General features: G+C 43.0%; 3 protein-coding genes and 2 long non-coding RNA genes across 26 annotated transcripts; 3 read left to right on the top strand and 2 right to left on the bottom strand.

Annotated features, from left to right (window-relative positions):
- Positions 1-9,503: 9,503 nt before the first annotated feature.
- LOC130277587 (2-epi-5-epi-valiolone synthase-like) lies at positions 9,504-13,252 on the top strand. The gene is made up of 5 exons (XM_056528289.1): positions 9,504-9,694; positions 10,242-10,869; positions 11,090-11,323; positions 11,784-12,036; positions 13,076-13,252. The coding sequence occupies exons 1-5, from the start codon at positions 9,504-9,506 to the stop codon at positions 13,156-13,158; spliced, it is 1,389 nt and encodes a 462-aa protein (XP_056384264.1). The 3' UTR covers positions 13,159-13,252.
- A 21,041-nt stretch (positions 13,253-34,293) lies between these two features.
- Positions 34,294-38,981, top strand: LOC130277586 (uncharacterized). The gene is made up of 4 exons (XR_008845480.1): positions 34,294-35,127; positions 35,224-35,306; positions 36,302-36,726; positions 38,848-38,981. It is a non-coding gene; the product is annotated as an uncharacterized LOC130277586 (long non-coding RNA).
- LOC130277585 (uncharacterized) lies at positions 36,460-41,165 on the bottom strand. Its single transcript, XM_056528288.1, has 3 exons — positions 40,441-41,165; positions 38,845-38,984; positions 36,460-36,956 (listed from the first exon to the last, which is right to left on the bottom strand). The coding sequence occupies exons 1-3, from the start codon at positions 40,950-40,952 to the stop codon at positions 36,460-36,462; spliced, it is 1,149 nt and encodes a 382-aa protein (XP_056384263.1). The 5' UTR covers positions 40,953-41,165.
- A 102,919-nt stretch (positions 41,166-144,084) lies between these two features.
- Positions 144,085-438,206, bottom strand: MITF (melanocyte inducing transcription factor). 22 transcript variants are annotated; one of them, XM_056524591.1, is made up of 12 exons: positions 437,874-438,206; positions 252,105-252,351; positions 177,845-177,898; positions 171,099-171,317; positions 168,352-168,444; positions 167,310-167,339; positions 167,018-167,135; positions 159,638-159,694; positions 156,895-156,970; positions 151,195-151,254; positions 150,408-150,573; positions 144,085-149,183 (listed from the first exon to the last, which is right to left on the bottom strand). In XM_056524591.1, exons 1-12 carry the CDS (start codon positions 437,975-437,977, stop codon positions 148,788-148,790), a joined length of 1,620 nt encoding a protein of 539 aa, XP_056380566.1. In that variant the 5' UTR covers positions 437,978-438,206; the 3' UTR covers positions 144,085-148,787. The 22 variants fall into 22 exon arrangements, with proteins under 22 accessions (XP_056380566.1, XP_056380565.1, XP_056380567.1 ...); XM_056524590.1 differs by having other exon boundaries at positions 252,105-252,354; positions 437,874-438,201; XM_056524592.1 differs by having other exon boundaries at positions 150,408-150,555; positions 252,105-252,354; positions 437,874-438,199.
- Positions 438,207-519,321: 81,115 nt separating this feature from the next.
- LOC130277584 (uncharacterized) lies at positions 519,322-569,068 on the top strand. Its single transcript, XR_008845479.1, has 3 exons — positions 519,322-519,451; positions 534,335-534,392; positions 568,888-569,068. It is a non-coding gene; the product is annotated as an uncharacterized LOC130277584 (long non-coding RNA).
- The last annotated feature ends 7,648 nt before the right edge of the window (positions 569,069-576,716 follow it).

Raw genomic sequence — 576,716 nt, 5'->3', positions numbered from 1 at the left:
GTCTCTGCTACAGAATGCTAAAGTAATTTACAGATGGGGCTTCCCTTTTTCTCTGATCGCAAAATATGGATCCACGATGTCCACACTTAGGAGGCCTGAGGACTTGCCTGCTTTCCTTGGAACCTTCCGTCTCCCACCGGTCAGCTTACCTGAGTGGGAAGCTATGTTCCTGTCCCCTTTACCTGCTACAACACAGCACCCTGCTGACCGATCTCTGAAAGACCGTTCATCCAGCACCCCTACCACTGCTCCGCTGCGGCACAGCACAAAGCGTAAAACTTGAATTGTCGTATATGATACTGATGTTACACTGTCTGCAATACTCTCTACTATTGTTTGTAGTTTCTCTATGACATACCTACCTGATATATGATGTTACTGAATTATTAGTGGTTTGCACCCCTGTGGTTACTGATTTCCCACCCTCTTAGACTTACACTTCTACTGTGTTTAAAGAAGCGCTTCCACATCTCACTGGTTGTCACACTCACTACTCGTGGTTTCCAATCTATATCCAACATGCCCATGACCACAGATTATAATTGTCTCCTCTTTTGACTGTAGTTTTGTTGTATTTAGCCCGTCCCATTAGCGCTTCTCCCCCTCCCAATAGGATGAAGCTTTTTTTAGTTGCCAATAGGTCCACGACATGGTCCCTAAATGCTAGCCTCTCTGGCTTGTCTATTGCGTTACCCCACTAGCATGTGCTTCGGACTGGTTCCGTTGTCACTTCTGACCCTTATGGTCTACTCTTTTAGTTCCTCTGCTCCTGTGCCTGTGCAGGAGCTTTTCTTTCTTTATCTCCCTCCCCACTCCTACCTTACTTACCTCTTCTCATTGATGCTTTCTCTTCCATGCAGATCAGAGACCTCGGACGCTTTCTTGCCTGGCGGACCGGACCCTCCACCTGTCCATAGACGAAACGGTGAGTCTTGGCATATCCACACTGATCCTGATGGCGGTTGACCTCCACATTACTACTCTTAATGTTAAGGGTTTCAACACCCCTGAAAAGCGTGCTCAAATATTGTACTCCTTACATAAACAGAGATCCCATATTATAGCCCTACAGGAAACATACTTCAAAAAGGACCACCTCCCCACTATACCTTCCAGACACTACGATAACTGGCTACACAGTGTTAATTGATTCTAGCACTAAAGGAGTATCCATAGCCTTCATAGAACTCTCCCCATCAAAATTCAGTCTTCCCTGATAGACATTGATGCGAGATTTGTCTTTGCCAATTGTCTCCTCGAGGGACGTAATCTGACAGTGGCTTCTATTTACGCTCCGAATCATAATCAAATCTCCTTCTTATTGAGGACTTTAGAAAAACTCTCTTCCTTTGCCACTGGTCAGATCCTCCTGTGTGGGGACTTTAATATCCCTCTTTTCCCCCATGTGGACACCTCGTCAGGACACTCGTATATTTCACACAGTAAACTTAGGGCCCTTAGACATAAATTGCATCTACTGCAGTTAGCCGATGCTTGGAGAGCCTTTATCCCACAAGGCCGAGACTATACCTTTTATTCGCACCCCAGACAAACTTACAGCAGAATAGACTACATTTTTTGCTCGCACTCCCTACTCCCCTCCTTTAATAAGATCACGATTGGTGTTGTCTCTCTGTCTGACCACGCTCCAGTCCAAGGCACGTTTACGCTTCCGGCGTTGGCCAAGCCCCATGCTTCTTGGAAACTCAACAAAACGCTACTATCCGACGCCCTCTGCATCCAGGAGCTGAAGTCGGCGATCCCCCTATTTATTCAAGACCACTCATCAGACCCATCTTCACCGCTGCTCAAGTGGGAGGCTTTGAAGTGTGTCTTGAGGGGCATATTGATGAAGCATGGGGCTCGGCTGAAGAGGGAAGCCTCGTCTAAACTTGCATCACTACACCTAGAACTCCACTCTCTAGAAACACAACACAAACAACGGCAACAAGACTCGATCTACCGAGAGCTTATCAGAGTCAGGAGTGAACTGTTAGAGTTGCTCAATAAAAAACACCATCACTATAAGCAGTTAACAGGTAAACTATTTTATGAATGGAGCAATAAATCGGGGAAGATGCTGGCGAGGGCCCTCAGGGCAAAACGCTCGACCCTCTTTATTCCCACCATTCACACTCAGAGGGGCGATCCTACCCACCTCACTCCGGAAATATTAGAAACTTTCAGGAAATATTACTCAGACCTTTATAACCTTCCCAAACCTGCCGCTCTCACCTCCTACACTAATTCCCAACTCTCCTTACAGGACTACTTAAATGACACGGCATTGCCCACCCTGACTGCTGATACCATCTCGGACTTGGAGGCTCCGTTCACCCCTGGGGAACTTCACGCTGCAATTTCTGCCCTGCCTGCTGGTAAGAGCCCGGGGCCAGATGGCTATACTGCCAAGTTCTACAAGGCCCTCAGGGATGATCTGACCTCCACACTCCTGACGACGTTCAATACCATCTCCACCACCCCCTCAATACCTCAGGCCTTTCTTGATGCCTACTTAACGGTCATCCCAAAAGATGGAAAGGACCCTTTGCAGTGTTGTAACTATCGCCCCATTTCGCTCCTTAACACTGATACAAAACTCTTTGCAAAATTACTAGCTAATAGACTGGCCCCCCACATGGGCTCCCTTATCCACCCGGATCAAATGGGCTTCATCCGATGAAGAGAGGCAAGAGATAACACTCTACGTGCATTCTCCGCAGTGCATTACGCGCGCTTACAAAACTCTCCTCTATTCTTGCTCTCTCTCGACGCGGAGAAGGCCTTTGACCGAGTGGATTGGGAGTTCCTGGAATCGACATTGCGACAAATAGGGCTGGGCCCATTGATGCTTGCCAGAATTATGGTGCTGTATTCTTCCCCCCAGGCTAGAATCAGAATAAACGGACAGTTGTCGGCCCCTTTCAACATTTGCAATGGTACGAGACAGGGGTGCCCGTTGTCGCCTCTCCTTTACGTCCTCTGTATGGAGCATCTACTCAATGCTATATGCTCCAACCCAGATATTAGGGGCCTCTCCTCTCCATTGTATGGTTGCAAATGCTCAGCGTACGCTGACGATGTCCTTCTGTTCCTCTCTTCTCCACTCACAACTCTTCCCTCTCTTCTTTCCACGATAAGACAATATTCGAATTTTAGCAACTATAAGTTGAACCAATCCAAGAGTGAAGCTCTGAATATCACGCTGCCCCCCCATTTGGTCACTCACATCTCATCCACCTACCCTTTCAAATGGCAGAAATCATCGCTCAAATACCTTGGTGTCCTTGTCCCTAGGGACCTGGCTACTACTTTCCCCCTGATTTTTCCCCCATTACTCCAAGTTCTGAGATCAGACTTATCAAAATGGGACAAAAAAAAATTCTCATGGATAGGCAGGGTGAATATTTTTAAGATGAACGTCCTACCCCGCTTACTTTACCTATTCACCTGTATCCCCTGTCACATCCCCCGTTCATTCTTTAAAGACCTCTCTACAATGCAGTCAGAATTTGTATGGAACAGGAAGCACCCCCGACTGGCGAGGACTGTGTTATATAGGCGCAAGAGAGAGGGTGGCCTTGCTTTGTCAGATTGCCTCTCATACTACGCAGCAGTAATATTAACCAGAATACTTGACTGTTTTCACGGTCAATCCACTAAACAGTGGGTAGATTTTGAACACATGGTCAGTGGTGTGGACATTAGGTCGACTCTGTGGACTAGAAACCCACCTTCTTCCTTGCGCCCATTCGATCTCCTCCCGCTGGTAACGTCCTCGATACTACGAGCACACCAGACCTACTTAAAACATACACCACACTATTCCCCTGATAGCCCACTTATGCCCCTGTTTGGCAACGAGTCCTTCCCACCAGCACTAGCATCCGCTACCTTCTTGATGCTTAAAAAATCAGACTATACTCCACTAGCCTCCTTGCTTCAGACCACTGGCCTGAAGCCTCTCTCGGAAATTCTAGGTGACAAACTCCCTTCTGCTTTACACAGGTTCCAATATAATCAACTACTACATTTCTATAATCTCTAACAAAACCGTCTTATGCTTTCATAGACAATTGACCCCATAAAAAACCCTCTGCTCGGCCTCCGCTCCTGTCCCACATGCGGTCGGAACTCTCTACGCATTGCTTATTGAGAAACACTCTGATGCCCCCCTGCGGTATCGAGCGGCATGGGAAAGGGAATTGCAGTGTGCTATTCCCGATGAGGACTGGTCTCGAGCCCTACGCTATTGTCATAAATCTAGTGTCTCATGCAAGGCACAGGAAACTAATTATAAAATCCTCACAAGGTGGTACAGGGTTCCGTCGCTCTTGGCACGTATGTATCCTCAGGTTTCCGACACATGTTGGCGGTGCGGACGTTTGAAGGGGACGATGTGTATGACCACTGCTGGCTGCTAGTTAAAACTGTCACCGATAGCCCTCCACAACCCGACGTTTCGTCAGCTCACGCTGACTTAGTCATGGGAGCTGACGAAACGTCGGGTTGTGGAGGGCTATCGGTGACAGTTTTAACTAGCAGCCAGCAGTGGTCATACACATTTACAAGGGATACTTTGTTTTGACTGATACTAATAAAGCATTAAGTTTTAGGGGGGATTTCCAGTTTAGGGTTAACCCCTTGGGGGGCTACCCCTAAAGGTTGTTGGTACTATTGTATGCCCTGAAATCCCTCAGGGAGTTTTGTTGTTGGTTTATACTTTCTGTAATGGTGTCACATGTGGTGCTTTTTTTTTCCCCCCTCAAAATGTATGTAACCGTCAGCTACTGATATTTCATAGGCCTCAAATGCAAACAGACCTCTATGACTCCTGAGCCTTGTTGTGCGCAGGCCCAGTCCATTTGTGGATCTACACTGCTCAAATAAATAAGGGGAACACTTCAAAAATATAATGTAACTCCAAGTTAATCGCACTTCTGTGAAATCACACTGTCCACTCGGGAAGCAACACTGATTGACAATCAATTTTACATTGAAATTATCTTGAAATTGAAATTATAGGCAATTAGCAAGACACCCCCAATAAAGTAGTTGTTCTGCAGGTGTTGACCACAGACCACTTCTCAGTTCCTATGCTTCCTGGCTGATGTTTTGGTCACTTTTAAATGCTGGCAGTGCTTTCACTCTAGTGGTTGTTTTGTCCCCACATGAAGGCGAATGAAGGTGTAACTGATAGTGGCTGTGTGACTTTCCTACCTTCATATCCAAGCAGTGGAGCAGACCGGACCGGCAGGAGCTCAGACAGATGGATTCAGGCATAGACACAGTGATGAGAATGAATGTGGGTTTATTTGACCCAAAAGTAGTGACAAGCGGTGATACAATACTGAAAATGCTGTAATAGTAGCAGTGGTATTGATTCTGTACTGTATGAGTCTTTCCTGATACTGTAGAAACTGTTGAAACTTCTGCTGTAACTTCTGCTGGTCAAAAACTGATGCCTTCACAAGCCCAGAGATGAATGTCCAGTCACACAGAAAGCAGACTTAAAACTAAAAATGCCTGCAGGAAGTGAGAGGGACCCAGGCTGCCTAGCAACCACTCAGAAAGAAAAACTTCATCAACAATGAACAAGAGCAGTGGCATTCAGTGCACAAGTTCTGGCCAGCAGATGGCAGCAAAACAAGAAAGCATAGAAACAACATAGTGATGGGATAATTGCAATAGACAATTAGATAAATGTGAGGAGAACAGCACAGTGGTAGCATGAGACGGAGTCTACAACCCACACAGGTGGCTAAGGTAGTGCAGCTCATCCAGGATAGCCCATCAATGCAAGCTGTGGCAAGAAGGTTTGCTGTGTCTGTCAGCATAGTGTCCAGAGCATGGAGTCCCTACCAGGAGACAGGCCAGTACATCATGAGACGTGGAGGAGGCCATAGGAGGGCAACAACCTAGCAGCAGGACCGCTACCTCCGCCTTTGTGCAAGGATGAGCAGGAGGAGCACTGCCAGAGCCTTGCAAAATGACCTCCAGCAGGCCACAAATGTGCATGTGTCCACTCAAATGATCAGAAACAGAGTCCATGAGGGTGGTATGAGGGCCCGACGTCCACAGGTAGGGGTTGTGCTTACAGCCCAACACCGTGCAGGCCGTTTGGCATTTTCCAGAGTACACCAATATTGGCAAATTCGCCACTGGCGCCCTGTGCTCTTCACAGATAAAAGCAGATTCACACTGAGCACATCTGACAGAGTCTGGAGACGCTGTGGAGAACGTTCTGCTGCCTGCAACATCCTGCAGCATGACCGATTTGACGGTGGATTAGTAATGGTGTGGGGTGGCATTTCTTTGGGGGGCGCACAGCCCTCCATGTGCCAGAGGTAGCCTGACTGCCATTAGGTACCGAGATGAGATCCTCAGACCCCTTGTAAGGGCATATGATGGTGCAGTTGGCCCTGGGTTCTTCCTAATGCAAGACAACGCTAGACCTCATGTGACTGGAGTGTGTCAGCAGTTCCTGCAAGAGGAAGGCATTGATGCTATGGACTGGCCCGCCCGTTCCCCAGACCTGAATCCAATTGAGCACATCTGGGACATCATGTCTAGCTCCATGCACCAACACCACGTTGCACCATAAACTGTCCAGAAGTTGACGGATGCTTTAGTCCAGGTCTGGAAGGACATCCCTCAGAAGACCATCCATTACCTCATCAGGAGCATGTCCAGGCGTTGTAGGGAGGTCAAACAGGCACGTGGAGGCCAGACACTATTGAGCCTCATTCTGACTTGTTTTAAGGACATTAAAGTTGGATCAGCCTGTAGTGAGTTTTTCCACTTTGATTTTGAGTGTGACTCCATATCCAGACCTCCATGGGTTGATAAATTTGATTTCCATTGACATTTTTTGTGTGATTTTGTTGTCAGCAACTATGTAAAGACGAAAGTATTTCATATGATTAGTTCATTAATTCATAACCAAGATGTGTTATCTTAGTGTTCCCTTTATTTTTTTTGAGCAGTGTATTTCCATTCTCAGGAGAAAAGTACACCAAAATTTGTAACCCAATATCTCCCATTGGGGTAACACTTGCATTTTAGTCTAAAAAATAAACATTTTCATTTTTACAGCCCAGTGTTCAAAAAAACCTGTGAGGCGAAATACTCACTGTACCTTTTGTTACGTTCCTTGGGGGCATAGTTTCAAAACTGAGGTCACTTGCTGTTTTTTTTTTTTACTTTATGTCAGAACCTCTGCTATTGCAGTGCAAATCACCACTTTAGGCCTCAAATGTGCTCAGTGCTGTCTCACTCCTAAGCTTTGTTGTGCACCCAAAGAGCCACATATGGGGTATTTCCTTACTTGGGAGAAATTGGGTGCTACTAATTTAGGGGCTGGGGGTTCTCCTGTTTTCCCCTTGTGAAAATGAAAAATTTGGGGTAACACTAGCATTTTTGTGTTAAAAATCTAATTTTCCATCCTAACGGGCCACTGTTCAAAAAACCTGTGAGGTGTAAGTACTCACTGTACCCCTTGTTACATTCCCTGAGGGGCATAGTTTCAATATTTTGGTCACTTGCTGTTTTTTTTTGTTTGTTTTTTTACTTTATGTCAGAACCTCTGCTATTGCAGTGCAAATGACAGAGCATTTTACATCCACATATGGGGTATTTCCATACTCAGAAGAAATGGAGTTTTAAATTTTTGGGGGCATTTTCTCCAATTACCCCTTGCGAAAATGAAAAATTTGGGGTAACACCAGCATTTTAGTGTTGAAAATCAAATATTTCATTTTCATGTCCAAATTTTACAAAAAGTTGTCAAACACCTATATGGTGTTAAGGCTCACTGTACCCCTTGTTATGCTCCTTAAGGGGTGTAGTTTCCAAAATAATGTGCCATGTCAGGTTTTTTTTGCTTTTCTGGCACCATGGAGGCTTCGTAAATGCAACATGCCCCCCAAAAACCAAAACAGCAAAATTCTCTCTCCAAAATCCCAAAAATTGCTCCTTTCCTCCTGAGCCATGTTGTGCGCATGCAGAGCACTTTACATCCACATATGAGGTATTTCCATGTACAAGAGAAATTGGGTTACAAATTTTGGGGGGCTTTTTTCCTTTTACCTCTTGTAAAAATGAAAACAAAATGGATCTGCAAGAACATGTTAGTGTAAAAAAATGGAGATTTTGAGTTTTCTCCTCCACTTTGCTGCTATTGCTGTGAAACACCTAAAGGGTTAACAAATGTTCTGAATGTCATTTTGAATACTTTGAGGATGCAGTTTCTATAAAAGGGTCTATTATGGTGGATTTCTTACAGAAACGCCCCTAAAATCCACTTCAAACTTAACTGGTCCCTGAAAAATTCTGATTCAGAATTTTTCATAAAAAATTTGGAAAATTGCTGCTATACTTTAAAGCTGTATAATGTTTTTAAAATGTAAAAACATGTAAACTTTATGATGCCAAGATGAAGTAGACATATTGCATATGTGAAGCAATATATAATTTATGTCAAAGTTAGAAAAATGCTACATTTTCTACATTTTCATGAAATTTTGGAACTTTTCAGAGAAATTATGCAGGTATTGATGAAAATTTACCACTAACATAAAGTAGAATGTCACAAATAAACAATCTAAGAATCAGTATGATAAGTAAAAGCATCTTAGAGTTATTAATGCATAAAGCGACACAGGTAAGATTTGCAAAAAAAAGGGCTGAGTCCTTAAAGTGGTATTCCGGCCATAGACATCTTATCCCCTATCCAAAGGGAAGTTGGACTGCTGCTCCAATCTCATTACGCCCCCTTCCACAGATGTGAATTGAGGGGGCATGTCATGACGTCATGAGGGGGCGTGGCGTGACATCACGTCTCCAATCTCGGAAACTCAGAGGTTTCCGAGATGGGAGCAGCAGCCCGGCACAAAATACAAGGTGCTGCAGTGAGATCATGGGGGGTCCAAGCGGTGCCCCCCCCCCCCCCACGATCAGACATCTTATCCCCAATACTAAAAAAGTATAATTTGAAAGTATATTACAAAAATTAATTTTAGCTTGGGTCTCTAGAGCAAACATGAACTAAATAACTGCACATGTTCTGATGTATTGATTGTATTGCCAAGGATAGGGGGCTTACTGATATAAGCCTGTCATAGGCATATACAATAGGTCTCTAGTTCTTCTCATTGATATCCTTCAGCCTTTTCACCAAAGCTTCTTGTATAACTCAGGATTCACATTCTGTCAGACAAGAATGAACTGCTAAATCCCTTGGAGGTATCCACCATACAGCAAAGTGTCAGTGAATATTAGTTACACAACTTGTCTTTCTGATTAGATCATCACTTTTTCCCACCCTCGTGATGTTATACAACAGTGGTTTTATAAACCATAGGCAGGTGAGAAGCTCTCTCCATGGCCCCTCCCTCATAAAGCTACTGGATGCTTAAATACTATATAACAGCTCCATTTCTGAAGCTCTAACAAGAGTTTTCAGAAGAAAAACCTAGTTATCATTTACTACCAAGCTAACAGAGATGCCTGCCGGAGAATTGTATACTGTTGCACCTGTCAGAGGGGCAACCAAATCTGACACTGCAGAAAGCAGGACCAAGCAGAAGGAATACCAGCTCATACAGGTTAAGAACACTTGGTGTTGTGTGGAAAATGGACGAGAAATTCCAACTACTTGGAAAGAAGATCAAGTGATTGTTTCCCAGGCCAAAATGTAAGTGCTTAAAAAAAAACGAAGACTGACATTTTGAAATAAAAAAAAAGATTTTCTAAAATATTTATTTATAAATGTGTTATTCTCTTTTATATAATGTATTTATTTTTCTAATTAGAATTAAATTCAGCACAACATTGGAAAAATTCACATATTTTTATATAAAAGAATGTATAATTCATGAAATACCCTGAAATCTGCACTAAGTAACCCTAATATTCTAGGAAAGGGTCCAAAAACACTTGATCATCCATTTGTTCAGTTCTGACAATTTAATTTTGATTTTCAAAAGCAGTTTGTTCAAAAGCAGGTACATTTTTATTAAAATAATTAATTTTAATTTTTTCAAAAAAAATTAAATGTCAGCATTTTGATAATTTATTTAATATTTCGCCATTTTAATAAAATGAATGAAACAATAAGAATAATTGAAGCAAGTTTCATACATGTTCATTTAAAGCCATGATTAAAGAATATAGAATAAAAAAAGTTTGCTTGTTATATTTACGGTATGTTTTTTTTTGTTGTTGTTTGTTTTTGTAAACAGAGGTGAGGCTGTAACTGAGTCTGGAGTCTCTTGGACAGTAAAAACACCCATTTACTTCTGCTATAAAGTTACCGAAACCCAAAATCTTCTAGATCCCACTAACATGACCTTACTTTACGGTCATTTGTCTGATCCACAAGAAGTTCATGTCTACCAAAAGAAGATCCAAAAGCGATTCATTGTGATGGACATGACTGTGGAAAAGTTATATGGTTCCAAAGTCAGAAAATATTTTGAGGCCAATAATGTAAATTATAAGCTCCTTTCTCTCCAGACAACAGAGGAAACTAAGTCAATGGAGCTTGTCTTGACCATACTAGAAGAAATCCACAAATTTGGAATTGAAAGACGCACCGAACCAGTCATAGCTATCGGAGGTGGGGTGTGCTTGGATATTGTTGGTCTTGCTGCCTCTCTTTACAGGCGACGAACCCCATACATTCGTGTTCCCACAACACTTCTGTCTTATGTGGATGCAAGTGTGGGTGCAAAAAATGGAGTGAATTTCTGCAACTGTAAGAACAAGTTGGGAAGCTACACTCCACCAGCAGCCACCTATCTTGATAGATCCTTCATTCAGACCATTCCACGGCGTCAAATTTCTAATGGTCTTGGAGAGATCTTAAAGGTAATAACTTGATTTCTAGATATGTATTTTTATGTACAATAGATATTTAACGTTTTCTTCTCTTGGGAGAAGACGACTGAAGATCAGGAGGAGAACAATTAGACTAACGTTTATAAGAAGGGATGGGGGAGTGAAACAAGAATTAATGTGGGAGGCGAAGAATAAATCTGTTAATGTATGTTTGTCTACAAATGAAAAATTTTACATTTTTGTCTTTCAGATGGCTTTAATGAAGCATATGGGGCTATTTGAGCTTCTGGAAAGCCATGGGAAGTATCTTTTAGACACAAAGTTTCAATCCAGGAATGGTCTTGTTAGCCATGGAGATGCTGCTCTTACAGCCACAAGACTGGCCATTCAAACAATGTTGGAAGAACTTGCTCCTAACCTGTGGGAGGATGATCTTGAAAGATTGGTGGATTATGGGCACGTCATAAGCCCAGAGCTTGAAATGGTAAATATTAGTATTATATTATAATTGTAATAACTAAATATAGGAGGGGGGCACCATTGACTAGCCAAAAAAAGATAGAGTCTACAAACAGTGTCTCTTTCTCTGGTGGTCCTACCTATTCATTTTGTTGGGAACAGTGTATTTCCTCCTTTCACCGGTGTAGGCATTGCAATGGAAATAGACACTTTGCATTTGTCTGCTTACTTTCATCCATATATAGAAGAGAAATTGACATGATTTATGAATTGCAAATATATACACACGATATCCTTGCTGTGGTGCAAAAAAAATCTTTAGGTTTTTATGCATATTATCTCACACTGCTAGCATCTCAGCTCAGGAGGTAATATAGACAGTTTAATTGAGATACATAAAAAAATGACTTCTTTAATGTATTTTCTATACAGATAATGTAATAATGAACCCACATATTTACTAATGTGTCACTTTTTTTCCCCAGAAAGTCCTGCCAGCTCTAATGCATGGAGAAGCTGTGAACATAGATATGGCTTTTATGACATATGTGTCTTATGAAAGTGGGCTTATCACAGCTGAAGATAAAAGGCGTACCATACAGTGCATGAGAATCTTGGAGCTTCCTGTTTGGCACAAAGATTGCACTCTTCCACTAATAAAGAAGGCATTAGATGAGAGGTTCAAGCACAGTGGTGGAAAACTGAGACTTCCTCTTCCTACTGGACTTGGAATTGCAGGTACATTTAAAAAATAAAAAATTACATTTTTACCGGGATCATGAAATAGGTACAATGGAGACAACCAGTGGAAATTGCAGTGAAAATTTTTTTTTTAGCAAAATGGTCCTCTCTAAGGTGAGGGTCATAAGTAAATGGGAATAGAAAATCTACATAAAAACCTAGACTACAAATATCTAGAGCAAGAAGAGAGAGGAGTCCAGCGTCCGATAACTGAGAGGATGATATTTATTTCACCAGATGGTCATAACAGGAACACAAGGTACAGTGACGCGTTTCGGCCTTACAACAAGGCCTTAGTCATACATTGGTATGACTAAGGCCTTGTTGTAAGGCCGAAACGAGTCACTGTACCTTGTGTTCCTGTTATGACCATCTGGTGAAATAAATATCATCCTCTCAGTTATCGGACGCTGGACTCCTCTCTCTTCTTGCTGCTGATTTTGGGCGAGGTCCACGCCCTGTCCGTGCGCACCTGGGGTGAGCTGAAGCACTGTTGTTTCTCTACAAATATCTAGACTACATTTGTTATGTCTGTATAGAGACTTGATCTAACTACAAAATTCTACTTAAAAGGCATATAAAACATAATAGTCTTGGTTAAAATGCAATAAATCTTAACAATCTCCAAAAACAAAAAACACACATAAAGTGGGAGCTGGTTCACTACCACCACAATGATATGTGTTACAACCTAATCAATGGTCCAAGTTGGGTGATCAATCCAACTCTTGGATCAGAGAAACGTACTCAAAATACAATGCTCCCAGATCACTAAACGCATTTTATTCGCGGCTCAATGTGACATCATCAGGAGGAGAAACGCTTCCAGAGTTTCTCCCCCTGATGATTTCATGTTGAATATATCCTTGAATGTATCCTGAATTATGAAGTATGGGGCTACACCCTAAATTATCTGTTTGCAATATTTAGAGACTAGACCTATAATATTCTGGACATAGTAGTCATGATATATACCACTGGTTCTGACTGAGATCTTTATGGATAACTTTTATTTACCTATATTTTATATCTACAGAAATATTCAACAATGTAAAGGAAGAAACAATTAAAAGAGCTTTCGAGAGGTGGACAAAAGAATGCCAAGAGTCATCAACCTAGATCAAGAATCTCCTGAATGATGTGTATGACAGGACTGAAGTTCTAAAGACATTTAGAAAACAGCTCAGTCTTCATCTTATAACATCTTTTATAGTAGACAGTAGAGGGGCAAACAAATAGATTGGTCTTCTTAATTGGGTTGTGCATTGCAATGTGGTTACAAGCGAAAACTGGTAATTGTTATCAGATACTGGGAGTATGTTACATACAGAATAGGAGTACTGCCACCTAAGTCTATATACCATATGGTATAAGGAGATGAGAAATTAAGTTGAACCAAACAAAAATTCAGTGCAAAAAATTGGCCCAATTTGGAAGCAATCTACTTATGATGCTGGGGTGGTTTCTCACTTCTAGTCATAGGATCAAATGCATGTTTTAGTGTCTATGCTGGCATAGGGACTGATTTAAAAAGGCCACACAAGCCCAAAATTCACTGACCTCTTGGAGTAGAGTAGTGGTGATATTTGTAACTATAAAGGAAATATACAGTATAATATACAGTGGTCCCTCAACATACGATGGTAATCCGTTCCAAATGAACCATTGTTTGTTGAAACCATCGTATGTTGAGGGATCCGTGCAATGTAAAGTATAGGAAGCTGTACTCACCTGTCCCCGCCGCTCCGGACTGTCACCGCTGCCCTGGATGTCGCCCTCCATCGCTGTCGCCGTGTCCCTGTGGTGTCCCCGATGCTCCAGGCTTCTCTGCTTCCCCGGGATCCTCGCTCTCTGCTCTCCGTCACCGTCATCACGTCAATACGCACACACGCCGCTCCTATTGGATGACGGGACAGCGTGGAGGGGATCATAAAGAGGATGCTCCGGAGCCCCGAGGACAGGTAGGAGACCATCACCGGAGCACACAGGGCACCATAAACGGCTATCCAGCAGCAGCTGAAGCAGTCCGCGCTGCCGGATAGCCGTTTATGCCATAACCCTGACATACAAAAGCATCGTATGTTGATGCTGCCTTCAACATGCGATGGCCTCTGAGAGGCCATCGCATATTGAAATTATCATATGTCGGGGCCATCGTAGGTCAGGGGGTCACTGTATATGTATGAACATGCTGGAAGGCATGGGGTATTGTATTATTTTTGTAGTGAATTCCAGTGGAATGTGGGTTTGCAAAAATGGTGTAAATGCTAATGTAGAACTCAGCGAAAAATATATTTTTTTGTATATTGAGGTAGACTACAAGAAACAGTATTTTAAACTGTTTGACTTTCCTCATGTATTGAGGACGTATGGAGAAGGTGCCATGAATGTTGGACAACTGTTTCCTTTTCTGAGGAAGCCATTACATTCTGGTCAAAATGGTCCTGGATTCCGCCACTATATCCAAACTCTTGAGTTTAGATTACCCTGGTTGATAATATCACTTAGGGACTTCAGATCATCAGAGGCATGGTAGTTGCCAAAAATACATATATTCATGTCTCACCCAGCTATGATAAGAACATGACTAAGTTGCAAAGTGGTCATGTGATATTCAGATCCAATCATGTGCTGTTTGCAGCAACAAAATTCAATTTTTTTTTCTATTTATCTTTTCGCTAACTATACATTTAGTTACAAAATTTGTGTTTGTCATCTGCTTTATGGTAAAAAATAAAAATAAAAAAAAGCACACTCCTGAATAGCAACCACCTTATTGACCTATGTAATCTCAGGAAAATTAATATATATGTTACTGATCATGATGTAACGCATTTGGCTTTGAGATCTAAAATATTTACAATATTTTCTTGTACCGTGGGCCAACTCTCTTTTTATCAACTAGAACGTTGACACAATTCCCAATTGTCTCTTTATCCTCAGGGTTGTATAGATAAGGAAGGGTCTGTTTGTTGTCAGTTGTCACAATGTACTATTATTCTGTATTTACAATGGATGGGGTTGATTTGTTTACAAAATAAAATGATTGAAGATAAAGTACAAATGGTCTGGTGTTTATTTGATTAGGGAACTGGGTTATCCAGGAAAAAACTTTTTTTTATATATCAACTGGCTCCACAAAGTTGAACAGATTTGTAAATTAAATATAACAACAAAGGCACGTGTGTGCACTCACCGCTCAGCGGAGACAGCTCGGCTTGAAGGTTCGGCCTACGGAAGGCTGGGTCACAGCATCGGTGCAGTTAAGTGGGCGATTGGAGGCTACACCGGCTGTTTCACACGTGCATGCGTGCTTCTTCCGGCCTCAAGAAGCACGCATACACATGTGAAATAGCTGCCGTACTCTCTCAGCGCCCACTTACCTGCACCGATGTTGTGACCCAGCCTTCCGTAGACCGGACCTTAAAGTCAAGCTGTCTCCGCTGAGCGGTGAGTGCACGCACTTGCCTTTGTTGTAATATTTATTGATACGTCATCTTCTTCATATGTGCACCCCGCAGGAGACCTTGCATGGGCCACTCATGCTATGTAACAGTCGTGCTACAGGTGCAGTAACACTTTAGAGTGCCCTCTCCATTTCTGGTATTTTAAATTATAAGATTTGTAAATTACTTCTATTAAAAAATCTTAATCCTTCCAATAATTATCAGCTGGTGAAGTTGAGTTGTTCTTTTCTTTCTGGCAACAGTGCTCTCTGACATCTCTCCTTGTCTCGGGAACTGCACAGTGTAGAAGAGGTTTGCTAGGGGGATTTACTTCTACTCTGGACAGTTCCTGAGATAGGTGTCATCAGAGAGCACTTAGACAGAAAAGAACAACTCTACTTCAGCAGCTCATAAGTACTGAAAGGATTAAGATTTTTTTAATAGAAGTAATTTACAAATCTAAAAAAAATGGGGTATGTGCAGCTCACAATATAAATTAATCGAGGCTAAATGGAAAGTATTTACGCCAAAAAAATACTAGTACAAAATAATATATAAGGAAAAAAAGGGGGGGTACCAAATGCCTCTAGACTAATACCATAAAATGGTACATGATGATGGAATTACAGAAATCGGACTGTGCTTCACTTTAAATGATGTACAAATTTAATATAAAAAATATTACAAATAAGACATAAAATAAATAATGCAAATCTAATACATAAATGCCTCCTACCACAGGGCCCTTGTGGGGAGGTATGATATTTGAATACAAAGCATATATTAAAAATTTTTAAAATATAGCATGTGAATTACATTCTACCGCTATCCCAATATATTGCAAACCGACATAGTGTACTTTTGTGCTGCACACTCCGTTCTCATGTGATTTAGAACAGTTCACAAAGTGATATAGTTACCAACTCCTAGAGGTAGTTTTGGCTGGACGTCCGAGAGATGGATATGTGAGGGCTGTGTCCAGCGCTAGCGTGCGCATACGGTGACGGGCCCGGATGCCACAGGCCAAAAAGGTCACCGGTCACGGAGTAATTGCAGGCTCGATGGCAGATGTAGTGGAGGCTGTGTCCAGCGCTGGCATGCGCTTGCGGTGACGGGCCCGGTTGCCGCAGGCCGAAGAGAAGTCACCGGTCACGGAGTGGCTCCGGAGGTGGAGATGTACTCGGAGATAGATGGATCTTGCTCCGGAAACAAGGAAAGGAAAGCCTCGTGGAAGATCTCTCGGCGTCTGGTGGAATGGCGGATGAATTACAGCCAGGTGTAAAATCAGCAGATGATGGAGTTGTGTCGGAGGTAAGTGATGGCGGTTTGTGGATTGCGGTGGTCATGCGATAAATTTTTCTTTCTCTAGACGCGTTTCAGGGTACTTTATATATGACCCTTTCCTCAGTAGAGATATCTTTAACAGTGAAGCTCAAAGTCCTTTTATACATGTTACCTGTCTAATTGTTACAGGTGTGTTTCTGTTTAGATCTTCCGCAAATAGCGGAATGGAACGGGAAACATGGGGTTGTTTCATCTTGATAAAGCAGTGTTCACATTTAGAATCAGTATGTATGCGTTCTTATTTAAATATAGTATTATATATATATTGTAAACATTGGAATGGTACATATAGCATACAGTAAGATGTACAGATAGAGTGTATAATACTGAGATAGAGATATTGACAAAAATAAAAATAAATAAAAATAATCATGATAATAAATATAAAAATAAAAAATAAATAAATAAATAAAAGTATATATAGAAGAATAATAAATGTAAAAATAAGGATGATAATAATATAAAAAAATAAAATATAGAAGTAGAAATAAATGAAAATAAAAATAAGATTAGAAATAAAATAGAAAAATACAAAAAATGGGGTAATAAATGTAAATAGGTGCATAGGTGAAATAAAATGCTATAGATTTACATGAAAATAATTAGTGTACAGGAAGGTTGAAGGATGGCCAGTCACGCAGAACAAAGATAGAGTGGGTCCGACCCCTCCATGGGGGCCCCCAAGTAGAAAAGGGGGCCTCCATGGGGAGAGCGGGACACACTCTACAGAAATCCAAAAAGTTCAAAATTCGAGTTCAGGCCATTCGGCTCTAGAGAATTAAATTCATAAATCTTCTGACTTTCAGCCTTAGACATTTTAACAATGAAGCTGCCTCCTCTCCAATCTTTCTTAATAGTTTGTAAGCCTGTGTAGAAGAAGGTAGTAATTTCTTTATTATGAAATTTTGCAAAGTGGGCTGATAAAGGGTGTTTTAGGTTTCCATTTTTTATGTTTGTTAGGTGTTCAGCAATTCTAGTCTTTAATGGTCTTTTTGTTCTCCCAATGTATTGTTTCATACATCCACACTGTATCAAATATAGTACTCCACTTGTGTGGCACGAAATGTGTTCTTTAATGATCCATTTAAAGTCAGTAGTACATGATGAAATTTCTGTCGTTTTTTTAGGGCCCTTCACTTTCATACAGTTGGGGCATATTCCACATCTAAAAAAGCCTTTTGTGTTTAGCCACGTCTCAGACATATTATGAATTTTTATGGGTGGTTTTATACTTGGTGCAATCGTTATCCCCAAATTGGGGGCCTTTTTATATACAATGGGGGCTCGGTCTGACAGCAATCCTCCTATATCCTTATCTTGTTTAACCATATACCAGTGCTTATTGATGATTTGTTCAATTTTTTTATATTCATAATTATAAGGTAAAATTAATTTAATTGAATATTCAGTGGATATAGTGTCATTATCTTTTGGTGTAAAAAATGTGGTTCTATCTAGAAGTTTAACATGATTAAGGGACTGGGTTAAAAGTGTGTCCGGATAATTTTTGTCTTTGAAAAGAGAAGTCATATCTTCTGCTTCTTCCAAAAAAGTATTGTTCGATGTACAGTTACGTTTTAAACGGCGAAACTGTCCTTTAGGGATATTTGTAAGCCAACTAGACAGGTGGCAACTTGTATAGTCGATATAACTGTTTTTCGTAGTAGGTTTCTTATAAGTATTGCAATTTAATCTAGTTTTATCCGGACTCACTTTGATCTCTAAGTCAAGAAAGGTGATAGATTGTGTGCTAATGTGTGAGGTAAAGTTGAGAAAGCGACTATTAGTGTTTAAATTATTAATAAATAATTCTAAATCTGTGATGGACCCATCCCAAATTAAAATAATATCATCGATATAACGTCTCCAGAGCACCAGATTTGCGACAAGGTGGGGGGTGATGGTATCCTCTTCCCAAGATGCCATAAACAAATTAGCATAACTTGGCGCAAATCTGGTGCCCATCGCGGTACCGATTAACTGTAAAAAATAATCACCATTAAAGTAGAAATAATTGTGAGTAAGAATGAAATTAATAGCTGTGAGGATAAATTCAATCTGTGGGGGTTTGTGATTGTGTTTGAGTAAAAATTTCTGAGTTGCTGCCAGACCTAAATTGTGACGTATATTTGTATAGAGAGATGATACATCCAGAGTGGCTAAAATATGATTATCAGACCAGTTAAATGATTCAATAATTTTGACAATTTGGGTGGTATCTTTAATATAAGATTTGGTACTTTGTACTATATCTTGTAAAAATTTGTCTACATATTGGGACAGGTTTGAAGTCATAGACCCAATCCCAGATATGATAGGTCTACCCGGAGGGCTAATTAAGCTCTTATGTGTCTTGGGTAGACAGTAAAAAACAGGAAGTCTCTCATGAGTGCTCAAGATGAATTTATATTCGTTATCATTGAGGATATCTTCCTCTAAAGCTTTTTTACAGATATTTAATAATTGGGCACTGTATTCTGCAGTGGGATCCTTTGTTAATTTTTTATATGTCGTACCATCATTCAACTGTCTTTGACATTCGTTTATATAGTCTTTTGTATTTAAAATCACAATACCTCCCCCCTTGTCGGCGGGACGTATTGTGATTTCATTATTGGCCTGTAGTTCTTGAATTGCTTTCTTTTCTGCAAAATTGATATTAGATTTTTGTTTGTGGCTGTATTTTAGTTGTCTAATATCTTTTTCTACTAGATTTTTAAAAGTCACAATATCTGGACCCATCATATTTTTTGGATAGAACCAAGATTGTGGTTTAAGATTCGTGTGTACAAATTCCGTAGGTTTGGATTCATATTGAAAAGGGTGTTTAATGAAGTATTTTTTTAAACAAATAGTTCTAATTCATTTTTCAAGACCGACATATGTGTCGAATTTTTTTAAAGGATAAGATGGAGCAAATTTTAAGCCCTTATTCAACAATTTAGTCTGGGCAGGAGTTAGAGTATGATTACTTAAATTAATAATGACATTGTCTATTGGTGTGGATGTGTCTTTCCTATTTTCTGAGGTGGTTGTGATAGATTTTCTAGTTCTAAATTTTCTTCGTGTCCTCTTTTTTTGGGGGGGTTCGGTGTTGCAATTGGTTCTATGTGGTTTTTCCCAGGTATGGGATGCATCTCCACTGTTACTGTCTGTGTTCTCTGTGTTGGTCCTGTTGGTTGTGGTCGGTGTGTTTGGTACTGATTGTGTCTGTATGGAGATTGTGGGTATTTTCTCCACTTGGGGGAGTAGTGTTGTGTTTGATAAGTGTAGTGAGATTGGTGATGGTTGGTATAAGGAGGATATTTCTTTCTGGTGTATGGAGATGGGTTTTGTGTGTAATTGAGATTGGTCTGAGGGTGTTCTTCCCCAAAAAAATGTTTTTTATCTGTCAAAGGGGCATATCTGTTCTGAGTATTGATATTGTAAGTGGTTACTTTCTCTGATGTGGCTGATCTAGAAGGTTTAATCGTGGTTTGCCATAAGAGTTTTTTTTGTTTTTCTACTGATAATTTCTTCTTCTAATCTATCCAATTTTTTACATAAATATTCTTGTTGTTTAAGATATTCCGGGGATTGGTCATATTGGTCTAGTAGTATTTTGATTTGGTTGATTTCATTATCTTGGGTGACTATAAGTTCTTTTCTTCTTTCTATGACCAATCTGACCAGTCCCTTAGAATATTCTTTGAGGGTTTTATCCCATTTGGAATTAAACTGTTCACTTTCTAAGTCCCCCGCAGGGGTTTTGTTTAGATATAGACCTTTTGGGATATGGTCTATCTCTAGTAGGTGGGACAAACTTTTGATTTCCCACTGATTTCTTAATCTGCGCGACAAGACATTCTCCAACCTTTTGAAATTTTGAATTGTCTGTAAATCTATACCTTCATCTGGTTTTATAGAATTTTTGTCAATGTTTGAAAATGTAAAATTATCTATTGATTTTTTCTTATTCTCTAAATGTGACCAAATATTCATCATGAAATAGTGGAGCACGTTCACAAAGGTGTAATAGATTAAATCGAAAAAAAAATGGGGTATGTGCAGCTCACAATATAAATTAATCAAGGCTAAATGGAAAGTATTTACACCAAAAAAATACTAGTACAAAATAATATATAAGGAAAAAAAGGGGGGGTACCAAATGCCTCTAGACTAATACCATAAAATGGTACATGATGATGGAATTACAGAAATCGGACTGTGCTTCACTTTAAATGATGTACAAATTTAATATAAAAAATATTACAAATAAGACATAAAATAAATAATGCAAATCTAATACATAAATGCCTCCTACCACAGGGCCCTTGTGGGGAGGTATGATATTTGAATACAAAGCATATATTAAAATTTTTTAAAATATAGCATGTGAATTACGTTCTACCGCTATCCCAATATATTGCAAACCGACATAGTGTACTTTTGTGCGGCACACTCCGTTCTCATGTGATTTAGAACAGTTCACAAAGTGATATAGTTACCAACTCCTAGAGGTAGTTTTGGCTGGACGTCCGAGAGATGGATATGTGAGGGCTGTGTCCAGCGCTAGCGTGCGCATACGGTGACGGGCCCAGATGCCACAGGCCAAAAAGGTCACCGGTCACGGAGTAATTGCAGGCTCGATGGCAGATGTAGTGGAGGCTGTGTCCAGCGCTGGCATGCGCTTGCGGTGACGGGCCCGGTTGCCGCAGGCCGAAGAGAAGTCACCGGTCACGGAGTGGCTCCGGAGGTGGAGATGTACTCGGAGATAGATGGATCTTGCTCCGGAAACAAGGAAAGGAAAGCCTCGTGGAAGATCTCTCGGCGTCTGGTGGAATGGCGGATGAATTACAGCCAGGTGTAAAATCAGCAGATGATGGAGTTGTGTCGGAGGTAAGTGATGGCGGTTTGTGGATTGCGGTGGTCATGCGGTAAATATTTCTTTCTCTAGACGCGTTTCAGGGTACTTTATATATGACCCTTTCCTCAGTAGAGATATCTTTAACAGTGAAGCTCAAAGTCCTTTTATACATGTTACCTGTCTAATTGTTACAGGTGTGTTTCTGTTTAGATCTTCCGCAAATAGCGGAATGGAACGGGAAACATGGGGTTGTTTCATCTTGATAAAGCAGTGTTCACATTTAGAATCAGTGTGTATGCGTTCTTATTTAAATATAGTATTATATATATTGTAAACATTGGAATGGTACATATAGCATACAGTAAGATGTACAGATAGAGTGTATAATACTGAGATAGAGATATTGACAAAATAAAAATAAATAAAAATAATCATGATAATAAATATAAAAATAAAAAATAAATAAATAAATAAAAGTATATATAGAAGAATAATAAATGTAAAAATAAGGATGATAATAATAATATAAAAAAATAAAATATAGAAGTAGAAATAAATGAAAATAAAAATAAGATTAGAAATAAAATAGAAAAATACAAAAAATGGGGTAATAAATGGAAATAGGTGCATAGGTGAAATAAAATGCTATAGATTTACATGAAAATAATTAGTGTACAGGAAGGTTGAAGGATGGCCAGTCACGCAGAACAAAGATAGAGTGGGTCCGACCCCTCCATGGGGGCCCCCAAGTAGAAAAGGGGGCCTCCATGGGGAGAGCGGGACACACTCTACAGAAATCCAAAAAGTTCAAAATTCGAGTTCAGGCCATTCGGCTCTAGAGAATTAAATTCATAAATCTTCTGACTTTCAGCCTTAGACATTTTAACAATGAAGCTGTCTCCTCTCCAATCTTTCTTAATAGTTTGTAAGCCTGTGTAGAAGAAGGTAGTAATTTCTTTATTATGAAATTTTGCAAAGTGGGCTGATAAAGGGTGTTTTAGGTTTCCATTTTTTATGTTTGTTAGGTGTTCAGCAATTCTAGTCTTTAATGGTCTTTTTGTTCTCCCAATGTATTGTTTCATACATCCACACTGTATCAAATATAGTACTCCACTTGTGTGGCACGAAATGTGTTCTTTAATGATCCATTTAAAGTCAGTAGTACATGATGAAATTTCTGTCGTTTTTTTAGGGCCCTTCACTTTCATACAGTTGGGGCATATTCCACATCTAAAAAAGCCTTTTGTGTTTAGCCACGTCTCAGACATATTATGAATTTTTATGGGTGGTTTTATACTTGGTGCAATCGTTATCCCCAAATTGGGGGCCTTTTTATATACAATGGGGGCTCGGTCTGGCAGCAATCCTCCTATATCCTTATCTTGTTTAACCATATACCAGTGCTTATTGATGATTTGTTCAATTTTTTTATATTCATAATTATAAGGTAAAATTAATTTAATTGAATATTCAGTGGATATAGTGTCATTATCTTTTGGTTTAAAAAATGTGGTTGGCCATCCTTCAACCTTCCTGTACACTAATTATTTTCATGTAAATCTATAGCATTTTATTTCACCTATGCACCTATTTCCATTTATTACCCCATTTTTTGTATTTTTCTATTTTATTTCTAATCTTATTTTTATTTTCATTTATTTCTACTTCTATATTTTATTTTTTTATATTATTATCATCCTTATTTTTACATTTATTATTCTTCTATATATACTTTTATTTATTTATTTATTTTTTATTTTTATATTTATTATCATGATTATTTTTATTTATTTTTATTTTTGTCAATATCTCTATCTCAGTATTATACACTCTATCTGTACATCTTACTGTATGCTATATGTACCATTCCAATGTTTACAATATATATAATACTATATTTAAATAAGAACGCATACATACTGATTCTAAATGTGAACACTGCTTTATCAAGATGAAACAACCCCATGTTTCCCGTTCCATTCCGCTATTTGCGGAAGATCTAAACAGAAACACACCTGTAACAATTAGACAGGTAACATGTATAAAAGGACTTTGAGCTTCACTGTTAAAGATATCTCTACTGAGGAAAGGGTCATATATAAAGTACCCTGAAACGCGTCTAGAGAAAGAAATATTTACCTCATGACCACCGCAATCCACAAACCGCCATCACTTACCTCCGACACAACTCCATCATCTGCTGATTTTACACCTGGCTGTAATTCATCCGCCATTCCACCAGACGCCGAGAGATCTTCCACGAGGCTTTCCTTTCCTTGTTTCCGGAGCAAGATCCATCTATCTCCGAGTACATCTCCACCTCCGGAGCCACTCCGTGACCGGTGACTTCTCTTCGGCCTGCGGCAACCGGGCCCGTCACCGCAAGCGCATGCCAGCGCTGGACACAGCCTCCACTACATCTGCCATCGAGCCTGCAATTACTCCGTGACCGGTGACCTTTTTGGCCTGTGGCATCCGGGCCCATCACCGTATGCGCGCGCTAGCGCTGGACACAGCCCTCACATATCCATCTCTCGGACGTCCAGCCAAAACTACCTCTAGGAGTTGGTAACTATATCACTTTGTGAACTGTTCTAAATCACATGAGAACGGAGTGTGCCGCACAAAAGTACACTATGTCGGTTTGCAATATATTGGGATAGCGGTAGAACGTAATTCACATGCTATATTTAAAAAATTTTTAATATATGCTTTGTATTCAAATATCATACCTCCCCACAAGGGCCCTGTGGTAGGAGGCATTTATGTATTAGATTTGCATTATTTATTTTATGTCTTATTTGTAATATTTTTTATATTAAATTTGTACATCATTTAAAGTGAAGCACAGTCCGATTTCTGTAATTCCATCATCATGTACCATTTTATGGTATTAGTCTAGAGGCATTTGGTACCCCCCCCTTTTTTTCCTTATATATTATTTTGTACTAGTATTTTTTTGGTGTAAATACTTTCCATTTAGCCTCGATTAATTTATATTGTGAGCTGCACATACCCCATTTTTTTTCGATTTAATCTATTACACCTTTGTGAACGTGCTCCACTATTTCATGATGAACATTTGGTCACATTTAGAGAATAAGAAAAAATCTATAGATAATTTTACATTTTCAAACATTGACAAAAATTCTATAAAACCAGATGAAGGTATAGATTTACAGACAATTCAAAATTTCAAAAGGTTGGAGAATGTCTTGTCGCGCAGATTAAGAAATCAGTGGGAAATCAAAAGTTTGTCCCACCTACTAGAGATAGACCATATCCCAAAAGGTCTATATCTAAACAAAACCCCTGCGGGGGACTTAGAAAGTGAACAGTTTAATTCCAAATGGGATAAAACCCTCAAAGAATATTCTAAGGGACTGGTCAGATTGGTCATAGAAAGAAGAAAAGAACTTATAGTCACCCAAGATAATGAAATCAACCAAATCAAAATACTACTAGACCAATATGACCAATCCCCGGAATATCTTAAACAACAAGAATATTTATGTAAAAAATTGGATAGATTAGAAGAAGAAATTATCAGTAGAAAAACAAAAAAACTCTTATGGCAAACCACGATTAAACCTTCTAGATCAGCCACATCAGAGAAAGTAACCACTTACAATATCAATACTCAGAACAGATATGCCCCTTTGACAGATAAAAAACATTTTTTTGGGGAAGAACACCCTCAGACCAATCTCAATTACACACAAAACCCATCTCCATACACCAGAAAGAAATATCCTCCTTATACCAACCATCACCAATCTCACTACACTTATCAAACACAACACTACTCCCCCAAGTGGAGAAAATACCCACAATCTCCATACAGACACAATCAGTACCAAACACACCGACCACAACCAACAGGACCAACACAGAGAACACAGACAGTAACAGTGGAGATGCATCCCATACCTGGGAAAAACCACATAGAACCAATTGCAACACCGAACCCCCCCAAAAAAAGAGGACACGAAGAAAATTTAGAACTAGAAAATCTATCACAACCACCTCAGAAAATAGGAAAGACACATCCACACCAATAGACAATGTCATTATTAATTTAAGTAATCATACTCTAACTCCTGCCCAGACTAAATTGTTGAATAAGGGCTTAAAATTTGCTCCATCTTATCCTTTAAAAAAAATTCGACACATATGTCGGTCTTGAAAAATGTATTAGAACTATTTGTTTAAAAAAATACTTCATTAAACACCCTTTTCAATATGAATCCAAACCTACGGAATTTGTACACACGAATCTTAAACCACAATCTTGGTTCTATCCAAAAAATATGATGGGTCCAGATATTGTGACTTTTAAAAATCTAGTAGAAAAAGATATTAGACAACTAAAATACAGCCACAAACAAAAATCTAATATCAATTTTGCAGAAAAGAAAGCAATTCAAGAACTACAGGCCAATAATGAAATCACAATACGTCCCGCCGACAAGGGGGGAGGTATTGTGATTTTAAATACAAAAGACTATATAAACGAATGTCAAAGACAGTTGAATGATGGTACAACATATAAAAAATTAACAAAGGATCCCACTGCAGAATACAGAGCCCAATTATTAAATATCTGTAAAAAAGCTTTAGAGGAAGATATCCTCAATGATAACGAATATAAATTCATCTTGAACACTCATGAGAGACTTCCTGTTTTTTACTGTCTACCCAAGACACATAAGAGCTTAATTAGCCCTCCGGGTAGACCTATCATATCTGGGATTGGGTCTATGACTTCAAACCTGTCCCAATATGTAGACAAATTTTTACAAGATATAGTACAAAGTACCAAATCTTATATTAAAGATACCACCCAAATTGTCAAAATTATTGAATCATTTAACTGGTCTGATAATCATATTTTAGCCACTCTGGATGTATCATCTCTCTATACAAATATACGTCACAATTTAGGTCTGGCAGCAACTCAGAAGTTTTTACTCAAACACAATCACAAACCCCAACAGATTGAATTTATCCTCACAGCTATTAATTTCATTCTTACTCACAATTATTTCTACTTTAATGGTGATTATTTTTTACAGTTAATCGGTACCGCGATGGGCACCAGATTTGCGCCAAGTTATGCTAATTTGTTTATGGCATCTTGGGAAGAGGATACCATCACCCCCCACCTTGGCGCAAATCTGGTGCTCTGGAGACGTTATATCGATGATATTATTTTAATTTGGGATGGGTCCATCACAGATCTAGAATTATTTATTAATAATTTAAACACTAATAGTCACTTTCTCAACTTTACCTCACACATTAGCACACAATCTATCACCTTTCTTGACTTAGAGATCAAAGTGAGTCCGGATAAAACTAGATTAAATTGCAATACTTATAAGAAACCTACTACGAAAAACAGTTATATCGACTATACAAGTTGCCACCTGTCTAGTTGGCTTACAAATATCCCTAAAGGACAGTTTCGCCATTTAAAACGTAACTGTACATCGAACAATACTTTTTTGGAAGAAGCAGAAGATATGACTTGTCTTTTCAAAGACAAAAATTATCCGGACACACTTTTAACCCAGTCCCTTAATCATGTTAAACTTCTAGATAGAACCACATTTTTTACACCAAAAGATAATGACACTATATCCACTGAATATTCAATTAAATAAATTTTACCTTATAATTATGAATATAAAAAAATTGAACAAATCATCAATAAGCACTGGTATATGGTTAAACAAGATAAGGATATAGGAGGATTGCTGCCAGACCGAGCCCCCATTGTATATAAAAAGGCCCCCAATTTGGGGATAACGATTGCACCAAGTATAAAACCACCCATAAAAATTCATAATATGTCTGAGACGTGGCTAAACACAAAAGGCTTTTTTAGATGTGGAATATGCCCCAACTGTATGAAAGTGAAGGGCCCTAAAAAAACGACAGAAATTTCATCATGTACTACTGACTTTAAATGGATCATTAAAGAACACATTTCGTGCCACACAAGTGGAGTACTATATTTGATACAGTGTGGATGTATGAAACAATACATTGGGAGAACAAAAAGACCATTAACCCCTTAAGGACCGGGGGTTTTTCCGTTTTTGCATTTTCGTTTTTTGCTCCTTGCCTTTAAAAAATCATAACTCTTTCAATTTTGCACCTAAAAATCCATATGATGGCTTATTTTTTGCACCACCAATTCTACTTTGTAATGACGTCAGTCATTGTGCCCAAAAATCTACGGTGAAACGGGAAAAAAAATCATTGTGAGACAAAATTGAAAAAAAAAACGCCATTTTGTAACTTTTGGGGGCTTCCGTTTCTACGTAGTACATTTTTCGGTAAAAATGACACCTTACCTTTATTCTGTAGGTCCATATGATTAAAATGATACCCTACTTATACAGGTTTGAATTTGTCGCACTTCTGGAAAAAATCATAACTTCATGCAGAAAAATTTATACGTTTAAAATTGTCATCTTCTGACCCCTATAACTTTTTTATTTTTCCGTGTATGGGGCGGTATGAGGGCTCATTTTTTGCGCCGTGATCTGAAGTTTTTAACGGTATCATTTTTGCATTGATAGGACTTATTGATCGCTTTTTATTCATTTTTTCATGATATAAAAAGTGACCAAAAATGCACTATTTTGGACTTTGGAATTTTTTTGCGCGCACGCCATTGACCGTGCGGTTTAATTAACGATATATTTTTATAATTCGGACATTTCCACACGCGGCGATACCATTTATGTTTATTTTTATTTTTATTTACACTGTGTTTTTTCTTTTATGGGAAAAGGGGGGTGATTCAATCTTTTAATAGGGAAGGGGTTAAATGATGTTTATTCACTTTTTTTTTGCACTTTTTTTTTGCAGTGTTATAGGTCCCATAGGGACCTATAACACTGCACACACTGATCTTTTACATTGATCACTGGTTTCTCATAAGAAACCAGTGATCGATGATTCTGCCGCATGACTGCTCATGCCTGGATCTCAGGCACTGAGCAGTCATTCGGCGATCGGACAGTGAGGAGGCAGGTAGGGGCCCTCCCGCTGTCCTGTCAGCTGTTCGGGATGCCGCGATTTCACCGCGGCTATCCCGAACAGCCCACTGAGCTAGCCGGCATGCTTTCGGTTTCACTTTAGACGCGGCGTTCAACTTTGAACGCCGCATCTAAAGGGTTAATAGCGCGCGGCACAGCGATCAATGCCGCGCGCTATTAGCCACGGGTCCCGGCCGTTGTTAGAGGCCGGGCCCGAACCGCTATGACGCGGGGCCACGCCGTGGCCCCGCGTTATAGATCGGGAGTGGACACATGACGTTCCAGTACGTCATGTGTCCTTAAGGGGTTAAAGACTAGAATTGCTGAACACCTAACAAACATAAAAAATGGAAACCTAAAACACCCTTTATCAGCCCACTTTTCAAAATTTCATAATAAAGAAATTACTACCTTCTTCTACACAGGCTTACAAACTATTAAGAAAGATTGGAGAGGAGGCAGCTTCATTGTTAAAATGTCTAAGGCTGAAAGTCAGAAGATTTATGAATTTAATTCTCTAGAGCCGAATGGCCTGAACTCGAATTTTGAACTTTTTGGATTTCTGTAGAGTGTGTCCCGCTCTCCCCATGGAGGCCCCCTTTTCTACTTGGGGGCCCCCATGGAGGGGTCAGACCCACTCTATCTTTGTTCTGCGTGACTGGCCATCCTTCAACCTTCCTGTACACTAATTATTTTCATGTAAATCTATAGCATTTTATTTCACCTATGCACCTATTTCCATTTATTACCCCATTTTTTGTATTTTTCTATTTTATTTCTAATCTTATTTTTATTTTCATTTATTTCTACTTCTATATTTTATTTTTTTATATTATTATCATCCTTATTTTTACATTTATTATTCTTCTATATATACTTTTATTTATTTATTTATTTTTTATTTTTATATTTATTATCATGATTATTTTTATTTATTTTTATTTTTGTCAATATCTCTATCTCAGTATTATACACTCTATCTGTACATCTTACTGTATGCTATATGTACCATTCCAATGTTTACAATGTATATAATACTATATTTAAATAAGAACGCATACATACTGATTCTAAATGTGAACACTGCTTTATCAAGATGAAACAACCCCATGTTTCCCGTTCCATTCCGCTATTTGCGGAAGATCTAAACAGAAACACACCTGTAACAATTAGACAGGTAACATGTATAAAAGGACTTTGAGCTTCACTGTTAAAGATATCTCTACTGAGGAAAGGGTCATATATAAAGTACCCTGAAACGCGTCTAGAGAAAGAAATATTTACCGTATGACCACCGCAATCCACAAACCGCCATCACTTACCTCCGACACAACTCCATCATCTGCTGATTTTACACCTGGCTGTAATTCATCCGCCATTCCACCAGACGCCGAGAGATCTTCCACGAGGCTTTCCTTTCCTTGTTTCCGGAGCAAGATCCATCTATCTCCGAGTACATCTCCACCTCCGGTGCCACTCCGTGCCGGTGACTTCTCTTCGGCCTGCGGCAACCGGGCCCGTCACCGCAAGCGCATGCCAGCGCTGGACACAGCCTCCACTACATCTGCCATCGAGCCTGCAATTACTCCGTGACCGGTGACCTTTTTGGCCTGTGGCATCCGGGCCCGTCACCGTATGCGCACGCTAGCGCTGGACACAGCCCTCACATATCCATCTCTCGGACGTCCAGCCAAAACTACCTCTAGGAGTTGGTAACTATATCACTTTGTGAACTGTTCTAAATCACATGAGAACGGAGTGTGCCGCACAAAAGTACACTATGTCGGTTTGCAATATATTGGGATAGCGGTAGAACGTAATTCACATGCTATATTTTAAACATTTTTAATATATGCTTTGTATTCAAATATCATACCTCCCCACAAGGGCCCTGTGGTAGAAGGCATTTATGTATTAGATTTGCATTATTTATTTTATGTCTTATTTGTAATATTTTTTATATTAAATTTGTACATCATTTAAAGTGAAGCACAGTCCGATTTCTGTAATTCCATCATCATGTACCATTTTATGGTATTAGTCTAGAGGCATTTGGTACCCCCCCTTTTTTTCCTTAACCCCTTAAGGACACATGACGTTCTCATACGTCTCCATTTCCGAGTCCTTAAGGACACATGACGTATGAGAACGTCATGTGTTTTACCGGCCCCCCGCAACCATGTGGAGCGGAGCCGGTCCCCGATGCCTGCTGAAATCGTTCAGCAGGCATCGGGGCATATCGCCCAGGGGGGTCATTATGACCCCCCATGTCGGCGATGGCCGCAGATCGCTGGACAATTCAGTCCAGCGATCTGCGGCGGATTCCGGGTCAATCGGGTCTCCAGTGACCCGGTGACCTGGAATTATTGGCTGATCGGGGCCGTCAGAGACGGCCCCGAACAGCCAGAGGCAGCAGGGGTGAGGTGGCACTGGTGCCACCTCACGATCGCCCTGATTCGTCGGCCGGATTACCGGCCGACCAATCAGGGCGCCTGCTGCGGGTGTCACTCCCGCACCCGCTCCGCCCCTCTTCCGGAGGACGTGAGCGGGTGCGGGACGTGCACCCCGGGTGCTGGGGACCCCGATTCCCGGCGCCCCTGTTGGGATCGGGGCCCCAGGAGCAGCGGCGGCGGCGGAGACGACGAGGGACTGACCTGGTGCAGCGAGGATCGTTGGAGGTGAGTGACAGCCTCCTGCTGTTGCTTAGCAACTGCTCCCAGCATGCAAAAAGGGCATGCTGGGAGCTGTAGTTATGCAACAGCAGGAGGCAGACCACCACAACTCCCAGCATGCCCTTATGGGCATGCTGGGACTTGTAGTTTTGCAACAGCTGGAGGCACATTCTCGGGAGAAATTGGGCTTCAAATTTTGGGGGGTATTTTCTGCTATTACCCTTTTAAAAAATGTAAAATTTTTGGGAAAACAAGCATTTTAGGTAAAAAAAAAATATATTTTTTTACATATGCAAAAGTCGTGAAACACCTGTAGGGTATTAAGTAGACATGTGCAATTCGGTTCGGCACGAATGTTATATTTAACGAAAATTACCGTTTTCGTACATTCGGAGCGATCCGAATGAACGAAAAAACATCTTGAGCATCTCCGAATAGCGCCGATAATACGAACAGCCAAACAACGAATACCTTCGGTGAACAACGAATGCGTTCGGTGAATAACGAATGCACTCGTTAAATAACATCGTTCGGGGAATAACGAATGCATTCGGGTAATAACGAATGCATTCGTTAAATGACGAATCATTCGGAAAATAACAAATCATTCGGGAAATAACATTCGGGAAATAACGAATGCATTCGTGAAATAACGAATCATTCGGGAAATAACGAATGCATTCGTTGTCCGTAAACGAAAGTAAAGTAATAATTCTGCATTCTTTTAATTGGTCCTTAGGAGGTCATATGATCGGAGTTCATTGTCACATGGTACCATATGGTAACTTTTAGCCAATTAGCTTATTCCATTCAATCCCTACTGTATTGCAGACAGTAAGGCTGTTTTATTCAGTTGTGAGGTAGTCCTGTGAGACTGGCTGGTGGTGTTACAGTTGCAGTGTGTGGAGAGAGTCACTGGATTTGCAGAAATGGACGGTTTACCTGATGATAACTTGGCTTCTGGCACAGAGACAACAGGCAAACAAGCTAAGGTAACACCTGCACTTTTTTACAAAAGAGGATCAGCAGCAAGGCCTGCAGCAAAGTCCCATGCTTCATCAAGTGGCCATACTCATCATCATATCCAAGAAAAAAATAAGACAGCCACCACTAGTGCTGCTACTGTGGCCCTTAATGTCTCGCAATCTGTTAGACACCAAGAAGGAGAGGGAAACAAGAAGCAGGGCTCACAATCAGACATGGACATAATGCATTTAAGTACGCCTCTTCAAGGTGTAGACATTGGAAGCATAGAAGAGGAGGTACCCCTTGATTTCATTCATGATGTGTCCAGTCCTGAACAATATCAAAGTCCTGTATCGCCACTCCTATTTACAACTGACCTTCCAGAATCATCACCACCATCATCCTCTGGCTCTTTAGTTGTAATGGATACACCACCCTCCCATTCAAGTAGTGCCACCGTCCCCAGTACAAGGCCTCCAGCTTCCAAAAGCAATCCCCTCCTGCAAAATGCCCCATCTGCACAACCCGGTTCCAGTTCCAGCCGGAAATCTAAAGTTTGGGAGCATTTTTCAATAGTTGGTGATGGTAGATCAGCTAAATGTAAGCTATGTGGCAGGGAAGTCAGTCGTGGTAGAGTTATTGGGCATCTGACTAATTCTGGCATGAATCACCATTTGCGCACACACCACAAGCCAGTCCTGTTAAGAGAAGACAGTGGGTTGTTGTCACCTCCACCCAGTAAAAAAAGGGCAAGTGCTAGTTCCAGTGCTACCATCAGCTCACATAACCTGGACAAGGGGCACAGAGGTGAAGCTGTTGACCCCAGTCAAGCAAAACAGCCCACCTTGGATCAATTTAGTGGATTTCATTCCAGGGGGATTTCAAGACAGCAGTCCCGTAAAATTACCCGCCTCATTGGCGAGCTCATAGCCGTCGGGGGAGCTCCCTTTAACATGGTGGAGGGGGAACCGTTTAAACGTCTAATGCAGGCAGTTGCACCCCAGTATGTAATTCCATCCCGTACCACATTTAGTCGCAGTATAGTACCCTCCTTACATAAATCTTGTGTGGAGTTAATAAAACAGGAGCTAGGCAGAGCCACAGGACAGTCAGTACATTTCACCACAGACTTGTGGAGTGCTCCCAGTGGGCAGCATGCCTTCTTATCACTAACAGCACACTGGTGGCAGCCCATTGTAATGGAACCAGCCCAAATTACATCAGGGCCAAGAAGCACAGGAGCTGGTGTTGTAGAAAAACAAAATCAGGGGCACTGCTCATTCCTACTGCATGCAGAGGTTTTAGATGAGCAGCACAGCTCGCATAACATAACCCGTGCATTACAGAAAATGGTGGCAGAGTGGCTTGGGGAGCAGGCAAATACACAGGCGAAGATGGGGTTTGTGGTCACTGATGGGGCAGCCAATATGTTAAAAGCACTGCGGGATGGCAAATTTGTTGGTGTCCGATGCTCCGCCCATGTCCTCCATCTTGTAGTAAAGGCAGGTATAGATGACACCACTGAGAGCAATACAAAGCTCTCTGAAGTGTTAGACTCCTGTAGGAAAATTGCAGGCCATTTTCATAGAAGTGTGAAGGACAGTCACATTTTCAGGCAGGAGCAGATTAAGGCAGGTCTTCCTCAACACCGCCTGAAGCAGGATGTAAGCACCAGGTGGAATTCTACTTTGGACATGCTTGAAAGAATTCTGGAGCAACAAAAAGCTATACATGCAATGTCACATGAGCATGTCATCGGTGTGGCCAGACCACTTAGCAGGGAGGAGTGGAAAATAATAGCTCAGGTGGTGACTGTACTAAGCCCCTTTCGCGCAGCCACAGAAAACCTAAGTCAAGAAAGTGCAAGCTTGGCTCAAGTCATCCCCCTCTTTACCCATCTTGTTAACAAAATGGATGCCTTCCTCAACCATAGAGAAAACTTGCCTGGAGGATACATAGTACCTGATGTTGCCACACTTGTCAGGAGACTGCATGGACAATTAAACCGGAGGATCACAGAGCTCACTGATGCTTGCCCTGAATTGATGCTTGCCACCATGTGTGACCCCCGAATTAAGGGCAAAATGGCACTCCAAGCCAATTCCCTAACAGGCTGGAGAGAGAAATTAATCAACAGGGTGTGTGACAGGCAAAGACACTTGGTTGTGCCGTCAGAGAGGGATGATGAGGATGATGAAGAAGAAGAGGAGGATGAGCCTGCTATGTCATCATCATCATCCATCACAAACACTGCTGGACATTCATCAAGAGCTGCTGACTTTTGGGCAGAAACTTTGCAAACCTTGGTCGGACACACCAGACAACCCTCAAGGATACCCAGAGATAAGGTTGCAGAGACTGTAAAAAGTTATTTGTCTGAACCCCATCTGGCACCTACAGCGGATAGTCTCAAGTACTGGGATGAAAGGAGGGCAATTTGGCCTGCTCTCTCCATGGTGGCCCAGGAGCTCCTATCCTGCCCCCCAACCTCTGTGCAAAGTGAACGGGTATTTTCAGTCACTGGCAATATTCTCTGCCCACAGCGTTCACAGCTGGCCCCTCAGCTCATGGAGCAGATGACTTTTCTTAAAGTAAACATGCCCAAGCTGGGATACCCTGCCCTAAGCTTTGACACCAATTAGTTATGAGTTCTACAGTTCAAGTTAAAAGTTGAAGTTCTTGGTTACAAGTTGGAATGTTGGATCCCGTTGTGTTATCAGTTGTTTGAAAAAGTTAAGAAAGTGAACAGCACCATCAAACAGGTTAGTGGTCTGTCAATTTTCTTCTTAGCCTCCTAACATTACATTTAGAATGCTAATAATTTCTATTTAATTTATATCTTTCCCTCCTTCTTTTAGGATTTAGTGGACATTTAGTGGACATTTTTGTGGATACAACAAGGACGTCCATTTATGTGGTAAAGGAGATCAGCAAATCAGTGGTAAGTAAATGACAATTTTTTTTTCTTAAAGGGGTACTCCGGCACTTAGACATCTTATCCCCTATCCAAAGGATAGGGGATAAGATGCCTGATCGCGGGGATCCCGCCGCTGGGGACCCCCCTCATCTTGCATGCGGCACCCCAGTTAAAATCAGTCTCCGGGGACTGATTTTAACTGGTGTGCAGTGTGCAAGATCACAGGGGTCCCCAGCGGCGGGAAACCCGCTATCAGGCATCTTATCCCCTATCCTTTAGATAGGGAATAAGATGTCTAAGCGCCGGAGTACCCCTTAAATGACAGTAGTGCTTTACAATGCATCTGACACTTAAGTGACCTCTATTAAATGGAGCACAGATCCCAGCAGCATATTAAAAGTCACAGTGTAATAAATGTATAGCTTTAGTACCTTAAAGGGGTATTCCAGGGAAAAACATTTGATCCCCTATCCAAAGGATAGGGAATAAGATGTCTGATCGCGGGGGCCCACTGCTGGGACCCCCAGCGATCAGACATCTTATCCCCTATCCTCGGCTAACACACTCGCCTAACACATGTGTGAAAGGCTTAACTCTTCCACGCCTGGAAGAAAAGCACAGAAAACATATAATGCATGAAAAACAATGTCTGAACAGGGCCTGAAACGGGAAAATGCAAAAACAAATAAACGGACATTACACCCAGGTTCACAATGCCTCAGGACCCCACCTCTCCAACTGTTGAGGTAAATAATAATAAATTAGAGTTACTATTGCAATACACATTTCATGCACTGGTGGAATCTGTGCTCTGCTATCAAAGTTATCATCAATCATGTAGACACCACAACAGGAGATCAATTTTTTCTTACTTACAATTTTTTTTAATATTTTGATGGCAAAGGCCTTGAATGCAAATGTAGCAATAAATAACAACTGTAATCATCATTTTTAGCCTTGTATGCCTGCTGTCTACAATCAGCCAGCATAATCATACCAATTGCATGTTTATATTGTAGGAAGGATTTGGCACCATTTTGTATGAGGTTACAATATACAAGTCAACATGAAACTTTGGTAATAGAATACAGAGGTAATACAATAAACCTAAACATTGCCAACATTTCTAACATAACAAAACTGTCAACCAGCCTAAAAATAATGATTCTTTAATCTTTTAGGTTTGTGAAGGTGCCCCATTGTTGCTGCTGCTGGTGTCAGCCAATGGAGGTGATTGGCTGATTCTTGATATTGCCGTCAGGAGGTCCACCCTTAGCTGTGCTGTGGCCTGAAGGTGCTGCTGGCTGACCCGGGCCAACATCACTTGGATGTCGTCAGCCTGCCGTCGGTGAAGTTGGTGCATGGTCCTATTCAAGCGTCGCATCTCCCGTGCAAGGTGCCTCGTCTCCCTGGACAACCTGTCCCTTTCTTGGAGTACCCTAAGGTACGTGTCCATTGGGACAGATGCGGGTGCTGGGGTTGGAGATAGTGGACTGGGTGGACTGTGGATAGCTGGTGAACAGGCAGCTGAGCTCAGGGGTTGGCCCATGTCCTCCTCAGGTACTGGCACATTATCATCTGCCTCAACCTCACTCCGGCTCTCCAAATGTGACAGGACAGGTGATGGTGGGGAACTGTCATGGTGACTCCTTAATGAAGCCTGGCCTTGTTGATCTAAAAAAAAATTATAATAATGAAAATTAAAAAAAAGTATTTTAAAATAAAAATCAAGTGACTGAAAACAGTTGTGTTGTTGACCATTACATGATACACAACATACTCTCCCTAAGGCTTAACAATATAATAATTAAGTTATTGTACTGGTGTATATTTGTCATCTAACCCTATAAATGTTATACACCATTATACACTACAAATATACACCATTGCAAATAGCTAACCATGCTTTTTATCACAATAGGCAATTTAGCTGAGTAATTTACATAATATCCACATTGCTATCAATATAGAATTAGAAAATACAAATTTACGAGTTGTGTGGACATGTCAAAAGATGACATTACAGTGTGTCTCATTCCTTTGACTCGCTGCCAAAGGAAAGGGGTGGCCGTAGATCACTCTATTTCCAGGCTTTCAATCATGTGACCATTTCTCAACATAGCTTACCTGTCCTCGGGGCTCCGGCGCGTCCTCTTCAGGATCCCCTGCATCGTCAGCGCTCTCAATCGTTGTCATCACATCGCTGTGCATGCCATCCTGTCATCCAATAGGAGTGGCTTGCATAGCGGCGTAATGGCGGCGACGGAGAGCGAGGATGCCGAGGAAGCAGAGGCCTTGCCGGAGCGTCGGGGACACAGCGACAGCGATGGCAGGTGACATCCAGGGCAGCGGTGACGGTCCGTAGTGGCGGGTAAAGGTGAGTATAACCTCCAATACCAGTGGTCTTCAACCTGCGGATCTCCAGATGTTGCAAGACTACAACTCCCTGCAGTGCCCGGACAACAGTTGGCTGTCAGGGCATGCTGGGTGTTGTAGTTTTGCAACATCTGGAGGTCCGCAGGTTGTAGACCACTGTCCTATACTTTACATTGCACGGATCCCTGTTGAGGGATCCGTGCAATGTTAAGTATAGGAAGCTGTACTCACCTGTCCCCGCCGCTCCAGACCGCGTCCTCACCACTCCCGATGCAGTCCCAGGGGCTTCCGATGCTGTCCCGCTGCTCCGGGTCCACTTCACGGGTCTTCTAAGAGGCCATCATATGTCAATTTGATCATATGTCGGGGCCATCGCATATCGGGGGGTTACTGTATAGGACAACAACGGGGTAGACTAGATTCCCTGACATCTGCATGTCCCAACATTACAAATAGCATAAATGCTTTAAAGGGGTACTCCGGTGAAAACCTTTTTTCTTTTAAATCAACTGGTGGCAGAAAGTTAAACATATTTGTAAATTACTTCTATTAAAAAATCTTAATCCTTCCAGTACTTATTAGCTGCTAAATACTACAGAGGAAATTCTTTTCTGTTTGGAATGCTCTCTGATGACATCACGACCACAGTTCTCTCTGCTGATGTTATTATAACACTTATCACACTTTATTTATTTTTGACCTTAGTGGGATTTGAACCCAAGTCCCCAGCACTGTAAAGCAGCAGTGCTAACCACTGAGCCACCATGCTGCCCTTCGCATACATCTGCTATGCATCTGCTATGCATCTGCTATGCATGGTTGCTAAAATGGACAGAGATGTCAGCAGAGAGCGCTGCGTTCGTGATGTCATCAGTGTTCCAAAAAGAAAGGAATTTCCTCTGTAGCATTCAGCAGCTGATAAGTACTGGAAGGATTAAGTTTTTTAATAGAAGTAATTTACAAATATGTTTAACTTTCTGCCTCCAGTTGATTTAAAAGAAAAAAGGTTTAGGTTTTCACTGGAGTACCCCTTTAAGAATCATTATTGAGCTAGGGGGGAAAAATACAAATATATAGTAATACAGTTATTGTATAAGTTCTAATAGTTATTTTTTTTATTTTCTTGTTGTTTTATCAATTAATATTATTGTAATACGTAATTAATCATATATATAATTTTACTCACCAGATCTCTCTGCCTCGGATGTCTGAGCCTCTGGCAGGAGGTGCTTCTTCAACTCCAGCTCCCAGTTCTTGAAGTTGATGTTCCTCCTCTGCTGCTGCTTTTTTATTTTTTTGAGGACTGATGCCCTGCAGTCATAGTACCTGTTTGGGTTTTACATAAAATAGTTTATTCAAGTTTATCATACCATTTCCGTTTTATGACAATAAACAGTTTTGTTGAGAAACAATTTTGTTCTTTTGCTTCAATGCTCATATTTCTGCATTTATACCACACTACACAGATATAGTCAGACTTATCCTCTTTATCTTTACTAGTTATTCAAACCAATCCTTCAATTCCCGGAAAATGGCAAAATATACTATAGCAGTGTTTACCAACCAGGGGTGCCTCCAGCTGTTTTAAAACTAAAAATCTGAGCATGTTGGACTATGCTAGTATATAGTCCATAGGTCAGTGTTTCACAACCAGGGGTGCCTCCAGCTGTTGCAAAACTACAACTCCCAACATGCTGGGAGTTGTAGTTTTGCAACAGCTGGAGGCACCCCTGGTTGGGAAACACTGACCTATGGACTATATACTAGTATAGTCCAACATGCTGGGAGTTGGAATTTCATTTGGAGCAGCTGATGAGCCACATGTATGAGGGCATGATGGTAGTTGTAGTAACTAACTGCAACTCCTGACTTAAAAAAAATTACAAAAAATACATAAAAAAAAATGTCACATTAAAAGGGTACTTTTTTTTTAAATCAACTGGTGCCAGAAAATTAGGCAGATGTGTACATTTTAATTAAAAAAAAAATATATATATATATATATTATTCCTTCCAGTACTTATTAGCTGCTAAAGAGGAAATTATTTTCTTTTTCAAACACAGAGCTCTCTGCTTACATCATGAGCACAGTGCTCTCTGCTGACATCTTTGTCCATTTTAGGAACTGTCCAGAACAGCATATGTTTGTTGTGAAGATTTTCTCCTACTCTGGACAGTTCTTAAAATGGAAAGAGATGTCAGCAGAGAGCACTGTGCTTGTGATATCAGCAGAGAGCTCTGGGTTACAAATAGTAATGAATTTCCTATGTAGAATTCAGCAGCAACTTAATACGTACTGTAAGGTTTATGGAATCTGATCAACTTTCTGGCACCAGTTGATTTAAGAAAAAAAAAAAAAAGTTTTCAATCAGAGTACCCCTTTAAAACAAAAACGGTACTGTCAAAAACTACAGACCGGGGTGCAAGGAGAACTAAGAAAGTTATAGGGGTCAGAATACAAAAAAATTGCCCCCTCATATGTGTATCCTCATGTCACGCATACATAATTACCGGTAGTTATGCAGATGAGCAAGTCCACTATTTTTTTGCAAGAAAGGTGGTTCCCCACTTATGGAGCATTTGCTTTAGGGGCGAATCCACGGATACATCGGTATACACTAGATGTAATTACAAATCTAGTATGTAAAGGACATATGTGTAACAAACAATAAAGGTTATAGAATGGTATACCTGTCCTAGACCAAGACCAGCAGAGTTTATGCTTTGCAATATGTCTTTGCCAACACATTGATGATGATATCATAATGAAATATTTACTCACCGATGCCTGATGCTGAGAACTGTCCTGTCCGCTGTGCCACTTGCAACTTGGGACACTTTCTCCCTCACCCGGCTCCAGGCGGCCATCTTCTCCTGGGTACCCACTGTCGTGTTGAATAACACGGATTTTTCTGTGCTAACAGCAGCCACCAGTGCTACGTTCTCTGCCTCCGTGAATTTCGGCCCTCTTTGTTTTTTGGCTGGTGGGACTCCCACTGAGTGCAGACTCTCAGACTCAGATGTGTGGCTGCCACTGCCAGAGTCCGATATTGCCCAACCACTTTGTCTTGCGATTGGACATGCTCGGACTTTACTCCTCCTCTTCTCTCCTCTCCTCTCCACGCCACCACTACACTCATCATCCGCACGCTCACTCACACATGCTCTATCACTCACATCCACAACAGCACGCTCACTCACACATGCTCTATCACTCACATCCACAACAGCACGCTCACCGTCACCATCCTCTCTCCCAGACACCACAGACACAATTTCTCTCATTCCAGACATTGTTTTTTTCACACAATTTACGCACAATACAATCAATTTCTCACTCTCAGTACACGCTGGCAAGATTTATCAATCTGTGTGAGAGAAAAAGGGGAGTGACCACAACAGCCAATCACATGTCAGATAATGAACTCTGGTAAAGTGAAAGCTGAACTGTGATTGGTTGCTATGGGAGACCAGACCACTCCACTCTTTCTCTCACACAGTTTGATAAATCTGGGCCACTGGGTAAAAACTCTGAGCCCCTGACTGAACTGGCCTAACTTTACTTCGGCTGTTTTCGTTAATCGTTAGGAATACAGCAACATAAAACGAATAATATAATTTGCCGAATTCGAAAGTAAAACGAATGCGGCCGAAATAACGAATATGTCCGAAGTAACGAATGCGCCAAATGTAACGAATGTGTACGAAATAATGGACGGGTGTGATATAACGAATGCATCCGAAATATATTTCGGATTGATCCGAAAATGTACGGATGCATCCGAAAACAGATTGAAACGAATTACTCTATAACGAATGTGCAACAGAACCGAATTTTTTTTAATACGAATATGTACGAAACGAAAATAGACGAATTTTTTGGTCGTGCACAAGTCTAGTATTAAGGTTCAAATTACCCCTTGTTACGTTCCCCGAGGGGTCTAGTTTCCAAAATGGTATGCCATGTGTTTTTTTTTTGCTGTCCTGGCACCATAGGGGATTCCTAAATGCGGCATGCCCCCAGAGCAAAATTCGCTTTCAAAAAGCCAAATGTGACTCCTTCTCTTCTGAGACCTGTAGTGCGCCAGCAGAGCACTTTTCACACCCATATGGGGTGTTTTCTGAATCGGGAGAAATTGGGCTTCAAATTTTGGGGGGTATTTTCTGCTATAACCCTTTTTAAAATTGTAAAAATTTTGGGAAGCCAAGCATTTTAGGTAAAAAAAATATATATTTTTTTACATATGCAAAAGTCGTGAAACACCTGTAGGGTATTAAGGTTCACATTACCCCTTGTTATGTTCCCCGAGGGGTCTAGTTTCCAAAATGGTATGCCATGTGTTTTTTTTTTTGCTGTTCTGGCACCATAGGGGCTTCCTAAATGCGGCATGCCCCCAGAGCAAAATTTGCTTTCAAAAAGCCAAATGTTACTCCTTCTCTTCTGAGACCTGTAGTGCGCCAGCAGAGCACTTTTCACCCCCATATGGGGTGTTTTCTGAATCGGGAGAAATTGGGCTTCAAATTTTGGGGGGTATTTTCCGCTATTACCCTTTTTAAAAATGTAAACATTTTGGGAAAACAAGCATTTTAGGTAAAAAAAAATTATTTTTTCTTACATATGCAAAAGTCGCGAAACACCTGTAGGGCATTAAGGTTCACGTTACCCCTTGTTACGTTCCCCGAGGGGTCTAGTTTCCAAAATGGTATGCCATGTGGTTTTTTTTTGCTGTTCTGGCACCATAGGGGCTTCCTAAATGCGGCATGCCCCCAGAGCAAAATTTGCTTTCAAAAAGCCAAATGTGACTCCTTCTCTTCTGAGACCTGTAGTGCACCAGCAGAGCACTTTTCACCCCCATGCGAGGTGTTTTCTGTATCGGGAGAAATTGGGCTTCAAATTTTGGGGGGTATTTTCTGCTATTACCCTTTTTAAAAATGTACAATTTTTGGGAAACCAAGCATTTTAGGTAAAAAAAATATATATTTTTTTTACATATGCAAAAGTCGTGAATCACCTGTAGGATATTAAGGTTCACTTTACCCCTTGTTACGTTCCCTGAGGGGTCTAGTTTCCTAAATGGTATGCCATGTGTTTTTTTTTGCTGTCCTGGCACCATAGGGGCTTCCTAAATGCGGCATGCCCCCCAAAAACCATTTGTCGCTCCTTCCCTTCTGAGCCCTCTACTGCGCCCGCTGAACAAATAACATAGACATATGAGGTATGTGCTTACTCGAGAGAAATTGGGTTTCAAATACAAGTAAAAATTTTCTCCTTTTTACCCCTTACAAAAATTCAAAAATTGGGTCTACAAGAACATGCGAGTGTAAAAAATGAAGATTTTGAATTTTCTCCTTCACTTTGCTGCTATTCCTGTGAAACACCTAAATGGTTAATACACTTACTGAATGTTTTATTGAATACTTTAGGGGGTGTAGTTTTTATAATGGGGTCTTTTATGGGGTATTTCTAATATGAAGACCCTTCAAATCCACTTCAAAACTGAACTGGTCCCTGAAAAATAGTGAGTTTGAAAATTTTGTGAAAAATTTCAAAATTGCTACTGAACTTTGAAGCCCTATGGTGTCTTCCAAAAGTAAAAACTCATAAATTTTATGATGCAAACATAAAGTAGACATATTGTATATGTGAACCCAAAAAAAATATATTTTGAATATCCATTTTCCTTACAAGCAGAGAGCTTCAAAGTTAGAAAAATGCAAAATTTTCATTTTTTTCATCAAATTTGGGGATTTTTCACCAAGAAAGGATGCAAGTTACCATAAAATTTTACGACTAAGTTAAAGTAGAATATGTCACGAAAAAACAATCTCGGAATCAGAATGATAACTAAAAGCATTCCAGAGTTATTAATGTTTAAAGTGACAGTGGTCAGAATTGCAAAAAACGCTCCGGTCCTTAAGGTATAAAATGGCCTGGTCCTTAAGGGGTTAATTTACAAATCTGTTTAACTTTGTGGAACCAGTTGATATATATATAAAAAAAAAGTTTTTCCCTGGAATACCCCTTTAAGTATCCATAACAGAAAGTGTACAATAAAATATGGTTATGCCTGGTGTCATGGGAAAGAGAACCTATTGTATATCCACATCTGAGTCTTTGCTTCCTAGATTAAAAAAGCGCTATAGAAGTACAGAAAATAAAAATATTATTTTATTAGCCAGTTACTATTAAAAACAGGTCAAATAGCTAAATAGCACATCTTAAAGAAAAATACCAAATGTTATTCAATGTGTGGCTGTAGGGGCACTCATTGTACCCGTGCCCTGGGGCCTAAGAGGACAATGTATCTTAACTTTCTTACTGATGGCACTGGCTTTAGTACCTAATAGATATATCCCAGGAGTCAAGGGACAATGCTCTCGCTCTTAGCTTCATGTGACCTGCTAGTTATAAGGTTTTAACCCTGCTTTCCAAAAATGTAGTGCATCTAAATACACTGGCCAAGGCAAAGTGGTTGTTGCTGCCCTCAACACTGCAGTCATCCCCCCCCCCCAGGGCTCTTGCCCTTGAGCATAACCCGATTGTGAATCAGTATTATATGTATTGATACCAATGGCCACCTGCAGAAAGCCTGAAGGCAACATAATAGTCCAGAGCTAGCTAAAAAGCCTTTGAATTGTTAATGCAATAAGGAACAGAAGTGGATATATTAACTATTGGAAAGCAACCATATCACTCTCTGAGCATACCCTGAGTGGCATCTTCTTCTCTTGCTTTCATAACTATGCATCATTCTGCTACAAGAAAAATAAAGTTTTAATACAAATATTTGGCTATTGTGTAAAATATGCTAGAATGCAAAGTAGTGTCAGGTCAGAACAAGAATATAATTCTAATTACTTGGAAAAGTATTTCAAAGACATATTGTTTAAACTTTCCTCTACATCTGATAGCAAATATTAGGATTCATGAATATACTAGATATTTCAGATTCCAAAATGAATTAGATAAGGCTACTCCCTGATCCACCCAAACTACACACCTGATGAACATAATTAATGTGCATCTGTAGTTTCCTCTAGGGCATGTAGACACTGCTATCCCATAGCATCAAATGACCCTGGCTACAGAAGAGGTGACTTCTAATTAGATCATATCATTAGGTAAAAATGTCCACATCAGAGGTTGTCAACCCCATATTATGTGGGGGCTATGAATATACAAAGTTTATTAGGACATAGTCATCAAACATTATATTATTGAGAGTTAAAGACCAATTATCTACTGTGACACCTGATTATGAACCCTGACATGTGACTTTGACACCTGACTGTGATTCACAGTTTAAATTGACCCCTAAGGCTGACATGGAACTTTAATAACATATGCTGAATTATGACTTTGACCCCTGATGCTGAATTGTTACTCTGACACCTGATTCTGAAATATAGTTCTGACACCGAATGCTGACCCCTGATGATGAGATGTCTTTCTGACTCCCAGAAGCATTGTTAGAATCTAAAAAAAATTATCTGGGGTCTCCTCCCCCCAAAAAAGGGTCTCTTTCTGGATACTACTTTACGATTATATATATATATATATATATATATATATATATATATATATATATATATATGTGTGTGTGTGTGTGTGTGTGTGTGTGTGTGATGTATATCTCTGTTTACTAATAGCCCTATATAAGAACCAAAAAGACCAATATAACCAATATTACCCCCATGGAATGACCATATGGAGGAAGGAACCAGCACTACACAGGCTTTGCAGACCATATTAGGGATTACAATTATATCCAGTGACTTACATGTGACGTTTTTTCTGATTCACTTTCACTTTTATTCTTCATCTGAATCAAACAGCCATGAAGACCTCTCCCAACTTTGACTTGTAGCTGCAAAGTACCATACAGTAATAATGTCCTTACAAATAATTTCCCAGCATTAATATTAACTGCCCCTTGTGCCCCATCTAATGCCCTTGCTGTGTCCCAAAAAGTAATAACGTCTCCTATTCTCTATGTAACTATGCCCCCCATAATAATGATGTATCACTGGTAGTGTAGGGAAATACCTTATCACTTTGGAACGCCAGGGCACTGTTAGCCTATATACATTCCGAGGTTGAAGACAGCTTCTCCTGGGAGTTAAGGAACACACCAATGTCAGGTTACGGATAACTGCCTTTACTGAGTAGGGTGCAGATGTTGATACACAGACAGTATGGTGCAGAATGGAAAGGATGCAGTGTAAGCCCTTCGGAGCCCTGCTGGGACTTGTGGTGCTTTTACCCAATAGATTTATACTGACTTGAGAGAGGATAGAAGATTGATGCTGGTAGCTAGGGTTCTGTCAAGGTCCTGTAGCTTTCTCCACCAGTGCATACACTTCCACCATGCTGGTGATCCTTGCAGAATGACCGGATAAAATATATTTGTTCTGGGCCTTCTCTTAGAGCTTCTCTACACACCTCACACCTTTAGCACACTTGTGCTCAGGCTTAGCACTAGAGCTAGACTGGAGCAACTCCTCCACCCACTATATGGCCAAGAATTTAGGGGTTCCCATTGGCAGGCAGGGTCTCATGGGTCCACACTGCTTCTCTCTTAAATAAGCACTCTCATTAAAACTAATTTTTGCTATTGCACTCCTTATGGTAAATAAAAAATATTTCTAATATACTTTGTTTAAAAAATTAAGTTTTCTATGTTTTATTTGTGCTTAAAAAAAGCTCAAGAGCACATTTTCCCCCATCTCATTCACAGACTTTGGACCGAAGCCCAAACATAGGAAGTGCAGCCTGGAGTGCTGAGGAGTGTGTGTCCAACCATCAGCATATGGCAGTTAAGTGTGAGAGGAGCTATGATTGGATGAGGCTGGACACCCCCCCCCCCCTCAGTACTCCAGGCTGCACTTTCTGTGTTTGGGCTTCGGTCCAAAGTTTGTGTATAAGATGGGGGGAAAGGTGCTCTTGAGCTTTTTTTTAAGCACAAATAAAACATCGAAAACTTCATTGTTTTAAACAAAGTATATTATAAATATTTTTTATTTACTATAAGGAGTGCAATAGCAAAAATTTGGTTTAATGAGAGTTACCCTTTAAAGGTACAATAACACATGTAAATAACATACCGTATATACTCGAGTATAAGCCGACCCGAATATAAGCCGAGGCCCCTAATTTCACCCCAAAAACCCAGGAAAAGTTATTGACTTGACTATAAGCCTAGGGTGGGAAATACATCATCCCCCCATGTCATCATCCAGACCCCCGTCATCATCCAGACGCCCGTCATCATCCCCCCCTTCATCATCACCACCTGTCAATCCCTTCAGCCATCGGCTGTCGGGGCATGCTGGGAGTTGTAGTTTTGAAACCTCTGGAGGTCCGCAGGTTGGGGACCACTGCGGCCTTCGTCATCATCCAGACCCCCGTAATCATCCCCCCCCTTCCTCATCACCACCTGTCAATCCCTTAATCAGTGGTCTTCAACCTGTAGACCTCCAGAAGTTGCAAAACTACAACTCCTAGCATGCCCGGACAGCCAACGGCTGCAGGGACCGTCCAGTGGGGAGGGTTAGTCGTTCCGGGCTGTCCATTTTCACCGGGGAGGCCCTCTTCTCCGTGCTCCAGGCCTGCCCCGGACTAGTGACATTGCCTTGACGACAACACACAGGGACGTTCATGGGCAGGAAGGCTGTGCATGAACGTCCCTGTGCGTCGTCATGAAGGCAACATCACTAGTCCAGGGCAGGCCCGTAGCACAGAGAAGAGCCCCCCCCCCCCCCTGGTGAAAGTGGACAGCCTGGAACGACTAACCCTCCCCACCGGACGGTCCCTGCAGGATAGATGGCCTGGACCAGCTCACCCTTCCTTCTCACCGAGGGGAGGTAAGTAGAAAACTAAAGGGGGGTCTGGATGATGACAAAGGCCGCAGTGGTCTTCAACCTGCGGACCTCCAGAGGTTTCAAAACAACAACTCCCAGCATGCTCGGACAGCCGATGGCGGTCCGGGCATGCTGGGGGTTGTAGTTTTGCAACATCTGGAGGTCCGTATGTGTAAGACCACTGAGAAGGGATTGACAGGCGGAGAGTTCACTCGATTATAAGCCAAGGGGGGGCATTTTCAGCACGAAAAATCTGAAAAACTCAGCATATACTCTAGTATATACGATACATACTGTATGATTTCCCCTGTGCCCCCATACAGCAACAATGTCTCCTGTTGTCCTCAAGCATTATTAGGGCCCCCTGTTGCCCTCATACAGTAATAGTCCCCCCCATTTCCCCTATGTAGTAATATTATCCCATGCTCCCCTATACAATAATAATACCCTCTATGCCCCATGCAGCAAAAATGCCCTCTGTATCTCAGTGCAATAATAGTTCCTTCTGTGCCCCCAAACAGTAGCAATGCTCTCTGTGCTTTAATATGCGGTAATACTGCTCGCTCACGGCTTTCTGCTCCACCATTCTACTTGAACACATTGATGTCTAGAGGGCACAGATGCAGAGACAGGTGACAGTCACCCGGAGATCCAGGACATTGTGCTAAAGACTGACACTTGATGTAAAGCAAAGATAATAATTAGGATAAGAATTATTCTCAAATTATGATGACCTTTCACCTCTGACCTGATTCACTGGTTAGATTTACCGTAACTATTAGATATATCATTCTTGACAGCTAGATTACTAACTCAACTGATATTGGCCTTTCACTGCTTTTAAGCATAAGTATTAGGTGTAAAGTATGTGCTCGCTAGCTAATTTTCAGATTCCAAACGGGATTAGTATTAGATACAATATACACATGTAGGGACACATGCCCTTGATTGGCAGCATACTTCACTGTTTGCTGTATGTGGTATAGCATACTTATGGAATGTACTTATAGGAGCAGAAACAGTGGGAGTTTTTTTTTTATAGTGCTCTATACTGTTTTGCAATTGAAACTGTACTTTATGTAACAGGTAAGGCCGAGAGTAAAGGGTAGCCCATACACATACTTACACAGATATTCTATGTTCTAGGCACCAAAGCAAAATCTTTGACCCCACCATGTGTCATTTATAATATTAATGGACCCAGAACTCAGATAAGACTGCTACTTCTGCACCCTTGAGTCAGCCATGGCTATTACCCTCAGTTCTCCAGGTCCCAGATGGCCCGATGGTAGTCTAATATTTCAATTTGCAGATATGAGGGAATCTCTAAAATGATATGTTTTGCTGTTTTGACACAGATCCAACAATCCAACACCAGATGTAATTCAGCATCTGTCCTTAAAGCCATTGCCATTGTGCTTGATAGCATTACAGGGCCTCCACTGTTGTAGAGCCGTCAGGTGATCTTACCACTTCCACATCACTTGTTTTAGTTGATGCAGATAAGTAGGTGATACCTCACATAATTTAAATGCTAAATCTTGGCTTATATAGTACTTGCTAAGGTGTGCAGTCTTGCCATCACTCGTGAGTCATCGTATTAGGTAATGTGTTGAATAACACCTTTTATAACCAATGTTTACCTTGGTGAATAGGACCATGCTAAATATTTTTTTTTTATTTAAATAATAAAGCATGAATTATACTTATAACAGTTTATTCAGGCATATTTCATGCACCTGTGTGACCTAATTCTTAAGCCAAGAAATAATGATCATCAATATGTTAAATAGAGTACTGCATGTAAGGGAGGTAGACAGGTATTCACTCCCTGTAGGTAAGGAGACTACATGTTGAGGAATATTTGACATTCGGAGAGACTACTTTGAGTCTACATGTCCAGTCTTGATAGCCATAAGGATAGTTGCTTCATCAGCTGTAATCTAATAGGAGGAGGTGCCAGTGCATGCCCAATTATTGGGTATGTGCTTTGCTACAGCATTGATAAGAGGGCAGGAAGGAGTAGGTAATGAGGTATGTTTTGTAGCCATGAAGCTAAGTGTGGACAGTCCATGAGGGATGTCAAGTAGAACTGGGATTGGCCTATAAATAATAAGCCTGGAGCAAGTCCTTTGGAGGAATGTCAGTAAACTGGAAAAAAAAAAAGTCCCTAAAATGATTGGTTTCCCAAAAGTTTTACATTTTTAAAAATTTGAAGCCCAATTTCTCCCGATTCAGAAAACACCCCATATGGGGGTGAAAAGTGCTCTGCTGGCGCACTACAGGTCTCAGAAGAGAAGGAGTCACATTTGGCTTTTTTTGAAGGAAATTTTGCTCTGGGGGCATGCCGCATTTAGGAAGCCCCTATGGTGCCAGGACAGCAAAAAAAAACCACATGGCATACCATTTTGCAAACTAGACCCCTTGGGGAACGTAAAAAGGGGTAAAGTGAACCTTAATACCCCAAAGGGGTTTCACAACTTTTGCATATGTAAAAAAAAAAAAAAAAATTACCTAAAATGCTTGGTTTCCCAAAAAATTTACATTTTTACAAAGGGTTAAAGCAGAAAATACCCCCCAACATTTGAAGCCCAATTTCTCCCGATTCAGAAAACACCCCATATGGGGGTGAAAAGTGCTCTGCTGGCTCACTACAGGTCTCAGAAGAGAAGGAGTCACATTTGGCTTTTTTGAAGGAAATTTTGCTCTGGGGGCATGCCGCATTTAGGAAGCCCCTATGGTGCCAGGACAGAAAAAAAAACCACATGGCATACCATTTTGGAAACTAGACCCCTTGGGGAACGTAACAAGGGGTAAAGTGAACCTTAATACCCCACAGGGGTTTCACAACTTTTGCATATGTAAAATAAAAATAAAAATTTACCTAAAATGCTTGGTTTCCCAAAAAATTTACATTTTTACAAAGGGTTAAAGCAGAAAATACCCCCCAAAATTTGAAGCCCAATTTCTCCCGATTCAGAAAACACCCCATATGGGGGTGAAAAGTGCTCTGCTGGCGCACTACAGGTCTCAGAAGAGAAGGAGTCACATTTGGCTTTTTGAAAGCAAATTTTGCTCTGGGGGCATGCCGCATTTAGGAAGCCCCTATGGTGCCAGGACAGCAAAAAAAAAAACACATGGCATACTATTTTGGAAACTAGACCCCTCGGGGAACGTAACAAGGGGTTAAGTGAACCTTAATACCCCACAGGTGTTTCACGACTTTTGCATATGTAAAAAAAAATATTTTTTTTTTACCTAAAATGCCTCTTTTCCCAAAAATTTTACATTTTTAAAAAGGGTAAAAGCAGAAAATACCCCCAAAAATTTGTAACACAATTTCTCCCGAGTACGGCGATACCCCATATGTGACCCTAAACTGTTGCCTTGAAATACGACAGGGCTCCAAAGTGTGAGCGCCATGCGCATTTGAGGGCTAAATTAGGGACTTGCATAGGGGTGGATATAGGGGTATTCTACGCCAGTGATTCCCAAACAGGGTGCCTCCAGCTGTTGTAAAACTCCCAGCATGCCTGGACAGTCAGTGGCTATCTGGCAATACTGGGAGTAGTTGTTTTGCAACAGCTGGAGGCTCCGTTTTGGAAACAGTTGCGTACCAGACGTATTTCATTTTTATTGGGGAGGGGGGCTGTGTAGGGGTATGTGTATATATAGTGATTTTTACTTTTTATTTTATTGTGTGTTAGTGTAGTGTAGTGTTTTTAGGGTACAGTCACACGGGCGGGGGTTCTCAGTAGTTTCACGCTGGCAGTTTGAGCCGCAGCTCAAACTTGCAGCCGGATACTTACTGTAATCCTCCGCCCATGTGAGTGTACCCTGTACGTTCACATTGGGGGGGGGGGGGAACATCCAGCTGTTGCAAAACTACAACTCCCAGCATGTACGGTCTATCAGTGCATGCTGGGAGTTGTAGTTTTGCAACAGCTGGAGGCACACTGGTTGTGAAACACAGAGTTTGGTAACAAACTCAGTGTTTTGCAACCAGTGTGCCTTCAGCTGTTGCAAAAGCTACAACCCCCAGCATGTACGGACAGCGGAAGGGCATGCTGGGTCTTGTAGTTATGCAACAGCTGGAGGCATACTACTTTGGCTGGGGAAGCTGGGGACTGTAGTTATGCAACAGCTGGAGACACACTGGTTTGCTACATATGTCAGTGTGCCTTCAGCTGTTGCAAAACTACAACTCCCAGCAGTCACCGACAGCCAACGGGCATGCTGGGAGTTGTAGTTATGCAACCAGCAGATGCACTACTACAACTCCCAGCATGCACTTTAGCTGTTGGTGCAAGCTGGGAGTTGTAGTTACACAACAGCTGAAGGTACACTTTTCCATAGAAAAAATGTGCCTCCAGCTGTTGCAAAACTACAAGTCCCAGCATGCCCATAAGGGCATGCTGGGAGTTGTGGTGGTCTGCCTCCTGCTGTTGCATAACTACAGCTCCCAGCATGCCCTTTTTGCATGCTGGGAGCTGTTGCTAAGCAACAGCAGGAGGCTGTCACTCACCTCCAACGATCCTCGCTGCACAGGTCAGTCCCTCGTCGTCTCCGTCGCGGCCGTCGCTCCTGGGGCCCCGATCCCAACATTGACGCCGGGGATCGGGGTCCCCAGCACCTGGGGTGCACGTCCCGCACCCGCTCACGTCCTCCGGAAGAGGGGCGGAGCGGGTTGCGGGACTGACACCAGCAGCAGGCGCCTTGATTGGTCGGCCGGTAATCCGGCCGACGAATCAGGGCGATCGTGAGGTGGCACCAGTGCCACCTCACCCCTGCAGGCTCTGGCTGTTCGGGGCCGTCGGAGACGGCCCCGAACAGCCTGTAATCCCAGGTCACCGGGTCACTGGAGACCCGATTGACCCGGAATCTGCCGCAGATCGCTGGACTGAATTGTCCAGTGATCTGCGGCCATCGCCGACATGGGGGGGCATAATGACCCCCCTGGGCGACATGCCCCGATGCCTGCTGAACGATTTCAGCAGGCATCGGGCACCGGCTCCCCTCCGGCTAGCGGCGGGGGGGGCGGGATTTGGCAGGACGTACTCAAACGTCCTGAGTCCTTAAGGACTCGGAAAAGGGGCCGTTTGAGTACGTCCTGCGTCCTTAAGGGGTTAAAGGAGTACTCCGGTGAAAAACTTTTTTTTTTTTTTTTTAAATGATCTGGTGCCAGAAAGTTAAAAAGATTTGTAAATTACTTCTATTAAAAAAATCTTAATCCTTTTAGTACTTTTTAGCAGCTGTATGCTACAGAGGAAATTCTTCACTTCTACTATTCTCTGCTGACACCTCTGTCCATGTCAGGAACTGTCCAGAGCAGCATACGTTTGCTATAGGGATTTTCTTCTGCTCTGGACAGTTCCTGATATTGGCATCATGTGTCAACAGAGAGCACTGTGGACAAGACAAAAAAGAAATTCAAAAAAGAAATATTTTCCTCTATAGCAAACAGCTGCTAAAAAGTACTGAAAGGATTAAGATTTTTTTATAGAAGTCATTTACAAATCTGTTTAACTTTCTGGCACCAGTTCATTTTAAAAAGTTTTCCACTGGAGTACCCCTTTGATTCTGTTAGAGAAATTGAGGAGCAAAAATTTAAATGAAGGTAATGGATCCCATTTATTCCTAAATGCTTTTCTTTAACCCCTTAAGGATGGACCAATTTTTTACCTCGATGATCAGGCTCTTTTTTTTTTTTATTGACATTTATCTCTTTAAATGGTAATAACTTTAGAACGCTTTTTCTGAGCAGAACGATTCTGAGATTGTTTTTTCGTGACAAATTTTGTTTTTTATATAAGTGGTGCATTTTTGTTGACACATGCAGCATTTTTTGTGGAAAACTTCAAAATATTGTGAAAAAAATTTCTGGCTATTTTTTTATGGTGTACACTGTGCAGTGAAAGTGATGTTATATTTATTCTGTGGGTCAGTACGATTATGGCGATACTCATTTTATATAGTTTTCCATGTTCTTTTTCCTTTTCTGAGCAAAATTATTTTTCTGCCATTCATTTTCCAACAGCCGTAACTTTTTTATTTTCATCCGACACCATTGAGTAAAAGGCTTATTTTTTTGTGGGATGAACTGTACTCTTCATTGGTATCATTTTTGTGCTAGGTGCTACCTTTTGATCTTTTTTATTCAGCTATTTGTACCAAAATTAGCGAATTTTGAATTTTTTAATGTTTTTTTTTAATGCGATAATTTACATTATAGTTTTATAGTACACATCATTACGGACGTGGCAATACCTATTATGTATATGATTTTTGTTTTTGATCTTTTTTGTTTTTTTATATTAATTTTTTTACGCTTCCTACTTTTATTGAAGAACTTAATGGCACATACATACATACATACATAAAGCATACATACATAAAGTATTGACAGTTACTCACCCAAGAATTCCGACTTTGTATCTACTCCCTAAAATCCATAAAAATTTATAAAGACGTCCAGGGAGACAGGTAATGGCAACCTCACTGAGAATGCTTGTAGATATATTGACCACAAATTGAAGACCATTGTAGAGTGCTTACCCTCGTTCAGTCGAGATACTAATGACTTACGAAGTCGGGTTGAGGGCATACATTTAAAGAAGGAACACTGCTGATAACATGCAACATCGAGTCGCTTTATACCAGTATACATCATTCTGATGGCCTTAGAACCACTCGTTTCTTTCTTGAGTCCAGTAATACAAAACCAGAGATGTCCGAGTTCCTTTTGGAGATTTTGGAATTTGCATTAACTCAAATTTCTTCCTGGGGCTGTGGGAGAGGGATCTTTTCCTGTCAGATCATGGGGACATTGAGATAGACCGCATCCTTTTTTGGGCGCAGTACATCGATGATTTCCTCATGATCTGGCAGGGAAACTCAGAGAAGTTGGACAACTTCATGTCTTCCATTAATCATAATGACAAAAATATCAAGGTCACATATACGTTGCATACTGTAAATACGTTGCATACATATACTGTAAATCTTCTAGATGTTTGTTTAAGCAAAAGGAGTTTTATTAAAACCAATGTATTTCGCAAAAAAATGCTAGTAATTCTTATTTGCATGCTTTCTCAGCTCATTCGCAACATGTGATCAATGCTGTTGCTGTAGGCCAATATCTCCGAATTCGGAGAATTTGTTCATCAGAGGAAGACTTTGAGAAACAAGCCAAGAATATGCAACTAAGATTCCATGAACGTGGGTATTGCCATAGATTTTTGAAAAAAGCATACCAACATGCAAAATGACACCGACATACCCTCCTATATGAAAAGAAGACTAAGGTGCCAGATGATTCAATCCGTTTTATAACTAATTATAATTCACAATGGACTAAGATGAAGAATGTTATTGAAAAACATCTACCCATCCTGAGAACAGACCCAATTCTACGACACTACGTATCTTCCAATTTTAAAATGACAGCCAGGAGATTCAGAAATCTATGTGATATACTTGTTAAAAGTGAGTACATTCCTGATTCTAGCCCCAACATATTCGGTTCCTCTGGCCCCAAAAAAGGTTGCAATCCCTGTGGGCGATGTGTTGAATGCCCCAACATAGAAAGGAGTGATAACGTTACCAATATTGCCGGGACTAAAATCTACAATATTCGACATAGCATCAACTGCTCAACCAAAATGTAATTTATTATGCTTCTTGCCCATGTAGCAAGATTTACATTGGTATGACTAGTGATGTCGCTAACATAAAATTTTCGGCTCGCGAACGTCCGCAAAAATTCGCAAACCGGGCGAACCGCCATTGACTTCAATGGGCAGGCGAATTTAAAAAGTTGTTTCAAGGGGACTAACACCTGGACTGTGGCGTGCCGGAGTGGGATCCATGACAAAACTCCCATGGAAAATTACGTAGTTGATGCAGAGTCTGGTTTCAATCCATAAAGGGCATAAATCACCTATTATTCCTAAATAGTTTGGAATAACGTGCTTTAGCCTCCTTTAGGCATCACATAGTTAGATTCACCCCTTTAGACAGCACATGCATTCCCCCATATTAGGCAGCACATAGTTAGAGCCTCCCTTTAGGCAGCACATAGTTAGATCCCCCTTTAGGCATCACATAGTTAGATTCCCCTTTTAGGCAGCACATAGATTCCCCCATGTTTGGCAGCACATAGTTAGAGCCCCCCTTGAGGCAGCACATAGTGGGATTTGAACAAGGCGCCAGTGCTGCAAAGCAGCAGTGCTAACCTCTGAGCCACCATGCTACTCTTAGCATACATCTAATATCCACGGTTGCAAAAATGGACAGAGATGTCAGCAGAGAGTACCTGAAAAATTAGGCATGTACACATGGATGAAAAATTGGGTATTGTCACAGCCGCAGCTGTAGCAGCAGCCAGAAAAATTGCAGCACCATAACAAGTGCAGCAGCAGAGGCCAGAAAAATTAGGCATGTACACCTGGCAGCAAAATGTGGTATTGTCGCAGCTTTAGCAGCGGCCATAAAAATTGCAGCACCATAACAAGTGCAGCAGCAGAGGCCAGAAAAATTAGGCATGTACACCTGGCTGGAAAATTTGGTATTGTCGCAGCCGCTGCTGTAGCAGCGGCCTGAAACATTTCTGTTTGTTTTGCCAGGCAGAAAGTTCCCTAAAACATTGCGGCTTGAACCCTAGTTGGTGGCGGATAAGTCATGCAAGTCATCCGGCATTCAGAGTTCAAATACAGCAGCGTGTGCACCATTTTTAGGCCAAGGCGGCTCATCTGATCCGGCCTTGTTCAGTCAAATGTATCGCCCAGTGTCAGTCCCTTCGGGATCCATCCCTCATTCATCTTAAGAAAGGTGAGGTAATCCAGACTTTTTTGACCAAGGCGACTCCTCTTCTCAGTGACAATACCTCCTGCTGCACTGAAGGTCCTTTCTGACAGGACACTTGAAGCGGGAAAGGCCAGAAGTTTGAGAGCAAATTGGGATAGCTCAGGCCATAGGTCAAGCCGGCAAACCCAGTAGTCAAGGGGTTCATCGCTCCTCAGAGTGTCGATATCTGCAGTTAAGGCCAGGTAGTCTGCTACCTGTCGGTCAAGTCGTTCTCTGAGGGTGGACCCCGAAGGGCTATGGCGATGCGTAGGACTTAAAAAGCTCCACATGTCCTCCATCAACAGCATGTCTGTACAGCTTCCTGTCCTTGCCGGCGTGTTTGTGGGAGGAGAAGGAGGATTACTTTCACCTCTTCCCCTGTTAGATCCCTGTTGTGCTGTGACATGACCCTTATACGCTGTGTACAGCATACTTCTTAATTTATTTTGGACCTGCTGAATCCTTTCCGCCTTGCTGTAATGCGGTAACATGTCAGGCACTTTATGTTTATACCGGGGTCTAGTAGCGTGGACACCCAGTACAGGTCGTTCTCCTTCATCCTTTTTATACGAGGGTCCTTCAACAGGCACGACAGCATGAAAGACCCAATTTGCACAAGGATGGAAGCCGTGCTACTCATGTCCCGTTCCTTGTCCTCAGTGATGTCAGGGAAGGTATAATCTTCTTCCCCCCAGCTACGTACAACACCACGGGAACCAGATAGGTGACAAGGAGAACCCTGGGATGCCTGCTGTGGTTGGTCTTCCTCCTCCTCTTCAAAGCCACATTCCTCCTCTGACTCCTCTTCCTCACAATCCTCTTCCAGCGTTGCCGCAGGTCCAGCAAGCGATGCTGATGAGGCTGTTTCTGGTGATGATGGTGTCCACAACTCTTCCTCTTCACGCTCATTTACTGCCTGATCCAGTACTCTTCGCAGGGCACGCTCCAGGAAGAAAACAAACGGTATGATGTCGCTGATGGTGCCTTCGGTGCGACTGACCAGGTTTGTCACCTCCTCAAAAGGACGCATGAGCTTACAGCCATTGCGCATGAGCCTCCAGTAACGTGGCAAAAAATTCCCAGCTCCGCAGATGATGTCCTAGCACCCCGGTCATACAAATATTCGTTGATGGCTTTTTCTTGTTGGAGCAGGCGGTCGAACATTAGGAGTGTTGAATTCCAACGTGTCGCAAATCAAGCGCCTCATTGGCATGTTGTTTCGCCGCTGGATATCTGACAAATGCGCCATGGCCGTGTAGGAATGCCTGAAATGGCCACACACCTTCCTGGACTGCTTCAGGAAATCCTGTAAGCCTGGGTACTTGAGCATAAAGCGTTGTACAATCAGATTACACACATGTGCCATGCACGGCACATGTGTCAACTTGCCCAACCTCAATGCCACCAACAAATTTGTTCCATTGTCCCAAACCACCTTGCCGATCTCCAGTTGGTGCGGAGTCAGCCACTGGTCCACCTGCACTTTCAGGGCCGACAGGAGCGCTGGTGCGGTGTGACTCTCCACTTTGAGGCAAGTCAACCCCAAGATGGCGTGACACTGCCGTATCCGGGATGTGGAATAACACCTGGGGAGCTGGGGGGGGGGGTGCCGGTGATGTGGAGCAAGACGCAGCAGTGGAAGAGGCCGAGGATGTTATGGAGTAGGAGGAGTAGAGGAGGTGGCAGCAGGCCTGCTTGCAAGTCGTGACGGTGTCACCAACTCCTCTGCAGAGCCACGCATTCCATGCTTGCCAGCCGTCACCAGGTTTACCCAATGAGCAGTTTAGGTGATATACCTGCCCTGACCATGCTTTGCAGACCAGGTATCAGTGGTCAGATGGACCCTTGCCCCTACACTGTGTGCCAGACATGCCATAATTTCCTTTTGCACAATGGAGTAAAGGTTGGGGATTGCCTTTTGTGCAAAAAAATTTTGTCTGGGTACCTTCCACTGCGGTGTCCCAATGGCTACAAATTTTTTAAAGGCCTCAGACTCCACCAGCTTGTATGGTAAAAGCTGGCAGGCTAGCAGTTCCGACAAGCCAGCTGTCAGACGCTGGGCTAGGGGGTGACTTTGAGACATTGTCTTCTTGCGCTCAAACATCTACTTGACAGACACATGACTGTGGGCTGCTCAAGCCGAGAGATGGAGATGCGGATGGTTGAGAGGGGGCAAGGAGGGCAGCAGTGGTTGACCTGGCTGAAGATGCTGGACCAGGAGGAGGATGGCGGCTTTGACTTTGTGTGCTGCTTGTACTGACGTGTTGATCCCATAGGCGTTTGTGATGTGACATCATGTGCCTTCGCAAAGCAGTTGTGCCTAGGTGGGTGTTGGACTTCCCACGACTCAGTTTCTTCTGGCACAGGTTGCAAATGGCCTCGCTGTTGTCTTAGGCAAACACACACAAAAAATGCCACACTGCTGAGCTCTGCGATGACGGCATTCTGGTGGTGGCAACAGCATGCGTTGATTGGCGTCCCGTCTGGCTGACCCCGGGTGCCGATACATGCTGTCTGACTGTGCCACTAGCTCCTTGCGACGACCTCCCCCTGCTTCCAACTCGTCTCCTCCTCCTCTCTGTCTCCCCATCTGAACTTTCCCCCTCTTCTTCTCTTCTAGCGGACACCCACGTGGCATCCACGGACACATCGTCATCATCAACACCTTCACCGCTATCTGACACCTCAAGAAAGGAAGCAGCAGCGGGTACAACATCATCATCACACCGTACGTCCATGTGTGTAATGCTGCCTGACTGAGACATATCCCTGTTAACTACATCCTCTGCCAATAATGGTTGTGCATCACTCATGTCTTCAAACTGATGTGTAAATAACTCCTCTGACGGATCAAGTAAAGCTGCTGGGGTGCTAGTGTTGGTGGTGGCGGCAGGCGGGCAAGTGGTAGCATGAGAGGTGTCCGAAGCTAAGCTAGAGGAGGAGAAGGGTGGTGCGTCAATGTTCCGAGCAGAAGCTTTAGTAGTAGATTGAGTGTCTTGTGATAGCCAGTCAACTAAGTCCTCAGAACTTTGGGGGTTCAGGGTACGTGGCCTCTGAACACTGGCCATTCTAGGGCCAAAGGGAATCCCAGCACCACAACGGCCCCTGCAGGAAAAATGGCAACTGTGACGTGAACTAACAGTGACAACTGATTTTATTTAACAGCCAAAAAAGGTATTTTTTTTAATTTGCACAACTGTCACACCTAATGTGATTTGCACTAGGGTGACACAATTTGCCCTGCAAGCAGGAAAAATGGCAACTGTGACCTGAACTAACAGTGATGACTGATTTTATTTAACAGCCCCCAAAAATTTTTTTTTTACATTTGCACAACTGTCACACCTAATGTGATTTGCACTAGGGTGACACAATTTGCCCAGCAGGCAAGAAAAATGGCAACTGTGACGTGAACTAACAGTGACGACTGATTTTATTTAACAGCCAAAAAAGGTTTTTTGTTTTTTTAATTTGCACAACTGTCACACCTAATGTGATTTGCACTAGGGTGACACAATTTGCCCTGCAGGCAAGAAAAATGGCAACTGTGACGTGAACTAACAGTGACGGCTGATTTTATTTAACAGCCAAAAAAGGTATTTTTTTTTAAATTTGCACAACTGTCACACCTAATGTGATTTGCACTAGGGTGACACAATTTGCCCTGCAGGCAGGAAAAATTGCAACTGTGACGTGAACTAACAGTGACGACTGATTTTATTTTACAGCCAAAAAAGGTATTTTTTTATTTATTTGCACAACTGTCAAACCTAATGTGATTTGCACTAGGGTAACTAAATTTGCCCTGCAGGCAGGAAAAATGGCAACTGTGACGTGAACTAACAGTGACGGCTGATTTTATTTAATAGCCAAAAAAGGTATTTTTTTTAATTTGCACAACTGTCACACCTAATGTGATTTGCACTAGGGTGACACAATTTGCCCTGCAGGCAGGAAAAATGGCAACTGTGACGTGAACTAACAGTGATGACTGATTTGATTTAACAGCCAAAAAAGGTATTTTTTTTTAAATTTGCACAACTGTCACACCTAATGTGATTTGCACTAGGGTGACACAATTTGCCCTGCAGGCAGGAAAAATTGCAACTGTGACGTGAACTAACAGTGACGACTGATTTTATTTTACAGCCAAAAAAGGTATTTTTTTTTTAATTTGCACAACTGTCAAACCTAATGTGATTTGCACTAGGGTGACACAATTTGCCCTGCAGGCAGGAAAAATGGCAACTGTGACGTGAACTAACAGTGATGGCTGATTTTATTTAACAGCCAAAAAAGGTAATTTTTTTTATTTGCACAACTGTCACACCTAATGTGATTTGCACTAGTGTGACAATGAGCAAAAAAAACTTGCCAGCGGAGTTCCCCTTTTATGCAGTGGTCCCTGACCAGGGTGCCTCCAGCTGTTGCAAAACACACGGACTGATATATTTCAGCCCTTTGAATACTGTAGTAGTTAGTTGCTTTAAAGAAAAAAAGCTTGCCAGCGGAGTTCCCCTTTTAAGCAGTGGTCCCCAACCAGCGTGCCTCCAGCTGTTGCAAAACACACGGACTGATATCTTTCAGCCCTTTGAATACTGTAGTAGTTAGTTGCTTGAAGGAACTTAAGTTTGATTCTGGAGTACCCCTTTTAACCAGCGGTTCCCTCCCAACCCGGACTGATATCTTTACGCCCTAAAAAGGGATTTTTTGGGTGCTGTCCTTAAAGCAGATGTTACACTAGTGCTTTAGGAGTAAACTGGACCCTGAATATACCACCTAGCAGCAACCTAGCTATCGCTTTCCCTATACAGCGGGAGCAGCTTCTCTAACCCTCCACTTCCTAAGCTTGCAGCATGCTGAATGAGGCTAAAATGGCGTCCGTGCAAGAGGTAGGAGGGTCTGGAAGGGAGGGACTGCTGCTGATTGGCTGTTATGTGTCTGCTGACTCTGACTCACAGGGTCAAAGTTTACTGCAATGTTAAAGTATAGGGGGCGGATCGAAATTCACATATGTTCGCCCGGCGAACATGCAAAATTTGCTGGGAACATCTCTAGGTATGACCTCTCATCCTCTAAAAATCTGTGTTCGTGAACATGTAGGTGATATTAGACCTGCCAGGGACCATGAATGTGTTGAAGATCTGAAAACAATTGCTAGACACTTTTTGTCGTATTATCAGTGTGATGGCACACTCCGGAAAGTCAAAGGGATTGAGCATGTTGACTTGGGCATACGCGGTGGTAACATTCACAAAAAATTGGGACAACGTGAAAGTGAATGGATTTGGAGGCTCAATACATTACAACCCTTTGGTTTAAGTGAAACATTACCCTTTGCTCTGCTTCTCTGATTATTAGTTCTCTACAGTGTTGTTTTTATTATGTTTTTATGTCTCACTATTAATTTCTGTTTTTAATTTTTTTGTCTTATTTCACCATATTTACATAGCATCTTCTGTGGAAGAGATTAAAATATGTTTGACCCTATGTACATTCTTTATGTATGAGATGCAGTTTTCCATCCCCTCTTCCCCTTTCCTTCCCTATTGTTCAGACCTAGATTACCTTGTGCGTTTGTTTCAATAATCCATCTGGTCTCCCATTGCATGAGAAATTTCTTTCTGTCCATGCCTTCCAATGCATCTATCCATTTTACCCCTAGGAATTTTAATACTTTTGGGTCATCCCAATGTTCCTTTTACTTAATGGATGGATAGTACAACCTATGTAGAACCTGCGGCAAATGCATTGAATGGCATAAACAACATATTTTGTTCTACAACTAGTAAACCCTTCTCAATTTATTTGTATACCCCCTAAATTCATAGGTGATATGTAAGGGGGAGGAATAAGTCTCCTCCCATCTTGAAACAAAGGATCCTGGGGATTGTAATCTGGGGGAGGCAGCAAAAACAGGAAGTAGCCAGTTCTCAAAAACAAGCCAGCAGTGTGATGGGGACACAGGACACGGCCATTTACCACCAACACAAGCACAGATCTTTCGTAAGCATGTCCATTACTTTGTGAAACCTAATGACTAAAGTCAACTTATGTTGGATAACCAATAGCAAATAGTTCAAGAAGTAAAAGGATGCACTGACCCAGGATACTTGCTAGAAGGAATCTTTATTCACAGTTTAAAAACGTACAGTGGGTAGAAGCAGAGGAGCAACCTCACAGCGACAGACTGTTTCCTGCACTCCAAGCGCACTTCCTCGGGCTGCCGATCTGTGCCGCCACTCAAAGGTGAGTATTAAATAGACAATCATAGGGTTACTGTAGAAACATCTAAACAAATACGACCAGCAGTTCAGAATGAAGTAAAACCAATTACAAAAATGAACTAAGATCATTCTGGTCATTCAAACCTGTCGGCCCTAGAGCTTCTAGTCTGGGGATCCATCGTGCCTCACACTGGAGAAGCATTTTATGATGGTCACCTGCATTCCTTGGACATTCAATCTTTTCTAGTCCTGCAAATTTCAGAACTGTCCCATCCCCCTGTGGCTTTATTTTATGTGTTAAATGAGCCTGGGAGCACCTTTTCCAGTATGAATGGACCTCAGGTGCTCTCTTACTCGTATGAACAGGCTCCTAATAGTTTTGCCGACATAAACGAATTCACAGGGGCAGACTAGAATATAAACCACATAAGTGGTTCTACAGGTGATAAACTGATTCACTACATGGGATGTGCCTCCAACTTTAATCTCTCTAGTGGCTAGATTAACCCCTTAAGGACATGCGCTGTAAATGTACGGCACTGCTAAGAAGTACTTAGCGCACAGCGCCATACATTTACGGTTCAGCATTCCTGGATCACTGCGTCTCCGGACGCGGTGATCGGAACGGGATGACTGCTGATATCTGGCAGCGGCCATCCCGGCATATCACCCAGGGGGGTCCTATCGCCGTAAATCGTGGCTATTAAAGGTCAATCGGGTCTCTGGTGACTCAGTGACCTGGAAAAAAAGGGTGAATGGGGCTGTCCAAGGCAGCCCCATTCACCCTTACCCAGCAGGAGTGAGGTGGCATGTTCTTATTCAGGTGTCAAACACCTGTGGGGTGTTAAGGCTCACTATACCCCTTGTTACGTTCTTTGAGGGGTGAAGTTTCCAAAATAGTATGCCATGTGTTTTTTTTTTTCAATGCACAGAAGACAAGGAATAGACGGCACTCACCGCTCTTCAGGTAATCTTTATTTCTTCATGAACGGAGCCGCAGGCAGGTGGAACTCAGCGGTCGGCAGGGGGCGTGTATGTGGAACGTTTCGTGCGTGACGCACTTCTTCAGCCAACGCTGACATCCTCCTCCCTGTCGGCCTTCTTATACAGCAACAGGTGAGTTGTCATGGCAACATATCAAAACAACTAGATAATATCAATACAAAACGTGAAGTGAATTAAAAACACGAGAATAATAGCATTGATCTACAGGAACAGACTCAGGTCATAACGGTCGTTAAGACCCAAAGGACCGAGGGCGCCCAACTGGAGAATCCAGCGGGCTTCCCTCTGCAATAGGAGATTGTGTCTATCTCTGTTGTTTAAACTTCGAGCACACAGAAGTTTCATCAATAATCACACTTCTGCTGACTGTTACCTTGTTCGTGTCTTGATGTAAAATCCTGTATCCTTTTTGAGATTCACTGTACCCCACAAGTACACCTTCTTTTGCACATGCATCCCATTTTGTATGTTTTTCTTTTGCAATGTGTACATAGACTTTACTTCCAAAAGTTTTTGGAGTTGCTTTTCCCGGCAAACGATTTTGAAGAGAAAATGCAGTTGTGATAGCTTCTCCTCAGTATGTAGTTGGCATATCAGCATCAAATAGCATGCTCCTCCCACTTTCACACAGTGTGTGATTCATTCTCTCTCTGCAACTCCATTTTGCTCTGGGTTATACGGAACTGTTGTCTGGAACATAATTCCATGCTTCCTGAGAATGGCTTGTGTTTTACCACTTGTATATTCTGAGCCATTATCTGTTCGTAGTACTCTGGGTATTCCGCCAAAAATATTATTCACTTGAGCGAGATACTCTTCTAATTTCTCTGGCACTTCATCCTTATTGTGAAGTAGAAATACTGTGGTATATCTGGAGTAATCATCAATGAAGGTCAGGAAGTACTTTTTCTTTCCTGGAGTCATAGTTTTTATTGGACCACAAAGATCTGAATGTATTACGTCCAGAGGTTTTTGAGCTTTGCTTTTGGTCTGCTTGGGAAAAGGTATCCTTGCCATTTTTCCTTTAATTCAGCTGGTACAAATCATTATGTGATCACATGGATTAATCTTAATACAACTTGCATAGTTATTCTCAACTATTTTCTTTATTGTATCAGAATTTCTGTGCCCCAATCGTCAGTGCCAAGTGTGGATGCAGTTTGAATGTTTATCCTCTTTGGCTATTTTGACCATTTCACTGCAGTTCAGCTGATATAGTTTTATCTACGATTTTAGCCTTTGCAAGCAAGCAATCCCCTTTTCCTATGATACAACTGTCACCCTGAAATGTGACTACATTGCCTTGGTTAGTGAGATTCTTTACTGACAAAAGGTTGCTTTCAAGATCTGGCACATACAGAACATTCCTCATATGGATCTTTTTAGTGATATCTGGAGAGATAGGACAGTATAGAAAGCCATCTCCTATTCCCACTGATTTCATGAATTGTCCATTAGCTGTAGTTATCCCTTCTGTTTTGTTTTCATAAGCTGAGTGAAGAAACTTCGGTCATTTGTCATGTGACTTGTAGCACCTGAGTCCACATACCATGCTTGCACAGAGGTAACACCATTTTTGGATCCGAATGCATACTCCTTTGTTTCTATGACATTCTTAGCTTGTTGCAATGCACTTTGTTTTTGCATTCTAGCTTTCCAGATTCTACAATCTGCTTTTAGGTGTCCTGGTTTCCTGCACACAAAGCATTCCCGCTTTTCTAGCTGCACGTTACTGTGTTTATTTTTGTATTTCGTCTTTAAAGCCGTCTCTGAACACACACTCACATTACTCGTGCTTTCAGTTTTGAGCTTGTATTTATCCACAAGCTTGCCTTTAACATATTCCAGTGTCAGATCATCATCTGGACGTGCATCTAGTGCTGTGACAAGTGTCTCATAACATTCAGGAAGTCCACTTAATAATAGCGCTGCAACATGGAAATCTTTTATCTCTTCTCCAATCCCCTGCAGTCTCTCCACCATCTCTAAGGTCTGTCTTATATAGTCCTGCATGTCCTGGTCTTTCTGTAGCTTAGTCTGATAGAGCTTTCTGATTAAATACAGTTGATTGCTGAGATTAACTCTTTCATGTGCTTTCTGTAACTCTTCCCACATGTCTTTAGCAGTCTGACAGTTACATATACGTATGTTTTGATCATCATCTATGCACAGAGATATGGTGCTCTGCGCTTTCTGATCTCTGTCTAACCACTCCTCTGTGGGCTGTGCAGGTCTTGGTTCATTTATACATTTCCACGTACCTTCTCTTATAAGCAGCATTTTCATCTTGAATTTCCAAGATTGGCAGTTCTGATTTGTCAGATTTGCAATGGAGAACTTTGCTGAGGGGATGGCAGCAGCCATTTCTGCTGTTTGTCTTTCTGTTGCTGTCTCCTGCACTCAATTGCTCTAGCTCACTGTATCTGGCTATATCCAGGGGTAATCTGTATTATATCCTGGGCTTCTGTAAAATGTCCTGGGCCCATGACCTGTTGTTTAAACTTTGAGCACACAGAAGTTTCATCAATAATCACATTCCTGCTCCTGTTGCTGTGTTCAGTGAAACAACAGACTGTCTGCCTGTCTTTGTTTAGCCCCAAAAGGTTATGTCTAACAATCTCCACCATACTTAGGTGCATTAACGCTCTCAAGGCCAGCAAAGTGTACACCATTGCAGCTTGATCCGTGCGCCTCTTTCATATGGGAAATCAATCTGGGTGCACCCTTGCCTGTTTTTAGGGAATATAAATTCGCATATACGGAACCTCAATTGGTGGATGGTTTTCCCAATATAAAAGTGGCCGCACGGACAAAACAGCACATATACCACAAAAGTGGTTCTGCAAGTGATCAATTGTTTCACTACGTGGCTAACTCTGCCCACTTTAACTTTGTCACTCTTGCTGTTAAAGCTGCAAAATGAACAACTGCCACAGGCTTGATTGCCTGTGGGAGACAACCAATTCCCTCTCTCCTTCTTGTGATTTTCTGCAGACTTTAATTTGTCCCCCAATGTGGGATTTTTCCTATATGTTATGAGTGGGCCATCTTTAGCTCTGTCACTCAACTCAGAGTCAGCCTGGATAATGTACCATGCTTTCTGTATGGCTGTAGCTATAGTATTATTCATACTAGAGTTTTCAAGTGAGAATACAAATTTTTGAGTTTTGGTGGAGACTTTCTTTTTTTAGGTAAGTAAATCCTGTCTATTGTGGGTTTCTGCCCTAGCATAGCCCTCATCAATGACTCTATTGGGATATCCTCTCTCTTTTAGTCTACTTTTTAACTCTTCTGCTTGAATCCTATAGCTGTCACTGTCACTGTTGATTCTCTTTAGGCACAAGAATTGGGAGAAGGGTATACTTCTCTTTAATGGCGAGCTATTAAAGTTAAGGAGGGCATTCTTAGCAATGTCTTTTCTATACCCTAAGGTATGTAGCTGGCCCTCCTTCACTTTAAGCTTAACATCAAGAAAATCAAGTTCGTCCTTCCCTAACACGTATGTAAATGTCATATTGACATCATTTTGTGTATTAAGATGTTCTATGAATTTACCAAACATCTCCTCCGGGCCCTCCCACACCACCAGGATGTCATCTACATACCGTAGTAGCAGCTTGACATACTTGATGTATGGGTTGGACCCCCGAGAAGACGAAGGGTCTTTCAAAAATGGCCAGGAAAAGATTGGCATCAGTGCAGGAGACCGGCGTGCCCATGGCCGTGCCGGTCTCCTGCCTATTTCAATCTTCCCCATAGCGAAACTCGTTATGACTCAAGATGAACATAAGAGCTTCTGTAATAAAGGAGGCGATAGCCATTGCTTTTTTCAAGAAAGTAGAAAAAAAGATGCTCTTGGTACAAGTGGACATTAAGGAGAAGAAAAGGAACAAATTTATGAGGGGCAAGTTCGACTATGAACACCAGCAAGTGTTCACATGGAACACCAAAAAAACCTCATAAGAAAGGCTGGCAAAACACAGGACCGAGGAAGGGCCCACAGACCAGACGACCTGTGTCCGATTTTTGGACAACTGACTCGAACACTAGCTTGTCCGATGAAGCTCCAGGAACAAAGGTCCAGATGGATACGAGCCGCCCCGCTACCCCTAGTTATCTCCCTTTAGAAAGCGGATCAGGAGGGGGAGAGGGCGTAAAAAGAGGAGGCAACTGGAGGGGCAAATGGAAGAATGTGTCCTGGAGAAGTTTAATCCTGCCAATAGTGTTATCAATATTACTGACATTGAACTACCGGACTGTGTGAATGGCTTGCTTTCTAAGGGACTTAATTTTGGAGTCGTTACCCAGTTTGATGTGGTTCAATTTGAAGTGGACCTTTTTAAGGCCACAAGAAATATGTCCTTGCATAAAATGTACAAAAATCTAAAAAGCAGCAGGATGGCACTGTCTATAGGGAGGGAGAGATTCCCGCTATTGTGGGACCATTGGGGTTTCAACCTGTACTTAACATGTCTGAAGAAGATCAGATGTGTATGGAAATGTTGTGTGAATTGGCAGAAGGGGAGCCTGATGTCACTCAGGATAGTTTTACTGAAGTGACCTTCTTTAAGGAATGTAATACATCTAAATTTGTGCCTCCGGTTCCTGCAGGCAGCCTGTTGGACTTGTTCACACAAGCTGTACTGCAGGATGTGAGAGCTTTAATGTATCCCCGAGAAGACAGCAATTTGTCCCCAAAAGATATGGAAGCTTTGAAGTGGTTGGCTGAGAGACCAGAACTGAAAGTAAGTAAAGCTGACAAAGGTGGGGCGACAGTAGTAATGTATACAGAACAATACGAGAGTGAGGTTATGCGACAGCTAGGTGACAGGTCAACTTATAAGCTCCTAACCTCCTACCCTCTCAGAAAACGGTTAGTGCCCCACGTTCCTTTTTGAGATCTAAAGCTGAATCAGGGATTATCTCTTATAAGACTGCTGAAAAACTTCTCCCTAGCCATCCCAAGCATGCCAAATGGTACTGTCTCCCCAAGGTCCACAAGTCCCGGAGCCGACCCCGAGGACGACCGATCGTCGTGGGGATCGGCTCCGCGATGGAGCCTCTATCCAGCTATATCGACTGGCTCCTAAGACCCCTTTTAAAAATTATCCCTTCGTATGTCAAGGACACCGGTGACCTCTTGAACCAACTACAAGAGTTCACTTGGCAGGATACTTACCAACTAGCTTCGATAGATGTGGAGAGCCTCTACACCCGCATCCCGAAGGATGCGGGTGTGGAGGCCATTAAGGAGTTTCTCCAGAGCACAGAAAAATCCCTGGCATTCGCCTCCTTTATTACAGAAGCTCTTATGTTCATCTTGAGTCATAACGAGTTTCGCTATGGGGAAGATTGGTATAGGCAGGAGACCGGCATGGCCATGGGCACCCCGGTCTCCTGCACTTATGCCAATCTTTTCCTGGCCATTTTTGAAAGACGCTTCATCTTCTCGGGGTCCAACCCATACATCAAGTATGTCAAGCTGCTACTACGGTATGTAGATGACATCCTGGTGGTGTGGGAGGGCCCGGAGGAGATGTTTGGTAAATTCGTAGAACATCTTAATACACAAAATTATGTCAATATGACATTTACATACGTGTTAGGGAAGGACGAACTTGATTTTCTTGATGTTAAGCTTAAAGTGAAGGAGGGCCAGCTACATACCTTAGGGTATAGAAAAGACATTGCTAAGAATGCCCTCCTTCACTTTAATAGCTCGCACCCTCACCATGTTAAGAGAAGTATACCCTTCTCCCAATTCTTGTGCCTAAAGAGAATCAACAGTGACAGTGACAGCTATAGGATTCAAGCAGAAGAGTTAAAAAGTAGACTAAAAGAGAGAGGATATCCCAATAGAGTCATTGATGAGGCCTATGCTCGGGCAGAAACCCACAATAGACAGGATTTACTTACCTCAAAAAAGAAAGTCTCCACCAAAACTCAAAAATTTGTATTCTCACTTGAAAACTCTAGTATGAATAATACTATAGCTACAGCCATACGGAAAGCATGGTACATTATTCAGGCTGACTCTGAGTTGAGTGACAGAGCTAAAGATGGCCCACTCATAACATATAGGAAAAATCCCACTTTGGGGGACAAGAAGGAGAAAGGGAATTGATTGTCTCCCACAGGCAATCATGCCTGTGGCAGTTGTTCATTTTGCAGCTTTAACAGCAAAAGTGACAAAGTTAAAGTGGGCGGAGTTAGCCACGTAGTGAAACAATTGATCACTTGCAGAACCACTTTTGTGGTATATGTGCTGTTTTGTCCGTGCAGCCACTTTTATATTGGGAAAACCATCCGCCAATTGAGGTTCCGTATACGCGAACATTTATATTCCCTAAAAACAGGCAAGGGTGCACCCAGATGGATTTCCCATATGAAAGAGGCGCACGGATCAAGCTGCAATGGTGTACACTTTGCTGGCCTTGAGAGGGTTAATGCACCTAGGTATGGTGCAGAGGGAAGCCCGCTGGATTCTCCAGTCGGGCGCCCTCGGTCCTTTGGGTCTCAACAACCGTTATGACCTGAGTCCGTTTCTGTAGATCAATGCTATTAATCTCGTGTTTTTAATTCACTTCACGTTTTGTATTGATTTTATTTAGTTGTTTTGATATGTTGCCATGACAACTCACCTGTTGCTGTATAAGAAGGCCGACAGGGAGGAGGATGTCAGCATTGGCTGAGGAAGTGCGTCACACACGAAACGTCCCACATACACGTCCCCTGCCGACCGCTGAGTTCCACCTGTCGGCGGCTCCGTTCATGAAGAAATAGAGATTACCTTCTGTGCATTGTGACTACGTCCTCGTCTGACTGTGCACCACCTCAAGGTAGCGGGAGTTTGGAGGGCTTCGCTATTAGGAGTCTAGTGGACATCTAGTGGACATCTAGTGCCGGCTCCACTTCTGTTTTTTTTTTTTTTTTGCTGTTCTGGCACCATAGGGGCTTCCTAAATGCGACATGCCCCCCAAATACCATTTTAGGAAAATTTGCTTTCCAAAAGTCAAGTGTGACTCCTTCTATTCTGAGCATTGTAGTGCACCCGCAGTGCACTTGACGTCCACACATGGGGTATTTTCATACTCAGAAGAGATGGGGTTAAACATTTTGGGGGGCATTTCTCCTATAACCCCTTGTAAAAATGTAAAATTTGGGGGGGAAACCAGCATTTTAGTGAAAAGTTTTTTTATTTACACATCCGAATTTAACAAGAAGTCGTCAAACACCTTTGGGGTGTTAAGGCTCACTGGACCCCTTGTTATGCTCCTTGAGGGTTGTAGTTTCCAAAATAGTATGCCATGTTGATTTTTTTGTTGCTGTTCTGGCACCATAGGGGCTTCCTAAATGTGACATGCCCCCCAAAAACCATTTCAGAAAAACTCTCCAAAATCCCATTGTTGCTCCTTCCCTTCTGAGCTTTGTAGTGCACCCACAGAGCACTTGACATCCACATATGAGTTATTTCCTTACTTGAGAGAAATTGGGTTATACATTTTGGGGGAATTTTTCTCCTTTTACCCCTTGTAAAATTAAAAAAAAACTGGGTCTACAAGAACATGTGAGTGTAAAAAATGAAGATTTAGAATTTTCTCCTTCACTTTGCTGCTATTCCTATGAAACACCTAAAGGGTTAACACACTTTCTGAATATGTTTTTGAATACTTTGGGGGTGCAGTTTTTAGAATGGGGTCATTTACGGGGTATTTCTGATATGAAAATCCCTCAAATCCACTTAAAATCTGAACTGGTCCCTGAAAAAATTCTGATTTTGAAAATGTTGTGAAAAATTGGAAAATTACTGCTGCATTTTGAAGCCCTCTGATGTCTTCCAAAAATAAAAATATGTACACTTTATGATGCAAATATAAAGTAGACATATTGTATATGTGAATCAATATATAATTTATTTGGAATATCCATTTTGCTTACAAGCAGAGAGTTTCAAAGTTAGAAAAATACAAAATTTTCAGAATTTTCATGAAACTTTGGGATTTTTCACCAAGAAAGGATGCAAGTAACAACAAAAATTTACCACTGTGTTAAAGTAAAATATGTCACGAAAATATATTCTCGGAATCAGAATAATCGGTAAAAACATCCCAGAGTTATTAATGTATAAAGTGACAGTGGTCAGAATGGCAAAAAAAAAGCCCAGTCCTTAAGGTGAAAAAGGGCTCAGTTGTTAAGGGGTTAAGTGTACAAAATGAACAATGTTTGCATGTAAAATTCCCCTTAGGCATACTGTCAGTCAACCAACGGCTATTCTTGTTTCTCTCTGAAACCGCATTCTGTCTTACATTTTGTAGAAAAATGTCTCCTAACGTAGTGCTTTTTCTAAAAGTATTCAAAGGTTGGCTACTTGCTGCTTGTCCTAACATAGGATCTCTTTGTAGCATGAACCAGATACGTCCAACTGCGGCACTGACTACTGCATTCATGTTGCTATTAGCAAAAGCAAAGGCGAAGCGTTTCTGCTCAGGTTGTGAAGTATTCTTTTTTTATTGTAACAAGACAGATCTGTCTACCCCTTTTGCTCTGTCAAAACACTGATCTATCAGATCTCCGGGGTAGTCCCGTTGGACAAATTGATCCTTCAGTTCTTCAGCCTGCTTATAATAATTTTCCATATTGTTATTAATCCTTTTCAGTCGTAAAAATTTACTATACGGTATTCCTCTACGGACATGTATGGAATGCGAGCTGTTGAAGTGAAGGATGGAATTTTTTGCTGTGGCTTTATTAAAGCCAAAAGTCACCAGATCACCTTGCTGGATCTGAATTTTTACATCAATACCACTAATACTTATCTAATAATGTGGTGCTCCTTCTCTCTAAGGGCTCCAACTTTGGATTAATGATTATTTTAATGCAGTACAGTTCAAAGTGGACCTGTTTAAATCTTTGAGACTGATTAATCTATATAGGTTTTTCAAAAAGAAGGGCAGTACCACATCTAGTTTATAGAGGTCAAGGAGGGTGAGACACCATGTAGAATTGGCCCATTTGAATTTAGTTTGGTAGAGGATTTCACCCCCACTGAGACTTAATTTGGTGAGCTTCTTGCTGGCTTGGCCAGCGATACGGGTTTAGGTGTGACTAAAGTTGGGGAACATATCGCCCCTTTAGAGAAAGCAAACAATCAACCTTTTCTCTCCCTGTTATACCCGATAACGCCATAGGCCTTTTCAGTAAGGCAGTGGTTGAAGAGGTTAAGGCTTTGATTTATTCTCCCACTATTTCCAATTTATCCAGTCAAGAAAGGGCAGCGTTGCGATGGCTTAAAAATAGAAACAAGGAAAAACAAGGCAGATAAAGGTGGAGGTACGGTGGTATTGTCCACCTCTTACTATGAAGAAGAGGCATTGTGCCTCCTGGAGGACAGGTCGGTATATGTTTCTTTAAAATCTAACCATACCAGTAAGATTCTGGATCAGCTCCGCTCTTTCCTTAGAATCCAAGTAGAAAGGGGTAAATTATCTAGGAGAACAGCGAGAACTTACTTCCTGCTTTTCCTAAATTTCCTAAATAGTATTTCCTTCCCAAAACCCATAAGTGGCAGAGCCAACCCCCTGGCCACCCTATTGTGGCGGGGATCCACTGCCAGGCGAGATACCACATGCTCCAGCCCCCCCACAATTACAGAGCCTAGAGGTGGCAGCAGCATAAGGAGACCATCATGTGGCAGAATGACACAGCCTGGAATTGGTGGCAACACGAGGAGACCATATAGTGGCAGACCAACCTAGTCTGGAGATGGCAACAGTCTGACAAGACCATAGGGCCTCACAATAGAGAATATTAACCCCTTAAAGGGTACCTCTCATCAAATAAACTTTTGATATATTTTAGATTAATGAATGTTGAATAACTTCCCAATAGCATGTTAATGAAAAATATGCTTCTTTCTATTGTATTTTTCCCGATCAGTCCTGTTAGCAAGCATTTCTGACTCATGCTGGGGTCCTAAACACTCAGAGCTTCCAGCCTGCTTTGTTCACAGCCAAACAGGCTGTGAACAAAGCAGGCTGGCAGCTCTGAGTGTTCTCCTTTGTGAACAAAGCAGACTGGCAACTCGTAGTGTTTAGGACTCCAGCATGAGTCTGAAATGCTTGCTGCCAGGACTGGTAGGGAAAATTAAATAGAAAGAAGTGGAAAGTGGAAAATTAAATAGAAAGAAGCATATTTTTTAATAACATGCAATTGTAAAGTTATTCTGCATACTTTAATCTATAATATATCAAAAGTTTTTTTGATGAGAGGTACCCTTTAAGGACCAGGGTTTTTTCCATTTTTGCACTTTAATTTTTTCCTCCTTACCTTTTACAAATTCCTAACTCTTTCAATTTTGCACCTAAAATCTATATGATGGCTTATTTTTTGCGCCACCAATTCTACTTTGAAATGACACAAGTAATTTTACCCAAAAAAAACTTTTTGGGGCTTCCGTTTCTATGCAGTAAATTGTTTGGTAAAAACAACACCTTCTCTTTATTCTGTAGGTCCATACGATTAAAATGATACTCTACTTATATAGGTTTGATTTTGTCGTACTTCTGGAAAAAATCATAACTACATGCAGGAAAATGTAATTATACGTTTAAAATTGTCATCTTCTAACCCCTATAACATTTTTGTTTTTCCGCGTACGGGGCGGTATGAGGAGTAATTTTTTGTGCCATGATCTGAGGTTTTTAGCGGTACTATAATTGTATTGATCGGACTTTTTGATCGCTTTTTATAAATTTTTTCACGATATAAAAAGTGACCAAACATACGCAATTTTGGACTTTGGAATTTATTTTTGTGCGTACACCATTGACCGTGCAGTCTAATTAATGATATATTTTTATAATTTGGACATTTCCGCATGCGGCGATACCACATATGTTTTTTTTTTATTTATTTTTTATTTACACTGTTCTCTTTTTTTTTTGATCGGAAAAGGGGGATAATTCAAACTTTTATTAGGGAAGGGGTTAAATGATCTTTCTTAACTTTTTTTTCCACTTTTTTTTTGCAATGTTATAGCCCCCATAGGGGACTATAACACTGTACACAGTGATCTTTTACATTAATCAATGGTTTCTCATAGGAAACCATTGATCGATGATCCTGCCGCTTGACTGCTCATGCCTCGATCTCAGGCAATGAGCAGTCATTCGGTGATCGGTCCGCGGTGGTCCCGAACAGCCCACTGAGCTAGCTGGGGGTAGTTTAGTTTCACTTTAGATGAGGCGATCAACTTTGAACGGCGCGTCTAAAGGGTTAATAGCACATGGCAACGCGATTAGTGCCGTGCGCTATTAGCCACGAGTCCCGGCTATTGTGAGGCCGGGCCCGACCCGCTATTATAGAAAGGGAGTAGACTCAGGGTATTGAAATTTTAAATTCAAGATTTTAGATATATTCAAATTTTTTAAGTTTAATTTAAGGTGCCAGCAGCATAAGGAAACCATATGGTGGCACAATGACACAGCCTGGAGCTGGCGGCAGCATTAGTAGACAATATAGCTTCCCTAAGATTAAAGATGAATTTTTAAATTGAAATTGAAGATTTATGGTAGCTAGTGCTACCATAAAATATTTTTAGGTAATGTCCAAGGCTCAGCAGCATCAGTAAACCATATAGTGGCTGAATGGCACAGCTTGGAGGTGGTGGAAGCATGAGTAAACAATAGTGCTTCATAATCCCTAAGATTAAAAGATGAAGATTTTGAAATTGAAATTTAGGATTACACTTCTAAGGTTACAAAGGACCAAATCTAATAAGGAGTCACATGGCCCAATGACAGAGCCTGGAGGTGGCATTAGTATGAGCAGACCATATAGTGGCTGAATGACTACCTGGAGATTGTGGCAGCATGAAGAGACCAGATAGTGGCTGAATGGCACAGCCTGGAGTTGGCAGCAGCATGAGTAGAACATATAGTTGCTGAATGGCACAGCCTGGTGGTGGCTGAAGCAGGAGGAGACCTTATAGTGGCTGAATGGTGCAACCTGGAGGTGGTGAAGCATGAGGAGACCATATTGTGTCTGAATGGCAAAGCCTGGAGTTAGCTGAAGCATGAGGAGACCATATAGTGACTGAATGGCACTGCCTGGAGTTGGCTGAAGCATGAGGAGACCATATTGGTGCTGAATGGCACAGCCTGGAGTTGGAGGCAGCATGAGTAAAACAGATATTGGCTGAATAGCACAGCCTGGAGTTTTTGGCAGCATGAGTAGAACTTATAGTGGCTGAATGGCACAGCCTGGAGGTGGCTGAAGCATGTGGAGACCATATAGTGGCTGAATGGCACAGCCTGAAGGTGGTGAAGCATGAAGAGACCATATAGTGGCCAAATGGCATAGCCTAGAATTTGCTGAAGCATGAGGAGACTATATAGTGTCTGAATGGCACAGCCTGGAGTTGGCATAAACATGTGGAGACCATATAGTGGCTGAATGGCACAGCCTAAAGGTGGTGAAGCATGAGGAGATCATATAGTGACTGATTGAGACAGCCTGGAGGTGGCAGCAGCAGCATCAGGAGTACTGAAAGTGACCCGGTGACAGTGGTGCGGTGACCCGGTGACAGTACTCGGTGATGAAAGTGGGGGGGAAAAAGGTCTGATGCAGAAGAATGTTTGTAACTGGTGAGCAGTGCCTTAAATCTGTTTGGCACTATCCATATTTGTGAAGTGTTGGTGTGGCATCATGGTCAATCTACTCTGATGCATCAGGCATTGGTGGGTGGAAGTCCTGGCTGATCCATGCCTGATTCATCTTCACAAAAGTCAGTCTCTCCATATTTTTCATGGACAGGCGAGTTCTCCTTGGAGTGCCTGTGGCCCCGGCCGCACTAAACACCCACTCTGATGGCACACTACTGTCATAGCAGGACAGCTTTTCCAGGGCAAACTCTGCTAGTTGCGGCCACAAATCAAGTTTGGCTGCCCAGAATTCCAGCGGATCTTCAAGGTGTGGTGGCATGGTCATATCAAGGTATGCCACCACCTGCTGGTTCAGGCCCTGCTCCAGGTCGACCTGCTGCTGTTGAGATGCTTCACTATGTGGGTGAAGAAAGGAACTCATCAGTGACTGTGGACTCTGGTACTGCTGGTACTGCTCCTTCCACCCCACCCTTCCCCAGCAGCCATGGCATTGGAAGATGAGCGCAGAGGGGCCCCCAAGTCAGACCTGCGAGAGGATGGACGATGGTGCACATAGGCATCAGCCAACTGACTACGTAGAATGTCTCTTTAGTAGGTCAGTTTGTCCTCTCTCTCAGTGGGTGTGAAAAAGGCCCCTATTTTGTGCCGGTAGCCAGGGGCTAAAAAGGTGGAGAGCCAGAAGTCATCCCGCTGCCGAATGGTGACAATTCGGTTGTCACTATGCAAGCAACTGAGCATGCATCGTGCCATTTGTGCAAGTGACTCGGAGGGATTCCCAGCCTCCATCTCCACTGCATACTGCCATGGTGTGTCTGGGTCCTCTGTCTCACCTTACTCATAAAACTCTTGCTCCTCTGGCTCCTCCTGCTCCTCCTCTCCTGTCAGATTACTAGAAAGACCACCCATTTGGCGAAACCTAAACTGTGCTCCACTGTGCCCCTCTCCCTTCTCCTCCTCCAGTTCAACCCCCACAGGACTCAAGTGGCCTTGAAATATAGGTGCCATGTCTCCATTGCCCTGACCAGCCATCGTTTCCAACACGTGTTGAAAGAAATGAAGCATTTATGGATTCATCCCATAATCCTTGGCAAATGTCAGGTGTCACGTTTGAACTGCCACTGGTTGACATTGAAGTTACACAGTAGAGTACCCCTATCCACTTGGATCATCAAGAAATCGATAATGGCTTTTCTCTGTTCGTATAGTCAGTCCAACATATGGAGGTTGAAATTCCAACGTGTGGCAACTCGTAAATCAGACTATGTTGCTGGATACCGTTCTGACGCTGCAGCTCAAGGAGGGTGTGGTTTGCGGTGTACGAGTGGCTGAAATGCATGAAAAGTTTCCTTCCCATTGTTAGGATGTCTTGTAAATAGGGGGAACACTTCAAGAACCACTTGACAACCAGACTGAACACGTGTGTCATGCAGGGCACACGGCTCAGCCATCCCAGTCACAGCACAGACAAGATGTTCTTCCCGTTGTCAGTCACCATGGTTCCCATTTCCAGTTATCGTGGAGTAAGCCATGCTCCAATTTCTTTAGTTCCTCCCCTGTGAAACCATGTGAAAAACAGCGTGACACCGCCATGCCCTGCACACATAGTATGCTGAAGGGGCACTGAGACTTGACTGGGCAGTGGAAGCTGAGGATACGGTGGAGGATGAGGAGGCAGAGTTCCACACTGTCAAAGGACCAACGGCCTGAGAACGTGGGGGAGGAAGCAGCGTGACCTGTGGAAGTTGGTGTTGTGGCTGTGCAGGAATCACATTCACCCAGTGAACCGTAAAGGACATGTATTGTCCCTGACCTAGTTACAGCTCCAGACGTTGGCGCTGCCGTGCACTTTGGTAGACACTAGTGTTGAGCGGCATAGGCCATATTCGAATTCGCGAATATTCGCGAATATGTGGACGAATATTCGTCATATTCGCGAATATTCGCATATTCGTAATATTCTTGTTTTATTTTCGCATATGCGAATTTTCACGTGTGCGAAAATTAACGTATGCGAAAATTTACATATACAAAAATAAACATAAGCGAAATTTCGCATATGCGAACATTAGCATATGCACATTTTCGCATATGCGAAAATTCGCACACCGGTCTCACACAGTAGTATTAGAGCCTTCTTTACACCACACAAGCTGGAAGCAGAGAGGGATGATCACTGTGATGTGTATTGTGAAAAAAAAATAAAATAAAAAAAATAAAAACACGAATATTCGTAATTACGAATATATAGCGCTATATTCGCGAATATTCGCGAATTCGCGAATATGCGATATTCGCGAATAAAATTCGAATTGCGAATATTCGCGAGCAACACTAGTAGACACCGACAGGTTCAAAGACTGGCCCACCTTCTCTTCCACAAAATTGTGCAGGGATGGCACTGCCTTCTTCGCAAATAAATTATGGCTTGGTACTCTGCACCTCGGATCGGCACAAGCCATCAGTTCTCTGAAAGGTGCAGAGTCCACCACTTGAAAAGGGAGAGAATGCAGCACCAGCAACTTGGACAGGAGCACATTCAGTTTCTGCACCGTTGGATGAATTGTCTCTTGGACATGGCTTTGCCGATGGATTGTTAGCAGAATAACTGACTTAAACTAGGAGGAGCAGGAGCATCTGCAGCGACAGAAGGAGGGTATGACACACAGCTCCCTTCAGCTGAGGTGGTGGAGCCTTGGCTGGCTGAAAGAGGGAGCGGCATGCCACTGGCTGATGCAGCCGGCTGGATCACTACTTTGGAGCCACTGTTCTCCCAGGCAGCATAAATTGACACAGGGCCGTCAACATTGGGACCCTGGCCACACTTGACCTTCTGCCTACACATCTTGCATGTGGTTATGTTAACCTCCGGATGCTTGATGAAAAACTGCCACACCGCCGAGTAGCTTATTTTCTCACCAACAGTCCACACTAATTTACTGCTATTGCCCCCATCTCCAGGAACCCGTGTTCCACTACCTCCTGGGGAGGTAGGCTGCCACGAAGCAGGAGGTCTCTCCCGGTCACATTTGGCTCCAGAATTTCAACTTCTGCCCCCATACTGACTGCCAACCATGCTATCACCTTGCTGTATCCGCTGCTGCCTCATGGGCAACCTGCAACCTTCTTCTCCTGATGATGTTGAAGCCCCTTCTGCACCCGGCTCCCAATTACGATCAGCTTCATCATCATCATCAACACTAATGTCACTAATGTCCTCCTCAGGTTCCTCAACAGTGTCTGCTTCAGGACCCTGAACACTGGCAACACCACCTCCCACATCACTCTCCTGATCACTACTTGCCTGCCTAGCGGAGGAAGCAGCGGATGTCTCCTCTTCTTGGTCTGGCAGTAGCTGCTGACTGTCCTCTATTAGATCGTCCTCAGTGAATAGTGGAGCTGAACCCACAGCATAAGATATTTCTGTAGGGGAGGGAACAGCATAGCACAGAGGAAATGGGAGGACAGGTACTGTTTGCTGGCCATGCCAACTGAGGGTTGTGTCTGAGGAACCCACCGCTGTTGACTGGGGGTATCAGTTGTCACTTGTGATTAAGTGAATGACCGTGTTAACCAATCGATGATGGCAGATGGGTTGCTGGTCGACACACGACCGATAGCTGATAACAGGAGTTCAGGCTTCTCGCTGCGACTCCTGCTGCCACTCAACCCTAGTCTGCTGCGACCTCTGCCTGCACCTGATGAATTTAGGCCACTGCCACTCCTCTGTGCACATCCTGGCACTTCTCTGCCTGACCAAACTTAGTGCATATATGAGGGGAATACAATACGCTTCACTATGCTTAAAACAGTATTTGTCTAGAACAGCAGCAGTTGTGTACTTTTGGCAGTCCTTTCACAGTATCTAGGCCCTTGACAGATTAACAGGTACAAAGCAATACACTACTTAGATGTAGGTATGTGGTATGCACTTATGCGGGAAGAAAAATGCACTACAGTACGCTTAAAAAAACATATTGCAGTAAAACACCAGCCGGTGATTACTTTTGGCTGGACTTTCAAACTGTCTAGGCCCTTGACAGATTAACAGGTACAAAATAGTACACTACTTAGATGTACGTATGTGGTATGCCATTATGAGGCCGAAAAATGTTCTACAGTACGCTTAAAGAAACGTATTGCAGCAAAACACCAGCCGGTGATTACTTTTTGCTGTCCTTTCAGAGTATCTAGGCCCTTGTCAGATTAACAGGCACAAAATAGTACACTACTTAGATGTACGTATGTGGTATGCACTTATGTGGGCAGAAAAATGCGCTACAGTACACTTAAAAAAGTATCTGAGTACAACACCAGCTGGTGAGTACTTTTGCCTGGCTTTTCACAGTATCTAGGCCCTTGACAGATTAACAGGTACAAAATAGTATACTTCTTAGATGTACGTATGTTGTATGCACTTATGAGGGCAGAAAAATGCCCTACAGTGAGCTTAAAAAAAAACCGTATTACAGTAAAACACCAGCCGGTGATTACTTTTCCCTGGACTTTCACAGGATCTCGGCCCTTGACAGATTAACAGGTACAAAATAGTAGACTACTTAGATGTATGTATGTGGTATGCACTTATGAGAGCAGACAAATGCGCTACAGTATACTTAAAAAAGTATCTGAGTACAACACCAGCCGGTGAAAACTTTTGCCTGGACTTTTACAGTATCTAGGCCCTTGACAGATTAACAGGTACAAAATAGTAGACTACTTAGATGTACCTATGTGGTATGCACTTATGAGGATAGAAATATGCGCTACAGTACACTTTAAAAAGTATCTGAGTACAACACCAGCCGGTGAGAACTTTTGCCTGGCCTTTCACAGAATCTAGGCCCTTGAGAGTTTAAAAGATACAAAATAGTACACTACTTAGATGTAGGTATGTGGTATGCACTTATGAGGGGAGAAAAATGTGCTACAGTATGCATAAAAATATGTATTTTTGCACAACACCAGCAGTACACAACATTGCTGGAGCACACAAAAGGTGTGTACTAAACCCAAAATTTCACTCTGTCAAAGACTATTAGGAATGGACTGCTGGGTATTATACCGTCTGCAGACTAGTATAACCCGCAGATGATTTATTGTGGAACAAAGACACAGAATTGCGCTTAAAAATTATTCCTGCCTCCTTTGCTAAGGTTTATGAAGTTGAGGTAGCTTGCTGAAATGTATGAGGCAACACACAGCTCTCTGTCCCTCTCTGTAATACAATGTTGTAGAAAGTGACTGGGAGGTTTATGGCTCCAGTAAAAATCCTTTTTAGTGGGAAAAAAGCACTGCTTTCTGTCCACCAGAACGCTGATGTGACTAGGAGGCGAAACACTGCTGGTAAAAGCTTTTCTGTGTCACACACACACAGGCTGTCCATCCTATCTTTCTGCAGTGTAATGAATGAAGTGACTGGCCACAATATGGCTGCCGAATATATGAGGCAGTGACATTACGGGGGTGACTTGCTGCTGATAGGCTGCATCCTGCTTGTGATTCAGGTCATCCCATCTACCGATGTCCCCCCCCTTCCCAGAGTTCCTTGCCGATTGTCCTCACATGTGGATCCGCTCCCCTGGAGCCTGGACCGTACTAAATGGAGTTTAATGAAACTATTCACGATGGAATCGTGGTGATATTCGCATTCGTTGGGAATAGGAGTTTTTTACATGAAATTCGTAACGAATTCGGATTTGTCAGCTTAAATTCGCTCATCTCTAAAAGCTACCATAAATCTTCAATTTAAATTTGAAAATTCATTGTTTAATCTTATGGTTTGTGAAGCCCTATTGTCTCCTTATCTGCTGCCAAATCCAAGCTGTGCCATTCAGCCACTATATGTTCTACTCATGCTGTCGCCAACTCCAGGCTATGTCATTCAGCCACTATATGCTCTACTCATGCTGCCGCCAACTCCAGGCTGTGCCATTCAGCACTGTATGGTTTACTGATGCTGCTGGGCCTGGGACATTACCTACAAATTTGTATGGTAGCACTAGCTACCATAAATCTTCAATTAAAATTTTAAAATTCATCTTTAAATCTTAGGTATTGTGAGACCCTATGGTCTTATCAGACTGTTGCCACCTCCAGACTGGGTTGTTCTGCCACTATATGGTCTCCTCGTACTTCAGCCAATTCCTGGCTGTGTCATTCTGACAGATTATGGTCTCCTCATGCTGCTGCCACCTCTAGGCTCTGTCATTGTGTCGCCATGTGACTCCTTGTTAGATTTAGTTTTGTGGTCATACTGTATTAGTTCAAAGTAAACACCGGGACATTAAACTTGGGAATATAATATAAATCTTAAACTTTAACTTAAAAAAATCGATGCCATCTTTTCAAGACTGAGGCCCTATAGTCGTCTACGTCATATTACCTGTGGAATTATCACAAGAATCCAATGAAACAGCTTGGAGCGATAACAATGAACCATAACTGTTTAAATGAAACATTCACACTTTCACAGTCTGGGGATACCTGAGAGGCAGGGGCTGGAACAGGTGGTATCTCGCCTGGCGGAGGACCTCCAGCTCAATTTTAAAGGGGTACTCCAGTGGAAAACATTTTTTTTTTATCAACTGGTGCCAGAAAGTTAAACAAGTTTGTATTTATTCTATTAAAAATATTTATCCTTCCAGTACTTATTAACTGCCATATACTATGGAGAAAGTTATTTTCTTCTTGGATTTCTTTTTTGTCCACGGTGCTCACTGCTGACACCCCTGTTCGTATCAGGAACAAATCACCATAGAAAGCATATGCTGCTCTGGACAGTTCCTGATACAGACAGAGGTGTCAGCAGAGAGCACTGTGGACAGAAATAAAAAGGAAATCCAAAAATATAAGAACTTTCTCTGTAATATGCAGCCACTAATAAGTAGCGGAAGGATACAGATTTTTTAATAGAAGTAATATATGAATCTGTTTAACTTTCTGGCACCAGTTGATTAAAAAAAAATTTTTGCCCGCTGGAATACCCCTTAAAGGGGTACTCTGCCCCTAGACATCTTATCCCCTATCCAAAGGATAGGGGATAAGATGTCAGATCACCGCAGTCCCACTGCTGGGGACCCCCGGGATTGCTGCTGCGGCACCCCGCTGTCATTACTGCACAGAGCGAGTTTTCTCTGCACGTAATGGTTGTGCAGTACAGGGGGCCGGAGCATCATTACGTCACGGTTCTGCTCCTCGTGATGTCATCGTGGTCATCACGCTCCTGCCATAGACTTGTATTAAGGGGGCGGGCCGTGATGTCACGAGGGGCAGAGCCATGACGTCACGCTGCTCCATTCCCTGTATCGTCCGTCATTACGCACAGAGCAAACTCGCTCTGTGCAGAAATGACAGCAGGGTGCCGCAGCGGGGATCCCAGGGGTCCTCAGCAGCGGGACCGTGGCCATCTGACATCCAAAGAATAGGGGCTAAGATGTCTAGGGGCGGAGTACCCCTTTAAAGATACAAGTATGAGCTTTTTCACTGCATCCACTTCTAGCTTTATGCGCCCACTTATCCAATGACACAGAAGCTGAATGTGCTCCTGTCCAAGTTGCTAGTACTCCAGTCCCTCCCTTTTCAAGTGGGCATTCAGAGTATGGGGGTGCGTTGAGAGGCAGGGGCTGGGGGTGTCGATGGTCACCATAAAGGGTAATACATTTTTTTAAATAGCAGAGTTTGGGAAGCTCACCTAGAGGATCCACATCCAGAGCCCATCAGGCCACGCGGGTTTCACCTATCACATCGAGGTAGCTATAGGTCTAAACTAGACAGGTTTTATTTAACCCCTTAAGGACTGAGCCCTTTTTCACCTTAAGGACTCGGCCATTTTTTGCAAATCTGACCACTGTCACTTTAAACATTAATAACTCTGGAATGCTTTTAGTTATCATTCTGATTCCAAGATTGTTTTTTCGTGACATATTCTACTTTAACGTAGTGGTAAACTTTTTTGGTAACTTGCATCCTTTCTTGGTGAAAAATCCCAAAATTTGATGAAAAATTTGAAAATTTTACATTTTTCTAACTTTGAAGCTCTCTGCTTGTAAGGAAAATGGATATTCCAAATAATTTTTTTTTGTATTCACATATACAATATGTCTACTTTATATTTGCATCATAACATTGATGAGTTTTTACTTTTGGAAGACATCAGAGGGCTTCAAAGTTCCGCAGCAATTTTCCAATTTTTCACAAAATTTAGAAACTCGCTTTTTTCAGGGACCAGTTCAGGTTTGAAGTGGATTTGAAGGGTCTTCATATTAGAAATACCCCATAAATGACCCCATTATAAAAACTGCACCCCCGAAAGTATTCAAAATGACATTCAGTAAGTTTATTAACCCTTTACGGGTTTCACAGGAATAGCAGCAAAGTGAAGGAGAAAATTCACAATCTTCATTTTTTACACTCGCATGTTCTTGTAGACCCAATTTTTGAATTTTTGCAAGGGGTAAAAGGAGAAAATTTTTACTTGTATTTGAAACCCAATTTCTCTCGAGTAAGCACATACCTCATATGTCTATGTTAAGTGTTCGGCGGGCGCAGTAGAGGGCTTAGAAAGGAAGGAGCGTCAAATGGTTTTTGGGGGGCATGTCACCTTTAGGAAGTCCCTATGGTGCCAGAACAGCAAAAAAAAAAACACATGGCATACCATTTTGGAAACTAGACCCCTCGGGGAACGTAACAAGGGGTAATGTGAACCTTAATACCCCACAGGTGATTCACGACATTTGCATATGTAAAAAAAAATGCTTGGTTTCCCTAAAGTTTTACATTTTTAAAAAGGGTAATAGCAAAAAATACCCCCGAAAATTTGAAGCCCAATTTCTCCCGATTCAGAAAACACCCCATATGGGGGTGAAAAGTGCTCTGCTGGCGCACTACAGGTCTCAGAAGAGAAGGAGTCACATTTGGCTTTTTTGAAGGAAATTTTGCTCTGGGGGCATGCCGCATTTAGGAAGCCCCTATGGTGCCAGGACCGCAAAATAACCCCACATGGCATACCATTTTGGAAACTAGAGCCCTCGGGGAATGTAACAATGGGTTAAGTGAACCTTAATACCCCACAGGCGTTTCACGACTATTGCATATGTAAAAAAAATAAAAAATATTTTACCTAAAATGCTTCTTTTCCCAAAAACTTTACATTTTTAAAAAGGGTAAAAGCAGAAAATACCCCCCAAAATTTGAAGCCCAATTTCTCCCGAGTACGGCGATACCCCATATGTGGCCCTTAACTGTTGCCTTGAAATACGACAGGGCTCCAAAGTGAGAGCGCCATGCGCATTTGAGGCCTAAATTAGGGATTGCATAGGGGTGGACATAGGGGTATTCTACGCCAGTGATTCCCAAACAGGGTGCCTCCAGCTGTTGCAAAACTCCCAGAATGCCTGGTCAGTCACCGGCTGTTCGACAATACTGGGAGTTGTTGTTTTGCAACAGCTGGAGGCTCCGTTTTGGAAACCGTGGCGTACCAGACGTTTTTCATTTTTATTGGGGAAGGAGGGGGGCTGTGTAGGGGTATGTGTATATGTAGTGTTTTTTACTTTTTATTTTATTTTTTGTGTTAGTGTAGTGTAGTGTTTTTAGGGTACAGTCGCACGGGCGGGGGTTCACAGTAGTTTCTCGCTGGCAGTTTGATCTGTTGCAGAAAATTTGCTGCAGCTCAAACTTGCAGCCCGATACTTACTGTAAGCCTCCGCCCATGTGAGTGTACCCTGTACATTCACATTGGGGGGGACATCCAGCTGTTGCAAAACTACAACTCCCAGCATGCGCTGACAGACTGTACATGCTGAAAGTTTTAGTTTTGCAACAGCTGTAGGCACACTGGTTATGTATCACGGAGTTTGTGACCTTACTCAGTGTTTCAAAACCAGTGTGCCTCCAGCTGTTGCAAAACTACAACTCCCAGCATGTACGGTGCATGGTGTAAGGTGACTGCTGGGAGTTGTAGTTTGCAACAGCTGGAGGCACACCGGTCGTGAAACACTGAGTTAGGTAAAAAAAAAAAAAACTCTAAGTTTCACAACCAGTGTGCCTTCAGCTGTTGCAAAACTACAACTCTCAGCAGTCACCGACAGCCAACGGGCATGCTGGGAGTTGTAGTTATGCAACCAGCAGATGCACCACTACAACTCCCAGCATGCACTTTAGCTGTTTGTGCAAGCTGGGAGTTGTAGTTATACAACAGCTGAAGGTACACTTTTCCATAGAAAAAATGTGCCTCCAGCTGTTGCAAAACCATAAGTCCCAGCATGCCCATAAGGGAATGCTGGGAGTTGTGGTGGTCTGCCTCCTGCTGTTGCATAACTACAGCTCCCAGCATGCCCTTTTTGCATGCTGGGAGCTGTTGCTAAGCAACAGCAGGAGGCTGTAACTCACCTCCTGCTGCTGCTCCATCGCAGACTGTCCCTCGCCGCCGCCGTCGCTCCTGGGGCCCCGATCCCAACATGGATGCCGGGGATCGGGGTCCCCAGCACCTGGGGTCGTCTTCCCGCACCCGCTCACGCCCTCCGGAAGAGGGGCGGAGCGGGTGCGGGAGTGACGCCCGCAGCAGGCGCCCTGATTGGTCGGCCGGTAATCCGGCCGACGAATCAGGGCGATCGTGAGGTGGCACCAGTGCCACCTCACCCCTGCAGGCTCTGGCTGTTTGGGGCCGTCAGAGACAGCCCCGAACAGCCAGTAATTCCGGGTCACCGGGTCACTGGAGACCCGATTGACCCGGAATCGCCGCAGATCGCTGGACTGAATTGTCCAGCGATCTGCGGCGATCGCCAACATGGGGGGGCATAATGACCCCCCTGGGCGATATGCCGGGATGCCTGCTGAACGATTTCAGCAGGCATCCAGCTCCGGTCCCCAACCGGCTAGCGGTGGGGACCGGAATTCCCACGGGCGTATGGATACGCCCTGCGTCCTTAAGAGGTTAAAGGAGGAAACTGTCTCTTCTGGAGTGTCTGTGGTTGATGTAGAGTTTTCCGACCACTGTTTGATTTCTTTGAATGTGTCAGAAACTTCTCTGATTGGCAAAGGTTTCTGAAAGCTTAATTTGTCTCTCCTCGAGGATGCAGAGATAAGACAGTCCTTTGAGGATTTTCTTCAGAGTCATGTACCTTTGCTTGGCCTTTGTAGTAATAAGCTGGAGTGGTGGGAGATGTTCAAGAAGTGGGTTGAGGGGATCTTCCGCCTGCTCTCGAGCCTCAGCTCCCTGAACAGGTACCGCCTGTATGAGGGTCTGAGGAGGAAACTCCAGCTCCTTGTCTCGACTGGAGGTAGCCGAGAGGATATCTCCAGAGTGAAGTCCTTGCTGATGAGGTGTCAGTATGATAGGCACGCATCTTTGGTTCTTGAGAGGGATTTCAGGATGTACTGCTCGCCTGAACCTTACGGAAACTGCAAGATATCAGTGAATAGTAAGTTCATTCTGGGACTGGTTGATAGTACGGGATCCCTGAATCGGTCTACCCACACCTCTTGGGAAGGAAGGATCTAGATCGAGACAGGATATCGGCTTTCCTGGCTGAAACTGTTCCTGAGCCAGGGATAAACCCCTCTCTTTGTGTTTTGGCTGAGGAAATCAGAGAAGAGGAAGTGAGACTGGTGATCGAGGGGCTCGCCCCTAAGAAGTCACCAGGTCTGGATGGCTTAACATCTGAGTGGTACAGGATCTTTATGGAGTCTTTAGCTCACCTCTTGACCAAGGTCTTTAATGAGTGACTTTCCTCGGGCACTCTGCCAAAGTCAATGAGGAGGTCAGCCGTGATTCTTCTGTCAAAGGGTAAAGATCCGAGCCATATTGGGAACTGGAGGCTTGTAACTCTTCTTAATACGGATAGGAAGCTTCTGGCCTCCTCATTGACTTTGAAGCTCCTAATGCAATTTAATCGGTTGGTCAAGTTTGCACCCCAGCTCCTTTTGGGGGCTCAGCACTCCGTTCCAGGCCGTAGCACCTTATATGCGGCTCTCGGTGTCCAGGAGGCAGTGGAGCGGGGTAGGGCGGACCTTTGGAAGGGGTACATGATGTCCTTGGATCAGGCCAAAGCATTTGATCGGGTGAACCACGAGTACCTCTGGTCCGTCCTTCTGAGATATGACTTACCAGGTACCTTTGTGAATTGGCTTGTGTCTTTATATGCAGGGGCAGAGAGTTTCCCGCTTGTGAACGGGTGGTCTGGACGCTCTTTTGAGGTGGGGACAAGAGTCCATTAGGGTTGTCCTTTGAGCCCCCTTTTATACGTGTTTGCGATCGATCCCTTCGTCCGGAGGGTAGATCGTGGTCCGTTGGCGGGAGTCGGGATGAGTTTAGCGGAGCCGGGTGTTGCCCAGAGAGTAGTAACGTATGCTGATGATGTCACCATTTTTGTGTCCTTGAGAGAGGATGTCGATGTGATGATGTTGGAGGTGCAGCGCTACTAGGAGGCTTCCGGGTCTAAGATCAGCTGGGATAAGTGTAAAAGTCTCTGGCTGGGAGGGGGAGATCCCACGTTTGATCTCCCGGACATGCTTCCAGGGCCCCAGGCCTCAGCAAAAATTCTGGGCATCACTTTCGGCCAGGATGATTATCCCTCCAAAAACTGGGATGGTAAGCTTAAGGATGCTACTCAGAAGGTGGACCAGTGGAAGGGTTGGTCTTTGACCCTCAGGGAAAGGGTACACCTGATCAAATTGTACCTGCTCCCTTTGTTTATCTATCTGGGCAGTGTATGAATTTTGCCAGAGGCTTACTACACTAGGATTTACAGCCTGTTTTCCAACTGTTGTGGGGGAACAGGATGAACCTAGTCAAGAGGGAGGTTATGTACCGCACAAGGAGACTAAGGGGTTTATTTATGGTGAACCCTGTGGTGTTCTTAACGAACACCTTTTTGAAAGCTAACATCTCAAACCTCTGGTCTGAGAGAGCTTCTCCGTGGGTAATCTCCTGCAGGGAATGGTTTTGGCCTTTCTTCCAGGAATGGGAGACAGGAGGGCGAGTGAAGGACCTCCGTACGCCCCATGCGCTCTTCCTGCTTATGCTACCCCAACTCTGAAGGCGTTACGTCGGTGGGGGTCTGGGAGTGTGGGAGATCAGGACTCAGTCAAGGCAGTTCCTTGACAAATGAGTTCTGTTGACCTACTTCCAAAAGCCTCTGGCGCTCAGGGACTGCCCAGGTCGGGATCTGGAGGTGTTGTATATTTTAAACATGAAAAGGATCCCCCAGAAGTTTTGGAACTTGGCCTGGCGCTGCTTTCAGGGGAAACTGTATGTGAGGGACAACTTGAAGTACAGGAACTCTGATGACTGGGGATGTTCCTGAGAAGAGTGCAGGGACATGCTGGAAAGCATGGACCACTTCCTGCTTCATTGCCCTTTTAATATAGGGGTTTACTACCTGGTGGGCACTTCCATCGGCTGGAGTCAACTTGCCGGCCTTGCTTATTCCGGGTTTATGGGGCATTCAAAAACCTGGGTGCCCGAGATCGGGGCACTTTGCTTCTAGTCAGTTCAGTGGTTAGGTACTACACGTGGAATGCACGGTGTCTAGTGTCTACTTAGCAGAAGGTCCTCTCCGAGGTGGAGGTGTGTAGGAACATCACTGGTGACCTTGGGAAGATCCAGACTTTGGAGTATGGCAGTCTTGGTACCAGTAGGGCATCTTTCCTATGGAGAGGATTTTCTTTTGATGTGCCCTAGGTACTAGACCTTTTGGGTAGAGTACCTTTATTTTGGTTAGGGGCAGTGTTATAGGGATAGAGATAGGGTGAGAGCAGGGTTAGTTTTAATGGATGGACAGAATTAGGGAGAAATGTAGGGGAAGAGTTTAAATTTGATTTATCACGTCTGCCATCCTTCTTCCTGGTGGTGGGCTAGTGCATACCCACGCCAGCTTTTAGTTTTTTTATACTTTGATATGGTATGAAGGGCTTACAGGCAACCAAACTTGGGCCTAAAGTGGGTTGTGTTTTTCTGTGTATAAGTTTGTGTATAAGTTGGTTGGGAGGAGTGCTGGTATGTGGTGTTTTCTTTTTTCTTTTTTTTTGTGCTTCGTTGAGGGGCCTTACATGGGTCAGTTAAGGACTGGGCTTATGTGAACTGTATGGATGCTATGGACTCTGACCCATGTACAGGAGGGGAGTTGTGGGCGAGGGGACAGTTTTAGTGTAGGGTTTTTCTATTGTTTTTGTAGGTACATATGATTATATTTATAATTACATTTATATTATATTTATGTTATATTGTGTTCAATATGTATATTATGTTTTGTATGTTATACATTATAGTAGATAAGGCAGTCAAGCCAGATGTTATGTTGATGTGTGTGTGTGGTGTCACAAATATTTTTATGATTATCTGTTATACTTTTGTTAGTCCAGGATCTGTTATGTTTTAGTTGGTACTTTCGATATGTGTGTGTGTGGCTTTGTATGTTATTATGTTGTTATTTATTTATTTGTATTTTAGTTACATAAACAAATACATTTAAAAATAAAAAAGGAAAAAATAAAATATGTGTATGTGTGTATGTATGTGTATATATAGATATAGATTTTTGATAGAGTTCCAGCTCCAATAGTGTAGAATTGCTGGAGTGTATAAGTTGCTGCAGTGAAAAAGCTTGTACTTGTATCTTAAAACCGAGCTGGCTGTCCGCCACGAGGCAAGCTACTGCCTGTCCCAGACCTTCCCTCTCAGCCCCCCCCCCCAATGCTCATGACTGAGTGTTCCAGATGTCCGAAGTGCTTACTTTGAAAAATTACTGTATTACCACAAAACCAATATAACAAGGAGATTACATGGCGGCACAATGACAGAGCCTGGGGGTGGCAGCAGCATGACAAGACCATATGGTGGCACAATGACAGCCAGGAGGGTGGCAGCAGCCTATGTAGGTTGCAGAGCAGCACAATGAAACAGCCTAGAGGTGGCAGTAGCCTATGTAGGCCGCAGAGCAGCACAATGTGAGAGCCTGGAGGTGGCAGCAGCATGACAAGATCGTAGGGCGGCACTATGATAGAGCCTAGATGTGGCTCTATCATAGTGAGGAGACCATATGGCGGCAGCCTATGTAGTACGCAGCCTGGATGTGGCAGCAGTATGAGGAGACCATATGACACAGACGGCACAATGACACAGCCTGGAGGTGGCGGCAGCATGACAAGACCATAGGGCTGCACTATGCTAGAGCCTGGATGTGGCAACAGTATGAGAAGACCATATGGCAGCAGTTTGGAGGTGGCGGCAGAAGCATCAGAAGTCCTGAAAGTGACCTGGTGACAGAGTGGGGCGGTGGGTGGCAATACCAGTGCCCGCTGACAAAAGTGGGTGAAAGAAGGAGCACTTGGCATCAGATGTGTGGCATCAGGTGGGTGGCAGGATCAGAATAGTAGCTGAGGCAGGTAGACAGAAGAAACCGGTCTCTTTTGTCAAAGTGTTGGTGTGGCACCATGGATAATCTAGTCTGATGCATCAGGCATTGATGTATGGAAATCCTGGCTGATCAATGCCTGATTCATCTTGACAAAGGTCAGTCTCTCCACATTTTTGGGGGACAGGACAGTTCTCCTTGGGGTTACTATGGCCTCCGCCCCACCAAACACCCACTCTGATGCCACACTACTGGCCGGGCAGGACAGCTTTTCCAGGGCTAACTCTGCTAGTTGCGGCCACAAATCCAGTCTGGCTTCACAGAAGTCTAGCGGATCTTCAATGTGGGTTGGCAAGGTCTTGTCCAAGTATGCCACCACCTGCTGGTTCATGTCCTGCTCCAGGTCTACCTGCTGCTGCTGATTAGCTGCTTCACTATGCAGGTGAAGAAAGCTAATCATCAGCGCCTATAGACTCAGGCTGCTGCTGCTGCTGATGGAGCTGGTACTGCTCCTGCCACCCCCACCCCTCCCCAGCAGCTATGGCAGTTGAACGTGAACACAGAGGGCCCCCCAGTCTGACCAGCAAGAGGTTGGAGGAAGGCAAAGATAGGCATCGGCCAACTGACTACGCAGGATGTCTCTGTAGTAGGTCAGTTTCTCCTCCATCTCAGAGGGTGTAAAAAAGGCCCCATTTTGTGCCGGTAGCGAGGGTCCAACAAGGTGGAGAGTCAGAAGTCATCCCTCTGCCGAATGGTGACAATTCGGCAGTCACTACCTAAGCAATTGAGCATGCATCATGCCATTTGTACAAGTGACTGAGAGGTACTCCTTGCCTCCATCTCCAATGCATACTGCTACAGTGTGTCTAGGTGCTCTGTCTCGTCTTCCTCATCCCCATGTAGCTCCTCTGGCTGCTCCTGCTCCTCTTCTACTGTCAGCTGAGTATCAAAACCACCCATTTTGCTACACATTGACTTTGCTCCACTGTCCTTCACCTCCTCCTCCTCTTCCATTCCAGCCCCCACAGGGCTCATGTGGCTGTGAGATGCAGGCTCCATGTCTCCAGTGCCCTGAACAGCCATTGTTTCCACCATCTGTTGTAGGAAATGAAGCATTGGAATGACATTGTTCATCCCATAATCCTAGCGACTGACAAATAATGTGGCTTCCTCAAAGGTGTCACGTATGAGCTGCCACTGGTTGACATTGAAGTTACACAGGGGAGTTCCCCTATCCGCTTGGATCGTCAAGTAATTGTTGATGGCCTTTCTCTGTTCGTATAGTCAGTCCAACATATGGAGGGTGGAATTCCAATGGGTGGAAATGTCGCCTATCAGACTATGTTGAGGATGCAGTTCTGATGCTGCAGCTCAAGGAGGATGTGTTTTGCAGTGTACGAGTGGCTGAAGTGCATGCAAAGTTTCCTGGACATTTTTAGGATGTCTTGCAGATGGGTGGAACACTTTAGGAACCGCTTTACAAGCAGATTGAACACGTATACCATGCAGGGCTCATGGCTCAGGCTTCCTTGACGCAGCGCAGACAAGATGTTCTTCTCGTTATCAGTCACCATGGTTCCCATTTTCAGTTGTCGCAGAGAAAGCCATGATTTTATTTCTTGACAAATCACTTTGAGCAGTTCCTCCCCTGTGTGACTCCGTTCACCGAGGCTAACAAGGTGAAGAACAGCGTGACACCGCTGTGCCCTGCACCCTTAGTATTCTGGAGAGGCTCTGTGACTTGTCCGTGCAGTGGAGAATGAGGACATGGCGGAGGATGAAGAGGTAGAGTCCGTCACTGTCGCAGGGCCAACAGCGTGAGAGCGTGGAGGCGGATGCGGCGTTACCTGGCCAAGTTGCTGGTATGGCTGTGCAGGAACCAAATTCCCCCAGTGGGCCATAAAGGACATGTATTGTCCCTGACTGTAATTACAGCTCCACACGTCGGCGCTGCCGTGCACTTTGGTACACAACGACAGGCTCAAGGACTGGCAAACATTCTGTTCTACATATTTGTGCAGGGCTGGTACTATAAATTACAGCTTGTGACTCTCCACCTTGGCTCGGCACAAGCATCAGTTCTCTGAAAGGTGCAGATTCCACCACTTGAAAAGGGAGGGACTGCAGCACCAGCAACTTGGACAGGATGAGTGGGTGCATACTGCTGTCTCTTGGAAATCACTTCAGTGATGGATTGCTGCCGGAATGACTGACAAGAAGTAGAGGAGCAGGAGCATCTGGACCAACAGAAGATGGGAATGACAGACAGCTCCCTTCAGCTGAGGTGGGGGAGCTTTGGCTTGCTGAAACTGGGAGCGGTGTGCTACTGGGTGATGCAGCGGTTGCTGCAGCAGGCTGGACCACCACATTGGAGCCACGGTTCTCCCAGACTGCTTTATAGTGACGCTGCATATGTTGCCGCAGGGCCCTGGTGCTAACATTGGGACCCTGGCCACGCTTCGCCTTCTGTGAACTTAGCCTCCTCTGGATGCTTGACAAAAGTGCCACACTGTGGAGTAGCTGATTTTGCCCCCAACAGTCCACACTGACTGACTGCTACTACCGCAGACTCTGGGAACCCCTGCTCCCCTACCTCCTGGGAAGGTAGACTGCCGCGAAGCAGGTGGTCTACGCCGGGCACATTTGGCTCCATACTTCCCACTGATGCCACACTGCTGACTCCCAAACATGCTACCACCTTGCTGGCTCAGCTTCTGCCTCACGGGCAACCTGCCACCCTCTTCTGATGATGATAAAGCCCCTTCTGCACCCAGCTTCCCAGTGTGATCGGCTTCATCATCATCGATTGTGTGTGCACATCACTGATGTCATCCTCAAGTTCCCCAACAGTGTCTGTTTCAGGAGCCTGAACGCTCGCAACACCACCTCCCACACCACTCTCCTCATCACTACTTTCCCGCCTAGCGGAGGAAGCGACGGATGTCTCCTCCACCTCTTGGCTGGGCAGTAGTTGCTTACTGTCCTCGCTGTATAGTGCAGCTGAGCCCACAGCATACAATACTTCTCTGCGTGAGGAAACAGCATAGGACAGAGTCAGTTGGAGGACAGGGCCTGCTCCCGGGCCATGCAAACTGAGGGTTTAGTCTGAGAAACCCACCGACTGTTGGGGGTGTCGGTTGCCGCTTGGGATGAAGTGGATGACCGAGTTAACCAATCAATGAGAGCTGCTGGGTTGCTGGTCGAGACACGACCGCTTGCTGACACCGGGAGCTCAGACCTCTTGCTGCAACTCCTGCTACCATGCGGCTCTACTCTGCTGTGACCTCGGCCTGCGCCTGATAAATGTAGGCCTCTGCCACTCCTCTGTGCATAGCTTAGCACTTCTCTGCCTGACATACTGGTAGAGCAGTGGTGTACGTATATATTTTACATTTTATAGAGCAATACACCCTTATACGGCTGCAACAGAAACCTGCGTATATATTCCTGCTTTTACACTAACAGGCCACTATACACTTGAAACAGAAAACATGTACAACAACAGAGTGCATATATATTTAACTTTTTTAGAGTAATACGCCCCATTATGGTTGCACCAGAAATAAGCATAACAATCTAGTGCGTAAGTCTATTAGTGCTTTTACACTTACTGCCCCTATTAGCTTTAACCAGAAAAAACTTAGAACTGTTGAGTCCGTATACATTTCCCTTTTTTTAGAGTAATACACCCCAGTATGGTTGCAACAGAAATAAGCGTAACAATCTAGTGCCTAAGTCTATTAGTGCTTTTACACTTACTGCCCCTATTAGCTTTAACCAGAAAAAGCGTAGAACTGCTGAGTGTGTATATATTTCACTTTTTTTTTAGTAATACGCCCATCTCTAATTACCATCATACTCTTACTGACAAAACTCTGTACACTGAAACCAATAATACCAGTGAACAAGAAGGAATATTATCACCATAGTGCACTGATAATATTCCTCATTGTATACTGGTATTATTGGTCTCAGTATACAGGATTTGGTCAGTGATAGTATGATGGTAATACGTATGGTGACCATTAGGGATGAGCAAATCGAATTTGACAAATCCGAATTAGTTACGAATTTCAGGAAAAATTTGATTCACAACGAATACGAATATCGCCGCGATTCGATTGCGCGAATTGCTTCTTAAAATCCATTTAGTACGGTCCAGGCTGCAGGGCATCTAAAATGGCGGATCCACAAGGAATCCTGGGAAGATGGGAACAAGGGTCGGCGGGATGACCCTGAATCACATGCAGCATGCAGCCTATCAGCAGCCAGCCACCCCTGTGATGTCACAGCCCTATATAATCAGCAACCATCTTGCAGCCAGTCAGCGTTCTATTACAGAGAGAGAGAGGGACAGACAGCAGTGTATGTTGCACAGAAAAGCATTTTTACAGCAGCGATTCACCTCCCAGTCACATTCCAACATAAAAGCACTGATAGGGAAGGGAGTGAGATTAAAGGGGTATTCCAGGAAAAAAAACTTTTTTATATTTATCAACTGGCTCCAGAAAGTTGAACAGATTTGTAAATGAATTCTATTAAAAAATCTTAATCCTTTCGGTACTTATGAGCTTCTGAAGTTAAGGTTGTTCTTTTCTGTCTAAGTGCTCTCTGATGACATCTGTCTCGGGGAACTCCCAGTTTAGAAGAGGTTTGCTATGGGGATTTGCTTCTAAACTGGGCATTTCCCAAGACAGGTGTCATCAGAGAGGACTTAAACAGAAAAGAACAACCTTAAGTACTGAAAGGATTAAGATTTTTTAATAGAAGTCATTTACAAATCTTTTTAACTTTCTGGAGCCAGTTTATATATATAAAAAAGTTTTTTCCTGGAATACCCCTTTAAGAGAGAGCGTGCAATTTTGGGTGTAGTACACAGCGACTGTGTGCTGCAGCACTGTCACGATGCCGGCTGGCAGGTAGTGGATCCTCTGTGCCAGAGAGGGATTGGCGTGGACCGTGCTAGTGGACCGGTTCTAAGCCACTACTGGTTTTCACCAGAGCCCGCCGCAAAGCGGGATGGTCTTGCTGCGGCGGTAGTGACCAGGTCGTATCCACTAGCAACGGCTCACCTCTCTGGCTGCTGAAGATAGGCGCGGTACAAGGGAGTAGGCAAAAGCAAGGTCGGACGTAGCAGAAGGTCGGGGCAGGCAGCAAGGATCGTAGTCAGGGGCAACGGCAGAAGGTCTGGAAACACAGGCAAGGAACACACAAGGAACGCTTTCACTGGCACTAAGGCAACAAGATCCGGCAAGGGAGTGAAGGGGAAGTGAGGTGATATAGGGAAGTGCACAGGTGTAAACACTAATTGGAACCACTGCGCCAATCAGCGGCGCAGTGGCCCTTTAAATCGCAGAGACCCGGCGCGCGCGCGCCCTAGGGAGCGGGGCCGCGCGCGCCGGGACAGAACAGACGGAGAGCGAGTCAGGTAGGGGAGCCGGGGTGCGCATCGCGAGCGGGCGCTACCCGCATCGCGAATCGCATCCCGGCTGGCAGCGGAATCGCAGCGCCCCGGGTCAGAGGACGTGACCGGAGCGCTGCCGCGGGGAGAGTGAAGCGAGCGCTCCGGGGAGGAGCGGGGACCCGGAGCGCTCGGCGTAACAGTACCCCCCCCCTTGGGTCTCCCCCTCTTCTTAGAGCCTGAGAACCTGAGGAGCAGACTTTTGTCTAGGATGTTGTCCTCAGGTTCCCAGGATCTCTCTTCAGGACCACAACCCTCCCAGTCCACTAAAAAAAAATTTCTCCCTCTGACCTTTTTGGCAGCTAAAATTTCTTTGACCGAGAAGATGTCCGAGGAGCCGGAAACAGGAGTGGGAGGAACAGACTTGGGAGAAAAACGGTTGAGGATGAGTGGTTTGAGAAGAGAGACGTGAAAGGCATTAGGGATACGAAGAGAGGGAGGAAGAAGAAGTTTATAAGAGACAGGATTAATTTGACACAAAATTTTGAAAGGACCAAGATAGCGTGGTCCCAACTTGTAGCTAGGGACACGGAAGCGGACATATTTAGCGGAGAGCCATACCTTGTCTCCAGGGGAAAAAACGGGGGGAGCTCTTCTTTTCTTATCCGCGAACTTCTTCATGCGTGATGAAGCCTGTAAGAGAGAATTTTGGGTCTCTCTCCATATGATGGAAAGGTCACGAGAAATTTCATCCACAGCGGGCAGACCAGAGGGCAAGGGAGTAGGGAGGGGGGGAAGAGGGTGACGGCCGTACACCACGAAAAATGGGGATTTGGAGGAAGACTCAGAGACCCTGAAGTTATACGAGAATTCGGCCCATGGGAGGAGATCTGCCCAGTCATCCTGGCGGGAGGAAACAAAATGTCGCAAATAATCACCCAAGATCTGGTTAATCCTTTCTACTTGTCCATTGGACTGGGGATGATATGCAGAAGAAAAATTTAATTTAATCTTGAGTTGTTTACAGAGAGCCCTCCAGAATTTAGACACGAATTGGACGCCTCTATCCGAGACAATCTGCGTAGGCAATCCGTGAAGACGAAAAATGTGTACAAAAAATTGTTTAGCCAACTGAGGCGCAGAAGGAAGACCAGGAAGAGGGATGAAATGTGCCATTTTGGAGAATCGATCAACGACCACCCAAATAACAGTGTTGCCACGGGAAGGGGGTAAATCAGTAATAAAATCCATACCAATCAGAGACCAAGGCTGTTCGGGGACAGGCAGAGGATGAAGAAAACCAGCGGGCTTCTGGCGAGGAGTCTTATCCCGGGCACAGATAGTGCAGGCTCGCACAAAGTCCACAACATCCGTCTCCAGAGTCGGCCACCAATAGAAGCGGGAGATGAGTTGCACAGATTTCTTGATACCCGCATGACCTGCGAGATGGGAGGAGTGACCCCATTTGAGGATTCCGAGGCGTTGGCGAGGAGAAACAAAGGTCTTTCCTGGAGGAGTCTGCCTGATGGAGGCAGGAGAAGTGGAGATCAGGCAGTCAGGTGGAATGATGTGTTGCGGAGAGAGTTCAACTTCTGAGGCATCCGAGGAACGAGAGAGAGCATCGGCCCTAATGTTCTTATCGGCAGGACGAAAGTGAATCTCAAAATTAAATCGGGCAAAGAACAGAGACCACCGGGCCTGGCGAGGATTCAGCCGTTGGGCAGACTGGAGGTAGGAGAGATTCTTGTGGTCGGTGTAGATAATAACAGGAGAACTTGATCCCTCCAGCAGATGCCTCCATTCCTCAAGTGCTAATTTAATGGCTAGAAGCTCTCGATCCCCGATGGAGTAGTTCCTCTCCGCTGGAGAGAAGGTCCTAGAGAAAAAACCACAAGTGACAGCATGCCCGGAAGAATTTTTTTGTAGAAGAACAGCTCCAGCTCCCACTGAGGAGGCATCAACCTCCAATAGGAAGGGTTTGGAAGGGTCAGGTCTGGAGAGGACGGGAGCCGAAGAAAAGGCAGACTTGAGTCGTTTAAAGGCGTCTTCTGCTTGAGGAGGCCAGGACTTGGGATCAGCATTTTTTTTGGTTAAAGCCACGATAGGAGCCACAATGTTAGAAAAATGTGGAATAAATTGCCTGTAATAATTGGCGAACCCCAAAAAGCGTTGGATAGCACGGAGTCCGGAGGGGCGTGGCCAATCTAAGACGGCAGAGAGTTTGTCTGGATCCATCTGTAGTCCCTGGCCAGAGACCAAATATCCTAGAAAAGGAAGAGATTGGCATTCAAACAGACATTTCTCAATTTTGGCATAGAGTTGGTTGTCACGAAGTCTCTGAAGAACCATACGGACATGCTGGCGGTGTTCTTCTAGATTGGCAGAAAAAATTAGGATATCGTCCAGATATACAACAACACAGGAGTATAACAGATCACGAAAAATTTCATTGACAAAGTCTTGGAAGACGGCAGGGGCGTTGCACAGTCCAAAGGGCATGACCAGATACTCAAAGTGTCCATCTCTGGTGTTAAATGCCGTTTTCCACTCGTCCCCCTCTCTGATGCGGATGAGGTTATAGGCGCCTCTTAAGTCCAATTTAGTGAAGATGTGGGCACCTTGGAGGCGATCAAAGAGTTCAGAGATGAGGGGTAAGGGGTAGCGGTTCTTAACCGTGATTTTATTAAGACCGCGGTAGTCAATGCAAGGACGTAGGGAGCCATCCTTTTTGGACACAAAGAAAAATCCGGCTCCGGCAGGAGAGGAGGATTTACGGATAAAGCCCTTTTTTAGATTCTCCTGGACGTATTCGGACATGGCAAGAGTCTCTGGGGCAGAGAGAGGATAAATTCTGCCCCGGGGTGGAGTAGTGCCCGGGAGGAGGTCGATAGGGCAATCATAAGGCCTGTGAGGAGGTAGAGTCTCAGCTTGTTTTTTGCAGAAAACATCCGCGAAGTCCATATAGGCCTTAGGGAGACCGGTTACTGGAGGAACCACAGAGTTACGGCAAGGGTTACTGGGAACCGGTTTTAGACAGTTCTTGGAACAAGAGGACCCCCAACTCTTGATCTCCCCAGTGGACCAATCCAGGGTAGGGGAATGAAGTTGAAGCCAGGGAAGTCCAAGGAGAATTTCCGAGGTGCAATTGGGGAGGACCGAAAGTTCAATCCTCTCATGATGAGATCCGATGCTCATAAGAAGGGGCTCCGTGCGGAAACGTATGGTACAGTCCAATCTTTCATTATTTACACAATTGATGTAGAGGGGTCTGGCGAGACTGGTCACCGGGATGTTGAACCTGTTGACGAGAGAGGCCAAAATAAAATTTCCTGCAGATCCAGAGTCCAAGAAGGCCACTGTAGAGAAGGAGAAGGCAGAGGCAGACATCCGCACAGGCACAGTAAGACGTGGAGAAGCTGAGTAGACATCAAGGACTGTCTCACCTTTGTGCGGAGTCAGCGTACGTCTTTCCAGGCGGGGAGGACGGATAGGACAATCTCTCAGGAAGTGTTCGGTACTAGCACAGTACAGGCAGAGGTTCTCCATACGGCGTCGTGTCCTCTCTTGAGGTGTCAGGCGAGACCGGTCGACCTGCATAGCCTCCACGGCGGGAGGCACAGGAACAGATTGCAGGGGACCAGAGGAGAGAGGAGCCGAGGAGAAGAAACGCCTCGTGCGAACAGAGTCCATATCTTGGCGGAGTTCCTGACGCCTTTCGGAAAAACGCATGTCAATGCGAGTGGCTAGGTGAATAAGTTCATGTAGATTAGCAGGAATTTCTCGTGCGGCCAGAACATCTTTAATGTTGCTGGATAGGCCTTTTTTGAAGGTCGCGCAGAGGGCCTCATTATTCCAGGACAATTCTGAAGCAAGAGTACGGAATTGTACGGCATACTCGCCAACGGAAGAATTACCCTGGACCAGGTTCAACAGGGCAGTCTCAGCAGAAGAGGCTCGGGCAGGTTCCTCAAAGACACTTCGGATTTCCGAGAAGAAGGAGTGTACAGAGGCAGTGACGGGGTCATTGCGGTCCCAGAGCGGTGTGGCCCATGACAGGGCTTTTCCGGACAGAAGGCTGACTACGAAAGCCACCTTAGACCTTTCAGTGGGAAACAGGTCCGACATCATCTCCAGATGCAGGGAACATTGGGAAAGAAAGCCACGGCAAAACTTAGAGTCCCCATCAAATTTATCCGGCAAGGATAAGCGTATCCCAGGAGCGGCCATTCGCTGCGGAGGAGGTGCAGGAGCTGGCGGAGGAGATGACTGCTGAAGCTGTGGTAATAACTGTTGTAGCATAACGGTCAGTTGAGACAGCTGTTGGCCTTGTTGCGCTATCTGTTGTGACTGCTGGGCGACCACCGTGGTGAGGTCAGCGACAACTGGCAGAGGAACTTCAGCGGGATCCATGGCCGGATCTACTGTCACGATGCCGGCTGGCAGGTAGTGGATCCTCTGTGCCAGAGAGGGATTGGCGTGGACCGTGCTAGTGGACCGGTTCTAAGCCACTACTGGTTTTCACCAGAGCCCGCCGCAAAGCGGGATGGTCTTGCTGCGGCGGTAGTGACCAGGTCGTATCCACTAGCAACGGCTCACCTCTCTGGCTGCTGAAGATAGGCGCGGTACAAGGGAGTAGGCAAAAGCAAGGTCGGACGTAGCAGAAGGTCGGGGCAGGCAGCAAGGATCGTAGTCAGGGGCAACGGCAGAAGGTCTGGAAACACAGGCAAGGAACACACAAGGAACGCTTTCACTGGCACTAAGGCAACAAGATCCGGCAAGGGAGTGAAGGGGAAGTGAGGTGATATAGGGAAGTGCACAGGTGTAAACACTAATTGGAACCACTGCGCCAATCAGCGGCGCAGTGGCCCTTTAAATCGCAGAGACCCGGCGCGCGCGCGCCCTAGGGAGCGGGGCCGCGCGCGCCGGGACAGAACAGACGGAGAGCGAGTCAGGTAGGGGAGCCGGGGTGCGCATCGCGAGCGGGCGCTACCCGCATCGCGAATCGCATCCCGGCTGGCAGCGGAATCGCAGCGCCCCGGGTCAGAGGACGTGACCGGAGCGCTGCCGCGGGGAGAGTGAAGCGAGCGCTCCGGGGAGGAGCGGGGACCCGGAGCGCTCGGCGTAACAAGCACTGGTGTGTACTATAACTGAAAAGCTAATAGTAACCAACCAGTTAGGGTGGGCAGAGCACTAAATGCATAATGTCCTCTATTAAGTGTAACCTGTGCGTACATCTAAGTAGTGTACCATTTTGTTCCTGTTAAAGTCTTAAGGCTTAAGGGCCTAGATTCTGTGAAAGGCTGGGCAAAAGTACACACCTGCTGGTGTTGTAGACTAATACTGTTTTAAGCGTGCCGGAGCGCATTGTCCTCCCCTCATAAGTGCATACCACATACGCACATCTAAGTGGTGTACCATTTTGTTCCTGTCAAAATCTTAAGGGCCTAGATACTGTCAAAGGCCAGTCAAAAGTACACACCTGCTGGTGTTGTAGACAAATACTGTTTTAAGCATACTGGAGCACATTCCCATCCCCTCATAAGTGCATATCACATACATACATCTAAGTGGTGTACCATTTTGTTCCTGTTAAAGTCTTTACCTGTTAAGGACCAAGGGCCTTTTCTCCCTGGTACTTAAGGAACAAGGGCATACCTGTACGCCCGTGGGAATTTCGGTCCCCGACGCACGCCGGGCAGGGACCGGACCAGGGTGACTGCTGATATCGATCAGCAGGCACCCCGCACAAATGCCCAGGGGGGGTCATCAGATGCCCCCCATGTCGCCGATTGGCGCAAATCACAAGTGAATTCACACTTTCAATTTGAGCGATTCCACATCATTACGGGTCTATGGTGACCTGGTGACCCGGAAAATAAGGGGGATCGTGGTTGTCCAAGACACCCACGATCCCCTGAAGGGATAGGAGTGAGGTGGCAGGGTTGCCACCCCTCCTATCCCTGCTATTGGGCGTCTAGAAGCGACATCCAATTGCAGCTTGGGGGCGGGGGTGGTTAACTTTCGTTTTCCCCGTTCTGCCCACCCATAATAGGCGGGGCAGAGTGGGGAAACTGAAGGGGACCCGCGACAAAGTCCACTTACCCTGCGGGCGAGGCTGTGGGCGCCGATCGGTGTCAGATATTGGCGGGCGGCATGTCGCGCGGCTGGCTCCCTGAATCCGACGGAAGACTGTAAGTTGGTCTCTACACTGTTGCCCTCCAGATGTTCCAAAACTACAACTCACAGAATGCCGAGACAGCAAACAGCTGTCTCGACATGCTGGGAGTTGTAGTTGCGTACCTCCAGCTGTTGCATAACTACATCTCCCAGCATGCACTTCGGCGATCAGTACATGCTGGGAGTTGTAGTTTTGCAACATCTGGAGGCACTCTGGTTGGAAAATATTGAGTTAGGTAACAGAACCTAACTGAAGGTTTTCCAACCAGTGTGCCTCCAGCTGTTGCAAAAGTACAACTCCCAGCATGCACAGTCTGTCAGTGAATGCTGGGAGTTGTAGTTTTGAAACAGCTGGAGGTTTGCCCCCCCCATGTGAATGTACAGGGTACATTCACACGGGCAGGTTTACAGTAAGTTTCCTGCTTCAAGTATGAACTGCGGCAAATTTGTCACCGCAGCGCAAACTCCTAGCGGTAAGCTCACTGTAAACCTACGCCAGTGAGAATGTACCCTACAAACACTACCTACACTACACTAACACATAATAAAGGGTAAAACACTGCATATACACCCCTTACACTGCCCCCCCTCAATAAAAATGAAAAACGCATTGTACAGCAGTGTTTCCAAAACTCCCAGCATTTCCCGACAGCCACTGACTGTCCAGGCATGCTGGGAGTTTAGCAACAGCTGGAGGCACCCTGTTTGTGAATCACTGGGTAGAATACCCCTATGTCCACCCCTATGCAATCCCTAATTTAGTCCTCAAATGTGCATGGTGCTCTCTTACTTCGGAGCCCTGTCGTATTTCAAGGCAACAGTTTAGGGCCACATATGGGGTGTTTCCGTACTCGGGAGAAATTGCACTACATATTTGGGGGGGCTTTTTCTCCTTTTACCCCTTATGAAAAGGAAAAGTTGGGGTCTACACCAGCCTGTTAGTGTAAAAAAAATAATAATTTTTACACTAACATGCTGGTGTTGCCCTTTACTTTTTATTTCCACAAGAGGTAAAAGGAAAAATTTGTAACACAATTTCTCCTGATTACAGAAATACCCCATATGTGGGCGTAAAATGTTTTGCGGGCACACAACAAGGCTCAGGAGTGAGAGCGCACCATGTACATTTGAGGCCTAAATTGGTGATTTGCACTGGGGTGGCTGATTTTACAGCGGTTCTGACATAAACGCAAAAAAATAAATCCCCACATGTGACCCCATTTTGGAAACTAAACCCCTCATGGAACGTAACAAGGGGTATAGTGAACTTTAACATCCCACAGGTGTTTCACGAATTTTCATTAAAGTTGGATTGGAAAATAAAAAAAATAAAAAAATTTCACTTAAATGCTGGTGTTACCCTAAATTTTTTATTTTCACAAGGGAAAATAGGAAAAAAGCCCCCAAAATTTGTAACCCCATTTCTCTTGAGTATATAAATACCCCATATGTGGATGTAAAGTGCTCTGCGGGCGAACTACAATGCTCAGAATAGAAGGAGCACCATTGGGATTTTGAAGAGAAAATGTGTGCGGAATGGAAGGCCACGTGTGTTTACAAAGCCCCCATAGTGCCAGAACAATGGACCCCTCCCACATGTGACCCCATTTTGGAAACTACACCCCTCACATAATTTAATAAGGGGTACAGTGAGCATTTACGCCCCACAGGTGTCTGACAGATTTTTGAAACAGTGGTCCGTGAAAATGAAAATGTAATTTTTCAGTTGCTCAGCCCACTGTTCCAAAGATCTGTCAAATGCTAGTGGAGTGTAAATACTCACTGCACCCATTATTAAATTCTGTGAGGGGTATAGTTTCCAAAATAGGGTCACATGTGGGGGGTCCACTGTTCTGGCACCATGGGGGGCTTTGTAAACGCACTTGGCCCCTGACTTCCATTTCAAACAAATTCCCTTTCCAAAAGCTCAATGGCGCTCCTCCTCTTCTGAGCATTGTAGTGCGCCAGCAGAGCACTTGACATCCACACATGGGGTATTTTCATACTCAGAAGAAATGGGGTTACAAATTTTGGGGGTAATTTTCTCCTATTACCCCTTGTAAAAATGTAAACTTTTGGGGAAAACCAGCATTTTAGTGAATTTTTTTTTTTTCCATTTTCACATCCAAATTTAACAAAAAGTCGTGAAATACTTGTGAGGTGTTAAGGCTCACTGTACCCCTTGTTACGTTCCTTGAGGGGTGTAGTTTCCAAAATAGTATGCCATGTGTTTTTTTTGTTTTTGTTTTTTTTTTTTGCTGTTCTGGCACCAAAGAGCTTCCTAAATGCGACATTCCCCCCAAAAACTGTTTCAGCAAAATTTGCTTTCAAAAAGCCAAATGTGACACCTTCTCTTCTGAGCTGTTACGCCTAGCGCTCCGGGTCCCCGCTCCTCCCCGGAGCGCTCACGGCGTCTCTCTCCCTGCAGCGCCCCGGTCAGTCCCGCTGACCGGGAGCGCTGCACTGTCATGGCCGTCGGGGATGCGATTCGCACAGCGGGACGCGCCCGCTCGCGAATCTCATCCCAGGTCACTTACCCGTCCCGGTCCCCTGCTGTCATGTGCTGGCGCGCGCGGCTCCGCTCTCTAGGGCGCGCGCGCGCCAGCTCTCTGAGACTTAAAGGGCCAGTGCACCAATGATTGGTGCCTGGCCCAATTAGCTTAATTGGCTTCCATCTGCTCCCTGGCTATATCTGATCACTTCCCCTGCACTCCCTTGCCGGATCTTGTTGCCTTGTGCCAGTGAAAGCGTTTAGTGTGTCCAAAGCCTGTGTTACCTGAACTTCTGCTATCCATCTTGACTACGAACCTTGCCGCCTGCCCCGACCTTCTGCTATGTCTGACCTTGCCTCTGCCTAGTCCTTCTGTCCCACGCCTTCTCAGCAGTCAGCGAGGTTGAGCCGTTGCTAGTGGATACGACCTGGTTGCTACTGCCGCAGCAAGACCATCCCGCTTTGCGGCGGGCTTTGGTGAACACCAGTAGCCTCTTAGAACCGGTCCACTAGCACGGTCCACGCCAATCCCTCGCTGACACAGAGGATCCACTACCTGCGAGCCGAATCGCGACATGAGCATTGTAGTTTGCCCGCAGAGCATTTTACGTTCTAACATGGAGTATTTTCATACTCAGAAGAGATGGGGTTACAAATTTTGGGGGGCATTTTCTCCCATTACCCTTTATAAAAATGGTAAATTTGGGGGGAAAAATGCACTTTAGTGAAAAAAAATTTACGTTAATTTTGTCCAGGTCCCATTTTCTGAAATCTCTGTCTTCACATACACCAAAAAAGCTACACCTTGTCTGGGTTGGTGTAGTTTCAGTGACTTTTCATTGGCTTTGTGCTTTTTTGGCTCCTTTTTACAAAAAGGTGCAATGATAAATGACTTCCATATCATGTCTATTGCCAAAAGCAATGGATTGCAACTCAAAATCAGCAGAAATGTGTAAACAAAAAGGGGCAAAAAAGGCACAAAAAACCCTGTTTGCTCCTTTTTTGCCCCTTTTTGAGACACAAAAAACTGTCTAAAGACAATGATAAATGTGGGCCATTGTATTTGTGAATCAAAATATAATTTATTTGGAATGTCTATTTTCCTTACAAGCAGAGAGCTTCAAAGGTAGAAAAATGCTAAATTTTCAATTTTTTCATCAAATTTTGGAATTTTTCACCAAGAAATTATGCAAGTATCGACAAAATTTTACCACTAACATAAAGTAGAATATGTCACGAAAAAACAACCTCGGAATCAGAATGAAAGGTAAAAGCATCCCAGAGTTATTAATGCTTAAAGTGAAAGTGTTCAGATGTGAAAAAAACGCTCTGGTCCTACAGTGAAGATTGGCCTGGTCCTTAAGGGGTTAAGGGCCTAGATACTGTGAAAGGCCAGCCAAAAGTACACACCTACTGGTGTAGGCAAATACTGTTTTAAGCGTAGTGGAGCATATTGTACTCCCCTCATATACACACTAAGTATGTCAGGCAGAGAAGTGCCAGGGCGTGCACAGAGGAGTGGCAGAGGCCTAAATTCATCAGGCAGAGGTCGCAGCAGACTACAGGCGAGTGGCAGCATGAGTCGCAGCGAGAGGCCTGAGCTCCCAGTATCAGCTAGCAGTCATGTCTCGACCAGCAACCCATCTGCCATCATCGATTGGTTTACATGGTCATCCACTTCATCACAAGTGACATCAAGTGACATCTGACACCCCCAGTCAACAGTCGGTGGGTTCCTCAGACATAACCCTCATTTGACATTGCCCGGGAGCAGTCCCTGTCCTCCCATTGCCTCTATCCTATGCTGTTCCCTCCCCCACAGAAGTATCTTATGTGGGTTCAGCTCCACAATTTAGTGAGGACATATACTAGAGGACAGTTATCAGCTACTGCCCAGCCAAGAAGTGGAGGACACATCCGCCGCTTCCTGCGCTAGGCGGGCAAGTAGTGATGAGGAGAGTGTCGTGGGAGGTGGTGTTGCAAGCGTTCAGGCTCCTGAAGCAGACACTTTTGAGGAACCTGAGGAGGACATCAGTGACGTGCAGACACAACTCGATGATGATGAAGCCGATCACACGTGAAAGATCAGTGCAGAAGGGGCTTCATCATCATCAGGAGATGAGGATTGCATATTGCCCGCGAGGCAGCAACTGAGCCAGCAAAGTGGTAGCATGGTTGATAGTCAGCATGGTGGCAGAAGTGAAAAGTCTGGAGCCAAGCGTGCCCGGGGTCTTGAGTCAAACGTGCCCACCTGCTCTGTCGGGGTCTTGAGTCAAACGTGCCCACCTGCTTCGCGACAGCCTTCCTTCCCGGAAGGTAGTGGAACAGGGGTTCCTGGAGTCAGCGGCAGTAGCAGTAAATCAGTGCTGACTGTTGGTGGGAAAATCAGCTACTCGGCGGTATGACAGTTTTTCATCAAGCATCCGGATGATGTTAACCTGACCACATGCAAGATGTGTCGGCAGAAGGTGAAGCATGGACAGGGTCCCAATGATGGCACCACAGCCCTGCATTAACATATGCAGAATCACCATAAAGCGGCCTGGGAGAACAGTGGCTCCGATGTGGTGGTCCAGCCTGCTGCATAACCCTCCACCACTTCAGCTGAAGGGAGCTGTGTGTCAAACCCATCTTCTGTCGCTCCAGATGCTCCTGCTCCTCCTAATTTGAATTAGTCATTCACTAGCAATCCATCGGCGAAGCCATGTCCAAAAGACAGCAGTATGCGCCCACTCATCGAACGGCACAGAAGCTGAATGTGCTCCTGTCCAAGTTGCTGGTGCTGCAGTCCCTCCCTTTTCAAGTGGTGGACTCTGCTCCTTTCAGAGAATTGATGGCTTGTGCCGAGCCGAGGTGGAGAGTCCCAAGCCATCATTTCTTTGTGAAGAAGGCAGTACCAGCCCTGCACAATTTTGTGGAAGAGAAGGTGGGCAAGTCCTTGAGCCTGTCGGTGTGTACAAAAGTGCACGGCAGAGCCGACGTGTGGAGCTGTAACTACGGTCAGGGACAAAACGTGTCTTTTACGGCCCACTGTTATGAGGAAGGCGAGACAGAGGACCTAGACACAGTATGCAGTGGAGATGGAGGCAAGGAGTCCCTCCAACTCACATGCACAAATGGCACGATGCATGCTAACTTGCTTGTGTAGTGATTGCCAAATTGTCACCATTCGGCAGCGGAATGACTTCTGGCTCTCCACCTTATTAGACCCTCGTTACCGACACAAAATAGGGGCCTTTTTTATACCCTCTGAGAGGGAAGACAAACTGACCTACTACAGAGACATCCTACGTAGTCAGTTGGCTGATACCTTGATTTGTGGCCAAACTCACAGAGTTTGCCTTGGAAAAGCTGTACTGCCTTGCCAGTAGTGTGCTATGAGAGCAGGTGTTTAGTACGGCGGGGGGCCACAGTAACTCCAAGGAAAACTAGTCTGTCCACCAAAAATGTAGAAAGACTGACCTTTGTGAAGATGAGTCAGGCATGGATCAGTCAGGATTTCCCCCCACCAATGCCTGATGCATCAGAGTAGATTGACCATGGTGCCACACCAACACTTCACAAATATGGGTTGTGCAAAACATATTTAAGGTGCTGCTCCCCAGTTACAGACATTCCTCGGCATCGGACCACAAGTAAGTATTGAGGATATGCATTAGCTAAAACTTACGTTTTCTTAGTATAAAATATATGTACCCATATATATATATATTTTTTTTTAACTACCCCTGTAAGGCCCTTCTCCCACATTATTAATTCTCTTCTTGGCAAGTGTTACTCGCCTTAAAAAGGTGGCCCACACAGGAACCTCTCCCTATCTCCCCCTTCAAACACTGCCATTTGCCAGCGTTTTTAGGTGGAAAAAGATAGAGTTTCCTGTGTGGGCCCACCCTTTTAAGGGGGGTAACACTTGCTAAGAAGGTAATTAATAGGGCGAGAGTAGGGCCTTACAGGGTAAGTTTTTACCCCCACGTGCTACAATGGATAATACTTTGTTCCCTTCCACCTTTTCGAGGAAAATGTTACTCTTCTTAAAAAGGAAGACAATTGCAATGTAGAAAATAGTGATTAGGCACTGAAACTTTTCTGACAATATATCATGCATAAGAGTCCCGTACAGCTGTTGACTTGAGATATGCCTTCCCTTGTGTGTCAGTGGGGGTGCTGGCGTAATAGACAGTGGCACAAATTCAATAAATCCAACAATGGAAAGCAGAGAAGAAGAACGCTGCACTCACCCACTATAGCAGATAAAATCCTTCTTTATTTCAGGACATCAAAACATGGTGCAAGGAAATAGCAAGCGGGGAGTGAGAGACGCCGCTCTCAGTGCAGGGGGCGTACCACTGGACGACTAGTTTCGCGTCATAGGTCGACGCTTCTTCCGGTCAACAGGTACGTAAGTCCACAGTGATAGACATGCTTATATACAGGTGTGCTAAAAAGGGGATAATGGATTAAATAGTACAAGAATGTTAAAAACAACTATAAAACTACACAAACCTGTTCAGCAGACGCCTAGGATGTAGACTATACGGCGATTTTATAAAAACGGGGAAAGATCATTTCGCTCGTTTAACCCTATCGGCCCCAAGGCCGAGAGGTGCATAATCCAATACGCTTCTCTTCTCAGCAAGTGGGTATGGTGATCTACCCCAACTGGGACACACTGTGTATGCTCTAATCCGAGCGGAGCCCCTCACTACAATTCTTATGCACTTCCTTCATGTGTGTTACGAAGGGAGGTGCCCCTTTTCCGGTAAGGAGCGAATACAGATGTTCCCTAATACGGGTGCACAATTTTCTCTTAGTTTTACCGACGTAAAAATATTTACAAGGGCATATAATTGTGTACACCACGTAATCAGACTGGCAAGTAATGAGCTGGTTAACCACAATATTTTCTCCCCCTAACACAACATTTTTTTGTACTAAATTGAATCTGCAAAATTTACTATTTTTACAGGGGTAATTTCCCCTGGGGGTGATAGAGGTAAGCCAGTCATCATTTCTCCTTTGCACTTTTAGTTTTTCATTCTTAATCACAACACCTACTGTTTTGGTTCATCTGAAAGTGATGATGGGTTTTTCCTTTGCGAACTCCTGCAAATCTGGGTCTCATTCTAGAATAAACCAGTCGTTATAAATGCTTCTTTTTATCATTTCATTCATGGAGGTGTTCGCAAAGGAGAAAATGCAGCGTTTTGTTTCTCTTTTTTTCTTTGATTATAGCAATAGATTTTCTCTAGGTATACTATCAACCTTCTCTCTCGCCCTTTCTATTAATTCCTTAGGGTATCCTCCTTCAACTAGTCTGGAATTAAGTTCTTCTATTTGTTCTGAGAAAGTGTTAGGATCACTATTCACTCTCTTCAATCTTAACAGTTGACTAAAGGGGATATTGTCTTTTACACTTTTAAGATGGGAACTGTTGTAATGGAGCAATGAATTTTTGGCAATAGATTTAAGATAACCTGATGTCACTAGGATATTATTTTCTATCTCCAATTTTACATCAAGAAAATTGAGCGTTTTATCTCCAAAGAGACTGGTGAACAGCATATTCTTATTTTTCACCTCATTCAGGTAACATGCGAAATTTTCAAAGGTTTGTTGGGGCCCCTCCCACACCATCAGGATATCATCCACATAACGTAGATAATATCTTATCCAATTGATAAATGGATTATGTGAAGAAAAAATTTATTCCTGTTCAAACATCGTAAGAAAGATATTTGCATACGTGAATGATACAGGTGTGCCCATGGCCGTGCCATGGGCCTGTCTGTACCACTGCCTGCCATGCAAAAATACATTATTAGTTAATACAAAATTAAGCGCTTCGCCAATGAAAGCAAAAAATATGGGAGTTTTTTTTAAATGTTACAAGAAGTCAAGGTGGCCTGAATACCCGCCCCTTGAGGGATGTGGGTATAAAGACTTTCCACATCTATAGACACAAAGTGATATGATTCCTGCCAGCAAAAGTTGTCAAATGCTGTAAGGAGCTCACTTGTGTCTTTAAGTAAAGTGGGAATGCCGCAAAGAAGGGGAGACAGGAGCCACTCAATGTAACTGGAAAGAGATGCAGTTACAGACTGGATCCCTGCAACAATAGGGCGCCTGTAGGGGCAGTGGTGGATTTGTGAACCTTGGGTAGCAGGTACCATTTCGATGGTTTTGGATTTTTAGGTAGGAGTCTGTTGGCTGTGCTGTCTGTTAAGATGCCATTCTCTACTTGTCGTCTCAACAATGATCGTAAGGCATCCATCATTTTACTAGTAGGATTGCTTTTAAGCTTTATATAAGTATGTTCGTCACTTAGTTGCCTATAGACTTCCCTATTGTAAGCTATAGTGCTCCAAACCACCACTGCCCTCCTTTATCTGCCTTTGTGATACGCAGATGTTCCTGTTGTCCCAACCATTTTAGTTTTTCACGTTCTTTTTTTCTGATGTTATGTGTTACTGCAGGGTAAATTAAAGCTCCAGTGTCTCTAAGTACTGCTTCCTTAAATAGGTCAATAGACCCAACAGGAGTGATAGGGGGGTTAAAGGTAGTGTTGAGTGGCATAGGCCATATTCGAATTCGCAATATTTCACGAATATATGGACGAATATTCGTCATATATTCGCAAAATTTGCATATTCGTAATATTCACAGTTTATTTATTTTCGAAAATTAGCATTTGCGCAAATTAGCATATACATAAATTAGCATATGCGACAATTTGCATATGCGAAAATTCGCACACCAGTCTCACACAGTAGTATTAGAGTCTTCTTTAAACCACACAAGCTGGAAGCAGAGAGGGATGATCACTGTGATGGGTACTGTGAACAAAAATAAAAATGAATATTCGTAATTACGAATATATAGTGCTATATTCACGAATATTCGCGAATTGGCGAATATGCGATATTCGCGAATAAAATTCGCATTGCGAATATTCACGAGCAACACTAGTTAAAGGTCGATTGATTTCCTCCAGTAGACCTAGAGGGAATAACATCATCGCCCATAGCAACAGATACAGAATTCTGACTGTTGCCCATTAATTCGCACATGATGTCAATACATCTATGCTCTTTGTCACTGAATTCTTTAACAATTCTACACCCCAACTGATCTACTTGACACTGAACCTCTCCTTCCAGCGGCTTTTTACTGCGTATATTATCACTATTGGATTTAGAAAAAAAACTTTTTTAAGTTTATCTTGCGCAAGGCCTTAACCCCTTAAGGACCCATGACTTATGCATACGTCATCACACCCTGGGTCTTAAGGACCCATGACGTATGCATACGGGTGAGCGGCGGAGACCGGAAGCGGATCCCTGCTGAAATCCTTCAGCAGGGATCCAGGGCAAACGCCGAGGGGGGCCATGTAGACCCCCCATGTCGGCGATCGCCGCAAATAGCAAGGGAAATCACCCTTGCGATCTGCGGCGATACCGGGCTGATCGGGTCTCTGGGACCCGACCGCCCGGTAATTTTGCATGATCCCGGCTGTCACAGACAGCCAGGACCATGCTAACGTATAGGAGTGAGGTGGCAAGCCTGCCACCTCCTCTGATCCCCTGCGATTCTTCGGTTAGTTAACCGACCAATCGCAGGGGGGGGGGCGGTTACTTCCTCCCGCCCTGCCCGGCCCCTTGAAGTCTGGAGAGGACGGGAGGAAGACCGGAGGACGCGGCGGGGGACGGGGGAGTGCCCGGTACTTACCTCGTCCCTGAAGACCCGGATCCAGACGATGAAGACGGCGGCTGCGGCGACAGGTGAGTGGATCTTCAGCTGCGGTCGGGCGCTTTACAGCAATGCACGTCGCCGTAAAGCGACATGCATTGCTGTATTGGGACCCTGTATACTACAACTCCCAGCATGCCCAGACAGCCCTTGGCATCTGGGCATGCTGGGAGTTGCAGTTTTGCAACATCTGGAGGTCCACAGTTTTGGGACCGCTGTGCCCTTCCAGATGTTGAAAAACTACACATCCTCAGCATGCCCTTACTGTCCAGGCATGCTGGGAGTTGTAGTTCTGTAACATCTGGCCCTTCAGATGTTGCAGAACTACAACTCCCAGCATGCCTGGACAGTTTTGGCATATTAGGAGTTGTAGTTTTGCAGATTGAGAACCACTGTATTAGTGGTCTGCAAACTGTAGTCCTCCAGATGTTGCAAACTACAACTCTAAGCATGCTTGGAGTTGTAGTTCGGCAACATCTGGCTCTAAAGATGTTGCCGAACTACTACTTCCAGCATGCCTGAGAATGTTTGGGAGTTGTGGTTTTGCAACAACAGGAGGCACACTGGTTGGGAAACATTGTCTGTTTCCTAACTCAGTGTTTCCCAACCCATGTCCCTCCAGCTGTTGCAAAACTATAACTACCAGCATGCACTGATAGACTGTGCATGCTGGGAGTTGTAGTTTTGCAACAGCTGGAGGTCCCCCCCCCCCCCCCTGTGAATGTACAGGGTGCATTCAGATGGGCAGGGGCTTACAGTGAGTATCAGGCTGCAAGTTTGCGATGCAGCAAATTTTGCACGGCAGCTCAAACTCGCAGCGGGAAACTCGCTGTAACCCCCCGCACATGTGACTGTACCCTAAAAACACTACGCTACACTACTGCAAAATAAAATAAAAAGTAAAAAACACTACATATACACATACCAATACACAGCCCCCTCCCCTCCCAAATAAAAATGAAAAACGTCTGGTACGTCACTGTTTTCAAAATGGAGACTCCAGCTGTTGCAAAACAACAACTCCCAGTATTGCCGGACAGCCGTTGACTGTCCAAGCATGCTGGAAGTTTTGCAACAGCTGGAGGCACCCTGTTTGGGAATCACTTTGGGAATACCCCTATGTCCACCCCTATGCAAATCCCTAATTCAGGCCTCAAATGCGCATGGCGCTCTCTCACTTTGGAGCCCTGTCGTATTTCAAGGCAACAGTTTTGGGACACATATGGGGTATCGCCATACTCGGGAGAAATTGCCTTACAAATTTTGGGGGGCTTTTTCTCCTTTCACCCCTTATGAAAAGGTGAAGTTGGGGTCTACATCAGCATGTTAGTGTAAAAAAAAATGTTTTACGCTAACATGCTGGTGTTGCCCTAGACAAGAGGTAAAAGGGAAAAAAGCCCCCCAAAATTTGTAATGCAATTTGACTATGGAGATACCCCATATGTGGGCGCAAAGTGCTCTGGGGGCGCACAACAAGCCCCAGAAGGGAGAGTGCACCATGTGCATTTGAGGTGATTTGCACAGGGGTGGCTGATTGTTACAGCGGTTTTGACAAACGCAAAAAAACAAAACCCCACATGTGACCCCATTTTGGAAACTACACCCTCACTGAATGTAATGAGGGGTGCAGTGAGAATTTACACCCCACTGTTGTCTGACAGATCTTTGGAACAGTGGGCTGCACAAATAAAAAATTTTGTACAGCCCACTGTTCCAAAGATCTGACAGACACCAGTGGGGGGTAAATGCTCACTGTACCCCTTGTTACGTTCCTCAAGGGGTCTAGTTTTTTTTTTTTTTTACGTATGCAAACGTCGTGAAACCCCTGTGGGGTATTAAGGCTCACTTTATTCCTTGTTACGTTCCTCAAGGGGTCTAGTTTCCAAAATGGTATGGCATGTGGGTATTTTTTGCGGTCCTGGCACCATAGGTGCTTCCTAAATGCGACATGCCCCCGAGCAAAATTTGCTCTCAAAAAGCCAAATATGACTCCTTCTCTTCTGAGCATTGTAGTTCGCCCGTAGTGCACTTCAGGTCAACTTATGGGGTACCTCCATACTCAGAAGAGATGGTGTTACAAATTTTGGGGGGTATTTTCTGCTATTAACCCTTGCAAAAATGTGAAATTTGGGGGGAAACACATATTTTATTGACATTTTTTAAAAATGTTTTTACATATGCAAAAGTCGTGAAACACCTGTGGGGTATTAAGGCTCACTTTATTCCTTGTTACGTTCCTCAAGGGGTCTAGTTTCCAAAATGGTATGCCATGTGGTTTTTTTTCCTGTTCTGGCACCATAGGGGCTTCCTAAATGCAACATGCCCCCCAAAAACCATTTCAGAAAAACGTATGCTCCAAAATCCCCTTGTCGCTCCTTCCCTTCTGAGGCCTCTACTGTGCCCGCCGAACACTTTACATAGACATATGAGGTATGTGCTTACTCGAGAGCAATTGGGCTACAAATAGATGTATACATTTTCTCCTTTTACCTCTTGTAAAAATTCAAAAATTGGGTCTACAAGAACATGCGAGTGTAAAAAATGAAGATTGTGAATTTTCTCCTTCACTTTGCTGCTATTCCTGTGAAACACCTAAAGGGTTAAAATGCTGACTGAATGTCATTTTGAATACTTTGGAGGGTGCAGTTTTATAATGGGGTCATTTGTGGGGTATTTCTAAGATGAAGACCCTTCAAATCCACTTCAAACCTGAACTGGTCCCTGAAAAATTGTGATTTTGGAAATTTTGTGAAAAATTGGAAAATTGCTGCTGAAGCCCTCTGGTGTCTTCCAAAAGTAAAAACTTGTCAATTTTATGATGCAAATATAAAGTAGACATATTGTATATGTGAATATAAAAAAATATTTGGAATATCCATTTTCCTTACAAGCAGAGAGCTTCAAAGTTAGAAAAATGCAAAATGTTCAAATTTTCCATCAAATTTTGGGATTTTTCACCAAGAAAGGATGCAAGTTACCAAAACATTTTACCACTAAGTTAAAGAAGAATATGTCACGAAAAAACTATCTCGGAATCAGAATGATAACTAAAAGCATTCCAGAGTTTTTAATGTTTAAAGTGACAGTGGTCAGATGTGCAAAAAATGGCCGGGTCCTAAGGTGTAAAATGGCTGGGTCCTTAAGGGGTTAAACAAATCTATCTCACAAAACTCCCAGCAAAACTGCTCATTGATGCCAAAATTCAGTCCCCTTGAGAGTATATCCAGACAGTCATTGTCCATGGGCTCGTCCATAAGGTTCATCACATTAGTGGGAGGTTCTTTTATTTTCTCCAGCTGACTTCCTTCCTTTTCTTGGAAGCTGTTCTCACATTGCGTTTTCCTCTTTCGTCTTCCTCTGCGCGTTCGCCTAAAGGGACTTGCGGCATCGGTTTGGAAGTTGTTGGTTCATTTGCTGATCTCTCATTAATATTCGGGTGGTGCTCACCAGATGAACTGGAATCCGATTCCTTTGTAAGGAAATCACAGTTTTTTTTTCTTCTTTAGGTTTTTGTTGTTGCGATTTTTGTCTGTATGGACGTTGCTTTTTTATTAGATTTTTCCAAGAGAAAATCTGATCATTCTCAAAGTCTCTCTTGTCCCTTATATATTTATCTCTTTTAGTTTATTTTATCTCCACTTGCAACAATGTCAGTTTTTGGTCCATACTCTCGAGGAAGCTATTATAATTCTCTTCAGATAAATGTTTGCGTAATTCCATCTTAGCTTTACAGAGATTGCCAGTTGTAAGTTCATATTCACACTGGTTTTTTGTTAGTACCAACTTTTGAATGTGGAGGGAATGATCCAAAAATGCTTCATTCCAAGCAGAGACAAATTCCTTGTCCTCTACAAATTGGGATGGAGGCTTATAAGCAGGTAAGCCTCTTGGCACACGTTTACATTCAACGTATGCTGCAAGTGATTTCACTGTCCAATAAAGTCGCATCTCCCGCTCTGCCAAAGTGTGAATACGGTGTTGTAAATTTCTAGTGCTGAGGAGTGTCAGTTCATCTTTAAAATCGCATGACGAAAAGTACGCCCCTGCATTTTCTCGACCTGCTGTCACCAATGTATCTATGGGGTTGGCATTAATTTCCATTTCGTCCCTTGCATCAGGTAATAGGTCAGTATGCATGCTCATAACTCACTTTATATAGAAATAAGAGTCCAGCAAGACAATTGTAATGTAGAAAATAGTGATTAGGCACTGCAACTTTTCTGACAATATATCATGTATTAGAGTCCCGTGCAGCTGTTGACTTGAGATATGCCTTCCCTTGTGTGTCAGTGGGGGTGCTAGCGTAATAGACAGTGGCACAAATTCAATAAATCCAACAATGGAAAGCAGAGAAGAAGAACGCTGCACTCACCCACTATAGCAGATAAAATCCTTCTTTATTTCAGGACATCAAAACACGGTGCAAGGAAATAGCAAGCAGGGAGTGAGAGACGCCGCTCTCAGTGCAGGGGGCGTACCACTGGGCGACTAGTTTCGCGTCATAGGTCGACGCTTCTTCCGGTCAACAGGTACGCAAGTCCACAGTGATAGACATGCTTATATACAGGTGTGTTAAAAAGGGGATAATGGATTAAATAGTACAAGAATGTTAAAAACCAGTACAAAACTACACAAACCTGTTAAGCAGACTCCTAGGATGTAGACTATACAGCGATTTTATAAAAATGGGAAAAGATCATTTCGACAAGTAGAGTGCATGGATAGATAAGGAGCCTGCACACAGCTATACCTCCCGGCTTGAAAAGAGACCATGGAAAAAGTAGCAAATATATTGCTATTATTTCAGGGGGAGTGCCTTTAAAACTTCACTTTTAATGGTATGTATTAAAATACACCAACCAAAATAATATGTATCAAAGATCACCACCACCAACAAAAATCTAAATTCAGTTGGTTCGCACCAACAGATACCACACTTAAGTGGATTTACTCATATGTTCCATCACATATTATGTCTCATGCCTGGGCTAAAACCCAATGCGTTTCTGCCCCAGTATTTGGGCGTCCTCAGGGGTGCTACCCAGCAGGTAAAGTCAATAATTATATTAGTAGCAATATGCTGCAAAGAATCATATTGTGGCTAAACATATTTTATATAAGAGGGGCACCCGATACTAGTGCTTGCCCTCTATTCCAAAAATCGGCAGACAACGGAGCCCAGCGTATCTAGAAAAGAAAAAAGGTATGCAACCAATGAATACATTGCATATGGACAATGGTCCCTTGAATGTTTAGATGCTGATGTTTCAGTTCAAAGAGTCAACTCACTGATTTTGCACCCTGCTCCAGGCACCTAGATAGAAAACATACAACAATATGCTGTTTTTTATAATCTGTCCAGGATACCTGAAAAAAAAACTGAGCAGGTGCCGCTGAAGGGCTACTTATGATTCTGCCGTTCATACGAAAGTCTCCAGTGTAGCACCAACCCGCAGTGGCGGGGAGCTGTCTATGTTTGACTGCTCTCAGCGCTCACTACCAGAGACTTCCGGAGTACCACGTCATATACCGGAAGCCCGCCGCCACGTCACTGGGGCACGCCCGCTGATGACATCGCAGTGGGCGGGTCCTAGTTGCGAGCGTGGCGCACCATTGGACCACGGTAAGAATCAGTGTATTTGATAGTAATTTCAGGCAAAAAAGTGGAGACCGCTACCAAGTATATAAACAAATAAAGAGTATAGATACTAAGTCCTAGGTTGTACAGTACAAAGGGGGTGGAAACTGGTTGTGTAATATGGCAGACTAAGGTGGCATGGTGCCAGGTGCCTAATTATTATCAGAAGGCACAGGGTCCCCCAAGAGTCTGCCACTAACAACTCTATGGTTAACATGGTATAAGACAAGTTAATGTTAACCATAGCGTTGTTGGTGGCAGACTACACTACACCTTCACTAAAAATAGCTCTTAGAGACCTTATGGTTTGCTACAAGGAATACGTACTTTCATTTTGGGAGACACAAGCTTTTGAAAGCTACTTACGCAATAACATAGTCCCACTTGGTTTGCGTATCCCGGTATTACCAGCCACAAGACTTAGAACTCCTGCTGTGCTCAAAAAGTGGGAGGTGAAGGCTACGGCTACATCACTCAAATTTATCCAAATACTCCTAGAGGAAGAGAAAACTAATCTAGTTATAGCAGAAGCAAAACTCAAGGAACAGAGAGAAATTGTACTGAAATTTAAGAACGACCCGGAGTTTATTAACAAAGAGACACACACCAAAAATATTATAGAGAGATTTTAATACCAACTCAAAGAAAGAAAGCATTCACAGTTTGTAAGGGATTTACAAGAGTTTAGGGAGAACAGAGCCTATAGTGTCCTCCCTCGACTGAGTAACCAGAGAGACACGGAAACAGAGATATCATCTTCCAATACGGATACAGGAGAGGCTGAAAAAACAAATAGCAATCGAGGTAGGAGAGGCAGGGGTAACTATCGACCACGTCGTGGTCAAGGGGCCAATAGAGCCAGAGGAGGAACAGGTAGAAATCAATATCAGAATACAGAATGGCCCTACAGTGGATCTGCGGCCCCTTCCTTTTCTGCCTCATCACATTTTTTAGCCACAGGGAGCAGGGACCCCACAAGAGGGAAAGAGAACAAGGATTGATATATCAAAAGAATGAGGATACCCTGCAGGTTATTAACCTATCACATTATACATTGCCTGACATACAGGTGAGTGTCCTGGGTAAAAGTCTGTCATTTGTACCCACAGTAAGGTATGACTCGTTTACCTGGACCAAGGACCTTCACCTGTTTGCTAGAAAACTAAAATGGCACAAATATCACAAGATACAAGACCGGAAACAGTGCCAGGAAATGGGTATAGGGATTGGTGAATTACCGGCTTTACGCGATCTAACCACCCTGTTGGATCAAAACGTGAGAGATAGGAGTGAGGGTCCCTTCACCACATGTAAGACTAAAAACAAGACCTTTCCCCCGGTGGGTGATACCTCTTGTGTCGATGTGTTCCTTGAGCTTGTTAAAAAAGAAATTGAAATCTTCAAAAATACCCCCAAATCAGCAGTTCGCACCAATATCACAAGAGAGGAGCAACAAGCTCTTAAGCTAATACAAGATAATAAACAGATAGTGGTGAAAACTGCTGATAAAGGTGGGAACATTGTTATAATGGATCGCACACAGTACATGAATATGTGCTATAAATTATTAAATGATAGAACCACTTATGAGATATTATCTGGTGACCCCACAACTGTTTACAAAAAAGATTTAACAAGTATCTTGACCCAGGCTAAAGAAAAGAGACTTATTAGTGAACAGGAATATAATTTTATGTTACCCAAAACAATAACAGTCCCAACCTTCTGTGCCCTACCCAAAATTCACAAGGGGGTCACACCCCTTAAAGGATGACCTATTGTGGCAGGCATAGGGGGTTTGGGACAAAACCCCGGCATTTATATTGACAGGATTCTGAGGGAACTGCTGCGTTTCACCCTCACGCATAACTATTTCCTGTTCAACGGCAGATATTACCACCAGCTCAGAGGGACTGCAATGGGGAGCCCTAGTGCCCCCAGTTATGCAAATCTCACTCTGGGCTAGTGGGAGACAACACAGATCTTTGCCGTTGAAAGGGAATGTTAAGCAGAACGGGCCTTACTATTGGCCCGCTTTATAGATGACATCTTCATTTTGTTGCAGGGTGACTCACAGCAGTTCGAATCCTTCATTAGGTCCCTGAATGTTAATACCTTGGGCCTTACATTCACCTTTGAAGTGAATAGAACTATTTTCCTTTTTTGGACATTAACATTAACATTGAAGGTGATGGAAGTCTCCGTACTACAATCCACCAAAAAAGCACAGCGACGAATAGCCTCCTGAGGTGGGAGAGCTGCCACCCGGGACCCCTAAAAAGAGGTATCCCCCGGGGCAGTATCTCCGCCTCAGGAGGAACTGTTCAGAGGAGCAGTACTTCATCAGGGAGGCGAGGGAGTTGAGGACCAGGTTTATTAATCGGGGTTATCCTCAACACGTTCTCAAAACGGCGTTTCAAAATGCCAAAGGTGTTCCCAGACACACTATATTAACCCCCAAACCGAAAACAGAGACAGACAATATAACGCGGATCATTGCAACGTTTGATAGTTGTGCAGGAGAAATGAGGCAGATTATTACCAAGTACTGGGATATTTTACTTATGAACCCAGATTTGAGAGATGTGATCACAGAAAACCCGCAGATTACATACCGCAGGGGCAGGAACATAGGAGACATGATAACTAAGAGCCATCTACCATCTCTACCGGTTGAATCACTAACGTGGCTAGACAGGATTCCACGCCCAAGGGGATGTTTTTCCTGTGGACACTGTAAAGCCTGTCCAGAAATCCTTAAATCAAAAACCTTTGAGGATTAAGGAACGAAGCGCACATATACAATTAAAGATACTAATACGGGTGCACAATTATATGCCCGTGTAAATATTTTTACGTCGGCAAAACTAAGAGAAAATTGTGCACCCGTATTAGGGAACATCTGTATTCGCTCCGTACCAGAAAAGTGGCACCTCGCTTCGTAACACACAGGAAGGAAGTGCATAAGAATTGTAGCGAGGGGCTCCGGTTTGCCGGATTAGAGCGTATACAGTGTGTCCCAGTCGGGGTAGATCGCCATACCCCCTTGCTGAGAAGAGAAGCGTATTGGATTATGCACCTCTCGGCCTTGGGGCCCATAGGGTTAAACGAGCTAAATGATATTTCCCCATTTTTATAAAATCGCTGTATAGTCTACATCCTAGGAGTCTGCTTAACAGGTTTGTGTAGTTTTGTAGTTGTTTTTAACATTCTTGTACTATTTAATCCATTATCCCCTTTTTAACACACCTGTATATAAGCATGTCTATCACTGTGGACTTACGTACCTGTTGACCGGAAGAAGCGTCGACCTATGACGCAAAACTAGTCGTCCAGTGGTAGGCCCCTGGCACTGAGAGCGGCGTCTCTCACTCCCTGCTTGCTATTTCCTTGCACCGTATTTTGAAATAAAGAAGTATTTTATCTGCTATAGTGGGTGAGTGCAGCGTTCTTCTTCTCTGCTTTCCATTGTTCTTCTTAAAAAGGGGCGGCCCCACACAGGAACCAATCCTTATTTCCACCTAAAAAACACTGGGAAATGGCAGTGTTTGCAGGTATAAATAGGGAGAGGTTCCTGTGTGAGGCCACCCTTTTTAGGGTGAGTAACACTTGCCAAGAAGGGAATTAAAATGCAAGAGTAGGGCCTTAAAGGGGAAGTTTTTACCCCCACCGGTTACAATGGACCATACGTTGTTCCCTTCCACCTTTTAAAGGTCTTTGCATCACATCTATACTTGTTGATGTATGTGGCACATGGTGTTTTTTACACACCTTTCCTTTTGCTTGATAAAAAAAAAAAAATTCACACTAACACTTTTACAAACGAGACTCTTTTCTTCTGCCTACCTGCCTGATGCCACACATCTGATGCCAAGTTCTCTTTTTTTTACCCACCTTGCCACCCACTGCACCACTCTGTCACCTGGTCACTTTCAGGACTCCTGATGCTGCTGCTGATGCTGCTTCAGGCTGTCTCATTCTGCCCCTAATGTTCTCGTCGTGCTGATGCCACCTCCAGGCTGTCTCATTCTGCCACCATATGTTCTCCTCATGCTGATGCCACATCCAGGCTGTCTCATTCTGCCACCATATGTTCTCCTCATGCTAATGCCAGCTCTAGGCTGTCTCATACTGCCACCATATGTTCTCCTCATGCTGCTGCCACCTCCATGCTGTGTCATTCAGCCACTATATGGTCTCCCCATGCTTCCGCCAAGTTCAGGCTGTGTCATTCAGCCACTATATGTTCTCCTCATGCTGCTGCCAACTCCAGGCTATGTCATTCAACCACTATATGCTGCTGCCAACTACAAGCTGTGTCATTCAGGCACTACATGGTCTCCTCAGGCTGCCGCCACCTCCACGCTGTGTCATTCAGCCACTATATGGTCTCCTCATGCTGCCGCCAAGTCCATGCTGTGTCATTCAGGCACTATATGGTATCCTCATGCTGCTGCCACCTCCATGCTTTGTCGTTCAGGTACTATATGGTCTCCTCATGCTCCTGCCACCTCCACGCTGTGTCATTCCGCCACTAGATGGTCTCTTCATGCTGCCGCCACCTCCACGCTGTGTCATTCAGCCACTATATGGTCTCCTCATGCTGCTGCCACCTCCACGCTGTGTCATTCAGCCACTATATGGTCTCCTCCTGCTGCTGCCACCTCCACGCTGTGTCATTCAGCCACTATATGGTCTCATCGTGCTGCCGCCACCTCCACGCTGTGTCATTCAGCCACTATATGGTCTCCTCATGTTGATGCCACCTCCAGGCCATTGTGCTGCTCTGCGACAGTGATTCTAATAGTGACACCTCTGATCTACATGTCATACTGAATAACAGGAATAATTTTTAACCCAGCAAACACCCTATCTATGTTACAGCAAGGCAAAGTGTTCTACACCCCTATTGAGGCTCTCTGTAGGCCAGAAATAGCCGTTTTCAATAGTGATTCACTGTGAATAAATTCGTCCAGAAACAATATTTTTGGGAAAATTCGGCGAATAGGCCGAATCAAATTTAAAAAAAATTTGCTCATCTCTAATGACCATATATATTACCATCATACTGTTACTGAGCAAATTCTCTATCCCGAGACCTATATTACCAATACATACTTGTATTTATACCCCTCTACCGCCAAGAGACAATATAGTGGTAGATATCATCTGTTCACAAGCTCTGTAGCCCATATAAGTGTTTACATAAAGTTATATCTGATGACGTCTTCTTAGATCGTAGCTGTTCACTTTCCTTATTCTTCTCCATCCTGCCCAGACTGTCATGACGATTCTTCCAGCCGCAACTCGTCTCTACAGAACCTGCCAGACAAACATTTTAGGCTACGCACTTTTCCAGCATCTTTCTTCCAAACAGTAGGCGTGGCTGGAGGTGCATGGCGATGTTTGAGTAAGCCCCCCTCTGCTAATACTACCGGCCCTTCTCGGCACACTTCGGCACCTATGGAGATGAATTAGGTTAAACCACGCTGAGTTCCTATGCCTCCGAACCCTATCTAACTCTGCCATTTACGCCACCTAAACAACTTCTGTTCATGACCCGGACTAGATCCAAGAAAAGTCCGAGAAAGATGACAACATACTACTCACCCCAGGGGGAAAGGAGAAATAAGAGGGGTAATGTTACTGCGGGGACTCCGAAACTCTCCACTGCGCTATGGGTTCGGAGCCAGGTTGGCCGGGAGAGGAATCAGAGGAGCGGCGGTGCAGCAGATATGTGACCGCAGATTATGTTGGCTTGCTTGGAGGAGATGCGGGGACGCCACCCAGCGCACACGCTGGTCAGGTCGGAAAACTAGAGAGGCCAGAAAGCGGACAGCCTGCAGTGAAGCTGCGGCAAGAACCGGGGGACATGGAGAAAAAGCAGAGAGGTGGGAGCACCCCGTACAGAGTGGAACACGAGGCGGAGAACAGCGGGCCACTTCGCCCATCGCAATTAGACATCGGGGAGGAACTGACCGACAAGCTTCACGAAGTCGCCACATTGGTGAGTGTAAAGGGGTCAGGAAAGGCACTAGTTTATATGAACATAGGACAAAAGAAGGATGTTTATAAAGGGACTGTAGAGGGGGACCTGAGAAATGACACTAGCCAGTCTCATCTGAAGGGGGTCCCCTGATTGGCAAGTTTGTCGGCCCCAGCAGCCTTTGGTACCGAAGCACGCCGCCTATCCTTAGGATTTAAGGAAACCCCCATACTCTCACTGCACCAGAGGGAGAAACTAGACATAGAACAAACCCCCAAAATAAGTACCGCAACACCAGCAGAAACATTTGATCCTAAGGCACCGGTCTCTGAAGCCTCTATTCGGAACCTATTAGCAAGTCTACAAGACACATTTACCACAGCTTTACAAAAAGCAGTGGTAAGCATACAGGAAGAAATTCATTCATTAGGTTCACGTCCAACACATCCAACACATGGATCTGTCAAACGCCAGTAGGGTGTAAATGCTCACTGTACCCCTTATTACATTCCGTGAGGGGTGTAGCTTCCAAAATGGGGTCACATGTGGGGGGGTCCACTGTTCTGGCACCACGGGGGGCTTTGTAAATGCACATGGCCCCCGATTTCCATTCCAAACAAATTCTCTCTCTAAAAGCTCAATGGCGCTCCTTCTCTTCTGAGCATTGTAGTGCGCCCGCAGTGCACTTGAAATACACACATGGGGTATTTCCATACTCAGAAGAAATGGGGTTACAAATTTTGGTGGGCATTTTCTCCTTTTACCCCTTGTAAAAAAGTTACATTTTGGGGAAAACCAGCATTTTAGTGAAAAAATTTTTTTTTTCATTTACATATCCAACTTTAACAAAAAGTCGTCAAACACCTGTGGGGTGTTAAGGCTCACCGTACCCCTTGTTACGTTCCTTGAAGGGGGGAGTTTCCATAACAGTGTGCCATGTGGTTTTTATTTTGCTGTCCTGGCCCCATAGGGGCTTCCTAAATGTGACATGTCCCCCAAAAACCATTTCAGAAAATCCCAAAATCCCATTGTTGCTCCTTCCCTTCTGAGCCCTCTACTGCGCCCACCGAACACTTTACATACACATATGAGGTATTTCCTTACTCGAGAGAAATTGGGTTACACATTTTGAGAAGATTTTTCTCCTTTTACCTCTTGTAAAAATTTAAAAAACTGGGTCTACAAGAACATGTAAGTGTAGAAGTGTAAATGCCAAAATGAAGGTTTTGAATTTTCTCCTTCACTTTGCTGCTATTCCTGTGAAACACCTAAAGGGTTAACACATTTACTGAATGTCATTTTGAATACCTTGAGGTGTGCAGTTTTTATAATGGGGTAATTTATGGGGTATTTCTAATATGAAGACCCTTCAAATCTACTTCAAACCTGAACTGGTCCCTGAAAAATACCGATTTTGAAAATTTTTGGAAAAATTGGAAAATTGATGATGAACTTTGAAGTCCTCTGATGTCTTCCAAAAGAAAAAACATCTTAACTTTACGATGCAAATATAAAGTAGACATATTGTATATGTGAATCAAAATATAATTTATTTGGAATCTCTATTTTCCTTTCAAGCAGAGAGCTTTAAAGATAGAAAAATGCAAAATTTGGGAATTTTTCATAACATTTTTGAATTTTTCACCAAGAAATGATGCAAGTATCGACGAAAATTTACCACTACCATAAAGTAGAATATGTCACGAAATCTCAGAATCAAATTTATAAGTAAAAGCATCCCAGAGTTATTAACCCCTTAAGGACTCAGGGTTTTTCCGCTTTTGCACTTTCGTTTTTTCCTCCTTACCTTTTAAAAATCATAACCCTTTCAATTTTCCACCTAAAAATCCATATTATGGCTTATTTTTTGCATCGCCAATTCTACTTTGCAGTGACATTAGTCATTTTACCCAAAAATGCACGGCCAAACGGAAAAAAAAATCATTGTGCGACAAAATCGAAAAAAAAAAACGCCATTTTGTAACTTTTGGGGGCTTCCGTTTCTACGCAGTGCATATTTCGGTAAAAATTACACCTTATTATTATTCTGTAGGTCCATACGGTTAAAATGATACCCTACTTTTATAGGTTTGATTTTGTCGCACTTCTGGAAAAAATCATAACTACATGCAGGAAAATGTATACGTTTAAAAATTTCATCTTCTGACCCCTATAACTTTTTTATTTTTCCACGTACAGGGTGGTATGAGGACTCATTTTTTGCGCCGTGATCTGAAGATTTTATCGGTATGATTTTTGTTTTGATCGGACTTTTTGATCACTTTTTCTAAATTTTTTAATGGTATAAAAAGTGACCAAAATACGCTTTTTTTTGACTTTGGAATTTTTTTGCGCGTACGCCATTGACCGTGCGGTTTAATTAATTATATATTTTTATAGTTCGGACATTTACGCACGCGGCGATACCACATATGTTTATTTATTTTTTTTACACTGTTTTATTTTTTTATGGGAAAAGGGGGGTGATTCAAACTTTTATTAGGGAAGGGGTTAAATGACCTTTATTAACACTTTTTTTTAACATTTTTTTTTGCAGTGTTATAGGTCCCATAGGGACCTATAACATTGCACACACTGATCTCTCATCCTGATCACAGGCGTGTATTAACACGCCTGTGATCAGTGTTATCGGCGCTTGACTGCTCCTGCCTGGATCTCAGGCATGGAGCTGTCATTCGTCGATCGGACACCGAGGAGGCAGGTAAGGGCCCTCCCGGTGTCCGGTCAGCTGTTCAGGACGCCGCGATTTCACCTCGGCGGTCCTGAACAGCCCGACTGAGCAGCCGGGTCACTTTCACTTTCACTTTAGAAGCAGCGGTCAGCTTTGACCGCCGCTTCTAAAGGGTTAATACCGCACATTGCCGCGATCGGCGATGTGTGGTATTAGCTGCGGGTCCCGGCCGTTGATGAGCGCCGGGACCGACGCGATATGATGCGGGATCGCGGCGCGATCCCGCTACATATCGCGGGAGCCGGCGCAGGACGTAAATATACGTCCTGCGTCGTTAAGGGGTTAATGCTTAAAGTGACAGTGGTCAAATTTGCAAAAAATCCTTAGGATCATAATGGGCTCCGTCCCCAAGGCGTTAAAATTAAAAGTTGCAGAGCTGGAGGACCGCACAAGGAGGAATAACCTCCAAATAAGAGGTATACCAGAATCAGTAAAAGTAGAGGATTTGAATGGGTTCCTTAAAGAATTATTTTCCTCTCTGGTTCCTCAACTATCTCTCACAATAGAGAGAGCCCATAGACTCTAAAAACCACAAAAGCTATCCCACGCTATACCAAGAGATGTAATCCTTCATTTCCATTTCTTCCACATTAAGGAGAAAATTATGGCAGCATTGAGAGCTTCACCTAAAATGTAGGAAAAGTTCTCCAATCTCTCTATATACCCAGACCTTTCTGCTGCTACAATGGCAAGAAGAAGAGAGTTTGCTGAGGGAACCCGGTTACTGAGAGATACATTATGTACAAATGGGGTTTTCCAGTAAAAGTCATGTTGTCTTATAAAGGAGAGAATTTTTCAGGAAGCTCACCTCAAAAATAGCTGGAGCTGTGCCAAAGTTGGGGACTGTCTAATCCGCAGCGGGAGCAACAGACTAGCATAAATCTAGAAAATTAATGGACTGTAGTAAACTCTAAGAACACAAAAAAGAAGGATAACAAGGGGAAAAGCAATACTCAGCTTTTATATGTTTTTTTTTCTGGGTCAATTATTACTACTTAGAGTGATGTTTATTATTTAGTATGGCTAGAGTCATGGTTGTTTGTTAAATCTATGGTGTTGTGTTGGAGATGGGGAAGAAAGGGGCTATGGGAATGTTTTGTGAAAAATTTGGTTTTCCCTAGGCCGGTATAGCCACTGTTAAGTATGTCTGAAGACATAAGATGTACGGACTCCCAGGCGTTTCAAATTAAACTCCAATGTTTGGGATATGGAAGAGGGCCAGAAACTAGTAAAATTATGATGGTCAGGATGTATGTAAGTGATTGGTTGTTTGATCTGACCGCTTCCCCCCTTTTTTCTAACAGAGAGAAAAAAATCTGCAAATTACTCCAAGGGAATTGGGAAAATTCAGTAGAATGGATCATGGCGTTAAGGTTAGTATCACTAAACAGCAAAGGGTTAAACTCCCCATTTAAAAGGAGTAAGGTCTGGGCGGAGGCCACAGATCTTAAAGCAGATATATTGTGCCTGCAGGAAACACATCTTAGAGAGATAGATACCTTTAGACTACACAGTAAAACATTCCCTACAATTTACCATTCACCCGCATGAAAGAAGAAGAGGGGGGGTAGCATGATCTGTTTAATATATGGAGAGTGCTTCATCCTGTGGAAGCTGACTTCACCTTCTTTTCCCACGCACATAAAACATAAAGCAGAATAGAATATTTCCTCATAAGTAGACCACTTCTAGACGAAGCACTGACAGCCGAAATTAAATTAATAACATGGTCAGATCATGCACCAATTCTGTTAACTTTGAAAGAACCCGGGTTAGTTAGGCCACAAAAAATGTGGAGAGCAAATCTGAATATAATACAGGAAACAAAGTGCCTGAAGGATACAGCAGCTTTCATTGACTCTTATTTTAAGATAAATGCGGGATCTGTGTCTACAAGTTCTGTGCTGTGGTGTGCTTTTAAAGCTTCAATGAGAGGCCATTTAATAAGTCAAACGGCCCACCAGAAAAAAGAATATAATTCCAAGAAAACATTACTTTTAACCGAACTGACTGAATTATATAGGAAGAATAAAGTAAACCACAGCATACACAATTCTAAATGCATTTCTCTCATTATACAAGAACTGCAGAACATAGACCTCTTTAAATTTGAGTATGCATTGAGAAGGAAGAAATTAGATAAGTACTGGCTAGCAGATAGGCCGGGAGCTTATTTAGTGAGACAGATTAAAAAAAGAACTAGTCAAAGGAAAAATGTATACATGACGAAAGTTTATGACCCGAGGGGATGGTAGATGTTTTTGCCAATTACTATGAGGGTTTATATAACCTAAATAAGGACTTAAACATAACACAACCAACTAGAGAACTCATAAATTAATTTATTTCTAATGTCTGCCTCCCAATGGTTACAGCAGCTGAAAAACTAGATCTATCAGCACCCTTTTCATTGGAAGAAGTAAGGAAACAGATTAATACTCTTAAATTATCTAAGGCACCAGGACCAGATGGTTTACTAAATTAATTTTATTAGATCCATGAAGATAGCTTAAGCCAACATCTCACTAGTCTGTTTAATGAAATTAGGGTTACAGGAATAGTGAGAGAGGAAATGTTGGAAGCGGCAGTAATTACAATTCCTAAGGAAGGGAAAGATCAAACACATCCAGAAAATTACAGACCCATTTCTCTGCTCAATGGAGACATTAAAATATGTGCAAAAGTATTGGCAGCAAGATTGTCCAAAATTCTCCCCAACCTGGTGTAAAGGGCTGTCAATCATCTGATGGAACAAGAAAGCTTCAAAATATTATAGAAGAGGCAATGCGCAGTCGGATGCCTTCTCTTCTCCTAGGTTTGGATGCGGAGAAGGCATTCAACTGTGTCCACTGGGGCTACTTAAGGGCAGTTTTGGAGAAATTTGACCTGCCCTTCGAATTAATATCAGCTATAATGGGTCTCTATTCAGTACCATCAACTAGGGTCTGCACAGTAGGAGCGATATCAAGAAGATCTGCAATTTCCAATGGCACACGACAGGGATGTCCCCTTTCTGTCACGACAGAGATGTCCCCAGCAGATCTGAGATTCAGGAGAAATACGGGGCATCCGTGTCGGTGGGGTCGAGCACCGGATAAGTCTTTTCGCTGATGACATTTTGATATCTTGTATGGATCCGGAGCAGTCCCTACAGGGCCTCACAGAGGTGATGCAGCGTTTTGGTACAGTAAGTTATTATTAGCTGAATATCCCTAAAGCAGTTATACTCCCTTTGAGAGTAAGCAAAGTAATAAAGCGTGAGATAAAAGTAAAACATTGCTTCACATAGGCAAAAGAATCCTTAACATATTTCGGTATTAAAGGGTACCTCTCATCAAAAAAAACTTTTGATATATTATAGATTAATGTATGCAGAATAACTTTACAATTGCATGTTATTAAAAAGTATGCTTCTTTCTATTTAATTTTCCCCTTTGAAGAAATGACCACTAGTGGTCTCCCTACCAGTCCTGGCAGCAAGCATTTCAGACTCATGCTGGAGTCCTAAACACTACGAGCTGCCAGTCTGCTTTGTTCACAAAGGAGAACACTCAGAGCTGCCAGCCTGCTTTGTTCACAGCCTGTTGAACAAAGCAGGCTGGCAGCTCTGAGTGTTTAGGACTCCAGCATGAGTCAGAAATGCTTGCTGACAGGACTGATCGGGAAAAATACAATAGAAAGAAGCATATTTTTCATTAACATGCTATTGGAAAGTTATTCAACATTCATTAATCTAAAATATATCAAAAGTTTATTTGATGAGAGGTACCCTTTAAATTCACTCCCTCCCTAGCAGAATCAGTAAGAGTAAATGTAGAAGTATTAAAACAACAATTGAAAATGGATATTAGGGGATATTTAAAACTGACGATATCCTGGCTGGGGAGGATATCTACAACAAAGATGGTTTTATTACCTAAAATCATGTATCTTTTCCAGAATCTCCCTATTAGATTTCCCAGATATCTTATTAAATCCCTACAGTTGATTATTTCTAGATTAATATGGCAGAATAAGAAACCGAGAATCTTATCCCATAAGGAGGGGGGGGCTAGGATGCCTAGATCTTTACGTATACCAACAAGCGAATCTACTTTCCCAAGTACAAAAACAATGGCATAATGAATTTGATAAACATTGGGTTTTAATGGAGACAGGAAGAGGGAAAGCTAAATCTTCAAGTTTGTTACTTTGGGAAACCGCACTTTTGGGTAAAGTACTGCACGGTGGAAATTCAACATTAAAGGCAAGATTAGAAGTATGGTTGTATGCCTTAAAACATCAGGTCTTGTCCCCCCTGAAACTTAAAGATGTCCATATGGATCTGATACAATATCTGCTCCCAACAACAGATTTTTCTGAATGGGTGAAGAAGGGTATTGAGACATTGGGAGTAATCAGTGAGGAGGGTTCCCTCTTTCCCTTTGAAACTATTTCCAAACTTTTTGGAATAGAATCAAGGGACCTTTTTAAAGGGGTACTCCGGTGAAAAACTTTTTTTTTAAATCAACTGGTGCCAGAAAGTTAAACAGATTTGTAAATTATTGCAGTGAAGAAATAATGAGATGGCACTCACGAAGTCGTGATTTCTTATCCTTTATTCGTAAGACATAAAAGACGAAGGTACAGTGTCAGACAGGTGAGCTGGCTAGGATGCGGAGGCTCCCAGTGTCCTAGCCAGCTCACCTTCGTCTTTTATGTCTTATGAATAAAGGATAAGAAATCACAACTTCGGTGAGTGCCATCTCATTATTTCTTCACTGCAATATTGAAGTTTTACTTACACTCAGCTGATTGAGCACCACCCATACATAGTTGAAGTTATTCACCTGCCCTTGCACCTTCCCGGACCATCAGCAGTGCCGGTCTATATCTTACCAGATTAGATTTGTAAATTACTTCTATTAAAAAAATCTTAATCCTTCCTGTACTTATTAGCTGCTGAATACTACAGCGTAAATTATTTTCTTTTTGAAACACAGAGCTGTCTGCTGACATCATGAGCACAGTGCTCTCTGCTGACATCTCTGTCCATTTTAGGAACTGTCCAGAACAACATATGTTTGCTATGTGGATTTCCTTTTTCTCTGGACAGTTCCTAAAATGAACAGAGATGTCAGCAGAGAGCACTGTGCTCATAATGTCAGCAGACAGCTCTGTGTTTCAAACGGAAAAGAATTTCCATTGTAGTATTCAGCAGCTAATAAGTACAGGAAGAATTAAGATTTTTTTTAATAGTAGTAATTTACAAATCTTTTTAACTTTCTGGCACCAGTTGATTTAAAAGAAAAAAGTTTTTCACCGGAGTACCCCTTTAACCCCTTAAGGACCAAGGGCGTACAGGTATGCCCTTGGTCCTGCTCTCCTGATATAACGCGGGGTTACACAGTCATATCACGGCGGGCCCGGCGTCATAGTGAAGCCGGGACCCGCCTCTAATAGCGCGCAGCGCCGATCGATTTTTTTTTACACTGTTTTATTTTTTTCATGGGTAAAGGGGGGTGATTCAAACTTTTATTAGGGAAGGGGTTAAATGACCTTTATTAACACTTTTTTTTTACTTTTTTTTTTGCAGTGTTATAGGTCCCATAGGGACCTATAACACTGCACACACTGATCTCTCATCCTGATTACAGGCATGTATTAACACGCCTGTGATCAGTGTTATCGGCGCTTGACTGCTCCTGCCTGGATCTCAGGCACGGAGCAGTCATTCGCCGATCGGACACCGAGGAGGCAGGTAAGGGTCCTCCCGGTGTCCTGCAAGCTGTTCGGGACACCGCGATTTCACCGCGGCGGTCCCGAACAGCCCGACTGAGCAGCCGGGTCACTTTCATTTTAGAAGCGGCGGTCAGCTTTGACCGCCGCTTCTAAAGGGTTAATACCGCACATTGCCGCGATCGGTGATGTGTGGTATTAGCCGCGGGTCCCGGCCGTTGATGAGCGCCGGGACTGACGCGATATGATGCGGGATCGCGGCGCGATCCCGCTCCATATCGTGGGAGCCGGCGCAGGACGTAAATATACGTCCTGCGTCGTTAAGGGGTTAAAGGGGTACTCCGCCCCTAGACATCTTATCCCCTATCCAAAGGATAGGGGATAAGATGTCAGATCGCCGGGGTCCCGCTGCTGGGGACCCCGGGGATCGCTGCTGCAGCAGAGCGAGATCGCTCTGCACGTAATGACGGGCAATACAGGGGCCGGAGCATCATTACGTCACGGCTCCGCCCCTAGTGACGTCACGGCCCGCCCCGTCAATACAAGTCTATGGGAGGGGGCGTGGCGGTCGTCACGCCCCCTGCCATAGACTTGCATTAAGGGGACGGGACGTGATGTCATGAGGGGCGGAGCCATGACATTATGGCTCCGGCCCCTGTATCGCCCGTCATTACACACAGAGCGAGCTCGCTCTGTGCAGAAATTATGGCGGGGTGCCACAGCGACGATCCCCGGGGTCCCCAGCAGCTGGACCGCGGCGATCTAACATCTTATGCCCTATCCTTTGGATAGGGGATAAGATGCCAAGGGTGGAGTACCCCTTTAAGCAAGCATTTAATATGGAAATATTGCTGTTAGGTAGACGGGAAAATGTCAAAACTAAGTTGAGGAAAACTGAAATGTGGGAGTATTGTTTAGGACAGCTAACACAAGTGGAGGAATAAAAATTTGGAGAAAATGGAGGAGGAGAAGCGGTTAGAGTGTTAAAATGTTAATATGGGTGTTGTTTGAAGGTGTGAAAGAGATGGGAGAGATGGGGATGTATGTGTGTATGTAAGTAATGAGTGGCGTTAGTGACTGAGTTAATAAATGTAGGAAACTGAGTAATGTGAGATGATTACTTTGGAATGTTCTTATTTGGAATGTTTTTGTGTATTATTGAGAAAAATCTATAAAATATTCTTAAAATTTCTTCCAAACAGTAATAATAACCCCCTTGGTGTCCCAATCCCCTCTGTTCCAAGTTCCAAGCATGCTAGACCAAGCTAAAAAACGAATTTTCGACAATCCAGTTTTTTTTCTACCTCTTTTATTCTCCATTTCATCCTCACTAGATTTTTCTCTTACCATTATACTTACAACCCATGAAAAGGCATGTTCGTAGATAGGTTACACAAGGAGACTTGTATAATACTTGCTGGTGTGTACTTTTGCCCTCACCGGTGAGTCATCATTTTAAGTAATATGTTGAATAACCTATTTTCATAACCAGGGTATGGCTTGGCAAATTTGTAAATGTGGAATCGTTTTGGTTTGCATAACATATAATGAACAATATTTACAATTACCAGGTGTACTTTCTTTCAACCTTGTCAACGCCTTTTGCAACTTCCAACTGCCCTATGCAATGATCGCAATGGCCTCCTGCCAGCCATGTCCATTTCTTGTAAGACATCACCCATCAATCATGTTATATTGTCATTTCAGGTGTTATAAAACCCAGACACTCAAGGGCCACCATGTTTCTAGGGCTTACTCCCACTGCTAATGTTTTCAAATGTTTAACACAGAGTATGAGCACAATATTGGAAATATTTTAAAATAATTCATATAAGGGGAACTTGGATTGGGAACATTTAGCTACATTGCTCTAGAAAACATTATATTTATTCTGGTCTTCTTTTCTTTAGTTGTACTACACATTATGTCAGTGAGAGTCTTATTTTCCCACAGTGCCATTATAGGGTAAAAAAGGCACAGTGCCCATTAAATGGATGGAAGTACAAGGTCCCCCCAGAGCGAAGAATGATATGTGTAGCCATTGCTTTTCTTCCCTAGAAGATGGGGTTTTTGAATCAGTGATTCTTCTCCACTAGCTATGTGTATGATTCCTACTATCTTCACTTTCCTATTTTTTTTTTTTTTTAGCACAATGAGCAGAAGATATCACTTGTTTTAACCCTGGTTTTGTGGGGTAAATTTGTCACATGGTTTGTCTCAGAGACTTTTTATTTCGACTTTTGCTTAAGAAGTATACCGATAAATTAACTTGATATCATGCAGTGGTCAGAAATTGATGAAGTGCGGCTTTTTAGTTTATCGCATGGTTTGGCGCAACTGTGCAAATCTACACTAGACCTGACCCATGGATTAAGAAGTTGCACAAAAAGTTGCAGAGGAAGCATCATACAAAATGAGTTTTGGATTGTTTGCAGAGGGCAGTGGTTTAGATGACACCCTATTTGTTCTCTCTATACTGGAATATGGTGAAAGATTTTCTCAAAATAACTATATCTTGTATAAACAAAATTGGGTTCTTCTGATGCCTCAGGGAATCCAGTTATTCTTAGAATACAATGCCGACCTGTGTTTAAAGTATATTTAGTTTTTAACCTCACATTTTCAGTTGTTATAGTTTTTACTTCCCTTTTTAAAAAGAAACTAAATCCAGTAAATTAAGGTATAGTATGGGAGAACCATATTAAAATGGGGTATCACTTACCCGGATCCGCTATCCGGTTAAAGAGATACCCATTGTATTAGCCAGCATTGCTAATCTGGAAATGACCAGCTTTGCGCAATCAAGGTGGGACACATGATACCCAGCATCCCTGCCTCCATCCCACATTTTCACCCACCTCGTGCTCACATGGGCAAAGGGGTCCCATGAATATTCATGAGGTGCCTGGGCATAACGGTGCAGAGGGGATGGATGGAGGAATGCTGGGTCCCACCTCTATTGTGCAAAGCCGGCTAATTCCACATTAGCAATGCCGGCTATTACAATGGATGTCTCTGAAAATGGACAGCGGATCCGGGTAAATAATACTTTATTGTAATCCAGTTCACCTGCACTATAAACCCCTGGTATTGAGTTTAGTGAGGGCAAATCCACTGTCAGTTTAAGAATTACATATCTTACTGATCCTCCATTCAGCCTCCTCACATCTGGCCCATATATTACTCAAGTAATTTCTCAAGCATGAACTCAACTCCTATGGAACCGACTTGATTTGTTAGCGCATTTATTGAAGTTTTTTTTATTTATTTTTTGCTGAAAAAACGTCAGAGAGTCAGGAGGGTGATAGGGCTAAATCATTACCAGTTGAAGCTTCTGTATTTTTATCCTGAGGTGTCTCTGTAAATGCTTTTGTGCCCCTATAGTCTCACTGTTATTACTAGAGGAGCAAAAAATGTATCCATTTTGCTGAGTGTCGTTCCGACCCCCGCAAGATACATGGGATACATGGAGGGGGTTTGTTGGCCACCGCTCCATGTGGGGGTCGGCACGCCCCCTTCCAGCAGACTGCCTGGGCCCCATTCAGGAGATGACGGGGGGGTTGGATAGGGGATAAGTTACCTTTTACTACAGAACTCCTTTAATATTGGTGGTAGAACACCTCTCAGGACTTTGGGTCTTGGTGCTTCTTGTACCTGAGTCCTCACTTCTCCAGCCTCCACCATTTTTATTACAAGGATGGTGGCCCGGCACTCCTGTCAGCACCACACTGCAGTTTTCGGTACCAGCCCTTTGGCTACCACAGTATCCTGTCCATATGTCTTGTAGCATACCAAGAGAGGCTTCATTCTCACTGCAAGATGCAGGTCCTAACCATCACGGAGCAGGGGACTGGCAGGTGAACACAAACTGTATCTCCAAGGATCGGGGAAGTGGGCTCAGGGTTTCTCGCAGAATGCACCTAGCCAGGTTAGCATGTAGTGTGCACCACAGTCGACCCTAATGCGTCTACTTGAGAAAATACATTTATATGTATAAAATGTTAAACTACAATGAGACCTCTTTGAGAAGACCCTGCAAATTGTGGTGAAAAGTGGTCGTCCATATGGGTGGTCTTCTAAAAAAAAAAAAGCATAACTGAAAATTGGTCACGTGAAATCTGGTCTGGATAAGGGTGTGGTCTTCTCATAAAGCACAACGGACACTGCCAGATCCTGACGGACCCCATTCACTTGAATGGGGTCAGTCAGGGATCCAGTAGTTTACTGGAGTTTAGAGGAGAAAAAAAATGTGAATGCCCTATTTTTTTTCTCCGCCAAACTGCCGTCGTTCTGACCGAATTACAGATGGAACTCCAAATAGCAGAGTCTGATGGCAATGTGAACCTAGACTTAGTCTTTTTATCTTTGCCATCCAATCCTCCAGAATACAAAATATGAAAAAACAAAAGATCAAAATGTGAAAAACCAATTCTTTATTCGTTCAATCAATAACAATAGTTTAAATGTCTTTATTGAATACATTAACATTGACCCATACCATACGCAGATATGAATCGAAATACACATTACTGCTGTCCTAAGCAGAGTGTACATCAAAGAAAACATTACAGTACAAATCAAGAAGAGTCTCATCCTTGTTACCAAAGATTCTAGGTACACATGCAAACGAAAGATCTTTCCAGTGCAATAGATGTGAAAACCAACACGTGTCATCTTTTTGTGCTTCTTATATATTTTTGTTTTCTAAAAGGGTAGCTGTTTTTGCCTTAGCTGGGAGGAGTCTTCTTAAAGGCACAGTACAAAAGACAACCCTCGTTGAATTTATTGCTTAATTGAAAATAAATAAGTAAAACAAACATCTTATAAAGACAATCTTATTTATAAAGCTGTGTTCACTCCCATGCCAGGGGCTCCATAAGGAGCCTAAATAGCAGATTCCTTCATAGTTGACAGAAAGAATAGTGAAGCATAAACATAGGATATCATGATGGAACCATTTATAAATCAGTTAGGTCTGTGGGGGCAACATTGGTATCTGTTGTGCACTGCCTTGTGTTTTTGTTATATGAACAGAGACTTAAGAGGACACTTCTGGAAAACCGGACACACTCTGTTATGCCTGGTGTAGTACCCAAGGGGTGCAAACCATGGCATAGAACAGTGTTTTCCAACCAAGGTGCCTCCAGCTGTTGCAAAACTACAGCTTGCAGCAGGCCCGGACAGCCTTTGGCTGCGAGTTGTAGTTTTTCAAAAGCTGTAGGCACCCTGGTTGGGGAACACTGACTTAGAGATTCAAAGACCACCAAAAATAGAAGTCATGCATCCCCCTTTCAGGACATAACACAGTGTTTATTTTATTCCTAAATTAGATTTTCTGGTAAAAATGTAAAACACTTTTACAACCCAGTGTTCATGCTTAGATGGTGTTGCCTCTTAAAGGCACCACCCTACAGTGAAATGAATTGTAGTGTGAAATGCATAGTTATGGGATACTTTATTCTATGGACAACATTAAGTGGCACATGTACCTGACCTGTAAAAAAATCATATATATATATATATATATATATATATATATATATATATATATATATTTATATTATAAGCTATGATAGATTTGAGTCCCCCTTTTCTCAGATAATGTTATATTGCGTTGATGCAAGAATAAGACAAAATTTAAAAAGTAAAGTCTACACATAGTAAAAGGAGAAAATGCAGAGAATACAATATGTGGTCTCATCCTGGCTGTGCCTCACAGGAGAATGTTTTATTAAAGGGGTACTCTGGTGGAAAACAAATGTTTTCATATAAACTGGTGTCAGAAAGTTATACAGATTTGTAAATGACTTCTATAAAAAAAAATCTTAAGCCTTTCAGTACTTCTCAGCTGCTGTATGCTCCAGAGAAAGTTTTGCAGTTCTTTAAAGTCTGACCACAGTGCTCTCTGCTGCCACATCTGTCCGTGTCAGGAACTGTCCAGAGTAGGAGCAAATCCCCATAGCAAACCTCTCCTGCTCTGGACAGTTCCTGACACGGACAGAGGTGGCAGCAGAGAGCACTGTGGTCAGACTGGAAAGAATTACACAACTTCCTCTGGAGCATACAGCAGCTGAAAAATACTGCAAGGATTAAGATTTTTAAATAGAAGTAATTTACAAATCTGTTTAACTTTCTGGTACCAGCTGATGTGAAAACATTTCTTTTCCAATTGATTACCCCTTTATTTATTTATTTTTTTACCATTTACAGCATAGACCACATTAAATAGATATACAGTAATAATTCCATTGGTGAGATTTACAAGCTGTGAAGCGCAATTGATGACAACCATGGTTATAATTATGGGAAACTATGTAGGCTCCAGCTGCCAGATACTGACCAAAGTGACCATTGCCATAGACATTAGTAAGCTATGAGAAACCTCTAGGACATGATTAACAGGAACATATTGTTAGGATATGTTTACACGGCAGAATTTCCACAATTCCGCACAAAAATTTCGGAATTATGGGCAAATTCTGTGTAAGCACAGAATTCTGATGAAATTCAAGCCCCATTGAGTTCAACGCCCGCATTTATGCAATATTTCAAGATAGGTTCTTTAAATGTTGCACAATGTGGCATTTCTGCAGCAAAATGTCCACTGCAGATGTGCTGTCTAAATGCTGTCTGAAATCCCATTGAACATAATGGGCAGTAAATTTCAGCGGAAGTTCCAGTGGAATTATGCACGGAAATTCCACTGTGTGAACATGGACTTATAAGGATAACAAATTTTTAGGTCAGGTAAAATAGTAATCTTATTCTAAGATGCAAATATTTTTAAAAGTCAGATCTTCTAACATTTTTACAGATCATGAGGAAAGGACAGAGACAAAAAGTGCATCAATTAAGTCATTTAAAAGGAAAGGAGTAAAAATATTGCTGAATTGTATAATATATATATATATATATATATATATATATATATATATATATAATTATTTTATCAATATATGAATAATACTAATAATAATACAGTGGTCTCTAAAATTACAAGGGCCTTAGGTTACACTATTTTCAACATACAATGTACAGACAGTCCAGATCTGTAAAACTTGTCAATGGCTGGAAAAACTGACCAATCAGAATGGACATTTCACTGGTAAAAAACCTGTATTACTAAAGTGCATGCACCAACTGGCTGTCTGGCAGTGCCCCCCTACAGTACAGGGAGATACTACATGTTCTGTACTACTCTTTACCTGTGCCAGGTTAGCTGCTCTTTTGGACACCAGGTGGGGGCTGCTCCATTTTGCTTTATTAGGATACTGTGTGTACTGTACAGGACCCTGAAGAAGCTCCTGTTCTCCACATAGACAGTGATTTACAGCTTCCAGCTGATATGTTTTACTTTTATATGTAAGGACTTGCTTTATCTGTATTAGTTATCTACTTACTTTTCTTTAATCTTTACTTTTGCCTATTTTTTGGATGACATTTTGGGCTTTAGAACAAATTACCAGGTTTGCATCGAGTTGTGAACTCAACATACAATGCTCATCATGGAACCAATTGATATTGTAACTTGAGGGAACACTGTACTAATAAACTGCATGTCTTTGCTAATATTAAACCATTTCTAAAAAGGTACACATCTCTGCCATTATTAAGCTTTCTCTATTTTGTGCTATTGAATGCATATTTAATAAAAAGTAGTTAAACGTACCTGAGTTTCTAATGAATGGTAATACTGTATCTGCCAGTTGTTCAAAAAAATTTTTTAAATGTTTTTAATAATTTATTGTGAACATTTGCCATCTAACATAATTTTTTTTTTTTTTTTTTAAAGGATGAAGAATTCAGAAATGTTGAATCTTAAAAACCTGGAATCCCCTGTCGGGTTAGATATTATAATTTCCATAGAACCACATTCAATTTCTCACATATAGGTTACATGAGACAACGTGCAGGTCTGTTCTAGAGTAAGATTTCTAAACACAACCTGAAGATTTAAGCTATTATAGTTTATAGTACATCATTATTACGATTTTTTACTACCGAGTAGAAGAATGATGTAATACACCCTAAAGAATCAGACTAGGTTTGCTGTCCTCAGTGTTACAAATAATTTACCAAACATTATAAAGTTTACAACTAAATTATTCACACGTCAAGGCTTCTGGGAATTTGAGTTTTCTACTCTAGAGTTGGTATTTGCCGTTCGTGAGCTAAAGCCACAAGTGGATCCAGCATGAAGAAGTATAGGTCCAATCCTTCATCTGAATTACCTCAGCATGTCCAGGCCAGATCCGTGGTAAGGCCGGGACTTTCAGGCATAATACGGACATAGCCTAAAGGGGCTTTTCAGGCCTAAAACTGTGATGTGCCTCTGCGATGATTACAATAAAGGTATTCAATAGAGGTAAACTGGTATTTCACTGGATAAGAAACTGATGAGTCACAGCTGACAAACTGATTAGGGTCCTAGCTGGACTCTTCCGAAATATCTCTTATATAGGGATCACACATGGCATTTTTTAGAAATATGAATCATAGGGATCAAATAAGGCATTTGTTTAGAAATATGCTGCAGTTTTTGTGGCAGTTTTTCATTTATTTTCTTGGAGTGGATTCAAAGGGCATGGAAATATAAGGGAAAGACCTTTACTTCTCCTTCATGCTGGATCTACTTGCTTTGGCTCACAAAATTGCACCTTACCCTGCAGTAGCTTTAAAAAAAAAAAAACTGAGTGTGAAACCCTCATTGGAAAATACTTGTATCACACATGAAAAAATTCTGGAACACCATTTGTTAGAATTCTGCATTGTGGCATTTCTTTGTTAATTATCATGAAAATTCATGATGCATAAATTGACAAGTGAGTGTTAAGCCCTGTTCAAATGGCCTTATAGACGACAATGCATTTCTGAGCAGAATCCGCAGAAAGCATAGACATGACTATTATTCCTGCGGACACCGGAATCAGGATATCCGCTATGTGTACAGTGCAGCAGAATGCAATTGAAATCAATGGGACTCTGCTGCAGCAGAATTGGGGACTCTGCTGGAGTGGAACTCTGGGACTCTGCTGGAGTGGAATATTTCCACGGAATTCAGCTCGGGAATTCTGCCGTGTAAACATAGCCGTACTATTCCCTATGTCAATAGGATGTGTCCCTATACACTGCACATAGTCAACTGTGAAGTTTAGGGATATGACGTATGGAAAAGGGATAACATCCAGTTGTCAATTGATTTATATGTCCAGAAGATATAACAGAAAAGTAAAATGCAGAATTCTGGGAAAACTATGCTCCACAATTATTTAATGCAGAGCACAAGTATGTATTAAAACAGACATGTAAAAAAAATAGACCATCATTTTTCTTAACTACGGGAAAACCCCTTTAAAAAATAAATAGAGTTGGCAACCTGGAAATTGGCCCTGGCAACACAAAATAAAACATTAAAATTTCACATATTAATTTTGGAAGCACTTATGGTTTGACAAGAACTTTTGGCAACATCCATGTTCACAATTTACTACACTAATCCAATAAAGTTTCACTAAGCCACACTTCAGTCAGTGCGTGGAGTCCAAAAAATATAGACTATCATTTAAGGCACTTCATTCTGAATGACAATTTCTATTCTGACTACTACAAGACAAAACAAATTAGGTTACCGTACGTTCAGCTTGTAAAGAATTACACCAGCTTCTGAAAATACCTAATTTTTATCAATATACATTTATGACTACTGTTATTGCATAGATCTACATGAATAATTAATACATGAAAACTATCCGTACATTGTGGTTGTCAATTAAATTCCAAATACATCATTAAGTAACAGTTATGTCAAGATATACCAGTTTTCTTATAGAAGACTTTCAGATAAGACTGAAATAAACTGCATAAGATGTGTTTATTATTCACATTGTCTAAAAAAATAAAAACAAAAAATGAACACTGAATCAATAAAACCAAAAACATCTTTAGATTCCAAATTTAACAAACCTCTATTTCAAATAAATATTTTTTTCTTTTTTTCCTAAACGATCTTGTCACTAAATCTGAAAACTCTACCCACAAGAATGCATAAAATAATAATCCCTAATGTAATAACATAAAAAAATAATAATAATAATAAAAAAAAAACCTTCTTTACATATAAAACAAAATAAAAACAACTGAAATGGTTGGCAAAAGTGTGCACTTTTAAGATGCAATTTTTGAACTGTAAAATATAAAGAGTGCATTTTGACTCATCAAAATTTGTCAAGTTATGACATGATAAAAAAGCCAAACAAATGCATAAATCTGTTTTATATTACAATTAGGAAACTGTATTTTATTTTTAAAATCTATAGCCACCTTGTAAGCATTCCCCTCATTCTCTGCCTGAGTTATGTTCATATGGGATATCCACTTTCACAAACGTTTTACTTAAACTTGCACTGTATCCTTCCAAAAAAAAAAAATAATAATAATATATATATATATATATATATATATATATATATATATATATATATATATATATATACACACATACATATATAGTATATATATTCAAAAATGTTTCTTTCTTTTTTTTTTTTTTTTACATTTTTAATCTGGCTCAACCACTAGAAAATTTATAAACCCTTTTATTTGAACTGTAGTGATCTAAAATTTAAGGACATCTTATAGAGGTAACCTGCAGGCATTTGTAGAATTGTTAGGATATTTTTTTTTTTAAGTATTCAAGCCTCTTAGCCTGGTTGGATGTTCACTGTATGCTTCAAGCATAAAACAATACTTAAAGTAGCTGACCCATTTTTGGCAAACACGTGCCCATCACTAGTACAGGGTGTGGATCATTAAAGGAATGAAAAGTAGACTAAGGGTAGGGTCCCACCTAGCGTATACGCTGCGTAAATGATGCTGTGTATTTGACGCTGCGTAATCCTGTGCTGGCAAAGTCTATGACAGTAATAATAAACACCCATAAACTTTGCCAGATCTGAAATATAGAGCATAACTTACGCAGCGTATATGCTACGTGTGACCCTACCCTAATAGTTCATTCAAATTATGGGCCTCATTTACTAAACTGAAACAGACCAGTTTTTGTCTGGTTATTTTGCCTGAGACATGTCTGAGACATGTCTGCGCCAGTATGCGCCAGTGTGCGACAGTGTGCGCCTGAAAAATCCGACAAACCCCAAAGGGGGTGTGGTCTGTCACAAAAAGGGGCGTGGTCGGTCAAACGGGGGCGTGGTTTCACAACCCGACTGAATTACTATGGAATTCACAGAAAATCCTGTGGGTAAATGGCTGGAAATATCGACCTAGAAAAAGTTGGTCAGAAAATGTTCCCGACTTTTCCCAATAGTAAATAGAGAGGAATCCTGCATGTCTGAAACAACTTTTCCAACTAGTAAAAACCCGACAATCTTAGTAAATGAGGCCCTATAACTTTATTTAGCAACCACTCTGATTTTGCCTTAATTTTTTCCTTTTTTTTCTTTAGTGCACTAGACTCGGCTAAAACCAATGTACTGTCCACAGGCATCAATGCATGCATTACTTCCTCCAAAATCCAAACATGGTTGTAGAGCTTACAGACATCTGAACCAATACCACCATCTATGGAGCACACAACCCAAAAAACAAAGCAACAGCACTCCAGGATTAAAAAACATGTTTGTCTTTCTTCCACCCAGTGTCAGAGAAGAGCAACATTTCAGTTTCTCAACTGAGTCATTTTTAAGCCATTTTTTGTTCTCTGACACTGGGTGAAAAGACAAACCAAGTTTTCATCCTGGGAGCTTCTCAAAGTAATGTCCACTCTATTCGTCCTCACTTGGGCTAACAAAGGCAATTGTATTAGGATCATGGGTGTCTGCTCTATTACCCCAGAATAATCTTAAAAATTAAAAAAAATTTAACTGTTGGCGATCTTAAAGGTTACCTTCATTGCCACATCACATACTAGTAACATTAATTACTATATTGACCTGAGATAAACCTCTCCTTTACCCAAGTGGCTTCCATATTGGAACATTCAATTAGATGAGTTGTTTAGGAATGGAAAAAAAGAGACAGCCCATGGACAGGAGTGGCAGTACATTTTTTTTTCTATCTACCCACAAACATAATTCTGAAACTCTGTAATGTCATGCTAATACAGCAGATTTAAGTAAGGGCGCCATCACATAAAAGCGGCGATCCAGCTCAATTTCCCTCTGGCACTGTCAAAAAGCGTCAGAGGTAAATTGAGGATCAAACTGATCCCATTCATATGAATGGGAGTGTTCAGATTTATCTGGTGCCTCAAACGGTACACTAGATCACCAGACACTTCGGAAGAATAGGTGCATCTTGCAGCATTTCCCCATCTGGCCTTCAGAAATAACTGGGCACTGGACCCATAAACAACGGATGCACTTTGCCATTAGTTGAGGCATCAGTTGTGGCCAGCAGTTGAGGCATCAGCTGGAACGGTGCATATATGTGACAATGTCTTAAGTAAGTAAAAGTAGCGGTGCTATTTGTCATTTGTCTAACTTGTAGACGGAGTGGCATATTTTTTGGAAGAAAGCTGTAATATTTTTTCTAATCCTAGACTACTCTTTTAATGTTATAAAGTTTGGCAACTTCACAGTAAAGGCAGCTATTTTAGAAGAGTACATTGCAGCAAACCATCTGTGGAAAATGTAACAATGTACTTGAGAAGAAAGGGACAGCCAAGTGCAGTTTTTTTCTCACAAAAGTAATGGTAATTGCATATTTTCTATCCAAAATGGATCATCTCCACACGCTAGTAGGTGCATGATGCATTAACATAATGCCCTGCTGCAAAGCCTCATGGTCCCAATTTTTCTGAACTATGAAAAAAATGGGTGAATATTTTATTTTCTCCAGTGAAATAATCAAACATGAACACTAATTCCATTCCGGTATAGGGAGGGCTTTTTTGAACAGACTTGTTGAGTGCTGAAAGACCCAGAAGAACCTTTATTGCTATACATAATTAGACCATGGGCAGTCTGAGGAAGTAACAGCAGAAAGTAGAGAACTTGGAGTTATGTCAGGAGACATGAAAAGCATACTGGGCAGTATCATGCGTTAGTAACAGTACTCTAAGGGCCCATCTGAAAATTACAGTGTACCATTGTTTTCATTAGGATTGCAGTGCACCGTGACCACTACAGAATTTCCACTGAATAAATTCATATTCCGGAAAGAACAAACATGTTAATTCTTCATTGGGCATGTCCACACAGTATTGATTTTGGCAGGCGTCTGCTGCACACAGAATGTTCAACAGAAATGTCTCTGGGCAGATATTCTATGGTGTGAATGGGCCCTTATAGTATTGACTACTTTAACCCAGTATGCTAATTGCATCTCCTACCATTACAGATTATACCATATTTATAATACAACACTATGGAACCATAGTCCATAAAGGAAAGATTATTTGTCTATTATATATTAATAAGTTCCAAAATTGGAATAAGTCATTTCTAAAAGGGAAGGAAGGATCTCTAAAAGTAAAGGAGGTTCTATATTCTGGATTGGTGTAGGCTCATATTTAACACCTAAATATACAACATCTCCTACAGTAAAGATCTTAAGGTACATCATTTCCAAGACCAACCAACAAGGGCTCATGGGCCTTCCACAATCTATAGTGGACACTTTGAAGTCATGACCTGCTGTGCATATATACTATTAAATTTAAAGGAGGCTTCTGTAAATCATATTCATTACAATGGAGAATGATGACTACAGATAAGGATAGGAACCTCTCTGGTGATTGGTAGGGAGTCCTAACTTTTAAACTTCCAACTTTTCAAAGAAATTGAAGACTATTCATAATGTGTGGTGGACCAAAATTCTGTCACACAAAATCTGCCATGGATAAGGGGGTGGATTGGAGAGGATTCACTGTAATCATCAACAAGACCTAACAGGAGTATCAAACTTTCTGTACCATTAGAAGAGTTTCTGGATTACGAAGTGGTACTATGTAAGAGATAAGTGCCAGATTATCAGAATTTCTAGACTACTGGTAAAAATAATTTTACAGTAAAGCGTGAAATTTTGCCATGTCAAGCATCACAAAATTGCAACTGCTAAAATATGTGCAACTTAAAGTAAACAGACACCAAAAAGAAACACTTCAGACAATATGATACTTTTGCTTTATTCAGGGCCTAAAGGGGCAGTGCATGACAAAAAAGCAATCCCTTTGTCATAGTCCACAGACAGTGCACTACTGGTTAAGATCATTACACAGTTTATCAGATTTGCCTGGAGTGTCCCTTTATTTAGTCATTTTTTTTACTGTCATTTGACAGTTATCCCCTTATTCTGAATTAGATTTTTGAGTTTCCGAAATTAGAGATTCAGACGTGAATAAGACCTGATGATTTGTCTCACGTCTGAAGCAAATTCAGGGAATTACACTTTTGATATGGCAAATCCCTCATAAATTAACTGGGGTACCTCAATGTTTCACTGAAAACCTAGGATCATATTATTGGTCAAAAAATGCAAAAAATTATAACAAATACTGCTTGAAATGCCTTATCACATTCTGTTATATATTTGCTGATCATTGGCAATAGAAACAGCATGCCAAGAACCTACTACAGTCAAGAGCATACGTACTGAAATATAAGGTCTTGGTGAGACAAGGGCCCAGACCTGGTTAGTGTCATCCCCATTGCTACTGTTTGGCAACAACTTGTAGAGAACTTCCTGCTCCACACCGAAACAAGGAGGATGACAATTTTCCCAAGGGTCATGGAAAAGGTGTGAAAGGGGAAAATAACTACCAAGGCCTTCTATCTAAGGTCTGGCACCATAATGGAAGTGCATTTTTTACTTTTGATATGGAACCCCACTCTCTACATATGCCACTGACTATAGTCAAGACTATGCAAACTTCTCTCTGGCATAGAGATATTTGGTTTCTATACATTCATTTCAATGCTTATATTGACATATGGTTCATTGCAAGTCCATTCCAATCAGACAGATACCTGGCCACTGATACAGGGCTATTGGTTGAAACAGATCTGACCTGACAATCGGTTATGTCCTTGAAGTCGATAGAACTAGACCTCTCATGCACAATAACTCGGAGGCAAAGCAAGTAATAAAATACACAAGTATCTTTACAAAAATTCTAAAAATAAAAACAAAGCATAAGTGCTGGCCTATGGATGAAATACCGCAAAGTTTCTATCAAATTGTACTATCTAGCAATCTACTGCTCCAAAATTTTACAAGATATGGAAGTCTGTAAGAAGGGTTTTTCCACCCAATGCTAACAGTGTTGGTCGTTGTCTTCCATACTGATGCTGCTCCTCCTGCTGTTTCCTTTGGAGGTACCAGGAGATACTGAGTGAAGTGCATCATGTACTCTTGGAGAAAGAGTATCGTCCATGAATATGTCTTCCAGTTTAGAGCCCATCTTTGTGGGCATGCTGTAGGCAGTGGGAGAGTCAGTAATGTTCCTTATGTTGTTGCTAAAAGTGATGGTGCCATCATTGAGATCCAGAGTGGAGGTGCCAGAAAGATCGTGGTGGTTTTGCAATAATTCTTGGTTGCAGCTGTCCAACATTGGTTCCTGCTTTATGACACGACTCACCAGGTCAGAAGAGCAAAGGCCGGTAGTGGGCATGATAGAAAGTCCATGGGCTCTCGCTTGCATTTCCAGTTCCTGAAAAATGCAAAGGAAAATAGTGGAAAAAAAATAACTACAACATCACATTGACTCCAAATAGGTTTTTTCGATTGTGAGAGTTTCAGCTGTGATTGTTTAGTCATATCCATGTAGACAGACATCCTCCATGTAGAGAAAGTACAGTAGACAACAACTATACACTTTTTCCATACAAATTATTCCTGCAGTCTAGTTCTAAGCATACACTTCTACATATAAATGTGGTCTTTTTGAGAAGTAAACCTAAGAAGGTTGTAGGAATAGAAAGATCAGGTCAGTTTTTTGAGGAGAAAAAACGGCAATTTACATCAGGGATACAGAAACAAACTAATACAAACTGTTTTTATTAGCATTACAGGGGGGTATTATTTGAGAGACCAGTTTTTAATGGGAGTATGATTTGGGTATTTCACATTATTTTCCACTGTATATGGCAAAATATTTCTGTCATCATATAAGTTTTAATCCATAGGATAAAAACAATACTAGAAGGAATGCAAACTACCACGATTATTGTTATGTCCAATGGTTATCTCCCAGTGAAGGGTGACCGAAGATAAGAGGTCACCACTCCACTTAGAATGGAGACTATGACTCCCTTTTGGATGTATACCCTTGCTTCAAGCACAGGTTTATAAATATAATATTCATCCAATGCTTTTCACATTTCCCGACATGTTGAATTTCGACCAAATAAGGACTCATTAAGATAAGCATTTTGGTGGCTGTGTGTACAATAACATAAGGTGTATGACACGTGTCAGTACACATTATCAGGATGCTTTTTCACAAGCCTAAATTTACCATTGCATAACACAACTGCCCAAGGCACCGGTATAAGTTTTATCTATTTAGTGAAGAGAATCGCACCTTCAGCTCATTATCAAGGTGCATAGTGATGAATGGAAAAAAAAACTGTTAACATGAGGAAGTAAAATATATGTAAATGAGTTATAATTGGTCTAACATAAAAGGTTATGATCTAGAGAATAGATCTTATTCTTAAGGAGCTAGGAAAGATTGTTATATTAAATATCAACTATATATCTATCTAATATATTTATCTAATATATCCATCTATCTAACCCACATGTTGGCTGGTTGGTCCAGTGATACTTTTAGGGCTACAAGTCAATTTACAATACTGTGGTATCAGCAATCTAAGCTCTTGGGACATAATTCTACATCTTTAGCCTGGCCATTCCTTCTTTGGGAGCTGACCTGTATTCTCAGTAGTAGGTGTCTGTTTGCATGTTCTAGCTTCTTTTGTTTATTCTCCAGCTCCTTGGAACGTAGTTGTTCTCGTTGTAGCTTGCGGATATAATCCACTGAGGCTTTTAGGATCGTTCCCTTGTTCCACCGCATGTCCCTAGAACACAGGATAACACTGCATTTATGTAATACATAAGATACAATCGGGATAACTTACAACTGATGTCGTGTTCGTTATCGAGTACTTAGCAGTATCTAATATTCCCCTAGGCCCCTGTAGTTTCATATTTTGTGTATTTATTTTCAGTGCAAGCAAACAACAAAAAACAACAGGCTACACTTTCCTATACAGTGAAAAAGATATGCCAACAGGGCATGGAGCCTTATGGTTATGTCTGCCAGGGGCAAATGTAATGAGAAGAAATATGAACAGGGCTTTATTTTCATAAACCACACAGCATTAAGCAAGATAAAATGACACAGTACCCCTTTAAAATATAACTATTATTAAGATCCTTAGACAATAAAATAATTTGCGAACAATGAGACCACCAATTAAGTCTGTAGGGTGTGTATCAGGGTACAAAAGTAATATAGATATGAAAACAAAGTATATTACTTAAAAAAGGCCAAGATGTAACAAGAAAAAATCCATACGTAGATCACCACCTAAATATATGAAGTGATACGTCACAACTCTATGACCTGCACACAAGTACCATTATATGCATAAAGCCAATATAGGAATACCGTATATATAGATACAACATAGGCATATATGGTTTAAATAACTTACAGTTCTCCGCCAATAGTAGCAGGACAGACTGGTCGGCTGAGGACAGGTGAATGGTGTATTCTGTTGGAATGATGGTATAAAGATATAAACCACACAACAATAATACTATCTCTATAATAACAATCCTACAATTGCCCTACCTAACAGTGGAGGATGAGCCCCCACCTCAACCGTTGACTGTCCGCTATATGACCCAAGGTAGCCCTATTCAATGATAGGATCCCTAATGATGATGCATCACCACTTACAGACTACAGATAATAAACAGTGCAATAATGTGCTCAAAATCCCATTATTAATAACAAAAGGTAAAAACCTAAATTTCCTCTATGCGTTTCCCCTATTTTGGATATTTTTGGGGTTCTTCAGGAGGGAGTAAAATAAATACAACATTAAATACTATGAGAGAAACTGATGGAATAAATGATGTAACAAAATCTCTCCATAGCTGAGGTGCACATAGATGCCATGCGTCCCTAACACTGGAAGCAAAAGAGATATTTTTATAGCTAGATACTACATAGGGGAGGGAATAATTAAGCAGTTACACACCTGTATTGTCCCATAAATCAGTCTGATGGTAATCTATTTCTATCCAGAATGAACAGAAATCCATTACTGATGCCATGTGGAACGCCAAATGCATAGCGTCCGGAAGTGTAAGCCACGCATGCGCTCAGTACATGTTGTATGCCGAGAGCAATGCAAACAAGTTATGTGCGTTCCAAAGAGTTCGGCGCATGCACCCGAGGTATAATAGCCCCTCAGAGTGGTGTAGTGTATGCGAATCTGGCCGGAAGTGACGTGTGCGTGTCACGGCCTCCCGGGATGGAACGCAAACATAAATGCATGTATGTGTTACAGACAGCCAGTGCGATTCAACAGGAAATAGTGAGTGCGTGTCAACAATTATGGAGCGCATAATGTAAAAGAGAGGGTAAATAGCATTATAGAACTAAATGGACATCCAGACATAGTATGATAACAAGTGATGTTATATATATAGCGGCCATCCTGATATATTCAAGGGTGGCCATACCATACATATAGAAGCGATAGAGACTAAATATCTCCATATGGTATTGATGATGATACACATATAGATAATAATGTATAGAGAATAATAATAGTGACAACAAAATATCTATAATGGCGTAGTCTATATACAATCATGATAGCAGCGTTATATATAATTATATATGCTATACACAAAATAATGTATGCGAAAATATATTCATGATCATATTAGATATACTGTCCATCATATATGAGTATATCCCCATATCTCACATAATAATAAATGTAAAGTGCTATGACCACTCTCCATGATGGATAATATTCGCTATTTCTACATCTCTGTATTGTTGTGCAGTAATCAAAACGTAATGATTAAATGACACATACATGTCCAATACAGGACATATATATAATCCAACGCAAATAAATAAAGGCTACTGTATTGGAACTACCAATATTATGTGTAACAAGGTCTATGACCTACTATCTCCTCCCCTAAATGTTAACATCGGCATCGATGAATAGATAGACCACAAGTATTTAGGTCTCATAAATCTACTATGGGTGCCTACAAATGGTTGATCACTGAACGGACAAGCACACAATATCATTTGTCACCCACTGTATAGATAACCATGTATCCCAGATTTACTACTGGGATTCATCGGTTTCACCAACCAAGATACAGCCAGAAGAGACTCTAAAATAACAGAAACTTAATCAATAAAGCAATAAATACTATGTCTGGATGTCCATTTAGTTCTATAATGCTATTTCCCCTCTCTTTTACATTATGCGCTCCATAATTGTTGACACACACTCACTATTTCTGGTTGAATCGCACTGGCTGTCTGTAACACATACATGCATTTATGTTTGCGTTCCATCCCGGGAGGCCGTGACACTCACATGTCACTTCCGGCCAGATTCGCATACACTACACTGCTCTCAGGGGCTATTATACCTCGGGCGCATGCGCCGGACTCATTGGAACGCACGTAACTGGTTCGCATTGCTCTCGGCATACAACATGTACTGAGCGCATGCGTGGCTTCCGGACTCTATGCATTTGGCGTTCCACATGGCATCAGTAATGAAATTCTGTTCATTCTGGATAAAAATGGATTACCATCAGACTGATTTATGGGACAATACAGGTGTGTAACTGCTTAATTATTCCCTCCCCTATGTAGTATCTAGCCATAAAAAGATCTCTTTTGCTCCCAGTGTTAGTTACACACGGCATCTATGTGCACCTCAGCTATGGAGAGATTTTGTTACATCATTTATTCCATCAGTTTCTCTCATAGGGGGGACATTTATCAATGTTGGCTTATGTATTCCTTTTTTTAGTTATTTTTTTCTTACTATTTTTTTGCTTATGTGTGACTTATTTATCAACTGCTTTCAGCCTGTAGATAAATTTCTTCCACTTAAGCAATTTTTCTTTTTTTGCTTCGGTAGTGGCTTTTTCTGCTCCATGTCTGAGCTGGAGTACATTTAAAATTCAAAAATCACTTTTTGCTTTGGTAAGCAAGATTTTTATTTTTTGCTTAGGACACTGAACATGCAGAAAAAAGAGTGTAGTCGCACGTGTGACTTTTTTGCGACAATTTTAAGCAAAAAAACCCCTACTAAATGCTTTGATAAATGTCCCCCATAGTATTTAATGTTGTATCTATTTTACTCCCTCCTGAAGAACCCCAAAAATATCCAAAATGGGGGGAAATGCGTAGAGGAAGTCTAGGTTTTTACATTGTGTTATTAATAATATGATTTTGAGCACATTATTGCACTGTTTATTATCTGTAGTCTGTAAGTGGTGATGCATCATCATTAGGGATCCTATCATTGAATAGGGCTACCTAGGGTCATATAGCGGACAGTCAACGGTTGAAGTGGGGGCTCATCCTCCACTGTTAGGTAGGGCAATTGTAGGATTGTTATAATAGGGATAGTATTATTGTTGTGTGGTTTATATATTTATACCATGATTCCAACAGAATACACCCTTCAACTGTCCTCAGCCAACCAGTCTGTCCTGCTACTATTGGCGGAGAACTGTAAGTGATTTAAACCATATATGCCTATGTTGTATCTATATATACGGTATTCCTATATTGGCTTTATGCATATAATGGTACTTGTGTGCAGGTCATAGAGTTGTGACGTATCACTTCATATATTTAGGTGGTGATCTACATATGGATTTTTTCTTGTTACATCTTGGCCTGTTTTAAGTAATATACTTTGTTTTCATATCTATATTACTTTTGTGCCCTGATACACACCCTACAGACTTAATTGGTGGTCTCATTGTTCGCAAATTATTTTATTGTCTAAGGATCTTAATAAAAGTTATATTTTAAAGGGGTACTGTGCCACATATTTAGTTACACGATAAGTTTCCTTACCCTTATTTATAATTTGTTCTGGTTAGCTAAGATAAAATGACAACTCAATTTCCATGCTTCTCTATGGGGGATACTTTACTTGGCTGGTATATAAGCACTAGACCATCTATCTATCTGTCTGTCTGTCTGTCTGTCTATCTATCTATAAATTTGCTTGTTCAGACTGAGTGCATCCTATGAGCACTAGACCACCATCTGTCTGTCTATCTATTCTATTCTCTGTTTACACCGTGCATGTGTCCAGGTAGTCTACAGTCATCTTCTGTATCCCTGTGGTCTAATCTGAAGCTCTGGTTCTTCAGATTGGCTGCTTTGTATACTAGGGATCGACCGATATCGTTTTTTTAGGGCCGATACCGATAATCGGTGGAGGTTAGGGCCGATAGCCGATAACTTATACCGATATTCCGGTATAAGTTATCGGCTATTTATCCCCCTGCGACACCGCTGCAGTGACTTTTGCGGTGCCATAGGCCGCCGCCGCCACCCGCTTCTCACCCCTGCCTGTCCGGGGGTCCTGATTCCTATCACCGCCACCGCCGCACCGGTCGCGGTGTGGTGCGGCGGGTCGGGTGGGTGGTCGCGGTGTGGTGGGGGCGGTGCGGGGGGCGGGGCATTATCGGCTTATCGGCAAGGTATTTGCCGATACCGATAATGCCCAAAATCGTGATTATCGGCCGATAATGTCGGCCAAACCGATAATTGGTCGATCCCTAGTGTATACCACTATTTTGAATATTTTAAAGGAAAAATGTCACCATGATTAGCCACACTAAACCCAATACACTGAGTTAGGCTGGGTTCACATCACGTTTTCTCCCATACGGGAGCGCATACGGCAGGGGGGAGCTAAAACCTTGCGCTCCCGTATGCCTTCGTATGCGCTCCCATATGTAATTCAGTGAAACGTTCAGTCCGGTCGGCTCAATTTTGCGCCGTATGCGCTTTTACAACTGGACCTAAAACCGTGGTTGACTACAGTTTTAGGTCCAGGGAAAAAACGGCCGGCTCATTGAAATGAATTACATACGGGAGCGCATACGAAGGCATACGGGAGCGCAAGGTTTTAGCTCCCCCCTGCCGTATGCGCTCTCGTATGGGAGAAAACGTGATGTGAACCCAGCCTCATAGTGTGGGTGACGAGGAGTCCAATGAGGGGTCACTATAATCGGTGCCGTGGTTCTTGAGATATTGGCCGTCGATATCTCATGAATTAAGGAAACTGCGCACAGGAGGCAGGGCCCCGGCGGCTGGCAACCCCTGCTTCTCTCCATATCCTTAAGCAGCCGCCCCTCAATTAGCATATTCATATTCCACGACTCCACGTCCTGGTGACGTGAGTCGCATGTCGCGTGAGTCGCAGGTATGCTTTACACTGCAGCTCTGCTTGTTCAGGCTGGTTGTCGTATATAAGTACAAGCTCAGCACAAGCACAGAGGGAAATCAGTAAAATAACCATGTCTGTGAAATTCAGGTAGACATGTTTTTCACTATATGTCAACCTATTTTGCTCTTAATCTCTAAGAGCTTAGTGACTACCTGCCCTAAAGTCACCCAGGCGATACATATTCTTAAAGGGGTACACCAGGGGAATTTTTTTTTTTTTAAATCAACTTGTGTCAGAAAGTTAAACAGATTTGTAAATGACTTCTATTTACAAATATTTATCATTCCAGTATTTACCAGCTGCTGTATGCTCCAGAGGAAGTTGTATAGTTCTTTTCAGTCTGCTCTCTGATGACACCTCTGTCCGTGTCAGGAACTGTCCAGAGTAGGAGCAAATCCCTATAGCAAACCTCTCCTGCTCTGGACAGTTCCTGACACCGACAGATGTGTCAGCAGAGACAGAAAATAACTATACAATGTCCTCTGGAACATACAGCAGCTGGTAAGTATTGGAAAGGCTAATATTTTTAAATTGAAGTAATTTACAAATCTGTTTAACTTTGTGGCACCAGTTGATTTTAAAAATGTTGTTTTCCACAGGAGTATCCCTTTAAAACCAATAGGGTTTTTGGGGGGTTTTTTTGGCTCACTTTGGCTACTTTAGTTTAAAGGGCAAATCCCAGCCAAGTGTATAAGCAAACAGCTAAACTTTTACATAGTTAGGTTTCCTATTTCTTCCTACTGGGCTCCCCAGCTGTTGCAAAACTACAACGCCCAACATACCCTGATGTAGCTTCCCAACACCTGGAGATGCTAAGGTTGTAGACTACTGGCCTAGATCATAAGATACACTGTTTATCTGGATTATCTATATTATACTTACGGGTCATTCGATTTGGGGATGAGGGTTCCTAATTCTTTTATACGATCATTGATGTTAAACCTTCTCCTTCGCTCAACTGTAAAAAGATAAGAAGAGATGTGTTAATGGATGCAGACGTCCCGGCCCCTGTGTGTCTTAAAGGGGTAGTCCAGTGGTGAAAAACGTATCCCCTATCCTAAGGATAGGGGATAAGTTTGAGATCGCGGGGGGTCCGACCGCTGGGGCCCCCTGCGATCTCTCTGTACGGGGGCCAGGCTCTCCGGCCAGATAGCGGGTGTCGACCTCCGCACGAAGCTCCGTACAGGAGATCGCTGGGGGCCCCGGCAGTCGGACCCCCCGCGATCTCAAACTTATTCCCTATCCTTAGGATAGGGGATAAGTTGTTCACCACTGGGTTCACCACTGGACTACTCCTTTAATGCAGACAAAATCCAACTTTTAAAAATTCCTTTAATGCAACATTCATGAATGCAAACAATCTGAGCACTTTATATGCAGGAGATTAGCAAGGTACATTTTAGATGGTTTTATGTATATATAGGCTGGTGGGCATTTATCAAGGTCTGGTCTTCTGTAAACATGCGAACATTGGCCATTTACACTGGCACACATGCTATGTGCACCAGATCGCGTGTTTAGGTAAAGTGGGCATGATTTCGCCGGCATATCTGCTGATGCAACATTTATCATATGTAACTACTAAAAAGTGTCACATAATTGCACAAATGCCACGCCACCCAACTTCCCTAATCTACTTGTGCAACATTTACGTTAAAGTAAACAACCCTGTTAACTGGGATGACTGGTTTACATTGTGACTACTTTATATGTCTATACTTTCAGCTTTAGGTCGCTTGTTTTTCGCCCACAGCTCTCTCCTTGGAAAGTGTAGCATGCACATCAGGTGCACAGTTCTTTGCATCAAACGACGCAAAGTAAAGTCATACTTTACAAGTAGCTGGAAGTTATTAGAAGACGTATTGCTTAAAAGGGTACTCCGCCCCTAGACATCTTATCCTGGGGGTCCAGCCACTGGGAACCCCTGCGATCTTGGCTGCAGCACCCCAAACATCCGGTGCACGGAACGAACTTCGCTCCATGCCGGATGAATGGTGATGTGGGGTGGAGGCTCATGACGTCACATGCCCCGCTCGTGAAGACACGACCACGCCGCCCCAATGCAAGTCTATGGGGAGGGGGAATGTTGGCCCCTCCCATAGACTTGCATTGAGGGGGCATTGCCGTGATGTCAAGAGTGGGGCACGGCCATGACTTCATGAGCCTCTGGCATTGCACCCGACACTCTAAACGAATGCCGGGTGCAGCAGTGAGATCACGGGGGTCCTGCCTTTGGATAGGGGATAAGATTTCTAGGGACGGAGTACCCCTCTAGGCTAAGTTTCCACTTGGTTTTTTTTCTGGCAGTTTTTGGATATCTGCCACTGCAGTTTTTGAACCAAAGTCAAACGTGGATCCATAAGGGAGGAGAAGTATAAGTCCTTCCTTTATATGTCCTATTCATTTTGAATACAGTTCTGGCTTTGGCTCAAAAACTGCAGTGGCAGTATTTCAAAAACTGCCAGAGAAAAAAAACAAGAGGAAACTTAAAGTTACATCCTGGTCAACTAACAGAGACGGAATATTGCGCAGAACCCGTGCGCCATGTCGCACTGCAAATAACTCTCCTCCAATGTGTACAATTGGAGGAGGGGAGGGTGTTAAATTTTATGCTGAAAACCATGTGAATAACTTATTGATATTGAAATAATTGATATTATGCAATCAAGATATAAATGAAATATATTCATAAATTTTCATTTATTTTTATTTTTTATGTATAATCTGGGAAGCAAGAAAATTATGTAGAAACTTTCACTAATCTAAAATGGACACTAGAGGGAGATGTTGCACTTCTAAAAATTCCTGTTGACTTGGCAGGCTGGGACTCATGGCAATATAAGCACTGCTGATATAATCGCATAGGCACGTGTGATGCAAAGTCCTTATATTGCACATAATATATGACTATGAGATCACATGACACTACATGTACACTGCACATATGCACTGTCATACAACCATGATTTCACTTATGCCACACAATTTTTGGGGGTTGAATACTCTAAACTACGAGGGATCCTTTCCCAATAAGGTTCTATAGAAGTCCTATGCGATCGGAGGGGGTGGAGTTGGAGAACGCATTAAAGGGGTATTCCAGGAAAAAACAACAATTTTTTTCATATCAACTGGCTCCAGAAAGTTACACAGATTTGTAAATTACTTCTAGTAAAAAATCTTAATCCTTTCAATAATTATCAGCTGCTGAAGTTGAGTTGTTGTTTTGTGTCTGGCAACAGTGCTCTCTGCTGACATCTCTGCTCGTCTCGGGAACTGCACAGAGTAGAAGAGGTTTGCTATGGGGATTTGCTTCTAAACTGGGCGGTTCCCGAGACAGATGTCATCAGAGAGCACTTAGACAGAAAAGAACAACTCAACTTCATCAGCTCATAAGTACTGAAAGGATTAAGATTTTTTTATAGAAGTAATTTACAAATCTGTTTAACTTTCTGGAATCAGTTGATATATAAAAAGAAGTTTTTTCCTGGATAACCCCTTTAATGCAGTATTACACCACTACTCAGTGTGCTAGATATATCCAGCCTTGTCATGTGCATCTCCCACAAGTTACCATTGGAACATTAACACACAAAGACACAATATAACCGTAGAAAGTTCAACATACTGAGATTATGATTGTCTTTCTTTTGCCTCTCCTTGGCGAGTGCTCTGGCCTCCGATTCTGAAAAAAAAAAAATTTCAAGTTAAATATTAACATATCCAACGTACAGCATTCACACAAGGGAGGTGAGGGCAAACAGTGCTGCTCGAGGTTGATGTGACTGCTATTATTCTCATATAATGGTAGTACTGCAAAATGTCATTACATAAGACTGCAGGTAAACTACAACAAACAGACCACAACAACAAACACAGCCAAATGACAAACTCAGCTCTGCTACATCTGTAGGAGCAATACATTTCAATGCTATACTGTGATAGATCTATGTGTATAGTCCAGTGTCTCCCAACCAGGGTGCCTCCAGCTGTTGCAAAACTACAACTCCCAGCATGCCCGGACAGCCAAAGGCTGTCCGGGCATGCTGGGAGTTGTAGTTTTGCAACAGCTGGAGGAACCCTGGTTAGGAAACACTGGTATAGTCTTATCTTAGATTGGAAAGGGCCACTTTTCACTAATACTGGCCTGCTGTAACCCCTTCTTTGCCCTCAACACTGTGCCAGTCATTTAGGGCAACACTGTCTCATAGATGCAGCCTTTCCCATCTCCAGCCGCAAAAGATGTTAGAATCCATTCACCAGGGTCAGGACCAGAGGCAGATGAGAGTGATCTGTATTTCTAGATTCACTGATTTCAAGTGTTAAAGGGGTACTCCGGTGGAAAACTTTTATTTATTTATTTATTTATTTTTTAAATCAACTGGTGCCAGAAAGTTAAACAGATTTATAAATTATTTCTATAAAAAAAAAAATCTGAATCCTTCCAGTACTTATTAGCTGATGAATACTACAGAGGAAATTATTTTCTTTTTGGAACACAGAGCTCTCTGCTGACATCACGAGCACAGTGCTCTCTGCTGACACCTCTGTCCATTTTAGGAACTGTCCAAAGCAGCATATGTTTTCTATGGGGATTTTCTCCTACTCTGGACAGTTCTTAAAATGGACAGATATGTCAGCAGAGAGCACTGTGTTCCGAAAAGAAAATAATTTCCTCTGTAGTATTCAGCAGCTAATAAGTACTGCAAGGATTAAGATTTTTTTAATAGAAGTAATTTACAAATCTGTTTAACTTTCAGACACCAGTTGATTTAAAAAGAAAAAATTTTTCCACCCCTTTAACCATTGAGTTGTAGGCACATGGCTGAACTGGCATTGGGCTGATGGCAGGGAAGAGACAGGGCAGGGCTCAGACCATATGAGATGTTACTGCAATATTAATAAAGCATTAAAAATAAAAAATAAAAATTATATATATATATATATATATATATATATATATATATACATACACAGTATATAAAAATTGGTCCTTTCAATAGGATATCAAGGTCTAAGAAATAAATAATTAGGCCGTTTAGCCACTAGATGGCAGTCTGCACCCATTATTTCACTTTACAGAAACTGACTCCTTTGGGGATATTTATCAAAGTTGTCTATGTCCCGCATCAATATAGACCAAACTACAGAGGGTTAGTCTGGTCTATTGTGCACCTAATTTATCAAATGGCGCACAGCTCTTGATAAATTCTGTGCACAGACTGCATAATCTATGTTTTAGTCTATATTTAAACCTGCTCCAGCATGGTCTGACATTTCTGCGTACTTTCAGCCTATGTGACTTGTCGCTGAAAAGTCGCTTTTGATAAATTCACCACCAATGCATTTTTCAATGCATTTCAGTCTAAAATAGACTTGCATGCATCATTTTCTAAAAATCCTCTAGAGCAAAAGTCGCAGAAAAGTCGCACATATTTAGACTGCGACTTTCTGTACGACAAATTTAGACAAGAAAAAACAGTCTAAATCCTTTGATAAATCTCCCCCCTTATCTTTTATCAAAGCGATAATACATGACAAAAAGCCCCATTACGCCATTATTATCACTGGTTAGGTATTGCGAAAAAATATGCACCAAAAGTGTCAATTCCTCAGTTTTTATTTTTATTTATTTTTTATTCTACATTAATCTTCGCAATGAATGTGAATCATATTACATGTTCCCTGTAGCAGGATGAGGCCATAAGCCAGACTTCATGGTCATGTTATGGCTGTTCTATAAGAATACATAGACTGTCCCTATAGAACTACGAGGCACAGATGTAGCAGTGCTGAGTTTGTCACCAACTGTTTCTTTTGTGAAAGGTGATTCATGGCTTAGAACATAAGTCATAACAGGATCCAATCATGTAAGACCAGAGATAGTAAAATCTATTACTGTACTGAATGGCAAATTTACCTCTGCTATGTTATATCTGTAGGAAAATACTCTATTAAAAAGACCAGGACTGCCATTGCCCCAAAGAAATGACAATTTAGGGTATATTCACACATGCACTATCTTGCGCATATTGGATAATTTGAAGCTGCAGTCTTTATACTGCAGAGGTCAATGTAAACTAAATAGGTAAAAAAAAACTTCAAATCTGCAGCTTCAAATCCTTTGCACATTGGCCCTGACTTACTAAGAGTGGAGCGTAGTTTTCTTTATGTTTTTTTTCCCCAACAGATGTTTTTCATGGTATTTACTAATGTTTCCCTACATTTTTCTTTTTTTTTGCTTTTTTTACACATGCTCTGATCTGTAGGGTTTTCCAGAGCTCTAATCCACCACATTTTCTGTGGAAACCTTAATAAATAAGTTAGGATTTTTTGAAAATGTAGGGTACACGCCCCCTTTTGGTGACCACTCCCATTTTCCTGACGGTCAAGCCCCTTTTTCAGGTATTCTCAGTAAAACAGATCGGTTTTACAATAGTAAATAAGGGCCATTATGTGTGTGAATAGACCCTTAGGGGCTTTCGGAAAATTTTTCAATCATTTTCTCTGAATAGGTAATCAATATGTTACCACTGTTGACCATTAATATCTGATCAGTGGGGGTTATCAATATCTGATCAGTGGGGGGGTCATCATTATCTTATCAGTTGGGGGACCAACACTCGGCACCCCCACCAATCAGCTGTTTGCCAAAGGTGTTTGTATACACAATGAACAGAGATGCACACTGTATAGTAGCCGTGCTGGGTTACTGCAGCTCAGCTCCCATTCCCCTTCCATAGGACCTTCTCCAATCTCATCCTTAGGCTAGGTCATCAAAAAAGTTATGAAAAACCCTATTAAGTAATCTTTAATAATTATTCTATAGTTTAACCTCTAAACGACTGACAATGGATATATCCGTCATGATGATCTCACAGGTACCAATATACCACAGGAGCTCAGCTGTCAAACACACTTTAACCCCTTACACACTATGGTCAATAGTGAAATGTGAGGTGTTTGACAGGGAAGGAGCACCCTCTGTATGGCTATAGGCATGTCGCAACACAAACTCAGCGTGTTGGTTGTTACCATGGCAACCGAGGGCTTGACAAAGGTCTGCCATCGACTTCTGCCTATTAAGTCGTGCCGGAGACACTGAAGGGCAGAAATGCTTTGGAATACTATGCATTCCAAAGTGGTGAAAGCATTAAACTAGTGATCAGATGGTCACTGGTTCTAGGCCCCTAGTGGAAGAAAAATAAAAAAAAAAATCTCTGCTCATGCAGCCCTGTCCATGAGTCATCCCTTGTCCATGATTCATGAACAATATGTTGCTGCTGCAGGACTGGTTAGTGTCCCAGTGGGTATGGGGACCCCTAGTGGTGGGATTTTCAGGAGCCGTTTTCTTTATTAAATATTCCATGAATTTTAAACAACCATATTACAAAAGGTCTTTAATTTTCATCGATAACAACATATAGAAAGTTTTTGGATCAGACAGTGTCCATTTAAGAAAAAACTGCATAACAAATTGCAGGGACATTTTTTGTTATATAAAAACTGTCTTAAAGAAAAAGTGTCCTTGATGCCCACAGCAACCGATCATAGCACACCTTTCATTTCAAAAAGCCCTCTTAAAAAATGAAAGCTGCACTGTGATTGTTTGCTGTGGACAACATAGACACTTTCCCTGTTACACTATGTTCACACGGCGGAATTTCCGCATTGATTGGGACAGTGGAATCCCATGGAAATGAAAGTAAATTACAGCAGAATTTCTGGCAAAATTCTTCAGCGGAATTCAGCATGGAAATTCCACCATGTGAACATATCCTCAGGCTAAGTTTCCACTTGGTTTTGTGTGAAAAAAAAGCCAGTGCAATTACTTGAGTCTGACGTTTTTTCTGGCATTTTTTCTGGTGTTTTTGCATTTGACGGGAAATAGCATTTTTGGCCCCTTTGGCGTTTTTTTCAAAATTTGTTGGGTACCAAAAAAAAAAAAAAAAAAAAAAAAGGATGCAGCAGTGATGGAAAATATGTATTTAACAAAATGTATATTTTTTATAACGAAATTTTTATTAATTTTTAAACAGAGATCAATTTATGTGGGCGGGCAGGGCACTAAAAATGTAGCCGGCAATAATAAAAATATAGTGTGTATTTTTCACTTCTTTTTTTAAATATATATTTTTTTGCAGTACTACTACTCCCAGCATGGAATCCACTGTTCCATGATGGGCGTAGTAGTTCCTGTACTAATAAACAGATCGCCCCGGGTGTCACTCCTGACACCCAATGCGATCGTCCATAATATAGCAGAGATGTGGAGCGGCTCTATACAGCGCTCGCATCTCTGCACTAAACTCCATGCCTGCCAGTGATGTGAATAGAAATTCATATTTTCCGCCCAGAGTGGGGATTGGCCGGATGTTGGAAGCCAATCCCCGCTTTCAGCGGGAAATATAAATGAGTGAGTGGCCGGCCGAAGTACAGGGCAGAGATGTGAGCGCAAGAGAAAGCCGCTCCGCATCTCAGGGATGAAGGATGATCGCAGCGGGTGTCAGGAGAGACACTTGCTGTGATCTGTCCTTAACTGCAGGTACTACTGCTCCCAACATGGAGCACACTCTGCTCCATACTGGGAGCAGTAGTACCTGCATTAATAGACAGATCGCAGCGAGTGTCACTCCTGATACCCGCTGTGATCCTCCAGTATAATGTATAGATGCGGGCGGACACTCTTCTATGGTCCCCTGCACTGACGTATATATACACCTATTCATATTTCACAAAGAGAGTTGTGATTGGCTGGCACCATCTGGCCAATCACAGCTCTCTGCGGGAAATATGAATAGGTGTATATATACACGGCAGTGCAGGGGACCATAGAAGAGCGGCCACTGCATCTATACATTATACAGGAGGATCGCAACGGGTGTCATAAGTGACACGGGCGATCTGTCAATTAGTACAGGTACTACTACCCCCATCATGGAACAGTGTTTTCCATGCTGGGAGTAGTAGTACTACCTAAAAAATGTAAAACAAAAAAATGGTAAAAACACAAACACTACATTTTTATTATTGTCGGCTTCATTTTTAGTGCCCTGCCTGCCCACATGTATTGATTCCTGTTTAAAAATGTATTAAAATGTTATTATAATAAAGATTAATTTAATTAAATACAATTTTTTCCATCAACACTGTATCTTTTTTAATCTATTTGTTTCAATGGTACCCTACGAATTTTTTTTATTTTATTTTTGGATCGCTAAAAAACGCCTGCAAAAACGCCAAAGTTAAAACCCACATGTTGTTTTTCTTGGCGTTTTTTTACTCCCACAGACTTTTATGGGAGAAAAACGCCATGATTTCAGGGGAAAAAACGCCATAGGCTCAACATGCTACGACTTTGCAAAACCCCCAAGGAGCTGAAAAACACCAAAAAAGAGTGGAAAAAATGCCAAGAGGATAAAAAACAAACAAAACAAAAAAAAAGCCAAACTGAAAAATGCAAAGTGGAAAAATTATTTAGCAATTTCTCATTGATTTACAGCTAACATCTGGCCACAGCGTTTTTTGACCGAAAAAAATGCCATGCGGACAAAAAAACAAGTGGAAACTTGGCCTTAGGGTGAGGTCACGCGTAACTTATCTGCTGTGGGTTTCCCACAGCTGAAATCCTGCATGCAGAAGAGTTTTCATTAATTCTCCCAAAGGTCTTTAGAATTTCACTTTGGAAATTCAGTTGCAGCAGAGTCCTATTGTTTTCAATGTCCTATTGAGTGTTATTGATTCTGCTGCACCGTGCACATGGCAGAATTTCATTCTGAAACATTCTGCCAGGGAAAACCTGATTCTGGGCTCTGCAGAAAGAATTGGCATGTCAATTCTGTCTGCGAAATCCACTTGAAAATGCACTGCGGTGTCAGCATGTTCTGCCAGCGCCTGCTGTTTGCGGAATGTCTGCTGAAAATTTTCCAGACAGAAGTTTTCCAGCAAAAAATACATCATCTGAACTGAGCCTCATGGTGTTTTCTGGTGATTTTTGCAGCATATTATCCTGGGCAATTTTTTTTTTTTTTTGCCTGATGTGGCAAGATGTTAGCTGAAAGTAAAAAGGCTGCCAACAACGCTTTTTTGTGGTGTTTTTTGTTTTTTTTTTTTTCGTTTTTTTTGTTTGTTTTTTAGTCAATTTGGGTGTTTTTCCCTCATAGATCTCCTTTAGTTTTTTTCTGTTTTTCATGTATATCTAAATGTGTGTCGCATTTTTTGTGCATATTTTGTGGCATAAAAAAAACTAATATAGCACAAGCATTTTTTAGGTGTTTTTAAGCCACACTAAAATTTTAGAGAAAAAGTAGATGTGAAAAAGATCTAAAAGCTGTTTATGAGGTCTTGGCTATCCATGACAATACTGGACACTGGAGTCTGCATAAAAAGTACTCAACAGTGGTCTGCATGCCATGCTGGGAGTTGTAATATCCAGAACCAGAGAGACCTGCTGTATGTTGCAGACAATTGTTCTACTATATATTATCCAGCAGGGGCAGTACTTCCTATGCCAACTACAAACAACTCAGCTACAGTGACATGCTGAGAATTCTGGCTTCCCTACAACTATGAAGCTGCAGGTTGACTAAACTTTGGATAGATCATTGAGATGTTATTGTTGGGGATCTGAATCCTTGCATCCTCACTCATCAGCTGAATGTGAGGTCTTCTTTATCGTTTATTGCAGCTAGATACATGCACTTATGGGTATGTCTGGAACTGCAGTTCAGTCTAGTTCTATGACTGGGGTTGAGCTGCAGTACCAGGCACCACCACATTCATATGTATTGCGATGTTCCTGAGTAAACAATACAGATACAGTGCTTGCTCTTCAGTCTTTCTTTAGGTAAGGTGTCAGAAATGAGACCCCACCAGACACTGATGGCTTATGAAATCTTGTAGGTCTTCTTGTCCTAAATATAACTCATTGTCCTGACTTTTAAAATGAGGCGACTGACTGCAATATCTGATATTACGTCTGAACCTCTCTAACATGTAAATCATTTACCTGTAAGCTCCCTTTTGATATTGGGAAGATTAGCAGGGCATGAATTACTGATGTTTAACCCTGGAGCTGGCGTACCTTGATTTCCATAAATGTCAATCAAACCTGCCGACACTGGCAACTGAAAAAAAAAGAGAAAAGAAAAAAACTATTAAGATGAATTCTACTTTTATATAAGAAACATTATGAAATTCACAGGTAACTACGGGATCAGTGATACAGGGGTTAATGGAGATTTATCACATTTAAAGGTACAGCTTATTTATCATGGTTAAGAAAATGGTTGGAAACTCACATGGGGGAGGTATGATCCAGCTTGTCTTACCTGAAAAAAATAAAACCTAGGTCTGTTCTAACAATGTATACCAAATAGTGATGGATACAAACCATAATTTCACAATTTATCAAAATTCATATATAAAAAAAGTTAACCACTTTTAAGGCAAATTTTTAAAATTTTAGATTTTTTTTTTTCAACTGCTTGTGTGTCTTTTAAAATTCTTTTCAGACATTTCTGGGAAACCTGGGAGACATCCAAGTACTCTATGGTCCCAAAGAGATTGCCCCTCAGCTTTCCTGGACCTCGCTCCCATATCACTGTATGACTAGGCAAAATAGGATCACAAGCAGAGGCGTAGCTTGTAGCTTCTGGGCCCCGATGCAAAATCTGCAACAGAGCCCCATATGCCAATTATAATACTGGTCTTTTATGGGGCAGATGTGCTTTGGGGGCCCTTTAGGCACCAGGGCTCCAGTGCCACTGCTACCTCTGCTAACTCTATAGCTACGCTCCTGATTACAAGCCTGTGGCATGTGCAATGGTGGTTATAGTGATTGCTACCCAGCTATCCAAGTAACAGAGAAAAATAAGAAATGATTTGAAAGAATTCTAAAAAAAAACAATAAGTCAAGAAAAATAAAATATTTACATTTAAAATGTAAATGTCATGAGGGGGTGGGGCTATGACGTCACGAGCTCCCAGCGCCTGCTCCAGTGTTTGGAACAGTTTGTTCAAAACGCTGAGCAGCGGAGTACCCCTTTAACCTCAGCATCAATGCTCTAAACTAGAAACACCTACTAGACACCAAGTGCAGAACACTTAGACTTTTTTTTGGCAGTGGTAGAGTTGCTTGCTACTTTATTTTCTGTAGGAAAACATGATGTTGTACTGTGGTCACGCTTATCCTAAAATCTTCCCATATGTCATTGTGTAGCCCCTGCTTACATCTAGCAAGTGGTAGATATCACCAGGATCAAATAATAGAATGATCAAATCACCACTAACACCAATAAACATATCATAGACACAAATGATCACTGAGGAACACTACCGTACCGTGTTTGCCATTTGCATTGCAGGATCCATCATAAGAAGTTCTTCATTATAACTAGATTCCAGACTTATGATGTCATCAATTACGTCATCCATCTACAAATGAAAAAGGAGTATAAAATCTTACTGTCTTTTTTTGATTGCACACATTCTTTCAGTCTTGTTATGTCTACATTTTGTGCCGTTTACCTTCATAATATATCTTCATTAGGTTTGGAGCTTAGTTTTCTAGATAAAGAGCTCCAAATCCCTTGCATAGATATAAAGTACAGTTTAATGATAAACTTGACTGCTTGCTGTCACAACAAGGGAAGCTTAAAAGGGTACTCCAGAGGAGAAAAAAAAAAAACAATTTTAATCGACTGGCGCTAGAAAGAACAGATTTGTAAATTACTTCTATAAAAAAAAATAATAATCTTAATCCTTCCAGTACTTATCTGCTGCTGTATGCTCCCGAGAAAGTTGTGTAGTTCCTTCCAGTCCGGCCACAGTGCTCTCTGCTGCCACCTCTGCCCGTGTCAGGAACTGTCCAGAGCAGGATAGGTTTGCTATCAAAATTTGCTTCCAGACACAGACAGAAGTGGAAGCAGAGAGCACTGTTGTCAAACTGGAAAGAAATACACTACTTGGTCTGGAGCATACAGCAGCTGATAAGTACTGGAAGGACTAAGATATTTAAATCGAAGTAATGCACAAATCTGTATAACTTTCTGACACCAGTTGATTAAAAAAAATATATATATTTTCCTCCAGAGTTCCCCTTTAATAATGTTCTAATTGAAACCAGTGATAAATCCATCTTCAATGAGCTCCCAGTAGCAGCCACTGCATAACAGGCAAGGACAACCACTATCAAAAGTTTAGAACCCCTTTGATCAGCTGATCAGCAGGTGCACTATAGATCTGATTGGGATAAACCAACAATATCACTGTCCTGGAAAACTACTTTGAACCTAAAAAATAAATTGATGTTCAAAGTTGGAATTAAACTTTAAGGGTATGTTCAAATTACTGATTTGTAGCTGAATCTCCGCTCGCGGAATTCAGCGAGCGGAGATTCAGCCGGCGGCGGCGGTAGGACCGCGCGGCACTGCGCCGTCACCATTGACGGCTATGCAGTGCTCGCGGACTTCAGCGCAAAGAATCAACATGTTCTTTCTTTGCACGGAACAATTTCAGTGGCGGAATTGTCCACCGCTGAAATACCACAGTGTGAACGGGTCTCGTGGAAGACCCATTCACACAGATGCTAACGTTCACTGTGCGGAATTTCACTGTGCGGAATTTCACTCGCGGAATTCCGCTCACGGAATTCTGCGGGAATTCCGCTGTGTGGACATACCCTAAATCTATTATTTGTGAAACTTAAAGGCGTTATCCTGCCAAAAATGAAAATCTGATCGCTGGAGGGTCTATGTGGTCAAATCTCCAATGCAGCCCTGGCTCTCTCAACTCTGTATCAGAAAAACGGAGATTCAACTCCATGAAAAGATATATTATGAAATGCATAGAATTTTGGTGCTTAGACAATATGGTGTAAGACACTTAAATACAGACAATTATATAATAATATATAATGTAAGTGTTTTCCATTTATCCCATTTCCTTTATTAATTCCTTCAACAATTGTAGGTTTACAAAATGTTCTGTTTACACAGACATGGTTCAGCTCCATTAGAATGTGATACTGATTTATTTATGGTCTACTCTATTTTTGGAACTCACACCTTAAGGAGTTACACGGAGTAAAGTTTTATCAATACCAGGTTTTCAATTTAAGATGTAAATGAGATAACATAAAGGTTAAAGAAAGAAGTCTGAAGCTCTATGAACTTAAAAGCTTTTAAAGAGACAACTGTACACGAAAAGCACTTATTTAGTTTTATATGATTTCATGGTCCTCCTTCATGATCTATTGTAAAGAGGGCAAAAATAGTTACACCTTTGCTTCCATCTGCAGTGGAATAGGTGCTTCCTAGTCTTAATGGGCTACACTTAATTATTATAGAATACTTTTAACATTGTTTCCCTTTAAATAACTAATATTTTTTTATTTTATGGTAAGGATTTTAAAAGGAAAAGGGAGGAAAGAAAATGAAAAAAAAAAAATGAGAATGAAAATGAACCTAGGAAATATAAGGCAGAATAATATTACAAAGAAGAGACATAAGGAAATGTAGTTTACAGAGCAAAAATAAATAAAAAGAAGAGAACAAAGAAATGTTAAGTGACGGAAAGAAGGAGGAAAGAAGGAGAATAAGATGAAGAAGAACAAATAAAAGTATGAGTTTAATAAAACAAATACGAAAAAAGGATGGACGGACGGATGGAAAAAAAGAATAAAAGTAAAAATAGGAAAAAGCAAGATGGAAAAAAAGATGTAAAGAATAAGACGTATGAAAAAAATTATGACATTAAGAAATGTAAAAGAGGGAGATATATATCTCAATGAACAATGAGAAGTCTAAGAGAGAAAAAGTGAAAAATATAAAGGTGTAAAAGGAGAAATAGAAGAAAAAATTAAGAGAAAGGAGTTAATGAAAAAAAGGAAAAAGCAAAGAATAAGAAAGAAGAGTTGTAAAAGACAACATGTCTCAAAAATATGAAAAAGCATTAGGCACTAGAAATCCTGACATAAGTATCAGTATTTAGGATTACAATTTCTAACTTTTTATTATAATTTATATTTAGTGTGAGTAGTATTACAGATAAGAAGATAATCAACCCTGTATTATGGGAGTTGAACTCACCTCCTTCTCGCAGGTTGTGCTTAGGGTCAGCATAGCCATGGGGCTGTTTGGTGCGCTGTTCCCTGGACCGGGCGGCATAATGTGGTCCCCAGGTTGGTTCGGACAGGGGAGGCTTAGTGCTTTGCTGGGATGTTTGGCTGTTGTTAAGTATTGCTGTACCTGTTGCTTCTGTGCTTGCTGGATGTGGTATTTTGTGGGGTTTTCAAGGTGAGTCTGCACCTGGAAAATAAAATTAGGATGAAAGAATTAGTGTGAGCTGTAGATTGTTGGGGGCAAGTTAAAAGTTGTGAGACCCACAGCTTGGAGGACACTGCAAATATTACTGAACTATGGAAGAAATATTTCTCTGAAATGTTTCCATTGTTCTTGGTTTGGTTTCCTTAAAATAGGTATGTGAGGTAAATTAAAAAATGAGAGAAGACCCACATATATGGGTCCTCCTATTTTGGCATGCTCAATCATGAGCAGCTTTACTGTCCATTTCTGCAGCCTGCCCAGAAGCTATTAAATTCATTGAAAGAAATCTCCCCATTTTTTGTTGCTTTTTTTCTTATACAATATCATAAATAGTTAGACATAATAAATACCTTTAGTCCCAATGCCCTGCACTCTTTAAAAAGAGCACCTCCAATTTAAAAGTGTAAACAGTAAAATATATTCTATAATTTTTTTCTAAGTAGTTTTTGAAAAAAAAAGGAAAAAAATGTTTATTTTTCTTTACTTGTATTGTTTATTTTGCACCCCCAAAAAAAGCAAAAAAAAGAGTACAAAAAATATCTGTACATTTAACACACGTCAAAAGCCTTTTTTAGATGAAATATCTTCAAAAATTCACAAGAAAATCAATACAATCTATACATATACAATTACATGGGAAATTACAGCAAAAACTGATGTATTTATTGCATTGCTCATAAAAATAAACAATATAATTTGTAAACATTTTAATTATTGAAAAAAAAGGCAACAAAATCAATAAACTTCTACCAGAAATTAAGCACAATGCCAAATTTTATCCACAGTAAACACTCAGTAGCACAAGATAAATACACAAGAAAGGGGAAAATTGCGCTATACAGATCTAAAATTGTCCATGATTATTCACTAATCTCATGCACTAGGTTTACAGTACCTGTAAGCCCACAGAGACAATACATCATGCTGCCAAGTCCATACATGTGGTATAGTTAGGATTTCAATTCAAAACAGCCAAGTTTTGTCATTTAGGACATTATCTGTGATTTCATTTAGGACTGTAGGTAACATGGGATAACGGAAACAGTTCAAGAATAAGATCTGCTACATTGGTAAGCCACAAAATGTAACACAAACAAATATCTAGCAAAATAAAGAAAACAACTTCATAATCTTACCTGGTAATGGTTATAGTCAAGCATTTCCAACATATTACCAATAGTATTTCCCTAAATCCCAATTGTGTCTATCAGTGTCTGTCTTGTAGCCTTAAACAACCACCACAAACAAGTTTTTTTTTTAAGTGTGCAAAAGAAACGTCTTCCCTGCTGTCCAGGCTTATAATAAGCTAAGCTAATTAGTTATGCGTGTAAAGAAACAAACGCTTCATACAAGAGGCTTCTCGGAGGCAATGCAAGTGTAGCCATTTATTTGGATACTATTTTTTTAACGGCTTTGACGTCATGCTTTTCCATAAACATAAAAGGATCTCTTTAAGGGGCTATGTTATCAAAGTTAAATTGACAAAACGCTCCAGGCGTCCCATCTATTCATCTTTTGTTCCAGTGCTACTGACACACAATGGTATGTCTTCTAATCCATCAGGTTAAAAAGCTGTGCCTTATATTTTACTCTTTATTTTTTAGTAAAAAAAAAAATTGGACTTTACATTAAAATTGTTATGTATGAGTCTCCTTCACACGTGTATAGTTTCCAAACATAGAAGGGGATGGCTCTGTGCTAAGTTGTACCGTGACCTAACGGAAATTCATGGTCCAGGTTTGAGCTCTTCTGTGGAGAAAAATTCACGCTACATGATGGGGTGATAGGTGCTTCCTTCGTGTCCATACACATTGGTCATGATTTACTAAAATTAGACACTGGAAACTTAGACTAAAATGTTTAAAGGCATCTATACACCCAGCAATTATTTTACCAAACCACCTGATCATGATTTGGGTAAAATTTAACAATGAACAGTCGTTTAAGACAACCGATGACAAACTAAAAAGAATACAGCCATGTCTGATATTTTTAAGCTGCAGTCAGACAAAAATTGTTCATATATTTCAGGAAAGGATATTGTCAGAATACTGTCAGAACATTCCCTGAATATTCCTAAAAGGATTGTTCATCCTTCGCTCTGTGTCATTGGCTAAACTGAATAAACTGAAAAGCCAATAAAATGTGTACGGCCATGTCTGTGAAACGATCGTTCACCAGACAATCATTTGTTCAACCATCAACCTATTATCTAAAGTGTATGGCCACCTAAAGATATTTTAATATAAATATGGTGCATTCTATTGTCCAACTATTAGAATTTAGCCAAAATCTTCCATCAGAATTATGGTGCAGTTTGGGCACATGGTGTTAGCACAACCCATTTCAGATGCACTGTTCAAATGTCTAAAAAGCATCTCATACTCATAATAAATGCAAAAGTCATAAAAGGTTAAGGGGGAATGCTTCTTTAGTAGACACTGGTCAGTGGCCAATCATTGTGAACCTATGCCAAAAACATAGGCATAAATTAAAGGGGCATTCCATGAATTTTTTTTATTTGACTGTTACAGGGGCTGTAAAGATAGTGTAGTTCATAATATAGTGTCTGAACCTGCGTGTGATGGTTTGCTCACAATTCTTATGTGATTTTCACCCCAATATTTATTTTTAACAGCATACAAAATGACTGTTGTCTCAGATTTTTATTAGGTTGCAATGCGGCCGAGACCTGACCTCACTAGTCAGCTCAAGACATTGAGCCTGTCTGCTTCAATTGGTGGAGGAATCACTTGGTGGGAGAGAGATCAATCTGCAACTAATGCAACAGCTGTAGGCACCCTGATTGAAAACCACAGGTCTTTAGAATGGATGCAGCTCATTTATGTTTCAATGGGTGGGGTGGCAGATGTGTGGGAGGGAGGAAGAAGAAAACTGAAACAGGAAATACCAGTTCACAAAAAGCTAGTAACTGTCTTATGGTAATCTCACAGCATATTCATTTAGCCCCAAGACAAGTGCAGATCCTTCCTAAGCATTTCCATTACTGTCTGCCAAGTACATACTAAAATCACCTTATGATGGAGAACCCCTTTAAAGCTTTTGGGCCCCAATGCAAATCTGTAGACCCCCTCTACAGAACCCCTCATTTACTGGTGTCTTTGAATTCGGCTCCAGAACCCATATATAGCTACGACCCTGAAACTACTTCTCTAAACAAAAAACTCAATACAACACATATGAAATTGCCCTATAAAATAATCAAAACATAAGAAGCCAACTACATGTCTAGAAAAACCTAAATTTATAGCTTTATGTAATGTTATGTATCAAAACTGAGTTAACCATACCTCACCTGACAAAAAGCATATTCCTTTCGTTAAAGGGATACTCCACTGGAAAACATATACAGTAACCCTCCGACATGCGATGGCCCCGACATACGATAAAATCGACATATGATGGCCTCTAAGAGGCCATCGCATGTCGATGTCAGGGCCATCGCATTAACTGCTATCCGACAGCGCAAAATGCTTAAGCTGCTGTCGGATAGCAGTTTAAGCATCCCGGACAGGTTCGCTTACCTATGCCCGCTGCTCAGGGTCCACTTTGCGATCCTCCGGCATCTTCTGTATAATATTGTCACCAGAAAGTGAGGCCCGGACCCTGCAGAAGATGCGGAAGAAGCCGGAGGATCCCAAAGAAGACACCAAAGCAGCGGGACAGCATCGGGAGCCCCTGGGACAGCATCGGGAGCGGTAAGGACGGGGTCCGGAGCGGCGGGGACAGGTGAGTATAACTTCCTATACTTTACATTGCACGGATCCCTCAACATACGATGGATTCTTTGACAAACGATGGGTCGTTTGGAACGAATTACCATCGTATGTTGAGGGACCACTGTATATATATATATATATTTTTTTTATCAACTGGTGCGAGGAAGTCAAACAGATTTGTAAATTACTTCTAATTAAAAATCTTTATCCTTCCAGTACTTATCAGCTGCTATATGCTCCAGAGGAAGTTCTTTTCTTTTTGAATGTCCTTTCTGTTTGACCACAGTGCTCTCTGCTGACACCTCTGTCCATTTTAGGAACTGTCCAGAGCAGGATAGGTTTGGTGTGGGGATTTGCTCCTACTCTGGACAGTTCCTAAAATGGACAGATGTGTCAGCAGAGAGCACTGTGGTTAGACGGAAAGGAAATTGAAAAAGAAGAGAACTTCCTCTGGAGCATATAGCAGCTGATAAGTACTCGAAGGATTACAATTTTTAAATGGAAGTAATTTACAAATCTGTTTAACATTCTGGCACCAGTTGATTTTTAAAAAAATGTTTTCCAGTGGAGTACCCCTTTAACTACAACAATAGCAACAGTTCAGCATGACATATGTGAATAGTTCCCTTAAAGGGGTACTCCGCTCCCAAACATCTTATTCCCTATCCGAAGGATAGGGGATAAGATGTCTGATTGCGGGGGTCCCGCCGCTGGGAACCCCCGCGGCCTCTCCTGCAGCCCCCCGTGTTATCTTCTCTGTGCCTGATGACAGGTGATAAAGGGCCCAGAGTATGGTGATATCACGGCCCGCCCCCTAGTGATGTCACACACACCCTCAACATAAGTCTATGGGAGTGGGCATAGACTTGCATTGAGGGGACGGGAAGTGATATCACAAGGGGGTGGGGCCGTGATGTCATGATACTACGGCCCCTGTATTATCCATCATAAGGCACACAGCGAAGTTCGCTCCATGCAGATGACATGGGGTGCTGCAGGAGAGATTACGGGGGTTCCCAGCGGCGGGACCCCCACGATCAGACATCTTACCCCCTATCCTTTGGATAGGGGATAAGATGTTTAAGGGCAGAGTACCCCTTTAAAAGGGAACCTGTCATCAGGTTTTACCCTATATATCTACACCAGTTCTACCTCATGCAATAATGTTTCCTCCCATGCGGGTATATCTTCCTGTCCATCCACCATAGTAAAGAGAAACAGTTTAATAAGCAAGGTTAACTAGACATCTCAAAGTAGTCACCGCGTCCTGGATTGTAATCATCGCTCATCTCACTTAGGAGGACCTTGGCCTGCATGAGAATGCAGGAAGCATAGCCATGATGTGTGCTGTGACCAGACTATCAATGTTACACCTATTTAGGCATGAGGAGAGAATGAACAGGCATGCTTGCAGATCCCATGCTTGCGATGCCAAGACCCGATAACTAGATAACCCTATTTAGCATACAGCGCAAGAGAGTTTTAAAGGGGTACTCCGGTGGAAAACAAGTGGAAAAAATGTTTCAAATCAACTACAGTTAGTTAAACTGATTTGTAAATTACTTCTATTAAAAAATCTTAAAGGGGTTCTCCGGCGCTAAGACATCTTATCCCCCTCCGTAGGCTTGCATTGAGGGGACGGAGCCATGATGTCACACGGGGGAGGAGCCGTGACGTCACTATGCTCTGTCCCTGTGATCGCTAGTAATCCGACCCGGAGCGGACACGCTCCGCGGGCTGATGCTAACGGGGTGCGGCGTGGAAGATCACGGGGGTCCCCAGCGGCGGGACCACCACGGTCAGGCATCTTATCCCCTATCCTTTGGATAGGGGATAAGATGTCTTAGCGCCGGAGTACCCCTGTAATCCTTCCAGTACGTATCAGCTGCTGTATGCTCCAGAGGAAGTTGTGTATTTTTTTTCCAGTCTGACCACAGTGCTCTCTGTTGCCCCATCTGTTCGTGTCAGGAACTGTCAAGAGTAGAAGCAAATCCCCATAGCAAACCTAGCCTGCTCTGGACATTTCCTGACACGGACAGAGGTGTCAACAGAGAGTACTGTGGTCAGACTGGAAAGAACTATTCATTTTTCTCTGGGGTATACAGCAATTGATAAGTACTAAGAAACTTTAGATTTTTAAATATAAGTAATTTACAAATATGTTTAACTTACTGATACCAGTTGATTATGAAACCTTTTTATTTCCACCATAGTACTCCTTTAACTGTTTCACTAAAGAAAGGAGAATATACGGACATGGTAGGAAATATTACTGTATAATGTAGAATGCGCTGCTCGTAGATCAAAAATTATGATGCCAGCCCGAATGTTTCCACATGACCTTTTTTACCATGGTATCTAAAATAACAATAATTATGCAATTCATATTAGTAATAGGGATCCGTACAAATAAATATATACACACACACACACACACACACACACACACATAGACGAACAAAAAGCACAAACATATTTACCACCACAGAAAACAAAATAAGACTAGACAACGACTGTTCATATAAAATAATTTGTAATTAGTATGAATAATGAGTATATATGAATATATCTATGTGTAGATACATATACAAGTCAATAAGGCACAGATACTTCTGCCATATCCTTATTAAAAATACTAAATAATATCCTTATTAAAAAAAGCAAACAAAATTATACTCATATTACTCCCAAACCAGACAATTTAAGATAGAACAAAATAGTAAAGACAATAACTATATTGTACCATTTCAACACATGTGGCATACTTACATACAGGTTGTCTATAGCTATATCTGAAACATAAGTCAGCCCTGTTTCAATGTCCTATGGAAGTAAAGAAAATTAATAAATGACTGAGATTATGAGAAAGATGCAAGGAAAGTCGCCCAAAGAGCTATTACAATATACACTGCTCAAAAAAATAAAGGGAACACTTAAAAGGGTACTCTGGCACTAAGACATCTTATCCCCTATCCAAAGGATAGGGGATAAGATGCCTGATCACGGGGGTCCTGCCTCTGGGGACACCCGTGATCTTGCACGCAGCACCCCGTTAGAATCAGTCCCCGGAGCACGTTTGCTTGGGGTCTGATTACTGACGATCACGGGGGCCGGAGCATTGTGACGTCACACCCTCGCCCCCGTGTGACGTCACGCTCCGCCCCCCTCATATAGGCTTGCATTCAGGGGGCAGAGCGTGACGTCACATGGGGGCAGTGCCGTGACATCACAATGCTCTGGCCGCCATGATCGCCAGTAATCAGTCCCAGATTGAATGTGCTCCGGGGACTGATTCTAACGGGGTGCTGCGTGCAAGATCACGGGGTCCCCAGTGGCGGGACCCCCGCGATCAGGCATCTTATCCCCTATCCTTTTGACAGGGGATAAAATGTCTTAGCGCCGGAGTACCCCTTTAAACAACACAATGTAACTCCAAGTCAATCACACTTCTGTGAAATCACACTGTCCATTCCGGAAGCAACACTGATTGACAATCAATTTCACATGCTGTTGTGCAAATGGAACAGACAACAGGTGGAAATTATAGGCACTTAGCGAGACACCCCCCAATAAAGGAGTGGTTCTGCAGGTGGTGACCACAGACCACTTCTCAGTTCCTATGCTTCTTGGATGATGTTTTGGTCACTTTTGAATGCTAGTGGTGCTTTCACTCTAGTGGTAGCATGAGACAGAGTCTAAAACCCACACAAGTGGCTCAGGTAGTGCAGCTCATCCAGGATGGCACATCAATGCGAGCTGTGGCAAATGGTCAGAAACAGGCTTCATGAGGGTGGTATGAGGGCCCGACATCCACAGGTGGGGGGTTGTGCTTACAGCCAAACATTGTGCAGGATATTTGGCATTTGTCAGAGAACACCAAGATTGGCAAATTCCCCAATGGCGCCCTGTGCTCTTCACAGATGAAAGCAGGTTCACACTGAGCACATGTGACAGACGTCATAGAGTCTGGAGACGCTGTGGAGAATGTTTTGCTGCCTGCAACATCCTCCAGCATGACCGGTTTGGTGGTTGGTCAGTAATGGTGTGGGGTGGCATTTCTCTGGAGGGCCACACAGCCCTCTATGTGCTTGCCAGAGGTAGCCTGACTGCCATTAGGTACCGAGATGAGATCCTCAGACCCCTTGTGAGACCATATGCTGGTGAAGTTGGCCCTGGGTTCCTACTAATGCAAGACAATGCTAGACCTCATGTGGCTGGAGTGTGTCAGCAGTTCCTGCAAGAGGAAGGCATTGATGCTATGGACTGGTCCATTGATAATTTTTGTGTAATTTTGTTGTCAGTACATTAAACTATGTAAAGACGAAAGTATTTCATACTATTAGTTCATTCATTCAGATCTAGGATGGGTCATCTTAGTGTTCCCTTTATTTTTTTGAGCTGTGTAGATAAAGACTCCCTACTTATCAAAGCTGGATGAAGTATTGAAGCACTGTAATAAACAAAAAACAACCTTGTGCACCATCATCCAAAGCTATCCTTCTATATACTATCTGCATCCATCTGTGGAAAGCTAGACTCAAGAAGACAAGACCGCTCAACAACACTATGGTATGGTAGGAGAACACAGCGCAAGAGACTTTGGCCACGACTGACCGCGAGCATCAACAAGTAGCGTGTGCTTGACAGCATTCACTGTATGGAAGGTCGTGATTTTTTTTTCTTGTAAAAACCTCTCCTCAAGTAGGTGTCCCTATTATTTTTAATACATTCCCCATTCTTATCAATAATGTCACTATAGCAGAGCCTATACTTTAGTAGTGAATGGATGCAATTGACTGATGACTCTTGTAGGCCCCTGGGGCCTGCTCCATTCTAACTTATATGATTCACGCGACAACATGTGAGCATAAACTTTAAACTGTATTTAATTGCATATGAGTTCCCTAGGAGCATAATGGGTGTTTTAATGGAAATCTCTGAATATAGCAAGGCTGTGATATTTTGGTTTATGCCAGATGAATTAAGCTAGGCTCACAAGGCCGTTTGATTCAAACCTGTTAAGGGTCCAATCGGCTTTTTTTTTCTTGAGCCAATTGAACCTTGAAATGGGTCGGATGCGAACGACTACTGCCGGGTCCCAACGGCCCCCATTCACTTGCATGGAGTCCGTTGGTGACCCAGTATTTTTAAAGGATTTTAGCAGAGAAAAAAATAGAGCTTGCACTTTTTTTTTCCTGCTAAACTTGATGGAACTGGCGACGAAGCTCCCCTAAGAAGCCGAACAGCAGTGTGAACGAACCTTACTGGTTTAACTATACTGACACCTTATTGAAATTTGAACACCATTTTATGAACTTGATGAATTGCACTATATATTATGTATATGATTTTTTCCTTTCTTCGTATATATCATCCATGTTTCCCTGCTTTTAAAGGTTTTTTTTCTTTTACACTGCATTTCAGTTAAAATGAAGATTATTGAATCAGGACTCGACAAGCGCCACTCATACTCTTTTCTCGTATTTGACATTTCATATGTATTTTAGTGTCAACAAAGTAAAATTTATTACAACAGGAGGTATGGATTAGGTGACCTACATTTGAGTTTTATACTATGAGTTGTAACATTATTGTCATTTTAAATACCTTGATGAAAAAGGTCAGGATGACCGAAACATTTAGGCTGGTAATTTTGGATCCATAGAACCAAGTGGATTATATTAACTGTGGATTTGCTGCTATGCCATCTTATACAAATATGAGCTCTCTATGAGCCTGACTAAGATAGCCAAGTAAGTAGAGCACTTGGTTATCTTTGTCAGGTCCATGGAGTTGAATAGAATGGCAGCAAGGACTTTACAAAACCTCTGACATCTTGTTGTATCTAAACCCTTGCAAGTCACAAGGTGTAGGAAAAGAAAAGGTAAAAGACCGAAAGCGGTGCTTCGCATATTACCCTTTATATTTAGAGAAGTGTAATGTGGGGAAAACGCACAGGTCTTATAGGTGGATGCTCACCAAAAGAAATTAATAATAGCGCATGTCACCCCGTAATGGGGTACTCGGTGATGTCCAGGGAGCTGCTGAGCCGGAAGGTCACAGGAAACAAGTGGCTACTTGTCCTGAGGCTGTCATCAATGGAAGGAGGAGAAAGGACCAATGTAGTCCAGGCGCTGCTCACCAGGTCATCAGATGTAGAGAAAAGGCCAAATATACCTTTGCTTAAATAAAATTTCATTTATTGTATAAAAATACTAAAAGGACAGATGATGCCTTTTATTCGGGTGTGTGATCTGAGGAAGGGGGGATCCCCCCTCGAAACGCGTCATCTGTCCTTTTATTATTTTTATACAATAAATTCAATTTTATTTAACCAAAGGTATATTTGGCCTTTTCTCTACATCTGATGACCTGGTGAGCAGCGCCTGGACTACATTGGTCTTTTCTCCTCCTTCCATTGAAGTCACAAGGTTGGGGTATTCACGTATCACACGTGCTTTTCCAGCACATCTGACAAATGCTCGATAAGACTAAGATTTGGGGAATTACGAGACCAAATAAACACTTTGACATTTTGGCCCTCATTTACTATTGCAAACCCGACATGTTTTATCGGGTTGTGCGCCAGATTGTCGCATTGCACCAGAATTTGTGCAAGAATTGAAAAAACCCCGACTAATTCTCCATTTTGCTAAGAAAACCCAGAAAAGGGACGTGGCCATATGGAAAGGGGGTGTGGTCTCAGAGAAGGGGCGTGTTCCCGACATTTTCACAAAAAAACAACATATTTACTAAGGTTTCCAAATAAAATGTGGTGGATTTGAGCTGAAGAAAACCCTACAGATCAGAACATGTGTAAAAAAAAAAGCAAAGTGTAGGAAAAGTGGAAAATGTAGAGAAGCCTTAGTAAATACCGTGGGAAATAAATTGTAGGGAATTAAAACCCACAAAGAAACCTACACAACACTCTTAGTAAATGAGGGCCTATGTCTTGTTCCTAAAACCATGTGTGAGTAATTTTTCATTGTGCCAGGGCGCAATATAGTTACATAGTTAGTAGGGCTGCACTATTTGGGAAGAATTTATGATTGCGATTATGGAGATAAATATTGTGATTGTGATACGCAATTGTGATATAATAAACAAATGGTGAAATCCATTTCATGTTCAATCCCCTTCTTTTATATAGCCCCCCCATTTCATGTTCATTCACTGAACATAAAATAGAGAAGATAGCATACAAAATGGGGAGAAACAAGCTTAATTCCTCCTTCACATTTCACGTGCCTGGTATAACCACACACTCTTTGGCGCTGTTGCGTTGTTCTATGGTGCAGCGCAACCACTTGGAAGGAAGCACCTTAAAGGGGTACTCCTGTGAAAAACATATATATATTTTTTTTAAATCAACTGGTGCCGGAACATTAAACAGATTTGTAAATTACTTCTATTTAATTCTACTTATCAGCTGCTCTGACCATAGTGCTCTCTGCTGACACCTCTGTCTGTCTCAGGAACTGTCAAGAGCAGGATAGGTTTTCTATGGGGACTTGCTCCTGCTCTGGACAGTTCCTGAGACAGACAGAGGTGTCAGCAGAGTGCACTGTGGTCAGACAGAAAATAAATTGAAAAATAAATGAACTTCCTGTGGAACATACAGCAGCTGATAAGTACTGGAAGGATTGCGATTTTTTAATGTAAGTAATTGACAAATCTGTTTAACGTTCTAGTACCCTTTGATTTAAAAAAAAAAAAAAAAAAAATCACCAGAGTACCCCTTTAAGGATCGGGAAGGGGGGGGGTTTGTTTTTTCCTCCTTGCCTTCTAACAGACAGAACGCTATCAATTCTCCACCTACAGACCTACATGTGGCTTGGTTTATCCACCACTAACTGTACTTTGTAACAACATCATTAATTTTACCCCCAAAATCTATTGTGAAACAAAACAAATATTTTTTGGGGGACAGAAATTGGGGGGAAAAAATTTGCGCAGTGCCCTTTTCAGTAAAAAAGACACATTATTTTTATTCTGCAGGTCCATACAATTACAATGATATGCAATTTATATAGGTTTTATTTTCATTTATTACCTAAAAATTACAACTTTTTGTAAAATAAATGAGTATAGTTATCCTTTTCTGACCCCTATAACTTTATCATTTTTCCATATACAGGGCTGTGTGAGGGCTTATTTTTTTGCGCCATGAACTGAAGTGTTTATCAAGATAATTTTTGTTTTGTTGGGACTTTTTGATCACTTTTTATTAATTTCTTTTTGTGACCAAAAATTTGCAATCCTGGTATTTGGTATTTATTTTTTTTTTGCATTTACACCATTGACCATGCCGTTTCAATAATGTTATATTTTAATAGTTTGGCCATTTACACCCGTATGTTTATGTTTATTTTTGTTTACATTATTTAATGTAAAAATAGGGAGGGGCTTATTCACATTTATTACCATTTTTTTTATTACAGTTTTTTTTAGTGCCCGTAGTGTTTTCCCAAACAGTATGTCTCAATTTGTTGCAATACTACAACTCCCAACATGCCCAGACAGTCTTTGGCTTTCCGGGCATGCTGGGAGTTGTAGTTTTGCAACAGCTGGAGACACACTGTTAGGAAAAAAATGCTATGGGGAATATTTTTTGCAATATTGTGATTGCAGACACTGATCAATGTTGCACCATAGCACTAAGCAGTGTTTTCTGCGCTACATTACTACAGGCTGATGAGGCTTCCTGCACTATTGGATGCACCAATCGGACGAGCCAGAGGCAGGTTAGGACCCCCCACCCATCCTTTCAGCTGATCAGAACCCTGCGGGTTTCCTGATTAGCTTCACTGAGCTACCTGCATGCATTTTCTGATGCGGCTTCTAAAAGGTTAATGCTGGAAATCACTCAGATCGGTGATGTTCGGCATTAGCCACTATGAAGTGAGCCACTCCTGTGCACGCTTCATACACCTGCAGGACGGCTGTGCCGTATATAAACAGCAGCCAGCCATGGTGGGGTTAACCTCCTCCAAGTGCTGGGCAGGGAAATAGTGAGATTCTGCATGGAAGCTGAGCATACAGCCACCACAGGGACCCCATACCTACTGGGTCCCCATACCTACTGGGACACCAGCCAGTCGTGCAGCAACATTAGGTTTGTCTATGAGTCATGGACAAGAGATGACTCATGGACAAGGTTGCATGAGCAGACACACCAATCACCTCCTAACACCACAATGGAGGGACACACCTCCTAACACCACAAGGGAGGGACACGGGGCATAAAAATTGATGTACATGGTCAGGATTAGATACTGAGTAAGGCTGGGTTCACATATGTCCGGCATCCAGCATATGTGAACTCAGCCTTGATCTCGACACAACTGATGCCACAACTGATGAGAAGTTGTCATCAGTTGTATGGCATCTGGCATCCATTGTTTCTGAAGGGCCATCCAAAGTGTCCAACCCTCTGACATCAAAATTGAGATGCTGGATTATTTTGACCTGTCCCATTGAAATTAATGGGATCAGTTCTAGCATCAGTTTCCCTCCGATGCACATTATTTTTACTTGTAACATTATTTGTTCTTCTTTTTGTGTGATCTGATTTTGTGTGCCAGTTTTTAATTAAAATTTCTAATCCTAAAAATCTTAATCTGCCTATCAGACTCCTTTGAGGGATAGTGTCAAATACATTCGCAAATCTAAAAACACTATATCCGCAGCCAACCCTCTCAAGGCTTCTGCTTACATCTTCATAAAAGCAATTTAGGCTGGTTTGATAACTTCTATCCTTATTAAACCCATGCTGGTCCATCAAAATGTTTTCTGTTGATGGAGGTCCCTGCTATTAGTAAATAACAATGCTATGAATGAGGGTACATGATCTGCACAAATGTTTAAGTAGATGGTATTTGTAAAAGTAATATTCACCTGAATGCAAGGTTTCCCAGCAGAACAATGCCTGGACCAAAACACTGCCTGGCTTGTCTTATTCCCATAGTTGCCTTATTCCCATAGTGTAGGTACTGTAATAGGTGGACAGGGTGCACTCTCACCATGGGCACTCTTACCAGTTTGCAGCTATGCATCCCCATACACAACAAGTTGCATAGCTAACATTAAAGGGGTACTGTCACGATTCGGCTAGCTGGATGTGGATCCACTGTGTCAGCGAGGGATTGGCGTGGACCGTGTCGGTGGACCGGTTCTAAGATGCTACTGGTATTCACCAGAGCCCGCCGCAAAGCGGGATGTTCTTGCTGCGGCGGTAGCAACCAGGTCGTATCCACTGGCAATGGCTCAACCTCGCTGACTGCTGAGAAGGCGTGGGACAGAAGGACTAGGCAGAGGCAAGGTCAGACGTAGCAGAAGGTCGGGGCAGGCGGCAAGGTTCGTAGTCAATGTGGATAGCAGAAGATCTGGAAACACAGGCTTTGGACAACACTAAACGCTTTCACTGGCACAAGGCAACAAGATCCTGCAAGGGAGTGGAGGAGAAGTGAGGTATTATAGCCAGGGAGCAGGTGGAAGCTAATTAGGCTAATTGGGCCAGGCACCAATCATTGTTGCACTGGCCCTTTAAATCTTAGAGAGCTGGCGCGCGCGCGCCCTAAGGAGCGGAGCCGCGCGCGCCAGGACATGACAGCCGGGGGCCGGGACAGGTAAGTGACTTGGGATGCGATTCGCGAGCGGGCGCGTCTCGCTATGCGAATCGCATCCCCGCCGGCAATGTCAGTGCAGCGCTCCCGGTCAGCGGGTCTGACCGGGGCGCTGCAGAGAGAGGAACACCGCGAGCGCTCTGGGGAGGAGCAGGGATCCGGAGCGCTCGGCGTAACAGGTACCCTCCGATGGAAAACAACATTTTCAACTGATCAACTGATGTCAGAAATGTAAATATAATTTATAAATTACCTCTAATTAAAATCTTAATCCTTCCAGTACTTATCAGCTGTTGTATGCTACAGAGGAAGTTCATTTCTGTCTGACCACAGTGCTCTTTGCTGAGACCTCTGTCCATGTCAAGATCTGCCCAGAGCAGGATAGGTTTGCTATGGGTATTTGCTTCTACTCTGGACAGTTCCTGACATGGACAGAGGTGTCAGCAGAGAGCACTGTGGTCAGACAGAAAGGAAATTTAAAAAAGATAAGAACTTCCTGTGGAGCATACAGCAGCTGATAAGTACTGGAAGGATTAAGATTTTTAAAAGAAGTAATTTACAAATCTGTTCAACTTTCCAGCCCCGGTTGATTTTAAAAACAATGTGTTCGAGCAGAGTACCCCTTTAACTTTTTCAGCAATTTGTGCTACATTAGCTCTCCTTTGGGATCGGTCCAGACAGGATAAACTTTGCTCCTCACTAGCTACAGTGAGCCTTGGGTACTTATGGCCCAGCTATTGGTTTACCAGTTGTCCTTCCTTTGAAGACTTTTAGAAGGCATTAACCACTGCATACTGGAAACACCCACTAAAGTCTGTAGTTTTGAAGATGCTAGTCGTCTAGCCATCACAATTTGGCCATTGTCAACTTATGTTCCTAACACCTCAGCTTTGAGTAGCGATTGATCATTTGTTGCCTGTATTTTCACTACATTAGAGCTGGGATGCTGTCGCTGGTGTTTCTGGAATGAGCTGACTAGAGACTGTGGGGAATAGTAATTTTGAAGACCAGAAGTGACAGAAGTAACATCTATCAATAACAAAAAAAAAAATAAGAGCTCTACCACAAATTATACAAGCATAGTATTACTATAGTTGATTAAGTCAAAACTAATCTGAAGAGCACCTTGTAGACTACTTTATTAGCTGCTTTACATGGTTAATGCTGGAAATAATTGAAGTGTTTACAGTACATCAGGAATAGTTGCTTTAGACAATGTCCTAGTCTGTGCTGACACCCACTCAGATAGCGGAGCTGTAAAATAAGATTTGTTTTACACTTTTATGTGAATGCTATGTCAAATATCCATAACTAAGGAAGGAACAAAACGTTCAGTATCAGAAAGAACTCTGATTTGTCTATGGTAGAAACCATAAATATATCATCTCCTGAGTAAATTATGCATTATTACTAGCATTGAGTAATTTGGGGTTATATCTGTGCTTGAAATAAATTGGAATAAATCATGCCTTCTCCCTGTAGATGGTAACTTTTCTAGCAATCTTAGAGATCCTAGTGATCTTAAAGGGGTACTCCGCCCCTAGACATCTTATCCCCTATCCAAAGGATAGCGGATAAGATGTCTGATGGCGGGGATCGCGGATGTCTGATCATGGGGACCCCTGCGATCTCCCTGCTGCACCCGGCGTTCGTATAGAGTGCAAGTCTATGGGAGGGGGCATGACGGCACGTCACGAGCCTCCACCTCACATCGCCAATCATCCGGCATGGCGAGACCCCCCGCAATCAGACATCTTATACCCTATCCTTTGAATAGGGGAAAAAATGTCTAGGGATGGAGTACCCCTTTAAGCTCCTGGATAAGGAAGACTGTTTTTAATGTTTGGTGGTAAAGATAACAACAGACCTGTGAGAATTTACTAATCTCAAACTAGTTCCGTTGATAGTCGGCTTACAAAGGAGACTGGCTGTTAGGCTTAAACTCACGATCTTAAAGAAGAACTCCCATTTATAAAAACAGATCCCCTATACTAAGGATAGGGGATAAGTGTCAAATCACGGGGAGGGGGGGGGGGTCCCACTGCTGGGACCCCCCTAGATCTTCTGCACTCATAGCCCTCCCATAGAGCTGCGTGGAGGGTGCAAGCCGGCTGCAGCTCCATGCTGTGGCCGACAAACCTCATTCAGGAGGAGAGCCGGGGCCCGATTTGGGAGATCGCGGGGTGTGATGTATTGAGTCCTGGCCCTGGTCTTCTCACTGGTGCTGGTGCCCAATACATCACACTGCCGCTTAGCCAATCACTGCGACATCACTGCGGCCAGCGATTAGCTGAGCCCCAATGTGAGATGTCGACCAGAAGAAGAAGGAAGAGGATTGCTGGGGAGGCTGGGAGCGGAATACCAAAGGCACGCCTACGGGGGAGAGGCGGAAGGTAAGTCCAGGTTTTTTTCTTTTTTTTTGAAAAGCTGGCATTCCAAAGGCACTGGGGGAGAGGCGAGAGGTAAGTCCAGTTTTTATTCTTTCTTTCTTTTTTTTTTTTTTTTTTTTTTTTTTTGAAAGGCTGGCATTCTAGGTAAGTTTAGAAAAAAAAAAGTTAGATTCCAGAGTACTGCTTTAAGATAGTCATACACATATAAAAGCTGTTGGCTTTATATGTGTATGACTCCCTCCTGACCTGCACACATTGGAAAAGTTGGTCGGTCCTGTCGAAATCGGCAAATCAGGCCAACTGTAGGGGGGCCTTTAAGAAACTTTCATAGCTAGGAATAAAAAAAAAAAAGAAAGGGGGACATGCTCAAAACTTTTCCCTTTCCGACATTTAACAAACTCTGGCTTTATATTAAGCATATTTTACTGCATTTTCCACAGCTGATTTTGCAACCCATTGGCCCTCATTTATCAAAATGTGTGAGAGAAAACTGAGATGAGCTGTGATTGGTCGCTGTGTTAAAAATCTCTCCAGTTTTTCTCTCACATACAGTCAGGTCCATAAATATTGGGACATCGACACAATTCTAACATTTTTGGCTCTATACACCACCACAATGGATTTGAAATGAAACAAACAAGATGTGCTTTAACTCCAGACTGTCAGCTTTAATTTGAGGGTATTTACATCCAAATCAGGTGAACAGTGTAGGAATTACAACAGTTTGCATATGTGCCTCCCACTTGCTAAGGGACCAAAAGTAATGGGACACTTGGCTTCTCAGCTGTTCCATGTCCAGGTATGTTATTCCCTCTTTATCCCAATTACAATGAGCAGATAAAAGGTCCAGAGTTCATTTGAAGTGTGCTATTCGCATTTGGAATATGTTGCAGTCAACTTTCAAGACGAGATCCAAAGAGCTGTCAGTGAAGCAAGCCATCATTAGGCTGAAAAAACTAAACAAACCCATCAGAGAGATAGCCAAAACATTAGGCGTGGCCAAAACAACTGTTTGGAACATTCTTAAACAGAAGGAACGCAGCGGTGAGCTCAGCAACACCAAAAGACCCGGAAGACCAAGGAAACAACTGTGTAGGATGAACAACTGTGTAGGATGAATCAGGTTTGTCAAGGGTTGCGAGGCTACTGTGACAGTAGCCTCGCAACCCTTGACAAAGCTGATTCGTCAGCGAAACGTCGGGGAGGCCTACGGTCTAAAGTTTTAGTTGGCGTGGTTATAGGGGATCCATACAAACAGAGGTGTGAGGGACAGCGGTGTTATAGCGGACACTGGAATCACCAGTGGTCCGCAGTACGCAATTGAATAAGACACTGCAGTCCTGTCTAACACTCCTCTTAGTGTGTGAGCCTACTTACACCTTAGTACTATAATATCCCCATACCACAGCCAATTTTAACAAGTTTGGGGTCATATATTTTAATAAAGTTTAATAAAGTAAAAATGTTATAGGGAGGGTTCTAGTAAGGGTTTGTCCCCGCAAGGGGGTCTCCCCTTAAAGGTTGTTTATTAACCCCTTAAGGACCGGGGGTTTTTCCGTTTTTGCATTTTCGTTTTTTGCTCCTTGCCTTTAAAAAATCATAACTTATTGGTGGCTTATTTTTTGCGCCACCAATTCTACTTTGTAATGACGTCAGTCATTTTGCCCAAAAATCTACGGTGAAGCGGGAAAAAATAATAATTGTGCGACAAAATTGGAAAAAAAACGCTGTTTTGTAACTTTTGGGGGCTTCCGTTTCTACGTAGTACATTTTTCGGTAAAAATGACACCTTCTCTTTATTCTGTAGGTCCATACGATTAAAATGATACCCTACTTATATAGGTTTGATTTTGTCGGACTTCTGGAAAAAATCATAACTACATGCAGGAAAATTAATACGTTTAAAATTGTCATCTTCTGACCCCTATAACTTTTTTATTTTTCCGTGTATGGGGCAGTATGAGGGCTCATTTTTTGCGCCGTGATCTGAAGTTTTTAACGGTACCATCTTTGCATTGATAGGACTTATTGATCGCTTTTTATTCATTTTTAAATGATATAAAAAGTGACCAAAAATGCACTATTTTGGACTTTGGAATTTTTTTGCGCGCACGCCATTGACCGAGCTGTTTAATTAATGATATATTTTTATAATTCGGACATTTCCGCACGCGGTGATACCATATATGTTTATTTTTATTTACACTGTGTTTTTTTTTTTATTGGAAAAGGGGGGTGATTCAAACTTTTAATAGGGGAGGAGTTAAATGATCTTTATTCACTTTTTTTTTTTTTCACTTTTTTTTTGCAGTTTTATAGGTCCCATAGGGACCTATAACACTGCACGCACTGATCTTCTATGCTGATCACTGGTTTCTCGTAAGAAACCAGTGATCAACGATTCTGCCGCATGACTGCTCATGCCTGGATCTCAGGCACTGAGCAGTCATTCGGCGATCGGACAGCGAGGAGGCAGGAAGGGGCCCTCCCGCTGTCCTGTCAACTGTTCGGGATGCCGCGATTAGCCGCGGCTATCCCGAACAGCCCGACTGAGCTAGCCGGGAGCTTTCACTTTCACTTTTAGCCGCGCGGCTCACCTCTGAGCGCGCGGCTAAAGGGTTAATAGCGCGCGGCGCTGCGCGCTATTAGAGGTGGGTCCCGGCTTCACTATGACGCTGGGCCCGCCGTGATATGACGTGGGGTTACTGTTTAACCCCGCGTTATATCAGAAGAGCAGGACCAAGGACGTACCGGTACGTCCTTGGTCCTTAAGGGGTTAAGAACAAGCAGGAACTGAAGACAGTTGCAGTTGCGTTCCAGACTTCAGGCTGCAATTGACTGCAAAGGATTTGCAACCAAGTATAAAAAATTGAAAGTTTGATTTATGATTATTATTCTGTCCCATTACTTTTGGTCCCTTAACAAGTGGGAGGCACATATACAAACTGTTGTAATTCCTACACCGTTCACCTGATTTGGATGTAAATACCAATGACAATCTGCAGTTAAAGCACATCTTGTTTGTTTCATTTCAAATCCATTGTGGTGGTGTATAGAGCCAAAAATGTTAGAATTGTGTTGATGTCCCAATATTTATGGACCTGACAGTATATAATTGAAGACTCTGCATCTATAACTGCCCAGTCTATTAAAAGTTAACATTACTTGATCCCACACAGTGAACACTTTCAGAGAAAAAGAAATACCTGATGCCGTAACTACTGTATTTAGGCAACATCACTTAAAAAAGAATAAGGATTGAAAATCAATCAAAAAGTTGCATCTACACGTAAATGGTATCAATAAAAGCTACAGCTCAATCTGCAAAAAACAGCTGTCACACAACTCCATAAAGAAGAAAAAAATATATCTAGGGGGTCAGTTTTTAAGAATAATACAACATAAGAAGAACTATATAAAACTGCAATCAAGTTAATGGCAGAATTGTATATTTCTTCATTTTACCTAATAAATAAATATATATTTGTTTTGCAATACAATATACACTATAAGCAAGCTGCCATTACGAAGTACAACTTGTTCCACAAAAAAAAAAAAAGCCAGACTTTTTTTTTAAGGAAAAATAAAGTGAGAAAGAAAAATGAACATGCCATAGCCAAAAATCATTGTGGTAGGAAAGAGTTCTGTATGTTAAAGTATCCCTGCCATTAAAAAAAAAAAACATTTGAGATGTTACAGGAACCTTTCAAAAGTTTTGATTGGTTGGGGTCTCGGTGCTGAGACCCTCACTGATCAGCAGGAGAAGTCAGGAGAAGTGTGTGCTTAAGCGCTTTACTCCCGGGCTGACCGTGATTTCTGTTCTGTGGCCTCATTATAAATCTATGGGGCCATCCAGAGAAGCTGAACAGAGATCACTGCTAGCAGGGGAGTGCACACACACTTCTCCAGGTTCCTTCTGCTGATCTGTGGGGCTCTCAGCACTGAGACCCCAGGCCAATCAAAACTTATGACATGTCTCTGTGACATGTCATTTTTTTTTTAATGACAGGTATACTTTAATGGGTTAAATAAGGTTAAGGAGGGAAGAATTTCTTATAAGAATTTAAACACAAGAATAAGGGGGGGCAATCTGAGGTTAGTTGGGGAGAAGATCAGAAGCAATGTCAGAAAACACAATTCTGGGTGTGGAAATTAGAATAAAATAGTTACAGTATGCACAATGTGCAGCCATCCAGGCTTTTCCATGCAGCCTTTATCTGTTACTGCATCTATGTACTATACAGTTCCAGAGTGGTAAAGTACCAGATGCACGGATCCATGCACAGAGTATCATCTTTAGACCTCAATATGTTAAGCCTGTCTCATGCATTAATCTACAAAACTGAGAATTTTATTGGCTGTTATTCATGAATTATGTCATTAAAGAGGTTGTCTTATCTCAGTAACGCTTTTCCAATGCCCTGTCAGTGCATATGGACATAGTGGTCCCTTTCTCAGTTCCCGGAGTGTTTCTTGTTCTGGCAGAACAGGACTTTCCATACAATATAGACACTGCTAGGTACATGTATCTCTAGTATAAAAAGACATGTGTGCAGCTCACAGCTAAACTACCGTAATCTGAGGTTATCCTGGATATCACCAATACCCAACAGTGCTATACTAGGTTTCAAATCACACACAAATCTGGACCTCAAGGACATCACCAGATCCCAGGTGGAGCTGGTGCATAATAGAACTTTATAAATATAAATGGGGGAACCGTGCTTCCAATACATATGATAATTTAGTCGCAGTGATACTACTCAGTAGTGTGATCACGACTACTGAGGAATGGGTAATTTTATCATTTATAAGTACCCTGAAACGCATCTAGTCTGCACTGGTATCTACAGATGCACTACTACTAATATCAAATGGAGACTTCTTATTTCTATAGAGCGGCTCCAAAACCAGCCACAATAGCGGAACTACATCTTCCCATTACTCCCCTGTTACAGCTGTATTGGTGATGTCTGACGTCGGAGCTGCGGTCTTCGCTCCCGGCTTCCATCTTCTGCCATCGAGTTTACCGAAGATTCCGTGAGCGGCAACTTACCCCTTACCATCGGACTTGCTGTGTCTGCCAGCAGCCATACAAGACGTCCGGTGGGTAATAGGTGAGAGGTACACAGTACTAACTATTGCAGTATCGGTTGCCCCGGACCATCTAACCTCTGATGAGAGGCAAACTATTGTTTAGTTGGTATAAGTGAATTACAGCTACTAAATATCTATTGTATTAAAGGGGTATTCCAGACATTTTTTTATTTGACTATGCTACAGGGGCTGTAAAGTTTGTGTAGTCCATAATATAGTGTCTCTACCTGTGTGGGATGGTTTTCTCACAATTCTTATGTGATTTTCACCCCAATATTTATTTTTAACAGCATACAAAATGACTGTTGTCTCAGATTTTTCCCAGGTTGCAATGCGGCCGAGACCTGACTCACTAGTCAGCTGATGACAGGGAGCCTCTCTGCTTCAATGGGTGGAGTGATCGCTTGGTGGGAGAGAGATCAATCTGCAACTAATGTAACAGCTGTAGGCACCCTGATTGAAAACCACAGGTCTTCGAATGGATGCAGCTCATTTATGTTTCAATGGGTGGGGTGGCTGATGTGTAAGAGGGAGGAAAATGGAATTGTGGGATTTGTAGTAAAAAAAAGAAAAGTCAAACAGGAAATACCAGTTCACAAAAAGCTAGCCACAATGTTATGGTAATCTCATGACATAGTCATTTAGCCCCAAGACAAGCACAGATCCTTCCTAAGCATGTCCATTACTGTCTGCCAGGTACGTACTAAAATCACCTAATGGTGGATAACCCCTTTAACATCCCAATAAGACGGGCAATAGGATTTAAAACTGATGTTTTATAGTATTATACATGTTATACTATATCCTCTCACAAGGGCCCTGTGTTGGGATATGATTTTATGAATATTAATGATTAGTTCTTGTAAACATATTTTAATAAATTATCCTATGATTTTGAAGCATTGTTCCCCCATTTATTTATATTTATAAAGTTCTATCATGCACCAGCTCCACTAGGTCTCTGGTGACGATCCGGATTTCTGTGTGATCTGAAACATGTATTGCTAGCCAGAGCTTCCCAAGTGACCACTGAGAGTTTCAGAAAACCTATGGTGACCAGCTAATCATCAAGATGGCTCCATGAGATAACCCCTTTAAATACAATGTCAATGATAAGTTGATAAACCCCAAGGACAACTGAACAAAATGTCTTAGTGTTTTTCAGTATGATTACCATAGCATCCTGTCCTTGTGGTCAATACCCCACCAATCAATCACTACATGACTGTATAAATGTTTATTTACCACTTTTTTCAGGTATTAAAAATAATTATTACATTGCTGATGCTGGTGAATAAAAGGACAAAAATATAAACTTAACTACCCCAGATCCCGGAGCTTCTATTCAGCTTCTTCCAGTCCCTTGACGCTTGCTTCTTCTGCCTGAGAAGCAAGTGGTCAGTGTAGGACCTGCCCACTCAGCCAATCACTCACCAAGATGGGAGATTGTTACAGCCTGTGATTGGCTAAGCGGGCAGGTCCTGTTTCAGGCTTTTATCTCTGAATCAGGCAGAAGAAATGAGAGGTGGGACTGGGGATAGGTAAGTATAATTTTGTTCTATTTACCGGCCCCAGCAATATAGTAATTCTTTTTGAACACCAGGAACTAGGAATAAAAATGATTTTACCATAAGTCACAGATACGGAAAGTTCTGTTAGATAACACATAGCGGAACTGGGATGACATCAATATTCTCACAAACATTAATTCCTTAACCCACAATTAAGTTTATGATGTTGGATAATAGAGCTGGGACTGGGGGGTTGAACATACCACAGATTTACAGAGGACATTTGTGCAACTCCAGGAAATAATAGACGTTTGTTCTGTTTAAATTGCCGTAGGTCTTTGAGTTTATCATTTAAAAATAAGTTATTTTTCTAGTCCTCTCCCAGCTGAATGGATCTTTTTGTTTCGTCAAAGATTGCAATATCATGGGATTTTTAGGTAAAGTTTAAAATATTTTAACATTTAGATTTTTTGTCAAACAGTATTCTCTGTGCCCCCTCCCCCCAATACTGAAGAAGTCTATGGTTATGAATGAAGGCAGATAGGGACAGCGGTAAAAATAGAAGAGAATAGGCCCCATAGCAGATATTCAAATGGGCCTCCTTCTATGGCATCCATGACAGAAAGGACTGGTGTTTTCCCCCCTGCTTTCCAATACCCATTTGTTACTAGCCCCTCTATTAATTTGCTGCCAATGCAGTTACCTGTAGGGAGCATACTTTTTTACCAATAGAAAAAGGAGTGGGACCAACCAGAATGGGTCACCTCTCTCCAAGAGCCCTATAGGAGCCACATGGCCTGCCACTATAATACATACATACTAACAACCTGTATACTAATAACCTGTTAGTTTTTGAAACTATGCTGAGAAGTTTTTGAAATTATGCTGAGAAGCAAGCAGATCAAAGTAGATGTGGATGTGCAGATATCTTTCTGTTTCTCTATTTTTGTTTTACATTTGTAGTCTTTCCGCTCTTTCATAGCCAGCACTCAACTCCACCCATTCGGCCCAGGCATTTTTAATTAGCAGGAGACTGCATATGGGTTTCCTCCTAGCATTCTCCCAGCCCTCTGGCAGGGAGCATATGGTAGGTTTTCACGCTGGTGTGGTGCTCGGTAATGGCCATTGTTGCCGTGATGCTTTGTCTGTGGGGTGGTGTTGACCAGAACCCGGGCTTCGTTGGGCAGCAGTGGGGCTGCCTGGCTACTGGGTCATTCCTCCTGTGGGTTTCGGGTCGCGGCTGTGGTTTTTATGGTAAACAAGGCTTGTTGTCTCTGAGGACTAAACATTTTTAACCATATTTTGTTTTGTAGAGGCCAATAATATACTTAAATAAGTTGCTCATATCCCCCTTTCTAAGACTTGTTCTCAAGAATAAGCTAATTTAAATATTTTAATCTTTCCTCATAGCTAAGATCCTCCATGCACCTTAACAGTAGTGTTGCTCACGAATATTCGCAATTCGAATATTATTCGCGAATATCGCATATTCGCGAATTCGCGAATTTCGCGAATATAGCGCTATATATTCGTAATTACGAATATTTGTTTATTTATTTATTTATTTTTTTTTTTTTCACAGTGATCATCCCTCTCTGCTTCCAGCTTGTGTGGTGTAAAGAAGGCTGTAATACTACTGTGTCAGACTGGCGTGCGAAAATTTGCTGTTGCGCCGAGCGCTCCGGGTCCCCGCTCCTCCCCGGAGCGCTCGCTTCACTTTCGCTACCGCAGCGCTCCGGGCAGCTCCACTGACCCGGTGCGCTGCGATACCGTCTCCAGCCGGGATGCGATTCGCGATGCGGGTGGCGCCCGCTCGCGATGCGCATCCCGGCTTCCGTACCTGACTCGCTCTCCGTCTGTCCTGTCCCGGCGCGCGCGGCCCCGCTCCCTAGGGCGCGCGCGCGCCGGGTCTCTGCGATTTAAAGGGCCACTGCGCCGCTGATTGGCGCAGTGGTTCCAATTAGTGTGTTCACCTGTGCACTCCCTATTTATACCTCACTTCCCCTTCACTCCCTCGCCGGATCTTGTTGCCATTGTGCCAGTGAAAGCGTTTCCTTGTGTGTTCCTAGCCTGTGTTCCAGACCTCCTGCCGTTGCCCCTGACTACGATCCTTGCTGCCTGCCCCGACCTTCTGCTACGTCCGACCTTGCTTCTGTCTACTCCCTTGTACCGCGCCTATCTTCAGCAGCCAGAGAGGTTGAGCCGTTGCTAGTGGATACGACCTGGTCACTACCACCGCAGCAAGACCATCCCGCTTTGCGGCGGGCTCTGGTGAAAACCAGTAGTGACTTAGAACCGGTCCACTAGCACGGTCCACGCCAATCCCTCTCTGGCACAGAGGATCCACCTCCTGCCAGCCGGCATCGTGACATTCGCATATGCGAAAATCCACATATGCTAATTTTCGCATATGCGCATTTTCGCGTATGCTAATTTTGTATATGCTAATATTCACATATGTTAATTTTCGCATACGCGAATATTCGCATATGCGAAAATAAAACGAGAATATAACGAATATGCGAATATTCGCGAATATATGACGAATATTCGTCCATATATTCGCAAATATTTGCGAATATTCGCGAATTCGAATATGGCCTATGCCGCTCAACACTACTTAACAGTTCAGTTGTTCATCTTTGTATGAACCTGTGCAACAAAGCTTTATAAAGTGGTAATATTATGTTCCTGTCCATGTCTCTTTTAATATATGACAATATCCTGCTGGTCTTAGTCAAAGTACAGCAGATCCTTCTCTACAAGTGATTCTCCTAGTTTTTCTCCCCCAAAGACAAATGAAGCTTGTTCTCAGAAATACTCAATAACCTGAGCTATAATGCAAAAGGGGCAGTTCTAAACCAGACTATTATACTTTATCTGGTTCACAGAATGGAAATCACAAAATAAAGCTTTGGTAGAGATTGAGTTAAATATGAATGCTGAGAGATTTCAGTTTCTGAAACCCTGTTAGCCAAATAAAGATAAGGATCCATTTGACTACATACAGATAAACAGATCTTGAAAATGGCAGCAGCAGAAGAAGAGTTGGGTTGATCATATAGGGGGAAAGTGACCATCTTATTTATGTGATTATGACAAGGTTGCATGTGACAGTAAAAATGTTGTGACATAAAGAGACATATACAGACTAGTATCCACACTAAGAGATAGTGGTAAAATCAAAGACAAGTGGAAAATCATTGGATCAAACTAGGGTCAAACTTTTCTTTGTGAGTCAACATCCTGGCCTTTATGTGGATTCTCTGTTCTTAAGTGGTAAAAACCCACAGTGTAAAGTATGATCTTAAATTCTCAAACTATGAGGTTTTGTTCAAACCATATACTGTATTTCAGCCAAAAGAAGGGCAGAGAGGAACATTTTATTAATGTGTTCCATTGATCCAAAAAATCACCCTGCAAGATTTGGGTCCAATGTAAAAGATGTCAATTGGTAACAAATCCTAGTACACAGTAATGAAAGGGACCTTCAACAACTCAAGGCTTCAAAGTATAGAGCAATAAGAAGCCATTACCCACAACATGTATAATAAGAATTCAACTGGTAACAAACCCTGTGACAAGAATCCACCCACATGTCCGCAAGTCCCTGGCCAAAAAAAATCCCTGAAACTCCTCAAAATGAATCTCCACTTTTATGACCGTGTTGGTTTAATGTCAGAAATTCTCTTATCAGACATAAGATATCAGAGCTCTACATCTAAAAAGATAATAAACTGTCTTTCAATGGCCATTACTAGAGGAAGCTTAGGAGAGCATACTGCATACTGTGTTATTACTGTGCTTAATGAATGGTAGTGTACAAATACTATATACGTGTAGATAGGGGCGGCTAGGACGGCACCAAATGCTTTGTTCAATTCAAGGGTTAATAGTGATCGGCGGGGCAATTATGCACAGTCGGGCCAACATAGAAACAGAAAAGCCGGGTGGTGGTGCTAGGATAAATAAACAGAAAGACTGTAATATCATATGTGTAGAAGGAGAAAAGTGTATATCCGCACTCACCACTGGGTTCGGGAACAGGAGCTCCTAAGTAGAGTCAGTCATGGGACCAGAGCGGCAGGATCGCTTTGTGCGCTCAGAGGCGATAACCGGTTATTTCGCGCATTTGCACTTCATCCGGCCTAAGGCCGGATGAAGCGTAAATGCGCAAAATAACCGGTTATCGCCTCTGAGCGCACAAAGCGATCCTGCCACTCTGGTCCCATGACTGACTCTACTTAGGAGCTCCTGTTGCTGAACCCAGTGGTGAGTGTGAATATACACTTTTCTCTTTCTACACGTACAAATACCATATATTTTAAGATATCTCTTGTGGTGGCTAAAGGTAGTCAGCAAGCTTTCTTCAAAGAGGATATGGGGCTCTGTATAAAAGAAAAACAAAACTCTGACTGCTTTAAAGTTGCGTTAAAAAGTTATAAGTAAAGAATTTAATCCTTTTTAGATTTAAAATATGTACCTGAACTTTCGGGTGACTTTTCAGGATAAGCTGTGTTTGTGTACATAAAGAATAGCAATATTTCTGCCAATATATAACACATATATAGAATTTTTTTTACCAGTTTTTTCCTTGTCAGGCTTCATCTCTAGTGTTTAGTTGTCCTGGTGTTAGTGGATGGAGACTAGCTGCTATGACAGTGACAGTTCCGCTACCCCGTATACACACAGATATGAGCAGTTCTTTTCTGGAGTGAATGATGAGTTGAGGAGATGAGAGGCTACAGGAAAGTAGTCTGATAACCATAAGCAAAAGATAGGGGGAGCACTACCTATTATTGATGGTGCTACTGCAGGCACATACCTGGTATATAACCAGATAATAAGAAAAAAAAGGTGGTATGTGATATAGCCAAACACCACACGCAAATTAGGGGAACATTTATAAAGTGGCGATATTTGTAATGGAAAAAACCACACACTAAGTTTAAAACTGTTAAAAGCAAGTAACAGTACTGGTACGAGTAGACTAAATATGAGCGGCACAGCAACTATACCTGCCCCCTAATAAGCTCAATAATGACTGATCCCTATGTGATACCAATAAAAAGGTCCAAAACAGGTATACATAAAAACAGATAAAACTAGTCAGTATAACAGTATATAACAGTATAATGCCAATAATAGAAAAAAAAAAACTGTCCCCCAGAGTTCTAATTAGGACATAAAACTCACACTAAAATGCTGTTGCCTAAAAAAGAAACCATATCACCCATTAGACAACTGGGAAGGCTGGGTCTAGGTGTGTAACTGCACCACACAGTGGTCTGATAAGGATAACAAAGCTTTTTTCTCTGATAATGTATATGACATAGTCAGTTACTTCAATTCACTTGTGCTATTTATTGATTTCAAAGTTTGTTCAAAGTCCAGTGCCTAAGAGGATAATTTACAGTGCACTGCTATGTTGCATCTGATGCATTGGTTTTGCCAGCTGCTTCTGTGAGCAGATAGCAAAGAAACTCTGTGCACTAAACTGCTTCTGATATGAGTTGGAAGCCTTGATCTAGGTTTCAAGGACAGCACAGCAATAAAGGGGGTTACTCGATAGTCATTACGCCCTGGTACCCAACAGCACAAACAAGAAAAAAGCTGGCAGCTATAAAATGATGCACACCAACATCAAATAATTATATAAACAATATGTATTTATTGATCATTGCAATACACACAAAAGGAGCGTACAAAAGGTTAAAATCATTTAAAAACAATGTATCTGGCGGAGGAGTATAGCCCTGCAACGCCCACCCCGTACTGAAGGGGGGAAATATAACCCCACAGAAAATACCAGGCTGGCCTCACCATAAGCAACACCCAAAATCATGTACCAGACTCACTTATAAAATGCCTATATGTATAAGCACCCTAATACAAAGGAGCTATGTATATATCTGCACTCAAATTCAGGTAAGTAACCTAGTGCTAGACATGTGCCGTATTACAAAACAAAATCCACTAATAATGACAGTAATAAACAACACCAATGTGTAGAAATATGTCTATGTCACCTATACCCAAAAAACTAAAAATAAATATAAGGTGTCCTATACAGCAGGTCAGTCAGGTGTATGTGAGGAAATATATGGTATCATACAAAACCGGTCAGTCAGGTGCATGTAGGGGGAGATCACCAGTCAAACAGCATCTAAGTCAAGGCCAGGGCATCCTGTGTCTCAGTACGGGGGGAAAAGCTGACCCCACGCGTTCCGCCTCCAGCAACGGAGGCTTCCTCAGGAGTGACATACAGCTCCCTTGGTTTGTATTTATATAATTTGTAAATCATAGTCACCAATAAAGCATATTGTTTATATAATTATTTGATGTTGGTGTGCATCATTTTATAGCTGCCAGCTTTTTTCTTGTTTGTGTTCTTACACTATATGTGGCAGCTTGCTGAACCCACTTTGCGGTCATTATTCTAGGTGGTGCCCATCGTCTTTTCTCTATTTATCACTGGTACCCAACAGAGCAAAATACATCAATAAATGGCACAGTGTAAATGACTGCTTGTTACAGACTTGCTTTGACATCCAGGTGAATTACAAACCCTCAGGCCTTAGCCCAGGGTAAAAAAAAAAAAACCTTTCCTATAAACCCATACCCTAAAACTTTTATTGTGATAATAATAAAAGCTTGAATTAGCAACTCTAGATCAGATGCTGGTCAATGTAAAGTATATTGCTAGACACACATTCTAGAAAATTGTTTGTCTCAGTGAACCAGCAGTGTTCACAGTTGAACCCAATGCATCCACATCTATGCTTAAAAACACAACAAACAGACCCCCTCTACATGTTTTGTTGCGTCGGCAAAGTCATCAGGAGGGTAATGGAGGGCAAGGAAAAGAGAACTTACTTCAAGCAGTTTTTCCTAAGAAGTCTGTAGGTGGGTCCATGTATATTGATTGTAGAAGGTGACGTAAAACATTTTTACACCATTCTTAAAATTATTAGAGGGCACGTAGCTATTACACAGAGCAGAGAGTGGCCACAAAATCTCTCTTGGACATTGACATAAAGATTAAGCAGAGCTGAACAAGCTCTTCATGTTGTCCGTGGGGTAATGGTAAAGGGTTTGGAATTTATTACATTGGTCCGTTGACCCATCTGGGGATGATGTGTTTATTTGTAGATCATATCTTGTGGCATCAGTGTTTCAGGAAGGCATGGGGTAAATAAAAAAAGGACAATGACAAGGTTTATTAATACTAGTTTTTACTTTCCATACCCAATTTACAAATAAGCCTCAATCCACCCCAATCAGGAGATACCATTTTGAGACCTAATATACCGTGTAACCCCGCATCATATCACGGCGGGCCTGGCGTCATAGTGAAGCCGGGACCCGCCGCTAATAGCGCGTGGCGCCGATCGCGGCGCCGCACGCTATCAACCCTTTAGCCGCGCGCTCAGAGCTGAGCCACGCAGCTAAAAGTGAAAGTAAAAACTGGCGGTTAGCTCAGTGGGCTGTTCGGGATAGCCGCGGCGAAATCGCGGCATCCGGAACAGCTTACAGGACAGCGGGAGGGTCCCTACCTGCCTCCTCGCTGTCCGATCGCCGAATGACTGCTCAGTGCCTGAGATCCAGGCATGAGCAGTCAAGCGGCAGAATCATCAATCACTGGTTTCCAATGAGAAACCAGTGATCAATGTAAAAGATCAGTGTGTGCAGTGTTATAGGTCCCTATAGGTTATAGGTCCCTAAAGATCAGTGTGTGCAGTGTTAACCCCTTCCCTATTAAAAGTTTGAATCACCCCCCTTTTCCCATAAAAAAAAACCAGTGTACATAAAAATAAAAATAAACATATATGGTATCACCGCGTGCGGAAATGTCCGAATTATAAAAATATATAATTAATTAAACTGCTCGGTCAATGGTGTATGCGCAAAAAAATTCCAAAGTCCAAAATAGTGCATTTTTGGTCACTTTTTATATCATTTAAAAATGAATAAAAAGCGATCAATAAGTCGTATCAAAAATGGTACCGTTAAAAACTTCAGACCACGGCGCAAAAAATGAGCCCTCATACCGCCCCATACGCAGCAAAATAAAAAGGTTATAGGGGTCAGAAGATGACAATTTTAAACGTATTAATTTTCCTGCATGTAGTTATGATTTTTTATAGAAGTACGACAAAATTAAACCTATATAAGTAGGGTATAATTTTAATCGTATGGACCTACAGAATAAAGATAAGGTGTCATTTTTACCGAAAAATTTACTACGTAGAAACGGAAGCCCCCAAAAGTTACAAAACTGCGTTTATTTTTTCCAATTTTGTCGCACAATGATTTTTTTTTTCCGTTTCACCGTAGATTTTTGGGCAAAATGACTGACGTCATTACAAAGTAGAATTGGTGGTGCAAAAAATAAGCAATAATATGGATTTTTAGGTGCAAAATTGAAAGAGTTATGATTTTTTAAAGGCAAGGAGCAAAAAACGAAAATGTAAAAACGGAAAAAACCCCGTCCTTAAATGGGCACTGTCACCAACTCTATTTTTTTATATGTTGTAGTACTTATGTACTACAACATATCTCTAGTATACTTTTATTATATATTTTTTTCATTAAAAAGGTTTAATTTACATTTAAAAACCGGCTACTGAAAAAGGACTGATTTTGGAGTGCCAATCAGTCCTTTTTCAGTTAGGCTGCACTCGCTCCCTGCCTGTCAATCAGACAGGCGGGAGCGAGTGCATTGGCTCCCCGGCCACTCCTCCCGCACATCGCCGCCGCCTCGTTGCCGCCGCTGTCCCTGCACGACCCCTGCCGGACTCTGCAGTAACTGCAAGTGTAATGAGGGAACGGGGTATGCGGGGCGGGAGGGAACGGGCTAGTGCCGTAGCGGGGGGGGGGGGGGGGGGGGGGCTAGCAAAAAAATTAAATAGGATGGTGGGAGCTACTCTTTAAGGGGTTAAAGGGGTTGTATAATATTAAAACAACATGGCTGCCTTTGTCTGGAAACCGTGACACTACTGTCAATGGGCTGTGTGGTACTACATTTTAGCTGCATTCGAGTTATTCGTAAGGAGCTGCAATAAGAAGGACACTGGATGGACAGGAATGGCTATTTCTGAAAAAAAATAAAACAAGTAGCCATGTTTTTATATCTCATACATCCCTTTATATTATAGTGTGGTAGTGTGTACTATACCATCTACAAGTAAAAATTAGCTCTATGACTCAAACTCAAGAAGTAAGAATGTACAGTACAACCCAGTATCTGAACTCCTGTGCAATGAACATGCCCTTTAAACAAAAAGGTTAAACTATTGAAAGCCTTCTATTCAGATGCCAAAATATTTCTTTACAGACATGATAAAATAAGCATATTATTTTCTTAAAGCCCTTGAGATTCCTGCAGGGCTCTATAGGGGCATGTATGGGTGCATTGTTGTTACTTAATAACAAACTCCACCGATAAATATAGGCTTTTTTTGATTAATTATTCTGAAATCATCCACATTTACAGCCATTGTTACTCTGCTGTATAAGAAAATAATATTTGTAGTATCTTAGTTACTCCTCATAAACTGGGTCGGTTCACAGAGAACGGAGATTAAAAATATAAAGGTTGGAAAACTGAGCTTCATAATATTCTTATATAATAGTGTCAGGCTTGTCTCTTGGGAAGAGAAACCTTTTTCAAACCATAGAAAAATGTAAAAGATGTAAAGGTTCCTCTGATGATAAGAAGACTACAGGGTGTCCCACTGCTGGGATTTCCAGTGATCAGCTGTAATCCTTCAGATAACCAGGCAGCAAGTCTTCTACCGAAGGGAAAATGAAGTATTGTGGTTAATATCTGGTGCAGATTTGGTGCTGTGTTTAACTATTTATATACACAGATTTAAAGGGGTACTCCACCCCTAGACATCTTATCCGCCATCTAAAGGATAGGGGATAAGATGTCTGATCACAGGGGGTCCCGTCGATGGGATTCCCACGATCTCTGTGCAGCACCCAGCGTTTGTTTAGAACGCTGGGTGAAGGCGGCTGGGGTTGTGACGTCACGGCCACTAGTGATGTCACACCACACCCCCTCAATGCAAGTCTATGGGAAGGGGCGTGGTGGCCGCCCGCTCCAAGCGTTCGGAACAAAAACGCTGGGGCAGCAGAGTACCCCTTAAACAGCATCAATCCACAGCAGAAACAGTACATGTGAATGTACCCTTACACAGTTTACATTTAAATCAATTGCTGTCCCTCAAATGTATATTTATGTCAACGTCTTCGAGGAGAGAGATTTTGTGGCCACTCTCCGCTCTGTATAATAGATAAGGGACTAGTTAGCCCTCTGATAATTTTAAGAATGGTGTAAAAATGTTTTACGTCACCTTCTACAATCAATATACATGGACCCACTTACAGACTTAGGAAACACTAGAAAACTGCTTGAAATAAGTTCTTGATTCCATAAAGATTTAGCAGAGCTGAACAAGCTCTTTGGCACTCCTTCATGTTGTCCGTGGGAATTAAACATATCACAAATATTGACATCACACCATGGTGATATGCAATCTTCAATAGGGTGCATTTGACCCTGCAATGCCTGAGAACTTGAGAAAGGGTCAGTTATTTTGTCCATTAAATGTAAAATCCTGCTTAACTCAACAGATTTCTAGAGACATATAGAGGTATGGCATCTTGGGGGTCTAAAAGTGTCCCCAGTGTCTAAAGAGTGTACGTTCCACCACTGAAAGTCCTGCATCCTTCATTGTGTCTTAGAACGAAGCTACAATGAAGAAGAGAAACAGGGGAGAATCCACCAGCTTCACTACTACTCTTCCACCTTTTCTCCTGAGTTCTGCCATGTTCTTAGGCACAACAGAGGACATGGGACCACCACTCTCCTGAGTTCTGCCATGTTCTTAGGCACAACAGAGGACATGGGACTACCACTCTCCTGAGTTCTGTCATGTTCTTAGGCACAACAGAGGACATGGGACTACCCCTCTCTTGAGTTCTGCCATGTTCTTAGGCACAACAGAGGACATCGGACCACCACTCTCCTGAGTTTTGCCATGTTCTTAGGCACAACAGAGGACATGGGACCACCACTCTCCTGAGTTCTGTCATGTTCTTAGGCACAACAGAGGACATGGGACTACCACTCTCCTGAGTTCTGCCATGTTCTTAGGCACAACAGAGGACATGGGACCACCACTCTCCTGAGTTTTGCCATGTTCTTAGGCACAACAGAGGACATGGGACCACAACTCTCCTGAGTTTTGCCATGTTCTTAGGCACAACAGAGGACATGGGACCACCACTCTCCTGAGTTTTGCCATGTTCTTAGGCACAACAGAGGACATGGGACCACCACTCTCCTGAGTTCTGCCATGTTCTCAAGCACAACAGAGGACATGGGACCACCACTCTCCTGAGTTCTGTCATGTTCTCAGGCACAACAGAGGACATAGACCACCACTCTCCTGAGTTCTGCCATGTTCTCAGGCACAACAGAGGACATAGACCACCACTCTCCTGAGTTCTGCCATGTTCTTAGGCACAACAGACGACATGGGACCACCACTCTCCTGAGTTTTGCCATTTTCTTAGGCACAACAGAGGATATGGAACCACCACTCTCCTGAGTTTTGCCATGTTCTTAGGCACAACAGAGGTCATGGGACCATCACTCTCTTGAGTTCTGTCATGTTCTTAGGTGCAACAGAGGACATGGGACCACCACTCTCCTGAGTTCTGCCATGTTCTTAGGCACAACAGAGTACATGGGACCACCACTCTTCTGAGTTTTGCCATTTACTTAGGCACAACAGAGGACATGGGACCACAACTCTCCTGAGTTCTGTCATGTTCTTAAAGTGTAACAGAGGACATTGGACCACCACTCTCCTGAGTTCTGCCATGTTCTCAAGCACAACAGACGACATGGGACCACCACTCTCCTGAGTTCTGTCATGTTCTCAGGCACAACAGAGGACATGGGACCACCACTTTCTTAATCTGTTGCTATCTCAGTGGTGAGTTTATCACTTAGACATCTAGATCAGTGTTTTCCAAACAGTGTGTCCCCAGCTGTTGCAAAACTACAACTCCCAGCATGCCTGGACAGTCTTTGGCAACCGCTGGAGACACACTGTTTGGAAAACAGGATGTCTTCAAACAGCCGACTGTCACCTATTAACAGATCTGCATTCTAAATCCAAGAGATTTTAACTCCCCTCCATGTTATTAATGGAGCATTTCTGTAGCTACTAGAAGTGCCCACAATAATATGAGCATTACTATTAACTGTTAAAAAATAGAATTTGACTTAAATATTGGATCTTACTGGATGCTGGTAATTACCAAGTCTGTTGATTTTTCTATTAAAGAATTTCCATTTATATCAAGGGTCTTCTTCCATTCTCCCGGCCAGATTTTTGTCTCTTGTAGGTCAGATATTTCCCCTTAGGGCTTATTTTATACCAGCCTCCTGTACAGAACCCTATGAAATGAATTTACAGTCGCTAATACACCACATCCTCTCTGTTTCCTTGATCTGTACATGTGTCTTGTGGGCAATATCAATCTCATCCTCTTCTGTGTCCTATAATACACGAGCCCCTCTGTACAATACTTCATTCTTATCGAGTTTATACAGTTCATTTTAGGCATTTATGATCAATTCACTAAAGGTTCCCATGAGACGGAAGGGGGTAACTATTACTACTCTGAAGTGTTATACACATAGCCATGGAACACCTATGACTTTGGAACAGTTAGTATGATAACTCCATTAAAATATGTGACCACCATGTACTTCTGCCTTACTTATTATATGGAAAGAATAATGGGGGAGATTTATCAATACCTGTGTAGAGGAAAAGTTGCCCAGTTTTCCATAGAAACCAATCAAATTGCTTTGTTCATTCAGCAGAAGTCTTGTTTAAAATGAAAGAAGCGATCTGATTGGTTGCTATGGGCAGCTGGGCAACTTTTCCTCTGCACAGGTTTTGATAAATCTCCTCCAATATTATTATATGATAGCCAGAATTGAGTGTGTAACCCATAATAATACAGAAAGGTCTAAAAAAAAATAGGTTGAGAGAGTTTCTAGTAACACTAGCAGCAGCAAAAATGCTTTTTTCTTTTTTTAGTAGTAATAATATTATGATTAGAAGCAAATTAACATATATAATATTATGGAAAAACCACTAGTTTGATTAGTAGTATAATAACAAGTATTAGTTGTACTCATATAAAAGCAGTAGTGGTTTTGTTAGCAGTAGTAACATAGTAGCAGTAATCCTAGACTAATAATAGTAGCAATAGTCATAATTACATGGTAGTAGTAGTATGAAGTAGCAATAGTAGTATAGTAGCAATAGTTATATATTAGTAGTGTCAGTAGTAATACCGTATATACTCGAGTATAAGCCGAGTTTTTCAGCATGATTTTTCGTGCTGAAAATGCCCCCCTCGGCTTATGCTCGAGTGAACAAAAAGTGCTTCTTGCTTAGCTGTGAGGGGATGGGCCAGGCCATCCATCTTCTGCCATCTATGCTGCAGGGACCATCCGGTGGGGAGGGTTAGTCGTTCCAGGCTGTCCATCTTCACTGGGAGGCCCTCTTCTCCGCTCCGGGTCGGCCCCGAACTAGTGACGCTGCATTGACGCCACCGTGCAGGGACATTCATGCGCAGGGAAGTCACGGATGTCTGCTGCGCACGGAAGTCCCTGTGCATCGTCGTCAACGCAATGTCACTAGTCCGTGGCCGGCCCCGAGCGGAAGATGGATGGCACGGACCAGCTCACCCTTCCACAACTGGGGAGGTGAGTAGAAAACAAAAGGGGGGTCTGGATGATGACGAAGGGATTGACAGGCGGTGATGATGAAGGGGGGTGATGACGAGGGGGATAATGATGGGGTGATAATGACAGGGTGATAATGACAGGGTGATGACGATGAGGGTGATAATGATGAGGGTGTTAATGACGGGGGTCTGGATGATGACAGGGGGGGTGATGACATGGGGGGATGATGTATTTCCCACCCTAGGCTTATAGTCGAGTCAATGACTTTCCTAGGTTTTTGGGGTGAAATTAGGGGCCTCGGCTTATATTCGTAACGGCTAATACTTGAGTATATACGGTAGTACTATTAATAGAAGTAATGAAAAAACACTAGTAGGAATAATATTTTAATAGTAACAATATTATGGCATTATGTCAGTATCACAATATTTTGAACTATTATAAAACCACTGTTAGACAACAAAAAAAAGTGTTTTCGTTGTATCCAAAAGATATTACACAAGAATTACTATTTAAAAACAGTGAACATAAGAATCCAAACTAGTAAAATCCAATACTCCTAATACAGGGTTTACCCAGCAGAGAAAGCTCTCAGCAGCAGTGACCTCCAAAATACATGTTAAATAATTACTTGAATTAACACAATAAATGCTTCTTAATTTCTTTGTACTATAATTCCGGCTAATGTGGCAACATATTTTTCCTGCTATGTTTCCTGTGCAAATTAATGGGTCATTACAGAACACAATCTACTTATAAAATAATCTGAGTTGTAGGTGGAACAACGTGAACTCCTGGTGTGCTCCAAGTGATGGCAGCTCAGTATGTGACAAACCTTACACATTTTTAACTAGGAGACCATAAGGGCCATCTGATCGATCTTATGTATACATAGGTGCAGTGGCATAGGGCAGATACAAAAGGAGGCAACACTAATATTAACTGTTATATTTGTTATGGTTTGTATCAGCCAAATGTGTATAGTTTCAGGCATGAGTAAGCATGGGATATTGCAATGCATATCTGGATCATCACCTACACTATATGTTGTGGCAAACTACGGCACATAGGATCGACCCCTTCCATTGGAGATACCATGTTCAGTTGCTTGGTTGAAAAAAAGACACATTTCCATCAAGTTCAACCAAGGAAGGCGTATGGGTGGAAGAAGAGGGAGGGATATGATGTAAGCTCATTATAAAAGGTACAGAAATTTTTTTCTGGCTGGAGTTATGGTGATCTAGATTAGAGTTAGAATGCATGTGTACTGTTATTATACACGGATGTATATTAGAATGTATGTATGGTCAATAGAACATTTAGAGCTGTGAAAATATCGATATGCTAACAATCAGAATTCACATTTCTAAGAACCTTCAAGCAAACAATTTGGAAGGATTAGCAGAACCAAACACAAGATGTGTCTGTTCTTCAATAAGACGTGTTTATGCGAAAATTGTGTACAAAAAATAAATAAAAAACTCTCCTTAAACCTCTTTCCTGTTAAGAAGCTAACTAGTCTTTAGGAAACCTTTTAAGACTTTGGAGCTTTGTGGGGCTGCCATGAGGGGATTAAGTGAGGGTTCTGACAATAAAACCATTATAGTCAACCAGTATATTTCTAGTGTGATAATCTCCTGTGATTATTATTACTACAGTTAAGTAAGCGCTAAGTCACCATTAGTAAGAGGACAGTGGTGGCATCGCCAATGCTGCATTCATTTGTCTTTCATTTATTTTTAGAATATTTATGGAGTCAGTGGTCATTTCTAAGTTTTTAGAAGACCGATAACAAATGTATACATACCATACAGACAGACCATGTGGCTGACATAAAGAGAAAGGGGAAAAATTGGGGAAAGGGGGACTGGGTGGTCCTATTGCTATCGTTTGGTGAGAAGTTACATTGGAATCCCTTGAGTAGAAGAACCACATTGTTAGCAAAAATATCAAGTAGAGTCATTAACGGCTAAGTGAAAGGTCTAAGCATTGCACCATGGCTCCAAGCTATGTATCTGTGATAGAATTTTCTTTGGTGAAATTAGGTGCTAAGACCAAGAAAAGTCCACAGAAACATAGTTTAAAATAGGCCCTTCTCCAGCTTGGTGTTGTTATAGGTGCCACATATTTGGGGTGAAGAAAGAATTTTGCCTAAGCTGCATACTTCACTGACTGTAGAAAGTGGCACTTAGGAGGTACCATATTTTTCGCCATATAAGACGCATCCAATTTTAAAGGAGGAAAATCTAGATAAAAAAGATTCTGAACTAAATACAATGTAAAGTATAGAACAGTGATCTTCAACCTGTGGACCTCCAAAAGTTGCAAAACTACAACTTCCAGCATGTCCGGACAGCCATACCAGGAGTTGTAGTTTTGCAACATCTATTGGTCTGCAGGTTGAAGACCACTGGTATAGGAGGTAATACTCATGTGTCCCCGCCGCTCCGGACCCGCCACCGCTGCCCTGAATGTCGCCCTCCATCGCTCTCGCCGCGTCCCCGGGGTGTCCCCGTCGCTCCGGAACGTCTCTGCTGCCCGGGATCTTCGCTCTCTGTCGCTGCCACCACGTCGCGATCCACCCCCCGCTCCTATTGGATGACGGGACGGTGTGCACGATGACATGATGATGACACGGAGCAGTCATTTGCCGATCAGACACAGAGGAGGCAGGTAAGGTCCCTCCAGGTGTCCTATAAGCTGTTCGGGACGCCGTGATTTCACCGCGGCGGTCCCGAACCGCCCGACTGAGCAGCCGGGTTAGTTTCACTTTCGCTTCAGACGCGGTGGTCAGCTTTGATAGCCACGTCTGAAGGGTTAATACAGGGCATCACCGCGATTGGTGATGTCCTGTATTAGCCGCGGGTCCCGGCCGTTGATGGCTGCCGGGACCACCGTGATATGACAGGGTTTTAATGTGTATTTGCCGTATAAGACACACCAACTTTTCCCCCCCAGTTTTGGGGAAGAAAAAATGTGTCTTATACGGTGAAAAATACGGTATACCATCTTCACAATGTATTGGCAGGGTAACTATACACAATGTCAGGCGATCTACTAAAGGCACATGCTTGTAATATCATCTATGTTATCTGATAACACTGAGGTTTTGACATTTTCAATTTTTGTAACAATCTTAAGTGGTTTCTCAATGGTCTTTATTCTTCTCCCCTGAAAAGAAATGTTCAAAGAATAAAGTAAACTGGTGTCTCAATAAATTTTATTTGGTTTTAAGATGTTATTTTCTTTTGGACTATTCATAAAAAGACTACAAAGGACATCTGTCTCCAGAACATGTCTGCCCAAAGGAGGTAAGAGCCACACAAAGAATGCAGAGTGCCACAGGAATGGACAAACAAAGAATGAAGATTCTGTTTGGTCAGGATAGAGCTGTGCAGTTAAATTAGCCCATAGCCAATATTCCCAGACGTCACAGACAATAAACAACAAATCTGGAATTTTGACCCAGTTGCCTTAAGCTCAAAAAGTCTTTTAAATATTTAAAAAGCTGAATAAGCTCCTCAAGATGTAAAGTCACTAAGTCTAGTAACTAAGAAGAGTTTTTCAAGTTGTTAAAGTAATGCCCACTATATTAGTATGTGCAATGATCCCAATATGTCCAAACAGGGTCTAAAAAATCCAGAGCTGACCAAAGATGGTCCTCTAATGAACTGACCCACCTGGTAACCCCTTTCTATATGCCCTGTTCTTTATTTCATAACGGGGGTCACCTATTAGGAACATAATGCCATAACCCAGAATGGAACCAACAATCCAAAGATTAACTGCAGCAGCGCTCACCAATTATTCTGCTCTGTTTTATTTCCAAATTACAGGACAGGACTCCACTTGGGAGGAAATTGTAGTTCCCCTCTGCCTACGGCAATTTCATACATGCATGAACTTTCTTTTACACATATGTGAAAACTCTCCAAAAGACTGACTTTAAAAAAATCACCCCACCCTTAACCTTGAACAGATTCTTCTTTGGTGGATCTCAATTATTCATATCCTAAGTATAGGTGGCCAAATCTTGGAAAAACCCTTTAAAACACCCCATTTCACTCTAACACTTACTGATCATAGAGCTGTAACTTGAAGCTTCTGGACACAAATAAAAATATGTGATGTCCCAGTACGGGATATAGTCCCGTACAGTACCTAGGTCCTGTCAGGTTGAGTCCTTCTGTGTCCTAGGGGCCCTCCTGCAGTGTCTTCCCCAAAGTGATATATATCTAACATACAGTGTAATGTGTGTCATGTATAAAGGACCTATGAGCTGTCACATGATAATGTGTTTACATGATGTGTTGGTTACCCAGAGAGCACCAGCTAACCAGGTGACCTGCAGCTTAACCTATTGGCTTCTGGCTCAGCCCCTCTTTATAAGAGGGGGAGCCATTACAATCTCTCTCTTACACAACACTCCTGCTGAGGAACAGTAAAGACCAGACATCTCAGAGCTAGTGTCCAGCATATCTGGAGGCCTCAAGCCATCTACAGCCACATGCCAGTAAGTCAAGTCTATGTCTGCTGTCACTACCTACAGTCCAGTCAAGTCCAAAGTCAAGTCTATTTTAGTCTGCATGGCTGAACTAAAGTCTACCAAAGTCACTACAAGTCCCAGCAAGCTGCGAGGTCCTTCTGTGTTACTGGCCACATCTCTGGGATCTTGACTTAGCTGTAAAGACTATTTCCATCTCTCTACCTCAGTAAAGCTACTGTTAACCCTTACCTGGTCTTGGACTATTATGGCCCTGTCTAACATTGGGATAGCGGTACTACGGTTCGGGTGGTTACCAGGAATCCCACGCCCTGGCATCACAAACATTTAGGGATTAATAACACCTTGTCCCTGGGCTACAACAACGTCCCCATCTACCCCACCATCACACCTTGAGACACCCCGTCTTTTTACATTAAAGAGGGCCATTCCGCCCCTCAGGCTTCAGAACCTGATTGTGACTGCTACCCCTTTCCCCCTCATTGTTTCATGTCTGGGTGGTTGTATATTATACAAAAGATATAAAATAAAATCCTACATGTAACACCATTTTAACTCACTGACAGCCTAAAAATATTATTATTATTATTTATTTCTACTACAGATACAGAGTGTGAAATACCCCTCAGGACAATTGCTGTTTATTTTAACTTTATTCCTTTTTATGAACAATCAATTAAATTGTTGATTATGAACATCTACCAAATTGTGAAATACAAAACATCACAAATAAAGCTAAAACAATGTGCAATAACAGCCATCAATATAATAAAGATACTCATCAGAGAATATATTTAAAAAAAATCAGGAGTGGAAAGGTCTCTGCTTCCCACAAAGGTCAACAAATTCTTCTGCTGCTGTTATCACTCTGAAGAAGACTTCAATGTATGTGTAGGCTAAAAGATACACTTTGGGCAGAGCTGATTGCCTAGTGCAGGGCCTGAGGGTAACACAGCATGACCCAGGGATTCTCACACAGGTTTTCTTTGTTATGAAATGTACTAAGAATAACAATGTAAACATTTACCTGGAGGGTTCCTTTAACTGTCTATAAATGTGACATGATATCCGGGGAGACTTATCAAAACCTGTCCAGAGGAGAAGTTGCTGAGTTGCCCATAACCATCAAACTGATCGCTTCTTTCATTTTTCAGAGGCCTTTTCAAAGCGATCTGATTGGTTGTTATGGGCAAATCAGCAACTTTTCCTCTGGAGCGGTTTTGATAAATCTCCCTTGATATCTTGTTTATGTATGTTTTTGTGTCTATTCTCTAGATGCAGACGCTGGTGACACATAAACCAAGAAAGTTTTGTTCAGCTCACCTGTGTCGGCTGACGCACGCATAGACTAGAGGTGGACACCAAGGGAGTATGCACAGAACAGTAAGGAGGGTCCAGTGTAGTCATCAGCCTAATATTGTACTAGAGTATGAAAAACCATATACAACTTCAAAAGACATCTAACACATTTCAGGATGACAGACAACTCTAAGTCTATAATATCATTGAGATGTTAGAGATGTTTTTTTCTACACTTCAGTAAAGTCTTAAACCTTTCTTACTTTCTTGGTAACATATACCACAGGTACTAGCAGGCCCTTTGTTGTTCAGGGCTGTGGGTAAACAAAGCACGTTCTGAGGACAGTTGATTTTTCTACCCTTTCACCTCTCTCTGTTATAAGCGTGTAGTGGGGGGAAGGGGGTTAACAATATGGTTATTTTTCTTCCCCCCTAGCAGACACTTTGTAGTCTAAGAGACCGTTCAGTTCTTTGCCTGTGCTATGTTATTGATGGTGTATATAACCCCTTTTTTGTTTCAGAATCTCCATGAGGATATAGTGCTACAGCACTCAATGGTGTGGCCAGACGCTGCCATATTGGCTGCAGAGGGTGCCACACTGCTTGTTGGAGGAGGGTTTCAGGGTGGCCTGGGCCTGAGGCTAGTAGGAAGTTGCTGGATACTGGTATGATGTGTGACAGCACTGGGAGAAAAAGAATTGAGGGTGGATATAGGGTTGTGATGTCAGCACCATTAAAACTCATTTGTGGTATCTAAGGAGCATGTAACTGGTCTGTGTGCAATGTGTAGGCTTAAACCTCTCTGAGTTATGGCAAATGAATGAAAATGGAGAGGATGTCTGCTGGAATCACATTTCTGAACTTGCTTTGCCTAATGTAGCGCACAAGGGTCTACATTATAGGCCACAAACATGCCCTATTAGCCTGCAATGCAAATTTCTATTAGAATTTCTACTAATTATAAACAAGGGGTTCAGCTTCTGAGAAAAAGCTACAGTATAACTATTTAATACAGCATTGTAGAAAAAAAATATACACTGCTCAAAAAGATAAAGGGAACACTTAAACAACACTATGTAACTCCAAGTCAATCATACTTCTGTGAAATCACACTGTCCACTCAGGAAGCAACACTGATTGACAATCAATTTCACATGCCGTTGTGCAAATGGAACAGACAAGATGTGGAAATTATAGGCAATTATCAAGACACCCTCAATAAAGAAGTTGCTCTGCAGGTGGTGACCACAGACCACTTCTCAGTTCCTATGCTTCCTGGCTGATGTTTTGGTCACTTTTTAATGCTGGCAGTGCTTTCACTCTAGTGGTAGCATGAGACGGAGTCTACAACCCACACAAGTGGCTCAGGTAGTACAGCTCATCCAGGATAGCACATCAATGCAAGCTGTGGCAAGACGGTTTGCTGTGTCTGTCAGCGTAGTGTCCAGAGCATGGAGGCACTACCAGGAGACAGGCCAGTACATCAGGAGACATGGAGGAGGCCGTAGGAGGGCAACAACCCAGCAGCAGGACCGCTACCTCTGCCATTGTGCAAGGAGGAGCACTGCCAGAGCCCTGCAAAATGACCTCCAGCAGGCCACAAATGTGCATGTGTCCACTCAAACTCCATGAGGGTGGTATGAAGGCCCGACATCCACAGGTGGGGGTTGTGCTTACAGCCCAACACCGTGCAGGACATTTGGCACTTGCCAGAGAACGCCAAGATTGGCAAAATCGCCACTGGCGCCCATTGCTCTTCACAGATGAAAGCAGGTTCACACTGAGCACATTTGACAGATGTCCAGAGTCTGGAGATGCCGTACAGAACATTCTGCTGCCTGCAACATCCTCCAGCATGACCAGTTTGGTGGTGGGTCAGTAATGTGTGGGGTGGCATTTCTTTGGGGGCCCACACAGCCCTCCATGTGCTTGCCAGAGGTAGCCTGACTACCATTAGGTACCGAGATGAGATTCTCAGACCCCTTGTGAGACCATATGCTGGTGCGGTTGCCCCTAGGTTTCTCCTAATGCAAGACAATGCTAGACCTCATGTGGCTGGAGTGTGTCAGCAGTTCCTACAAGAGGAAGGCATTGATGCTATGGACTGGCCCGCCCATCCCCAGACCTGAATCCGATTGAGCACATCTGGGACATCATGTCTCTCTCCATGCACCACAGACTTTCCAGGAGTTGGCGGATGCTTTAGTCCAGGTCTGGGAGGACATCCCTCAGGAGACCATCCGGTAACTCATCAGGAGCATGCCCAGGCAGTGTAGGAAGGTCATACGGCCACACACATTACTGAGACTCATTTTGACTTGTTTTACAGACATTACATTGAAATTGGATCAGCCTACAGTGTAGTTTTCCTCTTTGATTTTGAGTGTGACTCCATATCCAGACCTCCATGGGTTGATAAATTTGATTTCCATTGATAATTTTTTGGTGATTTTGTTGTCAGCACATTCAACTATGTAAAGACGAAAGTATTTCATACGATTATTTCATTCATTCAGATCTAGGATGTGCTATCTTAGTGTTCACTTTATTTTTTTGAGCAGTGTACACTTAAACTTGAGGGCAAGGAGAAAGCACTGACTATTGTCTTGGTTCTACATCAAACCGCTTCCTCAGCTAAATGTAAAAATAATGAGAAAGACGTGTTACATTATAAGTGAGAACGTTCTGAATCATAGCATAACACCAGTGTATAAGACATACATGAAGTCAGCACATCACAACTACTTCAAGATTAAACCTGGGCTCAATTCATATCACATTTGTGGAACCTAAAAGACTGGGATTGTATTGATACAATTTCATTTGACCCTTGATAAAAAAAAAAGATATGATGCACAAATACGACGCTGTTAACTAAACAATTGCTACTTGGGTCTACTACAGTTTACTTGACACTGTGTGATGAGGATATTGTTGGGGTCCTTCTAATAAAAATTACATAAAAAAGCAAACACACCATTTCATTTGGTATGAATCAGATCTTGGTCAAATATTTTTTGTATTATTTCATTGAAGGGCCGGGCCCAGACATGATGGCAAATTACATGCAGATTTTGTTGGATTTCTTTTTTTTTGCATTTTTTTTTCTTTGAGTTTCTCCTGTTACAAGTCATGTAATTCTTTGATCATCTGATTCAAGAATTACTCATAATGAATATGAAGAAACACCACATAATACACACTAGAAAACTGGAATACACATTTACACAGGATTTATTTTTAGGCAGGCAAAAAAATTGTATAGAAAACTATAGAAGAAAACCACATGTAGTGTGTGCTGCATTTCTTAAAAGACTGCCACTGACCCAAAAATATGCAGATGAAGTGAGAAAAAAAAGACACAAATAAGAAAGTATAGTGTTTTATATATGTTTTAGGGACAAAAGGAGGAATTTATTGAACATAGGTAGAAAGCATACAGACATAATGACATAGTAAAAAGTATGTAAGGTATGCAATCAAGATCCAAAAATCAACGATAGCAAATATCCAATATCAAAACAGTAACAGTTATAACCGTGGAACCAAAGAAACAGATAAGGGGAATAAGCAACATATTATACTGTCCAAGGGTAGTAGGTCATAGCAGTATAGAGAGATGTAAAGTTTTATATATTTTTATTATATATGTATATATATATATATATATATATATATATATATATATATATATAATATACCCTACTGACTTTTTTTGGGGGGGAAAATAAACGTATGTGAGACCATCCTATGGTTATGTTCACACACAGTATTTTGGTCATAAAATAGTATGAACCCATCCTGAAGGCCAAATTAAGGTCCAATAAACTGCGTGAACCCAGCTTGAAAGTGAAAAAATTTCTATGACGACTTTTAGACAATATCCCAATAGTGGTAGTTTTCTATATTTAGCTCACATTTTAAATAAAGCAACCTTTAAGCATGCAGGGTCAGCCCAGTCTCGTGTACAAGATCAACACCTGATGGGATATCTCCCCTAACTCATATTTAAGAGATCATAAGACTTCTACTATCACCACTCGGTCTCAATCCTGATAATATGATCAGTGTATTCGAAAAAGATTCACATGACTGCGAAAACTCTCTCCAAGAGATGCAGCTTCCTTTAAAAAAGATAGGATCACCCCTACACACAGAGCTCGCCTTCTGTACAAGGAGGAATGAAAGACCCTTAGGCCTTCATCATGTGTTCTTCTCTAGGTTTAACATAAAGGAGTTACCAGCCCCTAATGAATGTCATTAACCTTTGAACGAGTGTCTGCTATCTGGTAGACATTGTGCTGGAAGGAAGGAGGACACAAAATGTAAAAGAAGAAAGGGGATTTTAAAATATATATAGTACAGACGAAAAGTTTGGAAACACCTTCTCATTCAGAGTTTTCTTTATTTTCATGATTATGAAAATTGTAGATTCACACTGAAGGCATCAAAACTATGAATTAACACGTGTGGAATTATATACATAACAAAAAAGTGTTAAAATATGTCATATTCTAGGTTCTAGCCACCTTTTGCTTTGATTACTGCTTTGTACACTCTTGGCATTCTCTTGATAAGCTTCAAGAGGTAGTCACCTGAAATGGTCTTCCAACAGTCTTGAAGGAGTTCCCAGAGATGTCTTTTTAAAGGTTGTCAATTAAAAGAGCCATCCTGAATGGGACTGCCAGCAAAATTCATTCACCAGGAAAGATTTGAAATTGTAAATGTGCCTAAATTGGGGTCTAATTTGTGTCTAAAAAAAACTGTCTTGCATGAATTGCTCCATATTTATCATGTGCTTTAGACACTTTTTTAGCCTTGCTCAATAAAGAGAGTGAGGCTTAGCAGTAAAGAGGAATGGCTTTACTGGAAAGGGTCATGTCTTGAGTGTGACTCTATGAGCCCAACCATTCTGCAAAAATCTTAAAAAAAAGAACTTAAAAAGTCACTGTGATAAATCTAGTGCACCTGACGACAGTGTGGGGGGGGGGGGGGGGGGATAATAAAAACTTTCTGCACCAAAAATCTAAAAAAGCAACCCTATATTACATGACTTGCACCAAATTTCGAATTATGTTAAACATATAATGTACAAAATGTTGGTGTTATGTTTTTCTAATTGTCCCTTTTACTATTGAAAGGTAATGCCGGTAGATGGATAAGACACTATTGACAATAACTATAGCTCTGAGCTCGGCCCTGCCTCCTCCCCCCCCCCCCCCCTCCTGTGGAATGACCTCTGCACAGGTCACAGAGCATGGCAGAAACTACTCCCATAGAAGCAAACAGGGTCTTCTTGATTCTATTGTGCCTATGTCCATGGGGGCTTGTTGTCAGGGGCATAACTATAGGTGCTGTAAAGGTAGCAGTCTCATCGAGGTCCTGGTGCCTAAAGGGGCCCCAAGACACATCTGCCCCAATAGTGACCGGTATCATAAAGTGCACATGGGGTCCTGTTGCAGATTTAGCATCGGGGCCCAGAACCTACAAGCTACGCCTCTGCTTGTTGTAAAGCCTATTTGTAAATGTTGTTGAGAACAGCTCAGGCAAGATACCTGCCATAATAATGATGTAATAAAACATTTACAACCAGGAAATGGAAACTGATAAGAATAATAACAAGAATAATTCAGTATCTGGCTCTAATCAGTAAAAAAAAAATTAGACAATACATAAAATTTAAGTCTGTGTAATCTTACTGAGACTGTCCTGAGCCTCTGGCCTGGTATAAGAAGTGACATTTTGTGCCTTAGCACGGTCCGCACTTCACCTAGGATGAAGTGACTTCAAGTTGAGTTCTCCAGTCTACAAAATATGTTTTCATCTGTGACAGTGTCTTCCATTATTCCCATTTCTAGCCTGAGGCACTATTATCCCGAAATGTCACTTATGTATGTGACGTAAAACTCTTCTGTCAGTGTGTAAAACGCACTTTTGGTGTGTTGATTACCTTCTCCTCTATATTGCCCCTATGTGGCCTGAAGTGAACCACAATAATCTGGCACCTAAAGCTAATTATCTATGAGTTGTGCAGCCTAAAATCACTCTACATTTATATAAAAGCCCAGTCAGCAGTGTCAGCCTCTCAATAAATACAGTGCTTCTATGGCTATCTGTGCCGCTGCCTTGGGCCCTGTCCACACTTCTGAATCTTCTACCAAAGATATTCTAGGCAGAGCTTCTGTATGTAGTGAGCACAGCCAAAGTCATTGGCGTTAGGACCGTGTGAAAATTGCTGCCGCCATAGAAAAAGGAAAGAACCAACATTCGCCCAAAGAATGAACATGCTAATTCTTTGCTTCTGATGTGTGCACAGAGCAGCAGAATCCTATTGACAACAGCTGTAATCAGACGTATGCAGTGTAATTCAGCCTGCTGAATTTTAGCAGTGTGGACAAGGCCTTAGAAATCTATGTCAGTTCAAAACTGGTGTAGATTTCCATAATGATTTACACCAGTTAATTATTGTAAAAGCCCATGTACACTACTGACATTTTGCTCAGAATTCCGAGTTCACGTTGGAAGTTCCATATCAAGACTTCCTAAGAGGTAATTGATTCTGCCACCAGATTGAACATGCTCATTTTGTCACCAGAATCCACCTAGAAAAGCCCATTAGTTAATTGGACTTTCATTTCCGATTCTTATTTCCACTGTAATAATTAGTGCAAAATAAGGGCCAATTCCAGGTGATGAAGATTCCACAAGGAAAATTCCTGCTGAATATCCTCAGTGGGCATGGGCCCTAAATGTGGTGAACCATTCCTGACCACCTTGACTGTAAAGCCCCACCTACTTTTTCATAAAAAGGGATAAAGTAGTATATTTTGTGCAAAACGACATTTGCTCACAGACATTGTGAATCTTTTAAACCCCTTCCTGACCCATGATGTACATGTATATGAATGAATGGGCTCAGGAGTTTGGTCCGCGATGTAATCGGTAGATGCCTGCAGCTATCATAAGCAAACATAGCCGTAATGACAGACATCGGAGATCGCTCCAATGTCTGTCATTGAGTTGTTTAAACACTGCAATCTATACCAATTGTGGCATTTAAACATTGAATACCAGTCATCCCTGGTGTCTAGTGGCCCCCTGCGATGTAATCGATGGGTTGCTGGGGAAATCCAGGGTACCTTGAAAGGGTTAACACCAAGAAGCTGCCCAAAAATACTGCTTGATAAATTCCTTCCAATGTTTTCAAAAACCAGATCCCAATTTTTTTCCACACAAAGTGACATGTTATGTCATCTGTGTGGTTGCACTTTTGGGCTCTTACTGAAATCAGTGGAACGTTAAAGGAATACTCCAGTGCAGAATCCCTTATCCCCTATCCAGAGGGAACCCTAAGATTTCCTGAACGGCACCGATGCAGTACCCAAGAAGGAGGCATGTTGACTACCGCACAAAGAGGCAGCCAACATGCCCCCTTGCATGTATCTCTATGGGAGAGACGGAGATACAGCATTCAGGTATCTCCAGCTCTCTCATAGACATATATGGAGGGGCGTGTTGGCACGCTTCCTTCCTGGGGATTGCCAGGGTTCCCTGCAATAGATTGCGGTTCTTCCCCCCGAAGCGATCAGATACTTACCTCTATGCTTTGGATAGGGGATAAGTGTTACTGCACTGGAGTACTCCTTTAATAATAGCTGCATGAAAAGGTTTACATGCTCCATTCTTTGGTTACAGTGATCTCCAAACTGTGCCCCTCTAGCTCCAGTTTGGAGACCGCTGCTTTTGTCCTCAATGATCCAATAGGAAATGGTTATCTGTTATATTTGCCAACCTCAAAACCTGCTTGTTTTTTGACAGCAATCTATGGAGCCTACAGGAATAGTTATTTAAGTCAGAAGATAATATCCTACAATGGAGTTGTCTCTGAATTTATAATAGAATTAGTATAAATATCATGGTCAGCACATACACTGATAGCAAACAGCGGCTGCAATTAAAGTCTCTGTAACCTTCCTGTCCAGATGTTGTAGAAATCTGCATGTAAGCTTTACATAAGGCACTAACAAATTAACATTTCACAGCCTTGTATGCAACCCAGTACCTATGAAATCTGATTAAGTGAAAATGATTTGACATTTCTACACTATTTAATCTGGTAAACATTTCACTTCCTGTAGCAGCATTTCTTTTTCTTATATGCTACATGTGCCAGATAGATTTAATATAGCTTTGATTTTTTTCTGTTAAGGGAACTCCAGATAATCCTGTTTAGCTTATGTCCAATCGACAAAAATAAATGATTTGCATGCCTTTGTTATCCATGCATTGCCTGTCTCTTGGCCCAAAGAAAGTAAATACAATTTCCATTATTGTCATCTCATAGCCAGTCCTGCTAGCCAGACTGTATGGAATCAGAGTGACCTGACCCCTGTCTGGACATCAATGGCCTTCAATACAGTCTCGACCCATCCTGCTCTACAGACAACAAAAGGAACTTTTGAGGCACAGGACATGTTTTGATTAAGTAAACATCTATGAAGACACCATATCGGACAACAGGGCAGGACTGGTCCACCTTAGTGAAGATACTCAACTAGACCAAAATATACAGGGCCTTAAAGATGCAACAGGAGGCAACTCTACGTGGGGTTGACTTTGGAACCCATTAATGGCCAGTAAAGTTTATTTTTTGGCATACAACAGGGCCTTAAAGGTCCACCCTACTTGGGACTGACTAGAGTCTATTATTTGCATGTGCAGGGACAGTAAAAAAAAGATTACTATAACATTTTTATTGGGGAGCCACAAGTTCTGCATGGATTGATGGTGTGATCTTAAAATCAAGGGAACACAAATCCAACAATACCAGTATTTTTTAGATCAAGGAAAGTCCAGCTCATCCCCGTTTGCCTCCCGCGTCGCAGACCAGTGCGGACTCCACCATACGCAATAGTCAAGAAGAACAAATGTCCAGCACGGAAGCTCAATTGCAGATGCGATCTTTATTGGTTGACAGCAATTCACATGGACAGACAGTAACGCTTCACGCATCACTGTCTGTCCATGTGAATTGCTGTCAACCAATAAAGATTGCATCTGCATTTGAGCTTCCGTGCTGGACATTCGTTCTTCTAGTATTTTTTAGAATACGATAGAATTTGACTGGCACCTAGAAGGGCATTCCTTTCACAGATCACACAAAACAGGAAAAATTGTCTCATTCATGACCATTTTCATACTAGCCTTGCAACTTTTACTCAATTCAGACTTAGTTCCCATTCATCTAACTGTGGATGACTTTTTGAATATTCTGTTTTTATTCTTTATGACTTTCCTCGTTTTCTAATCTAAGTGGTCTTGCAGAATACCTCTGATCACACTAGTCACAAAGAGACACCTAGGGTTAACCTGTTTTTTTTGTAGGTGCATGTTCTTTAAAACGCTTTTAGTTGTGTATTACTAAAAAAAAAAAAAATCTGTATATAAACCAAAACTCTATGGGGGAGATTTAACCCCCATATCAAAACCTGTCCAGAGGAAAAGTTGCTGAGTTGCCAACAGCAACCAATCAGATTGCTTCTTTAGTTTTTTAAAAGACCTCTGGAAAATTTAAGACGCGCCCTGATTGGTTGCCATTGGCAACTCAGCAACTTTTCCTCTGGACAGGTTTTAATAAATCTCCCCTATAAGTTTAACTGCATAAAAAATTGGAGGTGTGTGATATATCGTCAGGAAACAGACTAGACTCTTTGGAAAGCAGTATAAGATCTGGATTATAGGGAGGGCAAAAGGGGAAAAGGCCCTGGAGCTTCTATTATATAGGGGCCTTCACCACCCCCTTCATTTGATGCACAGCAGGGTCTAAATGCTTGGCTTGAAAATCTTAGACCCGTGTATTTAGGCATTGAGCAGTTATGTTATCTATGTATTTTATGGCATCGTATAGAATTTTAGGTATAATATAGCTCTGTTACTTGGGGAACTGGTTGGACATTGGATAGTTGTATTATTTACACATGGCATAATATAGTTATTTCTCTAAGTTTATTGTACACTATTGTTGGGATTCAGTTGTTTGCAATATTCTAATATTTAGATATAAAATTTTCTTTATTTTACATTTTTATTTGGGAGTTAGTCTCCCTTCTGTATTTTACTCCATAAAGACGAGGATTTGAAAGCTGCAATAAACTTCCGTATACCTGAAAGGGCATGCTCGGAAACCATATACAGAACTGTGCCCATCATTTTTATTTTTGTTATCCAGAATAGAACAACAATAATAGAACAACAATAGAACTGTTTCTTTCAAAACAGTGCCACCCATCTACTTAGATTGCATGTGGTATTACAAATTGGCTCCTTTAACTTTAATGTAACTGAGCTGCAATACCACATACAACTTGAGGACAGGGGTGGCGCTGTTTTTTTATATTATTATTTTAAGAAATTCTGTTTCTTAAAGGGGTTATCCAGGAATAGTAAAACAGAGCTAATTTCTTTCAAAAACCGCTCCCCGTCTGTCTCCAGGTTGGGAGTGGTTTTGTAGCTCAGTTTCTTTAAAGTGAATGAAGCCAAGTTGTAATACCACACACAACCTGGGGACAGACGTGGAGCCGTTTTTGAAAGAAATTAGCTCTGTTTTTCTATTCCTGAATAACCCCTTTAAACTCTGTTTTTCCTAATCTTCAATAACCCCTTTATTGTGAAATTCACATAAACGGTTTTCTTTAAAATTTCCTTTTAATTTATTGTTGTAGAAAATTAAATTACAATTAAAGGGTTACTCCGCTCCCCAGCGTCCGGAACACTGAGTTCCCGAATGCTGTGTGCGGGCTTCCGTGTTCACGCCTGCCCCCTCGTGACGTCACACCCCGTCATGTGACGTTAAGGCCCGCTCCCTCAATGAAAGTCTATGGGAGGGGGCAGGCCGTGACGTCACGAGAGGGCGGGCGTGAAAACAGAAGCCCGCACACAGCGTTCAGGAACTCAATGTTCCGGACGCTGGGGAGCGGAGTAACCCTTTAAAACTGAAAAATATTGTTTAACCAAATAAAAAAAAAACACTGAAAATGTCTATAAAAATACATAATTAGAAATGTTCAAATTGGGCTAAAAAATGCATATTAAAGGAGTACTCTGGTGCAGAGTACTCCTGCTCCGTCCTGCCCGGGCTGCAAAAAAATAAAAATAAACCATCCCTCACCTCCTGGGTTCTTCTTCATACTTTCGTGTGAACGAAGCGTCACATGGCGCTCAGCCTATTATGGGCCGAGGCAGAACATTGCGGCGCAGGACGGAGCAGGAGTACTCTGCACCAGAGTACTCCTTTAAAGAAATATATTTTGGATATTCATAATTAATGTCTTTATATTTATTCTAACCATGATTAATAAATTCACATACGGTATCATAATAAAGTACAATGATAGGGGTACTAAGAGAATAATAAAGCGATTCAGTCATTGTGAGTGTAGTTCCGTTTTAAGACCTGAAATGTCACCTTTTTTTTTTTTTTTTTTTTGCTCCTTGGTTTTCTCAGGTACAAGACGTTAAATGCCAGCTCACTTCACAATATGGGTTTTGTTCCTCAGCCAGGCTGCAGACTACAGACTTGTTGATAATGAAGCAGAAGGCATTACTGTAGACGCTCTAAGCCCGGAGAGGTAAAGCAGGGTGGCTAATTACCAACATTCCTTGATGAATTACTAAGCAGTGTGTGGTAAATCTGTGTGCGTTTTCTCGTGCTGATCCCCCAAATTCATCCTCGACTTATTTCTTAAAAGGTTAAAGTTCCCGCTAGTGATTAGAGTCGAAATCAGGCAGCAGACATGACTGTCCAAGGTAAGTGCATCTACGTCCAAGATTCTGGAGTTCAGCCTGATACTTTTAATCTAATTTTGCCATGTTTATAGTAATGACGGGAGGAAAAAAGTTAATCTTGTGGCACAGTCGGGCAGGTTAAATTTACCATGCAGTACTGGGTAGAATGCTGCATAGTTGTAGCCTGGCCAAAAAGAAATTCCTTAAGCCTCTTTTAAAAGGCAGGAATGTCTCTCGCTTGTCACTTTTAATTCTCTTACAACTCCGGCTTTGATTGTTAAAAAATGTAAAAAAAAAAAAGAAATAGTTACACAACCAAAACAAAGTCAGATTGTTATATCACTCTTGGGGTATGTTCTCACACCCTTTTTCCTGGCGTATAAAATAATCCTGACATAATGTACAATTACTGTTGTAATTTTTCTATAATATTTTTTGCCTTAATTTATACTTTTAATCTATTGCTTTAAATTTTACACTTTTTTTGTTTTGTTTTTTAAAATTATGCATACACCTGTCCCCAAGCCAATTAGCCACACCCATTTTATTGCAAACTCAAAACTCAAACTCCTTCTGCCGCTTTTAACATGATTTTGGAAGGTGTAATTTATTATTGCAATTCATTTTTTATTTTTTTTTAAACAGGTGCCTTGTTTAACCCCTTAACAACATTGGACATAATTGTACATCATGGTTCCTTAGAACTTAACGCACCAGGATGTACATTTACAGCAGGTTCTGGCTTCTATCAGCAGCCGGGTCTCACCGGTAATGGCAGACATCAGCCATCATGCTAATGCCCACCATTAACTCTTCTGATGCCTTGATCAATACTAAATATTATTATTATCAATATTTACAAGGCTAAGTCAGATTTATCGGACCACCCGCCGCATAATCCTGCCGCTCTGCTGCAATCTTCTTCTATGGTTTGCATTCTGGGAGACCATACAAGAAGATCACAGATAGTACTGATCTAACAACTAACAAACAAATTTAGATTCCTCCCCCCCCCCCCCTCCAATTTTACAAAAAAAAATAATAATTATGTATAAATAAAACATTTTTTAGTAATGCAAGGTGTGTTAACCCCTTCCCGCCCCAGGATTTATGCAAACTTCCAAGTTTCTAGCTTGTTAGCACAACTGGGCGTGAGCAAACATCCTAGTGATCTCCTGCTCTGCACAATGCGCTGCAGGAGATCGCCGGCGGGATTGACAGCCATGGTCCCACCGCAGCTGCCGAGACCGGGATCACGCCGGTTCACACTCTGTTGGACTGACCACTTGACAGGGTCTGGCGCATTAAACAGTTCCATTTTCTTTGTTTTTTTCCTGCTGCTCCTTTCTTTGATTTAAGGGGTCCTCCGATGGAAAACTTTTTTTTTTTTAATCAACTGGTGCCAGAAAGTTAAACCGATTTGTAAATTACTTCTATTAAAAAATGTTAATCCTTCCAGTAGTTATTAGCTGCTGAATACTACATAGGATATTATTTTCTTTTTTGAACACAGAGCTCTCTGCTGACATCATGACCACAGTACTCTCTGCTGACACCTCTGTCCATTTTAAGAACTGTCCAGAGTAGGAGAAAATCCCCATAGAAACCATATGCTGCTCTGGACAGTTCCTAAAATGGACAGAGATGTCAGCAGAGAGCACTGTGGTCAAGATGTCAGCAGAGAGCACTGTGTTCCAAAAAGAAAAGAATTTCCTCTGTAGTATTCAGCAGCTAATAAGTACTGGAAGGATTAAGATTTTTTTAATAGAAATAATTTACAAATCTGTTTAACTTTCTGGCACCAGTTGATTTTTAAAAAAAAGTTTTCCACTGGAGTAAAACATTAATAATGCTTTCAATGAATGTGCCTGGGATAATTGCTGGGGGCAATGATACGGGTCATTTGGCTACACACATTTGGTATTGTGTCTTTTGCAAATGCTCTCATGAATGTTCAGATGCAGCCATAAATGTTGGGATGCACCCTTGGAAAAGGAGTCTTTCTATGCTGAATGACTAAAAGATGCTGGACATATGTGAATCCAGCCTTACATGACACTGCCGCTCAGCCTATCACCAGCCGAGGTGGGGCATCGCTGTGAGCAGAAAATAGCTCAGTGCAGTGTGAGATGGCAGGCCCCAGAAGCCGGTAGAAGATCGGAGCCAGAGGAAGGGAGACTGATTGCAGCGGCATCAGGGGAGCAGCAGAAGGTAAGTTTATTATTTTTAGTCCGGTGCATTGCCATAGAATGAAATTTGCCATAGAATGAAATGCTCCGCCTCCATCACATCCTATTGGCTCACACTTGTCACGTGACATATTTAACCGTCACGCATCGACGCGCACAGCAGTCTCAGTTTGGCTATTACAGGGAGAGGATATCCTCTCTCTGTGATAGCTGAAGCTGCACAGAGCCATTCAAAGGCAAATCTCATTCTATTGCAATGCATACAGACTGCGCATGGCCAGCTGGCCTCCCTACGCAAATTGCGTAGGGAAGGACAACTGAGCACGCGCAATACTAACTTTAGCCCTACGCTATTTGCGTAGCTCTGCGCCTGCGCAGTACTACTTTACCTGCGCCCGATGCTCTACTGTATGTTCCCCGCTCCCTGAGAGTTAACGGGGGACGGAGAGTAGAGCCGCGGGTGTGGGGTGTAGTAAGCGCTCGCGGGGAGGCACGCTGATGACAGCGCTATCGGGCATAGGGATCCCGATAGCGCTGTCAATCGATAGCGCTGGCGGGAGGCACGCTGACAGCGCTATCGGGCATAGGGATCCCGATAGCGCTGTGGATCTATCGCGCTCGCGGGGATGCACGCTGATGACAGCGCTATCGGGCATAGGGATCCCGATAGTGCTGTAGATCTATAAAACAGTAAATGTAATAAAAGAGTAAATGTATGAACCGTATGAGCTGAGTTAATGTATGAGCTTCCCTGGCCCGATTGAATCGGACCACAGAGCCCATGTGAGCTCTGTGCAGCTTCAGCTATCACAGGGAGAGGAGATCCTCTCCCTGTGATAGCCAAACTGAGACTACTGTGCACGTCGATGCGTGATGGTTAAATATGTCACGGGACAAGTGTGAGCCAATAGGATGTGATGGAGGCGGAGCATTTCATTCTATGGCAATGCACCGGCAGCTCGGGCAGAATGCAAATTGCTGTATAACCCCTTTAATATAAATTCACATTTACACTGGCTCTGCAATTACAATTCATACAGGTTGTGTCTTTACTTACCAGCAGTTACATGCTGAATCAGCCACATTTATTTATGTGTGCATCTTTTTGCAGGGATCCCACTCATTTCTATCTGTTACGAGGTTTGGTTCTTTTGGACAAATGTACATTTTTCATTTATGGTTTTAACATGTTTTCTCTAAATCAAAGTATACACATTTTTAATCGTTAGTGTGCAGTTTTTTTGCTTTTGGTTTGATGTAGCCACATGGACTATTACAAAAGAGGGGAAAGTGTTGGTTGGCACTTATAGTTTATATATTATCAGAAGGAAGTTTTGGTTGAAAAATAAACTAAATTTAAATAAATATTTTTTGTTTTTTGTTTTAGTGGAACCAATTTATTCATGTAAATCAAGATTTCAACACATAAGGCTCAGGTCTCCTTTATGAAGATAACACACCTACCATACATGACAATGCAGTTGATACAACTGCTTTATATTGGGCAACAGCCAATATACAGTAAGATACATAAAATTTTAATGTTTTGCTTCTGTCAATAAAATCTTTGACCACGTATCTTTGGCAATGAAAGAAAAGTATTTTTAAGAAAGATACCTATGTATAACTAAATCTATAAATAGTTGGTTACCCTTAAAACCCATAATATTCTGCTAAAAGATTGTGGTTTACAAACAAAAAACATAATTATTGCTTATGCGGTATACATCTTATCCCAGGGCTCAAGTCCTGCAGAAACTTGTGGAAACTGAGTTCCTGCACTTTTTCCACAGCAGGAACACTGTTCCCATTAGCAGGACCAACCCTTGAGTGGAAATCTTCGGTGAGTTCCCACACTTTTTTTTCCTAGGACTTGACCCCTGTCTTATCCCCTATCCTTGCAGCTTTTGCGTTCGTAACATCACGCCATGCCCCCACCATTCATGTCTATGGGAGGGAGCATGACGGCTAGTACACAGCCGTCACGCCTCCTCCCATAGACGTGAACGGAGGGGGGGGGGGGGGGTGGCGGCTGGCATAGCCAGTCATCAGTTACGGAGCAGAGTTCACTCCGTGCACCGCATTATAGGGGTGCTGTCACGGAGATTGCGGGGATCCCCCGCGGCAGACCCCCACCATCTAACATCTTATCCCCTATCCTTCAGATGTTTACAGCAGAGGACCCCTTTTATTTGCCCTGTGTTGGTGCTGCAGGGAAATTGATAATTTGTTGACTGGTTCCTCCAGAGAGAACAACGGATTGATCAGGGTCCCAGAAACGGGACTTTCAGTGAATGGTTTCTCGTCTAGGGATCCTTTTAATAAAAGAGAATTGTCTAAAGGAGAAGGCCCCTTTAAATCAAAATCTCCTATTGAGGCTGTACAGTGTGAATGAACCAATCACAGAGGCTATTGCACTATGCTCAAGGGTCATCAAAGCTCCTATTTGGATATTGTTCCAGATCACTGTATTTTGTTGCATGCAGGACCCCAGTGTGGAATATGGTTTCCATGCCAGAGTCCTGCAATGTAAGGCTACCTTTAAACATGGTAGAGTTCTTGCAGATTTTTGGTGCAGTCAACAATGTATAGTACATTGATATTCACACAAGGCAGAGAGATGACCTAATAGTTCTTATATGAGTAGGTATTTCTTATGTAGACTCTCAGGTGGATTATCACAATGTCAATGTAGCTCATTCCATCAAGCAAGGGTCTTGGAAGACGGACCATCAGCAGTCAAGTTGCTATGGCCTATCTTAAAGATCAGCCATCATAGTTCTAGCCCCAGATAACTATACATAATCTTAACTGACCATGAAACAGCAGACACAGGGTACACTACATTTAAGGTTATCTACCAATTAAACAATCCTTCTGTACAATGTAATAGGCTTCTGTAGAAATAGCCTAAAACAATAAAGCATAATACAATGAGACTATGTGATATTTACTATACCCACATAAGACTTTATCTGCCTTCAGTTATGACCTCAACAGCTCGCTGCCAACGCCTTATATGAATGGCTGCAGAGGTTTGGTTGTTTTGTGGCGCAGCATCTCATGCACCTGTTTTTAGAACACTTTGTCTTCTTGCACTAAGAGACCAACCTGGAGAAAATTCTTAACAAAGCAGCTTTTATGAGAGATTTATGAGAGAGTAAAATCAAGAGGTGTACGGGATGGAACAGCAATAAATCAAAGAACAAAAGAAAGGAGAATAAAAAAATTAAAAAAACAGCATAAAGTGAAGAAATGTAGCAAAGTCATAGAACAAGTTTCAGAATGAATTGAACTTTGAAAGTCAACCTAAAGGGGAAGTCTGCTTAAAGGGGTACTCTGCCACAAACATCTTATCCCCTATCTAAAGGATAGGGGATAAGATTTTCGATCGCAGCGGTCCCGCCGCTGGGGACCCCCGTAATCTCTGACGCTGCACCCAGTCATTTGGCGTACAAACCGAATTCTGCTCTGTGCTTGATGACTGGCGATACGCCTGCCACGCCCCCTCCATTCACTTCTATGGGAGGAGGCGTGATGGCTACGTCATAGCTGTCATGCCTCCTCTCATTGACATGAATGGAGGGGGCATGATATCACAAATTTGCAGCTTCCGCGTTCCTGATGTTGCAGCTGCCGGCACGGAGATCGCGGGGGTCCCCAGCGATCTAACATCTTATATCCTATCCTTTGGATAGGAAATAAGATGTTTGCGGCAGAGTACCACTTTTAAGAAAAACCTCCGATTTCCCTTCTGTTAGGTCCTGTCCTGATACTTAGGAGAAGCCTGCCCAGCCAATCACTATCCACATGAGTGACTAACCTCAGCAAGGGATTGGCTGAGATAACTATTCCAGCCATTGATGTTTTGTTTGGTTATTACCAGGCCAGACTATAATAGATCATGAAGATGTCAGTACAGTGCATATAGTGATAGCACAGTGAAGTCAACTATGGGGAGTAAAAATGCATTATAAAAAAGTAAAAGAAATATGCCCCACAATACTAAATTCAACCCTTTTTAACAATACACTGCAAAAAAAAACAAAAAAAAAAAACCTGAGGCTAAGTTTTCTGGCAGTTTTTGGAATACTGACACTGCAATTTTTTGAGCCAAAGCCAGAAATGTATTTAAAAGGAATAAGATATATAAAGGAAGGACTTACACTTCTCCTCCCTTATGGATCCACTTCTGACATTGGCTCAAAAACTGCAGTGGCATTTTTACAAAAACTGCCAGAAAAAAAAACAAGTGGAAACTTAGCCTAAAACCCATAACAAAATAAATATAATAGGTATAGATGGAAGAAAAAAAAAAAAAAGTTATGGCTTAGAGAAAGAAAAGAAGAGGAGAAAATTGAGACCTTAAAACAGTGTTTTCCGAACAGCGTGTAACCAGCTGTTACAAAACTACAACTCCCAGCATGCCTGGACATCCAAAGGCTGCCCTGGCATGCTGGGAGTTGTAGTTTTGTAACACCTGGAGGAACACTGTTTAGAAAACAATGCCTTAATTTGATATTCCGGTGTAAAAAAAAAAAAAAAAGATATAAAGCAGAGGTTGTAGAAAAAAAAGGGGGAAAAGTCATACTTACCTACACCCAGCCTCCCACAGCTCAAGCTTGTCTCTTCCGTCTGCTTCCGAAATTAAAGGTCGGAGTGGGACCTGTCCGAACAGCCTAAGATGGGAAACCACTGCAGCCATTAATTCTGATCACTTGTCTCAGAAGCAGGCAGAAAGGACAAGCAACTAGGGACTGGAAGGAGCCACATCAGGAGCTGAGGCCGAAGCTGAGGGGGACCCGAGGTAGGTTTTTTTTTTTTTTTTTTTTACAGCCCCAGCAATGTAGCAGACTTTATGGACACAGGTAAGGCTAGGTTCACATTGCCGTTCGCATCCGACCCATTAAGGGTCTCAAAACGGGTCGGATGCCAACAGCTACCTGCATGGCGTCTGTCGGTAATTTTATAGAAATTTAGTGAAGAAAAACATTACTTTTTTCTCCGCTAAACTCTTGTCGTTCTGGCCGGATTGCCGAAAAGAGTTTGACGACAATGTGAACGAGGCCTAAAAAGTTACTGTATTATGACAAAACAGAGAACATCAGACAAGAATATCTCTCCTCTTCTTTTTGCTCAGTGTTTAAAGGGGTACTTCAGTGAAAAACATTTTTTTCATATCAACTGGCTCCAGAAAGTTAAACACATTTGCAAATTACTTTTATTTAAAAAAAAAATCTTATTCCTTCCAGTACTTATCAGCTGCTGTATACTACAGAGGAAGTTGAGTTGTTCTTTTCAGTCTGACCACAGTGCTCTCTGCTGACACCTCTGTCTGTGTCAGGAACTGTCCAGAGCAGGAGCAAATCCTTATAGCAAACCTCTCCTGCTCTGGACAGTTCCTGACACGGACAAAAGGTGCCAGCAGAGAGCACTGTGGTCAGACTAAAAAGAATGACTAAACTTCCTCTGTAGTATACAGCAGCTGATAAGTACTGGAAGGATTACAATTTTTTTATAGAAGTAATTTACAAATTCATTTAAAGGGGTACTCCGGTGAAAACCTTTTTTCTTTTAAATCAACTGGTGGCAGAAAGTTAAACATATTTGTAAATTACTTCTATTAAAAAATCTTAATCCTTCCAGTACTTATTAGCTGCTGAATGCTACAGAGGAAATTTCTTTCTTTTTGGGACACTGATGACATCACAAGCACAGTGCTCTCTGCTGACATCTCTGTCCATTTTAGCAACCGTGCATAGCAGATGTATGCTAAGGGCAGCATGGTGGCTCAGTGGTTAGTACTGCTGCCTTGCAGTGCTGGGGACTTGGTTCAAATCCCACTAAGGACAACAATAAATAAAGCGTTATTATTATTATAATAACATCAGCAGAGAGAACTGTGGTCGTGATGTCATCAGAGAGCATTCCAAAAAGAAAATAATTTCCTCTGTAGTATTCAGCTGCTAATAAGTACAGGAAGGATTAAGATTTTTTAATAGAAGTAATTTACAAATATGTTTAACTTTCTGCCACCAGTTGATTTAAAAGAAAAAAGGTTTTCACCGGAGTACCCCTTTAACTTTCTGGAATCAGTTGATTTAAAAAAAAAAATTCCACTGGAGTACCACTTTAAGGCCTGCGATGGAGGTGGGTAAAGGTTTGATGCTTCCGCATGTGTCAAGTGACCGAATGTGTAATCAGAAAATTACATTTGAACAAACACATTTATAAGCATTTTTGGTATTTTTGTTTTTCTAATTTTCCATATCTATTTTATAAAAATAATGCCGTTTTTCATCCTGGCTACTAAGCTAATATTAAGCTGTTCTGTCCAGAAAACATTTCAGCAGTCTCCTCTTAATCATCACTAGAAGAGTTACAACAAAAAGTGACACCAGTATAGAGCTAAAACAGGATCATGTTATATACAACATGCAATTGTTTAACCCTTCTCTCCCTACCTGCACAATGACCTTTGCGCAGGTCACAGAGGATGCTTAGACATTCTCCCCTAGAAGTCAATAAGTCTTCTCCATATTATTGCTTCTGATGGTTCATGTGGCTGTTGTAATAAATATATGTAAATGTTCTTAACAGAGCAGAAGCTTAGAAAATATGGCTTCCCCCATGATATTGTACAAAAATATAAACTACAGTAATGTACTATGAGAAAACAGAAACAGATTAGACAAAAAAAAGAACATGTTAAGTATTGGGCTCTAATGAGTAAAATAAACAAAAAAAACTAAGATTAAAGTCTTATACTACCTTTAAAAGATAAAGGTCCGGAACAACTTCCAGCATTCAGGCACCTTCAGTATAGGTGGATTATATATAGAATATTAAGATATTACAATAAAGTTAACATGTTGCTTGACAGCAATATACGTCTGTGTGCTCCCAGAAATAAGACCTAACACTCAGTATTCAGTGTGATCAGAAAGACGTATTTAAAGAACAGAACAGCCAATCCCCATCCGTCCAGGGAGCAATAACTACCGGTGCTGTGAAAATGATTAATCCACACGTAATTATGATCCTGCCATCATTAGACTCTTCCTTAGTCAGTGTCTTGTTATATCACACACATCCTCATTGAGATACACGATACATTGGTGTTACCAGATTGGACAATGGATTATTCTATGGCTTTTGGTGTCCCTCTCCGACCTGAAATGTATTTTAGTTGTGGAGAGAATTTATAGAAAGACACTTTTTATCCATAAAATGTTATCCCAACAAATGCTGAGTTGTTCTATTGTAGAACAGAAAATGTTGAAGTGTGTTATGATGGTTGATATAGGGTTGGAATGGTTCTAAAGGGTATAAGGGAATATTATTTTGGGTCCAGATTCTGACACTAGCACAAAGCTACAAAGTTTAAAAGCAGATCTTTGGGTGCATTCACACCACGTTTTTGCAATACAGTTCCTGTATACATTTTCTATGGGAAAACCGTATGGAACCGTATTCAAAACTGTATGCATTGACTCTCCATTGAAAACCGTATGCCAAAAGATGCATCAGGTTGTGTCCGTTTTGCATCCTGTACGGTTTTGTCAGTTTTTTTCCCCGTACCCAAAACCGTAGTCTACCACGGTTTTTGGTCCGGGTGAAAAACTGTAATAAACTGTATATGTTTTTTTTTTTTAACATGGGAATCAATGGGAACCGTACAGAACCGTATGTGCATACGGCTCCATCCGGTTTTCACCATGCGGTTTTTGACTTTGCACAGTTTTTTTTCTAGAATTTCAATCAAACAAGTAAAACTATGCAATCGGACATCATTTTTCAAACCGTATACGATTTTTAACTGTATACGGGTTGAAATTTGTACACACGTTTTGATACAGTTTAGTAAGGTTTTGAGGAATCCGTTTTTCATCAAAAACCTGATACGGGAATTGTATTGCAAAAACGTGGTGTGAATGCACCCTTAAATGGGCACTGTCAGATTCAAAAGATTTCTTATTCAAAAGTTTTTTTTTGTCAACAGCAAAACATAAGGAGGGTGTCAGGCCCAAGGCCTGATTATGGAAACATACATGTATTTTATAATTGTATCTGTGTATAAACTAAGAACTGGGGGTGAGGGGCATTCAGACGGTGTATCCTTTGTTTTTGTGTATTGCATTTTATTGGGTCTGGCTGTTTGGTATCTCCTTTGAAGTCGTGCACTTTGGTCCCATCATATAATCAAACAGATAAGGGGTCAGGAAGAGAGATGTCCCACCTGGTGGGATCAGAGGGGAGGGGGGGAATGGAGTTTCCCTCCAAAGAAGCAGATATAAGATTTAAAATGCTGGTCTCAACTGTTGTTCAAGGCTGGGCCAAAAGCTGACAAGAGCTGGACTCTCACTGACAAGGATGGTTATACCATCATGCTGTAAGAACTTCATCTTTTGTTTTCTGAACTTGCCTTGCTAAACTCTTTCATATTTTTGTAACTGTATGTAATTTGTTTATTTTTATATGTATAGCACTGTGATACCTTTTATCAGATTAAATGTTTAATTAATCAGCTCTGGTCTTTGATCTCTAAATATAGGAGCTCACCTTTCTGAAGGATGCTCTGGTTAAACACGTTTATCTAAGGGTTAATTTGGTGACTTGCTGGGACTAGTAATGGATACCCAGAGGTCTGGCGGCTTTAACCCTTGCACCATCACGCTCTCTCTAATGTCTTAGCTGGACCGATAAGGTGTGATTGTGACAGAGGGATCTCAAAAACTTTTTATATGTTGTACATCTTGACAAAACTTTAACCTTTCTAATACATTTTATAAGAATTATTTTTTTACCCTTTTATAGAAATCATGGCTTATAAAAAATGCCCCTTGGGGTCCCCATACCATCCAGAACATAATTCTGTCTGGCTGCAGCATCATATTTGTCCCAGCTGAAGCACAGGCTGGGACAAAGTCCAGTAATTGAGGGTGAGACTAGCACTCCTCTGTGCTCATTCCTGTCCTATCAGACTGCAGCATGAAAAACAGAGAGAAGGGGTTACAGAGCAGCCAGAAGTGATTGGATGAAAAGGCCCAGCACAGCACAGCAGACTCAGGGAGGAAGATGAGTCATGCCACCGCTAAAGCACATAATGAGAAACCAAATGAGCAAGAGAAAGCAAATTCTATGTACATGATCAAGATTAGGTACTAACACATAACAATTGTTACGCCGAGCGCTCCGGGTCCCTGCTCCTCCCCGGAGCGCTCGCGGCGTTCCTTTCTCTGCAGTGCCCCAGTCAGACCCGCTGACCGGGAGCGCTGCACTGACACTGCCGGCGGGGATGCGATTCGCATAGCGGGACGCGCCCGCTCGCGAATCGCATCCCAAGTCACTCACCTGTCCCAGCCCCCGGCTGTCATGTCCTGGCGCGCGGCTCCGCTCCTTAGGGCGCGCCAGCTCTCTAAGATTTAAAGGGCCAGTGCACCAATAATTGGTGCCTGGCCCAATCAGCCTATTAGCTTCCACCTGCTCCCTGGCTATATTACCTCCCTTCCCCTGCACTTCCTTGCCGGATCTTGTTGCCTTGTGCCAGTGAAAGTGTTTAGTGTTGTCCAAAGCCTGTGTTCCAGATCTTCTGCTATCCACATTGACTACGAACCTTGCCGCCTGCCCCGACCTTCTGCTATGTCTGACCTTGCCTCTGCCTAATCCTTCTGTCCCACGCCTTCTCAGCAGTCAGCGAGGTTGAGCCGTTGCCGGTGGATACGACCTGGTTGCTACCGCCGCAGCAAGACCATCCCACTTTGCGGCGGGCTCTGGTGAATACCAGTAGCATCTTAGAACCGGTCCACCGACACGGTCCACGCCAATCCCTCGCTGACACAGAGGATCCACATCCAGCTAGCCGAATCGTGACAGTAGATCCAGCCATGTATCCCGCTGAGGTGCCGCTGCCAAGTCTCGCTGACCTACCCACGGTGGTCGCCCAGCAATCGCAGCAAATTGCCCAACAAGGACAGCAGCTGTCGCAGTTGACCGCCACGTTACAGCAACTTCTGCCACTGCTACAGCAGCAACCATCTCCTCCGCCAGCTCCTAGTTTCCGCTTGTCCCTGCCGGACAAATTTGATGGGGACTCTAGACTCTGCCGTGGATTCTTATCTCAATGTTCCCTACATATGGAGATGCTGTCGGACCAATTTCCTACAGAACGGTCTAAGGTGGCGTTCGTAGTGAGTCTTCTATCTGGAAAGGCCTTGTCTTGGGCCACACCGCTCTGGGACCGCAATGATCCTGCCACAGTCCAGTCCTTCTTCGCTGAAGTCCGTAGTGTCTTCGAGGAACCAGCCCGAGCTTCTTCTGCCGAGACTGCCCTGCTGAACCTGGTCCAGGGTAATTCTTCAGTAGGCGAGTACGCCATCCGATTTCGTACTCTCGCTTCCGAATTATCTTGGAATAACAAGGCTCTCTGCGCGACCTTTAAAAAAGGCCTATCCAGTAACATCAAGGATGTGCTGGCCGCACGAGAGATTCCTGCCAACCTGCGAGAACTTATCCATTTGGCCACCCGCATTGACATGCGTTTTTCTGAGAGACACCAGGAGCTCCGCCAGGAAAAAGACCTTGATCTCTAGGCACCTCCCTCACAGTATCCTTTGCAATCTACCCCTGTGCCTCCCGCCGAGGAGGCTATGCAAGTGGATCGGTCTCGCCTGACCCTTGAAGAGAGGACTCGCCGTAGGGATAACAATTTATGTCTGTACTGCGCCAGTACCGAACACTTCTTGGTGGATTGCCCTATTCGCCCTCCACGTCTGGGAAACGCACTCACGCACCCAGCTCACGTGGGTGTGGCGTCTCTTGGTACGAAGTCTGCTTCTCCACGTCTCATTGTGCCCGTGCGGATTTCTCCTTCTGCCAACTCTTCCTTCTCTGCCGCGGCCTTCTTGGACTCTGGTTCTTCTGGAAATTTTATTCTGGCCTCTTTGGTGAATAAGTTCTGCATCCCGGTGACCCGTCTCGTCAAGCCGCTCTACATTTCCTCGGTCAACGGAGTTAAATTGGACTGCATCGTGCGTTACCGCACAGAACCCCTCTTAATGTGCATTGGACCCCATCACGAAAAGATTGAATTGTTCGTCCTTCCCAACTGTACCTCTGAAGTCCTCCTCGGTCTGCCATGGCTCCAGCATCATTCTCCCACCCTTGACTGGACCACCGGGGAGATCAAGAATTGGGGTCCTGCTTGCCGCAAGAAATGCCTCACGTCTCCTCCGAGTCCCGTCAGGCAAGCCTCGGTGCCTCCTCCTACATCTGGTCTCCCCAAAGCCTATCAGGACTATGCTTTGCCTCCTCATAGCCCCTGTCCTGGTAACACTCTGCCCCGTGCCAAGCTTCACCCTCTGCCCTCCCTCCCCATTCCCACTCCTGCTCAACTGCCTGCATTTGATGAGGAAACCCTACAGTCGCTCCCAGTGTCCTCGTCCCACGTGAAGCAATTGCCGGACAAAAAAAAAGGGGGAGAGCTAAGGGGGGGGTACTGTTACCGCTAACCTGGAGGGCTGCACTGACACTGCCGGCGGGGATGCGATTCGCATAGCGGGACGCGCCCGCTCGCGAATCGCTTCCCAAGTCACTCACCTGTCCCAGCCCCCGGCTGTCATGTCCTGGCGTGCGCGGCTCCGCTCCTTAGGGCGTGCGCGCGCCAGCTCTCTAAGATTTAAAGGGCCAGTGCACCAATGATTGGTGCCTGGCCCAATCAGCCTATTAGCTTCCACCTGCTCCCTGGCTATATTACCTCACTTCCCCTGCACTTCCTTGCCGGATATTGTTGCCTTGTGCCAGTGAAAGCGTTTAGTGTTGTCCAAAGCCTGTGTTCCAGATCTTCTGCTATCCACATTGACTACGAACCTTGCCGCCTGCCCCGACCTTCTGCTACGTCTGACCTTGCCTCTGCCTAATCCTTCTGTCCCACGCCTTCTCAGCAGTCAGCGAGGTTGAGCCGTTGCCGGTGGATACGACCTGGTTGCTACCGCCGCAGCAAGACCATCCCGCTTTGCGGTGGGCTCTGGTGAATACCAGTAGCATCTTAGAATCGGTCCACCGACACGGTCCACGCCAATCCCTCGCTGACACAGAGGATCCACATCCAGCTAGCCGAATCGTGACAACAATTAACAATTTTTTTGTGGGATATGACCAGTAGTGATAAGCACTAATATTCGTAATGCAAATTTTTATAGCAAATATTGGCACTCATTTTTTTCACATGCAAATTTGTATGCAAATTTTCCATGTGAATTTTCGCATTGGGAAAAAAAGTGAACGAATATAGCGAATATGCGAATTTCGCAAACATAGGATGAATCATCATCAATATATTCACAAAATATTGGGAACTCGAATATGGCCCTTGCCACTCATCACTAATGACCAGTACTCTTTAAAGCTCTTATACCCCAAGATAAAACATATAACAGTGTTATTATCCTTCACATGACATTCATAATAGTTTTGTCTTCCACTTTAGAGTGCCCCTATTTATGGCTCTCATTTTATTAGCCAGGGCACAGAGTCGACACAAATAGCACCAAACAGTGTGGAGGACCTAAAACAACCAGGCATTACACAGCTAGCCCAATGGCTTCAATGGGAAATGTGCAATGCACAACTACCCCTGTGGTGGCAGAAAAACTCACATGTTCATTATTTTGGTGGAATCTGGATCTGCATCGGAAGTTCCACTACAGAAGATTCGTAGTGTGCACTGAGCAGAATTCCATTGAGATTTGGATTCAGCTGCAAGCAGATTCCGCTCGAATTTAAAGGAGATGTCCAGCGCAGACTTTTTCTATTCCGTCCTGCCCGGGCTGCAAAAAAAGCCAAAACAAACTTTCACTTACCTCCATATGTTGCCCCGGAGCTCGGCAACAGCTGATCGGTCGGCTGGGCTGTTTACTTCCTACTTCCTTTAGCCCGATACGTTACTATCACCGGCCGCAGCGATGTCCCACCTCGGCCGGTGATAGGCTGAAGCGCCGTGTGATGTACTGGGCTAAAGGAAGTAGGAAGTAAACAGCCCGGCCGACCATTTAGCTGTTGCCGAGTTCCGGGGCAACATATGGAGGTAAGTGAAAGTTTGTTTTGTCTTTTTTTGCAGCCCGGGCAGGACGGAATAGAAAAAGTCTGCGCCGGACATCTCCTTTAATTCTGTAGTGTGTATGTGCCCATAGGTGTTGATCGAGACAAAGAATATTTGCCAGTTCTTGGCAATCTTCACCTTTTCAGGATTGGGCTGGACTCCCTCGGCACTGACGACATGACCCTGGTAGTGTACCTGGGGCTTAAGCAAATGACACTTTGACGGCTTAATCTCCAACCCATGTTTGATCAGAACTTGGAAGACGTCTCACAGATGACTGAGGTGCTCTTGGTAGGACTTGGAATACACAATGACATCGTACAGGTACAATAGGACAAAGGCACCGTTCCATCAGCCGCTGAAATGTAGCAGGGGCATTACATAGCCCAAATGGCATACTTTTAAACTCAAACAATCCCATGGGTGTTACAAAGGCGATCTTCTCTCGGTCCTCTATGGCCATAGGCACTTGCTAATATCCTCTGGTTAAGTCCAAGGTGGAGAAGTAAGCAGCCGACCCAAGGGCTGTGAGTGACTCTTCGATTCTGGAATCGTGTGTGACATTGTTTAACTTCCTGTAGTAAACACAAAAGCAGATAGTTCTGTCTTTTTTCTTGACCAGAAGGGGCTCTGACTTTCTTGAATGACGTCCGCCTCTTTCATATCGGCCAGCATCTTCTTGACAGTCTGATAAATGCCTGGCGCGACTGGACAGTGTCTTTCTTTAATAGGTGGGCTGTTGCAGTGAGGATTCTGTGTTGGATCATAGACATATGTCAAAAGTCTGTAGGGTGTTTTCTAAAAGCCTTGTAGTACCTTTTGGTGACGTTGACGACTCCCTTGACTTGCTCCCTTGGGGTAGTATCATCTCCTACTTGGAGTTGCGCCCACCAAGGAGTACTTGCACTGGATCCTTCAACCACTTGGGCCGCACGCTGTCAGGCCACCTTGCATTGTTAGGATGTCCCTTGACTCTATGAGATACAGCTGGGGACGACTGGAGTGTATTTAGGTAACACAGTAGCAGCATCAGACAGAATGACTAACCAGACTGGGACTCTCCCGTTGATAACTGTGACAAGGCTTCTCGCAGCTCGTACAAGGGGATGATATTCCAGTTGCATAGGTTTCAGCAGGGCTTGATAGTCCTTTTTCCTTACTCCAGGACGTGCACGGCACCAGATGATGGTCTCTGTGTTAGGTTGCAAGGTCACCGACTGGATGTCTTGTACTCGCACTCTGCAAATTTTCCCTTGCTTGCTGGCAAACTTCTGCTCCGTCTGAAGAACTTTCAAGTGGTTCTGCGCAGCCCGCTGGCCTTAAGGAGAAATGTAGGGGAGAGAGGCATGCAAGAAATCTACTATTTCAGCAAAACTGTATTTCATAATGTTCATCCCCAATATAAACTCAGTAGATCCCTTATCTGACACATTAGTTACAATCACTCCCTGCCCTCTAAGTACATGCTCTCCCAACTGAATGGTTGGCTCCCAATATCCACGTCTGGGTATTGGTTGCCCGTTACCCGCCACTACTCTAAAGTCAACGTCATCAAGCTCACACAATAAACTAGCATCGCAGTGCTTATAAAAAAACATTTTTAGGTATAGTAGACACTTGTGATCCTGTAACTATCAGCGCCTCCAACTGTACACCTTCTACAACAATTTTTGCATAGGGGCAGGAGGCGACATAAAGTGAGAGTCCTGACTGAGGTCATTCGGGGTTTGGACCTTGTGACTGTTTTCCTGAGGGCTGGTTCGCAAACTCAGAGGAAATCCGTTTAGATCCCAACACTGTATCTTCCAATGTCCTGACTTTTGCAGTAAGTACAAAAGGGCCTTTGAGTCCCCGAGGGCCTATTGGGCAGAGACAGGGACAGGTTTTCTATTGAGCAGAAACAGGGACAGGTTTTCTATGAGGGGGCTGTTCACGGTCAGGTGGAGTGGCCCGGGTGGCAAGCTCCTCCACCGCCTTAGTCAACTGTTCAATGTCCTGCTTAACACTTTGTAGGTCAGAGGCTGTGGTGACTGGCAAAGCAGATGATACTGGGGTGGGGGCCGGTGATGGTGGTGGTATGGGCCTAACTACTGCCCCTAGTGGCTCTTGGACAGGGGTACAAACTTCTTCTAACTCAGTACCGGACTCAATCCCTTGAACAGCCTCTTAAAAGCGGGGAAGGACAAATTAGGGTTTCGGACTGCTAACATTCTCAATGAGCCCCATCGATAAATCTGTCCATTAACACCTTGTTCCCCTGCTCAGGAGTTATACCATCTAGTTTTTGGACAGTCTCTAGGGCATTTTGTAGGGTTACAGTATATGCTCTCCGAGTCTCACCTGGCTTCTGTCGCCTTTCATACAGCTGGAGACGTACCTCTGACGGAGAATGTGACTCAAATGCCCGGTAGAGTCCTTCAAAGATCTGCTCTACAGTTGTCATCTCAGAGGCTGGCCAGGTGTGGACTTCCTCTAGTGCTGACCCCTGTAGTTGTCCTGTGAGCAATGGCACCTGTTGATTAGGAGGGAAAGTGTAAAAGACAAACAGACTCTGGATCCTTTTCTTGAAATCCCTCAGGGTGAAGGGGTCTCCATTGTAGGTAGGTAGGACAGGGTTACCCATGAATACTAGTGCTGATGCTGGAACACCCAGGTTGTTGATGTGGACTGCAGGCAGGACTGGTAGCATTCTGGCCGCTGGGGCAGCAGATGATCCAGCTGCTGGAGATGAAGGGGCACTGTCACCTGGTTTATCTGGAGAGCAGGGTGCCGACATCCTGTAGACTTTTTGAGTGCGCTGTCACTTTAAGAACAATTGAGTGCGCTGTCACTTTAAGATGAATTGAGTGCACTGTCACTTTAAGAAGAATTGAATGCGCTGTCACTTTAAGATGCTGGTTGAGGTGCTGCAGCAGCCTAGTCTTGACTGGGGGGGAGCACTCTAGGGGCTCTCCCCCTCGATTTTGCAGGTACCTGGAAATATTGTTGGGCACTAGGGAGTTAACGTGGCTAGTTACCGGCACCAGAGACTGGATACTGATGCCCGCAGGTATTTGCAGAGTCTAGGCTGCAGTGGGTGCCGGGCAATAGACAGCAGAGCTGGGCGCAGCCACCGGAACCTCCAATATGGCTGGTCCAGGGAACTTCCTGTTTCGGTCCGGCCGGTAAAGTCTTCACCTGTGCAACACAGGGCTGATCTTTGGTTCCTTCTCGCAACACTGAAGAGGCGTCACAACTGGGGACTGACGGGGTGGACCTGCAACCGCTTGCGCGGGAAACGCCGGACCAATTTCACTCTTTTTAGGTGCCGACACTTTACACTCCACAGAAGCATACAACGGTCTTTACTTCACCTCCCCGTTTTTTTCACAAGCGCCACTAGTAAAACACTTTTCAATGACAAAGTCCCGTACACTTTCTGGTGCAAACTTCTGTCGAATCGGCATGTGATTTTTGTAAACAGTATTGTACACAGTTCAGAATAGGGGTGAGGATTTGTGGCATATGGCGCACACCCGTATCCTGATCGTGATGCCAAAAGTTGTGGCGTGCGGGGGTCTAATATAGGGCAGATGTTGTAACCCTGGGGGCAGATGTTATTAACCCCTTCTTGTCGACACCGATGTCAAGTTACGGACAACGGTAGCTTTACTGAGGTGATACTGAGACAGGTGATACAGTCTACAGGCAGTGCAGCCAATATCCCAAGGGGGTGACCAGTGACACAGGGGGACCTCACAGGCTTGCTGGGACTTGCAGTATGTAGAGACACTTTAGTGCAGACCACGGTGACTATATAGAAGACTTGACTTGACTGACTTGGCAATTGACATGAAGATAACTTTGAGCTTACTAGAGCTGACTTTGTGGCTGCAGATTTTAGGGTTGAAGAGAGAGATGCTGGAAGAGAGAGACTGTAGCTCCACCCCTGGTTTTTATAGGGGTGTCTAGTATAGAGCCCATAGGTCACTTGAGGGGTCACCTGGTCACTAGTGCCTCCTGGGTAACAAGCACATGGTCACAGTAATTAAAGAAACATTACACTTTTAACATTTAAAATATGTACATAGGGGATAACACTGTAGGGGGCCCTGGGGATATAAAAGGACTCTGCCTGACAGGGCAGAAGAAGGGTACGGGGAAACACCATCCCGTACTGGGCCACCACAAAAACATGTCTAAAAAATGTTGGGTGTTGATTTTTGTGGCCCGTCTTAATATTTTCTAATAAGTAAATTACTTCTTTTTGATTCTTCCTAGACATTAAAGCCCAATGTATAATATAAGAACAATCAGCTGTTTCTGTGTAATACAAGTGTTATTATTTACTTCCTTCAGTCCCAAATAATCCGTCTTTATTGTCTCCAGAGAAGGAGCCTGATCTTGTTTCTCCCTGATAAAGATGCATTGTGTTGTCTTTTACTTTCTTTAGTCTAAATCTCAATGTGTGAAATTAAATCTATTCTTAAGCATGGAGAATTTTCCAGTAATTAGGAAGCTAGATGTCCCCGTGGTGCCCGGATACTAACAAGCTCCTGCCGATTCCCATCTAACAAGGAATGAAAGCTTCTGTAGCCAACAACTCATTTGAGTTACAATAAAAAAAGAAGGGATTACTATGATGATCTGCACAACTACAAACTGGCTACATGTAGTTAAAGGGTCAGCACATCTAAATTCCTCACCTGCTAGTTCTTTCTCTGATCAGTCGCATCAGTGATTGTGGAGGTGGGAGGCATAGTAGACATCCTGTGAATCATCCCTGCAAATCCCTACAGTAAGGCTATGTTCACCCGTCGGAATGTCCGCACAGAAAATTCTGCAGATTCTGCTGCGCACGGGACTGCGTCATTTCATAGAGGGGTGCTGCACACAGGATTGCGTTGTCTCATAGACGACTATGCATTTCGTGCAGAGTCCGCAGAAAGAATGAACAGGTTAATTCTTTCTGCAAACACAGAAATCGGAATTTCAGCACAACAAACATCTGGCACGGAAATTCCGCTGTGTACACAGTGCAGCAGAATCCTGTTGAATTCAATGGGACACTGCTGCTCCAGTGGCATTCCAGTGCGGAATAGACTTAGGCTATATTCACACGGCAGAATTTACACACATCTGCACCAATTTCACATCTGCATTCCTGTGTGTGGTTTCTGGCTTGTGCAGAATCGGTGCGGATTCCGTGGGGAATCCATTCCGAATCCACATGAAGAAATTCTAAAGTGTGAATGGGAGTGCGGATTTCCATTAAAGTCTATTGTGCATTAATTTGATGCAAAATTTGCATGTGGAATCCGTGCGGAATTCTGCATGTGGAAATTCTGCCGTGTGAATATATCCTAAGGCTATGTTCACCTGACGCAATGTCCGCACGGAGAATCTCTGTGCGGACATTCTGCGAACTGCTAGGACCGCACAGGAATGCACCGTCTCATAGACAACTATGCATTCCGCGGGGACTCCGAACAAAGAATGAACGTGTTCATTCTTTGTGCGCACAAGGAAAATGGCTCTTCCGTGCTGAAAACATCTGGCACGGAAATTTTGCCATGTGCACAGAGCAGCAGAATCTTGTTAAATTCAACTGGACTCTGCTGCAGCTGAATCTCTGTGCTTGATTCCAATGTGGAATCTGGCACGGAAATTCTGCTGTGTGATCCTAGCCTTAGAGTCTTTCCTGTTGGAGGCAGCTAACAGCGAACAATTACTCAGCTGAACAACTCAAACTTTAGTTTTGAAAAAAGGCGAAAAGGAAAAATTGAGAAACTGGTTTGTTGAGACACATAGCATAAATTGTCTTTACCTAGGCCTCATGGTTTGAAGGCTGAGATGATATTAATCATATTCATAACAAAACTATCCTCAGAGACTGTAAGAAGCAAGCGCTCATGCAGGTAAAATCTTGGAATACAGGTGATTGCTTGAAAACTCGAGTTACAAGGACATGAAAGATAGCAAGGAAATCTATCTAGGGTGGAAGATGTTCAGGAGTTACTGTATATTTAAAGGTATATGTACAATTCTAACAATGCAGTGATGTGGAATTCCTATCGCCCTACGCCCAGGACATGCAGTTTCGGGCGCCAGGCAGGTGAATTTTTCCTGACAAGCACAGTGGCGCTCAGCAGTCTGTATGGAGCGGGCTCCCGACTCGTGCCCGCTCCATACTCTACAGCCCCTGGTAGTTCTCAGTAGCTGGGGGCCGCCGCTAATACCCAGCATGTGGCGATTGCTGCGGCTGGCTATTAACCCTTTTTAAAAGCTGACAGCGGCATCTAAAGGGACATGTGAATGCTCCCTGATGGGCTAGTGGAGTGGATGACGCCCCTCAGCGCGATCGCAGGGGGTGGGGGGAGATGGGGATGATCCACTATAGAGGTAGCCGGAGGGCTTACCTCTGCTTCCATGGTGTCTGTGGCTCTGTCATTGATAGAGCCTGGCTGGACTAGGCTCTATCAATGGATCGCAGAGCACACAGATCAATGGAGTTCAATAGAACTCTATTGATCTGTATGAGGAATCTAATGATTCCTCCTAAAAGTCTAATAAAGTGTAAAAAAAAGAAAAGTTTGAACAAAAGTTTAAAAGACAAACATTAACCCCTTCCATGTTAAAAGTTCAAATCACCCCCTTTTCCTATATAAATACATGTAAACATAATAAAAATAAACATATTTATTAGCACTGCGTGCGTAATTGTACGAACTTTTAAAATATAACATTATGCATCCCATACGGTAAATGACGTAAATGAAAAAAAAATAATACCAAACCACAGAATTGCAATTTTTACAATATCCCAGGAAAAAAAAAGTTAAAAAGCGATTAAAAAGTCAGATCAATACCAAAATTGTACCGATACAAAAAACTGATTATGTTGCAAAAAATTAGCCCTCATACAGCTTGGTATGCAAAATAATAAAAATAAAATAGCTACAGGGGTCGAAAAGTTCAGAATTTTTTTTTAATTAGTAAAACATGACGGAAACTATACAAATCTGGTAATGCTGTAATCAGGCCGGCCTAAATTATCAAAACAAAATGTTAGCTCAAACACAAGGTAAATGGTGTAGAAAAGAAAAACAACAAATTTGCAAAATAATCTTTTACTATTTTATAATTTTTTTTGGTTCGGAGCATATGTTATTGATAAATTAAAAGGTATCATTATAGTAGGTAGTTATGGCTATTATAGGGCGAAGAGGAAAAAATTAGAGTGTAAAAACGAAAATTGGTCCAGACATGTGGATTCTCATGAGGGACAAGTAGATTTTGCTCCATTGTAGTCCCGTGAACAAGTAGTTTTTTTTTTTTAAATTTCCACACCCCTGCAATGTCTGTTCCATGATGGGAGCTGTAGTAGGACAGATGTCTCCTGCTGTGGAAAGGGGGTGGCACTGCACCACGATCCCCGGCCAGCCATCTAGATAATAAAGCTGATCCACACTCTCAAATTTAAAAACCCCTCCGGGAGCCCTGAATGGCTACATGGTGCCGGCCATTCAGGGTTCCTGGCGGGGTATTTGAATATACATTTTTGACAGTAAAAAATAAATCCCTTAGGGAGCAGTGCAGTTGACATGCAACCCGCTCCCCCGGGTTAATAATTTTTGATAGCATCGCATTTCAAAAGTAAAAACCCGATATGATCAATCCCTCAGCCCCTGTACTACTAGACTCTGTTCCATGATGGGAGTAGTACGAGTAGACTCGTTTCCATGATGGGAGTAGTACGCTACAGTAGTCTCCCCAGCCGCCGGCAGATTTCCGCAGCTGGGGAGCTACTACTCCCATCATGGAAACGAGTCTGTTCCATGATGGGAGTAGAAGTAGTACCACAGCATAGCAGGAGTCCCGGGTGGCTGCGGAATAAAGATGCCGAATCATGCGGAATCCATGCGAACATTTCCGCATGGATTCTGCACAAATTACGCATCAATTCCGCATCTGTTTAACATCTGCAGAATTCTGAAGTGAACTAAAGCAGATGCAGAATTGATGCAGATGTGCGGAATTTAAGCTGTGTGAACACAGCCTAAGGCCGGGTTTACATGGCAGAATCTCTGCACTGAATTCCGCATGAAAATTCTGCATGAAAATGAATTTATAGCCAATTCACTTCAATGGGATTCCTGCACTGGAAATTCTGCAGCAGATTCTGCTGTGTGAATCGAACAGCAGAATCCTATTGAAGGAAATTGGCTATAAATTCATGCAGAATTCCATGCAGAATTGAGTGCAGAAATTCTGCTGTGTGACTGTGGCCTAAGGATACGTTCACACGTGCATGTAAATTTGTTTCAGAAGATTTTGCTGCTCACTAACTTTAATGGGTAGCAAAATCTGCAACCTTCAAGTAAGGTCCCACATTGGTAACTAGGAAAATCTGTGAGTTACGCTAGCATATTTGAACGGGACTGCTTGCAGTATGCAAATCTGTCAATATTGCGGACACCTAAACATGAATGGTAGCGCAACCCAGTGTAATTCCCGCAGCAGGAAAACCGTTGCTAGTTATCAGCATGTAAACATACCCTTAGGGTCTATTCACATATACAGTATTCTGCACATATTTGATGAGCAGGATTTGAAGCTACATATTTTTTGCTGCAGAGTTCAATGTAAACTAAATGAGTGAACAGCATTAAATCCTGTGCATCAAATCCTGTACATTAAATATGCGCAGGATACTGTACGTGTGAATAGACCCTTGATCTGCATAAACTGTTGAGTTTATACATTACATACCTTTTTTGGACTGATCCTGAGTTGCAGACTGTGCATTCGCAATCTCTGTGCAGACACTGAATATACAAGAACAGGAAATGCTACAAAATATCAGCTTTGAAGAATGCGAAGAACAGAAAGTAGACAAGTAACATGCTATAAGTGTGTGTGGCACTCTTAGAGTACCACATGATGTACTAGAAATTTGGTACTTGTCTATTTCTTTACAACAGAAAGTAGACAAGTAATGGGTTTTAAGTGTGCCTTTCTGTTCTATTCTGCAACCCTACATAAAAGTCTTGGATTCTTGAAACGTGTTATTTGTCTAAGTTTCAGACTTGTCTACTTTCTTTACAACAGGAAGTAGACAAATTACACGTTTCAAGTGCTAGTGGCACTCAGGGTGCCACACATATTTGAAATGCGTTACTTGCCTACTTTCAGACTTGTCTACTTTAGCTACAACAGAAAGTAGACACGTAATGCGTTTCAAGTGCGCGTGCCCTTGAAATGCATTACTTGACAACTGTTAGACTTGTCTACTTTCTTCACAACAGAAAGTAGACAAGTACATGAAACGTGTTACTTGTCTACTTTCTGCTGCATCCTGCACACCTATATATCCAAGTATTGGATTCTTTTAACTGCAACCCGGCACTGGACCTTCCCTTGTTTTTTTGTTTTGTATAAAGCAGCGGAGCAGACTACAATTTAGAGGTGTCCAGTAAAAAATGATATCCTAGAAGTGTCTGGTCACACTTCATTTCTGAACTACATTTGGTGTATGCGCCAGTAAAAAAAACGTATACTGAGCAGTATTTTTACTATGGAGTACTATGATAAGCCCAAATGAGGTTGAGTGGCCACTGAGAGCTGCAGTTCGAATCGAACTTAAAAGCCACCAATTCCAAAAACTCATTTGGACCAAAATTCCAACATATTCGGCTATGTACCTAGAATTGTACTGTAAAAAAAAAAAAAAAAAAGAAACGATCTGCGTGATTAATCCGGCTTCTTAACACTGCAGGGGACAGCATGCTCAGCCTTACACTTCAGATAACTCCTGTGGTAAAAGTGTTATCCTCCCTGCAGGTGCCTATGTTATTTTGGTGTACAGGGAACAATGCTATAGGATCCACAGTTAACCCAAATTAGCTGAATTTGACTCTTTGCGGCAATCCTATATAAAAGGAGGCATACACATTAGATAGTCAGCCACTTGATCACTCTTAATACCACCAATAACATGCAGATTCAGATGGTACATGCTATTTCAGTGGGGAGTTGACTTTGATAGTCTATCAACACCTCTAGGGGTTACTCTTTGTTGGATAAACTGTACAACTGGGTGGGATATATCCAACTTACCTATGATTCAGTTGCCTCTGCCGACACATATCTAATGTATATGGGCAGTGTTAAACCACAGATAACACAATCAGTTATTAACAAACTCTGCTCTACTACAGCTGATTCCTGAAACAAACTCAACTCTGTAGCATCCGATAACATCAACTCTCCTCATCTAATAAATTCAACACTGCTACATCAGGTAAATGACTTTGCTACATCCAACAAACAGCCCCGCTACATCAGATAAACTTGGCCCCGCCACAGTAGATTATATCAGTTACGATGATATCGCTGACGGAACAGCAGAACTGCTACATCAACTTTGCTACACTTGACAAAATCAGCACTCCTACGTATACACTATAATAAATCCTTTACTAGACGATGATTTACACTGAACATTACAAAGTAATTTAACACTGCTAGAAATGAGATGACATAGGGGACGATGCCGGAAATGTCCGAAACTTCTTAATGACATAGTAAACTCATTGCAAATACAAATGCAGATGTAGCAGGGCTGACGTGTTATTTAACTCTTTAAGGCGACATCATTCATGCACTGAGAACATGACCCAGGGTTGTATGTAATGACAACCTAATGTGAAGAAAGTTAATTAGATTTCTGCACCCGCCGAAAAGTGATAAAGCAGGGCACGTACCTTGAGAACTTCCATTGGTACCTGGGCAGCAGTTGGCAGGCTGGTGGACACGCTGACGTTAATGGCTGGTGTGTGACTGGCTGCTACTCTCTGCTGCATGAACTGAGCTGCCTGCTGCTTCTGTTGCTGTTCACGCCGTTCTTGCTCCTGCATCTGCTCACGCATGAGCTGCTGGCGTAGCAGAATCCTTGATGTCATATTGGAGGAGCTTAGTGGAGGCTTGGACGCTCCTGGATGCTCTGCTGAGCTGCTGTGAAAAGGCAAGAGATAGACTCCTAATTAGTTGGGAACATTATCGCTGTTCACAAAGCATGGGTAAAGGGGTCTGCACTGGCCTTTATACACCCAAACCCTTCACACAATGAACCGTCAACTGGCTTTCTGCCCTGTGTTCAATTTGGAAGTATAACAGTGGCCAACAAAAGGTTAATAAAGGGTTCTTCTAGAAAATGAATAACACAATGCACACAACCCACTGATACTTGGTGTCCCCATTAAACAGGGTTTCAGACTTAATTTAAAAAATAATATGGCCTGATATGGGTAAAAAATAATAAAATATACTATACTTACCTTGCTGAGTCCAGAGCCAGCACTCCAATCTTCTCCAGAGTCTATGTTTCCTTATCCTGATGACACGCTGTCCCTGCTCTCCTGATGACATTCCTAACACAATGCAGCCAGCCACTGAGGCTGCAGTGACATATTCATCAGAGCAGGGACAACGCAATATCAGGGAAATGATACAGAGGGACTGGGGCAGACGCAGGTACAGGTGCTGTACGCGGCAAGGTGAGTATAGTGTATTTTATTTGTATGGGAGGTAAAGACAAACACTGTCTGGCACTGCAAGGGTGTAGGTCACTGGTCACATATAAAGGATATTGCTGAAATGAAGCTTAAAAATACTGCTAGAGTCCAGTGGTGCAAGGTAGAAAGACACAAGACGCTTCACATAAATCCATAAGAAAGAAAGAACCGCACTTAATGGAAAATCTGTTCAGATTTTCTTTCTTTTGTACTGGAAGGGAGGTGGGTGATCGGTATGGCCGTGTTCACCCACCTCCCTTCCAGTATGAAAGAAGGAAAATCTGCAAGGATTTTTCGGTGAGTGCGGTTCTTTCTTTTTAATGGACATAGTGTATTCTATTACTTTACACCCCTAGTGGGCCGTATTTTGTTTTTTTATTCCAATCAGAGAACCCCTTTAAAGGGGTACTCCTCTGGAAAATATTATTATTATTATTATTATTTTTTTATCAACTGGTGCCATAAAGTTAAACTGATTTGCAAATTACTTCTATTTAAAAATCTTAATCCTTCCAGTACATATCAACTGCTGTATGTTGCACAGAAACTTCTTTCCTTTTTGAATTTCCTTGACCACAGTGCTCTCTGCTGACACCTCTATCCATTTTAGGAACTGTCCAGAGCAGGATAGGTTTGCTATGGGGATTTGCTCCTACTTTGGTCAGTTCCTAAAATGGACAGAGGTGTCAGCAGAGAGCACTGAGGTCAGACAAAAAGGAAATTCAAAAAGGAAAGAACTTCCTGTGCAACATACAGAAGCTGACAAGTACTGGAATGATTAAGATTTTTAAACAGAAGTGATTTACAAATCTGTTTAACTTTCTGGCACCAGTTGATTTAAAAAAAATATATTTTCCAGAGGAGTACCCCTTTAAGTCTGCCACAGTGTTACAGCTGAGGAGGTTTAATAACTGCCACCCTCAAGGAACAATGTAGAGCCCAGTGTATAAAGGACAGTGCACAACACAAAGAATCAAAAAACACCAAAGACAGAATCCCATGTCCTACCTGCCCCTTGGGACTACTAGACAGAATACAATGTTTTCAGGAGATCTTTGCTTTATATATCACATTTTGACTAAATAGGCCATTCTTAGTTTACAGTGGCCTTTTTAGGCAAACCAAGCCCATTCATGGTTTACATAGACGGTCCCACTGATTTTATTGGGAGCTATGTAATGTTGATACTGACGTTATCAAAATAATTGAAAATCAGAGCCGATTTTTTCTAAGAACACAACTGTGTGGTATAACAACTTGGCTTTATTCCGTCACATGGAACTGAGCTGCAATACCACACACAACCTGAGGTCAGGTGTTGCGCCATTTCTGGAAAAAATCAGCTCTATGTATTAAATCCAGAATAATTCCTTTTAACACTTCCTGTCAAGTTTCCCGGGAGAATACTGTAATGGCTGGGGATTCCATCAGCAGAGAACCAGGTAATAAGCTTATCTTCATTTGGGCCCTTATAACAAATAGGGAAGTCAGAGTACAATGTTTTTAATGGAATACTAAACACTAATACTAAACAAAAAAATGAACAATAATATAAATAGTACAGTATACCATTTAAATGTAGCAAACTCTCCAAAATCTCCCCTTTCTTATTTTGTCTCACATCACAATTAAAACTGAGAAATGTATGAAAAGATGCTAGTTGTGAATCCCAGGAGATCAGCTATGTCCTGTTCCTTCTCCGCACTGTCCTATTCTTGGCTGTAAGAAATCTAGCAGCAGAAGCCTCCCGCCTACCTTGTTAGTAGTAGGACAATAAGACCCCCTTGGCTCAACTTTGTCCCCCCAGCAGCAATCCAGCCTGAAGTGGAACAGTCTGGAGAGTAAAGGATTACTTTGGGATATGTTTTTTTTCTTTTTTTTAGCAAAATTTCCATTGAGTTAGGTATAAAAATAAATAACTAAACATCTACTTACCTTCCCCCATTCCCCGATGCCTCCACTGCGGTCCCCAGTGCGCTCCTCTTCTAGGTACCCTGTGGTCAATATTTCATGCTGCGGCTGAGCGATGTTTGAGCCAAATGAGCAGCAATCAAACATACTGAGCTCTGGTGTTGGGGCTCAATACATCAGATTGTCACTTAGCCAATCACTGCAGCCAGCAATTCTATATTAACCACAGGGAACCCAGAAGAGGAGCACACTGGGGACCACAGGGGGTCAATGGAGGCACTGGGGGAGCGGCAGAAGGTAAGTAGATTTTTTTATACCTTACACGATTTTGCTAAAAAATAAAAATAAAAAAAATTAAAACCTATCCGGGAGTACTCCTTTAAGGACCTATTTAGATGTGCAGATGGGATGCAGGGGAAAAGCCCTCATTTGCTGATAATCATCCTATGTAAAATGGCCTTAACCTTATATTCTGTTTAACCACTTAAGGACCCATGACGTACCGGTACGTCATGAGTCCACTCCCATTCTATAGCGGTCATAGCGGGTCGGGCCTGGCCTCTAACAACGGCCGGGACCCGTGACTAATAGCTTACGGTACTGTTCGCGGTGCCGTGCGCTATTAACCCTTTAAACGCGGCGTTCAGAGTTGATCGCTGCGTCTAAAGTAAAACTAAACTAATGCCGATTAGCTCAGGGGGCTGTTCTGGATCGCCACGGTGAAATTGCAGCATCCTGTACAGCTGTAGGACATGAGAAGGGTCCCCTTACCTGCCTCCTGTGTCCGATCGCAGCATGACTGCTCAGTGCCTGAGATCCAGGCATGAGCAGTCAAGCGGCAGAATCATCGATCAATGGTTTCCTATGAGAAACCATTGATCAATGTAAAAGATCTGTGTGTGTGCAGTGTTATAGCCCCCTATGGGAGCTATAACACTGCAAAAAAAAAAGTTAATAAAAGTTTGAATCACCCCCCTTTTCCAATTACAAAAAAAACAGTGTAAATAAAAATAAACATATGTGGTATCGCCGTGTGTGGAAATGTCCGAGCTATAAAAATATATAATTAATTTAACCACACGGTTATTGGTGTACGTGCAAAAAAATTCCAAAGTCCAAAATAGCGTATTTTTGGTCACTTTTTATATGATGAAAAAATTTATAAAAAATGATCAATAAGTCTGATCAATGCAAAAATGGTACCGCTAAAAACTTCAATCACGGTGAAAAAATTAGCCCTGATACCGCCCATACATGAAAGAATACAAAAGTTATAGGGGTCAAAAGATGTCAATTTTAAGCGTATACATTTTCCTGCATGTAGTTATGATTTTTTTCCAGAAGTACGACAAAATCAAACCTATATAAGTAGGGTATCATTTTAATCATATGGTCCTACAAAATAAAGATAAAGTGTCATTTTTACCGAACAATGTACTGTGTAGAAACGGAAGCCCCAAAAATTTACAAAATGGCGTTTTTTCTTCAATTTTGTCGCACAATTATATATTTTTTCCGTTTCGCTGTAGATTTTTGGGTAAAATGACTGATGTCATTACAAAGTAGAATTGGTGGCCAAAAAATAAGCCATCATATGGATTTTTAGGTGCAAAATTTAAAGAATTATGAATTCTTAAAGGTAAGGAGGAAAAAACAAAAGTGCAAAGATGGAAAAACCCCGGGTCCTTAAGGTTAAGAATATGTAGAAAATCCTGCTGACTGACAAACAGTGGAGGTAAATTTTTTTCTCCTGTTTACTTTTTTATGCTTAGCGTTCCTAAGTTTTGCCCACAGTGATATGACAATATATACACAGTATAAGGACAACAGATTTGTCAGTAAGAGGACTAAAAAATTGTGTGAAAGCCCTCACTACATCAAACGGCTATCTTTACTATTTGGTGGTAGTTCTTACATTATATGATCCATTGATGCATCTCCCTACTATCATGTGGAGCTTTAGCATTCAGTGCATAAATATCCATACAATCCCCAATTATAAGTGAGTCAGCAGATATGTTGGGCAAATACCTCTTCCATAGACTTGCCTAAATAACAATTCTACACAGTCACACCACCATACACTGCAAAAGTAATAGTGCAGCGTCCCAGTACCCATCTACCAGCTGCTGTAACTAGCCACTGAAACATGCCACTCCAATAGCTAGGGCTTAGGCAAAAGTGTCTGGATCTGTGGAACAACAGTTTACATGGATCATGAAGGCTTAAATAGTCCCCCCCTTCAAGACAATTGGCATAAGTCATCAGTACAGGTGAAAGTGAGACATTTTTTATATATCTTATTGGAGAAAATACCATTTTCACCTTACCAGGCTCATTTCCACCTCTTCTGCCTCCCAAAATCATAATTTGCTATAAAAGTCTGATAGACAAGCCAGAGATAGAGCCTGCAAAGGAGTAAACTGGTGAAAATTCCTTACACTGCACCATGTCACAACAACTTTACCTGAAAAGTAAGTTGAAAGTGCAGGGATCGTTTAGGTGGCAGTACCACAATACAGTGCTCAAATAACAGTGCCATTAATTGAGCAAATTTTTTATGAAATTGTATCAAAAAATTGTCAAAAACTAGTTGGCTGGGACTGTGCACTATTATACTGTAGCATACTGTAGTTTTCATTAATATTTGCAGATCACACCTGTTTTACACACTAAAATTGCTGATTGGCCATGTTCATACTGTGGAATTTCGGAGTAAAATACAGTGGTAATATTCCACTTTAAAATTCCGCTGCAGCAGAGTCACGTTGAGTTAAATCCGATTCTGCTGCACTGTGCACACGGCGTAATTTCCCGATTCTGCTCTGAAATGCATTGCCGTCTATGGAGGAGGCATATTTCCAAGTCCTAGTGCTGCCAAAACAAGCAAATGTGCAGAATGTCTGCACACATATTGCACCAGGCGAGCATAGCCTTATTAGAATGTTTCATTGGTGTTTGTTTGGGGGCAAAAAATTGCTTGAATAACAATCCAAACAATTTATTTAAAGGGGTTATCCTTTTCTGTCTAAGTGCTCTCTGATGACACCTGCCTCGGGAACTGTCCAGAGTAGAAGCAAATCCCCATAGCAAACCTATTCTGCTCTGTGCAGTTCCCGAGACAAGCAGAGATGTCAGCAGAGAGCACTGTTGCCAGACAGAAAAGAACAACTCAACTTCAGCAGCTGATAATTATTGGAAGGATTAAGATTTTTTTAATAGAAGTAATTTACAAATCTGTTTAACTTTCTGGAGCCAGTTGATATATAAAAACATTTTTTTCCTGGTATACCCCTTTAAATAACAGCAATTTCAATGTCTATTAGAGGTGAACACTGCAGCTACACCCAGTGATCACTACAGTATAATGATGCCCAGTCCCAGCAAGCTGGTGTGAGTATAGTATGTCTGATACAATGAATTATTGCTCAGCTCAATCACTACTGGACTTCTAGTTTTTAACAAAGATAATGTGAATAGGAAATGCTGAGTTCTTATGACCAGCCATCGAAGGTTTAGTGTATTGGGTAGAAATATTAACTCTCCATTCATTGATCTCATTAGTATGGAGACGTAAATAAGGTCGCCTCTCCACAGATGGTTATGGCAGGAAGTCAGTACATTACTTCTTTACTTCCTGCTGATGTTCTTACCATAGTATATTTAGAAAAACCTCTGAGATCCTTAACAGCTTTGCTAACACGGTGTCAGACTTCTCACAGCAAAGCAAAATCCTGATATTTCCCAAACAATTCCACATCAGTCGTCACATTCGCCCGCTAATTAGGAGGCGAAAAAGAGCGTACGAAAATCTGGATATAATAAACTGCGGCGAACACGTCTTAATACAGAGCCCGTAATCTGTTACCCTTACGACTCTATTGCGCACGTTAACCTCTGGGTTGTTTAATTGACTTCCCATAACGCGCTGAAAGAGAAGGGGGTGCGCTGCTGTTTGAAGGTAAGATCAAACAATGAATCGAACGGCCTCAAAAGCCGATTTTGCGAGGTAGAGATTGTCTTGTTATTTAAGGCCTGTCAGGTCACAACATTCCCAAAGTGTCTGATCCTTTTGATAAACCAGGACAGGAACCTTTGTTCCGAGTCTAATGCAGCAGCGGAGTAATCGCACTAATTAGCTGCTCAAGACAAGTCATTGACTGTGATACTCGCAAAAAAAAAAAAAATAGCAATTAACAATGAAAAAAATAAAATTCTTATAAGCCGCAGGTACTGAGACACTTGTTTTATAATGTTAGCTAATGGTGCAGAGGTTAATTAGCGGCATATTCCATTATCCAACGGTATCTAAGCACAGAAGGTGAGACTCAAAGATCTAACCAGGAGGAAATTATTAGTCAATTTGAAGCAGTATTTTGGTGTTAAAAAGTTTCAAATCATGTCACACACCATATTTACACTATAACTTGTGACTTTATTCTCCTGTCGCTTCTTTTGACAAGTGGCAAGAAAAGTGGATGGGGTTTGACAGGAAGTTTAAAACCAGAATTTGGTGCTAAAATTTATGCAAAATTTGACGCAGTCCCAATAAAGCCCAGATTACATTTTGAAATTTACTTAGATCTAAGCTATTTAGTTCTTTATGTTCTTTACACTTGTTCTTAATACTATTAAATCACCTACATATTTACATCTAAAGTATAAATAGTGGACGTAAGCATCACTCAGTTCCACAGTTATGAGAAGTTGTATCCAATAAACCTGGCGTTTTATGCGCTGGATTGCTATGTGCTTGTTTCTATATTTACATCTAGAGTAACGTTATCCAAGCAGTGTGCCTCCAGCTGTTGCAAAGCTGTAACTCTCATCATAACTTGACAGTTTAAATACATTTAAAATAAAAAAAATTTAAACAATTTTGTAAGCAGGCTTGATTGCAGATATTCAAATGTTCTGTGTATACAGCTCCTAGGAAGACTTATGCTGGGAATTTATCATTGTATTTATGCAGCTTTTTTTTTGGTATATTTTTTGCGTAAACTTGTGTGTAAACTTCCTTAGGAAGAACAAAAACCTTCAAATTAATACACAATCACAAACTGTTAGGCTTTGTTCACATGCCAGAATTTCCGTGCGGAATTCCGCATTGAAGTTCCACAGCAGCAGAGTCCCATTGATCTCAATGGTATTCTGCGGTGCTGGGCACATGGCAGAATTTCCACTTCAGAAACATCTGTTGCGGACATTTAAATTCCGTTGTCCGCAGAAAGAATGAACATGTACATTTTTCTGCGGACTCCGCAAGGAATGCATTGCTATTAGGGGTGTGAATCGCCAAGAATTTGGTGATTCGATTCAAATTGCGATACCAGTGTGGCAATTCGATATATCCCGATATATCGCGATACCGTCTAGGTGACGATAGATCGCGATATATCCCGATTCGGTCTAAAAAAAACAATGTCTTTTACACTTTTATTAAAACTTTACTTTATTTTTTTTATACACTTTATTAGTCTTTTAGGAATCATTAGATTCCTCAGACAGATGAATAGAGTTCTATTGAACTCCATTTATCTGCAATCCATTGATAGAGCCTGGTCCAGCCAGGATCTATCAATGACAGAGCCACGGAGAGCAGGGAAGCAGAGGTAAGCCCTCCGGCTACCTCCACAGTGGATCGCCCGCCCGCGATCGCGCTGCGGGGGGGGCGATCTAGCCCACCAAGGAGCATACACATGTCCCTTTAGACGCCGCTGTCAGCTTTGACAGCGGCGATCTAAAGGGTTAATAGCCAGCCGCGACGATCGCCGCATGCTGGCTATTAGTGGCGGCCCCCGGCTACTGAGAACAGCCGGGGGCTGCAGAGTATGGAGCGGGCAGGAATCCGGAGCCCGCTCCATACACACTGCAGAGCACCGCATGCTGGCTATTAGCGGCGGTGATGCATCAGCGGCCCCCGGCTACTGAAATCAGCCGGGGGCCGCAGAGTATGGAGCGGGCACGAGTCGGAGCCCGCTCCGTACACCCAGAGCGCCGCCGCGTCAGATCCGGCTGACAAAATGTGGAACTTGTATCTCCTGATGCCCGGGACATGCTGTTCCGGGGATCAGGAGATACAAATTCCACATCACTAAAAGAAACGATTCAAAAATATTTTGAATCGATTCAGTGTCGGCAAGTGAAAAATCGCGATAATCGCGGGAATCGATTTTTTCTTACATCCCTAATTGCTATCTATGAGACGGTGCATTGCTGTGCGGTCCTAGCGCCAGCATGTCTTGTCAGCACGCGCAGTCTGCAGAATGTCCACATGGAGATTTTCCGTGCGGACATTCTGACGTCTAAAAAGAGCCTTAATCAATATATCAAAATTTATAGAAAAAACGATATACAATCAAAAAGACAAGGACTATTTCCTAACCCCTTAAAAAGAAGTCAGATGTGCTTTGACTTTTGCGCTGGTAGCTGATTTATTAATGCAGCACAATTATTTATAAATGCACAATTAATTGTCACAATTAATTTTCTTTAGTTTTTACGGAATCACACTTTTACAGATTACACTCTGGAATGTACTTAGATCATAGCTATTTAGCTCTTTATGGAGTAAGTACACCTTTTTGATGCATTTGGTGCAATTACACATGACGTATGCACAGGCAATTGGTGAGAAAAATAACCTAACTTACACATACAATGCCTAGTGCCGCCATGTTCTGCTGGCGCCTGCTGTCTAAGGGAAATTTTCCGGGCAGGACTTTCAGGAAAAAAATCTGCCCTGTGAACATACCCTAAAGGAACATTTATTATGATAGTCACATTATGTTCTTATGCCGTTTGTGCGTACATCATCTGTACTTGCATCATAATTATCGAAGAGGTGCACGTTCTGCTTAAAGGGGTACTCCGGTAGAAAACTTTTATTTTTTAAATGAACTGGTGCCAGAAAGTTAAACAGATTTGTAAATTACTTTTATTTAAAAATCTTAATCCTCCTAGTACTTATTAACTGATGAATACTACAGAGGATTTTTTTTTCTTTTTTGAACACAGAATTCTCTGCTGAACCATGAGCACAGTGCTCTCTGCTGACATCTCTGTCCATTTTAAGAACTGTCCAGAGTAGGAGAAAATCCCCATAGCAAACATATGCTGCCCTGGACAGTTCCTAAAATGGACAGAGATGTCAGCAGAGAGCACTGTGCTCATGATCTCAGCAGAGAGCTCTGTGTTCCAAAAATAAAAGAATTTCCTCTGTAGTATTTAGCAGCTAATAAGTACAGGAAGGATTAAGATTTTTTAATAGAAGTGATTTACAAATCTGTTTAACTTTCTGGCACCAGTTGATTTAAAGGGTACCTCTCATCAAATAAACTTTTGATATATTTTAGATTAATGAATGTTGAATAACTTTCCAATAGCATGTTAATGAAAAATATGCTTCTTTCTATTGTATTTTTCCCGATCAGTCCTGTCAGCAAGGATTTCTGACTCATGCTGGAGTCCTAAACACTCAGAGCTGCCAGCCTGCTTTGTTCACAGCCAAACAGGCTGTGAACAAAGCAGGCTGGCAGCTATGAGTGTTCTCCTTTGTGAACAAAGCAGACTGGCAGCTCGTAGTGTTTAGGACTCCAGCATGAGTCTGAAATGCTTGCTGCCAGGACTGGTAGGGAGACCCCTAGTGGTCATTTCTTCAAAGTGGAAAATTAAATAGAAATAAGCATATTTTTTAATAACATGCAATTGTAAAGTTATTCTGCATACATTAATCTATAATATATCAAAAGTTTTTTTGATGAGAGGTAACCTTTAAATAAAAAAAGGTTTTCACCGAAGTATCCCTTTAAAGAGCTAAATAGCTTAGATCTTATTAAGTTGCAAAGTGTATTCTGAGCTGGTTTAAGACTGCACAAAAATCTGAAATAATTTTGAATTGACACATTTGAAAGATCAGTTACATCCTATGAAACTTTAACCCCTTAAGGACTCAGACCATTTTCACCTTAAGGACTCAAAACTATTTTCGCTTTTGCACTTTCGTTTTTCCCTCCTCACATTCTAAAAATCATAATACGTTCAATTTTGCACCTAAGGACCCATATAAGGGCTTGTTTTTTGCGTCACCAATTGTACTTTGTAATGACAATTTTACAATTTTTGGGCGAAACAAAAAAATAAAATAAATTTGTGGAGTGAAATTAAAAAAAAAAGAGTAATTTTGCTAATTTTTAGGGCTTCTGTTTATATGCAGTGCACTTTTCGGTAAAAATGACACCTTATCTTTATTCTGTAGGTTCATACGGTTACAGAGACACCCAATTTATGTAGGTTTTGTTTATTTTACTACTTTAAAAAAAATTATAACTACATGTACCAAAATTAATATGTTTAAAATTGTCCTCTTCTGACCCCTATAATTATTTTTTTGCTGCATACAGGGCTATACCAGAGCTAATTGTTTGCACAGTGGTCTGTAGTTTTTATCGCTACCACTTTTGTTTTGATGACCTTTTGATCGACTTTTTATTAATATTTTTATTAATTATGAGGTGACCAAAAATGCACAATTTTGGACTTTGATATTTTTTTACGTGTACGCCATTGACCGTGCGGTTTAGCTAACCTTATATTTTAATAGCTCGGACATTTATGCACGTGGCGGTACCACATATGATTTTTTTTATAACATTATTTTATTTAAAAAATAGGAAAAAGGGGTTAATCAGTGTTATCGGCGCTCTACTGTTCCAGCCTGCTGAGCAGGCTTGGAGCAGTAGATTGCCAATCGGACGACAAGGAGGCAAGTGAGGACCCTCCAGTTGTCCAATAAGCTGATCGGGACATCCCGATTCTGCCGCGATAGTCCAGATCAGCTCCGCTGAGCTGCCAAGAAAGTTTTACTTTCACTATAGATGCCGCAATCAACTTTGATAGCAACATCTAAAGGGTTAATGTCGGGCATCGGCCCAATCGGTAGAGTCCGGCTTTAACCCTGGGTCTTGGCTGCTGATAGCAGTCGGGACCCACAGGGTTTGAAGCGTTTTCCGCTCGTGAGAACACTTTAAACCCCGGTAATGGGACTCAGGACATACAGGTATGCCCTGAGTCCTTAAAGACTTGGGAACGGGGGTGTACATGTACACCCTGTGTTCTTAACTGGTTAAATGGGCACTGTCGTTAAACTTTAACTTTTGTAATTGGCTTCCATTAATAAAAATCATTTTTTTTTAAATGTATGTAAATCTTTCTGCTGTATACTTTTGGCCATCAGGGGTCTCCCTTCTTGGCCAGAACACATTCTGTCTGCTTAAAATCTCAGATTTTGGTCTCCTGCTTGTAATGGCAGGAGACCAAACTCAGGAAGTGTTTCTCTGCACTGAGCTTTATTGACAGCTGCAAAGAGCCTCAATGAAAGATACACAGACTAAAAGCTGCACTGACTGAAAGCTGCAAAGAGCCTTACTAAAAGAAGCACAGACTGAAAGCTGCTGCACAGAGCTTGAGGTCTTCTATTCATCACAGCACTGCAATGATGTGAGGGCAGAAGTGGTCCCCCAGCAGCCTTCAGTAATGTCATGCCAGCTGGGAAACGCCTACTTTCTCCTGCTGGGAGATTTCACTATGTGAGCAAGAAGAAAGGTATGATACAGAGCTTTTTAAAGCTCTGAATTTTTTTTCTAAGGGTGGGAGGGATGTTAGGAGTAATTAGGGAACATAGCCTGAGTTAGTTTAGAAAAGTTTTTTTAGTGACAGGTACTCTTTAATAATATGTGGTAAGCAGTGTGAAAGTTGCAAATGTTTTTAATGCAAATTTCTGTTTGTGAAAAAAGTTGTGACAAATGTACTAAAAATGTGTAAATGCAATGATACATTTCCCACTGCACTCTGTTCCTGGAGTCGTAACTTCTATATTCTGAGCCTCAATGCGAAATCTGCAGCAGAGCCCCATGTGTCATTTATTATACTGGTCTCTTATGGGGCAGATGTGCCTTGGTGCCACCTTAGGCATCAGGGCCCTGGTGCGACTGCACTCTCTATAGTTATGCCCCTGCCCTCATATCTTATTCTTAGCCCTTTTATTCTAAGCTACAGACTGTAGAAGAGAAGAAAATGGAAGGGAGTAGCACATGACTCCCAAATCAAACTACACTGGCTTTGTTTGTAGTCTGTAACCCTGGAGACGCTTTGGTGTACAAAGAAGCTGTATACACAAAACAGTAGGATATATTCACTCAAAACAATAAGCAAATTTGCCTTTTTATCCTAGATGAATATGAGCCATTATAAATAGTTGCAAAAGTAAATGTACCCTAAAAAGAAATAATTATTTTCAAGACCTACATATAATGATTATAAGGTTATTACAGAAGTGGAAGAATAAAATAGCTTCTGTTTTTTTTTTTTCATGGTGTTGGACACACTCTTTAGTTAAAATGAAAGGAAACAAACCCTTTCCATATGCCCTATTAGAGTAAGTGGCATAGAGGGTTGTCCCTGCTCGAGACCCCTCTGTGCTAAATTTGATTACTGGAATGTAATGCTAAATCTCTTATCTTTCTGCTCTATCTTTCCAGGATACAAGCAATAGAGAATGAAGACTTTACTGTTTTTCTAGATTTGAGGTAAAAGTTCAAAAAGTTCAGCAATGACTCAGGCCCACACAATCTGCTAAATTTGTTGAAGGAGCATCGATCACCTTAAACCCACAAAACACGGCTGAGATGCCGTAGAACTCCAGCTTTAAGCTAGGTCTTTTTGCCTACATTAGGATTCATAGTATTTTAGGGGAGGTCCTTTGAAGTTTTTAGTTTTAGTATGTATGTTTTTTCTTTTTGCTTAATATCATGTATATAATTATATGTATAGATGTTTTTATGGCTTTTGATTATAAATGGGTTTTACAGGGGTAATGTCCTCGGAAAAAAAAGTGTAAGAACTCCACTCCTGCTTATGGGAATGGTGTTCCTGCTGTGGAAAAAGTGCAGGAACTCAGTTCCCACACGTTTCTGCAGGACTTGAGCGCTGGGTTTTTAGAATCATACAAAATGTGCTATGGGAGAGATTTATCAAAACCAGTGCAGAGGAAGGTTTACCAGTGGCTCATAGTTACCAATCAGATTGCTTCTTTTATCTTTCAGAGGCTTTTTCAAAAATGAAAGAAGCAAAAAGTGATTGGTTGCAACTGGTCACCTTTCCTATCCAATCTCCCCGTTTATTGGATTATTGTTTACTCTACTCGTGTGACTGTTTTGATGACAAATGGGTGTAACGCTGGCAGTTGGAGTCCACTGGCATGCGGCGGGTACCACTGCTTACCATTACCTTTCCTGCACTATAATATGCTGCAAGTGCGCATGCACACACCGCCTTTTATACAGCCAGTGCACTCTCCTGATTCTCTTCCCCCGCCAATCTCTGACAGGCACCATCTATATAACCCTGCTCCACCCGTTCTCTGTTGCCTGAACAATTGTGTACTTTTCTACTAGTGAAGGTGTCTGTCCTGCTGATCCGTGTTTCTGACATGAGCCTGTTATCCTAACTCTGCTTCCACCCGATCTGTCGGTACCTTGCTGATTCTCCAGTATATGATCCAGACTGATGCCAACACCTGTGTTCTCATCAAGCCTATACCACCTGGCTGCATCTGAGCTCTGCAGCTCTCCTGTTCTACAGACTCAGCTCGTATATAAAAGCAACCTAGCTCTGCTACATTGTACTCTACTTTTCTTCGCTACTACCACCTACAATGACAGCTTGCTCCTCTGACCTGTATCACCAATGCTTGGCACCAGACTGTTCTGGTAAGCCTGGCTAGCTGCTGCCTATCTTGCAGTAGGGACCTGTTATCTCCACTGCAGCTGCAATCCAATTTCTGCATCCTTGAGTGGGTTAAAGGATAAAACCAGGGAATACTTAGGGTACGTTCACACATACAGGATCCTGCGCAGATTTGATGCGCAGGATTTGTAACTGCCGATTAGAAGCTGTGTCCAGTCCTCTAGTTTACATTGAAGCAGAAAATCCTGCGCATCAAATTCTGTGCATCATATCTGCGTATGTGTGAACGTACCCTTAAAGGGGTAGTCGACCGCTAGACATCTTATCTCCTATCCAAAGGCTGTGACCCTCATGATCTCCGTGGGGCACCTGGTGTGATGTCATGACATGCCCCCTCTGTTCATGTCATATGGAAATTCCCTGTCGCCATGTTGCCAAATGCATTGTGGAAACTGCCAACTTTTAACAAACAAAAACAAGAAGCACAACAGCACAAGTAAGAAACATTTGACATAAATGAAATTAAGCAAAACAGGGCTAAAGTCTGCTCTCTCATTAACCCTTCAAAGAAAACTGCATAAACTTGCATTGAGGGGGCGTGGCCGTGATGTCACGAGTGGGGAGTGGCTGTGACATCACAAGCCTCTGCCCCGCATGGCCAATCATCCGGCCGGTGCAAAGTTTTCTCCATGCACCGGATGTCTGGGGTGCCGCAGCCGAGATCGCGGGGGTCCCCAGGGGTGGGACCCCATGATCAGACATCTTATCCTCTATCCTTTGGATAGGGAATAAGATGTCTAGGGGCGGAGTACCCCCTTAAGGGCTCTGACTCAACCTACAGGCCTATGCTAATATATGAAGGGGTTGTCTCAAGATGACGGACTGCATAAATCATAAACCAACTGACTGCATGGCTAGTTTACATTCAGAAGTAGAGAAGTTCTTCAGTTTACTCTTTCCACAATGACCAAGACTCTTGTCTGTTGAAACAAGACAACACATTATCAGAGTAGTCTTCTTTAACAGTCACTAAATCCTGATTACTTCTTTTTGTCGCGCCTAAAATGTACGTCAGAAGTTAATATACAAATCCGTCTCGCAATGTAAAGGGTTGACAACCATGCTGTTGTTCCAATTAGTTCCCAGTGAGGTCTATCTATAAACAGACAGCCATGTACTTCTACACCAGACTGCTGGACGTACATGGCACAATGAAACTAAAGATTTGCTTTCCCATTTCACCTACCTCTCCTTTCTACGTAGGTTTGAGCCACCATAATATAAAGTCTGGAAGCATGAAACCACGGATAACATGACTGCGGACCTGTGTGAATATAAAATCAATAGGAGATTTTTCCCTTTGGTGTTTACCGAGGAGAAATATTAAATCAGTCTGCGATGTGTCTGGAAGCTGATTGCTTGTTCTAGTTGTTTACTGGCTGTTATAGCAAAACTAGATAAGGTTTGGGGGAAGCCGCCATTTTAAGGAAATGTCTCAGCTGTTAGGGAATAAAGGAAAACTGTACCTTTCCTGGAGCTGATCGTGGTTGCCAAACTTATATGATCACCTTTTAATTTATGCGCTAAACAAAATGCCACAGCCTGGCACACTTCCATGCTTGCTCTCATCTTTCATCCCCTTCTAGACTGAAATACAGAGCTCTGTACATCAATTAGAACAGCTGGGGGTTGAGGGTGAGCAAGGAGGTGTGCTAAGCTGGGGCACTTAAGCACCTTGGCTCCACCTCCTTGACACTTACATGAAAGAAATGAATTTTACAATCTCAGAACAAAAGCTGCTATGGAGGTCACTTCACCTAGACCCTGGTGTCTCAAATGGATCAAAAGTCCCTCGGCCACATACCAGAACAGAAGTACTATATATGAAACTAGACGTTTGTGTTCAGGACAGAAGCACCACCTTAAGGTAGCCATATACATAAGATTTATGTGTTCGGAATGAAGACAGGATAAGCCATTGCCAGCCTTTTCTGAGTGACAAATCTCCCTAAGAATATAAGGATTGGGAAGTTGAGATCCAACATGCCTAATCCTTCTCTCTCAACATCATCTGTTGGAGAGAGTTATAAAGACGCCTATATAGGGTAACACATGTATAGTGAGTATAGCCAGATTTATTTACAAAATCTGGGACAAAAACATTTGGTATTTATTTGTTCCAAATGTTCATTTCCCAAACACATTTGTAGGATCTGTGGCGAGGGGATCAGTTTACGGATTCCCACTACACATTAATAAAGAATATATGCAAAAGTAAAGAGAAAAGGCCCGACACTTGCAAGACTAAGGCAACAGAATCTCGGGTGAAGGAGGAGCCAATAGGGTCACCTGATAGATAATTGGTAACGGAGGTGCAATGTCCACTCAGTAGAAATATAACTCAAGTGAGACAAAAGACAGAACAGCACACACCATCCAACGTAGATTTATTCAATCATGCCAAAAGTACAGGTAGATGCGGCGGTGAAGGCAGGGGACAAGACAAGAACAGGCTGTTTCACGCTATCTGCACTTCTTCAAGCTGGTATAATGTTAATAAAGAACTTGCCATCCAGAACTGGGCTCCTTTCTTAATAGTGTCCATATGGACTACCTTCAAGGCATGTCACTTGCCTTAGGCTCCTTTACAGTATATTCAGTTATGGTATTCATCCATTATGGTATAATTTATGCTATTTATCCATTATGGTATTACATATAGTGCTCATCCATTATACTGCAGGTCACTTCTATTTTCCAATGCAAATCTTAGTTTCTGAATTAACAGAATTATAAAGTAGCAGTGATGAGTTTGTCATCTAGCATACGGAAAACTGATGAATGTTCCGTTCCATAGGAACAGGGTTAACCCTTTATCTTTACTCAGATGAATAAACAAAATGGACAAAGAAATAGAGTCCCTGAGAATGAAATGACACATTCAACCCAGACAAGAAAAGGCAGAGACAAACCAAATGGAGCAACATCTGATTAATGATGTCGAACATGTTCGCTCAATTGAAAGGGATACAAATTGCAGCAATTCGCCCACTTTCGTGCAGATTGGGCAATATACTGTAGGTGTCACACACTGCATTAAACAAAACTAGATAAAAAAAGTTACAAGAGGGTACAGTACTGTATAAAGTAGAACAGGGGAAGAAAGCATTACTTACGAGCTGCCACATCAAAATCTGCCGGAATGGCCCCTTTTAGTGTCATGTATTCATTCATGTATGTTACATCACCTACCCCAACCTTATTCTAAAAATTGTTTCACGCTTTAAAGGTTGTCATATTATTCTTAAACAAAAAACAACAGTTAAAAAAAAAACCCACCTCTACAATGATACTATACAGTCTGTTGCCTAGTAACGGGTGACTTTATCTCTTTATAATGATGGCGCTATAATTTGTTCACACCACTGTTCAACACCACTGTTACAGTAAAAGTACTGCTATCTTACTCCCAGACATAGAGGGCTTGGTGATGTCTGGACTGAACTGAATGTTGCCAAGGCCAGCACTAAAATCTGATGGAGACAATGAGGGGTATTTATGAAGCCATTTACTTCATTAGGGTGCATTCACACGCTAGTAACTAGCAGCGGATTTTCCGCTGCGAGTTACACTACCATTGATTTAAATGAGTCCACAGACAGTCCACAATATAGTCAGATTTGCGGAATGTCTGCGGACCCGTTCAAATGAATGGTAGCGTAACTCGCAGCGGATTTCCCATAGTGAAAAATCCGCTGCTAGTTACTAGCGTGTGAAGGCATCCTTATTGTGGCTGTAATTTGTTGTGCTTTTTTTTTGGCCCAGTTGTTTTTGCGACAAAGTTTTGCGCCAAACCAAATAAAACATTTTTTGCAAAGTGACGATGGAATTCATGATTTCAGATGATATCATGAAGTGGTCAGGAATCTATGATTTGGAACTTTTCAGTTCGTCACATTGTTTGGCGTAACTGCGCTAACTGAGGTGCAAATCTACACCAGTCCTCAGTTGGCTTAGAAACTGACTGTGGACAGTATTATTAAAAAGTCACACAAAAAGATGCAGAGGAATCACCATACAAAGTGGAGTACTGCAGTAAGAAATGTGATCAGCAAAAGATTTATGAGATGCCCTGCAGCATGTAGTACCTTTGGTGCAGGTACACAGTTTGCTCCACGTGAATTAATGGAGTAAAAAGACGTTCACCTACACCACTTTTCACGAATACCCCCCAATGACCTTATTCTGGCTTGTCTGTATTATTAATCCGTTTCAGTTATAAGAACTGTGCTCAATGTTGGCGAAGATATAGGGTTCCTTTAAGGAGTAAAATATATAGCACAAAAGCTGCTTTGTCTAGGCAATGATAATATCTCGTAGGATGCCCTGAAATGCTCCGATATTTTAAAAACTTTATCCACAATATAACAGCATAAAAGAGGGGTGTTGGAGCTGTTAACCCATTAGGGACACAGACCATTTTTTATTTTTGTATTTTTGTTTTTCCTCCTCCCCTTTTTATATTCAAATACTTTTAAATATTTATTTTAAACTTTGACACACTATTATATGCAATCATTAGGTTGCAAAGTATTGTAAGGTACTGTGTAATAACAGTTCTGATTAGTGCTTCCATCGATCTTGGATAGATAGTTTGATTGCAATGCTGAACTCAACAAAGAGGTAAGTGTGGGCATCTGTGATCCCCGAAAAGCACGGTGCTCCAAAAGCGCTCCTTTCCAAGGTGAAGGATGTAATTAATAGCCGTAGGTCTAGAATTCGGTGAAGCAAGGAATTCTTTATTCATGCAAGGTGATACAGGGATAACGCGTTTCGAGGGGCGGAGACCCCCTCTTCGTCAGATTCCTCGCTAGGGAGCCAATCCCAGCTTAACATTGGATCTGACGAAGAGGGGTTCTCTGCCCCTCGAAATGCGTTATCCCTGTATCACCTTGCATGAGTAAAGAATTCCTTGCTTCACCACACTCTAGACCTACGGCTATTAATTACATCCTTCACCTTGGAAAGGAGCGCTTTTGGAGCACCGTGCTTTTCGGGGATCACAGATCCCCACACTTACCTCTATCGATCAGACATCCAGGACCGGTTCCCGTGACGGTGAGGTGCCAGCAGCCCTTCCTTAACCACGTGTCCCCCAGAGATTGGGGATCAAAGCAGTTTACGGTGTTGTTCCTGGGACACAACACGCTCAGGTGAGTGCAACACCTCTTACACACCTCTATACACCAGATCAACAGAATCATGGTACATTAGTGCGCTTCTCTCTCTTTTGTTTCTCTTTTTTTACATATTTGAGTCTGAACTCAACAAAGAGGCACTTATGCTTGACAGTTAAAGGAACATATATACAAAGTTGTATATAGGTAGCAAAGAGGCTGCTGCTGTGCTCTGTCCCGTTCTGTCCCTAAAACAGGTCAGAGCACAGCTGACTTCACCAGGTCACCACCAGGTTTTGACAGATCCCATTGGGTTCATTGGGAATCTGGTATTTGATGGAGTTTAGTGGAGAAAAAAATAATACATGCATCCCTTTAACGGAGCCTGACTACAATATGAACCTAGCCTAAGAGCTGTCAACATTCAAAAACAGTCTTTGGGCCTCTGTTTTTAGGACTCTTTATGGGCACGAACAGTAGCACTTGCTTCAATACCTACTCACTCTATTTTTTCAAATCAACTGGTCAAAACTGGTCCGTGACGCGGGAGGAGAACGGGGGTGAGCTGGATTTTGCTGTATGTTCATCAGAAAGCCAAACAGATTTGTAAATTACTTCTATTAAAAATCTTAATCCTTCCAAAAAAAAAAAAATGTTTTTCTTCCAGAGTGCCCCCTAAAAGTGTTACTGTTGTCATATGTTTTGATCACTTGGGACCTGAGTTTTGTGACACCCACAGATTGCTAGAATGAACAGGGAGAAATGCTCAGCTTAGCTTAATGTTTCCCAACAGGAAGCCTTCAGCTGTTGCAAAACTACAACTCTCAGCATGCTGAGAGTTGTAGTTTTGCAACAGCTGAAGGCACCCTGGTTGGGTAACACTAGCTTAGCTGATTGATTCTCCCCATTCATTCTCTTGACTGGTGGAGATCTCAACACTCCGATCAATCAAAAGACATCTCTATGGCAAAAAAACCTAAAATCCAATCCCACAATACAACGTGATCATATACATAATAATCACTAGATAACAGAATTCCAGGGAGCTACCAAACAATCCCCAACCTCACATGATAACTCAAATAAATCAACCATCAGATGTCATCAACTATGGAAGTATGAAAGAAAGTATTTATTGCTGGGCGGAAATATTTCTGTTGTGACGAACGTGATTTCACTTTTAGCATCTGTTGCGGCCGGAGGCAGGTTTCCGTTATCCCCGGAGGGGGTGGACCCGCTTATGTAAACACAAGGCATGCTGAATATTCACATGGCGTGAGGCGCAGCACAGTCAACATCTCCTGTCTTAGTGACCGCTAAATAACCGGTAAATTCGGTCTCATCGTGGCTATGTTTATACATGACCTATGTTTGTTCAAGGAGTTGTCAGATGCGTAAACTTCATAAATGATGCAACATTTTTACTAGCGCAACTATAACAGAGGCTGGATTATGTTTATCAGGTCTGGGGGGCTTTAATGGATGGTTCCCTTTCTCCTAAGACATCTACCTATTGGTTCTAACTGTGGAAGAAAATATCCTAACTTTAATGGATATTAGACAACTCTACAGGGCATCCAAAGAGGTCCGAGGCCATAATGTAAAATGTGTAACAGTGCCCCCAGTGGTCGATTATACCCTTACAGGCACCAGAGATGAGATGTGATCAACGTCTATAGCTACACCAATGCTCTGTTGTTTTAGGTCAGTGATCTCAAAACTGTGGCCCTCCAGATGTTGCAAAACTACAACACCCAGCGTGCCCGGACAGCCGTTGGCTGTCCGAGCATGCTGGAAGTCATAGTTTTGCAACATCTGGAGGGCCAAAGTTTGAGACCACTGTTTTAGGTCATCAGAAGATGTTTTAGGCGGCATCCCCGTTAGTGTGTGTTCACATGTTCAGGTTTTTAATTATTGAGAACCAAGCCAAGCCCGATTGTTTGCTTAATATGTGTCCTCCACAGTTTCTGGGTTTGTAATAAATAAGTCTATAAATCTACAAAATGTTCCATCACATCAAAAGGCTAATTTGATATCAAAGACAGCCATAGATCTTTAAAGGGGTACTCCGGTGAAAAACTTTTTTATTATTTTAAACAACTGATGCCAGAACAGTAAACAGATTTGTAAATTACTTCCTTTAAAAATCTTAATCCTTCCAGTACTTATCAGCTGCTGTATACTAAAGAGGAAGCTCTTTTCTTTTTAAATTTCTTTTGTGTTTGACCACAGTACTCTCTGCTGACACCTTAGGAACTGTCCAGAGCAGGATAGAGCACTGTGGTCAGATATAATTATTTTTTTTTTAAATAAAAGAACTTCCTGTGGAGCATGCAGCAACTATGTCCTGGAAGGGTTAAGATTTTTAAATAGAAGTAATTTACAAATCTGCTTAACGTTCTTGCACCAGTTGATTACATTTTTTTTTTTTTTTTTTTACCGAAGTGCCCCTTTAATAGCTTTTTGGCCGCTAGCTATCTCTCCCAACCCCAATATACACATGAATGCTCAGCTCCACCGAGCGTTCCTGTTTTCTGAATCCAGGGAGGGGGGAGAGCTGATGCCAGATTTCTCTGGCAGGGCTTATCTCCGCAATAACACAAAAAGACTGGGCTGTTGAAATTCAAAATGCCCGATCCCTTTATACCCCCAACAGATGAAGTATATGGAGGTATGGAGGTCTTAAAGGGACTCATTATATATATATATATATATATATATATATATATATAACAGAAGCTATTATAAAATCATTGGTTTTGGGACACAGCTACGTAAGCATAAATTATGAAGTCAAATGGGTACTATATTCGAGTAAAGTTGAGTGCATTTAAAGTGGAACTTCGGAGAAAAAAATATTTTCATATGAACTGGTGCCAGAAAGTTAAACAGATTTGTAAATTACTTCTATTTAAAAATCTTAATCCTTCCAGTACTTATCAGCTGATGTATGCTACAGAGGAAGTTGTGTAGTTCTTTCCAGTCTGACCACAGTGCTCTCTGCTGACGCTGCTGTCCGTGACAGGAACTGTGCAGAGTAGTAGAGGTTCACTATGGGGATTTACTCCTGCTCTGCTTTACTCTGGACAGTTCCTCACATGGACAGAGGTGTCAGCTGAGAGCACTGTGGTCAGTCTGGAAAGAACTACACAAGTTCCCCTGGAGCATACAGAATCTGATAAGTACTGAAAGGAATAAGATTTCCAAATAGAAGTAATTTACAAATCTGTATAACTTTCTGTGACTAGCTGATTAGGATTTTTCCCCTCCCAAGTACCCCTTTAATACTATCTATATCACACTTTAGTTTTAGTTTTACAGGTTGGATCTATGATATGCTTTAGACAATTTTTATATTTTCTTATCATAAGCTCTGTTTCAAGATAAAATATCTATTTTGGCTTCCAGATTGGAACTTGGCAAATGCCAGATTCCGAGTTGTTTATAGAATGGACAAGAGAAGTAATGATCATAATAAATAATATGATGAGCCATTTGTAACATTGAAGAAGAGGCTGCATTAGGCCTTGAAACTCGTCTGTTTGTTTGGCATTGCAATAAACTGACTTTCTATTGATACATCACGTATTGTGACTTTTCAGGACCTCCTGGATTTTTATACCTACCTACTTGATGTCTCTACAATTGGCCAACGCTTCTTGACTGCCGACACCGGGGTGGCTGCACCGTCATTACAGGCTATCACAGGTGGTTGTGTCTGGCACACAACCCCAATAGGTGAGCGAGATTGCCCTTACTGCCTTACCTGCACTTAAGAATGTATACACTTCTTAAGGACTACTTTCCCATGAGAAGCTCTGCCGGTTTTTCTCGTTACATAGATACATATTAAATAATATAACATTTGTAAAGGTAGAGGACTGGTCAGTGCTGGAGACAAGCTCCAATTTAAAGAACTGTTCCTACAGAGCAGTGTTACCCACCCTGTGAGGCTTCAGCTTTTGCAAAACTACAACTTTCTTTAGCTGTAAGGAAATGCTGGGAGTTGTAGTTGTGCAACAGTTGGACAGCCACTGGCTTGCTATAGTCTCTAAATTAGTAATTCTAACAGTAAGCCGTTATTTAATAATAAGCAGATATTTACATAATGCTCAAAATTCGCAATGCACCTCTTGTGCACGTTGTCCTGAAATAGTGTTATGGTGAGCAGCAAAAGAGTTGAACAAATTATGATTTTAGAACATTTCTTTTATCCATACTAAAAAGTATATATTGAAGAATGTGTGATATCACTGCCACCTACTGGTTGGATAGAATTCTACAGCCTCTTCATGACACGTGAATTATCTGCTGTCTAAATCACATAACTTGTTGCTGTCACATATTGTTTTTACATTTCTTGGAAAGTGGCGACTGATGCTTCAGCTAAGGCCACTGTGACGGACATGATGGCTTTAGAACACGCTGTCCTCTCCACTCGCTTGAAATTTATGGCTCTATATAAAGCCAATATGAGCAGATGAAACTCGGAGGTCATAGACAGAGGCACAAAACTTATTACTCAGCAATACTAAGAGGTCAAATACGGGTCCAAGTCTATAAATCTGAATGAGGAATGAAGGTAAATGTGCACCCAAATTGTAACTGATCTGGGGCCGACTGGCTGAGAAAACCCATTCCCAAATATTATATTATAGAATTCTGAGTTATTCAGTACCCTCATCTATTACCTACAATAAAAAGCGACAGTAAAGAGTGTCGTTCCCTCTGCAGCAGTGGTCTCAAACTGTGGCACTCCAGATGTTGCAAAACTTCAACTCCCAGCATGCTGGGAGTTGAAGTTTTTCAACATCTGGATGGCCACAGTTAGGGACCATTGCTCTGGGGGATTCAGAATATCCATGCATTAAATGGACAAGCAATGGATTTCAGTAGGGTCTGTGTAAGGCCTTATTTCTCCTGTGGGGGTGCTGCAGTGGTATGCTAAATTCCCTGACTGATCACAGGTGACATGTCGGGGTCCCACCAGATCAGTTTGTCATCTGAGAACCCTGATATCAAAAATAGTGTATGAAAGCAGACAACCTCTTAAAGGGGTACTCTGGGGAATTAAACCCACAGCCCATCCTTTCCCTCTCCCCAACCCATGTATTTGTCTAAATTCCATGGATAACTACAGGGGACACAGAACAGGTATTTTGGTGGCTTTAGGGCATTTTTCTTTTTCTTAAAGAGGCACTGTCATTGTTAAAAACTTTTCATATATTGCAGGACTCCTTATAATATGACATTTCACAATATACACCTGTTAAAAAAAAAAAAAAAAAATTCACCTGAAATTCAAGCTCAAAATAGCTGCCACTAGGGGTCGCCTGTCTTTTAGCCAGACAGACTAGTCTAGATTTTACAGCATACTGGATACCGGCCGTAAAGCATACCAGTATCCAGTATAGGAGATTTCTATTGAGTGTATGCAAAACTACAGATAAAGGATGTGTGGACTTGCTGGGAGCTGTAGTTTTACAACAGCTGGAGGCAACACTGCTCTAACACAGTTATTTACAAACATTGCAGCTTCAGTTGTTACTAAACTACAACTCCCAGCATGCTGAAATAGTCAAAGCTTTCTTGGACTCCTGAATGATAAAGAAGTTGATCAGACATTCAGGAGTCTGTGAAAGATGAATGAAACACATAGTGACAGCTATGCTGATTAGCATCCAGCTTTACTAAGAGAAAATAAAACAGATAGAACATGTATTCATAAAAATGCTGTACTTTTATCTAAAAAATCCTTGCACTAATTTTATAAAGATCTATTCTTATATTTCTACATGTTATCCTGTTATGAATTCACCATAATGTCTTCTGATTACTGCAGGCAAGCTCCAAGTATCTTCCTCTGACACATGACACAGCATAAAACCAGAGAGGAAAGGGTTACAGAGTAGAGAGTACTGATTGGCTGACTGCCCAGGCTTGCTCCTGTGAGGGAGACAGACTGACACGCCCCCTCCAGCCTGCACAATGAAAAAGTAACTCACCAGCAGATAAATGCTTATATCTCTGGATATATAGGTCCGAGACACATACAAATTATATGCACATGATCAGGATTGGGTCCTGAGTAACATATCACTTTTTTTTTTGCACTATGACAGGTATGCTTTAACTTCCCCGGCGCACCCCTTTAAGCTGGTTATACACACAATAGATCTTGGTCCTTCTGTTTTAAGGGGAGATAAACTGCGGGGCAGGTGAGATAACCATTCTCTCTTGGTAACAGCTAGAATCAGAGACATCACTGGTTCATAATGGGATTATGATTTCCATTTTATTTTATTTTATTAATTTTTTTTGCTTATATGCTGCATAGGCCTTTTTAGAAGATAATGTAGAGGTTCTTATGTATGCCTTGTGCTTACTGTATATGTTGTAGCTGATATGGCAGGCATTCGGTTTTAGCCTTTTTCCCCTCTAAAAAAAATTTCTTGGCTTTGCAGAGAGAAGGGTGGAGTCTTATCATTGCAGTTCATCTAGTTAGGTTGCTGCATTTCACTCAAAATTAGGTTGGTGGTCAGTTCACATTATGTGCAGTTTTTCTTAATATTAGTTTTCGAAGAGAAATACTGCCATGAGGAGAAAGTCATCTGACCTATAAGCATAACTGAGGTGTTTTCAGTTTTAAAGGGGTTATTCAGGATCGGAAGAACAGAGTGGATTTCTACCAATAACAGCACCACACATGTCCTTGTTGTAAGTTGTAATACCACACAAAACCTGAAAACAGATATGGTGGTGTTTTTCTGAAAAACTTTTGTGACCCTGGAAAACCACTTTAAGATTTAAGACCCTCGAGGTGTGTTCACATTTTTTACAGAGCTGTTGGAGAAATCTGACTATATCATTCTGTTGTTTACAGGAAGTCAGGTTACATGCAAGTGCAATGAATAGGAAGCGTGTGTAATGTCCGAGTACGGGATATAGTCCCGTACAGTACTTAGGCCCTGTCAGGTTGAGTCCTAGGGCTCTCCTGAAGTGTCTCCCCCATAGCCATATTTATAATGTATAGTGTTATGTGTGTTATGTATAAAGGACCTTTAAGGACCTTTGAGTTAGTCACATGATAATGTGTCCACATGATGTGTTTGTTACCCATAGAGCACCAGCTAACCAGGTGACCTGCAGCTTGACCTATGGGCTTCTGGCTCAGCCCCCCTTTATAAGAGGGGCAGTCATTATAATATCTCTCTTACACTATCTTTCCTGCTGAGGAACAGTAAAGACCAGACGTCTTAGAGCTAGTGTCCAGCATCTGGAGGCCTCAAGAGATCTACAGCCACATGACAGTAAGTTAAGGCTGTGTCTGCTGTCACTATCTACAACCCAGTCCAGTCTAAAGTCAAGTCCAAAGTCAAGTCTATTTTAGTCTGCGTGGCTGAACTAAAGTAACTACAAGTCCCAGCAAGTTGCAAAGTCCTTCTGTGTTACTGGCCACCTCTCTGGGATCCTGTCTACCTCAGAAAAGCTACTGTTAACCCTTACCTGGTCTTGGACTATTATTGCCCTGCCTAACATTGGGATAGCAGTACTACTGTTCGGGTGGTTACCAGGCAAACCATGCCCTGGCATCACAAATATTTAGGGGTTAATAACACCTTGCCCTTGGGCTACAACATCTGCCCCATACCTCACCTCATCACACCCTGTGGCTCACCACACAAGCTTGGGGTGGGGGTGGGGGGGGATATGTTTTTCTTTGTATTATCCAAGGGAAAGCTGGCCAAAATGTTGTGGGTTATAGCAGATAAGAAGAAAGCCTTCATCTGCTTTACAGTGTCAGCATGAACCCTCTGGAAGAGGTAGACAGGCTAAGTTTGCTTTGACAGTCCAAACTCTCTCGTGCACACAACATTTACTTAGCCCCGACCCTACCTCCTGTGTTTCTTCTGGGACTCGGTGCTGTAGAACCCGGATTTCTCTAATCACTGGTAGTGGACAGCAGTTTTACATGGAAGTGATACACCTAGTGGTTAACACTTCAGAGCTTTTTTCTCAGGTAAGGAATCATTAATGGTAAACAAAGTTGTGTATTATTACATAGGTAATCAAATAGAATAAAGTTGTTGGAAATGAAAGTGACCATTTACATAATATTCAATGGCAAGTGTATATACACTGCATAGGCATTCTTTGTGACTACTTCATGCCCGCTCTCATATGTACAAGCAACAATAGCAAAAAAGGATAGCAAACAATACTTTAGTATAAAATTAGACCCATTTCTTAGGATAGTGATGAGCCCCTGTAACTCCTACAATGTGAAATTTAATAGATCTAATTGGCATTGGATGATACTCAGAAACTATCCAATATTATTTAAAATAAATAAATAAATAAAACAATACAAAGTATTCAATGGTCAGTCGCATTGTAGAGGTTACCAAAACCCCATCCTTAATAAATAGGCCTAAGTACTTATATACGTGGTGAAATAACTTTGTTGATACCCCACTGAAAAATGTATTTATTTATTTGTTTGTTTATTTTTCTCTACAGAACATTTTAAGTACAGTAAAGTATATGTTATATATTGCCTTTAGTAAATTTGTTATTTTTATATATTGCAATTTATCAAACAAGCAGTCCTTTTTTTTTTTTTTTTTTCTGACAGGCAAATGTATATATACCATAAAATGATATTACGTTTGGCCTAGAAACTGAAGTCGGTTTTCTGGAGTCCTTTGTGCTACATTCCTGGACTTAATAATTGATTGTGGGATGTAAAGACATTCCATTTAGAAATCCTACTGGCTGGCACAGCTTGAAATGGAAAAAATACTTGGCACCGTGTTAAACATTCTCCTGCCAAGGACACAGCCTTAAACTCAATCATTTTGCTCTGTCATAAGGGTTACAAGACTTGTGTCACTGGCATTACATTCCCAGATTAAAAGTCACTTAAACTGAGTGTTTAAAGGGGAAATCCCCCACCCCGTCATTCGATTTTGAAGGCCTTAGGGAAGGACCTTCTAAACCAGTGTTTAACAACCATTGTGCCTCCAGCTGTTGCAAAACTACAGTTCCCAGCATGACCGGACAGCCGAAGGCTTAAAGGGGTACTCCGGTGAAAACCTTTTTTCTTTTAAATCAACTGGTCCCAGAAACTTAAACAGATTTGTAAATTACTTCTATTAAAAAATCTTAATCCTTCCTGTACTTATTAGCTGCTGAATACTACAGAGGAAATACTTTTATTTTTGGAACACTGTGCTCTCTGCTGACATTATTATAATAATAATAATAACTCCTAATTTATATAGCGCTCACACCTATTTGTAGATGTTGTCCTTAGTGGGATTTGAACCCACATACACAGTGCTGCAAGGTAACAGTGCTAACCACTGAGCCACTGTGGTGCCCTAACCATATAATTGCTAAAATGGACGGAGATGTCAGCAGAGAGCACTGTGGTCATGATGTCATCAGAATCTCCTCTGTAGTATTCAGCAGCTAATAAGTACAGGAAAGATTAATATTTTTTAATAGAAGTAATTTACAAATCTGTTTAACTTTATGGCACCAGTTGATTTAAAAGAAAAAAGGTTTTCCCCGGAGTACCCCTTTAATATAATCTGGACCAGATCCATGTCAGTTTGCCCCTGGGGAAGTGTTTCCCAACCAGGGTGCCTCCAGCTGTTGTAAAACTACAACTCCCAGCAAGTAGTGCATGAAAGATGCCACACATTATAGTAGAATAGTTAAAGGGGTACTCTGTCCATAAACATCTCATCCCCTATCCAAAGAATAGGAGATAGGATGCCTGATAGCAGGGTTTGCGATCGCTGGGACGGGGGCCCCCCACTATCTCTGGCCCGGCACCCCAGCATTCTGAACATTTATGTTCAGAACGCCGACTGTGCTACCGTTTGGGGCGGCCGAGGTCATCACACCCTCTCCATTCATCTCTATGAGACAGGGCATGACGGCTGTGGTCGCCCGTAACTTGCATGCATGGAGTTCGTTTCGTGCATGCGGTTACTGGGGTGTTGGACCAATCTGGCTGCTGGGACCATCCCACCCAACAATCAGACATCTTATCTTCTGTCCTTTGGATAGGGGATAAGAAAGCCTTTAAATGGCTGCTCTGGCTCCAGATGCTTTATTGATTAATTTTCCTGGTAAGAGAAGCACTTATTGATTTGCAACACCACCATGCCAGCTATTCCCTTGTTTACCAGTTGGTGGCATTACTCAATAATCATGACGCTTTTCCATCTGTTAAGATCAGTCTTGACAGAGTAGAAGACCTGATGGTGCAAACATATATGTACTGGGTAACTTCTTGGGCTCCATGATTTAAAGGGGTACCTCAGTGAAAAACAATTTAAATCAACTGGTACCACAGAGTTAAAGAGTACCTGTCACCAAATAAACTTTCCTAAACGAACTCAGGCTATGTTCCCTAAATACTCCTAACACGTTAAAAAAAATTCAGAGCTTTAAAAAACTGTATCTCACAGTTCTTCTTGCTCACATTGTGCAATCTCCCAGCAGGAGAAAGTGGGCATTTCCCAGCAGGCATGACATCACTGAAGCCTTCTGGGGGACCACTTCCGCCCCACATCTTTTGGTGCTGTGATAAATAAAAGCCCTCCAGCTCTGTGCAGTTTTCAGTAAGGCTCTATGCATATTTCAGTGAGGCTCTCTGTAGCTTTTAGTCTATGCAGCTTTCAGTCTGTGTAGCTTTCAATGAGGTTCTTTGCTTCTTTCAGTGAGGCTCTGTGCAGCTGTCAATCAAGCTCAGTGCAGACAGAAGTACTTTCTGAGTTTGGTCTCCTGCTAGGCCGGGAGGAGACCAAACTCACTGTATTAATTGCAGCAGGGACCAAAACAGAGACAACTAGTGGCTGATTTTTCTATTACATTTTTACATATTTATGTTGATAATTTTAAAAGCAAGTGAATGGGAAAGTGTCTGCTAATTACACAAGGAACACTATATTAAAAATGTTAATTGGTGACCGGTACTCTTTAAACATATTTGTAAAGTACTACTATTTCAAAATCTTAATCCTTCCAGTACTTATCAGCTGCTGTATATTACAGAGGAAGTTGTATTTCTTTTTGTAGTTCTTTTTAGTGTGACCACAGTGCTCTCTGCTAACACCTCTGTCCATATCTTGAACTGTGCCGAGCAGGAGAAGTTTGCTATGGGGATTTGCTTGTACTCTAGACAGTTCCTGACATGGACAGAGGTGTCAGCAGAGAGCACTGTGGTCACACTGAAAAGAACAACTCAACTTCCTCTGGAGCATACAGCAGCTGATAAGTACTGGAAGGATTACGATTTTTAAATGGAAGTAATTTACAAATCTGTTTAATTTTCTGGCACCAGTTAATAAAAAAAAAAAATGTTTTCCACCTTAGTACCCCTTTAAAAGAATGGACGCATATTTAATTCACTTAGTAATTTTCTGCTATTATTTCCTTCCCTGATAGAATGTGAGATGTCTTTACATTTCCAGACCTGACAGAGCTTGTCCATGTTCTCTTAGTAAATTATTAATGCAATCTCCTCTTGAATTAAGCAGAAAACTATAAAAAGTTGATCTGCATGAGTGCTTGGGGTCTGAGTGTTACATTCACATAGGATTGTGTCACTGTCCTTTAAAATGGAATTGTCTAGGTTGCATAGCCATGGGATGTTTCCCAAGACTATCTAGTTGCAGAAAACCTAATATTGGAAGACCCCAAAAAATAACGCTGAATCAGAGAACACTGTAGTCAAAGATGTAAAAGAAAATGCTTGTTTTATGTAGGGACACCCAAATATGTTGGCACTATCTTCCATAGATTAAACAGCCTCCTTCATACATCCATTTATTTCTAAAGATCCCTATCTTTAAATAGATCCTTTTTGTTTGAAGCTTCCCCAGATGATCTGTTGGAATCTGTGATCAGCAGCAAGAGTTGATTATTTTTTTCTAAAGCCCCAACACAGGTACCATATGAGGGCCCTAAGAGCTAATCTGGCTAAAGGCCTTCTATGGGGGCCTCCTGGGAGAGAAGGATCAGGCATGTAGAATTTTAACTGTCTGATTTTTATGTTCATGGGAACGTAAGCCACCCCTTATCTGCCAGTGTCCCCCCCCCCCCCCCCCCCCACACACACACAGACATACTGAATATGTGGGGATCAGGAGAAACAGCTGTCGACCGTCGCACATCTTATGTGTATGGTTACCTTAAAAGGGTTTATCTCTTTAAGTTACCCTTATCTACAGGATAAGGTATAACAAGCAGATTGGTGGAGGTGCGACCCCTAGGACTGATCCAAGAACAGGGACATAATTATCCCTGGAATGAATGATGGGTACTGCACTTACCCAGCAACCACTTCATTCATTCTCTATGGGGCCACAAAAAATGTCCAGGTTCAGCCCTTTGAAATGTTTGGCAGTCCCATGCACAGTGAATGGAGCAGTGGCCGTGCAAGCAAGGCCCGCACCATTAATTTTAGGGACTGTTGTGTCTTCATTCTTTGGATCGGCAGGGGTCCCAGCAGTCATTAATAGAGGTAATCTTCTTCGGATTACATGTCCAACAAATCAGACTGCTGGATTGGATTGAATGAGCACTGTGTAATGCTGACTTTCCCCAGCGGTGGCGTTGCAGATAAACTGAACAGTTACTGCCAGGCTTCCCCACATCCTAAAGCTGATCGCTGAGATGCCCAGCAAGGGTAAACACTGCAATCAGCTTATTGTTAAGGCATCCTTCCAACAAGTAGAGATTGTCCAAAGAGGAGAACCCCTTTAATAGACAAAAGTCCAGAATACACTACAGCTTCATACATGAAAAGACTATCTGTGAACAAAAATATCCTGACATAGAAAGTTTTATAACATGTGACATGTTTCCATTATTGTCATCTCCGATGTGCTGATAAGGGCATTTTGATGTCAACATTTGCCCATATCAAAGTTCTGAACATCAGTCACTGTTGACACTTACCACATAAGCCTCAGTCTTTTTGATGTCCTGTGACCTCAGTTCAATCATTTCTTTAATTCATGTTGGTGTAAAATTAACCTCCACCCTCCACACGCCCCCCTATGTTCTAAATGAATCATGAGATAACAAAAAAAAGGCAATTGCAGTACACAGATGTAGCAGAGCTGAGTATGTCAATACAGCACAGTACAGTTTCTAGGATAACTAAATAGGTTTCACCTATTGAAATCAATGAAAGCAAAAATCACACGTTTTTAAAGGGGTTATCCAGGAAAAACTTTTTTTTATATATCAACTGGCTCCAGAAAGTTAAACAGATTTGTAAATTGCTTCTATTAAAAAATCTTAATCCTTTCAGTACTTATAAGCTGAAGTTGAGTTGTTCTTTTCTGTCTAAGTGCTTTCTGATGACACCTGTCTCGGGAACTGTCCAGAGTAGAAGCAAATCCCCATAGCAAACCTCTTCTACTCTGTGCAGTTCCCGAGACAGACAGAGATGGCAGCAGAGAGCACTGTTGCCAGACAGAAACGAACAACTCAACTTCAGCAGCTGATAATTATTGGAAGGATTAAGATTTTTTAATAGAAGTACTTTACAAATCTGTTCAACTTTCTGGAGCCAGTTGAAAATCCCGGAATACCCCTTTAAAGCAAAAATCAGCCTGTCAAAAACATGTTCATTTTTAAACGTGAACAGACACAGTTACGGTATGTAACTTTTTATATACACTGTTAAATTGCTACATTGTAGCAAAATAGAACCAGTATTGTCCAATGTAACTCAGACTGAAATAAAAAGTATAATAAAGTAATAAAAGAGCATACGAGCTGCAAATTGTAAGGGTCACGGCAGGTGGTGGATAGGGGTGTGAATCGGCAAGAATTTGGCGATACGATACATATCACGATACACATATGACGATACGATATATCGCGATATATCCCAATTCTGTCTCAAAAACAATGTCTTTTACACTTTTATTAAAACTTTATATTTTTTTATACACTTTATTAGACTTTTAGGAGGAATCCTTAGACTCCTCAGACAGATGAATAGAGTTCTATTGAATTCCATTTATCTGCGATCCATTGATAGAGCCTAGTCAAGCCAGGCTCTATCAATGACAGAGCCACGGGACAGCAGGAAGCAGAGGTAAGCCCTCCAGCTACCTCCACAGTGGATCACCCGCCCGCGATCACGCTGCGGGGGGCGATCCACCCCACTAGCCCACCAGGGAGCATTCACAGATCCCTTTAGATGCCGCTGTCAGCTTTGACAGCGGGGATTGCCGCATGCTGACTATTAGCTGCAGCCCCCGTCTACTGAGAACAGCCGGGGGCTGCAGAGTATGGAGCGGGCAGGAAACCAGAGCCCGCTCCATACAGACTGCTGAGCGCCGAATGCTGGATATTAGCGGCGGTGATGCATCAGCGGCCCCCGGCTACTGAAATCAGCCGGGTGGCGCAGCAGAGTACGGAGCGGGCAGGAGTCGGGAGCACGCTCCATACACCCAGAGCTCTGCCGCGCTTGTCAGGTCCGACCCTGCTTGCATTTCCCTGCCCGGCGCCCGGAGCAGCATGTCCCGGGCATCAGGAGATACAAATTCCACATCCCTAAAAGGATCGATTCAAAAATATTTTGAATCGATTCAGTATCGCCAAATGAAAAATTGAGATAATCGCGCAAATCGATTTTTCTTACATCCCTAGTGGTGGATCCTCTGAGCCTGTGTGGATGATGACGTGAGCCATGCCAGGGAGCGGAGTCTAAGGTGCCACTGGGTTTCACCAGAGCCCGCTGTCAAGCAGGATGGTCTTGCTGCAGCAGCCGGCACCCAGGTCGCTACCCCTGGCACGACTCGACCACACAGGTAGGTGGGATGAAGCGTGGTACAGATGGATAAGGACAAGACGAGGTCAGGATAGCTGAAGATCAGAGCAGGTGGCACAGTAGCAGGGTCAGGTCACGGAACAAGGATCAGGTACATGGATAGACAGGATCACAGGAACACAGTAGCTTTGTCTCAGGCACTAGGGCAACAAAGATCTGGCACAGGGCAGGGGGAGGTGTAGATACTTATAGACAGGGTGCAGGTGATGATACTAATTAGAGCGTTCTGGCCCTTTAAATCACAGAGCTCGGGCGCGTGCGCGCCCTAGGAGGCAGGGGCACATGCGCCAGGACTGAGAACACGGAAGACCAGGGAGGTGAGTGACGGGCTGGGACTCACATGCAGGCGCATCCCGCAGTGCAAATCCCAGCCCCACCAGCAGTGGGGACATGAGAGGAGAGTGCTCATGCCCAGCGAGAGCGCTCATTACACGAATGTAATGACACCTTTATAGTTATAACAAGAATTAGAATTGTTCAGACTCTGGGATTTCTGTGTTTGAACAATAAAGTATTGACACCTTTGGTTTCATTTATGTGTTGGCTTTTGAGAATACAATGGATAGTAAGAAAGACAAACAAATGGATCATTACCCCGATTGTCACTGACCGCACTCACTGGATAACACAGTGGTACTCAACGGTTGTCATATGCCCAACATTTTAATCCCAAATCATGGAACCGTGAATTAAAGGCTAAATAGGTCGGTCAAGCAAACCATGGACATACTGGATCCTCCAGGGAGAGATGCTCTCTAAGACCCTTTTAACCCTAATAATCTCTTCTCCTTTAAGAACAGAATCATCTGCACTGAGAGAAATGTAAATAATAAGTGTCAGTTTTGTAGCAATCCTTGTTTCCTTAGTTCCTTCAGCAGCACAACATGTGGGGACATTCTCCACCAAGCAAGCTGATAGCTCCACTTCCATTGTGTTATTAACGAGTACGACCTAAGGAATAATGAAGGGAGCTAGGACGTGTGTACCATAGTGGCAGACCATGCGACTACAATGGGGACCATAGAGAGAGGGGGCCTGGTCCTGTTCCTTTTTCTATCGGGAAGAAACTGTGCAGGACTTCTTTGATCACAGAACTGTTTGTCAGCAAATTAATTGAGGGAAGTATAGACCAATGGGTCATGTAAAGCAATGGGGAAATAAATACTAGTCCTTTCTGCCCTGGATGCCATAATAGGAGGCCCATTTTGATATTTACTATGGGCCCCCTTTCTTCTATGTATAACGCTGGGAGGGAGCCTTGTGTTGCTGAATGAACCAAAGGAAACATGTGGGGACAACATGGGTGGATATAATAAAAATCCCTTAGTGAGGGCAAATGTGGTGCCAATATTTAAAAAGGGGACAAAAGGTGACCCCGGAAATTATAGGCCTGTTAGTTTAACCTCTGTTGTATGTAAATTGTTTGAGGGTTTTCTAAGAGATGGTATTTTGGAGTATATTGATAAAAATAAATGTATGACCCCATATCAGCATGGCATTATGAGGGATCGGTCCTGTCAAACTAACCTGATCAGCTTTTATGAGGAGGTGAGCTCCAGACTGGACCTGGGGCAATCGCTGGATGTTGAATATCTGGATTTTTCCAAAGCATTTGATACGGTGCCACATAAACGGTTGGTGCATAAAATGAGAAGGATGGGGCTGGGGGAGAATGTGTGTAAGTGGGTAAGTAACTGGCTCAGTGATAGGAAACAGAGGGTGGTTATTAATGGTACTTATTCTGATTGGGTGACTGTTACTAGTGGGGTACCACAGGGGTCAGTCTTGGGTCCTGTTCTATTGAATATATTTATTAATGACCTTAATCTGGGCTGGGATTATGTATTAAATGGGAGAACACTTGGGACGACTGACGTGAAAAAGGACTTAGGAGTCTTAGTTAACAGTAAATTTAGCTGTAGTGACCAGTGTCGGGCAGCTGCTGCCAAAGCAAATAAAATCATGGGGGCATCAATAGGGGCATAGATGCCCAAGACAAGGAAATAATTCTACCGTAGTACAAATCCCTAGTCAGACCACACATAGAATACTGTGTACAGTACTGGGCACCAGTGTACAAGAAATATATAGTGGAGCTGGAGAGGATTCAAAGACGGGCAACCAGAGTAATACGGGGAATGGGAGGACTACAGTACCCAGAAAGATTATCAGAATTAGGGTTATTTAGTTTAGAATAAAGAAGGCTTAGGGGAGACCTAATAACTATGTATAAATATATCAGGGAACAGTACAGAGATATCTCCCATGATCTATTTATACCCAGGACTGTATCTATAACAAGGGGGCATCCTCTACATGTAGAAGAAAGAAGGTTTCTACACCACCACAGACGGGGGTTCTTTACTGTAAGAGCAGTGAGACTGTGGAATTCTCTCCCGGAGGAGGTGGTCATGGTGAACTCTGTAAAAGAATTTAAAAGGGGTCTGGATGCATTTTTGGAGAGTAAGAACATCGCTGGTTATGTATATTAGATTTATAAGGACAGAACGTTGATCGAGGGATTTATTCTGATGCCATATTTGGAGTCGGGAAGGAATTTTTACCTCTAGTATGAGGGTTTTTTGCCTTCCTCTGGATAAACTCAGTAGGGACTCATTAGGGATATAGGTTGAACTTGATGGTCTTTTTTCAACCTTATGAACTATGTTACTATGTTACTTACTGCCAATTTAAAAAATAGACTGCCCAAAGATCTCATTGAAGGTCTGTAATGGCTATAAAGGTATTAGAAGAGACACATTATGTCATGCTATATATCTGGTCTATAGAAAAGGCTGCACTTTGTGCCATAGAGTAGAAATAGACATGGTTTAGTGGAAATAGACACGGTTTAATAAGCCCAGACAATTTGAGGTAAAGTGTCTTAAGAGTATCATAGGAGATGATATTTACCTTGGCCTTGACTTCAGCAGTAATATAACTTCACTTTAAGGCATGCTCTACCTATCTATTAATAGGATCTTTACGGCTAGATCCAACTTCCAAAGGAAGCCACAATTACTTAATTTGGCTATAGCCATGTCCACCTTGGGGTGTACTAGCTATCCAAACCTTGTTTACCTTCAAAGGTAATATGGTTCTTGTTTAGCAATGGAGCTTTGTCCAGAGTCTACTCAAGTTCATCGGGGCAAATATGGCACCTGAGAGACGGAATGCAGTTTAGGGGCAAGGTCACCCATAGCACATATATGCAGTGTATTTCATGCTGCACAAAATCTTTTAGACAGAGGAAAAATATGCTGCATATTCTCCTATGAGCAGACACACAGGGCTAGCCGTGGTAGCCCTGTGTGTCTGCTCATAGGTGAATATGCATCATATTTCCTGCTACGTAGCAGATTTTCTGCAACATGAAATAGACCGCATATATGCTATGTGTGACCTTACCCTTAAAAAAATTAAGCATCACGTATCAAAGAGACTTCCCCTTCACAAAAAGGCATACATATACATTGTACAAAAATGTACTGCCAGGCACATGTTTTGCTAATACCAGAACAAGAATTTCTCTGTCCTATCAAAAAAAAACTAACAAAAAAATAGATAACACTGAGCACCAAATGTCCTACCAGAAAAAAAACATGATGGAGGGAATGTTTAGGGCTCTTTATATAGGCTGGGGCTTCATCCATTAAATTTCCACCTGTCCTATCAGCTTGCATGGTGGAGAATTTCGCCACATGTTGTGCTGCTGAATGGGAATGCAAGGGAAACTGTATTTCACAAGATTATTGATTTTATGAGGTTCTGCTAGTCCTGCCGTTCAGACAGTCCCCAATAAATGTGTCGCCATCATTTATTAGTTTCATGTTCAGAAACTAAAATTATATAAATATAGTTTGTGGTTTTTCATAGATGTATCAGAGCTAAGTTTGGCTAAATATGATCTGTTGCCTTTAATTTTAATAGAACTGACTTTGCTTAAACTTATTACAATGCCTGATGCAGCCCTAAAGAGTTAAAAGAGAAACCAAGCTAACTCACAATCCCATTACACCCGTCCATATCAGTCCAATCAGGAAGTGTAACAGTTTAGTCAGAGGGGAGCGATACTGTCACAGCAGTGCCTGTCCTATGTCCAGAGGAGTGTCTGTCACACGTCACATGAAGGTGTGTGTCACATGTGGAAGGTGTGTGTCACATGCTAGGGAGGTGTGCGAGGGGCGTGCATGTTCACTGGGCCAAACAGAAGCACTCAGATAGCTATGAACTAGGAGAAACCAGATTCGAGCCGCAAGACCTAGAAGTGTGACAAGTGCTTGTGTGCTCTCAGGGGCACGTGCCCTCGTACTCCGCGTCACTGCCAGCTGATTCCAGTAGACAGGGGGGGGGGTTCTGTAGGTGCACACATTGCAGTTGGGGTAGAATCACAGTATTATCACGACTCGTGCTTCAAACATATAATTTCCCTATGGAAAAAAAAGTCATAAAGCTGCTTGTGCCCATTGCACAAAAATGACATCAGCATAATTCATAGACTGTGACTTCATATGGCTTAAATCTATAGTATGCCGCCGACTAAAGTGTGTCAATACTCATAGCGCAGCACTAGTTGTTTATAACATAAGCACAATTAGATTCCTCTTTTCCTATGGTGAGCTGATTGTTTGCCTGTGCCTTCATACATCATGATATTTAAAGGGGTATTCCAGGCAAAAAACTTTGTATATATATATATATATATATATATATATATATATCTCAACTGACTCCAGAAAGTTAAACAGAATTGTAAATGACTTCTATTAAAAAATCTTAATCCTTCCAATAATTAACAGTTGCAGAAGTTGAGTTGTTCTTTTCTGTCTGGCAACAGTGCTCTCTGATGACATCTCTGCTTGTCTCGGGAACTGCACAGAGTAAAAGAGGTTTGCTATGGGGATTTGCTTCTTCTCTGGACAGTTCCCAAGACAGGTGTCATCAGAGAGCACTTAGACAGAAAAGAACAACTCAACTTCAGCAGCTCATAAGTACTGAAAGGATTAAGATTTCTTAATAGAAGTAATTTGCAAATCTGGCAATAAAAAAGGAAAGTTCATGCAACTCACCGCTGGAAAAGGAATCAGCGTAGCAAGGCTGCCATGGATGATCGGGGAAAGACGGAGGCTACTAACCGGTAAGTTTGGTACAGGTGCACTTCTTCCGGCCTCTTAGAGACCGGAAGAAGTGCACGTGCAAAAAACTTACCGGTTAGTAGTATTTGAGCCTCCCGTGTCTCCCCGATCATCCATGGCCTTTTCCAGCGGTGAGTTGTAGGAACTTTCCTTTTTTATTGCCACTTTTGAATACTTACGTTATCCTTGCATTGCCGTTACCTTCAGCTGCATTGTGAACCATTGTCTACCATGGGAGCTTACAAGTGCTGGTGGAATGTATGATACCTTGGTGTAGCAGTTAGGTGCCTCCGTTATTTTGTTTCCAATTTTTATCTTGGAATTTACAAATCTGTTTAACTTTCTGGAGCCAGTTGATATATAAAAAAAAGTTTTTTCCTGGATAACCCCATTGAGGGTGCATTCACACGCTAGTAGCTAGCAGCGAGTTTCCCGTTGTGGGAAACCCGCTGAAAGTTACGCTACCATTGATTTAAATGGGTCCGCGGACAGTCCGCAAATCTGACACTAATGCGGACTGTCTGTGGACCCATTCAAATCAATGGTAGCGTAACTCACAGCAGGTTTCCCGCAGCATGAAACTCGCTGCTAGTAATAGTGTGTGAACGCACCCTAAGTGTTGCCACCAATATCATGTATGAGAAATAAAAACATTCAGCAAATGACCAAACATTAAATATTCTAGATTGCCCTACAGTCAAATAAAAGTACATAGGATTCACTTGATAAACTAAAGAAGAGAGAATACGAACTCAATAGAGCAGTGGTCTCCAACCTGCGGACCTCCAGATGTTGCAAAACTACAACTCCCAGCATGCCCGGACAGCCGTTGGCTGTCCGGGCATGCTGGGAGTTGTAGTTTTGCAACATCTGGAGGTCCGCAGGTTGGAGACCACTGAAATAAAGAATACATAAAAACCTATCCCATGCTACATCCATGCTGACCATTATGTGACAGCAATATCACACATGATCTGCAGCTACAATGTAATCCCGTGTTTGATGTAGATACCATGAGGATACCATGTGTCATCCCAAAATATACACATCAACAGCAATGTGTCACAACTCACAGCGACCTGTTTCTTTAAATGGAAAACAACACAGAGAGTGAAAGTGATTCCCTGGTGACTGTGTAAAGACTTTATGATTGTGTATGGAGTGTCAGAGCAGAACTCCACAGGCATGTGTTTTTGTAACTCTAGACTCAAAAGGTCGCCAAACCTAAAACCTGCAATTTCAAAAAATGTGCTATTGGTCGCTTTCACACACACATTTCTGCATCTGTATTATGACCACTGGCCCTGGCCTTACCATGGGGTCTGACACCTTTCAACTGGAGTCATTAGACCCTTCAGGAGGTATGGCCGTAATACTGATGCAATAATGTGTCCCTAATATACCCATGCCAAAAGGTCAAAATCAGTCACATCTACATACAGTGGGGCAAAAAAGTATTTAGTCAGCCACCAATTGTGCAAGTTCTCCCACTTAAAAAGATGAGAGAGGCCTGTAATTTTCATCATACGAATACCTCAACTATGAGAGACATAATGAGAAAAAAAAAATCCATAAAATCACGTTGTCTGATTTTTAAAGAATTTATTTGCAAATTATGGTGGAAAATAAGTGTTTGATCAATAACAAAAGTTCATCTCAATACTTTGTTATATACCCTTTGTTGGCAATGACAGAGGTCAAATGTTTTCTGTAAGTCTTCACAAGGTTTTCATACACTGTTGCTGGAATTTTGGTCCATTGCTCCATGCAGATCTCCTCTAGAGCAGTGATGTTTTGGGGCTGTCGCTGGGCAACACGGACTTTCAACTCCCTCCAAAGGTTTTCTATAGGGTTGAGATCTGGAGACTGGCTAGGCCACTCCAGGACCTTGAAATGCTTCTTACAAAGCCACTCCTTCGTTGTCCGGGCGGTGTGTTTGGGATCAGTGTCATGCTGAAAGACCCAGCCACGTTTTATCTTCAATGCCCTTGCTGATGGAAGGAGGTTTTCACTCAAAATCTGACGATACATGGCCCCATTCATTCTTTCCTTTACACGGTTCAGTCATCCTGGTCCATTAGCAGAAAAACAGCCCCAAAAGCATGATGTTTCGACCCCCATGCTTTACAGTAGGCATGGTGTTCTTTGGATGCAACTCAGCATTCCTTCTCCTCCATGCACGACGAGTTGAGTTTTCATCAAAAAGTTCTACTTTGGTTTCATCTAACCATATGAAATTCTCCCAATACTCTTCTGGATCATACCAATGCTTTCTAGCAAACTTCAAACGGGCCCGGACATGTACTGGCTTAAGCAGGGGGGACATGTCTGGCACTGCATGATTTGAGTCCCTGGTGGTGTAGTGTGTTACTGATGGTAGCCTTTGTTACTTTGGTCCCATCTCTTTGCTGGTCATTCACTAGGTCCGCCCGTGTGGTTCTGGGATTTTTGCTCACTGTTCTTGTGATCATTTTGACACCACGGGGTGAGATCTTGCGTGGAACCCCAGATTGAGGGAGATTATCAGTGGTCTTGTATGTCTTCCATTTTCTAATAATTGCTCCCACAGATGATTTCTTCACATCAAGCTGCTTGCCTATTGCAGATTCAGTCTTCCCAGCATGGTGCAAGTCTACAATTTTGTTTCTGGTGTCCTTCGACAGCTCTTTGGTCTTGGCCATAGTGGAGTTTGGAGTGTGACTGTTTTAGGTTGTGGACAGGTGTCTTTTATACTGATAACAAGTTCAAACAGGTGACATTAATACAGGTAATGAGTGGAGGACAGAGGCGACTCTTAAAGAAGAAGTTACAGGTCTGTGAGAGTCAGAAATCTTGCTTGTTTGTAGGTGACCAAATACTTATTTTCCACCATAATTTGCAAATAAATGGATATTTATTTATTTTCCACCATAATTTGCAAATAAATGGATTTTTTCCCTCATTATGTCTCTCATAGTTGAGGTATACCTATGATGACAATTACAGGCTTCACTCTCATCTTTTTAAGTGGGAGAACATGCACAATTGGTGGCTGATTAAATACTTTTTTTCACCCCACTGTATATAATGAAGGTCCTGAGGGATGAGATAAAACAATAATTCTTGGGGGACAGTTTTTTTTTATTTTTAGTCACCCTATTGAACACACCACTGTCAGCCCCTTCCAGCATGAAATGGCTTATAACAGGGAAACAAATATTTATTTCAAAGAAGCCTGGATAACTGTTTTAAATGTGAAGCCATCAATTAGGCCCTTTTCACATCTACATCAGAAAAGCACAGGATAAAAGGGGGTTTACTTGCTCCCAAAAAAAACGTATCCCCTATGCCAGTGTTTCCCAACCAGGATGTCTCCAGCTGTGGCAAAACTACAAATCCCAGCCAAAGGCTGGCATGCAGAAAGTTGTAGTTGTGCCACAGTTGGAGGCACCCTGATTGGAAAACCCAGCCCAAGAAAAATGTCTGATCATTGGGGGGTCCAACCTCTGGGACCCATAAATGGATAGGGGATGTGTTATTGTTGTTGTTTGTTTTGTTTTATTTGCTGCATAATCTCTATTGGCACTATTTTGTCCCGCAAAATGTCAGTCACCATGCCAGAAACCAGATGGTCGGTGTATAGAAAGATGGATACATTTTAACGCAAATTTGAAAGAAGCCTGAGAGAATAAAATAGTAGTTTAGGATGACAGTAACTGAAGTATTGTCAAGTATTAAATAAATAAAGATCATGCAATCATTCTAGAATGACAGGTAACAGAACAGTTACTGACCATGTTACCAAAAAGCCAAAAAAAATTCCCCAAAATGTCTCAAAAACAAGCGATTTCCAGTTCCGATTCATTTAATTGAGAATTGTCAAAACAGCATGAAAACAGAGCGGTTCTGCTCGGAAGCTCACATATAGATGAATGGCAGCATGAAAAAAAAAACACCTGGAAAAAAAACACTCAAAAGATCTGTAACCAAGATGAAAGCCGTGATTTGCAAGTTGTTTTTTTTTTTTTTGTTTTTGTTTTTTTCTTCTAACTTTTTTCATGAATGTATAATGTATATAGGATTGTGCAGGCCCAAGGAGGAGGGACAGGCCACAAACATTAGAAAACACCAAAGAGAGAGAGAGAGAGTCCTTGTGTTATGGCCCCTGCCCCTCAGGGCCTGCACCAGACAAAACACTCTTCTACCTGGAGTGTTTCTTTAAAAGCAAAACAATCAATAAACAGAAATCTCTTGTTTATAAATATAACATATAAACTGAAATAAATTTAAAGGGCTACTCCGGTGGAAAACTTTTTTTTATTTTTTTTTTAAATCAACGGGTGCCAGAAAGTTAAACAGATTTGTAAATTACTTCTATTTAAAAAAAAATCTTAATCCTTCCAGTACTTATTAGCTGCTGAATACTACAGAGAAAATTATTTTTGGAACACAGAGCCCTCTGCTGACATCACAAGCACAGTGCTCTCTGCTGACATCACGAGCACAGTGCTCTCTGCTGACATCACGAGCACAGTGCTCTGTGCTGACATCTCTGTCCATTTTAGGAACTGTCCAGAGCAGCATATGTTTGCTATGGGGATTTTCTCCTACTCTGGACAGTTCTTAAAATGGATAGAGGTGTCAGCCGAGAGCACTGTGCTTGTGATGTCAGCAGAGAGCTCTGTGTTCCAAAAAGAAAAGAATTTCCTCTGTAGTATTCAGCAGCTAATAAGTACTGGAAGGATTAAGATTTTTTTAATAGAAGTCATTTACAAATCTGTTTAACTTTTTGGCACCAGTTGATATTAAATAAAATAAAAAAATGTTTTCCACCAGAGTACCCCTTTAAATCAGGAGAGGCTCACAATAGTAGTTGGGAAATACATCCATCACCCATTACTTTTTAAGGCGAAACAAGGGTTAATATCACCAGAAATACAACCACATCATTCATGTAACAGAACCATCAATACAATTCCACCACTGCTATCCTAATTTTCCACCAAAATGTACACATTGCGCCAAAGGGCAAATAATATTGGTAGTGCACATATAGTATTTATATATTGTATACAGTGTTTACATCTTGCTATGCAAGGGTAAACTAATACATAATTGCCATGCAGTATTAGATAGATGTATAACCTATGGTTACACACAATGGTGAGGAGAGGGTTAAGTGCCCTGACCCTCAGGCTATACAGCTACAGGCTGAATTGTCCCATAGATGGTGCCCGCTATACCACACTATAGTGGTAGTACTGCAAGTAAGTGGTTAACTCATCCAGTTGACTATTCTTGTATACATGTTTCTGGAGGGTAAGAAAACACAGTGACCTCTATGCCAAGGTGCTTATCATACACAATGCTATACAGATGTAGCAGAGCTAAGTTAGTATTTAAATAGCATTATATACCATACTATACAGATGTAGCAGAGCTAAGTTAGTAATTTAAATAGCATTATATACCATACTATACAGATGTAGCAGAGCTAAGTTAGTATTTAAATAGCATTATATACCGTACTATACAGATGTAGCAGAGCTAAGTTAGTATTTAAATAGTATTATATACCGTACTATACAGATGTAGCAGAGCTTAGTTAGTCATTTAAATAGCATTATATACCATACTATACAGATGTAGCAGAGCTAAGTTAGTATTTAAATAGTATTATATACCGTACTATACAGATGTAGCAGAGCTTAGTTAGTAATTTAAATAGCATTATATACTATACTATACAGATGTAGCAGAGCTAAGTTAGTATTTAAATAGCATTATATACCATATTATACAGATGTAGCAGAGCTAAGTTAGTAATTTAAATAGCATTATATACCATACTATACAGATGTAGCAGAGCTAAGTTAGTATTTAAATAGTATTATATACCATACTATACAGATGTAGCAGAGCTAAGTTAGTAATTTAAATAGCATTATATACCATACTATACAGATGTAGCAGAGCTAAGTTAGTAATTTAAATAGCATTTCCATACCATACTATACATATATGTAATTTGCTGTTACCTGAAGGTCTCTATAAGTCAGTGTTTCCCAAGCAGGGTGGCTACAGCTGTTGCAAAACTACAACTCCCAGCATGCCCGGACAGCCTTTGGCTGTCCGGGCATGCTGGGAGTTGTAGTTTTGCAACAGCTGGAGGCACCCTGCTTGGGAAACACTGCCATAAGTGCATGTACACCTATCACATTATCTCCATTAGAAAGGTGTGACTGCACATTCTCATAGAGCTAATGACGAATTTAGCTCTGCTACATCTGTTGTTGTGCGCGCGCTGTAGGGAACGGTCAGTTCACCCGGCGCCCTGTTCCTGCATGTCTCTGGCTAAGAGAGGGTTAACCAATATTGCCTAACAATACTGGGGCAGCTGCACGAAGATAAAGAGCGCAGATGGTGCCCACTATACCATGCTGTAGTGTAGATTGTGCGCTGTGCAGAAATAGTTAACCCATCCCGTGCCCATCCTACAGTAGCTGCCAGTCTCTAGATGCAGAGCTATAATAAACACAAGCATGCCCGGGCAGAGCATAGTACTGAAAAGACAAGGGGCATCGTTACTTACCCATAGAAGCAAGGTTGGTACATCTGAACCCCCAGTGTCTCCATGCCTGTATTTTATTTATTTCTCCCTTAAAGGTGTTCTGCAAGCCCTTGGAGGCCAGTGAAAGTCAAATGAAGTAGTGGCTGAGCATGTGTCATTGTGGGAGGTGCCTTATTACACCTTGGCAACTCCAATCCAGAAAAAGCAGTGTGCCTGACCGGTGCCCTGCTGTCTGCCTGCTATTACAGACCTGTTTAATCCAGCACCTACCTGGGGCAGAGGACAACCTTGTGCATAGGGTAAAGTACCAAGGGCACAGGGGGTATACCCAGCACCAGACGGATACTGAAAGCAAAAGCACACACAGCTCTACAGCCATGCCTGTACAGTATATCAGCTGGGAGCAGAAATGCTATGATGTAACACAGTAGCAGAGCTGAGTTTGAGAAATGCACTGTAAGCAATAATGTGGCCACAATTCATTAACCCCTTAAGGACGCAGCCCTTTTTCACCTTAAGGACTGAGCCCTTTTTCGCAATTCTGACCACCGTCGCTTTACGAATGAATAACTCGAAAACGCTTTTACCGAATATTCTGATTCTGAGATGGTTTTTTCGTGACATATTCTACTTTATTTTGGTGCTAAATTTTTCTGCGTTACTTGCATCCTTTTTTGGTGCAAAATCCCCAAATTTCATGAAAATTTTGAAAATTTTGCATTTTCCTAACTTTGAAGCAAACATGGATATTCCCAATAAATGTTATTTTTATTCACAAATACAATATGTCCACTTTATGTTGGCATCATAAAATGGACATATTTTTGCTTTTTGAAAAAAATTAGAGGGCTTCAAAGTAGAGCAGCAATATTCAAACATTTCATGAAAATTGCTAAATCTGAAGGGACAGATGTTACAGAACTACAACTCCCAGCATGCCTGGGCAGTCTAGGCATGCTGAGAGTTGTAGTTTGGCAACATCTGGAGGGCTACCACTATAACAGTGGTCTCCAAACTGTGACCCTCCAGATGTTTCAAAACTACAACTCCCAGTATGCCCAGACAGCCTTTGGCTGTCTGGGCATGCTGGGAGTTGCAGTCTGGCCTAGTGGATGCCACAGTAAAGATCACCGTAGTTTCCCTACCTGAGCCAGGATCCAGCAGTCTCCAGCAACGATCCGGGGTCCTCAGGCATCTTCTCCTCCAGGTACCGGCCTACATCTTCTCCCCACGTTCCCCTCGACATCCAGGGTTCGGCAGAACGGGGGGTTCTGTCCTGCCCTGCCATTGGTCAGAATCAGTTCTGACCAATGGAAGGGGATAGGAGGAGATCGCAGCACTGCGACCTCGCTCCTATACCTCACGATGATCAGGGCTGTCCCTGACAGCTCCGATCATCCCTATCTTGCGGGTGATCAGGTCACTAGAGACCCGATCAGGCCGGAATAGCAGAAAATCGCATGTCTGAATTGACATGCGATTTTCTGCGATCGCCAACATGGGGGGGGGGGGGGGTCTCAGGATCCCCCTCGGCGATGTGTCGGGATGCCTGCTAAATGATTTCAGCAGGCATTCCGGTCCGGTCCCCAAACGGCTAGCGGCGGGGACCGGAATTTCCACAGGCGTATGCATACGCCCCACGTCCTTAAGGACTCGGGATGCAGGGCGTATGCATACGCCCGGCGTCCTTAAAAGGTTAAAAAAAGACAAATTCAGCTCTGCTGCATCTAAATCTACAATATCTATAATGCATAATCTAATTCTAGGCACAAATTTCAAATTTATATCATATTTCTTCAAAGTGAATAACTATAAATTGCTAAAATCCAGAGCAAGAATCCGACCCATAATATTATATTAATCCCTTAAGGACTCAGCCCATTTGGGCCTTAAAGGGGTACTGCCGTGGAAAACCTTTTTTTGTTAAATCAACTGGTGCCAGAAAGTTAAACAGATTTGTAAATCACTTCTATTAAAAAATCTTAATTCTTCCAGTACTTTTTAGTGGCTGTATACTAAAGAAAAATCCAAAAAAGAAATGCATTTCCTCTGATGTCATGACCACAGTGATCTCTGCTGACCTCTGCTGTCCATTTTAGGAACTGTCCAGAACAGGAAAAAATCCCCATAGCAAACATAATATGCTGCTCTGGACAGTTCCTAAAATGGACAGCAGAGGTCAGCAGAGAGCACTGTGGTCATGACATCAGAGAAAATGCATTTCTTTTTTGGATTTCTCTTTAGAATACAGCCCCTAAAAAGTACTGGAAGGATTAAGATTTTTTTTAATAGAAGTGATTTACAAATCTGTTTAACTTTCTGGCACCAGTTGATTTTTTTAATTTTTTTTTCCATGGGAGTACACCTTTAAGGACTTTCATCCACAGACTAATACGAGGGCTTGTTTTTTGCACGACCAGTTGTCCTTTTGTAATGACATCACTCATTTTACCATAAAATGTATGGCGCAACCAAAAAAAATACTGTGTGGGGAAATTGAAGAAAACCGCAATTTTGATAATTTTGGAAGGTTTTGTTTTCATGCTGTACACTTTACAGTAAAATAGACATGTTTCCTTTATTCTGTGGGTCAATACGATTAGAATGATACCCATGATTACATACTTTTCTATTATTGTACTGCTTAAAAAAAAACACAAACTTTTTAACCAAATTAGTGTGTTTAAAATCCCTCTTTTTTGCTGACCTATAACTTTTTCATTTTTCCGTATAAGCGGCGGTATGAGGGCTCATTTTTTGCGCCATGATCTGTAATTTTTTTGATACCACATTTACATATATAAAACTTTTAATAATTTTTTAAATCAATTTGTTTTGGAATAAAATATTATAAAAAAAAGCAGCAATTTTTTACTTTTATTTTTATTTTTTACGTACACGCCGTTCACCGTATGGGACATTTAACGTTAGATTTTAATAGTTCGGATATTTACGCACGTGGCGATATCAAATATGCTTATTAAAATTTTTTTTACACTTTTTGGGGGTAAAATGGGGAAAACAGACAATTTAAATTTTTATTGGGGGAGGTGATTTTTCACTTTTTTTTACTTTTATTTTTTACTTTTATTTTTACATTTTAATAGTCCCCATAGGGGACTATTTATAGCAATCAATTGATTGCTAATACTGTTCAGTGCTATGCAGAGGGCATAGCACTGATCAGTGTTATCGGCTATCTTCTGCTCTGGTCTGCTCGATCTCAGACCAGAGCAGAAGATGACGGGAGACTGACGGAGGCAGGTGAGGGGACCTCCGTTCGCCATTGCAAATTATCAGATCCCCTTGGCAGCGCACGCAGCGGGCAATCCGATCGTCCACATTAAGTGCCGCACTTCTGCAGATGCCGTGATCTGTCTTGATCACGGCATCTGAGGGGTTAATGGTGGACATCCGCGCGATCGCAGATGACAGCCTTTACCGGTGGGGCCTGGCTATCAGCAGCTGGGACCTGCCGCACATGACCCGAGCATCGCTCTGATGCTCGCGGTTATGTATAGGACGTAAATGTACGTACTGGTGCGTTAAGTACCACCTCACCAGGATGTACATTTACGTCCTGCATCGTTAAGGGGAGTTATCCAGGAAAAAAAAAAAAAAGAGCTAAGGCCCCTTTAACACTACCGTTATCCTCCTGTAAAAACCTCAGTCAAAATATTCCATTCATGTCAATGGGATTTTTTGAGCATCATTTTGCATCAATCATTATGACTAACGTCCGTTCTTTTTAAAATAACGGAGATAAAATAACGGACTATAACGGGTGATAACGGATGGCACATGTCCGTTATTTTGACAGAATGTCTGGCAAAATTGGTCAACAGTTATCATCTGTAGTCAGTTATTTCATCCATTTTTTCATGACCCGTTATTGCTGAATAACGAGTGTCAGAATGCAGGAACATATCGGTAGTGTGAAAGCGGCCTAATTTCTTCCAAAAACAGCGCTACCTTTGTCCTCTGGTTGTGTTTGGTATTACAACTTGGCTCTATTCACTTCAATGAAACTGATCTGCAATACCACACATGACCTGAGGACAGGGATGGTGCTGTTTTTTGAAGAAATCAGATGTGTTTTTCTATACCTAGATGACCCTGTTTAAAGGGGTACTCCGCACCCCTAGACATCTTATCCCCTACCCAAAGGATAGGGGATAAAATGTCAGATAACCAGGGTCCCGCTGCTGGGGACCCCAGGGATCTCGGCTGCTGCACCCACCTGTACAGCTTCCACCTCACACCGGCAACGCTGGAGGCTTCGGATCCCGACCACAATGGCGGACGAGCATGACGTCACGACTCCGCCCCGTGTGGATAGGGGATAAGATGTCTAGGGGTGCGGAGTACCCCTTTAAGGGTCTATTCACATGTACAGTATTCTGAGCAGATTTGATGTGCAGGATTTCAAGCTGTGCTCAGTTATTCAGTTTACATTGAAATCTGCAGCAGAGAATCCTGCGCATGAAATCTGCGCATGAAATCTGCCCAGAATACTGTACCTGTGAATAGACCATTAGGGGTATTCCCCCTCATTTAAAGGGGTACTCCCGTGGAAAACTTTTTTTTTTTTTTTTTTATCAACTCGTGACAGAAAGTTTAAAAGATTTGTAAATTACTTCTATTAAAAAATCTTAATCTGAGGAAATTATTTTCTTTTTGGAACACAGAGCTCTCTGCTGACATCATGACCACAGTGCTCTCTGCTGACATCTCTGTCGATTTTAGGAACTGTCCAGAGCAGCATATGTTTGCTATGGGAATTTTCTCCTACTCTGAACAGTTCTTAAAATGGACAGAGATGTCAGCAGAGAGCACTGTGGTCATGATGTCAGCAGAGAGCTCTGTGTTTCAAAAAGAAAACTATTTCATCTGTAGTATTCAGCAGCTATAAAGTACTAGAAGGATTAAGATTTTTTAATAGAAGTCATTTACAAATCTGTTTAACTTTCTGGCACCAGTTGATTTAAAAAAAAAAAAAAAAAAAAAAGGTTTTCCACAGGAGTACCCCCTTTAAAGTAATAGATAGGCCAAAACTTTATGAGCACTGGGATCCCTACTGATCCAAAGAATAAAAGAGCTGATTCAGGCTGTTCACATGGCAGAATGTCTGCCACAGAAATTTCTGGGTGCACATTCCACAGGCACCAGCACAACAAGCCGTCACTAGGACCACTTGGAAATGTGCCTTCTATTTTTGCGAAGTCTGGAATCGGAATTTCTGCGGCAGATGTTTCCGCCATAAGCAGTAAAAACAATGGGACTCTGCTGCAACAGAATTTCGGAGCGCAATTTTTTCACCTGATTCCGCTTGGAAATTCTGCCGCGTGAATGAGGCCTCTGTGTACAGACCCTTCATAGTCTTTTCCTACACAGCGACAACCCCCACTGCTGTACAAGGGAACTGGAATACAGATCCATTCATTGATTAGTTCCTGAAGTTCCTTGCACAGCCATCCCTTGAGTTGTAGAATCTGCAGATGAAGAAGAACAATAAATAGGGCTCAAGATATTGCAAAACAACAACGCCCAATATGCCTGGCGTCCGGGCATGCTGGGCATTGTATTTTTGCTACAGCTGGAGGCACACTGGTTGAGAAATGCTGGTTTAGCCCATTTTCATTCTTTTTATTTTAAAAAAATCCTTTTTCTGGCCTAAAACTATTTGTGGTCAATCCACAGGATATGCCCTGGCACCCCTGTCGGTCAACTCATTGGCACAGCAAATTAGAAACAAACAGTGTAGGGAGCCGGAAGCCTCAGCTCTGCACATTGTTTGTAGTGGTGGTACTGTTTAACTGCAAAGCAGCTACAATTTACTTCAATCAACAACCCCCCGACAATCAGCTATTGGATAGGTACTTTAATAGTTATAGGCCCAAAAAAAATATATATATATATCTATATTATAGATTAATGTATGCAGAATATCTTTCCAATAGCATGTAATAAAAAAATATGCTTCTTTCTATTTAATTTTCCACTATGAAAAAATTACCACTATGGGTCCCCCTTCCAGTCCTGGCCACAAGCCGTTTTTTTTTTTTTAAAGATTTCAGACTCATGCTGGAGTCTTAAATCTCAGACTGCAGCTGGGACACAGACAAGCTCAGCACTGCTCCCTGGCAGTCTGCTCCTTGTCTGTGTCCCGGCAGCAGTCTGAGATACAGGAATCCAGCATGAGTCTTAAATCTATAAAAAAAAAAAAAAGTCTTGCGGCCAGGACTGGTAGGGAGACCCCTAGTGGTCATTTTTCAAAGTTGAAAATTAAAGGGGTACTCCAGTGAAAACCTTTTTTCTTTTAAATCAACTGGTGGCAGAAAGTTAAACATATTTGTAAATTAGTTCTATTAAAAAATCTTAATCCATCCAGTACTTATTAGCTGCTGAATGCTACAGAGGAAATTCCTTTCTTTTTGGAACACTGCTGACATCACGAGCACAGTGCTCTCTGCTGACCTCTCTGTCCATTTTAGCAACCATGCATAGCAGATGTATTCTAATGGCAGCATGGTGGCTCAGTGGTTAGCACTGCTGCCTTGCAGTACTGTGGACTTGGGTTCAAATCCCACTAAGGACAACAATAAATAAAGCTTTATTATTATAACGTCAGCAGAGAGAACTGTGGTTGTGATGTCATCAGAGAGCATTCCAAAAAGAAAAGAATTTCCTCTGTAGTATTCAGCAGCTAATAAGTACAGGAAGGATTAAGAAATTATAACTTGCTGGGTTACTATGTGAAAACTGCAAATTATAGATAAAGTTGCTGAAAAATGTCATATACAAGTTATATAGTGGCTAGAAATAGTGCTGCTCCTCATATACATGCACAGGGCAGCTTATCCTGAAAAGTCATGTTTTAACAAAAAGTAAGGGATTATCATTATAAGGGTGCATTCACCCCACGTTTTTCTAATACATTTACCATATACGTTTTCTATTTAAAAACCGTACGGAACTGTATTGAAAACCGTATGCATTGACTCTCCATTGAAAACCGCATGTCAAACGATGCATCCGGTTGTGTCCGTTTTGCGTCTTGTACGGGTTTGTCTGTTTTTTTCCCGTACGCAAAACCGTAGCCTACCAAGTTTTTTTGGTCTAGGTGAAAAACCATATTGAAACCGTTTACTTTTTTTCAACACGAGAGTCAAAGGGAACCGTAGAGAACCATATGTGCGTACGGTTCCATCCGGTTTGCACCATACAGTTTTTGACTTTCCACATGGGCAGTGCACACAGAAAGTTTTTTTTCTTGGAATTTCAATCAAACAAGTGAAACTATATTTATAATAAAGTTAAAAATGTGTACGTTTTTTTTTCTTAAAAAACTGATGCAACCGGACATAATTTTTAAAACCTTTATACGGTTTTTAACCGTTTATGGGTTAAAATTTGTACACACGTTTTGATACAGTGTAGTCCGGCTTGGTGGAATCCATTTTTCCATCAAAAACCTGATACGGGAATTGTATTGCAAAAACATGGTGTGAATGCAGCCTAAGGGAAGGACCTCCTTCTTGACTCAACTGAAACTAGGGCCCAGGGGGTGGATAAATACTCAACATGGGGATTTGTCACCAAGAAAAATGTAATTTGTGTTCATTTTTCTGAAAGAACATTGCTCCCAAACATTCAGTGACAAGCTTTATACCCCAGAAAAAATGTCTGTTGAAACGCACGTTGGGCTGGTGTTATTCCATTGGATACATCTATGTCTTATATGCATATAAATTGTTTATTTCTATGACTTTTGTGGAATCATACACTATATTGCACTTATTCCTGATATATCACTGCTACTTTGTGACATGAACAGCTGCTAATCTGTTTGCATGAGGTGTGAGTTTATACTCCATACCTGATTATGTGTAACTTGCCTATGTTACTGATATACCAAGACTCACTGATGTATATGTTGCCCTCGGCAATTTGGGGATTCATTCTATATTACATCTTTTTATAGGTGTTTCTGCAGGTACTGGTATGTTGGTGTAGTTAGGTTGTATTACTGTTTTTATATATTGTAGCATTTTTACAATAAATATTGATTCTATGTTTTAAATCCTAGTGTGGTAGCTTATGTATTGTTTGTAGGCTTGTAGGGAATGTATGCTTGCAGCGGGAGACCAAATATCCCCAACATGTCCTGGTTATGTAATCTCTGCATGCATGGAATCAATCCTTCAGTAAGGCTGGTTTCACATCTCAGTTTTACACTACGGGTGCCGGATCTGGCTGGGGGCTCTCCTATACCCCAGCCGGACCAGCGCTGAACTCCATTTACTTTAATGAGCTGACCGGAGTCAAACGGTGACTCCCTTCGGCTCATTTTTTATCCGTATCCAGTTTTGTGACCGGACTTAAAACCGTAGGATACTACGGTTCTAGGTCCGGTCACAAAACTGGATACGGGTAAAAAATTAGCCGACCGGAGTCACCGTTTGACTCCGGTCAGCTCATTAAAGTAAATGGAGTTCAGCGCTGGTCCGGCTGGGGTACGGGAGAGCCCGGTTTGACCCTCCCCCAGCCGGATACGGCACCCGTAGTGTAAAACTGAGATGTGAATGCAGCCTAATACATATCCAAAGAAAGAAGTTAAAGGGGTATTAATTAATTTTTATTTTTATTATTTTTATCTAAGTGTCCTACAGTGGTTGTAAAGTTACATTATTTCATAATGGAGAATCTGCACCTGTGTTTGATGGTGATCTCGCAATTCTTATGTGATCTTTGCCCCGATGTTCATTTTTAGCAGCATACAAAATGAGTGTTGTCTCAGGCTTTTCCCAGGTTGTAGTGTGACCTGAGACATTACATCACTAGTCAGGTGTTGAAAAGGAGCCTGTCTGGGTGGAGCGACCGCTCGGTGAGAGGGAGATCATTCTTCAAAGGGCTGCAGGGAATTGTAGTTTCAATCACAGTACAGCATAGTAGGGAGCTCAGCTGTGCTGCAATCGGTGGGGTGGCTGATATGTGGGAGGGAGGTATCCTGGGACTTGTAGTTGGATGGAGGGAACTCCAACAGTAAAAAGACATTTCAAAAGAAAGCAGCAGCTTATTGTGGACTCAAAACATAGCCATTTAGCCCCAAGGCAAGCATGGATCCTTCCTAAGCATGTCCATTACTGCCTGGCAGGTAGGTACTAAAGTCACCGTATGTTGGATAACCCCCTTTAAATACTGCATTCCACTAAATCACTTCTTCAAAACATTATGCATGCACAGTGCGTAGTTGGTAGTCAGAAAAGACCTGTTAGAGAGCAAGAACCTTTCCGTTCTTGCTCCCTAACAGTTCACCTGTGTAAAACCAGTAGCGGCCTATCGCAGCAAGCCATTAACTCTTAAAGAAACAGCGTCCTTTTGTACCACTATATCAGAACATGTGCAGTTCGAAAAATGAGCAAAAAAAAACAATTTCTTCTGAAGGTGAGAAAGAGTGCTTTAAGTTGGATTTCCAACATACCATTCAACATATACAAAAGAGAAATTGCTTCTGAGATCCATTCTGGGAAAGCCAGTATTAGGACCGATCCAGTAAGATTCACAATAAGGTATACATACAACCCCTTTAATGCACTTTGGACCAGATCCAAATCAGTTTGCCTCTGGAGCAGTGTTTCCCAACCATGGTGCTTCCAGCTGTTGCAAAACTACAACTCCGAGCATGCCCGGACAGCCTTTGGCTGTCCGGACATGCTGGGAGTTGTAGTTTTGCAACTGGATGGGAACACTGCTTTGGGGAACTGAAAATAAAAACATCGAATACCGATTATCCCGTTCTGTCTTAAATTACAAATACATGTAGTTCAGGTTATAGGCCAGTGCCCCCTATTGGTAGATTTCTGTACCAACACAGCAAAAGGCGAGCTAAAATAAAGTCCCTGATTTAGAAGCAAGCTATTCTAACATCGTCCAGCGCCCCCTATTGGTAGATTTCTGTACCAACACAGCAAAAGGCGAGCTAAAATAAAGTCCCTAATTTTGCATCTTTAAAAAAAGGAGACAATTTGGTCTAGACTGATTTTTGCTTGTGTTATGGCTGTAAATATAGAGAAATGTATCCACTTCTGCAGAGCTGTAGAAACATAAACAGAAGCAAAGCCAGAAACAGAACGGTCTGCAATTATCCGGCTTAAAATTCTAAGTTGGGCCGTGTGAAAATGATGAAAACCTGCATTAGGGTCTATTTACACATACATTATCTTGTGCATATTTGATTCACAGGATTTAAAGGGGTACTCCGGTGAAAAACTTTTTTTTTTTTTTAAATCAACTGATGCCAGAAAGTTAAACAGATTTGTAAATGACTTCTATTAAAAAATCTTAATCCTTCCTGTATTTATTAGCTGCTGAATACTACAGTGGAAATTATTTTCTGTTTGAAACACAGAGCTCTCTGCTGACATCATGAGCACAGTGCTTTCTGCTGACATCTCTGTCCATTTTAGGAAGTGTCCAGAATAAAAGGAAATCCCCATAGCAAACATATGCTGTTCTGGACAGTTCCTAAAATCGACAGAAATGTCAGCAGAGAGCACTTCATTCAGCAGCTAATAAGTACAGGAAGGATTAAGATTTTTTAATAGAAGTAATTTACAAATCTGTTTAACTTTCTGGCACCAGTTGATTAAAAAAAAAAAAAAAAAAAAAAAAGGTTTTCACCGGAGTACCCCTTTAAAGCATCAAATCCAGTGCATTAAATATGCATAGGATGCTGTACGTGTGAATACATCCTGAAGGTATGTTCACACGGTGGAATGTCCGTGCGAAATGTCCCCCCGTGAATTCTGGTCGGACATGCCGCACATTTTACGCTGTGTGAACATGGCCTTAAAGAGACATCCAGAGCTGTTCTTTGAACAACAGACTCTCTCTGCTTTGGGGATACAATATCAATACACTGAATGTTGTTTTCGGATTTAGTGGGGCCATAAAATTGATCAGTTTTATAACTCTAGGACATGTAGGGAAGTAAGGGGCACCTTTTAATTTTCATAAAACATGACCCATGATTTGCTATTATCGTACCCCCCTAGAGAATTTTGCTTTACAGGGGTACTCCGATAAAAAACAAATGTTTCCAAATCAACTGTGGCCAGGAAGTTATACAGATTTTTAAATTACTTCAATTTAAAAATCTTATTCCTTCCAGTACTTATCAGCTGCTGTATGCTCCATAGGAAGTTGTGTAGTTCTTTCCAGTCTGTTCACAGTGCTCTTTGCTGATACCTCTGTCTGTGTCAAGAACTGTCCAAAATAGAAGCAAATCCCCATAGCAAACCTGACACGGACAGAGGTGTCAGTAGAGAGCACTGTGGTCAGATTGGAAAGAACTACACAACTTCCTCTGTAGTATACAGCAGCTGAGTACTGGAAGGATTAAGATTTTTAAATAAAAGTAATTTACAAATCTGTATAACTTTCTGGCACCAGTTTATTTGAAAAAAAAAAAAAAAATTCCACCATAGTACCCCTTTAAGGCCATGTTCACATGACGAATTTTCCAAGCGGTATCTGGGAGAAAATTTCAGCTTGGAAATTCTGTTGGATTCTGCTGAACCACGCACATGTAGAGGTTTCCACCATGGAAATTCTGATTCTCGGATCTGACGTAACGATCATTCTTTTGTCGGAATCCGCTTGGAAATACATTTCCGTCTATAGAGACAGCGCATCTCCGAGTGGTCCTAGTGCCACCATCCATCATTTGCCGAATGCTTGCCTGTGTTTTTGCAAAATTTCTGCCAAGTCAGCATGGCCAAAACTTAATGGTGGTTGTAACCAGACAGCAACCAACAGGCCTGACAATGTTAGTTCCTAGTAAAAACAGTACAGATCCATTGTAATCTGTAACATGTAATAAATCCATATAAATTAAATGGGTATCCAGTGATCCAGAATATTTGATAATATGGCACAACCCACTGATGCCAGCACAGATTTGACACCTAAATCTTCTTTGATTTGGCTAATAGTGTGCTATTCATTTAAGTAAATGGGATATTTTGAAGCAGCAATCCAGCACTAGAAAACCTGCACCACATTAATCCTCAGGTTGTGCGTGGTATTGAAGCATAGTTTCATTTAAGTGAATGAAGTTCAGACAGGTGTGGTACTGTTTTTGGAAGAAATTTGCCCTGTTTTGCTATTTCTCGTGAACCCTTTTAAATCTCATTTACATGCAAAGGAAATAGGTTTAAATATAATCATTTTTTCACATGTAAATTTATTTAGTTTTAATTAAAATGTATTTAATCTTAAGACAATGCTCTTGAAGGGAATGTGCCAACAGAAAATGACAAAACATTCATTTTGCCCACTAAGCACACTAAGAGACTTTCTTGTTATAAACACAACTTTTTAGCAGTCTAATTCTTATCATCACAGCAGGATTGCAGTGAAAAGTGACACCAATATATAGATAACACATGATCAGGCCATTCACAATAGGTGATAGCTGAAAGCTTACCACCCCCCCCCCTGCAATTTGACCTCTACATTGGTCACAGAGCATGCATAGAAAAGACTACCCTACAAGTCAAAAGGGCAATGCTTCCCAACCAGGGTGCCTCCAGCTGTTGCTAAACTACAACTTCCATTATGCTAGGGGGTTGTAGTTTTTCAACAGCTGGAGACACCCTGGTTGGGAAACACTTCAATATGGTCAGCTCCAGCCTACTGTCCATGAGGCTTGCTGTAAAGCATATTTCCAAATGCCCTGTAGAAAGCTCAGGCAATATGCCTGCCCCCTAAAATAATGTACAAAAATGAAATAGGAAGACAGAGAAAATAGAAACCCAATAAAAAAATAAAATAAAAAAAAAATAACATAAAAATATAAATAAATATATAAAAAAAATCTAGGTCAGCCAAAGCCTAGGTTAGTCAAACCCTTTTTAGCACATTACCATTTTGTTTAAAAAACAAAATAATGGGTACAATTATTCACATGGTGTGAACCTGGTCTTAATTGTCCCACAGCTTTCTCAACATTTAAAGAATTAGCTACGCAGATATAACCTGACAAATGTTTTCCAAGAACTCTAGAATTTGAATAAATAAACTGCAATATCAAACACCGCCTGTGGACAAGAATGGTGCTATCGCTTATAAAATGAAAATTTTCTGTTGATTTTAGTATTTTTCTCCTTTTTGTTAATATTGTGGCTTTGATGTCTTTTTTCTTTTGATTAAAGGAGAATAAAGAATGGACTTTAGAGAACAGACCAGACTGATATGATACATAAACAGAACAATCAAAGGCTATAGAGAAGCAGCGTCCCTCGGCGGATTGTGCAGATCCTTTACACACCTCTAAAAATAACCAATAATCTCTGTCTATTGTTAGTCATATCCTCTTTGGTGGGCGCTCGCTCTATTCAGAGGTATTTTAGGTACCGCTGGTGCGGTGCCAGATCCCGACTCATGTAAACAGCTCCCAGCGCCAGAGAATTCTGCAGGACTGGGCAGCTTCTATGTGCCAACAATATGCAAACTGAAAGCAAGACCCCCCCCCCTATAAAAGCATAAATCGCACAGAGACAGCAGATAATCCCTTCACAGCTGCGGTTCTGCTCGGGCCCGGAGTGTGTAATACGGCTTGTTTAGCAACCCTAACCTTTCCAAAGTCCCAAGCTGCTTATTTTATTTATACTATAGAACAAGATGTAACGGACTGCTACATTCCAAGGATTCTGAGTAGAACCCTTGGCAGACTTTAACTATTTTTAGCCGTCATTAAATAAGTGGTACCTAAGGATAGATCCGGACAGGACAAAACACTAATGTTGGGGTCCGGGTTTCATTTCTTCATTCAAAGAAAGGCTGATTCCAGGAATATGGAGTACAGAGGTAGTAGCGAGTACACGGAGCTAGCATTCAGTATTCTATGTTATGTTTAAAGAGGTACCCTGCCCCTAGACATCTTATCCCCTACCCAAAGGATAGGGGGTAAAATGTCTAATTGCGGGGGTCCTGCAGCTGGGGACCCCTACAATCTCCCGGCATTCGTTTAGAGCGTTGGGTGCAGTGCCAGAGGCTTATGACGTCACGGCCATACCTCTTCATTGCAAGTCTATGGGAGGGGTGTGACAGCCTCACGCCCCCTCCCATAGACTTGCATTGAAGGGGCGTGGCTGTAACATCACCAGCGCGAAGTGGCCATGATGTCACGAACCTCCACCCCACATCGCCAGTCATCCGACACGGAAGTTCCCTTCCGTGCCCCGGATGTATGGGGTGCCGCAGCCAAGATGGGGACCCCGGCAATCAGACATCTTATCCCCTATCATTTGGAGTACCCCATTAAATTATCTGTTTTGGGGAAAACTGGGTGGTCATCAAGAGAGTCATGGTTAGGACTCATGCACGTGTATTATGAGTTGTAGAAGTCTATAGATCCCTATGAATCCGTATGAATATAACTACATTTTTGGAACACTGGAGAAGATTAATAATATGCCTCCTGACAAAGCCACAGATGTGGTGAAACATTAAGGGGGGCCATGCTTTTTGGTTTTAATAGACAGTGGGGGCGATTTATTCAAAACCTGTCCAGAGGAAAAGTTGACCAGTTGCCCATAGCAACCAATCAGATTGCTTTTTTTTATTTTTCTGAGGCCTTTTTAAAAATGAAGAAGCAATCTGATTGGTTGCTATGGGCAACTGGTCAACTTTTATTCTGTACAGGTATTGATGAATCTCCACCAGTGTGTCTGGTCTCATAGTAACTTGCATATGTCTGACATGGCAATATTATAAGCAGATTCCAACTGAGCTGGTGCACAGGAATTTACACATGTACAATGATGTGGCAGGAGATACAGCACATCACTTCATTTTAAAAGTGTGTCTATTTTCAATAAAGTTTATTAGAGATGTGATGCACTTTAACATCATATTTTTAGACAGTGTACACATGATTTTTACTTACTTACTGTTTGCAGCAGGCACCCCTTTTTTAAATAAGGGGTTGGCCTCTGAAAAAGGGGGTAGGGCTTAAACTGTGCCAAAAAAAAGTGATACTACCGTGTTTCTCCGAAAATAAGACCGAGTCTTATATTGATTTTAGTCACGAAAAACACACTAGGGCTTATTTTCAGGGTAGGGCTTACGGTATTTACGATATGTACATTGAACAACATACCATACATTGCCCCCTAACTACACTGTATTCCTGTACCCGGGCTGCAAATATTAAAAAACAAACTTTGTCCTTTGTCCTTTTACCTTTGTCCTCCGTTCCCCTGTTGCTAAGGAACCGGCTTCATGGTCCCTCCGCTGTTCTTGCTGCTTCCTGGGGATGGGAACGTCACAGAGCCTTCAGCCTATCACCGGCCGCAGCGATGTCCCGCCTCTGCCGATGATAGGCTGAGCCCACTGTCATGTAAGAAGCCGGCCGGCTTCTTACATGACAGTGGGCTCAGCCTATCATCGGCAGAGGCGGGACATCACTGCGGCCGGTGATAGGCTGAAGGCTCTGAGACGTCCCAACACCAGGAAGCAGTAAGAGCAGTGGAGAACAGTGACGCCGGTTCCTTAGCAACGGGGGAACGGAGGACGAAGGTAAATTAAAATTTGTTTTTTAATATTTGCAGCCTGGGCATTGCCTAGGTCTTATTTTCGGGGTAGGGCTTATATTGCAGCCCACCCCGATAATCCAGATAGGGCTTATTTTCGGGGTAGGGTGTATTTTTGGGGTAGGGTGTATATGCAGCAAAAAAATGTGGTGTTAACAAAGCCAGCGAATTAGTGGAGCAGACTTAGAGTAGACTGTTTAAGATGTGCCAGAGTTTCAATCATTTAAAAATCTGCCGCAATCTTCGACTGCCTAATTAAGTTTACACTTTCTCAGAATTAGCCAAGTTTTAAATATATCCTCCAATGTGTTTTAGATACTTTTATGCACTTTTTCACTAAGCCTGATAAAGGGGTGGAGATCATTAGAACATGTGTGTGGCTTCAGTTATAAGGGTGGATCTTAGATGCACCAAATTTTTTTGATGTAAGACTATGCCAACTAACAGATGGTACAAACTTGGACTAGACAGTCTAAAATGTGCCAGTTTTTCAAAGAGCTTGATGCCTCGTGATAAATTTTGTGCATTTGTAGACTGTCTAATCTAAGTTTACAGAATAAAAAAAGAATGACAATGTTGTCTAATTCTTGTTTGTTTTTGGAGGTAATTTCTACATAATGTGCCACTCATAGGTACCATAAGGTAAGGAGGGGTAGGGAGGCCAAATCTGGCAATTAAAGCAAGCATCCTGTTACCACTCTCTACGGCTTTGTCATCTATAATACAGACACGACATCATGCCATTCAGCCAATCACAGAGCCTCTATGCTCATCTGCTTTGTCTTATGATTGGCTCAAAATGCTGCATTTTTGTGTCTGAGTATAATCAAAGATAAGGGAGCAAGGGGAAGATTTTCTGCAGCCTTTGGTACAGGAAGTTAATCACTTCAGTGCAATATACCCCATGGGATGTCTGTATTAATTGCCCCAAGCCACCGGGATTGAACTCACATAGTGCCTAAGGTCACCAGGGATGTCAATATTAACTCCCTTACTGCCCTAGACCACCAGGGTTGTCATTATTGACTCACTTATTGCCCAAGGCCACAAGGGATGCCAATATTAACTCTCATACTACTCAGGGCCACAGAGATGTAAATATTAACTCTTTTACTGCCACGGGCCACCAGGGATGTAAAAATTAACTCCTTTACTGCCCTAGACCACCATGAAAGATATCATTAAACCCTTTATAACTAGAAACCACCTTACATACTGTCATTTATCCCTTCACTGCACCAGACAATGTTATATTAACACCTTTTATGCCCTTAGACTATTATGGATGTTACCACTGTGACCTTTACTATGCTGGATCACTGGGTATGTAACTATAAGCCTAATTCACAATCTTAGATCACAAGGGTGTTACGTATCATTTGGCTACACTAAACTACTAAGGATGCTGCCATAACCCTTCACAACCCTAGACCAGGGATGTTTTCAATGTTGGATGGGAAATTTAGACTAAATGCTTTAAAGAGAAACTGTCAGCTGTGTCACCCGCACTAACTTGTTAGTACAGGCTTGTAGTGCAGGAAAAACTGAATATAATAATACTTACCTACCCCTGATCCGTGGCCCTGTTCATATGTTATCATAATTCTCGTGGTAGGCTTGGTGCACCGCTAGGCCCCGCTATGAGCAGGATTGGGGTGACCTCAGGCTTGAAGCAGTGAAGCCAGCGTGCTCCTACTGTGCACCAAGCGTATATATGGGGACACATGGGGTGTCTACTGCTGCACAATATGAAGTTACAGAGGCTCCATTCAGCCTCCTTAGACTAGGTTCTGCAGTGTAGATGTGGCCTTATAAAAACTTCACGTGCTTTCTCAAACTTCACAAAGTTCTATTTTTACAGCAATCACATCCGTTAAAATCATGCCCCTGACGTCAGCTAACATTGCGTCCAGAGGAGTGAAGCAGGAGGACATCAGGAGTGCCTGGACCCTGGATGTGAACTGCGACCAGGACTGTAACTACCACATCAGCTTCAGTACGATTACCCATAGTAGCAGTCAAGCACCAAGCGGTGCAGTATATAGCTGGGGGGAATATGTATTTGGGGTCTTCCTACAACTATACAGAGGAACAGAGGGGGCTTTAAACTATATGGGGGCACAGAATGGACCTGCAACTATAAAGAGGCACAGAAGGGGCCTACATTGGTATGGGAGCAAAGAATGGGCCTACAACTTCACAATGGGGCAGTACGGGAGCCTGGTCACCCTGCACATATATCTTCTTCAGTTTGTGCATCAGTTGCTAGAATATATAGTATGACTACCTTGACATTAGGCTGATCATGGGGTGCCCTGCTGCAGGGATCCTTCATTGATCAGTTGTAAACTGGGGCTGTACCTGGCAGGAAAGTGATCACTTTCTCTACAGTGTCACCTTAGGAGAAAAGATGGATATTTTGCATGGATATCTTGGGTCGTACATAGCCAGAGACATTCTTTTCAGCCACTCCACATGCTGGCTTATTGATTTATACGTATTATGATTGTAAGATCCCTCACAAATAAAATTGATAAGATATTTGGAAATGGATTTTCTAAACAAGACATCCCCTTTGAATCATAGAGAGTTTTATACTCAGAAAAGAAAAATAAGAAGTAGTAAGAAGTCTATGGACACGCACTGCACTGCTTTAACTGGCTAAGCAGTGATCATATGTGGCAGAGCTCCCTCTGGAGGAGTAATGTGTGTAATGCAGTCAGACCTGCGCTCTGTCATCTAACCACAACATTTTTTGTTGGAGAAAAATGTGCACAGAACGAGTATTTTAACCACAGCTCTTTGTAGACTGAATCAGAAAGTTGCTCGTAAGCAAAGTGTTAGATTCCATTGTTAATTTCTGTAAAATGGTTTGTCCTGCCTGCTTTACTGTATTTCCAGTGACTCACTATTTGGGACAATGAGAATTCATTTTTGCAAGAATATGCTTTATTTTTGGGCGCAGTAACAAGCGTTGAAATAGTGATACCGGTATAAAAAGGGCAGTAAGGTTGTGTCAAGGGTAGGAGCATTTGTAGTTAATAGAGTAGAAAATGTGAAAATTATGAAATGTACTAAATTCCTATTTACATTTAAAGAACAGTTGCCAAAATGTAATGTTATCCCCTATGGACATATATCAACTTACAAATAAGCCTGCTGTACATCTGTACCTTCAATGCATACAATGTTGCCAATTATTGTGCGTCCCTAAGGCACAAAGGTCCAAATCGAGTTAAAAAATATTAGGGGAGATTTATCAAAACCTGTGCAGAGGAAAATTGGGGCAGTTGCCCTTAGCAACTAATTAGATTGCTTCTTTACTTTTTCAAAAGCCTTTTTAAAAATGAAAGAAACAATCTGATTGGTTGTTAAGGGCAACCACTCTTCCTCTACACAGGTTTTGATAAATTTCCCCCATTCTATCTACAGCAGCCATCAGGGCAGGGCATGGGAGGATCAAGTGGCATAGGGGGGATCAAGAGGGGAAATGAAATGGCACAGGGGAGAAATGAAAGGGCACAGTGGGTGATGAAGGGGGATGAAATGTCCCAGGGGGGTAATGATACATGCAATTGGTGGGGTGCATCACAAAACATGTCTAAAAAGGGTGTCACCAACATAAAAATTTTGGAAAACTCTGCACTATGGGATTGAGGCGCATAATACAGTTTATACTCTTTTATTATTACGTTTTATAAAGGTCCGAGGGCAATGTATTTTCTGGAGGAGACTGTCAAGCTGAAACAGGGAGAATGATCAGTTATGTTCCCTGGGGAAAATGTTTACTTTATTGCCAAATCCTTTCATGCTCTGGGAGATAGGCCGATGCTAAAGTTGTGGTGGCAGTTTTCTCCCCTCTTTACCTTTAGGACACATGCAAGCTCATATAAGAGAATTGGAGGATAGGTGTCAGCCACGTTTTTGTCCGACAGCTATCTTATGTGTATAGCCAGCCTAGCAATCTTTCTTGTCTTAGGGGTTAAGCATGCAAATTCTTTCTCAGTACCAGCAATCTTTCTTTACAATTGATTGATTTACTTTTGGAATTATTGGAATTTGTTTTACGACACAATTTTTTTGTTTTTTGTGACAAATTTTATTTACAGATTAGTGGCACCGCGATGGGGGCGCCTTGTGCGCCCCCATACGCTAATTTATTCATGGGGTACTGGGAAAGAGCGATGATCCAGAATGGTGAGCAGACATGCATGCAGTCCGTCATCATGTGGCGTTGTTTTATAGACAACATCATCTTTGTATGGCATGGATCGACGGGCGACTTGGAAAGGTTTTTGAGGTACTTACAGGATAACACCATGAATGTAAGGTTAACTAGCAAATGGAGTCGCACCAATATAGATTTTTTGGATGTAAAGTTATCTTTTGATGCAGAAGGAACAATCTCCACTGACATCTATAGAAAGGACACCTCCGTCAATTCCTATCTCAGGGCAAACTCTTTCCACCCACCACATGTAGTGGGGGCAATACCACGTGGCCAGCTTATACGTGCCAAACGGATATGTTCCAATGATGTTCTATTTGATAGGCAGGCAGGTGACATGGTTGATCGATTTTCAAGGAGGGGATATTCACGGAATGAGGTAGTACAGGAATGGATCAAAGTTAGACAAATGCCAAGACAGGGGTTATTGACTAAAAAGGAAAGGAGGGAGGATGTAAATAGTGGACATACAAGATTCATTTCACGTTTCAATAAACAGTGGTCGGGCATGAGGAACATACTTTTGCGTCACTGGCATATTTTGCGCAGTGACAACAAATTGAGGCAGTTGTTACCCGAGAGACCATTGATGACACCAAGAAGAGCCCCTAATCTTAGGGACCTTCTGGTAACAAGTCATTACATACCTCAGAGAATAAGACAACACCCGTTTGGGTCCAGGGGCCCACCCTGGGGAAATTACCCATGTGGGAAATGTGGGGCTTGTGCTGTAATGGAAAGGACACAGAGTTTTTCTGATCAGGATGGTACGCATCAGTATAGAATTGTCCATAATGTCAACTGTGGGGTCTCTGGTGTGGTCTACCACGCGCGCTGCCCATGTAATAAGATCTACGTGGGCATGACAACTCGAGAGTTGCGAGTGCGCGTGATGGAGCACATCAAAGACATGAGAACTGGAGGGATGAAGGTGGGCTACGTGGTAAGCCACTAGCGAGACACTTTAAAGCCCTGCACCAATCAAATTGGAGACTTTTGAGAGTAAAGGGAATTGACAGAATATATATGGGAAAAAGGGGTGGTGATGCTACTAGAGCCCTCTTATGCAAAGAGACTAAATGGATTGTTAAATTAGACACAATGTCCCCTAGGGGACTCAACAAGCACCTGAGTTTCTCTCCCTTTTTGTAATCTGCTATGGTTTTAAATATTGTTTCTTTTAATCGAGGTATTGCTGTGCCCTTTGTGAGGATTGATCATTTATGGAGGATTGTCGTAGGAGGACCGACACATTATATGGAAGAAAAAGAAGATAAAGAATTTCATATAGAAGGAGGGAAAAAGCATGAATTTATATATATCAACATGCTCTCTTATTGAACCACGCGGATATGATTGTGGGCCCTCAACAGGACTGTGGAGTGGACTATATCACTATGGACGCTACAAAAATAGGAATTTATTACATGTGATTTGGATTGGCTATTTGGTGTATGTATATGGTGGGGTATTTTTAGAGGATTGGGGTGCACCCACCTTGATTTTGTATTTAATTTGGATGGTATAGGGTCTCATGGATGATGGGTGTGTTTGGGATGTGGATCATGGTGTGGTAGGATGGTGTGTGGGATGTGTGTGTGTAAAGGGGGGGCGGTTTGTGTGGGGTATGGTTGGTTATTTTGGGGGGAGGGGGGGTAGGGGAGAGTTTTGGTGCACACTATAGGGTGAGAGGGTACGATTATGTACATAATATATACACTTAGAGTATACAATTTAAACACTTGGGGTATATAAATAATTTTACAGTCCACTATAGTTGGTACACAGCTATAATCTTTCTAGTAATCACATATATTATATGGGTCTGTGGCCCTCTTATTAGTACAATTTAACTATAAACACAGGGGATTAGTGTGGGGATCACAGGGTTATGTAGTGGGGGTGGGGGGGTAGTGTCATCTCCATGGGTACTTTTATCAACCACTCCATAGTTTTGAACAGTATCCATATGCTATGTTCACTGTTTCAGGGACAATGAAGAGGGGCCATGAAGGTTTGGCATACTGTTTATAGGGGTAAGATGTGATGATGGATTATCATAATAACATATACAATCTAATAATGTGGAGGTGGTATAATTTAGAACATAGAAAAATACGTTAATTTTTAGTTTGTATATGTGACGCTAATGTTTAGTGATTCTATATTGTTGTCATTAATAGATTATAGGTCGTATAAAGGGATTAGAATATACATATGTTTGTATCTCCTCTTTGGTTTACCTACCTGTCGGTGGGATGCGGAACAGCTCCTCCTTACGACTATTCCTCATTATAACTATGTGTTGCCCGATGCGCATGCGCGTGGTTCCGACGTAGCGCGATCTTTCGTTCGGCAGTCAGTATTGGCGGATGTTGTCATTATGACATACTTCCGCCAATGACGCCGCCCGGAAGTCGCGCGGCGTTCGGACCGCTCTCATGCGCCATTGGAGGGCATGCCACATAAAGGGCCACCAGTTCCTCACTCCCATGAGCCTCTTGAGAAAGGGATTGCCCAAAAAACGTGTTGAGGCGGTAGGAGCGTGGGGACGTGTTCAGCATGCTACTGACAGGTACAGTACTTGATCTAATTATTATATGATGGCATGCTGATAGGGATACTGTACATTTCTATTGTATCTATATATTGGGTTCCCCACATCCTGCCTTTGTGTGTGTGGGGGGGGGGCATTTTTAAGGGTGGGTATTTTTTATGTGTTTTTTCTACCTATTGTTATTGATTGTGATTAATAAAGAGATGTTGGTTACATAAAATAATTTTTTCTGGGCTAATTTTTGTAGGTATATAATATAGTTAATAGCTATGAGCAGGGAACCGAAAGCAGTGTCATAGATAATGTCAGCACAGCTGGACTCCTAGCACCGAGACCACAGATAACTACATTACAGTAGCACAGATTACAAGCATCTACATGTGTCCTTTTAGATATGGCTGCCGGAAAGTACATGTAGAAAATGTTCACAATCAGTTTTCATTCCTGCTATCTCTGAACAGTAAAATGTAATGCCCCCAAAGTACTATGTGTGAACTCAGCCTACGTGATGCTTTTATTGTGTAATCTCCCAGTACAGGACATGGTCCTGCACTACACTTAGGCCTTGTCAGGCTGAGTCCCTCAGTGACCTGGGGGCTCTCCTGCAGTGTCTCCCCTGCTGTTACTTTAATGTTATTTATTGTACTATATGTATAGTCAGTCAGTATACTAATGTATAGACACTATAAAGGACCTTTGGAGGACTAATGTAATTGCCTAAAGGACCTTTGAGATGTCACATGTTATGTTATCACATGTTACCCATAGAGCACAAGTAAAACACATGACCTGCAGCTTGACCTATGGGCTTCTGGCTCAGCTCCCATATATAAGAGGGGGAGCCATTATAATCTCTCTCTTCTACCACACTATTTCTGCTGTGGAACAGCAAAGCGCAGACATGACAGATCCTGTGTTCAGTACACCTGGAGGCCATAAAGCCTGCACACCAGCCATATTGTCAGTAAGTCAACTCATCTATCTCTGCTGTCTCTACCGAAGTCAAGTCAATGATAGTCAGAGTGGCTGCATTGAAGTCTGACCCAAAAGTACTGCAAGTCTCAGCAAGCTGCAAGGCCCTTTCCATGTTACTGGTCGACTCTCTGGGATTCTGGCCTAGCTGTAAAGAATTTAACAACTGTCTAACCTCAGTAAAGCCTCAGTTAAACCATAACCTGGTCGTGGATTCTCATTTCACTGCCTATGCATTGGGATAGCAGAGATATCATTTGGGTGGTTCCCAATACCCAAAAACCACTCTGGTGTCACAAACATTAGGGTTTAATAACCCCTTGCCCCTGGGGTTAACACCATCTGCCCCATCCACCTACACCACTACACCCCGTGGTCCCGCCATTCACCATGGCTCACCACAATCAAATTTACAAAAGATGCAAAACTCTGATTGGGTGTAATGGACCTCATGCACACAACCGTAGTTGGGGCCAATACCAACCAAATCCTGAATATGGTGGTAATACATTTCAAAGGGAACATTCATTATGTCATATGAAAACTACAGGGGTAAGCAAGGATTTTTATGTTGCATCCTCTCTGTAAAGTGCAATGTTGTTCCCTGGATGCACTGTTTGTGTTCATAGATAGCTTGGTCTGTGATAAAGGTACATATATAAAACTATGGATATCATAGGCATGGGCACCACTAAGGCTCCACACTGTGCACCATATCATGGGCTAGAATGCACACAGTTGTTTGCATGGGGCCTACAGAATGTTGTTTGATTCTTACAATGAAGTCAATAGAGTAAAAAATCGATTGTATAGGAATGTCATGTTTTTTTTTTATCTGTGGTGCCATTGATTTTAATGTTAATGATGACAATCTTCCATTGGTTTTATTACTGATTTGCCTATCTTTTATGACACGTCAGTCACTGGCAATAAGATATCTGTCTCTTTATGGCCTCCATTCGTTTAACAGTTGTAGATTTCAAGTAGTCATAGAACTATAAGCCTTATAGAAGTACTAAAAAAAAAAAGACAAACAACCTCCCCCCTTTTTCTTGGCAATAGTCATGGTACAGGCAGAGTTCCTCCAAGGTAATAAGTCTACTTAGCCAATAGGTCCCTTACTTCGAAAGGTGCTATTCATTGCTGGGGGAGATAAGGAACCTTTTCCTTGCTCTGGTTCCAATATTTTAGCCACAAGAAGGTTGTTGTAATTACAGAGAGAGACAGACACACTTGGTCGCACTTTGGGTTTCATGACTCCTGCACCTTGTATTGCAGACACTGAGTGATCACTCTGGTCTGTGAGGTCTTCCAGGAGAGACAAGCCTGTAATGTGCCATTGGTCTCAAGGCCTGGCATTAGTGTGTAAAGGAAGAAGACTTTCCTACTCAGAGCACAGGCCTAAATGAGAGATTGTGTTAAAGGGGTAACTCCAGTGGAAAACTTTTTTTCTTAAATCTGGTGCCAGAAAGTTACATATAGTTACATAGTTAGTACGGTCGAAAAAAGACATATGTCCATCAAGTTCAACCAGGGTATTGAAGGGTAGGGGTGTGGCGCGATATTGGGGAAGGGATGGGATTTTATATTACTTCATAAGCATTAATGTTATTTTGTTCCAGGAATGTATCTAACCCTGTTTTAAAGCTATACATTTTTCCTGCTGTGACCAGTTCCTGAGGTAGACTGTTCCATAAGTTCACAGTTCTCATGGTAAAGAAGGCGTGTCACCCCTTGAGAATAAAATTTTTCTTCTCCAGACGGAGGGAGTGCCCCCTCGTCCTTTGGGGGGGTTTAACCTGGAACAGTTTTTCTCCATATTTTTTGTATGGGCCATTTATATACTTATATACATTTATCATATCCACCCTTAAACGTCTTTTCTCAAGACTAAACAATTGTAACTCCTTTAATCGCTCCTCATAGCTGTCACGATGCCGGCTGGCAGGTAGTGGATCCTCTGTGCCAGAGAGGGATAGCGAGGACCGTGCTAGTGGACCGGTTCTAAGACACTACTGGTTTTCACCAGAGCCCGCCGCAAAGCGGGATGGTCTTGCTGCGGCGGTAGTGACCAGGTCGTATCCACTAGCAACGGCTCACCTCTCTGGCTGCTGAAGATACTGAAGATAGGCGAGGTACAAGGGAGTAGGCAGAAGCAAAGTCGGACGTAGCAGAAGGTCGGGGGCAGGCGGCAAGGTTCGTAGTCAGGGGAGATAGCAAAGTTCTGGTACACAGGGTATAAACACACAAAAACGCTTTCACTAGGCTCTAGGGCAACAAGATCCGGCAAGGGAGTGCAAGGGAGGAGACTAGATATAAGGAGGGAACAGGTGGGAACCAATTAAGCTAATTGGGCCAGGCACCAATCATTGGTGCACTGGCCCTTTAAGTCTCAGGGAGCTGGCGCGCGCGCGCCCTAGAGAGCGGAGCCGCGCGCGCCAGCACATGACCGCAGGAGACGGGAACGGGTAAGTGACCTGGGATGCGATTCGCGAGCGGGCGCGTCCCGCTGTGCGAATCGCATCCCCAACGGCCATGAGAGAGCAGCGCTCCCGGTCAGCGGGACTGACCGGGGAGCTGCAGGGAAAGAGACGCCGTGAGCGCTCCGGGGAGGAGCGGGGACCCGGAGCGCTAGGCGTAACAGTACCCCCCCCTTAGGTCTCCCCTTCTCTTTATCGGGTAACTGCCTCCCCTGGGATGAGGACACCGGGAAAGGATGGAGGGATTCCTCAACGGCAGGCAGAACCGCAGGAGTAGGAATGGGGAGAGAGGGCAGAGGGCGGGACCTGGCACGGGGCAGTGTGACACCAGGAGGAGGGCCATGAGGGGACACAGAAGCTTGCCTGATGGAACTGGGAGGGGGGGAGGGGCATTTCCTGTGGCAGGCAGAGTCCTTAATGACCTTAGGGGGACCAGATACAGGAGGAACCACAGAGTTACGGCAAGGGTTACTGGGAACCGGTTTTAGACAGTTCTTGGAACAAGAGGACCCCCAACTCTTGATCTCCCCAGTGGACCAATCCAGGGTTGGGGAATGAAGTTGAAGCCAGGGAAGTCCAAGGAGAATTTCCGAGGTGCAATTGGGGAGGACCAAAAGTTCAATCCTCTCGTGGTGAGATCCGATGCTCATAAGAAGGGGCTCCGTGCGGAAACGTATGGTACAGTCCAACCTGGCTCCGTTGACCGCGGAGATGCGGAGTGGCTTGACAAGACGGGTCACCGGAATATGGAATTTATTCACAAAGGACTCCCGAATAAAATTTCCAGAAGCTCCAGAGTCCAGACAGGCCACGGCTGAGAGGGGAGAGCTGGCTGAAGTGGAAATCCGAACAGGTACCGTGAGACGTGGAGAAGCCGACTTGGCATCAAGAGACGCCACACCCACGAGAGCTGAGTGTGAGCGTGCGTTTCCCAGACGTGGAGGACGGATTGGGCAATCCACCAGAAAATGTTCAGTACTGGCACAGTACAAACAAAGATTCTCTTCCTTACGGCGATTCCTCTCTTCCAGGGTCAGGCGAGACCGATCCACTTGCATGGCCTCCTCGGCGGGAGGCCTAGGCGCAGATTGCAGTGGAGACTGTGGGAGAGGTGGCCAGAGATCTAAGTCTTTTTCCTGGCGGAGCTCTTGATGCCTCTCAGAAAAACGCATGTCAATGCGAGTGGCTAGATGAATGAGTTCATGCAGGCTAGCAGGAGTCTCTCGTGCGGCCAGAACATCTTTAATGTTGCTGGATAGGCCTTTTTTAAAGGTCGCGCAGAGAGCCTCATTATTCCAGGAAAGTTCAGAAGCAAGAGTACGGAATTGTATGGCGTACTCGCCAACGGAGGAATTACCCTGGACCAGGTTCAGCAGGGCAGTCTCAGCAGAAGAGGCTCGGGCAGGTTCCTCAAAGACACTTCGAATTTCCGAGAAGAAGGAGTGTACAGAGGCAGTGACGGGGTCATCACGGTCCCAGAGCGGTGTGGCCCATGACAGGGCTTTTCCAGACAGAAGGCTGACTACGAAAGCCACCTTAGACCTTTCAGTAGGAAACTGATCCGACATCATCTCCAGATGCAGGGAACATTGGGAAAGAAAGCCACGGCAAAACTTAGAGTCCCCATTAAATTTGTCCGGCAAAGACAGGCGGAGGCTAGGAGTGGCCACTCGCTGCGGAAGAGGTGCAGGAGCTGGCGGAGGAGATGGTTGCTGCTGCTGTAGCTGAGACTGAATCTGCTGTAGCTGCGACTGGAGTTGCTGAGTCATGGTGGTCAAGTACGACAGCTGGTGATCTTGTTGGGCAATCTGTCGGGCTTGCTGGGCGACCAGTGTGGGGAGGTCGGCGACAACAGGCAGAGGAACTTCAGCGGGATCCATGGCCGGATCTACTGTCACGATGCCGGCTGGCAGGTAGTGGATCCTCTGTGCCAGAGAGGGATAGCGAGGACCGTGCTAGTGGACCGGTTCTAAGACACTACTGGTTTTCACCAGAGCCCGCCGCAAAGCGGGATGGTCTTGCTGCGGCGGTAGTGACCAGGTCGTATCCACTAGCAACGGCTCACCTCTCTGGCTGCTGAAGATACTGAAGATAGGCGAGGTACAAGGGAGTAGGCAGAAGCAAAGTCGGACGTAGCAGAAGGTCGGGGGCAGGCGGCAAGGTTCGTAGTCAGGGGAGATAGCAAAGTTCTGGTACACAGGGTATAAACACACAAAAACGCTTTCACTAGGCTCTAGGGCAACAAGATCCGGCAAGGGAGTGCAAGGGAGGAGACTAGATATAAGGAGGGAACAGGTGGGAACCAATTAAGCTAATTGGGCCAGGCACCAATCATTGGTGCACTGGCCCTTTAAGTCTCAGGGAGCTGGCGCGCGCGCGCCCTAGAGAGCGGAGCCGCGCGCGCCAGCACATGACCGCAGGAGACGGGAACGGGTAAGTGACCTGGGATGCGATTCGCGAGCGGGCGCGTCCCGCTGTGCGAATCGCATCCCCAACGGCCATGAGAGAGCAGCGCTCCCGGTCAGCGGGACTGACCGGGGAGCTGCAGGGAAAGAGACGCCGTGAGCGCTCCGGGGAGGAGCGGGGACCCGGAGCGCTAGGCGTAACAATAGCTAAGATGTTCCATGCCCCATATTAGTTTAGTCGCGCGTCTCTGCACCCTTTCCAGCTCCACAGTGTCCCTTTTATGTACAGGCGACCAAAACTGAACAGCATATTCCAGGTGAGGCCGTACAAATGCTTTATAAAGGGGGAGTATTATTAAACAGATTTGTAAATTGCTTCTATTAAAAAATCTTTATCCTTCCAGTACTTATAACCTGCTGAATACTACAGAGGAAATTCTTTTCTTTTTGGAGCACAGAGCTCTCTGCTGACATGACAAGCACAGTGCTCTCTGCTGACATCTCTGTCCATTTTAGGAACTGTCCAGGGCAGCATATGTTTGCTATGGGGATTTTCTCCTACTCTGGACAGTTCTTAAAATGGATAGAGATGTCAGCAGAGAGCACTGTGCTCGTGATGTCAGTAGAGAGCTCTGTGTTCCAAAAATAAAAGAATTTCCTCTGTAGTATTCAGCAGTTAATAAGTAATGGAAGGATTATGATTTTTTATTAGAAGTAATTTACAAATCTGTTTAACTTTCTGGCACCAGTTGATTTAAAAAAAATGTTTTTTCCACCGGAGTACCCCTTTATATAGACAGCAGCACAGCAAGTTTTGTTGTTTATAAGTCTGTTTCAACCATGAAAAAATATTGTACCTCCTTTCTGCTATGAATTATTTATTTGACTCTTATTGAGTCTCTGTTAAAGACCCACTTGGTACCACTGGGTTGAGGACACTGCTAGGCCTCACCTCCTCCTACATTTGCAGGCCTGACACCCTGTTCTTGATACAAAGCGTTCTCCAACCTCACGCAAAAAAGAAGTGCCCAGTGCACAACTTCTTTCTTGCAATTCACTATTTTATATATTTAAATAGAAACACAATGGGGGAGATTTATCATTCCTTTTAGAGCAATTTTTGTCTATGTTTTGGCGCAGTTCAGGCGCATGCAGAATATTTTGAGACTTTTATGCGCCTTTTGATGTAGACAGTTTCACTATTTTTGCCTACCCATAGAACTTTTTCTTTTTGGCCACGCAGTGGTCACGTATTTATCATTTACGACTTTTGTCAAAAGTCGCTATTTTTTGCGCAAAGGTACTTTTTTAGGCGCAAATCTGCACCACCTACCAGAAGGCATAAAAATCAACCTTTAACCTCTTGTGTACGACAGCGTCCCACTCCCCTTCTATGGGGGAGATTTATCAAAGTTGTATATGTCCTGCATCAATATACACCAAACTACAGAGCGCTAGGCCGGTCTATTGTGCGCCTAATTTATCAAAAGGCGCATGGCTCTTGATAAATTCTGTGCACAGACTTTGTGATCTATGCTTTAGACTGTATTTAAACCTGCTCCAGCATGGTCTGACATTTCCGCGTACTTTCAGCTGAGGCGATTTGACGCTGAAAAGTCGCTTTTGATAAATTCAGCACCAATGCATTTTTCTGTCTAAATGCATCATGTTCTAAAAATCCTCTAAAGCAAAAGTCGCAGAAAAGTCGAACATATTTAGACTGCATTTTTCTGTGCGACAAATTTAGACAGGAAAAACCAGTATAAATCCTTTGATAAATATCCCCATATGACATGCGCTCAGGAGCTGAGCGCGGGTCATATCTGGGTGGTCCTGCGGCTATCTGCCACCAGGATCCATCTCTAATGCCAGACATCACCGATCACGGTGATGCCCGGCTTTAACCGCTTAGACACCACAATTAAATTTGATTGTAGCGTTTAAACGCAAGTAAAAATGTCCAGGCAGCTCTGTGAAAGCAAAAACACCTAACCTGCCAAATTCAGGACCTGGAAAAGTATCTACTTCCCTCCCTCACAAGTGTCTAGAAAAAGTGTATGTGGTAGAGCTTTTCCCACCACAGCAGAGCTGCGCAAAATTCATCATCCTGCTGCACCTTCTTGATAAATAAGATGCACGCTAGTCAAACCCAACACCCAAATAAATGTGGGTAAATAGCTCTACCGTAGACATTCTTTGATAAATCTGGGCCCATATTAAATATATAAAATTACAAATACACATAAATAGAGGTACACATAAGAACACTTACTATACATATAGCACCACACTTCTGGTTAACCAGTCTCCAAATCTGATGTGTCTTCTCTTAGGATGCTCGGTGTACTGTGCGCTTGATATTGGTATACACATACAAACAGGAATACATAACAACACACTGAAACTGACACTGAAAGTTTAATTTACCCTTTCGGATTCCGAGAGTTTGACATTTAACTCTTAAAACACCTCAGCATTACATTAATATGATTTTTATTTGCTCACTGACTGCTCCTTCATCTTTTTTGGACACCAGTTCTTTATGCTTTCAGCTCCACATACTGGTTGACAACGGATCTCCCTTCTCAGTATAAAAAATTGAAAAAATATATAATAAAAAAAAAAATATATATATATATATATATATAACTGTATGTATGGAATTTACCTGGCCCCGCTTGTGCAATGTTTGCGGTCTGACCAGGGCACTGGCAACATCCCAGCATCACCCCGGCGACTGACCCTGTGCAGCGCAGTACTGCGCATCACAAAGTCCCTGGTCCATCCAGCCGTGCAGGGATGGAAACACCAAGCCATTCTGCTGTGGCACTGGCACTCACACAAACTGAGGGTGGAAGTTTTAAACCAGCAGCTGCACTGTTTTCCTTTACTATTTAGCTTTCCCTGGATCCAGACCATTTGCCTGTTTCCTGACTTTGACTTCTGCTTTCTGATTTGGACAGGAGATTACTCTTCTGGTTTTACCCTTGCCTGTTTATCATTTTATCGTTGGTTCTGATTTAGTACTGCATTGTCCTTCAAGGAAGCAGGGACAGGAGAAGGGTTTCAGCTTCCGGTGGCACTTTTCCTTACCTAGTGTGATACTGTATTTGTGGTCCAGAGGATTGGCTTGCAGTTCAGGATAGGGGTGAGGAAAAACAAAAGTGGGTTCCCAGCTTGGTGTCACAGCGTGCGCTCCGGTCTCCTTCCCCGGACCGGAGCGCCCGCTCCCTCGGCCTCCCCCCTCGGGATCCCAGCACGGGTTCCCTTGTGTCGGGGACGCGGCTGCCGTGACGGCTGGTCCCCGTTCACGCGCCGCATCCCTATCTCACTCACCTGCTTCCCCACTCCCTGCCTGTCTCGGCCTCCCGGCGCGCACGGCCCCACTCTCTAGGGCGTGCGTGCGCCGCCTTCAGTAATTTTAAAGGGCCAGCCCGCAATTGATTGGTGCGCTGGTCCCTGACCCCTGGCCACCTTAATATAAATGTAACCTGCCCCTTCCTGCCCTTGCCGGATCTTTGTGCCCTAGTGCCTTTGAGAAAGCGTTCCCTATTGTGTATATTGCCTTGCCTGTTGCCGAACCCTTTGCTACCTTCTACTCACCCGTGAACCTTTGCTGCCTGCCCTGACCTCTGCTACGTCCGACTACGCTCCTGCCTGCTCCCTGTGTACCACACCATATCAGCTGCCAGAGAGGTCGAGTTGCTACTGGAGGATACGACCTGGTAGTTACCGCCGCAACAAGTCCATTGTGCCTTGCGGCGGGCTCTGGTGAAAACCAGTAACTACTTAGAACCAGTCCTCTAGTGCAACCCGCGCCATTGCCTCTCTGGTCCAGAGGATCCACTACTAGTCCTGCCGGTTCGTGACACTTGGGTAATGCATGTTTGCATGCCAGCTCTACTCAGGATCTGTATACCATATAAGTGACTACATGGTGTGCCTGGAGCTATCTTTCCGAAACACAAACACTTTGGTATGCTACTATTGGGGCCTCATGTTTACAAAGAAAATTTTTGATACGAACATACGTTAGTCTATTTTTCTGGGCCTCACATTTAAGGGGCTATTGCATCCTTATTCTAGCCAGACTGCTGAGTTCACTCCATTACGCTATGATAGCTTAAGAATACAGCTCTATGGGTTGCTTGCCTCCTTTTACAACATCACTTACAGTATTCTTTGGGTATTCCACTACATTTTCAATGACACCTGCCCAAGACAACCATCCACAAGGAATTGTGACAAGGAAGAAATGCCAGCGAGGTATAGCGGATCCCAGATTTATTAAATGGATAAAAACAGGAACGGTAAATACAGGGTTACGTGTTTCAGGCTGTTACGCCGAGCGCTCCGGGTCCCTGCTCCTCCCCGGAGCGCTCACGGCGTCTCTCTCCCTGCAGCGCCCCGGTCAGTCCCGCTGACCGGGAGCGCTGCACTGACATGGCCGTCGGGGATGCGATTCGCACAGCGGGACGCACCCGCTCGCGAATCGCATCCCAAGTCACTTACCCGTCCCGGTCCCCTGCTGTCATGTGCTGGCGCGCGCGGCTCCGCTCTCTAGGGCGCGCGCGCGCCAGCTCTCTGAGACTTAAAGGGCCAGTGCACCAATGATTGGTGCCTGGCCCAATTAGCTTAATTGGCTTCCACCTGCTCCCTGGCTATATCTGCTCACTGCCCCTGCACTCCCTTGCCGGATCTTGTTGCCTTGTGCCAGTGAAAGCGTTTAGTGTTGTCCAGAGCCAGTGTTTCCTGAACTCCTGCTATCCACCTTGACTACGAACCTTGCCGCCTGCCCCGACCTTCTGCTACGTCTGACCTTGCCTCTGCCTAGTCCTTCTGTCCCATGCCTTCTCAGCAGTCAGCGAGGTTGAGCCGTTGCTAGTGGATACGACCTGGTTGCTACTGCCGCAGCAAGACCATCCCGCTTTGCGGCGGGCTCTGGTGAACACCAGTAGCCTCTTAGAACCGGTCCACCAGCACGGTCCACGCCAATCCCTCGCTGACACAGAGGATCCACTACCTGTAAGCCGAATCGTGACAGTAGATCCGGCCATGGATCTCGCTGAGGTGCCGCTGCCAAGTCTCGCTGACCTTCCCACGGTGGTCGCTCAGCAATCGCAGCAGATTGCCCAACAAGGACAGCAGCTGTCGCAGTTGACCGCCATGTTACAGCAACTTCTGCCTCTGCTACAGCAGCAACCATCTCCTCCGCCAGCTCCTGCACCTCCTCCGTAGCGAGTGGCTGCTCCTAGCCTCCGCTTGTCCCTGCCGGACAAATTTGATGGGGACTCTAGACTCTGCCGTGGATTTTTGTCTCAATGTTCCCTGCATATGGAGATGTTGTCGGACTTGTTTCCTACAGAACGGTCTAAGGTGGCGTTCGTAGTGAGCCTTCTTTCAGGAAAGGCCTTGTCTTGGGCCACACCGCTCTGGGACCGCAATGATCCTGCCACAGCCTCAGTCCAGTCCTTCTTCGCTGAAGTCCGTAGTGTCTTCGAGGAACCAGCCCAAGCTTCTTCTGCCGAGACTGCCCTGCTGAACCTGGTCCAGGGTAATTCTTCAGTGGGCGAGTACGCCATCCAATTTCGTACTCTTGCTTCCGAATTATCATGGAATAACGAGGCTCTCTGCGCGACCTTTAAAAAAGGCCTATCCAGTAGCATCAAGGATGTGCTGGCCGCACGAGAGATTCCTGCCAACCTGCAAGAACTTATCCATTTGGCCACCCGCATTGACATGCGTTTTTCTGAGAGACATCAGGAGCTCCGCCAGGAAAAAGACTTAGATCTCTGGGCACCTCTCCCACAGCATCCTTTGCAGTCTACGCCTGGGCCTCCCGCCGAGGAGGCCATGCAAGTGGATCGGTCTCGCCTGACCCAGGAAGAGAGGAATCGCCGTAGGGAAGAAAATCTTTGTCTGTACTGTGCCAGTACCGAGCATTTCTTGGTGGATTGCCCTATTCGTCCTCCACGTCTGGGAAACGCACGCACGCACCCAGCTCACGTGGGTGTGGCGTCCCTTGGTTCAAAGTCTGCTTCTCCACGTCTCACGGTGCCCGTGCGGATTTCTCCTTCAGCCAACTCCTCCCTCTCAGCCGTGGCCTGCTTGGACTCTGGTGCCTCTGGGAATTTCATTTTGGAGTCTTTGGTGAATAAATTCTGCATCCCGGTGACCCGTCTCGTCAAGCCGCTCTACATTTCCGCGGTCAACGGAGTCAGATTGGATTGTACCGTGCGTTACCGCACAGAACCCCTCTTGATGTGTATTGGACCCCATCACGAAGTGATTGAGTTCTTCGTCCTTCCCAACTGTACCTCTGAGGTCCTCCTCGGTCTGCCATGGCTCCGGCTTCATTCTCCCACCCTTGACTGGACCACCGGGGAGATCAAGAACTGGGACTCTGCTTGCCATAGGAAGTGCCTCTCCCCCCCTCCCAGTCCCGTCAGGCAAGCCTTAGTGCCTTCTCATGGCCCCCGTCCTGGTGACACACTGCCCCGTGCCAGGCTTCACCCTCTGCCCTCCCTCCCCATTCCCACTCCTGCTGTACTGCCTGCCTTTGAGGAAACCCTCCATTCACTCCCGGTGTCCTCGTCCCAGGTAAAGCAGTTGTCGGACAAAAAAAGGGGGAGACCTAAGGGGGGGGGGGTACTGTTACGCCGAGCGCTCCGGGTCCCTGCTCCTTCCCGGAGTGCTCACGGCGTCTCTCTCCCTGCAGCGCCCCGGTCAGTCCCGCTGACCGGGAGCGCTGCACTGACATGGCCGTCGGGGATGCGATTCGCACAGCGGGACGCGCCCGCTCGCGAATCGCATCCCAAGTCACTTACCCGTCCCGGTCCCCTGCTGTCATGTGCTGGCGCGTGCGCGGCTCCGCTCTCTAGGGCGCGCGCGCACCAGCTCTCTGAGACTTAAAGGGCCAGTGCACCAATGATTGGTGCCTGGCCCAATTAGCTTAATTGGCTTCCACCTGCTCCCTGGCTATATCTGCTCACTGCCCCTGCACTCCCTTGCCGGATCTTGTTGCCTTGTGCCAGTGAAAGCGTTTAGTGTTGTCCAAAGCCTGTGTTTCCTGAACTCTTGCTATCCACCTTGACTACGAACCTTGCCGCCTGCCCCGACCTTCTGCTACGTCTGACCTTGCCTCTGCCTAGTCCTTCTGTCCCATGCCTTCTCAGCAGTCAGCGAGGTTGAGCCGTTGCTAGTGGATACGACCTGGTTGCTACTGCCGCAGCAAGACCATCCCGCTTTGCGGCGGGCTCTGGTGAACACCAGTAGCCTCTTAGAACCGGTCCACCAGCACGGTCCACGCCAATCCCTCGCTGACACAGAGGATCCACTACCTGTAAGCCGAATCGTGACACAGGCGTGTAACAGAATGCCCTTAGTCCCTTGACTAAGGGCGTTCTGTTACACGCCTGAAACGCGTAACCCTGTATTTACCGTTCCTGTTTTTATCCATTTAATAAATCTGGGATCCGCTATACCTCGCTGGCATTTCTTCCTTGTTTCTGCATTCGGTGCTGCCATACACCTGCCGTGCGTTGGTTTTGGGAGGATGGTCCGGTGGTAGCTGATCAGCTCGTACTTTACAAGGCATTGTGGGTACAGAAATGCAAATGAGCACAATCCAAAGAACAAAAAAAAGTATTGTAGTAAGCGTTTTCAATCTGTACATTTCCCATACATTAGTCAAGGAGAGAACTTGCCTAGAGCTAGAATACTTTTAGTAACATTGGAAGCTCAGAGCCTATTAATAGATGTGATTCTAACCAAAGTAATGCACGTTCTATCACCTGCAATAATATACATAACTGGTGAGAGCTCGCTGCCCGGGGAGGTGATTATCCAACGGAACCCAACTCCCAGCGCTCACCAACTTCTTATGAAGATTTTGGTCTCCTCTCAACTGCAAATTGACACTTTCACATTAGGCTTATAAGAAAGAGGTTGTGATCTGGCATAGAAAATTGTGCATTCTAAATACAATGCAAGTTCCAAATTTAGCCTGGGGGGATGGGGGGGAAGAAGGTTAAGTTTGCACAATCACAGACAAGTGTTTCAATGAGAAAAGAAAACAACCTGGTTAGTCAGCAGCTTCATTTCCACATACGAATGACACTGCTAGTATTAAAAGTCACGTAGACCACAGGGGCTACAATGTAGCAGGGACGCGTTTCAGAGCCAAGGACCAAAAAACGCACTGATGTGAGGGACATTCTTTACAATGTCTCATGATAAATGTCTCCTCACAGCAATACATACAAAGGAATTCATGGTCTTTTTTGCAAAAAAAATTTAAAAATAGAAATGTCCCCCTCCCACCACCACGACCCTTCAGCATAGCTTTTTACCATTTAGAAACGAAGAGCATGGGGAATTCTTTGATAGCAGACCAGGAAGTCTGAGGAATTCTGAGTGAGAACATTACGGCTATGTTCACACGGTGGAATGTTCACACTGAAAATTTCTATGCAGACATTCAACCGACAGCAGAGCGCTGCAGGGACATTCTAGTGCTAGAACCGCTCGGAAATGCGCTGTCTCATAGAGGCAATGAATTTCTGTGTGGACTCCGCGGAAAGAATAGACATGACTGTTTTTTCTGCGAATGCCAGAATCTGTATTTCTGTACCAGAAACATCTGCTATGGAAATTCTGCTATGTGAACAGTGCCGCAGAATCCCATTTCCATGCTGCTGTGAAATGTCTGCACAGAAATTCCACCATGTGAACATAGCCTCAGACACAAGGTTCTTTCTAAGGATTGCTGGAACAGACTCCTACCAATTCTGTATTCTGACATGGCAATGACTGTGTTTAAAGGGGTTTCCTTTCTGGACATTTTTAGGCATATCAACAATATTTGACATAAATGTTTAATAGATGTGGGTACTTTCTCTCGGACCAGCAACTATCCTGAGATTGAGGCCCCCACACCTCCCGGCCTGGTTGTGTGCATCAGTTTGGGAAACTGCCAAAAGGGCTGTTTTATGTAGTTTACATATCTCCCACGGACTCTGCATTAACAGCACAGAACCACTGTGAAGTACCAGGCATTACACATACGTGTGTTATACTTAACTCTGCCTGCAGAGGAGCTGCAGGGAAATTGAACACTTTCTGCCATTTTCTCCAACAATGTTAATGGGGTCCCAGCCTTTGGATACAATGTAAGGGATTGTCCCACACAGTCAGGGCCGCCATCAGGGCAGGAATGGTGAGCCTGCAGTCAGGGGCCCGGACAAAAAATAGTTTAGGGAGGGCCTGCCATGCTACTGTCATGTCTGTCGTGGTCTCTGTTCACACACAGCTATTGTATTGCTTGTGTGGGAACAGTTTTATATTCCCCGGCAAGGGAATAGTTAATTCCTCTGGATTTTTCAGCCAATAGCCTTTAGGGTGTGTCTATTTAAGGCCAGCCCAGTCTAGCCTCTGGGCTGGTGATTGACTTAATTTCATCCTGACTTGCTAACATGCTGACTATGCTGCTAATGGAGGCTTAGTGAAACACTCTTTGTTTGAGCTTTTAATCTACTATCTCTGTTTTAGCATGCACTTTGTATTTTCTGGTTTTAGCCATGTTAGGTGTCATGCTCTTAGAGGAATTTAAGCTGTGTTTGTTTTGTCGGTTTTAGGATTTGTTTATCCTTTCTGCTATGTGTCTGTTCACACTGTGTTTTTTCTTGTATCCGTTTATGTGAAGTTCTGTGTTTTATATTTCTGTTTTCCTACTGGGCCAGCATCCTGACCACACAGTGGAGTGTGCCTCTGGCCAGTAGTCTATTTGGATTTATTATTAATGGCTTCTCCTATGGTGGAGTGGAGTGTCCAGTTTGTGTGTTCAGAGTGAACAGTGTTCTATAAATATATACTGTGTATCTAGGCATCCCTGTTACCGTTCCATGGGACTCTTTGTCTACTGGAGGTGTTCTGAAGGGATTGCGATTATTCCTGTCTTGTTTTCAGTGTGAACAGTGTTCTATAAATATATCCTGTGTATCTAGGCATCCCTATTACCTGTCCATGGGGACTTTGTGTCTACTGGAGGTTTTGCATAGGAATGCGAATATTCCTGATTAGCGATAGATCCCTGTTTCTGGTCCTTTGTGTCTACTGGATGTTCTGGGGGATTATGCTATATTCCTGTTTGTTCCTAAAGTCTGTTTACTTATCCGTTTTCCTGTCTGGTGTTTTGTACTCTGTTTTTATTAGTTCTTGATTTCAGATCTTTGGAGTTCAGTACATGACTACTGATCGATAGTTTCCTCTGTTCATGACCGCGGATCTATAGTGTCCTCTGTTCATGACCACTGAGTCCTCTGTTCATGTCCGCTGATCTATAGTGTCCTCTGTTCATTACCGCTGATCCATAGTGTCCCCTGTGCTGCACACTGTTCTGTGTCCTCTGAACTTATATTATAGAGTTGTATATTCCTGTTATGTTTCTGGTTTGTGACCGACTATTTATTAGTATGTGTTTTTATTAGGCCCCTGCACTTTAGTTCAGGAAGGGACCGCCGTCCAGTTGTCGATCCACCGTTTAGGGTGGATGGGCAAGTAGGCAGGGAGAGCGGTTTTAGTTTCAGTTTAGGGCTCACTCTCCCTGTCCCCTGGTCGGTCCCTGACAGCTACTTTTTTTTTTTTTTTACACTCCTTAATGGGCCTGCCCACTGCAGTATTCTGTGGTAAAAGGAACGTGTGTGTGTGTGTGTGTGTATATGACTCATGCACAATATGTATTGTGTATTGTATGTGTTGTGTATATATGATACATGCATGTATGTAATTTGTACATTGTTTGTTGTGTGTATAATGCATGCATGTACTTAATGGGGGAGATTTATCAAAACCTGTGCAGAGGCAAAGTTGCCCAGTTGCCCATAGCAACCAATCAGCTTACTACTTTCATTTTTCACAGGCCTGGTTAGGAATGAAAGAAGCAAGCTGATTGGTTGCTATGGGCAACTGGGCAACTTTGCCTCTGCACAGGTTTTGATAAATCTCCCCCAATGTGTACAGTATGAGTGTTATGTATATGATGCATACAGTATGTAATGTGTACAGTATGTGTTGTGTGTATATGATGTATGCATGTACAGCATGTAAAGCATACAGTATGTGTGTTGTGTGTATGATGCATTCATGTACAATATATTGTTTGCTGTGTGTAAAATTCATGCATGTACATAATGTGTACAATATGTGTCTTGTGCATATGATGCATGCATGTACAGCATGTAATGTGTACAGTATGTGTTGTGTACAGCATGTGTCGTGTCTATATGATGCATGCATATATGTAATGTGTACAATGGTGGAGATTTATCAAAAGCTGTGTAGAGGAAGAGTGGTGCAGTTGCCCATAGCAATCAATCAGATTACTTCTTTAATTTCTCCCAGGCCTCTTTAAAAATGAAAGAAGCAATCTGATTGGTTGCTATGGGCAACTGCATCACTCTTCCTCTACACAGGTTTTGATAAATCTCCCCCAATATGTGTATTGTGCATATTAGAGATGAGCGAACTTACAGTAAATTCGATTCGTCACGAACTTCTAGGCTCGGCAGTTGATGACTTGGCAGTTGATGATTTCTGCATAAATTAGTTCAGCTTTCAGGTGCTCCGGTGGGCTGAAAAAGGTGGATACAGTCCTAGGAAAGATTCTCCTAGGACTGTATCCACCTTTTCCAGCCCACTGGAGCACCTGAAAGCTGAACTCATTTATGCAGGATAAGTCATCAACTGCCGAGCCAAGAAGTTCGTGACGAATCGAATTTACTGTAAGTTCGCTCATCTCTAGTGCATATGATGCATGCATGTACAGCATATAATGTGTGCAGTATGTGTTGTGTACAGTATGTGTCGTGTATATGATGCATGCATATATGTGATGTGTACAATATGTGTATTGTGTGATGATGCATGCATGTACAGTATCTAATGTGTACAGTATGTGTGTTGTGTGTATATGATGCATGTACAGTATGTAATGTGTACAGAATGTGTGTTGCGTATGTAGGGCCACCATCGGGGGGTACAGGTAATACCAACATTACTTACCACCCACCATGGACATCCCTGTGTCTTGAAAGATCTTTTCAGGACACAGGGATGTCTTGGTCATTCCACCAAGGGCCCACAGCCACTTCTAAATATTAGAGGCCGCCAGGAGTCAGCGCACAGAGGGACGTTATGTCACTGACAGGCCTGCAGGCTCCCAGACTGGAGGAGAGGAGCTCAGTGTCAGAGAGTTTTGCCTAAGTGGCTGGTGGAGTGTGAACTGGCTGCTGTATACCGAGGAGTGACCTGTATAGCTGTATACTGAGCAGACTCCATCACTCAGGGAATCAGTGTTTAGGGTGTGTACTGGTTTGGACTTACACTGATTCATGTTGTAGGGATCATTTGTTACCCAAAAGTGTAAGTGGTATTAGAGTGTGCACAGGACTGCAGGTCCAGGGCAGGGGCTAATTTTGCAGTTCAGTTCTTTAAGTGAAGTTAGAAGTGATGGTCTGCAGAGAAGGAACAAGGGGGGACTCAGTGAGTGATGATCTGCATGGGAAAAAGAAGGGAGACTTAATGAGTGATGATCTGCAGAGAAGGAAGAAGAGGGCACTCAGTAAGTGATGGTTTGCAGAGTAGGGGACAAGAGGGGAGACTCAGTGTGTGATGGTCTGCAGAGAAGGAACAAGAGGGACTCCTTTGGAACCTCATGCCTTCTGTTTGGACTATCATTCCTCAGGAAATTCTATTGTACAAATGCATTCTGGGAGAAGATGCCTGTGGGTGTGATCCAGTCTGAGTGACACTGCCCTCAATTTTGACATAGGTGCAGAGGTACGGGCCTGTATTGATCAGATTTTTATGGCATATCCATGGTGCTCAGTTGTGTATAAGCAGTAAGCCAGTGTTTTTCAGTGTGTCTCCAGCTGTTGCAAAACTACAACTCCCAGCATGCCTGGACAGCCTTTGCTGGGAGTTGTAGTTTTGCAACAGCTGGAGACACACTGTTTGGCAGCAAATAACTAAACCACCAATAAGAAAACAATATTATTTTTTAGTTCTGCCTAAAAAATGTACATAAAAGTTATTAGAATTATAAAGCTGAATTGAGATACAAGCAGAGCCTTTAGAAAGAAGAAGAAAACTCACTGAGTAAGTGCAACTCCAGCAACACCGCACAAAACAAATGCTGAACAGCATAGAAAAGCCGGTCTTAGAAAGAGAGTATGTATGGGCATTAACAAACACCAGCAACCGCTCCACACAAAGCCGTTGTCTCTGGAATAACAAATGTGTCAAGGTTCAAAGGCTTTTTACTATAATAATCACCATGAAAGCAAAAAATATAACACATTATTTAAAGTGAACCCGCACCTCTCAATCGCTTTAACATTATATTAAAGGGGTTATCTGGGATTAGAAAAACATAGCAACTTTTTTCCAAAAACAGCGCCACACTTGTCCTTAGTTTGGGTGCTTATTGAAGCTTAACATGGACCAATCGGAAATGCGCTGTCTCCATAGATGACAATGCATTTCCGAGTGGATCCAATGTTTTTGCAGATGCCAAAATCGAAAATCGGGAGCCGTGTGCTCAGTGCAGCAGAATCCCATTGAAATGAACGCAGCAGAATTTCCGAGCAGAATATTCCTGCAGAATTCTGCTCGGGAAATTCTGCTGTGTGAACATACTTAGTAGAGGTGGGGTATCCACTCAGGACCCTCATTTATTAGCCAAAGGAGCTAAAAAGAGCATTTCTTGCTTTTGAGTATCTAGCAAAAGAAAAAGAAAAGGTGGGCAAGCCCATAAGGCAGTAATTGAGAGATATAGTGGGGCAGCAGCCTCGTGGTCTAGCCAGTGTGCGTGTCCAGGTGCCGGTATCCATGCGATAACCCGCATAACAAAAGACCTTCCCATTTATCTGAAGGAGATTCCGGTCTGGAATCGAAACTTGTCACATTTGTCTTAAATAAAATAGTTTTTACATGGAACTTTGACCAGGCTGGTCTATTGGGAGAAGAAAGGTCTTTTGTTATGCAGGTTATCGGCCCACACAACACTTCTTGGACAGATAGCTCCTTGACTTAAAGAAGATCTGCGGTACACATTTTTCTATGTGCCGGGCTGCAAAAAGTAACAAAACAAACTTCAACCCACCTTTAAACGTTCCCCCGTTATCGGCGTCTCGGTCCTTTGGTGATAGACTTCTTCCTGCTTCTTGGGCTTGGTGACTCATACAGCGCTCAGTGTATTGCCGGTCGCAGCGATGTCCCACCTCAGCCGGTGATAGGCTGAGCGCACTGTCTTAAAAGGTGCCCGGGCAGTAGGGAGAAGGTGGGGCCCAGGCTCCTTACATGACAGTGTGCTCAGCCTATCACCGGCTAAGGTGAGACATCGCTGCGGCCGGCAATAGGCTGAATGCTGTATGAGTCACCAAGCCCAGAAAGCAGGAAGAAGCCTATCACCAAAAGACCGAGACACCGATAACGGGGGAACGTTGAAAGGTGGGTTAAAGTTTGTTTTGTCACTTTTTGCAGCCCCGGCACAGGGGATTATAAGAAATGTGTACCACAAATCTACTGAGCAATACACGGGTAATTTAACACTTGCTGCCAGTTTCATCACATGTAGTACTGGAGGTCCCAGCATTTGGACTCCATAGATCAGCGGGGTCTCAGCACTGAGACCCCCACCAATTAAAACTTTTGACATGTCTCCATGACTTGTCAATTTTTTTTATCATGACATTAACACTTTATATTCCTTGAATACTTTGGAAACACATTTAAAACCATTAAAGGATTGCCTCATCAGAACCTGATTGCCCCAGTACCCACTTCTAGCAACCATAATACCCAGTCAGTTTTACAGAGAACACGGCAGGGGAAATGTATAAATGTCTGGTGGCCACCACAATGGAAGCTGCTTGTACAAAGTGGCGCACTGTTCTAGCTCATGCATGGGAACCACATGCTGGGATCCCCTAGACAACCACTCAACTAAGAGTGCATTCACACATTTTTGGCGTACGGCAGCTGGATCTGGCGGGAGAATTAAAAACCAGCTACTGTCGTATTGCCGATGGACCTGTGCTGCACTCCATTTATTTCATTGAGCCGGACGGAGTCAGATAGTGACTCCGGTCAGCTCATTTTTGGAGCGCATCAGTTTTTGTTGCTGGACTGAAACTGCAACAGACCATGGTTTTCAGCCCGGCAACAAAAATGGTGCAAAAAGAGCCGACCAGAGTCCACTATCGGACTTTGTCCCATTGAAATGAATGGGGTGTGGCACGGGTCACACACGTACACATACATTAGACATATGTATATGCAGGGCACACATACCTATATACAAACACACACATTAGACACATATGCAAATACACACCCATGCACACAACTTGCATAAACAGTGCACAAGTATGTTTCTTGTGATCAGCTACATTGGTATGATTACTCTTATGCTCATTTTTGTTTCACATGCTTTGCTGTTACCAGCAGTTTATACAGACGACTGGTTAAATGTAATGATGTATTTGTCCGTTTATTATTTATCTGTCACATTGTCCGGGGAATGTCCCGGCTGAAGTTTTATTTTTGTAAAATTGTTAAAACAATAAAGATATATTTAAAAAACAAAAAAACAAAACAAACAGTGCACAAGTACCTACACACATGCATATACAGTAGACACATACATACACCCCTCAGACACATGCATACACAGTAGACACATCTCAATATTAATGTTACACCCCTGCCTCTTGCTAATGTACTTGTACCTCATGTTTGTGTTTGTACCTACAAATACATTCTGGGAGAAGGTGCCCATGGGTGATGTGGGTGAGTGGCATTGTCTCCTTTTCATAGGTTCTCTATGAAAATATTTTTGAGTGTAGAAATGATATGTTACCTCAAGTGCCCTCCTCATTCTGTGTCTCAAGGTTAAGATGACCTTCTTACACAAACACATACATCCTGGAACATATATCTGCAAGGACATTTACTTTATCGCATTCTTCCTAGAGATGGTGAAATTCCAAATATCAGACCGACCTGCCACCTTTTTCTGTTTGCACAATATACAGTAACAATGCATGACTGGAATAGACGTTCACAAAGCCGTGTCCTGGAAAGCTTCCATCTTTGTGTTCTATGGCTCTAAAGACAAGTATTTTTTTATATTTGATATATCGTTTTATTTAGATTTAAAATGTATTTGGTAAACATTAAATGATATGTTAAGAAACCACTTAGCAATTTCTTCTAGATACTTTAACTAGAGATAGATAATTAATAAATAAAGAAGTAGATAGACAGACAGGTAAGTGTGAGCGTGAGCGTTCTGAACAGATAAATAGAATGTACCCCTCTCTGTTTATCTTCCTGTATTCATTAATTTATTTATTAATGTATCTATTTATTACAACAATAATATATATATATATATATATATACACATATATTATTGCAGTAAATTTATATTGATTGATTTATTATAATATAATATTATTATTAAAATTATAATATATATATATATATATATATATATATATATATATATACAGTGATCCCTCAACTTACAATTGGCTCAACATACAATAGTTTCCACATGCAATGTTTTTTTCTGGACCATTGTAACTTGAAACCAGACTCAACATACACTGCTACAGACAGTCCAGATCTGCAAAACATGTCACAACTGGAGGAACTGACCAATCAGAATAGGCATTTTACTGGTAAATCACCTGTATTACTGAAGTGTATGCACTGACTGGCTGTCTGGTTGCGCCCCCTACAGTACAGGGAGGAACTACAAGTTCTGTACTACTCCTTACCTGTATTACTGAAGTGCATGCACTAACTGGCTGTCTGGTAGCACCCCCTACAGTATAGGGAGGAACTACAAGTTCTGTACTACTCCTTATCTGTGCCAGGGTTAGCTGCTCCTTTGGACACCAAGTAAGGGCGGCTCCATTTGGGACACTGTGTGTACTGTATAGCACCCTGAAGAAGCTCCTGTCCTCTACATAAACCATTGTTTCCCAACCAGGGTGCCTCCAGCTGTTGCAAAACTACAACTCCCAGCATGCCGGGACAGCCAACGGCTGTCCGGGCATGCTGGGAGTTGTAGTTTTGCAACAGCTGGAGGCACCCTGGTTGGGAAACACTGACATAGACAGTGATTTACAGCTCCCAGCAGCTCTTTCTTACTTTTATATGTAAGGATTTGCTTTATCTATATTAGTTATCTACTTATTTTTCTTTAATCCTCGCTTTTTCCTATTTTTGGATGACATTTTGGTGGCTTCAAAACCAATTACCAGGTTTCCATAGAGTTCTGGTCTCAACATACAATGGTTTCAACATACAATGGTCGTCCCAGAACCAATTAAAATTGTAACTTGAGGGACCACTGTACAATATAATAATAATATACACACACACACTTATATATCATTGCAGTAGATTTATATTTATTGATGTATTACAACATAATACTATATTATATTATAAACAAATATATGTATAATATAATGATAATATACACAGACACACAGACACACGCACACATATATATATATATATATATATATATATATATATATATATATATATTTGCAGTCAAATTGTTAAAATAACTTCAAAGAAACTCATTTAATTTAACACTATAAACATATAGTATTAACAGTATCGCATTAATTGGAGTAAAAGTAGCTTACGTAGTTTACATACCAAACATATTTAAGATAAAAGAGACTCACAGAACTTTACAAAGGAGTTAATAAAGTCAGCAATGTAAAAGATACAGCACTGAGCACCTAGCAATTTACAAACACAACACTATGATCAGACGTGGGTTTACCTTGTTCTCGGGTCATATTTCATCTGCTGGCTCAGTAAGCAAAGTGCATTCATGTTCCAGTCAACACTACGAATAAAAAGCAGCTAAGAATTCTCCTAGATCACCAGCCGCTTCCAGAAACTGACTTTGCACAAACTCCCACGTCCTGCAATGTCACATCAGTATCCTGGTCTGAATCCACAGGCAGAGACATTTAAAGCCCACTGGCAAATCTAAGTAAGTAAGCAATGACTGATAACCTGGGATCCTGCTGAACCTGTCCAGAAATCCTGCCCAGTTCCTTGCATACATTAACTGGCAGCAAAAGAAAAACTGTGGATTGGATGTAATTATAAAAAGGTAAACAGTGAGTGATAATAAATCATCCTGATAACCCGAATAATACTATACACCGGCAGACTACAACTCCCAGGGTATAGCCTGGAGGTTAAAGGGGTACTCCGGTGAAAAACCTTTTTTTTTTTTTTTTTTTTTTAATCAAATGGTGCCAGAAAGTTAAACAGATTTGTAAATTACTTCTATTAAAATAATCTTAATCCTTCCTGTACTTATTAGCTGCTGAATACTACAGTGGAAATTCTTTTCCGTTTGAAACACAGAGCTGTCTGCTGACATCACGAGCACAGTGCTCTCTGCTGACATCTCTGTCCATCTTAGGAACTGCCCAGAACAGCATATGTTTGCTATGGGGATTTCCTTTTACTCTGTGCAGTTCCTAAAATGGACAGAGATGTCAGCAGAGAGCTCTGTGTTTCAAACGGAAAAGAATTTCCACTGTAGTATTCAGCAGCTAATAAGTACAGGAAGGATTAAGATTTTTTTAATAGAAGTAATTTACAAATCTGTTTAACTTTCTGGCACCAGTTGATTTAAAAAAAAAAAAAAAGGAGTACCCCTTTAATGCTCCAATAGTACTTTTAGAGAATTCTTGGCCATAGGCTGTGTGTGCTACTGAAACTTAACCCAATTCACTTGAATGGGGCTGAGCTGCAGTACTAGACATGACCTATTGACAAGGGTGGCAGTGTTTCTTGAAAGTCTTTTTCTATTCCCAGTCAACCTGTTAACAGTAGGAGGCATCTTTGGTGTTATATACAGTATTCCAGTTAAAAAAAATTTTTATATACTGCAATATGCTGTGATGGAACTGTACATACGCTGTCAGATTACAGCAGGTCAGCATGTAGTCATTAGGGAAAGGGGGGAGGGGTCTCTTCTAGGGACTCTAGTCTATGAGACAGAGCTGACAGCCTCTGCAGTTTGCACTCTGGATGGCTTGGAGCAGACATGAAATGGGTGATTACGGAGTTCTCCTTTAAGAAATTACTGTAGGGGTTGAATAGATGGTTTTAAGTCTTTACCAGAAAGTACAAACATTGAATGGTCCACTGAGGGATTGTGGCTAGAGAGGGTCCCAATTCAGCACCATTGTAAGTTCTTGAGGAGGCTACCCACTAACCTTAGCATGCTCCTTAGAGCAGTGTTTCACAACCAATGTGCCTCCAGCTGTTGCATACTACACCTCCCAGCATGCCCTGACAGCCACAGCTTACAGGACCAGTGTACATTTGAGCCACTTTATAAGCCATCAGTAACAATCACACATTCAAGAGGACCTGTGGCCAACCCTCAAAAGATGAGATTGCTTTCTCATTACATAGCCTAGGAAGCTCCGATCAAACATATTCCTTGGCATGCCCTTCTGTTCGCGAGAAACGTGGGTTTATAGTTTGTCTGACAATTAGGGAATGAATCAGATGGCCGTGCATTTATAATAAGAATGGGAATGACTATTGATGTACTATGGATGTTGCTTGTACTATTGATCCATGCAGTTTGTTGAAATGACAGATATGCTATATTTTATATAATGGGCGGGGTTATACAGTCAGGGGGTGTGTATTAGGCAGACACACCCCTGTAGATTGACTAAAGGTTCTCTAGCTGCCTGCACTACCTACTTACTTGCACTTGCATCTACCTACTTTTGGCAATACTAACTTAGCTCCCTATCTATCTACTGACACTACCTACCTTCACTATCTCCCTGCTATTTACCTCCCTACCAGTACTATGTACCTGCCTACCTACTTACTCTCTCTTCCTGCCTATCTGCACTATCTACCTACCTGTTCTATCTGCATACCTACCTACCTGCACTACATACCTACCTGCACTATCTACCTACCTATAGGCACTATCTACCTACCTTACCACTCTATCTACCTTCCTACCTATATTCACTGCCTATCTACCTGCTCTATCTACCAGAACTATCTTCCTACCAGGTGGCCCTTTCTACCTTCTAACCAGGGGACTCTATCTCCCTACCTATCTTCCTACCAGAGGGCAATATCAACCTACCTACCAGGGGCATAAGATACCCACTAGGGGGGATTACCTAATAACAAATATCTACAATTGAAATTCCCTACCTATTTACTGGGGGCATTTACTTAATGGGTGGGAATCACCTATCTACCCACATACTGGGGGGGAGGATTATCTACCCACCTATATAATACATATAGTATATGTATTAAAACCCCAGAGCTTTATACACAGTTTAGACAGCTCACTGCTGGTTTTTCATGTCTTCCAGGCTGTATAGTATGTGTATGGAAACATAGAAGTGTAGGCTCTACTCCTCTGTGTGTGTGCTGTGACATATACATTAGGTTTCACCCACTAGCTCTGAGGGAACTGAAAAATTACAGGTAAACCATGCAAAGCAGAAATCTGCCTAGAAACACCATATAGAAGTAATATAATGGACAGGGGTTCGTCAGCAAATTCAGGAGTTTACAGATAGAGCACATTAAGTAACCACTGTAAAGTGTGTTCTACTGTATATCAATTTTAAAGTCCATAAAGTTAAAGTTAAACCTATATCCCTATTGTATCCTTACTATGTTGATCCAGAGGAAGGAAAAAAAAATCCTTATGAAACTGATGCCAATTGCCCCATCCCAGTTGGTAAAATTCCTTTCTTACTTCAATATGGCCATCAGAATAAATCCCTGCATTACTGTTCTATCCCCTTAAATCTACTAGATTCTTCTAATTCCCAGTACAAAGGGGTCATGGCACCCTAAGAATATGTAAGAAAAGAAAATTATGATATATTGTAGCACCATTCAGCTGACTTATGGGTTCCCAGCAGGTAGACTCCACCAATTCTAGCTATATATACCATAACATATCATGGATCGAAATTCCCCTTTAAAAATAGTAAATAGAAAAAAAAAATTACAAGAAGCTCCAAAAAGACAATTATCCCTTTAAAGGAAGCAATGTAGGTGGGGAAATTAGGTCAAGAAAGAAATACATATAAAAGATATTGATGTGTTTCTATATATAGTCTTCCCTACTTATATGTGATACTTAGAATTCTAAGATTGCGTCTTGACTCCTCGTCCTGAAAATAAGTTCATGTTTATAACCTTTGTACACTGTAATGTGTCTATTTTAATGTAGCACTATTTCATAATCTGGAAAATATCTGAACTTTATAAACACTTTCTGTTGATATTGGTTCCAGTACTAAAATGTCCCCTCCTAGTATTTTTGGAAAATATAGTAATTGGGGAGAGGCCCACTCTATTGCCCATTAGCTTCCATACAGACTAGAAATGAAACATACTTTTAAATATTTCTAGAATGTGCTACAGAAATGCCATCAGTGGGAAGCCCCTTTATAGCCAACACATACACCATAAATTAATATTTTGGCAGTGCTCAATGGCTCTTGGCCAGGTGGGGTATGCGGCTCCTTGGATAGTTAAAGCACTCTTTAAAGGGATATTCCAACAACAGACAATTAGGGCATGCCCCCTCTGGTGAAGGTTCTACCATTCCGACCACAACTTAATGGAGAACATGGATCTCACCTGTCACTTTGCCAGTTTGAGCCTTGAAAAACCCAAAAAGAAAGAGGAAGAGAGGTGGTCATAAATCAGTCATGTGTTACACTCAACATTCCCTATTAATGTATTCTCCAATATAATGCAACTGGTTAAAGGAGTACTGCAGTGTTAGGCTAGGTTCACACCACGTTTTGTTAAATACGGTTCCCGTATACGGCTGGGAGGAGGGGGGGGCGGGGCTTAATCGCGGCGCCCGCACTCAGCCGTATTCGGGAACCGTATTTAATGCATGTCTATGAGCCGACCGGAGTGAACCGCAGCCTCCGGTCGACCTCGTTTTCGTCCGTATGCGGTTTCCCAACCGCAGGCAAAAACGTGGTCGACCGCATACGGCCGAAAACGAAGCCGACCGGAGGCTGCGGTTCACTCCGGTCGGCTCATAGACGTGCATTAAATACAGTTGCCGAATACGGCTGAGTGCGGGTGCCGCGATTAAGCCCCGCCCCCTCGTATACAGGAACCGTATTTAACAAAACGTGGTGTGAACCCAGCCTTCTATCCGCAGGAGGTCCTCACTGTATTCGATGACACTCCTCCCACGGCTCTCATAGAAATACATGGTGGGGGCAGAGTCGGGGCCCCGTACAGGAGATTGCGGGGGGGTCCCAGCGTTCGGACCCCCACTATCTGACACTTATCCCCTCTCCTGCAGATCTCCTTTAACTGGACACCTATATATTATGGTTCTAGCAGTTAGTAAGAGAACACAGACCACTCCAAGCTCAACTTTCAAGCACATGTATTAAGAAAAGAAAAACTGTCTGAAAAATAAACTCAGTTATAAGATTTTACGGTACACTGACCTCTTTATAAAGTCAGGTGACTTTTTAGGATACACTGAAAAGTCACCTGAAATGACAGGAGCAGCACTATTCCTGACCATTATATAACTTGTATACAGTATTTTTTTAGCAGATTTATGCTCTGCAGGCTTTATCTCTAATTTGCAGTTCTCTCAGAGCTGGTGGGTGGAACTTCCTCCTTTCCATAGACTTGTATTGCTTACATTGCAGACACAGGACAAAGAGATGAGTTTAGCAGTAGGATGAGGGATGGAAAGTAAAAAAGTTTGATATCAGGAGAAAGAAAGATTTTTGTCTAATAAATGTATTAGAAAGTTTCTTATATCTTCCTGTACTATTGATCTATGCAAGGTTTGTTAAAATTAAAGTGTATGCTTAATACCTGCCTGACCCATATATATATATATATATATATATATATATATATATATATATAATGCTTGAAGCCTGAGAACTCTTTGTTCTCTTCATTGCCAGAATACATAAGCCTTATTCTGTATTCCAATGAAGGGAGATGGTAACTCTTTGGTCCCATTCATGTGGTGGGATTTCCGGCTGGACATTCCGTCCACAGCAGTTACCATCAGAACAAGCCTGCACTATGCTGCTTGGCAATGTGTCGTTTCCATGAATTATCGTGTGGATTCTGCCGAAAACATTGACATGTCAATTTTTTCTGCAGAGTATGGAATTGTAATTTCCGTGACAGACGTTTCTGCTGCAGAAATATTGCTGTGTGCACGATGCAGCAGAATCCCATTAAAAGCAATAGAAGTCTGCTGCAACTAAATTTCCAAGCAGAATTTTCCTGCTAAAACCAGGAGCGCAACCACTACAGAGAAAACTTTAATGAGGACCAAATACTGACCAAAATACTATGTGTGAACCCAGCCTTAGTCTATAAGGCTATACTGTACCTCCATATTCGTCCAATTTCCTAAAGGCATCCATTCAATGTAATAAAGGATACAGAGAATATGCAGTACAGAGGCAGAAGGAAATGGAAGTGATTCTACACTAACCTGTTAACAACCAGGGCAGACGTACTTATCCTGAGGCTGTTAATGGTCTTTGGTGAATAAACCCTCGAAATGCGATGGTGTTGCCATCTTTATTACTTTTATCTTTATTTGTGATAAAGACTTTGGATCTTTTAACAAAATGCAGTGCTTCAAAAGCTATCATTATTTCATTAAGCTGACTAATAACAGCAAGGTAGACACCCAGCTTTACAGGGTTCCTGAAAGGCTATTGTGGACCAGAATGCACATCGGAGGGTGGTAATAGCACAACTGTTTCAGGGGAGAAAAACATCTGGAAAAGAAAGGGAACCCGTAACTATGACCGGTTCCTGCACACTATTTCGCCTTCTTTAGCTAAATTTCATGACCTAACAACAAAATTCTAAAAAAAAAAACACATAAAAGCCTAAATCTGAATCTGAATCTAAACATTTTTTTCTTAATGGGACAACCCCTTTAAGGATTATTGAGTCACAAAGGAAAGGTCAACAAGTTTAGCAGCATGACTTTTAAGTAAGTGCTGGGAACAATTTTGAGGAAATATGTTTTCTACTCATAGTGAAGTCATCGGAAGGCTGGAGGTGTGAATGAAGCGTGGGACCTCATTGGATATTGATTGTAAACACAACGGGTATGGAGCGTGTTGAGCCTTAATGTAACATATAATGCCTGAGATCACTAGATCCAAAATCATGCAACAGTTAAAAGTGATTGTCAAGCCCAATGTCCTCCCCAACCCCTACCCTTCAGCAGGCCCATTGCTACAGGACAGGCAAACCAAGCAATTGTTTGGGGCCCCGAGCTGGCCAGGGGCCCCGATCAGAGCCGGTGCTTGCCCTTCCTGTAGCGACGGGGCAATTCCCCCCATCACTATTAAGGACATCCCTGTGTCCCGAAAGATGTTTTCTGGACACAGGGATGCCCCCATTAATTCTCTGCGGCCCCGCGTTAAGTTTAAAAATACAGGGTCATCTTCGGTGTTCCAACCACCTCTTCTCCGGTCCCGGAACTAATGCTATGGCCGGACCGGAGGAGCGGAGGTCGGAGCACTGAAGTGGGGAAGTACACAGGCATACAGCCTCCAGCCAGTATTGTACCCCCTTTTGGCATCATATACACCCCCTCACCCCCAGTATTGAGCCCCCTTGTGGTGTCCTTCCCAACTTCCGACCCAGTATTTTAACCCCTTGTGGTGCTCTCCCAAACTCCTAACTTCCAATACTGAGCCTCCTTGTGGTGTCCTCCCAACCCCCCATCCCCAGTATTGTGCCCCCTTGCGTTGTCCTCCCTAACCCCCTATTTGAATGGCACATGTAGGAGCAGGGACTCCTGTCTATTGCTAGACTCTCTGCTCCTGTACAGTTGTGGCCAGAGATGCATAAATAAATGCATTGCTGCTCACATCACATTTATCGGGCTAGGTGCAAGAGGACCCCAACCAGCAAAAGTGATGCTGTTTCTAGGGTTGAGATTTCAGTGAGTGGCAACACATAAAGTATAATGTATGCATCGCCGCTTAAGTATTGTCTGGGTCACACCTGCCCTGGAGCAACGCACTGCTGTGCTAAACATGGCATGCTTCACATCTGTACTAGATGTGGACAGGTATGGCACTTTTTTTCAAACAAGGTAGCCATGTGTTTCTATTCTGGACTCCCTCTCTAAAGGGTATGTGTCATCAGAAAAAGACCTATTGTCCAAATAAAGTTTTTAAGTAAACATATTTTTTTAAGAAGTTTTAGTATTACTATCTGTGATATTAAATAATTCAAACAAAGAAGTATATAGTCCAGCTCACTCCCTCAGCCCGTCGCGCCAGGACCGGCGTGGGCAACACCGACTGGAACCAACAAACAGAAGCAAAATGTCCAGCGCGAATATCAAGGAACAGGATGTTTTATTCCAATAAAAGCCAAAAAGACCAGGAGAACATGACAAGGTGACGCGTTTCGGTCCTAAAACTGGTCCTTAGTCATACACTAGCATACAGTGAGTACAAACCTTATATAGGTGGCCCCTCAAGCAACGACCAGTAATCTGGCCGTGGCTGAATTGGGTCCTCCTCCTCTTACGTGACGTGGGGGTGACAAGTAAAGCCCGGAGAAAGGAAGAGGAACGGCAAGAGAAAAGACAAGGAAAGAACAAAGGTAAAGAAATAGGGGACAGAAAAAAGGGAAAGAAGGACAAGAAGAAAGAAAAAAGAAAAGAAATAAGAGTCATGGGCAGTCACCCCCACGTGACGGAAAAAGGTTACAATCTTAGACAATATAGAAATATATGAAAATATATAAATGTTTATTACATGTAACTGGAGTATTTTAAAAAAGACAATCATAAAACACATAATCATACTCTAAGACAACTCCCCTGGCAACCAGAGGGAGAAAAAAATGAAAGGAATGAACTATAGTTATGGTTTCATGCGGGGAAGATATAATTACTATAGATACGGTGAACAGTAAATTGAATGATACTCACATTTTACCTATTAAATAGAAAAATATATAATATAATAGTATAGTGTATATCAATCACTCTCTCAAAAAGAGAAAATACTGCATCCTATGAAACCATAATATAGATACTCTTACAGAATCAGCACGTGTCTTAATAAAGCTGGAATACTGAAACCGGCAAGGGAAAAGGGGGGGGGGGGGGGGGGGGGGAAGAGGGGGGGGGGGGGAGAAAGACTTGAGCATAATAGTCATAGGCATCATTGTTGATAGAAACAAAGAGAGTAACAATAACACTATAGTGGAGAGAAAGTAAACCCCAATATAGAGTACCCATATAGATAGATTACAGGCAAGTCACATGTTGAAGCAAAAGGAAGGGATAAAGCTGTACGAGTTTAAACCAATATGACTAATAGTGGAGAATAGTATCCATCCTTTTGTTGAGACCCCGAGGGACGCGGCTGTCCAATCTCAAAATCCAATAGACCTCTCGGTCCAGGAGTTTGAGCTTGACATTGCCGCCCCTGATAGGTGGGCTAACTCGTTCTAACCCCTGTAGCATAAGAGATGATGCATTGCCAGCATGTACCTCAGCTATGTGCCTAGAGACCATAGATATACGCCTTGAGTTAAAATGGGGTATATCCGAAATGTGCTTTCGGATACGTAAATTCAGAAATTTTGCAGCTTTCATTCTGACCAGTAAGCCAAATGATAAACTTAAAAGCTAAGAGATCATTCCCCACCCCAATTAGATATAGGGAATATTGTTGTCTAGTATATGTAATATTTTAGAGAAGAAAAGTCGTGTTTGATGTTACCTTCCTGCACCAAATTCATCAAAAGTTGCACGCCACTTGATGAATATACTGGCTCCTACACCCATGGTAGCTGTTTAGACTCATTTACAGGGCTGTGTGGGTTTGTGTGTAAAAGACAAAGGTCGCACATAATGAATCAGTGCCCACTGCATAAAACTAGTCTAAAGCACCGCAAATGGTGGTTCACTTTCAAATATGATCAAAAGCATAAGTTTCACAAAAGTTGCATGGGTAGTAAAACAACAACTGGTTGCCATACGCAAATATTCTACTTCTCTTTTGCACTAGTTCTGGTGAATTTCTTGCTGCCAAAAGGAGAAAAGTGAAGTCACCCAATTCTTTAAAAAACAAAACATAGATAGCTAGATAGTATTCATCAGAGACATACACAAAAGTCTCCTCTATTATTAGAACATTGTAGCAAGTAAATACCCATTCGGATGATTTTCAGGAAGGGGATGGTCTTCCAAGTAACAGGGGTTAGGAACTATAAAGATCAGCTTTTAAGGAAGTGTAAACTTGCAGGGAATGAATAAATATAAAATAGAAAGAATTATGAATTATAAATGTTGGCAATGACCTAAATACTTCAAAAAGATTCTGTGCCACTGTCTCAAAGGTCTCTGGATGCCGCTGATACGTTAACCAACTAGGACTCATGCCAAAACACTAATCCTATAGAACCTAAGCTGATACTCTACACAGCTAAGACCTGTGCTAAAACACTAAAGATATATGCTTAAACACTTAGCAGTCAGAACAAGAGCACTATGCAGCCCTGACCTGTGCTAAAACACTGAGCAGCCACAACTTAAAGAGTACCTGTCACTAAATAAACTTTTCTAAACTAACTGAGGCTATGTTCCCTAACTACTCCTAACACTGCTCCCACCCTTAGAAAAAAAATTTCAGAGCTTTAAAAAGCTCTATATCATACCTTTCTTCTTGCTCTCATAGTGAAATCCCCCAGCAGAAGAATGTGAGCATTTCCCAGCAGGCATGACATCACTGAAGACTGCTGGGGGACCACTTCCGCCCTCACATTGTTTCAGTGTAGTGATGATTAGAAGACCTCAAACTCTGTGCAGCAGCTTTCAGTCTGTGCTTCTTTTAGTAAGGCTCTGTTCAGCTTGTCGTCTGTGCAGGTTAGTTTGTTCTGCTGCATTCAGTGAGGCTTATTGCAGCTGTCAATCATGCTCAGTGCAGAGAAACACTTCCTGAGTTTGGACTTTTGCCATTACAAGCAGGAGACCAAAATCTGAGATTTTGACCAGACGGAATGTGTTCTGCCCAAAAGGGAGACCCCTGCTGGCCAAAGGTATACAGCAGAAAAACTAATATAAAACTTCTTTTTTTTATTTAATGGAAGCCAATTACAAAAGTTATTTATTTGGCATAAGTAATCAAATATAAAAAATCATGTTTTTTGACAGTGCCCATTTAAGCAAAAACACTAAGCAGCCAATTCCTATGCTAAAATCCTGTGTAGCCAGGACTCATGCCCTAATACTAAGCAGCCAGGACCTGAGCTAAAACAGTAGGTAGCAAGGACAAATGCCAAAAGATGTATCAGCCAGGACCCATTGTAAAACACTAATGAACCAGGACACATGCTAAAACACTAAGCAGCCAGTACCCATGCTAAAACACTAAGCAGACAGTACCCATGCTAAAACACTAAGCAGACAGTACCCATGCTAAAACACTAAGCAGACAGTACCCATGCTAAAACACTAAGCAGACAGTACCCATGCTAAAACACTATGGGGGAGATTTAAGAAGACTTTGTACAGAGGGAAAGTTGACCAGTTGCCCATAGCAACCAATCAGATTGCTTCTTTCATTTTTCAGAGGCCTTTTTAAAATGAAAGAAGCAATCTGATTGGTAGCTATGGGCAACAAGTCAACTTTACCTCTACACAGGTTTTGATAAATCTCCATCTCTATGGCCACCACCAATGCTAAAACACTAAGAATCCTCCAGTTTGTTGCCCAGGTTCCACTACACAGTCATTCAGCTTGATGCAAACAACATTAAAAACCTTTTAGCAGTGAAACAATGTACAATGTTTCATAGCATAGCAAATTTTAAAAATGTTTTACACTGTGAAATTCTGCATTGCCACCAGTTATAGCACTCATGTCTGAAAATTGATAGAGTTTTACAAATAGCCTGAAAAATATTAACAATAGACTTTGCATTTCGTGTGATTCAAAAACCAAAGAACAAATTCTAAAAATAAATAAATAAATGATCAATAAATAAATAAATAACTATACATAAAAACAATGTTCAACTAAAGTATGGTGGTAGGCTGTCCCTTTAGGATATTTTATACCTAGTGTCCACATTGCAATGCTGTTCTCTAACCCCTGTGTTTGACCTTATCTTTAGGGAATAGAGCAGCAGTCAGATGGTGGTCAATCAATTCATCATGCTGATTGGGAACATAATGACCTGTGTAAGTGAATACAGAAAGCACCAGCTAGTGGAGGAAATGAGTTTTGAGAATTTTAAGAATTAGGCTGTCGAATGAACCAGACTAGTAAGACTCTATAGGAAATAATCAAAAGAACTATCACTCAAAGAATTATATTAAAGATGTGATATTCTGTTTTTTATTTTATTTTATGGCTATTTACAATTTTAGAAATTTTCTTTATCCAATGAATATTCAAAACAGCCAGGTGGCGACCATATACAACACCCAACAAACAATACAATCATTTCTGAATTCTGGTTTCTATTGTTAGATCAAAAGGTCAGGGTAACCTCTGGCTTCTATATAAAGAACACATCACAGAGGGAAGGTCTGAAATGTGTGCAAGAAAAAGCAGACGCAAAAAAAGTATTTAAAGTTGAGGCTTGAAAGACAGTGTAATATCATATAATTTCTTCAGGATATCACATTCATGGCATAAAGCTGCTACATATCAAACTAGGTAACTACTGACCTCTGGAAAAGTGATTGAATTGGTAACTGTGCCTTACCATTCCTCAGGTCAATGGATGCCTCTACACTATCTGACCCTGTCAACAATGTTTGCATAATGTAAAAATGTACAGACATCAACCACTGTCAAGGGGATGGTAAAGCTTAGTTGTCAATTTATTCATATATTTCCAGGAGGAATAACAGATGAATAGGTCAATGTTTCACAGAGAATACAAGCATTTACTAAAATACACAGGTCATGAGAGCTGAGAGGTCCTCTTTCAGGGCGAATGGCCACCCATCATCACAGTCTACTGCCTACTACTTGCCCCCAAAATATTGTTTAGCCACACAAATTTAAAAGTTTATGTAAGAGAAACAAAAAATGGGCACAACAGTCGATCATTGGCACGGTCAGAGCGGTAAGTGACTCTCATCAATGTCACCAGAAATACAAGCCTGTACCAACAGGTTGTGTGGGTTATAGATATGACAGATTCCCTTGAAGTTAGGGCACTGGTTGAAGACTAAACCATTTGGGGGTCACTAAGTGAAGCCAGGCTTTACTTTACCTGGGACAAAACTTGTGCCCAAAACCCTCCAATAGCTCTCAGTCAAACACCCATTTGGCTGACAGCTATTTCTCCCAATTCTCCCATACACATGCATACTTTGGATAAAGGGTATAAGCTGCAGCCAGACACTTATGGCCACTTATCTCTAGGGCAATCAAAAAGGATGGGCATATTGAAATTCATTATTGTTCATTCTTCTTTCCCCAATAAAATAATTTGTTCTAGTCGGCCAATCCTGCAGACTTTTATTTAATGTGTATAGGGACCTAACGTTCCCTGGGCTAGCCTTGTATCTACAAACCCTTGCCAAAAGAAGGGCTCCTCTTGGCACCTCACCCACCCTAGCAGAGTTGCTGTGTCAGCAGCCCCTAGCATCTCTACACTGTTACAATATTATCTTCTGTTGACAGAATGCCACGTTCGTGTATGTACAATTTAGAGATTCGTTTATATTCATTTACACGTTTTTTCCCACGTAATGAGGGACTTTTATACACAACACAGTTTCCCAGACTGAATATTTGGCTTTTATTTGCATGGTTATATTTACAAGACATTAAGATCCCATGCTCGGATGCCCCAGGCCCAATAAACATCTTAATCGATTGTTGTAACTGTATGGTGCTTTTTTTTTTTAGCCCAAATTTAACACTACATTACAGCTGAAGGGGATAAAGAAACTCACATCGAGCAACTGTTATTTATTACGGAATGTATAGATGAGAACTGCAAACACTGAGGCTGGAGGCTTTAATTTTACCTCTCAACCTGCACATATCATAATGAGAATTAACAAGAAGTAACACAATAACTTTAGGGCACAAATGAGATTGGCAACAAAGGAGCAAGCAAGGTTATTGCGATACACACTGCACATTTAACCCCCAAGGCGACACAGTGGTCAGTAATGTGCTTACATGTGTCTTAGTCAGAGATACTTGTGGTTACCCCTCTGCCCATCTGGCATTGTCATTCAAAGGGCAGTATGTATCCACGGTTTATTTACAGTCCTTTCCAACTGACATGTAAGAAAATATCAAGTTTTATTAGGGTGCATTCACACCACGATTTAGCAATACAGCTGCTGAATCCGGTGGGGAAATTTAAAAACCGTCCGCTGCTGTATCCCCGTCCAAAGTGCTTTATTATACTTACTGACACTATATACAGGTTGCTTCCTAAAACTGCAGAAAAACACCAAAGGAAAAAACGGCAAGTGAAGCCTCTCATAAATCCCTAATGACCTTCAGCTAACATCTGGCTGTGGCATTTTTTATTTTTATGTTTGTTTGTTTTTTTACCAAAAATTTGCATTTGTGATGTTTTTATGGGCGTTTTTGCAAAAAAGACCAAGTGGAAACCTAACCGTAATGTAATGTAGGTATCTGCAGTGCTGAAAACCTTCGGCACCACCATAACACACAATCAGTCAATATGTAAATGCTTCCGAAGGTTCTCAGCACTGCAGATACCAGTGTTTCCGAAACAGTGTGCCTCCAGCTGTTGCAAAACTACAATTCCCAGCATGCCTGGGCAGCCAAAGGATGTTTGGGCATGTTGGAAGTTGTACTTTTGCAACAGCTGGAGGCACACTGAAAAACTGGCAGATATATGAAATAAAATAGTGATCAGGGGGCAAGGACCTTTCTAGAATCACATTACAGCTAGTTTTCCACTGTCTTTTTTGCAAAAATTACCCCCCCAAAAAGTTACAAATGCAGCACAGTATTTTTCTTTTGGAAAAAAAAAAAGCTGCAGTCAGATTTTAGCTGAAAGTCAATAGGGATTTATAAAATGACAAAACAAATAGCCGTTTTTTCTTTGGCGTTTTTTCACTTATTTTTAGCTTTTTTCTGTAGTTTTGAGAAACAAAATAAAGCAACTTACTTATATACTGTTTTTAGCCATTGTACAGTGATCTTCCATATCAGCTATGCTCTTTCCCTTGTAAGCTGTGTCTCAACATCACAGGCTCTGAAAGCAGTCTGCCTAGTCACTTCTCCACTCTTCCCTCTTGTAAGCACGGTGTGAGACAAGTGAAGTGTGTGTGTGTGTGTGTGGGGGGGGGGGGGGGGGTAGGTGATATTGCTGCTCATTAGAGTAATGAGTTAATTAAGAATTAGATAAGGTAGCAAGGAGCCCCTTTTGACGGAAACTACTGTGACTGAGAGCAGCTTTCTGCTGCCTTATCTACTGAGTCATAAATCTAATGTGAATTAATACCAGCTCCACCCTTCACATCACTGGTCTTGTCTCATGCTGACGGGGGGGGAGAGGGGAAATGAGAAAGAGCATTCTACTCCCAGAGTCTATGACATGGCGTCACAGCTTATAAGAGCATGACTGATATGGAAGATCTCTGGACTATGGAATATAACATAATATTATTATAGTAAACTGCTTTATTATACTTTTTCACACTTTGCACAGCTTGTTTTTTATACTTTAAGTTGATATTTGATGAGAAAATTTGACTAAATTAAAGAGGTTGTTCCACTATGACAACTCCTTTCCATGATAAGGGTGTACCCCTACTTAGGACATCCTCTATTAGTTACCTTATTTGCATAGGAAGGCTTCTGCTCTGTGACATTAAGCACAAGGATGTATTACAAGACCACTCATTAACGTGAATGGCTTTTTTTTCTAAAACTTTAGCAAAAATGGTCCATAAAAAAATGTGGGAGTTTCATCAAAACTTGTGCAGAGGAAAAGACGACCAGTTGCTCATAGCAACCAATCAGATTGCTTCTTTCATTTAAAAAAAAAACTCTGAAAAATAAAAGAAGGAATCTGATTGGTTGCTATGGGCAACTGGTAAACTTTTCCTCTACACAAGTCTTGATGAATCTATGTCTCCGTTTCTCTTGGCTGGAATTCTAAGTAGGTAGAATGTTCTAATAAACAATGATCTAAATTATGGCTGAACCATGGAATCAAATTTATCAGATATAAAATATGATTTACTTTATTTCTCATTGCTTATATAGCACTAACATATTCCACAGTGTAGCACAGAGTTTGTTGGTTAAATCCAAACCCAAGACCTCAGTGCTACAAGGTTACAGTGCTACCGCTGAGCCACCATGGTGTCACATTTATGTCAAACCATAGGTAAAGACCGCATCCTTTGTGCAAGTTTTTTTAGTGTGACACGTTTGCACTTTTTCTTGCACTTTGCGTGATAGAGAGCACTTGTCTCGGCTCAAGAAAAAAAAAAAACATAGGTACCATATAAAAATGACAATCTAGTTTTTGCCCAGAGGAAAGCCTCCCAACACACCCCTAAAGTTTAACCTACACAGTCCCTATGATTTTATTTAGTGGTGAGACCCCTGCCTTTCAGTGTTTTACACCTTACCCTATCACTAGGCCATAAATGTTTCTGGTGACCCCCCCTTTTAACCCCTTAAGGACCGGGGGGGTTTCCGTTTTTGCATTTTCATTTTTTGCTCCTTGCCTTTAAAAAATCATAACTCTTTCAATTTTGCACCTAAAAATCCATATGATGGCTTATTTTTTGCGCCACCAATTCTACTTTGTAATGACGTCAGTCATTTTGCCCTAAAATCTACGGTGAAATGGAAGACAAAATCGTTGTGAGACAAAATTGAAAAAAAAATGCAGTTTTGTAACTTTTGGGGGCTTCCGTTTCTACGTTGTAAATTTTTCGTAAAAATGACACCTGATATTTATTCTGTAGGTCCATATGGTTAAAATGATACAGTACTTATATAAGTTTGATTTTGTTGTACTTCTGGAAAAAATCATAACTTCATGCAGGAAAATAAATACGTTTAAAATTGTCATTTCTGACCCCTATAACTTTTTTATTTTTCCGCGTATGGGGCGGTATGAGAGCTCATTTTTTGCGCCGTGATCTGAAGTTTTTAACGGTACAATTTTTGCATTGATAGGACTTATTGATTGCTTTTTATTCATTTTTTCATGATATAAAAAGTGACCAAAAATGCACTATTTTGGACTTTGGAATTTTTTTGCGCGCACACTATTGACCGTGCGGTTTAATTAAAGATATATTTTTATAATTCGGACATTTCCGCACACGGCAATACCATATATGTTTATTTTTATTTACACTGTGTTTTTTTTTATGGGAAAAGGGGGGTGATTCAAACTTTTAATAGGGAAAGGGTTAAATGACCGTTATTCACTTTTTTTTTCACTTTTTTTTTGCAGTGTTATAGCTCCCATAGGGACCTATAACACTGCACACACTGATCTTTCACATTGATCACTGGTTTCTCATAAGAAACCAGTGATCGATGATTCTGCCGCTTGACTGCTCATGCCTGGATCTCAGGCACTGAGCAGTCATTCGGCGATCGGACAGCGAGGAGGCAGGTAGGGACCCACCTGCTGTCCTGTAAGCTGTTTGGGATGCCGCGATTTTGCCGCGGCTATCCCGAACAGCCCACTGAGCTAACCGGCACACTTTCACTTTCACTTTAGGCGCGGCGTTCAACTTTGAACGCCGCGTCTAAAGGGTTAATAGCACGCGGCACTGCGATCAATGCAGAGCGCTATTAGCCACGGGTCCCGGCCGTTGTTAGAGGCCGGGCCCGACCCGCTATGACGCGGGGCCACGCCGTGGCCCCGCGTTATAGATTGGGAGCGAACAAATGACGTTCCAGTACGTCATGTGTCCTTAAGGGGTAAAATTTTGCACCTAAAAATCTGTATTATGGCTTATTTTTTGTGCCACCAATTCTAGTTTGTAATGATATCAGTCATTTTACCCAAAAATCTATGGCGAAACGTGAAAAAAAATCATTGTGCGACAAAATTGAAAAAATACAGCCATTTTGTAAATTATGGGAGCTTCCGTTTCTACATAGTAAATTTTTGGGTAAAAATGACACCTTATCTTTATTCTGTAGGTCCATACGGTTAAAATGATACCCTATTGTATAGGTTTGATTTTGTATTACTTCAGAAAAAAATCATAACTACATGCAGGAAAATTTATATGTTTAAAATTGTCATCTTCTGACCCCTTTAACTTTTTTATTTTTCCATGTTCAGGGCGCTATGAGGATAAATTTTTTTGCGCCGTGATCTGAAGTTTTTGTCGGTACAATTTTTGCATTGATCTGACTTTTTGATCGCTTTTGATTCATCTTTTCATTATATAAAAAGTGACAAAAAATACGCTATTTTGGACTTTGGAATTTTTTTGCGCGTTCGCCATTGACCGTGCGGTTTAATTAGCAGTATATTTTTTAATTCAGATATTTCCGCATGCGGCAATACCACATATGTTTATTTTTGTTTTTATTTACACAGTTTTTTATTATTATTGGAAATGCCGGGTGAATCAAACTTTTATTACGGAAAGGGATAATTCAAAGGGTTAATGATTTTTTAACACTTTTCTTTTGCAACATTATAGCCCCCATAGGGGGCTATAACATTGCATTTAATGATCTTTAACAGTGTTCAATGCAGCTCCATAGGGATGCAATGATCAGTGTCTTCGGTGATTGATTGCTCAAGCCTGGATCCCAGGCTTGAAGCATTCAATCGGCGATTGGACTGCAGGAAGGAAGGTAACAGACCTTCATCCTGTAGTACAGCTGTTCGGGATGACGCTATTTCACCGCGGAGATCCCGAACAGCTCCTTGAGCTAACCGACACTTTTTACTTTCACTTTTAGCCGTGTGGCTCAGCTTTGAGCGCGGATTAGCGGCGGATCCCGGCTTCACTATGACGCCGGGCCCACCGTGATATGATGCGGGGTCACTGTGGGACCCCGCGTTATATCATGGGAGCGGGACCAAGGACGTACTCATACGTCCTTGGTCCTTAAGGAGTTAAGGGGTACTCCAGTGGAAAACTTTGCCAGAAAGTTAAACAGATTTGTAAATTACTTCTATTAAAAAATCTTAATCCTTCCAGTACTTATTAGCTGCTGAATACTACAAAGGAAATGTTTTTTTTTTTTTTTGGAACACAGAGCTCTCTGCTGACATCATGAGCACAGTGCTCTCTGCTGACACCTCTGTCCATTTTAAGAACTGTCCAGAGTAGGAGAAAATCCCCATAGAAAACATATGCTGCTCTGGACAGTTCCTAAAATGGACAGAGATGTCAGCAGAGAGTACTGTGGTCATGATGTCAGCAGAGAGCTCTGTGTTCCAAAAAGAAATTTCCTCTGTAGTATTCAGCAGCTAATAAGTACTGGAAGGATTAAGATTTTTTAATAGAAGTAATTTACAAATCTGTTTAACTTTTTGGCACCAGCTGATTTAAAAAAAAGTTTTCCACTGGTGTACCCATTTAAAAATTAGGCAACTCAACAAATATTACTGATTAAAAATGTTCTATTGTTTTGTGAATACAGCTCCTATGCAGATCTATGCATCTATGTGGCTACAAACTTAAAACAAAGCTTGTTATAGTGTTCCATTTGTACTCTACTGTTAACAGATATAAGGGAGTTTGACTGTAGGATTGGACTACCCAAGGTTTGCTTGTAGTCTGTAACCACAAAGACACATAGGTCTTGGTTTTATATACTCAAAACAGTAATCTAACTATTTGGTAATTTGCTGAATTATTTTTATCTATATGCTATCTGAATATGCTTATTTTACTATATTATCAACAACACAAAGTCATAACCTGCAATAATAATCTCTTGTTAAATCCCGCCTGAATTATGTTATTTTTGTCATATAATATTCCCAGCAATATTTAACTTTCCTTTACAAGTCGCCTTTTATTGCACTTCACACCTGTGTCAAAATAATTCACTTTAGACATACCACAATTCACCTTCAGCCAGCGCAGCATACATCTATATATAAACATATGCACATAGACACATCGAAACAATACACAGCAGGGAAAGATATAATTAGCACCTATTGAAATAAAACTGAAGACTGCTGTCACCAAGAATCCAGGGGATTGCTGTTCATGTCCCATCTGCTCCTCGCCATAATTTGTTTCCAGACTTTTGATATCTTAATGAACTTTTAAAAATATGCATTGACATAAGAAGGAGGAAAAAGTGAGAAGAAAATAAAGGAGAAAGTTGAACACAATAGATGGATTTAAAGAAGCACTCCAGGTTTTATTTTTTTGCCCATATCGTGCACACTCGCCACCAATAGTCCTACAGTGCCATCTGTTTCATCCCAGCACAGCTGCATTCATGCATACAATTACTGTAACTGGTTCACATGACCAACATTAGGACCACCAGAAATTACATAGATTTATGTGCCTCAGGAAGAGGTCTGTCCTGGGTCAGCAGACTTCCTGTGAACTTTATGATGACATCATCACCTATCAGATTTTACTCTACCTGTATACTTCTGTTATCTCTATGGGAGAAGAATAAATAGTACTTATTTACCTAACCTGTGGCTGTCTTCACACCTTTTTTCAATTATTTTCCTGTTTTTTACATGATTTTCTTAAAATGCTTTTTAGTGCATATGTAAAAATTGTGGTAAAATGTAATCTTTTACAGGGATTTTAGAAAATACCAGCAATACCACAGCCAAAACTCAGTAAAAACATGAAAAAGGTTAGGTTAAAATGCAATGAGTAAACATAGCCTAAAGGTTTTAAAACTTCATAAAACACCTGAAGTGTGATCAAATCACTTTCTCCTCATGGGAATATTCCTTTAAAAAATGCACTTTGAATAAGAAAATGCATCAAAACTGCATATGGTGTGAACTGACAACTATGTTAAAGTCAAATATTTTGCCCCTGGTGGTTTAAGGGACAAAACATGCTGTTTAGCAGCTGCTGTTTCAGCAGATGAGCTGTAGTGATGAGATTCCAACTCCTCTCTCTGTAAAGCCAGAGGATTTATGAGAAACATAGACAGCAAGATAAAATTATTTAAGTGATGAAATAGGAATCAATATGGCTGAAAAAACAAGCCTACCACATCAGTTAAAACAGGTAAGCACCACATTTACACAAAAACTTCTATATTATTCTCTATTATTAGCCTATGACCCACTACATAAGCAAAAAAATTCAAAAAAGAGAGCTTAAAAAAAAGAGAGCTTCTTTAACTGTATGTCTGGAAATGTTAATAATCCAGTATATATCTACCTATGGGTTTAAAAGCTGACACCTCTGCAATCCAGTTGTAGAGAAGCTGTGTTATATGTATGTGACCTCCTGTCTACCCAACCTTTCTCTTGACCACATGTAGATGATGTTCATGCTAATATCCATTCCCTTCCATCCCTGGTCCACTGGGTCCTGGCATTTTCTCTGTTTTGCCTTATGCTGAATGCTGATGCCATTTCTGGTCTAAAGTCTATTGCTTAGCAAACCTGCTGACTCCTCAAAGCACATTCTATGGCACCGGCTTCTTTTGTCTATGTGTCATAATAAGGTGACAGCTGAGATACTATTGTAATGATACAATATATACTTAACACACAGCCTAATAGGTAGTCCTGGTAATATTAAACACTAGCAGACAACACATACAGCACGTATCAGCAATATCTGGGACAAACTTGCAAAAAATGCCAAAATTCAGCAGAATGAATGGTAATAAAATGTAGTAAGTGTGTGCACTCAAGGAAACACAGGGAAAAACACTGAACTGCTATTGCAGCAAAAAGAAAAAATAGACTGTGCCTGCAAGGGTTCTGCAGTGACAATTCAGCCCCCGACTGGTGAGAATTTAATTATTTGGCCTCTCAATGAAGCCTATGTGTGCAGCTGACAATGACAGGTGCCTTAAAGGAACACAAACCAAATATTACTATGAAAACACAAAGAGAAAGTGAGTCTACTGTGTTTCCAGTTAGGGTAGAGATGCGTCTGAAAAAACACTTGGCGCAAAGGAGGTGTGTGCTTGTGGTTAAGTGGAGGACATCTGTGAGTAAGCAGATTGTAGGCCTGAGTTCAGCCACCAAGGAACAAACCAGTGGATGAAAGAGTGATGGAGAGCCTGAGAGAAGCTGTGTAGAGGATCGGAGCAGCTGCCGTGAGAAAGCTGGTGCATGCTAGTACAGGGATCCTAAGAGACAATCAAGAGTTTATACTAGGACTTTAGGGATCTCACTGAGAGAAGTCAGCAGTCTGGGGAGTCTGACAGAAAATTTGCAGTGCATGGGAGCCAGAGGTGAGTACAGGGGGCCAGGAATAACATCAGCCCATAGTCAGGACAGGAAATAGTGAGGACTGGTAGGGTGAAAGGATGGCCTGGGCGAGAGTGAAACAAGGAAATTTGGGGTGGAGGCTGGTCTCTTTCTTCACCAGCCCTGTTTTCCTGCATGCCAAGATGGTAGGACTAAGGACTCCTAAGTGACAGAGATTGTTCTGTGAAGAGAAATGAAATTCATGTGACAAGTAGTTACTGTACCGTTCCTGCTGGTTTGGTTAAGAGTAAGGTAAAGAAGAAAGGCAATATGCACTCACCGCTAGGCTACGGTAATCAATCCATGGAGTCCGGGGACACGGGTAGAGTCGGCGTCATCTAGGAGCGCTCGGGAGGCTACACCGGTAGTTTCGCGGGATTAACACACTTCATCCGGCCGGATGAAGTGGGTTAATCCCACAAAACTACCGGTGTAGCCTCCTGAGCGCTCCTAGATGACGCCAACTCTACCCGTGTCCCCGGACTCCATGGATTGATTACCGTAGCCTAGCGCTGAGTGCATATTGCCTTTCTTCTTTACCTTATTCGTGATACTGCAGCTTTTCTAATGTGCACCCGCAGATTGTCGAAGTATAAGGATACCTGGACCGCCACATATGGAGATATATTGAACCTGAGTGTTTCAGCCAATTAATAGGCATTATAGAGTACCGATCCCATGAGTGCCCCCACCTGTCCTTTTATTGGTTAAGAGTAAACCTTTCTATTAAAGACTTTGACTTGAACCTTGAATCACTTGGTAGTGTTGGGTAGATATGTAGTCAAGGGTGGTTGGAAACTAATTCCATGAAGGGTAATAACTAAGTTATTTGAAGGACCTATTGAGGCACCAGGAAAGTGGAAACTGCAAAGAAATGCCCAGACTGTGGTGCAATATTCCACAGAAGCATAAAAAGCATGGGCAGATGTTTAGAGTAAAAGTAGAGTAAAACATGACCATCTGGGGGACTTGGCCACCAAGAGACTGCTGAATCAATAGATAAAGTTAGTGTTCTTCAACTACCTAATCATACAATTCCACCATGTGTAAGTGTAACCACCAAGCACTGTGTGCCACTTTTGTGAAATGTAACCATTAGACATATTATGCCTATTAATATAACATCACTCCAGTGTCATTCCAGTGGGGGTCTTCCCCCTTTCACAGTCTTTGCAGTAGTTTATATTCAGAAAATAAGTTTTAGGAAACTCTAGGGGGGCTAACTGTATATGAAATATTGCTAGTTTCATAGCTATAAAAAAAATCTCCATGCATGGAGCTTCCCTTTGTGGCGGTGGGTATGACTGATAGCAGAGGAAGCAGACAAAACATTTTAGTGCCTGGCACCTTCTCACCGTGACCCCCATAGCAGTTGCGTGGTCTGCCTTGGGAGCTTTACCACTTCTTCTATAATACTATTATCATGACTATGCCGTAACCTCTTCCCCTATACTTGAAGTCAAAAGGATAATATAGAGCCCTATAAGCTGCATAGTTCTTCTCTGCTGTATTTCATTTCGGCCTTGTTCCTTACAAGAAGACACCATTGAAACTATACATGGCACTTGTGGACCTGTCACAGATTTTGCTTAGGGTCCCAGGAACTTTTAGTTGCTCTCCCGAAAATACTTAGAAGGAGTGAACATTCTACAAAGCTGTAATATTATAGTTTGCTGGAATTCTTCCTAATTCTAAGCCCAAAAAATCCCCTGATGAATTGTCCCCATAGCTCCAGTGTGTTATACTTTCTACATTCCGCTACCATTTGACGTCCGTTGGTGGCTGTTGTTAAGAGTAGACGCACTATACGTTCACTGTATCTTTGTTCTAGCCAAACAAAAGATTTCTTGTTCTAGAGATAAATGTTGATTTTGTCCTCTGAAAGTGACTGTAATCTAGTGTCCTGGCTGAGATAAATATCTGTTTTCTTCATGCATTTTACCAAAGCAAAAAAAAAAAAAAGAAAAAGAAAAAAAAAGCTCTCCATCCATTTACAAGTTATAAAGGTAATGGCTTAAGTGTGTGCTAACAGACAGCTGAACAGGAACATAGATTCAAGTGGGGTCTTCTTATTCACAAATCATTGTTTAAAGGGGTACTCCGGCCCTAATACATCTTATCCCCTATCCAAAGGATAGGGGATAAGATGTATGATCGCGGGGGTAACGCCGATGAGGACCAGCATCTGTCATTCCATGCTACACTTTTGGAGCCTCCAGCGCTGCTGAGAGCTCACAAAGGTGGGTTCGCAATGACAGATTGCGGGGGTCCCCAGCAGTGGGACCCCCACAACCAGACATCTTATCCCCTATCCAAAGATATATTAGGGCCGGAGTACCCCTTTGAAGCTTTACTTTTACTTACATGGGTACTCCGCTGAAGACATCTTATCCCCTATCCAAAGGATAGGGGATAAGATGTTAGATGGCGGGGGTCCCACTTTTGGGCACCCTGTCATTCAGTGCACAGAGCAAACTCCGCTCCATGCCTGATGACTGGCGATGCCAGCCGCTTCTATGGGAGGAGGCGTGACGACTATGTACTAGCCGTCACGCCCCCTCCCATAGACATGAATGGAGGGGGGCATGACATGATGTCATAAATGCGGAAGTTGCAAGCTTCCGTGTTCAGGACGCTGCCACTGCCAGCCCAGAGAGCGTGGAGGCCCAGAGAGGTGGGACCTCCGCTATCTAACATCTCATACCCTATCCTTTGGATAGGGGAGAATATGTTTAGAACAAAGTACCCCTTTAAAAATCACCAAATGTTTATGAAATGTAGTATTCTATATAGTCACCATTTTTGTTGTTTTCATGCATTTTTCTATACAAAGTACAGGAATTTTTCCTGTAGTTAAGTGGAAACTGTCAGCAAGCAGGTTAATGTGGCCCTCACTACCTGTATCCCAGTCTGTCATTTACTCCATGTCACATTAATTGTACTTGAGTTTGTGTTATGTATTTTAAGGGTATTATAAAAATAAATAAATGATAATAACAACAATGAACAGTGTTATAAGTGCACAACAGAGTATACTTCTAAATTTATTGTTAAATTATTTATTAGAGAGCTCTGATGGGGAATGGGGGGAAACAGGACCTATTAAATCTCTGAATTACACAAATACTATTGCTTTCAGTGAAGAATGTGTAATGCTTTATTTGCCCATTGGTGGCACTGCTGCAAAGTAAAACACTTCCTGACAGATTTCCCCAGATATCGCAGGTTTTGCATTCCTTTGGGACCATACACCAATCTATTATCTGCAATACTCATCACAGTCCATGGGCAAGAGTGGTGCTGTTTTTAGCAAACTCTTGTTCCTTATCTTGGACAACCACTTTATGGTTTATAGGTATTACATTGCCACAGAGTTTTCCTTAACTGGCACTTAGAGTCAGCCTGACATTGAGAGGACAATGACCTAGAATTCTACAGACAATATTGACATAGAAGACATGGTAAGTACTGCTGACATAAGTGGGAAGGGGGGGATAATACAGCAGGTAAGTATTGAACACATCACCATTTTTGTCACTAAATATATTTCCAAAGGTGAGATTGACATGACATATTCACCAGAGGTTGGCAACAGCCCAAGTAATCCATACATGCAACAAAACAAAAAATAAAATAAAATTTTAAAAACACAACAACAACTAAGCTTAGAAATTAAGTTATATGTAATAATGTGAAATAACACTGGGAAAAGATGAAGAGAGGAAGATATAAAAAGGCATGAGAAGCCAAGACAATTGCTAAAATCTCTCAGCAATATAAAAGTCATCCAGTCTCTTGTCGGTGCAAATTATCATCAGCTGGTTCAGTTCACCTGATGGACTACAAAAAGGTCTCATTGCCAAGCTGTCATACATGACACATCTCATGATGGGTAGAAGCAAAGAGCTGTCTCAAGACTTTCACAAACTAATTGCTGCAAAACATAATGATGGCATTAGTTACAGGTGCATTTCTAAGCTTCTGAATGTTCCGGTGAGCACTATTGGGATCATAAAACAAAAGAGGAAAGACAATCCTTTCACCAAAAAATTTGCCTTGACCAAGTGCTCCTCACATGATTTCTGAGGAGTGAAAAGAATAATCAAAATAACTGTCAAAGAACCAAAGACCATTTGTGGAAAGCTTTAAGAAGACCTGGAAATAGCAGGTACTGTTGTCTCAGAAAAGGCAGTAAGTAATACACTCTGTTGCCTGTATGCAAACTCACCACACAAGACTCCATTACTGAATAAAAAGCAAGTTGAAGCTCTTTCAAAGTTTGTTTCACATCTAGCAAAACCAGCAAAATACTGAAAGAATATAGTGTGGTCAGATGAGAGCAAAAACTGTTTGGATGCCATAATACACACCGTGTTTGGAGGAAAAATTGCACTGCACATCACCCCAAAAACACCATACCAACAGTAAAGTTTGGAGGTGGGAACATCATGATGCGGAGCTGGATTTTAGAAAATGGAACTGACAGACTTAACAAAATTGAAGGAAGGATGAATGGGAAAATTTACCGAGACATTCTTGACAAAAATCTGCACAGCCAAGGAAACTCTCAAATGTTTTCAAAGAAAAAAATTAAGCTACTAGAATCACCAAGCCAATCGTCTGACTTAGATTTCATTATAAATCTATAGAAAGAAGATCATGATTCCTATGAAAATTTCATGTCAATAGTACCTTCGAAAATATATTTAGTGAGAAAAATATTGACATGTTCAATACTTTTTTCACCCGCTGTATAATGTATCTCTTAGTAGAATATGAACCCTGCCAGGCAAATTCGGTTCCTTTAGTGAGATATAAATTATCAGCATCCTACAGAATTCAGCCAAAGATTGAAATCAACTTTCTATGTCACCACAGCCACACACTGAAGAATACAGATAAATGCTTCTTTTTGCAGACAGTGATAATGAAGTAATGAAATGGTTCTGTGCATTGTAGAAGCGTGACGGGGCGTAGAAAAGATCAGTCAGAAATACCATCAGATGGCAAACACGGGTCTCGCCCTGGATACGCCCGGTTATCCCAGTTACTGGGCAGACACATGAAATTGTTACCAACACTAACAAAGTGCACAACTAGTGGGTAAACGCCTCTCTGAACCAAAGAAGACTTTTCTAAAAATTGTATTACCTCCACACATCTAAAATAAGAAATTAAGCAACTTTGCTTACAGCCTTAATAACAAAATTATTTTATGTATACAGCTCCTATGCAGACCTATGTGTCTCTATGGTTACAGACTACTAACAAATGCTGTATAGTCTGATTCTGCATTCACTTCTTTTGTTAAAGGAGTAGTCCAGTGGTGACCAGTGGTGAACAACTTATCCCCTATCCTAAGGATAGGGGATAAGTTTGAGATCGCGGGGGTCTGACCGCTGAGGCCCCCTACGATCTCCTGTACGGAGCCCCGACAGCCCGCGGGAAGGGGGCGTGTCGACCTCCGCACTAAGCACGGCCGACACACCCCCTCAATACAACTCTATGGCAGAGCCGAAGCGCTGCCTTCGTCAATCTCCGGCTCTGCCATAGAGATGTATTGAGGGGGTGTGTCGGCCGCTGCTTCATGCGGGGGTAGACACCCGCTATCTGGCCGGAGAGCCAGGGCCCCGTACAGGAGATCGCAGGGGGCCCCAGTGGTCGGACCCCCCGCAATCTCAAACTTATCCCCTATCCTTAGGATAGGGGATAAGTTTTTCACCACTGGACTACCCCTTTAAGGTAAAGACACTAGAAGAGTTTTAGATGGATGGGGATTAAAGGGGTTGTCCAGGGAGATAAAAAGATATTACCCTTTTTTTTGCTCACTTCCTACCTTGTTCTGAGGAGGTAAATATTAAATTGTCAAAGCTGTATACAAAGAAAAGAATGCCTGCATGCTCTGACCAATTGCCGCATAAAGTTGCCATACAACATTGTGTACCAAACAGGTGGCCAAAGAAAGCAAAACTAATCCTAAATATTTTTTTTAGATATATAAATGCAAAAAAACCAAGGACAGAGCATGTAGGACCCCTTAATAATGATAATGGGGAGGTTGTCACAGGCGATAAAGAGAAAGCGGAGCTACTGAATGGGTTCTTTAGTTCTGTATATACTATGGAAGAAGGAGGAGCTGACATTGGACAGGTCAGTGCTGGTAACACATCATGTAATGTATTGAACTGGCTTAATGTAGAGATGGTACAAGGTAAGTTAAGTAATATAAATGTAAGCAAATCTCCAGGGCCAGATGGATTGCACTCAAGAGTTCTTAGAGAGGTAAGTTCAGTAATATCTGTACCCCTGTTCATGATATTTAGAGATTCACTGGTGTCTGGTATTGTGCCAAGGGACTGGCGCAAGGCGAATGTGGTGCCAATCTTCAAAAATGGCTCTAGGTCTTCCCCAGGAAACTATAGACCGGTAAGTCTAACGTGCATTGTGGGTAAATTGTTTGAAGGACTTATAAGGGATTACATACAGGAATACATAGGGGATAATAGTATTATAAGTGATAGCCAGCATGGGTTTACTAAGGATAGAAGTTGTCAAACCAATCTAATTTGCTTTTATGAAGAGGCGAGTAGAAGCCTTGACAGAGGAATGGCTGTGGATATAGTGTTTCTGGATTTTGCTAAAGCATTTGATACTGTCCCTCATAGACGTCTGACAGGTAAGTTAAGGTCTTTGGGTTTGGAAATTTTAGTTTGTAACTGGATTGAACATTGGCTCATGGATCGTACCCAGAGAGTGGTGGTCAATGATTCGTACTCTGGTTGGTCCCCGGTTGTTAGTGGTGTACCCCAAGGTTCTGTACTGGGACCGCTGTTGTTTAATTTATTTATCAATGATATAGAGGAAGGCATTAACAGCTCTGTTTCTATCTTTACAGATGACACCAAGCTTTGTAGCACGGTACAGTCTATAGAGGAGGTGTATAGGTTACAAGATGACTTGGATAGAATAAGTGTCTGGGCCTCCACCTGGCAAATGAGGTTCAATGTGGATAAATGTAAAGTTATGCATCTGGGTACTAATAACCTGCATGCGTCGTATGTCTTAGGGGGGATTAAACTGGCAGAGTCACTGGTAGAGAAGGATCTGGGTGTACTTGTAGATCACAGACTACAGAATAGCATGCAATGTCAGGCTGCTGCTTCCAAAGCCAGCAGGATATTGTCATGTATCAAAAGAGGCATGGACTCAATACTCCCATAATACTCCCCCTTTATAAAGCATTGGTACGGCCTCACCTGGAATATGCTGTTCAGTTTTGGTCACCTGTCCATAAAAGGGACACTGTGGAGCTGGAAAGGGTGCAGAGACGCGCGACTAAACTAATATGGGCCATGGAACATCTTAGCTATGAGGAGCGATTAAAGGAGTTACAATTGTTTAGTCTTGAGAAGAGACGTTTAAGGGGGGATATGATAAACTTATATAAGTATATAAATGGCCCATACAAAAAATATGGAGAAAAACTGTTCCAGGTTAAACCCCCCAAAGGACGAGGGGCACTCCCTCCGTCTGGAGAAGAAAAAGTTTAGTCTCAATAAGAAGTACAGAAGTACGACACAGCTGTTACCGCCACGCTGGATCCCCGGCGTCTCCGCCATGATACCTGCTTGACACTGGTCTCTTGATTTGACACATTTGTTCAGCAAAATAAAGAAGTTGAAGCTATTTCCTGGTGAGTAGCTATGCCTTTTCTGTTAAACTTTCTGGCACCAGTTGATTTAAAAATTTTTTTTTTCCAGGGGAGTACCCCTTTAATCAACCCTATTAGTAAACAATGGTTGTAAATATGTACAGAGATAACAAGTAAAGTAAATAATGCAATTGTTGATCTTAGGAAGAAATGGAAAACATTGCATCATATCTTAGTCTTTGACAGCTTCTTTCAATAACCCTATAGAACGGTTCAATCATAAAATAACTACGCAAGTGATTCTGAATCATAAACTATTGCAAAAATGTCCCAGCATGCTTTGTCCTGTTTATGGAAAAAGCTCAGAGAAGAAGGCTGAGGTTATTGCAGGGCGTGATTAAAAAAAAAAAAACAAGCAGGACAGGTCACCGATTCCACCCCAGGAGCATAGGATAGGCATGCTATGATGTAATATGGTCAGAGGATTCAGGGACGTGGGAAAATCTGAAGAAATGTGTAGGCTCAATTACGTATAAACAACAAATTCTTAATAATGGAATCATTCTTTACATCTTTAGGGTGGACCCACACTTCATACATTACGCATCTTTATGCTGAAAAGGGCTTATCCAGAATTGACATTTCTAGTTAATTTTGGGAGTGGGGCTTTAAATCTCCCACGTTCTGGAATTCAAATTGCGAAAGTTATGGAAATCCTAAATATATTTCTGTTCTTTCATTTTTTTTCTATGGGCTCAGGCCAATCAACAGGGACTGTGCCTCATCCCCAATGATCATCGGCAGGAAAAGTAGTTAAAGGGGTACACAGAGCTCTCTGCTGACATCACGAGCACAGTGCTCTCTGCTGACATCTCTGTCCATTTTAGGAACTGTCCAGAACAACATATGTTTGCTATGGGGATTTCCTTTTACTCTGGACAGTTCCTAAAATGGACAGAGATGTTAGCAGAGAGCACTGTGCTCATGATGTCAGCAGAGAGCTCTGTGTTTCAAACGGAAAAGAATTTCCACTGTAGTATTCAGCAGCTAATAAGTACAGAAAGGATTAAGATTTTTTAATAGACGTAATTTACAAATCTGTTTAACTTTCTGGCACCAGTTGATTTAAAAAAAAAAAAAAAACGTTTTTCACCGGAGTACCCCTTTAAAACCCCTTAACGACGCAGGACGTATATTTACGTCCTGCGCCGGCTCCCGCGATATGATCACATCGCATCGGTCCCGGCGCTCATCAACGGCCAGGACCCGCGGCTAATACCACACATCGCCGATCGCGGCAATGTGCGGTATTAACCCTTTAGAAGCGGCGGTCAAAGCTGACTGCTGCTTCTAAAGTGAAAATGAAAGTATCCCGGCTGCTTAGTCGGGCTGTTTGGGACCGCCTCGGTGAAATCGCGGCGTCCGGAACAGCTTATAGGACACCGGGAGGGCCCTTACCTGCCTCCTCGGTGTCCGATCGGCGAATGACTGCTCCGTGCCTGAGATCCAGGCAGGAGCAGTCAAGCGCCGATAACACTGATCACAGGCATGTTAATACACGCCTGTGATCAGGATGAGAGATCAGTGTGTGCAGTGTTATAGGTCCCTATGGGACCTATAACACTGCAAAAAAAAAAGTGAAAAAAAAGTGTTAGTAAAGGTCATTTAACCCCTTCCCTAATAAAAGTTTGAATCACCCCCCTTTTCCCATAAAAAAAATAAATAAAACAGTGTAAATAAAAATAAATAAACATATGTGGTATCACCGCGTGCGTAAATGTCCGAAGAATAAAAATATATCATTAATTAAACTGCACGGTCAATGGCGTATGCGCCAAAAATTCCAAAGTCCAAAAAAGCATATTTTTGGTCGGTTTTTATACCATTAAAAAATGAATAAAAAGTGATCAAAAAGTCCGATCAAAACAAAAATCATATCAATAAAAACTTCAGACCACGCGCAAAAAAATGAGCACTAATACCGCCCTGTAAATGGAAAAATAAAAAAGTTATAGGGGTCAGAAGATGACATTTTTAAACGTATAAATTTTCCTGCATGTAGTTATGATTTTTTCCAGAAGTCCGACAAAATCAAACCTATATAAGTAGGGTATCATTTTAACCATATGGACCTACAGAATAATGATAAGGTGTCATTTTTACCGAAATATGCACTGTGTAGAAACGGAAGCCCCCAAAAGTTACAAAATGGCGTTTTTTCTTCCATTTTGTCGCACAATGATTTTTTTTTCCGTTGAATTTTTGGGTAAAATGACTAATGTCACTGCAAAATAGAATTGGTGGCGCAAAAAATAAGCCAAAAAACGGATTTTTAGCTGGAAAATTGAAAGGGTTATGATTTTTAAAAGGTAAGGAGGAAAAAACGAAAGTGCAAAAACTGAAAAACCCTGAGTCCTTAAGGGGTTAAGGAGGGCCTCTACTATATATGTATGTATTTATGTATTTAATGTCTTTAAATCCACAGTTGTACATTTTGTTGCTGTCACGTGGGATATCTGCCGTCAAATCTGCAATACCTGTGGATTTTGACTTCCCTCTTTAAATACAATGGAGAAAATTTACAATAAGTAATTTACAATGTACTTTGCTGCTACTGTAAACATTGCAGGCTTGTCACGTATAGCCATATCCAAAAGGTTACAACAGGGTTTTCTAAACAGTATGTCTCCGACTGTAGCAAAACTACAACTCCCAGCATGGCCGGACAGCCTTCGGCTGTCCGGGCATGCTGGGATTTGTAGTTTTGCAACAGCCAGAGACACTATGTTTGAAAAACAGGGTTACAGGCTCCTGTAAATTAAGACCATCACCAGCAGATTGCTGTTGTTCATAGAGCGAGCGTTTTCAGTATTAGGGTGCATTCCCACGTGGCGTATTTTGCTGCGTATTTGCTGCGTATTTGGTGCTGCGTATTTTCCTACCCATTGACTTCAACAGAGAAAATAAAATACGCAGCAGCAAATACGCAGCAAATACACCGGGTGGGAATGTACCCTTAGGTGTACTATATACTCACTGGCCACTTTATTACAGACACCTGTTCAATTGCTTGTTAACACAAATAGCTAATCAGCCAATCACATGGCAGCAACTCAATGCATTTAGGCATATAGGTGTGGTCAAGACAACTTGCTGAAGATCAAACCGAGTATCAGAATAGAGAAAAAAGGGGATTTAAGTGACTTTGAAGGTGCCATGGTTGTTTTTACCAGATGGGCTGGTATTTCAGAAACTGTTGATCTACTCGGATTTTCCGTAACCATCTTTAGGTTTACAGAAAGTGGTCAAAAAATTAGAAAATATCCAGTGTGTGGCAGTTGTGTGGACAAAATGCCTTGTTGATGTCTGATGTCAAAGGAGAATGGGCAGACTGGTTGGAAATGACAGGCAAAAGTAACTCAAATAACCACTCATTACCACCAAAGTGTACAGAATACCATCTCCGAACACAAAACAAGTCTAACCTGGAAGTAGATGGGTTACAGCAGCAAAGACCATGTGTAACTCCTGTCAGCTAAGAAAAGGAAACTGAGGCTTCGGTCTGCACATGCTCACCAAAATTGGACAATGGAAGACTAAAAGAACGTTGTCTGTTCTAAAGAGTCTTGATTCAGATGGTATGGTCAGAATTTGGCATAAACAACATGAAAGCATGGGTCCATTCTGCCTTGTATTAATGGTTCAGGCTTGTGGTGTAATGGTGTGGGGGACATTTTCTTGCACACTTTGGGCCCCTCAGTACCGATTAAGCATCGTTTAAATACAACAGTCTACCTGAGTATTGTTACTTACCATGTCCATCCCTTTATGACCACAGTGTACACATCTTTAGGGCTACTTTCAGAAGGATAAGGCACCGTGTCACAAAGCTCACATCATCTCATTCATGACAATGAGGTCACTGGACTCCAATGGCCTCCACAGTCATAGAAACCATTCGACCCATCTATTCTGCCCAATATCCTGAATACTATATTCAGTCCCTGGCCCTTTCTTATATGAAGGATATCCTTAAGCCTGTCCCATAAATGCTTAAGTTCCTTCACTGTATTTGCAGCTACCCCTTCTGCAGGAAGGCTATTCCATGCATCTACTACTCTCTCAGTAAAGTGAGCTAATTAGCTAAAGAGCTAATTTTTGTCTGATCATCTGAAGAAGGAGGATTACTCCTCCGAAAATGTGTTTATGATAGACACAATAAAGTACTTAGTTTTGGAATCCTTAGTACTCTTTGCACTCCTTGACACTACCTAACTTTTTTTCTTTTTTGAATCGCCTATGAACACACCGATGTCAGGTTACGCATAACTGTGTTTACTGAGCTGGGTGCAGATGGTAATACACGTACAGCTGGCTTTAGGTGACAGAGTGCAGCGAACCCCTTGAGAGCTTTGTTGCCTTGCTGGGACATGTGGTGCTTACACTAAACAGATTTATACTGACTTGTGAGACAGAAGATTGAATCCTGGTACTTAGGGTCCTGTCAAGGTACTGAAGACTTGTCCACAGGGGCATGAATTTCCTCCTTGCGAGTAGTCCTTGTAGGATTACCAGTTGAGAGATTAGATTTGAAGTAGGCCTCTCCTCAGAGCACACAACACACAGCACACCTGAGCTAAGATGTTGCTCAGGAACAGCACAAGGGTTACTGTCTAACTCCTCCCCTGCACCTCACTATGTAGTGGAGACTTTTGGGGTTCCCATTGGCAGGCAGGGTCACATGGGGTTCACTGCTCTCAATTAAAGGTGCAGTCACACAGAAAAACATATGCATATAACAATAATGGAATTAATTTAAGAAAATATATTATAATACACACATAATTAACTGGAGGACTCTGGTGGGCCCAACACCTTAGGGTGTCAAGCTGTGTCCAAAGCCACAGGACAGCTATTGGTTCTGGGACACCATACACCCAATAGCACTTCCCTCTTTCTACTGCTAATACATCTCTCTATACACCCAAGCATTCTGCTAGCATGTCCTGCTGCCCTATTACATTGTCTGCCTACTTTTAAAGCTATGTTCACACAGGCGTCAGCATTGAAATATTCAGTTGCAGACATTCTCTTGACAGCAGAGGGCCGGCAGAACATGCAGGCGCTAGGACCGCATGGAAATGTAGCGTCTCATAGACGGCAATGCATTTCCGTGCGGACTCAGCAGAAAGAATAGAGATGTCTATAGGCATGAACATGGTGTGAGTCTTCTGAAATAAGGACCCCTAAATCCCTTTCCTCAGATGCTAAGGTTAGGACTGTATCATATATTCTATATTCTGCCCGAGGGTTTTTATACCCAACCCAATAGAGAACCTTTGGGATGTGGTGGGACAGGAGATTCCCATCACAGATATGCAACCATCAAATCTGCATTAACCGCGTGATACCATGTCCATATAGACCAAATTCTCTGTTGTTTCCAGCACCTTGTAGAAAGTATGCCATAAATAATGAAGGTAAAAGGGGTCCAACAGGGTACTAGCCATGTGTACCTAATAAAGTGGCCAGAGAGTGTATATCAACATGACTGTAATACTAACAGCCTCATGATCACCGTTGACATCCCAGAGGTAAACCTACGCTATAAAATCCCAAATGTTGAAACAGCGTAAAAATCTCCTCCCAATGTTGCTGTAATCAGCCCAGATTCTGGTAGACCTAACCCAATGTGAAAGTTGTGAAAGCAGCGGAGCTTCTGTGACCTACATGGACCTACTGACCTGCGGCCTGTATTATCTTACACTTCAGTTTGGGTGTGTTGTCTGGAATGTCCATAAGGAGCCATCAGGGAATTCTGCAACTTTAAAATTTTGTTCAGGAGAATAATAAGTTACGTAAAAGCCCCAAAAAATAAAAATACACTAACTTGTTTAGTGGTTAGCACTGTTGCCTTGCAGTCCTGGGTTCTAATCTGGGCCACATCTGCAGGGAGTTTGTATGTTCTTCCTGTCTGTGGGGGTTTTATCTCAAACACCAAAATCATATTGATTTAGAACTTAGATTAAAAGCCCCAGTGGGGACAGGGAGCAATGTGAGCAAAGACAATCGGGGCACAGTGATGTGGAATGGTATGCTGCCAAGGTAACTAAAAAGGAAAAAAATAAATAAATAAAGATATATATAAATATATATATATATATATATATATATATACACACACACATATATATATATATATATATATATATATATATATATATATACATACATACATGCAGGGGTCAAGTTCTGGGGAAAAAAGGTGTAGGAACTAACTCAAGGGCTGGTCCTGCAGGACTCTTACTAATGAGAACAGTGTTCCTGCTGTGAGAAAAGTGCAGGAACTCAGTTCCCATACAGTGCTCCCTCATGTTACAATATTAATTGGTTCCAATATTAATTGGATGACCATTGTATGTTGAAACTATTATATTTTGAAAATATTGTAACCTGAGGCTATTGTAAGTTGATGGACCACTGTATGTGAAAAACTTTTTTCTGTTAGGGAAAAGCAGAAGTCCGGGTATGAGGCCAGGTTCACACCATGAGAATTCTGAGCGGAATTCCATTTTGAAATTCTTAGAAATTCTTGGGGAAGCAGAGTTCAATTGCTGGCAATGGGATTCCACTGCACAGTGCACACTGCTGAGTTTTCAAGGCGGACTGATCCGAAAAATTCCATTCAAAGTTTTCACCAGAACATTGAACTTGTTTGATGTTCTGGTGGATTTCTACTCCGCAGACCTTGCTGTCTATGGGGACGACAATGTCTGCACTGTCCTTGCACCAACTGATTTTTTGCCATCCGAAGCTTCTCAAGTGTGAACGCTGCCTTAGGCTGTGTATTTTGAGGCTTAAAATATACAGTGATCACCACACAATAAAAATGCCAACCTGAGACAGACAGGCAATATAAACACTTAAAGGGCTACAACTGCCATACTTTTAGGTTATGTTCACACACAACATTCTAGTCTGTTTCTCTGAGCCTTGTAAAGGCCCAAAATGGATGGTTTACAAATATGTTTATGAGCAAAAAACATGTAAAAGAGGCACATGAAAAGAGTGCATAAAAAACATGTAAAATTGCCATATTACATCCAAAATATGTATGTCACTTTTTTTGACAGCAGTTGTTTTGTAATATTTAAGGGCTTGGCTGGGAACAGAAATACAACTTGGCTCCATTCACATCAATGGAAGTAAGCTGCAATGCTGCTTTGTGATGTCTCATATAGTCCTATTTGATTAACAGTGTACCTGTCATTATTATTATCATTAGTGGATCATAACAATACACTAGGATAAAATGGGATGTGCAGCGCTTCTTAAGTTGGCACTAGAGGGAGACTTCCGTCTAGTGCCACCTTCCCTCTTGTGCCACTGCCATTTATAGTTTTAATTGGTCGTAGTGTCAGTGCCGAGACCCCCACGAATATTAGAAAAAGTAGGTAGAAGCTTCACTTCCCGGCTTTTAGCTATTTCAGTCCTATGTCACAGGACAGCCCAATGGACATATAAAACAGAGATCACTTTTAGATAGTGTAGACTGCTGTGAACCTGATGCAATACTACTAATGGACACCAGGTGGCAATATCTAGTGCTCATATTTTCTTTTTTGCCTGCCCTGTTATACTGTGCCTCTGTTTAGTGCCTAAGGTATTGTTTCCCAACCAGGGTGCCTGCAGCTGTTGCAAAACTACAACTCCCAGCATGGCCGGACAGTTCATTCTGGAAATTGTAGTTTTGCAACAGCTGGGAGCACCCTGGTTGAAAAAAGCTAGCCTAGGGTTATGCACACACTGTGGCATATATAAATATATATATATATATATATATATATATTATTATTTTTTTTTTTTTTTTTGTTAATGCAGGGATTTTTGGCCATAATCCAAAAATGCATATGTGAAATAAAATATACCGCTAAATTTTACAGTGTGAACAGAGTCTGATGGGCTCATTAATACCTACTGTATATAAATTCTTATATATATCAACATAAACTGCACCCAGATTATTACCAGCTCTTGATATCAATACACAATTTTTCTTATGTTTCAGCACACATCATGTATTCCTAAATCAGTGAATTGGGTTGGACCTGAGTAGTCACATGAGCATCAATAAAAATAAAGCTAAAACACAATAAAATCAGTCATCAGCAGATGGTTTCCAGTTAAAATAAGTTTTTTTTCTACAATATATACAGAGTCCTCTGTGTTCCTGTCTTGACACTGTATGTTCATTTGAACTTTTATATGGATTAACAAAAAAAGCTTTAAGTTTTACAGTACCTTTGGTTTGCTGGATCCTTTTTTTTTTTTTTGCCATAATATACAAAGCAACATTAAAGTGGGAGTCTGGAGAACTGAACTTATCAGACACTTATCCCCTATGCACAGGATAGGGGATAAGTGTCTGATTGCGGGGGTGCCCCATACAAAAGATTGCAGGGGGTCCAGGAAGGTGAAGGCCAGAGTATGCCAAGTCGGGTAAGTAGGCTGATGACGCTTACCTCCTATTCACAGGAGAAGGGATAAGTGTCTGATTGCGGGGGTCCCCTCATACAAAAGATTGCAGGGGGTCCAGGAAGGTGAAGGCCAGAGTATGCCAAGTTGGGTAAGTAGGCTGATGACGCTTACCTCCAATCAACAGGAGAAGGGATAAGTGTCTGACCGTGGGGAGTCCAGTGGTTTGACCCCCTTTGATCCCCTGTATCGGGGGCCCCACCTACTTACCCCACCATCCAGGATGATCGCAAGTAACACCCTTTCAGCAAATCACTGGTTGAGGCGGGACATTGCTGATGATTGCCTGAACGGGCTGTGACTTGTGGTGGTCCAGAAGGGTGGGAGCGTGCCGAGGACAAGTAAGTAGACAGGGCCCCCTGTAATCAGACACTTATCCCCTAAGTGCCTGATAAGTTTAGTTTCCCTGCTACCCCTTTAATGTAAAAATAAATAAATAAATAGGGAACTATTGCCAGACTGAGAGTGGTCTGAATCTGGGTTAAGAAGCCATGTGCTACTCCTGAACATAGGCATCTGGCATTGCCCTTATGCCCAAATAGTCAGTCCAGCATACATAAAACTTCATAATTGCTATTTATGAACTACAGGTAGTTACGTAATGGACAGCAGGTCGGTTACAGATCTATATATTGTGCCCGTCAGACCTACAAGTGAACAAGATCTCAAACACAAAGAGAAGTGGGCTATGTTTGGTGCCTGGCTTACATTGTGCTGCCCACACAATAGCCAACCAGTGTTCTGCCTTGCTGGAAAAGAAGCCCTTGTACTGATGGAGCGGGGAGAGAGGCAGAGAGATGCTGCGATTAAATTCTCTAAAATTGCACAGATGATTCCCATTCCAGAGCATTAATACAGTCAGCGGTTTTCTTTGCATGACATTCTCTAAATACACATAATAAAGGAAGAAACAATACACAAGGGAAACGTGCAACTGCTGAGCCCATTATATTGTTGTTCTAACAGAACCACAATTCATTCTGTGCAGGGAGGCGGCTGTGACAGCGCAGTGCAGCATGCTTCTGGCAACTTGTCATGGAAAATGACCACAGATTATCTGTTTGTGGTCCCTTTACAAATAGTAAAACAATACTCCAAAATATGTGTTTTGTAGATTAAATACATTTCCTTACTGTAAACTGAATTTATTAGCAAAAGTTTAATTTCCTTAATTAAAAAAAAAAAATACAAAAGGGTTTATTAATATTATATCAGTATTATAAGTTATTTCCCCCAAAAAACAGTACCTTCCTTCATCCATAAGCTGTGTCTGGTACTGCAACTCATTCTTCATTCTTAGCTGTCGGGCCCCCCGCAATCTCCTGAAAAGGACCCAGGTTATCTAAGAGGAGCGCATGCTGCAGGCCGCATATGCTCCATTCATTTCTGTGGGAGTGCAAAAGAATCCCAAGTGCTGTACTTCCCAAAAAAAATTTATGCATGAATGGACAGCAGAGAGCCGGAGTATCATTCAGGAGATTGCGGGGGTCCCAGCGGTTAGAAACCCCATGAACAGACACTTATGCCCTATGCTGTGGATAAGGGATAAGTTGTCTTTCCCTGGACAACTCCTATAATGCAATCGCCAAGCTTGAAATGCCTCTATTGAGTAAAGCCTGCCTGAGATCATTGCAAACAGTGGGGCAGATTTTACGCGACTTATACTGCATTTATTTTGTGTTTTAGACACTTCTAAGGTGGCATTCACAACACGTTTGGGGCACAGAGCAGCCAGATCTGGCAGGATAATTTAAAAACCTTCTGCTGCAGTATCTCTTTCTGGACCCAATTACTTTGAATGAGCCGGACACCGGTTAGGTCATTTTTTGGACCATATGTATTTTTTTTAATGGACTTCAGAGTGCAGGAGATCACAATTTACAGCCCGGAAAAAATGATCCGACTAGAGTTACTAGCTGACATCCAGCTCACTGAAATAAATGGGGTACGGAGTGGGTCCGGAGGGATACATCAGCAGTTGATTTTTACATTTTCCCGCCGGATCTGGCTGCGGTGTGCTCCAAACATGATGTGAATTCAGCCTAAGACATTTTTGCTCATTTATTGTGAAAGGTATGTAGTTTTGGTGACGAGGGTCATGGTCTTAATGTGACAAAATTCTGCTGCACGACTCTGTGGTAAAGTAAGCCAACCAATAGTTACTCTAAACCTAGACTAGAAAGTCAACAAATTTGGCAGATTTGTGGAACTGTATGAGCCACTTTTTATAAACCTGGCTTATTTGAAGACTGTTCATCTAAGTTTAGTACACTCTCTCCATAGTCTGTCTGCTTGTTGCTTTGCCATCTCATACACCAAGGGGATAATCATTAAAGGGGTTATCCATATTTAGAAAAACCATAACTACTTTTTCCCATAAACAGCACCACACCCGTTCTAAGGTTGTGTGTGGTATTGCAGCTAAGTTCCACTGGAATGAATGGAGCCACACACAAACTGAGGACAGTGGTGCTCTTATTGGAAGAAATAAGCTTTGTTTTTTGTTTTGTTTTTTAAATCCTGGATAAACCTCTTTAATCCTCCACTATCAATTGGAAAAAAGACCATTCAAACAAAAGGCGCTGCTTCATTTAAATAAATACCCAAGCGGAATTTATTTGGATAAATTCTTTTTGAGTATAAGGAGATAAGGTGACTTTAGTACTTACCTGCCAGACAGCAAAGGACATGCTTAGGAAGGATCTATGATTGTCTTGGGGCTAAATGGCTGTGTTGTTATAATGCTTTCTTTTTCCTGTTGGAGTTCCCTCCCTCCAACTACATGTCCCAGGAGCCCTTGTTTGTAAGTGTGAGGTCACTTTTTCCTTCCCACACATCAGTCACCCCACCCTATGCAGCACACCTGAGCTATGTGTTATGTTCATGAAACTAAAACTCCCTGCAACCCTGTGGAGAATGATCTCCCTCCCACCTAGTGGTCGCTTCACCCATTGAAGCAGACAGGCTCCCTTTCAACACCTGACTAGTGATGTAATGTCTCGGGCCATACTTCAACCTAAAAAAAACTGAGACAACACTCATTTTGTATGCTGTTAAAAATAAACATCAGGGCAAAGAGCACATAAGAATGCAAGACCGTCCATCAAACACAGGTACAGACACTATACTATGAACTACACTAACTTTACTGCCCCTGTAGCACCGTCAAATAAAAAAAAATTGTGGCCCTCCAGCTGTTGCAAAAGTACAGCCAACGGCTGTCTGAGCATGCTGGGAGTTGTAGTTTTGCAACAATGAACCAACTAAAAATAGTTGCAATGGTTCAAAATCCACAAGAGTGATATATAAATGATTTTCCTCCACCCTCCTGTTTAGTGAGTATTTCATTACCGTCAGCGTGGACATGATGGATCTGAGAACACGAGAACAAATACTCTGTAACAGTGACTCAAAATGTGGGTGACAAAAACTGCCCCCAGACTCTTTACTCAGAGTATGAGAGCAGAGCAAACCTAAGAATGGCTTGTTCTCCTCAGCAGCCGGGGGACTATTTTACATAAGAAGAGATACAGAAGCCATGCAGATCCCGGGCTGAGCACCAATTCTGTCTGACGGGCCGCTTCTCTTTCAGACATAATAGATCAGCAATCTCTAAGAAAACACAGAAACATCCATTGTTCCTTCTGACATACTTTACATATGATGAATGGCTTACAGTATCCTACACTACATGCTCCTATATGCCCCGCCGCATCCCACACATAATGATGTTACAACTGATTACAGATTTAGCTGATCCAGGACTTACAGTCATACATATGGTAAAGCCCCCCCCCCCCCCCCCCCCAACCACCACCACCACCCCCGGGAAAAGATTTGACGGTGGGCTTTTTCTCAAGTAACACTGTCACATAATGTATCGCTGAGTTAAATTAAATGTTCACCCTTGAACACCATTTTTTTAAACCAAATAGGTCAAAAATTCTGTGACTTATTTATTTCATAATATATCTTCATAGATGTGGAACTCAATTTAAAGGAAATATGTCACTAGTGTCTCCTGCACTAACCTGTCAGTACAGACAGGTAGTGGCAGGTGACACTGATGACAACCATACTTACCTGGTCCCGTTCGGTGCTCTGGTTCTTCTGCAATCTTCCGACGTATCTTCTTTTCCAGGGCTGACTTGGACCATCAACGGAGCTTAGTGACCTCACCGCTGCTGTTTGATAGCAGCGGGACCCAGCAGAGAACAGCAGCGGTGATGTCATGAAGCTCCGCCCATGCTCCAAGTCAGCCCCGAAACAGAAGATATGGTGGAATATTGTAGAAGAACGAGAGCATGAATTTGGACCAGGTAAGTATCATTGTCATCAGTGTCACTCACCTGCAGTACCTGTCTGTACCGACAGGTTATTGCAGGTGAAACTAATGATAGATTTCCTGATTCTGTATTGCAATATACACTTATTACCTGTACGGGGGCCATTTTCCCTTTAGGCATAAGTAACAAAAAACCTGGCATTCTTTGTCCATTTTGTCTCCTCTCTCTCCACTCCCCTCTTTCCCTCCACCTTATACAGAGATCATTTGACACTTTGCTCTGGCTTTCAACATCTTCTTGTAAGCCTTGCCCTTTCTTATTTCATATCAACAAGCCATGCCCCCTTCCTAACAGGTTCCAACCAAATCACCCCCTTTCTATCATAGATCCTTAAGCCATGCCACCTTCTGACAGCTATGCCCCATCTCTAACGTTCTCTGGGAAATGTGGTTTTAATAGCACGGAGGCGGAGCAGTGGGCAGCAGTGATAAATGGAGCAGTGGGCAGAGGAAGACAGTGCAGTGAAGTACTTATTTATTTATTTATTTTTTAGGTCAGAGGATGTCAGTCCTGGGTCTACAGGATGACATCATTACCTACTCAATCCCCTCCTGCTAGTTCCCAGACCCCTCCCCACCCAGATCTTAAAGGGTACCTCTCATCAAAAAAACTTTTGATATATTATAGATTAATGTATGCAGAATAACTTTACAATTGCATGTTATTAAAAAATATGCTTCTTTCTATTTAATTTTGCACTTTGAAGAAATGACCACTAGGGGTCTCCCTACCAGTCCTGGCAGCAAGCATTTCAGACTCATGCTGGAGTCCTAAACACTACGAGCTGACAGTCTGCTTTGTTCACAAAGGAGAACACTCAGAGCTGCCAGCCTGCTTTGTTCACAGCCTGTTTGGCTGTGAACAAAGCAGGCTGGCAGCTCTGAGTGTTTAGGACTCCAACATGAGTCAGAAATGCTTGCTGACAGGACTGAACGGGAAAAATACAATAGAAAGAAGCATATTTTTAATTAACATGCTATTGGAAAGTTATTCAACATTCATTAATCTAAAATATATCAAAAGTTTATTTGATGAGAGGTACCCTTTAATTGCTGCTACTATTTCTATGGGATCAGGATATAAAGCAGTTATATACATCCCTGAGGCTGTGTTCACACATTGCATTTTTACTCCGTTTTTTTTTTCTTTATACTTTTTCTGACATGATTTTCTAAACATCCTGGCAAAAATGGTGATATTTTACTGCAATTGTGAAAATCACTGTAAAAACATCAAATATTGCTGCTTGTCTGTTCCCCCTGCATTTGTTTGGCAGTTTCTGTGTAGTGTGCTGTAAGAAATGGAAATGCTGGGCACTTGAGATGATCGTCCTCACCCTGTGGACACTTGAAGAGATCGGCCTCACCCTGTGGACACTTGAAGAGATCGGCCTCACTCTGTGGACACTTTCTGCTTATTTGCATATGTGAAAAAAATGCTAACTGTACTGCTCACATGTGGAAGTTGGCAAATCTAAATGTATATCTGTGAAGGCTTATTTAATCCCTACATGATGCTGTGTTTATTTACACTATGCGACACCATCTTGACAGATTACCAGTAAGTGGAACCAGAAGTGTCCAACAGGTGCTTATTCCTGTATCAGTAAATGCGTTTTTGAAGCTGCAATCAAAGATAAAGGCACCATGGTAAAACTCCCATATCTTCCTGCAGGGGCTCAATGGAAAATAGCCTCTTTTGTCACTTTATTAATCTGGCACAGCCAGGGCTGTCATCAGGGGGGTACAATCCATACACCTGTATGGGGCCCGGAGCTTAAGGGGGCCTGGACATCCCTGGACCTTTCTTTTTTTACTGGCTTGTCAGTGAGTGACTGCGACTTTCACTCACTGACCGCTGGCGCTGGGCGCCGCAAGGACTATGGTCGGGCCTTATAGACCGGGGGGCCCGCACATTTCTATTAATTTATCTATTTCTATGGCACGGGTCCCTTAAGAATCATTGCAGGGCCGGACAGGCCAGGGGCTGATGGGAGTAGAGACGTCACATGCCCCACGCAGGCAGGCATGTCTACTCCAATCACCTGACCTGTCCCTACCTACATCCCCGTGCGATCTCCAGCATCCTCCCCGTGCAGTGACAGGAGCAGCAGCAGCCTCACACGGTTGCACCGATCTCCGGCAGGGTAGGCGAACTTGCGGGGGGCAGGGTGTTATGGAGGTGAAAAGAGGTGCAGGGGGGGAGGTTATGGGGGTGATAAGAGGTGCAGGGGGGGTGATGAGAGGTGTAGGAGGGTTATGTGGGTGATAAGAAGTGCAGGGGGGTTATGGGGGTGATAAGAGGTGCAGGGGGTTATGAGAGGTGCAGGGGGCATTATGGGGGATAAGAGGTGCAGGGGGGTTATGGGGGTGATAAGAGGTGCAGGGAGGGTGAGGAGAGGTGCAGGGGGGTTATGGGGGTGATAAGAGGTGTGGGCGGGTTATGGAGGTGATGAGAGGTGCAGGGGGGTTATGGGGGTGATAAGAGGTGCAGGGGGGTTATGGAGGTGATGAGAGGTGCAGGGGGGTTGAGGGATAATGAGGAGAGGTGCGGGGGGTTATAGTAGTGATGAGGAGAGGTTTGACAGGGTTTTGGGGTTGATGAGAGGTGATGAGGACACAGAGGTTAAGAGGGGGTGTATATGTATATATGATGTGTATGCATGTATGGCTGAATTATATTCAGGGTACAGTGTGTGGCAGTATTATATTCTGGATACAGTGTGTGGCAGGATTATATACACGGTACAGTGTGGGGAAGCATTATAGTCAGGTTACAGTGTGTGGCAGGATTATATTTAGTGGGTGCAGTGTATAGCAGTATTAAATTCAGGGTACAGTGTGTGGCAGTATTATATTCAGGGTACAGTGTGTGGCAGTATTATATTCAGGGTACAGTGTGTGGCAGGATTATATTTAGTGGGTACAGTGTATAGCAGTATTATATTCAGAGTACAGTGTGGGGCAGTATTTTATTTAGGGTACACTTTCTGGCAAGGTTATAATGATTACTGTCTTCATGCAGAGGATGAGGATCTGCTGATAGTGAGGAGCCAATGATGTCTGGATGTCAGACTCTGCAGAAAAGATGGAGCTGGAGGAAGACCTGGTCTCTAGACCAGATGAAGAAAAAAAGATAACAGAGAAGACATCACTCAAGTCAGAAGACGTCACTCAAGTCACTGATATCATTGTGTATTCTCCTGACTGTCCCATCAGAGCTGTAGTCACTTGTAAGTTCTGCAGTGATGGTAAAACTGTGTCCAATCTGTGTCTCTCCAGCTGTTACAAAACTACAACTCCCATTGCCAGAGGCTCTCCAGACATGATGTGAGTTTTAGCTTTCCAACAGCTGGAGAACCACTTCAACCAAGGTGATCGTGGGGGTCTCAGCAGTTTCAACGCGTTTCGAGCCGACACTGGCTCTTAGTCGTGGCATGACTAAGAGCCAGTGTCGGCTCGAAACACGTCAGTCTTCTTGTTCTATTATTTTACTCACTATGGATATCCCCTGTTTTTAACATGCTGAAATAAATGTGAAGTTTAAAAGTATCTACTTTCTTCATCTTGGAGCAGCTGGAGGCCCCTGCATCTTTGCTCTTTTGTCAAGTTGATTCCCGGGATCCGGCCCGCTGTTTGCCTGCCCTGCTCTCCAAACAAACTCAGAGCTTCAGTCGTCCATTTCTTCATAGTGGGAGCTGAACAAAGCCATTTCTTTTTTCTTAACTCTATGGGGTACTGTCACGATTCGGCTAGCTGGATGTGGATCCTCTGTGTCAGCGAGGGATTGGCGTGGACCGTGTCGGTGGACCGGTTCTAAGATGCTACTGGTATTCACCAGAGCCCGCCGCAAAGCGGGACGGTCTTGCTGCGGCGGTAGCAACCAGGTCGTATCCACCGGCAACGGCTCAACCTCGCTGACTGCTGAGAAGGCGTGGGACAGAAGGACTAGGCAAAGGCAAGGTCAGACATAGCAGAAGGTCGGGGCAGGCGGCAAGGTTCGTAGTCAATATGGATAGCAGAAGATCTGGAAACACAGGCTTTGGACAACACTAAACGCTTTCACTGGCACAAGGCAACAAGATCCGGCAAGGAAGTGCAGGGGAAGTGAGGTATTATAGCCAGGGAGCAGGTGGAAGCTAATTAGGCTGATTGGGCCAGGCACCAATCATTGGTGCACTGGCCCTTTAAATCTTAGAGAGCTGGCGCGCGCGCGCCCTAGAGAGCGGAGCCGCGCGCGCCAGCAGATGACAGCCGGGGACCGGGACGGGTAAGTGACTTGGGATGCGATTCGCGAGCGGGCGCGTCCCGCTATGCGAATCGCATCCCCGCCGGCAATGTCAGTGCAGCGCTCCCGGTCAGCGGGTCTGAACGGGGCGCTGCAGAGAGAGAGACGCCGTGAGCGCTCCAGGGAGGAGCAGGGACCCGGAGCGCTCGGCGTAACAGTACCCCCCCCCCCTTAGGTCTCCCCCTCTTTTTGTCTCCTTGTCCCTTCAAAAGAGACGACAACATAGGGGACGCCTCTTGAGTCTCCTTCTGAAAAAAGAAATTCTGGGTAGCTATACCAGCGGCAGGTAGTTCAGAAGAAGTGGGAATGGGGAGGGGGGGCAGAGGGTGAAGCTTGTCACGGGGCAGAGTGTCACCAGGACGGGGGCTATGAGGAGGCACGGCACAGTCCAGATAGGCCTTGGGGAGGCTAGGCACAGGAGGAGACACTGAGGCCCGACAGACGGGACTGGGAGCCGATGTGAGGCATCTCTTACGGCAAGCAGGGCCCCAATTCTTGATCTCCCCGGTGGTCCAGTCAAGGGTGGGAGAATGATGCTGGAGACATGGAAGACCGAGGAGGACTTCAGAGGTGCAATTGGGAAGGACGAACAATTCAATCTTTTCGTGATGGGGTCCAATGCACATTAAGAGGGGTTCTGTGCGGTAACGCACGGTGCAGTCCAATTTAACTCCGTTGACCGAGGAAATGTAGAGCGGCTTCACGAGACGGGTCACAGGGATGCAGAACTTATTCACCAAAGAGTCCAGAATAAAATTTCCAGAGGCACCAGAGTCCAAGCAGGCCACGGCTGAGAGGGAGGAGTTGGCAGAAGGAGAAATCCGCATGGGCACCGTGAGTCGTGGAGAAGCAGATTTCGAACCAAGGGACGCCACACCCACGTGAGCTGGGTGCGTGCGTGCGTTTCCCAGACGTGGAGGGCGAATAGGGCAATCCACCAAGAAGTGTTCGGTACTGGCGCAGTACAGACATAAATTGGTATCCCTACGGCGAGTCCTCTCTTCGTGGGTCAGGCGAGACCGATCCACTTGCATAGCCTCCTCGGCGGGAGGCACAGGGGTAGATTGCAGAGGATACTGTGAGAGAGGTGCCCAGAGATCAAGGTCTTTTTCCTGGCGGAGCTCCTGGTGTCTCTCAGAAAAACGCATGTCAATGCGGGTGGCCAAATGAATAAGTTCTTGCAGGTTGGCAGGAATCTCTCGTGCGGCCAGCACATCCTTGATGTTACTGGATAGGCCTTTTTTAAAGGTCGCGCAGAGAGCCTCTTTATTCCAAGATAATTCGGAAGCGAGAGTACGAAATCGGATGGCGTACTCGCCTACTGAAGAATTACCCTGGACCAGGTTCAGCAGGGCAGTCTCGGCAGAAGAAGCTCGGGCTGGTTCCTCGAAGACACTACGGACTTCAGCGAAGAAGGACTGGACTGTGGCTGTGGCAGGATCATTGCGGTCCCAGAGCGGTGTGGCCCAAGACAAGGCCTTTCCAGAAAGAAGGCTCACTATGAACGCCACCTTAGACAGTTCTGTAGAAAATTGGTCCGACAACATCTCCATATGTAGGGAACATTGAGGAAAGAATCCACGGCAGAGTCTAGAGTCCCCATCAAATTTGTCCGGCAGGGACAAGCGGAGGCTATGAGCGGCCACTCGCTGCGGAGGAGGTGCAGGAGCTGGCGGAGGAGATGGTTGCTGCTGTAGCAGTGGCAGAAGTTGCTGTAGCGTGGCGGTCAACTGCGACAGCTGCTGTCCTTGTTGGGCAATTTGCTGCGATTGCTGAGCGACCACCGTGGTGAGGTCAGCGAGACTCGGCAGCGGCACCTCAGCGGGATCCATGGCCGGATCTACTGTCACGATTCGGCTAGCTGGATGTGGATCCTCTGTGTCAGCGAGGGATTGGCGTGGACCGTGTCGATGGACCGGTTCTAAGATGCTACTGGTATTCACCAGAGCCCGCCGCAAAGCGGGATGGTTTTGCTGCGGCGGTAGCAACCAGGTCGTATCCACCGGCAATGGCTCAACCTCGCTGACTGCTGAGAAGGCGTGGGACAGGCAGAGGCAAGGTCAGGCGTAGCAGAAGGTTAGGGCAGGCGGCAAGGTTCGTAGTCAATATGGATAGCAGAAGATCTGGAAACACAGGCTTTGGACAACACCAAATGCTTTCACTGGCACAAGGCAACAAGATCCGGCAAGGAAGTGCAGGGGAAGTGAGATATTATAGCCAGGGAGCAGGTGGAAGCTAATTAGGCTGATTGGGCCAGGCACCAATCATTGGTGCACTGGCCCTTTAAATCTTAGAGAGCTGGCGCGCGCGCCCTAGAGAGCGGAGCCGCGCGCGCCAGCACATGACAGCCGGGGACCGGGACGGGTAAGTGACTTGGGATGCGATTCACGAGCGGGCGCGTCTCGCTATGCGAATCGCATCCCCGCCGGCAATGTCAGTGCAGCGCTCCCGGTCAGCGGGTCTTACCGGGGCGCTGCAGAGAGAGAGACGCCGTGAGCGCTCCGGGGAGGAGCAGGGACCCGGAGCGCTCGGCGTAACAGGTACATTGAGGGGCATGTCAGCGGCGCTCCGTGTGGGGTACGGCATACCCCCCTTCCAGTCGACTGCCGGGACCCCCTGCAGTAGATAGCGGGGGGCCCAATGCTCGGACCCCCCGCGATCTATAACTTATCTCCTATTCTTGGGGGGGGGGGAGGCAGGCCTTGAGCTGTGTGAGGGGCTCCAAAATTTATCATGGCAGCCCTGGGTACAGCCCCCAATATATCCCTACACTTGATAAGCCACCAGCTCATCCACCCTAGCATTTAGTGGCCGCTTTCCAATGCTAGACAGAGTAACAAATGGTGAGAAAATCATTTATTTTATTGGGCAATTTGGAGCAAGAACAAGTCTAGAACTTACTGGTGTTTTTCTTAAAAATCTTAATTTAGAAACAATTGAAGACAACACTTCACACCACAGAACATATTTCACAGTCCCAAAAAAAAAAGCTGCCACAAACATCCTTAAATGAAATATTGTTACCATGTGTGCATTTGTCTTCTCAAATAAACAAGATGGTGATGAATAAACATACAAGCTTCTCTTAAAGGTACTCTGGTGGAAAACTATTATTTTTTAATCAACTGGTGCCAGAAAGTTAAACAGATTTCTAAATTGCTTCTGATACCTTTCATTTGGGGATCCCGGGTCGTAAAATTTGCTTTTTAAAATATGTAAAATTGTATTTCCGAATGCCCAATAATGCTTGTTCCTCTCTCCACTCGCCTTTGCCCCTCAGCCTGTGAATGGCTGCCTCTAAACTGTCATTTCAGTTCTTATCTATGGGAAAAACATGCACATGGTCCTTTCTATTGCAAATAAACAGTAATCCACTGCTCTCCCTGTGGCCCCATAGGTGATTTGCACATTCAAAGCAAGAACATCTGCAAAGGAAAGGGTTGATGAATGCCCTGTGGGTACCTGAAGTTAACTTGCACATTAAAAACAAACAAAAAAATGCATATTTTTTCAGCAAAGGCGAGCAGAATCATCAAATGAAGATTGTCACTGTGACCCTGCTCCTAAGTTATACCTCTCCTTGGGCTCAGTTTAGATGGCCACAGTCATTTTCACAAACTTTGCAACAGATCTTAAAAACAAATGCTTCCTTCTCCTCTTATCATGCTCCTTTCCTTCCCACCTCCTAATCTTCATTTACTCTGAAAAAAGCAGGCTCAATGTCTTCTTGTATTTACAAGACAGGGTAGAAGATCACTGAGAGATCTAGTTAGATGCTGCCTATACAAGTCTATGGAGAGGGGGAGGAACAAAGAGGAAGATAGAAGAAATAATTGGAGAAAGACAGAAGCAAAAAAAGGCTGCAAAGAGAGTACACAAACTGACTGTTAGTATGTGATCTCACCCAAGTACTTGATTTACAGCTTAAGGTGGTTTTCATATCTCATTAAGATATAAAATCAGATTGGTGGGGTTCGACCGATGGGCACCTATGCTGACCCTGAGAACGGGGACATAATTGTCCCTGAAACAATTGATGAGCAGAAATGTTCAGAAGCCCTATAGAGAATGAATGGATTTGTGACAGCACAAGCCCAGTCCACACTATGTATTCTGGGGACAATTTTGTCCCAATTTTCAGGATCAGCAAGGGTCCCAGGGGTTGAATCTTCACCAATCTGCTTGTTATGCCATATCTTGTGGATTGCTTTAAATTGCTTAACAATGCTCTATAATGTCCTTAATGCTGCTGCTTCTTAGAGAGTGTACCGAGAATTATAGGGAAGCATGATGCCCTTTTTAGTGTATGGAGTGTATGTGTCACGCTTCGGCTGGCAGGAGGTGGATCCTCTGTGCCAGAGAGGGATTGGCGTGGACCGTGCTAGTGGACCGGTTCTAAGTTACTACTGGTATTCACCAGAGCCCGCCGCAAAGCGGGATGGTCTTGCAGCGGCGGTAGTAACCAGGTCGTATCCACTAGCAACGGCTCAACCTCTTTGACTGCTGAAGATAGGCGCGGTACAAGGGAGTAGACAAGAGCAAGGTCGGACGTAGCAGAAGGTCGGGGCAGGCAGCAAGGATCGTAGTCAGGGGCAACGGCAGGAGGTCTGGAACACAGGCTAGGAACACACTAGGAAACGCTTTCACTGGCACAATGGCAACAAGATCCGGTGAGGGAGTGCAGGGGAAGTGAGGTATACATAGGGAGTGCACAGGTGAACACACTAATTAGAACAACTGCGCCAATCAGTGGCGCAGTGGCCCTTTAAATCGCAGAGACCCGGCGCGCGCGCGCCCTAGGGAGCGGGGCCGCGCGCGCCGGGACAGGACCGACGGAGAGCGAGTCAGGTACGGGAGCCGGGGTGCGCATCGCGAGCGGGCGCCACCCGCATCGCGAATCGCATCCCGGCTGGAGGCGGTATCGCAGCGCACCCGGTCAGTGGATCTGACCGGGGCGCTGCAGTAGCGAGGATGTTGCGAGCGCTCCGGGGAGGAGCAGGGACCCGGAGCGCTCGGCGTAACAGTACCCCCCCCCTTGGGTCTCCCCCTCTTCTTGGAGCCTGAGAACCTGAGGACCAGACTTTTGTCTAGGATGTTGTCCTCAGGTTCCCAGGATCTCTCTTCAGGACCACAGCCCTCCCAATCAACCAAAAAAATTTTTTTCCCTCTGACCGTCTTGGAGGCCAGTATCTCCTTCACGGAGAAGATGTCAGAAGAACCGGAAACAGGAGTGGGAGAAAGAAGTTTGGGAGAGAAACGGTTGATGATGAGTGGTTTAAGAAGAGAGACATGGAAGGCATTAGGAATACGAAGAGAAGGAGGAAGAAGAAGTTTGTAAGAGACAGGATTAATTTGGCACAAGATTTTGAAAGGACCAAGATAGCGTGGTCCCAGTTTGTAGCTGGGGACACGGAAACGGACATATTTATCGGAGAGCCATACCTTGTCTCCGGGAGAAAAAATGCCTCGTGCGAACAAAGTCCATATCCTGGCGGAGCTCCTGACGCCTTTCGGAAAAACGCATGTCAATGCGAGTGGCTAGATGAATGAGTTCATGCAGGTTAGCAGGAATTTCTCGTGCGGCCAGAACATCTTTAATGTTGCTGGATAGGCCTTTTTTAAAGGTCGCGCAGAGGGCCTCATTATTCCAGGATAATTCGGAAGCAAGAGTACGGAATTGGATGGCGTACTCGCCAACGGAAGAATTACCCTGGACCAGGTTCAGCAGGGCAGTCTCAGCAGAAGAGGCTCGGGCAGGTTCCTCAAAGACACTTTGAATTTCCGAGAAGAAGGAGTGTACAGAGGCAGTGACGGGGTCATTGCGGTCCCAGAGCGGTGTGGCCCATGACAGAGCTTTCCCAGACAGAAGGCTGACTACGAAAGCCACCTTAGACCTTTCAGTAGGAAACTGGTCCAACATCATCTCCAAGTGCAGGGAACATTGCGAAAGAAAGCCACGGCAAAACTTAGAGTCCCCATCAAATTTATCCGGCAAGGATAGTCGTAGGCCGGAAGCGGCCACTCGCTGCGGAGGAGGTGCAGGAGCTGGCGGAGGAGATGATTGCTGAAGCTGTGGTAGTAGCTGCTGTAGCATCACGGTCAGTTGAGATAGCTGGTGGCCTTGTTGCGCTATCTGTTGCGACTGCTGGGCGACCACCGTGGTGAGGTCGGCGACAACTGGCAGTGGAACTTCAGCAGGATCCATGGCCGGATCTACTGTCACGCTTCGGCTGGCAGGAGGTGGATCCTCTGTGCCAGAGAGGGATTGGCGTGGAACGTGCTAGTGGACCGGTTCTAAGTTACTACTGGTATTCACCAGAGCCCGCCGCAAAGCGGGATGGTCTTGCAGCGGCGGTAGTAACCAGGTCGTATCCACTAGCAACGGCTCAACCTCTCTGACTGCTGAAGATAGGCGCGGTACAAGGTAGTAGACAAGAGCAAGGTCGGACGTAGCAGAAGGTCGGGGCAGGCAGCAAGGATCGTAGTCAGGGGCAACGGCAGGAGGTCTGGAACACAGGCTAGGAACACACTAGGAAACGCTTTCACTGGCACAATGGCAACAAGATCCGGCGAGGGAGTGCAGGGGAAGTGAGGTATACATAGGGAGTGCACAGGTGAACACACTAATTAGAACAACTGCGCCAATCAGTGGCGCAGTGGCCCTTTAAATCGCAGAGACCCGGCGCGCGCGCGCCCTAGGGAGCGGGGCCGCGCGCGCCGGGACAGGACCGACGGAGAGCGAGTCAGGTACGGGAGCCGGGGTGCGCATCGCGAGCGGGCGCCACCCGCATCGCGAATCGCATCCCGGCTGGAGGCGGTATCGCAGCGCACCCGGTCAGTGGATCTGACCGGGGCGCTGCAGTAGCGAGGATGTTGCGAGCGCTCCGGGGAGGAGCAGGGACCCGGAGCGCTCGGCGTAACAGTATGTGAGCCATCATAGGGGTTAGGCTTTACCCACAAAGAGGACAGCTGGAAATTAGAAAGAAAGCCTGGAGTGAAAAGACATTTACAAGTTATATAATGGTCAGAAGTTGTGCTGCTCCTCATGTGTACACACAGGACCTCATGTGTACACAAAGGTACCCTTTCACTATGAGATTTCTAGTGATGGATTCCCTTTATATATTTATAATCATAACTTCAGGGGACCATACGTAGTCACAGTATTTACCACCTACCAGACCCGATCAGTGCCATCATGGACAAAAAAGAGCAGCTGCATCCAAAGCTCCCCCCCACAAGCAGCAACATTTTATGAGGCAAATGTTATTCTTTTAACAACTTCTTTAAACTGAATATATTTTCATAGATTCCCACAAAATGTAGGAAGTGTCCGGACAGCTCAGCCGCAATGAATAGCAATTAAGGGATAATTCACATCTGTACCGGCCGGAGATGATCATTTATGGCTTTCTAATAGACAGCTAAACATATTTGCCTTTTCACTTTAATCCAACAGGCTCCCACTGTCTTCAGATTCCCCGCACTGCCTGGTACTAACATTCTGTGGACTCTTCACTCTCTGATCATTCACTTAAGAAGTTCATCATTATTGATAGGAATTCTTTTACTAACCCTGTTTATTACAAATGTATTACATTTACTGGTTTATTTTCATATAATGTTTACAATCTGTCCCATTACAGTTGTGCGTAAAAGTTTGCATACCCCTGAGAGATTGGTAATATATGAACCATTTTTAGAGAAAACATGAGTGAGCAGGAAAAACATATTTTTTTCTTGTTTTATGGGAAATGAAATGACTGCTGTTCAAAAGTCTGCATAACCTTAGTTCCTAATATTTGCCCCTTAGTATTGGCACCTTTAGCATCAATGATAGTGCAGTCTTTTGTAATAGTTGTCTATGAGAACTCCATTTTTGCCAGTGGTATAAATGCCCATTTGCCCTGCCAAAATGCCTCTAGGTCATGTAAAGTCAGGTCGTCTTGCATGAACTGCACGTTGGTGATCTCCCCAGAGTGGCTCAATAATACTAAGGTAAGGATACTGTTATGGCCACTAGTGTTGAGCGGCATAGGCCATATTCGAATTCGCGAATATTCGCGAATATATGGACGAATATTCGTCATATATTCGCGAATATTCGCATATCCGTTATATTCCCGTTTTATTTTCGCATTTGCGGAAATTCGCGTATCATATGTGCATATTAGCATATACAAGATTAACATACGCGAAAATTCGCATATGCGAAAATTAGCATATGCGAAAATTAGCATATGCGAATTTTCGCACGCCAGTCTCACACAGTAGTATTAGAGCCTTCTTTACACCACACAAGCTGGAAGCAGAGAGGGGTGATCACTGCGATGTGTACTGTGAAAAAAAACACAAAAAAAACAAACAAAAAAAACGAATATTCGTAATTACGAATATATAGCGCTATATTCGCGAAATTCGCGAATTCGCGAATATGCGATATTCGCGAATAATATTCGAATTGCGAATATTCGTGAGCAACACTAATGGCCACTCCAGAACTTTTTCTGCTATAACCGTTGAAGGGTCAACTTGGCCTTGTGCGTAGGGTCACTGTCGTGTTGGAAGGTCCTAGAGCGTCTCATGCATAGCTGTCATGCAGAAGAATGCAAATAATTGTCTGCCACTATTTTCTGATAACATGCTGCAATCACCTTTCCATTAATATTCACATGTTTCCCCATGCTCCTTTAGAGATCACACACCCCAAAACATAATGCTTCCAGGGGGAGATGGGATTCTTTTCACTATAGGGCTTGTTGATCCCTCTACAAACATAGGGGGAGATTTATCAAAACCTGTGCAAAGGAAAAGTTGCCCAGTACAACCAATCAGATTACTTCTATCATTTTGCAGAGGCCTTGTTAAAAATGAAAGAAGCGATCTGATTGGTTGCTATGGGCAACTTTTCCTCTGGACAGGTTTTGATAACTCTCCCCCATAGTGCTTATGGTTGTGACCTCTACAAGCACACTGTAACTTTGACCACTCAAAGTTACAGTGTGGCAGAAACGATAGGCTGTCAAGGGTTGTCAGGCATATTGTACAGTCACCAGGCTTTTTTTTGGCATTGGTGCAGTAGAGATCTCTTTCTGGCAACTCAACCATACAGCTTATTATAATTTTTTATTCATTATTGTTGTATTGTGCACCTTGAAACAACCATTCCACCTTTTTCCAGAGCAGCCTGTATTTCTACTGAAGTCACCTATGTTTTTTTTTTTTTTTTTTTTTTTTTTTTTAATCTTAAACAATACTTCTAGCAGTTTTGGATAAAATCTTTCTTGGTCTACCTGACCTTGGCTTGCTAAAAATAGATATTTTCAACTCCTTAATAAGTAACAGTAACAGTAGACAGTACTGACATGTTCAAGGCTTTGGATATCATTTTATATCTTTTCCCATCTTTATAAAGTTTATATTACCTTGTTACACAGATCTTTTGACAGTACACAGCATGGATGAGTTACAGGATCTTTATGTATGAGCTGGTTCACATCATTCTTCATGCACCTTATACTTTAGTGGGGGATTTAGGGTCATAGCCCATAGTGGTTTGATTCTGGTTTGACCTCTACCCCTCTGGTGTTTTATTACTGTTGTAATTTACTGCCATTGTGCTCATATGTAACAACAAACACTGTGGATATGTTCGGATAGCTTCTGTAGCACCCCAACTTTGTTGAGGTCCTAGGTAGCTTCACAGTGCTATTTTACCATCCTTTAACAGTGTGTATTATATAGTCACCCTGGCTATTTTCCTGGCTATTTTTTGTCTGTAATTTTACTGAGGACCAGTAATGTCTTATTTATGATAGATTATTTAATAAAGATAGTGGTTTTATACTTAATATTTGGTGTTTTTTCAGTGTAAAATTGTTATACAAGTTGATAAAGGATGTATGTCCTAGTAATATGTCCACTACTTTCACCCTAAAGCAACATGCATGTTATAAAGAAAGGTTACGGGCATAGATGCCTGATGGAACTTTTTGTGTATACAAATTCAATGATGTACAGTGACCCCCCCCCCCCCCCGACCTACAATGGCCCCGACATTCGATCATTTCAACATACGATGGCCTCTCAGAGACCATCGCATGTTGAAGGCAGCATCAACATACGATGCTTTTGTATGTTGGGGCCATCGCATAAACGGCTATTCGGCAGTGCAGACTGCTTCAGCTGCCACTGGATAGCCGTTTACGGTGCCCCGTGTGGTCCGCTGATGATCACTTACCTGTCCTCGGGGCTCCGCACGTCCTCTTCGGGATCCCCTGCATCGTCGGTGCACCTCCATCGTCATCATCACGTTGCTGCGCACACCGTCCCGTCATCCAATCAGAGCGGCGTGCGTAACGACGTGATGGCGGGGTCGGAGAGCAAGGATGCCGGGGAAGCAGAGGCCTTGCCGGAGTGTCAGGGACACCCCTCGGATGCGGCGACAGCGATAGAGGGCGATATCCAGGGCAGCGGTGATGAGCAGTGACGGTCCGCAGTGGGGAGACACGTGAATATAACCTCCAATACCAGTGGTCTTCAACCTTTGGACCTCCAGATGTTGCAAAACTACAACTCCCAGCATGCCCGGACAGCCGTTGGCTGTCCGGGCATGCTGGGTGTTGTAGTTTTGCAACATCTGGAGGTTTGCAGGTTGTAGACCACTGTCCTATACTTTAAATTGCACGGATCCCTCAACATACGATGGTTTCAACAAACGATGGTTCATTTGGAACGGATTACCATGTTAATCCACTGTATATAAAAAAATGTCAGTATATGCAGTTACCTAATGTTCAAGCTTACGTTCTATACTGGCTCACCAAAAGGAAGCCTACACACTACAGACAATGAGTTATAAAAAGGTGATGTAATAGAAGAACCATGGGAAGGGTGCGTCCTGGTAAAGGTTACCTGTCAACGAGTGATGTCACAACCTAAAAATGGAAAAAATGAAGCACTATTGTTCCATAGAGCCGTTCATCTGTCCTGAGTATCGAGTGACGCTGTATTTTACGGTGGTGTGTATTGATAAGACTGTAGATAAAGGAAAATGATGTAATACACTAAAAGAGAACAAAGGTTCAGATAGTATCAACGCAACGCACCTCCATTCATATCCACACGCGAGTTATATAATATCTCATCACATGTCTAAGCAGCTTTGTATGTATTGACGGCAGGTGTAATAAATCTTCATAAAACTTTATAGAGATCTTCAGAAATAGGGGAGTGTGGGGAGGACTTAGTGTCCAGTACACCTGAAATGTCAAACTTAGCCTTAAGTTATATTCATTAAGATATATCCATTAAAAGCTGCTGGACTGCTTGGACATTAAAAGTAGGGGAATGTTAAAAAGAGTAATAGCTAAGCATGCTTATATATAAGGTGTAGTAGTGGGGTGCTGTTATTTTTGTCCTGGACACAGCTGGAGTGCAAACTTGCACTTTTTTTTACATTTCTTGAAGGAGGGCACACAATACAAAACAAGCTGCAGTCTTTTGTCCAACAGTACTGACAACACACATATGTATTGTTCAGCTGTCTGCATCCAGGGATACAGATTTTGTCAGAGTGTAGCTCTAAGGCAGCCTATGGATTGAAACTTAAAGTGGTACTCTGCCCCTAGACATCAGATTGTATTCTATGAAGAAAAAGATAGAGCAGAGCTCCTCATAGGGCAATACGTTTGGAACAAGGTATATATGTATATGGTGATGCTGTAAAACAAGTATGTAATTTTGCTCACCTGTACTGTTGTGTATATAGACACAACAGCAATAAGCGCGTAGTTATAAATGATGGTGGAGCAGCTTCCTGGAATCGGCAGCAGGTTAACCTGTCCGAGGTATCAGATGCAAGTGCAGGTGCTAGGCAGGAAAGGTACCAGGTTCTGTAGCGCAATCCACCACTCAGGCAACTTCTTGTGATAAAAGGTTCAATTTATTTAGCCAAAACATAACGCGTTGCGAAGGTTTAGACCCTCTTCATCAGATGTACAGGCAGTGTATGACCATGGTTAAACAGGGCAGGTTTAAATGAGAAACAAGGGCGCCAAAAAGCCGCTAGGCTCTGCCCCCTAGTGGGCGTGGGGATTGTCTCACATACACAGGATCAAGCAAGGTTAAAAGATACATTAAAATAGCATAAAATCATATTACAGTAACGTCAATACTGTCAAATACAATAGATAATATATATATAGTTTGGAAAGACAATGGTTATTAGATGATCCAAGCACGTTAGGAATGTCAGAGTGTGACTGTCGGCGTTCCGCTGTCACTAGCGGAGGCGCCGGCAGTGTGCGCATGCGCGAACTCAGAAAGTTGAGAATGATGACGGAAACCTAATAATACAATGTAGCGGCACCATGTGCGTGCCGTTAATACATTGTGTCAGCTTGTAGAGAATAAGTGCGCTGCAGGGCACATTAACAGTGTCCCGCAGTGACCTTCCCAAGACGCCGTAAGTGATAAAATGAGGGGATTATAAGAAAAAATAATAAGGTTGGAATGACATAGAATTAAAAATGAATGAAGGTGAAGACGTGTGTAGATGTCGATGTGGAACTGTATATATATATATATATATATATATATATATATATATACATATATATATATATATACATATATATATATACACATATATATATATATATATATATATATATGTATAAAAAGTCGGCACTACATTAGTATAGTATGCAGGATAGTCAGCATATGTGATCAGCATATATAGCCAGCATTATAAATGTCAGCATATATAGTTAGCAATACATTATCAGCATATATATTAGTATTAAGGTAAGGTATAAGGACAATTTAAATGTATATGATGATATAAAAGGAACATACTAAATAATATATGTTACATGGTATAAAGGGGAGAAAATGGAATACAATCCTATAAAAATAACAATAAACAGCAATAACGGCCTGTTTGAATACAAGTATATTTAAGTTCTTATTATTATGATAAATAAAATATATTAAAGATACCATTTAACTGAGAAAAATGCACATGTGTCTATGCCTAATGATATTTTCAATGTCTATACATACAAATTTTATCCTACAAAACGTGGCAGAAGAATAGAGGGACATAATAGAAAGCCATGATGTGGGTACTGGGAAAAACAGAGGATAATGTAAATAATAGGACTCCTAATGGATAATGTCCATTACTTCGTTCAGTCCATTAGGTATTAAAGAATGTAATTTATATATCCAAAATGACTCTCTCCGTTGTAATTTTTCAAACCTATTATATGTATCCTCTGGAATGTGTTCTAAAATGGTTAAGGAAAAGGATGAAAATTCCTTATTGTGGTATTGTGTTGCGTGTCTAGAGACGCTGTGTTTAATAAATCCTTTATGTACGTTGGATCTGTGTTTGTTCATACGTAGTCGCAACTGTTGAATAGTGCGACCTACGTATTGTAGTTTGCAGTCGCATTCTAGTAGATATATCACGTGGGTTGTGGAACAGTCCATCCTAGTTTTAATAGCAAAGGATTCCCTGGTAGAACTGCAAAGGAAATCTTTTTTACCGTTAGTGATGTTTGCACAGCATTTGCATGTCGTCTTATAACGTTCATAATTTCCCGGAGTGAGATGGTTGATTTTGCGCTTGTTAGTGAATTCTTCTTTTAGACGACTGGGTGCCAGTATGTTCTTCAACGTCTGGGCGCGTCTATAGGTAATAGAAGTTTGATTGGGAATGTCGTTTTTCAGGAGGGGGTCTTGTAGTAAAATTTTCCAATGTTTATTCAAGATACTGCGAATGCTGTTGTGTGATGAGCAGTAGGTGGTAATGAAGTTATTTTTGAAAATGTCTTGGTTTGCTTCAATGGGATGATCATTCACTATGGTGGGTATCTTCTTCACTATTGTTCTAGGGCCTATTAGGGCTCGTTGATATGCTGCTTTGATGATCTTTGATGGATATCCCTTCTCCGAGAGTGTAGTTTTTATGATTTTGTTCTGTTCCTTATAATCCGAGATATCAGAGCAATTCCTACGGACTCTGTAGAACTGACCGTATGGAATGTTTAACTTCCATATTTTGTAGTGACTGCTGTTGAAGGAGGGGAGACTATTACAGTCTACTTTCTTAAAATAGGTTTTTGTAATGACTTTGTTGTTATGATTGGATAATTCTAAATCCAGATATTCTATACAATATCACAACAATTTCAATATCACATTATCTGGAAAAAGTAGCAAAGCCTCTATAGAATATCTGGATTTGGAATTATCCAATCATAACAGCAAAGTAATTACAAAAACCTATTTTAAGAAAGTAGACTGTAATAGTCTCCTCTCCTTCAACAGCAGTCACTATAAAAAATGGAAGTTAAAATGACATGTGTTCTTTATTCTGAGGGTCAATGCGATTAAAATGATACCCATTATTACAAACTTTTCTATTATTTTTGTGCTTAAAAAAATCACAAACTTTTTAACCAAATTAGTACGTGTCACGATGCCGGCTGGCAGGTAGTGGATCCTCTGTGCCAGAGAGGGATTGGCGTGGACCGTGCTAGTGGATCGGTTCTAAGTCACTACTGGTTTTCACCAGAGCCCGCCGCAAAGCGGGATGGTCTTGCTGCGGCGGTAGTGACCAGGTCGTATCCACTAGCAACGGCTCAACCTCTCTGGCTGCTGAAGATAGGCGCGGTACAAGGGAGTAGACAGAAGCAAGGTCGGACGTAGCAGAAGGTCGGGGCAGGCAGCAAGGATCGTAGTCAGGGGCAACGGCAGGAGGTCTGGAACACAGGCTAGGAACATACAAGGAACGCTTTCACTGGCACAATGGCAACAAGATCCGGCAGGGAAGTGCAGGGGAAGTGAGGTGATATAGGGAAGTGCACAGGTGAAGACACTAATTGGAATCACTGCGCCAATCAGCGGCGCAGTGGCCCTTTAAATCGCAAAGACCCGGCGCGCGCGCGCCCTAGGGAGCGGGGCCGCGCGCGCCGGGACAGGACCGAGGGAGAGCGAGTCAGGTACGGGAGCCGGGGTGCGCATCGCGAGCGGGCGCTACCCGCATCGCGAATCGCATCCCGGCTGGCAGCAGAATCGCAGCGCCCCGGGTCAGTGGATCTGACCGGAGCGCTGCAGCGGAGAGAGTGTAGCGAGCGCTCCGGGGAGGAGCGGGGACCCGGAGCGCTCGGCGTAACAGTACCCCCCCCCCTTGGGTCTCCCCCTCTTTTTAGGGCCTGAGAACCTGAGGAGCAGACTTTTATCTAGGATGTTGTCCTCAGGTTCCCAGGATCTCTCTTCAGGACCACAACCCTCCCAGTCCACTAAAAAAAAAGTTTTCCCTCTGACCTTTTTAGAGGCTAAGATCTCTTTGACAGAGAAGATGTCCGAGGAGCCGGAAACAGGAGTGGGAGGAACAGATTTGGGAGAAAAACGGTTGAGGATGAGTGGTTTAAGAAGAGAGACGTGAAAGGCATTAGGGATACGAAGAGAAGGAGGAAGAAGAAGTTTGTAAGAGACAGGATTAATTTGACACAAAATTTTGAAAGGACCAAGATAGCGTGGTCCCAACTTGTAGCTAGGGACACGGAAGCGGACATATTTAGCGGAGAGCCATACCTTGTCTCCAGGGGAAAAAACGGGAGGAGCTCTTCTTTTCTTATCCGCGAACCTCTTCATGCGTGAAGAAGCCTGTAAGAGAGAATTTTGGGTCTCTCTCCATATAATGGAAAGGTCACGAGAAATTTCATCCACAGCGGGCAGACCAGAGGGCAAGGGGGTAGGGAGGGGGGGAAGAGGGTGACGGCCGTACACCACGAAAAATGGGGATTTGGAGGAAGATTCAGAGACTCTGAAGTTATACGAGAATTCGGCCCATGGAAGGAGATCTGCCCAGTCATCCTGGCGGGAGGAAACAAAATGTCGCAAATAATCACCCAAGACTTGGTTAATTCTTTCTACTTGTCCATTGGACTGGGGATGATATGCAGAAGAAAAATTTAATTTAATCTTGAGTTGTTTACAGAGAGCCCTCCAGAATTTAGACACGAATTGGACGCCTCTATCCGAGACGATCTGCGTAGGCAACCCGTGAAGACGAAAAATGTGTACAAAAAATTGTTTAGCCAACTGAGGCGCTGAAGGAAGACCAGGAAGAGGGATGAAATGTGCCATTTTGGAGAATCGATCAACGACCACCCAAATAACAGTGTTGCCACGGGAAGGGGGTAAATCAGTAATAAAATCCATACCAATCAGAGACCAAGGCTGTTCGGGGACAGGCAGGGGATGAAGAAAACCAGCGGGCTTCTGGCGAGGAGTCTTATCCCGGGCACAGATAGTGCAGGCTCGCACAAAGTCCACAACATCCGTCTCCAGAGTCGGCCACCAATAGAAGCGGGAGATGAGTTGCACAGATTTCTTGATGCCCCCATGACCAGCGAGATGGGAGGAGTGACCCCATTTGAGGATTCCGAGGCGTTGGCGTGGAGAAACAAAGGTCTTTCCTGGAGGAGTTTGCCTGATGGAGGCTGGAGAAGTGGAGATCAGGCAGTCAGGTGGAATGATGTGTTGCGGAGAGAGTTCAACTTCTGAGGCATCCGAGGAACGAGAGAGAGCATCGGCCCTAATGTTCTTATCGGCAGGACGAAAGTGAATCTCAAAATTAAATCGGGCAAAGAACAGAGACCACCGGGCCTGGCGAGGATTCAGCCGTTGGGCAGACTGGAGGTAGGAGAGGTTCTTGTGGTCGGTGTAAATAATAACTGGAAATCTTGATCCCTCCAGCAGATGCCTCCATTCCTCAAGTGCTAATTTAATGGCTAGAAGCTCTCGATCCCCGATGGAGTAGTTCCTCTCCGCCGGAGAGAAGGTCCTAGAAAAAAAACCACAAGTGACAGCATGCCCGGAAGAATTTTTTTGTAAAAGAACAGCTCCAGCTCCCACTGAGGAGGCATCAACCTCCAATAGGAAGGGTTTGGAAGGGTCAGGTCTGGAGAGCACGGGAGCCGAAGAAAAGGCAGACTTGAGTCGTTTAAAGGCGTCTTCCGCTTGAGGAGGCCACGACTTGGGATCGGCATTTTTTTTGGTTAAAGCCACGATAGGGGCCACAACGGTAGAAAAATGTGGAATAAATTGCCTGTAATAATTGGCGAACCCCAAAAAGCGTTGGATAGCACGGAGTCCGGAGGGGCGTGGCCAATCTAAGACGGCAGAGAGTTTGTCTGGATCCATTTGTAGTCCCTGGCCAGAGACCAAATATCCTAGAAAAGGAAGAGATTGGCATTCAAACAGACATTTCTCAATTTTGGCATAGAGTTGATTGTCACGAAGTCTCTGAAGAACCATACGGACATGCTGGCGGTGTTCTTCTAGATTGGCAGAAAAAATTAGGATATCGTCCAGATATACAACAACACAGGAGTATAGCAGATCACGAAAAATTTCATTGACAAAGTCTTGGAAGACAGCAGGGGCGTTGCACAGGCCAAAGGGCATGACCAGATACTCAAAGTGTCCATCTCTGGTGTTAAACGCCGTTTTCCACTCATCCCCCTCTCTGATGCGGATGAGGTTATAGGCGCCTCTTAAGTCCAATTTAGTAAAGATGTGGGCACCTTGGAGGCGATCAAAGAGTTCAGAGATGAGGGGTAGGGGGTAGCGGTTCTTAACCGTGATTTTATTAAGACCGCGGTAGTCAATGCAAGGACGTAGGGAGCCATCTTTTTTGGACACAAAGAAAAATCCAGCTCCGGCAGGAGAGGAGGATTTACGGATAAAGCCCTTTTTTAAATTTTCCTGGACATACTCAGACATGGCAAGAGTCTCTGGGGCAGAGAGAGGATAAATTCTGCCCCGGGGTGGAGTAGTACCCGGGAGGAGGTCGATAGGGCAATCATAAGGCCTGTGAGGAGGTAGAGTCTCAGCTTGTTTTTTGCAGAAAACATCCGCGAAGTCCATATAGGCCTTAGGGAGACCGGTTACTGAGGGAACCACAGAGTCACGGCAAGGGTTACTGGGAACCGGTCTTAGACAGTCCTTGGAACAAGAGGGCCCCCAACTCTTGATCTCCCCAGTGGACCAATCCAGGGTTGGGGAATGAAGTTGAAGCCAGGGAAGTCCAAGGAGAATTTCCGAGGTGCAATTGGGGAGGACCAAAAGTTCAATCCTCTCGTGATGAGATCCGATGCTCATTAGAAGGGGCTCCGTGCGGAAGCGTATGGTACAGTCCAATCTTTCATTGTTTACACAATTGATGTAAAGGGGTCTGGCGAGACTGGTCACTGGGATGTTGAACCTGTTGACGAGAGAGGCCAAAATAAAATTTCCTGCAGATCCAGAGTCCAAGAAGGCCACGGTAGAGAAGGAGAAGGCAGAGGCAGACATCCGCACAGGCACAGTAAGACGTGGAGAAGCAGAGTAGACATCAAGGACTGTCTCTCCTTTGTGCGGAGTCAGCGGACGTCTTTCCAGGCGGGGAGGACGGATAGGACAATCCCTCAGGAAGTGTTCGGTACTAGCACAGTACAGGCAGAGGTTCTCCATGCGGCGTCGTGTCCTCTCTTGAGGTGTCAGGCGAGACCGGTCGACCTGCATAGCCTCCACGGCGGGAGGCACAGGAACAGATTGCAGGGGACCAGAGGAGAGAGGAGCCGAGGAGAAGAAACGCCTCGTGCGAACAGAGTCCATATCTTGGCGGAGCTCCTGACGCCTTTCGGAAAAACGCATGTCAATGCGAGTGGCTAGGTGAATAAGTTCATGTAGATTAGCAGGAATTTCTCGTGCGGCCAGAACATCTTTAATGTTGCTGGATAGGCCTTTTTTAAAGGTCGCGCAGAGGGCCTCATTATTCCAGGACAATTCTGAAGCAAGAGTACGGAATTGTACGGCATACTCGCCAACGGAAGAATTACCCTGGACCAGGTTCAACAGGGCAGTCTCAGCAGAAGAGGCTCGGGCAGGTTCCTCAAAGACACTTCGGACTTCCGAGAAGAAGGAGTGTACAGAGGCAGTGACAGGGTCATTGCGGTCCCAGAGCGGTGTGGCCCATGACAGGGCTTTTCCGGACAGAAGGCTGACTACGAAAGCCACCTTAGACCTTTCAGTGGGAAACAGGTCCGACATCATCTCCAGATGCAGGGAACATTGGGAAAGAAAGCCACGGCAAAACTTAGAGTCCCCATCAAATTTATCCGGCAAGGATAGGCGTAGCCCAGGAGCGGCCACTCGCTGCGGAGGAGGTGCAGGAGCTGGCGGAGGAGATGACTGCTGAAGCTGTGGTAGTAACTGTTGTAGCATAACGGTCAGTTGAGACAGCTGTTGGCCTTGTTGCGCTATCTGTTGTGACTGCTGGGCGACCACCGTGGTGAGGTCAGCGACAACTGGCAGAGGAACTTCAGCGGGATCCATGGCCGGATCTACTGTCACGATGCCGGCTGGCAGGTAGTGGATCCTCTGTGCCAGAGAGGGATTGGCGTGGACCGTGCTAGTGGATCGGTTCTAAGTCACTACTGGTTTTCACCAGAGCCCGCCGCAAAGCGGGATGGTCTTGCTGCGGCGGTAGTGACCAGGTCGTATCCACTAGCAACGGCTCAACCTCTCTGGCTGCTGAAGATAGGCGCGGTACAAGGGAGTAGACAGAAGCAAGGTCGGACGTAGCAGAAGGTCGGGGCAGGCAGCAAGGATCGTAGTCAGGGGCAACGGCAGGAGGTCTGGAACACAGGCTAGGAACATACAAGGAACGCTTTCACTGGCACAATGGCAACAAGATCCGGCAGGGAAGTGCAGGGGAAGTGAGGTGATATAGGGAAGTGCACAGGTGAAGACACTAATTGGAATCACTGCGCCAATCAGCGGCGCAGTGGCCCTTTAAATCGCAAAGACCCGGCGCGCGCGCGCCCTAGGGAGCGGGGCCGCGCGCGCCGGGACAGGACCGAGGGAGAGCGAGTCAGGTACGGGAGCCGGGGTGCGCATCGCGAGCGGGCGCTACCCGCATCGCGAATCGCATCCCGGCTGGCAGCAGAATCGCAGCGCCCCGGGTCAGTGGATCTGACCGGAGCGCTGCAGCGGAGAGAGTGTAGCGAGCGCTCCGGGGAGGAGCGGGGACCCGGAGCGCTCGGCGTAACAGTACGTTTATAATCCCTTTATTTTGATGACCTCTAACTTTTTTATTTTTCTGTATAAGCGGCGGTATGGGGGCTCATTTTTTGCGCCATGATCTGTACTTTTTTTTGATACCACATTTGCATATAAAAAACTTTTAATACATTTTTTATAATTTTTATTTAATAAAATGTATTAAAAAAGTAGCAATTTTGGACTTTTTTTTTTTTTTCGTTCACACCGTTCACCGTACGGGATCATTAACATTTTATTTTAATAGTTCGGACATTTATGCACGCGGCGATACCAAATATGTCTATAAAAAATTTTTTTATGCTTTTTGGGGGTAAAATAGGAAAAACCGTTTGTTTTACTTTTTTATTGGGGGAGGGGATTTTTCACTTTTTTTTTACTTTTACTTTTACATTTTTTTTTACACTTTAAATAGTCCCCATAGGGGACTATTCATAGCAATACCATGATTGCTAATACTGATCTGTTCTATGTATAGGACATAGAACAGATCAGTGTTATCGGTCATCTTCTGTTCTGGCCTGCTCGATCTCAGACCAGAGCAGGAGACGCCGGGAGCCGGAAGGAGGAAGGTGAGGGGACCTCCGTGCGGCGTTCTGAATGATCGGATCCCCGCAGCAGCGCTGCGGGCGATCCGATCATTCATTCAAATCGTGCACTGCCGCAGATGCCGGGATCTGTATTGATCCCGGCACCTGAGGGGTTAATGGCGGACGCCCGCGAGATCGCGGGCGTCGGCCATTGCCGGCGGGTCCCTGGCTGCGATCAGCAGCCGGGATCAGCCGCGCATGACACGGGCATCGCTCCGATGCCCGCGGTTATGCTTAGGACGTAAATGTACGTCCTGGTGCGTTAAGTACCACCGCACCAGGACGTACATTTACGTCCTGCGTCCTTAAGGGGTTAATACTATTATATATTCTGATAATCTATTGCTAACTATATATGCTGACATTTATAATGCTGGCTATATATGCTGATCACATATGCTGACTATCCTGCATAGTATACTAATGTAGTGCCGACTTTTTATATATAAATATATATATATATATATATATATATATATATATATATATATATATATATATATACAGTTCCACATCGACATCTACACACGTCCTCACCTTCATTCATTTTTAATTCTATGTCATTCCAACCTTATTATTTTTTCTTATAATCCCCTCATTTTATCACTTACGGCGTCTTGGGAAGGTCACTGCGGGACACTGTTAATGTGCCCTGCAGCGCACTTATTCTCTACAAGCTGACACAATGTATTAACGGCACACACATGGTGCCGCTACATTGTATTACTAGGTTTCCGTCATCATTATCAACTTTCTGAGTTTGCGCATGCGCACACTGCCGGCGCCTCCGCTAGTGACAGCGGAACGCCGACAGTCACACTCTGACATTCCTAACGTGCTTGGATCATCTAATAACCATTGTCTTTTCAAACTATATATATTATCTATTGTATTTGACAGTATTGACGTTACTGTAATATGGTTTTATGCTATTTTAATGTATCTTTTAACCTTGCTTGATCCTGTGTATGTGAGACAATCCCCATGCCCACTAGGGGGCGGAGCCTAGCGGCTTTTTGGCGCCCTTGTTTCTCATTTAAACCTGCTCTGTTTAACCATGGTCATACACTGCCTGTACATCTGATGAAGAGGGTCTAAACCTTCGCAACGCGTTATGTTTTGACTAAATAAATTGAACCTTTTATCACAAGAAGTTGCCTGAGTGGTGGATTGCGCTACAGAACCTGGTACCTTTCCTGCCTAGCACCTGCACTTGCACCTAGACATCAGATGTCTGATCGCAGGGGTCCCGCCACTGAGGACCCCTGTGATCTCCCTGCTGCACCTGTCATTTGTTCAGAGCTTTGCATGCAGCGCCCGGAGGATCGTGACGTCATGGCCACGCACTGCTCGTGACATCATGACCACGCCCCATCAATGCATGTCTATGGGAGGTGCCACGCCCCTTCCCATAGACTTGCATTGAGGGGGAGTGGCCGAGACATCATGAGTGGGGGGGCATGGCCGTGATGTCATGAGCCTCCGCCCCGCATCACCAGTCATCCGTCACGGAGAGAAGTTCACTCTGTGCACTGGATGTCTGGGGTGCCGCAGCCGAGATTGCGGGGGTCCCCAGCGGCCGGACCCCTGCTATCACACATCTTATCCCCTATCCTTTGTATAGGGGATAAGATGTGTAGGGGCAGAGTACCCCTTTAAGTTCTATCTAGTTCAGAGTAAAGTTCTTGAGGAAACCACGTAAAAGCCTGACACACAGTCTGACACACACTTAAAATTATTTGTGCTCCCCCATTATGCTTATGGCACCTGTACCCAGGGGTCTCAACCTTCTCAATGTTCCTAGGGAATTGGACCCTATCTCTCTTGGAGGTTCAGTGATGGACTCACTCAAGCCTAACTACGACTAGGATTCAGGTTAGTTTTTAAGGACTCTCACTTTCTTTCTTCCTGGGACTCTCTTTGGACCTCACTGCCATCTACCATGGCTTCTAGCCCCTAATGGATATTTTAGGCACTATTTCTCCAAAGCTTAGTCACATTTGGACCTCACCACAGCTGGCAACAATCTTTCTTTGTGCTGCCTTCTTTCAATCCTTCAGTGGGACCTTCATTTCGAGTGTCCACATTTATTGGGCTACTAATGCCACTGATGTCAATGCTATTGCAAATGCAATTTTACTAAGGTCCTGAAATGGTGGCAAAGTGAGCCATATATGGATCCATCTAACCTCCCCATTGGATGCTACAAAGTAGCCTCCAAATGTCCACCATGCTGCAAGCAAAGGGCTCCCAGAGAAAAAAGCTCCCATCCCAAAAAAAGATAGGACAAACGTGAGTTCTTCTCTGCCATCATTACAAAAACAGGGGCAACAGCAACACAAAAACCAATGGCCCATAGCCCCTTAGGAAGTTTCCTGGTGACATCACTGCATACTTTACGCGGGCCACTGCACCCTGTCACTATGCTCAGAGGTCACACACACAACAACTGCATGTGACCTTTGATGTGAGGGACTGGCTGCAGCAGTCCCATGCACAGTGCACAGTGACACCAACAGGGTAATTCCACCTGGGTGCACCAACCTACACAGATTTTCTGTATCTTCTATAGACTTATACGGAACCGACTGCACGCAAACTCAACCATAATTCCATACATCTCCTCATCACCACAGGAGGGGGAATGAAAGTTGCCGCTCCCCAGTTCTATCTTTTGGGTTATAACAGTCATATGCTCTCCTGTAGGTAGCTGATAAAATGATAGGAGGAGTTAATGGGGTACTCCACTGGAAAACTTTTGAAGAGGTTCTTTTCTTTTTGAATTTCCTTTCTGTCTGACCACAGTGCTCTCAGTCCATTTTAGGAACTGTTCAGAGCAGGAGATGTTTGCTATGGGGAATTGCTCCTTCTCTGGACAGTTCCTAAAATGGACAGAGGTGTCAGCAGAGAGCACTGTGGTCATACAGAAAGGAAATTCAAAAATAAAAGAAGAAAAGAACTTCCTCTGTAGTATACAGCAGCGGATAAGTACTGGAAGGATTAAGATTTTTAAACAGAAGTAATTTACAAATCTGTTTAACTTTCTGGCCCCAGTTGATTTAAAAAAAAAATGTTTTTCCAGCGAAGTACTCCTTTAAGTTTTTAGGTAAAGTTGCTATTCTAATAGCAATTATTAAAAGGAGATCCATTATCCTCGGCCCCATATTAATATATGTTTTTTAAATTTTTTTTACTTAAAGGAAAACTGTCAGCTTTCACGCCTCGCCGTTCGGCCTTAATCTTCTATTTTCGGTATGTTCAAATGAGGTGCTAACTGGCACTCTGACGTCAGTGCCGGGCCGCAGCGACGTGCAGCTCATCAATATTCCTACCCCCCCCCCCCCCCGCCTCTCCTTCTTCTCCCCGCTCTGTAATGAAGAGAGAGGGGAGGAATATTGATGAGCTGGGTGGCTCTGCGGCCCGGCACTGACGTCAGAGTGCCAGTTAGCCCCTCATTTGAACATACCGAAAAGAAGATTAAGGCCGAACGGCACGGCGGATCCGGGCACAGTAAGGATCCAACTGTTCAGCGTCCCCTGCACTACCAGCCAGTACGGCTGGCTAGTGTGGGGGAAGAAAGCTGATAGTTTTCCTTTAATCTTGCTGGGGTTGCTATCCAACATGAAATCATTTCTGTATCTGGTGTTAAGATCTAAAGATGCCAAGATACCATAGACTATGTGTGGGTCTGTGACTCATGGAAACAGCCTCTGAAGTTTATACTGGAGGGCTGCCTGATCAGTTATGGCCACCAAGGAAGAGCCTGTCAGTTATCAGCAGCAAGAGATAAAAGGATAAACCTGCATTTACAGCTCTGTATTATAACTGCACGTACACAGTACATTATAAAAAAAAAAGCAAAAAAGAATGAATTTAGCATGTTTCTATTGTATTTTTTTTCTTCTTTTGTTTGTTTCAGATCTAGCAGTTTTTTTCCCTGGAAACCATCTAAAAGCTCCTATTGAGCTACATAAATTGAAAGTACTAAAACAATATAATTACAGATCCATATTATATCTATTTAGTTCTTTTAGCTTATGATGTTGCTCTGCTACAGAGTTTTAGTTGATTTATTTATTTATTTACAACTTGAGTATTTATGAAAGTGAGAATCAAAACAAAAGTAAAATTGTATTCAAATCTACCAACAGATGTGTCTGCTTGATGGCAACATCCAGTTTATGTCATACTTCACAATGTTACTTTTTAAAGTGTTTGGAGGGTGAGGTGGGGGAACAAGTGTGATCTTCTCAGGCATTTGTATTTTTCATATGGTACTCTGTTCACACTTTGGGTATTAGATATAACTTTAACTGTATGTCAACTGTTTGGACCATAACTTCAGTGGGGTATTTGTGCATGGTACCAACATTTACTATTTAGTAGATTTTTTCATTATTATCTGGGAGCATTGTTTATGATTTGTGATATATTAATACATTAGTATAAGTCGGTAATCATTGTTTCCTCTCATATCAGTTTTATTTGTCTTTTTGTGTCTATGTATGTTTTTATGGGATCAGTTGGGTCACTAATTTTTTTGTGGATCAGGTATCGTGTGGTTTCTATACATGTAGGTTAATGAAATATATTTTTTGAAAGCCTACCTGTCTGATCCCACAAAAAAAAAAATGTTTTTACTCAGTACCTAATCCTGATCATATACCTATATTTTTTTTGTTCTGTAACACCTATCTTTTTTGCAAAAATACCTCTTTTCAGTAGCTTACTGTCTTAGAAATCCTCTCAGGGTCAGGAGGCACAGCTTTATCCTTTAGTCCTCTCTTGTCCATGACTCATGGACAAGCGTGATGCTGCCACGGGACTCATTGGTGTTCCAGTAGGTATGGGCACCCAGAGTGGTGGGATTTTTAGAGGCTGTTTTTTAATTTTTTATTTAAAGGAAATCTGTCATCAGTGTCACCTTCACTAACCTATACCCTTATTGTGCTTTTTTCCAGTTTCCACAAATTTCAATGGGTGCTGTCATATGTAGAAATTTTTATATGTTATGCATGATGAAAATTCAAGACCTTTTGTACTATTTTCTTTACATAATTTTGAATATTAAAGGAAATCTGTCATCAGTGTCACTTGCACTAACCTGTCAGTACAGACTGGTAGTGCAGGTGACACTGATGACAATGGTACTTACCTTGTCCTGTTCCGTGCTGGGGTTCTCTAGCAATCCTCTTTGGTATCTTCCATTTCGGGCCCAACTTGGAGCATGGGCAGAGCTTAGTGACATCACCGCTTTTTTCTAGCAGTGGGACTCAGCAGAGAACAGCAGCTGTGACATCACTTAGCTCCGCCCATGCTCCAAGTCTATTCTGGAGCTGAAAATACCGAAGAGGATTGCCAGAGAACCACAGCACGGCACAGGACAAGGTAAGTATCATTGTCATCAGTGTCACCTGCACTACCTGTCTGTACCAACAGGTTAGTGCAAGTGACACTGATGACAGATATCCTTTAATATTCACAATTTTGTAAAGAAAACAGTCAAAAGGTCTTGAATTTTCATCATGCATAAAATATCAAAATTTCTATATATGATAGCGCCCATTTAAATTTGTGAAAGCTGCAAAAAAGCACAATAAGGGTATATTACAAGCATTCTAGATTTCCCATGATTTGCTGAGTATATAGCTATAAATGGGCCCATTAGTGATCTACAGTGGGGATCAAAAGTTTGGGCACCCTAGGTAAAAATTTGTATTAATGTGCATAAAGAAGACAAGGAAAGATGGAAAAATCTTCAAAAGGCATCACATTATAGATTAGACATTCTTATAATATGTCAACAAAAGTTAGATTTTATTTCCATCATTTACACTTTCAAAATAACAGAAAACAAAAAAATTGCGTCTGCAAAAGTTTGGGCACCCTGCAGAATTTATAGCATGCACTGCCCCCTTTGCAATATTGAGACCTGCCAGTGTCATGGATTGTTCTCAATCATCATCTGGGAAGACCAGGTGATGTCAATCTCAAAGGTTTTAAATGCCCAGACTCATCTGACCTTGCCCCAAGAATCAGCACCATGGGTTCTTCTAAAAAGTTGTCTAGAAATTTGAAACTGAAAATAGTTGGCGTTCACATAGCTGGGGAAGGCTATAAGAAGATAGCAAAACATTTCAGATGTCAATATTCGGAATGTAATTAAGAAATGGCAGTCATCAGGAACAGTGGAAGTTAAAGCAAGATCTGGAAGACCAAGAAAAATATCAGAAAGAACAGCTTGCAGGATTGTGAGAAAAACAATTCAAAACCCACGTTTGACTGCACAATCCCTCCAGAAAGATCTGGCAGACACTGTAGTTGTGGTACACTATTCCACTATAAAGAGATACTTGTACAAATATGGTCTTCTTGGAAGAGCCATCAGAAGAAAACCTCTTCTACATTCTCACCACAAAAATTAGCGTTTGAACTTTGCAAATGAACATATAGACAAGCCTGATGCATTTTGGAAACAAGTTCTGTGGACCGATGAGATTAAAATTGAACTTTTTGGCCAGAATGAGCAAACGTACGTTTGGAGAAGAAGGGGAACAGAATTTAATGAAAATAACCTCTGTCCAACTGTTAAGGATGGGGGTGGATCGATCATGCTTTAGGGTTGTATTGCAGTCAGTGGCACAGGGAACATCTCACGAGTATAGAAAAATGGATAAAATAAAATTTCAGCAAATTTTGGATGCTACCTTGATGCCATCTGTGAAAAAGCTGAAGTTAAAGAGAGGATGGCTTCTACAAATGGATAATGATCCTAAACACACCTCGAAATCTATGGGGATTACATCAAGAGGCGTAAACTGAAGGTTTTGCCATGGCCTTCACAATCTCCTGACCTCAACATAATTGAAAATCTATGGATAGACCTTAAAAGAGCAGTGCGTGACAGACAGCCCAGAAATCTCAAAGAACTGGAAGACTTTTGTAAGGAAGAATGGGCAAAGATACCTCAAACAAAAATTGAAAGACTCTTGGCTGACTAGAAAAAGTGTTTAGAAGCTGTGATACTTGCCAAAGGGGGCAGTACAAGATATTAACTCTGCAGGGTGCCCAAACTTTTACAGACACCATTTGTTTGTTTTCTGTTATTTTGAAAGTGTAAATGATGGAAATAAAATCTAACTTTTGTTGACATATTATAAGAATGTCTAATCTGTAATTTGATGCCTTTTGGAGATTTTTCCATCTTTCCTTGGCTTCTCTATGCACATTAATACAAATTTTTACCTGGGTGCCCAAACTTTTGATCCCCACTGTATATAGAAGACTATGGGGGAGATTTATCAAAACCTGTCCAGAAGAAAAGTTGCTGAGTTGCCCATAGCAACCAATGAGATCGATTCTTTCATTTTTTGAAGAGGCCTGTGAAAAATGAAAGAAGCGATCTGATTGGTTGCTATGGGCAAATCAGCAACTTTTCCTCTGGACAGGTTATGATAAATCTCCCCATATGTGTACTGCAAGCAACGCACTGTACCATCTGGTGGCAATGTAGTATTTTGCTAGTAGTACATATTCTTGAGCACTAAAATTAAAGATATAAGTGCCCATTGCCTTTCTCCTAAAACCCATTTCCTCTTTCGCTGTTCTTAACTGTAACCATGTGATGAATTCTAAATAAAGGATATTTCCATTGCTCTGCAACTGTAAACATTAACTCAGAGTGCATTGCAGAGCCAACATGGGGTAAATCCCATAAATGGCAGCACTAGGACAAGGCAGAGCTTTCAGCCAGTGGAGCGTGAAAATAAGTTAGAAGCCCAATGTGATCAGCTTCATTAGAATCATGTTATGAAGTAAAGTGAATTAGATCTTGGTGGATTTACCCATAATCCTATAGTGCCCCGGAATCAACAGAACAGTGGTAGACTACAGAGGCAGTCCCCTATGCTGCCAAATCCCATATGATCCTGACAGTAGAGGGAAACATTACGGAATGGCATACAATAAAGTTATTAGTTATGTCTCTTTTTATCTTGGGAGAGACATAACAAGTGCATCCAGCGAGTGATTCCAAGGGAGGCTGTGGGTATGAATGTCATATATATGATAACGATGACTGCCATTATACAGGGAAGGGAGGGTGGGAGGTCATGGGCCATTATTGCTATGAGAGGCCATAGCTGTCCATACATGTTTTGCAGTCCTGTATAATAGGCCATACACATACCTGTTGGCAAAACACTTATTTTGCCAAAGCAATTCTAACTAATGCACCCACACAAATGCATGCTCAATTCAGCTGAGTGTGTTTTTTTCCAAATGGAAAGGGGGAGAAGACTATTTCCAAACTCCCCTGGCAATAGGTTATCTCACCATGAATAAAAGGATCAGGCAATTGAAATCAAACATGCCTAATCCTTCTCTTCCTGATGTCTGCAAATAGGCAGAAGAATCAGGAGACCACCATACACATCAAATGATCAGCTGGTCCCACCAGATTAAGAGATTCAGTGTTTTGTTTTTTTTAAAGGGGTATTCCAGGAAAAAAAAACTTTTTTTTATATATCAACTGGCTCCAGAAAGTTAAACAGATTTGTAAATTATTTCTATTAAAAAATCTTAATCCTTCCAATAATTATCAGCTGCTGAATATGAGTTGTTCTTTTCTGTCTGGCATCAGATTGTCAATCTGAAGAAGGGGTATGCTAATCCCGAAACACGTTGTTGTGTACCAATAAAGCTTGAACTTATAGTCACTTCCATGACTTGGTTGTGAGATCTCTTAGGATCCCCGAGCGCCTCGTAAAAGGTCACTTTTTTCCTACTATCAAGTTCACCTATAGGATCTCTCACTGGACCTATCCTGAGACCTGCGGGCCTGCACGGATTCCTTTATCATTACCGATATCAGATTGAGGTTACATGCATATATAATAAACGCTCCAGGTGAGCGGCCACCTATTAGACCCCCCCACCCGTCCTAACTCCATGTGGGGTATTATTCGCTATCTAGGGTAATGCACTAGGCGCCTCCTTGGGACTTCTCTTTTTTCTTTGTCTAAACCTTGGGAATGTCCAAATTGGATCCAATTACACATTTTCCCTCTCCAATGTCATGTGACTTATTAGTGTTACAAGGTCTCAGGTGTGAATGGGGAGCAGGTGTCTTAAATTTGGTGTTATTGCTCTCACACTCTCTAATACTGGTCACTGTAAATTCAAAATGGCATCTCATTTCAAAGAACTCTCTGAGGGTCTGAAAAAAAAATAAGAATAAAGAATTCTTGCACTACATAAAAATGGCTATAAGAAGGTTGCCGAGACTCTGAAACTGAGCTGCAGCACAGTGGGCAAGACCATACAGCGGGTTTCACAGGACAGGTTACACTGAAAACAGGCCTCCCATGGTTCACCAAAGAAGGTGAGGGCATGTGCTCAGCGTCATATCCAGAGGTTGTCTTTCGGAAATAGATGTATGAGTGCTACCAGAATTGCTGCAGGGGTTGAAGGGGTTGGGGGGGGGTAATCCTGTCAGTGCTCAAATCATACACAGCACAATTGATCAAATTGATCTGCATGGCTGTCATCCAAGAAGGAAGCCTCGTATAAAGATGAAGCACAAGAAAGCCTGAAAACAGTTTTCTGAAGAAAAGCAGACTAAGGATGTGGATTACTGGAATCATGCCATGTGGTCCAATGAGACAAACTTATTTTTTTTTTTAGATGATGTCAAGCGTTTCTGGCGGCAGCCAAGTGAGGAGTAACATGGTGGTGGGAGTGTCATGGTCTGGGCCTGCATGAGTGCTGCAGGCACTGAGGAGCTACAGTTCATTGAGGGAATTATAATTGTTAACATGTACTGTGACATACTGAAGCAGAGCATAATCCCCTCTCTTCAGAGCATCTGTGGAGCATCCTCAAATGAATGGTTAGGAATTACTCTAACATCCACCAGCTCTGTGAAGTTGTCAAGGAGGAGTGGAAGAGGACTACAGTGGTAACCTGGTGAACTCCATGCATCGCTGGAAAATAATGGTGGCCACACAAAAAGATGACACTTTGGGCCCAATTTGGACAATTCTATGTAGGGGTATAATCACTTTTGTTGCCAAGGTTTAGACATTAATGTCTGTGTGTTGAGTTATTTTGAGGGGACACAAGATTTAACACTGTTATACAGGCTGTGCACTCACTACATTACATTGTAGCAGAGGGTCATTTCTTCAGTGTTGTCACATAAATAACATTTTCACAAACATTTGAGGGGTGAACTCCCTTATGGGAAATACTGTGTGTGTGTGTGTGTGTGTGTGTATATATATTATGTTAGGATTGGACTCACTTATGTGAAACACTGCATATCATCACCATCAGGTCATTTTACTGTTGACCCAGTGTATCTACTATGAAACGGTTAAAACTGGGTATTCACAACATTACATTGAATTGTTTAGACATTCCATACAAAATATACAGAGTCAAAAGTTAGTAAACCTGTTTTCATTTTATCGGTTTGAGAAGTGACTGCGGCTGAGTTCACATTTGTGTGGGAGGTCCGTTCTGGGCTGGATAAGAGAGGTGCAGTCTGTTGTACAGCAGACAAGACACCAACAGATCCTGAGAGATTACATTGACTTCAAGGGATTCTGTTGAGTTTCCATCTGTGTCCATTTAATGTGTCCATTGATTTGAATACTGCTTGTATTTGTGAACCTAGCCAAAGTTCTGAACTTTCAAGTTTTTAAGGATTTGTAGATAATATAGTTAGATGATTCATGATAGGTAGGCAATTTATGGATACAGATAAGATAAATAGATGATAGGTGATACATAATAGATATATAGACATATATTAACATAGATAGATATGAGAAAGATAGATAGATGGATAGATAGACAGACAGACAGACAGACAGATAGATAGATAGATAGATAGATAGATAGATAGATAGATAGATATGATATAGATAGATAGATAGGAAATAGATAGATAAATAGATATGATATAGATAGATAGGAAATAGATAAATAGATAGAGAAACATGAGCTAGATATGAGATAGATAGAGATAGATAGATAGATATTAGATAGATAGGAGATAGATGATAGATAGATAGATACATAGATAGATATAAAGATAGATAGATAGGCAGTGCACAATTAAAGATGGATGAATGGTCCTATAACAAACACACACACACACACACACACACACACATATACTGTACAAAGAGGTTTAAAAAAAAATGCAGAAACAGATGGAATGTTTGAGTTTTGCAATAGCAGGGCTGGTAGACACATCTGGATTAACAGTCAGCACTGTATGCAAATAGTCCCAGCTCCCTGGCACAGCCCCCACTTCCACCTCCAACAATCAATGTCCTGGTATGGAGCCCTGCACGAGAAGGTGAAAAAATGGATACTCTGCAAACCTATTTATAGGAGCGATGTGGTAGAATGCACTGAAAATCTGCAGCTACAATAAGGCTGAGGATATTAATCATTCGTTTTCATGGATGAGTGTTTTTGGGGCTGCAAAATGTATATGAGTAAAAAGGATACAGGAAAAGAAACCAAAAGAATTGAGCGCCTGCACAGGTTGATGTGATATACAGATATACAAAAGTTTGGGCACCCCAGGTAAAAATGTGTATTAATGTGCATAAAGAAGACAAGGAAAGATGGAAAAATCTCCAAAAGGCATCAAATTACAGATTAGACATTGTTATAATATGTCAACAAAAGTTAGATTTTATTTCCATCATTTACACTTTCAAAATAACAGAAAACAAAAAAAATGGTGTCTGCAAAAGTTTGGGCACCCTGCAGAGTTAATATCTTGTACTGCCCCCTTTGGCACGTATCACAGCTTGTAAACACTTTTTGTAGCCAGCCAAGAGTCTTTCAATTCTTGTTTGAGGTATCTTTGCCCATTCTTCCTTACAAAAGTCTTCCAGTTCTTTGAGATTTCTGGGCTGTCTGTCACTCACTGCTCTTTTAAGGTCTATCCATAGATTTTCAATTATGTTGAGGTCAGGAGATTGTGAAAGCCATGGCAAAACCTTCAGTTTACGCCTCTTGATGTAATCCCCCGTGGATTTCGAGGTGTGTTTAGGATCATTATCCATTTGTAGAAGCCATCCTCTCTTTAACTTCAGCTTTTTCACAGATGGCATCAAGTTAGCAAAATCCAAAATTTGCTGAAATTTTATTGAATCCATTTTTCCTTCTACTCGTGAGATGTTCCCTGTGCCACTGGCTGCAATACTACCCCAAAGAATGATTGATCCACCCCCATGCTTAACAGTTGGACAGAGGTTCTTTTCATTAAATTCTGTTCCCCTTATTCTCCAAACGTACCTTTGCTCATTCCGGCCAAAAAATTCAATTTTAACCTCATCGGTCCACAGAACTTGTTTCCAAAATGCATCAAGCTTGTCTATATGTTCATTTGCAAAGTTCAAACGCTGATTTTTGTGGTAAAGACGTAGAAGAGGTTTCCTTCTGATGACTCTTCCATGAAGACCATATTTGTACAAGTATGTCTTTATAGTGGAATAGTGTACCACAACTCCAGTGTCTGCCAGATCTTTCTGGAGGGATTGTATAGTCAAACGTGGGTTTTGAATAGTTTTTCTCACAATCCTGCGAGCTGTTCTGTCTGAAATTTTTCTTGGTCTTCCAGATCTTGTTTTAACTTCCACTGTTCCTGATGACTGCCATTTCTTAATTACATTCCAAACAGACGATATTGACATCTGAAAATGTTTTGCTATCTTCTTATAGCCTTCTCCAGCTTTGTGAGCATCAACTATTTTCAGTTTCAGATTTCTAGACAACTGCTTAGAAGAACCCATGGTGCTGATTGTTGGGGCAAGGTCAAATGAGTCTGGGCATTTAAAACCTTTGAGATTGACATCACCTGGTCTTCCCAGATGATGATTGAGAACAATCCATGACACTGGCAGGTCTCAGCTTTGCAAAGGGGGCAGTGCATGCTATAAATTCTGCAGGGTAACCAAACTTTTGCAGACGCCATTTTTTTTTTGTTTTCTGTTATTTTGAAAGTGTAAATGATGGAAATAACATCTAACTTTTGTTGACATATTATAAGAATATATAATCTTTGATGCCTTTTGGAGATTTTCCCATCTTTCTTTGGCTTCTTTATGCACATTAATACAAATTTTTACCTGGGGTGCCCAAACTTTTGATCCCCAGTGTATATCTTATCATACACCCCCACGTGTTCATCAATTAAAGGGACAGTCCACACTTGTCATATTATTTCATAGCAAATCAGCTGTTTCAAAAATGACTGGTATTGGTTTTTCGGGTTGCCTGCAAAACAGCACAGACATTAACAAATAAATCAAAACTGCGATTATCTGTGGTAAGGTCACATCAGGCCACATCATGTGCCTGCGCCATGGCCTATGTGGGGAACTCTCCCTTAGGCGGATGACATAACCATCTCTGTACTTGCAGTGATGTTAAGAATCAAGGCTTTCAGATAAGAACAAAGCTGTACTCATTTTGCAGCCTCTCCAACCTCTTACCATACTCTCAAGTTATACAGTAAAACCTCTTTGAGACACCTACCCAATATTGCATTAAAAAATTAGTCTTCTATAAGGTGGTGGTCTCATGAAAACAATTGGCTACCACACATAATGTATGTTGGACTAAAAATCTGTCTGATTGAATCCGGTCTGGATAAAGGGGTGGTCTTCTCAAAGAGGTGGTCTTTTAAAGAGGTTTCCCTGTACATGACAGACTAAGTTACACAGCAAACTGCCAAGTTCCCATGCAAGAGGTATGCCCAAAAAGAGGGGTAATGTCTTTCTTCACTTGGTGAAAAGATTCAATTCAATTCAATGTCAGAGTTACTTGTTGGCACCCCACCACCAAAGGGTGCATTTACACCACATTTTTGCAATATGGCAGCCGGATCCTGCAGGAGAATTTAAAAACCATCTGCTGTCCCTAGACCTCCGCCACACCCCATTCATGTGAATGAGCCAGACAGAGTCAGATATGGGTCTGCCGATGAAAAAATAATAGTTATAGCTTTTAGAAGGCGAGTAGAAAAAAACTAAAACAAAAAGGACTGTGTCCTTAAGGCGTTAATAATCTTTTAATTTTGTTTATATTTGCACCAATTTCCCCATACAGCTAACTGGGAACAACCAATATCTTTTTATCACGCAATGTGTTGGATTTCCTTCTTAAAAGGTTCGGTAATGTTTTCTATTGTTTATATGGACATGTTTACTTTCTAGTAGCCAAGACCACAGCTTGGTAAAGTCCGAACACCCTTTCCATTATAACTAGGAACTAATCTGACACGCCAATATTTGTTTTAGAAACGTAAATTACAACGAGGATCCACATTGGAATCTTCAGAGAATGTCTTTTTTTTCCTTACTGTTGCACATGAGTCTTACTATACAGCACTTCCATTTTACTTAGAAACAAGAAAGTCTGGGGTTATAGGCTCCAGAAAGATATGGGTTGTGCTGGAAAAGAAGAATTGTTAAAAGATGAGATACATCTATTTACTAATTTTAAGAGTAACCACCATCTAATACATAGCAAATCATCTGACTGGTCCCATTAGGCTGGATTCACACTACGTTTTCTCCCATACGGGAGCGCATACGGCAGGGGGGAGCTAAAACCTTGCGCTCCCGTATGTCACCGTATGCGCTCCCATATGTCATTCATTTCAATGAGCCGGCCGGAGTGAAACGTTCGGTCCGATCGGCTCATTATTGCGCCGTATGCGCTTTTACAACCGGACCTAAAACTGTGGTCAACCACGGTTTTAGGTCCGGTTGTAAAAGCGCATACGGCGCAAAAATGGGCCGACCGGACCGAACGTTTCACTCCGGCCGGCTCATTGAAATGAATGACATACGGGAGCGCATACGGTGACATACGGGAGCGCAAGGTTTTAGCTCCCCCCTGCCGTATGCGCTCCCGTATGGGAGAAAACGTAGTGTGAACCCAGCCTTACACTACATTTCTCCTGTAATGGCCACTGCATGGGAAATAAGCGCCTGGCCACCTTAATCCACAGCTATTTGCTGGGGATCCTGGGGTCAGACAACTATGTTATGCTGCATTTGCTCATAGCAACCAGTCAAGATTCCAATATGATAAACAGATAATAGAAGACAAGTCCGGAGCACTCACCAGAGATTTTCATAGATGAATCTTTATTGAAGTAAAGACTATTACAGGTAAAACTCTGTAGCAGTGTGGAGTGGAGGCATTAGGGTACACCAGGCTCAGGTGTATGCTAATGCCTCTGCTCCACACTGCTACAGAGTTTTACCTGTAATACTCTTTACTTCAATAAAGCTTCATCTATCAAGATCCCTGGTGAGTGCTCTGGACTTGTCTTCTTTTATCTTTTTATCATATTGTAACTTTCATTCACCCATGCAGCACTGCCTGTCTTGATGTTTTGCCACCCTCTCACTCCTCGCATACACCATTGCATACACCCCCCCCCCCCCCCGAGTTTTTAACGACTTGAGCCCACTCCATACCTGGCTGATTTCAGTACCCAGGGGCTGCTGCTAATAGCCCGGCATGGGGTGATCGCCGTGGCCGGCTATTAACCCTTTAGGTTTCCGCAGCATCTAAAAGGACCTGTTAACCATCCCTGGTGGTTAACCATCCCTGGTGGGGTGGATCACACTGTGGAGGTAGCCAGAGGGCTTACTTCTCATTCTAGCTGTCCCCATGGATCTGCATTTGATTGAGGCATTTGATTGATTCAGGCTCAACCAAATGAACACAGATCAATGGAGTTCAATAGAACTGCATTGATCTGTATGATGAATCTAATGATTCCTCCTAATAAAGTGTATTTTAAAAAAAAGAAAAAGTTTAATAAAAGTTTTAAAAAACACCCATTAACCCCTTCCATAGTAAAAGTTCATATCACCCCCTTTTCCCATTTTTCATAAAAAAATAATGTAAACATAATAAAAATTAACATATTTAGTATTGGCGCATGCATAATTGTCCGAACTATTAAAATATAACATTATATATCCCGTACGGTCAATGGCTTTAACGTAAAAAAAAAAAAAACATATCACATAATTGCGTTTTTTATGTTTATAACATCATATCCCAGAAAAAATGAAGGGAAAAGTGTTCAAAAAGTCAGATCAATACCAACATGGCACCGATACAAACAGCAGATTACAGCCCAAAAAATGTGCCATCATACAGCCCAGTATATGGAAAAAGAAAAATGTTATAGGGGTCAGGAAATTTTTATTTTTTTATTTTTTTTTGAATTAGTAAAACATGACAGAAACTAAACAAATTTGGTATTGGTGTAATCAGGCCGACGAAAAGTATTAAAATAACATGTAAGTTTGACCACAAGGTGAATGGCGAAAAAATTATTTTACCTCACAAATAATTTTTTTTTGGTTTCAGAGCATTAGTTATGGAAAAATGAAAGTATAATTGGCCCCACAACAAACAAGTGTCATATGGGTCTGTAGATGGAAAAATAAGAATTATGGCTATAATAGGGCGAGGAGGAAATAATATAAGTGCAGAAACTAATAAAGACCTTATTTACAGACTATTTTGATTGAAATTATTTTGTCTACCAGGACAAGTGGATTTTCATGAGGGACAAGTAGATTGTGTTCCGTTTTAGTCCCTTGGACAAGTAGTTCTTTTTTTAAACTCCACACCCCTGACCTCTATGGGAGAGGCGGGGATGCATCATTCATGTATCCCCACCTCTCCTATAGAGCTGTATGGGAGGGGGCGTGCCATTGACCTCAGTGAGGTTGACGACATGCGCATAAGCCAGCAAACAGCGCGTCAATGCCCAGCCCGTTTGGCAGATTGCTGGGACCCCCCGCAAACAGACACTTATCCTGTGGATAGGAGATAAATGTCTTTACACTGCAGATGTCCTTTAAGTCTTATCTACATATTAACAGAAAGGCTTATAACTCAGAGCTGGAAAGGACTATGGAGATTAAAAAAGATGATAGAAATGTAAGAATCCAAGTAGTTACTATAGCATCTCTTCCACATTCCCAAAATCAATTTTTCCCGGACCAAAATACTACACAGAAAACATTACAATCTGGACAGAAGCAAGCACAGTGCCCATGTCATTGGTAAATCTAATTTGTCTTGTCATGCAGAGTACCTTACCAAATCTCATAATGCGGATAAAGTTTTCTATTAGCACAACAAAAACCCATAACTAGTCCATACATCTTATGAATGAAAAACTCCAGAATGAGCAGCCAGGCATGAGCTCTTCAAAACAGCCTATTGTGTTGTTTTACATAGTTTAAAAAAAAAAAATACCATAGATGTTAATAGGAGTTGTGTAAAAATCGTAAATCTCTGTGCTGCACTGTTTCCACATCCCCTATTAGCATCAATGGTAGATTTGTAAACTGCGTAAAACAGCTGGCTAGGCAGTTTTTTAGATCACAGCCACACCTGGCTGCTGCAACCAGGCCTGTATTCCTTCGAAAAATACCTATTATTTCACCAAACTTCTGACAGGTCATAGGGACATGCAAAAAGTTTTGATTGGTAGAGGTTTGATATCCCCCACCGATTTCTAAAATGAAGGGGAAAAAGGAGTGTGCTGCACATAAAATGCATCTTTATTTCTACTCTGCACACACTCTGCAAGCAGATTTATTATGAAAGTCAATTGGACTTCCGGTAAATCCATATAATGCTCGCTCTGGTTTCCCGAAGTTTGAAGGGGCACAGCGCATGCAGCCAAGCGTTTCTACCCCTTCCTTTTAGCGATTGACAGGGGTCTCAACACCCAGACCCCTACTGATCAAAGCTTCTGAAATGGCACTATGACAAGTCAGACAATTGATGAAATGATAGGTACAGTTTTACAGAATGCTATTAGTGGAATTCATGTTGTCTCATTGTCATTATGCCCCTTCCCTTAGCTTCCATTATGACCGGATAGAAAAACGTTACTACAGAACAAATGACTCTGCAGACTATTTGACAGTAAAGGAGTTATATAATCTGTACAAGTTTTCATTTTGATTGTTTTGATTCATTAGATTCACCAGCCGTTGGCAGTCCAGGCATGCTGGAAGTTGGAGTTTTGCAACAGCTGGAGGTCCACAGTTTGGAGATGTAGGCACTAAGGCTAAACTTACATCATGTTTTAGTACTTCTGTGGGAAGCATACATAGAGCCTTACATGCCCATTGACTTTATTGGGCCTAATAGAGTCTATTTTCAGAACGTATGTTTTCTGTGCAATACTAGAAAACGTACTAGACCACATTTCTGAGTCCTGCACAGGTGATGTTTGAAAAATGGTCCAAACAGAGTCATAAATAGACTTAATGGGCTCAATTAGTTTACCTGTCATTTGCAAAAACATTTTCTATAATGTAGATAATACCAATAATGTATATTTGTAATATATATCAGTTTGAAAAAGTGTATATTTTTGGGTAAAAAATGCTGTCTTTGACCTGCAGCTTTTATAGCCTGTGTAGGGCCGGATCATCATTGGCACTCATGGAGCGCCTGCTCGCAGGGGGCCCCCGTCACATTCGGGACATCCCTGTGTCCCGAAAAATCTTTTCAGGACACAAGGATGTCCCGACGGTTACCTCTCTGCGGCGGTCCGAGTGTTAACTTTAAAAACGCAGGGGCCGCTGGGAGGTCGAGCACACAGGGACGTCGCTGACGTCCCTGCGTGCGCCCATAGGAGAAAAGCAGAGCAGTGAGGAGGACGCGCGCGCATGGTATGTGACCAGCGGCACGTCATCTTCGGTGTTCCGACCTCCGCTCCTCCAGTCCCGGGATATACTGCTATGGCAGTAGATCGTGACCACGGTCCGGAGGAGCGGTGGTCGGAACACTGAGGCAAACATGCATACAGCTTCCAGCCATACACTGTATATTGCTGAAGGCTGTATGTCTGTGGGGGAACTGTACTGCACCTAATGTGGGGAACTATATTGCCAACCTAATGTGGGGAACTATACTGCACATAATGTGGGGAAACTATACTACACCTAATGTGGGGGAACTATACTGCACCTAATGTGGGGGAACTATACTACACCTAATGTGGGGGAACTATACTGCACCTAATGTGGGGGAACTATACTGCATCTAATGTGGGGAAAATATACTGCACTTAATGTGGGGGAACTATACTGCACTTAATGTGGGGGAACTATACTGCACTTACTGTGGGGGAAGCTATGCTGCAAATAATGTGGGAGAACTGTACTGCACCTAATGTTGGGAACTATACTGCACCTAATGTCGGGGAACTGTACTGCACCTAATGTGGGGAACTATACTGCACCTACTGTGGGGGGGAACTATACTGCACCTAATGTGGAGGGAACTATACTGCACCTAATGTGGGAGAACTATACTGCACCCAATGTTGGGAACTATACTGCACCTAATGTCAGGGAACTGTACTGCACCTAATGTGGGGGGAACTATACTGCACCTAATGTGGGGGGAAGTATACTGCACCTAATGTGGGGGAAACTATACTGCAGCTAATGTGGGGGGAACTATACTGCACCTAATGTGGGGGAACTGTACTGTACCTAATGTGGGGAACTATACTGCATCTAATGTGGGGGACTATACTGCACCTAATGTGGGGGAACTATACTGCACCTAATGTGAGGAACTATACTGCACCTAATGTGGGGGAACTATACTGCACCTAATGTGGGGGAACTATACTGCACCCAATGTGGAGAACTATACTGCACCTAATGTGGGGGAACTATACTGCACCTAATGTGGGGGAACTTTACTGCACCTAATGTGGGGGAACTATATTGCACCTAATGTGGGGGAACTGTACTGCACCTAATGTGGGGGAACTATACTGCACTTACAAATATTCATAAAATATTATTTTCTACATTATATAAAAAGTTTTCGCTAACAACAGGTACACTTTAAAGTCAATGGGGTCATAGACCTCTACGTTGGCTTCCTGTCTTGACAGCTTGCTAAATTTCTACAAGGTTCACTCATCACTAATAATGACATATCACAAAGGCAGCCCAAGAAACTGAATATTCTTTAATGTCAGTCAGTCATCTGACCCAAACGTGTTTTTTTCGTGCTGAAGATAAAAACTGAAAACAGAAAGTCACAGCTTACTATGAGGTGATCTATCACTTATTTACAACAGTACAGAAAAAATGTCCTCCAGCCTCTTCAGTCACATTTCTTCATTTATTCTATCCAAACATGTACACATAAGACAAGATGTACAATTTCCAGAAGTTTTGAAGCCAATGAAAAAAAAGTTTTTTTTCCTGGTTTTTTTTTCAGAAAAATGGAAATTTTCAGAACAATGAACAAAAGAAAAAAATGAATAAAAAATTATTCTGTTACACGGGAGACATAAAATGCAAAAGGAAAATACTTGCAATGAAAGAACAGCCTAATCTGTAAATACCGTAATAAACTAAATTTGCTTTCAAAAAGCCTTTTGCTACAAATAGAACAATCCGCATTGTAAGGTTTTACATGCAACTTCAACTTGCAAAAATTTAAGTAAAGACAAAAAATAGGAATGGAATTTAATCTACCTTATTATCTGAACTACAGCTATCAAAAGGGGATATTGGAAAACTTGCAAAGATTCTCAATGTCTGTCATGAATGTTGTATAGTTTGAATACAGTGTTACAAACATTTAATTTATCATCATAAAAGAAGATATTCCATACTTTATTTTATTATTTTTTTTTGCAATTTTTCAGGAAGATTGTTTTGGAAAAAAAAGGGGAAAAAACTTTTTTCCCCCCATGTTTCAATTTTGTTATGTATCAAACATATAAACAAAAGTAGAACGCAGCAACAATTCAGCCCATGGCACAGTAAGATCTACTTTATATCATGGGTTAAAAGTTTGGGTAGAAACATTGCCATGGTGTATATACATGGATGCAACAGATAAAGAAATGTGACTGAAGGAGCAGGAACTGGAGGATCAGTGGGAATCTGGTGAGCATTAGAACAGATACAGTGGGGGATCAGTAAAATAAGTAATGCTTTTTATTTTTGCCAGTGTGCCCCATTTAAATTATTTGTTATCCCACCAGACAATATTTTTGTTAACCCCAATAATTAAAGGTATTCTCTCAAGAATTAAAAGTTTCCCCTATCCCCAGCATAGGTGATACATAGCTAATTGGTGGGGGTTCAACTACTGGGCCCCCTATTGATCACAAGGAACAGGGGTCTTTTCTACCCAGGTGTGAATGGAGCGGCAGTCCAGCATAAACACTGCCAATCCAATCACTCTATAAGGGACTGACGAAGATAGCCAAATAAACACTCCCATAATGATAAGGTGATCTTGGGATAATAGCTTTAGGGCTTCTTCACACGAGTGGATTTCCTTTCAAATGGGGTCGGGGTCTCCAGGGCCCATTCGCAGCAGATTTTCAGCAGCGGATTTATGCTGTTGAAAATCCACAGCAGACCCTATTGACTTCAATGGGGTGTGCGGCGGGGATTTCCCTTTGTTGGGCCATTGTATCCTTTGTGTGACCTTTGTGATGGGTGAACTGTGGCGTTGACCCCCTGTTTCACTTTTTTTTTTTATTGTTCTGAATTATTTGCTAGAATCAATGGTTGAAGCTGCTACAAAATGTTAATAGAAAAAAAGTAGGAAAAAAATATCAGTATGCAGTATATGCCCAGTGCTGAGTGTTGTAGTTTTGCAACAGCTGTGGGTACATTGTTTGGGAAATTCCAGATACACTGTATCCGGCTGCTCTTACGGGCATAGCATCCGATGGGCAGGTGTATCCAGCGTGGGGCGCTCAGAGGTGACTGCCGGCGGTTTCAGGCAAACATCTCTTTGCGTGAAACCACCGTCAGTTGCCTCTGAGCGCCCCACGCTGGATACACCTGCCCATCGGATGCTACGCAATTGCTGTTTATTCTTTGTTCATTGCCCATTTTGAATCTACACTTCTTTGATCCTAGCACCACCGCGGGACACAAGTTTGTATCTGTTACCCATCAAGTGTATCCTTTACTGTTCCGTGGATAATATCTTTATTTCTATACCAGTGGTGGTGCCACTCGCATTTCTGCTCTGGCATACATTGTTTGGGAAACACTGCTCTAATGTATGTGTGTGTGTGCATATATATATATATATATATATTTACACACACACACACACACACACACACACACACACACACACACACACTGTATATACTCGAGTATAAGCCGAGTTTTTCAGACTTAGTAGTTAAGTCGGTTCAGGCATAACGGTGGGGGGGTCCATCTTCATCAGGAGGCCTCCTTCTCCACTTAGGGACAGCCCCAGACTCATCCAGGGTAGAGGGATGCTGCAGGGACCGTCTGTGCAGGGACCGTCCGCAGCATACAAGTGGAGAGGGTGAGCCGGTCCGAGCCGTCCACCTTCACCATGAAGCCCTCTTCTCTGCTCCGGGCCGGCCCCAGACTAGTGATGCTGGGGTAGGGACGCTGCTGCGCATTGACGCCGCAGCGCAGGGATGGCCGCACGCAGAAGAGGTCACGGACGTGCCCCTTTCCTGGCTGCTAGGCAACAGGATAAGATCAACCGCCGCTGAGAGCTACAATTGGAGAGGTGAATAAACGCAAAGAGATTGGGATGATGATGGGGGAAGGGGGGGGATGGATGTTGGCAGGGGGGGATGGTGTTTGTGGTAGTGGATGATGACAGGTGGGGGATGGATGATGACAGGAGGGGATGGGTGTTTGTGGCAGTGGATGATGATAGGCTTATACTCAAAAGGAAATCCGCTAGTGTGAATGAGCCTTTAAAGGGGTACTCCACCCCTAAACATCATATCCCCTATTCAAAGGGTAGGGGATAAGATATCTGATCAGGGGGGTCCCACCGATAGGGCGATTTCCCTGCTGCACCCGGCATTCATTTAGAGTGTCGGGTGCAGCGCCGGAGGCTCGTGTTGTCACGGCCGTGCCCCGCTCGTGATGTCACGCCCACTCAATGCAAGTCTATGGGAGGGAGCGTCCCCTATCCTCCTCATTAACATTTGAAGAAGAAGAAGAATATCAGTGGAACAAAAGTGGAAATATCCAAATTTTGCCCATATTGTCTATAGGAAGAATAACTAGCTGATTGTGGGGGCCCAACTTTTGGGACCCTCATTGATCCCAGAAACAGAAGATAAATGTCCTGGCCAGTGTTCTATTTATTCTCTATTGGACTTCTCTGGGCTCAGTGTTTTGGACTGGGAAAATTGCAGCAAGGACAGGACTGTGACTACTTACCTGGGACCCAGTGGCTTTTTTAAGCTATGATTTCTCTGAAACATACAGGCATTTCAGAGTAAATCATAGTATCTTGGCATCCAGCTGCCTAAATCAGCTGCCTGTAGTTTGGGCAACATAAAATGGGTGACATGTTCCCTTTAAATTTTTATGAAAAAAAAAAAAAAAGATAAATATCTAATTTTTTTTTTTTATATCGCATACATATTACATGTACCATATATACTCGAGTATAAGCTGACCTGAATATAAGCCAAGTCCCTAATTTCACCCTGAAAACCTGGGAAAACCGTATTGACTCGACTATAAGCCTATCATCATCCACTGCCACAAACACCCATCCTCTCCTGTGATCATCCACTACCACAAACACCATTCACCCCCCCCCCCGCCATCATCCCTCCCCCTCCACCGTCATCATCCCACTCTATTAGCGTTTATTCACCTCCCCAGTTGTAGCTCTCGGCAGCGGCGGGTCTTATACTGTTGCCTAGTAGCCGGGGAAGAACACGTTCACAACGTCTGGTGCGCACGGCCATCCCTGCGCTGCGGCATCAATGCACGGCAGCGTCTTTACCCCAGCGTCACTAGTCCGGGGCCAGCCCGGAGCAGAGAAGAAGGCCTCCTGGCGAAGGTGGACGGCTCGGACCGACTCACACCCTCCACTGGTATGTGGACCGTCATTGCGCAGGTGGTCCCTGCAGCGTCCCCCTACCCTGGATGAGTCTGGGGCTAGCCCGACGCAGAGAAGGGGGCCTCCCGATGAAGATGGATGGCCCGGCCCACCCCCTCATCTTAACTATTATTCTTTTTTCACTCAAGTATAAGCCAAGTGCTGAAAAACTCGGCTTATACTCGAATATATATATATATATATATATATATATATATATATATACACATACACACAGATATATATATATATATATATATATATATATATATATATATGTACACACACATACGTTAGAGCAGTGTTTCCCAAACAGTGTACAGTGTACCTCCAGCTGTTGCAAAACTACAACACCCAGCACTGGGCATATACTGCATACTGATATTTTTTCCTACTTTTTTCTATTAACATTTTGTAGCAGCTTCAACCAATGATTCTAGCAAATAATTCAGAACAATAAAAAAAAGTGAAACAGGGGGTCAACGCCACAGTTCACCCATCACAAAGGTCACACAAAGGATACAATGGCACAACATGTTCTAGATATAGATCATCCATTGTTCGGTGTTAACTAGCAGGTGCCGCAGCCCTATGGCTATTTAGCAGGTTAAAATGTACCTGTCACCTTCAGAGGTGGCAGAACTGAGTTCATCATCAAACTGAATGTGTTACCTGAGGTTTGACATAGGACTGCCAATGAAGTTCCATTCAGTAGACTCAGTAAGTGTCAGGTGCCAGCGATGCTCCTATACCTTAGTGTTTTCACAGGACTCTCTTACGATTGGCTACAGTATAATGAAGCTTGGCACTGCCCATAATATGGCTGCCTCCAGAATTTGCAGGTGGGCACTTAGGGGGAGATTTATCAAAACCTGTCCAAAGGAAAAGTGTCCCAGTTGCCCATAGCAACCAATCAGATTGCTTCTTTCATTTTTAACAAGGCCTCTGAAAAATGAAAGAAGGGAGCTGATTGGTTGCTATGGGCAACTGGGACACTTTTCCTCTGGACAGGTTTTGATAAATCTCCCCCTTAGGGGGGAGATTTATCAAAACCTGTCCAGAGGAAAAGTTGCTCAGTTGCCCATAGCAACCAATCAGATCGCTTCTTTCATTTTTCAGAGGCCTTTTCAAAAGTGAAAGAAGCGATCTGATTGGTTGCTATGGGCAACTCAGCAACTTTTTCCTCCGGACAGGTTTTGATAAATATTCCCCTTAAAGACTGGATAGGCACATTGGTTTCATACACGGGGGGTGGGGTGGGGGTCATTATTTAGGAATAAAGTCAGTCCTAATAATAATGGTATAATAAAAACAAACATACATCATTGTTTCTAATAAACAAAATAATCCCGTCAACATCTCTACCTTTACATCCAAGTAAGGATCTGCAATGCAGTGTTCCCCAAGCAGTGGAGCTCCAGCTGTTTGCAAAACTACAACTCCCATCATGTCAGAACATAATAGGAGTTATAGCTTAGCAACAGCTGCAGCGATAGCGTTTGGGAACACTGCTATATGGGAAGTAACCCTAGGCAATCCGGATACAAATGTTTCCGAAAATAAATTGGTAAAAGTGGTAGTTACTTATTCGTAGATGGCAAAGCTGCCCCCATTGTTATAGATGAACTTTCTGGTGATGCCCTGATGCACGTTTGTTAAAAAAAATAATAATAATAATTATAAATAAATAAATTGCATCTCCCCTTTAAATGCTACATTATAACTCATTGATGGAATTCTACCAGGTTCTACAGCAGGAAAGGTCCCATAGACCAGTGTTTCCCAACTAGAGTGCCTCCAGCTGTTGCGAAACTACAACTCCCAGCATGCCCGGACAGCCTTTGGCTGTCCGGGCATGCTGGGAGTTGTCGTTTCGCAACAGCTGGAGGCACTCTAGTTGGGAAACACTGCAATAGACATTATAAGGCCATTCATTTGTTATTTTATCCCCTTGTTGTATGTATGACAGGGAGATACTCATGATCCCAGCGGAAGATTCTAGGTTGTAACAGTAATTTAGATGCAATACCATCGCCTCCATAGAACTTATACAGAACAATCCAGACTTTACTCTCCTGCCTAATATGGAATACATGTCACATGGAGAGTATAGAGTTATTGATACAGAGCTGCAATACACAGCACAAAGATACAATGTTGCAAAGTAAAAGAAATCAATGTCATGTTGTGACAAGCAGATATATTGTGATAAATGTCCCAGCTGTACACAGGAGGGGCACAGCTCAATCCCAGCAGATGTCACCGACCTGTAATTCAGAGGCTGACTCTTCAGCTCGTAGTATGTCTTGGGTTCTTCTTGGAAGTCTTCTCCAACCTCATAGTCCGCTACAATCCCCGATTCCGCCTGCATGTCGCCAGCTGTAACCGTAGCGGAGCGCAGTGTAGCAGAGTGCAGGCTGCTCCCTCCCCTGTGCTTCAGTAGTGACAGCCCCGAGCTCTGCTCTGATCCTGCCCGCACTGTACACACTATTCTGCTACTGACAGCAACTGGACTACTGGCGTCCCGGATGTCAACTGCCACCTAGTGGCTGCTTTTATGTTATAGACTAGGAATGGCAGAAATGCCTTCTGATTCAAACTTTTCTTTCTTTTTTCTTTCTTCTTTCCTTTCCTTTCTTGTTTCTTTCTTTCTTTTTTCCTTTCCTTTCCTTTCTTTCTTTCTCTTTCTTTCTTTCTTTCTTTCTTTCTTTTTTCCTCTTTCCTTTCCTTTCCTACTATTACTTTCTTTCTTCCCCCTTTTCTTTCTTACTTCCCTACTCTTCCTTTCTTTCTTTTCTTTTTCATTTCCTTTCATACTATTCATTTCTTTCTTTCTTTCTCTCTTTCTTTCTTTCTTTCTTTCTTCATTTCCTTCTTTCTTTCTTTCTTCCTTTCTTTCTTACTCTCTTTCTTCCTTCCTTCTCTACTCTTCCTTCCTTTCTTTCTTTCTTTCTCTTTTTTCTTCCTTCCTACCCTACTCTTCCTTCCTTCCTTACTCTTCCTTCCTTCCTTCCTTTCTTTCTTTCTCTTTTTTTCTTCCTTCCTTCCCTACTCTTCCTTTCTTTCTTACTTGCTTTCCTTTCTCTCTCTCTCTCTCTCTCTCTCTCTCTCTCTCTCTCTCTCTCTCTCTCTCTCTCTCTCTCTCTCTCTTTCTCTTTTTCTTTCTTTCCTTTTTCCTTTCCTTTCCTACTATTCCTTTCTTTCTTCCTTCCCTACTCTTCCTTTCTTTCTTTCATTTCTTCCTTCCCTACTCTTCCTTCCTTCCTTCCTTTTTTTCTTTAGTCTTCATTCTTTCCCTCCTCTTCCTTCCTTTCTTACTTTCTTTCTCCTTTCTTTGTTTCTTTCTTTTTTTCCCTTTCTTTTCTTCCTTCCCTACTCTTCGTTTCTTCATTCCTTTCTTTCTTTCTTTCTTTCTTCACATATTAATAAAGTGTTTTCCAGATGCAAAACTACAACTCCCAGTAACTTGTAAGGGATACAGTAGCTTTACTGAGGTAAGACAGATGGTACAGTCTATGCAGTTCAGCCAATATCCCAGAGAGGTGGCCAGTGACACAGGGAGACCTCGCAGGCTTGCTGGGACTTGCAGTGACTTGACATACTATAATGCAGGCCACGGTGACTATAGATGACTTGACTTGAGGTGGTGACAGACAATTGAGATTACTTGACTTACTTTAGGACCGACTGGTGGCTGCAGTAATTTAGACTTGAGGCCGCCAATGGCTGAACACGGGCACTGGAACACGACTGCACTGGACCTCAGCAGGAACTCAAGAGCATGGAAAGAGCAATGTGCTAAGAGAGCGATTGCAGCCCCCTCCCCTGGTTATATGGGGGCTGCGCAAGGAGCCCATAGGTCACTTGGGGGGTCACCTGGTCACTTGGGTTCTCTGGGTAACAGTACGATCATGTGGTACAGATTTAACCCCTTAAGGACCGGAGGTTTTTCCGTTTTTGCATTTTCGTTTTTTGCTCCTTGCCTTTAAAAAATCATAACTCTTTCAAATTTACACCTAAAAATCCATATGATGGCTTATTTTTTGCGCCACCAATTCTACTTTGTAATGACGTCAGTCATTTTGCCCAAAAATCTATGGTGAAGCGGGAAAAAAAATCATTGTGCGACAAAATTGAAAAAAAAACGCTGTTTTGTAACTTTTGGGGGCTTCCGTTTCTACGTAGTACATTTTTCGGTAAAAATGACACCTGATATGTATTCTGTAGGTCCATACGATTAAAATGATACCCTACTTATATAGGTTTGATTTTGTCGGACTTCTGTAAAAAATCATAACTACATGCAGGAAAATTAATACGTTTAAAATTGTCATCTTCTGACCCCTATAACTTTTTTATTTTTCCGTGTATGGGGCGGTATGAGGGCTCATTTTTTGCGCCGTGATCTGAAGTTTTTAACGGTACCATTTTTGTATTGATAGGACTTATTAATCACTTTTTATTCATTTTTAAATGATATAAAAAGTGACCAAAAATTCACTATTTTGGACTTTGGAATTTTTTTGCGCGCACGCCATTGACCGAGCGGTTTAATTAATGATATATTTTTATAATTCGGACATTTCCGCACGCGGTGATACCACATATGTTTATTTTAATTTTTATTTACACTGTGTTTTTTTTTTTATTGGAAAAGGGGGGTGATTCAAACTTTTAATAGGGGAGGAGTTAAATGATCTTTATTCACTTTTTTTTTTCACTTTTTTTGTGCAGTGTTATAGGTCCCATAGGGACCTATAACACTGCACACACTGATCTTCTATGTTGATCACTGGTTTCTCATAAGAAACCAGTGATCAGCGATTCTGCCGCATGACTGCTCATGCCTGGATCTCAGGCACTGAGCAGTCATTCGGCGATCGGACAGCGAGGAGGCAGGAAGGGGCCCTCCCGCTGTCCTGTCAGCTGTTCGGGATGCCGCGATTAGCCGCGGCTATCCCGAACAGCCCGACTGAGATAGCCGGGAACTTTCACTTTCACTTTTAGCCGCGCGGCTCAGCTTTGAGCGCGCGGCTAAAGGGTTAATAGCGCGCGGCGCCGCGATCGGCGCTGCGCGCTATTAGAGGCGGGTCCCGGCTTCACTATGACGCCGGGCCCGCCATGATATGACGCGGGGTTACTGTGTAACCCCGCGTTATATCAGAAGAGCAGGACCAAGGACGTACCGGTACGTCCTTGGTCCTTAAGGGGTTAAAGGGGTGGAAAGCTTTTTTTTTTTTTTTTTTTTTTATGAAGTGGTGCCAGAAAGTTAAACATATTTGTAAATTACTTCTATTAAAAAATCTTAATCCTTTTAGTACTTTTTAGCAGCTGTATGCTACAGAGGAAATTCTTTACTTTTTGAATTTCGTTTTTGTCTTGTCCACAGTGCTTTCTGCTGACACCTCTGTCCGTGTCAGGACAGTTCCTGATAAGGGCATCAGGTGTCAGCAGAGAGCACTGTGGATAAGACAAAAAATAAATTAAAAAAAATAAAGATTTTCCTTTGTAGCATACAGCTGCTAAAAAGTACTAAAAGGATTAAGATTTTTTAATACAAGTAATTTACAAATCTGTTCAACTTTCTGGCACCAGTTCATTTAAAAAAAAAAAAAAAGTTTTCCACTGGAGTACCCCTTTAACCCCTTAACCCCTTAACGACGCAGGACGTATATTTACGTCCTGCGCCGGCTCCCGCGATATGAAGCGGGATCGCGCCGCGATCCCGCATCATATCGCGTGGGTCCCGGCGCTAATCAACGGCCGGGACCCGCGGCTAATACCACACATCGCCGATCGCGGCGATGTGCGGTATTAACCCTTTAGAAGCGGCGGTCAAAGCTGACCGCCGCTTCTAAAGTGAAACTGAAAGTATCCCGGCTGCTCAGTCGGGCTGTTCGGGACCGCCGCGGTGAAATCGCGGCGTCCCGAACAGCTGATCGGACACCGGGAGGGCTCTTACCTGCCTCCTCGGTGTCCGATCGACGAATGACTGCTCCGTGCCTGAGATCCAGGCAGGAGCAGTCAACCGCCGATAATGCTGATCACAGGCGTGTTAATACACGCCTGTGATCAGGATGAGAGATCAGTGTGTGCAGTGTTATAGGTCCCTATGGGACCTATAACACTGCAAAAAAAAAGTAAAAAAAAAGTGTTAATAAAGGTCATTTAACCCCTTCCCTAATAAAAGTTTGAATCACCCCCCTTTTCCCATAAAAAAAATAAAACAGTGTAAAAAAAAATAAAAATAAACATATGTGGTATCGCCGCGTGCGTAAATGTCCGAACTATAAAAATATATCATTAATTAAGCCATACGGTCAATGGCGTACGCGCAAAAAAAATCCAAAGTCCAAAAAAGCGTATTTTGGTAACTTTTTATAACATTAAAAAAATGAATAAAAAGTGATCAAAATGTCAGATCAAAACAAAAATCATACCAATAAAAACTTCAGATCACGGCGCAAAAAATGAGTCCTCATACCGCCCCGTACGTGGAAAAATAAAAAAGTTATAGGGGTCAGAAGCTGACATTTTTAAACGTATAAATTTTCCTGCATGTAGTTATGATTTTTTCCAGAAGTGCGACAAAATCAAACCTATATAAGTAGGGTATCATTTTAACCGTATGGACCTACAGAATAATGATAAGGTGTAATTTTTACCGAAATATGCACTGCGTAGAAAGGGAAGCCCCCAAAATTTACAAAATGGCGTTTTTTTTTCGATTTTGTCGCACAATGATTTTTTTTTCCGTTTCGCCGTGCATTTTTCGGTAAAATGACTAATGTCACTGCAAAGTAGAATTGGCGACGCAAAAAATAAGCCATAATATGGATTTTTAGGTGGAAAATTGAAAGGGTTATGATTTTTAAAAGGTAAGGAGGAAAAAACGAAAGTGCAAAAACGGAAAAACCCTGAGTCCTTAAGGGGTTAAGGACTCAGCCCATTTTGGCCTTAAGGACTCAGACAATTTAATTTTTATGTCTTTGTTTTTTCCTCCTCGCCTTCTAAAAATCATAACTCTTTTATATTTTCATCCACAGACTAGTATGAGGGCTTGTTTTTTGCGCGACCAGTTGTCCTTTGTAATGACATCACTCATTATATCATAAAATGTATGGCGCAACCAAAAAAACACTATTTTTGTGGGGAAATTAAAAAGAAAAACGCAATTTTGCTAATTTTGGAAGGTTTCGTTTTCACACCGTACAATTTATGGTAAAAATAACATGTGTTCTTTATTCTGAGGGTCAATACGATTAAAATGATACCCATTATTACATACTTTTCTATTATTGTTGCGCTTAAAAAAAATCACAAACTTTTTAACCAAATTAGTACGTTTATAATCCCTTTATTTTGATGACCTCTAACTTTTTTATTTTTCGGTATAAGCGGCGGTATGGGGGTTCATTTTTTGCGCCATGATCTGTACTTTTTTTTGATACCACATTTGCATATAAAAAACTTTTAATACATTTTTTATAATTTTTTTTAATAAAATGTATTAAAAAAGTAGCAATTTTGGACTTTTTTCTCGTTCACGCCGTTCACCGTACGGGATCATTAACATTTTATTTTAATAGTTCGGACATTTACGCACGTGGCGATACCAAATATGTCTATAAAATTTATTTTTTACGCTTTTTGGGGGTAAAATAGGAAAAAACGGACGTTTTACTTTTTTATTGGGGGAGAGGATTTTTCACTTTTTTTTAACTTTTACTTTTACATTTTTAAAATTTTTTTTTACACTTGAATAGTCCCCATAGGGAATACCATGGTTGCTAATACTGATCTGTTCTATGTATAGGACATAGAACAGATCAGTGTTATTGGCTATCTTCTGTTCTGGTCTGCTCGATCACAGACCAGAGCAGAAGACGCCAGGAGCCGGACGGAGGAAGGAGAGGGGACCTCCGTGCGGCGTTCTTAATGATCGGATCCCCGCAGCAGCGCTGCGGGCGATCCGATCCTTCATTCAAATCGCGCACTGCCGCAGATGCAGGGATCTGTATTGATCCCGGCACCTGAGGGGTTAATGGCGGATGCCCGCGAGATTGCGGGCGTCGGCCATTGCCGGCGGGTCCCTGGCTGCGATCAGCGGCGCATGACACGGGCATCGCTCCGATGCCCGCGGTTATGCACAGGACGTAAATGTACGTCCTGGTGCGTTAAGTACCACCGCACCAGGACGTACATTTACGTCCTGCATCCTTAAGGGGTTAAAGGTATATTACACTTATAATACAGAACTACATATAATCTGTAAATTCCATAAGGTTTGCTGCAGGAGAACCCCAAGGATATGCAGCGACTCTGCCTAACTGGGCAGAAGTACAGTACGGCAACATCCCGTACTGGGACATTACACCTTGCTCCCTTACCTGTGACATATAATACATTGGTCACCTTCCCACTATCCCATCATATAAGTTATGTAACACTAGGGCTCAAACCACCTATATGTCCTACCGTGTTTTGAAGCGCTGCAGACACATGAACTAAAGCCACCGCCAGAGCGCTCCGCTCTACAGCACAGAACTGACACATCCCAACCCTCATCTCCTGATTGGCCTGCCGGAACATGTGACCGGAGAGCCGAACAGCGCTGCCTAAATGTGGATCAGCGTCATTGTACTGTTTATACTTTTACTTAATGCTATTTAAAAAAACATAAAAAATGGACAGAGGTGTCAGCAGAGAGCACTGTGGTCAGAAAGAAAGGAAATTCAAAAAGAAAAGAACTTCCTGTGGATCAAAACAGCAGCTGATAAGTACTGGAAGGATTAATATTTTTTAGTACAAGTAATTTACAAATATGTTTCACTTTCTGGCACCAGTTGATTTAAAAAAAAATAAAAAATGTTTTCCAGTGGAGTACTTCTTTAATACAAGGCAGGATGGATCCATGTTTTTATGTTGTATATGCCAAATTGGGACCCTGCCATCTAAATGTCACAGGTAGAATTGAGAACATACGACCTACTTCAGAGATGATATTATGAATACCTTGGTTGTAGCCAGTGGTTATTTGAGTTACTGTTGCCTTTCTGTCATTTGTTCATTCTTCCCTGACATTAAGAAGGTATTATCGTCCACACAACTGCTGTTCACTGGATATATTTTTTCCCCTGATCATTCTCTGTAAACAGCCAAAGTGGATTCAAAAGGAATATGAATATGAAGGAAGTTCTTATTCTTCTCCTGCCTTCTGTAGCCACTTTTGACTCTTACTGCCATGTGTGACATCAGCCTCAGGGTATGTTCACACAGAAATAAGGCTGGGTTCACATCACGTTTTTCCCCATACGGGAGCGCATACGGCTGGGGGGAGCTAAAAACTTGCGCTCCCGTATCCTGCTGTATGCGGTCCCGTATGAAATTCATTTTAATGAGCCGACCGGAGTGCACCAGTCGACTCATTGAAATGAATTACATACGGGACCGCCTACAGCAGGATACGGGAGCGCAAGTTTTTAGCTCCCCCCTGACGTATGCGCTCCCGTATGGGGAAAAACGTGATGTGAACCCAGCCTAAAAGGTGCAGAATGTCCACGGACAGACATTTGAATGTTCTGAAGGACTCTCAGACCACTCGAAAATGTCTCATAGACTGCAATGCACTTCCAAGCAAAATTCACAGAGAGTCTATTCTTTCTGCAGACACCGAAATCGGGATTTCCAAGGCAGAAACATCTGTAGCGGAAATTCCACCGTGCTCAGTGCAGCAGAATCTATTTGAAATCAATGAGACTCTGTTGAAGCAGAATGGAATATTCTGGCGGAATTCCGCATGGACATTGTAAACATGTGTAAACATCTTCCGCTCTTCTAGGAAGACTTTCTACAAGATTCTGGAGGTGTCCATGGGAATTGTTGCCCATTCATCTAGAAGAGCATTTGTAAGATCAGACACTGATGTTGGATTACAGGGCCTGGCTCACAATCTCACTTCTAGTTCATCCCAAAGGTGTTGTATGCTTTAAGTTCTTTAGATGCTCCATCCCAATCCCAATTTGGCCCTGTGAAAAGTCCCTCAGATTCTCACCCATTTAACTTGCTGTAAGACTTGCTAATATAACCACCCGTTGGCAGGTGCCATTACACAGGCCAAGCTCCTGGTTTATGTCATCCTCCGAGTATACTACATACCACCATTGACATTTGTGCCATGTTTTTTGCTGTATTTTTGTAAAAACACATAAATATATTATCTTGTAATTTTTGAATATACCACAAAAGAACAGAGGCAGAGGGGTGTTGGAAAGTTAATAATGTTCCCTTTTACTGACGAGGATTTGGCAGTTGTACTTTTATGCCCAAATGGATATCTGATAGATGCCAATTTGCTATATACATACATAAGCATTAAGATTTAGTCATCAGCTGTAACTTTTTTCACTACTAGTGTGCACCAGAGTCAACTATCCGGCATGTAAGAGCAATAGGGCACAAAAATAAGCCGATTTGGGCCTTGCTAAATAATCCCCTAAATGTTTTTTACTTTTGTTAAGGATTAAATGCAGAAAACAAAAAAAATGCATCCTTTTTATTTATGGCATTTACTGAACACCATAAATAAAGGGGCAGATGTAGATGCCACCATCATTCCTCATTTACATGGTCCCTGTGCACTGCCATAATCTGCACATGGTTTGCCCACCTCTGCTATATAACAGAACACAAACTCTTTTCTACCTGTGACTAACACTTGTCTAATGAACAGGCTGAACAGAGAAGATTTACACTTCTGGCCATCCCTCCACATATTTATTTTATAGGTAAAAAAGGAAAAGTCTTCAAAACAATCGTTTGCAAAACTTGGCAGAGGATATATATGATGTCTGTTTTGCCCACTTACAACCTAGTTTTGAATTGTTGCTTTTCTTGATCTGGTCCTATGTTCTGCCTATTGGTGCTTCTGTAAAATCATAAAGCAGTTTAACATGTGGAAACATTACACTCCTTGCAGTGGACCCTGGAATGTGTTAGTTACACCACTATTATTAGCACGACGATTTAGTCACACATTCATGCACAAGTGCCAAAACGTCCCTAGAGGAAAAAGCCATTAAGTATGTATCTTATCAAAATGGCGGCGTAAAAACGGAGGTGTAACTTGTAGCTCTTGGGTCCTATATATATGTACACTACCTGAAATAGACAATGTTGTGCTTTGTCATATGTTATTACATGTATGTATTTCAAATGCTCCTTTATATTCCATATAGGGGACCCCAAAAGTAAGGTGTCCCTTTTACCTCTACCGCTACATATAGCTAATCCCCAATTTTTATGCAATGACCCAAATTGTGCGATCTGTATGGCAGTGGGTTAATCTGACTGTCTGCCATGACATAATCATCCCCTTTCGATTTATTGAACTTGGTGACATTGGTATGGGGGATGGTTATTTCTAGCCAGGGGAATAACTATAGGGGGTGTAGAGGTAGCAGTCGCACCGGCGCTCTGGTACCTAAAGGTGTCCAAAAGCACATCTGCCCCATAAGAGACCACAATTAAAATTGGCACATGGAGCCCTGTTGCAGAATTTGCGTTGGGGCTCAGACGCTACCAGTTACGCCTCTGTTTCTAGCTATAGTAATTGTTATTGGTAGTAATTGCATGATAAAAAGAAAAGAACAACTCTCAGATGACGTATCGTCTAAGGTCAAAACATGTGGAGTTAAAGGAGTACTGCAGCCTAAGGCTGGGTTCACATCACGTTTTCAGCCATACTGGACTGCATACGGCTGGGGGGAGCTAAAACCGACCGGAATGAAACACTGACTCTGGTCGGCTCATTTTTGCCCCGTATTCAGTTTTCCACCAGACCTAAAAATGTGGACGACCATGGTTTTAGGTCCGGTCGGAATATCGCATACAGGGCAAAAATGAGCCGACCGGAGTCAGTGTTTCACTCTGGTCGGCTCATTGAAATTAATTACATACGGGTGGCATACAGCAGGGATACAGGAGTGCCCGGTTTTAGCTCTCCCCAGCCATATGCAGTCCCATATAGCTAAAAACGTGATGTGAACCCAGCTTAAATTAACTTATCCCCTATCTGCAGGATAGAGGATAAGTGTTTGATCATGGGGGGTCCAAACACTGGGACCCCTGCGATCTCCTGTACGGGGCATCGGCTGTGTTGCAGCATGAAGCCGCGGCCGGCCCGCCCCCTCCATGTATCTCTATGAGAGAGACGGAGATGCAGCATTGTTCAACCCCCCTCTCCCATAGAAATGTAAGGAGGGTGCGTGTCTATCGACCTTTTAGTCAGGTCAACAACATGAGCATTAGCCGTGCAGAGCCGGGTTCCCCATACGGGAGATTGCAGGGGGCCACAGCGGTCGGACCCCCTGCGATCAGACACTTATTCCCTATCCTGCGGATAGGGGATAAGTTGTCTATGGCTGCAGTACTCCTTTAAGTAGATAGGAATATTAAAACATACAACTCACTCTGGAACACCCTCAACTGTGGCCTACAGCATGCACCTACAGCGCCTATAGGCAAATCTAACATTTATCTTTGCTCATTGTTTGTGATAACGCGGCTTTAAGTGTTATTTCAATATTTATATCACTAGGCAAAGCTGCCTTGTTTCCTGGCTTGTGTTTTATTCCATGATGAAGAAGGAAAGTCAACAAAAAGTTTGAAAAACAATGGAAAGGCCCAGCTTGTGCTCAACCCTCTCTTCTAAAGTAGATGTCATGGAAAGACCCCAAATAATATATACTTACACTCAAAAACATGCATGTCTATGGAAAAACAAGATACAAAGCTGAAACTATGAGCTGTTAGATCGTTACCATGCAAATGTAATATATATATATATATATATATATATATATATATATATATATATATATATGGACATAGATGTAGAAATAGCTAAACCCACATAAATTCCAAATAGATATTACTCAGTTCAGTAGATTTGGTCATTAATATAAAAGAATATTAGAATTGTACATTGTGAAGCTAAAAAAATAAAAGACGTAAAAACAGTTAACGGAAGGGCTCATATATACAACTCTGGAAAAAAGAGACCACTCCTAATGTTTCCTAAAGCGTACCTGTGATATCACAAAAGATATGAATGCTTATATACAGTATGTTACTAACTAGGTCATGCAGATGCTTTACATGTCTTTTGTATGTGTCTAGCTTATGTGTTTGGCTCACAAATCCCTCTGTTCTGCTGCTCACTCATTCTGACATATTTGTGGCTAAAAATCTATACAGCTGTATTGTCCTTTTTATATGCCTAGAGCAGTGTTTCCCAACCAGAGTGCCAACAGCTGTTGGAAAACTACAACTCTCAGCATGCCCGGACAGCCAAAGGCTGTCCGGGCATGCTGGGAGTTGTAGTTTTGCAACGGCTGGAGGCCCCTTTGTTGGGAAACACCGGCCTGGAGAAATAGGAGCAATGGTGACGATGCGTTTCCGAGCGGAATCCACAGAAATCATGAACATGTTGTTTCAGCTGCAGAAATTTTGCCGTGTGCACGATGCAAATGATTCCCATGGAAAATTAGACTCTGTTGAAACGGAATTTCCGGGCTGAATTTTCCTGTAGGATATCGCTCACAAATTGTGCTGAGTGAACATGGCCTTACATTAAAATTTTAGTTCAATCTGCAGGCAGCAAGTTATAGAGCAAGAGGAGCTGAGCAGATTGATATATATATATATATATATATATATATATATATATATATATATATATATATATATATATATTTGATGGGAAAAGTCTCAGGATAACTTGTCATTTAGCCATGTAAATGTCTATGGGCTAAGTAGTCAAGTGAGTGGTCCTACTTACTGATTGACAGTTGTTTAACGGGGGAGATTTATCAAAATCTGTCCGGAGGAAAAGTTGCTGAGTTGCCCATAGCAACCAATCAGATTGCTTCTTTCATTTTTCAGAGGCCTTTTCAAAAATAAAAGAAGTGATCTGATTGGTTGCTATGGGCAACTCAGCAATTTTCCTCTTCACAGGTTTTGATAAATCTCCCCTCTAGAGACTGCACAAAACAGGAAGTTAACAATACAAGACCGGAAGTAGTTTACATAAAGTGCCTTGTTTTGTAAAAAGCTACCTATTATATATATATATATATATATTTTTTTTTTTTTAAATGACATAAAACTATCATTGTTTAAATGTGAAAACAATTGATAGAATTGTATAAACTGGAGATGTAAAGTCGCCTGCTTTAATAACCTCTGAACAGTGTTTATCCTTGTGTTGTTGTCCCCCCATGCTCCGTGCCTGCCGGGAGCTGATTTATGGCGCTTACAGATGGAGCGCTCTTTTTTTAGACAACTGGTGCCGTCCAGCAACTCCTGAAGCCAACGGAATGTGCGATATCACGTAATAACCCTGTCCATGCCATAGGGTTACACTGCTGCTTCAGAGCATGGAGGGGAAGAGAATGACGAGATATTGCTATAATAAAATGAGGCAATAGTCTACAAATTACTCCCATGAAAAGGGACTTATTCTATATTTTAAACCAGGTGACAGGTTTGAATACATTTGAAGAGGATTTCTCACTTCTGAGATTTATCATTTATCATTCTTTTCAATATACATAGTTATTAGGTCGCCCCTAAGCCTTAATTTTTCTAAACCAAATAACCCTAATTCTGATAATCTTTCTGGGTACTGTATTCCTCCCATTCCCCGTATTATCCTGGTTGCCCGTCTTTGAACCCTCTCCAGCTCCACTATATCTTTCTTGTACACTGGTGCCCAGTACTGTACACAGTATTCTATGTGTGGTCTGACCAGTGATTTGTACAGCGGTAGAATTATTTCCTTGTTGTTGGCATCTATGCCCCTATTCATGCACCCCATGATTTTATTTGCCTTGGCAGCAGCTGCCCGACACTGGTCACTACAGATAAATTTACTATTAACTAAGACTCCTAAGTCCTTCTCCACGTCAGTCGTCCCAAGTGTTCTCCCATTTAATACATAAGCCCAGCCCGGATTTTTCTTCCCCATGTGCATTACCTTACATTTATCAGTGTTGAACCTCATCTGCCACTTCCTAGCCCAGACCTCCAACCTATCCAGATCCATTTGTAATAGACTGTCCTCTATAATGTAAAACTGTCCTCTATAGTGTTTGCCGCTTTACAGAGTTTAGTATCATCTGCAAAGATTGCTACTTTACTCTTCAACCCCTCTTCAAGGTCATTAATGAATACATTAAATAGAACAGGACCCAAGATGGACCCCTGTGGTACCCAACTAATAACAGTCACCCAATCAGAATAAGTACCATTAATAACCACCCTCTGTTTCTTATCACTGAGCCAGTTACTTACCCACTTACACACATTCTCCCCCAGCCCAATCCTTCTATTTTTTTGCACCAACCTTTTTTGTGGCACCGTATCAAATGCTTTGGAAAAATCCAGATATACGACATCCAGCGATTGCCCCTGGTCCAGTCTGGAGCTCACCTCCTCATAAAAACTGATCAGCTTAATTTGACAGGACCGATCCCTCATAAAGCCATGCTGATATGGAGTCATACATTTTTTTTTTCCAAAGAAAAATTTTATTAAGATTTAACAACTGTACAGGTAATAGACAGCAAACGTGGAACGTCAAACAGTTGCTTAGTAGATAACCAGGTACACAAAGAGCCAATTACATTTTGGTAGTAGACAGTAGGCATTTCATAACAATACGACTTACAGGTATCTGTATGTGCCTAGTGGCCGGTGTTGTGGTTGAAAGAAGAGAATGAAATAAACTAGCCAGAATCTAAAATCACAAGGTATGATATCGGGTAGTCTACTATAGTAAACGTAAGGTCGGGTGTGTGGGTAGTCTAAATTAGTCTTCCTTATTTGATGGTCCTGAGATCCCATGTGGGTAGAATACAAATGTTAGGAAGGTATCTGCTGACTGGGTAGCGGTTAGGCAATAACAAAGATTGGGGAGAGAGAGTAAAAGGGAAAAAAGAAGAGCGGAAATAGGAGAAGAAAGCACAGGTTTCGATGAATGGTTCAATATACTTACCAGACAAATCGGTGCGGACCTGGGACCTCCCCGACTTCCCGAGGCTATTCGCTAAGTGGAAGGAGAGGAGGGGGAGGGCCATCATGTCCGTCAGGTAGATTTAGGAAACGTCTGTGGGGTCTATGTAATGCGGGAAGAGTCGGTGACCAGAGAGGTCTGAGGTGTCAGTTGGCGAGGTATAATTGGGCATAGTCCGCTGAGGATGTGAACGTCAGCCAGGGCCTCCAGATCGCCGTATATTTGGCGATTCGTCCCGGGGTCTCCGCCATCAATTCCTTCATTCTGTGTAATCGGGATATCTCTAGGAGCCAGGACGTTATAGTGGGAGCAGAGTGGGATTTCCATAGTCTTGCGATTACCTTCTGAGCTGCCAGGAGCATAAAAGTGATTAGTCTTGCCGAGATCTGAGATATAGCAATAGGGTTTTGGGTTTGCGCTGGAGAGTCACTGAGGTAACATGTTTAATGAGGGAGAGGACTCTAGTCCACTATGTTAGTAGGGAGGGGAAAGTTAGCCAGACATGGAGCATTGTGCCTCTCTCAGCAGCGCATCTCCAGCACAAATCAGAAGACCCTAGGTACATAATAGCCAGCAACGCTGGAACCCGGTACCACCTTGATAGGATCTTGTAATTTACCTCCTGTGCCTTGCAGGATATTGACGTGGTATGGCATCTGGTCAGGGCAGTTTTCCAGTCCGCTTCAGGGATCATATGGCCAATGTCCCTCTCCCAGCCCTTCCTGTAAGGCACGGGTGTGTCTGAGTGTAACTGTGTAACGAGGGGGTAAAGAACACTTATTGCATGAGGAATGGTCGTTGGTGAGTGACATAGTGTCTCAAATTGGATAAGTCGCCGATGTAGGTTGAGGGTGATTCTAGAGGTCGAGTAAAAATGCCTTTATTGAGCGTATTGGAATAGATGGAGTGGAGAAGGGGGGGATCCTTCCAGTATCTCTACTAGCTTTTTCAGTGTCGAGTTTGTGAGTAGGGACTGGAATGTGACGTAGTCTCTACTGTGGAACCCCAGAAAGGAGTTGCAGGATTGGGCCGGGGGGAAAGCGGTATTGTGAAATAAGGATGTGAGGGGTCCCTTTTGTGAGAGGAAAGGTCTCCGGGTCAGGTGTCGGAATTGTGTAAGGCATATGGAGTAAAGGGTAGGTGGAAGTCAGTCTTGATCTGCGTGGCTTGTTTGTCTTTGGGAGCTCCAAAGGAGCGACCGTGGATCGTATCCTACACATTCAGTCTCAAGTGCGATCCACTGTCTATCGAGGAGCAGTCGAGGACCCGTGTGAGGACCGCTGCCAAGTAGTATGAGTGAATGACTGGTAAAGCTAGGCCTCCCTCTCGTTTCCTTCTGAACAGTAAATGTCTCGCCAAGCGAGGATGTTTGTGGGCCCAGATGAATTTAGTTTGACATGTGGAGAGTTCCTGGAAAAAGTGTCGGGGAGGCGTAACTGGAAGGCATGAGAAGAGATAGAGTAAGCAGGGGAGAATGTTCATTTCATAAATATTAATTCTGCCTATCCAGGAGAAGTCTTTCTTATCCCATTTGGACATGTCTGAGTTTATGTGACATTGGAGGGTAGTTGAGTTGGAAAGATTGTGACAAGTGTGCAGGAACCTGTATCTCCAGGTATTTGATAGAAGTGGGTTGCCATTTAAAAGGATACAAAGATTTAAGGAGGCTCACTATGCGTTGTGGAAGGGTGATATTTAGGGCCTCACACTTAGACATATTTAGTTTGTAGTTGCAAAAGGAGGACAACCGTGTGATGGTGGCCAACAGAGATGGGAGTGAGACTACTGGGGAGGAAAGATATAATAATAAATCATCAGCAAATGCCGCACATTTGTCATGGCGTGCTGGCATGGGAAGTCCCCTCACGTCTGGGTTCTGACGTATGTCCACCAGGAGGTGCTCCATACAGAGTACATAGAGCAATGGGGAGAGGGGGCATCCCTGCCGTGTGCCGTTGCAAATGTCGAACGGTTCCGATAAATGACCGTTCACCGTAATCTGGGCTTGGGGGTTGGAGTATAGGGCGTCAATACGGTAGAGCATGGAGGTACCTAGACCTATCTGCTTCAGGCTAGCTCTCATAAAGTCCCAGTCCACCCGGTCAAATGCTTTCTCCGCATCCAAGGAACGGAGGAGCAAAGGTACGCTTCTTTTATGAGCTAGATGGAGCAAAGTGTGAAGAGTATTATGGAGAAAGTGTAAAGAGTATTATCTCTGGCCTCACGGCCTCTTACGAATCCAACTTGATCCGGGTGAACTAGGAGCTTCATATACGGGGCCAACCTGTTGGCAAGCTTTTTCGCATACAATTTAGTGTCAGAGTTAAGTAAAGAAACGGGCCGGTAGCTCGCACATAGTTGGGGGTCTTTACCTTCTTTGGGTATCACTGTGATGTATGCACGCAAAAAAGACGGTGGTGGTGGGGTAGGAGCAGCAATTGAGTTTAGGGCCTCAAGCAAGGGGGGAGCTATCTCTTCTTTGAGAATTTTGCTAAATTTAGAGGTATAACCGTCGGGGCCAGAACTTTTGTTAGCCGGCAGCAATGTAATCGCGCCAAGTAGTTCCTCGTGTGTGAAAGGTACCTCCATCGCCTGCACAGCCTCAGTGGGTAGTTTGGGCAGGGCCGTGTTCGCAATGTACTGGGAAAGTCATAGAGTCCCATGTGTGGGGGTGTCTAACTTACGTGGGGTTGGGAAATTGCAGAGTGTCTTGTAATAGTCCCTAAGAGAGTGCAGAATTTCCTTCGTAAGGTGGGTTACTGTTCCAGACTGGGATTTCATGGAGGCGATAAATAGGGAAGATTTCCTCTGTTTGAGGGCTCTTGCTAAGAGTTTACCAGTTTTGTTACCCCACTCATAAAACAGTTTCTCTGTCAATTGTTTATAGTGTTTGGCCAAGTATTTCGCCGATGCCTTCTTCTTCAGCCTGGCTCCATGCTTCATGAGCACCCCCCGAAGAACACATTTCAATGCTTCCCATTTTATTAAGTGGGAGGATGTGTCAGAGATATGGTCTGAGAGGAAGTTGGAGATCGAAACATTGAGCTCCTGAAGGCACAGTGTGTCCAAGAGCAGTGTTTCGTTGAGGTGCCACAAAGCACGGGGCCCGGCCAATTCCGGGAGTGAGAATGTGCAGAATATCGGGACATGATCAGAGAGAGGCATTGTGCCAATTGATGTTTGAGTAACTGAACTAAGGAGATGATGGGGGCAAAAAAAATAATCAATGTGCGTGGGAGAAGAAAGAATAGTCCCTATCCTGTGGGTGATAGGCTCGCCATATGTCGCTCAGTTGGAGAGTATGTAGTTTCCTCCTCAGGGCTCTGAGCCTCGTGTATGAGATGTAGGAGGAACCAGTGGAGGTATCCACTTGAGGGAAGAGTGGAACATTGAAGTCACCGCCCAGTATTATCAGACCAGTAGCAAATGCCGTAAGAGTATCTAGGGTCCTGAGGAGGAATGGGATTTGGTCCCAGTTTGGTGCATATATATTCGCAAGAGTGAGTTTACGGCCTTGTATGATACAGTTCATGAATACATAGCGGGAGAGAGGATCTAGCTTAGTGGAGGAGACAGTTATTGGAAGGGATCTATGAAAGTCGATGGATGTCCTTTTTGAGTGCGAGACCGGGTTCACTTTGTGTATCCAGCTATGGTAGTATTGTGTGGGGAGTTTCGGGACGTGACCCTCTTTAAAGTGGGTCTCTTGTAGGAGGAGGATATGTACTTTCTGTCTGTGAAAAAGAGTATAACGTCTGGGCCCTCTTCTCCGGTGTGTTAAACCCTTGGACATTAACGGAAGCTAGTTTGAGGTCAATCGTCATAGTCAGTCAGAGTCCAAATGGGCCACTTACCCCAGGTGTCGGAGAGTCCCAGTCCGTCCGATTCACCGGTCAAGCTGTATGGGCGAGAACGAATCCTGTAAGGGAAGATGTAAAAACAGACAGGGTTATAGAGGCGTAATAGGGTAGAAGAAAAAGGTGTCCAGAAAGGAGCAGACACATAGGGTCTAGGAGATGGGCCATGGGGGCCAGTAGGTAGATTAGGTCCAGCCTAATCAAGTAGCTATAGGGGGTATGTAGAAGGAGCATAGGATAAGTAGCACAAATAGAGAACCTATATGGGCCACAGCCGTGACTACCAATAGTAATCAGCATAAATTCCACTTACGGGAGTGGGTCCTGAAGTGGGCTATAGTGGGCTATATGGAGTCATGTGAGGTAGGCCTATGGGCTGCCTCGGATGATATCCTTTGTATGGGAATGTGTGAACAAGTTACATAGTAGAACATAATGTGTACAATGTAGAACTAGTCATTTAAACAGTGAAATGAATCTCACCTAGGACAGCATCTGCTGGGTCCGGACTGGTACACGGGTAGCGGTAAGTCCAGCAGAGTATTGAGGGTCTCTTCAGAGGTCTACCCTCGTTAGGTGAGTAAAAGTACAAGTTATTACACAGCAGGCAAAATAAACAGTGCGGGTAAAGCAAACAATGCGAGCAAGTACGTGGCAGGGTGAGGGGGCCATCCTTCGAGGGGAGGTGTCCAAAGGGCTTCACAAAGTCCTTCAGGGCATCTTGGCATTCACAGTAGAGTGGGTGAAGCTACCTCTAAGTCTCGCGACGAGGTTGAGGCGTGAGATGTATTTGGAGTGTGCCTTCCCGTCTGGGCAGTGTTGGACGTGTCGGGAGACCTTGGGTCAGCGGTGGTGTAGATGCAATCTGACTCAGATTGTAGATGCAATCAGTCAGGGAGCAACACTTGTGGTAGCTTAAATGTGGAGAGAAAGTTCGGTAGGTCTACAGGTGATCGAAGTTCCGCCGTGGTAGAGCCATGTCATGCGATCAGGGCGAAGGGGAATCCCCACCTGTAAAGTATTTTTGCATTTTTTTAGTAGTTGGAGTTGAGGTCTTAAAGCAGCTCTCAGCTTGAGGGTGTGTAGAGACAGGTCAGGGAATAGCTGTATCGGGTGCCTATTATAAGTGAGGGATTTCAGATTCTTTGCCTTTTTCATAATCTTATCTTTCAGTACAAAATGATGAATTCTGCAAATTATGTCCCTAGGTTTGGATGGATCAGGATTCTTGGCCCTGAGCGCCCTGTGAGCTCTGTCCATTTCGAGAGGTGAGTCAGGAGGTTTCTGAAGTATGTCATTGAAGATTTTTTGCAAAGTAATAGGAATGTCTTGAGGTGCCACCGATTCTGGCAGTCCCTTGATCCTCACATTGTTTCGTCTGTTCCTGTTGTACATGTCGTCTAAATGAGCAATTTCAGCCGCCTGGTGGAGGGAGAGATTCTGTGTGGATTCCTGCAGACTCTGGATCTGATTTGAGACATTTGTACGGAAATCCTCTAAAGCCTGAACTTTATCTTTTAAGTGTTGGACATCCTTTTTAACTGGTTTGAGATCTTGTTTCCATGCTAGTCGGAGATCTGTTGCCATAGCTTGTATATCTGATTTTGTTGGTAATAAGGCTAGCAATGCTTGCAGCTCCGGGTGGTTTTTCAGGGTGTTTGTGGCCATTTCAGGAGATGGCAGAGAGGCATCAATTGGAGGCGAGATCCGAGTATCTGAGCATTCGGAGTTGCGTGCTCTGCGGCGGTTAACCCTTTGGTTTGTCAGTGTATGATCTGAGGAGGAGCGATCCGCAGTTGATGACAGACCTGTTTTTGCTATTATAGGTGGTTTGAAAAGTGTCTTTTTAGCAGGAGGGCTGGCACCCCAATAGTTAGGGGGATCACTGTCAGGAGAAGATTCATGAGGGTCGCTGTCAGATTGCGAGTCAGCTGAGTCCATGGTGTCAGCCCATGTAAGGGCATTTATTGCTGGGGGGCCCGCAACAGGTAACTGGTGAGATGGTAGCGGAGACAGTGAACTTCAGGGGGTTTGATCCGTAGCCTGTTGTGTGGTAGAGTGGCTCCCAAGGTCTGGGAGAACAGGGGTATGTGTCAGTGGAGGCCAAGGGTCACAATAGGCCATATCTGCACCATGGGTTAGGGAGGAAGCCGCAGGAACGGTCTTTTGCTGAGTCCCCAGTCCTGGAGTGGGTAACCCCTCTGAGGATGCCGGGGCCGGTGGCGGGGGGGTTAATGCTGGTGGACAGTTGTAATGCAGTGCTACATGTGTGGATGGGGGCTGCAGACTGCCAGACAGTGTGGGAGGCTAGGGTTTTCTGCTCACCTCCGTTGTGGCTGCTGACTTTTATTGAAGGGCCATCACTCCCCGGCATTGTCAGTGGTGACCGGGTGGTGGCTTCCAGAGGCAGAGGTGTGCAGTGGCCCACGTTTGTTCCTCCCGTCCGCTCGCTGGGGGAGCACGGTCTGTGGCTGCAGCTGCAGCATGCTGTCCATCTTTGGCTTCGGCTGAGAGGACAGCGATGGTGCCAGGTTCATTACTGCTGCGCAGTCTGGCACGGAGGTGAGTGCGGGGGCCGCGCGGCCGCAGGATCCTCTGTCCTGAATATGCACGGCGCCATCTTGATGAGGTGGCGGTGAGGTCGTGGACCGCATGACTGGGCCCATCTCTGGGTGGTTGAGGGTGCTGCCTGCTAGGTTTCCTGCTAGTTCTTCCCATATCATGAGTTTTTGCCCTGTATTGTGCGGTCTAGGCAGGAGCGCTCAGCCCGTGCGTCTCGTCACAAACGCGCCAAGCCACACCCCTCCATACATTTATTTTTATTAAGATACTCCAAAATAGCAACCCTTAGGAAACTCTCAAACAATTTACATATAACGGAGGTTAAACTAACAGGTCTATAATTCCCTGGGTGCTCTTTTGACCCCTTTTTAAATATTGGCACCACATTTGCCATGCGCCAGTCCTTGGGAACAGTCCCTGTCACTATAGAGTCCCTGAATATTAAAAATAGGGGTCTGTCTATTACATTTCTTAATTCCTTTAGAACACGGGGGTAAATGCCATCTGGACCTGGTGATTTGTCTATTTGGATTTTTTGTAGGCGGCACTGTACTTCTTCCTGGGTTAGACTGGTGACCTGTACTGGGGAGTTTACCTTATCTCGCTGTATTTCACCTGGCATTTCATTTTCCTTGGTGAATACAGTGGAGCAGAATTTGTTTAATATATTTGTTTTTTCCTGATCCCTGTCTATAATTTCTTCCTCATCATTTTTTAAAGGGCCTACATTTTCATTTTTGACCTTTTTGCTTTTTATATAGTTAAAGAACATTTTGAGGATAGTTTTACTCTCTTTGGCAATAAGTCTTTCTGTCTTTATTTTTGCGACTTTTATCAGTTTTTTTTTTACATATTTTACATTTTTCTCTATAGCTTTTTAATGCTTCTTCACTGCCGTCCTGTTTAAGTAGTTTAAATGCTTTATTTTTGTCATTTATTGCCCCCTTAATATTTTTATTCATCCATATTGGTTTTCTTTTATTCCTGACCCTTTTATTCCCATAAGGTATATACATCTTACAGTGATAATTTAAAATATTCTTAAATGTCTCCCATTTAGTGTCAGTATTCTTGTTTTTGAGGACATTATCCCATTTTATATTGTTAAGGGCTTCTCTGAGTTGATTAAACTTTGCCTTCCTAAAGTTAATTGTTTTTGTGGCACCTCGAGAGATTCCCTTATGGAAGAACAGGTTATAATGTATGATATTATGATCACTATTTCCTAGGTATCCTTCTACCTGCACATTAGTTACTCTGTCAGGTCTGTTGGTTAAGTCCAGTAGGGCGCCTCCTCTGGTTGGGCGCTGCACCATTTGGGACAGATAATTGTCTTTAGCTATAGTCAGAAACCTGTTTCCTTTATGAGATTCACAGGTCTCGGTCTCCCAGTTTATATCAGGATAGTTAAAGTCCCCCATTATTATCGCATCATTCTGATTTGCTGCCTTGTTTATTTGCCTCAGTAATTGATCTTCTGCCTCTTCCATTATGTTTGGTGGCTTATAGCAAACCCCTATCAGAATTTTTTTTTTTATCTCCATATATTTCTACCCATAATGACCCCACATTATCGTTTTCCTCTCGTATATCCTCCTGCAGTGTGGCCTTCAGACTGGACTTTACATAAAGACAAACTCCTCCTCCTTTCCCTTTTGTCCGATCCTTCCTGAATAGACTATATCCCTGTATGTTGACCGCCCAGTCACAGCTATCGTCCAACCAAGTCTCTGTTATACCCACTATGTCATAATCCTCCTCAGACATTGTATTAGGAAATGCGAGAGAGATGTGTACATTTTTTATTCTTTTACACCCTTGGTGAGAATGTGGGCCCTGTGTGTTGTGCGTTAAGTATTTGTAAATGTCGGTATTGTTACATGTTACATGTTTCTTGGATGTCTCTTGATGTAAAGTAACACAGTTTGATACTAGACGTTCAAGGGTGACTGACCAGAACTGGGGAAGAACGAGGAGCCAGACTCAAAGGTTCGGTGACTGGTGACATAGAGGTTTGGGAGGAGTAAGGTGGGGTTTACAGGGAGCAGGACAGCCTTTTCTTACTGAAAAAAACTAACAGGTACAGATGGGTATGGAGAGATAATCTCACAGAAGCATTACAAATATTGGAAAACACACTCAGATGCAGTAGCACCGTACAGAGGCACGCCTGCCTCAGCTGGTTTAGATCTACACTCTTTAGAGGTGATTAATTCAGATTACCAAGGATAGTTAAAGGTAATCATGATAAATTTAGGCCCAAATGATATAATAATCAATAATAGACCCCTAACAGAGTCATTGGTAAAGGGGAATGTATGGCCCAATTGATTCTAATACCCATCTACCTTGCTGAATTAAAAGAAGAATCCCCACCTACCGAATTAACAGTCAGGGGGGGGATAAAGGGTTTGGTTCCACTAACACTCTAAATGTAGGGGCCAAAATATGGATACAGAATGTTCAAGGACCGCCTTCTCCTGCTGAAGTGATAGCAGTAGGGAAGGATAGAACTCTGCTGGTAATGAGGCCAGGGCAGGAAAAATGGGAATATATCCCACAGGAAAAATGTTACTTATGAGAATAAGTCACACTATTTTGGGTTTATTCACAGATCAGAAACATAATTATCCGTGGAATCCTTGGTATCGTGTCATTGGTCGCTTCTGGTAGTGAAGGAACCACGCCTGGAATTTGGGTTATCGACACAGGAAATTCAACAACACAATGGGGATGGAAAAAGGACAACATCAAGCGGAGTCAAGATCCAATTTGATTTGGCAACTCTTAATGTTCTTACCTGTGCCAATGGTTCGGACATTACAGGCCGACCCGCTTGGGGTCAATTCCTGATCTTTGCAAATATAAACACTGCACAATTAGACTCAGGACATATCAAAAGACTCCCTTCTACTTGTGAGAGGGTTGGGCAACATGCACGAAAAACTATTATTCATGCCCACATGACGTTCCCTTCGACTAAAAACTGTCCTATGAGTCGAGTGAAAAGGGCATGGTATGATACGTTGTTGGGGGGATATGGAACTATCACAGGGACGTTAAAGGGCTTTGATATTGAAACTTTAGCAAATAGATTGCACAGTACTGGTAGTAAGATTAATGATGCCCTGACTTAGCAGGCCCGGTGGATGCCCACAATTTGGACACCATTGAGAATGCAGGTCAGAGAAGATGAAATAATGCTCAATTTAGTTAATGCTTCAAATAATTTTAACTTAGGGTTTGATAAAAAGTAACTAAATTTATAAATTGGACTATCTGTTCATTGCAAACCGTTTACCAGCAACAGCAAAGTCGACATTCCAGACGATGTTGATGACTGGGAATGAAGTGTGGAGGACCGTTTTCAATGTGTCAATTCCATCCAAGAATTGGTTGCATTTAGAGCCTCAGAAAATGGTTTGTAATGATACAGTTTGTTCTGGAATGATAGTCATGTATAATGTCACTAAATCAAGTATTATGTGTAAATTTGTGGTATTTGGGGACCACCCAATCAGCAGCATTTTTGGGTCCCACAGTTTAAAGGTCAATATGTGGATGAACAAAATAAGACTCATGATCTCACATTTTGTGTTTCTAATGAAGTGAAATAATTGATTACAAAATTGAATAGGAGTGGGAATAAGCATATGCTCAGTACTACTGTGGTGACAGGAAAATTGGTACAGGTGGGTTCTGCTATAGCAGATGCCACCTCCCATCATTGGTGGGATGTGTTTATGGGATGGTCGCCTTCTGCGACTCAAGCCCTGAACTTCTTTATCCATCCTCTTCTAGTGGTGATGTGCATAGTGGCAATTTTATCTGTATAGAATTGTTATATGGCCTACAGAATATGCTGTAAAAAGCAAAAGGTTGTTATGGTTTCATATGTGAACAAGAGTCATTAAGGACCGATTGTGATACGATTCTGACAAGTCTGTGTGAGTGTCTGATTTAGCATAGCTAGAATCATGATGAATTGTATAAAGAATAGTAATGGCTCTTGTTCTCTATGAAATTGTATAAAAATAAGGGTTACTTAAGTTCAGACTAAAGAGTTCCATATCTTATCTGCACATGAGGAGGATGGATGGTGATTGGTTTAACAGTACTGTTCACACGCCACCCCTTCTGGTAAACAACTACTGGGCATGCGTGATATGTCACACTTATATAACATGTTGTGTAAAAAAGCGCATAACCGTAAGCGTGCACAAACAAGACTTAACCCTAACTAGTAGCACATGTGATCACCGCGTCCAATTATTGAGCATATACGGGACTGCGCAAGGCGTGGTAAATCAGGGACAAAAACTCTGGTAACTTACCGAATCAATGGGATTTCCAGCCACAGCGGACGCGTTGTGTGATGCAGACATAGACGGGTACCTCCTACGATCGATGATGAGTCCCCCGATCACGGAGTGATGATACAATATCCGGTAAATGTATTGATTCTTACTTCCATGATTCATTGTTTATATTTCATTATGTTTAGATTTTAGCAAATAGGTAAATAAAATATGTCTTATGCTTAGAAGTGTGCCTGTTTTGTATAACAGTGAGCATTTTGAGGAGTTTCAAACTAGTTAGCAAGACAGACATCAACTCCAGTTCGTCAGTTTTATTGGACAGACTTCTGGCATTAGTCAACATGCAATTCAATGGTGTATGTTGTTTTTTTTCAATGATGCCTATCCTTATTAACTATTCTAACCCCCTCCCTCCGCTCTACAACCAAGTACATCAATAAGTCCCCCCTCTCTATCTACACTATCTTCCCCCTCTATGTTGTAGGTTCCCTTCCCCCCAGCCCCTAGTTTAAACACTCCTCCACCCTTCTAGTCATCTTCCTACCAAGCACAGCTGCACCCTCCCCATTGAGGTGCAGCCCATCCCTACGGTAGAGCTGGTATCCGACAGCGAAGATCTCGGCCCAGTTCTCCATGAACCCAAACCCCTCCTTCCTACACCAGCTTCAGAGCCACTTGTTTACCTCCCTGATCTCCCGCTGCCTCTCTAGTGTGGTTCGTGGTACAGGTAATATTTCAGAAAACATTAACTTGGAGGTCCTTGCCTTAAGCTTGCGGCCTAAGTCCCTGCCCCCCCCCCCCCCCCCCTCTATGTACATCCATAGGACATATAAAAATGGGTATTTACTTTACAACCAGTTTTTGTGGTATGTCACTGGTATATGTCAGGATACCTGCAAAAAGGAATGCTGATGTACACTGCAGTGTCTCTTAATAAAAGAAGCAGTAAGCGCTGTTGCCATCAGATGTATCCCTCCTGCTTGTTCATGTGAGTATTTATCAATAAAAAAGATTTTAGGAAGATGTGGTATTCGTATTTTCTTTGAAGATATTGGAGGCACACTGCAGTGTACTTACGGATGACCCATTACTTTCTAGGTATTGAACATATTCTACTAGGGCCTCCAGTTGTTGCAAAACTACAACTACATACAGTCTATCCTGTGGATAGTGGATAAGTTTTAGTTCGCCCAGAATACACCTTTGATACTTTGATACTGTCCAGTATAGTTATGGAATGGACCATAGCAAAGCTTCTAATTTGTGATCCCTACAAAAATGTTACTCTGTATGGAGTAAATAGTTAATATAGATTAACCAGTAATTTAAAGGGGTACTCCACTGGCCAGCGTTCGTAAGTTAATGTTCCCAATGCTGTTTCCGTGCTGTTTTCGGCCATGTCCCCTCAATGCAAGTCTATGGGAGGAGGCATGACAGCCATTACCCCCCCCCCCTCCCATAGACTTACATTGAGGGGGCGTGGCCTTGATGTCACGAGGGGCGTATCCGACCCCCGCAGCGCCTGATATACCTGATGTAATTTGTTTTCTTCTTTACTTTAATTATGATACTTCTCTTTTTATTCTCTTCCCCCCCCCCCTGCTTTTTCCATTTTGTATCCTTTAACTTCTTACTTCTAGTTATCTTAATGGAATGTGAGACCTCCAAAAAGGAATTGAAGGTTTGCTGTTTCTTTATTTTCTTTTTATTTCAATACATTTTTATGTAACGTGTACATCTAACCATGCATACTTAACCACAATGTATTTGTATGATCTTTAAAAGAATGCAACTTTATACAAGCCACACCCCTTCATGAGACTGTTGGGAGGACTGTATTAATCTGAATTTAAAGAATTATGTATTAGATTAAACTTTCCCGTATTAAAAAAAGTAACTCATGAAACACAACGCAGCCATAGAACGTGAACTGCACCCGTCTGTTTACCAGTTTTTAATTGTTTATATCTACTTTCTGTCACTGAAATGGAGAAACCAGCAAACTTTTTTTTTCACAGATTTTTTTCCCAGTGTTTTCTGTATTTTGCTGAGTCATACACAAGCCATTTGTTCCCTCACATAGCAGCTGTTATCTGTTTACATTGTATCTCTAACACTTAACTTATTTTTCAAAAGGAAAATGTACTTGATCCAACATTTAACTCTATAGGTGGCTGATGGGCCCACAATGCATTGCTCTATGTTGCCAGGTAGACATGAATGGGGTCAGGTTGGAAAAGTTTAAATTGTCTTTAAGGCTAGGTTTCCACTTTTTACACGCCAGCAAAAACGCCAGAAAAACTGCCACTGCCACTGTTTTTCCTACGTTTTGGCAGTTTTTCTGGCGTTTTTTCTGTCATTTTTGCCTTTGAATGGAAATTGCATTTTTGGCCCCTTTGGCGTTTTTTTTTCTCTAAATTTGTTGGATACAAAAAAAAAAAGATGTAGTAGGGATGGGAAAAAATGTCTTTAACAATTTTTTATTTTATTTCTTATAGCAAAATTTTAATACATTTTTAATAAAATGTGTGTGTGTTTGCCTTTTTTTTTTTTTTTTTGGGTAGTACTATTACTCCCAGCATGAAACAGACTGTTCCATGACTGGAGAAGTAGTACCTGTACTAATAGAAAGATCGCGCCAGGTGTCACTCCTGACACCCAATGCAATCCTCCTATCTATTGCAGAGATCCAGAGCCGCTCTATTTAGCCCCCGCATCTGCTCTGCCAGTATTTTCAGCCCAGAGTGGGGATTGGCCGGATGGCTGGAACCATCTGGCCAATCACAGCTCTCTGCATAGGCTTGCATTGAGGGGGTGGAGCGTGACGTCACACAGGGGCGGGGCCATGATGTCACTATGCTCCGTCCCCGTGATCGCCAGTAATCAGACCTGGAGCGAGCACACTCCGGGGGCTGATTCTAACGGGGTGTGGCGTGGAAGATCATGGGGGTCCCCAGCGGCGGGACCCCCACGATCAGGCATCTTATCCCCTATCCTTTACATAGGGGATAAGATGTCTTAACGCCGGAGGACCCCTTTAAAACCCACATGGCATTTTTCTTGGTGTTTTTTCACTACCATAGACTTCTATGGGAGGAAAACGACAAGATTTTCCTTAAAAAATGCCAAAGTCAAAGAGGTCATTTTTGAAAAACTGGCAAGGAGTCAAGAATAGCTGAAAAACGCCAAAAGGATTAAAAAAAATGCCAAACTGAAAAACGCCAAACTGAAAAACGCCAAGTGGCATTTTGCAGTTCCCTATTGACTTGCAGCTAACATCTGGCCGCAGCATTTTTTCACAAACCTAGCCTAATAGGTGTAAAATGGGATCTTTATTCACTCGTCCGTGAAATGATGAATTCTTCTTGCACCGAATAACCTTTCCCCTTTTCACTGTCAGGAATTATTTTGAGGATCATATAATGTAAGTTGTAATTTAAAAATTTCCTTTTGTTAGTAGGATCCCTAAAAGTATGCTGATCAAAAGGTGCACTGCTGCAGTAATATGTAGGGGAACCTGGCAGCAAGTATTTATTTCCCTTGCAGTGCCTCTACAGGGGAAATAAAGCATTACATGCTAGGCTATCTGTATATTTTATAAATCCTCAGGGTCCTCCAGAGATAGAAGTGCTCTTTATAGCCATTCTCTGCCCATATTAATTCATTTTGATCTTGAACATGGGATTTCCAATGATGCATAATAAAAAGGCAATGTTATAACCAGACTACCTCTTTACCATTTCATAAAAAAATATATCTATGATATCTATGGAGTAAGTGATGGCGTTGTAGAATGATAACTTAGTAAATTACAGTTCATTTGCTTTGCTGTAATTTCATATATGGTTTAATAGGTCTAAATGTTGTTCTGTTTAACTTCTTTATTTATCATGAGGGAAGTTTTTCAGAAAACACCTGAAAAAAACATTAAAAATCATTGCTTTACTTGTAGCCAGTTGTTAGCTGGAAGGAAATAAGCAAATATAAAATGCTATACCTGCAATGATTTTTTTGTGTTTTTTTTTTTCTCCACAGTTTCTCCACAATGCAGCATCATATAGCTTTGGTATATTTTTTCACCCAGTTTGAGACCAGGCCGAAAGAATTTGATCTTTTAAGTGTTCAAAAGTTTTAATCGGTGGAGGTCTGAGCATTTCAGATCCCCACCAACTGTAAGAACATACAGGGAGAAGCTCTGTACTGATTATCCTCGCCCTGTGTGAGCTACAGGTGGGGTCTTATAGACTTTCTATAGAAATCCTTTTCCATCACATGCACATAGCTGGGAAAGAGCAGGCTAAGCATATACTTCTTCTGACTCATGTCAAAAGTTATTTTTTAACTCTGGCTGCCCAATGGTAAAACCTTTCTCTCTCCTATTTTATCTTTGCTGGAGATCTAGAAATGTATACGACTGTTTTAAGACCCTCATTCATCCCTCTTAATACCAGATTCCTTACTCCCATATTTCTTCTACCTTGTCCATGACCTATGCCCCATGTGGTCTCATCTAGAAAATGTCTGAAGCATAGAGTTGTCCTTTCCGATTCCACCATGTGTGACCCTGTTTTTTCCCTTATTCTCCATCTATGTTACTTTGACAAAGGGTGCATCCAACCAGTAAAGGAAGGCACATTTGTTTTCCTAATCAATTTCTATAGTTTAAGAATCAATCCTGTATATGGTATAACATTTTTATATATTGGCCAAAGTGATCTACCAATAAGAATGACACAACACTTCCATTAATAGCCCCCCCCCCCCCAAAAAAAAAAAAAAAAATGTTATTGCTTTTTATCCTAAATACAAAATTACTAAAAATCAAGACCTAGAATGCATTCAGATGGAAAGGGTTAAGGAACAAAACAACACATAAATATACAACATTATAATAAGAGGTGTGTAAGGATCCGGACTGGTAGCAGGAAGCGGTACTGGTAGTGGATCCTCTGTGTCAGTGAGGGATTGGCGTGGACCGTACCGGAGGATCGGTTCTAAGTAATTACTGGTATTCACCAGAGCCCGCCGCAAAGCGGGATGGTCTTGCTGCGGCTGTAACTACCAGGTCGTGTCCTCCGGTAGCGGCTCAACCTCACTGACTGCTGAGACAGAAGGGACAGGCAGAGGCGTAGTCAGACGTAGCAAAAGGTCAGGGCAGGCAGCACAGGTTCGGAGGAATAAATGCTTGGGCACTGAGGCAACACAAAGATCCGGCAAGGGCAGGAAGGGGCAGGGTACATTTATAGGAGCAGAGGACATTGGATTGGGCCAGGCACCAATCAATGGTGCACTGGCCCTTTAAATTTTACACAGCCGGCGCACGCACGCCCTATAGTGCAGGGACGCGCGTGCCAGGAACCACATGACAGGGGAGCAGAGGAGAGAGCCAGAGGGGGTGCCGGTAAGTAAGGATGGGAGGCGGGACACGCGCGGGGACAGCCAGCAGCACGGACCGCGTCCCTGCCGGGGACAGAAGCGGAGTGTCCCCGGTCAGAGAGTCTGACCGGGGCACTCGGGCACTCAGCGGGGACCAACGTAGTGAGTGCTCCGGTCCAGGAGCAGAGGATGGAGCGCTCAGCGTTACAAGGTGGAGATTCAGTTAAAAGGAGTAGTCCAGTTTAGGAAGATTTATCCCCTATGCAAAGAAGGGGGGGGGTCTTGCCACTGAGACTACCCGCAATCTCCTGTGTGGCACTCTGGCTCTCTTTGTGCATAGAGTGGGGGTCCGCATGCATCCTGGAGATTGCTGGGGGTCCCCTTGTGATTAGACACTTATCCTTTGGATAGGGGATACATTTTCCTAAACTGGAGTACACCTTTAAAGGAGTAGTCCAGTCCTGCAAAACTTATCCCCTATCCTAAGGATAGGGGATACGTTTCAGATCACGGCGGGTCCGACCACTGGGGCCCCCACAATCTCCTGTATGGGGCCCCGGCTCACTGGACAGAGAGCACGTGTTGACCACGGCACGAAGCGGCAGCTGTCACGCCCCCTCAATATAGCACTATGGCAGAGCCGGAGGTTGCCGAAGGCAGCGCTCTGGCTCTGCCATAGAGTTGCATTGAGGGGGGCGTGTCAGCTGCCACTTTGTGCGGTGGTCAATACGCCCCTTCCCGCGGGCTGCCGGGACCCCATACAGGAGCTTGTGGGGGGTCCCAGCGGTGGGACCTACCACCATCTGAAACTTATCCCCTATCCTTAGGATGGGAGATAAGTTTTTCAGTACTGGACTGCTCCTTTAAGCCTTTAAATAACAAAAAAACTAACAAAAAAAAGTAATAACCCCTTAATGACAATGGACATGTAATAAATAATAATTATTAAATATTTTTGTTATCGCTGAGTGGGTAAATGTCCCATCTATCAAAATATAATGATCCTGTACAGTGAACGGTGTAAATCCAAAATCCAAAATTGCTGCTTTTTGGTCACATCACATTCCCCAAAAAATTTATAAAAACTGATTAAAAAGTCACATATACTGTCAGGAACAACTGCGGGTACAGGGAGAGTGAGCCCTAAACTGACCCTAAAATCCTAAGTGATGGATCGACAACTTGGAGCCAGTCCCTCCCTGTGCTACAGTGCAGTGGTGTGAAAACTAATATATACATAGTCGGTCACAGACCGAAACAGAAACAGAAATCTACTAGACAACCAGATATACCAGACAGGATAAAAATACTAACAGGGCAGAATATAGTGTATTAACAAACAGTTCGTAAACCAGATATCAGATAAACCGCAGGCATGATAAAATGAACAAGACTAGGAATGGAACAGGAATAAAGCAGAATCCAGGAAATGCAGGGGAGTGATGAAAGAACTGAGAGGTAACATAGGACACTGTTCACACTGGGACACAGTACAAACAAACAGGACACCCCACTCCACAAAAGGAGTAGCCATTAATAAAGCCAAATAGACTACTGGCCAGCAGGCACACTTCACCGAGTGGTCAGGATGCTGACCCAGTAGGAAAGAGAAATAAAAAAAACACAGAACTTCATAAAAACGGATACAAGAACACCAAACTCTAAAACATAGAGGAACACTGGTCAGGATATTTCTCAAGATACAAGACTAGAACTGGATGAGTCTAATAGACTCCAGGACACCAAACGGGAATTATAAAATACAGAGCATGGATAACACTAGCAAGACTAACTCAGTGTGAACACAGACAAAGCAGAACAAACAAACAATCCTACAAGGAGCTACAAGATAAATACAAGGTAAATGCTCAAGCAGACATAGTCAGAATATTGCACAAACAGACATCATAACAGATTGCAAAAACAGACATAGTGGCATTAAACTAAATAACCAGCCCTGAATGCAGGAGACGTCAGGCTTAAAATAGACACACCCGAGTTCTCATTTGCTCAGAGTATTAACCATTCCCCATCCAGGGAGAATAGAAAACTGCTCCGAACATCCTCGCGTGTGAATACACACCTTAACAGAAAAATACAAAAGCAAATAAATGGACATTACAAATACGCAAAAGTGGTACTTAAAAAAACTAGAGGTCATGGCGCAAAAATTAGCCCTCATATAGCCCCATATACAGAAAAATGGAAAAGTTAGAGGTGGTCAAAATAGGTCGATTTTACATACTTATTTTGTAAAATAAAAAAAGTTTCAGATTTTTTAAAAGCAGTACAATAATAGAAATGTATGTAATCATGGGTATCATTTTAATCATATTGACCCACAAAATAAAGAAAAACTATAATTTTTACTGTAAAGTGTACAGAGTAAAAACAAAGATGGACAGTTGCATTAAAGGGAAGCCTCCTAAAATTGTGGAATGTCTTAGAAGTCCTGCTAATGGGTGATATAGGCTTGGTTGGCCACAAGTTCAGGCGGTGGTCATACCGTTGAAAGAAGAAGACAAAAGCCTGGAGCATCTGCCTTGTCCACACCTAGTATCCAGAGCACTGCACAGGCCAAGATGAAGGACCTGACATTGGAAAGGTGTGACATGACAAGGGATTTGTTAAAGGTGACCAAAAGTCTTGTGCTCGGTGGCTGGTAAAAGTACGAATGAAAGATGGGTGCACCATTGAAGTGGTGCACATAAAATCTGCTGAAGAAGTAAGCCAAGTGCCTCAAAACCTGTTGGACAAAGTTGATCAAGTAAAAGGAAAGGCACTTGGTCTTTTGAAGTCAATTGCTCCTTCCCGGTGGTCTGAGCAGAGGGGGGGGGGGGGAGGGAGGGATATGTGGTATTGAGGCAGGTTTGAGGGAAATGAAAGGGTGTTTTTCCCAGTCCTTTATCCTAGCTGAGCTAGCGGAGATGCTCATCAGGTGCCTAATTAATGGGGCCAGCAGAAATGTGGGAAGTCTAGATATAAGGAAAGGAAACAGAATAGTCTGGGCTCTCCCCAGAAGACAGCAAGGTGGCTTTGTGAGGAGCACACATCCAGAGCTTTGAGTGACACCCACAACAGTGTAGTGGACAAGACAAGGAGTCTTAGTACACACACAGCAAGAGGCTGTGTGTGAACCTTGAGTAAAGGTTGCAGGAAACGTATGTTTTAACTGGCAGGGAAAAGCCCTCCAGTTGATAGTCAGGGCATGCTGGGTTGTTTAGTTAGTGACTGAACGGTTGTTTTTATTTATCCTGCAACCTGTTTAATAAAGCTGGTGAGGAGCCAGACTTGCATAAAGAACTATTGTTTGCCTGCTGAATGAAGTAGAAAAATGTATGAAAAAAAACATCTATATGTAGACTATTTTATTACATTTATTAATATCTCTCTTTCTCTCTCTATATATATCTATATAGTCATGGCCGTAAATGTTGGCACACCTTAAATTTTTCTAGAAAATGAAGTATTTCTCACAGAAAAGGATTTCAGTAACACATGTTTTGCTATATACATGTTTATTCCCTTTGTGTGTATTGGAACTAAACCAAATAAGGGAGGAAAAAAGCAATCTGGACATATTGGCACCCTTAACTTATTTAGTTGCAAACCCTTTGGAAAAAATAACTGAAATCAGTCGCTTCCTATAACCATTAATAAGCTTCTTACACCTCTCAGCCAGAATGTTGGACCACTGCTTCAGGTCTCTCTTATTGGAAAGACGCCTTTTCAAAAACAGCAATTTTAAGATATCGTCACAGGTGTTCAATGGGATTTAGATCTGGACTCATTGCTGGCCATTTCAGAACTCTCCAGCGCTTTGTTGCCATCCATTTCTGTGTGCTTTTTGACATATGTTTGGGGTCATTGTCCTGCTAGAAGACCCAAGATCTTGGATGCAAACCCAGCTTTCTGACACTGGGCTGTACAGTGCGACTCAAAATCCATTGGTAATCCTCAGAATGCATGATGCCTTGTACACATTCAAGGCACCTAGTGTCAGAGGAAGAAAAACAACCCCAAAATATAATTGAACCTCCACCATATTTCACTGTAGGTACTGCATTCTTTTCTTTGTAGGTCTCATTCTGTTTTCGGTAAACGGTAGAATGATGTGCTTTACCAAAAAGCTCTATCTTGGTCTCAAGACGTTTTCCCAAAAGGATTTTGGCTTACTCGAGTTCATTTTGGCAAAATTTTGTCTTGCTTTTTTATGTCTCTGTTTCAGCAGTGGGGTCCCCCTGGTCTCCTGCCATAGTGTTTCATTTCATTTAAATGTTGATGGATAGTTCGCGCTGACACTGATGCTCCCTGAGCCTGCAGGACAGCTTGAATATCTTCGGAACTTGTTTGGGGCTGCTTATCCACCATCTGGACTATCTTGCATTGACACCTTTCATCAATTTTTCCCTTCCATCCACACCCAAGGAGACTAGCTACAGTGCCATGGGTTGCAAACTTCTTGATAATGTTGCGCAATGTGGACAAAGGCAAATCTAGATCTCTGGAGATGGACTTGTAACCTCGAGATTGTTGATATTTTTCCCCAATTTTGGTTCTCAAGTCCTCAAACAGTTCTCTTCTCCTCTTTCTGTTGTCCATGCTTAGTGTGGCACACAGACACACAATGCAAAGACTAAGTGAATTTCTCTCCTTTTTATCTGCTTTCAGGTGGGACTTTTATCCTTGCCCCAGGTGAGTTACTTGCCCCAGGTGAGTTTAAAGGAGTTTAAAGGAGCATCACATGCTTGAAACAATCTTATTTTTCCACAATTTTGAAAGGGTGCCAATGATTTTGTCCAGCCCATTTTTGGAGTTTGGTGTGACATTATGTCCAATTTGCTTTTTTTCCTCCCTTTTTTGGTTTAGTTCCAATACACACAAAGGGAATAAATATGTGTATAGCAAAAAACATGTTACTGCAATCCTTTTCTGTGAGAAATACTTCATTTTCTAGAAAAATGTTAGGAGTACCAACATTTTCGGCCATGACTATATATAAATATATAAAAATATGGGCTGGACAGTCTTCTCCTTTCTACATTGTGAAGTGTCTCCCGTGACCTGGGATTTCGGCCGTGTGCACCCACCTTCGACCTATATCTTGCAGAGTGCTGCTCCTTATCCCTTGTTTTGCTATTGGTCATCAGAGCTTGCACCTACAGTTGGACCTCTTTACCTTCAACATGGACGCATCTTCTATCTCCTTACCAACAGGTACTGTGGCACCAACTACAACATCTACATACTCAGATGGGGACATTGACAGACTTCTGTCTTGTGTTGATGGGGACGCTACTTTTCTTCATACCCCCTCTGTTAATGATATTCAACGTCTATATGAAATGGAATCTCGCAAAATGTTGTCTTTAACCTTACATCTAACCACCTTGGGTGAATATTTTAAAACCCAAAGGATTCCCTGCGGCCTCAGGGTACAACCACAAGACAATGCATATACAAGCGACCCAGAATACCGGACCAAATATGAATCCATCGCTAATCGATTCTCCCTTGAACTCATCTTGCTTAATATTGACTTTCTCCAGAGGGACATTGTAACTACACGCACTAAAATGACTTCACTGAAGGACACTTTAAAATCATCCTCCTCTTCAACTGAGGTCGATACCTTTATGCAAAAACAAATTGGCTCCCTCCAAAAATCGAGGAGCGAGCAAGAGAACTTTAAACGTCACAAATGGCACAGGGACAGCCTTGATTATGAGAGCGCCCGTGTGTACACATGGAATGACCTTACCAATAAACGCTCCAAGTGGATTAGAGACTTTAAGAATCAGGACACTCGGACTGCACAAACTTCTTCTTCAACGGACACTGTCATCGGCCCACATGGACTTAAACATAATAGTCAGTCTTTTTTAGGACCTCGTCCACCTTTAAGCGACCCACCAGATGGGGAGGAAGCAAACAATGGAGGCGTAGGAAGAACAAGGGGACGTCCCCCCAAAGTCCAACCTGTGAAAGTGACCACGAAACGCCAAAACAAAACGTGGTAAATATTTCTTCGACTAATTTGTCTCATGATCAACTTGATGTTTTGAGTAAAGGCTTAAATTTCTGCCCTGCTAACAAAGTAGATTGGTTTTCTCTTGAAATTGATTTACAACAGTTTTTTCATAAACTGAAACTGCGGCTCTGGTTCTCTGACCCCAACCATGCTCTTGTGGGGTCCGGAACCACATCCGCAGAATCAGCCAAGATTTCCTTTAAATTTGATGATTTTGTTTTACCTAAGAAAAGCAAATTTACTCCTACTGTTAACAATAGTATACTTGATACTTTCTGTACTCTTGTCAATCAAGATGTTGCTACATTAAGGTCCAGTCCGGGTCAGCTTAAGTATCCTAATCTTACTTCTCAGCAAATCTTAGCCTTACAATCCTTTACGCAGGACCATAACTTGATTTTAAAACCTGCTGATAAAGGAGGTGCAATAGTTGTCCTTGACCGTAGCAAATACATTTGTGAGGCCTTACGCCAGCTCAACAATCACAGTACATACAAACAATTGTCTAGAGACCCTATTAATGATATTGAACGTAAATTAGCGGCTATACTTACCCCCGCCCTCGACCAACAATTTAATGATGACAATCTCTGCTCTTTTCTGATGGTTCCGTACCCGGTGACACCAATTCTCTATCTATTACCCAAGATTCATAAGTCCTTGGTGGACCCTCCCGGACGACCAATTGTCTCCTGGAGGGATTCCATCACCAGTCATGTTTCCATTTTTCTCGACCAGCTTTTACGTCCATATGCCACTCGGGCTAAATCATTTCTTAGAGACACCTCTGATTTTTTACAAAAACTCGAATCAGTATCAATACCGAAGGATGTCATTTTAGCATCCTTCGATATTGTGTCCCTGTATACCTCAATCCCTCATGCGGAAGGCATCGCAGCAGTCACTCACGCTATTACTCCTGATTTTTCTTTATCTGAAACTCAGTTTATTATTTCTCTCCTCGATTTTGTTCTTTCTAACAATTATTTTTTGTTCAATGACACATTTTATGCACAAATCGCCGGAACCGCCATGGGGACCAATGTGGCCCCAACGTACGCCAACATTTTTGTTGCGTCGTTGGAAGAGTCACACGTCTATGTGTCCCACCACTTCAGCCAAGTGCTGGGGTGGTGGCGATACATTGACGATGTGTTCCTCATTTGGCGCGGTTCCGACGAGTCTTTGCTTTCTTTCCAGTCTTTTCTTAATTCTATTTGTCCACACATTCAGTTCACTCTTAATTCCTCTCATTCCTCTATCCAGTTTCTAGACACCTTGGTCTCCGTTAGCGAAGGCACATTAACCACCAGTCTTTTTACCAAACCAACTGATTGCAACTCGATTCTCCACTTCTCTAGTCATCACCCACGTCCCATGATTAAGTCTCTCCCCCGTAGCCAGATGGTTAGGGCCCGCAGGATTGTTAGTGATCAACATTTCATCTGTGACACACTGGATAAGATGGCCTCCAATTTTTCTAAACGGGGCTATCCCAAAAAACTTACCACACAATGTAAACAGGAAGTCCTAGCGATGGACCGACAGTCCTTGATTCATGAACCGAAAACCAAGTCCTCCTCTAACCGCATTGCATTTGTCACACAATTTTGTGACAAATCCAGTCAAATTTCATCCATTATTCGACAGCACTGGCCCCTACTTAAACAGGCTTTCCCACATATTCAAGAGTTCCAGGTGCCACCTCTGATGTCATATAGAAGACCACCCAATTTATGTGACAGGCTTGTCAAGGCAGATGTGGCAGATAAATCTCGCCCAGGACAACGTTACCTGACAGTGAGAAGCAGAGGCTGCTATCCCTGTTGTCACTGCATTAACTGTCCAAAAATGATAAAAGGTCCCACTTTTTTACACCCCAACTCTGGCAAAAGTTATACGTTGAGACATTACCTCACATGTACCTCCAGTTTTGTCATTTATGTTTTACTCTGTCCCTGCAATCTTTTGTATGTGGGGGAAACAACCGGTGAGTTCCGTACCAGATTTAATCAACACCGGTACACAATCCGCAAGGGGAGATTGGATCTCCCAGTTCTGAAACATTTTATTGAGTCCGGCCACTCTGAACGCGATTTACGTTTTGCACTCCTTGACCATATTCCTCCACTCAAAAGAGGAGGTAACCGTATGGCCTTATTACATAAACGAGAACTATGGTGGATCTTTGAATTGAAATGTCTTAAACCCAATGGCTTGAATATCGATTTCCCTATCTCTAACCTTTAAGTTACCCCAGACACTCTGTTGTCTTGTAGATTGCCCCCCTGAGTATGTATGTATACATATTGCCATTTGAGATGATTAATCTCCTCCTTTTATCTTTTATCTTTTTCTTGCAGAGGCGGCGGAACGGATCCTGCGTGACCTATATACATCTGCTCTTCTCATCTTGAACAGCAACCGGAAAAATTTTATTTTTATCTTTATCATTTTTTTATTCCTTTTATTTATATTTTTCTCATGTTTATACAGTCTGCTTTATCTGTTTCATTTTTTCATGTCTGCCGTTTTCTCCTGTTGCATTTTCTTGATCGCAGTAGTGGGGCATATTCTTTATATTCCATTTTGGTGCACCCCTTACTTACCTCCATTACAGGTGGGCCAGAGACGTGTGCGAGTACTTGATGGACACTTCTGGCGTGGGCATCAAATAAAGGCCACCCTCAGTGACTAGGTTTTGGTGGGCAGGACTCCCCTATCCACATAGGGGTAGTCCCTTTCCTCCATTTGCATGTTGGGGATCCTTTCGGTAGGTCTCCCAACTCCCTAGAGAGGGTCCAGAGTGCAGTGTCCAGTATGCATGGTTCTGCTTGTGTGGCCCGTTTACTTATTGCTGCCTGTGCAAGGCGATATATAAAAGATTTTTTTCGCCCTTACACAGTATAACTATCTTAATGTGCACCTTCATATATGACCCCGCTGCTCTGCCATTTTTTTATTTTGCCCTTTGAGTTGCCCTCAACAACAATGGCCAGACATGTTTTCTTTGCCCTTCCTAGTTCTCTGACAGACAGCGGGTTCTCTGCGCATGCGCGTGTGATATCTATCTACCGCACGTGCGCGGCGTCCCCCCATGTCCGAACTGGAGTTTCTTCTGTTCTCCCTCACTCATGTGACTTGGTGCGATCGCACCACTTCCGGTTGCGTTCCAACCTCATCTTCCGGTTGCGGTCCAAGTACTTCCTTGCTGTATTGAACATCGTGCGCCACACCGCCATGTGACGGTGTGCCCGATGTACTCTTGTTACATCACGCAGGACCCGCCCAGTGATTCCGCCTCTGTAGGTTGACTTTGTGAGTTTTTTTTACTTTTCTTCACGTATATTACCACTGTACACTTGAATATGCACTTGTGGTTTACCACTGTCTGATATATAATGTTTATGATGTAATATACCGTATATTGACTGTTTGTTTTGATATGCTAATGATGTGATGTAATCGTGACGTCATGTCCTTCCACCATATATATACCGCACCATGTGCACTATGTAACTGCTTGACAAAGGCTGCCTGCGTGCAGCTGAAACGTTGCCTTGATGTCTGAATTGGAATAAAGCCACATTCACTTTTCATCTTATTGGAGTGCTACAGTCTTCTCCTTTCTATATATAAATATATATATATATATATATATATATATATATATATATATATATACAGTAACCCCCCGACATGCGATGGCCCTGACATATGATCAAATCGACATACGATGCTTTTATATGTCGGGGCCATCGCATTAACTGCTATCCGACAGCGCAAAATGCTTAAGCTGCTGTTGAATAGCAGTTTAAGCATCCCGGACAGGTTCACTTACCTATCCCCGCTGCTCTGGGTCCACTTCGCGATCCTCCGGTGTCTTCTGCATCTTCTCCGGGGTCCGGGCCTCGCTTTCCGGCGAGGCCCGGACACCGGAGAAGATGCGGAAGAAGCCGGAGGATCCTGAAGAAGATGCCGGAGCAGCGGGACAGCATCGGGAGCCCCTGAGACAGCATCGGGAGCGGTGAGGACACGGTCCGGAGTGGCGGGGACAGGTGAGTATTAAATGCACTTTTTACATTGCACGAATCCCTCAACATACGATGGATTCGACAAAAGATGGGTCGTTTGGAACGAATTACCATCGTATGTTGAGGGACCACTGTATATATATATATATATATATATATATATATATATATATATATATATATAGTAGTATATTTCTATACATATATATTTTCATAACATTTTTCTTTTTTTTCTTTTTCCGGTTTTTATTTTAAAAATCTGTCACACTGCGACAGAATTTTAATTGCAACAGATTTATGCATGCGCCAGATTTTAGTGTGTGACAGTATTAACCCTGCGACAGATTTTACCATGCGACAGATGAACCCTGCGACATAAATTACTGTGCAACAGATTTTTTCCCTGCGACTATAAAGATTGGGAAAAGTGCGACAGATTAGTAAATACCAAGAGAAAAAAAAGTTGTAAAAGCAAAAGTCAAACACAAACCGACACTCCACTCTAATAAGGGCCTTTGTGCGACACATTTTACTGGTAAAAACCCAACGATTTTTTAATTACTCAGAGTGTTTTTTTAACCCGACTAATGGGGCGTGGTTTGCATACTTAGGGGCGTGTTCCCGACATTTTCCTGAAAACCCGACAGTTATATTTAAAAAGCCACAGCCTTGAGGTGTGGGAATCTGTTAAAAAGCGTGGGATTTTTTTAAATCTTGTCACTTTGTCCCCTTAGTAGCTTTTTATATGACATTTTGGTTTGTTTTGAAATTTCTCTTTTTTTTTTTTTTTTTTTTTTTTTTACTTTTCTGTTTGTTAACCCATTAACAACCATGAATGTAAAGTTACGTCCTGGTGCAGAGTTACTTTGCTTTATTTATTAGCTTTTTTCCTGTGCCTCACTTTTATTTTTCCCATGCAACAGAATTTAATATCATGCAACAGAATTTTCCCGACACGTGTGAAACATTGATAAATACGTGTGAGAAAAAATAGTCTGAAGAGAAAAAAAAAAAAACAGTCTGAAAATAACCTGACACTCAATCACGTAAATCAGGGCCACTCTGTCTTTCTATTCCTGGAGATTTGTATGATCATGTAAGTCCAACAGTAAAAATTATTATTATTCAATTATTAGTTTGTAAACTGAAAAACTAGGCCTGCACAGAGAAGAAATAGCACCCCTAGTGGCATAACAGATAAAATTCACAATAGCTGCACTGACAAGCATTGAGTTTAGGTGGTATCATAATTGAAACTCCTTTTCTTAGAGTAAGTAACATTTCTGTGTCATGTCCCTTTAAATCAATCTTATGGCTTTCCTGGGTTTCCTCTTTCAGCATAAAGCGTGATCGTATATGGCTTCCTTATGGCAGATGTTTGTCCTTATCACACATCATGTGACATAAATTGTCTCAGTTCCTCTGCTGGACAATCCTATTAGAGGAAATTGAGCTCCTTGTGTCCTTATGAGTTAGATTATCACTACACGTTATCACTGGCTGACGGCTGCAAATTAGTAAATGTATTGGTGACCCAGCAAGGTACCATCCCATGCTTGTCAGACTTACAAGCCTTCAGGATAAGGGTGGCTACTTTTCTTGTACACTGGGGAGTTATCAACATGCATTCTCTTTCACTTATGGTTGTTGGTGGGGGTAGGTTGTTTTTTTTCCACCTTATTTTCCACGTTATTAACAAAAAAAAAAAAAAAAATACATGAGACGTACATTTCTGTAAACCAAATCACAATAATGGCTATATCACAATAATGGCCATAGTATACATCACACTATAAATAAAACTCCACCCAATCCCCCAACCTGCTCCCCGCCCCCCCCCCCCCCCCCCCCCCCCCACTGAGGGTCTGGAAAAATTTGATGAATATTTTAAAAAAAATGGGCAGGGGAACTCAACAAACTCCTACCAGTCTTTCCACAATTTATTCCAGTTGACTAATCCCATCTCCCCCCCCCCCCCATATTTGTTTGTTTCTTTTCATGTTCTGCATTATATTTTGCCATTCACCCACTGTTGGAACCTCTGGACCCACCCATTTACGAAATATCATCAATCTTGCATAGAACAATGCCCTACAGATTCATTCTTTGCAATTTCTTATATTGCTTACATACCCTTACAGTAAAAAGGGGATGGTTTGAGGAATTGTCTTTAAAATTTTACCCTCCAGTTCGAACACAACCTGTTCCCAATACCTCAAGATCATATTACAGGTCCAAAAATTGTGTAATGGAAATCAGCTCCCTGTAAACCACACTTCAAACATTTAGTTGTACTACAATTCCAAATTTCGGCCACGGTACTGGTGAGTAATAGACCCTGTGCAGCACCCGAATTTGTGTAATTTTATGTTGCATATACAAAGATACCTTAGTTAAATTCAAGCTTCATTCAGGAGTGACCCAGTTTCCCATTTCCTTTTATTTTTAATTGGGGTAGGTAATTCAGTGTTGGTAGGGTTCCAGGGGGTGTTTATAGGTGAGTGGGGCCCCATAGCAAAATAAGGAGAGGGCCCGATCCTGATTTTTACTATAGGGGCCCAATAATAATTTGTATGTCCGTGGGAAGGGTCATGGATTAAATGTGACAAGATGCATCAAGTTGCACAGATTTTTAAACTAACTTCAAGTTGTCAAACAAAAAAAAAACGTAGGTCTAAAGATGACATCAAATGTATCAAACAACATGCGGCACTGTGATAAATTTAGTACATCCTTTGACTGTACTCCGTGTACACTTACACTGTATTTGACAGCACTGATAAATCTGGGCCACTGCGTATACCAAACATGAACCTGAAGAAGCTCTTCTGCAAAACATTTTACAAGCAAGTTTTTTTTGTACCGCTTTTAGTTCATATAAATACATAAGTTTCAGGTTGTAGTTATCTTTTTATTTATTTTTTTGTGTTCTTTTTTTCTTATTTTGGGTAGACAGGTTTGATACGAACTCTGGAACCATTTACTGTTTTTTCATAAAGTTTTGCACTGAAGATACAACATCCTCACCTTACAAGGGTCATCCTGGAACTAATAAATACTGTAACTTAAAGAGCACTGTTTTATGTGTTAGAAATTCTTGTAATAACTATGTAGCAGAATGCAAGCTATTGTTTTCTGTTTTCAGGCATTCTCTCTCAGGTCTGCAAAAAAGGCATCTGTGGCCTTGTCCTTGTGTGGTAATTCATATACTGCATTTCTACAATGCCTGACGCGTCTCCTAACGTGACAAGCTGCTGAATGGGAACATTGTTAGCATTATTCCTTCACTAAAACCCTCATTTCCATCATTACTATCATCCATCATATCATACAATTCTAGGGAATTTTTGTTTCAATTACTAGTAAGTGGAAGTGTATCTCATCCTTGAAACCACTAGGATGAATATGTTGGAAATTGCTTAGTTGGCAGGAAGTGCAGAGGTGGCGTTTGCACCCAGACCCTAGACCCTAATCCGGTGAACATTTCGTTCAAATACATAATGTATCAAGTAATGAGCTCAGTAAATTATCAGTCTCATATAAACCTGTAAATCATAACCAACCACATATAGGGGCTTTATGGTAAAAATAATATATTTACTTTATTTCAGTCATCTTCATTGTGTACTTACCACTCGAAAATGACATTTTATTTTGGTTTTAAAATTTTCATCTTCCATAGGCGTTGTAATCTTTCGAAATTGAAACCCAGAGTAAACATTGTATTCTAATCTATATGCCCTTAAAAAGGTGACATTTGTCCATCCAATAGCGAATTTTTTTTTGCCGATATCCATTATCCTACAAGATAGTGTTAGTACATATGACTTATGTGCTGTCAATGCCCAAGCTAGGATAAGCGGAAACTGAGTCCTTGAACATGACACTTTGCTTGACCACTAAGTAAGTGTAACTGGTCCGAGAGGGACGCCTGCTTTATAATATGCCGGTTCTCGAATAGAAGTGTCACAAATGGGGCACGCAGACGTGCAGCAGATGTCACATGAAGCCGTCACAAAACCCTGTATTGTAAAGTGGACATAAACTACATGGCTCTTTTGGACATACAACATATCTAGAATGTATCAAGACCGGGGTCATACCCTTTTGCTAGACGTATTTTAGTCAAATTTAAAGGGGTTAAGATAGGGGATAAGATGTCTGATTGCAGTGCTCCAGCCGCTAGTAACCCCCGCGATCTTCCTGCTGCACCCGGAGTTCGTTTAGAGCATCAGATGCAGCGTCAGAGGCTCATGAAGTCATGGCCATGCCCCCTCAATGCAAGTCTATGGGAGGGGGCATGACAGCCATCATGCCCCCTCCCATAGACTTGCATTGAGAGGGCGTGGTCGTGACGTCACAAGCGGGTGGGGCTGTGATGTCAGGAGCCTCTGCCCGGCATCGCCAGTCATCCGGCACAGAGCAAAGTCTGTGGATGCCGCAGCCGAGTTCGCGGGGGTCCCCAGTGGTGGGACCCCCACGATCAAACATCGTATCGGGATAAGATGTCTGGGGGGGAGTACCCCTTTAATAAGGCTGGGCACTCACCCTATATATATTGTTACGTTAAATTTGAGACAAAACTATCAAGGCATTTTCAAGTTACCATAGAATGTACACACAGGTAAAATCCCTTAAACAGTAAACCTCACTTTGTTTGGTCAATAAATGGTACAGGGTAGGTGGTTGTGGTGGAGGCTTCAGGTTGTTCCTAATGGCAACATACTGTACACCCAAATGACTCAGATTTCATTATTTTGTTCTGTAGGATAAATCATACCATTGCCCTTATGGAAGAATATCCCCATGACATGGTTACGAACAAAGGCGAGACATAGTAGCACACAGTGGGACTGCACCACACCAAAACCTCTATATACCTCTGCGCAAACTCCATGCACATGGATTTCCCCAATACATGATGCAGTATTAGTGTATTTACAATACATACTGTAACTTCAGAAAAGTTTATGTGACAATACAGAGCAAGGTGTTGTACAGATTGACAGCCTGAAGGCAAGAGACAGCATCTCAGCAGTGACTGTGAAGCTGATGGATCCCAGTTATTGTGCCACATTGACAGGAAGTGTAGGTGTACCGCTATGTCTGGTGTTGACGTTTAATTAACAGCCGATCATATAAGGTGTAAAGTATCATGTCATTACATCTGTTTAGTACTGTCTGCCTTCGGGAGCCATAAGGAGCGGCTCTCTTTGAACTCTATGTACATGTCCAAATGTACGTGTATGTACTATTTCTTTGTGCCATATTTTTGTGAACAATCTTCTTAGAAGAAACAGCATTTGATGCATAAATGGTGGCCATAGTAGTCAACCAGATTTCCTAGAAAAAAAAGAAACAGTGCCTATCTACTCCACAGAGTTTATCTAGTATTGTAGCTCAGTCCCTTTTAAGTGATGTTCAGCCTTTTTCAAACAAATAGGGATAGGCTGCAGTACCACACAAACCCCATGAACAACCAGGCTTATAGTGTCCAAGGGACATAGTCACACAAGTACCATATATACTTGAGTATAAGCCGAGTTTTTCAGCACAATTTTTCGTACTGAAAACGTCCCCCTCAGCTTATACTCGAGGGAAGAAAAAAAAATGGCAGGCATACTGGTGGGGGTGGCGAGGGGCATGGGCCAGGCCATCCATCGTACCCAACTACGCTGCAGCGACCATCCAAATTCCAGTGGGGAGGGTGAGCCAGTCCGGGCCATCCATCTTGACTGGAAGGCCCTCTTCACCAACCGGAACAGGACTAGTGACACTGCATTGACGCAGCCATACAGGGATGTCCGTGCGCAGCAGACATCTGTGACGTCAGGGGCGTCCCTGTGCCCGGATGTCCCTCAGCAGTGTCATCAATGCAGCGTCACTAGTACAGGGCAGGCCCGGAGTGGAGAAGAGGGCCTTCCGGTCAAGATGAACAGCCCGGACCGGCTCAACTCTCCCCTTAGAAATCGGACGGTCCCTGCAGCTTATATGGGCGACGATGGATGGCTGCTAGGGAAGGACCAACAGAGCTACAACTGGGGAAGTGAGTAGATAACAAGAGAGGGGGGTATGTCTGATGACAAAGGTCTAGATGATGACAGGGGGTCTGGATGATGACAGGAGGGGATAATGGGGTCTGGATGATAACAGGGGGTTGGGATGGTGACGTTGGGGGGGGGGGGGTGATGGATGACAGGGGAGGGGGGGATGATGTTTTTTTCCACCTTAGGTTTATACTTGAGTCAATAAGTTTTTCCCAGGTTTTTGGGGTGAAAGTAGAGGCCTCGGCTTATATTCGGGTCGGCTTATACTCGAGTATATACGGTATGTCAACATAGGCCAACATTTACTATAGTTTTATCTTTTTTTCCCCTTTTCATAGCCGAACTTATTTTTCTTTTTTTTTTCTTCCCTTATATGTGTGAATGTGTTTTATACATGTCGTTAAACTTTGGTGGTTTTTCTTTATTTAATCTGTCTGTTAAAAGTGAATAATCCCAGCCTGGAAAAACGCCAAAAACAGGGGGAACTATTTTAGGAATCAGTCAAGTAATGAACAGAGTAGAAATAAAGGGACATTTTTGGTGCACAATGATAATAAATAGAGTTTTATGCATTTTTCCTGGAACTCCAATAAAACAATCTTTTTCTGACTAGGAATCTACTACATTTTACTCCTCTTCTAAGGCATGAGGAAAAGCAGGAGTCTAGCAATATTTATTTATTTTTATATGATATATAAATGAGATTCACTGTCACAGAATACATGAATACAATGAGTATTTACTGTGCACCCACGGGAGAAACCTGAGGTTATCATTAATTGTGCTATCACAACTTGATAATGATTAAAAAACACATCACATTCTTAATATTTGTTTATGAATCACAAATGTAACACATACCCTGGAGAAAAAGTGATACAAAAAAAGAAAAGAAGAAAAAAGAACAATACACTTTGCAACTTTGCATCTATCTATCCACGTATATGGCTTTTTAATCTATCTATCAGTGGAGCTGCGAGGGGGGTGCGGGTTTGGTGGCAGTACAGACTGCACTGGGTGATACTGGGGGTATCACCCAGTGCGGTCTGTACTGCCACCAAACCCGCCCACTCAGTGAAAAGTGATTCTGCGATGGTGTCACCCCAGCCACCTGTCACTGCCTCCTCTGCGTGGAATGGTTAAGCGGAAGTTGTCAGTGTCCCACTTCACCATTCACTCTAATTTGCTTCAGGCTGGGATGCAATTCCCTGGCAGGCCGGCACAATGATGGCTCACACGCTCCTGGCCTGTAGAGAGGGAGATAGCAGCTAGATTCATTATTGGTACCTGGACTACGTAGGTATTATTATTATTATTTTTATCCTGTCGGGGGAGGCATGTTTAGGCACTATGAGATGAAGGCTACCAACCTGCATAGCTACCTACCTGGCTTCCTATGCCTACATAGCTCCTTACCTGGCTACATAACTACAGTGGGGATCAAAAGTTTGGGCACCCCAGGTAAAAATAAAGGGCTCCCCAGGCAAGTTTGGGCACTCCAGGCAAGTATCACAGCTTGTAAACGCTTTTTGTAGCCAGCCACGAGTCTTTCCATTCTTGTTTGAGGTATCTTTGCCCATTCTTCCTTACAAAAGTCTTCCAGTTCTTTGAGATTTCTGGACTGTCTGTCACGCACTGCTCTTTTAAGGTCTATCCATAGATTTTCAATTGTGTTGAGGTCAGGAGATTGTGAAGGCCATGGCAAAGCCTTCAGTTTACGCCTCTTGATGTAATCCCCTGCAGATTTCGAGGTGTGTTTCATTATTCATTTGTGGAAGCCATCCTCTCTTTAACTTCAGCTTTTTCAAAGACGGCATCAAGTTAGCATCCAAAGTTTGCTGAAATTTTATTGAATCCATTTTTCCTTCTACTCATGAGATGTTCCCTGTGCCACTGGCTGCAATACAACCCTAAAGCATGATTGATCCACCCCCATGCTTGACAGTTGGACAGAGGTTCTTTTCATTAAATTCTGTTCCCCTTCTTCTCCAAACGTACCTTTGCTCATTCCGGCCAAAAAGTTAAATTTTAACCTCATCGGTCCACAGAACTTGTTTCCAAAATGCATCAGGCTTGTCTATATGTTCATTTGCAAAGTTCAAACGCTGATTTTTGTGGTGAGGATGTAGAAGAGGTTTTCCTCTGATGACTCTTCCATGAAGACCATATTTGTACAAGTATCTCTTTATAGTGGAATAGTGTACCCATAGTGTCTGCCAGATCTTTCTGGAGGGATTGTGCAGTCAAACGTGGGTTTTGAATAGTTTTTCTCACAATCCTGCGAGCTGTTCTGTCTGATATTTTTCTTGGTCTTCCAGATCTTGCTTTAACTTCCACTGTTCCTGGTGACTGCCATTTCTTAATTACATTCTGAACAGAGGATATTGACATCTGAAAATGTTTTGCTATCTTCTTATAGCCTTCTCCAGCTTTGTGAGCATCAACTATTTTCAGTTTCAGATTTCTAGACAACTGCTTAGAAGAACCCATGGTGCTGATTGTTGGGGCAAGGTCAGATGAGTCTGGGCATTTAAAACCTTTGAGATTGACATCACCTGGTTTTCCCAGATGATGATTGAGAACAATCCATGACACTGGCAGGTCTCAGCTTTGCAAAGGGGGCAGTGCATGCTATAAATTCTGCAGGGTGCCCAAACTTTTGCAGACCCCTTTTTTTTGGTTTCTGTTAATTTGAAAATGTAATTGATGGAAATAAAATCTAACTTTTGTTGACATATTATAAGAATGTCTAATCTGTAATTTGATGCCTTTTGGAGATTTTTCCATCTTTCCTTGGCTTCTTTATGCACATTAATACAAATTTTTACATGGGGTGCCCAAACTTTTGATCCCCACTGTAGGTGTTTCACAGGAATGGCAGCAAAATGAAGGAGAAACTTCACTACACTTGCATGTTCTTGTAGACCCACTTTTTTTAATTTTTACAAGGGGTAATAGGAGAAAAAGACCCCCAAAATTTGCATCCCAATTTCTCTTGAGTAAGGAAATACCTCATATGTGGATGTAAAGTGCTCTGTGGGTGCACTAGAGGACTCAGAAGGGAAGGGAAGGATCGACAATGGGATTTTGGAGAGGGAGTTTTGCTGAAATGTTTTTTGGAGGGCATGAAGCAATTAGGAAACCCCTATGGTGCCAGAAAAGCCAAAAAAAAAAAAAAAAAACACATGGCATACTATTTTGGAAACTACACCCCTCAAGGAACGTAACAAGGGGTACAGTGAGCCTTAACACCCCACAGGTGGTTGTCGACTTTTCATTAAAGTTGGATGTGTAAATGAAAAAAAAAAATGCTGTTTTTCTCCAAATTTTTAATTTTTACAAGGGGTAATAGGAGAAATGCCCCCCAAAATTTGTAACCCCATTTCTTCTGAGTATGGAAATACACCATGTGTGGACATCAAGTGCTCTGCTGGCGCACTACAATGCTCAGAAGGGAAGGAGCGCCATTGATCTTTTGGGAAGAGAAATTGGTTGGAATAGAAGTCGGGGGCCTTGTGTGTTTACAAAGCCCCCCGTGATGCCAGAACAGTCGACCCCCCCCCCACATGTGACCCTATTTTGGAAACTACACCCCTCACAGAATTTAATAAGGGGTGCAGTGCGCATTTACATCTCACGTTTGACAGGTCTTTGGAATAGTGGGCTGAGCAAATAAAAAATGACATTTTTCATTTTCAAGGACCACTGTTCCAAAAATCTTTCAGACAACTGCGGGGCATAAATGTTCACTGTATGCCTTATAACATTCCTTGAGGGGTGTAGTTTCCAAAATGGGGTCACATGTGGGGGGAACAGTCCATTGTTCTGGCACTATAGGGGCTTTATAAACAGCCCTTCAATTCCGGACAAATTTTCTCGTCAAAAGCCCAATGGCGCTCCTTCTCTTCTGAGCATTGTAGTGCGCCCGCAGAGCACTTTGCATCCACATATGGGGTATGTTCTTACTCAGAAGAAATGGGGTTACAAATTTTGGGGGGCCTTTTTCCTATTTTTTCCTTGTGAAAATGAAAAATTTTGGGTAACACCAACATTTTAGTTAAATTTTTTATTTTTTTTATTTTCCCATCCAACTTTAGCGAAAATTTGTCAAACACATGTGGGGTGTTAAGGCTCACTATACCCCTTGTCACGTTCCGTGAGAGGTGTAGTCACATGTGAGTATTTATTTTTTTGCGTCTATGTCAGAACCACTGTAAAATCAGCCATCCCTATGCAAATCACCAATTTAGGTCTCAAATGTACATAGTGCACTCTCACTCCTGAGCCTTGCTGTGCTCCCGCAGAGCATTTTACGCCCACATATGGGGTATTTCCATACTCAGGAGAAATACCCTATATGTGTCCCTAAACTGTTTCCTTGAAATACGACAAGGCTCCAAAGTGATAGAGCGCCATGCGCATTTAAGGACTAAATTAGGGATTGCATAGGGGTGGACATAGGGGTATTCTACGCCAGTGATTCCCAAACTGGGTGCCTCCAGCTGTTGATAAACTCCCAGCATGCCTGGACAGTCAGTGGCTGTCCAGAAATGCTGGGAGTTGTTGTTTTGCAACAGCTGGAGGCTCCATTTTGGAAACACTGCCGTACAATACATTTTTCATTTTTAAATGGGGGGAGGGGAGGACAGTGTAAGGGGGTGTATATGTACTGTTTTACTCTTTATTTTGTGTTAGTGTGTGTAGTGTTTTTAGGGTACATTCACACTGTCAGGGGTTTATAGTGAGTTTCCTGCTAGGAGTTTGCGCTGCGGCAGAATATTTGCTGTAGCTCGAACTTGAAGCAGGAAACTCACTGTAAACCCACCCGTGTGAATGTACCCTGTACATTCACATGGGGGACAAACCTCCAGCTGTTGCAAAACTACAACTCCCAGCACGCACTGACAGACCATGCATGCTGGGAGTTGTACTTTTGCAACAGCTGGAGGCACGCTGGTTGGAAACCTTCAGTTAAGTTCTGCTATTTTCCAACCAGTGTGCCCCCGGCTGTTGCAAAAGTACAACTCCCATGTACTGATTGCCGAAGGGCATGCTGGGAGATGTTGTTATGCAACAGCTGGAGGTACACAACTACAACTCCCAGCATGGCGAGAAAACAGTTTGCTGTTTGTGCATGCTAGGAGTTGTAGTTTTGCAAGATTTAGAGGGCCACGGTTTAGAAACCACCGCACAGTGATCTCCAAACTGTGGCCCTCCAGATGTTGTAAAACTACAAATCCCAGAATGCCCAAACAGCAAACAGCTGTGTGGGCATGCTGGGAGTTGTAGTTTTGCAAGATCTAAAGGGCCACAGTTTAGAGATCACTGTGAAGTTGTCTGCAAACTGTAGCCCTCCAGATGTTGCTAGGCAACTCACTGGCTTCTGTAGTCCGCAGCACGCCGCACCAGGGATCCAGCCACACGTCATCGCCGCCTGCCGATCACCACTGCCAATCGTCGCCTACGCCACCGCTGATGGTAAGTGACTTCAGGCACCGGTCACAGGACAGTTCCCCTGTTCTGCCCGCACTGCTGTGGGTGGCCAAAACAGGGGAACCAAAATTTAACCCCCCCCCCCCCCCATCTGTTTTTGGTCGGTCGCTTCTGACCGACCAATAGCAGGGATAGGAGGGGTGGCACCCTTGCCATCTCACTCCTATCCCTTCAGGGGGATTGTGGGTTTCTTTGACACTCCCGATCCCCCTTATTTTCCGGGTCACCAGATCACTGGAGACCCATATGACCCGGAATCGTCGCAGATCGATTTGCAGTGATCGCCGATATGGGGGCTCTTAGGACCCCCAGGGCATTTGCACGGGATGCCTGCTGATAGATATCAGCAGTCATCCTGGTCGGGTCCCTGCCTGGCGCGCGGCGGGGACCGAAATTCCCACGGGCGTACAGGCACGCCCTGGGTCCTTAAGTACCAGGGAGCCAGGGCATACTCATACACCCTTGGTCCTTAATGGGTTAAGCCCCAGGGAGCCAGGACATACCTGTTCACCCTGTGTCCTAGATGGGTTAAAATCATTAGGCTATAAGTGGAGATAACAAATAAAGCATGGGTCGCCTAAACCAGGCTTTAACTCCTTTAAGAATGGTAAAACATACATAGATCTTTTTAACCTGTTAAGGACCAGGGGCATATAGGTAGGCCCTTGTGTCCTAGTACTTAAAGGGGCACTCCAGTGGAAAACTTTTTTTTTATCAACTGGTGCCGGAAAGATAAACAGATTTGTAAATTACTTCTATAGAAAAATCTTAATCTTTCCAGTACTTATCAGCTGCCATATACTACAGAGGAAGTTCTTTTCTTTTTGAATTTCTTTTCAATCTGACCACAGTGCTCTCTGCTGAAACCTCTGTCCATGTCAGGAACTGTCCAGAGCAGGAGAGGTTTGCTATGGGGATTTGTTCCTGCTCTGGACAGTTCCTGACACATGGACAGGGGTGTCAGCAGAGAGCACTGTGTTAAGACTTAAAAGAAATTAAAAAACGAAAGAACTTCCTGTGGAGCATACAGCAGCTGATAAGTACTGGAAGGATTACGTTTTTTTTGTTTTTTTTATATAGAAGTAATTTACAAATCTGTTTAACTTTCTGGAACCAGTTGATTTAAAAAATGTTTTTCCATCGGAGTACCCCTTTAAGTATCATGGGTGTAGCCTGAATCCTTAAGTGGCTTTGAAGCTAGCACAGGAGTTGTGCTTGCATCAGAACAGGGATTGTCAGCTACTATCAGTAGCCAGACACTCACTGCTAATGACAGGCAGCGGCAATTCAGCCATTGCTGGTCAATAACCCTTTAGATGCTGTGATCAATCTGTGGTAACTCGGGCTCACGGAAACCCTGCAATCACAGGGGGGAGGGTTCTGGGAGCTAAAATGGCAGAGAAGGGAGGCAGGTAAGGGGATTCACTGAATCACCGATCACACTGTATAATGCTATGCCATAGCATTATACAGAAAATGCACTCTAATGATTGCATATAAAAGGCGCCTATGGGGACTTAATCCCTTAAGGACCGGGTTTTTTTCCATTTTTGCATTTTAATTTTTTTGCTCTTTGCCTTTAAAAAATCATAACTCTTTCAATTTTGCATCTAAAATTCCATATGATGGCTTATTTTTTGCACCACCAATTCTACTTTGTAATGACATCAGTCATTTTGCCCAAAAATCTACGGTGAAACGGAAAAAAAAATCATTGCGAGACAAAATTGAAAAAAAAAAATTTGGGGGGCTTCCGTTTCTACGTAGTAAATTTTTCGGTAAAAATGACACCTGATGTTTATTCTGTAGGTCCATACGGTTAAAATGATACCCTACTTATATAGGTTTGATTTTGTCGTATTTCTGGAAAAAATCATAACTTCATGCAGGAAAATTAATACGTTTAAAATTGTCATTTCTGACCCCTATAACTTTTTTATTTTTCCGTGTATGGGGCGGTATGAGGGATAATTTTTTGCGCCGTGATCTGAAGTTTTTAACTGTACCATTTTTGTATTGATAGGACTTATTGATCGCTTTTTATTCATTTTTTCATGATATAAAAAGTGACCAAAAATTAGCTATTTTGGACTTTGGAATTTTTTTGCGCGCACGCCATTGACCGTGTGGTTTAATTAATGATATATTTTTATAAGTCGGACATTTCCGCACGCGGCGATACCATATATGTTTATTTTTATTTACACTGTGTTGTTTTTTATGGGAAAAGGGGGGTGATTCAAACTTTTAATAGGGAAGGGGTTAAATGATATTTATTCACTTTTTTTTTCACTTTTTTTTTGCAGTGTTATAGGTCCCATAGGGACCTATAACAGTGCACACACTGATCTTTCACATTGATCACTGGTTTCTCATAAGAAACCAGTGATCGATGATTCTGCCGCTTGACTGCTCATGCCTGGATCTCAGGCACTGAGCAGTCATTCGGTGATTGGACAGCGAGGAGGCAGGTAGGGACCCTCCTGCTGTCCTGTAAGCTGTTCGGGATGTCACGGCTATCCCGAACAGCCCACTGAGTTAACCGGCATGGTTTCAGTTTCACTTTGAACACCGCGTCTAAAGGGTTAATAGCGCGCGGCTCAGCGATCAATGCCACGCGCCATTAGCCACGGGTCCCGTCCGTTGTTAGAGGCTGGGCCCGACCCGCTATGACACTGTGGCCCCGCGTTATAGATCGGGAGTGGACACATGACGTTCCAGTACATCATGTGTCCTTAAGGGGTTAAAAAGTGTGAAAAAACATTTAAAAAAAAGTTTCTAAAATTATAAAAACCCCTCCCCTAATATAAAATTGTATTACCCTTATTTTACCATTTTACAAAAATTTTTTTTACTTATTAATGCGTAAATGTCAAACTCTTACAATATAATGTTTATGATCCCACACAGTAAACGGCGTAAACTTATTAAAATATCAAACACCAAAAATACAGATTTTTAACCACATCATATTTCAGGAAAAAAAAGTATAAAAAATTATAATAACTGCAAAGTCTAATCAAAGCAAAAATAGAACAGATAAAAACTACAGATCACGGCACAAAAAATGAACCCTCATTACATCTCTGTATACTTAATAATACGAAAACAATAATATAAAATAATAATAGAAAAACTATATCAATTGGATATTATTTTTAGTCGCATTGACCTACAGAATAAAGATAATGTATCATTTTTACCATAAAGTGCACTGTGTTAAAATCAAACTCCCAAGAGTTGCAAAATTGCAATTTTCTCATAAATTTCCACCTGCAAATATTATTATTTTTTTTTTTGTTTCATGGTAAATGTTATGGTAAAATGAAAGATGTCATTACAAAGTACAATTGGTCACAAAAAACAAACAAACAAAAAAAAAAACAAGCCTTCATATGGGTCTGTAGGTGTAAAAAATAAAAGAATTATGGATCTTAAAAGGGGGGAAGGAAAAAACTAAAATGAAAATTGGCCTCGTCCTTAACCCCTTAAGGACCCAGCCATTTTACACCTTAGGACCCGGCCATTTTTTGCACATCTGACCACTGTCACTTTAAACATTAATAACTCTGGAATGCTTTAAGTTATCATTCTGATTCCGAGATTGTTTTTTCGTGACATATTCTACTTTAACTTAGTGGTAAAAATTTTTGGTAACTTGCATCCTTTCTTGGTGAAAAATCCCAAAATTTGATGAAAAATTTGAAAATTTTGCATTTTTCTAACTTTGAAGCTCTCTGCTTGTAATAAAAATGGATATTCCAAATATTATTTTATTTTATTCACATATGCAATATGTCTACTTTATGTTTGCATCATAAAATTGACGAGTTTTTACTTTTGGAAGACACCAGAGGGCTTCAAAGTTCAGCAGCAATTTTCCAATTTTTCACAAAATTTCCAAAATCACAATTTTTCAGGGACCAGTTCAGGTTTGAAGTGGATTTGAAGGGTCTTCATCTTAGAAATACCCCACAAATGACCCCATTATAAAAACTGCACCCCCCAAAATATTCAAAATGACATTCAGTCAGCATTTTAACCCTTTAGGTGTTTCACAGGAATAGCAGCAAAGTGAAGGAGAAAATTCACAATTTCCATTTTTTACACTCGCATGTTCTTGTAGACCCAATTTTTGAATTTTTACAAGGGGTAAAAGGAGAAAATGTATACTTCTATTTGTAGCCCAATTTCTCTCGACTAAGCACATACCTCATATGTCTATGTAAAGTGTTCAGCGGGCGCAGTAGAGGGCTCAGAAGGGAAGGAGCGACAAGGGGATTTTGGAGCGTACGTTTTTCTGAAATGGTTTTTGGGGGGCATGTCCCATATAGGAAGCCCCTATGGTGCCAGAACAGCAAAAAATACCCACATGGCATACCATTTTGGAAACTAGACCCCTTGAGGAACGTAACAAGGAATAAAGTGAGCCTTAATACCCCACAGGTCTTTCACGACTTTTGCATATGTAAAAAAAAATTAAAAAAAATTCAATAAAATGTGTGCTTCCCCCCAAATTTCACATTTTTGCAAGGGTTAATAGCAGAAAATAGCCCCCAAAATTTGTAACCCCATCTCTTCTGAGTATGGAGGTACCCCATAAGTTAACATGAAGTGCACTATGGGCGAACTACAATGCTCAGAAGAGAAGGAGTCATATTTGGCTTTTTGAGAGCAAATTTTGCTCGGGGGCATGTCGCATTTAGGAAGCCCCAATGGTGCCAGGACAGCAAAATAACCCCCACATGGCATACCATTTTGGAAACTAGACCCCTTAAGGAACGTAACAAGGGGTACAATGAGCATTTACCCCCCCACTGGTGTCTGTCAGATCTTTGGAACAGTGGGCTGTACAAAATTTTTAATTTGCGCAGCCCACTGTTCCAAAGATCTGTCAGACACCAGTGGGGTGTAAATTCTCACTGCACCTCTCATTACATTCCGTGAGGGGTGTAGTTTCCGAAATGGGGTCACATATGTTTTTGTTTTTTTTTTGCGTTTGTCAAAACCGCTGTAACAATCAGCCACCCCTGTGCAAATCACCTCAAATGTACATGGTGCACTCTCCCTTCTGAGCCTTGTTGTGCGCCCCCAGAGCACTTTGCGCCCACATATGGGGTATCTCCGTAGTCGGGAGAAGTTGCATTACAAATTGTGGGGGGCTTTTTTCCCTTTTACCTCTTGTCAAAATGAAAAGTATAGGGCAACACCAGCATGTTAGTGTAAAAAAATTTTTTTTTTTACACTAACATGCTGGTGTAGACCCCAATTTCACCTTTTCATAAGGGGTGAAAGGAGAAAAAGCCCCCCAAAATTTGTAAGGCAATTTCTCCCGAGTACGGCGATACCCCGTATGTGACCCTAAACTGTTGCCTTGAAATACGACAGGGCTCCGAAGTGAGAGCGCCATGTGCATTTGAGGCCTGAATTAGGGATTTGCATTGGGGTGGACTTAGGGGTATTCTACGCCAGTGATTCCCAAACAGGGTGGCTCCAGCTGTTGCAAAACTCCCAGCATGCCTGGACAGTCAACGGCTGTCCAGCAATACTGGGAGTTGTTGTTTTGCAACAGCTGGAGGCTCCATTTTGAAAACAGTGGCGTACCAGACGTTTTTCATTTTTATTGGGGAGGGGAGGGGGGCTGTGTAGGGGTATGTGTATATGTAGTGTTTTTTACTTTTTATTTTATTTTGTGTTAGTGTAGTGTAGTGTTTTTAGGGTACAGTCACACGGGCAGGGGGGGGTTACAGCGATTTTCCCGCTGCGAGTTTGAGCTGCCGCGCAAAATTTGCTGCATCGCAAACTTGCAGCCTGATACTCACTGTAAGCCCCTGCCCATGTGAAAGTACCCTGTACCTTCACAGGGGGGGACCTCCAGCTGTTGCAAAACTACAACTCCCAGCATGCACAGTCTATCAGTGCATGCTGGTAGTTATAGTTTTGCAACAGCTGGAGGCACACGGGTTGGGAAACACTGAGTTAGGAAACAGACAATGTTTCCCAACCAGTGTGCCTCCTGTTGTTGCAAAACCACAACTCCCAAACATTCTCAGGCATGCTGGGAGTAGTAGTTCGGCAACATCTTTAGAGCCAGATGTTGCCGAACTACAACTCCCAGCATGCTTGGAGTTGTAGTTTGCAACATCTGGAGGACTACAGTTTGCAGACCACTAATACAGTGGTTCCCAATCTGTGCCCTTCCAGATGTTGCAAAACTACAACTCCCAGTATGCCAAAACTGTCCAGGCATGCTGGGAGTTGTAGTTCTGCAACATCTGAAGGGCCAGATGTTACAGAACTACAACTCCCAGCATGCCTGGACAGTAAGGGCATGCTGAGAATGTGTAGTTTTGCAACATCTGGAAGGGCACAGTGGTCTCCAAACTGTAGTCCTCCAGATGTTGCAAAACTGCAACTCCCAGCATGCCCAGACACCAAGGGCTGTCTGGGCATGCTGGGAGTTGTAGTATATAGGGTCCCAATACAGCAATGCATGTCGCTTTACGGCGACGTGCATTGCTGTAAAGGGCCCGACCGCGGCTGAAGATCTACTCACCTGTCGCCGCCGCCGCCATCTTCCCCGCCGGGATCCGGGTCTTCAGGGACGAGGTAAGTACCGGGGCCGGTCCCCAGCACTCCCCCGGTCCCCCCGCCGCATGCTCCGGTCTTCCTCCCGTCCTCTCCGGACTTCAAGGGGTCGGGCAGGACGGGAGGAAGTAACCGCCCCCCCCCTCCTGCGATTGGTCGGTTAACTAACCGACAGATCGCAGGGTATAGGAGGAGGTGGCAGGCTTGCCACCTCGCTCCTATGCTTTAGCATGGTCCTGGCTGTCTGTGACAGCCGGGATCATGCGAAATTACCGGGCGGTCGGGTCCCAGAGACCCGATCAGCCCGGTATCGCCGCAGATCGCAAGGGCGATTTCCCTTGCGATTTGCGGCGATCGCCGACATGGGGGGCATACATGGCCCCCCTCAGCGTTTGCCCTGGATCCCTGCTGAAGGATTTCAGCAGGGATCCGCTTCCGATCTCCGCCGGGTGAGCGGCGGAGACCAGGAAAAGACATGACGTATGCATACGTCATGGGTCCTTAAGACCCAGGGTGTGATAGCGTATGCATACGTCATGGGTCCTGAACAGGTTAAAGGGGTACTCACCTGGAAAACATTTTTTTTTTTAAATCAACTGGTGCCAGAAAGTTAAGCAGATTTGTAAATTACTACTATTTAAAAATCTTAATCCTTCCAGTATTTATCAGCTGCTATATGCTCCACAGGAAGTTATTTTCTTTTAGAATTTCCTTTCTGTCTGCCCACAGTGCTCTCTACTGACTCCTCTGTCCATTTTAGGAACGGTCCGGAGCAGGAGAGGTTTGCTATGGGGATTTGCTCCTACTCTGGACAGTTCCTAAAATGGACAAAGGTGTCAGCAGAGAGCACTGTGGTCAGACAGAAAAGAAATTCAAAAAGAAAAGAACATTCTGTGGAATATACAGCAGATGATAAGTACTGGAAGAGTTAAGATTTTTAAATAGAAGTAATTTACCAATCTGGTTAACTTTCTGGCATCAGTTGATTTAAAAAAAATAAAATGTTTTCCAGTGGAGTACCCCTTTAAAGACAAAATGGACCATGTCCTTAGGGGTTAAATGTGTTTCACCCAACCGTAATATAGACAACAAAAAATTTGAAAGAGACTTATCAATTCATCTCAGTTACAGAAAAACATCAGCAGACATCTGCTTTAAGAACAGAATAATTTTTTAGTGTTTTGGCAACGGACAGATTAGTAGTAGAAAAGGAACAATAACTCCCACTGTCTCCGAAGTTTTCATGATAAAGTATAAACAACAATTACATAATACAGGAATCATGAGTTTGACATGATGCTAAAACTTCCCCTCTTGACGTCGGGTCATGTGATGCCTGAAGACGTCTGGTCTAAAGAAAGAAATGCTTAAGACACTATGACTATGTTATTTTGTAATTGCTTATTTACTATTACACCAGCAATGCATCTTATTTACTGTATAAACCGTTCATCTTTTAAAGAGCCGCTAGCTAAAATAAAAAATGCTAAGCTAACAAGGTCTAAGATGCATTTCTAGAGAAAGAAGAGCTAAAAATGCTAAGCTAACAAGGTCTACGATGCATTTCTAGAGAAAGAAGAGATAAAAATGCTAAGCTAACAAGGTCTACGATGCATTTCTGGAGAAAGAAGAGATAAAAATGCTAAGCTAACAAGGTCTTCGATGCATTTCTGGAGAAAGAAGAGATAAAAATGCTAAGCTAACAAGGTCTACGATGCATTTCTGGAGAAAGGTTAACAAGGTCTACGATGCATTTCTGGAGAAAGGTTAACAAGGTCTACGATGCATTTCTGGAGAAAGAAGAGATAAAAATGCTAAGCTAACAAGGTCTACGATGCATTTCTGGAGAAAGGTTAACAAGGTCTACGATGCATTTCTGGAGAAAGGTTAACAAGGTCTACGATGCATTTCTGGAGAAAGAAGAGATAAAAATGCTAAGCTAACAAGGTCTACGATGCATTTCTGGAGAAAGGTTAACAAGGTCTACGATGTATTTCTGGAGAAAGGTTAACAAGGTCTACGATGCATTTCTGGAGAAAGAAGAGATAAAAATGTATAGCTAACAAGATCTACAATGCATTTCTGGAGAAAGGTTAACAAGGTCTACGATGCATTGTTTTGTCTGAGACAAAAAAAAATTAATAGGCAGCATTATATCAATTTTTGTAGCATTGAAATAGGGTGTCTAATATAAAAATCTTTGTTCAGAACATTTTATTTACTTGCAAGATCATCTACAGAGAGTGTGTCTGGATCTGGAGGACCTGGCAGGTCTGTGCATTACAGAACAGCCAATTGAGTTTGGTGGTAACTAGAGCTGGGCGGTAAGACCAAATGTGTGTATCACGGTATTTTTGTAACTTTCCACTGTATATAACGGTTCCACTGTATATAACGGTATTTCTTTCACCTCCCCCCCCCCCTCAAATCATGTTACCCGCCAGCGCTGTTCTGCTCCCCCCCAATTAATTATCAGCCCAGTGGGGTACTACTCACATGTCACCCTCAAGCACTGCCCTCATCCTCTTTGTTGGGGGCCGCCGGAACTCTATACTGTACGCCAGTGGTCTCCAACCTGCGGACCTCCAGATGTTGCAAAACTGCAACTCCCAGCATGCCCGGACAGCCAACGGCTATCCGGACATGCTGTGAGTTGTAGTTTTGCAACAGCTGGAGGTCCGCAGGTTTGAGACCACTGCTGTACGCTGTATCCCTAAGCCTGGGCTGCAAAAGATAAAGAAAATAAACTTTAACTTACCTACTTCGGCCTCACGCTGTTCCTTGGGACTGGAACGTTGGACAGCCGTCAGCCTATCACCGGCCGCAGCGATGTCCCGCCCCGGCCAGTGATAGGCTGAGCGCACTGTCATGTAAGAAGCCGGCCAGAGCTCCTTACATGACAGTGGGCTCAGCCTATGACTGGCCAGGGCGGGACATCGCTCAGGCCGATGATAGGCTGACAGCTGTCCGACGTTCCCGTCCCCAGCGAAAGGCCAACGTAGGTAAGTTAAAGATTATTTTCTTTATCTTTTGCAGCCCGTACAGCAGTGGTCTCAAACCTGTGGACCTCCAGCTGTTGCAAAACTACAGCTCCCAGCATGCCTGGACAGCCGTTGGCTGTCCGGGCATGCTGGGAGTTGTAGTTTTGCAACATCTGGAGGTCCGCAGGTTGGAGACCACTGGTGTACAATATAGAGTTTCAGCACAGGCGGTCCCCAATAAAGAGGAGGAGGGCAGGGCTTGCGGGTGACATGTGAGTAGTACCCCGCTTGGCTGATCATTAATTGGGGGGGAGCAGAGCAGCGCTGGCGGGTAACATATGATTAGTTCCCTGATGTGGGGACAGTGCTGCGCTGGGCTGATAATTCATTTCCGAGGGGGAGGAGCCAAATTCATATCGTGCAGCCCAAAAATTTCGGTATTCGGTATGAAATGGTATACCGCCCAGCCCTGGTGGTAACTGTGTAATACCTTATTTCACCTGTGGGGATGCTGTAGAGAGACAGAATGCTTGTTGCCAGATTCCTTCCCAGAGTACAGTTGATCACTGGGGGTACCAGCAGTAGGGAACCCTCAGATTAGCTTATATACAAGGGGGCCTTCTCACAAGGACTGATTGTCCAGAATGCACCAGGCTTGAAGTGTCACAGAAAACGCTTCTCAGGTCAGGTCAAAATGTACATCTTTGCCAGTAGACTTGTACACCTTTATTGTTTTTAAGATAGGGGTTTCTGCAACAATAAATGTTGGGGTTGTCAAATGGAACCCCTTAACTTATCAATGAGGCCCCTTAACTTTCAAAAATCAAGTATTCCTGACTACAGTGTATTCTTCACATTGATCTACAGAATCATTTTATTGACAAATTGATTAATAAAAAAATCATAAAAAATAAAATAAAAAAAAGTTTTTCTAATGTTTCCTTTTATTATGCCCCATAAATTCTTTATTTCCCCTTTTTTGTGTTCATTGTTGCATTTTAGTGATATCTCCCCGGAGGAGAGGGGATAGAGCGTCCACTATTTAGACATTTGTGGCTTAAATCACGGTAGTCACTTGCCAATCCCCTTATGTCATTGGCCGGACTGACTGAAGAATATGTGTAAAACTCCAGCGCTGTTTTAGCCTGGTTTTCTAAAATAAAGTTGTTTAAGTAGTCATTGTGTATCAATACGATTACTTATACATTTCTGTTTACTATTCTTTTTTATTACAGACAGAACATTAAAAAAAAAAATAGAAAGGGTGTGTGCTGACCTTATACACTCCTGAATCAATGCTTTCAAGGTTTATGGGTCACAAATCGTTAGGTGTGACAGATATGCAGCTACACTGTAGAACCTGCCTGCCTTGAAGATAGTGATTGAGGAAACGAGGCATTGCTGCGCCATCTGGTGGGCATTGTTAGTATGCCACTCTGTAGCAGTCCCGTGTTCTCTCTCTCTCTCTCTCTCTCTCTCTCTCTCTCTCTCTCTCTCTCTCTCTCTCTCTCTCTCTATATATATATATATCTCAATGGCCCTTATTTACTAAGAGTGGAGTGGAGGTTTCTTTGTGCGTTTTATTTCCCTACAATTTATTTTCCACGGTATTTACTAAGGTTTCCCTACATTTTCCACTTTCCCTACACTTTGCTTTTTTTACACATGCTCTGATCTGTCGGGTTTTCCTCAGCTCAAATCCACCACATTTTATGTGGAAACCTTAGTAAATATGTTGTTTTTTTGTGAAAATGTCTGGAACTCTCCCCTTTTTGGAGACCACGCCCCTTTGAAGGCGACCACGCCCCTTTTTTGGTTTTCTTCGCAAAATGGAGAGTTAGGGTACGTTCACACGTGCAGATTTTTTAGCAGGTTTTCCACTGCATATTGGAAAGTGGGCGGGCTATTCTCGGCTGTCCGCAGCAGATTTTAAGCGGCGGAATTTACGCTGCAGTCCCTACTGACTTCAATGGGGCTTGTGGCGGATTTTCCACAGTGTACATTCCGCCGCGGAAAATCTGCTGCGGACAGCCAAGAAGATCCCGCCCACTTTCAAATACGCAGCGGAAAACCCGCTAAAAAATCAGCGCGTGTGAACGTACCCTTAGTCAGAATTTCTGGCATAATGCGACAGAATCTGGCGCACAACACGACAAAACATGTCGAGTTTGCAATAGTAAATGAGGGCCAATATGTGTATGTGTATGTATGTGTGTATGTATGTGTGTGTGTGTGTATGTGTGTATGTATGTTTGTATGTATGTGTGTGTGTGTATGTATGTGTGTATGTTCCAGCATCACGTCCAAACGGCTAAAGATATTAACATGAAACTTGGCACACATGTTACTTATATGTCAACAACAAACATATGATAGGTAATTTAACCCTTACTCACCCCCATTTGCCAGGGTCGGGGTTTTTGTTTAAAGTCCCATACAATTCTATGGGAAACATGTTACTTCATAACTTCCAAACGGCTGGAGATATTTCGATAATACTTGGTAACATGTTACTTATATGTCCACTTAAAATATAGGATAGTTAATTTAACCCTTAACTACCCCCAGTTGTGAGGGTAAGGGTTTTTGTTTAAAGTCCCCTGAAAATCAATGGGAAATGTATGTTCCCACATAACTTCCATACGGCTGGAGATATTTCAATACCTGGTACAGATATTACAGGTCGGGATATGAGGTCCGGATAGGAGGTCGGGATAGGAGGTTGAGATAGGAGGTCAGGATAGGAGGTAGAGATAGGAGGACGGGATATGAGGACGGGATAGGAGGATAGGAGGATGGGATAGGAGGTCAAGAAAGATGGTCGGGATAGGAGGTCGAGATAGGAGGTCAGGATAGGAGGTCGAGATAGGAGGTTGAGATAGGAGGTCAAGATGGGAGGTTGAGATTGGAGGACGGGATAGAAGGATGGGATAAGAGGACAGGATGATGGGATAGGAGGACAGATAGGAGGTCGACATAGGAGGTCAAGATAGGAGGTCGGGATAGGAGCTCAAGACAGGAGGACGGGATAGGAGGACGGGATAGGATCTCAAGATAGGAGGACGGGATAGGAGCTCGAGATAGGAGGACGGGATAGGAGGTCGGGATAGGAGGTCGAGATAGGAGTTTGAGATAGGAGGTTGGGATAGGAGGACAGAATAGGAGGAAGGGATAGGAGGTCGAGATAGGAGAACGGGATAGGAGATCCGGATAGGAGGTCGGGATAGGAGGTCGGGATATGAGGACGAGATATGAGGACGGGATATGGGGTTGGGATATGACAACAATACATGAGGACGGGATATGAAGTCAAAAGCTTCCTCCTTTGTTTATTTTCCTCCCCAACAAGGATCAGTAGGGAAAACCGGCAAAGCCGGGAACTCAGCTAGTTCATTATAAGGAGGGGTTCAGAGACAAGTAAAACACAGTTTCATTGAGCCAAGCATCTAAATGTGATACAGTTAATGTACTTAATGGCCCTGATTTACTAAGAGTGTCGGGTTCTTTTCAGAGTGATTTTTTTTCCCGACTATTTTTTCTCACACATATTTATCAATGTTTCGCACATGTTGGGAAAATTCTGTCGCATGATATTAAATTCTGATGCACGGGGGAAAAAAAGTGTTGCACAGGAAAAATAAAAGCAAATAAATAAAGCAAAGTAACTGTGCACCAGGACATAACTTTACATTATATTAACGGGTTAACAAACAAAAAGTGAAAAGAAAGAAAAAAGGAAATGAAAGCCAAGATTTAAAATAAATAAAAAGAGAAATATATATAAATGTTATATAAAAAGCTACTAAGGGGACAAAGTAACAGGATTTAAAAAAAAAAACAAGATTCCCCACACCTCAAGGCAGTCGGGTTTTCAAGTTCAGTAATTCCCTACCTGGTAGGTTTTTAAATACAACTGTCAGGTTTTCAGGAAAATGTCAGGAACACGTCCCTAAGTATGCAAATCGCGCCCCCTTATTTGGGTTAAACAAATACTCTGAGTAATTAGAAAACTGTCGGATTTTACCAGTAAAATGTGTAGCACAAAGTGTCGCATAAGACGTGCAACACAAAGAGTCGGGATCATGTTAGTAAATCAGGGCCGATGTATTTTTCTCGTGCCTATTTTGACGAGGTATATAACATACTAGAAGCAGAATAAAGGCAATTTCCTGGCTTTTCACTATTATGTCAATTGCTTTAGCATCTGTAGAGTAGTCTTTACTACTAAAACTGTGATTTTATGGCATTATGAACAAAAAGCAGTGCACATAATACTACGATTGTGCTACCCAGAAAGCTAAGAGGAATGCCGAGCAGCCAACAGAAATATGATGGCTCCCATCGCTAAGTAACTGCTAAGCACAGAGAGCGGCACATGTGCACAAGGCATAATGGATAAGGAAAACTGCCCGGACATTAAATATATCATTATATCAATCTGTCATATGGTATCCATGCACGTGTAACATTGTGCAGGATCGGGTATGTGGAGCAAAGGGACAATAAAGGCCCAAAGCTTAACACGACCGACCTGCGCCCATGCAATGCACCAATGCAAGCACATGAATATCAGGTCCCAACAAAATGTAAACAGCACCATATGACAATGTGCACAATCAATATTGTAGTCACAATACAACACAATACAGCATGAGTGTCAGTAATCGAGACCATCTTCAAAGTCATTTTCTGAATCTACAGAAAGAAGAGATAAAAAATGCATAGTTACAATCTCTTCAAACATATAACAATCACAGAATAAGATGACAATCACAATCTATGTAACCATCATATAAAGTCTACATTTAGTTTCCTCCAGCTATATTCCACCATCTTCCCTCTACAGAGTCTGACGGCTGGCATCTGGACATTATTGGCTTCTTCCTTTGTCAGCAGATTATCATTCTCTATATGAAGACAATAACTAATATAACCCTGCCAGATACTATGCCCCCAGAATATAACACTGCCAGATACTGTGCCCCCAGAATATAACCCTGCCACACACTGTGCCCCCAGAATATAACCCTGCCAGATACTGTGCCCCCAGAATATAACCCGACCACACACTGTGCCCCCAGAATATAACCCTGCCACACACTGTGCCCCCAGAATATAACACTGCCACACACTGTGCTCCAGAATATAACCCTGCCACACACTGTGCCCCCAGAATATAACCCTGCCACACACTGTGCTCCTGAATATAACCCTGCCACACACTGTGCTCCTGAATATAACCCTGCCACACACTGTGCCCCCAGAATATAACCCTGCCACACACTGTGCTCCTGAATATAACACTGCCAGATACTGTGCCCCCAGAATATAACACTGCCACACACTGTGCTCCTGAATATAACCCTGCCACACACTGTGCTCCTGAATATAACCCTGCCACACACTGTGCTCCTGAATATAACCCTGCCACACACTGTGCTCCTGAATATAACCCTGCCACACACTGTGCTCCTGAATATAACCCTGCCACACACTGTGATCCTGAATATAACCCTGCCACACACTGTGCTCCTGAATATAACCCTGCCACGCACTGTGCTCCTGAATATAACCCTGCCACACACTGTGCTCCTGAATATAACCCTGCCAGATACTGTGCCCCCAAAATATAACACTGCCACACACTGTGCTCTTGAATTTAACCCTGTCACACACTTTACCCTCAAAATTTAACCCTGTCACACACTGTACCCTCACCAAAGCCGTAACCTGGTGGTTCGAACCGTTCCTGAAATCGCAGGTTTAGCACACAGTGGCAGCCATGTTATCTGTTTATCTCTAGCTAGGTACTGTACACTTCAATACCAAGAGTATAGGAATTATTTGTCCAGCCCTTAGGCAACATACAGCATACAAAACTTCACTACCACCAACTCCAGTGCAGAAGCAGGTCGGTCAGAATTTTTGTGGCCTGTTATTAACTGATTCAGGTCAATATCACAGCATACCCTCGATAACTATAATGTCACTTTTACATGCTTGCTTTTACCATGATGTCATTTCCTATTGCCAAATCTCACATAGTTCCAAAGACAAATAAGAAAATGCAATAACCTCTGGCCTAGTGATCGTAGAAGAATGTCACAACTGTGATGACAATGAGTCACTGTCACTGTGCAAAAGTGTATAGTGCTCAATAAGCAAAACGCTGACAAACATCATACCGTATATATATATATATATATATATATATATATATATATATATATAATGTGTCTTCAATATCTATCTATCCATCTATCAATCATCTATCTATCTATCGATATACACCTGAAGATGGTGGTGTGCACTGGTGTGCTTGCTAATGATGGAATAAAGACACCTTTTTTTTGCACTAAGACACTTTTGTGTGCTGTGGTCTTCTCTGCTGCTATTCAAGTTGGGGCCTCTAACCAAGACTACTATGACGGCGTGCACCTTTTTTTACTTTTTATTATAATTCCTTGGCAGATGTACTGCTTCTTCTGTAAAGTCTATCTATCGATCCATCTATATTTTAACTATCTGTCTGTCTATCTATTTATTTATCCATCTCATATATATTGTCTACCTTCATTATCGATCTATCTATTTATCTATCTATCTATCTATCAATCTTTAGTGAGCAGGGTCTGGTATAAATGCTGTGAAAAGGATTTAGACACTTGGCTAGCAGGTTGTTTGTGACACCAGAAATAGGGTTGTAGTTAGTATGTGTGACTGATGATAAGTGTTGTAGTGTCTGGTAATTGAAGTGTTCCTACTAACCACTACTTCAATAAAGCAGCTATCTGTATCAAAGCCCTGGTAATGAATACCTCAAAAGCCAAGATTTATGGATAACAGTTTGTTTTTAAGTGATGTTGCAGATCTAATATAACAGTAGACAGTGATAAGGTTACACGCTGGGGATATCACACTTGATAGACACGCCAGCTAGAGATAGCTGGTAGGATGTCACTGTTGCAGTCTTTGAGCAATGTGGAGAATATAGACTTGGAAATTGCTTGACTTGTAATCCTCCTGAGTAGACTGGGTCTCTATTCCTAGTGGTACGTGTTAGGCTCAGAGGCATGTGGCAGTTCTGGCTTCTACTACACTGCACTTGCAGCATGTGATTAGACACTTGAGACTCTAGATTACAAATTGAGACTTGACTTTAGACTGACTTGACTTGAGACTGACTTGACTAGGCTGCAGGGCCAACACCACCTATAGGCAAAATAGGAAGTCACCTAGAGCGCCCCCTTGATGGGGTGTCACTCTGCCCACCACAAGAAAGTTAGACAGCCAGCATCTGAATCACTCGCTCAACCAGCTCAGTCAGTAGCACCACCTTACTCACTACCCCCCCCCCCCCCTGATGTGTGCAACCCCAGTAGTAAGCTAATTACATTAGGAGGGTGCTTGTTACAGTGTGTCACCTCAGTAGTAAGGAGATAACAGTAGTAAGTTGGGGTGTGTCAAAGGGTGGACCAATGGGTGGAGTCAAGGGGCAGCAACATTTACTTTTGCCTAGGGTGGCAAAAATCCTTGCACCAGCCCTGCTTGGCTGTACTTATGTTCTGGCAGCACGGGGCACGCTCCTAATGTCATGGACTTGTCCCGTCCGAAGAACTGTGCTCACCCACTGTTGCCTCCTCCTCCAGACAGGCGGTGGTGCAACCTCCAGCTGTTGCAAAACTGCAACTCCCAGCATGCCCTTTGGCTGTCCGTGCATGCTGGGGGTTGCAGTTATGCAACAGCTGGAGGCACACTGGTTGCAAAACACTGAGAGTTTGTAACTTAACTCAACATTTTGCAACCAGTGTGCTTTCAGCTGTTGCAAAAGTACAACTCCCAGCATGTACGGACAGCCAAAGGGCATGCTGGGGGTTGCAGTTTGCAACAGCTGGAGGCACACTGGTTGCAAAGTACTGAGTTAGGTAACAAACTCAGTGTTTCGCAACCAGTGTGCCTTCAGCTGTTGCCAAAACTACAACTCTCAGCATGAAGTGACAGCTGAAGGGCATGCTGGGACTTATAGTTATGCAACAGCAGGAGGCATACTATTACAACTTCCAGCATGCCCTTTGACTGTCTGTGCATGCTGGGGGTTGTAGTTATGCAACAGCTGGAGGCACACTGGTTGCAAAACACTGGGTTTGTTACTTAACGCAGCATTTCCCAAGCTGTGTGCCTCCAGCTGTTGCAAACCTACAACTCCCAGCATGCATGGTCTGTCCGTGCATGCTGGGAGCTGTAGATTTGCAGCAGCTGGATGCACACAGATTGGGAAACACTGAGTTAGGAAACAGAATGTTTCCCAACCAGTGTGCCTCCAGTTGTTGCAAAACTACAGCTCCCAGCATGGCCAGACAGCCGAAGGGCATGTAGGGAGTTGTAGTTATGCAAAAACTGGAGGAGTTATCACCGACTAGGGGATCACTTACAACTTTTGTGATCCTATATTATCGCAATGATAAATGTCAAGAGGATCTTAGCAAGAATAATCACCGAGAAATCATCCTCATGATCAGTACAAGATAGTGTTTAAAATATAACTTTTAATGTACTACAAACTAAAATTAAATAGAAGATGACAATTAAACTAATAGTAGGTGCTACATGTACTTAATAGTGCTAGGGAGCCCAGGGGTGTGCAGACCCAATCCTTAAAGATAGATAAATAACCAAGCCTCTTTTAGATAAAGATGGATTAACTAAGATAGGAGCGAATGAGGTCCTTGATTACAGGGTGTTTATACGATTATTCAGCAATGAAATAATCAATAAACAAGAGAGATGGAGGGATGTGTGCCCACTATGATAAATATACCCATCCTTCTTTCGCTGCCTTTTGAGGGACCCACCTCCTTAACAGGGTGGCCTCAACCACAGTGACGTTCCCTGCTCTCACTAAGTGAGGGGAAAAAACAACAAAATAAAGTAATAGATAGAAGGGGATAGGGCTGCACAACCCGAGGCTCCAGAGACAAAGTGTGTGTGATAACCACAATAGTGCAAAACAATCAGACAATAACCCAACTCCAACGCGTTTCACCTGTCATATTTACACAGGATCCTCAGGGAAAACAGTGGCACAAAACATAAATATTAGTGATAGCACCAATTTTAAAACAGGGCACTTATGATAACCAAGTGTTCCCTCAATTCACAGCAAGCCAAACCTAAATAGTGGCTAATTCCTCCAAGTTTGCCCTCCTAGTGTGGGATGTACACTAGGTGCATGAGGTATGCCACGTATATCAAATTAGATTGTACCCTATGCAGAGTAGAGGCTATAGTTAGCCATGATATTCACTCAATACAACCATGTCCACAATCAGAAAAATGCATAATTTGCTAGCATAGATGTATAAATACGTATTAAAGATGCAATTATATATAACCAGATCCTCTGGATTCATAAACTAGATACAGGTGGTGGTGTAGTTGACAAATTCACCATTAAATATTGCCAGTAAATATGCATAGGTACCATAAAATAGTAATAACACCATAAGAGGGTAAAAATTGGTCAGGAAGACGGCAGAAGATGACTTAGTGTTAGTGAACAGACGGGTGCACTAAACACAGTGGGAGCAGCACAATAGGAGCTATCACTAAATAAACATGGATACAAAACTGCCTGACGTGACAGATGTAGTAAGTATAGCCAATAAGCGAAAAGCAAGGGCCCAAATCCTAAATACTGGATAGTTGGCCTAGATAATCAAGATATTTAAAGATATAGGAAAAGCCAGTGGAGTGTAATGGCACCCCAGCAGCAGGTATACTTAACACCCCCAGACGTTGGTACACTTAGGGCATCAGATCATGATAGGCTGGCGACATACATCGCAGTATGTCGCCAGCCTATCATGATCTGATGCCCTAAGTGTACCAACGTCTGGGGGTGTTAAGTATACCTTGTTATGATTCGGCTAGCTGGATGTGGATCCTCTGTGTCAGCGAGGGATTGGCGTGGACCGTGTCGGTGGACCGGTTCTAGGGTTGCTACTGGTTTTCACCAGAGCCCGCCGTAAAGCGGGATGGTCATGCTGCAGCGGTAGCAACCAGGTCGTATCCACCGGCAACGGCTCAACCTCGCTGACTGCTGAGAAGGCGTGGGACAGAAGGACTAGGCAGAAGCAAGGTCAGACGTAGCAGAAGGTCGGGGCAGGCGGCAAGGTTCGTAGTCAATAGTAATAGCAGGAGGTCAGGAACACAGTAATAGTAAACACAGTATAAGCTTTCTCAAGGCACTAAGGCAACAAGATCCGGCAAGGAAGTGCAGGGGAAGTGAGGTAATATAGCCAGGGAGCAGGTGGAAGCTAATTAGGCTGATTGGGCCAGGCACCAATCATTGGTGCATTGGCCCTTTAAATCCCTAGAGAGCGGAGCCGCGCACGCCAGAACATGATAGCCGGGGACAGGGACGGGTAAGTGGCTTGGGATGCGATTCGCGAGCGGGCGCGTCCCGCTATGCGAATCGCATCCCCATCATGAATGTCAGTGCAGCGCTCCCGGTCAGCGGGCCCGACCGGGGCACTGCATAGAGGAGAACGCCGTGATCGCTCCGCGGAGGAGCAGGGAGGAGTTTAATTGTCATCTTCTATTTAATTTTAGTTTGTAGTACATTAAAAGTTATTTTTTAAACACTATCTTGTACTGATCATGAGGATGATTTCTCGGTGATTCTCCTAACAACTGGAGGAGAACAGTTTGGAGACCACTGTGTGTCCAAACTGTAGCCTTCCAGATGTTGCAAAACTACAACTCCCAGCATGCCTGGACAGTCTCAGCATTCTGGGAGATGTAGTTTTTCAACATCTGGAAGAGCACTGTTTGGAGATCACTATACAGTAGTGTCCAAACTGTGTCTCTTCCAGATGTTGCAAAACTACAACTCCAAGCATGCTCAGACTGCCCAGGCATGCTGGGAGTTGTAGTTCGGCAACATCTAAAGGGCTACATGTTGCCGACCTACAACACTCTGCATGCCTGGGCAGTCTGGGCATGCTTGGAGTTGTAGTTTTGCAACATCTGGAAGAGACACAGTTTGGACACTACTGTATAGTGATCTCCAAACAGTGCTCTTCCATATGTTGAAAAACTACAACTCCCAGAATGCTGAGACTGTCCAGGCATGCTGGGAGTTGAAGTTCTGAAGCATCTGAATGGCCAGATGTTACAGAAATACAACTCCCAGCATGCCTGGGCAGTCTGGGCATGCTTGAAGTTATAGTTTTGCAACATCTGTAGGGCTACAGCTTGGGCACCACTGTATAGTGATCTCCAAACTGTGGCCCTCCAGATGTTGCGAAACTACAACTCCCAGCATGCTGGGAGTTGCAGTTTGGCAACTCCTAGAATGCAGCAGTGAAGATCACTTACCACTGATCTTCACTGCTGCCTCCACTGCTGCTCCGCCGCCGCCTCCTTACTGCCGATGATCCTGCCGCTGCCTGCCGCCGATCCTGCTGCGTTCTCCGGTCTCTCACCATCCTCAACTGCTCTGGTACCTGCCGCCATCTTCCCCTGCTCTGCCCTGACATCCGGGGGTGGGCAGAGTGGAGATTTCACCTGTAACCCCCCGCCCCCAACTGTCATTGGTCGGTTAGCCCTAACCTACTTATGTAGGTTTGATTTGGTCATACTTCTGAAAAAAATCATAACTACATGCAGGAAAATGTATACGTTTAAAATTGTCCTCTTCTTACCCCTATAACTTTTTTTTTCACATACGGGGCGGTAAGAGTGCTCATTTTTTGCGCTGTGTTCTGAAGTTTTTAGCGGTACCATTTTTGTTTTCATCGGACTTTTTGATGGTATAAAAAGTGACCAAAAATATGCTATTTTGGACTTTAGAATTTTTTGGCGTGTACGCCATTGACCATGCGGTTTAATTAACAATATAATTTTATAGTTCGGACATTTACGCACGCAGCGATACCACATATGTTTATTTTTCTTTACACAATTTTTTTATGGGAAAAGGGGGGTGATTAAAACTTTTATTAGGGAAAGGGTTAAATTATCTTTATTAACTTTTTTATTAAATTTTTTTTGCAATGTTATAGCCCATAGGGGGCTATAACATGCAGTACATTGATTCAATACACTGATCACTGCCATTGCATTCAGGCTTGGAGCAATCAATCGACGATCAGACATGCAGGAAACAGGTGAGGGGACCTCCTGCGTCCTAGCTGATCGAGACATGGCAATTTTATTGCGATGATCCCGATCAGCCTGACTGAGCCGGGATGCTTTTACTTTCACTTTTAGACGCGGCGATCAACTATACTACCTATAGTCAGGGCCGGATTAACATAGGGGCGGATGGAGCCGCAGCTCCAGGCCTCTGCGTTAAAATAGGCCCGGCGGCCTGCACAAACGGCCGCACAGACCGAGGGCTGCAACATGCTGGGACCGGTGCTGGCACGGTCCCTGCATGTGCATAACCGGACGCTTCACCTGCGGGCCCCATCGTTCCCCTTGCGACTGGGACAGCAGGTGAAGGATCCGGGATGCCAGCAGATCCGGGACACCTGTCCCGAATCTCCGAGCGTTCGCAGCTTTTAACACTGAGTGCGCCTTTAAGACGCACACAGCGTTGAGCGTGCGCTCGGTGCGGCAGCTGACGTAACAGGAAGGAGCCGGCGGCTCCGTCCTGTCACTCCATCCCGGGCTTCCTGTGCGGCAGCGGCTCTGCGGAGGCTGTCAGCACAGGAGAGAAGAGGAGAGAACAAGAGCTGCGGGGGGAACGAGACAGAGGCGAGTGTTTTTTTGTTTTTTGCTGGGAGCATTATTATGTGAGGGGGCATTACTTATATGGGGGCAAAGTGACGGGGGCATACTTATATGGGCGCAAAGTGAGGGGGCATTACTTATATGGGGGCAAAGTAATAATAAGTAATGCCCCCCTAACTTTGCCCCCAATAAGTAATGCCCCCGCACATGCCTCCCATACATAATAATGCCCCTCACATGGCCCCCATATATAGTAATGCCCCCATATAAGTAATGTCCCCTCACATGACCTCCATATATGGGGGCATTACAATATGAGGGGGCATATGTGTGTGAGGGGGCATTAATGTGTGAGGGGGCATTAATGTGTGAGGGGGCATTAATATGTGAGGGGGCATTAATATGTGAGGGGGCATTATTATATGTGGGGGCCATGTGTGGGGGCATTAATGTGTGAGAGGGCATTAATATGTGAGGGGGGCGTTAATATGTGAGGGGGCATTAATATGTGCGGGGGCATTAATATACGAGGGGGCCATATGAGGGGGCATTAATATACGAGGGGGCCATGTGAGGGGGCATTAATATGTGAGGGGGCCATGTGGGGGGCATTAATATGTGTGGGGGCCATGTGAGGGGGGCATTAATATGTGAGGGGGCCATGTGAGGGGGGCATTAATATGTGAGGGGCATTATTATATGTGGGAGCCATGTGAGAGGGGCATTATTATATGTGGGGGACATGTGAGAGGGGCATTATTATATGTGGGGGACATGTGAGGGGGGCATTACTATATGTGGGGGACATGTGAGGGGGGCATTACTATAGGTGGGGGACATGTGAGGGGGGCATTATTATATGTGGGGGACATGTGAGGGGGCATTATTATATGTGGGGGAAATGTGAGGGGGCATTATTATATGTGGGGGACATGTGAGGGGGCATTATTATATGTGGGGGACATGTGAGGGGGTGTCACGATGCCGGCTGGCAGGTAGTGGATCCTCTGTGCCAGAGAGGGATGGCGAGGACCGCGCTAGTGGACCGGTTCTAAGCCACTACAGGTTTTCACCAGAGCCCGCCGCAAAGCGGGATGGTCTTGCTGCGGCGGTAGTGACCAGGTCGTATCCACTAGCAACGGCTCACCTCTCTGGCTGCTGAAGATACTGAAGATAGGCGAGGTACAAGGGAGTAGGCAGTAGCAAGGTCGGACGTAGCAAAAGGTCGGGGGCAGGCGGCAAGGTTCGTAGTCAGGGGAGAGAGCAAAAGTACTGGTACACAGGCTATTAAACACACAATACGCTTTCACAAGGCACAAGGGCAACAAGATCCGGCAAGGGAGTGCAAGGGAGGAGACTAGATATAACCAGGGAACAGGTGGGAACCAATTAAGCTAATTGGGCCAGGCACCAATCATTGGTGCACTGGCCCTTTAAGTCTCAGGGAGCTGGCGCGCGCGCGCCCTAGAGAGCGGAGCCGCGCGCGCCAGCACATGACCGCAGGAGACGGGAACGGGTAAGTGACCTGGGATGCGATTCGCGAGCGGGCGCGTCCCGCTGTGCGAATCGCATCCCCAACGGCCATGGCAGAGCAGCGCTCCCGGTCAGCGCTGACCGGGGAGCTGCAGGGAGAAAGACGCCGTGAGCGCTCCGGGGAGGAGCGGGGACCCGGAGCGCTAGGCGTAACAGGGGGCATTATTACATTTGGGGGACATGTGAGGGGGCATTATTACATGTGGGGGACATGTGAGGGGGCATTATTACATGTGGGGGACATGTGAGGGGGGCATTATTATATGTGGGGGACATGTGAGGGGGGCATTATTATATGTGGGGGACATGTGAGGGGGCATTATTATATGTGGAGGACATGTGAGGGGGGCATTATTATATGTGGGGGACATGTGAGGGGGGCATTATATGTGGGGAACATGTGAGGGGGGCATTATTATGTGTGGGGGACATGTGAGGGGGCATTATTATATGTGGGGGACATGTGAGGGGGCATTATTATATGTGGGGGACATGTGAGGGGGGGCATTATTATATGTGGGGGACATGTGAGGGGGCATTATTACGTGTGGGAGCCATGTGAGGGGGGCATTATTATGTGTGGGAGCCATGTGAGGGGGGCATTATTATGTGTGGGGGCCATGTGAGAGGGCATTACTATATATGGGGGGGGGGTCATGTGAGGGGGCATTACTATATATGGGGGCAATGTGAGGGGCATTTCTATATGAGGGGGCATTACTATATATATGGGGGGTAATGTGAGGGGGCATTACTATATATGGGGCAATGTTAGGGGGCATTATAATCTATGGGGGTAATGTAAGGAGGCATTATTATATATGGGGCAATGTGAGGGGGCATTACTATATATGGGGGCATTACTATATATGGGGGCAATGTGAGGGGGCATTACTATATATGGGGGCATTACTATATATGGGGGCAATGTGAGGGGGCATTACTATATATGGGGGCATTACTATATATGGAGGCAATGTGAGGGGGCATTATATTATATAGGGGCAATGAGAGGGGGCATTATAATGTATGAGGACAATGTTGGGGCCTAATACTATATAGGGCACAGAAGGGACTACTATATGGGGCAGTGTAATACATATAGGGGGTTTGTATAGTGGTGAGGATTTTGCTGTAGTGCGAAGCCTAAAATGTTTGTCTGGCAGATTCGGTGAAGACGAGTTGTGATTGGGAGAAATCTTCATGATAACCCAGGACAGATGGAGAAGAAAGAGAAAAGTGAACGACTCAGATCAGAGTAGACGCCCCGTGAGTATATAACTATAATAACCTATATGGTCTGCAGCCCCTGTGTACAGCTCAAATCTATTCCTGTGTAGGGTTATTGATCTTTTGTATACTGGTTTTATTCAATAACAATATAGCAGTGTTAGTGGTAATGGTAGTGGTCATGGTGTGGTAGATTTATATGTCCCTTGTATTGTGGTGTTATTAGTGATACTGGTCTGTGTATAGTGGCTTTTATTTCCATACAGTATGGTGGTATTGTTTAGTCAGTGGTCATGGTGTGGTAGATTTATATGTCCCTTGTATTGTGGTGTTATTAGTGATACTGGTCTGTGTATAGTGGCTTTTATTTCCATACAGTATGGTGGTATTGTTTAGTCAGTGGTCATGGTGTGGTAGATTTATATGTCCCTTGTATTGTGGTGTTATTAGTGATACTGGTCTGTGTATAGTGGCTTTTATTTCCATAAAGTATGGTGGTATTGTTTAGTCAGTGGTCATGGTGTGGTAGATTTATATGTCCCTTGTATTGTGGTGTTATTAGTGATACTGGTCTGTGTATAGTGGCTTTTATTTCCATACAGTATGGTGGTATTGTTTAGTCAGTGGTCATGGTGTGGTAGATTTATATGTCCCTTGTATTGTGGTGTTATTAGTGATACTGGTCTGTGTATAGTGGCTTTTATTTCCATACAGTATGGTGGTATTGTTTAGTCAGTGGTCATGGTGTGGTAGATTTATATGTCCCTTGTATTGTGGTGTTATTAGTGATACTGGTCTGTGTATAGTGGCTTTTATTTCCATACAGTATGGCGGTATTGTTTAGTCAGTGGTCATGGTGTGGAGGATTTATATGTCCCTTGTATTGTGGTTTTATTAGTGATACTGGTCTGTGTATAGGCCGCATCACATTTTCTATGTTCACGAGGCAGTGAGCGTCTGTATACAACCTGTCACATTGCCATGATTACTTACACATGTGGGGAGTGTTTTTGACCTAACCCCTCCTCCGCCATTGTTTTTAATTCTCTTGTAGATATGTATTTAATCATGATTATATTTTCGCTATGATCGGTTTGGTGATATGTAAATGTAATAACACTAAACACATTGTATTTCATTGCACGCATATATCCATACAATGGTCCCTCAAGTTACAATATTAATAGGTTTCGGGAAGACCATTGTATGTTGAGACCAGAACTCTATGGAAACCTGGTAATTGGTTCTGAAGCCCCAAAATGTCATCTGAAAATAGGAAAAAGTGAGAATTAAATAAAAATAAGTAGATAACTAATACAGATAAAGCAAATGCTTACACATAAATAAGAAAGATCTGCTGGGAGCTATAATCACTGTCTATGTCAGTGTTTACCATCCAGGGTGCCTCCAGCTGTTGCAAAACTACAACTCCCAGCATGCCTTGACAGCCAAAGGCTGTCCGGGCATGCTGGGGGTTGTAGTTTTGCAACAGCTGGAGGCACCCTCGTTGGGAAATACTGGTCTATGTAGAGGACAGGAGCTTCTTCGGGGTCCTGTAAAGTATACAGTGTCCTTATAAAAAGTATCATGGAGCCGCCCTCACCTGGTGTCCAAAGAAGCAGCTAACCCTGGTACAGGTAAAGAGTAGTAAAGAACATGTAATACCTCCCTGTACTGTAGGGGGCACTACCAGACAGCCAGTCAGTGCATGCACTTCAGTAATACAGGGGTTTTACCAGTAAATGCCCATTCTGATTGGTCAGTTCTTCCGGCCATTGACACGTTTCACAGATCTGGACTGTCTGTACATTGTATGTTGAGTCTGGTTTCAAGTTACAATGGTCCAGAAAAGACCATTGTATGTTGAAACTATTGTATGTTGAGGCCATTGTAAGCTGAGGGATCACTGTATGTGTATTTTATTTTTTTACTCTGGATCATTGTTTTTTTGTGTTTTTTTTTAACCTTTTCACTTTGATTTGCTATAATTACCCTGTAATTGATTTTGTGTGTGTTCACACATAAATACCAGTACTCTGGTCACTTTTGTATGCTTGATAAAGACTGTGCAGACAGTCGAAATGTTGCTTGCCACATAGGAGAAAATAAACTACAGTAACCCCCCGCCTACGATGGCCCTGACATATGATAAAATCGACATACGATGGCCTCTCAGAGGCCATCACATGTCGATGTCAGCATCGACATACAATGCTTTTATATGTCGGGGCCATCGCATTAACTGCTATCCGACAGCGCAAAATGCTTAAGCTGCTGTCGGATAGCAGTTTAAGCATCCCTGGCAGGTTCGCCTACCTATTCCCGCTGCTCTGGGTCCACTTCGCGATCCTCCGGTGTCTTGCGCATCTTCTCCAGGGTCCGGGCCTTGCTTTCCGGCATCGTTATTACGTCACTATGCACGCCGCGCCGGCGCAGCATCGTAATAGCGTCACCAGAAAGCGAGGCCCGGACCCTGCAGAAGATGCGCAAGACACCGGAGGATCGCGAAGAAGACACCGGAGCAGCGGGACAGCATCGGGAGCCCCTGGGACAGCATCGGGAGCAGTGAGGACCTGGTCCGGAGCGACGGGGACAGGTGAGTACAGCTTCCTATACTTTACATTGCACGGATCCCTCAACATACGATGGATTCGACAAATGATGGGTCGTTTGGAACGAATTACCATCGTATGTTGAGGGACACTGCTTGTACACTGCTTTTCACCTTATATTGGAGGCTGTGGGACGCTTTCTATTTGTGTCGATTACTGCCGCCAGCGACCAGGGCTGCAATTGGGCCCACTTGCACCCACATCACCTTGACGCTGTTCGGATGTGCTGCTCTACCTTGCTTCTACTTAGCTATCTGGCTATCTACCTAGTTAGCTAACAATCCAACTGGCAAGCTACTTACCTGGCTACCTACATATGTCATATGTTTGTCGTACGTGTCGCACATAATGTAAGTAAATGGAGTTGCACTGCAACCCACAAATGGCCGCAACCCAGCTGTTGGGTCACGGACACTTGTAGGCCCATCAAAATCCTCAGCACCAGGCCCATGATGCTCTTAATCCAGCCCTGCCTATATTTGCCCCCAATAGGTAGTATAACATCAGCCCCTTTTAGATAGTATACCAGAAGCCCCCTTTAGGTAGTATAGCAAAGCCCCCTTTAGGTAGTATAACAGAAGCCCCATTTAAATAGTATAACATCAGCCCCCTTTAGATAGTATAACATCAGCCCCCTTTAGATAGTATAACTGAAGCCCCTTTAGGTGGAATAGCAGAATCTCCCTTTAGGTAGTATAACAGAAGTCCCCTTTAGGTAGTATTGCAGAAGCCCCCTTTAGTTAGTATAACGTCAGCCCGTCTTTAGGTAGTATAGCAGAATCCCCTTTAGGTAGTATAACATCAGCCCCTTTAGGTAGTATAGAAGCCCCCTTTAGGTAGTATAGCAGAAGCCCCCTTTAGGTAGTATAACATCAGCCCCTCTTTAGGTAGTATAGCAGAATCCCCTTTAGGTAGTATAACATCAGCCCCTTTAGGTAGTATAATATCAGCCCTTCTTTAGGTAGTCTTAACAGAAGCCCCCTTTAGGTAGTATAGCAGAAGCCCCCTTTAGGTAATATATCATCAGCCCCCTTTAGGTAGTATAGCAGAATCCCCTTTAGGTAGTATAACATCAGCTCCTCTTTAGGTAGTATAACAGAATCCCCTTTAAGTAGTATAACATTAGCCCCTCTTTAGGTAGTCTTAACAGAAGCACCCTTTAGGTAGTATAGCAGACTCCCCTTTAGGTAGTATAATATTAGCCCTTCTTTAGGTAGTCTTAACAGAAGCCCCCTTTAGGTAGTATAGCAGAATCCCCTTTAGGTAGTATAACATCAGCCCCTTTAGGTAGTATAGAAGCCCCCTTTAGGTAGTATAGCAGAATCCCCTTTAGGTAGTATAACATCAGCCCCTCTTTAGGTAGTATAGCAGACTCCCCTTTAGGTAGTATAATATCAGCCCTTCTTTAGGTAGTCTTAACAGAAGCCCCCTTTAGGTAATATAGCAGAAGCCCCCTTTAGGTAATATAACATCAGCCTCCTTTAGGTAGTATAGCAGAGTCCCCTTTAGGTAGTATAACATCAGCCCCTTTAGGCAGTATAGAAGCCCCTTTAGGTAGTATAGCAGAATCCCCTTTAGGTAGTATAACATCAGCTCCTCTTTAGGTAGTATAGCAGACACCCCTTTAGGTAGTATAATATCAGCCCTTCTTTAGGTAGTCTTAACAGAAGCCCCCTTTAGGTAGTATAGCAGAAGCCCCCTTTAGGTAGTATAACATCAGCCCCTCTTTAGGTAGTCTTAACAGAAGCCCCCTTTAGGTAGCCCCTCTTGCCAAGACTAAATTACACAACAAAAAACATACAAAGCTCCTGCAGCCTCTTCTCTCTTCCTGTCTTCTCCGGCCTGCGCTCTGGCACATCATGATGACGTTATTCATGTGCAGGAGCGCAGAGGAAGGACGCCAGAGCGTCTCATTGGTTGCCTGCATATTGCAGTCAATCACAAGAGTGATTGACAGGGTGAGAAGCCAATGGCTCTCCGCTTTGTCAATCAGTCGAGCGCTGCATTTAACAATAGGCACGCACTTATCGTTTAAAGCATCTCGGACCGGCTGTCCTGATCCCTGTCACTTAACTGCCGCTGCAAAACATGGCAGGGCAGAGTGAAGGCTGGCAGTTGGTTCGGCTCGCTGGACGGGCCGCATCAATTTAGTTAAGCACATTTACATTGGGGGGGGGGGGGCACAGCCTGGAGACGCCACTGGGGCTAAAGGGCTAGCTGCTTTGGGCCCCCAGGACAGGGCAGCTGCCCCTTTTGACCCACGTTAAAGATGGCCCTGGCCCGTACAGTATATCATGGGGGGAGAAGGCGCGGTTGGTGGGTTCCAACACCTGCGATCAGATATTTATTCCCTATCTTGTACACAGAAGGTAAGTTTTCTTCCCTGGAGTGCCCCTTTAACTTCATCCAGTCTTCAATACATAGCAGAGTATACAACATTATTTCTTATTTTAGGGTACGTTCACACAAGCGGACCCAAAGCATATTTTACGCTGCAGATCCGCCGCTGAAGGACCCCTGCATGGTGGCTTTACATGTGGCTGCTCGGAGCATCAATACGCCGCTATGAGCAGACACACTGCATGTGCAAGTAGCAACGCACATGCGCAGTATACTCGCACATTGCTGCAGCTCTCGGCCTAGCTCATGGAGCAAGGGGAGCGGCCACGATGTGTGCAACTCGAACATCGCAGTGTGTCTACTCCGAGCAGGCACATGTAAAGCCATCATGCAGCGGTCCTTCAGGGCCAGATCTGCAGTGTAAAATACGCTGTGGGTCCGCTCGTGTGAACGTACCCTAAAGGAAATCTGTCATCAGCGTCATCTGCACTTTCTGTCTATACAGATAGTTTCACAGGTTCACGCTACGTTTTGGATTTATGTTTCACTTGTTTCTGTTATATCATATTTTATAATAAAAAAGTCTGTACTATTGTTTCCAGCAAAAAAAGTTTAGATTGCAATGTGTGATGAGTATAAAACACATACACAAAAGTAAAAACACAAATGCTGTGCAAACCCAGTCTTACACCACTAGATGTCAGCATCACCCAGATAAATCTTGTTCCCTAGTCACTTGTTTGCTATGGTAATATATACATTTATGACATAAATGATTCTCAGGTAGATGGTAGAACTATAGATATATCAAAAATATTTTAGGGAAATGTATTTAATTTAACTACATATAAAAACATGTACTGGGGTGTTTTACAGTGACTTTCAAGAGTAGTGAGGAACAAGGATGCAAACTAGTGAGTTCAGTAAAACACAGGGGGACATATTCAAAGACTACTGAATTTGTGCTACAGCAAGATCAATCACATATTTTTTTCTGCTTGCATTTTTAAAGGTCCCTTGTGCTGCTTGAATATATGAGAGTTCATTTTCGCACAACTTTTTTTTTTAACTCTGAAAATTCTGGTGGGAACAAACTAATCTCATAAAATATTCCATGATTACATTATTAGTGCCCAGACAAGCGACAACCGTGTGGCTGAAATATGTTTAGCCCGTTCAGGACATCGGACATACAGATACGCCCTTGTGACCTGATACTTAAGAACAAAGGGTGTACCTGTACATCCTGAATCCTTAAGCGGGTTTGAAGTGAGTGCTGGAGTTGCGATCGCTTTAGAGCGGTGAGTGCTGGCTACTATCAGTAGCCAGACATTCACTGCTCATGCCGGGCAGAGGCTATCTTGATGCTTCCTGGCATTTAATCCTTTAGCCTCCGTGATCAATGGCGATCACAGCGTCTAAAGTGAAAGTGGAACTTGCCGGTTGACAGTGGAGCTCAAGGAACCCCTGCGATGTCATCGCAGGGGTTCCGTGAGCTAAAATGGTGGAGAAGTGTCCCCTTACCTGCCTCCTGCCGCTGATGGCTGATCCAATTATGTAGCTTGGAGTTGGCCAGGCTATATATCAGTGGATCGCCGATCATACTGTGTAAGGCTATGCATAGGCATAGCATTATACAGTAAACGCTATAGAAATTTTTAAAATGTTTGAAAAAATTATATAAAACCCCCTCCCCTAATAATAAATCAAAATCACACTTATTTTCTCATTTTACAAAAAAGAGAAACATTTTTTTTTAATTACATATTTATCTGCACGCCAAAAAGGAGAAGCTGGCAGGGAAAGTCACAGAAGACTTTAGAATGTGGCCAGTATTAAGCTCATGGTAGGTGTTGGGGGGGAGGGGTTTAACCTGGGAAATCCAAAGGGGGCCTCCTGGACAGCTTTAGGACCACACTTACGCTTCCAAATTTTACATAAATCTCTCCAGAGGGTCTGGAGAGGACAGGGGGGTCTGGGGTACAAAGGGGTCTGGAGTGTACAGAGCAGTCTAAGGTACAGAGGGTCTGGAGAGGTCAGAGAGGCCTAGTGTACAAAAGGGTCTGGGGTACATTGTGGTCTAGAGAGGACAAAGGGGTCTGGGGTACAGAGGGGTCTGGAGAGGATAAAAGGATCTGGTATGCAGAGGGGTCTGGGGAGGACAGAGTGGGCTGGAGTAGACAGAGGGGTCTGGAGTAGACAGTGGGGTCTGGAGTGGACAGAGTGGTCTGGAGTGTACAGAGTGGTCTGGAGAGGACAGAGTGGTCTGGGAAGGATAGAGTGGTCTGAAGAGTTAAAAAGGGTTCTGGTGTACAGAGGAGTCTGGGGAGGACAGAGTGGTCTGGAGTGTACAGAATGGTCCGGGGAGGACAAAGTGGTCTGGGGAGGACAGAGTGGTCTGGAGAGGACAGAGTGGTCTGGAAAGGACAGAAGGGTCTGGAGGACAGGTGTCTGACATACAGAGAGTTCTGGGGGTACAGAGGGCAGAGGGGTCTGGAGAGGACAGAGGGGTCTGGGGGTACAGAGGGGTCTGGGGAGGACCGAGGGGTCTGGGGTACAAAGGGGTCTGGGAAGGACAGAGTGGACTGGATTCTACAGAGTGGTCTGGGGAGGACAGAGTGGTCTGAAGTGTACAGAGTGATCTGGGGAGGACAGGTGCCTAGAATACAGAGTGTTCTGGAGATACAGAGAGGACAGAGGGGTCTGGGGTACAGAAGGGTCTGGAGAGGATGGAAGGGTCTGGGGTATGGAGCAGTCTGAGGTGCAGAAGAGTCTGGGGTACAAAGCAGAAGTACAGAGGGGGTCTGGAGGAGGACAGAGAGGTCTGGAGGAGGATAGAGAGGTTTTGATAGGATAGAAGGATCAGGGGTATGGAGCGGTCTGAGCTGCAGAAGAGTCTGAAGTACAGAGGGGGTCTGGAGGAGGACAGAGGGGTCTGGGGTAAAGAGCGATCTGGGGGTGATCAGGCAGCGAGACAGGAGCCTTATCTGTTTGTATTCCTGGCATGTTGTGATGATCTCTCCCTGTATAGACAGTAATGGGAGAAGATTTTAGAAGCCTAGCAACTGCCAGATGGGGAGCAGGAGCCACGTCCTAACTTCTGCCTCAGTCACAATACTGGAGCCGCTGTCATGGTCGGAGGATCACCGGCTGTCAGTGTGCACCAGCAGTAAAGTGCTGGTGCACCGCAACAGTGTGCCCACCCCGCTCAAGACCTGCATACTCTGGGTGAGTCTACATGGTGCAATACTGATAGAAGATACTAATAGATTGTACCAGATACAGTACTATCGATAATTAAGATATAACTCAGGCTCAGTACAGGATTAGTAAAGTAATATATGTACACAGTGACCCAACCAGCAAAATAGTGAGCACAGCTCTGGAGTATAATACAGGATATAACTCAGGATCAGTACAGGATAAGTAATGTAATGTATGTACACAGTGACCTCACCAGCAGACTAGTGAGTACAGCTCTGGAGTATAATACAGGATATAACTCATGATCATTACAGGATAAGTAATGTATTGTATGTACACAGTGATCCCACCAGAAGAATAGTGAGTGTAGCTCTGAAGTATAATACAGGATATAACTTAGGATCAATACAGGATAAGCAATGCATGACTTAATGGTGCCTACACAGGCTGTAGAGAGCCTGACCTCCCACAGTCCTGCCTGAATTGCTGTCTCCTGAATTCACTGCTCCCCAATGGTACCTGTAATGGGGAGCCTAAAGCTCAATTTTAAAGCAAAACAGTCATCCTGTTCACCCACACTAAACTCAATAAACTGGGTTATAGTGCAGGTGAACAGGAGACCCATGAGGGGTCAATGACTCCTATACATACCTTCACTCCGGAGATCTGATTCCATTGTCTGTGAATTGTCCGCTGGAGGTGGGCCCACCGCCTCATTTTGAATATTCATTCTCGTTGGTCACGTGAGCGCTCAGTTGGCGCAGTGCTAACATGACCTACGAAAATTAATATTCTAATTGAGCCAGTGGGCCCAGCCTCCAGCACGCAATTCACGGACAATGGAAGCAGATCTCCAGAGGGCAGGTACGTAAAGAAGTCAGTGACCCCTCATCGGTCTTCTGTTCACCCACGCTATAACCCAGTGTATTGGGTTATAGTGTGGGTGAAAAGGATGACTGTTTTCCTTTAATAGAATCATGCAACATTAAATGATCCCCCTCTGAAGCTCCACCCTCACATTGCCATACCCACTTAAATGCTGCCCCCCCCCCCAGATTTGAAGGGGTTCCTACGCCCCTGTGTTAAAAATATCAAACACCAAAAATACTGATTTTGAATCACATCATGTATCAAAAAAAAATTAATACAAAGCAATCAAAAAATTCCATCAAAATTGAAATGGTACCGATAAAAATTACAGATCACAGCACAAAAAATTAGCCCTAATACATCCCTGTATACAAAAAAAAAAGTATAGGGGTCAGTAAAGGACAATTTTCTGCATACCAATTTTAAAAGGGGAGGAGGAAAAAATGAAAACGCAAAAATGAAAATTGGCTATGTCCTTAAAGGAGAACTACGGGATTGAAAAATGTATCCCCTATCCTAAGGATAGGGGATAAGTTTCAGATCGCGGGGGGTCCGACCGCTGGGCCCCCCCGCGATCTCCCGTACGGGGCCCCGGCTTTCTGGTTAGAGAGGGCGTGTTGACCACCGCACGAAGCAGCGGCCAACACGCCCCCTCCATACACTGCTATGGGAGAACCGGAAATTGCTGAAGGCAGCGCTTCGGCTCTCCCATAGCAGTAAATGGTGGTGTGTGAGTACGCCGCGCACATCACTACAGTGTGTCTGCTCGTAGTGGCGTATTGCCGCTACCATACAGCGGGGCCTTCTCCAGCGGATCCGCAGCTAAATACTCTGTGAAAATCTGCGCGTGTGAACGTACCCTTAGAGAGTGAATGGGGGAGGACACAGATGAACTTAGAGTTTGGAAACAAACTATGGAAAAGGTCAGAGGATACAAACTTTTATGGTCAAATGCCTTAAATAAAAGCCAAAAAAGATATGTGGTCTGGAAGAAATGGTAGGGCTAGATGGAATTTTGTGTGTCTTGTTTTTTTTTTTCCCTCTGTCTGCCAGGTGGGGTAGGTTTCGTTATATTGGATATACTGATAAATAGGAGAAGATATATGGGCTGTATTAGGCTAAGTTTCTACTTGTTTTTTTGGGGGGGGGAAATGCCAAGAAAAGCTCCAATTCTGTCGCATGGCGTTTTTTCGGCCAAAAAACACTGCGGCCAGATATTAGCTGTAAATCAATGAGAAATCACAAAATTCTTATTCCACTTGGCGTTTTTCACTTTGACTTTTTTTTTATCCTTTTCGCTTTTTTTCACTCTTTTTTGGCGTTTTTCAGCTCCTTGGCGGTTTTCCAAAATCGCAGCATGTTGAGCCACTGGCGATTTTTGAGTCAAAATCTTGGCGTTTTTCACCCATAGAAGTCTATGGGAGTGAAAAAACGCCAAGAAAAACGATATGTGGGTTTTAACTTTAGCGTTTTTGCTGGCAGTTTTTATTCTTTTTTGGACTTTAGCGAGCTAAAAATGTGATGGAGATGCCTTTTTTAATCAAATTTCGTAGGGTACCATTAAAAAAAAAAAAGATACAGTAGTGAAGGAAAAAATTGTATCTAACAAAATGTATCTTTTTTATAACAACATTTTTATTAATTTTTAAAACAGGGATCAATTTATGTGGGCGGGTGGGGACCTTAAAATGTAGCCGACAATAATAAAAATGTAGTGTGTGTGTGTTTTTCACTTTTTTTCTTTATTTTTTATTTTTTTTAGGTAGTACTACTACTCTCAGCATGGAACACACTGTTCCATGATGGGAGTAGTAGTGCCTGTACTAATAGACAGATCGCCCGTTGCGATCCTCCTATATAATGTATAGATGCGGCCGGCCGCTCTTCTATGGTCCCCTGCACTTCCGTATATATACACCTATTCATATTTCCCGCAGAGAGCTGTGATTGGCCAGATTGTCACAGGGAAATAGGAATATGTGTATATATACGTCAGTGTAGGGGACCATAGAAGAGCGGACGCCCGCATCTATTCATTATACAGGAGGATCACAGCGGTTGTCAGGAGTGACATCCGCTGTGATCTTTCCTTAATTGCAGGTACTACTACTCCCAACATGGAGCACACTCTGCTCCATGCTGGGAGCTGTAGTACCTGCATTAATAGACAGATCGCAACAGGTGTCAGAAGTTACACTCGCTGCGATCTGTCTATTAATGCAGGTACTACAGCTCCCAGCATGGAGCAGAGTGTGCTCCATGTTGGGAGTAGTAGTACCTGCAGGTAAGAACAGATCACAGTGGGTATAACTCCTGACACCCGCTGCGATCGTCCTGTCTATTGCAGAGATGGAGCGGCTTTCTCCTGCGCTCGAATCTCTGCACTATACTCCGGCCGGCCATTCACTCACTCATTCATATTTCACTCAGAGCTGTGATTGTCTGCAACCATCCGGCCAATCACCACTATGGGCGGAAAATATGAATGAGTGATGTTCTATTTACATCACTTGCCGGAGTATAGAGAAGAGATTCGACCACTGTATAGAGCCACTCCACATCTCTGCTATATTATGGATGATCGCATCGTGTGTCACGACTGACACCCGGGGCGATATGTCTATTAGTAGATGTACTACTACTCCCATCATGGAACAGTATGTTCCATGCTGGGAGTAGTAGGACTACCTAAAAAATGTAAAAAAAAAAAATAGAGGGAAAAAAAGTCAAACAAACTTTATTAAAAAATAACTAAAATTTTGTTATAAAATATATACATTTCGTTAAATAAAACATTTTCCATCACTACTGCAATTTCCCCACAAATGAAAAAATGCCAGAAATAATGGCAGAAAAAACACCAGACGCAGGAAATTGCACTGCATTTTTTCAAGGGTTTCTTCATGCGTTTTTTTCAACCCAAAAAACGCAGGACAAAAAAACAAGTAGAAACTTAGCCTTAGGGATGTCCCAATACCTTTTTTTAAGACCGAGTACAAGTACCGATAGTTTAAAGGGGTTATCCACCGTAAGGTGATTTTAGTATGTACCTGGCAGGCAGTAATGGACATGCTTAGGAAGGATCTGCGCTTGTCTTGGGCCTAAATGGCTATGTTGTGAGATTACCATAACACTGTGGCTAGCTGTTTGTGAACTGGTATTTCCTGTTTGACTTTTCTTTTTTTGACTACAAATCCCACAATTCCATCTTCCTCCCTCCCACACATCAGCCACCCCACCCATTGAAACATAAATGAGCTGCATCCATTCAATCAGGATGCCTACAGCTGTTGCAGATTGATATCTCTCCCACCAAGCAATCACTCCCCCCATTGAAGCAGACAGGCTCCCTGTCATCAGCTGACTAGTGAGTCAGGTCCCGGTCGCATTGCCAGCTGGGAAAAATCTGAGACACCAGTCATTTTCTATGCTGGTAAAAATAAATATTGGAATGAAAATCACATAAGAATTGTGAGAAAACCGTCACACACAGGTACAGACACGATATTATGTTTTACAGCCCCTGTAGCGTAGTCAAATAAAAAAAATCCTGGAAAACCCCTTTAATTCTAGTACTCGCCGATACCAATTACGAGTACTATTATTTTAAAGGGAATCTGACGCAGTTTCTGACGCTTCTTATCATGCTGATATGTGGGTTCCTTGTTGTGTACAATGAAGGCGGCTGCTGTAGTGTGAGACAAGATTTCTCTCTTCTCCATTGGACAGAACAGGGAATTTGCACTGGCGACGAGACCCATGTCTCCAGAGCGATTGTGCTGATGATTACATGGTGAGCAGCGATAGAAACCTGGTCACCTGCACTATCTACATATAAATTCAAGTTAGTGCAGGTGATTCTGCTGTAAGATTGCCTTTAATACTAGGGAGTATAGACAGGTGCAGACATTAGTAGCAACCCCCCTATTGCAGCCAGCAGCCCCCCCCCTTGTAGATAGCAGGCCTCCCCCTTGTAGATAGCAGGACCCCCCTTGTAGATAGCAGCCCCCCCCTTGTATATAGTAGGACCCCCCTTGTAGATAGCAGGACCCCCCCCCCTTGTAGATGGCAGGACCCCCTTGTAGTTTCTCACTTGCACCTGTCCAGTGTCGCCGCTCTGCAGCCCCATACTCATCATTGCCGCTGCCCCGTTCTGCCATCTGCCTCGTGGCATCTTATGGAGGAGCATGTGACATTCGCGTCACTCTGCTTCCTCCATAGCGTTACGCTGGGCGCAGTGGAGTGACGTGTGTGTCACATGCTCCTCCATAAGATGCCATCATGCGGACGGCAGAACGGGGCAGTTATGCTAACCAGAGAACAGCGCAGCGGAGCGGAGCACTCCACCAGGTATCTGATTTAGTATCGGGGACATTAGACGAGTCCCCGATACCATGCAAATTCCTGGTATCGGCCCCGATACCGATACTAGTATCGATATCGGGACATCCCTAGGCTATATTTAACACTGTCATTATATGGCATGTATACTATGTGAAATGCATTTTAGTTTTGAACTAATGTGTAGGAAATTGTATTTTGTGTAAGCTCAGATGCAACTATGTATATATTTATATGTAACTATGCTTCTTTGCTTTGTTAACTTGTGAAATTTGTAATAAAGAGAGATTGGAAAAAAAGACCATTAAGAACCTATCAGGTGTAAGCTGTTTAATCTAGTGTAAACCATATTATTACTTTTGGTTCAACCTGCTATGTATGTATATATATATATATATATATATATATATATATATATATATATTCATATATATATATATATATATATATATATATTCATATATTGTTTTTATAAACCTGATAAAGAAGTCAGACTGACCTAGAAACAACTAGCAGTAGTTCTTTTAATAAGCTTAAAGTTATATTTACCTCTCTGTGAGGCTGTGGTATCTGGCCATATTGATCCTCCATAGCAGTGGAGTAGTGTTTGTCCCTCTCACCATAAATCTTTCTAATAATCTAACAGTAATAGAAAATGGGGAATTATAAAACTCTAGCTTTTATTTCTTTCTCTAGTAACTTTTTCAGTGGAAACTGCTTTAGAATTTGTACAATGAAAGTTCATGATCTCCACCTGCTGCCCACAAGATGGAGGCTTATTGTAAGAACCCAAAGGGTTAAAAATCCCTGAGAGTGTTTATCTAGTTGCTGTGGCTTTGCATTGCTCTGGGCTAGTTAGCTGACCTTGTTAGTTCACCTGTGTGTTGCCTACATAAACCTGCAGTCTGCTTTCAGGCCTTGCCTGTGAAAGAGCTCACTCAAGTAACTAGCGTTTATTATCTGTATTCCTGATCTTCCAGTATTTGTGACTTTCTGACTTGGCTTCCTGACTCTTCTCTGTATTTGTGACTTGGAACCTTTTTTTTTAAATTCTAAATAAAAGCGACTTGGCACCTTTGTCAACTCCTGGTATTAACTCGGCTAATGGACATTGACTCATTATGTGTGTGTGTTAGATATTATTTCTGTTAGTCTGTGTGCTCCCTTACTGTATCCCAACCTGTGTCTGTTGTAACGGCTCTGGTTAGGTGGATCCACTGACCTGTAAGTCTAAGGTGCCGCTGGTTTTCACCAGAGCCCGTGGCAAAGTGGGATGGACTTGCTGCAGCAGGCGGCACCCAGGTCACTACCCCTGAAATGACTTGTCCCCACAGGCAGCTGAGGTATAACGTGGCACAGGAAGGATGAGGCACAGACGTAGTTAGGACAGGCAGGAGGTCCGGACAGGCGGAAATGGAGCAAGGTCAGGTCACGTAGCAGGAGGTCAGAAGGCATGGGGCACAGGAGCAAGGTCAGTATATGTAGCAAGGGATCAGATACATGGATCGGCAAGACACAAATTTATGCTTTCTCTTGGCAACTAGGAGACAAAGATCTGGCAGGGAACAGGAGGAAGTGCCGGAACAATATAGGGTTGGTTTGGGACAAGCACCAATTATTGGTGCACTGGTCCTGTAAATTCAGAAAAGCCGGCGCATGCGCACCCTAGGAGGTGGGGGCGCGTGCACCGGCAGATATGAGCAGGAGGAGAGGAACAGAGAGGGACTCTGAAGTAAGTCATGGTCCAGTATATTCTCCTCCGACTCCCAAGATTTCTCCTCCGGACCAAAACTTTTCCAGTCCCCCAAAAAATAACATCTCCCTCTTACAGTTTTCGTAGCTAAGATTTCTTTGACCTCGTAGACATCAGAAGAACCAGGAACAGGAATGGAAACAACAGACTTTTGCAAGAACCAATTGATCCCAACTGGCTTGAGAAGGAAGACATGGAAAGAATTTGGAATGCGTAGGGAAGAAGGAAGACAGAGTTTATAGGAGACCGGATTAATCTTTTGTAAAATCTCAAATTGTCCCAGGAAACGAGGGCCCAACTTGTAACTGGGAATCTTGAAACTGATATATTTGGAAGATAACCAGACCTTATCACCGGGAGAGAAAGATGGAGGAAATCTTTTTTTCTTATCTGTTTGAGATTTCATACGGGAGGAGGCTTGAAGCAGAGAATGCCGAGTCTGTTGCCAGATAGACGTGAAATCCCAAGTAGAAGGCCAGCAGGTCACTGCCGAGGAGTCTTGTCTCGAGCACAGGTAGCACAGAAACCGACAAAGACTGTGACATCTCGTTTGAGGTGGGGCCACCAATAATGCCGAGAGATTAATTGAAAAGACTTTCGCACACCGGAATGGCCAACTACCAATGAAGAATGACCCCAGATCAGCACCCTGCATCTCAATATAGGTGGTATGAAGGATCTTGCAGATGGAGCTTACTGGAGGACTGCAGGTGCTACAGGAACCAAACACTGAGGTGGAATAAAATGACGAGGAGTGGAAACTTGTCAAACCACATCGGAGGACCTGGAGAGTGCATCTGTTCTTATGTTCTTGTTGGCAGGACAGAAATGAATAAAAAAATTGACTGAAGATACAAAAGGTTCTTGTGATCCGTAAAGATGCTGACTGGATGTGTGGAACCCTCCAAAAGATGACGCCATTCCTCTAAGGCAGGTTTTATAGAGAGGAGTTCTTGATCGCCAATAGAGTAATTCCTCTCCTATGGAGAAAAGGTCTTGGAGAAAAAAAACAGGTCATATTCTTGACTTTGGGGCGTTTCTGAGTTAAAAATGCGCCAGCTCCTACGGAAGATGCGTCTATCTCCAAAAAGAACGTCTTTTCATGGTCATGTCGTGAGAGAACAGGTGCTGAAGCGAAGGCAGATTTTAACTGAGAAAAGGCCTTCTCAGACTCAGGAGACCAGTTCTTGGGGGTGCAGTTCTTTTTGGTGAGGGTTACAATTGGGGCAACCAATGAAGAAAAGTGTGGAATGAATTAACGGTAGTAATTGGCAAACCCCAAAAATCGTTGAATAGCCCGTAGACCCGAATGACCTGGCCAGTCCAATACCTCAGAAAGCTTGGCAGGATCCATCTGCAGACCTTGGTGGGAGACAATGTATCCAAGAAATGGAAGACTTGTTCTCTCAAAGAGGCATTTCTCAAGCTTGGCAAACAGATGAAGTACCAGACGGACGTGGAAACGATGAGCCTCCAAATTGGGAGAGAAAATCAGAATATCATCCAGGTAGACGACTACATAGGTGTACAACAGATCTCGGAAGATGTCATTAAAGAATTCTTGGAAGACAGTGGGAGCATTGCAGAGACCAAAAGGCATGACAAGGTACTCAAAATGGCCATATCGGGTGTTAAAGGCTGTCTTCCATTCGTCACCTTCACGAATTCGAAAAAGATTGTATGCTCCCCTCAGATCAAACTTAGAGAAGATTCTGGCTCCCTGTAAACAATCAAAGAGTTCAGAAATCAAAGTCAAAGGGTAGCAATTTTTAATCTTGTTAAAAGTTAAGACCCTGATAGTCAATACAGGGATAGTAAATACAGGGACACAGAGATCCATCCTTTTTCCCTACAAACAAGAATCCTGAGTCTCTGCCTGCATCTCGCAGAACACATCAGAATAGTTTCGATAAGGGAGAGGTAGGTCCGACTTAATAGAAGAAGATGGGGCCATCATAGGCTGGGTGGACTCCAGACAGTGTCCATGATAGAAAGTTCCCCAACGAGAAACCTCTCCAGTGTTCCAGTCAAGTTTCGGAGAGTTCCGCTGAAGCCAAGGAAGTCCTAGAAGAAGTTCAGAGGTACAATGAGGAAGCACAAAGGACTCTATCTTCTCCTTATGTAACACTCCCACCTGCATGATGAGATGTTCAATGTGAAACAGGACCATACAATTCAGGTTATCTCCATTGACTGAAGAAATATGTAGAGGCTTGACACACAGGGAGATAATGCTTTTGGACCAAGGAAGCATCAATAAAATTTCCCAAGAAGATAGAAGCGGAGAAAGAAGTCTTTGTGGAGATATAGACTTAAATAGGCATGGTCAAACGTGGAGAGGTACTATTCACACCCAGGAACGCCTCTCCTACGTACCCTAGGTGCGATTGTTTCCCAATTGCTGCGGACGTATTGGTCAGTCCTTAAGGAAGTGCTCTTAACTGGCACAGTAGAGACACAAATTCTCCTCATGAGGATGAGACCTCTTCTGTGAAGACAATCTAGTCTGATCCACCTGCATAGGCTCCTCCACTGGTGGGATAGTATAAGAATGAAACGGACGCTGGAACACTGGTGCCAAGCGAGGGAACCAACGTGTTTGAACAGGTTCTCTTTCGTGACGAAGCTCTTCCTGTCTCTTAGAAAATCGGACATCATTTCGAGTGGCCGAGTTGATTAGGTCACTCAGGGAAGTCGGAAGGTCTTTTGCAGCAAGAGCATCCTTGATTCTACCAGTAAGTCCTTTTTTGAAGGTAGTGCACAAGGCCTCATCATTTCATGCTAGTTCGGATGCCAGGATGTGGAATTGTACCACATAATTCCCTACAGAAGAGTTCCCTTGACAGAGATTCAACAGGGCTGTCTCAGCCGAGGAAGCCCATGCCAGTTGTTCAAAGACATTGCGGAATTCTGCGAGGAAGGACTGGAGGTTAGCAGACACCGGATCATTATGATCCCAAAGAGGAGTAGCCCAGGCCAGAGCTTTGCAAGACAGAAGACTCATGACGAATGCCATTTTAGCACGTTCCGTAGAGAACTGGTCAGCCAAGAGTTCCAGATGCATGGAGCACTGAGTGACAAAACCTCTACACAACTTGGGATTTCCGTTACACTTGGAAGGCAAAGATAAAGGAATCTTGGAGCCACCGGAAGCCACTGGAGCTGATGACACTGAAGGTTCCGCTGAAGCCAGTTGTGGCTGTTGTGAGGTGAGAAACTGCTGCATCAGTGCAGTAAGCTGAGACAGCTGCAGTGCTTGCTGCTCAATCTGCACGGACTGCTGTGTGACAATTGCCGAGAGAGGAGAGACACTGGGCAGAGGAACCTTGGCGGGATCCATGGCTGGATCTTACTGTAACGGCTGTGGTTAGGTGGATCCACTGACCTGTTAGGAAGATGGCTTGGGCCATACCAGGGAGTAGAGTCTAAGGTACTGCTGGTTTTCACCAGAGCCCACCACAAAGCGGGATGGACTTGCTGCGGCAGGTGGCACCCATGTTGCTACCCCTGATACGACTCGTCCCCACAGGCACCCGAGGTATAATGTGGCACAGGAAGGATGAGGCACAGACGTAGTCAGGACAGGCAGAGGAGCAGAAGGCAGAGCCCCAACGTCTGTATTGTAGTTTGTTTTTTTGGCAGCAACTTCCTTCACATATTTAGGGAGGGACTGTCACCATGGTTGTCCATCCGCTATTTAGGGCGGATAGGCAAGTAGGCAGGGATAGAGGGAGTGGGTGGGATTAGTACTGCACTCCTTCCCTTCCCATATATGACAATTATGTTATGGTTTATATATTAATAACGAAGGTCCCAGCACTCACCGATGCAAGCAAATGGTATTTATTGTATATCCTAGTCACAGGACGCGTTTCGGCACTTAGCCTTCCTCTGCTGTCTGCTAAGTGCCGAAATGCGTCCTGTGACTAGGATATACAATAAATACCATTTGCTTGCATCGGTGAGTGCTGGGACCTTCGTTATTATATTACAATACCCTTTTCCTCGTGCACCACCACTTCTCAGATAGTGCCGACCATTGCTCTACTAATGGTTTATATATTGGCTGCAGAATAGGCAATGGGAGAGTTCGTACAATCTCATTTAATGAATAGAATAACCTATCAAGGAATAACCTGTCAAGCACATAAACTTCTACAGTCAGTCTTTGCTCTAGACAGTCTATTTAGCAAAGGAATACAGTTTTTAACCATTAACCCCTATTTAGGCATCTAAACTTTGTTGCTACATATTCCCAGGTTGTATCTACAAAGTAGCAACTGACTGACTGGTAGATCTGACAGGCAAGTTAAGAACAGCCTAGACTAGGGTCTATACAGGGAGGTCAAGCAAGGGTTAATCCAGGTCAGAATTCTGTTATTGGCAAGTAAGACAGACCTGATTATAGTTTTCTCCTGTATACATGCCATCTGTCCTTTCTGCCAGTGACAACACCCCAGTGGCATGAGTCCATTACATTGACTGCTGTACTGTACTGACTACTGTTCCCTTCTCAAGAACTTGTGACTTGTTGTTCTGGATCCAGGTGCTAAGGCCTCCCCTGAATACTATTATAAAGGGGCAAAAGCAGTTAGCTGAGCACTGGGCCCCTTTGTTTCAGTTCAGCTTTCGTCAAGTTTTCCAAGAACTTAAAAAATATATAGTACAGTATGGAATCAACAGAACTAATAATAAAGATTCTCAGTTGTCTCTTCCTGTATGACATGTGTTTATGTGTTGCCAGGCACTTTCGGCAGAGGACAGTGGGGCTGCGGTAGAGCTGGAGTGATAGTGAATTTGGGGTGAGTAAAGGTTTTTTTTTTTATGTATTAATCCAATTATACTTGGGCTGCCAAAAAATTTGCACAGCTCTTTTTCCTAACACAAAACTGTTTATATGAATCACTTAGGGTACAAGTATTTTGCTGCATGTTTTGCTGGAGATTTTGCTTCTTATTTTTTGTTGGTCAATGATAAAATAGGCGGCAGAAAATCTTTAGCACAAATTCACATGTGAACATACGGTTAATGACCACCCCCACCACACCTTTCCAAGGCATTTCAACTATCATTTAATATAGAACAGGCTCAGGACCTATCCACAGTATGGTTGTATCTAGAGATGAGCGAACTTACAGTAAATTTGATTTGTCACAAACTTCTCGGCTCGGCAGTTGATGACTTATCCTGCATAAATGAGTTCAGCTTTCAGGTGCTCCGGTGGGCTGGAAAAGGTGGATACAGTCCTAGGAAAAAGTCTCCTAGGACTGTATGAACCTTTTCCAGCCCACCGGAGCGCCTGAAAGGTGAACTAATTTATGCAGGATAAGTCATCAACTGCCGAGCCGAGAAGTTTGTGACGAATCGAATTTACTGTAAGTTCGCTCATCTCTAGTTGTATCATATACATAAGTATATGTGATGTAGGTATTTGTGAACTCCAAAACGCATAGTTGTTCCGCTCCTGTTTATTGGAATAAAGATCACTTGATTCACCTTACATCTGATCATGGATTCATCTGGAAACTGCAGCGCTTCTTAGAAAAGTATCATTTTTTTCGGCTACTCTTACCATGTCTCCGTATACACATATATACTGAGTGGCAGAGAGAATTTAATGGTCTATATATATTGTTTTACCAAATGGACAGTTTTCTTTTCATATATCCTGGGCTGTATACGAAAGCTGTATATTATTTTTAAATTCTTCTAATTTGTTTAGTGAAACATAGAATTGAAGAATTCAGTAAGATTTATTCGTTACAACCTCCTTCCATTCTCTGTCCATTGTGCCCCTGATGTTCCTGGCAGTCTGTGATTTGTATCATCATTCATCTCAGGGGATGATGGAAAGCAGAGGAGGGTATCAGGGAGATCAATGTGTGAAAAATGTAATATTCTCCCAGAGCTAGTCAATCCCTGGGATCAGAAGCGCAGTATAACAAGTCATAATACAAAGAGAAAACCTGTATATATGTCTTTAAAAGGAACATCTGCACAGTTAGTATTATGCTTTTTTTTTTTTTTTTTTTGATTGTCAGTATTTATCATTCATAGTCTATTGATTGTGTGTTAAAGGGGTATTCCAGGCAAAACCTTTTTATATATATATATATATATATATATATATATATATATATATATATATATCAACTGGCTCCGGAAAGTCAAACAGATTTGTAAATTACTTCTATTAAAAAATCTTAATCCTTCCAATAGTTATTAGCTTCTGAAGTTTTCTGTCTAACTGCTCAATGATGATGTCACATCCCGGGAGCTGTGCATGATGGGAGAATATCCCCATAGGAACTGCACAGCTCCCGGGACGTGAGTCATCAGAGAGCAGTTAGACAGAAAACAACAACTCAACTTCAGAAGCTAATAACTATTGGAAGGATTAAGATTTTTTAATAGAAGTAATTTACAAATCTGTTTAACTTTCCGGAGCCAGTTGATATATAAAAAAAAAAGTTTTGGCCTGGAATACCCCTTTAAGTTTATACAGAAAGATTCACCATTCACCATTCCTTTAACCTGACATCCATGGGACATTATCCTGGATTATCAAATTTTCTGGATTATTGGGCATATAAATACCCATCCAATAACCCAGAAATTCTGGTCATTCATCACCTATGGAAATGTTTATTCAGCATTTAATGTAGAGCAGGTGCATCCTGCAATGAAGGATAATCTGAAGAGCTAGCGGCAGCCATGAACACAATGGGGGGTATATCCAAATCTCTTCATGTCAAAAATGTCGAGTTTTGTGAAAAAATTTTGGTGCAATATTTTGATATACAGTGAACCCCGACCTACGATGGACCCGACATACGATCATTTCAACAAACTATGGCCTCTCAGAGGCAGCATCAACATACGATGCTTTTGTATGTCGGGGCAATCGCATAAACGGCTATCTGGCAGCGCAGGCTGCTTCAGCTGCCACCGGATAGCCGTTTACGGTGCCCCGTGTGGTTCGCTGACGATCACTTACCTGTCCTCGGGGCTCCGGCGCGTCCTCTTCGGGATCCCCGTCGGCGCTCTCAATCATCGTCATCACGTTGCTGCGCACGCCGTCCCGTCATCCAATAGCAGCGGCGTGCATAGCGACGTGATGGCAGCGACGGAGAACGAGGATGCCGGGGAAGCAGAGGCCTTGCCGGAGCGTCGGGGACACCCCGGGGACGCAGAGACAGTGATGGAAGGCGACATCCAGGGCAGCGGTGACGAGCGGTGACGGTCCGGAGCGGCGGGGACACGTGAGTACAACCTCCAATACCAGTGGCCTTCAACCTGCGGACCTCCAGATGTTGCAAAACTACAACTCCCAACATACCCGGACAGCCGTTGGCTGTCCGGGCATGCTGGGTGTTGTAGTTTTGCAACATCTGGAGGTCCGCAGGTTGCAGACCACTGTCCTATTCTTTACATTGCATTGATCCCTCCACATACGATGGTTTCAACAAACGATGGTTCATTTGGAACGGATTACCATCGTATGTTGAGGGACCACCGTATTTTTATATTTAAAGTGTTTTTACATGAGAACGATCCAAGGCTTACACTAGTCATGCCAGTTTTTCAAAAGTGGGTCTGTATTATGTAAATTGGTACCGAAATGGTTTTTGTCTTTTGTTTTTTTTGGGAGGGAAAAAAAGTGTTTTTTTTATTAATTATTATGTAAAATAGAAAAAAACAAAAGTCGGAGAGTGGACAGGATCGATATTCACATACAGCCCATTCATGGACCGATAATGTAATCCTACTTACTGCGACGAGAAGGGTTTCTCCGTCCTTCACCCCCCCTCGATCCGGCCAGCCTGTGATCTTAATGCCTTTACCACGCAGACCAGGTCCTCTGCACACTGTTTCTCTCTCTTTCTCCTTTTTTGGATCTCGGCGAAAACATTTTCAGAAATCACTACGATTCACATATGCTTCATGCAAAATGACAATTTAAAATCACCTATCTGGATCTGCCGGGACGCGGTGTGGAGGAAGACAGCCCAGCGCTGCCTGAACTCCGGCTTCCTATGTAAATTCTTACAGAAATGGTTTTTGTCTTTTGTTTTTTTTGGGAGGGAAAAAAAGTTTTTTTTTTAAATATTTTTTTAAATATAAATATTAATTATTGGCAAATGTTAATTAAAAAAACAAAATTATATATATACACCGTATATATATATATATATATATATATATATATATATATATATATATATTTATTTTTTTATTTATTTTTTTTTATTATTTTTTTTTTTTTTCATGATCACTGCACCCCTGAACACTTTTATCCACACAGTATTTGCTTGTTTGGGCACAAGTAATCATGGAATATTACCTGAGTTACTTCTGCCAGAATTTTCCGGGATTTACAACTTTGCCCCCAAATTTTTTGTTTTCTGGGGGGGGGGGGGGGGGGCGGTTGTGGCGTGAAAGAAACAAAAGTGGCATGAAAATGAAAAAAAGTGTAATTAATATAACTGTAATAGAAACTACAGTCGTTTTAGAATAAGGCTGCATTCACACAATGTTTTTTACATACGGGTGCCGGATCTGGCGGGGGGAGGGGCAAACATGACCCTTCCATACCCCAGCCAGATCAGCCCATGACTGCATTTACTTTAATGAGCCGACCGGAGTCAAACGGTGACTCCGGTCGGCTCAGTTTTTACTCGCATGCGGTTTTGGACCAGACCTAAAACCGTAGGCCACCCTGTTCCAACAAGGCTGTGATGTCAGCAAGGCGGTGGTGGAGGCATGTTTTGGGCTGGAAGGTATAAAGATGACCTCTGCAAAGTATGTGGAGTTTCTGACTGACCACTTTCTTCCCTGGTACAGAAGGAAGAACTATGCTTTCCATAATAAAATCATCTTCATGCATGACAATGCACCATCCCATGCTGCAAAGAGTACCTCTGCATCAATGGCTGCTATGGGGATAAAAGAAGATAAAGTCATGGTGTGGCCTCCATCCTCCCCTGACCTCAAACCTATTGAGAACCTTTGGAGCATTCTCAAGCAAAAGATCTATGAGGGTGGGAGGCAGTTTACATCCAAACAGCAGCTCTGGGAGGCTATTCTGACATCTTGCAAACAAATTCAAGCATAAACTATCCAAAAACAAGTTCAGCAAGACTTGTGAAGCTGCTATCAAATAAGGGGTCCTATTTTAAAATGTAACGTGACCTGTTAAAATGTTTAAAAAGTTAAAATGTTGTTAAAAGTTTGATTTGAAATAGCTTTTGATTTCAGTAAATGCTGCAAACACAACAAATGACAATTTTCAGTTCTTTACAACCCATAAAATGTTTAGAAAATTACTGTGCTTAATAATTTGAAACAGTGCATTGGACGTTTTTTATATTTAAAAAAAATACTGTTATCATTAGGAGGTTTGTTCAATAAAATTTGAATTGTACTCTTAATAGTTGATAACATGAGAATTATGCTGACTGTTATTTACATCAATTATTTAGGTAAATGAGAAAAATATCATTTGCATAATAATTTAGAACAGGGTGTAAAATATGCAAATTTTGCAGTGTGTGAACTTAGTGATAACAATAATGGCAAAATGTGACGTTCTGTTCCAAAATTGCTATTTCATGTGAAATATATGTATTTACCTACTGCAGAGTAGCAGTTTTAACAATGGGGTACAGGTTCAGGAAAATGGCATAGGTTGGCAATACAATGGGCTTTCATGTTGCTATTTAATTTTATTCCAGGGTGCAGAATGGCAGCATATTGAATTTTCTAATAATATTACCGCTAAATCTGACTGGAAATCTTTTCACCACACATTGGATTTGTCAACTGGAAGCCGAGCACATTACTCATGTAACCCTGGGCAAGGCTGACAAGACAATCTAATCTAATTCTCTCAGGCCCATAAGCAGATGAAGATATGGAGTAAAATTAAGTTGGATTGTTCTTGAGGGAGGCACAAGGTTGATCCGGGCAGAATTCTTATAGTGAGGTGCACATTTCACAGCTAAAGTGATCATGGAATTAGAGAGAATCGTTCTTCTGATATTTTATGCTGAGATTAAAGGGGTACTCCGGTGAAAACATTTTTTTTTAATCAACTGGTGCCAGAAAGTTAAACAGATTTGTAAATTACTTCTATTTAAAAATCTTAACCCCTCCAGTACTTATTAGCTGTTGTATGTTACACAGGAAGTTCTTTTCTTTTTTTAATTTCTTTTCTGTCTGACCACAGTGCTCTCTGCTGACACCTCTGTCTCAGGAACTGTCAAGAGCAGAAGCCAGGGCCGGATTAACGTAGGGGCTGATGGAGCTGCAGCTCCAGGCCCCTACAGTAAAATAGGCCGAGCCTGCCGCCAAAAAGGCCACCGAGGAGCGGCCCCCCTCCCTGCCACTACACTATGCTACATGCTGCAGCAACAGGCAGGGACCGCGGGCGCTGCCCGGGCCCGCCGCTGCCAGCACTATTGCCTGCAAACGGCGCGGGCTCTTTAAAAATCATTTCCGGGTTGGATTGACAGGCTGCTCTTGTCACTCTGGCGTTGCAGGGGTCAGAGGCGGTGACACGTCATACAGAGGCTTGGCGCAGACGTGCGTGCCTACGCGGTGCACGTCTACTCCCATGAGCCCCTGGCCTGTCAATCCAACCCGGAAATTATTTTTAAAGAGCCCGTGCCGTTTGCAGGTAATAGTGCTGGCAGCGGCGGGCCCTTTACAAATAATTTCCGGGTTGGATTGACAGGCCAGGGGCACCGCGTAGGCACGCACATCTGCGCCAAGCCTCTGTCTGATGTGTCACAGCCTCTGACCCCTGCAACGCGAGAGTGACACAAGCAGCAGCCTTGCCCGCATCCTCACACTGCAGCACCGCCGATCTCCAGGAAGGTAAGGAGATCGAGGATCGGGTGCTGGGGTGATGTAATATTAATGAGCAGGAGACTGAGGACAGGGAACGGGGGGGAGGGGATTGCATTGATGATGAGGTGGAGGGATGTGCTGGGGGGGGCAGTTGCAATGATGAGGAGACTGAGGATGGGGCTGGGGGGCGGTTGCAATGATGAGGAAACTGAGGATGGGGTGGGGGGGAATGCGATGATGAGGAGGAGGGGATGCTGGGGGGTGCAATGATGAGGAGACTGAGGATGGCGTGTGTGTGGGGGGGTGCAATGATGATCATGAGGAGGAGGAGGAGGGTGGAATGATGAGGAGACTGAGGATGGGGTGTTGGGGGGGATGGAATGATAATGAGGAGGAGGAGGGGAAGCTGGGGGGCGTGCAATGATGAGAAGACTGAGGATGGGGTGTGGGTAGGGGGTGCAATGTTGATGAGGAGGAGGAGGGTGGAATGATGAGGAGACTGAGGATGGGGTGTGTGTGGGGGGGGTGCAATGATGATCATGAGGAGGAGGAGGGTGGAATGATGAGGAGACTGAGGATGTGGTATTATGGGGATGGAATGATAATGAGGAGGAGGAGGGGAAGCTGGGGGGCGTGCAATGATGAGGAGACTGAGGATAGGGTGTGGGGGGGGTGCAATGATGATGATGAGGGTGGAATGATGAGGAGACTGAGGATGGGGTGTGTGGGAGGGGTGCAATGATGATGAGGAGGAGGGTGGAATGATGAGGAGACTGAGGATGGGGTGTGGGGGGGTGCAATGATGATGATGATGATGATGAGGGTGGAATGATGAGGAGACTGATTATGGGGTGGGGGGGTTCAATGATGATGATGAGGAGTCTGAGGATGAGGTGCGGGGGGGGGGATTGCAATGATGAGACTGAGGATGGGGGGGTTGCAATGATGAGACTGAGAATGGGGGGGGGGGGAATAATATGGAGTGCGGGAGTGAAGAGCCAAGGATGGGTGGGGTGTATGGAGTGATGAGAATAGCGAGGATGTGGCGGAGGGGAGGGGGCATTGGGGTAATAAGCTAACCAAGCAGGGGGTGGGGGTGTTGATAAGACAGAGGATGGGATGAAGGGTATGCAGTGTATGGCAGTATTATATTCGGGGGGTAAAGTGTGTGGCAGTATTATATTCAGAGGGTACAGTGTGTGGCAGTATAATATTCAGAGGGTAGAGTGTGTGGCAGTATTATATGCAGGGGGTACAGTGTGTGGCAGTATTATATTCAGAGGGTACAATGTGTGGCAGTATTATGTTCAGACGTACAGTGTGTGGCAGTATTATATTAAGGGGTACAGTGTGTGGCATTAATATATTTAGAGGGTACAGTGTGTGGCAGTATTCTATTCAGGAGGTACAGTGTATGGCAGTATTATATTAAGGGGGTACAGTATGTGGCAATAATATATTTAGAGGGTACAGTGTGTGGCAGTATTATATTCAGGGGGTACAGTGTGTGGCAATAATATATTTAGAGGGTACAGTGTATGGCAGTATTATATTCAGGGGGTACAGTGTGTGGAAATAATATATTTAGAGGGTACAGTGGTAGGCAGTATTATATTCAGGGGGTACAGGGTGTGGAAATAATATATTTAGAGGGTACAGTGGTAGGCAGTATTATATTCAGGGGGTACAGTGTGTTGCAATAATATATTTAGAGGGTACAGTGCGTGGCAGTATTATATTCAGGTGGTACAGTATTTGGCAGAATTAAAATGTGCTATTATGAATATTGTCTTTATATAGAGGATGAGGATCTGCTGACAATGTGAGGAGCTTATGATGTACGGCATCAGACTCTGCAGAAAAGATGGAGCTGGAAGAAGTCCTGGCGTCTGGACCAGATAAAGAAGTAAAGGAAAGACAACAGAGAAGGCATCCCTCAGGTCACTGATATAATTGTGTGTTCTCCTGACTGTCCCATCAGCTCTGGAGTCACTTGTAAGTTCCGTAGTGATGATGGGTGACAATTTACCCGATTCTGTGGCTCTGCAGCTGTTTCAGAACGGCAACTTCCTTAATTCCTGAGTCTCTTCAGACATGATAGGAGTTGCAGCTTAGCAACAGCTGGAGAGCCACTTGAACCGAGGGGATTGGTGGGGGTCCCACCATAAAAATGGGCTGTTTATTTTAAAATGCCCAGGCCTATTTTTGGTCCCAGTCCAGCCCTGCCTGTCAGTCACTTAAATCACTGTGTATTCTCCTGACTGTTTCCCATCAGTGCTGTAGTCACTGATATCTTTGTGCGGCCGAGTAATAAAATTGCTTTGCGTTTTCATTTTATATATTATGTAAATATTTTCATAAAAAGGCCCAGAAAAATTCTCAGCACCAGGCCCATGATGCTCTTAATCCGGCCCTGGCAGGAGCAAATCCCCATAGCAAACCTATCCTGCTCTTGAAAGTTCCTGAAACAGACAGAGGTGTCAGCAGAGAGCACTGTGGTCAGACAGAAAAGAAATTCAAAAAGAAAAGAACTTCCTCTGGAGCATTCAGCAGCTGATAAGTACAGGAAGGATTAAGATTTTTAAATAGAAGTAATTTACAAATCTGTTTAACGTTCTGGCACCAGTTGATTTTAAAAAAAAAATGTTTTTCACCGGAGTACCCCTTTAATGACTATATGAGGAAGAGTCAGAGAAGATCTGTCTATGCAAAGGGCAGTAGTCAAAATGACATCAAGTAGAATTCCAACAGGCAACTTTTAATGGAAAACTGTCCTCGCTGGGCAGGGATCGGAGATGGATGCCTGCTTAAATCATTCAGCAGGCATCCCGGCACATCGCTGAGGACCCTCCATACAGGCGATTGCCGCAGATCGACAGTAAATATAAACCGGCCATCTGCAGCACATGTGACCCCCTTGACCCGGAAAAGGATGATGATCGGTGGTGTAATATACACCACCAATCATCATCCGTACTGTACTGGGAGGTGGCAGTGTTACTCCCCCCCCTCCCCCCCAGTACAGACGTGATTGGACAGTCGTAGTGACCGCACCAATCACCACAGTGTATGAGGACGGGGGGGGAAGAGAGCAGAAGCATTTTAAAGTGTACCATATTGTAGGTGTCCACGGGGCCGCAGCACCTTTTGCTGCGTGACCTGGGTCCTACTGGATTGCTGAGGTCTGCGCCAGTGTTTTTCTTTTGGGCGCAGACCTTTTTTTTTTTTTTTTTGCTAAACGTGTGGCTGGGCTCTCTTAGCTATAAAAGAGCGGTCCACCACCGTTAGCTAAAGCCCACCCACTGCTGATCAGTCCCGTAATACTGATCAGCTTTTTTTTCTGTTGTTGTTTTTCTGTGGTGCAGGTGCTTTTTCGGGTTATAGCGTTTTTTTTAATGTTTTTTTTTTTGTACCTGTAGGCGGTCTGTTCCACCAGTAGCAGGCCTGTGCTGTGTGAATGTACTGTACCTCTGTGTGCAGCCTGCCCCACTGCTGTCAGCGATTTTTCACTAATCAGTGTTTTTTTGGGGTTCAGACGGGTGCATTTTTTCAGGGTGTCACGATTCGGCTTACGGGTTGTGGATCCGCTGTGTAAGCGAGGGATTGGCGTGGACCGTGCTAGTGGACCGGTTCTAAGAGGCTACTGGTTTTCACCAGAGCCCGCCGCAAAGCGGGATGGTCTTGCTGCGGCAGTAGCAACCAGGTCATATCCACTAGCAACGGCTCAACCTCACTGACTACTGAGAAGGCGTGGGACAGAAGGACTAGGCAGAGGCAAGGTCAGACGTAGCAGAAGGTCGGGGGCAGGCGGCAAGGTTCGTAGTCAGGATGGATAGCAGAAGTTCAGGTACACAGGCTTTGGACACACTAAACGCTTTCACTGGCACAAGGCAACAAGATCCGGCAAGGGAGTGCAAGGGAGGAGATCAGATATAGCCAGGGAGCAGGTGGAAGCCAATTAAGCTAATGGGGCCAGGCACCAATCATTGGTGCACTGGCCCTTTAAGTCTCAGAGAGCTGGCGCGCGCGCGCCCTAGAGAGCGGAGCAGCGCACCAGCACATGACAGCAGGGGACCGGGACGGGTAAGTGACCTGGGATGCGATTCGCGAGCGGGCGCGTCCCGCTGTGCGAATCGCATCCCCGACGGCCATGACAGTGCAGCGCTCCCGGTCAGCGGGACTGACCGGGGCGCTGCAGGGAGAAAGACGCCGTGAGCGCTCCGGGGAGGAGCGGGGACCCGGAGCGCTAGGCGTAACAGTACCCCCCCCCTTAGGTCTCCCCTTTTTTTTGTCCGGTAACTGCCTCCCCTGGAATGAGGACACCGGGAAAGAATGGAGGGTTTCCTCAACGGCAGGCAGTACAGCAGGAGTTGGAATGGGGAGGGAGGGCAGAGGGTGAAGCTTGGCACGGGGCAGGGAGACACAAGGACGGGAGCCATGAGGAGGCACAGAGGCTTGCCTGACGGGACTGGGAGGGGGGGAGAGGCACTTCCTGTGGCAGGCAGAGTCCCAGTTCCTGATCTCCCCGGTGGTCCAATCAAGGGTGGGAGAATGAAGCCGGAGCCATGGCAGACCGAGGAGGACCTCAGAGGTACAGCCGGGGAGAACGAAGAGCTCAATCCTCTCGAGGTGGGGTCCAATAGACATCAGGAGGGGTTCTGTGCGGTAACGCACGGTGCAGTCCAATCTGGCTCCGTTGACCGCGGAAATGTAGAGCGGCTTGACGAGACGGGTCACCGGGATGCTGAATTTATTCACAAAGGACTCCAATATAAAATTTCCAGAGGCACCAGAGTCCAAGCAGGCCACGGCTGAGAGGGAGGAGTTGGCTGAAGAAGAAATCCGCACGGGCACCGTGAGACGTGGAGAAGCAGACTTAGAACCAAGAGACGCCACACCCACGTGAGCTGGGTGCGTGCGTGCGTTTCCCAGACGTGGAGGACGGATAGGACAATCCACCAAGAAATGCTCGGTACTGGCACAGTAAAGACAGAGATTTTCTTCCCTACGGCGATTCCTCTCTTCCTGGGTCAGGCGAGACCGATCCACTTGCATGGCCTCCTCGGCGGGAGGCCCAGGCGTAGATTGCAACGGATACTGTGGGAGAGGTGCCCAGAGATCTAAGTCTTTTTCCTGGCGGAGCTCTTGGTGTCGCTCAGAAAAACGCATGTCAATGCGGGTAGCCAAATGGATGAGTTCTTGGAGGTTGGCAGGAATCTCTCGTGCGGCCAGCACATCCTTGATGCGACTGGATAGGCCTTTTTTAAAGGTCGCGCAGAGAGCCTCGTTATTCCATGATAACTCGGAAGCAAGAGTACGAAATTGGATGGCGTACTCGCCCACTGAAGAATTACCCTGGACCAGGTTCAGCAGGGCAGTCTCGGCAGAAGAAGCTCGGGCTGGCTCCTCGAAGACACTCCGGACTTCAGCGAAGAAGGACTGGACTGTGGCTGTGGCAGGATCATTGCGGTCCCAGAGCGGTGTGGCCCAAGACAAGGCCTTTCCTGAAAGAAGGCTTACTACGAACGCCACCTTAGACCGTTCAGTAGGAAACAAGTCCGACAACATCTCCATATGCAGGGAACACTGAGACAAAAATCCACGGCAGAGTTTAGAGTCCCCATCAAATTTGTCCGGCAGGGACAAGCGGAGGCTAGGAGCGGCCACTCGCTGCGGAGGAGGTGCAGGAGATGGCGGAGGAGATGGTTGCTGCTGTAGCAGAGGCAGAAGTTGCTGTAACATGGCGGTCAACTGCGACAGCTGCTGTCCTTGTTGGGCAATCTGCTGCGATTGCTGAGCGACCACCGTGGGAAGGTCAGCGAGACTTGGCAGCGGCACCTCAGCGGGATCCATGGCCGGATCTACTGTCACGATTCGGCTTACGGGTTGTGGATCCGCTGTGTCAGCGAGGGATTGGCGTGGACCGTGCTAGTGGACCGGTTCTAAGAGGCTACTGGTTTTCACCAGAGCCCGCCGCAAAGCGGGATGGTCTTGCTGCGGCAGTAGCAACCAGGTCGTATCCACTAGCAACGGCTCAACCTCACTGACTGCTGAGAAGGCGTGGGACAGAAGGACTAGGCAGAGGCAAGGTCAGACGTAGCAGAAGGTCGGGGGCAGGCGGCAAGGTTCGTAGTCAGGATGGATAGCAGAAGTTCAGGTACACAGGCTTTGGACACACTAAACGCTTTCACTGGCACAAGGCAACAAGATCCGGCAAGGGAGTGCAAGGGAGGAGATCAGATATAGCCAGGGAGCAGGTGGAAGCCAATTAAGCTAATTGGGCCAGGCACCAATCATTGGTGCACTGGCCCTTTAAGTCTCAGAGAGCTGGCGCGCGCGCCCTAGAGAGCGGAGCCGCGCGCGCCAGCACATGACAGCAGGGGACCGGGACGGGTAAGTGACCTGGGATGCGATTCGCGAGCGGGCGCGTCCCGCTGTGCGAATCGCATCCCCGACGGCCATGACAGTGCAGCGCTCCCGGTCAGCGGGACTGACCGGGGCGCTGCAGGGAGAAAGACGCCGTGAGCGCTCCGGGGAGGAGCGGGGACCCGGAGCGCTAGGCGTAACACAGGGTTAAGCGATTTGTTTTGTTTTTTGTATTTTGTCTAATTTTTTTTTTTTTTACGTTTTATTATCCTTTTTTCCCTTTTTAGTTTATATTTTTTCTGTAGGGCGGGTTTAGTTAGGTTAGGGCGGGTTAGGGAGGTAGTCTCGCACCACACACAGCACATACACAAATAAAGTTTTCCCCACACACATACACACACACCCATCCCCATTAGAGTAGGGAAACGGCCCACAGGATATTTTCAGCGGAGGAGGAACATGCCATACTTGCCTCCGACACTGAAAGCTCCACAGAGGACGAGGAAGGCCCCACTCTCCTTATTTCTTCCGCGTCCTCCTCATCATCTTCTGATGATGAGCCACCAAGGCGGTGGAGACACCCCCATGCGAGGCCGCAAACCTCCCCTGTCCCCCATGCTGGAATGAGTCCCCCTGGCGCTCATACTAGTCAAGCCCCCCAGCCAAATTTACTGGTGCTTGATACCGGTGAACTTATCTGGACTGAGCCAGCTGACCACAAGCCTGTGATTCCTGAGTTTGTTGGTGACTCAGGAATCAAGATTGACATCGTCGGGTTCACTGAAATGAACAATTTTATTTTTTTTTTTCAGTGACGACTTTGTCAATCTGATGGTTGACCAGACGAACCTGTACTCCCAACAGTTTTTCACCTCAAACCCAGGTTCCTTTTTAGCTAGGCCCGGTGGCTGGTTCCCAGTCAGTGCAGCCAAAATGAGGACCTTTTGGGGCCTCGTGCTGCATATGGGCCTAGTTTAAAACCAAAGGTCAGGCAGTACTGGAGTGGGGACATCCTTTACCAGACGCCATCACACCCCCTCCCATAGACTTGTATTTAGGGGGTGGGGTGTGAGGTCACATGGGGGCGGAGTCGTGACATCACGATACTCCATCCCCGTGGTCGGGAGGCATAAGACTTGGAGCCTCCAGCGCTTCCTGCAGTGCTCACAGGTGGGTACTGCATGCTAGATTGCGGGGGGCCCCAGCAGCGGGTCCCCCGCGGTCAGACATCTTATCCCCTATAAGATAAGTTGTCTTAGGGCCGGAGTACCCCTTTAATCCTTTTCCATTATTTTAATTCCCCAGAATTAGGCTCCAATTTACCAGTCCAGAGTACATTGTCTTCCAAATGTTTCCATAGTCAGGAGAAAAAGCCCTCCAAATTCCCCATTACCCCTTGTGAAAATGTAAAAAATTAGGTAACACAAGCATTTTAGTGGAAAAAAATCAAATTTTTCAATTAACGGCCCACTGTTCAAAAAACCTGTGAGCTGTAAGTACTCACTGTACCCCTTGTTACCTTCCTTGAGGGGTGTAGTTTCAAAATTGTGGTCACTTACCGGGGTTTTATTTTTAGATTTATGTCAGAACCTCAACCATTGCAGTGCAAAGCACCACCTTAACCCCTTAAGTACTCAGCGTTTTTCAGTTTTTGCATTTTCGTTTTTTCCTCCTTACCTTTAAAAAATCATAACTCTTTCAATTTTGCACCTAACAATCCATATGCTGGCTTATTTTTTGCACCACCAATTCTACTTTGTTATTATATCAGTCATTTTACCAAAAAATCTATGGCGAAACGAAAAAAAAAATCATTGTGAGACAAAATTGGAAAAAAAAAACGCCAATTTGTACATTTTTGGGGCTTCTGCTTCTACACAGTACATTTTTCGGTAAAAATAACACCTTATCTTTATTCTGTAGGTCCATACGATTAAAATAATACCCTACTTATATAGGTTTGATTTTTTCGTACTTCTGGAAAAAATCATAACTACATGCAGGAAAATGTATACGTTTAAAATTGTCATCTTCTGACCCCTATAACTTTTTTATTTTTCTGTGTATGGGGCAGTATGAGGGCTCATTTTTTGCGCCGTGATCTAAAGTTTTTAGCGGTATCATTTTTGCATTGATTGGTCTTATTGATCGCTTTTTATTCATTTTTTCTTGATATAAAAAGTGAACAAAAATGCACTATTTTGGACTTTGGAATTTTGTTGCGCGCACGCCATTGACCGTGTGGCTTAATTAACGATATATTTTTATAATTCGGACATTTCCGCACGTGGTAATACCACATATATGTTTATTTTTATTTACACTTTTTTTTTTTATGGGAAAATGGGGGTGATTCAAACTTTAATAGGGAAGGGGTTAAATGATCTTTATTCACTTTTTATTTTCACTTTTTTTTTGCAGTGTTATAGGTCCCATAGGGACCTATAACACTGCACACACTGATCTATTTCATTGATCACTGGTTTCTCATAGGAAACCAGTGATCGATGATTCTGCCGCTTGACTGCTCATGCCTGGATCTCAGGCACTGAGCAGTCATTCGGCGATCGGACAGCGAGGAGGCAGGTAGGGACCCTCCGGCTGTCCTGTAAGCTGTTCGGGATGCCGCGATTTCACCGCGGCAATCCTGAACAGCTCCCTGAGCTAACTGGCATACTTTCACTTTCACTTTAGACACAGCGTTCAACTTTGAACGCCGCGTCTAAAGGGTTAATAGCGCGCGGCAGATCAATGCCGAGCGCTATTAGCCACGGGTCCCGGCCGTTGTTAGAGGCCGGACCTGACCCGCTATGATGCGGGGCCACGCGTTATAGATCAGGAGCGGACTCATGACGTTCCAGTACGTCATGAGTCCTTAAGGGGTTAAGCCTCAAATCTCATCGGTGCTGTCTCACTCTTAAGCCCTGTTTTGCACCTGCATAGTGCTTCTCCGCCTTTATATGGTGTATTTCCTTATTCTGGAGAAATTGAGATAGCTGGTGAAAACCAGTAACTTCTTAGAACCGGTCCCCTGGTACAGCCCACGTCATCGCCTCACTGACACAGAGGATCCACTACCCGTATCCTACCCGCATACCTGTCCGGTTCCTGACAGTAGATCCGGCCATGGATCCCGCTGAGGTGCCGCTGCCAAGTCTCGCTGACCTCACTACCGTGGTTGCCCAGCAGTCTCAGCAGATCGCCCAACAAGGACAACAGCTGTCGCAGTTGGCCACCATGCTCCAGCAGCTTCTGCCTCCACTGCATCTACCATCTCCACCGCCAGCTCCAGCATCTCCTCCACTCCGAGCTGCCGCTACTTCCTCCAGGGTCCGTTTGTCTCTTCTTGAGAAATTTGATGGGGACTCTAAGATGTGCCGGGGATTCCTGTCCCAATGTTCCCTGCACCTTGAGATGATGTCGGACCAGTTCCCCTCAGAACGGTCTAAGGTGGCTTTCGTGGTCAGTTTACTGGAAAGGCCTTGTCCTGGGCCACACTGCTTTGGGACCTCAATGATCCTGCCACTGCTTCCATCCAGTCCTTCTTCTCCGAAGTACGCAGTGTCTTCGAGGAGCCAGCCCGGGCCTCCTCTGCCGAGACGGCTCTTCTGAATCTTGTCCAAGGGAGCTCTTCAGTGGGCGAATACGCCATCCAGTTCTGCACCCTCGCCTCTGAGCTAGCTTAGAACAATGAGGCCCTCTGCGCGACCTTCAAGAAATGTTTATCCAGCCACATCAAAGATGTTCTGGCCGCACGAGAAATTCCCGCTACCTTGCCTGAACTTATCCAGTTGGCCACCCACATAGATCTGTGTTTCTCGGAAAGATGCCAGGAGCTCCGCCAAGAAAAGGATCTTGTTCACACCAGGTGGTTTTCTCGCTTGGCACCTCTCTTCCAGAGTAGTGTTGCTCGCGAATATTCGCAATTCGAATATTATTCGCGAATATCGCATATTCGCGAATTCGCGAATTTCGCGAATATAGCGCTATATATTCGTAATTACGAATATTCTTTTTTTTTTTTTTTTTTTTTTTTCTTCACAGTACACATCACAGTGATCACCCCTCTCTGCTTCCAGCTTGTGTGGTGTAAAGAAGGCTGTAATACTACTGTGTGAGACTGGCGTATGAAAATTCGCATATGCGAATATTAGCATATGCTAATTTTCGCATATGCGCATTTTCGCGTGTACTAATTTTGTATTTGCTAATATTCACACATGCTAATTTTCGCATACGTGAATATGCGCATATGCGAAAATAAAACGAGCATATAACGAATATGCGAATATTCGCGAATATATGACGAATATTCGTCCATATATTCGCGAATATTCGCGAATTCGAATATGGCCTATGCCGCTCAACACTATTCCAGAGTCCTTTGCAACCTACTCCTGTGCTTCCCGCCGAGGAGGCTATGCAAGTGGATCGTTCTCGCCTGACCCAAGAAAAGAGGACTTGCCACAGAAATGGAAATTTGTGCCTGTACTCCGCTAGTACTGAACATTTCCTTAAGGACTGTCCTATTCGCCCTCCGCGTCAGGGAAACGCACGCACCTAGTTTACGTGGGAGATGCGTTACTAGGTGTGAATTCATCCTCTCCACGCCTGACTATTCGAGTGGGTTTCTCCATCCGCTACTTCCTCCTTCTCTGCGGTGGCCTTCCAGGACTCAGGTTCTGCAGGAAACTTTATTGAAGCCTCATTTATCAACAGATTCAACATTCCTGTTCCCCGTCTCATCAAACCCTTCTTCATTTCTTCTGTAAACGGAGAAAATCTGGACTGCACCGTGCATTACCGCACTGAACCTTTGCTCATGACCATTAGTGTTCTCCATCAAGAAAAAATTGAATTTTTTGTTTTGCCTAACTGTACCTCAGACATCCTTCTTGGCCTGCCCTGGCTCCAGCGTCACACTCCTACCCTCGACTGGACCACTGGGGACATAACATCCTGGGGCTCTTCCTGCCACAAATGTTGCCTCAAGTCTGTACCAACCAGCCAAGTCCCCGTCGCTACTCCATTGCCTGGCCTTCCAAAGGTCTATCAGGACTTTTCTGAAGTCTTCTGTAAAAAGCAGGCGGAGGTCTTACCACCACATAGACCCTATGACTGTCCTATTGACTTGCTCCCTGGTACCACTCTGCCCCGTGGCAGAATTTATCCTCTCTCCGCTCCAGAAACTAAGGCCATGACTGAATACATACAGGAGAATCTAAAGAGAGGTTTCATCAGGAAGTCTTCTTCTCCAGCCGGAGCAGGGTTCTTCTTTGTTGCCAAGAAGGACGGTTCGCTACCCCCTGCATATACTATCGTGGCCTCAATAAAATCATAGTAAAAAAACGCTACCCTCTGCCTCTCATCTCGGAATTCTTTGACCGTCTGCGTGGAGCAAAAGTTTTCACTAAACTCGACCTCAGGGGTGCTGATAACCTCATCAGAATCCGAGAAGGAGATGAGGGGAAAACCGCTTTTAACACCAGAGATGGCCACTTCGAGTATCTCGTCATGCCTTTTGGACTTTGCAACGCCCCTGCAGTATTTCAAGATTTTGTCAACGAAATTTTTCGGGACTTACTGTATACCTGCGTTGTTGTCTATTTAGACGACATCCTAATTTTTTCCTCCAATCTAGAGGAACACCGGCTCCATGTCCGTCAACTGCTCCAGCGCCTTCGTGTAAATCATCTTTACGCCAAATTTGAAAAATGCCTTTTTGAACGCAGCTGTCTTCCTTTCCTGGGATATCTGGTCTCTGGACAAGGTCTTCAAATGGATCTTGAAAAGCTCTCCGCGGTCTTGGATTGGCCACGCCCCTCTGGACTCCGTGCTATCCAGCACTTCCTCGGTTTCACCAACTACTATCGTCAGTTTATTCCCCACTTCTCCACCATCATTGCTCCTATCGTGGCACTGACAGAGAAAAACGTGAATCTGAGGTCCTTGCCTCCCCAAGCGGATGAAGCTTTTACTCGCCTTAAGGCCGCCTTCGCCTCTGCACCAGTCTTGGCCAGGCCAGATCCTCTGAAGCCTTTCTTCCTTGAGGTTGACACCTCCTCAGTGGGAGCTGGAGCTGTCCTTCTCCAAAAAAACACCAAGGGAAAAAACGTTACTTGCGGTTTCTTCTCCAAAACTTTTTCTCCTCCTGAAAAAAACTATTCTATAGGAGACCGTGAACTGTTGGCCATCAAGTTGGCACTTGAGGAATGGAAACACCTCCTGGAGGGATCCCTTCACCTCATCACCATTTTCACTGACCATAAAAACCTGTCTTATCTCCAATCCGCCCAGCGGTTAAATCCTCGCCAGGCCAGATGGTCGTTGTTTTTTGCCCACTTCAATTTTCAAATCCATTTTCGTCCTGCAGACAAGAATGTCAGGGCTGATTCTCTATCATGTTCCACCGATGCCTCAGAAGCCGAGACTCTTCCTCAGCACATCATACCTCCTGAGTGTCTGATCTCTTCTGCTCCTGCTTCTCTGGTGCCAATTCCTCCAGGAAAAACTTATGTTCCTCCACGTCTTCGCCTCCCCACTCTCAAATGGGGCCATTCCTCCCATCTGGCTGGTCACGCTGGAATCAAAAAATCTATACAGTTGATTCCCAGACACTATTGATGGTCCTCCCTGGAAAAAGATGTGATCGATTTCGTACAAGCCTGTACAGTGTGTGCACGTGACAAGACTCCACGCCAGAAGCCTGCAGGTCTTCTCCTTCCTCTGCCTGTGCCTGAACAGCCTTGGTCCCACATAGCCATGGACTTCATCACTGACCTTCCTTTATCTCATGGCAACACTGTCATTTGGGTGGTCGTTGATCGTTTTTCCAAAATGGCTCCTTTTGTCCACTTCCTGGCCTTCCTTCTGCACCACAGTTGACGAAGCAATTTTTTCTGCAGATTTTTCGTCTTCACGGGCTTCCCACGCATATCGTCTCGGATAGAGGCGTTCAATTTGTTTCAAAATTTTGGAGAGCACTCTGCAATCAATTAAAGATCAAATTGAATTTCTCTTCCTCCTATCACCCCCAATCCAATGGAAAAGTGGAATCAGTGAACCAGATTCTTGGTGACTACTTGCGACATTTTGTCTCCTCCCATCAAGATGATTGGGTCGACCCTCTGCCCTGGGCTGAATTCTCGTACAATTTCAAAAATTCAGAGTCTTCCTCCAAATCTCCATTTTTTGAGGTGTACGGCCGTCACCCGTTGCCCCCCCCCCCCCCCCCCTCCCCATTCCCACTTCGTCTGGAGTTCCTGCCGTGGATGAATTAACCCGGGACTTCTCCTCTATCTGGAAGGAGACACAAAAGTCGCACTTACTGGCCTCTTCTTGCATGAAGAGACGTGCGGATAAAAAGAGAAGAACTCCTCCTGTCTTTGCCCCTGGTGACAAAGTGTGGCTCTCTGCCAAATACATACCGTTTCATGTCCCTAGCTACAAGCTGGGTCCTCGTTACCTTGGTCCATTTAAAATCAAAAACCAAATCAATTCTGTCTCCTACAAGCTCCATCTTCCTCCTTCTCTTCGTATTCCTAACTCTTTTCATGTCTCCCTTCTCAAACCTCTCATACTTAACCACTATTCGCCCAAGGTAACCGTTCCTGCTCCTGTCACTGGGTCCCCTGATGTCTTCTCCGTGAAAGAGATTCTCGCCTCCAAGTTTTTCCGAGGTAAAAAAAAATTCTTATTGATTGGGAGAATTGTGGCCCTGAAGAGAGGTCTTGGGAACCCGAGGTCAATATTCTCAACAAGGAGCTAATTCATAAATTTTTGGGCACCAAAAAAAAAGTGACACAGAAAGTAGCTAAACAACATTACAAGGTAGAACACAGGCCAAACAAAGTGGCTTACCAATGTCTTAGTACGTGGCTGTTTTCAAGTTCATAAACAAAACAAAAACATTAACCCAAAAGAGCTTGTTTAAAAGTACCACAAAGCAAAAAAATAAAAATAAATGATGTTTAGCTAAGGTAAAAAGAAACATTTATCCCAGTCAAACATCTATCAACCCTAGGAACAGATTTTTAAGTTGGAAAAGGGAACTAACTGGGTTAAAATCCAAGTGGAGAATTAACAAGTTTCAGCTGCTACAACGCAGCCAGAAAATGTTGCCTGGAATTCTGGGGCAGGATTCTGCACATTTTATAGGCGCATCAATTGCGCCAAATTTAACAAGTGGTTTGCGACTAATAAAAAATCTGGCGCAAAAACGCACCATTTGTCGCAAAAAAACATACATAAAATCACACATTGCTACACCATTATTGATACATGTCCCTCTATAACCCTTGTAAAGTTCCTAAAATGTTTCTAAAATGGTGTCACATGTGTGGGGTTACTGCTGTTCTTGCACAATGGGGGATTTGTAAGTGCACATGGCTCCGACTTCAATTCCAACAAACTTTTCACTCCAAAAGCCCAATGGCACTCCTTCTATTCTGAGCATTGCAGTGCACCTGCAGAGCACTTTACATCCACATATGGGGTATTTTCTTTCTCAGGTGAAATTGCACTACAAATTTGGGGGCCTTTTTCCCTATAACCCCATGTGAAAATGAAACATTTGGGGTAACACTATCAATATAGTGCAAAAAAATCTAATTTTTTCATTTTTACGGCCCACTATTCAAAAAACCTGTGAGGTGTAAGTACTCACTGTAACCCTTGTTACGTTCCTGAAGAGGTGTAGTTTCCAAAATGGTGTCACATGTCGGGGGTTTCTACTGTTCTGGCTCCATGGGAGGTTTGTAAATGCACATGGCCCCGACTTCAATTCCGGCAAAATTCTCTCTCCAAAAGTCCAACGGTGCTCCTTCTGTCCTGAGACCTGTAGTGCGCCAGCAGAGCACTTAACGTCCACATATGGGGTGTTTTCTTAATTGGGAGGAATTTGGCTACAAATTTTTGGGTCCATTTTCTCCTATTACACAATTTGAAAATGAAAAATTTGGAGTAACACCATCATTTTAGTGTTAAAAATCAAATTTTTAATTTTTACGGCCCACTGTTCAAAAAACCTGTGAGGTGTAAGTACCCACTGTAACCCTTGTTATGTTCCTGGAGGGGTGTAGTTTCCAAAATGGTGTTACATGTGAGGGGTTTCTACTGTTCTGGCACCAAGGGAGGTTTGTAAATGCACATGGTCTCCGACTTCAATTTCAGCAAAATTCTCTCTCCAAAAGTCCAATGGGGCTCCTTCTGTCCTGAGACCTGTAGTGCGCCAGCAGAGCACTTAACGTCCACATATGGGGCATTTTCTTAATTGGAAGAAATTGGGCTTCAAATTTTGGGGTCCATTTTCTCCTATTACCCTTTGTGAAAAGAATAATTTGGGGTAACACTATCATTTTAGTGTTATAAATCAAATTTTTCATTTTCACGTCCAACTTCAACGCAAAGTCGTCAAACACCTTGTTACATTCCTTGAGGGGTGTAGTTTCCAAAATAGCATGCAGTGTCTTTTTTTTTTTTTTTTTGCTGTTCTGGCACCATGGGGGCTTCATAAATGCAACATGGCCCCCAAAAACCATGACAACAAAATTTGTTTTAAAAAATCCCACAGTTGCTCTTTCCCTATTGAGCCATGTTGTGAGCCCGCAGAGCACTTTGTCAACACATGAAATATTTCCATACTTGAGAGAAATTGGGCTACAAATTTTGGGGAGCTTTTTCTCCTTATGCCACTTTTAAAAATGGAAAAAAAAATTGCTACAAGAACATGTTAGTGTAAAAAATGCAGATTTCGATTTTTCTCCTCCACATTGCTGCTATTCTTGTGAAACACCTAAAGGGTTAACAAATTTTCTGAATGCCATTAGGGGTTTAGTTTCTATAATGGGGTCATTTATGGGGTATTTCTCACAGAAAGGCCCCTCAAATCCACTTCAAACTTAACTGGTCCCTGAAAAATTCATATTTTGACATTTTCGGGAAAATTTTGAAAATTGCTGGTATAATTTGAAGCCCTCTAATGTCTTCAAGAAGTAAAAACATGTCAACTTTATGATGCCAACATAAAGTAGACATATTGTATTTGTGAATCAATATATAATTTATTTGGAATATCCATTTTCCTTACAAGCAGAGAGTTTAAAATTTAGAAAAATGAAATTTTGGGATTTTTCCCCAAGAAAGGATGCAAGTAATGATGAAAATTTACCAATATGTTAAAGAAGAATATGTCATGAAAAAACAGAATCTCAGAATCAGAATAAAAGGTAAAAGCATCCCAGAGTTATTAATGCATAAAGTGACAGTGGTCAGAATTGCAAAAGAGGGTTGAGTCCTTAAGGTGAAAATGGGCTGAGTCCCTAAGGGGTTAATACAATGGTCGCAGATAGGGATGAGCGAATGGAATCTGAAGAATCCGAATTCGTTACAAATTTCAGGAAAAATTTGATTTGCAGCGAATGCGAATATCACCTCGATTCGAATGCGCGAATCACTTAATTAAACACCATTTAGTGTGGTCCAGGCTCCAGGGCATTTAAAATGGTGGATCCACATGTGAGGACATGGGGAAAGGAATCCTGGGAAGGCGGGAACAAGGGTAGGACCCTGAATCACATGCAGGATGCAGCCTATCAGCAGCCAGTCACCCCTGTGATGTCACAGCCCTATATAATCAGCAGGCATATTGGGGCCAGTCCCTTCAGCCTTTAGAGATAGATAGGGACAGACAGCACTGTGTGTTGCACAGAAAAGCTTTTTTCCAGCAGCGATTCACCTCCTAGTCACATCAGCAGTCTGTTGCACAGAGAGAGGTACAGAGAGCAGTGTGTGTTGCACAGCAAAGCATTCTTACTGCAGCGATTCACCTACCAGTGACTGTCTACAGCGTTCTATTACAGAGAGGGACAGAGAGCAGTGTGTTGCACAGTGTGTTGCACAGAACAGCAGCAATTCACCTCAAGCACAAATCCTGCCTAGAACCACTGATAGGGAAGGGAGTGAGATTGAGAGATAAAGTGCAATTTTGGGTGTAGTACACAGTGACTGTGTGCTGCAGCACTGGTGAGTACTGCTGGTGTTGTGCACAAATACTGTTTTAAGCGTACTGAAGCGCATTGTCCTCCCCTTATAAGTGCATACCACATACATACATCTAAGTGGTGTACTATTTAGTACCTGTTAAATTCTCAAGGACCTAGATACTGTGAGAGGCCAGACAAAAGTACTCACTGGCTGGTGTTGTATACAAATACTTTTTTTAAGCGTACTGTAGCGCATTGTGCATACCACATACGTACATCTAAGTGGTGTACTATTTTGTTCCTGTTAAAGTCTCAAGGGCCTAGATACTGAGAAAGGCCAGACAAAAGTCCTCACCGGCTGGTGTTGTACACAAATACTTTTTTAAGCGTACTGTAGCGCATTGTCCTTCCCTCATAAGTTCATACCACATACATACATCTAAGTGGTGTACTATTTTGTACCTATTAAAGTCTCAAGGGCCTAGATACTGTGAAAGGCCAGGCAAAAGTACTAACCGGCTGGTGTACACAAATACTATTTTAAGCATCCTGTAGCGCATTGTCCTCCCCTTATAAGTGCATACCCCATACGTACATCTAAGTGGTATACTATTTTGTTCCTGTTAAAGTCTCAAGGGCCTAGATACTGTGAAAGGCCAGGCAAAAGTACTCACCTGCTGGTGTTGTACAGAAATACTTTTTTAAGTTTACTGTAGCGCATTGTCCTCCCCTCATAAGTGCATACTACATAAGTACATCTAAGTGGTGTACTATTTTGCACCTGTTAAAGTCTCAGGGGCCTAGATACAGTGAAAGGCCAGGCAAAAGTACTCACCTACTGGATTTGTACACAAATACTTTTTTAAGTATGTCAGGCAGAGAAGTGCCAGGACGTGTACAGATGAGTGACAGAGGCCTAAATTCATTAGGCAGAGGTCACAGCAGACTAGGGGCAAGTGACAGCAGGAGTCGCAGCGAGAGGCTTGAGGTCCCGGTATCAGCTAGCGGTCGTGTGTCGAACAGCAACCCATCTGCCATCATCGATTGGTTAACATGGTCATCCACTTCATCACAAGTAACATCTGACATCCCCAGTCAACAGTCGGTGGGTTCCTCAGACATAACCCTCAGTTGGCATGGCCCGCAAGCAGTCCCTGTCCTCCCATTGCCTCTGTCCTATGTTGTTCCCTCCCCACAGAAGTATCTTATGCTGTGGGTTCAGCTCCACTATTTAGTGAGGATGATCTAGGGGACAGTCAGCAGCTACTGCCCATCCAAGAATTGGAGGAGACATACGCCGCTTCCTATGCTCGGCAGGCAAGTAGTGATGAGGAGAGTAGCCTGGGAGGTGATGTTGCAAGCATTCAGGCTCCTGAAGCAGACACTGTTGAGGAACCTGAGGAGGACATCAGTGACGTGCAGACACAACTTGGGATTGCACTTGGGAGCCGGGTGCAGAAGGGGCTTCATCATCATCAAGAGAAGAGGGTTACAGGTTGCCTGTGAGGCAGCAGCTGAGCCAGCAAGGTGGTAGCATGGTTGGCAGTCAGCATGGTGGCCGAAGTGGAAAATCTGGAGCCAAACATGCCTGGGGTAAACTACCTGCTTCGCAGCAGCCTACCTTCCCGGGAGGTAGTGAAACAGGGGTTCCTGGAGTCTGCGGCAGTAGCAGTCAATCAGTGCGGACTGTTGGTGGGAAAATCAGCTACTCGGCCGTGTGGCAGTTTTTCATCAAGCATCCAGTGGAGGTTAACCTGGCCACATGCAAGATGTGTTGTCAGAAGGTGATGGCACCATGGCCCTGCATCAACATAAGCAGCATCACCATAAAGCGGCCTGGGAGACCCGTGGCTCTGATGTGGTGGTCCAGCCTGTTGCATCACCTCAGCCGAAGGGAGCTGTGTATCATACTCATTTCCTGTTGCTCCCGATGCTCCTGCTCCTCCTACTTCGAATCAGTCAATCCCGCTAGCAATCCATTGGCAAAGCCATTGTCACGATTCGGCAGGCTGGAGGTGGATCCTCTGTGTCAGAGAGGGATTGGCGTGGACCGTGTCGGTGGACCGGTTCTAAGTTGCTACTGGTTTTCACCAGAGCCCGCCGCAAAGCGGGATGGTCTTGCAGCGGCGGTAGCAACCAGGTCGTATCCACCGGCAACGGCTCAACCTCTCTGACTGCTGAGATAGGCATGGTACAAGGGATAAGGCAAGAGCAAGGTCGGACGTAGCAGAAGGTCAGGGCAGGCAGCAAGGATCGTAGTCAGGGGCAACGGCAGGAGGTCTGGAACACAGGCTAGGAACACTCAAGGAAAGGCTTTCTCTGGCACAAGGGCAACAAGATCCGGCAAGGGAGTGCAGGGGAAGTGAGGTATAAGTAGGGAGTGCACAGGTGAAAATACTGATTAGGCCTGCTGCGCCAATCAGTGGCGCAGTGGCCCTTTAAATCACAGAGACCCGGCGCGCGCGCGCCCTAAGGAGCGGGGCCGCGCGCACCGGAACAACACAGACGGGGAACGGGTCAAGTACGGAAGCCGAGATGCGCATCGCGAGCAGGCGCGTCCCGCATCGCGAATCGCATCCCGGCTGGGAGCAATATCGCAGCGCACCCGGTCAGCAGGTCTGACCGGGGCGCTGTGAATAAGAGAACGCTGCGAGCGCTTCGGGGAGGAGCGGGGACCCGGAGCGCTCGGCGTAACAGTACCCCCCCTTGGGTCTCCCCCTCTTCTTGGAGCCTGAGAACCTGAGGATAAGACTTTTGTCCAGGATGTTGTCCTCAGGTTCCCAAGATCTCTCCTCTGGGCACTTAACTACAAAGGGTCCAAGATAACATGGTCCCAGATTAAAACTGGGGACACGGAAGCGGATATACTTGGTGGAGAGCCACACAAAAACAGGAGGAGTTCTTCTTTTTTTTTCGACATGCTTCTTCACCCGGGATGAGGCTAGTATGAGGGATTTTAGAGTCTTTTTCCAGACGGTGGCGAAGCCCCGGGAAACCTCATCAACAGCGGGCAAACAAGAAGGCGTGGGAGTGGGGAGGGAGGGAAGAGGGTAAAGCTTGGCACGGGGCAGAGTGTTAACAGGACGGGGGCTATGAGGAGGAGACACAGCATAGTCCAGATAGGCCTTGGGGAGACCAGGTAAAGGAGGAGACACTGAGGTTAGACTGACGGGACTGGGAGCAGACGTGAGGCATTTTCTGTGGCAAGAAGCACCCCAGCTCTTGATCTCCCCGGTGGTCCAGACAAGGGTAGAAGAGTGGCGTTGGAGCCATGGCAGACCGAGGAGGACTTCAGAGGAGCATTTGGGCAAAACAAAAAGTTCAATTTTTTCGAGACGCAGTTCCATGCTCATGAGCAGGGGTTCTGTGCGGTGACGCACAGTGCAGTATAGATGTAAATCTTTATTTCTGCGGCAAATCCTCTCTTCAGGGGTCAGACGAGACCGATCCACTTGCATAGCCTCCTCGGCGGGAGGCACAGAGGTATTTTGCAAAGGATACTGTATGAGCAGGGGTTCTGTGCGGTGACGCACAGTGCAGTATAGATGTAAATCTTTATTTCTGCGGCAAATCCTCTCTTCAGGGGTCAGACGAGACCGATCCACTTGCATAGCCTCCTCGGCGGGAGGCACAGAGGTATTTTGCAAAGGATACTGTGAGAGAGGTGCTCCGAGCGGTGTGGCCCATGGCAGGGCCTTCCCAGACAGGAGACCACGGCAGAGTCTAGAGTCCCCATCAAATTTGTCCGGCAGGGACAAGCGGGGGTTGGGAGCGGCCGCTCGCTGCGGAGGAGGTGCAGAAGCCGGCGGAGGAGATGGTTGTTGCTGTAGCAGCTGCTGTATCTGTGACTGAAGTTGCTGTATCGTGGTGGTCAAGTACGACAGCTGGTGATCTCGTTGAGCGATCAGTAGGGATTGCTGGGTGATCACCGTGGAAATGTCGGCAAGACTTGACAGCGGCACCTCAGCGGAATCCATGGCCGCTCGCTGCGGAGGAGGTGCAGGAGCCGGCGGAGGAAATGGTTGTTGCTGTAGCAGCTGCTGTATCTGTGACTGAAGTTGCTGTATCGTGGTGGTCAAGTACGACAGCTGGTGATCTCGTTGGGCGATTAGTAGGGATTGCTGGGCGATCACCGTGGAAATGTCGGCAAGACTTGACAGCGGCACCTCAGCGGAATCCATGACCGGATCTACTGTCACGATTCGGCAGGCTGGAGATGGGTCCTCTGTGTCAGAGAGGGATTGGCGTGGACCGTGTCGGTGGACCGGTTCTAAGTTGCTACTGGTTTTCACCAGAGCCCGCCGCAAAGCGGGATGGTCTTGCAGCGGCGGTAGCAACCAGGTCGTATCCACCGGCAACGGCTCAACCTCTCTGACTGCTGAGATAGGCATGGAACAAGGGATAAGGCAAGAGCAAGGTCGGACGCAGCAGAAGGTCAGGGCAGGCAGCAAGGATCGTAGTCAGGGGCAACGGCAGGAGGTCTGGAACACAGGCTAGGAACACTCAAGGAAAGGCTTTCTCTGGCACAAGGGCAACAAGATCCGGCAAGGGAGTGCAGGGGAAGTGAGGTATAAGTAGGGAGTGCACAGGTGAAAATACTGATTAGGCCTGCTGCGGCAATCAGTGGCGCAGTGGCCCTTTAAATCACAGAGACCCGGCGCGCGCGCGCCCTAAGGACCGGAACAACACAGACAGGGAACGGGTCAGGTACGGGAGCCGAGATGCGCATCGCGAGCGGGCGCGTCCCGCATCGCGAATCGCATCCCGGCTGGGAGCAATATCGCAGCGCACCCGGTCAGCAGGTCTGACCGGGGCGCTGTGAATAAGAGAACGCTGCGAGCGCTTCGGGGAGGAGCGGGAACCCGGAGCGCTCGGCGTAACAGCCATGTCCAAGAGACAACAGTATGCCCCCACTCATCCAACGGAGCAGAAGCTGAATGTGCACCTGTCCAAGTTGCTGGTGCTGCAGTCCCTCTCTTTTCAAGTGGTATACTCTGCATCTTTCAGAGAACTGATGGCTTGTGCCGAGCCGAGGTGGAGAGTCCCAAGCCGTCATTTCTTTGTGAAGAAGGCAGTACCAGCCCTGCACAATTTTGTGAAACAAAAGGTGGGCCAGTCCATGAGCCTGTCAGTGTGTACCAAAGAGCACGGCAGCACCGATGTGTGGAGCAATAACTACGGTCAGGGACAATACACGTCCTTTACAGCCCACTGGGTGAATGTGGTTCCTGCACAGCCACAACAACAGCAACTTGAACAAGTCACGCTGCTTCTGCCTCCACGCTCTCAGGACCTTGGTCCTGTGACAGTGTGCGACTTCACCTCCTCATCCTCCACCATGTCCTAAGCCTCCACTGCATGGACAAGTTTCAGTGCCCCTCCAGCATACCATGTGTGCACGGCGGTGTCACGCTGTTCTTCACATGGTTTGCCTTGGCGAATGGAGTCACACAGCGGATGAACTGCTAAAAGTCATTCATCAAGAAATCGAATCATGGCTTACTCCACGAAAACTTGAAATGGGAATCATGGTGACCGACAATGGGAAGAACATCTTGTCTGTGCTGCGATAAGGCAGCCTGAGACATGCACCCTGCATGGCACACGTGTTCAATCTGGTTGTCAAGCGGTTCCTGAAGTGTTCCCCCCATCTGCAAGACATCCTAACAATGGGAAGGAAACTTTGCATCCACTCGTACATCACAAATCACACCCTCCTTGAGCTGCAGCGTCAGAACGGTATCCCCCAACATAGTCTGATTTGCGATGTTTCAACATGTTGGAATTCTACCCTCCATATTTTGGACCGATATGAACAGAGAAAAGCCATTACTGATTTCTTGATGATCCAAGCAGATAGGGGGACTCCCCTGTGTAACTTCAATGTCAACCAGTGGCAGCTCATATGTGACATCTGACGTTTGCTCAGGCCCTTTGAGGAAGCCACATTGTTAGTCAGTCGCCAGGATTACGGGATGAACAATATCATTCCACTGCTTCATCTATTACAACACAATGGCTGGTCAGGGCATTGGAGACGTGGCGCCTACATCTCACAGCCACATGATCCCTGGTGGGGGCCGAACTGGAGGAGGAGGAGGGAGAGGGGCACAGTGGAGCACAGTTTAGGTTTCACAAGATGGGCGGTTTTTCTAGTCATCTAACAGGATAGGAGGAGCAGGAGCAGCTAGAGGAGCTAGAGGGTTATGAGGAAGGGGAGACAGAGGACCCAGACACACCATGGCAGTATGCAGTGGAGATGGAGGCAGGGAGTCCTTCTGGGTCACTTGCACAAATGCACAATGCATGCTCACTTGCTTGCATAGTGACCGCCGAATTGTCACCATTCGGCAGCGGGATGACTTCTGGCTCTCCACTTTATTGGACCTTCGCTACCAGCACAAAATGTGGGCCTTTTTTTTATACCCACTGAGAGGAAGGACAAACTGACCTACTACAGAGACATCCTACGTAGTCAGTTGGCCGATGCCTATCTGCGCCATCGCTAATAGTCTCGCAGGTCTGACTCGGGGGGCCCTCTGCACTCACCTTCCACTGCCATGGCTGCTGGGGAGGGGTGGGGTGGCAGGAGCAGTACCAGCTCCATCAGAAGCAGCCTGAGTCTACAGTCACTGATGAGTAGCTTTCTTTACCCGCATAGTGAAGCAACTCATCAGCAACAAGTAGACCTGGAGCAAAGCCTGAACCAGCAGGTGATGGCATACCTTGACGTGACCATGCCAACACACCTTAAAGATCCACTGGACTTCTGGGCAACCAAACTTGATTTGTGGCCACAACTAGCAGAGTTTGCCCTGGAAAAGCTGTCCTGCCCGGCAGTAGTGTTCTATCAGAAGGGGTGTTTAGTGCAGCGGGGGCCATAGTAACCCCAAGGAGAACTCATCTGTCCACAAAAATGTGGAGAGACTGACCTTTGTGAAGATGAATCAGGCAGGGATCAGCCAGGATTTCCACCCACCAATGCCTAATCCATTGTGCCACACCAACACTTCACAAATATGGATAGTGCAAAACATGTTTAAGGTGCTGCTCCCCAGTTATAGACATTCATCTCCATCAGACCACAAGGAAGTATTGAGGATATGCATTAGCTAAAACTTAACTTTTCTTAGGATAAAATATACTTACTCAAAATGTTTTTGAAATCAAACAAATGGAAAGGGGTGCAAAAAACACCATGTGCCACCTACACCACCAAGTATTGATGTGATGCAAAGACCTCTAAAAGGTGGAAAGGAACAACAAATGGTCCATTGTAACTGGTGGGGGTAAAAACTTCCCCTGTAAGGCCCTACTCTCGCATTATTAATTCCCTTCTTTGCAAGTGTTCCTTGCTCTAAAAAGGGTGGCCCCACACAGAAACCTCTCCCTATTTCTGCCTACAAACATTGCCATTTCCCAGGGTTTTTATGTGGAAATAGAGAGATTTTCCTCAGTGGGGCCGACCTTTTTAGGGTGAGTAACACTTGCCAAGAAGGGAATTAATAGGGCGAGAGTAGGGCCTTACAGGAGACGTTTTTACCCCCACCTGCTACAATGGACAATACTTTGTTCCCTTCCACTTATTCGAGGAAAGTGTTACTCGCCCCACACATGAACCAATCCCTATTTCCACCTAAGAACCCAGGGAAATTACAGTACTTGTAGGTGGAAATAGGGAGAGGTTCCTGTGTGGGGTTGCCCTTTTTAGGGCGAGTAACACTTGCCAAGAAGGGAATTGATAATGCGACAGTAGGGCCTTACAGGGGAAGTGTTTACTCCAACCAGTTACAATGGACCATAAGTTGTTCCCTTCCACATTTTAGAGGGTCTGCATCACATCAATACTTGGTGGTGTAGGTGGCACATGGTGTTTTTTGCACACCTTTCTTTTGGTTTGATTTAAAAAATAAAATAAAATTAGGGCCATATATTTTATCCTAAGCTTATTATTAAAAGTTATGTTTTACATAATGTGTATCCTCAATACTTGTGCACACCAACACATTTTCTTCTGCCTACCTGCCTCAGCTACTATTCTGATCCTGCCACCCACCTGATGCCACACATCTGATGCCAAGTTCTGATTTTTTCACCCTCCTTCTTCACCGGGTACTGGTATTGCTACCCACCGCACCACTCTGTAACCAGGTCACTTTAAGGACTCCTGATGCTGCTGCTGCCACCTCCAGGATTTCTCATTCTGTCACCATATGTTCTCCTCATGCTGATGCCAGCTCCAAGCTGTCTCATACTGCCACCATATGTTCTGCTCATGCTGCTGCCACCTCCAGGCTGTGTCATTCAGCCATTATATGGTCTCCTCATGCTGCCGCCAATTCCAGGCTGTGTCAGTCAGCCACTATATGGTCTCCTCATGCTGCTGCCAACTCCAGGCTGTGTCATTCAGCCACTATATGTTCTCCTCATGCTGCCGCCACCTCCACACTGTGTCATTCAGCCACTAAATGTTCTCCTCATGCTGCCGCCAACTCCAGGCTGTGTCATTCAGCCACTTGATGGTATCCTCATGCTGTTGCCACCTCCACGCTGTGTCATCCAGCCACTATATGTTCTCCTCATGCTGACGCCACCTCCAGGCTGTGTCATTCAGCCACTATATGTTCTCCTCATGCTGCCGCCAACTCCAGGCTGTGTCATTCAGCCACTATTTGGTCTCCTCATGCTGCCGCTACCTCCACGCTGTGTCATTCAGCCACTAAATGTTCTCCTCATGCTGCCGCCAACTCCAGGCTGTGTCATTCAGCCACTATATGTTCTCCTCATGCTGCCGCCACCTCCACGCTGTGTCATTCAGCAACCATATGGTCTACTCATGCTGCTGCCACTTCCATGCTGTGTCATTCAGCCACTATATGTTCTCTTCATGCTGCCACCACCTCCACGCTGTGTCATTCAGCCACTATATGATCTCCGCATGCTGCCGCCACCTCCACGCTGTGTCATTCAGCCATTATATGGTCTTCTCATGCTGCCGCCAACTCCAGGCTGTGTCATTCAGCCACTATTTGGTTTCCTCATGCTGCCACCACCTCCACGCTGTGTCATTCAGCCACTATATGTTCTCCTCTTGCTGCCGCCAACTCCAGGCTGTGTCATTCAGCCACTATATGGTCTCCTCATGCTGCCGCCAACGCCACGCTGTGTCATTCAGCCACTCTATGTTCTCCTCATGCTGCCAAAAACTACAGGCTGTGTCATTCAGCCACTATATGGTCTCCTCATGCTGCCGCCAACTCCAGGCTGTGTCATTCAGCCACTATATGTTCTCCTTATGCTGCCGCCACCTCCACGATGTGTCATTCAGCCCTTATGTGTTCTCCTCATGCTGCCTCAAACTCCAGGCTGTGTCATTCAGCCACTATATGTTCCCCTTATACTGCCAAAAACTCCACGCTGTGAAATTCAGCCACTATGTGGTCTCTTCATGCTGCCGCCACCTCCAGGCTGTGTCATTCAGCCACCATATGTTCTTCACATGCTGCCACCAACTCCAGGCTGTGTCATTCAGCCACTATATGTTCTCCTCATGCTGCCACCACCTCCACGATGTGTCATTCAACCCTTATATGTTCTCCTCATGCTGCCTCAAACTCCAGGCTGTGTCATTCAGCCACTATATGTTCCCCTTATGCTGCCACAAACTCCAGGCTGTGACATTCAGCCACTATATGTTCTCCTCATGCTGCCGCCACCACCACGCTGTGTCATTCAGCCGTTATATGTTCTCCATATGCTGCCACCAACTCCAGGCTGTGTCATTCAGCCACTATATGGTTTCCTCATTCTAATGCCACCTCCAGGCTCTGTCATTGTGCCACCATGGGACATGTGACTCCTTGTTAGATTTGGTCTTTTTTAACCACACTATTTATTCAAAGTAAATGCAAGGGCCTGGGACATTAAACCTGGGAGTGTAATATTTAATTTACATTTCAAAACCTTAAATTTCAAAAATTCGATGTAATCTTTTCAAGACTGAGGCCCTATGGTCGTTGACATCATATATTAGCTGTGGAATTACTACAAAAATCCAGTTAAACAGGTTGGAGCGATAACAATGAACCATAACTGATTAAATGAAACATTTGCAGTTCCACAAAGAGTAAGACAGTGTGGGGTGGGGCGAGGGCACTGAGAGGCATGGGCTTGAACAGGTGGTAGCTCACCTTGCAGCTGACCGCCAGCTCGATGATCACCAGAATGGGTACTCAAAAAATGTAAATAAGTTCAAGTTAAATTAAATAAAAATTACATATATAAATCTATTTATTCTCTTCAACTTTGACGCCATATGGTCTCCCTGCTGCCACATCCAGACGGTCTGCGGCAGTGATTCTAATAGCGATGCCTGTAATCTGCCTGTCATACTGAATAACAGTATGACACGCCTATGCGTGTTAGGACAAGGCAAAGTGTTCTACACCCCTATTGAGGCTCTCTGTAGGCCAGAAATAGACGTTTTTAATAGTGATTAACCGCAAATAAATTCAGAACAAAACGAAAATTTTTGGAACATTCAGTAAATTGGCTAAATCGAATTTTTCAAAAAATGTTCTCATCTCTAGTCGCAGAGAGTTCTATAGGGCAGGGATGACTTGCCCTATGATAACTTCTAAATCCGGCCCGTGCAACATTTTTGAGACGTTTCTGCGACATTTCACAAAAAGTCGCACATGATAAATCTGTGACTACTGCACAAAGTGCTCTACATAAGAACACTTCATGGTAATGACATTTAAACATTCTAAATGAAATGTCACAGCAAATGTTGCACAGGGCCAGCCTGTGACTTTTCATGCAACAAATTTCGATGAAAAAAGCAGTCTAAATGGTTTGATAAATTCCATCCATTGACTCTGACCGGTAGGTGTGCATAAATATGCCACTATGTAATAGCTTATCGAGTTTTCCCAGACAGAATATATCCTAAAAAATGTTTTATTTATTTTACATTCACAATCTTGGGAACTTGAAAGATGCACTAGATCGGCTTTAACCCCCCGAACACAGAAGAAAACTTTCCACCCTGTAGCCGAGCTGTTTACACAGAGCTTTTCCTTATTTTGTTTTGCAGAGGAAATGTGAAAATGTAAAAGCAATGGTGAATATGAGATATAAATAACCTGTACTCAGGCAGCTTCATTCACAACAACGCTCCACACACTCAAGAGCTTCAGCTTCATCCTCTGGAAATTACCAGACTATTATAAAGTATCTGTGAGAAACAAAAGAAAACTACTTAAAAGATGACTCAATAAATATAACGAGAACAATCAATGTTAGAAGTGTGTGATTCTTTTTTCCTAGAACTCATTCATAAGGCCCTGTAAAAGTGCTAGTCTAGGTATTATATTGTAGGAGGCGAATTTCCATGTGCCACCAGAATCTATGTCAAGTCTACAGGTCAAAAAAATGGAAGTAGTTCTAGTCAGGAAGGATCTGTGGATACAAGGGCCTTGATGCATTTTAGGGTCTTACGAGCTTCTAGTTGGGCCTTGCCAATAAACATGTTTTTAGAAAAACCTTTGACATTTCACTCCATTGTTCCCCACAATGTGATTGTGCAATAAAGATGGCAACCAGTGACCTACTGAAGGCCTCCAGGTCTGTTACTATGACTAGTACTATTCTAGTCCCTTTTTATTGGGTGGAACCCCTGACAAAAATAAGCTGATCACAGACAGTCTGGGCAACTCAGCAACTTTTCCTTTGGACAAGTTTTGATAAATCTCCCCCAGAGTGTTTAATTTTCCTGCAGTGCCCCCACGAGCAAAATTAAGCAGTACACAGTTCCTATTAAAATTGTAGGACCTGACAAGCTTCTAGCTGGGCCTGGTCAATTAAAATCTATCTGTCATTTAGTAAAACTTTTGATGTTTCATTGATTGTTTCCCCACAATGTGATTGTGGAAGAAAGATGGCAACCAGTGACCTACAGAAGGCCTCGTGTTACTATGCCTATTACATCCTGTCAAGTGGCGCACAATATACTGCAATACAGCTTGGAAGCTTCTGTGTTTGTGACGTCAACACAGCCGTCATGCCCCTTCATTCATGTCTATGGGAGGGGGCGTGATTGCTGTGGAGCAAAAGTACACAGCCTTCACGCCCCCTCTCATAGAAATAAATGGAGGGGGCATGATGGGTGTGGTCGGCCATCACCAGCACGGAGAAGAGTTCACTCCATGTAACGCGGCGATCTGATCATCCAGCACGGCAGCCGGAGGTCCCCTCACCTGCCTCCGCTGTCTTCAGGGAGTCTTCTGCTCTGATCTGCCTTTCCGCAGACCAGAGCAGAAGATGACTGATAACCCTGATCAGTGCTATGTCCTATACATAGCACTGAACAGGATTAGCAATTGAGTGATTGCTTTAAATAGTCCCCTATGGGGACTATTAAAGTGTAAAAATAAAAGTTAAAAAAAGTTAAAAAATAAAGTTAAAAAAATGTGAAAAACCCCCTCCCCAATAAAAAATGTAAATTGCCCCATTTTCCCTATTTCACCCCCAAAAAGTGTTAAAAAAATATTTTATATACATATTTGGTATCGCCACGTGCGTAAATATCTGAACTATTAAAATAAAATGTTAATGATACCATACGGTGAACGGCGTGAACGTAAAAAAAAAGTCCAAAATAGCTGCTTTTTTATAACATTTTATTCCCCCAAAAAATGTATAAAACATGTATTAAAAGTTTTATATAAGCAAATATGGTGTCAATAAAAAGTAAAGATCACAGCGCAAAAATTGAGCCCTAATACCGCCGCTTATACGGAAAAATGAAAAAGTTATAGGTCTTCAAAATAGGGGGATCTTAAACGTACTAATTTGGTTAAAAAGTTTGTGATTTTTTTTAAGCGCAACAGTAATAGAACCGTGTGTTATCACGGGGATCATTTTAATCGTATTGACCCAAAGAATAAAGAACACATGTCACTTATACATAAATTGTACGGCGTGAAAACGAAACCTTCCAAAATTAGCAAAATTGCGGTTTTCTTTTTAATTTCCCCACACAAATAGTATTTTTTTGGTTGCGCCATACATTTTATAATAAAGTGATGGCATTACAATGGACAACTAGTCGTGCAAAAAACAAGCCCTCTTACTAGTCTGTGGATGAAAATATAAAAGTTATGATTTTTTGAAGGCGAGGAGGAAAAAATGAAAACGTAAAAATAAAATTTTCTGAGTCCTTAAGGCCCAAATGGGCTGCGTCCTTAAGGGGTTAAAAATCTTAACCCTTCCAGTACTTATCAGCTGCTGTATGCTCCAGGGGAAGTTCTTTTCTTTTTAAATTTATTGTCTGTCTGACCACAGTGCTCTCTGCTGACACCTCTGTCTGTCTCAGGAACTGTCAAGAGCAGGAGCAAATCCCCACAGCAAACCTCTCCTTCTCTTGACAGTTCCTGGCATATAAAGAGGTGTCAGCAGAGAGCACTGTGGTCAGACAAAAAAGAAAATTGAAAAAGAAAAAAACTTCATCTGGAGCATACAGCAGCTGATAAGTACTGGAAGGATTAAGATTTTTAAATAGAAGTAATTTACAAATCTGTTTAACTTTCTGGCACCAGTTGATTTAAAAAAATAATAATTATTCAGCGGAGTTCCCCTTTAACACAGTTCTTATTGAAATTAATGGATGGCCTGTGCAATATATGGAAGTTGTGGGTCCCCTAGAGGTAGAAACAGTATTTATAGCTGTCCTCTGGCTGTTTAAAAAAATATAGGCTCTAAAAAAGACCTCAATACCATTCCCCATTCTAATACAATGTTTCCCAATCAGTGTGCCTCCAGCTGTGGCAAAACTACAACTCCCAGCATGCCCAGAGAGCCAAAGGCTGTCTGGGCATGCTGGGAGTTGTAGTTTTGCCACAGTTGGAGGCACACTGGTTGGGAAACACTGTCCTAATAACACACTAGGACAGTTAAAAAAAAAAATCTTATTAAAGAAAATACTTTCAACTATTTGTCGATAATAAGATTTAGAAAATAAACAGTTAGACAAATTTTCACTCAATTTCATGTACTGTATTTCTTGAAGAGAACCCGGTCATATATTGCTATTTCTCCATAATGTTTTAAAACAACAGTTTTGACAAGAAAGGTTGTAAACAGTCGTTCAACGGAGGATAAATATTTTTACAGAGAAATTAAATTTGTACAGCTCGACAGTAAATGTCAGCCACAATTCATCTTAACGATGATGAGTATTCACAATGGATAAAAAAATAAAAAGAAATTGTATATCATGTTAGTGTGTTGTGTTTACTGTATGTGTGTACGGAAAGGAGAATGCAAACTAGCTCTTCTCTTATATATCCTAAAAACAGCAGGGTATCAACATTTCTGGGCTGAATATTTCTGCAGAAAATTTGCTTTGTGAACATGGCCTTAAAGTGCAGCTCCTATATCCCCTGGTGATCAGCTGCTATCACCGGGAATAACTACATCTAGGCATACATTTCTCCTGCACCAGAAGCTACAAGGTAAATGTAGTATAGCATCATAGCCATTTAAATGTCTTTACTTCTATGGCCTGGAGATGCTTTACAACTTGCAAGATGTATATCTACATGTCTGTGTGTTCACCATGACTCCACAAGACATCTCAGCTGATTTGTTTCAAAATCGGACCCCCGCAGCCCCCCAAAAACAGCCTTTGAAAATCCAGCTGAGAGCAGCAAAAGACTGACTACACAAGCCATCTGCCTCTGTGCTTGCTTCCTGTGTGAGCTGGAGGCAGGGGCTGCCTTGAGAGAGAGCTGAGCAGTTCCCATGGTTAGGGAGCAGTGAATATAGATGAGGGAGGTGTGTGCAGCCTCAGCCAATCAGGGACAATCTGCCCTCTGAAGCGCTCATGTCTCTCTGAGCTGAGGAAAATGTTACAAAGTGATGTATCAGGCCCAGCATACTGGTGGCTAACAGTTATCATGTGTGCTAAAAACTACTGGACTTTCTGAAGGAAAAGCTGAGAGCAATAGGGTCGTCAGCAAATATTACACTTGTACATTGCAAAGTTATATTACTTTAACATGTGCAGCTTTATAAAGGTAATGTCATTTGGCTTTATATTTTAATTTACTCATTTACTTTCATTTTAAAACTAAACAAATAATACATGTGTTTATAAATAGAATCAAACACAATACCCCACCTGACTACCTTATGTATATCCTCCTCGTTTACCTTCCCTGTTTATATTCGGATCATAGCTCATTAGTTTTAACAAAGTCAAAGTGAATGAAGTAATTATACAATGACCTAGAAGATGGCCTCCGGAGACCGGCACTTACCCTTCCTGCTGTATGTTATCCACTTCGTTCTCATTGTATCATTTATAATTTATTTATGGAGGAAGATTTGCCCAAAAAGCCATATTTTTAAGGAAAATGTAACTTTCTGTGGTATTTTGGAACTTCGAATAAAGGCGTGTTCTCATGATCAGGTTTTTATGCAGTTTTTACACCAAAGCCAGTAACGGATCATAAATAGAGGGTAATCATACAGAAAAACAGAGACTGCTCCTCCAGTTATTTCCGTTTTTGATGTTGAATTCAAAAACTACATAAAAAAATCTGAATATGGGGACAAAATCAGTGTGGTCTTTTGAGAGGAAAACCATGCGTTTTCACCTAAACAACAATTTCACAGCCTCCTGCTGGAGGAAACCGTGTGTAAAAACGAGGGATTTTGGCGTGTTTTTTTTTTTTTGCTTGAAAAGTGACATTTTGCTTACGCTGTCTTCTCCCAGTGATATGGTTTTTAGCAAGCCTAATGATCAGTAGAGAACAATAGGCAGGACCTGTCCTATTCAAATGAATTGAAAACAACACTGAGCATTCAGAGGTTATTCTACAGGGATGGGGAAGCTGCTCTCTGCTGTGAATGGTAGTGGATCCAGTGTTATCTATCTACCAGTGTCACCTTTCACTGTACTCCTGTCTATGCAGAGAAGAAAGGCATTACTGGGAAATTATCTGTACAGGACAGAAAGTCTCTGCTCGGTTTTAGAACTATTGACCAGAATGGAAACTGCAGGTTTTTAGGATTATTATAAGGCAGCAAAATGGAAAAATAGAAAAAACATCACCAAAAATTCTTCAAAAATATAATCAGAAAATGACTTACTGTTTAAATCAGGTTTTTAGGTTCACCTTTACCCAATACTTAGTTGAAGAACCTAGTTGAAGATTACAGCCTCCAGTCTTCTTGGAGATGATGCCACAAGGTTGTTTGGTCATTCTTCTCTGCAGATTCTCCATCAGGTTGGATTGGGATCATCGGTGGAAGCCATTTTCAGGTCTCTCCAGAGATTTGGTTCAATCATGTTATGGCTCTGTCTGGGCCACTCAAGGACGTAAACTTTTTACTCATTGAAACATACTTGCAGAGCTGAACAAGTCACTCTAAACACAGAACACACTAGGATAACTATCAACATTTACATTTTCCCAATGGTTTCTGGATTGGGTATTTTTTTTCCAATTTTATGAATGTGGTTAATCCTACTCTTCAGTGTAATCAGCTGCATCAAGTGTTCAGCTGAGCAAGAGTCCTCTGGGGTTAAAGAGGTACTCCTGTGCTCCAGCGTTCTGAATGTTCAGAGCCAGAGGCCCTGATCATGACATCAAGGCCACACCTTGTTACAGTGGGGATCAAGGCCTTGTTACAGTGGGGATCAAAAGTTTGGGCACCCCAAGTAAAAATTTGCATTAATGTGCATAAAGAAAAATAGAAAAATCTCCAAAAGGCATCAAATTGCAGATTAGAAATTCTTACAATATATCAACAAAAGTTAGATTTTATTTCCATCATTTACACTTTCAAAATAACAAAAAACGAAAAAATGGTGTCTGCAAAAGTTTGGGCACCCTGCAGAGTTAATATCTTGTACTGCCCCCTTTGGCAAGTATCACAGCTTGTAAACCCTTTTTGTAGCCAGCCAAGAGTCTTTCAATTCTTGTTTGAGGTATCTTTGCCCATTCTTCCTTACAAAAGTCTTCCAGTTCTTTGAGATTTCTGGGCTGTCTGTCATGCACTGCTCTTTTAAGATTTCATAGATTTTCAATTATGTTGAGGTCAGAAGATTGTGGCAAAACCTTCAGTTTATGCCTCTTGATGTAATCCCCTGTAGATTTTGAGGTGTGTTTAGGATCATTATCCATTTGTAGAAGCCATCCTCTCTTTAATTTAAGCTTTTTCACAATGGCATCAAGTTAGCATCGAAAATTTGCTGAAATTTTATTGAATACATTTTTTTCTACTACTCGTGAGATGTTCCCTGTGCCACTGGCTGCAATACAACCCCAAAGCATGATTGATCCACCCCCATGCTTAACAGTTGGACAGGGGTTCTTTTCATTAAATTCTGTTCCCCTTCTTCTCCAAACGTACCTTTGCTCATTCTGGCCAAAAAGTTAAATTTTAACCTCATCGGTCCACAGAACTTGTTTCCAAAATGCATCAGGCTTGTCTATATGTTCATTTGGAAAGTTCAAACGCTGATTTTTGTGGTGAGGACGTAGAAGAGGTTTTCTTCTGATGACTCTTCCATGAAGACCCTATTTGTACAAGTATGTCTTTATAGTGGAATAGTGTACCACAACTCCAGTGTCTGCCAGATCTTTCTGGAGGGATTGTGCAGTCAAACATGGGTTTTGAATTGTTTTTCTCACATTCCTGGGAGCTGTTCTGTCTGATATTTTTCTTGGTCTTCCAGATCTTGTTTTAACTTTCACTGTTCCTGATGACTGCCATTTCTTAATTACATTCCGAACAGAGGATATTGACATCTGAAAATGCTTTTCTATCTTCTTATAGCATTTAAAATCTTCCCAGATGATTATTGAGAACAATCCATGACACTGGCAGGTCTCAGCTTTGCAAAGGGGGCAGAGCATGCTATAAATTCTGCAGGGTCCCCAAACTTTTGCAGACGCCATTTTTTTGTTTTCTGTTATTTTGAAAGTGTAAATGATGGAAATAAAATCTAACTTTTGTTGACCTATTATAAGAATGTCTAATCTGTAATTTGATGACTTTTGGAGATTTTTCCATCTTTCCTTGGCTTCTTTATGCACATTAATAAAATTGTTTACCTGGGGTGCCCAAACTTTTGATCCCCACTGTATGTCATACCACGCCCCCTCCATTCATGTCTATGGGAGGGGCTTGTTGTCCATCATGCCCCCTCCCATAGACATGAATGGAGGGGGCGTGGTGTGATGTCACAAGGGGGCTTGGCTGTGATGTCACGTCCACTGCCGCAGGAAAACTGGCATTTGTTTAGAACGCCTGGTGCTGCGGAAAATCGTGGGGGGCCCCAATAGCTTAAGACCCCCCCCCCACTATCGGACATCTTTTCCCTATCCTTTGGAATAAGGAGTAAGATGTCTAGCAGCGGAGTGCCCCTTTAAACCTGTAGGGCCAGTGTTCATGAGTTTACTAGGTAAATAATAGAAGACATCACAGCTACACTGTATTGTACTTGCTTGCTTGCTAAAAGTATAGGTAAGGGAGACAAAAGGGAAGATTCATCATCTGAAGATTGTTAAATTGTGTTCACTTTTGTTTTGTTTTCATCTAACTTTGCACTATTTTCAAGTTTTCTGCGCTGTCCTCATTATTGCCTTGCTGTGCTCTTGAAGGGGGGCGCTGGTTGGTGCGCTGAATTTAACATTTGCATTCCAGCGACCGTTTGGCGTATAAATGTGTTTTACCGTCCTATTGTGCCATCCAGGGGCTTTCACTCATTTGTGCAAATTGATAAAACAAGGTGTGAGACTTGATTAATTTTGCAAAGCAACCCTCAAAACAAGTTTTGCATTGTGCAAAGGTCTGTGCTCATGATACCCCCAAAAAAAAAAAAAAAAAGTGGTGACCATGGAAAGAAATATT

Source organism: Hyla sarda, chromosome 6 (assembly GCF_029499605.1).
Source record: "Hyla sarda isolate aHylSar1 chromosome 6, aHylSar1.hap1, whole genome shotgun sequence".
NCBI lineage: Eukaryota > Metazoa > Chordata > Amphibia > Anura > Hylidae > Hyla > Hyla sarda.
This window is presented reverse-complemented; position numbering and strand designations above follow the sequence as displayed.

Bases quoted from the DNA above. Each gene is read 5' to 3' on its own strand.
- LOC130277585 (XM_056528288.1), bottom strand. From the start codon at position 40,952: ATGTCTGGAATGAGAGAAATTGTGTCTGTGGTGTCTGGGAGAGAGGAT. The intron at 38,985-40,440 runs GTGAGTAAATAT...AAACCCAAACAG, and splicing joins GTTCTCAGCATCAGGCATCG to GTACTATGACTGCAGGGCAT. The intron at 36,957-38,844 runs GTGAGTAAAATT...ATTTTTTTTTAG, and splicing joins ATCCGAGGCAGAGAGATCTG to ATCAACAAGGCCAGGCTTCA.
- LOC130277587 (XM_056528289.1), top strand. From the start codon at position 9,504: ATGCCTGCCGGAGAATTGTATACTGTTGCACCTGTCAGAGGGGCAACC. The intron at 9,695-10,241 runs GTAAGTGCTTAA...TTTTGTAAACAG, and splicing joins ATTGTTTCCCAGGCCAAAAT to AGGTGAGGCTGTAACTGAGT. The intron at 12,037-13,075 runs GTACATTTAAAA...TTATATCTACAG, and splicing joins TACTGGACTTGGAATTGCAG to AAATATTCAACAATGTAAAG.
- MITF (XM_056524590.1), bottom strand. From the start codon at position 437,977: ATGCAGGCGGAATCGGGGATTGTAGCGGACTATGAGGTTGGAGAAGAC. The intron at 167,340-168,351 runs GTACGGTAGTGT...TATTTTTTTCAG, and splicing joins CAATGCAAATGGCAAACACG to GTAAGACAAGCTGGATCATA. The intron at 167,136-167,309 runs GTGAGTTTCCAA...TTTTTTTTTCAG, and splicing joins CTGGATCATACCTCCCCCAT to TTGCCAGTGTCGGCAGGTTT.